This window comes from Tachypleus tridentatus, chromosome 1, assembly GCF_004210375.1.
Source record: "Tachypleus tridentatus isolate NWPU-2018 chromosome 1, ASM421037v1, whole genome shotgun sequence".
Lineage (NCBI taxonomy): Eukaryota > Metazoa > Arthropoda > Merostomata > Xiphosura > Limulidae > Tachypleus > Tachypleus tridentatus.
This window is the reverse complement of record NC_134825.1, coordinates 130,164,983-130,626,248: the sequence shown is the minus strand read 5'-3', so window position 1 is coordinate 130,626,248 and position 461,266 is coordinate 130,164,983. Positions and strand designations below refer to the sequence as shown.

At 33.1% G+C, this 461,266-nt stretch overlaps 3 protein-coding genes across 17 annotated transcripts; 1 reads left to right on the top strand and 2 right to left on the bottom strand.

Moving 5' to 3' along the window:
* Positions 1–24,805: 24,805 nt before the first annotated feature.
* Positions 24,806–198,094, top strand: Nup188 (nuclear pore complex protein Nup188). 12 transcript variants are annotated; one of them, XM_076452153.1, is made up of 53 exons: positions 24,837–24,934; positions 26,620–26,674; positions 34,856–34,929; positions 45,434–45,515; positions 47,297–47,377; positions 50,806–50,850; positions 58,529–58,583; positions 68,011–68,103; positions 69,218–69,274; positions 71,107–71,175; positions 72,627–72,674; positions 73,371–73,457; positions 74,132–74,208; positions 76,646–76,717; positions 78,093–78,135; positions 78,745–78,951; positions 79,671–79,760; positions 89,560–89,625; positions 90,669–90,791; positions 96,612–96,741; positions 102,551–102,601; positions 103,539–103,643; positions 105,922–106,054; positions 106,509–106,673; positions 108,810–108,924; positions 109,397–109,514; positions 110,306–110,375; positions 111,926–112,045; positions 112,871–113,138; positions 113,595–113,693; positions 115,338–115,541; positions 124,065–124,130; positions 138,950–139,053; positions 139,697–139,825; positions 144,965–145,040; positions 145,310–145,450; positions 150,531–150,605; positions 152,010–152,086; positions 153,675–153,835; positions 161,036–161,142; positions 164,599–164,730; positions 165,996–166,064; positions 169,558–169,656; positions 176,232–176,375; positions 179,485–179,622; positions 183,409–183,483; positions 184,221–184,360; positions 185,852–185,930; positions 186,610–186,741; positions 188,866–188,927; positions 191,651–191,780; positions 195,442–195,611; positions 197,796–198,094. In XM_076452153.1, the coding sequence occupies exons 8-53, from the start codon at positions 68,056–68,058 to the stop codon at positions 197,857–197,859; spliced, it is 4,935 nt and encodes a 1,644-aa protein (XP_076308268.1). In that variant the 5' UTR covers positions 24,837–24,934; positions 26,620–26,674; positions 34,856–34,929; positions 45,434–45,515; positions 47,297–47,377; positions 50,806–50,850; positions 58,529–58,583; positions 68,011–68,055; the 3' UTR covers positions 197,860–198,094. The 12 variants fall into 12 exon arrangements, with proteins under 12 accessions (XP_076308188.1, XP_076308198.1, XP_076308218.1 ...); XM_076452073.1 differs by lacking the exon at positions 58,529–58,583 and having other exon boundaries at positions 24,806–24,934; XM_076452083.1 differs by lacking the exon at positions 58,529–58,583 and having other exon boundaries at positions 24,806–24,934; positions 197,756–198,094.
* Positions 198,095–214,954: 16,860 nt separating this feature from the next.
* Glut1 (Glucose transporter 1) lies at positions 214,955–404,686 on the bottom strand. 4 transcript variants are annotated; one of them, XM_076452051.1, is made up of 16 exons: positions 298,062–298,262; positions 284,162–284,264; positions 265,007–265,189; positions 254,925–255,023; positions 247,520–247,680; positions 241,998–242,122; positions 240,216–240,284; positions 237,786–237,887; positions 234,945–235,052; positions 234,347–234,435; positions 233,699–233,797; positions 232,075–232,287; positions 229,482–229,557; positions 226,502–226,629; positions 219,221–219,440; positions 214,955–215,261 (listed from the first exon to the last, which is right to left on the bottom strand). In XM_076452051.1, exons 4-16 carry the CDS (start codon positions 255,006–255,008, stop codon positions 215,206–215,208), a joined length of 1,530 nt encoding a protein of 509 aa, XP_076308166.1. In that variant the 5' UTR covers positions 255,009–255,023; positions 265,007–265,189; positions 284,162–284,264; positions 298,062–298,262; the 3' UTR covers positions 214,955–215,205. The 4 variants fall into 4 exon arrangements, with proteins under 4 accessions (XP_076308166.1, XP_076308156.1, XP_076308176.1 ...); XM_076452041.1 differs by lacking the exons at positions 265,007–265,189; positions 298,062–298,262 and adding an exon at positions 404,392–404,686; XM_076452061.1 differs by lacking the exon at positions 265,007–265,189 and having other exon boundaries at positions 237,786–237,815.
* A 19,705-nt stretch (positions 404,687–424,391) lies between these two features.
* Positions 424,392–447,617, bottom strand: LOC143255101 (lysozyme c-1-like). Its single transcript, XM_076510292.1, has 6 exons — positions 447,375–447,617; positions 438,012–438,158; positions 431,591–431,682; positions 427,109–427,181; positions 426,523–426,598; positions 424,392–426,365 (listed from the first exon to the last, which is right to left on the bottom strand). The coding sequence occupies exons 2-6, from the start codon at positions 438,148–438,150 to the stop codon at positions 426,020–426,022; spliced, it is 726 nt and encodes a 241-aa protein (XP_076366407.1). The 5' UTR covers positions 438,151–438,158; positions 447,375–447,617; the 3' UTR covers positions 424,392–426,019.
* Between the last annotated feature and the right edge of the window lie 13,649 nt (positions 447,618–461,266).

Genomic DNA, 461,266 nt, shown 5'->3' with positions numbered 1-461,266 from the left:
TGACTCCTACAAGCATGTTTGAACAACTCAAAGACACTCATGGAAGATGTCTGCATAACATAAATTAACATTTGTAGTTAAAATATTAGAGAAACTGCAAGTTGTCTTGGATGTGTGGTTGGATGCTTTGTGTTAATGAATAAGTTGCTGACATCATAATATTAGCACTTTAGTCTGATAGTATTCAGAGTTCATCTTAACATTAAACATGACTCTTCACCAATTTAACTTTAACATTATGGCTGAAAACCACCACATAGTCTTTGGAAAATCGTTGGCTATTTTATTGTTAAATTTTGTCACCAGCAGAACAACAACAAATTCCCTGGACTTTGTAGGAATATGCTTCATCTTATGGAAAGATGTATTCAATTTGTTACATACCACTTATACAGTATTTTTACAGTCAATCTTTTAAGCTTTATGTTCCAGCAGAATCTTGTAGATGCTGCTGAAGTATCTCTCTTGTACACCTGAATCAATCTGAATTATCTTCAGTTCTAAGTAAGCAACCTTTTTCGTTATGATGGACCACAGTCTTGGAATAACTTCTCATTATAAGCTGTTAACTTGCTTCATACCTCCAGTTTGCAACTGGTAGCCAGTTTTGTATGGTTTCTGTTTTGGCCAGAACTGAATCTTTTATTTCTTGCAATACTAATATTGTTCAACTCTAAATTTTTACTTTGTAGGCTTTTATTATCAAAGAAAATTACTTTTATTTGAATGTCTTGTACCTATCCCAAAATAGTTTAACTTTGACTCTGTTGACACTTGAAAATTAACTGTCAACTGAATTTTGACAAGAGAATCGGAGCATTTAACCAGTGGTGTCATGTAATAGAGATGCAGGTTATTTCTAAAATTTGTGAACAACACTTACTATTGTGAGCCATACAAACTTTAAATGGTAACATCTTAAAATAACTAATGTTTATGCTAGTAAACACATGAGCAAGCTTCGTTTAACTTGGAAGTTTGGTATTGACATTTTGAATGGTTAGCATAAATATTGGTCGTGCTAATACAAAGGGACTGATAGATCTGTACTTGTTTTTAAATTAAATGTTGTTTCTGTAGTTTCTAAAATTGATTCATAACTTGGCTAGAGTTGTGGAATTACAAAATTTTTCTAGAAGACAATTTGAACCAGTTTTTGAGTTTATGTTTGTTAGTTACTCATCAGTTGAAAAGACTAACTTATTGGAAAGTAATTTATCAACCACATAAATTTATTCTTTTAAAGTAGAATAATGGTAAAGAAGACTTAATAGAGGCTATTGTGTAGCTGGAACTTGTAATTTTACTAGAAGTATTTTTAATGATGGAACATTTATATGGTACAAAATGTCAGTAAATGGTAGTGAGAGAGATGAAATTAAACCTAAAGCTCAAGGTGGAGCTCTTAGTTTTCCATACATAATTTAAATTGCAGTGTTAAAATAACTTAGAAATATTCCAAAATCCACTTACTGTTTTTAATTAAAATTATCGGAAATGCTTGCTAGTGTTATTAGCTAGTGTTTGAGAGGATAAAGGTGGAGACTGAAAAATAAAATTAATCATGATCATTATAAATATCACGAAGTTAGTGAAATAGCAACTGGTATATATGCATTGAGTGGTACAGTTAGTTTTATTAGTTGAGGATACGTTCAGTGGATCAGTTTAAACTGCCTAAGGTCTTGTATTGATTTCAGTTTAACATTTTGAATACAAAGGTGGTGTTTATTTAAAACCTTGCTGATTCATGAGATAGCTATAGAAAGGCTTTTCAAGGTTGGTGATAAAATTTATTAAAGGCAAATTTTTAATAATGATGAAATTCGTTGTCCACACATTTAAACTCATCTGAGGACTTTTAGTAGAATCATGTAATTGCTGTATTATTTCCTCCCTGTTGGCAAAATGTTTTACCACAGTCTGATCTTAACTGTAAACACTTCCCTCACCCTAAACTGACAATGCAGTTAAACTTACTACTGAGGTAGGGTAGGGTCAGTTAAAGGAAGAGTTGTTTGGGATATCAGTGGAAAGGTGTCTGTGTATATTTAGCTTGTAAACCTGTGTGTTTATAGATCTTGGAATCAGTGAGGTTAAATAAATGTAATAATAGTTAAAATGAGAGCTGTTACATTAATTCAGTTTGAATGTATGATTATTGCTTACTCCAAAATTGTAATAGGGTTAAAGTGTTTTAAGTTTTTGTTTAAGAAAAATGTGACAACCGTTATTCAGCAACATGTCCAATTTGATGGTCGCGAGGTCAAATCCCCATCCCACAAAATGCACTTTCACCCGTGGGGACGCTATGACGTGCGTTCAGTCCCAATATTCAGTAATGTCGAGAAAACTCGCTTGTAGAGAAATATGCAAAAACGGCTCGTTTGGGTTGAGAAAATATACTCTTCAAAAAAAGAAACGCAAAAGGGATATTTTTTATTTTAAAGAGAAATATATGTAATAACGTTACTAGCTCAGAGTATGTGATGTTACACGTGTTAAGGCACTGATTGTCAGACCAAAATGACAATAAAAGTTGTGCACTTTGAAAACGGAGGAAAACAACGGATTTTTCGCCAAAACTCATTCGTGTCCAATAAATTTGAGAGTTCTGCAAGTGGAACATGTGCAAAATCCCTATAAAAGTGACGGGTTCTCGGTTTCCATAGCTCAGTGTTAAGCCACCGACACGCAATACAGTTACGCCAAGACTGACTGAAGCACAACGCAACAACGCCATTGGTCGCTTGGAAGCAGGCGAATCTTGATCAGATGTTGCCAGAGCTGTGAATGTCCACCCAAGCACCATCACAAGGCTATGGAATCGTCACCAACAACATGGATCAACTCGTGACCGTCCACGATCTGGCAGACGTCGTGTGATCACGTCCGCACAAGATTGCTGCAACCGTCGACGAGATTCTTAGGCCCCATGTGTAACCCATCATGGTGAACGTCAACGATGTTTTTCAACATGACAACGCCCGTCCTCACACAGCCCGACTCACCACTGTCTTCTTGAGACACCACAACATCAACGTTCTTCCCTGGCCCTCCAGATCACCAGATTTAAACCCCATCGAACATCTTTGGGACGAGTTGGACCGACGTCTGCGACGGCGACAACCTCAACCGCAGACTCTACCTCAGCTTGCAGCAGCTTTGCAGGCTGAGTGGACAGCCATTCCACTCGTCCAGGATGATTCGTCATCTGATTGCTTCCATGGCAGGAGATGTCAAGCAGTTATTGATGCTCACGGGGGGCATACTCGTTTTGACGTTGAGTGACGTTAAACTTCAACTAGTGAGCGTGGACTTCGCCTTTGCAGACTTTGGATTTTCAGCAGTGAATGTGCAAAGTTTCACACGTCATACAGAACTACCCGGAATAAACTTGTTAACAATATGTCTCAAATTTTGCCTTATGCGTTTATTTTTTTGAAGAGTATATTTTACGTCGAAGAGCGAACAACGTTTCGACCTTCGGTCATCGTCAGGTTCATAAAATGTTTTTACTTTCATCGTATATTCATGAAAGTAGTGATACATGTTCCAGTCTTACTGGTATTACTGTATTTTTACTAGAGTCAATCACTTAGTATGTACAAAATGATTTTTACTAAATAGAATACACACAAAGCAGGGCAGGCTTCAAATATGTTGAGTAATCGACTTTCGTATATTTCTTTTATATGTTACTGAGTTCTTTGTTGTTATTGTAAATGTTGTGTAATAAAGTGGAAGTGCTCTTGGCTCCATCTTCAGATATAGAATTTTAATTTAAAATATTAAATATAAAAATATGCAGAGAATGAAGGGTATGTTTAATTTGTAACTTAACTATATCAAGAACGTTTTATTCAAGTGGGTTTTCACAATGTATTGTTATTATACAAATCTGACTTACATTTACATACTTTTCCACCACTAATGTTTTTTGTTTTTTTTTAATTATGTGAGATGGTTCTGGTTGTGGTCTTTTCTTTTATGCAGTCTCCTCTGCAGGAGGATTTTGTTTTTTCACTTAATGCCAGAAGTTCAGTGTTTTTCTACCTCATCACAAACTTTCGAAAAGTTCTTTAAATGTGTTTATATGATGACTTTTACAAGCATGTTTGAACAACTCAGACACTCATGGAAGATGTCTGCATAACATAAATTAACATTTGTAGTTAAACCTTTTGTGAACCTGACGATGACCGAAGAAGGTCGAAACGTTGTTCGCTCTTCTACGTAAAATATTTTCTCAACCCAAACGAGCCGTTTTTACATATATAGTCCCAATATTCGTTGGTAAAAGAATAGCCCAAGAGTTGGCAGTGGGTTGTGATAACTAGCTGCCTTCCCTCTAGTCTTATACTACTAAATTAGGGACGACTAGCGCAGATTGCTCTTGTGTGTCTACGCGAAATTCCTAAACATACTCGATACTTGACACTGCACGCTTCACATTATGCAACAGATTGCTATTTCTTATTTTATAGTGGCTCAGTTTAATAGTTGCTAGTCAAGTGGGTTAGATATCTTCAACCTGCTGCTTTGGATGGACTGATTATTTAAATGAGGAGACTGTGTATAGTTATCTATTTCCTGGATTAGATTACTGTGAATCGCCCATCATGTAGGTGTTGGAAATGTATTCTGTGAAACAACTACACAAGTTTTCTTTGATCAATAACAGTATAGCCAGTGCTCAAATAAGCTGTTGCCGAAGAATTGGATCATTCAAACTTGAATTCCTTGTTATTTCTAGAAATAATAAATAAATGAAAAGACATGCTGAGGCTTTGTGTAGTTTATCTTTTAAACATAAGTAACGTGTATCAATGTGTCTTGACATACATGAATTTGTGTATGTATTAAAAAGATCCTAAATGGTTTAATTGATCAGATTTTCTTCCATCTACTACTGACCAGTCAAAAGAAAGTGAATGAAAACAGAATCAACTCTATGTTGATTTGGCATATGTGATGGTATTTTGAAGTAGGTGAAATAACTTATATTGGGTGGTTTGCTGTGAAAATGGTGTCTTACGTATATTGGTTATATTTTTGTTTCAGTTGGAAATAGCATCGTATTTCAATGTCTTTAACAAGCAAGCCTGAAGGTAAAGCCGCAGAAATGTTTTCTTGTGTTAATGCATGCAGTTTCTCAAACCTTTAAAATGATTAGGAATGATGTCGCTACAGATTCTGCTAAAATAAGTATAGTGGACAAAAGCTATGAACAAAAAGGAAGTTTAAACTTTTCTTCATACATGCTTTGTAGCTAACTTTTGTATTGTCACTGACGAAGAAAATAAAATGGATCGAAAGTGTATTTGCATTAAAGTGTTTATGCACTAAATATGATTACCAGTAACGTAAATTCAAGTTGGCGTAATGTGTATTATACTGTACATGAAAATAAATTTTACTACCTGCTGAAGTCTACTGTTGTACGAAAAAGATCTTGCAGATTTAGTACTTGTAAAGAACTTTTGCAAATACTTATATGGTTAAAATTTACTGCTCGAGTAGATTATGCATCAGAATGCCTTAAGAGCTATAGAACTAGAAGGTATGGTTGCACATCGATGGAACTAGCGATTCCAAAGTCGCTAAACATTGTGTGATAGGATTAAAGAACATTAAGAAATGTCGCACTCTAGACAACTTACGGGAATGGTTATTCTGGCTGAAGGCTTGTAGAAAGATAGATCGGTGATGTAAACCTGCATTGCAATGTGGCTCAGAAAAAGTTCTTGCCAAGGAAACTGAAATAAAGTGTAGGTTCTCCATTCAGAAAATAGATCGGGATACTATCAGACCCCTTTCTTTCTGAAACTGAACATGATCGTTACTACAAGCCGTTTGTATTTGATTATTTCGCTAAGTGGGTGACTAACTTGGTTCAACGGACATTAACAAATTACATGAATTATCTAGAGTTGTGTATCTCACATTTAAATATTTTTAATAAGTTAACTACATAACTATATACTAACATTGTTTAGTATTGCGTAAGTTAATATCACTGAAAATATATTGCTTATGGAAAGAGCGTGTATCGCCCTATTTCTTATGCAAAATATTCTTGTGCTCATAAAGATAGGATAAGATCATGAATTTTTAATAATGGGTTATGCATTTGTACTTAATGGCAGTGTAAGTAAAGGAGTATGTACGGACGTGAGAAGCCTAGACTATCCAGAAAGAGGCTTGAAATAAGTACATCATCTGTAGTAAGCGAGGTGTAGCATTCTGTAACTGGTTAGAATCCTTGAACATAAAGATCAGTGGATAGTTCCATTGATCTCAGAATTTAAGGTTCTGAAAGAAAAAGAATGTTGCTGATGCATTTCAGGCTATTTACGACGCGTCCAAGGAACAGATGCTACTTGAGCAATTAATGGCCTCATTGACAAGGTAAACATTTGTCTCATTACAGCATGGAATAAATAAGAGAAGCCTGTATAGTTAAAAACAAATCTGCACGACTTTCGAACTTGCATCATGGAGTGATAGCTGTATTCTGTAGACTGATGAATATTTGCTACGTTTTTTTTTATGGTCTGCGACTGTAAAATCTACGATTGAAAGGGAATTGAGACTCGTACTTTATCAGTTATCAGGTGAATTTCTTAGTAAATTGTTTAAGCTAAGAAGGCCATGTTATTACATCTATTAATAAGCCACGTTGTGATACGTACAGGACCTAGAATGTTAACTGTCAGTAATGGTTGCAATAGCAATAACACTGGGAAATTCATAATTATTTTATATGAGAAGCATAGACAGATTTGAATGTACGAGATGGATTCGGTTTGTTTTGAATTTCGCGCAAAGCTACACGAGGGCTATCTGCGCTATCTCTCTCTAGTTTAGCAATGTAAGACTAGAGGGAAGGCAGCTAGTCATCACCATCCACCGCCAACTCTTGGGCTACTCTTTTACCAACGAATAGGGGCATTGACTCTCACATTATAACACCCCCACGGCCGAAAGGGCGAGTATGTTTGATGCGACGGGGATTCGAACCCGAGACCCTCAGATTACGACTCGAGTACCTTAACCACCTGGCCAGGCCAAGCAATGTGAAATGAAAGGAATATGTAGTAATGCATAGGTTAATAAAGGAATTAACCTACGTGATAGTCTTGTCCATCTTTGCAGTGAAAATAGATGAAATCGAGTAACTGCAAAGTGAGACAATGAAAATATACTACATTCTGCTATGCTTAAATCTCCTAGTGACCAATTTATATATAATTGTTCGTCGTAAAAAATTATAAAATAACATCTGCCAAAATTGCTAACTTGATTAAAGCGTATGAGTTTGAAATAATATAAACAATAATGCTAATGGATAGTTAGAAAGTATGAGGTTTCGTCCCGTAAACGTAATTGTTTTGGTTATATTACACTAGGCTCAAGAAAGCCAACTCCAGAAGTTACAAACTAAATATAAAAAATTAAAAGTTAGTAAGCGGAATTTAGGAAAAAGTTAGGAAATTTTAAAATATGATTAAACATAAGTACTCTCAATTTATTGCGAAAAAAAATAAATAGTGGCCAACAAAAAAGTAGGCAATCTAAGTTGCTGACAAATAAGCAGCATCGTAGGTTGTACTACATCTCGTACAAAGTCAATGATGAATATTTTTGCTGTAAAAATTTAAATTAACAAGGTACAAAATCAGGACCAAAATTTTCATATTTCAAGTTTAAGCCAAAAGGTATATGTAGATTTCATTAAGAGTAACAAAGTTCCAAAGGAATCTTGTTCGTTACCATGTACGTACTGAAAGTAATACATTATAGAATTGTTAAGAACAAGGGAGGTAGGTCTTAAGAAAACTATTAAAAATATATTTCCCTAACTATATATTAAATTCCACGTTTTTACATTTTAGTTTAAAATTTGTCCGAAATTTATAAAACTATGATTATCTTACTGCAGCATAATAAATTTTCATGTTTTGTCTTTTAAAACGTTTAATGACGTTTTTGATAAATACTTATCATATTGTAGTTGATTTTGATTACGCCAATGTTTTCTGTGATAAGATGGGCTATTGGTGGTTGTAAGAAATGTGAAATTTTATGTACGCTCCGTATCCGAAGAAGCATGAGATAAACTGCGTTCCGAAAAAGCAACAGATTCGTACAGGAAATAGGGTAGGGGGATCTATAATTGATAACAGTGTGAATAACAAAAAGATGAAAAAATTTACAATAGTAAAACTAGTAAGGCAACTAGAAAGCACAGTGAGAAAACCCATTCTAACAAAAGATACTTGGCCTAATAGCTTTATCTTGCACAAGATTGACTGTTTAGAATATAAAATCCGTTGTCTTTCAGAATAAAGATCTTTTATTTACGATTGCCTAGCAGAGATCGGTTCAAATGAAATAGAAAATGAGCTCGAACTTTCAGATAAGCTGTTGTGTTCGTTTCGTCTACATCATCATCTCATGATTTTTTTTTTTTTTACAGCATTTCTTGGTTGTGGCTTTTAGTGGCGTCATCATCGATCAGCCAATATATATCATAATATTCATCCTTAAAACCGGATCTTACCTGTACCATGTGGGTAAACTATACGTTGTCCACTGAAGTATAAATAAAGGAGGGTGACTGAAAACTCTGTTATCAAATTTGCCTTTATGTGGCCTGGCATGGCCAAGCGCGTAAGGCGTGCGACTCGTAATCTGAGGGTCGCGGGTTCGCGCCCGCGTCGCGCTAAACATGCTCGCCCTCCCAGCCGTGGGGTTGTATAATGTGACGGTCAATCCCACTATTCGTTGGTAAAAAGAGTAGCCCAAGAGTTGGCGGTGGGTAGTGATGACTAGCTGCCTTCCCTCTAGTCTTACACTGCTAAATTAGGGACGGCTAGCACAGATAGCCCTCGAGTAGCTTTGTGCGAAATTCCAAACAAAAACAAAAAAGTGGCGTGGATGTTCTTCGGAGGAATTGGCGTTAACTATAACATGTTGGCACTTAGAATTCATTTTTCAAATTTGGTTTGTACAGTTCTCAGAAGATATAAGAAGTTGATGCTTATACCAGAAGAGGGCCTGGCATGGCCAAGCGCGTAAGGCGTGCGACTCGTAATCCGAGGGTCGCGGGTTCGCGCCCGCGTCGCGCTAAATATGCTCGCCCTCTCAGCCGTGGGGGTGTATAATGTGACGGTCAATCCCACTATTCGTTATTAAAAGAGTAGCCCAAGAGTTGGCGGTGGGTGGTGATGACTAGCTGCCTTCCCTCTAGTCTTACACTGCTAAATTAGGGACAGCTAGCACAGATAGCCCTTGAGTAGCTTTGTGTGAAATTCCAAAAAACAAACAAACAAATATACCAGAAGAAAATCGAAATCAGCTATAACATTTCGAAAAATATTTGTTTATATTGCATTTCAAATTGACATAATTATTTGTTAAAGTCACTGCATTAGAAAGAATTTTGTTGTTTTTTTTTTGTAGGAGTTATAAGATCCACCACCACTACTCTAAAAGCTTAAAAAGTGTATTCTGACTCTAAATCTGGATGGACCAGTGCTCAACTGAATCGGTGACTAGGAAACAAGTCGTAGCCGAGTTGTATAGACATTTGGGTCTGTAGAGATTTGATTTTTCTTTTGAGTCAAATTTAATGTTCAAAAAACAGGGGCCAGCTGGAAATTGTTCTATTTTTATGGCTACAAGGGAAAACATAATTATGGCAACTTAAGAATACAAGAATATCCTTGTTGATAGGTTTGTCAAAAATTAAAATGAAATTATTCAACTCTTATGGTTAATAACACCATATAATCCTTAACATAGGCAAATTCCACGATTATAAGGTTCTAATTTGTGACATTGAACAAACTGTTGAAGAGGGAGATAGCTTACAATGAGTCAAATTATGTTAATGTTGTTGTTTTGAATTAAGCACAAAGGTACACAATGGACTATCTGTGCTCTGCCCACCATGGGTATCAAAACCCGGTTTTTAGGGTTGTAAGTCCGCAGGCATACCGCTGAGCCACTTGGGGGCATTATATTAATGCAAATGCTGGTGATGCCTGTAATTCTGACTGATCCTTGAGTTCCTATATTGTAAGCACTGTTAGTGCACTGTTAACGAGCTGGATTTCAGTGCGTGAGAAGTCCTCCCATAATGTTTCAAAAGAAGTAAGCCTCTCTTCTGGTAAGAAATTCTAGAAAAGAGAAATGCATAATATGTTACAACTCTTAATTTGTTGGCAATTCAAAATAAATTGGAGTTGGCATGGCCAGGTGGTTAGAGCACTTGACTTGCAATCTGAAGATCGCGGATTCGAATCCCTGTCATATCAAACATGCTCACCCTATCAGCCATGCAGACGTTAAAATGTGGCGGTCACTCCCACTATTCCTTGGTAAAAGAGTAGGCCAAGAGTTGATAGTGGGTGGTAATGACTAGCTGCCTTTCCTATAGTCTTTCATTGCTCATTCAGGGAGGGCTAGCACAGATAGTCTTTGAGTAATTTGCACGAAAGTCAGAATAAACAAAATAAATTGTCCATATCTTGTTCCCAAACAAGATGGGAGGAATGTCCGTTCCATGATGCCTAGCACCAGAGCAGGTGTAGGAAGGGTGAAAACAAATCATATCTGCTGCAGATCGCTTTGGCCATTACCCTGAGAGCAAGCTATTTATTTGTGCTAAAATGTGTGATTATCAACCCAGTTAACAGCCAGATGAATCTTAGCATGTATCAATCAAGATACGTGGAATGAGAATGAGTATTCATTTGGTGCAGGAGCTGCCAGAATACTGGTTGACCTTGCAGTATTTTAGGGACTCTGAGAGAAGCTACCACTCTACCCAATTTACACATACATTTTCCTAGCTAATACTGACAGGCTAAATCTAACAAAAGTGACATATTTTCAGTATGTTCTCAGTTCCTTCACTTGCAGGATGAAAGCCGTTATCTTTAATCAAATCTTTGTTTGGACATTTGGTATATTAGGAACGGGCCTACTGCAGAAATTGTCAACCAGTTTTACTTATACAATAGATAAATTGCAATTATTTAGGAAGACCATTTAATTGGAATAATATTGTACCTAAAAACAGTGGACGATATGATTACATAATGAGAAAGAAGACACGGTACCTTTGTATTTACAAATGTTCCATGGTGTAACTACAGACTAAGGCTAGTATGTTGTCGTCACCATCTGCAGCAGTGATAGAATAACCACATGAAGCATGCTAGTTTTTGTTTAGAAAGAAGATTTCATTTATTTGAACAGTTATGACAAAGTGATGGCATAATCCTAATGCTGATCTGTTAATATGGAATTATCTATTGAAAATAATTAAAGTTGAAATGTCTAAAAACTAGTATAGTTGATGGTTGCTCCTGTTTAAACTTATCTGACAGTGAACACATGGCTACTAGAACGTTTGAAACCTTGTATGTATTTTGTGTTATGTCACGTAGCTTGTGTGACAAACCTACTGTTTTTGAGCAGTTGCTCTTTGAGGGTTGCGATGGAAGATACATTTGATTTATGTCCACAACACTTGGTGTTTTGTCACACATTAAATTCTGCTGCTGAAATTTTATGTATAGTTTTTAGCAAGTAACGAAGAAGACCATTTTGAAATTGATACCAAATAAGCAAAAGGTTCTTAGCCAGCTCGGAAATACAACAGATAGCGATGGATGGAGAAATACAATTATTAATACATTTTGGTCATCTATGGCACTAATTATCAGGACAAAGAAGGTTATACCAAAGTTCTTTGTTCATTTGGTGGCGAATACAGTAATATACACCAATAGTTTTCTGTTACTATGTTGTAAGGTTTCCAACAAGTTAGACTTGGTTTCTAGATACTGACAAGTGATACTGGTTGATATATATAGAGCTAAGACTGCCTCTGACTCGTAATACCTTTTATGAATATAATTGGGTAACCTTATGTGTGTGTGATTTAAATAGCATTTTCAAGCAAGTCCCTACTTTTGCATATGTAAATTCTGTGCGTTAGATATATAATAAAGGCGGTATACTTTTAATTGACATAAAATATTAATCATGTTAAGATCAATATTAGTGAAGTTTACTTGTTTTGCTAGATTTGTTTCTGTGTTTAATGTTTGGTGACATTGACTACTGAATAGATTTGCACAAAAATAATGTCACAGTATGAATGGCTCAACTCCTTGTGTTTTTCGCTGTCTAGAATGGCTAATTTATTTTAAACTTGAGTATTGTGCATAGTCTAGATATATCTGAGTGTTATGAATAAATGCTTTAGTGGACAGCAGGAATTTTAATCTAGGTTATATAATTTTAGTTGAACAGTTTTAATTATGTCAAATTTTGTCTGTAACTATTTATATCTTTACGCCAAGAAAGTTGTGTTAACAAGCTATTAGAAGATAGTGCTGTAGTGTGAAAAACAATACTAGTTGGAGTGGTAACTTAAGTTACTGTGGTTAGTAGGCATGAGTTATCATGTAAGCTGATATATAATTGACGTGTTGTATACACATATAGACATTTTATATGCAGTTGTTCGTGTATAATGCATTTCAAGCAGGGATAAATTTTTGCTTGAAACAAAATTGGGCTTGCTAGTTAACATAACCTGTATCAAACATTATTGAATAAATAAATGCATTTTTTTTATCATTATGTGGACTAGAATTTGCATTATCTTGATCAAAATTCTGTATAAATTCATTCATTTGAGCAATATTTTACTACGATACAATTAATTAACTAATGAGCAATATTAACCAGCCCTTAAGGGGACTACAGTCATGTGAAAAAAGTTTGGACACCCTATGAAAGCCTGTGTATTTTTGTAACATTTTTGGATATATAGATATTTAATCTCAATTTCAACAATACTGAGAGATTATAGGAATATAACTAAACAATTAAAACTGAAGAAAATACTTTTCAAGATCTTCTGTAAATGTAATTCTACAAAAATGCATATTCTAACTGAGGAAAAAGTTAGGACACCCCCACATTTATTCCCACTTAAAATGGCTCAACTCACACACAGGTGTATCACACCAGGTGCACATGATTAGAAGATTGTTACTCAGCATTTTGAATGAGGCTGCACTATTTGAACCTCAGACATTTAGTTTGGTGTGCTCCTGACTGTTGAAGTGAGAGTGAGCACCATGGTGAGAGCATGTCTGAGGCCTTCAGAAAGAAAATTGTAGCAGCTTGTGAGTCTGGTAAGGGATTTAAAAAGATCCCAAAAGATTTTGAAATAAGTCATTCCACTGTCCGGAAAGTAGTCAACAAATGGAGGGCTTTCAAAATAACTGCCAACATGCCCAGGTATGGTCGTCCAAGCAAGTTCACCCCGAGAGCAGACCGCAAGATGCTAAAAGAGGTCTCCAAAAAACCCTAAAATGTCATCACGGGACCTACAGCAGGCTCTGGCTACTGTTGATGGGAAAGTGCATGTCTCTACAATCAGAAAGAGACTGCACAAGTTTAACTTGCATGGGAGGTGTGCAAGGAGGAAACCTTTGCTCTCCAAGAGAAACATCAAAGCCAGACTAAAGTTTGCCAGAGAGAATGTAGACAAAGACCATGACTTCTGGAATAATGTTCTTTGGACAGATGAGTCCAAAATTGTATTATTTGAACACCAGAACAGAGGACATGTTTGGCATAAACCAAATACAGCATTCCAGGAAAAGAACCTCATACCAACTGCAAAGAATGGATGTGGAAATGTCATGGTTTGGGGCTGCTTTGCTGCAGCAGGACCTGGACAGCTCACAATAATAGAATCCACCATGAATTCTACTGGGTATCAGAGGGTGCTTGAGGATCATGTGAGTTCATCTGTACGAAAATTAAAGCTGAAGTGGAACTGGACCGTGCAACACGACAATGGCCCAAAACATACCAGTAAATCCACCAAGGACTGGCTGAAAACTAAGAAATGGAGAGTCCTGGAATGGCCGAGTCAACGCCCAGATCTTAATCCCATTGAGATGCTGTGGGGTGACTTGAAACGGGCTGTACATGCAAGAAATCCCTCAAACATCTCACAGCTGAAAGAATTCTGCATTGAGGAGTGGGGCAAACTTTCTTCAGACCGATGTCAGAGACTGGTAGATGGCTACAAGAAGCGTCTCACTGCAGTTATTTCAGCCAAAGGGGTAACACTAGCTATTAGGGGGTAGGGTGTCCTAACTTTTTCCTCAGTTAGAATATGCATTTTTGTAGAATTACATTTACAGAAGATCTTAAAAAGTCCTTTCTTCAGTTTTAATTGTTTAGTTATATTCCTCTAATCTCTCAGTATTGTTGAAATTGAGATTAAATATCTATATATCCAAAAATGTTACAAAAATACACAGGCTTTCATAGAGTATCCTAACTTTTTTACATGGCTGTATATACTGTAACATATCACATTTTAGTCGCAAGGACGAAGGTTATGATCTGATAATCAGTCAAATGTTCAGTGCTGAAGTTTTGGTGGGAAGCAAAACCTAATCTAAAGGATGTGAAATACAATCACATAAATAGTATCAAAATTTCAAATAAAGATAGAGTATATGGGAGTTAGTTAAAAAAAAATAATATTCATTCTTTCCTTATTAATTTATCCTAAAAATATAAGTCTTTACTATATAATAGCAGAAATACTAATCAAAGTATGATCAGATTATAAAAATTTGCTAAGTTCTAAAAAGTATTTTTTACAGATTGCTTGTTTTAAGGAGTTATTAGAGTTTGTGATTTGTGGTGAAGGATCCTGTTCTAATATTTTGGTGGTATTAATAACATCAAGTTGACAATTAACTTCAGTTTGGTAGCCTTTTTTTTGTGAGAATAATAACATCGCCAACCTAATGTTCCTGATTTAATGTTCTTCCTAGAAAAACGGAATACAAAAAGGCGCTGACATAATGAACAGACATATCTTGTAAAAGTGTTTTACACAAACTGAATAAATTCTATTAAAATTATTTTTGAGTCTGATCCCACCATCACATTCCACTTCGTCATTTCTGGTCATATTCTATATCAGATAAATCTGAATCTTTATGTCGTATTTTCCGACTCCTATATTACACTCAGAGTAATCCAATAACTGGATGTTCAGAGAATATCGATTCATGAAGTTTATGGTGTGTTCGTTGTATGGAAGGAGTCAAAACATAAACGCACAATTCAAAATCATTAATATTACACAAACAGAGTACAATATAATGCTGCTAAAGTTACTATTATGAGGCAAACTGGTCTGTGTATAACAAACTCAAATTTGAACACGGCTCCACTTTGAACTCGTTGCATTCGTCCACTGTTGTCCAAATGCAATGTCATGTAGTCCCGAGCCATTAGCGCTAGTGTTAAAATAATTATGTAGGCGAAGTGATTACAATATGTAAAAATCGAAAATAAAGTAATGGTGAAAACCTTACCAAATTTAAACAATTTTATTGTAAAACACGAAAACAACGTTCCGGGTAACTTTCTTTTCATGTTTTACACAACTGGGCCCGGCATGGCCAAGTGTGTTAAGGTGTTCGACTCGTAATTCGAGAGTCGCGGGTTCGAATCTAGGTCGCACGAAACATGCTCGCCTTCCCAGCCGTGGAGGCGTTATAATGTGACGGTCAATCCCACTATTCGTTGGTAAATAGTAGCCCAAGAGTTGGCGGTGGGTGGTGATGACTAGATGCCTTCGCCCTAATCTTACATTGCTAAATTTGGGACGGCTATCACAGATAGCCCTTGAGTAGCTTTGCGCGAAATTAAAAAAAATAAAAAATACACAATTAATTTTTTTTAATTTGGTGAGTTTTTCACCATTAATTTATTTTTGATTTTGTCCTAAGCCATTATCTGACTTGCCAATTGCCCCCCCCCCCCGCTAGTACAGCGGTATGTCTCCGGATTTACAACGCTAAAATCAGGGGCTCGATTCCCCTCGGTGGGCTGAGCAGATAGCTCTTTGTGTCTTTGCTATACGAAAAACACACACACAAACACAGACTTGCCAACAAAAAGACAACCATCTGTCATAACATTACAAAATATGATAGATGTAATAAAAGAAGACTAATTATAACTTAATGAATTTACATGCCATGCATACCTGAGAAAATGATGTATTTGAATGGCTTACTTGAGTGAATCTTTTCAACCAAACTAGACTGAAATTAAAACAGACAATTCTAAAAAAAATTATTATGCTAATGAAAAGATGAACTAATGTATAGTACAGTTCTGTACCACATTAGCAATAGCTCTTCAGTGTATTTCCATTGTAAAATGGCCTGTCACAATGCTCAAAGCACATTTTCCTCCCTACTCTTTCTTACAAACCATCTAGTGTACGAGATAATGATTTCCCAACACCCGTTCCAACGGTCCAATTACGTAGAACTCCGTAGGCACGTTGTCTGGTAACCTTGTTGAAATGTCTTCAAGAAAATATTACAAATACTTTTATCATGATTCAGTTGTTTAATATATGCGTTAATTGAACAAATATGTCATGGAAGCAACGTGTGTGGTAGTCACTTTTGCTGCTTTTTCAAAGTGAAATCCGTCTTTATTACGTTTAGTGTTGTTGCACAGGGCATGAGAACAGCTTTTGCCACAGTTCCTTGGGTTCATATATTCTCACCTGTTAAAAAATATCACACATTGCCTACCATAGCTGAGGCACAACTTGTTGCACGTCTCTTCCTGGATAGTTCTGACACATCAAGTCAATCCACATTCCTTTGTTTGTCAATGCCATTAAGTTCAACGGATATCCCTGCCTTGGAAATTCTATATCCTTGATGTGAACACATTTTTATGATCTATACGTATGAAAATTTCGTATTAGAAAAGGTGGTTACATGTTTTTCTGAAAGTGATCAGTTTTAGCAGCATAACATACGCATGCAATGCTAAACAAAATTTAGTTCTGATATACTCTATTCCATAGCGGTGGGTGTGCAGACTTATGCCACTAGAATTCGGATTTCTATGCCCGTGGTGGGCGGAGCACAAATAGCCCGTTGTTTAACTTTGTGATCAATTACAAACCATTCCACAAAAATTGTACATCGGCTGTGTTTGTGTCGTGATTTTCTAACTTGCATATTCCAAATAGTTTTAATATAGTGCACTTAACTATTCAGGTTTATGTATTTATATTTAAACTATACACAACAAGAAAAGTCACTATCAAGAACATGAATATAAGGAACTTTTACTTCACTAAATAGACTAAATTGTATTAAATTCGGAGTATGTTTTGTCGGTGTAGTTTATTTCATAAACACCAAATTCTTTTATGAATTAATAATGCAAAATTTTACTCGTTAAATTCTAAAACGAATAATAATTTAATTTAAGTTTAATCATTGCATGAAATCACGTTATTGAATTATTACAAGACAAAACGTTATTTAAAAAAAAAACAACAAACTTAAATAAGACACATTTTGTAGCAAATTACCCTGTACTCTTTTAAAACGTGGTTCTTATTTCATCAAACTTTCAATGATAATTTTCTCATTTTGTGAAATACACCAAGCTCATGTTAGTCAATCAAAGAGCTATTAATATTTTAGAAGAGATATGTATAAGTTTGGAATCCCAGATGTAAAACCTCCGCGCTTTTTACTGTCTGTCTTTATAGATACTTTCTTACTTATAACACAAGGCAGTTTTCCCATTTGTAGATTACCCGAGATATTTTCATTAATACTGTAATACCAGACTGTACTGTGAATTAGATCCGGGCCCGGCATAGGAATGGCTAGCGTAGATAGCCCTCGTGTAGCTTTGCGCGAATTTCAAAAACAAACCAAACAAAGAGAATTAGACCCATCCCCCACTTAATACGTAATGTTTTAAATTGTATTTTTAAATATTTTCTGTTTGTATATGGTAGACTCTTGAAGTAAACAATTCAACTTTCCATTTTACTAGTGTGCACACAAAATATGTTAATAATTGTTTGTTATCAGGGTGCTTTTACGAGAAAGATAAACTTTAATATTCTGGGAGACGCAGCTATTCATCTAGGAGGCACGTTTAGATCTGGGTAAAAGACAGGATTTTAGGAACGTATAGATTATTCTAAACACAATATTAAAATATTCAACTAGATTTGGTAACCACTTTTGATTTTAACTCAACTTTCATCCTCATCATCATTCACCACTCGATTCCATCAAGGCCGCAATCGCTTGCGGATTCTTCAACAGGTATTTAAGTGAGTAGGTTGTTAGCCCACTGCACCGAGCCGTCCCTAATTTAGCAGTGTAAGACTAGAGGGAAGGCAGCTAGTCATCACCACCCACCGCCAATTCTTGGGCTACTCTTTTACCAATGAATAGTGGGATTGACCGTAACATTATAACGCTCCCACGGCTGGGAGGGCGAGCATGTTGGCGCAACGCGGGCACGAACCCGCGACCCTCGGATTACGAGTCGCACGCCTTAACGCGCTTGGCCATGCCGGGCCAACTCAACTTTACGTTTAATATAATCTGTAGTTTCGTTTTAACGCTGGTTTTAGTGAACCTTTTTTAAGAATAGTAAAGTGAATTTAATGTATAGCAGTTTCTGACTTTCGAGGGAATTATATTATATGTTTCTGCTTTTTAGTGTAACTTATTGAGGTTGTTTCCTTCATTTTACTTTACATTTAACTTGATTTTAGTATAATTTCAAGAGAGAATACACTGAAATGGTAAGAGAAACTATTAAAGAATTTTTACACATCCACTAGATCAGCTTGTTCTTTTGTTTTCTTTAATTTTGTGTTGTGTTAGTATGTTAAACACAGATTATGAATTTCAGCATTTATGTCCAATTTCATTTTGTACAACAAATTAAGCCAGAGTTTGGAGAGAAGTACATTCCATGGACCACTGTCCTTCAAACCCCAGATACCAAGTCTTAACTGATTACACTAAGGAAAAATCCGCAAACTAAAAAAATACAACAGTATTGACACTCTGAACATTTAATGATCAACGAGTACGTGCTGTTCTTTTCAACAACTAAGACAAATTGTACCATTGCAGAGCGAAAGTGACAATTCATAACACGAAATTATATAATCCGTGATGACGAGAAAGCCCACTTGTAAAGAAAAATATATATGTAAAAACGGTTGGTATGGGTTGAGAATTTTTTTTATGTAGAGAAGCGAACAACGTTTCCACCTTCAAAACGTTGTTCGCTTCTCTACATAAAAAAATTTCTCAACCCATACCAACCGTTTTTACATATACACAAAATTATACAGATTATATACTCTTCAAAAAAAGAAACACAAAAGGCAAAATTTGAGACATATTGTTAACAAGTTTATTCCGGGTAGTTCTGTATGACATGTGTGAAACTCTGCACATTCACTGCTGAACATCCAAAGTCTGCAAAGGCGAAGTCCACGCTCACTAGGTGAAGTTTAACGTCACTCAACGTCAATAACGAGTATGCCCCCCCGTGAGCATCAATAACTGCTTGACATCACCTCCCATGGAAGCAATCAGATGACGAATAACATCCTGTAGAATGGCTGTCCACTCAGCCTGCAAAGCTGCTGCAAGCTGAGGTAGAGTCTGCGGTTGAGGTTGTCGCCGTCGCAGACGTCGGTCCAACTCGTCCCAAAGATGTTCGATGACGTTTAAATCTTGTGATCTGGAGGGCCAGGGAAGAACCTTGATGTTGTGGTGTCTCAAGAAGACAGTGGTGAGTCGGGCTGTGTGAGAACGGGCGTTGTCATGTTGAAAAACGTCGTTCACCTTCACCATGATGGGTTGCACATGGGGCCTAAGAATCTCGTCGACGGTTGCGTACGGTCTGATCGAAAATCCTACGCAGCCCTGGTATGGTTGAGGCAGTATACGTCGCAGTGGTGGTCCTATCCCGAAGGTTACGTACCGGATGTAGCGATCTTGTGCGGGCGTGATCACACGAGGTCTGCCAGATCGTGGACGATCACGAGTTGATCCATGTTGTTGGTGACGATTCCATAGCCTTGTGATGGTGCTTGGGTGGACATTCACAGCTCTGGCAACATCTGATCGAGATTCGCCTGCTTCCAAGCGACCAATGGCGTTGTTGCGTTGTGCTTCAGTTAGTCTTGGCGTAACTGTATTGCGTGTCGGTGGCTTAACACTGAGCTATGGAAACCGAGAACCCGTCACTTTTATAGGGATTTTGCACATGTTGCACTTTCAGAACTCTCAAACAAATTTATTGGATACGAATGCGTTTTGGCAAAAAATCCGATGTTTTCCTCCGTTTTCAAAGTGCACAACTTTTATTGTCATTTTGGTCTGACAATCAGTGCCTTAACACGTGTAACATCACATACTCTGAGCTTGTAACGTTATTACATATATTTCTTTTTAAAATAAAAAAAATATTCCTTTTGCTTTTCTTTTTTTGAAGAGTATAGTTATATTAGAATCAACCACTTTTGATTTTAACAATATCAGCGTGTTACAAAGAGTTAAATAATACAAATAAAAACTAAAGTCAATATAAAAATCAGTATAAATTTAGAGTAGTATAATATTTTCTGTCTGTAAAGTTTCAATAATTTATTGAACTGATAATACATTTGAAACAAAAACAACAAAAGAAAAAATAGAGAGAGTGAGAAAGTTTACATAAATTATGAGATGAAAATTTAATAACACACCTGAGGTATAAGAATGGTTTGAAAGTTCAGTTCATTTGAAAGTATTTTTATTTTTAAAGCCCAAATTCCAGCATATGAAATGATATCTATAAAGGGGGTAAAATATTTCCATAATGATGTGTGTTTTGTTATCAGCGAAGCCACTGCGGGTTAACTGCTGAGTCCACCGAGGGGTATCGAACTTCTGATTTTGAAGTTATAAATCCATAGACTTACCGCTGTACCAGAGGGGAACGCTCTAGTATGGAAGCTAGAACTATGATTTTTTTTTTTTTCACTTTTATTTGTTGTTCGACCTCTGCTTTTTTTTGTGGTAATCTTAAGTTAACTGATTTACCTTTCGGGTGGTAAAAACAAGAGAAACACCAGAATTTGTATTACGAAAAGCAGAAAACACTAATCTACAGATTGATATAATCTTTATTCACATACATTATGAAATATTTTCACTTAACTGATTACTACTTTTATAGAATGACTTATGCAAGCTGCTGTAATAAAGAGAGTTTCTACACCAGTCGAGGATACAATCAAAACAAGAGCTGGGGCGAAAAAAACATACCTCACTTTTATATCAAAATAAGAGCCTACTGTGGTAAGAAGATATTTTCATCAATGACTATTCCGAACAAATAAATGTAATTTGGACAAATATCATTAATAGGCTTACTGTCTCTTATTCCAAATAAAAATATGTAACTTGAACAAGTATCAACACCACCCAGAAGTTTAGCGCAGAAGGTACGGGATTCCTTACGATTTTTCCTATCGGCCCCCTATCCATTATAGCACAACATGCTCGCCCTCCCAGCCGTGGGGGTGTATAATGTTACGGTCAATCCCACTATTCGTTGGTAAAAGAGTAGCCCAAGAGTTGGCGGTGGGTGGAGATGACTAGCTGCCTTCCCTCTAGTCTTACACTGCTAAATTAGGGACGGCTAGCACAGATAGCCCTCGAGTAGCTTTGTGCGAAATTCCAAAACAAACAAACAAACCATTATAGCACTATGAATCGTTATTCATCGTGCTCCTTCCGCATCGCGGGGTCTGCGGGACAGTTTTTACTCCCAGATACCTCCCTAATTATTCTCCCCAAGAAATATAATCACATCTAAAGTCGAGCTAGAACAAGTTTATTACACAACCATGACATTTAGTGTATTTATTTTTGGTTGTTCTTTTGAATTAAGCACAAAGCTACACAATGAGCTATCTGTGCTTTGTTCACCACGAGTAGGCCCGGCATGGTCAAGCGTGTTAAGGCGTGCGACTCGTAATCTGAGGGTCGCGGGTTCGCATCCCCGTCGCGCCAAACATGCTCGCCCTTTCAGCTGGGGGGCATTATAATGTGACGGTCAATCCCAAAATTCGTTGGTAAAAGAGTAGCCCAAGAGTTGGTGGTGGGTGGTGATGACTAGCTGCCTTCCCTCTAGCTTTACACTGATAAATTAGGGACGGCTAGCACAGATAGCCCTCGAGTAGCTTTGTGCGAAATTAAAAAACAAACCACCACGAGCATCGGTTTTTAACGTTGTAAGTCCTCAGACATACTGCTCTGTCACTGGGAGGGGGGAGGGCGTTATGCTTTGGATATTCGTTAGATGAAGAAGACGCAAATTGTATGCAAGATAACTGGTTGGGGGAAAAAGAAATAAAAAAGAACTCAAATGAAAAAAGTTATATTTTACACATTTTTATGAAAAGGTAAAATATAATATATTGCAACATCAGGTATTCAAAATTTTTGGGTTAGTCTTCCTATGAAATATCTATTTAAATTTTGCTTATGAGATGAAAAATTAAAAACACAAACCTAAACATTAGGGGTAACAGATTTAAGTTTTTAGCGCTTATGTCTCACTTTTTCATATATATATATACACACTGCTGGCCAAAATCCTAAGACCAATGGACATAAAGAAAAATATGCATTTTGCGTTGTTAGACTGAATCACTTATTCGACTAGAGCTTCAAAAGATGAAAATAATAAAAGGTAAAATAAAAATAAAAACATTTTTAGCATTTAATAGGGAAAATGTGAACACTCTGAAATTAGCCTAAATACTAGCTTGTCAAAAGTTTAAGACCATACTGAAACGAAACGTTAACCAGTTAACACGTAACGAAATTTAGTCATTCGTGTTCAAGCATTAGCATTGTATACATCTCCCTCTGACATCCCATGTGTTACATTGGGTAAAAACATAGCAAAGGCTAAAAAGTTGACAGAGTTTGAACATGGCAGAAATGTCGAGCTGCAAAAGCAAGGTCTCTCTTAACGTTCCGTCGCTGGTGAGATTGGACGTAGTAAAACTGCTGTTGCAAATTTCTTAAAAGACCCTTAGGGATACGGAACGAGAATTTCAGGTGGTCGGTTCAAGACAATTTCGTCGGCGTTGAGCAGGAGGATTCGACGGGTTGTCCGGCAAGACACCAGCCGATCGTCGAACCAGATTAAGGCTTTTTACAGACGCAGAATGCAGCTTAAGAACTATAAGACGGCATGTACGAGAGAAAGGCTTTAAAAACCGTAAACGTCTTTATAGGCCACGCCTACTTCCTCACCACGAAACAGCTCGGTTAAGAGAAACACCAAACATGGGACGTAGAAAAGTGGACGAAGGTTTTGTTCATTGATGATAAAAAATTTAACCTGGATGGTCCAAATGGCTTCCAACGTCACTGGCACGATAAGGATATCCCACCAGAGATATTTTCTACAAGACATGGTGGGGGAGGTTCCATCATGATCTGGGATGCTTTCTCCTCCCATGGAATAATGGAGCTTCAGGTTATATAGGGGGCGTCAAACAGCAGCTGGCTACATTGGCATGTTGGAGAGAGCATCCATTGACTGAAGGCCCTCGCTTGTGTGGAAATAACTAGATCTTTCAGCAGGACAACGCTGCAATCCACAATGCCCACAGGACAAAGGACTTTTTCATGGCGAATAACGTGATTCTTTTGAACTATCCAGCGTGTTTGCTCGAACTGAACCCCATTGAAAATGATTGGGGGTGGATGGCAAGGGAAGTCTATAGAAATGAACGCCAATTCCAAACAGTGCATGATCTTTGTGAAGCCATCTTCACCACTTGGAATAACATTCCAGCCAGACTTCTGCAAACGCTTATATCGACCATGCCAAAGCGAATGTTTGAAGTTATTCGCAATGACGGCCGTACAACTCACTACTGAGACCTCTTGTTGGGCATTTCCTATCCTGTTTAGGACTTCTTTTTGGTATGGTCTTAAACATTTGACCAGCTAGAATTTAGGCTAATTTCATAGTGGTTACATTTTTCCTATTAAATGCTAAAAATGTTTTTTATTTTTATTTTCCCTTTTATTATTTTCATCTTTCGAAGCTCTACTCAAATTAGTGGTTGAGTCTAACAACCTAAAATGCATATTTTTTTAATGTTCATTGGCCTTAATATTTTGGCCAGCAATGTGTACATATATATATATTTAATAGACGAATAGTCTTCTGGAGTTTTCGATTAAAGATGTAGTTCGTGCTGCTTATTTAATTTTTTTTTAAATATCAATGAATAAGCATGAAGACACGGAGAATTGGCTCAAAATAAGTAAGTGTTAATGCTTTTTATTGTTTTTGTTTGTTTTTGAATTTCTCGCAAAGCTACACCAGGGCTATCTTCGCTAGCCGTCCACAACTTTGCAGTTTAAGACTAGAGAGAAGGCAACTAGTCATCAGCACCCACCGCCAACTCTTGGCTTACTCTTTTACTAACGAATAGTGGGATTGGCCGTCATAGTATAAAGCCCACACGGCTGAAAGGGCGATCATGTTTGGTGTGACGGGAATTCGAACTCGGGTTCCTCGGATTTTGAGTCGACTGCCTTATCCACTTGGCCATGACGCGCCTCAATGCTTTTTAATTAGTAAAAGATGTAACCTCGATATTTCCAATATCTTCATTACTTTGTATTTTTTTTTTATTCTTGAAGAAACAAGCAGCATTTTGTACTGCAGTAACATGTATACGATGACTTTACTGCAATTAATAGTATATTTCAATAATGTAAGTTAAAACAGCATTACATTTTCTGATACACCAATATTGATATATTTTACTTTTATCATTTTAGGTACTGCGCCATCTACTAGTAATTGGGAGACTTTTCAGATGTGGTTACCGCGATGGTTGAATTACATCGTACAAGAAGCTGATTATTTTAGTTAGACGAATTTTGTAAATTATATTGTTCAAAATGCCGAATTTGTGAGTACAATTTTTCACGTTCTTGTATTGAAAAAAAAATACAATTCACAACTTGTATAGTTACGTGATATGAAAGTAAATCTGAGACTTACAGTATTACTGACGAAGCTTTTTCAAAATTCTTCTGAATTGTTTTGCACCTAAAACAGCGTAAAAAACAAAAGCACTCGCGTAATTTTATTGGTATCAATACTACAATTATTTATTGCATTGTGACCCAAGTTATGATAATTTGCATTTATTGTAATTGGGGGTCATTTTACATTTTTTTTTCCTTTTTAAATTACCAATTTATTCAAGTCATTCAGGGGAATTCATTGTCTTCATTGTGTGTGATACCATGTTAAAATATTTTGGAAATTTGAGAACACAAAATCGATAACATCCTCAAAAAAAAAAAAAAAAGTCTTTAGTAAAGCAAGATCTTTTCTTTTTAATGAATACGTGATGACTATTTTATGTCATATTTTGCTGAATTGTTTTGCAAACCTTCTTTTATCAGAAAGAATTATTATTATTCCCCTTTGAAAATTTGAATCACATTAGCAACAACATCAGTAAACAAAATAATGCCATTATTAATTTTGATTAATTCAAAGTTGTTTAACTTAGTTAATGAGTGTTACAAAGCATAAAAATAATCAACAAATTAAAATTAGTGTTCTCAGTTATTACTGATTATTGATTTATGATTATTTCTGCTTTTTAAATATCACCTGAGAATAATTGATTAGTTGAATGTAATAATAATTAATGATCTCAATGATTAATCATTCAGCAAATTCCACTAATTTCTCAGCTATATGAATTTTTCCTCTATGATTCATATGTTTACTTGATAAATTTTCTGTGTCCAAACTAAATAAAAGAAAATGCCTAAATTAAAAAGAAAAACATTAATTAAGAGAGTAGAAAATGTACTGCTCTATATCACATTAGCTATCAAATAATAATGTAGAAACTTTATCAGAAACTAACTTTATAAAACAACAAAACTTTTTAATCTGTTCTGAGTTTGATTATATCTCTTTGCAAAAGTTGACATTAGAAACATTAATGAATTTGAGGAAAATGATGGAAAATTCCAGTTGACAAATTAGATATGTTTTGTCTTGAATGTGAAATTTGCTCATAATTATTGTACAAGTTTTGTGTGCCTGTTGTAGCATTTAATTGTTTTTGGTAACAAAGTCTTTGGTGTCTGGAAAACCTACTTTTGAATTATTTATTATATAATGCAGTCCAAATTATACATTTAACTGTGGTAGTAAAATTTTTATCAAATGCAAAATCTATGGATACATAATGAAGTAATAATTTAGATTTATTATTATATTTTGTATATGGATGTTATACTGATTTTGAGGTTTTTTTAGCAATTAGGTCATAAAATTGAACAATCTGTGTATATATATATAATATTTAAAATATTTATTGCCTTTATCAAGTGTATACATTAAAAGCATCGTATTTTTTACATTTTATTATTACAACATAAGTAATACTAGATAAGCAACTTGCTAAATTGTGATGGATAGTTGTAGTTTTACAAGAAATTAGAAATTGTGAATGGTAATAATATTTGTATCTATACTGTAAATAATTAGTTCATTTTAGAAACTGTAAAAATATTTAAACTTATTGGCTCATAGACTGATGGTATTTTGATAAATTTTTTTTATTAGGTCAGCTAAAGATTTGTGGGTGTTGATTTCTGGAAGTTCAATGTTAAAGTCTAAGGTGAGTATTGTAATTATTTCTTTTTGTTTTCTTTTACAGGTTATTACCAAAGTATATATTATTTCTGATTTCTAAATATATACATGGAAATGCAACAGCCTAGTCAGCTTCATTAATGATTCTTCTTTCAGGTACCTTATGAATACTTCAAACTCCTGTGAACGTCAACATTTAAATGTGGTTATTTATTTCTAAGTGACTGATATACATATTAGGAATTTCAGTTTTGTTACTTTATAGAAAAATCACTTTATTATTCTCATCTGCAGGCAGTGATGTTGTTTCCACTCTTCTCAGTATCTTTGTGTGTGTGTAAATATAGTATTTGGAAAATGTTTCATGTGATTTTTTGTAAATTTCTTTATAAAAGTTTGATCATCTCCAAGGAAAATTGATTAAATTTGGTTAATGTTGCTCAGAAGTTAAGGTCACAATGAAAACTGAAGGCCAATGACTTTCCATACAAAAGTAGTAAATTGGAATTTTGAAAAATGGTCAGAATTGGAGAACAAATTGAGACAAAAGGATCTTGGCACTGAGACTTGTATTTTTGAAGGTGAAGAATTGTTGGGTTCATATTTTAGGTTGGTTACCACAAAAGTCCAAAACATATTGCATGAGTGAGAGTTGCATTTTCTTGGAGTGTCATTCATATGTTTTCATTCATTAGAAATGCTAAAGATTTTTGTGTAGTTAAAAATTTCTTTCCCTAAGTATTCTGAAATAGGTAAAAAAATGTGTTAAAAGAAAAAAGTTATCACAAGTTTTTAAACACACCATTGAAGGCCTTAATCTTAACTAGTGGTTGCAAGCTGTTTTTCTTGCAAGAAAATTCAGGATCGCTACTAAATTTGTTCTTTAGTAAGTTACTATGCCGTAAGTATTTGATGTATTAAATGTTTATATATAAGCATATGTCTTGCTATATATATGTATACATTTTTGATGCTGTATATTCCTTTCAGATCTTTTCAGATATAAACATTTGGTTTAATAATATGGTGTTTGTATTTTTTTAGTCTCACAAAGGGGAAAAAATAAGGGGAAAACTGGTATACCTAGGCCACAGGTACTTAAACTGATAAAGTCTATACTATCCCATACTTGGGCCAAAATAAAAATATTGCTTTTATGCTTATGTGGGACTGACCAACTCAAAAAATGTTTCCCGAAAATTTATAGTTATCCTAAAAGAATTAATTAATCTGAACTCCTCAGTGTGAATTCCTGTATGTGGTGAGGGCACCTCTCAGAGAAGGTTCTGTTCTTTCAGTTTACCTCCTCAGAGATCTAAAGATCCCCCCATGTGTTTGCCAAGCGTGGTGACTCGTGAAGGGGAGGAGAGGATTCTGGTGGTTGAGGGGTCCAACTATAAGGCACCACTTTGGCTTTGAATTCCTGTAGATGGGCAGCCTTGGGGTGGTCCCCTAGGGTCAGTTGGCTGGTCCACTTGGTTGAGGGTCAAGTTTGGCACTATTATGCATCCCCTTGTAGGGCTTCATGGTTGATGGGGTCGGTGGGCATCAAAATATTCTTTCTTTATCATGGATCCCTCAAATAGGAATTTAAATAAATAGTGAAAAGACAGTCCACAGGTAAATGACCACATCTTGAAGATTCTGAGCAGCAATCTTCAACCTGCATAACACCTGTATCTCATTTTCTTATATTACATTTTCTTTCACACAAACCTTTAGGGAAAATGTTTTCCTTTTTTTATCCAGAAAGGACTTGCTGGCTCTCCTAAGTCAGTCAAAAAGCTTTGCTCTGGTGACATATTGGTGGAAACATCCATTGCTAAACACAGTGAACTCCTCTTGCATTTGAAGGTGATTGGGGATATACCCATTGAGGTTACTCCCCATGTTACTTTGAATTCATCACAAGGAATTATTATTGAGAGGGATTTGAAGAACATCCCCGAGTCAGTGATCTTTGCTGGTTTCTCCACCCAAGGAGTTTTTGCAGTGAGGTTTATCTCCACTTGCAAAGATCGAATTATGATTTCAACCAATGTTCTAATTTTTACATTTATATCACTATGCCACCTACCACCATCAAGGTAGGTTGTCTTAATTGCAAGGTATGGCCATATATTCCAAAATTTCTGAAATGTTTCCAATGTCAGAGGTTCGGTCACTCAAAGACATCATGTTGTGGTTCCTTGAGGTGTGTTCATTACGGTGGCAAGGACTACAATGCCTATGAGTGTGAAACAGACCCTCATTGCATTAATTGTAACAACTCGCACCCATCCTACTTTTATAATGCCTTAAGTGGTTGGAAGAAAAAGAGCTACAGTGTTTGAAAATGATTCAAAACATTACTTATCCAGAGGCTTGTAAGTTACTGTCCACCACTTCACCTTGTATGTATGCTACTGCACTTCATTTTACTACTACAGTGGGAGAGCAGATGGATCTCACTGTGCCTCCAGGAGAATTGTTCTCAAACCATAAGAAAGGTCTTTTGACCTCCATGGTTAAGAAAGTTGATGAAGCAACATAGACACCCATCTTAGTTCATACCATTCATTCCAGCAAGCTCCCAGATCCACTTCCTTTGGTTCCAGGTATGGGCATTTCCTCAGGTACATTTTCTTCTTCTGTCCCAAGATGAAAAATTATCATTTGTTCATATCCTCAGTTACTGGAATTTTTTTCCTTTGACAGGCCTGCCCAGTCACCCCAGAGCAGGATCTGTGGAGGTTGATAGACCTTCCTTGAATAAAGAAAATAAAGAAAAAGGACATGGTGAAAGACAGAAGGGCTCTCAACCCAATTTGCCAACATATAAATAAAAAATAGCCACTTTGATACAATAGAACTATTGAGGTTTATGTTCTATTCTGGATGACATCAAAATGCTTATTACTTCTTACCAGCTTGTACGTCTTTCCTTACAGGAAACATTTCTGAAGCCTGCCGATACAGTCACATTTCGGCAGTTTTTTTTGTGGAGAAACAACAGGTTGTGTGATGAATGAATGCATAAAGTGGTGGCACTGTTGGTCAATCAGCATGTGCTCACCATGTCTTTGCTACTCAACACTCCTTTGGAGGCCGTAACCATCCGTGCTTCCTTGGGTCATACCATCACTGTTCTCTCTACCTGTCTCCTGAAGAAATTATTTTCAAACAGACCTTGATGTTCTCATTGAACAATTGCTAGCTCCCTTTTTAACCCTGGACATAATCTCATCTGGGGAGGTGTTGATATTGATGGAATGGTTTGCTCTGTAGAGCATATACTCTCAGATCACAACCTTTCTCCTTTCAATATTGGTTCTTATTCTCATTGTCATGCACCTAGTCAGTCTTTTACTACTGTTGATCTTAAATTTGCTCTCCATTATTATCCCACTTTTCAATAAGAGTTGACAGTAATCCATGAGGCAGTGATTATTTTCTTATAATTTTGAGAGAATTTGGCTGTGGTCAATGCCATCTAACCCATGTGACCAGGTGAAAGCTGGATCAAGCCAACTGGCCCTCTTTCATTGCTTTCACAGAACTTGATCCTGCCATTTTCTGTAAGTCGCCAATAGACGACTGGGTGACAGCAGTGACTAACTATATTATCCAGGCAGCTGCTCAATGTATTCCTAAAACCTTGACATGTTTTCCATGATATCCTCATATGTTGTGGAATAATGCCTGCCATGACATTTAGTGGTGTTAAAGATATATTGTACTCATACTTGATTGAAACTGGACTATGGGTCTCTGGTCTATGGCTCTACCAGGACCTTGGTCTTGAATATGCTGGGCTCCATTCATCATCAGGAACTTTGGCTCTGCTGAGGGGCTTTCAGCACTTCCCCAGTCCAGAGCTTATACATAGAGTCTCATGAATCTTCTCTACACCATCCTTTGCAACTGACTTTACTGTATGCTTTGAAACTTCAATCCTTAACACAGCATCCCACCTGGGGTTGTGGTTTCCTTCCTCAGTGGGCCATGCTTTTTCAGAACAGGTGAACTGCCATTGTTCCTTTTGGCTTTTGTATCCAGGCACAGTTGGATGACATTGCTGTATCCATTGGTCAGCCCATCCCACCATGGCTTATTACAGTCTCCAGATGTTACCTTGCTTTAAGACATCTGAGAAAAGTGGATACCCCTGATTGGAAGTACCATCTTTTATTTACTGAACATCTTTTGAACCATCCTGTCATTTCTGTTTATATAGATGGTTCAAAATCAGGTGACTGTATGGGTTCTGCCATGGTTTGTTGTGGTTCGGTGGTTGTGCACAGAGTCCCATCGAGTTTCTGGGTTCACTGCTGAACTGTATGCCATTTCTCTTGCTCTGGGTCACATAAAAGCTAAACAATACTTGAATTGCACTATTTAAACTGAATTGCATAGTTCTCACCCTGTTCTTGCCAATATTCAAAACTGACTGGCCCATTTCTCTCTAACATCTACTTCTATCCAGTTCTTCTGGATACCAGGCCACTTTGGTATTTGTGGAAATGAGCTCGCCAACACCACAGCTAAATTTGTTTGCTCTGGTGCTGTCACTGCTGTGCCTGTTCCATACATGGACTATGGTTCTGTATTTAAGGCTTGGCTCTGTGCCAGTTGGCAGTTGACTTGGAGTTAGCAACATGGAAACAAGCTTTTCCAGATAATACCCTCTATTGGACTTTGGCCATCTTCTTTATGTAAGGATCAGAAAGAGAAAGTTGAGAAAGAGAGCAGTTTTTTACTCATTGGTGTATTGTCCCAGATAAAAGAAAACAATGTGTGACACTCGGGTCACAATAGCCCACATTTTACTGTGATGCTCTCATTACAACTCTGAATGATGGAACAGTTTTTTTTATTTAAGTTTTTAATTCATAAATTAGACTTTGTTTTTTATCATGCTTTTTTATAATTTAAAGTAAAATTAGTTCAGTACAAATTTAGAAAATGTCTGTGATATCAAATAATTCAAAACCAGGACTGGAAAGGCAAACTTTAGGTGACTACTGCTGATGTTTGAACTTACCCGTCAGTCATCCTGGTGAGTTATAATAAATAACATTATGCTACAGAAAGATTTTTAAAACTTATATTACGTTACTTTCTCTCTTAGTGCTGTAAATGAGATTTAAAAATTGGATTTAACACTATTTAAGTTTTTAATTCAAAAATTAAACTTTGTTTTCTTTTACCTTGATTCCTTTTTACAAACTTTAATAATTTAATTTACTTTTAATTTTATTTTGATTACAATTAAAAAGTAACTGTACTTTATGTAAAAACCAGCATGTGTTACATCATGCTTGATTTTTCAAAATAGGAGTAATGAAAAAAGCCAAAATCTTTTTTATCTGGGTACAGTAATTCAATTATTGTCTGCTTCTTATGATCTTAATAATAGGGGTATATTGTAACTGTAACAGTTATGTTTATTAACCATGAAGAAGCTGCAAAAGTGAAACATTGATTTAAATAAAAATATATTTTATATTTATCTGTAGTGTAAAGGTAGTTTTTTCTTAACTTCTTTAACTCTACATGAGGTCAGTTTGACAAGCCACATAAGCACCATAAAAATTATGAAATTTAAAATTTCCTCATTTTCATTTTGGAATGATTGCAAATTGTAATGGAAAACCACATTTGTTTATTCTAAATAGCTTAAAGCTTGTAATAGTATTCATATATTTGTACATAAATTATTGTTTTATTGCCTTTTGAATCTGTCTCTGACTACTATAAATTGCAGATCATGTTGTGAATGTACAGCTCATATTTACAGTATTGAATTACATAATGCACAGACTAGTCACAAGTGTATTTTGTAAAAATTTGTTTTATTTAATCTGAATCTTTTCAATTTTTACATTTTAGTTGCTTTTATAACAATAATAAACACGATACATAAGAAAATCATGAAATAAAGTACTTGCTTTTTTTTGCTCACAATTGTCTATGAAATTTAACCCTATTTTTCTATACTAATAGTACTACTGTATTAAATAATTCATATTTAATTAAATAATGCACCAAATAATACTGAATAATAATATGTAAAAAGGGAATAATGTTCCATAGCTATCACAGTATTTCTGGCTTTCTAATTGGTTGACTGATGTGTTTCCATTTTTAAATGAAAGGAAAATAGAAAATTCTCTGTACAAAAAACAACATAGTACATAATTTGACAGATAAAAAATGAACTGTTGGCAAGTTCTGAAAGAGAGGATTTGGCAGGAGGGGTCTGATTTTCTACTTTATTGCTCTGTAACTAAATATTTAAGTCTATGTAAATTGTGCTTTGTCTAAGAAATGACAATATGATAATGAGTAATGTACATAAAATTGTATACTTCTCAGAGGGGAAACAAAACATTAAAGAATAGAGAAGACATATAACAAATGTTACATTTTTCATACTAGAGGAGATTGAGAAATTTTAAAATATTTTCTTATAAAAGTAAGTTTTTAAGGCAGCTGTGTGCAACTTGTATACTATTTAGTTTGTTATGATACAAAATTTGAAGCAAAGTACTTGTGCTTGCCTTGCATGTGGGGCATTTTGAGCTGCATATTGGATACATGGGGTAGGTCAACTTTCATACATCTGGAAAAATGATCGTGCATATGGGACCTGAAACTTTGGGTTAACTAGAATCTTGAATGTCAACAAATTGCCTTAGCAAACAGTAAATTCATTTGAAGTGTAGGTTTCACTTCCCTCTGTTTTCTGGTATATATCCTGGGTATTCCATGCAGCTCAAATGGGGATTGCAAAACTGTCAGGAGGTTTATTAATTAGTCATAATAATATTCTGTATTCAGAATTTTGTAACATGAATGGCTGAAATGTATGTATCAGAGATCCTTGATAGTAAAAATCTGGGTATCTTCTTTCTAAGATGTGTACTATTAATTTTTTCTTGTGCTTTCTAAGTTTTCTTACTAGCAAATTTGTAACACTAATCAGTAATTATATTTGAAGAATTATGAGTGAATTGTTTAGCATTATTTCTAATCATTTAAATAGCTGATGTTTTCAGAAAATTAGAAATAGAAACTTTTTAATTTTTTATTTATCAATTTAAATCTTATATCATGCCCACCATGCAGTTCTTGGAACCTTATATAAAAAGTAGCTTTTATGAACTGATAATTTTTGTCATATGTTAGGCAATACAATTTTAATTTTTTGAAGTTCAGGTTCCCATCCTACATCCAGCAAAATAAGGATTGAATGTAGAGCTTGAAATAATAAGCTAAACAAATAATTTATATTTATGTGTATAATTTATTTCTCACTGTCTTTATTTGACATTAAAGAAATGATATTACAGTAACTTTATTTTAATACTTCTACTAATCCCTTTCTACAGTCTCTGTTTATTGATTCTCCAACTGCTTCTTGATAGACCACAGTAGTTCTTTTTTCTTTTCTGTGCAAAATAGGAATGTTTTTTAGGAATCATAATCTAGAATATCCAACACAAAATTTACTATTTAAAAATCAAGGGACATTCAGATATAGCCCTGTCACTTTAAGGATCTGACTTTGTATCTTAATTGCCATTTTTCTTGGCAAAAGAGTGAATATTTGACATTTTTAATAAAATAACTAAAAATTTTCCAAGAAAACTTTACCAAACATTTTCAAGAAGAATTTCAAGATAAAACATCTTAGGAAAAAACATTGTTTCAAAACTGTGGATTAATTAGCTAAACCAATAAAGTTTTTCTGTAGGCATAATCCAGGGTGGGTGAGACAAGGTTTATAAGTTACCGATGATATGCCATATGGTCCAATATATCGTTCTGTGAAGTTTGGGTGTGATTGGTGGAATGAACTTGGAGTAGTTTGTGGCAAAACAAATCTTTTACCATTATAAATTTAGATAGTTATTGATAGTTACTCTGGAACCAAACTATCTTTATTATTTTGACACCATTAAAAGTGTATTTTAATGTTTGAAACATTAATTAATAAGTATGGTTCTCACATACTTTTTACAAGTTAAATGTCATTAATATGCTGTAAGGTTTCTTACCAAAGTTATTTTTGATGTTTTAATTTTTCTAGCCCATAATCCTGAATGAAACCTACAAAAAAAACCTACAAAATTTGTATTTTACAAATGTTTGAGATTTTGTTTTTATATATGTTTTCAACTGCTTACTATGTTTATTTCATTTGGTGCTATTTTATGTGCAGGAACTGGTTGGTACACAACTTGAAAATAATGCTTCAAAAATTCAAAATGGTGTTAACTATTTTAAAGAACCAAGGTAAGATGGATAAATCCTGTTTTATAAATAGTAATAAGAAATCAGTTATGCAACTTCATTAAAAATTAGTTTTCTTCATGTTATTGTTTTCATTGGGTTGTACATGAAATTTAAACCTTTTTACAATTAAAGTGTATCAGGTTTTGGCTCATTACTTATTTGTTGGTATTAAAATAAATTTGTTGTTGTTAATAAAGGTCATAAACCTAATTCTGACATATAGTGACCTAAATAAAAATTTTGATTAAACCAACTTTAAAAACATTCACATTGAAATAGTTGTTGTTGTTCAAGCAGTATATAACATAAATGATGTTTTATATATGTAAAATCGGCTTGTTTGGGTTGAGAAAATATTTTACGTAGAAGAGCGAACAATGTTTCAACCTTCTTCAGTCATCATCAGGTTCACAGAGAAAGAAAGAGGTAACTGACATCTAACACTGCCCTCTACATTCCGACACTCAGTTACACAACCCCTTCCAAACATGTGGTCAGCTTCCGGTCAGTTACCTCTTTCTTTCTTTGTGAACCTGACGATGACTGAAGAAGGTTGAAACGTTGTTCGCTCTTCTACGTAAAATATTTTCTTAACCCAAACGAGCCGATTTTACATATATATTTCTCTACAAGTGGGTTTTCTCGACATCACTGATTATAAATGATGTTTTGACCACTGCTACATCTGTTGTATCCCAGACAGTTGGTACTGGTAATAGTGCTCATACTGTGGTTGACACATTATTACATTCTTCTTCTCTCTTTTTTTTTTTTTTTTAGTTATAATTACTTTTGTTGTAACTAGTTAGTTGAATGCAGAAGTCTTTCATATTGTAACTGTACCTTTAACTCTATTGATATGGATAGCTAGGAGTTAAAGGACATGTCATCAAGTTTGCAGACTTACATTCAAAATTGTATTGAATTATTGTTTTATGAATGTATATTAATAAACTTTATCAAATTGTAGATTTTACTTCAAATTTGTGTGTTAAACATTAGTTATTATGTTAAAGTAAAAAACTGTTAACATCAATTTTTGTTTCATACTGGTATGCTAGCTTCTGGATTTAGTCAGATTACATTTTATGATACTCACCATACATTGCCCATAGTTTTATTCTAATTATAAGCTAAAATTTTTTGTTGTTAGCAAGCTAGAATATAAAATAAGAACCTCCTACCTTTTCTGTTTTCCGAGATATAATATTTATCAAATTCACCATATTGGGTCTGCTCACCACTTACTAATTTCAAAAGACTATTGTACTGTGTAAACAAAACAATATATTCTACACCATTGTGTTTTCATAGCTTTGATTCGAATAGACTGTAGGAAGTGTTCTCTCATCGACCAATATTCAAATATCTATCAAGTTTACTGTATTGGCTGAGACTCTTCTACAAAGCCATAGGATAAGCATTTTATAATTATTTTGATAGATCTTAACGTAAGCATTATGTTATCAATAAATAAATAAATTCTACCCCAGTGTGCTTTCAAAACAGGAAGAGTTCCAGGAATTGTGCTTCAAGAGCTTATTAAATTATTCACTGCATTATGATATTTGATACAGTAATGTGAAGTGCATGTATGTTGTGCACTTTTTAACTTATGTTGGGATGTTTTTAGTCAGTCATGGTTCAAAGATCAATAAAACTAAGATTAATAAATATAAATAGATGTATACTGTTATGAGATTTAGCTGTTTAGAATGAACATTTGTGGTTTCCTGTTACAACTTGTAATTATTATTGAAGAAAAAAGGTACTGTATTTTATGCTTTGTAAGATGCACTTTTTTTCTTTAAAAGTACCTTGAAAAATCTCTATGCGTCTTCCAGGACAAAATTGATGGGTTTAGGCAAGAGGTTAGCTTAGGATCTACTCAAAATGGTCTCTCATACAGATTGTAAACTAATTATTTACAAATTACAAGTATTTTAAATAGCATAAAACATTCAATTTAACTAATATTGTTGATATACTGTGAAGAATATGATGTATTTGACTGTATTTACTCAGAAGGTTGAAAAAAAGTCAAGGCTGCATCAAGATGTTGGTTGCTGAATCAAAACATATTTTTCTTAGAATTGTCTTTTCAAAATTAGGGTGCATCTTCCACAATGTAGCATCTTACAAGGCATAAAATACAGTAATTTAGACATATTTTCTCATTTTTATAGTGGTTACAGGGTCAGTAAAATAGACCAACACCATATAGAGCTAGCATTGATAAAATAACAGATTAATTATAAATATATATTCAAAATAACATTTCTTGATTACTTAGAAGAAAATAGTTATGCAAATTAAACTTGATAATTTTCAGATAAAAAAGTATTCTTAATCTTAAAATAAAAATTACTTTGAATATTGGATGGTCAACATTCCCAAAGAAAAAAATCACAAATTAATCTTTAATAAAAAAAAATCTTAATTCTTGGTTTAAAAATCTGATGTTTTGTGTATGAAAACCTTGTATTGGTTACTAATAATCTACAAAATTTTGTAAATATGCATGTACATTATGAAAAGTTATAGTGTAAATACTTTTGTGGATACAAGCTGGGTGGAACTTGCCTAGCCTGTATCCATAGTGTTAACTTGCAAGAAAAACTAACTGTGGTGAGTTGGATTCAGGTATTTAAATTCTTAAACTTAATGAGTAAAGTTTATTTTAAATTTAAAACACATCCAATAATAGTTATAAATATGCTGATTTCAATTCAACCAATGATACAAGAAGACTCTTAAAGTTCTCTTCAGTGGAAGCATTGTGGTAAGATTTATTGTTGTATAGAAGTTGTGATGATGTAATTCCTAGATTGTGGGATGCTGTTAACATCCTTTGACTTTCTCCTTCTCACTGTTAAAAAAAAACATAACCCAATTATTTTAAACTTAGAACAAACATAATTAATAAATTGTATCTACTTTTAATCTAGTTTTAGAATTTCAATATTTTTAAATGTAGATCAAAAAATTTCATTTTATACATCCAGTAAATTGTAACTTAATTGTTACTTATTAACATATTCATTCTGATCAAGAGTGGGAAAATTCTGTCTATTGACAATTTTCCATCTCAGTAATTTTAGGAAGTTGTGAAAAATTAAGAGCAATGTTTCTTGTATTATTATACATACAGACTATGTAAAACAATATATATATGTTGATTTCAAGGCTTTTATGCTGAATATGTTTTTTGGAGTCCAGAAATATAGTAACAGAAACATGCAAGACAAGAAAATCTGTACAGAGGACCTGTTATTTTGCTAGATAACACTTCAAGAAATGCAAGTAAGAAGATATGGAGAAAGAAGTACTGAGCAAACAGGGTTACTTTCACCAAATACTTGGGAGTTACAGACACTTCATTGAAGTCCAAACAGCCAAGAATAACTTTAGTTATAGATTATATTAATATTACAAAATAAAACTCAAGAAAAGTTAGAAATGAGAGGAAACCATTCAGTCCATTTTGTTGTTGGTTCAAGAATTTCATTAACTTATTTCTTCAATGATTCTAGAGAATTGTTCCCCAGTGTGGATTCCTGTACATGGTGAGGGGACCTCCCAGGGTAGGTTCTGTACTTTCAGTTTACCTCCTCTGGAATCTAAACATCCACTCACATGTTTGCTATGTGTAGCAACTCGTGAAGGTGAGGAGAGGATCCTGGTGATTGATGGGGTCCAACCCTAACACACCATTTTGGCCTTGAATTCCTGTAGATGGGCAACCTTGGGGTGGCCCCTCCCCTGGGTCAGTTGGCTGGTCCACTCGGGCTAGGGTAAACCAAGTACCACTGTTGGATGTTCTCAACAGGTGTTGTGGACATTATATCTGATGCTGGTGTTTGGATATAGTGCTCACAAAACCCTGGCGTTGCTGCAGTGTCCTTGTTTGACATTGTAGTGCGTCCCCTCGTAGGGCTCCTTGGTGAGTGGTGTCAGTGGCAACGAAATTTCCCTTTTTTTTATTTTGGATACTTCACTTAAAAATCTTAATAAAATAATGAAAAAACAGTCTATAGGTAAATAAACCACATCTTGAAGATTCTGAGCAGCAATCCTCACCATCCGTACCACCTGTCGTACCTCATTTTCTTATATTGCACACAATTTCAGACCAACTTTTAGGGCAAATGTCTCCCTTTTTCATTCAGAAGGGACCAGAGGGATTTGTTGGCTCTTCAAAGTCAGTAAAAAACTTTGATCTGGTGACTTATTGGTGGAAACATCCATATCTCAACACAGTGAACTCCTGTTGCAGTTGAAGGCAATTGGGGATATACCTATTGAGGTTGCAGTGTCAACAGTTTGGTCACTCAAAGACGTCATGTTGTGGTTCCTTGAAGTGTGCTCGTTGCAGTGGCAAGAACCATGATGCCTATGAGTGTGAAAAGGACTCTCATTGCATCAGTTGCAATGGCTCTCACCCATCCTATTTTTGTTCTTGCCCTAAATGATTGAAAGAAAAAGAGATGCAGCATTTAAAAATGATTCATAACATTACCTGTTCTTGCCCTAAATGGTTGAAAGAAAGAGTTGCAGCATTTAAAAACGATTCATAACATTACCTATTCTAATGCTCAAAAATTGCTGTCCACCACCTCATCTCGAACTATGCTGCTGCACTTCATTCCACAGCTACTGTGGGAGTGCAGACAGTTCTCTCTGTGCCTCTTAAAGAATTGTTCTCCAAACAAATAAATAGTCTTTTGACCTCCATGGTTAAAAAAGGTGATGAATGAACCTCGACACCTATCTCTGTTCCTCCCATACAATCCAACAAACCCCAAAATCCACATCCTGGGGTTTGAGGTTCAGGAATTTCCTCGGATCAACCTTCCTCTCTCACCCCAAGATCCAAAACAATTATTCATTCACCTCCTTAGTCTCTGGAATCCCCTTCCAACAGCAAAGACCTGTCCAAGCAACCCAGGGCAGGATCCATGGAGGTTGATAGACCTCCCTCGAATAAGGAAAGTAAGGAAAAAAGACATGTTCATAAACAACAGGGTTCTCTGCCCATTTCGCCTACACGCAAAAAAATGGCCATTCTAATACAGTGGAACTGTCGAGGTTTACGTTTTAATCTGAATGACATCAAAACACTGATTGCTTCCGACCATACTGTTTGTCTCTCCTTACAGGAAACATTTCTGAAACCTGCCGATACAGTCACTTTTCGGCAGTTTTCTTTCTACAGAAATGACAGGCTGTGTGATGGACGAGTGCTTGGAGGGGTGGCACTGTTGGTTGATCAGCGTGTGCACACCCTCTCTCTGCCACTCAACACACCCTTGGAGGCCGTAGCCATCTGTGTTTCCTTGGGTCATACCATTGCTGTTTGTTCTATCTATCTGTCACATGGAGAGACATATCAATCAGACCTTGATGCTCTCATTGAACAGTTGTTGTCTCCCTTTTTCATCCTGGGGGACTTTAATGGACATCATCTTCTCTGGGGAAGTGCTGATAGTGATAGGAGGGGTCGTTCTATAGAAAGTGTACTCTCTGATCACAACCTTTCTCTTTTCAATACTGGTTCTACTTATTTCCATGCACCTAGCCAGTTTTTTACTGCTATTGATCTCTCCATTTGCTCTCCTTCATTATTCACCCATTTTTCATGGAGGGTTGACAATAATCCACAAGGCAGTGATAATTTTCCAATAATCTTGAGAGAGACTGGCCGTGGTCAATGCCACCCGACCTGCATGTCCTGGTTGAAGCTGGATTAGGCAAATTGGCCCTCTTTCACTGCTCTTACAGAACTTGATCCTGCCATTGTCTGTAAGCCATCAATAGACGACTGTGTGGCAGCAGTAACTGACTGTATTATACAAGCAGCTGCTCAATGTATTCCTAAAACCTCGAAATGTTTGCCACTATATCCTTGTCCATGGTGGAATCCTGCTTGCTACATGGCACAGAAGGCTCAAAAATGAGCCTGAGATACTTTTCATATATATATCCCACACTCTTGTACTGCATCGCTCTCCAGCAGGCCCATGTACTTGCTCGATGGGTAAGATGTCAAATCCAGAAGGAATCTTGGATTAACTTCACAACCAGCATATCCTCTACCACCAGTTCCAAAGTCATATGGGACAAGATTCGAAAGGTCAGTGGGCAATATCACTCTGTCCTCCTCCAGATCTTGCTCTCTGATGGCCAGGAAGTAACTGATACCCAGACTATCACTGATAATTTAGGTGAAAGCTTTTGTTGGGTATCTAGTACTTCTGCCTCTTCTTCCACCTTCTTAGCCATCAAGACTTGGCCAGAGCAATCACCTCTTTCCTTATGAGCTGATTGTCTCTATGACTATAATCGTCCCTTTACGCTGGTGGATCTCAAACTGGCCCTTCATCAGTCTGGCAGTACATTGGTTAGACCTGATGATATACACTATGAGATGCTACGCCATCTATCTACTGCTTCTCTTGCTATCCTTCTGCTTGCTTTTAACTGGATCTGGCAGGAGAATCCTTTTCCTTTCTCCAAACCTGGGAATGATTCCAAGATTAATTCAAACTACTGTTCAATTGCTTCGATGAGCTGTCTCTGTAAGACCTTAGAGAGGATGGTTAATGCTCATCTTGTTTGGTTTCTTGAATCAAACAACCTCCTCCAGGTCACCCACTGTGGGTTTCGATGACCGTTCTCCATCATGGACCACCTGATTCGACTTGAAACGTAAATCAGAGAAGCCTTTCTCAAACGAGAACATCTTGTACCAATATTATTTGACATTGAGAAGGCTTATGATACAATATGGAGGTATGGCATTTTGCGAGACTTATATATATATATATGGGTTTCATGGCCATTTGCCTGTTTTTATTAAAAATATTTTAATGGACAGGAAATTCCGAGTTAGTGTGGGTTCGACACTTTCCCGTTCTTTTTTACAGAAACTTGGAGACTCTCAGGGCTGTGTTCTGAGTGTCACACTTTTCAGTATAAAAATTAATGCCATCATTGAACAACTCCCTCTCACTGTTGCAAATGGGCTGTATGTTGACGACTTTCATATCTCATGTCAATCATCGAACATGAGGTATTTTGAGCAGCAGCTACAAAATGCCCTCAATTGTTTACTGATGTAGACCACAGCAAACGGCTTTAACCTCTCTCTCTAAAACTGTTTGCATGCACTTTTGCTGCCAACGGGGTATTCACCCTTATCTTGAACTCTGTATCAGTGAAGTTCTGCTATCTGTGGTCCCTGAGACAAAGTTCTTTGGGCTTATCTTTGACCATAAGCTGGCCTTTATACCACACATCAAGCAGCTACAGGTCAAGTGTACAAGAGCACTGAACATCCTCCATGTCCTATCTTCCACCATTTGGGGAGCAGATCTATGTTCCATGCTAAAGATATATCATACTCTTACTTGATCGAAACTAGACTATGGATCACTGGTCTATGGCTCTGCCAGGACCTCAGCCTTAAAGATACTAGACCTTATTCATCATCAAGGACTTCGGCTCTGCATTCACCAGTTCAGAACATATACATAGTCTCATGAACCTTCTTTGCACCTCTGCCGTTTACAACTCTCTTTACTATATGCTTCGAAACTTCATTCCTTACCAAAGCATTCCACCTGGGTTGTGTTTTCCTTCCTCAATGGGCCATGCTTTTTCAGACCAGACGGCTGCCATTGGTCCTTTTGGCCTTCATATCCAGGCACAGTTAGATGAATTGGGTCTGTCCTTGGATAACATTGCTGTATCCACTGGTCACCCCTTCCCACCATGGCTTCTTACAGTCCCCAGTAGTGACCTGTCTTTAAGTCATCTGAGAAAAGTAGACATTCCTGATTGGAAATACTATCTGCTATTTGCTGAACATCTTTCGAACCATCCTTCCATTCCTATTTATACAGATGGTTCGAAATCAGGTGACTGTGTGGGCTTTGCAATGGTTTGTTGTGGTTCAGTGGTTGCATGCAGAATCTCTTTTACAGCTTCTGTGTTCACTGCTGAACTGTTTGCCATTTCTCTTGCCCTGGATCACATAGAAGCTAAACATTACTTGAACTGCACAATTTATACTGACTCACTTAGATCTCTACTGGCCCTGGAATTGCTTCAAATTGGTTCACACCCTGTTCTTGCCGATATTCAAAACCAACTGGCCCATTTCTCTTTAACATCTACTTCTATTCAGTTTTTCTGGATACTGGGCCATGTTGGTATTCGCTAGGTCTATCTGCTCTGGCACAGAGCGGAGCCCACACAGTCAAAGTCCATCTTTCAACTGTAAGGATCAAAAAGAAGAAGTTGTTCTAACTAGACTACACATTGCTCATTGTTTTTTAACTCATTGTTTTCTTTTATGTGGAACTGATGCACCAGTGTGTAGTTTGTGTAACACAGATCACAATAAGCCACATTTTACTTTCTTTTCATTGTTATGATTCACAATGATGGCACCATTTTAAGCATGTTCTGTCCCAAGGTTTGTCCATAACATTAGACAGTGTTATTGGTGATGGTGACACTGTCCACCTTGGTAATATTTTTAGTTTTTTAAAGGCCATTAATCTTTTTAATGCAATTTAAGTTTTTTATTTTATACTTTACACCTTTTTAATGTGGCTTCCTTTTAAAAATCACAGTTCATTTCGTTCAATTTGAAATTAGAAACTGACTGTAACATTAAGTAACTCAAAAGCAGGACTGAAAAGTCCAACTTCAGGTGACTGACAGTGGTTTTTGTACTTACCTGTTAGTCTTCCTGGCAAGTTATTATTATTACAGTCATGCTACAGAAAGTCCTTTACAACATGAATTACTGTAATTTTTCTCTTGACGTTGTAGACTAGGTATAAACATTGGTTTTATGCTATTTATTTGTTTTGTTTTACCTTAATTTCCTGTTATGAATTTTACTGAATTTACTTTTACTTTTTTCCTGGGCGTTTGGTGCAGGTAGCCTCACTGCTTTGTACCATAAAACACTAAATCAACCAACCAACCAACCAATCCAGAGAATTGGCTTCAATAACTGTGCAGCTTGGAATCTCTTATTCTTTGTGTAGAGAAATATCTTTTGTTATTGGACTGAAATCTATCTGCTCTTAAATCGTCAATGACATCAAAAGGGACTAGTTTTGATTTTAAAACAATAGAAAGATAAGGCTTTTACATATAGCCAATTATTTGATTTAAGGAATTTTCTCACCTTATCTTTGCACTCTTCTGTACCATTAAAAACATTTTTGTGCTTCTTTTGCATTATGTTTATTTATTTCTCTAACACGTAAATGTACATTTTTTTGTATCTGTAATGCAACTGTTGAAATGTAAACCAAACCACTAAATGCCTGCTGAGCTTGGCAGCTTTCATTCTCAATCTTAGCTACTTTGCTGTACTTTAACTGTGTGTAAGTTGGAATGACAATAAAGCTTTTTCAAAAGAATAGGCCCAAGATTAGAGTGATAGGCATTGTTGTTAAGCTTCTAAAATGCTTGTTTCAATATGTTTTACAAAAATTAATTAAATCATACGATGCGCTTATGTAGAAGTGCTGAGGCACAAATTCACTACCATCACATTTCTTTTTGCAACATGAAATTGGACCTCGTACTATTAAAAAAACAAGTTCATCCACAAAGATTTGTATAGACAGAAATTCAGGTAAATTATGCTTTTTGTGCATTAACTTTTATTTTGAGAGTAAAGAATGATGGATTAATATTTTATTTATAAAGTATGAAGTTATGGGCAAACACCATTATGTACCCAGTTTTAACTTTAGAAACATAAAGTATTTTCTATTTAACATTCTGTTAAGGTGGTAACTATAAACAGAACAGTAACTAAAAAATATCTTGGGGAGAACTGGCTGCTCAATGAAACTAGCAGCAGTCTTTTCATTACCTTATGTGCACAAATATATTTTAGGGAATTTCTGATACCAGCAGTTTCATAAAGGGTGATTGGATTAGTGGGAAAGAAGGTAAGTGTACAAGAACACTAAAATACTGAATAATATATCCACTCTGCAAAATAATAGGTGTAAGTGAAATAGTTTTTGGTTTGTAAATAAAATCAATTTTTACATAGCACTACAATAAGTTTTATTCAGAATAATTCAAACCCAAATATTTATTTACAAGGCTGAGTATCTACAAAGTGAGTAAATGGCAAGATACTGCACTTTGATTTTTTCATTGTTTAACAGTTGTAATAAAATGAAGTGTGCATTAAAACATCACCAGAAGATTTTTATCTGATAATTGTAGGTTAAACATTCCTAAATATGAGCAAGTAAAATGTGATACACAACCTCTAATTTGATAGTTTACAGTATTTTTACTTTAGATACCATGTTTCATGTAATTGACAGTTCTCGATGCTTCAGAAATCTAAAGAAATTTCTTGAACAGTCTTAAACCAGTATATGCTTGAATATGTAGGTCTATTTACAGGTAAGTTGTAAAATTTCTCTAATTAATCCTTATGTACTTTTTCTTACAGTAAAACTTTAGTAGAAGGTTTGAAGAAAGACAGTGTTGAAGAGCCTCTTTTACAATTCATTAAAAAACTAAGCCAACTTCTGGTAAGATATGTTGGCCTATTTCAATTAATGTTAAGGATTATTTCCCTGAAGTACTTGAAATACCTGTTCAAAAATGTTTTATGGCAGATATTTTGGTAATGTTTTGATTAAAAATCATTATTATATTAACAAACGTCTTCTGAACTCTTAATTACACAAAACTTTTATTTCAGTTTTTTAATGAATAAAATGTTCAATAGCATTTGCTTGAATGAAGTTTTCTTGAAATATTAGTTTTCCAGGAATTTATTGAAAAGTATGGTGTTATAAAATGATTATTGATGAAAGCTTTGATTTGATTACATGTTTAGAGAATTAGTTACTTTTAAAAACATAATCATGTGAATCTTGTATTGCAAAGTTTTAGCACTAGGTAACAATATTAAAATGTTAAAATTCAAAGTACTTATGTTAATATAATTAAAATATTCAAGTGATGAATATTTTTAGTATGCAGTTAAAAACTGTAAGACCAGTCAATGGCCTTGAAATAGATACTGCATGTTTAACAAAGTTTTTAATTGTGTACTAAAACCATTGGATATTTGAATACTTTAACTGGATGATGAATTTCATTTTTGTTTATCATTTCTCTTTTTACATGTTGGGTACACACTATGAATACTGGAATAGATGCTTTACTCTATTTCATTTTGAAAGTTTTCAAACTTAATATGGAAATAAAGAGGATTATATGTTATAAAATGATATGAATGTCTAATGCTTTGACATGTTGCTGAAAATGCAAAGCACAGTGTCTTGATCAATATGTTTGGCACATATATTCAGTTTGATACATATTCTCAATCATTGGAAAATGTAATGCTGCCACAGATAGACTTAAGACTCGAGAGCTATATTGCAGCTCTTTTCAAGAAAGGATATTGAGTTAAGTAAGTTATTTTGAAAAAGGAAGCATTCAGTTTTCTTCAGGAAATTGAAAATTTAAGAGTAATAAGCTACTAAATCATTACCATGACTCAGTTTGGGCTAGTGCCCTGATCCACAAAGAGAGAGCCATGAAAGAAAGCCCTCTAACTTAAAGTGTGACGTTTCTCGGCATATTTCCTGGTGCCATTAAAAAGTAATAAAAGTTATGTTGACAGTAATTCTGTAGTCATAATTTTATAGTTTCCAACATCACTTTGGAAACTGAAAAAAAAAGATGACCGAAGAAACTAGGAATACAGGAATCTCATATCTGTCATGTCTTCAACTTTAATGGACCTTTTTTTGGCCTGCTTAAAAGTGATGTTGAAAGCTAATGTCCTCGAACATTGCATGTATGTTGTGACAAGATTTATTTTTAAGATTGAACTGAATGCTCTTCAATGAAGCTTGTAATGGAACTTATGTTGTCTAGCAATAATGTATATAATCATTGCCATCATGTTGAATATAGTCCTTTATGGATAAATTAATTCAGAGGACAGCACAAGATGTAGAACCTGATTCTATCACAAAGTCCAGTTAACCTTCACTATATGCAGTATTTTAAATACAATAAATTAAATAGTTTGGGCTTTTTTTTTTAAGAGTTAAAAATAATATATATATATATATATATGTATGTGTGTGTGTGTTTGTATTAAATTGTAATTGATAGGCATTTATATTAATTGATCAGCTGAGTGACAAAGACTGAGAAATATAAGTTTTGTAAGGAAATTAATTCTCGGGTCAGTAAAAAATAACATTTTTAGTTGATTAGTAAATGGTAAAATGGGAATGTGTGAAACAACTTACTGAAATTTAATAAGAAGTTTTTTTATTTATCCTAGAATGTTGATGAAGAACAGTGCTACCAGTTGTTTTGTTCTTATCTTTTATATGAGTATAAGGGTACCCAGGGAACCCTCAAGGTCAGTGAGTAACTAGTACCTGTTAGATAAATATGCTAGGCTGTAAAATATATAACCTGTAAGTAGTGATTCTGAGTGGAATTATTTAGCAACTAATATGTGGAAACAGATGCATCATTTGTGTGCATAAAAAACACTATACATAAAGACATTCCATAGGGACAGTATTGGAATGTATAAAAAACTATCAGTAAGAGCATTTCACAGAGAGACTGTTTGAATGTACAAAAACCATCAATAGCAGCATTTCACAGGAGGAAAGTTTTGGAATGTATAAGGACACTATCAATAAGAGCATTGTAAAATATACTTACTATCAGCTCATAGTATAGCGATTTTTCAACATTAGCTATGCCTATCGCATTTGTCTCATATGCTCTGGTCTTTTATATCCCACTTAAATGCTCTTGGCAATATCTAATTTGCAAATTTGTCAAACCTCATTAATGTGTCCTCTATCATGGTACTGTATATAAGCACCTCACTTAGGTAATATAATAACTTTCTTGACAAAGCACTAATCATTGTTTTCTCTAACAAAATTTTATGCAATTTCCCCATTAGGGATTTTAGTTTTTGCACTGCATTGTATTTGTAGTGCAGTTATGATTTCAAAAATAAGAACAACAAAGAACAAATAAATTAGATGTGGTATTTGTGTATTACTGTTGTTCACAAGGTAGCTAATCTGACCTCTTGTACCCCTTTATTATCTAGCATCTCTCTGTGGTAGGGGGATTACTTTTGATTGGAGTTGCCCATGTTTTATCTGCTGAGATGGAGACATTCACATTGGCTCCAGGTGTTTTCTTCTAAAGCTTCTGAAGTTGCCTTTTTTTTGGTGGGGGGGATTTGGATTCTATTTTCTAACGTTTTTCTTTACTAATCAGCTTCTCACAAGTATGGTTTGGATGCTACTCCTTTTCTTCTATTAATCATTTGGATTTGTGAGAGTTTGAGGCTTTTCCTTGACCCCTTTGTGTCTACTCCTCCCTTGTTGGTGAAGGGGAAACTGTTCAGTTTGTTTCTCCTCCTTCCTAGTTTTCCTGGTTCAGGCTGTGAGATTTATTGTTTTGTTATGTGATGAGACAGATAGACCTTGAAACCTCCTTGCCTTGGTTTTCCACCTGCTGACATGGTGATGTCATAAATTTGAATTTTTTGGCATATTTGTAGTACTTTCTTTCTTCTTATGTCCTGCTTTATTCTGATAGGTCCTTTCTTTCTAAATCTCTGATAACTAAGGAATGGGATATATCTAACTTTGCAATTCTTTTGACATATATTTCTCACCTCTGCAATTTATTGTAATCTATTAATTTGTGGTGGCCTGATTGTTTTGAGTATTTTTGTTGGGATCCTTTAGTTTCACTTAAATTTCCCCATTTCTTTCTATTTTGCATATTTTGGTCTTTACAGATAAGGTATGTCTTGATGAGTTACATACAAGATTCAGCATCTTTATCTGATCTAGTAGAGGATATTTACAGACTGGTATTTAAACTTAATGTTTTTCTTTCACGATCTTTACATGGCTGAATAGCTTTCTGCCAGGAGTTTTCCCTATCCCATGGCTGCTTGTAATAACATCTGCTGGATTATAAGGTGGAGGGATGCTTTTGTACAGTCTTGTCTCTCTATTTTCCAGTTCCTTATTTTTTTTTTCACTGGACCATATTTTATAGCAGGTGTTACCCATATGGGTGTGCTTTTCTCACCCAAATTAGTGGAGCTAGAGAATCCTTACCATACCCAACTTCCAGTCATTGGGATATTTGGCAGATGCTTTTCCTCTAGAGTGTTAGTGTTTTCTTCCACTCTTAGAAAAGAGGGCAAAGTAAGGGCCATTCTACTAGGGTTCCTGAATGTTTTTCTCAGATGTCAGTAGGAATGGCACCAGTGGTTGGGGTGTGAATGACCATTTTCTTGGATCAATGACAGCTTTGTATGTTGTTCATGGAAGGTGGTCCACAGTCTCCTCATAATTCCAAACTTGAAGTGGTCCCATACGAGGTCCTTGGTTGAGCACAGGTTATATGCTCTTTTCATAATTCTAGGAGTAAGTGGAATACTCCTTACCCACTTGGTTGGAGAGTGAGGATGAGTGTTAATAATTTCAGACTGGATGAGTTCTGTTCCTTTGGTTGAATGCAGCATACATAATCTTATCGTTTTGAGCTTTGGGTGTTACCTTTTTGCCTTTTGTACTTCTTTAGGTGGAGTAGAAAGTTTGTCCGCTTCCTTGTTGTGATTCTGGTGATGCAAAACACTTCATTCTGTGGCTACAGGTTGAGATCTAAACAAAAGTAAATATATATCTATGACATTGTGTTCTAATAGCACTAGCCACCAATGTGGGATATAGTGATAGAGACCTCTGAATTCCAACCTCAAGTTGTGGAACTTCAGTTATCTATAATGATTACTTATGTACTGTTCCACTCTTAATACAGGAACTCAGTTCTGGGTGAAGGACACACCTGTTTGGGATGTAGTGTGGTTCCCCCACTTGTGTACCATTTTTACCTTGATACACCACTGTTTTACTCTGAAACTTCCTGTATGGATTGTGCTCACACTGGCCCCTCCATCTTCTCAATGTGAGATTCTAGATATAGTGTCAGTGGATGGTATAAGTATGTTTTGGAAGTTAACAATTTCCTAAACTGAAAATGTATTGCAACTAATACTTGCCTCTGCTGACACATTTGCTCTGCCTTCCCACTAAGAGCTGGTGTAAGTCTCGAAAACTTGATTGCATTATATAAGTGAGGTGCTTATATACAGTACCAGGATAGAGGGTATGTTGACGAGGGTTGAGAAATTTCCAAGGGCATTTAAATGGGGCACAAAAGACTGGAGCATGCAAGACCAATGCTTAAATAGGAAAAGCTAATGTCAAAGAATAGCTGTAGTATTAATGGAGGTAAGTATTATTGGAAATACATTTACAGTTTAGGAAAATGCTAACTTTCGTATGGACAATGTTGGAATGTGTAAGGTCATTATCACTAAGACATTTTACAGAGACAGAGTTAGAATCAGAGTTGGATTTATGCACAGACACATGAACTGCTAGCTGAGGGCTTAGTTTATGCTGATTTGTATTCATGAAAATGTGACACATGCTTATAAGCATGAAATAAATAAATTATAAATTGTTTTTCCTATTTTTTTATTATTTTCTGTCTCTGTACTTTGGGTCTCAAGCAGTCTAAACATGGGTTTGGTTGGAATGTAAAAGATATTATCTGTAAGAGCATGGTAGTAGTAAAAATTTTTTTATTTCATAGAGACCATGTTTAATCTTCAGCTTAAACTTAATTCCTGATTTTCATTGTTGTAATTAAATGTTTCCATTTTTTTGTTAGAAGTGTGTTATTATGTTTAATATAAAGTAATAGTGCTTTGTTTTTTATTTTCTTCAGTCTTTGCTAGGAAATGAAAGACACATACAACCAATGTTGCATGAGGTAAGAGTACTTGTTAGTGTTATCAAGTCTTGTGTGGATGTTTAGAGGTCATAATCTCATTATTTTGAATCCTATTATTATGGGTAGCTAGTGTTGAAGGGAATGCCATCAAAAAATTGTGGACTTAGATTCAAAATTGTATTGAGCTACTATTTATGAACTTTGTATCATTTTGTAGACTTTAATTTAAATTTTAGTGTTATACCTTAGTTTTTAATTTGAAAATAAGTTTTATAAAAAATAGCTAAGTATCACTACTTGCATGTCACACTAGTATATCATCTTGTTGATTTAGTCAGATTACATTTTATGAAGCCCACAATACAATACCTTTAGTTTCATATGAATTATAAACTGAAATTTCTGATATTGGCAAACTATAATATCAAATAAGAACTTCTTACATTTTCTATTTACATTACTTCTGCTTTTTTATATACCTATAAGTTTATATCCAGTTGAAAGCTTTACATAATTTTGTTAGTCTTTCAATATTACAGTAAAAAAGCTTTTATATTGTCAGAGAGTTTAAAGTATTATGATCAACAGTATTTTCTGAACAGAAATTAATTTTGGTAGACTCAAATATAGCATAGTTGAAAAGTCTGGTAAATTACTGTAGATTTTTGTGACATCAGCATATTCATTTATAATTTTTTTGGTGTTCAAGATGCATTTATAAAATTGTTCAAAAATTATTATTTTTAAATGTCACTGAGTTTGGACAAGGTTCATAGTGAGGGTTAACAAGTGTGACTCACAAGTGCAAAAAAGAACTTTAAAACATTGTAAGTAGTGGATATCATTGCTTTCCAAATATTTTATTGTTCTACGTTTTAAAAAAATAACTGAAATTTAAATAATTATTTACGCATAATAATAATAATGATGTATGGTAACTAAAAACTCACTATAATTTATAAAATTTTGGAAACTATGCATTTATTTAAGAGAATAGGATGTTCAGCCCTTTCACACCTCTGTTACCACTAAATCTTGATCACTCAAGTTTCTTTGAATAGATGCAACTACAGAGCCATATTATAAGAATTTTCTCAAAATTTTATATAGTACCTTATACAGATCCTGTTGTAACTAATGTACTGTGTAAACAAGACTATAAATTCTATCCATCATGTTTTCAGAACTGGGATCTGAATAGATTGTGTAGGAAACATCCACTTATCAACCAACATTCAAATACATACCAAGGTTATTAGATCAGCCCAGACTTTTCTACAAGTCTACAACAAACATTTTGTAATTCTTTTGATAGTTCTCAATGTAACCATTATACTGTCAACAAATTGACAAATCCTACCTCACTGTGTTTTAAAGCACGGAAAATTCTGGTAATTGTGCTGCAAAAGCTAATTTGATATTGGTAGTGTCAAATTACTCAAATTACAGTAACACCTAATCTGGAATGATGGTTCATTGCTTTATATTCAGTGGGTTTCTAGTTCCAGTTCAAACAGTAGAATAAACATAGGAAATAGGTGTAAAAAGATTAGAAGAAACTCTCAGGAAATTTTGTACAAACATACTTAACATCTGTTGACATTATGGCTATTCTTCAAGATTGGATTTATCTATCTAAGCATTGGTCTTGTGCTTCAGTCTTCTATATTACACTTAAATGCCCTTGGCAATATCTAATTTCCAAATTTCTTAACCTTCTCAATGCACCTTCAGTCGTGGTATTGTATATAAACACCTCACTTGGATAATGTAATTTCTTTTTCTCAACAAAGCATTGCTCATAGTTTTCTCTGATGAATTGTTGTATGTTGTCCTATTATGGATTGCAATGTTCATGTCACCTTACAGATTTCAGTAGAAAAACTGAAACTAAAGTGTGATATTTACAAGTATGAATTTCTGTTGTCATCAGAGTGGTTAATCTGACCTCCCATATTCCTTCTTTGTTATGTGGTGTCTTTCTATGGTCAGGGATGGTGGTGGTGGTCACTTTCAGTTGGAGCTGTCAGTGTTTTCATTCGTTAAGAGATGGAAATATACATTCAGGCCAGGGTATTTTCTCCTAGGACTTCTGAAGTTGCCTTTTCATGATCCTGGAGGGAATTTGAACTCCATTTCCTGATACCTTTCTTTACTAAGTTTCCTATATGTGGTGAGGGGCCCTTCTAGGGAAGGTTCTTTTCTTTCTGGTTACCTCCTCTGGGATCTAAACATCCACCCACATGTTTGCCATGCGTGACGACTCGTGAAGGGGAGGAGAGGATCCTGGTGGTTGAGGGGTCTGACCCTAACACACCACTTTGGCCTTGAATTCCTGTAGACGGGCAGCCTTTGGGTGGCCCTCATTGGATCAATCAACTGGTCCACTTGGGCTAGAGTCAACCAAGTACTAGTGTTGGAAGTTCTCAATGGGTGTTGCGACATTGTGTCTGATGCTGGTGTTTAGGTATTGTGTTCACGAAACCCTGGCGTTGCTGCAATGTCCTTGAATGACATTATAATGCATCCCCTCGTAGGGCTACATGGTGGGTGGGGTCAATGGGTACTGAAATTTTCCTTTTTTCCTATGGATCCTCCTACGAAAAATTTAAATAAAATAGTGAAAAAACAGTCAATAGGTAAATGACCACGTCTTGAAGACTCTAAGCAGTTATCTTCAACATCTGTAACACACGTACCTCATTTTCTTATATTACATTCTCTTTCAGAAAAACTGTTAGGGCAAATGTCTCCCTTTTTTATTCAGAAGGGACGAGAGGTACTTGCTGGCTCTCCTAAGTCAGTAAAGAAGCTTCGATCTAGAGACATATTGGTTGAAACATCCAGATCACAACACAGTGAACTCCTCTTGAATTTAAAGGCAATTGGGGATGTACCTATTGATGTTACCCCTCATGCTACCTTGAATTCATCATGAGGAGTTATTGTTGAAAGAGATTTGAAGAACGTCCCTGAGTCAGAGACTGGTTTCTCCACTCAAGGAGTTTCTGCAGTGAGGCGCATCTCCACTTGCAAAGATGGAGTTACACTGCCGACTAATATCCTTTTTTGACATTTACATCACCACGTGCACCTGCCACGATCAAGGCAGGTTATCTAAATTGCAGAGTACGGCCGTACATTCCAAACCCCCTCCGATGTTTCCAATGTCAGAGGTTTGGCCACTCAAAGACGTCATGTCGTGGTTCCCTGACATGTGCTCATTGTGTTGGCAAGGACCATGATGCCTATGAGTGTGACAACTCAATCAACTTCTACACCCATCTCTGTTCTTCCCATACATTCCAACAAACCCCAAGATCCGCATCCTTTGGTTTTATATGCAGGTATTTCTTCAGATACATCTTTTTCTCCCACACTAAGATGCAAAACAATCATTCGTTCATGTTCTCAGTCACTGGAATCCCCTTCCAACAACAAAGACCTTCCCAATCCACACAGGGCAGGATCCATGGAGGTTGATAGAGCTCCTCCGAATAAGGACAGTAAGGAAAAATGATGTGGTCATAAACAGAAGGGTTCTCCAGCCACTTTGCCCACCAGTCATTAAAAATGGCCACCTTGATACAATGGAACTGTCGAGGTTTACGTTCTAATCTGGATGACATCAAAACACTGATTGCTTCCTACAATACTGTATGTCTTTCCTTACAAGAAACATTTCTGAAACCTGCTGATACAGTCATCTTTCAGCAGTTTTCTCTGTACAGAAATGACAGATTGTGTGATGGATGAGTACATGGAGGGGTGGCACTGTTGGTTGATCAGTATGTGCCCACGCTGTCTTTGGCACTCAACACACCCTTGGAGGTCATAGCCATCCGTGTTTCCTTGGGTCATACCAACACTGTTTGTTCTCTCTACCTTTCCCCTGGAGAGACATATGATCAATCAGATCCTGATGCTCTCGTTGAACAGTTGCCATCTCCCTTTCTAATCCTGGGGGACTTTAATGGACATCATCCCCTCTGGGGAAGTGCTGTTATTGATAGGAGGGGTCGCTCTGGAGACAGTATGCTCACAGATCACAATCTTTCTTTCTTCTCTTCCACTTATTTTCATGCACCTAGTAAGTCCTTTATTGCTATTGATCTCTCGGTTTGCTCCCCTTCATTATTCTCCAATTTTTTATGGAAGGTTGACAATAATACACTAGTCAGTGATCATTTTCCTATACTTTTGAGAGAGACTGGCCATTGTCGAAGCCACCCTACCCGCGTGCCCCGGTGGAAGCTGGATCAGGCAGACTGGTCTACTTTCACTGCTCTCGCAGAACTTGATTCTGCCATTATGAGTCAGCCATCAATAGACGACTGTGTGGCAGTGGTAACTAACTGTATTATACAAGCAGTTGCTCAATGTATTCCTAAAAACCTCAACACGTTTTCCACGATATCCTCGTCCATGGTGGAATTCTGTTTGCCACTTGGCACGGAAGGCTTAAAAACGGGCCTGGGATACTTTACGTAGATATCCCACACTTTTGAACCACATCGCTTTCCAACGGGCCCATGCACGTGCTAGGTGGGTAAGACATCAAAGCCAGAAGAAATCTTGGATTAAGTTCACAACTAGCATATCTTCTACCACCAGTTCCAAGGTCTTATGGGACAGGATTCGAAAGGTCAGTGGGCACTACAATTCTGTCCCCCTCTCGATCTTACTCTCTGATGGCCAAGAGATAGCTGATGTCCGGAGCATCGCTGAAACTCCAGGTGAAAGCTTTTGTCGGATATCTAGCACTTCTGCTTGTTTCTCCACCTTCTTGGCCATCAAGACTCAGGCAGAGCATTCACCTCTTTCCTTTTGAACTGACTGTCTTTTTGACTATAATCGTCCCTTTACATTGGTGGAACTGAAAATAGCCTTTCATCGATCTGGCAGTACATCTGTTGGACCTGATGATGTACACTATGGCATGCTGTGCTATCTCTCTCCTGCTTCTCTTGATATTCTTCTAATTGTTTTTAACCAGATCTTGCAGGAGAATGTTTTTCCTAATGCTTGGCACCATGCTTACCTTTCTTTAAGCCTGGGCAAGATCCCAAGATCTACCTTCAAACTACCGTCCAAATGCTTTGACGAGCTGTCTCTGTAAGACCTTAGGGAGGATGGTTAATGCTTGTCTTGTTTGGTTCCTGAAATCAAACAACCTCTTCTCGCCCACCCAGTGTGGGTTCCGATGACAGCACTCCACCACGGACTACCTAATTTGACTTGAATCATCAATCAGAGAAGCCTTTCTCAAACGACAACATCTTGTATCAATATTCTTTGACATTGAGAAGGCTTATGACACAACATGGAGGTATGGCATTTTGCGAGACCTCCATATATATGGGTTACGTGGCCATTTACCCATGTTTATTAAAAATATTTTAATTGTCAGGAGATTCCAAGTTTGTGTGGGTTCGACACTTTCCCGTTCTTTTCTATAGGAACTTGGGGTCCCTCAGGGCTGTGTTTTGAGTGTCACACTTTTCAGTATAAAAATAAATGCCATCACTGAACAACTCCCTCTCACTGTTGCAAACAGGCTCTATGCCAATGACTTTCACATCTCATGTTAGTCGTCGAACACGAGATATATTGAGCGGCAACTACAAACTGCTCTCAATCATGCATTGAAGTGGACCATGGCAAACGGCTTTAATTTCTTTCTCTCTAAAACCGTTTGCATGCACTTTTGCCGCAAACGGGGTATTCACCTTGATCCTGAACTCCATATTGGTGAAGTTTTGCTGCCAGAGGTCCCTGAGATCAAGTTCTTGGGGCTTATCTTTGACTGTAAGCTAACCTTTATACCACACTTAAAGCAGCTATGGGTCAAATGCACAAGAGCACTGAACATCCTCCATGTCCTCTCTACCACCAGTTGGGGAGCAGATCTATGTTCTATGTTAAAGATATATTGTACTCTTATTCGAACAAAACTCAACTATGGATCAATGGTCTATGGCTCTGCCTGACCCTCGGCCTCAAAGATGCTGGACCCCATTCATCATCAAGGACTTCAACTCTGCACTTGAGCTTTATCCACCTCCCCAGTTCAAAGCTTATATGTAGAATCTCATGAACCTTCTCTGCACCTTTGCCATTTCCAACTGTCTTTACTATATTCTTCGAAACTTTGTTCCTTACAAAAGCATTCCACCTGGGGATGTGTTTTCCTTCCTTGGTGGGCCATAATTTTTCAGAACAGACGATCTGCCATTGCTTCTTTTGGCCTTCGCATCCAGGCGCAATTGGATGAATTGGGTATGTCCTTGGATAACATTGCAGAATCCAAAGTCAGCCCATCCCACCATGGCTTATTACAGTCCCCAAATGTGACCTTTCTTTAAGTCATCTGAGAAAGGTAGATACTTCTGATTGAAAGTACCATCTTTTATTTACTGAACATCTTTCGAACAATCTTTCCATTCCAATTTATACGGATGGTTCCAAATCAGGTGACTCTGTGGGCTCTGCCACGGTTTGTTGTGGTTTGGTGGTTGCACGCAGAATCCCCTCTACAGCTTCTGTGTTTACTGCTTAACTCTACGTCATATCCCTTGCCCTGGATCATATTGAAGCTAAGCAGTACTCCAACTGCACTATTTATACTGACGCGCTTAGTTCTCTACAAGTTCACATTCTGTTCTCACCGATATTCAAAACTGACTGGCCCATTTCTCTTTAACATCTACTTTTATCCAGTTTTTTGAGCCACGTTAGTATTCGCAGGAATGAGCTCGTTTACACCGCAGCTAAATCTATCTGCTCTGGCACTATTACCACTGTGCCTATTCCGTACATGGACTATCGCCCTCTATTCAAGGCTCGGTTCCATGTTAGCTGGCAGTCCACTTAGTGAGCAACGCGACACAAAGGTTTTCCAAATAAAACCCTATATTGGGCTTTAGCTGTCTAGCTTCCGTAAGTTTGTGTAACACTCAAATCACTGTAAGCCACATTTTACTTTCTTGCCATCGTTATGACTCTCAACGACAGCACTATTTTAAACATGTTCTTCCCAAGGTTTGTCCGTAATATTGGACATTGTTATTGGTGACGTTGACACTGTCCGCCTTGATAAAGTTTTTAGCTTTATAATGGCCATTAATCTTTTTAATCTCATTTAAGTGTTTGATATTTATTCATTACACCTTTTTAATTGTGGTTCCCTTTTAAGAGTCTCCATCTCTCTAGTTGAATTTGAAATTGGAAAATGGTCAGAACATTATGTAACTTGACACTAGGACTGGAAAGGTCAACTTCAGGTGACTATTGCTGCTGTTTGAACTACCCGTTAGTCATCCTGGCAAGTTGTTATTACAATTTTGCTGCATATCTTTTAACACTTTTAGTAATTTATCTTTTGGTACTGGCCATAATGACACATAACCTGGAACCAGGACTGGAAAGACCAACTTCAGGTGACTGACGGTGGTTTCTGTACTTACCTGTTAGTCTTTCTGGTAGGTTATGATCATTACCATTATGCTACAGAAAGTTCTTTACAACTTTGTAGACTGGATGTCAACATTGGTTTTATGCCATTTTATGTTTTTAATTGCTGTTTTGTTTTTACCTTTATTTCCTTTTATCAATTTTACTACATTTACTATACTTTTATCTTTTTACCAGACATTTGGCTAATTATTATTACGATTTTGCTACATGTCTTTTAAAACTTTTATTACTTTACCTTTAGATAATGGCTGTTATGACACATAACCCAGAACCAGGACTGGAAAGGCCAACTTCAGGTGACTGATGGTGGTTCTTGTACTTACCTCATAGTCTTTCTGACAGGTTATGATCATTACCATTATGCTAGAGAAAGTCTTTACAACTTCTCTTACTTTGCCTTCTCTCTTAACATTGTAGACTAGGTGTCAACATTGGTTTTCTGCTTTTTCTGTTTTTCAATGATGTTTTACCTTCATTTCCTTTTATGTATTTTACTACATTTAATTTAATTTTACCTTTTAACCGGACATTTGGCGCAGATTTCTATAGTATTGATATAATAATATATTTTGGTTATTCGAATGTGTGTGTGTGTGTCTTTATATATATATATATTAAAAAAATATTTTGTTCCACATCCTTAATGGGTGTTTTTCTTGAGGCTTAGCATCCTTCAACAAGCAGCAAGTGAGTATAAAGGTTGTAATTAGAAAAGATAATTATTTGCTTTATTTCTTTATTTACTGTTTTATGTCTTAAGAAAAGTTTAAAAATTTAGTTGTAAATAGTAATATATATATATATAACTGAAATATGATTGTTTTTCACAAAATATTAGTCCACTGAAACACAGCCAAGACTAGTCTCTTTGTAAAGACTAATGGTCAGTTTTTTTATTGATGGATATGATGGCATGAGTACATAGTGCCTCATTATTGTAACTTCTATCTTAACCAGAAATTGCTGAAATGTCAATACAGTAAAAATAATAAATATATATAAAAGTATGATGTTATGACATTTAAGCTATTTAGATTAAACATTGTTTTTGAGTTATGATTTGTAGTTATTCTAGAAAGAAATAAAAGCATAATTTGTATTTACTTCCCAATTTTTTATGGTTGTTACAAGATCAGTCAAATCTGTTGAATATGTTCAGAGATTCTGATTTGATAGTGAAATAACAGATAAAATAGAAAGTATTTTTCTTAAAAAACATTTGATCATCTAGAAGTTATAAAAATTTCAAGTGAAATATGAAAAATTATTCTGTGTTGTTTAGTCAACATTTTGAGAGAAAAAAAAATTAGGAAAAATCTTTAAAATATCTTAATACTTAATTTAAAAACCTACTATTTTGTGTATGAAAGCTGTGTAATTTTACTAATAACCAGTAAAATTTTGTTATAAAAAATCATGCTATAATTACTCTCATAGATATCTTTGTGATTATGAGCTGGGCAAATTTCAATCGACCCATGATGAAAGGTTTAAAACTTGGAAAGCCATGGAAAGTACAAAATTCAGGCCTAAAAAAATCTTGCAAAATGTTCATCTTATCTTTCTTACTTTGAAAGAGTTATTGAAACTGATTTTAACCACAATTACAGTCATGTGAAAAAATCAGGACACCCTATGAAAGCCTGTGTATTTTAGTAACAATTTTGGAAATATAGATATTTAATCTCAATTTTAACAATACTGAGAGATTATAGGAATATAACTGAACAATTAACACTGAAGAAAAGACTTTTCAAGATATTCTGTAAATGCAATGCTACAAAAATGCATATTCGAACTGAGGAAAAAGTTAGGACACCCTACCCCTAATAGCTAGTGTTACCTACTTTGTCTGAAATAACTGCAGTGAAACACTTCTTGTAGCCATCTACCAATCTCTGACATCGGTCTGAAGAAATTTTGCCCCACTCAATGTAGAATTCTGTCAGCTGAGAGATGTTTCAGGGGTTTCTTGCATGTGCAGCCTGTTCCAAGTCATCCCACAGCATCTCAATGGGATTAAGATCTGGACTTTGACTCGGCCATTCCAGGACTCTCCATCTCTTAGTTTTCAGCCAGTCCTTGGTGGATTTACTGGTATGTTTTGGGTCATTGTCGTATTGCAGGGTTAAGTTCCGCTTCAGCTTTAATATTCTTACAGCTGGATTCACATGATCCTCAAGCACCCTCTATTATCTAGTAGAATTCATGGTAGATTCTATTATTGTGAGCTGTCCAGGTCCTGCTGTAGCAAAGCAGCCCCAAACAATGACACTTCCACCTCCATGCTTCACAGTTGGTATGAGGTTCTTTTCCAGTAATGCTGTATTTGGTTTACTCCAAACATGTCCTCTGTTCTGGTGTCCAAATAATACGATTTTGGACTCATCTGTCCAAAGAACATCATTCCAGAAGTCTTGGTCTTTGTCTACATTCTCTCTGGCAAACTTTAGTCTGGCTTTGATGTTTCTCTTAGAGAGCATAGGTTTCCTCCTTGCACACCTTCCATGCAAGTTAAACTTGTGCAGTTTCTTTTTGATTGTAGAGGCATGCTCTTTCACATCAACAGTAGCCAGAGCCTGCTGTAGGTCCCGTGGTGACATTTTAGGGTTTTTGGAGACCTCTTTTAGCATCTTGCGGTCTGCTCTCGGGGTGAACTTGTTTGGACGACTAGACATGGGCATGTTGGCAGTTGTTTTGAAAGTCCTCTACTTGTTGACTATTTTTTCAGACAGTGGAATGGCTGATTTCAAATTCTTTTGAGATCTTTTTAAATCCCTTCCCTTACCAGACTCATAAGCTGCTACAATTTTCTTTCTGAAGACCTCAGACAGCTCTTTTGCTCTCACCATGGTGCTCACTCTCACTTCAACAGTCAGGAGCACACCAAATTAAACGTCTGAGGTTTAAATAGGGCAAGTCTCATTCACAATGCTGAGTAACGATCTTCTAATCACGTGCACATGGTGTGATACACCTGTGTGTGAGTTGAGCCATTTTAAGTGGGTATAAATGTGGGGGTGTCCTAACTTTTTCTTTAGAATATGAATTTTTGTAGTTACATTTTGCAGAAGTTCTTGAAAAGTCTTTTCTTCAGTTTTAATTGTTTAGTTATATTACTTTAATCTCTCAGTATTGTTACAATTGAGATTAAATATCCATTTATCCAAATTGTTACAAAAATACACAGGCTTTCATAGGGTGTCCTAATTTTTTCACATGACTATATGTGTATTTTCTTGCTAACTAAAAATTGTTGGTCTTCAAAATATACACAAAAAGCATCATATTTAATCTATTGACATTTTGAGCAGAGATAATCACATTCAAGGTAAAAGTTATAAATAAAATAAGGCACTAAACAAAGCATTTCAGCATGACTAAAGAAGAGTATTGTTTTATTATATTTTCTGTTTTTTTTCATTTGTATGAGTTTTAGGTTTATCAATAGCTTGTTGATTTCTTTTTTTTAATACTATGAGTGTGTAGTAAAGGGACTGAACAATTTGTCCTCAGTATTTTTTATTAACTTATTTATATGAAAATACACATTAACTGAAACTTTCTCCAGGACGAAGAATCGGAGAACAAATGTCAACAATATAAATATTGTAGTCTTGTTTTACATACATTAAGAAAGCTAACTTTGAATAAATATTATCTAAAAAGGTTGTCTAGGTTGAAGATGAGTGTGTCTTGATCTTATTTTCGTGTAATACATTGTTTGAAAAAAAAATACCATGCTGCCCAGTCTAAGTAAAACATTGGCCTGATCTTGCGTTTTTTTTTCCTTTTGCCTAAGTTGGGATGTCAATCATATTTTACAAGTATGATAAAGATGCAGAATTTATTTGACTTTTGGAACAAGTGTCATCCCATGATTACAAATGACATAGTATCTGATTTTCCAAGCCCCACTTTATATAAATTCTTTGTTGTGGAAATTAACTTCTGAAATTGATTTGGTACTCAGTTATTTTAAATATGTCATGTTTCATTTACTTATATTACTTTCTTATTCTAATTGTAAAGGAGAAAACAGTTTATGTTCTGGGTTTAAATGAACATTCTCCTAACTATTATTATTTGTGTATGTGTGTATTTATCCTATTCTGCTTTTGCAATTCCGAGTTTTCTGGTTTTAGAACAGTTTATGTTCTAGGTTTAAATGTTCTAGGTTTTACTAATTATTAGTAGTTGTGTATGTGTGTATTTATCCTATTTTGTTTTTGCAGTTCCAAATTTTCTGGTTTTAGAACATTTTGCAAAAGTTTTGGATAAGTCATGAATTTCATCTGGTGAAAAGTATACAAATCACAGGTTAAAATAGCATTTGTATTATGTAATTGTTTTTTGTCCATATTTCTCTGTTTAAGAGTTTTAAAATTTATAGATTACTCATATTCCAACTAACTGTGAAAAGTATCTTTATGTATTCTTGAAAATCAATTTTCTGATATGATATATTTTCTTACAAAATAGTGTGATCGTAAACTGAAAAGGTCTTTACCTAAATAAAAATGGCCACATTGATACAGTGGAACTGATTTGATTGACTCTTAGTATCTCGTGTGTCTTTCTTTAAAGGAAATGTTTTTGAAACCTGCTGATGCAGTCCCCTTTTGGCAGTTTTCTTTGTGCAGAAATGGACAAGTGCATGGAGGAGTAGCACTGCTGGCCGATTTTCCTTTACACTGGTTGAACTCAAGCTTGCTCTCCGTCGATCTGGCAGTAGATCGATTGGACCTGATGATATTCACTAGATGTTGCACTATCTCTTCCCTGGTTCTCTAGAAAATGAAAAAAAAAAAAAGAAAAATTCCATGGCAGGTATTTAGTTTTAAAGGAAGATTAACTTCCCAACTGGGGTGTTCAGGGATATTTATATCTCCTTTAGCCCTGTTCATAATAGAATTTTGATATGTGCATTGGAAGTTTGAATTAAATTTTCCTAATTTTGTTTCCTATCAGATAATTGTGTAGATTGACCAAGTGAAGGTAGTTCCAGAAAAAAGCAATGGATGATTCTCTTGCTGTCCTTCTGGTTGTTTTTAACCTGATCTGGTAGAAGAATGCTTTTCCTGAGGCTTGGCATTGGGCTATTGTTCTCCCTTTTTTTAAGACTGGGAAAGATCCCAAGATTTCTTCAAACTGTTATCCAATTGCTTTAATGAGCTGCCTCTGTAAAATCTTAGAGAGGATGGTTAATGGCAATCTTGTTCGGTTCCTCAAATCAAACAACCTCCTCTTGCCTAACCAGTGTGGGTTCCGACAACAGAGCTCCACCTTGTACCACCTAATTTGACTTGAATTGTCAATCAGAAAAGCCTTTCTCATTCATGTTTCTATACTTTTTACCTTGAGAAGGCTTATGATATTATGTCGAGGTATGTTATTTTGGGAGACCTCCATTCATGTGGGTTGTGTAGCCATTTGCTCATTTTTATTAAACATTTTTTAATAGACAAGCAATTCCAAGTCTGTGTAGGTTCAACACTTTCTCATTCTTTACCATAAGAACTTGGAGTCCCTTAGGGCTGTGTCTTGAGTGACACACTTTTCATTAGAAAGATTAATAACATCACTGGATAATTCCCTCCTACAGTTGCAAATGACTTCCATATTGTACTTCAGTTATTAAGCATAAGGTTTATTGAGCTGCAGCTACAGACTGCTCTCAATCATTTACTGAAGTGGACCACAGTAAATGGTTTTACCTTTTTTACTTCTAAAGCCATTTGCATGCACTTTTGCCATCAATGGAGTATTCAACCCAATTCCAAGCTCTGTCTCGGTGAAGTTGTGCTTTCTACAGTCACTGAGGCAAAATTCTTGGTACTTATATCTTACCATAATCTGACTTTTATTCCATTCATCAAGCAGCTCTGTATCAATTTTACAAGGTCACTGAAAATCCTCCATGTCCTCTTTTCCACCCTTTGAATGGCTGATCAAGGTTCTATGTTCAAGATCTAGTGTGCCCTCATTTGACCAAAACTTGAGTATGGATCTCTGGTCTTTGGCTCTGCAAGAATCTTGGCCTTGAAGATGTCATACCCCATTTATCATCTGGGGCTTTGGTTCTGCACTGGGGCTTTCTACACTTTTCAAGTTCAAAGTTTGTATACTGACTGTTATGAACCTCTTCTACACATCTGCCATTTGCAACTGTCTTTACTGTATACTTCAAAATTTCAATCCCAACCACAGCATCCCACCTGAAGTTTTGTTTTCCTTCACTAGTGGGCCATGCTTTATCAGAATAGATGGTCTGCCATTGTTCCTTTTGGTTTTCATGTCTAGTTGTAGCTGGCTGAAATGGGTCTGTTTTTGAATGACATTGCTGTCTCCACTGGTTAACCCATCCCACCATGGCGTATTATGATCCCCACTTGTGATCTTTCTTTGGGTCATCTGAAGAAGGTAGATACTCCCAATTGGAAGTACCATCTTCTATTTGCTAAACATCTTTCAAATTATCCTTCCAATCCCATTTATACTGATGATTTGAAATCAGATGACTCTGTGGGTTCTGCTGTGGTATGTTGTTGTTTGGTGGTTGCATACAGGATTGTCTCTACACTTTGTGTTTAGTGCTGAATAGTATACCATTTCTCTTGTTTTGTAGAAGCTCTGCAGTGCACCAGTTGTACTTTTTATACTGACTTGCTTAGCTCACTACTGGCCCTGGAATTTCTTCATCTTACTTTTTGCCCTGTTCTTGTTGATGTTCAAAAATGACTGGTTCATTTCTGTTTAACATCTACTTCTATCCAGTTCTTTTGGATATCAGGCCATGCTGGTATTTGTGGGAACAAGCTCACTGACAGTGCGGCTAAGTCCGTCTGCTCTTGTGCCATAACTGCTGTGCCTGTTCCGTATGTAGTGTATGGTCCTGTATTCAAGGCTCAGCTTAGCAACATTTGGCAATTGACTTGGAGTGAGTAATGTGATGACAAGCTTTTCCAAATCAAACCTTCTGTTGCTCTTTGGCCGTCTTGCTTCCATAAGGATCGGAAGGAGGAATTTGTCCTGGCTAGGCTTGCATTGGTCATAGTTTTTTAACTCATTGTTTTATTTAATCTGAACCTGATACACCAACGTGTGGTCTGTGTGGCATTCAAGTCATAATAGCCCACATTTTACTGTCATGTCGTCATTATGACCACGAGTGACAGCACCATTTTAGATGTGTTTACCATGTGTTCATACCTGATGTTGGACAGTGTCATTGGGGATGGTGACACTGTCCCCATAGATGTGTTTTTATTTTTTAAGGGTCATCAGCCTTTTTAATTCTATTTAAGTTTTTAATTCAAAAAATTAGCTTTTGTTTTGTTTTAACATGTTTCCTTTTTACATATTTTAATAATTTTACTTTTATTTGTATTTTTTACTGGTTGTTTGGCACAGATAGCCTAGTTGCTTTGCACCAATAAATGCTAAACGACCAACCAACCAACCAACTAAGTAACAAAATAACTTTCATCACAAATATTTAATGCATGCCTCTATCCTGTCACCTCCTACTTCTGCATATCCACATGCAAATGATAATGCAGTAGTTCCCCACCAGTAGGAACATGACACCACTCCTATCATAATCAGTACTCTCTTCACATCTGCACTCAGAGATCCATTTACAACTTACTTGATATAAAATACATGAGCTCATATATACATTTTACTGTTGTTGATGAACAACCATAACCTTGTTTTGTTTCTTCTCTCTTAAGCATGCAGTAAACTGCAATAGAATGTGTTGTATTGTTCTCTGTTCCATAGCATTGTCTCTCAGCAATAAGTATCTACTCCTTTGCAACTTAGGAGCTTAAATTTCATGCCCTGTTTATATATGTTATATGACCAGTGTCTCTACTTTGTTTTTAAATCATATTCTTATGTTATATACTGACAGACACTGATCAATGTTTAGTCTTTCTGCCATGGTTTAATTTTTTTCTATATTTTGGCTCTTTTAAAAGTTGATCTACACTATGTTTTTGAGATCTTTTTTATCAATATGGACTTAAGCTGATGTTTCTTTTGATAAGGACTATCTGACTGTTTTGACAGATATTCAGATATATTTTGTGGCAGTCTATGCCCTGTTTTCAAATTGCCCAAGCTCTATTTTACTAATTTACTAATTTTTAACACTGCATATTCCCCTTTATTCTACTGCTTATTTTCTCATATTATTAGCAACAGCGTTATCACATTGGTTGTCATTTGGTTACTTGTGTTATATATTTCATTAATTACCTCTCTAATGATTACTTAATTTTGGAACCCTTGTCTTCAATCAGGCAAGTGCAAGTAATTGCTATAATGTTATACTGGATATCACTGTTGTAATTACACAAGTATTATTAATAATTGATTAATATTTATAATTGTTATTAAAACGTACTAATTGCTGATTAGCTTGTTACATATGTCTGAAGGCTTATAACTCTAAAAACTGTGTTTTGAGATTCATGGTGGGCACAACACAGACAGACCATTGTGTAGTTTTACACTGAACAACAAACAAGTTGTTTAAAGGCTTTAGACAGCAATGCCCTATACCTAACCTGATGTAAACTTTTTCTTACCATCTCTACAATAATGTATCATTATTCAAAAGATATTTCATAAATATTGTAATTTTAGTGATCATTTTACTTTGGATTCTATAATTTGAGATTCTGATTTATAACACTTTAAAATGAGACATTTGAATATGCTTTTAGATTCAGTGATTTCCTGTTTTGGGTGGCATTAAATTAATGATGTGTACATTTGGTACTGCATTTTGCTTGCTTATGCTTTTGTTGATGTGATCAAACATTTTCTGCATTTGCCCTCTTGATAGATGGGTTGTTGCTATGAGGTGAATCAGAAACAGCTTTTCAGGCTTTGCTTCTGGTTTTGCATGTCACCTGGATGTCTCCAACAAGTTGGAACTGAATAATTTATCTTGCAATGTCTTTCCTGCAATTACACATTTGTTATATCATTTTTACCTTTTTTTCCTGCACTAGAGTGATTTCTTTTGGAAAATATGCTGAAACAAATGTAAGCAGATAGGATATTGACTAGAGCTGGCAATTAATTTAATTAACCAATTTAATTAATCATTGAGAAGCTGATTAGGATAATTTAAAATTATTGATTAATTAAAATTATTAGTAAATCAGTGAATGTCAGGAAAATACTCAACCTATCAAAATTACTGTTTTCAGTTATTCCAGTTATCCAGGTAATCAAAATATTGCCATTATAATTTCTCATTATTTTTGGTTAATTCAAAGTTGCCTAAAGATGCACAAAAATAATCAACTAATTAAAATAATATTTTAGATTATTACAATTTTTTATTATTCCAAATATTTAAGTATCATATGAGAATATATAATTAATTAGTTTAATGTGATTGCTCAATGAGTCTAATGATTAGTTTGTTAAAAATTACACGAATTGCCCAGCTTTAAAGTGACCAAAATGAAGGAAGTACATGTGATAAATGGCTGATCTTGCCAAATTTTCATGTGACAGAGATTGAGATATCATACAATATCTGCTGTTAATAAGGTGGGGTGGGAGAAAGTAGAAAAATCAACATAAACAGATATTTTAACAATGTATTAGAGACTTTAGATGTTTATAGTAGAGGTAAGTAATCCGTTAAATTGTTTTTTAAGTGAAATTTTTAACATTTTAATTTTTGTTATGTTTCAGATATGGAATTTTTATTACTCAGAACGTTTCTACATTATTCTATGTATGAAGCATATTCTTGGACATTGGCAGGATTCGTCACATCCATACCAGGTGAGATTTATATAAATCTGAGTGTTTTTATAATATTTTTTATAAAAAAAAATTCAAAGAATAGTTATTTGCAAACCCTATTTAAATTCTAAATATAATGTTTATAAATAGTATTAATCAGTTTGGGCATTTGTAACTATATTATATATATATATGGTAAAAATAAATACATTTTAATGAAGTTAAATAATAAAAATTAGAGAAATTTTACTTAATTTCTAATAACTGTTTTTAGTTAAGAATAAGGTCGGTTAACAACTTGGCACTACTTTACGTGGATGTGTACTTTGCTGCATAAAAAGAGTTGTTTAGACTGTGATAGTCACAGTAGACTTGGTGAATGGGTGGTGGTTGGAAGCTACACTAGTTTGTTTGAATAGCTGGATGGGAGACTTCATGCTTGTATAGTTTGTTTACTGTACTGTCAATATTAGTGCCTTTCTGCCATGCTGGGGGCTGGAATGCTAACATCAAAAGGTAAGTTTTCATTTTACTTACCCCCTAATGGTAGTACCTTATTTCCTTATTATTTTCTTTATTTCAATTAATTCTTTACTTTGAAGAGCAGTCACCTTCCCACAACTGTCTGCAGGCAGTCAAAGGTGATATAGATGTGGGATGTTGTAGGCTTAAACACCCATATCTCACTCTCATACTTTCTGTTTCCAATTTTATATCTATTGTTATTCTTTATTTCTTATGCGAGACTAGCAAATGGAGGTTAAGACTGGTAGACAGTGCATCTCCACTTCCACAGCCACCTCCAAAACCTAGGGTATATTTTATAATCCCACATTGTAGCTTGTACCCTGGGATCTTCTCAGCTGATGCATCATTTTTTGTTTAATATGTTTTTGTTTTGGCTTGGTTTTGAGTTAAAACAAAGTAATATGATGTTGAACTGCATTTTTGTGTGTTAGAAACAAGATGATCTTAAAATAAAATTAATAAAGGTTTGCCTGAAGTAAAATATCTTGTGTTTTATTTCATTTGACTTGTTAATCATCCTATTTTGATCAAAATGTACTTTTCTAATGCTCAAAATGTTTGTCAGTAATTCTTATGTTAGTGATGAATTTGTGTATTAACAGTTCAAATTTTTCATAATTCTCAGGAACTCTATGAAGGATTTCTAGAAACTATAAATAAGGAAGGGGGTCTTGTACATAAGGTAGGCCTCTTGTACAATTGCAAGTTGTAATATTTTATGAAAAAACTAATGAAAGGTTGTTTTGTAACTTTTAAAATTTAATAAAATGCTAAAAATGTAAGATATAAGTGTTTATTTTTGTAATTACTTTTTTGTAATGCAGTTTTGATTAAAATGAATAGAAAGATTTTTTTATCAGAAATTCTGCTTATTTTAATTTTCAGGTTATTTTTAACCCTTTTGAGATGGGAACAGCATATTGTCATTTCTATATTTTAAGTTACAAAAATCAGTAACTCATAAATGACACTATATCTGGAACAAATACTTTTCAGGCATAAAATTGATAATTCAATGTTTTTTAATCTAAATTTTAATTATTTTTTTTGCAAATATGTTGGACATTTGGTTCAAGGAATAGATTTTTTATTGTTTGGTGTTGATGATCCAATTTTATACTATAGTAACTATTATTCTTTCTAAAATGAAGGTACATTTGTAATATGTGATTTTGGTGTACAAATGTCACATATTCCATATGATTAATATATGGAAAAAAGTTTAAATTTTGCCAAATGCTAGGTTCAGGAAAAAGTTAATTTGATCTGTTTCATTCTAATTTAGCTTCAGGTACTACCCTATATGCCATTAGTCTATTAGTGATGTTATCTGCTGTTTCAATTCTTTTGTGACCACCACCTTGAATGTGAGGTTGTGTTTTGACTATCACGTAGAGCTGGTACACAAAGGTTTCTTTCTGTGAATGTAAATATATCTTTGTTGAACTAGAATTATCTTGTAGTTATTCTTGTATATAGCTAGTATTCCTTGTAAGAATTATATTGTATACTGTATGTTATGTTAATCACTGCCTTATGTAAGTTACACACTAAAGGAGTCATTCTGTAAGGTTATACTTGTCTGTTTGAACTGTTATGCCACTTGATTTGGCTAGCAGACCCTGCACAAAACACAGGGGTACATTAGTTTATAGTGGAAAAATAAGTAGGGAGATTATGTTTTTAATGTAAAATGAGTGTGACCTCTGAAATGGGTACCTGAGGGTTGTTGAATATAACACTAGGTGATATTTTACCTGTGATCTATGATGACGAGAAAACCCACTTGTAGAGTATTTACCTGATTAAAAGTGTAGTAGAGGACAGTACTGCTAATTTTATTCTGATGATGACACAACTTTGTAGCATCAGTGTACAAGTAAAGCACTACTGAGAAATTGACTAGTTCTGATGTTGAAAGCACTGCAACCATTCTTAACGTGTGTACAGTAAAGAATAAGATTTCTTTGTTAATTTACTTTTAACAGTTGGGTTCAGTTTCTTATTTCAATGGATGGAGGTTCTTTTTCAGTCTTTATTACTTGAAGATTTTATACTTCATCTGTTGGCTATCAGCATGTTCGAATATCATATCAGACAGAGAGGACTGTAAATTAATAGAAGCTAATATAGTTAAGAAAGAGAAATGTGAGGTAGCAGGATACAAAGAAGAGGTTGTAAGGAAAACAAAAAGATTTGTATAACAGAGGAACAAAGAAAAATGTAACATTAGAGGAGAGTAAAGAGTATTGTAAGTTATTAAGAAAAGAAAGAGGTTAAATGCATGTATGTAGAAAGCAGAGCCACTTAAGTGAAAAATATTTTCATTTTGTGTGATTTCTTAAAAGATAGTGAGGAGTAAGCAAATGACAGGTGTAAAAAAAGAGATGTGAAAGAGTTGAGTAAAGAAAAAGAATAAAACTGAAGGAATGAGTTTAGTGAACAAACTTTGAAAACACGGCTCATGTAGAAATGTTTTCTTAAGTCTTTCCTTTGTTTTCTTTATTGTTTTAGTTAATTAATCAGCTAGAAACTCTAACAACATTGGAAGGGCCTAACAGAGATACTCATGGTCAGTACATGGTAAGTTGGATAGAAATCTTTATTTGATGTGTGTTTGGTAATAAAAGTTTAAAAACATTACTGTAAACAGTATAGGTGAAATAAAATTATCAGGATTTATTGCATAAAATCTGCTTCAGATGTATTTGGGAGTCAGATGTGGCCTAGTTGTTAGTGTATTGAATTGTGGATCATTGACTTTTACTGGAAAATTGTGTTTTATACTTTGGGTTATGAGAATGATGGTAAACTTCCACTATTGAATTAGAGTAGCTCAGGTGTCAGCATCAGGTGTTAACCCATTCACTGTTGCTGCAATATACAATTCTAGGTGCTTCTACCCCTATCATACTGCAGCTGGAACAAATGTTTTGTATAGTCGATGCTGTTTAACTTTCCTCTGGTAGGTTTTCCCATAGTTGATGCTGTTTGCAACATCCTCTGGTAGGTTCTGGTTCATGATCTTGACTGTTATCACTAGGTGGATAGCTAGCATCCTTTTGTCTCATTGCCTCTTCATCATTATGTGTTTGAATGCCAATTTAACTCAATTTCACTATTGTCCAAACTATCTGAGTAAAGTGCATCAAGCATATTTACATAGTAATTATGGTTAGTACTTGCTATTCTACTGATGCAAACATTGTCAGCACACAGTTGCCATATATTCCACTTAAGTATCTTATTAGTTATTGAAAGGCTAAGTGGAAATAGTAATAGAAACCCTATATCAACATAAGATGGGTTGCCAGTAAATATTTTCCAACTCATTTTACTTTCATGCATCACAACTGGCAATTTTTAATGAGAATGTTACAGTGGGCGAATTAGTTGTCTTTCCTCTAGCTTTTCATTTCAAATTTTGTGTGGCAAGTGCAACTACAGATAGCTCTAGTACAGCTTTGTGCAAATATCTGAAAAAAACAAGGCAGATAAATTGAATGACAGTAACAATACTTATGAAATAATATTACATATTCAAAGAAGTAAATGTAGTAAAGATAAAAAAGTTAGTCTTTGTCATTATTGTATGTTTATATAGTTTCAAAGAACTAAAGAAATGACTGAACACAATAAATATAGTAAAGATTAAAAAAAACAAAAGACCAAGTGTATATTTTTGTTGTAGGTTTATATAGTTTCAGAAGTGTTAAATGACTGAGGATAATTACTATCATCCTTTACTAAACATAAAAGTTAAATTAAACTAAAAAATTTCAGAAAGAAAATATGTATGTATTTTAGCGATATATTTTTAAGTAGTTTTGCTATTCTGAGTATTTTGTTGTGTTTGTATCTGGTAGATTTTTTTTAAAACAATTGTCATATTAAGTTATTTTTTATGTGGTTATTAAGTTTATTTAATCTTGAAAGAGAAATTGTGTATTTCACTATTTTTATTATTTTTGTTTTTGAATTAGTTTTTTTTACATGTAAATCCAATAATTAAATTTCTATGATGTTTATTTCAGACTGAGAATCTTACATACAGCTGGATGACATTCAATTTGAAGGAACAGGTAAGCTTTGTGTTTCAAATCACAATCAATACACTGTGGTGGCAGGTGGCCATTTAAACTAAGAGATTAGTATGAAACATTTGTCCAACTTTTGCTCTGCAGCTTTATAACTTAAGTCAGCCATTAATGATTTTTGTTCTCTGTTTACATTTACTATTGCTGGATTGACTCAGTTTTTCTTTTTTAGTTGCTGTCAGTTCTTATTTTTTTAATCTTAATTGTATCTCTGACGATTATTTTTTCTCAGTGCTTATTAGTCTTTTTGCTCAGCTTTTTCTTTTATAAAGGTTTGGTTTTATTAATTCTAATATTGTTGTTTATCCTTGCATTTTTATTCAGGCTTAAATCAAAACTGTGTTTGTGTATATTATATATTAATTATAAAATGTGTATATGTGATTCAGTTATCTTTCTTTTGATTTTTTTTCTAGGTGTTTTTCTTTAGGTTTTCTTTGATCTTTAATTTCATCTTGAAAAATTTTATCCAAAATTTTATTCTGAAAGAAAATCACACATCATTAAGGCTTAATACTGGAAACTCAGTTCTTAACAACTTATTTTGTTTCAACTGTGTTTGATAAGAATATTGGTGTGGTTTGCATTAAATTGTGCTTGTAATGAATGTATACTAATCTGATATCATTGTGGATGGCTTTTATAACTAAAATAGTGATACTTGTGTGTGTGTGTATTTAGTGTGAGCTGCTTCAACTGTTGCTGTTGTACTACAGAGAAATGGAACCAGCTGTTGAAGAAGTCCAACAGCTATTGATCATTTTTCAAGTAAGAATAACTTGTACAGTTTCTTTACATTTTTATATTTTATATTCTATAATACATTGATGCAATGTCTTTAAACCAATATTTTGATGAAATCTATATTTTGTGTAAACAATTTGGATTTAGTTTGATTACTCTGAAAGTGGGATTTATGTTGCATTATACAAGCACTATTGCTAGGTTAAAAATAGAATTTCATTATCATTATACTAGAAACATTAAATTTAACAGGAGAATAACAGTAATAACTATTAGATTTAAATATTTTTAAAACTTCTTCATATTTTACTGTTATTTCTGTTTAATTTTAACATGATTATTTTAATGATTTTAACATCTTGTCAGTATTGTTTTTTAGTTATCTAAACTAAACATATACTTAACTGAAGTTTGTTTATACATAATTTGCAATAACATTCTTTGTCAGTTTTAAACTTTTAATAAGCTGTAACACTTATTTTTTAAAAGTATGATTCAGTTTGATTCAAAATTAAAATATTTCTTGTGTAATATTTTTTTAAGTTATGGTAGCTGGAATTATTGGCAAAATAATATAAAATTAAAGTTGAAATTATTTTCCTCTAGTTCAGTAAAATTAAGTGTAAGATTTGGGAAAATTTCAATCTATTGCTTAGAGATTGGATGATTGTCATTCTTAATTTCATGTTGAATAACAGAAACACAGTTTTGGCCTGAAACAACCATACCGACAACTTGTTCACGAAACCTCTCAGTATTTAATCGACTTGATTGGGTATGTTTCAGACTCTTGTTATTTATTTCTGAGCTTTTTAGTGATGAATTAACGAAGGAACAATATTCAGATATTACAGCTACAAGTAATTATTTTTCCAAAAAATATTTACTTTTTAACCAAATATTTTTAACACTATTTTTACCAGGCTAGGCTTAGAGTGCAATAAACCTGAAGTTGTTTTGAGCTAAATGCATTGTAAGAAAAACAATACAAATAAAGAAATTGCAAACAAACACCAGGTTTCATGCTGGATTAATCATGTGTTTATTAACAAAAATCTTGTTTTCAAAAGGATGGTTCATAAAATGATCTGTGAAGCTGCTGCTGTTATTTAAGGGAACTAGAACATAAAGTACATGAAAAGTAACTAAAAAAGTTTATTAAAGATACTACTAAAATTAAACTCCTTGACCTTGTTATTTTGGAACTTTTTTAAACTGAAAGAACATTATAGGCAAATATATGAAATTATATGCTGCTCAATATATGTTTTAAAAAATAAGTTAAAGAAGTTTAACTTGAAAGTTTAATTTGAATAAGGCTATAAAAACTATGACAGTAAATATCATTAATCATTATAAAAATATTTTTATTAACAGTGTTTTGCATATAAACTTTTTTAAAGGATATTTATATCATGCACACTTTCTTTATAACTGAAAGAGACATGAATATTAGAAGAACAAGTTTATCTAATAAGATATAAGTAACAAAATGTAATGGTATGTAATATCTGTTGTATATCATTAATCATAACAATACTGATGCCGACGAATTCAAACTACAAAAGAAAGGTAATTAAAGAACATATAGTCAATATAAGTAGTGGACTAGAAAAGCTAAAATAAATTGTATTTACAATTAAAAGGAATACAACATTAAAATCATTACACAATAAATAGTTATTAAAAACAAGGACTTGCCCTAAAAAAGACTCTTATGACACCATTTTCAGGAGTAACAGTAAAGATATGGTTGGAACTTGTGTATCCACATAATCATTTATATTCCTATAACACCATTTAGGTTTAAACTACCAAGAGTTAGGAAACATATTTATAATTTCTGGACCTGGACTAACTTCTTTGTTTCAATATGATATATTTGTTTATTTTCTATTTTATTAGTTCCTCTTTTATCAATTGGTATTAGCAGAACATGTGGTGGGAACATCTTGTATTCTGCTATACCAATTTATTTTAGGGCATGTCTTTGTTTTTAATAACTCTTTATTGTGTAATGATTTTAATGCTGCATTCATTTTAATCATAAATAGATGTTTTACACAAGTATCCTTTTAAATTATGTATAATAAATTCATTATGAAAAAGACATTACTTTATACATTCTTTAAATTCATGACTAATTATTAAACAGTTAAAAGAGACAATTTATTATAAAGACCATCCATGATGTGGGATGATCTTTTTTTGTAATTGACAGAGACTGTGTGTTTTTTCTTACAAGAAATGTTTTTGTTGTTTTTAAGATATTAGTAGTTGTTACTTGTTTGTCTGTTGTTTAATTTTGGTGTTGATGTAATGAGTGGCAGCAGCACTGTCATGTATGTTCCATTGATTAATTCACTTTAACATTCTCTGAAACTTTATGAAGATCATCATGGCCAGTCAATGAAGAATTAACTAGTTGTGATTTTCAGTTTTTATGTTGGTATTGAAAGATTTTGAATGGATAATTAGTCACTGTATAGGTAAGAACTTGTAATGACAACAGATTATTGTATTTTATTCTTTTCCGTTTCATGACTATAATTGAATATATAATCTGTAATTTATTTTGCTTTATTATTTGAGATAACTAACATCAGTATTGTTATGAGGAGTGATGTGTTATATATTATTACAGTTTTTCATTTGTTGTTCTGATGTCTTATTTAAATATGCTCTTTCATTCCCAATGTATTTTCCAATTGTAGAATGTTGATTTGACATAAGTATCCCTTGATAAAGCTGATACAGTGAAACATGAATAAAAATACATTTGGATGTGATTAATTATATTTATTATAAGTTTTTCATTGTTTGTAATTTTCCAGTTGCACATTTTGATTTTTAAATTAATAACAAATTTGTCATAAAAATAATTCTGCTTGTGATTAATCATATTTATTTCCATTTTTCAATGTCCTTAATTTTCCAGTGCACATTATGATCTTCAAAATTAACAATAAATGTAATAGTCTCATGTTATAAAGAGAAGAAAACTGTGAGTTTGTTACAGCTGATGTTACAGTTATAAAAGATTAATTTGTGAATTTGGTAACTTTTATATAGGACTCGTTAACCAAGTTAATATCTGCATTGTTTCAAAATAGTTTTAATTTGTCTCATAATCATAGAGTATGGATGAATGAAACATTTTTTTTCCTAAAGTGTGAAAGTTTCCAAAATAAAAGCAAGACTGTTGTTTATAGATACTTGGAAGCTCTCTTGGCAGTGGAGGTGTTGGAACTGGAGTGGCTTTTTAAGTCTCAAGAACAAGAAATGTAAGCTTCTTTTTTAAAATTAATGTTTATTGGTGTAAATATTTGGGTATCAAATTAATAAAAATGCTTCAATTTTAGCATGAAATACCTTAAAATCTAATTATTTAATGATAAGTGTGTATCTGTATGAATTTTACAATGGAGTTAGAATTTATTTGTTTGATATTATTAAAAAAGAATCAAGGAAATTTAGAAAAAATTTAACTTATTTTTTATGAAATAATAAGAAACAGAACTTGAGCTAGATATGTATTTGCATCTTATATTTTTTATAAGTTCTAGTATATATTATTTTTGCATGATACATTTCTGAGGTGTTTTATGTTTTTTAGTCTTTAAGAATTATTTTAAGTTGGTATTCATGATGGCATAAAACATATCAGATTTGAGTGAAATTTTATGAAATCTACAAATTTAACAAAATCAATCTTAATTAATTCTAATTTTCCCAAAATTTAGAACTTGAATTAACACAGTGTTTATATGCAAAAACGGCTCGTTTGGGCTGAGAAAACACTTTTACATAGAAGAGCGAACAACGTTTCGACCTTCTTCGGTCATCGTCAGGTTCACAAAAGGTTTAACTACAAATGTTAAACGATGACCAAAGAAGGTCGAAACGTTGTTCGCTCTTCTATGTAAAAGTGTTTTCTCAGCCCAAACGAGCCGTTTTTGCATATAAATTTCTCAACAAGTGGGTTTCTCGTCATCACTGATTAACACAGTGTTTGGTTTAAATTATGTACTGTGTTCTATGGATTACACTACAAAAGTCTAAATCTAATATATAAAAAAAAGTATTTCCCAAGTTTTGCATAATGGTAAATAATCAAACAGTATAGCCTATGTTTGCAGAAGAACAACTAATTTAATTTTTAGAAGTGAAATAAAAAAGCTTCAATTTTTGAAAAGAGAAAATAACTTTTTTTACCAACAATTTTGTACATTGTCTAATTTATTTTACTATTATCAGTACTTTTTGATCTAATTTGTTAAACTGTTATTAAGATAGCATCAGAAACATTCATTAACAAATGTGACTAGTAGTAATGTGAAAACAAAGTTTTCACTTTTATCCCTGAATAATTATAATAAATATTCTATCAGTAAATGTGTGAACATACAATTGTTTATTTTACTTCAGTACTCAGTCTGTTTTTACATTACTATTCAGTATCTAATGTTCTTTTAAAAATTTATTACTATAGTTAAATAAGCAGATTGAAGAGAATTTAAAATACCTTTTAAACTGCCCAAAAAAACATATTTAAAGAGCACAGCCAATTGATGTTAATGTTGTTTAATTTGCCCTGTGTAAAAAGTTTTATATTTTTGTGGAAGAAAATATTATTGCAAGTATTTGTTATTTTTCCAGAGGTACTGATCATTACTTGTTGAGAAAGAAACAAGGCCTTGAGGTTTGTATTATCTGTCTTTTTATTTGTTTTTTAATATCATCTTAGAACTTTATGTTTAGAGAAAGGTTTAAATGTCATAAAAATTCTGAAAAGTTACTGCAAGGTTTTTGAAGCAGGGGGAGGTGTTTCAACTGTAGATAGGCTTTTCAGTGTTTTATGAAAGTATATTTTTAACTTAGTTTTACTTTATTAAAGTTCTATTTCAACTGATTGTTAATAAGTTAAAGACTGTGGTAAGTGTACTTATGTCAATTAGAAGCTGATAAATTTTGTTTAGTGTAGAAGTAATTCATATCATTAACAGAATTTTGTTATACTCTTTTTTGTGTGTGTGTGTGTGGCAAATTGTATTAAGGTATAATTACTGATAATTCAGTATCATCAAAATTGATCAAATTACATTTACTACTCATTACAAAGTAGTTAACTAGCTAACAGGTGAATAAAAGGTCTTTTTTTTGGTTGTCAAATGTTGTTATTACTTTTTGTACAGAAGCCATTGCAGGAATGTGTTAAGATTGTTTACTGTCATAAACTTTTTATATGTATTATGTCATGTTCAATCTTACAAGGATAGAAAATAATAATTATATTTATTTTAACTTGTAGAAGTTAGACAACGTAATTGGAACTTTAGGTAATCATCCACAACATAGTCCATTGCTATTGGCCTGGATGTTGGTTCGTTTTTGGATTAAGGATGCTTCATTGACAAATTCAAGTACCTTTCGTCACTTGGGAAATACAGCTCTTCAATTAGATGTGTTTGAATATCTCTGTAGAGCTTTACAGACACCAACTCTTTCAGGAAATGGGGTATGTATAAAAAGTCCCAATAAAGATACATTTATGGTAAATTTAAAGTAGTTGTTGAGGAGGTATACAGTGTAATTATACATATAGATTCCTAATATTAAATGAAATTATTATAAAATTTTAACCTTTGTGAAGCAATAGCTTATTAAGGGATATACTTTTTATTCATACATGTCAAAAAAGAGTAAGGTAATAATAAAGTAAAAGTATATCCATGTTTAAGAGAGAGGTTTTTAATGGTTTATTCTTTCTAAATTTTTGTTGGTAAAATGAAGTTTTATTCTTTTGAATTTTCCCTTTAGTGGTTTAGGAGTACCTTTAAGGGGTTACACTGATAAAAACTAGGTTTCAATGCTCTTGGTAGGCACAGCACAGATAGCCCATTCTGTAGCTTTATATTTAACACCAGAACAAATATATCTTTCAAAGTTCTCTTTAGTAAAATGTAGGTAGTACTTTTGCATCTTTCAACCATTCTTTGTAAAATTTATTATTGAACCTGATGCAAGTTTATAAGGTATTTCTTGCTACATGTGTAAGGTATCTTTATGAAATCTGTGAAGATATGTCTTGTAAAACCTTTTTCAAAATATTGAACTTTTTAAAATAATTTTGGTGAATACTGTTTTAAGTTCATAAACGTTATATTTTTGAAAATACTTGGAATCTTTATATTGTTTTAAAGTTTTGTGTCTTTGTGTGTCTGTGGATTATTTCAGAAAGTAGCAGTCCTTGCTCATGGAGTAGTGTACAGTCTTCTTTCTGTTTTGCTGTCTGTGTTTCATGTAGACACTTTAGGAAAAATGGAGGTAATGTATTTACCTCTTAATATTATTTCATTTATAGAATATTCAGAAAGGATCTTTCTTGTTAGCTCTTTCTGCCCAGGTATCCTTTACTATGCATGACAATAAGTTTCAGTGTTTTACTTTCAAAATTTTATTAAACTACATTTGTTTATATTACACCAATTAATGTGACATAAACACTTAGCTAATAATCCATATTTAAAAAACACATATGCTTTAATAGCTCAATTACATAAGGAAACTATTTTTAAAAAATTGGGAACTTTACTCTAATGTGACACAGTTCCTGGTGTTGTTATTTTATACAAATGCAGAAAGTGTGTTTGTTAAGTGAAACACCTTTGCTTGGTAATATCAGGGACACTGATATTTATAAACATCTATAAAATAGTGTAACAAATTATTCTAGTTGGGCAGCTGAACAGTGTTTATATATATAACTAAATACTGAGTTGTGTGTGTGTCACATAACACCCACTCATGTTTTGTTGCTCTGTTAATATTTTTTTTTATACATGCTATTTACATCTACAGTCAGTTAACAATTAGAAACATCAATTTTTTTATACTGACAAGTGAGTATAAATTTAGTACTTCCCACCACTTTGATTTGCTGAAAAATCAATGTATCCAGCAAATCAACTAGAGTTGTGTCTTCCCCTTACTCCATTATTTCCAATCCTCTTGTTTAGTTCTACCTACTTTTATTAAGGGTGTTTTAATAACGGATAGAAAGGACAAGTAGTACTTTATGTGATTCTGACTGTTGTAAAGAACTTGGAAGAGAAAGTAGTAATTTCTTCAAGACTGTTGAATGGAAATGCAAGTTGTTGCTGCAAAGGGATATTAATGTTTTTTTAATACATACATATTTTATTTATAAACCCAAGCAGATTACAGATGTTTTAGGTGTACTAGTAGGGTAATCTAATATGTTTTTTATTCTAAATTGTATATTTGAAGCCTACAAAAATTATGTATCTTCACACTCCACTCAAAATATAATGAGGTTTAGCAATAAAGGCACATGAGAACAAAATATATTTCTATCACCGTAACTTTAAGCAAGTTCTAGAAATAATTGTTTTGTATGTAATTTTCATCTATTGTTCTATGCTTTAAGAAAACTGAAATTTAAGCATTTATTAGTAAGTATGTAGGTATATATATTTGTAATGTATGGAAGCTGAAATATCAGCATAGTTTGCAAAATACTAGTATCAAAGTTATATTTGTACTTTGTAGGGTGTGTAGTTAGGCCTAATAAGCTTGTGTTTTTCGAATTTTCTAAACTGAGGTAAAAAAGAAGTGAATTATGTAAAATTATAAACTTTGCAACTTATATTTATTCATAAGATTTAGAAATGTAGAGTAAAGGAAAGCAATGAAAAGTTGTATAATCTTGTGTATATAATTGTATGCAAGCATTTAATCACAATGGACATTAAAAAACCGGAAAGGTACTGTTATACAAAAGAAGTTCAAAAAGTTATTTTCTCCTTATCAACAAAATTGTCAATACCCATACCAGCCATTCTGAGATACAAAGTTGTTCACATTCTTGAACAGATTGTATACAACTTTCAGTTATGTGAACAACTTTCAGAAAACATACAACAGAAAATATAAGCAAGTAGCAATCTGTATACATGTATTTTGCATAACTATATAGATATATTTACATTTTAGAAAATGAACATAACAGGAGGCATTATACATACATGTGTATAAATAACAGAAAAATACAAAAGTGTGTAAGTTATACTAACTCTGATACATGGAATTGTATACAAATGTTTGAGAATAAAGAACTTTCTGAAAATATATGTGAAGCTATGCAAAGAAAAAAAAAATGAAAGGAAGTTTTGCACATACAGTAGTATAAATAACAAAAGAAAACTTTCTAAAAATATTTCAGGCAAACATTGTAAAAAGGATATACTGCTGTACATTCAAATACAATAAAATGCTGAGATACTACTTTCTAAGATATTTGTTAGTTATTAGAGAAAAAGAAAACTATTTTTAGAGGAAAAGAGTTGTATTTGTAAAAGGAAAAGAGCAGACACTTTTACCTAGTACATAAAGAATAGTGAAACTATCATAAATCGATTCATTTTTATTTTATGTTATAACATGCAAAATAAATCAGCAGTTTTGGTTATGTACTAAGTAAAAGCTTGGCTTCTCTGTAGAGTATCACTGGTATAGTACACTGCAAAATGTTTCATACAGAGATACACACTACAGTGTGCATACTTTGTGAGCATCCTGTTGTTTGTAAGGCACAATCTGCAACATTTCTTTTTACCACATTTGACAAGTATTGAATAATGTCTGCCAAGAGTGAGTCTCAGGGGAATGTCCTGTGCACATGTTGGCAGAATACCAGAAGGACTAGGGCTGCTTGGAAGTAGAGGTTCAACAAGTTCCTTTCTGAAGGACTTCTGTGATAATTTTGGCGAATTGGTATTTGTCTTGTAGAGAATAAAAGCAATGACTGTGGTCAAATCCAAGAATCAGAAGAACAGTTTTTGTACCATTTTATTGACCTTCATACAGTTGAATAGCAGCTGAGGAACTAGTCATTGAGGTCTACTCCTCCCATAAACTTGCTATGGCCTACAATTAGCTGAGGTTTAGTAACTTCAGAATCCCTTCCTCTTCTTTTTATTGTTGTCTTGGTACTGGAATGTAAAGTGTAAAGGGTGAAGATGTCTCCTTTGTCCATGCACTTCCCTGCTGTCAGTCTTCCACATTTAAAAAATTTTGCTTCCCCTCACTGTATGATTGTTGCAACCAGTTCCCATGGAAAGTACAACCTGTCCTTCCTACATGTATCACAAGCAAAAGTTTCAACAGCCAACAATTTAACAAGTAAATGAGGGGAAGTGTAGGAGTTGTCTATGAAAAGACTGTGTCAGAGTCCATTGAATCTGTTCATGAGGTCTGTTACAACTTTATCTGCTAAACTTATAGCTGGCATATGTCCCTCCTTATCTGTGTAGGTCTTGAACTTTAAACAGTATCCACTTACAGCACTTGACAGGACCCACAACTTGATAGGTTTTTGGGAGATGTTGGAAGAAACCAATCCTATATGTTGTACCTAACATTTGCTCATCTGCAGAGAGTTTCCTATTAGAAGAATAGTGAGAAACAAAGGATGTCAGAAGAAGGTCTGTTACAGGTCTAACCTTAAAAAGTTATCATGGTTAGGGTCAGTCCTAGGAAGAGTGTTAGAGTTGTTATTAAAATGTAAGTATTTATGGATAACTAAAAACCTGTCCCTAGAAAATAGTTTAGTAAACCAAGAATTGTGAAAGATAGGTAGACCAATAGTTAGAAATAAAAGGATAAGGCTTAAGTTACATAACTGTAATTAGGGCAGAATAAACTACAGTATCCTCCACAGTAACATCTTTCCACATTGCTTTTTTTTTCAGGTAGTTCATTTTGGTTTACTTGTGTTTTATGAGTATGTCTGTTTGTTTCACCTACAAATAGGTACAGAGCTTCCATTGTGGAAAGGAGTTTGAAAATTTGCATTGGTTTATCCATATAAGTGGCCTGTCAGGAGACTGGTTCACCTCTGTTGGATAAAGGTGTCTGTTTTTCATCTTCTCTTGTGATTTTAAACTTTAACTGTTAATACACACAAGAGGCTTCTATGAAGAGGGATTAATGATAGTGCTCATTGAAGCTTTACCCATTCCTCTACTGTCTTTAACTCTCTCTCTCTTCCCTGTGGTGGTGATGTGATGTTGCACCTGGTACTGGGAAATCCAGAATGTCCTCATTCAAATGAGTCAAGAAGAGTTTGTTCAATATTTAGTGGCCATTGGGTTTGTAAACAGATTCAGTTAGAGGCATTGAAATTGAAGCACCATATACTTCAACATCCAGTTTCTCTGACTGAAATGTTTCTTCTTCACCAGGAGAAAAAGAGCTAAGAGGAACTAAATCTCTTATTCGGAAAGAGATTTTTTCTTTTTACTGACTATTTATCCATTTCTAGAAGGAGAAAAACACATTACATGTAAATAATATGTATTCTGTGATGTTTCATTGATTTGAGAAGCAATACATCATATGCTAAAATACAGAAATAGCTACACTGAACTTAGATCAACAACTATACACTGAACTTACTGAACATAAATTCTGTGTATATATTATAAATAATGATAACTTCAAGGTAAGAGTAAATAACGACTTGGTATGTTTCACAACTGTAACATAACTTCTAAACTACACTTTAGCTGCAGAAGTAAGAATGTTTTGCAATGAAGGCTATACTTATAATCCTTGCAAAACTAAACAGGTGCCTTCTTCTCTCCTGTTGAGATTACACAAAGATAGAATACTGAGATTTTATTGGTTGATAAATAATATCTTTGTACATTTGTGCTGCTAAATTGTATACATTCCAATACAATTACCAATATTCAAAGATTTACATTGTTATTGTATCAGAACCAAACTATATAATAAAAATTTTGACAAGTTCAAAGTACAGAATTATTACTCTGGAAAAATCATAAAATAAACATAGCAAGATACATACATAAGCTGATAAATTACACATTCTGGTGTTAGTGTAAATGTTTTCACTGATTCTAAGTGCAGTGTGATTACTCTGAATTTTCCAAGAAAACATTTTAACATATATAATCTGATACAGTAGACATCCTGTTCTCAGAACAGGAGCTGACTCCACTATCTTTTTGCATATGCTTTGTTGCTTTCAGTGGTATTATATTATGATGGCATCATATATAAACAGTCTTCTGAAGCAAGCAGTAATTTATTGGTTTATTTTCAGCGGGGTTTTACTTTAATTATAGATAGTAAAACACAGAAAATAAATGTGAAATGTATAGCAATTCAAACTTGTAAGAGAAGTACTTTGAAACTTTGTGACCAATAATAATGAAAAAAACACGTGCTCATTTTATTTCTAATTTTACAACTTGTCTTTTTATTATACTTTTGGAATTAGTCTACAGTCTGAAGACTCAAGTACATCATTAAGTAACTGATAAGATATGGTTTTACTGAAAACAAATGTTTGAAATGTAATTAGGAGGTTTTGCAACAGAAATTTGATATTTTGGGGATGAAGAATAGTATTTTTAATCGTAACATGAGTGGACTAGTAATGCAACTGACTTGACATATTTATAAAAAAACTTAAGTAAAAATACTTCAGTGAAAAATTTGATTTGACTTGTAACATTTACTAAAGGTATACCAAGTTTTGTGAAGAAGCTCATACTGAATTAAAAGTTATAATATATCTACTTAACATCTGTACAAACTTGTGATGACAAGAAAAAACCACTTGCAGAGAAAATTATATATGTAAAAACAGCTGGTATGGGTAGAGAAAGCACTATGTAGAGGAGCGAACAATGTTTCGACCTTCTTCCATCATCGTCAGGTTAATAAAGAAAGAAAGAGGTAACTGATCGATAGCTGACCACATGTTTTAAGGCAGTTGTGTATTTGTATATAGAAATGTAGAGGGCATGCTTAGATGTTGGATATATTTATTAATATAGGTATAAAGGTGTTCTTTTGTATTGGTTTATTTTGGGCTTGAGTTGTTGTATAAGGGAATATATGGTACGCAGCAGAATATGGTTTCATGATTTTTTAAATCGTGGGGTATATTCACTTTTGTTAGTTGATTTTTAGCAAAAGTTAATATACCTCATGATTTAAAAAAATCATGAAACCATATACTGCTGCATACCATATATTCCCGACATCAGCAGAAAAATAACCAACATTTGGCAAAAACTAGTAACAAAATATGACATTCCAGTTAATACCAAATTTATTCAAAAGCCAAACACAAAACTAAGGTCTATCACTGACAAACACCACACCAACATTATTTATAAAATACAATGTGACAACTGCCATGACTTCTATATTGGAGAAACAAATAGAAAAATGGAAACCAGATTAAAAGAATACAAATAGTCACCTTCACATGTTTTTTGAACAGTGCAAATCAAGTAAACACAACATAACCATAGAAAACACCCAAATATTAAATAAAGAAACAAACATAAACAAATGCAAAATTAAAGAAGCCTTACTTATACAACAACTCAAGTCCAAAATAAACCAATACAAAGGAACACTTTTATACCTATATTAATAAATATAATCCAACATCTAAGCATGCCCTCTACATTCCTACACTCAATTACACAACCTTTTTCAAACATGTGGTCAGCTACCAGTCAGTAACCCTTTCTTTCTTTGTGAACCTAACGATGACTGAAGAAGGTTGAAAAGTTGTTCACTCCTCTATTAGTGCTTTCTATACCTATATCAGCCGTTTTTTACCTATATAATCTATACAAACTGAATATATTATACTTAGCCTGTTGCAAAAGAGTTAACTTAAACTATGTAAGTTGCACTTGGTAGTGCTTAATTTGAAGTTAAGCTTGATATCAAAGCATTAATGATGAAGTAACACCATTTGTGATTAGCAGTTAAAAGGTCTGAGTGTTCTTTGTTTAAGACAGAAAGATATTTTTGATTGACTTTATATGTCCCAGTTTATGTATAGGACAAGGTGTTGAAAAGAGTAAAGAGGTTTTGTAATCTCACGGTGGACCTGAAATTACATAAATATATAATTTGAGACTAAGTCTGTCCATGTACTTTAAACTGGTATGCCACAGATTAAAAAAAATTATGCAAGTTTGTATTGATATATTTATATTATATGAATTATATAGGCTGTTACTGGTTTTAATAACTCATTAATTTGATGATTAATTTACTTTGTGTATCTTTACAAAATTTGTCCATCTTTTAATAAACACAAAAAGTACATTGTACACAAAAAACTTGATTTTTTAACAAAATATTTCTACTAAAGCACCAGAAAAATGAACTGCATGGTGAGAATAAAATATTTATTTTCATTTAAGTTTCATGTTTCATTTGAATGACTTCTGAAACATCCTAAGTGTTTATTTTTGTAACATTATGTGCTTTATCTATGAGTTTCTGTACACAAGAAGCATACTTGATTGTAGGGTCTTTACAGACGTAATCTGAGTGTAATGAAAAGAATAGTTAAAAATGAGGAATAAGTTGAGTGACGTAGTTCTTTTCTAATCAGTTTTGATTGTTAATTTAAAGTTACTTATTCACTGTTTAAACTTTTTTTCTTTTAATAAATATATTTTCTGATTTGTTTTCATATATAGCAGTAATCTCTCCTATACAGTTAACCTTTTACTTGCATCCATTGCCATATCACATCCACATGATGCAGTTTAAATTTTACATATAAATATGAATTGATTGAACAAAATCAATAAAGCCTAACCTGCAAAGATGATTATCTCAGCTGCCACTTTACACATGGTTTCTGTCATGTCCTCAACAGGGATAGATTTGAGTTGATTTTGAGTTTCCTGCACTTTATAAATAGCAGTGATTCAGTTGACAGAGTGATTCTTGTCATGACAAATTTTTCAATGTGCACTCACTGATTGACATGTTTATTCCCAAGTTTGCACAACCATTTGGTTCAAAAAAGGAATTGGCATTGGATGAAATAACAACTGCATCCAAAGGGTTGAAGTGTTTTGAAACAGTATGATCCCAAGAAACCAGATAAATGGAGATTTGAGGTTTTTGTATTATCTGAGTCAAATAGATATGTTCTTGAATGGTCACTCTATGCAGGTAAAGGTGAAGATGGTGATGAAAGTTGCTTTTAAAAGACTGTCATAAATATAATTTAATTTGGCTGTTTAAAGAGGTTTTCAACAAAAAAAAATAAATGCGGAAAGTGAATAATAAGTGTCAGCTAATTTTTATGAAATGAAGTGATTTATTTGTGTCAGATCAGAAGAAAACAGAATAAATTACAACTTTCTCAGATATGGTGATTATATTGAAGGTGTGACATCATCAGATAAGAAAATTAGGTCTCATTATTTACATATTTTTAATCTTTAGGTTGTACTGAACAGTTGTTTCCAAACACATCTTTGGCAGTTTTTTCAGTTCGTTTTAGAGATATGCTTGATCTAATTAGACATTTATATGAACCTGAATATACTGAAAAATGTGCACCCAAAGAGTTGATAAATTAATGCATAAGGCATTATGCTGTATCCAGCCAACAGTAACACCTGGTTTGAAAACCACATAAATATATAAAACTCTTAGTTATGTTTTAGTAAATCATTAAGATAAGAGAGAAATTTACATTACAACTTAATTTGTGCCAAACTCAGATGAACAAGGTGTAAAAGATAAAATCTGAAGTGGGCAATTTGGCTCACAGATGTATCACATGATACAGAGAAGTGAAGAATGAGATATTAAATATTTTCTTTTTAAGTTAAAAAATCGAAATATGTATGACATTAACATTTGAATTATAAATTATGTTTTTGTGCTAAGTTTATTGACATACATTCATAATAAAGTTGTCCAGAGATGCTGGCAGATATGCACTTTGCAGCTGAGTAGGAGAATAACACATTTTGAAGACATTTTAATTATACAGTAAAAGGGGCCTACAAAGTTCAAACCTGAAATCTAATGTACCATCATTTTGTTAAGGACAATGACATTTTAATACTGTATATTAGATACATACACAATTGTGCAAATTAATTGAAACAAGACGGAAAATTACGATTTTTTCAATTTTTTGTTTTATTTCTGAGAATCCAAAAATTACTCACAAATTAATATATGATATGACCACCTTTATTTTTCAGGAGATCATTAATCCACTTTGGCATCGAGTCCACGAGTTGACTGCAATCTTTACTAATTTTTGGATTGTGGTACCACACCTCAGTTATGGCCTCAATTAGCTTATCTTTTGTAGTACAGTCTTTTCCCTGAAGTCTTTCTTTACAAATTGCCCAAAGATTTTCAATAGGATTTAAGTCTGGAGAGTTTCCAAGCCACTCCAGCACCTTTATTCGTATTGTAGTCATAAAATTCTTCACAAGTTTTGATGTGTGGCACGGAGCCAGATCTTGCTGAAAAATGCCAGATCCATCTGGAAATCTCTTTTTCAAGCTTATGATATGTAAGCCTCCAATGCCAAAGTAGCTGAAAAAGCCCCAAAACATCTTCTTCAAGCTGATTGATGTGAGATTCTTGAAGTTTCTCACCTGGAGATCTGCAAACATGCAGACTTCTTTGACCCTGTACAAAGAAATGAGTCTTGTCACTGAATAACACCTTCCTCCATTGTCCTTGCATCCAGTTCTTGTATTTCAGACCATGTTAATACTGTTTTTTCTTCATTGAGTTGGTAAGAAGTTGTTTTTTGACTGGTCTCCTTGCCCTTCTAACGCAATTTTGAATGATGTAATATTCATCAAAATTTTGTCATATATCCCAAAAATAGATCGACTGTACTGGAAAACACAGCTAATGATGCCACCTGTGTGAAAAAATGACTATTAAAGGAAATCAGCAGGTCCAGCGAGCCTACACCAGCCTCCATGCTGAAAATATTGTAAAATTACCATTTGTATCAATTAATTTGCACAAGAGTGTATATAAGTATAAATGCATATGTGTGAATACTATTTATTCATAAGTACTTAAATTTAATTTATATTTGTTGAATAAATAGATTATATGCAGAAAACTGAACTAGAGATGTGTAAGTGAATACTAGGTGTAAAAGACATATAATGATCAATATTTAAAGCTCTGCCCAAATCTGGACCATAATTATTTTGTTTTATTTTAGGCTTTATTATGTTTTATTGTTTTCATGTAGTCAATTCACAAGCTTGCAGAATGTCTCTTGAAGTACCAAAATGTTGCTGAGGAATTTTGGGAGAAGGTGAGAAAATCTTGTGTTGTGGCACATATAAGCTGTAGTTGGAAAGTATTTTAATATTATGGTAGTCGTAAAATCAACATGCAATTAAATTTAAGGAAATGCTGTTTGTTATATAAAATTTAAAAATTGTTTTAGAAATACAAGGCTGAAAAACATTTAATTATGTTTCAGTTGAATGTGTTAAAAAAATGCAGTTCCTAAAACATAAGTTGTCATTTTGTTTTTGCTCTAAAATTGTTAAGGAATAATTTAAAAATAACAACACTAACTTGTCTCTCAGAAGATGCATATTGATGTAAATTGTAAACTGATTTTATTGTGTCAATGAAAACTAGATTTTCTTTTATTTATTTTTTAGACTATTTGAAGCTTTGTATTATTAGTTATGTTGTTTGTTTTTTTTAATAAAATGTTCCTGAATAAGCTGTAAAGTGAAACAATCAAAATATATTAAAATAAATTACCAGCTGAAAATCAATTAGTACCAACTTTGAAGTTAACAGTTTCAATATTGGCCTGGCATGGCCAGGTGGCTAAGGTGCTCAACTTGTAATCTGAGGGTTGCGGGTTTGAATTACCTTCACACCAAACATACTCACCCATTCAACAATAGGGGCATTATAATGTTAAGGCAAGTCCCATATTTGTTAGTAAAAGAGTAGCCCAAGAGTTGGAAGTGAGTGGTAGTGACTAGTTGCCTTCCCTCTAGTCTTACACTGCTAAATTAGGGAAGGCTAGCACAGGTAGCCCTTGTGTAGCTTTGCACGAAATTCAAACAAACAAATCAAATAGTTTGAATAAATGTACTCATTTATTATATCATGGAAAAAGCATTTCAAAGTTTTATTGCACATCATATTTGGTATTAGTGAGGCACTGCTGTATAAAATTATTTAAAAAGTTGTAGAGGTCAGTAATAAACAGTTTCATTCTTCAACTTTTAATATTATTTATTGCCTTCAATATTTTAATAATACTTTTAAGTTGATTTAAAGTGTTCAACTTTATGGATTTACATGTATCTTTCCATTCTCTCTTGTCAGGGACTAACATCAGGGTGTGGTGTTCTCCTGCAGGCTGACATGGGCGCTTTTCCTATACAATTACGACCTTTAATGCATTTACTGAGTGCTCTAGCACAAGCAAGTCCTACAAGTTGTCACAAAGTATTCTAACATTATAGCAACTTATTTGTTTCTTTTAGTGTACATAAAGTACTGTAAAGCAATTACACACACTTTGTAGACTTATATAAGTCAAAACTTCTGCTTTAATTGCATTGTTCTTTATTAAACAGTTTATATAATATATACTTACATGTTTTGCATAGCAGATTAGTGTGTCATTTATTCATTGTTTTTTATATAATTTGTTTGCTTATTATTAATTCTAGCATTTTTAATGAGAATTTTAAAATAAGTAGCTTTTATCTAACACTGTCATTTAATAATCATAATAATAATAATAATTAATTTAATAATTAATAATAATACTATTATATATAGTAGTTGTATTTAGTAAGTAGGTTAAATAATATGAGTGTTATTATTGGGTTAAAAATGATTCTACATTAGCTGTCTGTGACTTGGTGGTGATAAATTAAAAAAATAAACAGCACCCACTTTACTGCTTTTCAAAAAATATCAATTTGGAACTAATTAATATATGTACAACATATTCTTTACACTATATATGATCACAAAGCAGGATTAATAGATTTTGGGAATACTTGTGTTTGATTTTAATGTGCCAGTGGAATTTAAGATGTTTTCCTTTAAGACCTAGAGAATAGATAATTTTACCCTTGAAACTTCTAGAAAAGTCTTGAAAGTTTGTTCTTGATCAAGGGTACAAACCTTGTACATAATTTTTTTAAGTTTCAATTCTTATAGTTGTAGTGAAAGCTTTCTCTACACATTGTCATAAAGTAGTGAACCACATTTCTAACAAAAATCCTTATTTTGCAAGTTTTCACAAGTCAGCTAGTTTTGTAGTGTGAAAATCATGAAGTTTATTCATCTTACTATTATATATAGTAGTTGTATTTAGTAAGGTTAAATAATATGAGTGTTATTATTGGGTTAAAAATGATTCTACATTAGCTGTCTGTGACTTGGTGGTGATAAATTAAAAAAATAAACAGCACCCAATTTACTGCTTTTCAAAAAATATCAATTTGGAACTAATTAATATACGTACAACATATTCTTTACACTATATATGATTACAGACATTTCATAAACGTTATAGTTCTTTTCTTCTTGTCAAAAGTAGGGTTTCATAAATGTAAATATTTGTAGTTCTGCTGTTTCTAATAGCCTACTTTTCAAGATATAAATACCCCATGTGTCCCAAATATAACCAGTTACTGACATTAGATAGGATTTAAGTTATTCATTAATAAAAAATAACATTGGAAGACAGTTTTAGCACAAATTTGTAGCAGTAAATGATGTAAGCTCTAAGATTGAAATTATTTAGAAACTGTAATAACTGTGGAACATGAGGTAAAAAATAAACTTGGGAACAATTTCTGGTCTTTCACCTCAAACATGAAGATTTGGTATTATCACACATAATGAGCTTTGTAGTAGAAAAATAATAGGATATAACCAGTAATTCTAGTACACTGAAAAAAAAAATCACATACAGGATAAAAATAACAATAGTTAGGGTTTAGGCCTATTCAGTTATTTTAGAATCTTTAGAAGTTTGCTCACATTTCATTGACTTACCATGGCTGTCTTGTACTTCTAAAATCATCTGCTTCTTTTTTTTTGTATTTAGGCCTACTTACAGTAAATGTCTATTTTTCTGTCAAAGTTCACACAAATAGGTTCATTTTCTCTTTAATGAAATATTATTATCACTTTCAACACCATTAGTCTCACTCAAATATGTATCAAAATTTGGGCCTATATTAATCCTTCTCTGTCCGGATGTTTCTTTTGCATGATTTTATTGTTTCTTGTCTGCTCTGTCTTTGTATGTATATCTACTTTTCTCACTCATCTTACCCTATTTATATGTTTGTTACATAATCTTTTGCTTGTTATATCTTTGACATCAATAAATTTCATGCAGTGTTGATAATCTCAACATCAGTGAGTTACAAACACAATGTACAACTCTTACATGGTTACATAACTAAACTTGTCATAACGTTTACTTGAAAATAATTGCTTCTAACGCTCTTGTTATGAACAAAAGTAAACAATTATAAAATATTTACTCAATAAATAAATAAATATTTACATTAAACAGTTTTATATCTTGACATAAATTCCTCTTCAAAAGAAACATTTACAGTTTTTCTTGTTTTTTTGTTAAACTATATACAAAGACTGTTCTGAGCTCAAACACAATATGTGCTCATATATTTTGATCCAACATTTGCAATTCCTTTGGTAGCTTCAATGCAGACCCTGTAGATCTGAAGATACAATGCTCACCTCATAATCATTACACCTCTGAATGTATGCAAGTGATTAGTAGTCTGTTTCTATGATGAACTCCTTTCAGTGTAGATAGTTCTAGAACTTTCGAATGGCAATTATGATAGCCATATACTCTTTTTCAATCATGAACTGATTATTCTAAATATTTAACAGCTTTTTACTTGTATATGTTACTGGAAACAGTCTTTCTTCATGTTCTTGTGAGAGTACTGTCTTAATTCCAATATCTAAAGCATCAACCTAGATAATGAATGGTTTGTTGAAGTCAAGCATTCGAAGAATTGATGAACTTCCCAACATTTTCTTTAATTTCTGGAATGCCACCTGGTGTGGTCATTCCTATTTCACCTTGTTGAGCAAGCCTTTGTTGGTCATGTCAGTTAATGGTGCAGTAATTTCAGCATAATTTTGAATGAAATTCTTGTGGTATCTTGCTAACTCCAGGAAGGATTTGATTTGCTGGTTGGTCATCGGAGCTGGTGTGTCTTGTATGTAGAGTATCTGTTCTTTTCCATGGCTATCTTTTGATCCCCCACTTTATATCCAACAAAATTCTTTGAAGAATATCTGATGTAGCACTTGGATGGCTTGATAGTGAGGCCTGCTGCTCTCAGTTGCCAGAACAGCTCTTTTTCTCTCCAGTTGGTCTTCTCTTCTCACAGTGTGTCAGAATGTCATCCACATAGTGTTCAATGTTGCTCATTAGTCAAAGTTTTTAACTTATTGTTTTCTCTTTTCTGGGACTGATACACCAGTATGTGGCCTTTGTGACACTCAAGTCACAATAGCCTACATTTTGCTGTTATACCATTATTATGACTGTGAATGATGAGACCATTTTAGACAAGTTTTATCCATGGGTTTACTCCTGATGCTGGACAGTACTGTTGGCAATGGTGATATTTTCCAAATTACTTGTGTTTTTAAATTTTCTAGCTACAATGGCCTTTTTAACTCTTAAGTTTTTCCTTGATTTTTGAAGTTTCTTTAGTTTTACTTTCATTAATTTTTACATTTTACATCAGTTTTACTTTTACAATTTTCATTTGGTGCAGATAGCCCAGTTGCTTTGCACCAGTAAATGTCAACCAACCAATCATCTTCTTTAGCATTCTTATCAAAACTCCATTGAATTTCCTACAAAGTCCATTACATTCAGAATTGTGTGGTATGCTAAAGAGCTAATGAGTCCACATGTTTCCTCATCAGTTCTGAAATGAACTGGGTTTCTCTGAAACTCAGGATTTCTCTCGGAAAACCTATAAAATCCATTACATTCAGAATTGTGCAGGATGCTAAAGAGCTGCTGAGTGCTTATGAGTCTACATGTTTTCTTATCAGTTCTAAAGTAAACTGGGTTTCTCTGTCACTCAGGATTTCTCATGGAAAACTATTCCAGGAGGGCTTCTGCTACTCTCTGTTTCTATCTTCACCAGTGCTGTTGCTTCTGGATAACATGTTGCACAGTTGAATTCTGTCAGCACTTACCAGTTGCATTTGTCAAACACAGGCACTAATGGTCTTTAGTGATTGGCTCTTCTATGAGAGGCACCTCCCTAGTGGCACTTTGCCTACATTTCCTCTATGTATTGTCCTTTGGCAGATATCATATGATCTGCAGAATGTACTCGCATCTACCATGATTCCCAGCCAGTGGAAGTTATTAGTGATTCTGTTTGCTGTTTTCATTTATTTATGAGCTAACTTCATCACTTGAGTTTGGTATTCTGTTGGTATTATAATCAGTTTAATTTCTCCAGCATAACTACTTTGACAGGTTCAATATAGTACTCCCTTCTAGTTTTCTATTCTCTAAGTATCTTTCCCCTTTTTCTTGTGCTGGACTTTCTTCTAGACACAGTCACAAAATGTCTGCACTGAAAGAACTTTCATCTGTGTTTCCTTGAATTCCTGACAACCTGTATTTGGGATGTCACCTTTGGACACTTGTTTGCTTTTCTTTTCTTGAGATCTGGTGGTGACAGAAGATGCTTCATCAATCTTCTTTCTGTCTAGTTCCTCGAAATTTCTACTACTTGGTATATTTCTCATCACCAAGTCAGGTATTGGTTCTTTGATGCACATAACTTCAAGGTCTCCTTCATAATATGGAGTATCCACCTTTATTTTTAGTTGTGGAAAACTTTCTCACTGTTCCATCAGTTAGCATGCACAGACATACCTTGCCTGTCTTTTGATCATTGGATACTAGACTGATTCGTACTGCTACATTACTGCACCCAATGTTTCATTGAACCTTCACTTTTTTGTCCCCAAGGTACCTTTCCCATATTGAAATATTATGACTTTTGCAACATATTGATATTTGTTACACCCTCTCATCACTATTACCATTGTTAATCTGTTTATTAACTTGAGCTGACCATTAGCCATGCACTGATCAATCATGTTTTCTTGTATTAAATCTGATAAGTAGTTTTGATTTTCTTTCTTCTGGCAGCAGCATCTATAGTGCCAGTCCCTATTTCTTGTTTCTATTTTGATTTTTTTCATTTCTATTTTGTCTAACATGGTAATAAGTTATAATAGCATAAGTTTGTTTTACATATTCATGAGGTATTATAACAAATGATTTTGCTTGGCATAATAATGGATTATTATAGCACATGATTTGGTTTGACATATTAATTAGTTATTATTATAATATGTGATTTTGGTTCTCATAACACAATATCTTTCACCTATTTAATGAAAAAGGATTATTTTTTACATATTATAGATAAAGACTTTTGCAGAAGAGTTAACACGTAGGATCACATATAAAAGGTCTTTTTTTTTTAAATTCATTATAAATAAAGGTGCTATGATATTTAGACAACTTTAGATAAACTGGAAAACAGAACAAAACCATCTGCATTTTGTTACCAGAAAAAAAATGAAAGCTACTTGTGTGTGAGAAGAATTCAGTAAAAGTTAAATGTTAAAAAGTGTCCATAGTAGCAATATGAACATTGATTCTGATGATGTAATTGATTTTTGTAGTCATTAATATAGGGGTATACATTAAACTGGTGCTCAAGGAATTTTTGTTTGTAAGATTCTATTTCCAAATGGATCCCATTTTAATGACTAGAGTGACAAAAATGATTTAGTGAAATAAACCGTTTTAAAATCTAGATTTCTTTTCACACATGTATAACTTGCAAATATAATATTCTGATTAACTAACTTATCAGTAGAAAAAGAAGTAAACATTTTACTGATGGGAAAGAAATGGAAACTTGAAGTAATGTGTTTATTGAAATAACTTCTGTAAGAGAAGCTAAGCATACATGACATTACAAAGCATTCTGTCATTTTGTTACACTGAAGTCAAATCTTCCCATCTGAAATGAGGTACTGAAACTTTTTTTTTAATCAAAATTACTAATTAAAGCAGAAAGTAATAAATGATGAGGGACCTTGGTGAAACTTTATTAGCTATCTCAGTATAAGTACTTGATTTTTCTAACTTGTCTTAGTATTGATAGTTTTATTTGCTACTTCGAATGATTCATTATTTTGTAGGTAATTGCAACACTAAAGAATTTCCCAGTGTTTACTGAATATTTGGAAAATGTTGATATACGTGATAAGATGATTACAGAAGAAGGAGGGGTATGGCAACTAGTACAGAACAGATTTCCTTATGATACTGGTAAGCTGTTGAATACTGGAAACTTTGTAGCTCATGAAAGTTAATAATGGATTCTCTTCATTCATATTCTAGACAGTGTATCTGGAAAATCTTACTTGCTGTTTTTTACCTGGATAATGTACTAGATGTCAATTAAAGATATCAGTTTGGTTCTTTAGGTTACTACTATTGGCATGTTTAGAATATAAAGAAGAAACCTCAGATGTGTTGAAGGAGAAAAGATATTTGTTACTTGCCATTTCCCTAATGTCATCATTATGATTATATACTACGATAACCAAGTTAAGTTCCATTAACAGAGTTTACTCTGATATTCTGTTTTGTACAGGATGACTAGCAATATCATTAGGGACAACTTAATTATTAGTGCAGTTATTTTTGGTAAACTCTGTGAAACAAACTTGCATGAAACTACCAGTCTGTTTGCAATTGCTGTATACAGCTTTGTGCCATTGAGGTAATTAAGTGATAACATTCAACTAATATATCTTCACACATAATGGTTGAATATTTGAAATAATCAGAAACACCAATTTTTATTTACCACTTATTTAACATCTGTTTATCTGGGACAGATACAGTGGTACCTTGGTTCTCAAACTTAATCCGTTCCAGAAGGCTGTTTGAAAATCGAATCAATTTTTCCCATAAGAAATACTGTAAATTAAATTAATCCGTTACAGACCTCCAAAAATTACGCATTATGAAGCATTTTAAGTAAAAATATTGTTTATTTATACCTGTATAATAATACTTACATGCATAAAGTCAACCACAAAAACTATAAACACAATAAAAAAACAATAAATGAAAATTTAACTGCACTTTACCTGTGCCGAGGAGAGCTGATGGCGTAAGTGAAAGGTGGTGAGGAACGTGGATAGTAGGAGAGTTATTATTGTTTGGAAGGGGAGTCACCTTCCATAAAAATGTCGGTTAACTTTCCTTCTGGGGTTCTTTCTCTTTTCTGTCTCTTTGCACCAATACAGCCTGCTTGAGACTCACTGTACCTATTTTTCACTAAAAACTTTTCTACTGAGGTTTGTTTCTGCCTGTATTTTAAAATGTTTCTGAAGTAAGACATGGCATTGTCATTGAAAAGGTTTATGCTGCAGTTTGCTACAGCTTTGTCAGGGTGAAGTTTTTCCACAAAACTTTGTAACTCTCCCCATTTTCCACACATTTCCTTGATTAGTGAACTAGGAACATCCTCCCAACCCTCCTCCTTATCTGAAGACACTTCCTCAGTTGCCTTCTGTTGCTGCTCCTTCTGAAGATCTTGGAGTTCTTCTGTGGTGAGCTCAGTGTTGTGGTCTTCCACCAACTCCTCCACATCATCACCACTCACATTCAAGCCCATACACTTGCTTAGTGAGGCAATATCCTTGACAACAGGCTCAGCCTCAAAGCCTTCAAAGTTTCTATTTGCTACTGAGTCTGGCCACAATTTCTTCCAGGCCGAGTTCATGGTCCTCAAAGACACTTCCCTCCAGGCTTTGCCTATGATCGTCAAGCAATGGAGGATATTAAAGTGATTTTTCCAGAACTCTCTGAGGGTTAACTTTGAAACAGTGCTTTGGTGTAGAGCTTCCTGCTGGTCCATGGGCTGAATAAGAGGAGTCATGTTAGGGGGCAAGAGCTTCACCGTAATGAAACTGTACTCCTCCACCAATGCGTCCTTCAAGCCTGGTGGGTTAGCAGGTGCATTGTCCATCACAAGAAGACCCTTGAGTGGCAGCTGTTTTTCCATGAGGTAATTCTTTACACTTGGAGCAAACACTTCATGGACCCACTCCATAAAAAAATTGCCTGGTTACCCATACTTTACTATTAGCCCTCCACATGACATTTAGTTTACTTTTCAGGACATTATTTTTATTAAAAACCCTCTGGTTCTCAGAATAGTATACAAGCAAAGTCTTAAATTTTAAGTCCCCACTTGCATTACTATATAACAGTAGAGTTAGCCTGTTTTTCATTGGCTTGTGTCCTAGTAGTGACTTTTCCTCCTTGGTGATGTAGGTCCTCTTTGGCATTTTCTTCCAAAAGAGGCCTGTTTCATCACAGTTGAACACTTGTTAGGGAATAAAACCCTCAGCTTCTACATAGTCCTTAAATTCCCTAACAAATTTATCAGCAGCGTCTTTGTTAGAACTGGCACCCTCCCCATGTCTCACCACACTATGTATGCCACTTCTCTTTCTAAATTTTTGAAACCACCTCCTACTAGCCTTAAAGGCAACACTTGTATCAGCACTTGTTCCAGGGGTGTTTTTCAGGAGGTCAGCATACAACTGCTTTGCTTTCTTTCAAATGATGGTCTCAGAAATGCTATCACCAACTAACTGTTTTTCGTTTAGCCAAATCAACAACAGTTTTTCTACCTTTTCCATTGTTTGCAATCTTTGTTTCGTAAGCACTGTCACTCCTTTTGCAACATCAGCTCCTGTGATGACCTCTTTATTTTTCAGTATGGTGCAGACTGTAGACTTTACCACACCAAACTATGTAGCAAGGTCAGACATGCGAACACCACTCTCATACTTCACTATGAAATCTTTTTTCACCTCTATTGTGGCTCTAACAACTTTTCTTTTTGGTTTGATGCTTTTATTATCCTTCTTTAACACCATGGTGGCTTATTTAATCAGAATATTTAGAGAAAAAAAAACGAAAAACGAGAATGTTCACAGCAGATATTAGTGGGGGTGTGGGTAAAATGTTTTGGGCAAGCTTGGCGTGGGCCGAAAATGGTCGAAGTGTTGTTTGGGTCATCAATCAGGTTATTTCAGGGGTTCAGGCCACGATAGCTTGGATCAAGAACCGAGTTTATGTTTGACAACCAAGGCATTGTTTTCTCAAACAATATGTCCGAAAACCAAATTGTTTGAGAGGGAGTCATTCAAGAACTCAGGTACCACTGTATTTAGTTTTTAGGCAAGGGTATTCAGAATTGTTTATTTTCCTTTGCCCTACATACTGGGAAGGTTTTTGAAATTAACTTAGTAAAAGAACAACACTCACACATTCAGTGTTTGCACAGTAGGAAGAAGCAAAGGATGACAAAGGCCTATGAATACAAATACAAAGATCCAAACATCAAGGGGAAAGGGGAGTACCTTGAGAAAACCCACTTTCAAAGGGCAAGTGTCCTGTGCCCTGGCTAGGAGGGAAAACGTGATTAAAATAAATAAAGAACACGAGTATGAAGTACCTGTTATAGAAGAGCATTATTATTTATTTTGTTTGAGGTGTATAAGGGGATAATATCTTATAGTGTGCACTAGAAATCATATGAAGTGTTAATGTAAGAAGGTTTGCTTTTACCTTATGATAGTAATTGTGGGTTAGTTTACATAGTATTTCTTTAAGAGGAGGAATATTGCCTGCTTTGTGTAGATAGTTTATTGGATTGTATCTTGGAATCCTTGTAGCTAATCTTAAGGTCTTGTTCTGTTGAAACTAGACTTAGTTGAGAATATTGTTTGACATTTTGTAGGTGACTTGGTATTCATATTTTATGACTGAATGAATGTATGTTTTATTAATGTTTATGATAGTTTTCACTGAACAACTTTTATTTTGTCCAGTGATAAGTCTTGAGTGGTTAATGCAATTGCCAATTAACTCATGAATTTTAAAATATCTTATGCTCTACTAATGTAAGTTTTTGTTGAAATTTGGCACTAGAGTTTATTGTAATGTCTGTGTTGCCTAATTTTAGTTTAATTTTTTTCCACTTTTTCAAATGTTTATTCAATTTGTGATGAAATATTATGCCTTGAGTTTTGAGCAAGTTTGAAAGGACCTTTCAGTCATTACATCACTTAATTTTAGCATTTAATGATTTTTGTGTGAGTCATGGTGTTTATTAGATTTCTAGGAAAACTAAACAGTAATTTCATTTGAATATTTGGAGAAGTAAATATTTGTTAGTTCAGGGTAAGGTATGTTGATCACAAAATAATATAGAGTAGTGGTGACAAAAGAGAACCATTCATTATGCCAGTTGAATTATTAAATGTTTTGTAAGAAAGTGTCATTGATTTTTACTGCAGGTGTGCTCTTGGTTAGGAAGTTTGGTACCCATCTCGTTAATGTTTGGTTAATATTCATAGCACTAAATTTGTATATTATGGTATTGTAACAAATGTTATAAAAGGCTTTATGCTCATCTGGAAAGGCTGCGATCATGGCTTGATTATTATTAAAAGACCTGTAAATGGCTTTTGTGAGATATGTAAGGTGGTCCATATTTCGTCTTTTTTTTTTGAATGAATTCTGTACCTTTGATAGAAGATTGTTGGTTTTACAGTAGTAAAGAAGTATTTGAGCAGTAATTTTTTATTAGCTTTCTCAAACAGCTAAGAAAACTAATTGGTCTAATATTTTTTTGAATTACATGTGATTGTTGGTTCTTTGACAATAGCTGTTGTAATTGCTTTTTTCAATGTGTGTGGAAAGTATCCTCATAATAGTGATAGGCTCATAAATTAGTGAGGTGAATGAGTAGGTAGTTCAAGGCTTTCTTTAAGATTATATTTCTGATCCCCTCATGGCCAGGGGCTGAATATTTTTTCAGCTTTAGTTATTTTGTAATTTAGGATATTATTGTAATTTGTTAGTGTGTTGTGTACTGGGAAGTTTGGAGTGTATAAATGTGGATTGCTTTTAACATAGTCATTGATTGTTTGTTGATTTGATGGATTACAGGTAGGAGAATGAGTGTTGTTAAAAGTTGTTCCAAAGTAATTGGGTAGGAGATTAGTTTCATTTAGATATTTTTTTTCTGCAGTATTATTGTATTTAATCTGGTGAAAACTGTTATTATTGTGTTTGGCCAAAGTTATAGATTTTGTTTTCTACACAAATATTCCAGGTCATTATATGTTTGGTCTAAGTTTTGCAAAAAACATAGCTAACTATCACTTTTGAGTGTGTAGATATTGCATTTTATTTATGCAATAAGTTTGTATTATAGGAACCAATGAGTAATCTCCTATAACTGTCTTTCTAGAATTAGATTATGTAGTATGGGTGTCAAATTTTTATGATTATATGAATATCTCTGGGAGGTAATGGGTATTATTATGGTGTCTGAAGCAGTAGTAATGGCTCTAAACATTTGAATTGTCCAGCTCAGTTTTATTTTGTATAATAGTTTTAACTTTATCTAATTAATATTCATAGGTAATGAAGTTAATCACCTACTCTAATAAGTTTTAAATTCTACTGAAGTCTTAGTTTTCACATTTTTAGATTTCTTTTAAACATTACATGTACATGCTATTTTATTCATTTATGAAATAAAGTTCACATTAATAGATTCAGGGCTTTACAAGCTAACAAATATAGCTTAAGAATTCTGTCAAAAACTACATGCTTATAAATAATAAAGTGAAAACTGAGGCCTGTGGCATTCAGTAGACTTGGTAGTTTTAGTTTGACTAAAGCATCTACATAATAATCATGAGTCACTGGCTTAAACTGGCCTTAGTTTTACTTCATATTAATTTCTATGCTAAGCAACTAGTTTACCATATTCACACTTTATACTGAGAAACATTAAATTGTAACGTGTGTGTATGTGCATGTTTGAACATGATTATATTCTTCATTCAGCTGTTTGGTTTTATTTGTTGTGTTATTTCTTAATAATTTTTGTATGTCATAACATATGTTTCTTATTATATGATTGCTAAAAATAAATAGCACATTATATTTCTAATATACCTCTTGATGCTGTTTTATTTTTCGATATTATAAATTTCCACATTTTTTAAATTCTTTGATTGTTTGTTGTATGTAGATTCCTTGGTGCTACCTAGAGGAACTCGTGGCATGATCTTGTCTCAAATGGGTAAGTTTTGCTAATGTTAAACATTTTTGCTATAAAAATGCACATACACATGTATATATTATTCAGACTCAGGATTAGATTAGGTAAGAAGTAAATTTTATATATTTTTATGTAAGGCATTAAGAGAAGATAATGTGAAATTAAATGCTACTTAACAAGTTAGTTTAGATAGTTCATTATTAAAACTAATTTAAAAAAAGTTTTATTTATATAATTTACATATGAATTGTTTTTAATTATCAATTTTGGTTATGAGTTGATTTCACTGTGTTGTGAACAAAACATTAGTGTTTCTGATTTTTCTGAGCATAAAACATCACTCATAGTCCCAAAGAAGGAAAGCCAAAATGTTTTGAACAATGTATCAACAATCAACAAATTAAATTGGACCTTATAACTTAATACAAGTTTAGTTTTGTCAGTTTTTGCAAACCACTTTTTCTCAACCACAGTCGCCATGGTGTGATGACATTGCATATATCCCAGCTTTGAGAAGTCATTGGGTAGATCTAAATTTGTAATGAAAATGCTTTCTATTTTTTTCAACTGTTTAAACTAAGTTGGCCCTTGTTCAGCAGAATTGCTAAACTCATCTGAGCAAAGTGATGAAAGCTTTGTTTGGTAATATGTAGCTAGAAGAAAAGATATTTATAAATAACTTCTGCCACAGTTATAATCCTGAATTTTTTAAATTTACAAAAAGCTTAATTTATCATTTTATGCCTAATATGGATTGTGATTTTGTCCCATGAAAAATACTTTGATGACCTCTTACGTGAAAACTGTTTGATCCAGAACAAGAACTTGACTGAATCTTATATATGCAAAGCAGCATCATTCGTGCCATTTACCATCATAACTTAAAGAAGTCAGGTCAGAAACCTTCTTGAAGTGATTGTTTTGACACATACTGACCTTTAAATTTTGTTTTCTGTAGATACCAAAGGCTTCCAGCTAATTCAGTGGCACAAGGTTGTGAATGGATGGCAGGTGTGTCTGTGTGAATTGAATATTAAATTGAAGCAGTTGGCTCATGGTGCAGGTATGATATTTTGTAGTATGTGAAAACCTTTTAACATTGTGTGTGGGTGTATAAGTATATACATGTAAATTACTTTTAAAACAGTGAAATGAAGATGTGTTTTGCAGACTCAACCTGGTATCATCAAGTAAAAAAAAAAAACAACAACAAAAACTTACCTTTAATCCAATGTTTGATAATTTGTTAATTATAACCCATTAGCTGTAAGGTCAGAGGGAAGTTACATTAATATATTTAGTACAATTTTATGTGTGAGAATTTTATACACTTTCAGTTGAAGCTTACATGAAAGAACAAGATCACAGTTTCTGTGGGATAATTCACTTTGGTGTAATTCTTCTGCCAGAGACTTGGTCAGTATGACTCAAATTTTGATCCCAATTGACCTTTAGAGTTTTTTTACCACCATAACTTTTAATATGTTTTGTGTATCTTTATGAAATTTCACAGATTTTCTGTAAACATTATAAGTCTTTTGTTTACAAAAATATCAGAATTTTTATGAAAACTTTATGAATATATGGAGTCAAAGTGGTGACTGATCTAAGTAATTGATTCTAAATAAATCTTTTTTTTTTTAGTAAAGCTATATATTTTATTTTCTCTAACTCTAAATTTGGTTTTAAATTAGTTTTACATAATATAGTATAAAACATCAGAGATAACTATTGGTAAAGAAAGGATGTGACAAGAGGGTTTTGATTTTTTACGTCTCCATAAACAATAAGATTGAAGGCTATAAGAATTTTCTTTGCCTGTATAATTATATATATATATATATTATAATAAATAATGTAATCAAATTTTGTACTTCTGGGAGGGATGGTAAATAAATTAGAGAACAGAGGGTACCTAGCGGGCAAATGTTACAGTTCTCATATTAGGATGTAGCTGATAATTTTTTAAATCTTCCCTTATAAAATCAATGATTTAAACTTTATATAATATTAAAATTTAGTTTATTAGCCACTTTTTTGATGCACATTTATTTGTTTAGCATGATAATAAAGTAATGTAATTATATTTTGAATGTAATACTTTGTGATATGCTCTTTTATCTGCTTGTAGTGAGAGATTTAATTTCTAATTTTTATTATGATGAGAGTGAAAAAAATTTTAAGTGTATAAGTGTTAATTCAGTAATTGTGTTTCACAAAAGTTAACACTAAAAACATTACTGTTCCAATGTCAGACATCATTATTGGTGTAGTAATTTTGAGTTGGAAAAGAAATTGGTGTTTGTTACTTAAATTCCAATTTCTTTTATTTTTCCCTAATAATATTGTGGATTTAAGGATACCATGTGTATTCTACCTTCTTGTATTAAGATAGGAATTTTTCAAATTCATTTGTGCAGGTAAGTGCAGTTTCCACCTAACACATTGGTCAAAAAGGTATTAAGTTAATATTTATTTAGCTACTTATTGTTCTGTCTTGTTCACCTAGAGTAACACTTTTTGCCTTCCCATGGTAAAGATAACTGCAAGGTCTTCTCTGTAGTATGTGAAATAGACAGTTATCTTTCCATTGGCAGTCAAGTTATTTTATGAGGAAATGACCAGACATGTGGTTAGCACTAGTTAAGTTTAATGTTAACTAAATATCTTGAGATGTGTTAGGTCTGGAATATGATAGCACCAGAGTTGGTCTTATGCAAGACCTTGTCTGAATAAGTTAGAACAACTTCACGTCTAACTCTTCAGTAAAAGTGACTGCACAGTGTGGCAAGTCGAACTTTTCTCTGTGTTTGTTTAAGTAAAGATTGTTTATTGTGATTTTACACAAGTGTTTAGTCTTTCTTTATTTCTTGTGAAATTGTTTATTTGGAAAATATGGAATTATTCCACAGTAATCATCATGATAAATCTCCCATTATTCAGTAGATCTATCTTTTCACTCTAAGAGGTAAATCATTACTGTCTGAAAGTACCATATTACAAGTGTTTTATTTAAGTTTCATTTTCTCAAGATAAAAACGATTTAGAATTTAATTTGTTAAGAATAGGTTGAATTTTATATTTTGCTTGAGAATGACTTCAGTTTGTTTTTTAATATAAAGACTCTAAGTTATTAATGCTGTTGAAAATTTATTGTAAGTAGAAATTTTACAATTGTTTGCCATACTTTTCAAAGGAAGATGTAAGAGAGATAAGACTGATTACTATAAAAAACGATATTAAGTTATGGAGAAGCAAATTGGAGGGAATATCTTTGTAAACATCTGTAAGTCAATAGTTTGTGTTTTAGATTATTGGTAAAACAAAATTATATTTCTTAGGCTATATGACCCAAGAATCTATAGAAAAAATAACAGACATTGGAATTTTGACGTGGTCAGTTTTGAAGTCTGATATCAGTACATATAGACAGTTGACAGACATTATAAGTGAATTGTTTACAGCATTTCAGAGGTAAGATTTAAATATTCCTTTACACCAGTAGGTAAAACTTTTCACTAGTTATAATTTCCTGATCTCTTGGACATTAATGACAATAACAACTTTGTACTATTCAAATTTTATTTGTATATGACAAAATCATATAATGTTGCAATTAAGGGCTTCATTTTTAGGCTTAAATGTTTCATAATCTAATTTGTTTGTGAAGGTTTTTTATATTAGTTTTATTAAATACGTTTTTAAGTTGCCATTTATGTACCTAAAATTACTAATTTTGCCCCAAAATTGTTTTTTTGTTATATATTCCATGTAATTTTTTAGCTTTCTTTTATACATTAATAACATCTCATTCTTACTTTTATAAATTTAATAACATAATATTATTCATAAAAATCTCATCATGGTTTAATAATTGTAAGTAGATTGTGAAGGTATTACTAAAATGCAATTTTAATTTTTGTTTCAGGTTTTCTCCCCTCTCAGTGCCACCCATCAAGCTATTGGCAGTGTGTCTAGACATCATCGGACTTTTGGTCACCCACAAGCCTCAAAGAATTTGGAATCAACTTATCCAACTAAGTTTCTTACCATTTCTAACAGGAACAGCCACCACTTTTTCCAGTCTTGCAGGGTAAACATTTATTTAAGGTTTCTAATTGGGAAAATATAAGAAATACATAGGGCATGTGCCCAGCAATGGAAGTTGCAAACTCTCTCTTTGTTAGCATGAAGATGACCTAGGAAGGTTGAAACATTGTTCTCTGCTTTATTATTAAAAGTGTTAATAACCATACCAGCTGTTCTGAGATACATTTAAACTGTAAATTATCTTTCCAAGACAAATTTGAAAGAATTGTAATGAATAGGAATTAAAATTAATATGTGACTAATATGGTTTGTGCTTAACCTTGAATTTTTTTAAATAAATAAGTTGCACTGTTCTGTTCATGTCATTCAAGTTTGAATCTATTGATTAATAAACTATCTTTGAACTTAAAATGATTGTAATCCTGGAAGAAAACTTATGAAAATAATTAAAGAGGAATTTTTAGCCTTCAAAAGGCTAATTAGTAATGAAGAGATAGTTATTATAAAATCTGGTAAAGAAAATAGTGTGATTGTTTTTAATAAAACTATGTTAATGAAGTCAAAGAAATGTTATGGAAATGTTATGTGATAATACTAAATTTGTGAGGTGAGATAAAGATCTATCCAAAATCAAAAAGACTTAAATTACAAAGGTGCTTGTAAAAAGAAATGTATATAATTTACTGAGAAGTAATAAATATCATACATTAGAACCAGTTGGTTCTCATGCAGGTGTTATTTCTGGAGTTCCTAAAATTCTTAAAAACGTTGTCCAATTAGACAGTATTGTATAGGTATATACAGTTGTGAACTAGTTGTGTTCTCAGTTAAGTTGTTAAAATCTTTAATTAGAAATTAGTAACTATAAAAATAATTTTGAAGAATAAAAAATAAATTCCAAAAAAGATTTTTATTGTGCTAGTTTTGACACAGAGTTCTTACACACCAATATATAACTAGAAGAGTCTTCAATTTGTTTACAGAATTACCTTATTATAATTATAATAATCAAATGAAATTTCCACACACACAAATAAAAGTTTCAAGAACTTGTAAGTAATGTCATTAAAGAATCACATTTCCAGATTAACTGTGAGGTGTTTGAAAAACCAGGTGAGTTGCTATTGGAACTAGATTGGCTCCATCATTTGCTTATTTGTTTTTGTGTCACCATGAAAAAGCTTGGGTGGAAGATTGTTCAGTACAGGGTATGCCAGTTTGCTATAGAAAGTATGCAGATGATACTTTCATTACTTTGATGAAGTTGAACATGTTGGTAGTTTTTGAACTACTTCAACAATAAACATCTGAATAGTAAATTCACTGTTAAACATATTCACAGATTTCCATCTTGAGACCTATGTATTAATGATGATGGAAAACTTGATTGAAATACTGTTTCTTCAAGCACATGAATTAACTAATATATATCATATAAAGTTTTTCATAAAGAGTTAAAAAATATTAAGGAATTCCTATTAAAAATGCTTTTCCAGCAGAAATCATAAACCAAATAAACATTAATTACATTAATAAGACGTTCTTTTTTATACCATCCAATTTGTATATACTAAAACAAAAAAATTACTTGCATCTTTTAGTATACTTGGAAATGAACAGTTCTGCTCAAAGTTACGTCATCAAGTGTATCTTCAAGCAGAGTTAAGATGTGTTTAAGCCTATACTTAAATTACAAAATTTTTTTTAGATATAAAGACTGAATATCAGTAAAAAATTTAATGTGGCATACAAATATAAATGTTGTTTAGGTTATATAGGTTAAAGTACTAATCAATTAACCCTTTAGCTGTATTGGTAAAGTGGTTGAATGGTGTGTGAGTTTGGAGTTGATCCAGAAAGTACAAAGACATAGCCTCACCAAAACTTTTTGCATAGTGATTCAAATATGTTTTTTAGATTGCAGAATAGGCCTACAATTTAATTAAAGTATATTATCAAGAAATGTAAATGAAATAAGCCTTTAATTATTGTAATGTTAGAAGACAATTTTTAATTGCTGTATTATAACTAGAATAGATTTAATCAGATGTCATGTGGGTGGATCTTGTGAAAAAAGGCAAGTATGTGTAATAGGTATGCAGTATTCTTATGATCCTTTTCTTTTGTTTTAAAGTGGGAAAATTTGCAAAATAAAAACGTAATATTTTCTTCCCTACAGTGGAGCATGTGTAAATGTTGGAATTCTAGGGAAACAGGTGGCAGCCCAAGAGTGTGTTTCTGGACAGTATCCACTCTGCATAGCTTTTCTGAACTTGGTAACTTCAGCCATAGAGGTCAGATTTTAAGCCTTTATAAAACTTTTATCAATTAGATTTTTTTGTGTTTAATTAATGTGTAACTTATGAAAGGTTATACTTACTCTTGTGTTCATTTTGTTTTGTTTTTTAGAATGCAGTGATTGTTACTTTATAATAAGGCCATTACAAGAAGGGTTTTCTAACATTTGTTGTTGAAAGGGTAATTTTGAGGCACTTTAGTAAAACTCCTATAAAAATATCATTTAGAATAATTTTGTATGAAGACTATGTGATTGGGTTTTAGTTCATGTTCTTTACACAAGATATATATTATAGTGGCTCCATGTCATAGAATTTCATGTCTTTTACCCTGTTATTTTTGAAAAATCCTATGAGATTGGAGGATTGTCTGTAATATAAGCCAATATGCAAGTAAGATTCATAACTGTAAACAAGTTACCATTTTTTAAATATTTTGTTCCATTAAAACATTTAAGTTCTTTTGTAGGTTATAGGTGAAGATGATGATAGCACCCTGCTTGCTTGTCTAGTTTACATTGTAACAGAAATTTTCCCAGCCTTTTATAAGTGGCGATACACTCAATTTGGAGATAGAGAAATCATTGGTAAGTTGTTAGTTGAGATTGAAGATGACCTATATGTATTGAGGATGTAGACACACTTACATTTAATTTTATCTTGTGCTATAATAGTTCATATTTTTATATTGCTCATATTTTCCAGCTTTATTATTCTAATTAATTAAAAGTCTGTACAGTAAGTACTATGGTTGAAGGAGACTCTTAAAACTTGAAGATATATACCAAATAAAAACCTGTTAAGTGTAAATAAGTTTCAAAAGAAAAGGAAAGTAGCACTTAAAATGGGTAAAAGAAAGTTACAACTGACAGTAGCAGTTCATATATGTATTTAAAAAACAACAGCAACCTAGAACATAATGCTTTCTTCCTTATATACAGTAATTTTGTAAGAAGGAAAATGATAGTTGCTAAGAAATTTTAATTATAAATAGTTAATCATTATTTTCAATTACTAGTTTTTAAATATGAGATTTTATGTTCATGACTTTCAAAACTGTATGGTTTTCATATTTTAATAAATAATGTAAGGTTAGATAATGTATAAAATGTTTTTTTTTTCAAACCTTTGTTGATCTCTCATTATCAGTCATTAGTGAAAATAAACCTTCAAAAATCGTGTATTGAAAAATAGACTTATGAAGGAATTTTACATGTGAATTAGGAATTGGACTAATCAGTTTCTTGGCATAAAGTATTTCAAAGAACTTTAACATTTCAACAGATTAAATATCTATACACTTTTTCTTGTATAATTTTTCTTATTCTTTTTTTATATATTTTATATTGCTAAGTACCTCTGTTTTTCTCATCTTTAGGCCAGAAATGTTTGAACATATTCCATAAACTGCTAATGATTTCTGTGGATGGTGATACCTTCAAGCCAAAGTTTGTACAATTATTTCAGTGAATTTAATATTGAAAGTAATATTATCTTCCAAAAAAGCATGAAATTATGACCAATTTTTTAATTTTTTTTTGTATATAAACTTTTTGTTTAATGTATGAACTTTTTATTTGTCTATGAAGGAAATACTCATTATATATATATATATATATTTCTAGAAATATTCATGGCTTTTATATACCCAGTAAAACATTTTTCAGAAAATGCCATCACATCATTTTTTTCCATACCTAGTCCATGAAAATTTCTAATCAAGTGATGTAAACTGTTTCTGAAATTTTTCACAGACTACTTGGAATCATAGGCTAACTGTAACTTGATCAGTAATGAAGAATTTGTAATATATGGTTGCATGAGAAGCAGTAAAGAAAGAATTAGATTTCTAAATGTGGAGTTCCCTGATGGGACAGTGATAATTCTTTGGATTTACAATACTAATATCAGTGGTTTGAATCCCCTCAGTGGACACAACAAATAGCTCAATGTGACTGCTGTGAGAAAACACACTAATCCTAAATATGTGAAATCATTATTATGCACACAGTATTTCTCTCTATCGCTTGATTAGATGATGTCATTTAAAATTTTTTATATAGTTCACTAAAAAATATCAGCATAAAGTTTTTATTATAAATTATATTAAAATGTGTGAAATAATATATCTCATCATGAAATGGCTATAGTGGCTATATATATATATTTATTTTAGTTTTCAATGCTACACTTAAATATAAGGTCACATGCCTATTGTAAATAAAGTTATAATTTTGTTTTAAATTAGACTTTTGTCTCATCTGTATGTATTTTAGTGTCTGTCATCTCAAGTTTGAATAACACATATCCTTGTATAACTTAAATTATTTTATTTTAGCAACAGTAGCCTCATCCAAGCATTTGTTGTTTATAGTGCAGTTTATATCCCTGAAAGGAAAACAATGAAATTTAAACTCTGTCACAAAACATTTTTGAGATTTGATTAATCCTTATAGTAAGGCTTAGAAAATTATTTAAAACTCAAAAGTGAGGTGGGAAATTTTCCCAACTTTTAGCTTGTGTGTAAAGGAGAAAGGATGCAATAAGCAACTGTTTTTTTTTTTTTTTTAAATCCTTCATTTTTAATTCCACTTTAATAGTAAAAGACATTCTTTTTAATATTTTGTCGAATTGTTTGTTTACAATAATAATATGAGGTTATAATAGACCACAATTGTATTTTCATACCAAAACTATTAAGAGCTAATATATTACAATTCTATTCATTTTTCCACCTATTGAATCATATTTATTAAGGCTTACTATAGGTACCCAGGTATAGTGTGTTGTATTGAAAAGGAACCTGGATCAGGCTATGTAGTATTAAATTTGCTATTTTAATCCAACATATTGTGCTGATTGAAAGTGCTAATATTCAGGGTATTGATGTATGTTTAATAGTTTAATTACACCTCTGTTATTAAAAGATGATATATTTGATGTGTAGATAAGATACTGGAAGTGTTACTACAGTTTCTTTTTTTTTTTTTTGATACAGATCAAAGCTGCAAGTACTGTGTGCCTTTAGTCTATTGAACTTAGAATCTGGTCAAACTTTAATGAAGTTAGCTACTGCTGGAGAGGCTGTTGTCCGACAAAGCTTGGAATTACAAAATACGTAAGCTCATTCATTAACTGAGTATCTCGTGCTCTTTTCCATTCTGTATGTATCTGTAGCTTGCTTACTGTTTTTGTGTTTAGTGAACTTTTAACATTTTTATATTTCATATATAGTGGTAATATCTTTTCAGTTTATTCAGATCTTTTTTGTCATGTAAGTATATTAAACTAATTGGGAAAAAAGATGTTTGTGTATGTGGAAATAAATTTATACCAATTTTTTTCTGTACATTTTGGGTTGTATATAGTTCACCTACAGTATTTTGCTGTTGAAAAAATATCAGCATTACAACAAAATCAGTTAGTTGAGATAAAGTTTACTACAAAGTACATTAAACATGATTATCCTTTCACCATGGGTTCTAGTAAAATACATGAGCCTGCCTATGAAATGATAAGTATGGAGTAATACATATGGTGACTGAGATAAAATTTAAGTATTTTATGCACAAAGAATGAGATTATTTTAATTAAATCTTTACACTAAAAATATGTCATTCATTTGCTGTACTTTTTGGCACTCAGAGTTAATAGTTCGAGTGTAACATGATTTTCATTTTAAGTATAAAATACTGTTTTTTTTCTTAAAGTTTTCAAATTTTATTTGTGTAACCTCTAGAATTACCTAAATGAACTTAAAAAAAAAATTATTGTAAAAGTGTTAATACCCATACCAGCTGTTCTGAGATACAATTTTGTTGCTCTGATTATAGTTTGTTACACTTACTATGTGCATCTATAGTTTGTTACAGTTGTACAAAAACATACTTAAAGTATTAATTTTTACATGCATTATTATAAAAGATTTTCTTTATTTTTGCAGTAAATATGGTCAAGAGTTAATTGATACAGTTCGATTTTCTCTTTCTGTGTTGAATCGACTTTTACTTCTACGAAATTCTGTGACAGAAATTGTAATCACTTCAGATGAAATGCAAACAGCTGAATGTCCTCTAGTACGTGCTATGTTTGCACAACCAACTCAACGTAATAAGCCTCATACGATACTGTCTATAGCATATTATGTTTTTCAACGTCAGGACCCTCGTCTTGCTACTTTATCTGTTCAGCTCTTGAAACGGATTGCTAAGGTGAAAAGTCAAGTCAAATGTGTAGTTGAAATGAAATTATTATAAAATGTGCATTATTTTCAATATAATATTTGATTATAAAGGAAGAAATTTTAAATTACACTGTGTAACACAAATTTTGTTCCTGGAGAGTGTGTGTTATTTCTCAATTGCTTATGTTGTAAAAGTACAGGAAATGGCCATTATTCCCTTCAAACTTTGTTTTTGTGACCTAGATTTGAACTTTAGAAATTAACCTATTTTCTATGTAAAAATGGGCAAATTTCCACATTTTCATTTACATAAGGTCTGAATAAAACAACATATGAATCAAGATTTGCATGTATTTATACTAAAGTTATACAAAAATGTTTAGAGGTGAGTAGTTTTTCAAGATTTGCGACTGTAATGTACATCACTTTCATGTATCAGCCCTCAAATATAGTCTCTCCTCATGTTTTTGTTATATGCTTTCAGGTCACAAAAGCAAAGTTTGAAGAGAAAAAAAGGTCTTTTCCATTTACTTTAGGCATAGGCAATTGGGAAATAACATTTTCTGCCCAGGAACAAGAAAAAGTAAAAATTTTGTTACATAGTGTTATTAATGAGAGTTTTGTTAAATCATACATTTATGATGTTAGAAAAACACATAGGTTCAAGAAGTCTTGATAGAACTGAATAAAAACCCTAAACATGAGTGCTTTTGAAACATCCACCTTTTGAAAATGCTCGGGTTATTGGGATTTTATTCATTCAGATCTTACAATGAAATTTTATAAATTATTAGGTATTTTTCCAGTAGTATTTTTAAATTTTTAGTTTTATTTTAATAAAATTTCTAATATAAGAATACCTCCTTGATTTTTCAGAACATTTTTGTCACAAAATTTGTTATTGTTTTTTGCTTAGTGAAATAAAATTTGGTCACAATCAGGACTTGTTAATATTAGGAACTGCTCTATCAAATACGTAATTATATCACTTTCATATTTTTCCAGAAAATTATATTATGTTTCAACAAAGAACTAGCATTAGTATATTTTTTTAGTTTTGTACTTAATATTCATAAATAATTGTGTGGAGTATATTGGATCAACTTTATCCAAACAGATGGGTGTTCAGATCACTTTGAGTGCATACTCACTACTTCTGTGCTTTCAAAATGTGATTACAAAATATAATTCTAATCTTTAGTATCAACAGTTTTTATATTAAAATTTCTAAAAACTTTATATTTTAGCATTGTATAATGTGTATCTAGTTTGTTTCTTAAATAAAATTCAAAAAGTGTTTAGTTTTTTAATCCTATCATAACACTGATTATCTTAACTATAAACCTCAGCTTTTATATATATTTGTATACTGGTTCCTAATCTTATCTGTTTAGTGTTAATTTTATAGTTCTTTGCTTTTTACTTGTTCAGCTGTTAAATTATTGGTTGAACTTGCATTCATATTACTGCTTATATCTGGAGAATTGTTCTCAATTTTGAAAAGGAAATAAAGCCTAAATGCAATAGTCATGTGAAAGGAATGTCTCTAAGCTTTAATGCTTTCTGTTCTTCAGGACATAGTTTTGAAATCCATTCCAGCTAATTAGTGACATGCCACTTTTGTAAGTTTCTGTTGGTGATCTTTTGATTTCTATGTATGTTTCTTTTATAGTATGTATTTTAAAGCTACCAAAATATTCTATTATAACAAACCATCAAAGAAGGATATGTAGGTTTTAGAGGAGAGAGCAGTAAGACCTGTTAGGTCGGTCTGTTTGAATGACACTTTTTTATGTTGAAAATATAGTTTGTTTTATTGTATTCAAAGATATAAAAATGCAAGAACCTCTTACCTCTTATTTATTGACCACAGACTACAATTATTAGATATGAATTGTTCCTGACAACCCCCCACCCTCCCTCTAAAAAATGTATATGTGATATATGACAAGATTTTTGGTGTTACTATTTTGAATGGTGAGGTTATTATTAACCAGTAAATCATTTTCATCTTACTTGTTTGTATGACTTGCAGCAGAAAGTTAGATTTTGAATAAAGCAAAATAAATTTCGTGTTTTACTCTTATAAACGGTTTGTTAATTGAATGTTTTTGTATTTTTTGTTTCTTCAGTTTGTTAATTTAATGTTCCCCTATTTAGAAGAGATCTTGGTGACATCCTGTTACTGATATTTCAGTTATTAATACTTTTCTGTTGATTATTGTAGGAATTTCCTATGTCTGTGCTGGCATGTTTAAGAACAGAATCAGAAGCTGTAAAAGACCATCTGTTGCTGCTGTTGCAGTCACTGACAGTTGACATCCGTTTGAAAGTAGCCATTTTAGAGTTTTTGACAACATGTGTGGCATATCAACCTGGCCTGATTGAAATGTTTGTTAATCTTCCTTTAGAAAAGAAAAAAAAAGAGATGGGAAGTACTAGTCTTATGAACTCTTTTGTAACAAAGTCAGTTAACTGACCTTGAAACCACTATTGTACTTGTTACAGTTTTTATACTGTAACTTTTAATACATTTTGTGTATCTTCACAAAGTTTGTCAGACTTTTGGTAAATGTTACATGTCATGTTTATACAAAAAAATCAAACGTTTAAGTGAAGTGATTTTAAAAAAAACATATCTGGGAATATATGTATAGTCTTTTTTTCTACTATTGTGAGTGCAAAGTAATTTTCACGTTAAGATTAAAAATACTTTTCTTCATCTCAAAGATCTTAAACTTTATTTGCCTAATATCTAAAACCTTCTAAATAAATTTCAATTTCACACTTTTTTTTCTTGATAAAACTTTATATTTTAACTTTTAGTTTCTTCACCATAGTTTTATACAAGGTTGGTGAATTTGACCTTGTAACTACCCCCCAAAAATCTAAATTACACTTTCTTTTTTCTGGAATGACTTAAAGTTGTAATTTGAAACGACATTTGTTCATCCTAAATACCTTTAAAATCATAACAGTATATATCTGTTTCTACTTAAATTGTATTGCTTTATTGCCTTTTGAACTGTGTGTAACTAATTATCTCCCCATACAAATTGTAAGTCATTTAGCTCAAGGTATGGTACCAAATTATATAAGGCATAGGCTTGCTTATTTACAAGTGTATCTGGTGAAAATGTTTTTAATTTTTTTCATCTTATCTAACCTAACCTTATCTAACACAATAAATTTATATTTTTTAAGTTTTGGTTACTTTTATAACAATAATTAAATAATACACTTGAAAAACTAGAAATCTAATACTTATCTGGATTGTTTTTTGCTTTGCTGTAAACTAGTGATGACACTTAACTCTGTTTTTTTAATATTAAATGGTACTAATACACTTAATGCTTTTGTTTATAAAATGCATCCAAAAACATTTAATAATAACATGTAAAAAGCAGACAATATCCTATAACTATCATGATTTTTTTGGTCTTCTAACTATGCGAGAAGAGCCTTTAAAAATTCAGCTAAGCTTGTCTGTTTTTCCTACGTGAATAAAGTTTGTACTGGAAGCAAAATAGACTGTTTTTTGTACAGAAAACCCACAACACCAATCATGCTCACCCTTTCAGCCATGGGTGTTTTATAATGTGATGGTCAGTTCTACTATTATTTGGTAAAAGAGTAGCTCAAGAGTTAGTGGTTGATGGTCTCTCTAGTCTTACACTGCTAAATTAGGGACAGTTAGCACAGATGGTCCTCATTTAGCTTTGTATGAAATTCAAAAACAAAATCAAAAATAATATATCACTTGCTAGATTAAAACTTTAGCTCTTTATTGGTTATAAGTAATATAGCATTAAATGTCTGGCCCCCTCGGTGTGGATTCCTGTACGTGGTGAGGGGACCTCCCAGGGAAGGTTCTGTTCTATCTGGTTACCTTCTCTGTGATCTAAACATCCACCCACGTGTTTCCCGTGCGTGGCAACCTGTGAAGGGGAGGAGAGGATCCTGGTGGTTGAGGGGTCCAACCCTAACACACCACTTTGGCCTCGAATTCCTGTAGACGGACGGCCTTTGGGTGGCCCCCCTTGGGTCAATCGGCTGGTCCACTTGGGCTAGAGTCAACCAAGTACCAGTGTTGGAAGTTCTCAATGGGCGTTGTGGACATTGTGCCTGATGCTGGTGTTTGGGTATAGTGCTCACGAAACCCTGGCGTTTCTGCATTGTCCTTGCGTGACTTTGTAGTGCATCCCCTTGTAGGGCTCCATGGTGGGTGGGGTCAGTGGGCACCGAAATTTTTCCTTTTTCCTATGGATCCTCTAAAAAATTTAAATAAAATTTTAAAAAAAACAGTCAATTGGTAAGCGACCATGTCTTGAATACTCAGAACAGCAATCTTCAACATCAGTAACACACGTACCTCATTTTCTTATATTACATTCTCTTTTGGAAAAACCTTTAGGGCAAATGTCCCCTTTTTTTATTCAAAAGGGACTAGAGGGACTTGCTGGCTCTCCAAAGTCAGTAAAGAAACTTTGATCTGGTGACATATTGGTTGAAACATCCAGATCCCAACACAGTGAACTCCTCTTGAATTCAAAGGCAATTGGGGATATACCTATTGAGGTTACACCCCATGCTACCTTGAATTCTTCACGAGGAGTTATTGTTCAAAGAGATTTGAAGAACGTTCCCGAGTCAGAGATTCTCGCTGGTCTCTCCACTCAAGGAGTTTCTGCAGTGAGGTGCATCTCCACTTGCAAAGATGGAGTTACACTGCCAACAAATACCCTCGTTTTAACATTTACTTCACCACGTGCACCTGGCACCATCGAGGCAGGTTATCTCAGTTGCAGGGTTCGGTCATACATACCAAATCCTCTTCGATGTTTCCAATGTCAGAGATTCGGCGACTCAAAGACATCTTGTCGTGGTTGCCTGACATGTGCTCGTTGTGGAGGCAAGGACCACGATGCCTATGACTGTGACATGAAACCACATTGCGTAAACTGCAATGGTTCTCACCCCTCTTACTTTCATTCTTGCCCAAAATGGTTGGAGGAAAAAGAGGTGCAGCGTTTGAAAACGACACATAACATTAGTTATCCTGAGGCTCGGAAATTGCTGTCCACAACTCCATCTCGGACATATGCTGCTGCACTTCATTTCATAACTACAGTGGGAGTGCAGACAGATCTCTCTGTGCCTCCAAGAGAATCGTTTTCAAAACAAATGAAAAGCCTTTTGACCTCCGTGGTAAAAAGGTTGATGAATCGACTTCCACACCCATCTCTGTTCCTCCCATACCTTCCAACAAACCTCAAGATCCACGTCCTTCAGTTTCAAATACAGGCATTTCTTCTGATACATCTTTTTCTCCCACCACAAGAGACAAAACAATTATTCGTTCACGTCCTCAGTCACTGGATTCCCCTTCCAATAACAAAAACCTGCCCACCCGACCCAGAGCAGGATCCATGGAGGTTGATAGACCTCCTCCGACTAAAGACAGTAAAGAAAAAAGACGTGGTCGTAAACCGAAGGGTTCTCCAGCCACTTCACCTACCCAATATTAAAAATGGCCACCTTGATACAATGGAACTGTCGAGGTTTACGTTCTAATATGGATGATATCAAAACGCTGATTGCTTCCTACCATCCTGTTTGTCTTTCTTTACAAGAAACATTTCTCAAAACTGCTGATACTGTCTCCATTCGGCAGTTTTCTCTGTACAGAAATGACAGGTTGTGTGATGGTCGAGTACATGGAGGGGTGGCACTGTTGGTTGATCAACACGTGCCCCCCTGTCTTTGTCACTCAACACACCCTTGGAGGCTGTAGCCATCCGTGTTTCCTTGGGTCATACCATCACTGTTTGTTCTCTGTACCTGTCCCCTGGAAAGACATATGATCAATCAGATCTCGATGCTCTCGTTGAACAATTGCCATCTCCATTTCTAATCCTAGGGGATTTTAATGGACATCATCCCCTCTGGGGAAGTGCTATTATTGATGGGAGGGGCCGATCTGTAGAGCGGATGCTCTCTGATCACAATCTTTCTCTTTTCAATACTGGTTCTTCCACCTACTTTCATGCACCTAGTCAGTCCTTTACCGCTATTGATCTCTCAGTTTGCTCCCCTTCATTATTCTCCCATTTTTCATGGAGGGTTGACAGTAATCCACTAGGCAGTGATCATTTTCCGATCCTTTTGAGAGAGACTGGCCGTGGTCGATGCCACCCTACCCGCATACCCCGGTCGAAGCTGGATCAGGCAGACTGGTCCACTTTCACTGCTCTTGCATAACTTGATCCTTCTATCGTAAATCAGCCATCAATAGACGACTGTGTAGCAGCGGTAACTGACTGTATTACACATGCAGCTGCTCAGTGTATTCCTAAAACCTCGACACGTTTTACACGATATCCTCATCCGTGGTGGAATCCTGCTTGCCACTTAGCACGGAAGGCTCAAAAGCGGGCCTGGGATACTTTTCGTAGATATCCCACACTTTCAAACCAGGTTGCTTTCCAACAGGCCCGTGCACATGCTAGGTGGGTAAGACGTCAAAACCAGAAGGAATCTTGGATTAAGTTCACAATCAGCATATCTTCTACCACCAGTTCCAAGATCATATGGGACAGGATTCGAAAGGTTAATAGGCACTACAATTCTATTTCCCTCTCAACCTTACTCTCTGATGGTCAGGAGGTGACTGATGTTCGGAACATTGCTAACACTCCAGGTGAAAGCTTTTGCCGGGTATCTAGCACTTCTGCTTGCTCCTTCACCTTTCTGGCCATCAAGACTCGGGCAGAGCGATCACCTCTTTCCTTTTGAACTGACTGTTTCTTTGACTATAATTGTCTCTTTACTCTGGTGGAACTAAAAATGGCCCTTCATCGGTCTGCCAGTACGTCTGTTGGACCTGATGATATTCATTATGACATTCTGCACCATCTATCTCCTGCTTCTCTTGATGTGCTTCTGATTGTTTTCAACCGGATCTGGCAGGAGAATGTTCTTCCTGATGCCTGGCGCCAGGCTATTATTTTACCTTTCTCTAAGCCAGGGAAAGATCCCAAGATTCCTTCAAACTACCGTCCAATTGCTTTGACGAGCTGTCTCTGTAAGACATTAGAAAGGATGGTTAATGCTCGTCTTGTTTGGTTCCTTGAATCAAACAACCTCCTCTCGCCCACCCAGTGTGGGTTCCGTTGACAGCACTCCACCACAGACCACCTAATTCGTCTTAAAACATCTATCAGAGAAGCCTTTCTCAACCGCCAACATCTTGTATCAATATTCTTTGACATAGAGAAGGCTTACGACACAACATGGAGGTATGGCGTTTTGCGAGACCTCCATACATATGGCTTACGTGGCCATTTACCCATGGTTATTAAAAATTTTTTAATGGACAGGAGATTCCAAGTTCGTGTTGGTTCGACACTTTCCCGTTCTTTTGTACAGGAACTTGGAGTCCCTCAAGGCTGTGTATTGAGTGTTACACTCTTCAGTATAAAGATAAATGCCATCACTGAACAACTCCCTCTCACTGTTGCGAATGGGCTATATGACGGCGACTTTCACATCTCATGTCAGTCGTCAAACATGAGATATATTGAGCAGCAACTACAAACCACCCTCAATTGTGTACGGAAGTGGACTCTGGCGAACGGCTTTAATTTCTCTCTCTCCAAAACTGTATGCATGCACTTTTGCCGTCGACGGGGTATTCACCCTGATCCTGAACTTCATATCGGTGTAGTTTTGCTGCCAGTGGTCTCGGAGACCAAGTTCTTGGGGATTATCTTTGATTGTAAACTGACCTTTATACCACACTTAAAGCAGCTTCGGGTCAAATGCACAAGAGCACTGAACATCCTCCATGTTCTCTCTTCTACCAGTTGGGGGGCAGATCGCTGTTCAATGTTAAAGGTATATCGCGCTCTTATTAGATCAAAACTCGATTATGGATCAATGGTCTATGGCTCTGCCAGACCCTTGGCCTTAAAGATGCTGGACCCCATTCATCACCAAGGACTTCGACTTTGCACTGGGGCTTTCCGTGCCTCTCCAGTTCAAAGTATATACATTGAATCTCATGAACCTTCTCTACACCTTTGCCGTTTGCAGCTATCTTTACAATATACTTCGAAACTTCATTCCTTACCAAAGCATCCCACCTGGAAATGTGTTTTCCTTCCTCGGTGGGCAGTACTTTTTCAGAACAGACGATCTGACATTGCTCCGTTTGGCCTTCGCATCCAGGTGCAATTGGATGAATTGGGTCTGTCCTTGGATAACATTGCAGATTCCACAGGTTGGCCTATCCCACCATGGCTTCTTACAGCCCCCAAATGTGATCTTTCTTTCAGTCACCTAAAAAAAGGCAGATACTCCAGATTGGAAGTACCGTCTTTTATTCAATGAATATCTTTCAAACAATCATTCAGTTCCCATTTATACAGATGGTTCCAAATCAGGTAATTCAGTGGGCTCTGCTATGGTTTGCTATGGGTCAGTAGTTGTGCGCAGAATCCCTTCTACAGCTTCTGTGTTCACTGCTGAACTGTATGCCATATCTCTTGCCCTGGATCATATTGCAGCTGAGCAGTACTCCAACTGCACTATTTATACTGATTCGCTTAGTTCTATACTTGCCTTGGAATCGCTACACGTTAGCTCACATCCTATTCTCGCTGATATTCAAAACCGACTGGCCCATTTCTCATTAGCAGCTACTTCAATCCAGTTTTTCTGGATACCAGGCCATGTTGGTATTCGCGCGGGAACGAGCTTGCAGACATGGCAGCTAAATATGTCTGCTTCAGCACCATCACTCCTATGCCTATTCTGTACATGTACTACAGAATAGTCCTACAACACATACCTTGTGTTGTCTTCAAGGCTCGGCTTCGTGCCAGCTGGCAGTCCACTTGGAGTGAGCAACGTGACAACAAACTTTTTCAAATCAAACCCAAAATTGGACTTTGGCCATCTAGCTTCCGTAAAGTTCGGAAGGAGTGAGTTGTTCTCACTAGGCTACGCATTGGTCACAGTTTTTTAACTCATCATTTTCTTTTATCTGGAACTGATGCACCAATGTGTAGTTTGTGTAACACTCAAATCACTATCAGCCACGTTTTACTTTCTTGCCATCGTTACAATTCTCAACGACGGCAATATTTTAAACATTTTTTTTCCCAGGGTCAGTCTGTAACATTGGACAGAGTTATTGGTGATGGTGACTCTGTCCACCTTGATAATGTTTTTAATTTTTTAATGGCCATTAATCTTTTTAATCTCATTTAAGTGTTGCATATTTATTCATTACACCTTTTTAATTGTGGTTCCTTTTTTACAATTTTAATCTCTCTCCTTCAATTTGACATTGGACAATGGCCAGAACATTAAATAACTCGAAACCAGGACTGGAAAGGCCAACTTCAGGTGACTAACGCTACTGTTTGAACTACTCGTTAGTCGTCCTGGCGAGTTGTTATTATACTTTTGCTGCATATCATTTCACACTTTTACTACTTAACTTTTTAATACTGGCCATATTGACTCATAACCTAGAACCAGGACTGGAAAGACCAACTTCAGGTGACTGACGGTGGTTTTTATACTTACCTGTTAGTCTTCCTGGCGGGTTATGATCATTACCATTTTGCTAGAGTAAATATTTTACAACTTTGAAGACTGGATGTCACCATTGGTTTTACACCATTTTCTGTTTTAATTGCTGTTTTGTTTTTACCTTCATTTACTTTTACAAATTTTGCTCCATTTACTTGACTTTTATCTTTTACTGGACATTTGGCTACTCATTGTTACAATTTTGCTATGTATCTTTTGAAACTTCTATTCTTTTACATTTTGATACTGGTTGCTATGACACATAACCCGAACCAGGACTGGAAAGACCAACTTCAGGTGACTGACGGTGGTTCTTGAACTTACCTGTTAGTCTTCCTGGCGGGTTATGATCATTACCTTTTGCTAGAGTAAAACCTTACAACTTCTTATACTCTGCCTTCTATCTTAACATTGTAGACTAGGTGTCAACATTGGTTTTATACTTTTTGTTTTACCTTCATTTTCATCTATGTCTATTACTACATTTATTTATTTATTTATTTTTTTTACATTTTACCGAATGTCTGGCACAGATAGCCTCGCTGCTTTGTGCCATAAAACACTAAATCAATCAATCAAATTTCTGGTTCAATTGTTGTCAATTTGTGAAAGAGAGGGTGTGATAGGTAGGCATGGAAAGAAGGGTTTGATTTTCTATTTTATGGCTCTGTAACAAAATAAGATTGAAAGCTATAAAGATTATTCTTTGTCTGAATTATAACAATATTATAATAAATAATGTAAGTTAAATTGTGTACTTTTTGGAGGGGTAGTAATAACTTGAAGAAGAAGGAAAACGTAGAGTGTAAATGTCACAATCCTCATACTAGTGTAAGGTTAAGAATTTTAAAAAGAAATTTAAGATTTGTATAATATTGAAAATTGTATTTATCAGCTATAGTTTTATGCCAAGTTCATTTGCATATCATGAAAATAAAATGTGGTTTTATTAAATTTGAAATGTAAATATCTGAAACATTGTGGCATGCACACTTTGACCTGCTGTGAACAAGAGGGTTAATCAAATTATCTTAATCCATTGTTTGCTCCTCTACATAGTGTTTTCTCTACCCATACCAGCTGTTTTTGCATATATAATCAAATTATTTTGTTTCTTAAATTATTCTACTTGTTTCTTAATCAAAATTTATTAATAAATTAACCTTAAAATGTGTCTTATGTTTCTAGTATTGTCATTTTTCTGAAATGATCTGAACATATGTTGGTCTCATGTTATCTGTGAAATGTTCATCACATAAAGACTAAAGTCAAGGGTTTTTCATGTAAGTGATTTTATTCTTTTTTTTCTAAATGAGACCTGGAGCTCAACATTATAAAGTTACTTTTCTAACAGAAAGAAGACGAAGAAACAGGAAGCTGTCTACCAAAAGTGTTAGAAATTCTCAAAGAAAAGAAAGAGGTGAGCTCATAAAACTCAAAAATGATAAACATGCATGTATGAAGTATTAAGGAGGACAACAATTTTGATTGTGCTGTGACAAAACTGTCATTATTTAAAAACACATTCACCTTTCAGAAAAACAATGTGTGTTCTTTTAAGGTAATGTTTGGCACTGAGTAGATGCTTAGTTGTATATATTAAAGTCAGTAACTTCTCATCTGCTTAAAAATATGTTTTGTTTGTAGTGTGCTATTCAGGTATTAATACAGCAGTGATTGTGATATTGGGAAATTCAATACTTAGTTATTATCATATAGAATTGTATATTGTTCACTAAGAGTTTTGAAACTTTCTTGCCATGTAATTTAACATTGTTGCATAAATAGACATTTGCATATATGCTTTTTAAAAATACTGTCTTTACATTGTTAGATGAGGAAAAGTCAGTAACTAATTTGAATGACTGATTGATTTGAGACAATGCAGATTTGTAATTGTACACCTGAGCAACAAGGTGTTCAGTGTGTGGTATTAAAAGGTGAGAAAATATGGAATTGTGCATAAAAAGTATAGAATGATGAAATCTTTAAGTATTAACATTCTTAAACTTGAATTACCCTACCATCATAACAGATAGTTGAGATTTGATTTTATACTTCTTGAATGATTATAGTGTCTAGTTGTAAAGTTTCCTGATCAATGTTATGAAGTTTTGACTCAAGCAGTGCAGTTTATTTTGAACAAGCTGTAGAGAATATTTGTAGTCACTAATAATCCATTGAACTAAAGTTGAATTGTGGTCTGTTTGTGTGCCATTTTTAGCAAAAGAGTGTGTGAAATTTTAGTTATTGCTGGTCAAAATATGTGACTGTTTCTACTGTTTGTACAGTGAATCAGTGACTTTTGTTTCAAATAATAATTTCTACATATTTGACAACAGAAACCTACATGAAGTCTAATTTAAGACTTCAAGATAAAACCGTTATCTCGTGGAAATGATTGTGTGTTTCATTGAATACTGAAGGAGTTTCGATTTAAAAAAACAAACAAACCTGTCTTGAGAGACTCCTTAAGGTATTTATTGGTAATGACTTAAGGGAATTTTAAATTAAACATTTAATGGCATGACAAAATGATTATATAAGACAAATTTAAGGTTGCTAATCATTTATTGGTACATTGAATCGGTAAGTTTGTCATTAGTGTATACATGTTTTGTATATTTTTTGGCCTCTTACTCTCTGTGTATGTGTGAGAATCTTACAGATAAGTTTGAAACTTGTGTAAATATGGGTAACAGCAATAAAAAAAATCACTTTAGTGTTTCTTGTTTATAATTTGTTCCTATGAGATCTGTCTGGCTTAGTAGTCAGGAACTATATTGTGTTGAGTTAAATGTGATGTCATTTGCTTGTCTCAGGCTTGCTGTTTATCAACTAACAGTTTTAAAATGTGACTAAGTGACAGTTGTGAAGATGGTCCAGGAATTAAGAGTTCTTCAGAACATGAATGAAATCATTTTGGTAGTTTGGGGTCACTATTTTTTCTGTGTTCTAAGCTATACACAAAAATTATATGTACTAATATATTTTATTTATTATGCAGTTTAGTAATTCACATCTATAAAGTTGAAGGCAATACATTACCATGGAATGAAATAAAAGACATGATTTTATCTTTTACCAAACTATTAAAGTTTCATGAAAGTTCAGGCAGTAGTTGGAATCAAGTATTGATGATTTTTGATACGGCACACTACCTCCTCTCACATAAATAGCTATTATTTTTTAGTGCTGTTCTATATATAGAATGCATATAGAAAATTGTGTGTCAACCCACAGCAAATAAGAGAGCAGCATACTCTCATGATGCACATGATGCTCTTTATTCATTTCTACCAAACCTTCACTTCTCATTGATAGTGCTTGTGCATAGATGTTTTTTTTTTGCTCTTTGTGTGAATTGATTCCATGATTTTAATAGTTTAATTTCCAAAGTGGGATTTCTCATTATTTTTTCTTTACATTGAAGAAATATTTTTCCTTTAACTTAAATTCCAAGTCCTTATTTTTTTCTCACACTTGCTTATTTTCCACCAAACATTTTTGTTTGACTTATGTATTTCTACAATGAATTCTTAAGTTCCTATTTTGAGTGTTATACCTTTTTCACTTATTTTACAGGTTGAAGGAGGAAAGATTTGTCATTGGATTTCTCTGCCATTATCCACTTTGAGATTGATCATTTTACGGACAACTTCCTTCTCCTGATCTATCTCTATTAAATTTCCTGAAAAAGCCAAACCTCTTTAGGCAGATGGTGATTTGACAGCCTTTTTGCATCATCAGATTTTGCCATGTCTTTTCCTACTACCCCTTGGTGTGGATTCCTGAACATGGTGAGGAGACCTTGCAGGGAAGGTTCTGTTCTATCAGTTTGCCTCCTCTGGGATCTAAACATCCACCTACGTGTTTGCCATGCATGGCAACCCGTGAAGGGAAGGAGAGGATCCTGGTGGTTGAGGGGTCCAACCCTAACACACCACTTTGGCCTCAAATTCCTGTAGATGGGCAGCTTTGGGGTGGCCCCCCTAGTCCACTCGGGCTAGGGTCAACCAAATATAAGTGTTGGATGTTCTCAACAGGTGTTGTGGACATTATATCTGATGCTGGTGTTTGGGTGTAGTGCTCACGAAACCTTGGCATTGCTGCATTGTCCTTGTTTGACATTGTAGTGAGTCTCCTCGTAGGGCTCCATGGTGGATGGGGTCAGAGGACATCGAAATTTCCCTTTTTTTATTATGGATACTCCAATTAACAATCTTAATAAAATAGTGAAAAAACAGTCTATAGGTAAACTACCACATCTTGAAGATTCTGAGCAGCAATCTTCAACATCTGTAATACCTGTTGTACCTCAGTTTCTTAAACTACATTCTCTTTCAAACAAACATTTAGGGCAAATGTCTGCCTTTTTTATTCAGTAAGGATTAGAGGGACTTGCTGGCTCTCCAAAGTCAGTAAAGAAGCTTCAATCTGATGACATGTTGGTGGAAACATCCACATTCCAACACAATGTACTTCTCTTGTATTCAAAGCTGATTAGGGATATACCTATTGAGGTTACACCTTATGCTACTTTGAATTCATCACAAGGAGTTATTGTTGAGAGGGATTTGAAGAATATCCCCGAATCGGAGATTCTTGCTGGTTTCTCTACTCAAGGAGTTTCTGCAGTGAGGTGTATCTCAACTTGCAAAGATGGAATTATGGTGCCAACCAATGTCCTCATTCTGACATTTATGTCACCACATCCACCTGCCACCATCAAGGCAGGTTGTTTAATTTGCAGGGTACGGCCATACATTCCAAACCCTCTTCTATGTTTCCAATGTCAGAGGTTTGGCCACTCAAAGACATCATGTTGTGGTTCCCTGACATGTGCTCGTTGCAGTGGCAAGATTCATGATACCTACGAGTGTGAAACAGACCCTCATTGCATCAATTGCAATGGCTCTCACCCATCCTACTTTCGTTCTTGCTCTAAATGGTTGGAAGAAAAAGAGGTACAGCATTTGAAAATGATTCATAACATTACTTATCCTGCGGCTTGAATGTTGCTGTCCACTACCTCATATTGGACGTATGCTGCTGCACTTTGTTCCACAACTAGAGTGGGAGTGCAGACAGAACTCTGTATGCCTCTTAAAGAATCGTTCTCCAAACAAGTGAAAAGTCTTTTGACCTCCATGGTTAAAAAGTTGATGAATCAACTTCAACACCTATATCTGTCCCTTACATACATTCCAACAAACCTGGTTCCAGGTACAGGCATTTCCGTGGATACATCCTTTTTTCCCACCCCAAGATGCAAAACAGTCGTTCGTTCACGTCCTCAGTCACTAGAATTCTCTTTCAACACCAAAGACCTACCCAGTCGTTCCACCGCAGGATCAATGGAGGTCGATAAACCTCACTTGAATAAGGACAATAAAGAAAAAAAGACATGGTTGTAAACAGAAGGGTTTCACACCCAATTCGCCTACACGTAAATAAAAATGGCCACCCTGATATAATGAACTATCAAGGTTTACGTTCTAATCTGGATGACATCAAAGCCCTGATTGCTTCCTACCATCCTGAAACATTTCTGAAACCTGCCAATACAATCACCTTTTGGTGGTTTTCTTTGTACAGAAGTGACAGGTTGTGTGATAGACAAGTACATGGAGGGGTGGCACCATTGGTTGATCAGCATGTGCCCACCCTATCTTTGCCAATCGACACACCCTGGGAGGCCATAGCCATCCGTGTTTCCTTGGGTCATACCATCACTGTTTGTTCTCTCTACCTGTTGCTAGAGAGACATATGATCAATCAGACCTTGATGCTCTCATTGAACAGTTTCCATCTCCCTTTTTCATCCTGGGGGACTTTAATGGACATCATCCCATCTGGGGAAGTGCTGATATTGATAGGAGGGGTTGCTCTGTAGAGCATATGCTCTCTGAAAACAACCATTCCCTTTTCAGTACTGATTCTTCTAATTATTTCCATGCACCTAGTCAGTCCGTTATTGCTATTGATCTCTCAATTTGCACCCCTTCATTATTCTCCCATTTTTCATGGAGGGTTGACAATAATCCATGAGATAATGATCATTTTCCTATAATTTTGAGAGAGACTGGTCCTGGTCAATGACACCCAACCAAGCATTTCCCAGTGGAAGCTTGATCAGGCAAAATGGCCCTCTTTCACTGCTCTTGCAGAACTTGATCCTGCCCTCATCTGTAAGCCATCAATAGACGACTGTGTGGCAGCAGTAACAGATTGTATTACACAAGCAGCTGCTCAGTGTATTCCTAAAACCTCAACACGTTTTCCACTATATCCTCGTCTATGGTGGAATCCTACCTGCCACATTGCACGGAAGGCTCAAAAGCATGCCTGGGATATTTTCTGTAGAAATCCCACACTCTCAAATCCCATCACTTTCCAGTGGGCCCATGTACATCAAAGCCATAAGGAATCTTGGATTAAGTTCACAACCAGCATATCTTCTACCACCAGTTCCAAAGTCATATGGGACAAGATTCAAAAGGTCACTGGGCAATATAATTCTGTTCCCCTCTCGATCTTCCTCTCTGATGGCCAGGAAGTAGCTGATACCTGGAGCATTGCCGATACTCGAGGTGAAAGCTTTTGCCATGTATAAAGCACTTCTGCTTTTTCTTCCACCTTCTTAGCCATCAAGATTAGGGCAGAGCAATCACACCTTTCCTTTTGAGCTGATTATTTCTTTGACTATAATCATCCCTTTACACTGTTGGAACTCAAACTGACCCTTCATCGGTCTGGCAGTACATAAATTGGGCCTGATGATGTACACTATGACATGCTGCACCATCTCCTGCTTCTCTTGCTATTCTTCTGATTGTTTTTAACCAGATCTGGCAGGAGAATGTTTTTCTTAATGCCCGGTACCAGGCTATTGTCCTGCCTTTCTCTAAGCCTGGGAAGGATCTCCAGATTCCTTCAAACTACCATTCACTTGCTTCGACGAGTTGTCTCTGTAAGACCTTAGAAAGGATGGTTAATGCTTATCTTGTTTGGTTCCTCAAATCAAACATCCTCCTCTCATCCACCTAGTGTGGGTTCCGACGACAGTGCTCTACCGTGGACCACCTGATTCGACTTGAAACATCAATCAGAGAAGATTTTTTCAAATAACAACATCTTGTATCAATATTCTTTGACATTGAGAAGGCTTATGATACAACATGGAGGTATGGCATTGTGCGAGATCTCCGTATATATGGGTTACGTGGCCATTTCCCCATTTTTATTAAAACTTTTTTAATGGAGAGGAGATTCCGAGTTAGTGTGGGTTCGACACTTTCCTGTTCTTTTTTACAGTCCCTCAGGGCTGTGTTCTGAGTGTCACACTTTTCAGTATAAAACTTAATGCCATCACCGAACAACTCCTTTGCATTGTTGCAAACAGGCCCTGTGTCGACGACTTTCACATCCCATGTCAGTCATCGAACATGAAGTATATTGAGAGGCAGCTACAGACTGTACTCAGTCGTTTACTGAAGTGGACCACAGCAAACGGTTTTAACTTTGACTGTAAGTGACCTTTATACCTCACATGAACCATCTACAGGTCAAATGTACAAGAGCACTGAATGTCCTCCGTGTTCTCTCTTCCATCACTTGGGGACCAGGTAGATGTTCTGTGCTAAAGATTTATCATGCTCTTATTCAAACGCAACTCGACTAAACTCCACTATGAATCACTGGTCTATGGCTCTGCCAGACCACCAGCTTTAAAGATACTGGACCCTATTTATCATCAAGGACTTTGGTTCTGAACTGGGGCTTTCTGCACTTCCCTAGTTCAGAGCTTACACATAGAGTCTCATGAACCTTCTTTGCACCTCTGCCATTTGCAACTGTCTTTACTATATGCTTCGATACTTCATTCCTTACCATAGCATCCCATCTTGGGTTGTGTTTTCCTTCCTTGGTAGGCCATACTTTTTCAGAACAGACGGTCTGCCATTGCTCCTTTTGGCCTTCGTATCCAGGCCCAATTGGGTCTGTCCTTGGATAACATTGCTGTATCCACTGGTCAGCCCATCCCACTATGGCTTCTTATAGTTCCCATTTGTGACCTATCTTTAAGCCATCTGAGTAAAGCAGACACTCCCAATTGGAAATACTGTGTTATTTACTGAACATCTTTCGAACCATCCTTCCATTCCTATTTATACAGATGATTCGAAATCAGTTGACTGTGTGGGATCTGCCATGGTTTGCTGTAGTTCGATGCTTGCACGCAGAGTCCCCTCTACAACTTCTGTGTTCACTGCTGAAATGTGTGCCATTTCTGTTGCCCTGAATCACATCAAAGCTAAGCAGTACTCAAACTGCACTATATTATACTGACTTGCTTATTTCTCTACTGGCCCTGGAATTGCTTCATGTTGGTTCCCACCCTGTTCTCATCTATATTCGAAACAGACTGGCCCATTTTTCTTTAACATCTACTTCTATCCAGTTTTCCTGGATATTGGGCCATGTTAGTAATTGCGGGAACGAGTTTGCCGACGCAGCAGCTAAGTCTGTCTTCTCTGGCACTATCGCAGTTGTGCCTGTCCCACACATGGACTATGGTCCTTTATTCAAGGCCCGGCTCTTTGACAGCTGGCAGTCAACTTGGAGTGAAAACAAGCTTTTCCAAATAAAACCCCATATTGGAATTTGGTTGTCTTGTTACTGTAAGGATAAGAAAGAGGAAGTTGTTCTAACTAGACTATGCATTGGTCATAGTTTTTTAACTCATCATTTTCTTTTATCTGGAACTGATGAACCAGTGTGTAGTTTGTGTAACACTCATATCACAATAAGCCACATTTTATTTTCTTGCCATTGTTCCGTCCCAAGATTTGTCCATAATGTTGGATAGTGTTATTGGTGATGGTGACACTGTCCACCTTGGTAATGTTTTTAGTTTTTTAAAGGCCATTAATCTTTTTAATGCCATTTAAGATTTTAAATTTATACCTTACATCTTTTTTAATCTTTTAAAAATCACAGTTCATGTAGTTCAGTTTGAAATTAGAAACTGGCTGTAACATTAAATAACTGGAAACCAGGACTGGAAAGGCCAACATCTGGTGACTATCACTGTTGTTTGAACTACCTGTTAGTCATCCTGGCAAGTTATTATTACAATTTTGCTTCACATCTTTTAAAACCATTTTAGTACTTTCTTTTTTGGAAGTGTCTATAATGTCAAATAACCCGGAACTAGGACTGGAAAGGCAAACTTCAGGTGACTGATGGTGATTTTTGTACTTACCTGTTAGTCTTCCTGGAGAGTTATGATAATTTCTTTTATGCAACAGAAAGTCCTTTGTGGCTTGAATTACTGTAGTTTTTCTCTTAACGTTGTAGACTAGATGTAAACATTGGTTTTATGCTATTTATGTTTTTTTTTAAACTTTGTTTTGTTTTACCTTAATTTCCTTTTATGAATTTTACTAAATTTACTTTTAACTTTTAACCGGATGTTTGGCACAGATAGCCTAGCTGCTTTGTGTCATAAAACACTAAATCAACCAACCTACCAACTTTTTCTACTCCTTCTGCAGAATCAGCTAGGCCTAATATGACATTTTTTTTTAACATTATCTATCAGGTATGTGATGATTTATGCAATTCCCAGAGTTTCTCTGATTCTTTGTTACATCTATGTTGGCATTTTTAATGTTTCTGGCTCTTGCACTACACACGTGGTTTCACCTTTGTTGGAATCTTCTGGGTTGTGATGAGACATTGTCCTAAATTTCTGTTTCACATCTTTCTTTTAGATACTTGCATATGGCTCTTTTTTTGTGATTTTTTTTTATCCTTCATCTGAGACTTTGGGATCTTGTGTAATCTGTGCATCAACACTCTACCATTTTTACTTTGGTTGCACATTTGTCACAGTTGGAGCCATGTCAAGCCCCTATTACTTTCCCACCATAGTACTTATCTAGTCTTTCCTGTTCCTCATTCCAGGGGTTTCTCATCTTGTCATTTTATTTATCATTGATGGGCATGTCGCCAACAGTACTAGAGATTTATCAGTGGGAGCTTGACTGTATAGTTTTGTCAGTCTTTTATGATCTTTTATTAACAGTTTTATGGATTCTTGAATTTTATCAGAGGGAGGGACTTGTCCTACTATTTTTACCCAACTTCTTTGTCTTAAATACATTTTTCCTTCTCCATGAACTGGGATCCTTCCACTAGTCTGCATCTATCTGATGCAGTACTATATTTTCTGTATCTACAGGCCACTTATACGTGTTCATCATCTTTATCCAGGCTGTTTGTTGTCTTCATGACAAATGAGAGACTGGAGATCTGTACTAGGTTTGTTCTACCTCTATCTAATTTTCACTCTATCTTGTTTTACCTTGGAGCCACTTGTCACCATTGGATGAGTTGTTTTTTTTCTCCAGGTTTATAGATGAACAAGAGGAATGTTGCAAGTGCTTATTTTCATATTACAATATCTTGTCATTTTTGCCCCTCTCTTTGGTTTATTCTCCACAGGGTGAGTTATTGGTTTTGCACACTACTCTTCAGACTTGATTCAACATTGTATGTTTTGTTGGGCATCAGAGCATTCATTTGTCACTTTCATGTTCTCAGGTTGATCTTTTCTCTTTCTTTGGATGACTGGCTACTGTTAATTCATTCCAAACAGGAATTCACCTCCTTATCCTTATCTGCTTCTTCTGAAGGTTGCTATTGTGGGCTGTCTCATCAAGGAAATCATTATTGTAACCTACCCAGTATTTTGTACATTTAGATGTTTTTCTTTTTCAAACACCCATCTCAGTCATATCTACCCTTCTTCTCATCAACTTTGTTCAGTGATTTTCAGTATTATTATAAGTCATGAGGTTCTATTACTTTTAAAGATGTGATCTTCCAGGATAGTTCTTATCCTCTTAGGTCAAGCTCGTGCAGGCTCTTTTATGGGCTCTTCACAACCAGTGGAATCTAGCAAGGTATCCTTTTTTGGATTTTATTACTCTTCTTCCTACTATTGTCAATGTTCAGTACTCATAATTAGACAAATTTCTCACATCAGCTGGTGTCCTGTTTCTTCCTCCTTGTCTGGATTTACACATGGATGCATCCCTTCAGGATTGAGAGATGTGGGTTGATCAACAGGAAGATTCAAAGTTTTGGTCTATGGCTGAGAAGTCTTTTCATATCATCATTCTGGAGCTTTTTGCTGTCAGTTGTGTTTTGATTCATTTTCTCCATCTGGTCAAAAAATTGTCAGGTAATTATTCACTGACTTTTTTTCACTGATTACTTATCTCAGTCACCAAGGTGGCACCTGTTTTTGATCCTTCTGTATTCATATGCTGGATTTCTTATTTGGGCCTACATGCTCAATATTCGTATTTTGTGTCATGTTTTAGGTGCTTTCACTCTTGTTGCATATCACATTCCTGTCCAAAATAAATATATCTGGCAGAGAATTGGACCAACACATTTGTCTGTCTTCCCATTCTCCTTCTTTTCCAGGTGACTTAGATCATCCTTGACACTTGATGTTCAGTTCTTCTTAGAGCTCTTTCCTGGCATACTCACTGTGGTTTCTCTTTTACCTCTCCTTTGACTCTGTCCCTTCTTCATCAACCTCAGTCACCAGTATTTCATTCAGATCTTGCTGTTCTTCATCTTCACTCCTGGTTTACATTGGTACTTAGCTAGGAGATGCAGTTTTTTCCTAAATGTTAGATTCTTTTCAGTTTGTTTTATTTGCATTTATGGAAATTTCTCCACATAAATGAAATGTTTTCTGTCATTACTTTCTGAGACCAGGGTTTTCCCCTGATATAAATTGTTCTTTGTTATGCAGATTTATTCAGTTGACTTTTGGATCAGGGGGTTTTCTGTCTCTTCAATCTTGGGTTTTAAGCAGCCCTCTCCCACACTTTTAATTTATCTTGATCCTATAGTACTCACCTTTCCTGCACTTTACCTGTTGATATGTTCCTTCTAGATTTGTTGTTCTGGATGGCGGTATTAATGCGGTCCATGCACTACCTCATTTTGCTTATGTTTGAATCATTCTTTCAGTCCAATGTTTTTTTTCATTTGCAACCATCCTCTATTTACGATCTTACTGCTTTCACCTTCACCAGATGGGTTCAGCTTTTAATCCAACTGGCTTGTTCCCCTTAATTGTCTTCCTCCCATTCTTTGTTCTAGCTGTCTTCTCAATTTGACACCTTTCCTTTTGATTGGCATTTTATCTTTGTTGTCCCTTGGAAGCACTTCTGTTATCAAGTGTCTAACTACCCATGATGCATACATCTCTCACTAGTTGCATTGGAACATGGTTTTTTTCCTCTTTTGGTTATCATCTTCTACCTGTAGCCATTCTTCAGATTTCAGTAAAACTTTGAGTAAGTTTTTTTTTTATTTTAGGACTCCTTTTCAATTTTATTTTTGCTTATTGTTTGGATCCTATTCTATGTTGAGTGGTGCCTGATCAGTAGTCTTTAACAGATCAAATCCACATTGTTCGGCCATTTTGATTTACATATTACATTTCCATGGCCATTAAATACACATTGCAGAGACAGGATGTTTCACAAGATTACTCTGGAAGTTTTTCCTCGCAAGGGAATTAAAAAAAAAGCCATTGTAGGCTATTCTCACCCATAAACTATGTGGGTAAAGCAGAAGGAGATAGCCACTCATTTTTGCCATACCTTGTATTAAATAAATCGGTATTGTCTGCTTTTAAAAATAGAATTTTGTGGTCACCCATTGCATCATCTCAAGTGTTGTTGTTCTTCTGGGCTTCACTGCAATTTCCCCCCTTCTAGTTGAGTTGGAAAGTCTTACCACTTTACAGTTTCAAGTTACCGGGGTGGTGGACAATGGAGACATCCTCCTAAATGGGTTAAAAGAAATACAAATGTAAGCAAAATATAGGAATAATTATTCAACCATTCAGCTGAGTGTATGGTGGTGGTGTTATATTGGGATGGTGTGATATCCTCCATTACAAAACTTATAAATGAGAGTGAATCTTCAAAATTGCAGTTCATCCCTTTGATTGAGATCCCTCATCCTACCTCTATGTGTATGTCATTTCCCACTGGCTGGGTTTTGGATTTTAGAGTTGAACTAATCAACATAATCTTCTCACAGATGTATACAGATGTTTTAGTTCCTCCTTCAATTACACTCTTGTTACTCCATTTGTTTTGTGGGTCATTGTGAAGATAGTTGCAGATTATTATGGTTTTCCCCTTCCACAGATGTTACTATATTTGGGGTGGTTTTAGTCAACTTTGCATTTGAAGGAAATGAATTAAATTAGGCAGACAGCTTTCCACTACCAGATGTCAGGTGACTGGATCAATCTGCCAATTTCTTATATGAACATGTGTCCTGTTCATGGGTCTCAAGGTCCTTGATTTCCTCTGGCTTCATAAACTTGAGGTGAAGATGATACAATACTTATTCCTTACCCCACATGGTTGTCAGTTCCCAGCAGCATGGGTTTTGTATGTAGTTGACTTGCCATGTACAGTCCATCACACCATAGCCACTCTACAACAAGAACACATCCTTTTTATTTTACCTACTTTTATAATTTCTGGGATAGTTTTATAAAATTATGTGGTTCAAATCACTATCTCACCTTAGTTCTCTCCTACTTTGATGTGTTTTCCATTTATACTTGTGACATTTTCTGTGGTGGATGAAGGGTGATCAGTTTCTACTTTTATAATTTCTGGGATAGTTTTATAAAATTATGTGGTTCAAATCACTATCTCACCTTAGTTCTCTCCTACTTTGATGTGTTTTCCATTTATACTTGTGACATTTTTCTGTGGTGGATGAAGGGTGATCAGTTTCTCACATGAGATCTTAGACTCTTACCATCTTCTCTTAGGGAGTGTCCTTTGGAAGCTTTTGAAGGATATTTCTTTCTTTTTCTTGTATCGATCCTTCCACCAGTTCAGTGTGTGATTCTAGCTCTTTATGTGAGAACAGATAATGTTCCATATCAGAAGTTATAATTTTCCTATAATGAAAATGTATTTTCCATGGATACTTATCTCTCACATTTTTCATTTGTACTCTGCACTGAAAACTGGTGCTTCCATCTTCTGCCAAAAGTTAGTGATAGTTCTGTATAATTGAATAGAGGGAATTGCATGTATCATGAGAGTATGTTGCACTGTTATTGGTGGAGAACTGATGCATGATGATTTGCATGAGAGATGCAGTGGAATCAGTCAATTCCACTGGAAGGGAGATAAAAGCCTATGGCATGCAATAAAAATATTTTTTGCATGTAGAGGGGAATGCAAAACAAGAATAGTTATTTACATGAGTAGACCTAGGTACCTATTGGAAATACATTTTTAGTACAGGAAAATTATAACTTTTTAACTGTGTACAATGACCAAGACTATTTTTTAACTTTATCAAGTTTTAAATTTTCAGATGATTCTATATGTAATATCTGCTGGATAAGTCTGTTTGTAGTGTGGACCAGTGTTTGTTTTTTTAGATTTTTCACACAAATGTTACAAAAATAGTAGGAGTTTAAATTATGATAAATCATAAGTTAGTATAGCTAGAAAGCTATCATCCAGTCTCCTGATTTTCAAAATCAATAAGTCATGTACCTTAAGTTTTCTGAAAATCATTAATTTATGTTAGTAAGAAGAACTTAGTCTGGTTTAAGTTTATCATAAGATGGTATAGCAATGTTAACTTAAAAAACAACAGCATTAGGTTTGTAGCAACCTGACTACATGTACAGTATTTAATCAATCTGATTAGCTATATTAACGTGTATAATGCTCTCAAACCAACTTTATTGTCCCTTCCCCCCAGTGTCATAATAGTAAGGCTATAGGCTTATAACACTAAAATCCAGGTTTGGATCCAAACACCTAAGTTACCTTACATTATTAGCTGTAAGTAAAGGACTATGCATCTAAACCAAACAAACTGTTCACATTCTAACATTATTTGAGGCCTACTGTATTTATTTACTTCACTCTATCACACAGCAATGATAAGCCATGAATTCAGCACAATTAATTTGTGTGAGTAGTGAAGTAGCTAATAAATGAGGCATGTACCTCACATTTTCTTCACTGAAATTCGTATACTGGTGAGGGAAATGAAGAATATATTTTATTTATTAATTTGTCACAAATAAAATGTCCTGTTACTAATTTGGTTGCATATATAACATGTTCATGTCTTCTTGGTTAAAGATGTCACAAAACTATACATCACAATGTTGTATTTGTAAGCTATTTCTCCTTTGCTTACCTGATACAACTTAAAAACTTCAGTTTATAAACTGATAACTTTCTGATAATTAATCTTATTTTGCTTTTAAGATAAAAGTGAAAGTCATGATTTAACTTTCTTATTCCATTCATGCTCAAACATCTTACTTAAAACCATATGGGTTTTTCATATACTTGGTTTGAACATCAGGACTTAAACTAACGATTTTATGTATAATAAAATTATATTGTTTTAACAGAAATACATATTTTCACAACTTAAGCATAATTTTACCAGCATTTTTGTCAGTGGTGTTTTAAACTAGTTTTTAATACATTTTTGGCAGTCCATTTTTATGAATCCTTTAGTCTTGTAATGTAACATGTACTACTGTAATATACTAAAGCTCAGCTGACCAAGTGCAGTACTTTCATATTCAACTCTATGTTAGGTAAGTATCACAATTGTAACTCGCTATTAATTTTAAAATCTGATTGCATCTTTATTTAGAAGGTTTTGGCTAAAAAATTTCAAACTTTTATTATAGATTGTGTGTGTATATTCTTGCTCCTTAATAAGATTTTTGCTCTTATTATTTTTCAACATTTATTCAAAGTTTAAAATTAATCAAAGAACAAGAATAACACCATCATCAAGTCCTTAGATCAACATGCAAGTGAACGCTGTGTTACTTTCAAGTTGGGACCCAGAAATGTTATTTAAGAAACACATTGGATTTTGAATCATGTGGCACTTTATTTATTATGATGTAAATATTATTTTAGAAACACTGCAACTTTCTGAATCATATGGCTATCTAGTTGTTACAGTGAAAGTTTTATTAAAACAACTTAAGATTTCTTGAATTACCTTATTCTCAAGTTAGAGTGGTGCAAATGCTGTTAAACTGGAAGTACTGAAGCCTTTAAAATTTATTAGTGTTTTTCTTGGACTTTGTAAGTGGTTTATATTCTTTTTTTACAGGGAATCTATTTCTGTCCACCTGAGCTTCATTCTGCAGCTGTAGAGTTTATCCATGCTCTGTGGGCTGGTCAACAAATCTTAGCAGTTGATGAATTGAAGAAAGAGTGAGTAGGGATCCGAATTATTATTACTTTTTGTTTTTTAATTATGCACCAACTGACCAAGAAGTGTTTTTTCCCTAACTGTACTTGTGCTGTTTTTGTTTCAGTATTGCTACATGTATTTTTAAGATTTGTTTACATCTTCTCCAATGATAAATATTAAATTCTACATTTAAATTCATTTTAAAAGCCTAATTCGACATTTTTAAGGAATATCTATAACTGAAAATAACATTTGTTTCAAGTATATTTGCATATTGAAAGCCTGTAGGTTTTCTCTGTGAGATAAGAGACAATTATAATTATTGACACAAAGAGTAGTTCTCCAATAAATAGAAATAACTAAATGTAAAATATGTTAAAACTTACCATTTAAATATCCTTTTCTTATTTTGGTTTCAGAATTATTAAACCACAATTAACAGCTTTCTGTTTTCAAATAGCTATGCATAGGTATGCTTATTCTGTATATATTATTTGAAGGTATGACACAATAAAAATATTAAATACTTTATAACTATGAAAATATTTTGTCCTTTTCTGCTTTCACTCCCATTTTTCTTAACATGAGATGCCATAATTTTGCTCAGTATAAAAAAATGTTCTGTGCCACCTTGAAATGTTCTTTTTTTTAATCCACCTGCAGTTCAACATTTTGGAAACTTTTATGTGATCCCTTTCTGAATGATGAACTTGTAGAGGTCAATGATCGTGTTATGGCTTACATACTGAGGACCATGGCTTTGGAGGTGTTTCATTGCAATGTATATGGCAGGTATGCTGCTCTCAAAGGAGTCATTTCTAGTAGGATAACTTACCTTTGTGTATAGATTAGCTGTTTATCTCTTGAGGTTTGCATGCTACCAGGTTTGTGAAATTTCATCCTAAATTTCATGTGAAATCTGTGGCTTTGTGCTACTGTGTAATGATGTATCATACAATAAAACTCTCCATCAATAAAAGGTTGATATATTTTGCTGTAAAAAATACTCCTTATACATTCACACAGCAAAGTCTTCATTCCTTTCCTTGGTACAGTCATGCTAAGATGTGTTTATCACTACACTGTCCACAGGCATATACTGATGGGGTCAATGTAAGTGATAAACTATAAAAAATAGAAAAGGAAAATAAAGTATGTGAAATTATGTATATGACTCAAACAAGAAATTTTAAGATTATTCAATGAAGATTTAAAATGTATGTAGATATTTCTTTTTCTTAATTTTAAAAATTCATTGTATTGTACATTGGTAATAGCTAGAGTAAGTGATATGGTACATAAAATGGAAAACAAAATATATTTACCTTAAAAACTTTTGATTTTCCCTTAGGAGATTCTGAAGATTATGCACATAAGTTGTCAAATTTCAAACTATTTCATCTAACAGTTTTATTTTTGAGTGAAATATAACAAGAGTGATGTTAAATACTTACATGTAAGTAACTGGTAATCATTAGGATTAATGTTTCACCATAGTTTGTTACTTCTTTATATGTACACATAGGATATAATGTTTAGACAGTTAATTACTCCTTACCATATCCCACGTAGAATATCATGTTGGCCATGGCATATTGATCCTTTCCATATGTACATAACAGCTGATGTTTAGAAATGGTTGCTTATTCTTAATACAGATACTTAGTTATTAATGTGTATTTCTGGTTCCTTACTTCTTTACATATAACACAAAATATTTTGTTTAGTTATATTTCCTAACTCCTCCTGTCACTTAAAAGGTAATGTTTCATCATAGTTCATTACTCCTTCATATGAACTCTGGTAGATGCTGCTTTGATCTAATTCATGTTTAGTTTCCTTTCTTTGCTCCTCAACAAGCATACATAGGTGATACACAGAACATTAGTAATTGAAGTAGTGTTTAGTTGTTGTTCATCAGTTTTTGACAAGTCAAACATGTACAATACTATTTTATTAATGTTCATTACTTCTTAACATTTACATGTAGTGGCTAATGTTTCATTCTCATTTATTGCTTCTTAACATACCCCACACTCTATAAAAATTAGATCTGGTTAGTTACTGCTTAAGGTAGCACCTGATAATATGTTTAGACATAATTATTTGTTTTGTACAATATCACCCATAGTTACTGACACTTTCCAAGTGGTGGAAAGCAATTGTGGCAACTTACTACGTAACATGTGGCCTTAATAGATAATGTTTAAACCTCTTTCCTTACTCTCTCTCTCTCTCTTCTCTTTTGGATTTAATTCTGGGCCTATGCCATTCTAATGTCTTCATAATATATCATGTACTGGGGTACTGTATGTCACTGTGGGGAGTCTTTTCAGCCTGATGCTGTTCTACCCACAGATTGGTTCCTCGCTCTTTGGTCTTCCATCATTCTGTTTTTTTATTGTTCCTCCTCCTCTTGTTGCTTGGCTATATCCCTCTTTGCTAACTTCCTCTATTCTCTCTCCTGTGCATCATTCCTTAGAAACAGCTGTCTATGCCTTCAGTCTGATCTCCTCCATGCTATTTTACTATGCATCTCCTTCTCTCCATCTCTTTCCTAAGGACCTTGTTTAGTTTTGGAACAACCCTTGAGAGATTCTTTTGGTGGCCCCTCACAATCTATTCCAACCTTGTTTCTATTACTTTATCTCCTTGAGCTTAGCTATATATTCTTCCCCTTTCCTTTTTTCCATCCCTTCTGTTCCACTGTCAAACATTGCTCTTGCCTTAAGATATGAAATATCTTTTATTACAGTGTGTGAGGTTGCCTACTTCATCTCCCTGTTTATAGAACTATGTTTTGATCCCACTCATGTCACCCTTCTACCTCCCTACAGGATTTATTTAACACTTTGGTCTCTTTGTCACCATTTCCATTCAACCTTATTATATTGTAATATATTTCTTTTCTCTCATGCTAATAATTCTCTCCTGGTCTGTAATTCTCTTCTGTCTCAGATTTTAAGACAGTACTTTCTCTGCCAATTGTCTTTCCATATTTCACAGTTTTCCTTTGTGTCTGTCTCTTTTTACTTTCTTTCATTCCTTCATTATTCTCTTCCCCCTTTGTACCCCTTATCAGATTGGATTTCAGTGTGGTTCTCTATGTTTTCACCTTGGCCCTTATCAAACCTATAGCAAATCTTTCTGCTCTTCATGGTTACGTGTTTTATTCTTACTTACTGTTGTGCATATACTTGTGCTCTTGTTTCCTTCTGTTTTCTCATTACCTCTCTTCCCTTCTCCTTTGTTCTGAAACACCTTTCCTTCTCTCGTATTCCATGGCAGGGTAAAGTGCTCACTTCTTTTATTCCATATTCCTCTCCTTTAGTTTTTCTTTTGGTATTATTTCTGTTCTGCACAGATGCCCTTGTCCTGTGTGAGCTGCTCAGTGTTTTGTTACATTTTATCTCCTTGTGGTTCCTCTCATTGTCCTTTGATAACTGGGATGCCTCAATCTGAGGCCTCTCATCTTACCCCATTGCAAATTGGATCCACCAACTCATACATCTTATATATGCCCCAAGGATGGCAGATGTTTGTATACTCTCTTGAGTCTCCTCTCTTCAGCTATTCCTCTCTTTTCTCTAGGCTAGAATTTTGACTACTCCTCAGTCATTTGTTTCACAATTTACTATCTTCATCACCTGACTGTTTTTGTCTCAAATAACGTGCTTACTTCTACCAATGGACTTTCACCTTTAATGGGTGTGAGTGTTCATTTACTTATTCCCTTCTCACTGTTCTTTTACTTTTCATCCCACTAGATGGTTAATGTTGCCTCACAAGGTGTACTTACCTAGACTTTCACATCAGTTCAGGAAAACTGAAAGCACTCAGACCATCAGCCTTGGCCCAATCATTTGCTCATTATGAGATGGGGTATCTCCTAAGACCACTAGAGATCAACTTGTGGTATTTATCTATTCAACTTTTGCAAGTGTGATCTAGACTGCACTATTATTGAAAATACCAGCCCAGAACTGTTCTTCTGTTTGTTTCTCTGGTTAGCACTTGGTGGCTTTTAAAAATAGGATTTTGTGGTTACTCATTGCATTGTCTCTAGTAAAATACCCTTCTGGACTGAAAAATTGATGGGTATCTGGACACATTCTCTGGGTATCCCCTGTATGACTTCTCTCCCTCTCTTTGAGCAGAGTACGGAGACCTTTACCTATTCCACCTGTCTGTGCATTACCTTTCAGTCTTCTTGCCTCTCCTCATTTTTCACTCAGGTGAAGAACATACCCTGACTGAGATAATGTGCAGTCTTCCATGGATATGTTTCTGCCATATTATGATAAACCCCATGTGCTTTCTTAATAGCACTCTTTAAAAAAATCACTAGTTCCTTCACCATCTCAACATGGGATTCTAGCTAATCTGTGCACAGAGGTGAGTCATCTTGTCAGAGTTACATTTCATTGCCTGAAATTGTATATTGATACATACTAACCTCTGTGCACATTCCTACCAATTCCCCTCAGTTCCAGTGTTCCTGCTTTTTACCTCTTCTCATCCTTTTCCCACCCAGAGCCTACTCCATCCAGTATGTCATCTTTTATGGTGCTCCATCTGTCCCAAATGCTCATTTGTGGGTCATTTTGCTACACACAGGTAGGTTTTAACTCATGGGTTTATTTTTCCTTCTCTCCTTCTATTTCAGTCATAGCTTTTCATCCATTCTTGGTTTTAACCTGTCTCCACTTTATGGATGGGGTACAGTCAGACATATTGGAGAAACAACCTATAGAGTTCCTAACCCTTCTCCATATTATTATTCTTTTTTCTTCATTGTTGCCATAAATACTGGAGACTGGTACTTACATATTGTTCAATTCTCCTTCAGTTGTATTTTGGCCATCCCTCAATTCTGGAAGGAGACTTCTTTCTCTGCTGGTCTTTCTAACCAAACCTATGGTGACTAAAACTGGTGGGCTAGATTCCTTCTTCATGTTCTAATAGCCCCTGCCTCATGTTCATTCCCTCTTGTTCATTCATGGAGACTATTTGTATTAGTTTTGTACCTTTCCATTTGGAAGAGCTTTCGTCCACTATGATTCTTCCACTTTATGTAGGCATTTACTTGTCTTTCCTATGGCCTGGGGCTGCAGTTCCACTTCTACATGATTGACAGGAATCTCCTCACTATTTCTAAAGTGGATTTCATGGATCAAATTAACTACTACTTCATGAAGCCACTATCTTGGAATGATTCACTAACTTTCCATCTTGTTCCTAACTCTGACCTAATATCTTTTCCTCCTCTGAATAATTTTCAACTCTTACCTCAATCGTGCTTAACCTTCTTTTCTCTGTCTACTGGATTTCATTAGTCTATTCTCATGAGTATGCACCTTTCCTTCTCCATTCTGTCTAATACAAAAATGAGGATTTTTGCATGTAACTTTAGTGGGAGCGTTTATGCAGGAAAATATATCACATTGCTATTTATGGAGGGTTTTGCTTCATGATGTAATGCAATAGCACAAATTCACAACATGTGAATTTTAGGTGGGATTTTCACAAAGCTAGTCCATACACAGAGATGAGTATTTATTGAAAATACATTTTCAGGTATGGAAAATGTTAGCTTTTATGGTATTACAACATCTTTCATACCTGCTTGCAGGTGTCTTTAATTGGACATAAAGTCACTCTTTCTAATTTGTTTTGACTTTTTTATTTCAGTGAGTGAAATATATATTTGACAGTTTTGGTTTTAAAATTCCTGTTGTATCATTTGCTTGTGACTAAAGATGAATGTTTTTATATTTTACAAGTCTTAGTATAAATATTCTAATCAGTTATTTAAATAAAATTTCATATCATTTATGAAAGAAATACTGGAAATATTTTTTTTATTTTGTTAGTATGTGCAAGAAAGATATATTTTTTGAAATTATCTAATTTTTGCTTTCTTTTTTTCAGTGGAAAATTTGACTCTGCACTCCAAGACATATTTAAAATGTTTTCAGAAACATCACTTCTTTCCAAACTTTCTAAGGTTAGTAGAGGTGAAACAAATCTCATACATTGCATATTGTTACATCAGTACTCAAATATTTAATTTTACCTAGTGACTTCTAACTGTAGATGACAGTTTTTAATACAAGTGTTAGATGTAACATAAAATATATAAATACGTGCAAATGTTATGCACAGATGCCCTAAAGAAATTTTGGATAGTTTGAAGGTACTAAGTTACTTTATTGTTCATTAAGACAGCTAACTTGATGTCATATTTTATTATGTCTTTTTTTTTTCTTTCTATAGCATGTCTTGTTCACCCTTCCTCCCTCTGGTGAATATGATATGACTCATAGAATATTAGACAACAGTATGTTAACAGACCGTGCAAGAGACTCTTTTGCTCTTCTTACTGCTTGGAGAGATTTTTTATTAGTTCTTGCCAAGGTAAAGGCTTATGGAGAATTACATTATATGTTTAGTAGTGTGTGTGTATGTGTATTTTATGTTTTGAAATTAGGGTTTTGTAAAGTAATTTTTTTTAAATAATTAAATATGTATATCAAAGACTATCAAGGAATAGTGTAATAATTCCCAGCTAGTCATGCTTTTGCAGCCTTTACCATATAGACTTTTCTTTGGTCTTGTAACTTTCTAGTCAGCTGTTAATTCAAAAAAGTCCTAATAGAGTGTGTAATTTTGCATGTTGCTGTGTGTCATGTAAGTTAAGACAAAAAAATCTCTTCTAGAATTCATTTTACCTCATAAAGATAATACAAATTTGTTATCCTGAAATTACCTTGCATTAAACTTTATATCAGCCTAAATAGGAAACTATACCAGTGATAAATGATATCTTCATATAGAAACTGTAAGCATTGTTGATACAAATTTTTATTCATTGTTTTTTTGATATAATTTTATATTTTGAAGTTCTTTATGGTTTTATAAAGCTTAACAAAAGTATCACAGCATTATTTATTATTTTTTGATAATTGAAAAAAAATTATACAACACAATAAAGACATTTGATAATTTTATGTGTTCAGCCACAATAGTTTTATAAAGAATATAGAACTGTTTTATAAATATTCCCAAGTACCAGTGTTTAAAAGATGATATAATCTCCATTCTTTTCTGATAGTTTGACACCATTTTTCTGGTGATCTCTTCTGAGGCAAATAATAACTTTGGATTACTTTTAGTTTAACTGTTAGTGAATTTTCTTTGTAACTCATGTTTTGCACACAAAAAAAGTAACCATGTGACATGTACTTTAGTTATATATAACTCTAATTGGCTTCAGTAAATATGTAGTTATTTATATTTAATTATTAAACTATTTTTAAGGCTAACTATAAATAATTATTTGTATTTTATGGCATTTTAATAGAAAGAAAACAACTTTCAATACAGTCACTCAACACCATACACAGAAAACTATTTTCCTCTTGAAGTGCTCTATCTGCCTGAGAAACTTGGATGCCATCAGCCTTATCATAACTACTACATAAAATTTACTTGAATTGGTATTACTGCATGATGTGTTATACAGCACAACCCTTTACCAGTAGGAATGTGACCTACTTCCTTGCTCCCTCTACATTCACACATGAAAGTTCTCATCCCTTCAAAGATGTGTTAATTTTTGCTGAGACTTGTAATGAACTACATAACTTTGTGTGTTCAGACTTTCAATATGAATTCACAATTTAATGTGAATTCTTAGTTTTTGAAGTACAAATATCACTTTCAATTCAGAAAGTTCTATGCTTTTAGAGATTATGGCAGCAATCATTCACGGTGTTGGGGGGTAGTCTACATTGCTGACAGGACTCTCTTTCATCTCTGTTGCACCATTCTCTTTACATAATTTTGTCTGAAGTCTTTTTGCTTTCTACCTTTGTCTAGGGTACCCTTCATTCATTCATTTCTTGGTTTTCTAAGAACTCTTTTTTTTTTTTTTTTTTTCCAGGTATGTGCCATTCATTTTCCTTGTCCCATTACTTATAATGCAGCCTGATCTCTCTTACAAAACCCTTTTCTTCATGACATCTTGATTTTTCCACCCCTTCCTTGGTATGTCAGTTCATGTTTTATCTTTTTTAGAACAGTTCAGTCCACGTCTATTCTATTTCCAGGACATCCAGTTCTTGGAGTGAAATTTGCAATTTGATTTTGTGCTTTATTTATTACACTCTTTTGTTATTCACCTTATATCCGTTTCATTATGGGGTACTTCACTGTTGCTGTAATGAGTTTACAGGGGACACTTAGACCTTTCTTTTTCATAACACTTTCACTTCTCATTTGTTTCATTTTGCTCAGTTCCTAATTCTCTGGAATCACAAGATCAAGCAGCCTACCATCTATCTTCTCTTTCCTTGTTAGTTTAAAGTTTGTCCCAATCCTACTTCTTTACTGCCATCACTTGATCTCACCAACCACTCCTGTTCATTCAGTTTCATTTTCCATAGCCTGGCATGGCCAAGTGGTTAGGGCACTTAGCTCTCAATCTGAGATTTGTGGATCCGAATCCCTGGCACACCAAACTTGCTCTCCCTTTCAGCCAAGGGAGCATTATAATATTATGGTAAATCCCACTATCCTTTGGGAAAAGAGTATTCCATGAGGTTTGGTAGTAGGTGGTGATGATTAGCTGTCTTCCCTCTAATCATTCTTTGATAAATTGGTTACAGCTAGTGCAAATAAATAGCCCTTGTGTAGCACAATTTTTGTGTGAAATTGGACATAAACCAAATTCTGCTTTCCACTTTTTGTTGTCCACCTTCACCCAGAGTTGCTCTAATTGTCTTAGCAATCAGTGACTATGTGGTGAGTTCATGTCCTGTGAAGCCCTGTTTGCCCCAATTGCTCATTTATAATCTCACTTCACTATAAAAGAAATTTGCCTTAACCCACTGCCTAGCCTCTACTTTACTCTCCTTCTCCTTTTCTGTCTCAGCCATAGTTCTTCATCCCTCCTTGTTTCTATCCTATCCCCAATATCTGGATAGTGTGGTATTAGACCTAGTAGATAAACAATTCATAGAGAGAATTCTTGAACCTTCTCCAGGTTATAATTCTTGCTTCTTCATAGTCCCTATAAAGACTGGAAACTGTTGCTTATACATTAACCTATCCTCCATCAACCTTATTTTGGTCATTCCTCACTTTTGGAAGGAGAATTATTTCTATCTCTTCTGTTTTTTCCTACAGTCCTATGGATGATCAAGGCTGCTGGGTCAGATGCTTTCTCCATGTTCTGATATACCCCTGCCTCACAGCTTTACCTCACATTCCTTTACAGGGAGCATTTATGTCAGTTCTATGTCCTTCCATTTGAAATAGTGTTAGACTTCTATGTTTCCTTTGCTTCATGTGGGCTTTTTCTCATTTTAATCATGATTTGGGACTACTGTTCAACTTCTAAATCATTGACACACCTCTCTTCTCTCTTTCCTAAAAATGAATCCACAGATCAAACTTTGCTTCTTGTTCTTGTAGCAGCTCACTTGGAATTGCTTACCTTAATTTCCAACACGTTCCCAACTCTCACCCAGTATCTGGTTTGCTTTAAATACTTTTCAACTCTCACTTCATTCATACCCAACTTTCTCCTTCCCATCTACTGTACCTCATCAGTCTAGTCACCTATTCAGCATACTCTTTGTGTCAGTTTAGCCTCATCTTGTTGGTGAGTAGTGTTTATTTTCTTTACAATATTTCTGGGAGACTGGTTGAACAAGGTGAAACTGGGCAGTGCACGTAATGACAGAAAACCCTGAAATTTCCTCCAATACTATTTTGAGATCTGTGGATAGCTGTTGATGATTCTGCAGGATCATGTGCTTCATAACATGATTATCAACTGCTGTAGAAGCTTTATTTCTATCCCTTCCTTTCTGCTACTAGCCAGTCTTTTTGTATTTCTGCACCTGATAGTTCACAGTAGATTGGATAAATTTAATTTTTCTAGCAGTATGCCTTATCAAAAATCCTTTTTTTTAAATATAAAAATGAAACAATTACTGCTTTTTTTTTCTGTAGCCATGGTGTTATCACACACACTGTAGAAGGAATGCTTCTAAACTGACTTTGTAAGAACCTCTATTTATAGCTAAAAAGACTTAATGTTATATCTAAACATCCTGTAAAGCTGCTGATGTATTAATTAGACCATATTGCATCATTCATGAAACAAATTTGCACCTATGTGCATTAGAGCTTCAAAACAGGTGATGATTTTAAAGAAAAGTATGAAATAATTTCGTGATGCACTAAATTTTTCCACCACTGTATATTTGTAATTGTTTACTTCAGTCTTGTACTGTATGGGCAAAATTTTTACTTTGCTGTATTTCCTTGAAGCAACATTGTAACAGAATATTTAAATATGTTATTGAAATATTTTGGGATCTTATGCCATAAATGGAACTGAGATGTTCTAAATTTGCTCTGAAAAAATTTTATGGTGTTTGTGTTGGTAAAATGAGTTAGTAGCCCATTTACTTGAATACAGTGATCTGATATAAATAAATACTGAATTAGTTTTAAACAGTTAACTATATGTTAAAAAGTGTGAAAACTTGATATGTACAGTTGTAGTTTACTCATGTTTAAAATATATTTGTGTACATAACAGGAGTTTTCTAATACCATAGGATGTTTTTATTGCAATATGAATGGGATTTTTGTAAAATAAATTGGTATTTTGCTCACTCATAAGGAATATTGTTTTATATGTGTTTGTCTTCAGATAAGCTTGTGCTTGTGTTTGAAAAATATATATATTTATTACAACCATAAATTTTTAAGCCAAAACAAAACACATTAAAATTAGACAAAGTACACTCCATTATTTTGAAAAGATTCTTGGGTACAAGCTACAACATGGGATTATAAAATGTATCCTAGGGTTTGGAGGTAACTGCTGAAGTAGGACCCATTTTGCAGTGGGAATACACAGTCTGTCAGTCTTAACATCCAATTTACTAGTTTCACATAAGAAAATCAGAAATTAGGAGAGTGAGATGTGGGTGCTCAAGCCCACAACATACCACATCTATATCACTTTTCACTACCTGCAAACAGTTATTGGAAAATGACTGCTCTTCCAAGTTAAAATAAGAAAAAGATAAACATAAAAAGATAAAAAATAAAATAAAAAATAAGGAAAATAAGATACTACCATTTGGGGGTAAGTGAGATGAAACTTACTTCTTGAAGTTAGCATTCCTGCCCCCAATATGGTAGAGGCACTGATTAACATGACATTGAACCATATCAGTATATTAAGTTTACTGTGACTGTTGTGCTTTTATATGCAGCTCAAGGTGTACATCTGCATAAAGTAATGCTAAGTTCTTAAATAACCTTACTTTTAACTAAAAATATGTGTATATAGGGGTGTACAGAAAAACTAGTCTCCTTGAAAATGTTGTTAATTTGTTATATCTTTTATCAAACAGTATCAAAACTGAAGTTATTTTAAACATATTTTTGCTGGTTTTTAATTCCTATACAGATGCAGCCATTGAAGATTGAGAGTTCAGAGAAGATAAGTATCATGGAAGATATCCTAACAGGACTTCAGTCTCAGGCACATTCATGTTTATTTTATTAATTTACTAATCTTTAATGTATTTTATTGAATTATCAGTTTTGTTGAAGGTTGGAGAAAAATGTTGACATTTTCCCTATTAAATGCTAAAAAAGTTTTTTTTTCCCCTTTTCTTATTTTCATATTTCAAAGCTCTACTCAAATAAGTGGTTGAGTCCAACAACACAAAATGCATATTTTTCTTTATGTTCATTGGCCTTAAGATTTTGGCCAGCAGTGTATGTTAAGATTGTTATCATTAGTAAAAAAATTAAAATCATTATGGTTTGTTACAGATTGTATATTTTTCTAAATTAATTTATTTATAATTGTTTTGTTACTATCTGTAGAAGAAATAATATTTTATCTGTGAATATGCATAAATTGTAAGTGATATACTGATATGCCATAGTTTAGTGGTTTATTCTGTGATAATAAAATGTAAACAGATATAAAAATTGCTTTAAATCTTTCTAACACTTGAGTAATACAACATTATTAACTAGTGAGGTTCAGTTTTTAACACTAAACTGGATCTGTCAGTGTTAAAATAACTGTTAATTTCATTCTTACATAATAGTCTAGAATTATGTATGTAGAAAGTTATAATCAGGTCATTTTTCTAAATTTTCCTGTTCTGCTTCTAGTAATTATATACTAATAAAGCAGATATCAAAAGGTCGTAATCACATATTAATCTTTTTTGCATTATTCATATGTAAAAGTTACATGTCACTGGCAATTATATAGGAGTTTGTATCAATTTCAGTCTTTATATGCTTCTTTATTGAGATGTGATGCACATTTTCACAAGCTTTCATGAGTTGTGTTTTTCTCCCTTATTTATATATATTGTTTGGAAGAGTTATATAATTTGAGGATTGTGGCATACCAGAGTAGAACCCTTTTTGGACTTGGAAGTGCAGAATAACATTATTCTTGATTCTGTCCTTGTTCAGTGCAGATAAACTTGGAATGTCTACTTTAGCCCACCAGCTGAATGTAGTCCTTCTAATAGAAACCAGCCAGACACTTTTGTGAATAAAGTTTGATTTGTCTGTTCACACATGTATTTGTATTTCCATTGTTGTTCTTATTAGTAAAATAACTTTGCATAACATTTCCTGAACCTGCTGTGTTATAATACTTGTAACTACCTATCAAATGTGTGTCTAACTGCATTGGGTTTGATACCTATGATCTTGAAGCCAAATATAGTGAGGTTTAGAACAGAAATAAGTTGTTTAAAGTGAAACAATTGATTTAGCATTTTATGTTTAACATCATGGTGTACCTACTTCTAATATCATATAACTTTATATTTTGGTTTAAAGTTATTCTACTGTAGTGTTATTTTATTAAGAAACAATCTGCTGGTAAGTAACCTACAGCTCTTTTGTTTAGATTGAGATGCCAACAAACAGTAGAGTTATGATTCTGTTAGGAGAACTGTACTTGATGGTTCTGCTAAAATGGGATTCGTAAGTATACGATTTTATTTTAGTTACAAGTAAACTAAAGTTTCTCAAACAAAGTAAAAGTTTCACTTTTTATTTGTAACTGATAAGAACCAGGTTTAGTGTTATATTAATCATGAAGAAGAACTTACAAATTGTACTGAATAATTTTCTTGTTTCTAATCATAGCACTGACTGCTGTAAAGTTATCATAAAGTACATCTGAAATTATGACAAGATCTCTTCAGAATACAGAGGTTACTACTACATATGATTGTTTGTTTATCATAACCATAATATTTAAAAATGTGCACATAAAAAATACAAGTAACTACTTTCTTGTTAGAATAAGTTGAAAAATTAGTATAATAATGGTTATTATAGGTTAAAATTCATAATTTTCTCAATTTTTTGTGGCATTAAAAGAATAAAAACTATTTGAAAGATTGTTTAAAAAAGAATATTTAAGATATTTTGATGTTTATTACTGTGTCAGATTATTAAAGTTGATATTTGATAATCTCTTTCCAGTGTTGATTTATTGTTACTTATTAAAAAACTGGAGACCTCATGTTATATACTGATTCATTATGAAGCAGGTCTTAAATTATATTCCTAATAATCTTGGGAATGTTGTTTTTATTTATATATATATATATACAGTCATTCATATAAATAGATTGACTAATTTTTCCATTTACCTAATATTGTATTGTTTTCATTAGTATTTGTGATAGTACACATATTTGTGCTAATTGACACTTTTACTGTTTAAATGCTATAGTTGCAATTTTTGATATTTGTTGTATGTTTGATTTTCTATTTAAAGTGAAATTATGATCTTATCAAAACATTACTTATGTTTTGATATGTGACAAAAACAAACTCTATTCAGAACAATGAGTAAATTTGTCTTCTACTGATACTGCTGTTATTGCCCGTGGGATTTTCAGTGGGCATAGTTTAATTTATGCATCAAATGCTACTCATTCATATGCTTTTATTCATTCTCTAAGGTCTCCAGTGAGTCAGCAATAAGCATATGGACTTATAACACTAAAATGTCATGTTAGGTTTCCTGTGGTGGAGAGAGTGCATTGTGTAGCCTTATGCTATAACACACTGTCATCCTCTAGGTGGCTTTACAGTGCCTGCAATTGTACTTAATACAATGGTGCTGTCATTCACTCACTGGATGGGCTTAGAGTTCTTTTATTTCATACAGTAGAACTAGTGATTCATTGAGTAAGTGGGCTTATAGTGCTTACAGTTGTACTTAATACAATAGTGCTATTATTCACTTGCTGGATGGACTTAGAATGCTGTTACATCATTCAATAAATCCAGGCATTCACTGATCGAGTAAGCTTATAGTGCTAATAGTTTAATTTCATGCAACAAAATGTTACCATTCTTGACTTTGTTGAAAGTGTTTACCATAATATTAATAGTATTACATAGGCTTGCAAGTTAACTTCAACTAATGAAAGTACCTTTTACTGACAAATTAGACTTATTTCAGTGGAAGGATGGAGTTATTCAACTTGTGTTATAAATTACAGCTTGCACTAGTGCCTGAGACAGTGTATTAAAGGTATTTAATTTTTTATAGTCAATGCTATGATTCAGTGGCTGAGTGGACCTCATCTATTGGTGCTCTGCTTCATAGTTTGAGATCTAATGCTGATTCAGTACACCCTCGGCTTCAGGTCATAGTAGTTTCTATTGCAACAGCAGCATTAAGGGTTTTGGCAAGGAATAAGAAAAATGAAGGTAAGAGTGTAAAAAAAGTTACTGTTACATTAAACTATATATTGTACTAGTTATTTACCTTAAATTAATTGTGAGTGTGTATATAATGGATTGAAACTTGTTTTATTATCAAAAGTGACCACCAAGCTTTCAGTATCTGCTATGTTTGAAGCAGCTGTATAGGGCTATATATTATACTTTAGTAATTTAAGTAATTTTATATGTTTCAGTAATTATTTATATTTATAAAGAGCTTAACAAAATTAATTTGTTATGTTTTAACTTTTTATCTTAACCTATATCACTACACAGAAACAAAAGTTACATGTATAGTAAAGCTCTAGGTAATGGCTATTAAAATTTTATTTATAATATATAAGCTGTAGGAAGTAGTTTTAAGTGTCTTAGAACATAAAGGTTATAGGCAGTGTTTGTCTACGTTTTAAGAGCTTGTAGGCTATAGTTAGTGGTGGTTGTCTACATGTTAGAATGTACAGATTGTAGGTAAGGGTGACTGTCTACATCTTAGAACATACAAGCTGTAGGTAGCAATGGTTGTCTACACCTTAATTGCAACATATATGCTTTGAGCAATGGTTATCAGTATACAGACCATAAGTAGTGGTTGTCAACATCTTAGAATATACAGGCTGTGGACAGTGTTTGTGCAATGCAGTCTTGGTAGAAATTTTGATCTGATGTCTTCCAAAGATTGGGAAGACATTTGTGGATGTTTGAAACGTTTGTGGTTCTCTTCATCCTGCTAATGTAGGTTTTATGACTAATTTGAGTAAAAAATTGTGGTTTGTTTTAAGTTGAGTTTCTTTTGGCACAACATTTTGATTTGTTATATCAAAGGAGCCATCAGAGCTGCAGCAAAGAAGAGAGTGATCAATAAGGATGAAGAAGAAAATGAGAAATGTGGTGCTGTTTTATTGCATTGATGACATCATGTGATGTGTGGTATTGCTGATGACGTAGACAGGGATTAGTAGGAGACTAAGAAGAGGGGCTAGTAACTACACAAGCTCTGATTTATATAAAGATATTGGCTGAAATAAGTTATTTTCTGATCATTTATGGTTAAGCCGTATTTAGATTTTGGGAATACTTTCCAAAGTGGGAAGTATAATTGAAATTAAAATGTTTTTAAATTTGATTGTCATTACAGCTTAATGAAATTTTGGTTTTCCAAACCTCTGAAAGTTTTCTTTTTGAAATTTTTAACATGTTTTTTGAATTTCTAGCAGGCTAATAACCATTTTCAGGGTGGGAATCTTAAGATCCAACATCCTGTGGAATTTTGATATGGGGGGGATGCTGGAGGCTGGAGAAAAATCCATTTTTGCATGTCAGGTGCTGAATATTCAATCTGACATGTGTCCATATTTTGCTTTTAAAATGGAAGAATGAATAATTAGTAGTATGTAACTGAAAATGAATTGGTTAGTTTTAGAAATAATTTGCTGAGTTCTATGTATGTTCTTGTGAAACTTATGAGGTGTGTTAGTTGTTGTTGTTCGTAGCTGAGATGTATTGTTGCCAGGGGGCCTAGGGTAGCAGCAAGGATCGAGATGCTTTTGTTTGTATTCAGTGTTTTATGGGCAGGTGATCTCTATATTGATCTATATGGTGTGTAGGTGGGCAGTCGATAAACTATTTGTGTGGCTTGATTTTGCTGTTCTTGGATTTTTTTGTAAGTTCGTTTTGTATGTTGCATGTTACAGCACAGCTATATTTATAGAGAGGTTTAATATATGCTTTGTTTATAGTCTTGATGGTTTTACTCTTGCATCCTTTGTTTATTCCTTCAATTCAACATAGGTTAGTTATTATTTGGCTTGTGGATTTTAGTATATTATTTAAATAGCTAGTCCATGCTAGTTTCTAATTTATTATAATACCTAAGAATTTAATGTGTTTTTTTTAATGTATAATGTGTAAATTTTATAGATGGAGTTTAACTGTGTTTATTTTCATAGCATGTTTGCCTGTTTTCCTGTGAAATAATATTGCTTGTGTTTTGGTAGGGTTTAGTATGACATGCCATTTGTTAACAGTTGTTTTATCAATGAGATATTGTAGTGAGAGAGTTTAGGACTTTTGTTGTTGTCTGTGTACCATGATGCTTGTGTGTAAGAAAGAAGGTGGGGGTGGAATATGATTTATGGTAGTGGGCTTAAGATGGATCCTTTAGGGACCCCAGCTCTGAAGTTAAATGGTTCTGAGAATTTGTGATTGGTTTTAACTCTTGTGTGGTTATTGGTTAGAAAGATTGATATCCATCTAGTGATGGAAGTGGGGATTTTTTAAGAATGTAGTTTATACCTGATTGCACTGTGCCATATGGAGCTTAAAACTTTAGTTACATCTGGAAATTCAGCTATGATGGAGTATGTTTTATTTTTATTAAATTCTTGAAAAACAGATTCATTAAACCTGATTAGGTTATCTGTTTTTTTGTTCGTTTTTTTTTGCATTTTGTATGTTACTTGGGATGTTCTTTGTTTCAAGAAAATTAAGTAATAAAGCTTAAAGCAATGTTGTCTACATCTTAGAACATACAGATCATAAGTAGTTGTTGTCAACATCTTAGAACTTTTAAGCTGTAGGCAATTGTTGTCAACATCTTAGTTAGAATAAACAGTCTGTCAAAAAGATTCTGGAATTTCATAAGAACTCTCATCTATTGAAGCACTGGCTTTATAATTCTTATTCTTTACCAAAAAAATCAATAAATCTTTATTTTCAAAAACTTTGCTTTCAGAGCTGATTACATGTAAGAAATGAAGATGTTTAAGATTTGTGCATATATGTATGCAAAACCTCTGGTTGAGAAATTTTAAGTCAGATATTAAAATGTTCATGTAGTCTTTACAACGAGTTTTGTTAAGAATTAATCAAAGCAAAAGAATGCCTTGGTTTGAGTACTGTTACTCTGTGTATAGCTCTGGTAACCTGATTGTTGTTATTATTAATTGGCATTTTATATAATAACAGTTTCAAAATTACAATAAAATACAAATAACTTTCTGTACAGTGTAAAAAATAATAAAACCAGATGAGACTAGAAAACAATCTCATACACTTTACATGTTTAGATGTATATTACTCAAGGGTGTAATGTTTTGCAAAAATAACATTTATACCTTTACAAGATTATCAATTTACATGTTAAAGAATTTCATGCCATCTTCTGATAACATTTCCATCATGTCTATCATATTTGTTTAACAATTTAAATTTACTGTTTTTCTATTTAATTATCTCAAAAGACTCGTATATTCATACAAATAAATTTTTAAGTTGTGCTAAAGTAACATTTTTTTCCTATTGGATTATATATTTAGTTTCATTAATATGCTCTACTAAAGGTAAAATAATAATGTTTTGTGTTTAATACTTATTTTGAGTTCATTCATTTCTGAATTTTAAATTTCTTCTTGTTTGTCCTGTGTAAACATTTACATGTTCAGTTGATATTTTATATGTACCAAATTTTCCATTAAATCAATTTTATCTTTAATCATATTAAAAATTTGGCTAACTTTGTTTATCAGTTTATATATCAGAAAAATGTAGCTAGATAGTTATACATATAACTATGTTGGATGTAAAACTAAAAGCTTTATTAGCTCAGAAAAAAGAATGAAGAATATAGTAAGCTAGAGTCATTATCAGAGAAGTATAATAGTTTTTAAATAGTCTTAAAAGTTATAAATAAATCGAATTTAAATCTAAATGATAAACAGCAAGGTACTTTAAGTAGAAGTTTAAATTTCTCATTTGGTCCAAATGAAAGGTTTTAAAAAAATGTCATGATTGACATTGAAACCAACTTAGAAAAATTATATGTTGAAAAAACACTTAAGTGAGTGTTGTACTTTATTAAATAATTTTAAGCCCATAAATAATTACAGAAAGGAATTTGAAATTTTGAATTAAATTAACAAGATGTTGTTATTTGTAGAGCTGAAGGAGGACAAGCTGTAATTCTTAATAAAAGTGATTACGATTCTAAAGTTGAAGAAATGTTGAAAAAAGGTCCATATGAGGATATAAGGTTAATCCTATAAATGAACTTTGTACAGTAGTTAAAGAAAAAATTAAGAGTTGTGAAACTTCAAAACCTTGTAAAAGGAAAAGTTTAACTTTGAGAAAATTTGTATTTTAAATAAGGCTGGTATGGATATTAAAACTTTAATTAAAATAAAGTGCAGAACAACTTTCTGACCTTCTTAAGTCATCTAAGATTTAACCTGAAAATGTATTTGGATCTAAAAAGATAAAGAAAATTTCAAACAAGTTAAAGATTCAACTTACCAGCACTTAGATTTGTCTCAAAAGAAAGAAGTGCCATAATTATATTTGAAAATGACTGAAAAAAACACTTGGGGGACATTTTGACCATTTGATTGCTTATTCACATTTCATGTATAGAAGTAAATGTGTATAAGGGGCTGTTTCTTAAAATGAAAATATTTGAATGGGGTTTACTGTATGTGATTCATTACACAAGTGATCTCTCAACATATAGAAAAGATAGGAGGTTCTTATTTTGTATTCTCACTGTCCAGTAGTGATAATTTAAGATCCTAATTTTTACAAACTATAAACTTTGTATTTTGACATCTAATTTCAGCCAGTTCTGCATTCAACATACCATGTGGCTCACAAAGATCTATGTTTAGATGTGTTTTTTAATATTTAATTTTAAATTAAGAAGTTGAATAAAATATACTATGAAAATTTGAATTGTAACACAAATTTTGTTCCTGGATAGCATGTGTTATTTCTCAATTGCTTATGCTGTAAAAGTACAGGAAATGGCCATTATTCCCTTCAAACTTTGCTTTTGTGGCCTGGATAGTGAAATTTAGAAATTAACCTATTTTCTTTGTAAAAACAGGCAAATTTGCACATTTTCATTCGCATAAGGTTTGAATAAAACAACTTACAGATCAAGATTTACATGTATTTATATTTAAGTTATACAAAAATGTTTAGAAGTGAGTAGTTTTTGAAATTTGCAACTCCAATGTAAATCACTTTCATGTATTAGCCCCCAAATATAGTCTTCCATCATGTTTTCGTTATACGCTTCTTGATAGCAGCGTTCAAAGTCCAGTATATCTTGGTGTTAGCTCTTGCCTTGCTCTTCTGAGTATGTGTCCATGTTATTGAATTTATCAAGATGAGCATTAAGGATATGGACTTTCAGGAACATCCTGCAGCACATTTTGCCATAGTTCTTCATCAGACACTCAACCAATTCCACATAATTTTCGGCTTTGTGATTGCCCAAGAAGCCCTGAACCACTACGACAAAGCTGCCCCAAGTTTTTTTCCCTTCCTACTGAGCTTCTTGTGGAGTTCTGTGCACTCCAGGGTCTTCTTTATTTGTGGTCCAACGAAGATACCACCTTTGCCTCAAACAGCTTATGGAAGAACTCTTGAAGGTACTTGAAGGCTGCAGACTCCTTATCAAGAGCTGTGACCCAATTTTATGCACAATGGTGAGAACAGCACCTTCTGGAGGTTCACTAGTGGCTCACATTATGCCTCCCCAAAGAGAACTAGGTCCATCATGTCCAGTGCTTCCTGTTATAGTGTGCTGTAGTGTCCCTGCTGTCCCAAAGGCAAAGATAACAGGGAAACTTGGTAAAGCCTCCTTGGAGACCCATCAGGAATGCCACCATTTTGAAGTCTCCGATAACCTCCCAGCCATACTCATCATACTTCAAGGCTTCTGCAAGTTCTTGACACTGTTGTATTCATCTTTGAAGTTCACCGAATGAGCCAGGGGAAAATACGGATACTTATTCCCATTATGGAGTAGCACAGCTTTGAGGCTTATGGATGAGGTATCAATGAAAAAGTAACACTCGTTCAGGTTACAGGCAATTCCAGTTGCCTCGCACAGACCAGATACATTGTGGCAGAAGCAGAGCCCATCTTGACAAGTGAAAAAGCTTGAAAAATGTCGGTGACGCTTCTTCTGACTTTTGACTTGCACACTTTCATCTAAGAAATTCCACTTCTTGAGCCTACATGTCAAAAGCTTGGCATTCAATTTTGTTAGGCCAAGATCTCTGATCAAGTCATTGAGATCTCTTTGGTTGAGTTAGTATGGTAAGCAATTGGAAAATAACACTTTCTACCCAGAAACAAGAAAAAAATAAAAATTTTATGGCATAGTGTAATCTACAGTTTGATTCCAGACTTAATAACATAAATTCATAAAGTAGTAGTTCAATGAAAAGTTGAATGTGAATCAATAAATGAGTATGACATGGCTTTTGACCTGTGACATGTGAGGAAAGGGTTAATGGAAAAATTTGGTATATGTAAGAAATGTAATATTCAAAAAGAATGAACACCAAAGAAAAGCAATGATATTACTGTTTTGCCTTTAGCAGAATATATTAATGAAACTAAATACATAATTCAATAGGAAAAACCAGAAAATTTAATTAGAATGAATATATGTGAATCTTTAGAAATAATTAAATGTCAAAAAAGTAAATTATTGAATAATGATGATGGGTCTTATGGAAATGTTGTCAGTAGATGGCATAAAATTCTGTAATATGTAAATTGGTGATCTTGTAAAGGTATAAATACGTGTTATTTTTACAAAACATTGCACTCCTGAGGATGATGCAGTAATATACATTGAAATATGTAGAGTGCACGAGAATGTTTTACTCTCTCATTGGGTTTTGTATTATTTTTTATTCTGTACTGTATGGTACTTGTAATTTATTAGTTTTGAGACCAGAAACAGTCTCATTTTTAGAACTGTGTAAAAAAAATTATTTTGGGTTTCTTTTTAAGTATGTTTTGTACTTGTTTATAGTTTGTTGATGTTTTTGTGACTCTTTACCTTAATTTAATATTTCATTATAGTAGTTCTCTTTCTAAAATTACCCTGAAAATAATTTATATTAATAGTAACAACACTTAAACCTATGTGTTAATCTGATGTTTGAAAAATAGTTATGTTATAATATGAGGATGAAACTTTTCTTGGATGAAAGGTTTACAGTCTTAATATGGATGTTATTAAAAGTAATTTATCACCCTTTTTGCATTGTGGTTTTCTACAAGCTGTATTTCACCAAATTGTCTAAACATGCTTCATGGTCATTGGCAGTTTATCAGATACTAAATTCTGTTTAGTTGCTTCATAAAAATGCATTATTATGATTTTCTCTTTAGAATCCACTGTTGGCGAATGGTTTGATCCTGTGTGTGATCTAGTGAGATATACTAGTCTCATAGCACAGAAATATTTGAAACAGGCAAAGGATGCTAGTTCTAATCAGGTATTTTTTTTTTTTTTTGTAAAATTTATAGTAAACATTATGCAATTGTGGTTTTTAAAATGGACCCCAATTTTTTTCAAGAGATGGAAGCAAGACTTCTAGTTTTGTGAAACATGTACAACTGTTTGTTGTAAGACAGATTTATATATTGCTGCAAACATTGTAAAGTATGAGTCCATTTTTTTCACATAGAGTTGTATTTACTAGAAAAAAATTTAGTTTCTTAAAGTTTCTTTTTATTTTAAATTTAAATTGCAGAAGTTACTGTGAATAATAAGTAACTTGTATTTCATCTAACCATTAATGATTGGATTTTTGAGAGGAGAGAGTTAAACTCTTTGTAATTGCTCTGTTTATTAACTTCTGTTAATACTTTATCTGTTAAGACAGCAGCTTAAGATCAATGACCACTGAGTAATAAGTCAAAATGAATAAAAGAAAAATATTGAAATTTTGTGACTGAAGAGTAGTTTTTCTAGCAATTCAACTAGAACATCTATTTAAATACTGTATTTTGAAGAAAGATGTATATTGAATGATTTTACACATGAGCTAATTCAAGCATACCTTGTGGAAAAAATTATATTATTTATTATTCAACTTAATAAATTTTTAATTTTTATATTTTAGTTACTTTTATAATAATAACTAAAATGTATGTAAGAAAAAGAAACTGAATTACATTTTATTTCTTGTTTTTTGTTCTTAGACCCACCTATGAAACTTAAGCTCACATTTTTTTGTAATGATAGTACTAGTATGTTAAATAAGTTTTATCTCACATATGTACTTAAGCCAAAATAATAATACAAATGAAACAAACAGTGTTTTATATTTGTTATAAATTTAACTTAGTTTCTAACCAAAGCATAAGTGCCTTAAAATAATTCTATAAACTGTTCAATCTGAACTTGGCATAGCAACTTTCAATCTGTTGACAAAATAACTAAAAATCTCTACTGATAACAAGGAAACATCATACAAAATTAACTAAATTAAAACTTTGTAGTTCTTTTGGTTATAAATAATGTAATAGCAAATTTCAGAAAAAAAAATATTGGCAATTAATGGAAGTGAGGTTGTGATGGGCGGGTGTCAAGTGAGTCAGAATTTCTGGTGTATATCTGTAAAAAATGAGTAATTTATGTTAAACCAAAGACACCAGAGAAGGTGACAAAAAACAGATAATGAGCAATTTTGAGTGATCAAATATTACAATACATGTACAATAGCAGACTGAGAATTTGTATTGTTATTTCTTTTTGAAAATAAGAAATGAGAACTTGAATTAAAATATTGTTTATTAACTATACTTGTATACCAAATTTATTTGTATACAGTAATAAAGTAGTTTTTTTAAATTTTGAATGTAACTCTAATTTGACCCACCTGTTTTGAGACGGCATAAATTATAGAAGTTAATGTTGTATTTTTATTCAGTTTAAATTTGATGGATCATGCAGGTTGTAATCTGTCAAAAGTGAAAAATTTATTTATAGCAGTTTAATTACTTTTTGATAATAAAAATATAATAAACAGTTGCAACATTTTTAGTATCATTTTTAAATAATTAAAAATATGAATTAAAGAAAAAGCTGTTTGAACTTAATAACAAACATTTTGATGGTAATAAGTTTGATATCTTTTGAATTAAATCGGTTAGATCTTGCCTAGTGACTTGTATTCCTGAGCTTTAGAATAGAGATATGAGTCATGATATGCTAAATATGCTCCACATTTTCTTTTTTGGGGTTATTATAACTTTCTAAGAATAGCTGGTATAATAGATGGCAGGCTGCTGACTGGTTGTTATTCTAAACAAGGGATGGCTAAACCTCACCTTTTGGAGTTTCTAATCTAGTCATTCAGCCTTTTTTGTGTAAGATTCCATTCTATTTAGAAGTATCAAATACTGTTTATATTTGTATTGCCTAAACATAGCATAAATGTTAAGTTCAAATGATACAGAACTATGAAATAAAGTTTTCTAGTTTTATAAGTACAAAAATCTTTCAACACAGTTTGAATTCAGAGTTTGTTCTTTATGCACATCATCTCATGAAATCCAGCTATGAAACATTGCTTGTGAAGTTTTTAGAAAATTTCTTGTTTGTTTTGTTTTTCAATTTTGCACAAAGCTACTCGAGGGTTATCTGTGCTAACCGTCCCTAATTTAGCAGTGTAAGACTAGAGGGAAGGCAGCTAGTCATCACCACCCACCACCAACAAATTGTGGGATTGACCATCACATTATAACTCCCTCATGGCTGAAAGGGCGAGCATGTTTGGTGCAACTGGGATTCGAACCTGTGACCCTCGGATTACAAGTCGAATGCCTTAACACACTTGGCCATGCCAGGCCAGAAAATTTCTTTCCTACATATACAAAATATGTACTTAAAAATTAATTCACATATATTGAAATTTGTGCCTTCATTTAAAACTTTACACATTATATTAATAGGAAATGATATTACAAGTTTGTGACAGAAGCTCCTAAACTAGCTTCTCAATTGTGAGAGTATGGTGTAAAATTAGGTGTGGCTGTGGTTGGTTAACTAATGGAATACATTGTTTATAAGGTTACATGAAAGTTTAAGTTAAAATACAGAACCATCCCTAAATTTGTATTGTACCAGATGTAACTTTCTGAGTTCTTTTCTTTGGATCACCTTCAATGCAACTAAGATTTGCTGCATAGGTATTAAGTATCATGGATGGGATCAACAAAATAGGATTATACAATAGGAGATCTTAGAGCTGAAATGTCATAGCTTCCCTTAGTCACAGTCAGTGTGTAGTTCATCTCGCAGTTGTATGATGCATGTAACTGTGGTACGTATGTGATTTCACTGGTTATTTTTAACTGTTAAATATCTTTGGTTTTAAGGGCTGTATTAAATATATTTAGTTTCATCAAACTTAGCAAGTATCCAAATGTTTATATTTTATGGTGTATATCTGTGTAGTTATATTAACCTTTTCACTATAGGCTCAGAATAATGTACACAACTTTGTCTATACATATGCACACATTAAGTATTTGCATTGTAACTTTTGGTACAGCATGTGTATCTTTATAAAATTTGGTACACTTTAGTAAAAATTACAAGTATTTTGTGTACAAAAATCATATGTTTTGATAAACTATTTTTACTAAAGATTTGTTTGAGAAAATAGTCTTTTTTGTTACTAGTCTGAGTGCAGAGTGATTTCATGTAATGATTGAAAAAATTATTCTTTGTCCCAAATATCTCAAATATTATTTGAATGATCTCTAGAACCTCCTAAATACAATTCAAACATTTGTTGTGCGTATGTTTTATTTAATTTTTATACTCTGTGTGGGGTTCATCACTTAATCATACCCCCAACCATCATAAAAAAAATTAGGAAATAAGTATGAGTTATGCTTTTTTTGTGCAAGAATGATTGCTTGCTGTAATTTTTTTGCAGCTTCCAATTTTAACAATATGTCTTCTCAAAGAATTGATTCATCAGAGTGGAAGTCCAAAGCAATGGTTATCTGTATTGTTACAGACCACAACGATACCCACTTTGCTTGGACTATTAATTTGGTGTTTGCAGGTAGTGTGATTGTTTTTTTTATTGTTTTGTTTTTTGCCAAGAACAATGTTACTTGGGATGATTAATTTGGGGATTATTTTTTTCCTCTGTTGCTATAAACATATTTACAGTTTTCATGTTGTTTTCTTTTTATATTTCATTGTATGAGAAAATTCTTTTTATGTGAAATGTAGAATGTATCGTCTTAACAATCTTTGAAGTTTATGTTTGCCTTGTCATGGGTTGAAATTGATATATTTGATAAATTTGCACACCAAAGCATTTAATACAGGGGTAGGTTTCAAAACCACACATTGAAACCAGTAAGAAATAGCAACACCTTCATCCACAGAATAAAGGCTATGGTTACAAAGAGCGGCTACACAGTCATTCTGATGAAGATGGGGCATTTGTGTGGTATAAATAACAAGATAATAATCACAGACTTGAAGTTAATGAAGGCTCATTTGTTTCCATTCATACCTCAAAGATAAAAAGTAATAACGTATGATGATGAGACAAAGCACAAGGAATAAAGGGGGAAGTCATTCCAAGTATTGGATCTTGATTGCTATTTTTACAAAACTAGATTGACTTTATATAGAGGAAACTTGTTTATAGACATCTCTAAATTTAACCTGTTTCTAAACAAAAGTTTATTTTTTAGACTTTTATGAGTTTTACAGCAAGTACACATGCATCATTTTGCATGAAATTTATTCCTTATTACTTGTTGAATTCATTATCCCAGTGAACTCTTGTAATATCTGATGCGTTTTATATTTAATGAATGAATATCTTTTTTTTTTAGGTTTTAGATATGTTTTAGTACTTTTTATCTCATTTAATTCTGTTGACTATTAATGTTAATAGTTTTTGTTTTTTTATTGTGATATTGAATGTTTAATAATCAGGTATGAATTACAGTGATTATACTATTTTCAAATATCAAATTTGTAACACATTGAAGTAAATAAATAGGATAATACTTTTTTACATGTGAAAGGCATGTAAGCTTGAAGCTTGTCTCCAATTTTCCATGACACAATAAAATAGAAATGATAGTTCATATTTACCCTAAATGAATAAAACATCCTTAGATAAAATACAGGTATTAAGGTTATGGTTTAATAATTGCTTTATAGTTGGTGAAGAGGCAGAGAGTCTATTTTTTTATTTTTATAAAATATGTTGTTAGTTTTGTATGATACCTGAGATAAAAACATCATATTGAAGACACATAATTTTATTGATGATTATATAACTTAGATTTTTATTTCTACTAGCTTCACAAAGGAATTGGAATAGCTCACAATATCCTGACTCTCTTTCTTGCTTTGTCTCCTGTACCAAAAGTAAGTTTATGTTTTTGATTCTTTGAATAATTTAAGTCCAAAATTAAATTGTGAAACAAGTTTTTGTGACCTTGTATAGTCTGAATATTAATTCTGCTGTAGTTATTTTCAAATCAAATATGTAAATTGTATATAATTTTAACTATTAAAATATTTTTGCATTTATGTTTTGCTTTTCTTTTAATTTTTTGATGTTAAACAATGTTAAGAGAATACTTGTAGTTCAAATATATTGGAATTATTATTTATTGAAAATTGTGTCTTTCACATACAAAAAATCATATTTTTAGTAAAGTGTTTTTAATAAATGAAAATAGAGATTTGTCAATGAATATATTGAGTGTTTGTTTTCATGTTAAGATTAAAAATATTTTTGTTCATCTGAAAACTCAAATTCATTTGTATAATTCCTAAAGCCTCCTAAATACATTTCAGACTTTTTCTCAATGAAACTTTGTATTTTATCTGTTGTTTTCTCTACCCTGTTTTTATTCAGGATCAGTCAATTTTACTCATTTTATAATCACCAAAAAAAATTCTAAATAAATCTAGATTACCCTTTTTCCTCTCTAGAATGACTTTAAATTACAACATGAAACTATGTTTGTTTATCCTAAATAGCTTTAAGTTTGTAACAGTATACATCTATTCAAAATTAAATTTTATTGTTTTATTGTCCTTTGTACCATGACTAACTACTGTTCACACTATTATAAGTTGTAAGTCAGTTGGGAAATTTATATTATTGAATTACGCTACCTTTGAGCTGCTCACATCCGTGCTTCAGGTAACACTTTTATTATATTGTTATTATTATATATCGTACTAAATCTAATTTTAACTAACCTAAAGAGATCCATATTTTTACATTTTAGTTACTTTATAATTATAAATAAAGAATTAACCCAAATTTTTGTCTTTTTTTGCTGTCATTTGTTAATGACACTTAACCCTACTTTGTTTTTATATTATGAACTAAATAATTTTTATTAAATTAAACACTGTACCAGAAAATATAAACTAATACTAATAATGTGCAAAGTGTAGACAATTTCCCCTAACTATCTCAGTTATTCTGGCTTTCTAACTGTACAACAAGAGCCATTTTCCCATGGAAAAGATATTGGTTAATTTGTAATGGCTCTTGTTATACAGTTAGAAAGCCATTACAAGTTAACCAATATCTTTTCCATGGGAATGAAGCTTGTATTAATAGTGAAGTTCCTAATTTTTGGTTAAAAAAATAATGCTATACAACATGTCATTTGATACATGGAAACATTAACTTTCTATTGGTTATAGATAATATAGAATTAAACATAAGAAAGAACTATTAACACATCCTTAAATAAAGGATGTGACAGATGGATATGGCAGGAGGGCTCTGTAACTAAATAAATCGAAGGCTATAAAAATTATAGTTTGCCTGAGATATGATGATTTTATATTGAGTAATTCACATTTAATTTTGTACTTTTTGGAAGTGTGGTTAATATAGTAGAGAAGATAAGGTACATATAGAAAATTTGTTACATTTGGGTAAATTCAGTTTGTTTGTTTTTTAAGTATTGCCTTGTAGAATTAAGAACTTAAAACATATATACCACTAAAATATGGATTATTAGCTAAGATTTTATTTTATAAGAATTGGTATAACATAAACAAAAAAAATTCTTTATAAAATTTTGAATGCAAGACACTAAAACCTTGTGTCATACTCAGCAAAGGACACTTGCAGTGAGAGGATTGATTAAAACTAAATTAAAATGTGTAGGAATTTTAATATGCAGAGCATGTAAGCAATCTTACATACTGTAAAAAATAGTATTTGTTATTTAATGTATCTTGCATTGAATTTAGATGAGGAGCATTCAGAAAAAGAGCTGTATGGTTATGCTATTTCATGAAACATTATTAATTGAGGTTATTTGCATGTTTATCAACACAGATTAAGCAAACAATATCAAAGAACAAATATTATATCACATTAAAAAATTACGACGGGCACTAGTAGTACTGTGTATTAATTTGTTTGTTTTGAATTTCGTGCAAAGCGAAACAAGGGCTATCTATGCTAGCCATCCCTAATTTAGCAGTGAAAGACTAGAGAGAAGGCAGCTAGTCATCACCACCCACTGCCAACTCTTGTGCTGCTCTTTTACCAACAAATAGTGAGATTGACCATCACATTATAATGGTGCATGGTTAAAAGGATGAGTATGTTTGGTGTGACAGAGATTCGAACCTGTGACCTTCAGATTATGAGTTGAACACCTTAACACACCTGACCATGTTAGGCCTTACTGTGTATTAAAAAAAAAATTAATATAGTACAAGTACCATTGGTTGTGATATTATGAAATGCATGAACACTGTTATTAGTTTAGACTGGAAAAAACAGCTGCCTGATAATGAAAAGATAAAGCCAAACCCTATTTCCTGAATGTTGTAACTGTTTGTTTTTCATTACTTAGCACATCAGAAAATGAAATGAGATTTTAAGTTTTAAAAAAAGTATGAAAATAACTTTCCTCCATATCTACTGTACATTACAAACCTTTCTCTTATTAATTTTGAGTTGGCATCAATAAAATTGATCCATGAGTTGTCTTTTTGAACAGTTTTAATTGTGAAAGAAAACTTTTTTATCTGTCATATGTCAGTTTAGATAAAAGCATATGGTCGAAAAGCATAATAAATACATTAATTGAATACTAACAGTAATGGCACATATAGTAGTTAGTCATGGTTGAAAGGACAATGAAACAATAAAATTTAATTTTAGATACATGTATGTCTATACTGTTATGAGCTCAAAGCTACTTAAGATAAATGAATGTAGTTTCATGTTACAAGTGTTTGCTCTGAGGAATATATAGGTACTTTACTAACTAGTGTTAGCATCATCTGAAAGACCAGTTGTTTATTTTTATATTAATTTCTTTTTAATATAATTTTGAAATATTTGATTTAGCCAAACGTAACATACATGGATAAAAAGGTTGTAATTTGCAATGTTTCTAGCTTTAGCAAGTTTTAATATACATGATCAAGAAGTAAAAGTAATTTTGCACTCCAAATGTTCTTGTGTTCCAGGAAGAAAAGTAAGGCTTAGTTATTGTAATTTCATTTGAGTAAGGGAAGGCCCAGTGCATATAAGAAAAATAACATTGGATGTTAAAATGTTTGATGAGTTTTAAAAACAGAATGCGAAAATAGTACCAGGAAGAATAAGGCTAACTATCATCAACTTATAAACTTCACATTTGTTCAAATATAATACAAGGGCAATTTGTTGTTGCAACAGATATGACATACCAGCATGATATAGCTTATTATTCTTTTAGTTCCTCTAAGTTTCCATCTAGGAATAATTTGTTCTATACTAACTTAAACCAATTTGCTTACAAAAATCAAAACTTTATCCTACACATTTCAAGTATTAGTAAACTTTGGTGTTTAATACATTCTTTGTATATTTTCTTACATTTAGGTAGCTGAAGCAATGTGTTCTGCTAGTCTGATGGATCAAATTACTCTTCTCATTGCTAGCTGTTACACTTCATGTGAAGATCCCACAATTACATTGCAGGTATATCTTCTAGTCTGTCGAGTTTCTATATTCTGGTGTATGGGACTGATCTTTACATTCCAGAGTTAGTTTGTTTTAATGATTTGTAGTTATTATCTAGATCCACAATGACAGAGCAATTCTATCATGAAACTTTAAAGTATTGATAAACTTTGGTGTTTAATACATTCTTTGTATATTTTCTTACATTTAGGCAGCTGAAGCACTGTGTTCTGTTAGTCTGATGGATCAAGTTACTCTTCTCATTGCTAGCTGTTACACTTCATGTGAAGATCCCACAATTAGGTTCTGTTCTTTCAGTTTACCACCTCTGGGATCCAAACATCCACCCTTGCATCAATCAGCTGGTCCATTTGGACTAGGGTCAACCAAGTATCAGTGTAGGATGTTCTCAGCAAGTGTTGTGGACATTATATCTGATGCTGGTGTTTTGGTATAGTGCTCACAAAACCCTGGCATTGCTGCAGTGTCCTTGTTTGACATTGTAGGGCTCCATGGTGGGTGGGGTCAGTGAGCACCAAAATTTCCCTTTCTTTATTATGGATACTCCAATTAAAAATCTTAATAAAATAGTGAAAAACAGTTTATAGGTAAATTACCACGTCTTGAAGATTCTGAGCAGCAATCCTCACCATCTGTAGCACCTGTTGTACCTCATTTTCTTATATTGCATTCACTCAGACAAACCTTTTGGACATATGTCTCCCTTTTTCATTCAGAAGGGACTAGAGGGACTTGCTGGCTCTCCGAAGTCAGTAAAGAATCTTCAGTCTGGTGACATATTGGTGGAAACATCTGCATCTCAACACAGTGAACTCTATTTGCATTCAAAGGCAATTGGGGATATACCTATTGAGGTTACACCTCATGCTACTTTAAATTCATCACAAGGAGTTATTGTTGAGAGGGATTTGAAAACATCCCAGAGTCGAAGATTATCGCTGGTTTCTCCACCCAAGGAGATTTTGCAGTGAAGCATATATCCACTTGCAAAAATGGAATTATGATGCTGACCAATGTCCTCATTTTGACATTTATGTCACCACGTCCACCTGCCACCATCAAGGCAGGTTATCTTAATTGCAGAGTATGGCCATACATTCCAAACCCTCTCCGATGTTTTCAGTGTCAGCAGTTAGGTCACTCGAAGACGTCATGTCGTGGTTCCTTGACATGTGCTCATTGTAGTGGCAAGGACCATGATGCCTACGCCTACTTTCGTTCTTGCCCTAAATTCTTGGAACAAAAAGATGTGCAGCATTTGAAGATGATTCATAACATTACTTCTCCTGAGGCTCGAAAATTGCTGTCCACCACCTCCTCTCGGACGTATGCTGCTGCACTTCATTCCACAACTACAGTGGGAGTGCAGCCAGATATCTGTGCCTCCAAAAGAATTGTTCTCCAAACAAATGAAAAGTCTTTTAACTTCCATGGTTAAAAAAGTTGAAGAATCAACTTCAACACCTATCTCTGTCCCTTACATACCTTCCAACAAACCCCAAGATCCACATCCTTTGTTTTCAGGTACAGTCATTTCTTTAGATACATCTTCTTCTACCACCCCAAGATGCAAAACAATCATTCACTCACGTCCTCAGTCACTGGAATCCCCTTTCAACACCAAAGATCTGCCCAGTTGACCCATGGCAGGATCCATGGAGGTCGATAGACCTCCCTCGAATAAGAACAGTATGGAAAAAAGACGTGGTTGTAAACAGAAGGCTTCACCCCATTTGTCTACACGGGAATAAAAATGGCCACCCTGATACAATGGAACTGTCGAGGTATATGTTCTAATCTGGATGGCATCAAAACACTGATTGCTTCCTACCATCCTGTATGCCTTTCCTTACAGGAAACATTTCTAAAACCTGCCGATACAGTCACCTTTCGGCAGTTTTCTTTGTACAGAAATGACAGGCTGTGTGATGGACAAGTGCATTAAGGGGTAGCACTGTTGGTTGATCAACATGTGCCCATCATGTCTTTGCCACTTAACACACCCTTGGAGACAGTAGCCATCTGTGTTTCCTTGGGTCATACCATCACTGTTAGTTCTCTCTACCTGTCGTCTGGAGAGACTTATGATCATTCAGACCTTGAGGCTCTCATTGAACAGTTTCTCTCTCCCTTTTTCATCCTGGGGGACATAAATGGACATTATTCCCTCTGGGGAAATGCTGATATTGATAGGAGGAGTCACTCTGTAGAGCATATGTTCTCAGATCACAACCTTTCTCTTTTCAGTACTGGTTCTTCTACTTATTTCCATGCACCTAACCAGTCCTTTACTGCTATTGATCTCTCCATTTGCTCCCCTTCATTATTCTCCCATTTTTCATGGAGGGTTGACAATAATCCACAAAGTAGTGATAATTTTCCTATAATCTTGAGAGAGACTGGCTGTGGTTGATGCCACACGACCTGTGTGCCCTGGTGGAAGCTGGATCAGGCAAACTGGCTTTCTTTCACTGCTCTCGAAAAACTTGATCCTGCCCTCATTTGTAAGCCATCAATAAACGACTGTGTGACAGCAGTAACTGACTGTATTATACAAGCAGCTGCTCAGTGTATTCCTAAAACCTCGACATGTTTTCCACTATATCCTTGTCAGTGGCGGAATCTAACCTGCCACATGGCATGGAAGGCTCAAAAACAGGTCTGGGATACTTTCCATAGATATCCCAAATTCTCGAACCGCATCACTTTCCAGTGGGCCCATGCACATGCTCGGTAAGTAAGATGTCAAAGCCAGAAGAAATCTTGGTTTAAGTTCACAACCGGAATATATTCCACCACCAGCTCCAAAGTCATATGGGACAAGATTGGAAAGGTCAGTGGGCAACATAATTCTGTCCTCCTCTCGATCTTTCTCTCTGATGGCCAGGAAGTAGCTGGTACTCGGAGCATCGTCGATATTCTAGATGACAACTTTTGCCGGGTATCTAGCACTTCTGCTTCTTCCTCCACCTTATCAGCCATCAAGACTCGGGCAGAGTGATCACCTTTTTCCTTTCGAGCTGGTTGTCTCTATGACTGTAATCATTCCTTCATACTGGTTAAACTTACACTGACCCTTCATCTGTCTGGCAGTACATCAGTTGAACCTGATGATGTACACTATGAAATGCTGCACCATCTATCTCCTGCTTCTCTTGATGTTCTTCTGGTTGTTTTTAACTGGACCTGGCAGGAGAGTATTTTTCCTGATGCCTGGTGCCAGGCTATTGTCCTACCTTTCTCTAAGCCTGGGAAGGATTCCAAGATTTCTTGAAACTACAGTCCAGTTGTTTTGACGAGCTGTTTCTGTAAGATCTTAGAGAGAAGGGTTAATACTCATCTTGTTTGGATCCTCAAATCAAACAACCTCCTCTTGCCTACCCAGTGTAAATTCTGACGAGAGGGCTCCACCATGACCACCTGATTTGACTTGAAATAGCAATCAGAGAAGCCTTTCTCAAATGACAACATCTTGTATCAATATTGTTTGACATTGAGAAGGCTTATGACACAACATGGAGGTATGGCATTTTGCAAGACCTCTATATATATGGGTTATGTGGCCATTTACCCATTTCTATTAAAAAATTTTTAATGGACAGGAAATTCCAAGTTCATGTGGGTTTGATACTTTTCCATTCTTTTCTACAGGAACTTGGAGTCCTTCAGGGCTGTGTTCCGAGTGTCACACTTTTCAGTATAAAAATTAATGCCCTCACCGAACAACTCCCTATCACTGTTGCAAATGGGCTCTATGTCGACGACTTTCATATCTCATGCCAGTCATCGAACATGAGGTATGTTGAGCAGCAGCTACAAACTGCCCTCAATCATTTACTGAAGTGGACCACAGCAAACGGCTTTAACTTCTCTCTGTGTAAAACCGTTTGCATGCACTTTTGCTACCAACTGGGTATTCACCCTGATCCTGAACTCCGTATCAGTGAAGTTGTGCTGCCTGTGGTTCCTGAGACAAAGTTCTTGGGACTTATCTTTGACCATAAGCTGATCTTTATACCACACATCAAGCATCAACGGATCAAACGTACAAGAGCACTGAACATCCTCCATGTCCTCTCTTCCACCACTTGGGGAGCGGATTGATGTTCTATGCTAAAGATATACCATGCTCTTGTTAGATCTAAACTTGACTATGAATCACTAGTCTATGGCTATGCCAGACACCATTGGCCTTATAGATGCTAGACCCCATTCATCATCAAGGACTTCGGCTTTGCACTTCACCAGTTCAGAACTTATACATAGTCTCATGAACCTTCTTTGCACCTCTGCCATTTACAACTGTCTTTACTACATGCTTCGAAACTTCGTTCCTTACCAAAGCATCCCACCTGGGGTTGTGTTTTCCTTCTTCGGTGGGCCATACTTTTTCAGACCAGATGGTCTGCCATTGCTCCTTTTGGCCTTTGTATCCAGGCACAGTTAGATGAATTGGGTCTGTCTTTGATAACATTGCTGTATCCACTGATCAGCCCATCCCACCATGGCTTCTTACAGTCCCCATTTGTGACCTGTCTTTAAGTCATCTGAGAAAAGCAGACACTCCTGATTAGAAATACTGTCTGTTATGTACTGAACATCTTTTGAACCATCCTTCCTTCCCTATTTATACAGATGATTCGAAATCATGTGACCGTGTGGGCTCTATCATGGTTTGTTGTGGTTCAGTGGTTGCGTGCAGAATACCCTCTACTGTGTTCACTGCTAAACTGTATGCCATTTCTCTTGCTCTGGATCACATGAAACTAAGCAGTACTCAAACTGCACTATTTATACTGACTTGCCTATTCTTCTACTGGCCCTGGAATCACTTCACGTTGGTTCACACCCTGTTCTCACCGATATTCAAAACTGACTAGCCCATTTCTCTTTTAACATCTCAGCATAAGTATAAAGGTATTGGTTTAATTTTTGTTTTAGTTGTTGTATAAATAAGGCCTCTCTTGATTTTGCATTTGTTTATATTATACCTATACTAATTAATAGCCTAACACCCACCTGCACTGCCTCATACAGTCCAGTACCTGTTTGTACTCTTGTTTTTAAGACGTGTCAGTCAACGATCACATTCAAACACTCTCTTGTTTTTTAACCTGAAGATGACCTAGGAAGGTCAAAACGTTCTCTCCTTATCAGTAAAAGTGTTAATACCCATACCAGCCATTCTGAGATACAAAACTGGAAACATATTTGTTGATTTCTTAATTTAGAGTCTCTGTTGATTAAAGAGGTTTGTTTTTTATTATAAATGTTTGTGATATGACAAAATGTAGCTTAATTCAGAAATGATACAAGTTTAAAAGTGAATTGATATTTTTTACTTTCATAATAAATTTTATTCTCCTGTCTATGTGATTCCACACTACATCTTTACTTTAGGCTTATTATACCAACACTTAATATACTTATAAGGTTTCACAGCACTTTCCTCCACTTAGTTCCCTTGCACCTCCCACCACTAAAATCGTAATGAGTAGACATTGGGTAATGGAAAATGCATTTTGGCTCTATGACTCCTATTTTGAAAAATTTAATATGATGTGACACAAACTGGCTTTTATATATGTTAGATAAACTTACCTTGACCAAGAATATTGTTGAGAAAAACAGTGATACAGTGCCTGACAAAAGTAATGGTTATGCTTCTTGAAGGTGAAGTCATTTGTTACTGATAAATCATTATCAGTTTTTGCCATGTTTTTTTATGACTTATAGCCAAAAATAGTGGCTTTTTCCATCAGAAAACAATCTGAAATTGACTGGATGTATAAAATGTAATATTTTGATCAGTATTAAAAAAGTAAATTCTAAGACAAAGAAGTTTTCTTAATGTTTATTTCGATAGCATTGTTTCTAATCAAAATTTTAAATATTTGACAAGTGAAAAAATCAAAGAAATATTAATTCAAAATCAAATTATATGAATTATTTTGAGCAGGAACTAAATAATATTCAGGAGTTTGATTAAGTTTTTTATTAAATGAAAAATCAGAGAAGATCAGTGACATCTTTTTGTGTGTTAAGTTTATTGCTGGAGAAATTGCAAAGTACAATGGGCTAGAAGAAATACGGTAAAGAAAAAATCTTGATTGAGGTATACTTTTTATCAGGCACTCTTTATATGAATTGGAGAAAGAGCTTTTCATCACAGTAGTGAGAAGCAGTTACTTCGAAATTTCTTGTTCTGATGTTGACTCGTGCTTTAAATGTTTGCTATTCATGATTTTTTAAAATTTTGATGACAACATTTTAGCATAATATTTCCTGTTGTTAACACTTCATAAAAACAAATTACCAGAAATCCAAGCTTTCTAGTTTTCCATGTATTGTTATTAATTCAAACAAGTCAAGAAGTTAAACAGATGTTGATATTTTGTGTAACTTATTTATTATTATTATTATTATTTGTAGTGTATTTTAGTTTTTCACAGTAAAAATTTTTGTTATTCTCATTATAAGCAGTTTGGAAGACAAATCGTAGTACATCTTGTCTTTTCTTGAGTTGCATTTGTTATTTTAACTACTTTAAACTTGTATGTGAATTTTCACAGTGCTCAGGGAAATTTCCAGTGAAGTGGCTTGACATTTATCAGCTTACCCAACAACTTGTTGCTTCTCTTCTGCAAACCTTGAAACACTTTTTTCTTAAAGATGCTCTCAATTTTGTTGGAGCTCATCTGGAGAGAATGCACAAGGTAAAGCTGTTGTACAGTAGAATATATTATTGAATACGTATGTATTTTCTACCTATACATTTTCTTTGTCTTAGTAATGATTTTTTCTACAAATTGTATTTGCATTTTTTTTCATAGATAAGCCATACAGGGTAACATTCTGTTTTTATGTCTAATGTGTACAAAGCTTGAAATGTATTATTATTTTTAGTAGCATTTTATTTGAGCAAATTAGCTCTAGAGGACATTAATTCTTGACTTTTTTGTATATTTTCACTCTTAGAAAATTAAATAAACTAAAACTTAGGAAATTGGAGTATATCATATCTCAGTATATCTAATTCTGTTAATTTTAATTCACTAATAGAATACTGGCCAATTTTGATCCATAAAGCTTTTATAAAATATTACAATGTAAAAGAATTGGATGTCATTTGAAAATCATAAAGCCATATATCTGTAGGACTACATAATTAACTTTTTATGTCCTCAGAATTTTTTATTGTAGTATACTTATCTGAATATTGACAAATTGAAAATTTTCATTATGATCTTATGTACCAAAATACAATAAAATATAGTACCTTTAGCTCTTTGTTCAGTTATTGTAATAGTGTTCTTAAAACAGTGGACTTTGTGATACTAACCTGTAGTTTTATGAAATGCTCAGTTTTAATTTAATTGTATTAATTTGTGAAATTTTATTCTTTTAATATTAAATGCATTTATTTGTCAAGTCTTAAGACTCATTCATTGTAAATCATTTTAATAATTGAAAGTAGTTCAACTGAAATGATGATGTAATATCCTTACAGAAAAAAAGGTATATGTATTTAATTTTGTGATACAGTACATTATCCTGTTATCAGAATACTTAAATTCTGCCTGAAGTAATATCACAAGATCTATACATTTTTAGAAATATGTTAGTACTGAATTACCTATATGTTTAGTTATACTGACTGGATATGTTATTAGGGCTTTCACCTAATAGCAAATTGTTATATGCCTTTCAAAGTTATAGTTTACAAACTGGTGAAACATGAAACATTAATAAACCAAAACAAAACAATTTGCAGTTTGTGATTATTTTTGCAAATTTTTTACCTATTTTTATACATCCTATTGCAGGGCACCAATGCTAGAAACAATTAGATATGTAGAATGAGTGCAATATTCCTAATTGTAACCCTCACGGAAAAGACAAAGTATTACACTTTTTTTTTTGTAATTCCACTCAGTGGAGAACACATGCACAGTGGGATTTAGTAATACATCGGACCTGCAAGATTAACTAGCCAACTGCCTGTCAAATAACAATCACCACACGGCCATACTCACATGTTTACACTGACGTATCAAGATTTCATACATTTCAAATTAACTAGCCCACTAGATGAATTTACAATGAATTTTAGGGCAGTTTTTAGTCACCACTGACAATAGTGTATGACATTAATTTCAAGTCCTGTCATTGCTTTGCTCTGGGAAAGAAAGTTGAATAAGAAGAATATTTTGGGTTGTTTCAGATCAATTTCTCATCAGTATTGAACTCCAGCATTATGGGGTGGGTTTGATAACCAGACATTCTGGTTGGACAAAGAACCCTTCCTTCATTAGGACATTTCCCATTCTGTTACAACACAGCACCTTCAGTTGGAATATAACCAGGGTTGTATGTATCCTATGGTTTTTCTCTATTTTTTTTTTTAAATCATGCTGTTTCTACTGAAAACAAAGATCTCGAGTACTTAACAGACTGCTATCATGCACCAGGTCTTCACTGTCACAATATAAAAAACTCTTTAGAGCTAAAATTATTAATTTATTTTGTGATTGAATATTTTATGATTGTTTAGTTTGTTCATAACAGGAGAGTTAGAAGCAATTATTTTAAAGTACATGTGATGACAAGTCTAGTTACATAGCTCTGTAAGAGTTGTACATTGTTTTTATAACTCACTGATGTTGAGGATATATAAAGCAGATGATTAAGTAATAAACCTATAAATGATGTGAGATGAACAGAAAAAAAGCAGACAGACAAAGACAGAGCAGATGAGAAACAAGCCAACTAGCCAACTGCCTGTCGAATAACAATCACCACCCAGCAGATTCATGGAGACTAGAACATATGGCCTCCATGAAAATAGTTCAGCTTATTAATTAAAATTCTAAAGCACCTGAGTAGGTGTAAGTGGAATTTTGACAAAAATAAAATTGTATAGTGTTTATGATGTGTTTATCAACTACAGTGTAAAGAATTTGTACATACATTTAACTAGTTTTGAATATATATATTATTTTGAAAACAAGTGAAATGAATGTTGTTTATTTTTTTTAAATTTACCACCACCAAATTGCAGACACCTACTGGAGAAGAATCATAAGCCTAACAACAACACAGTATATATTTATACTTGCTACATAAGCTAAAGTAAAAACATTTAATTGACCTTCACGTTCATTATTTTGTGCTCTTGGTGCCATAAAAGACGTATTTCCTTGTGCATATTTAACACAAGTAATATTCTGAATGGCTTTTATTACCATATTACATTTAAAATCTATTTTGTGTGGTACAGATAAAGATAATTAATCTTTGATCAATTTTAACTGAATCTGTTGTTCATAACAAGTCTATACAAAAATTATTTCCCTCAGTCGGCTACAAGGGATTAATAAAGGAGCTTTCTCCAGTAGATCACAGTTTGGTGCTGGTTGGCACTCTTGACAAATTGATGAAAAATAACTAAACAGCCAGTCTCAGACATTTACACTAGGTGAGCCATACCCCCTTGCATCTTATTATGTGCAACTGTATATTGATTTGCAGATAAACTGCAATATGACTGTATTTTTGCATATCCAAATATATATAGTGTTTGCCCCATGATGTGGAGAAAGCCCTAATAAAGTGGTCAATTATTGTATAACAGTATAATTTTTCACCTTGTAGTTTATGTATTTTTATATTGCTGAATATATTTATAAGCTGTTTTTTGCAAGATGGAAAGTAAAAAACTGAGTTTGTGTGCTTCTATATATATAGTATGTGTATTTATTAGATATTAATTTTTTGTAGACTTTAGTTTATTGAAACAGTATGTTTGTTTTTTCATATTTATAGAGCTTTCAGCAAGTGATGGAAAAACCTCATAGAGCTGACATTCAGGAGACCTTAGGGACATGTTCACTTGTTCACCAACTATCATATCATCAACATGCATGGAGACTAGAACATATGGCCTCCATGAATCTGCTCCTGGTAGGTGATGAAATTTGGTTAAAACACATGGAACCTTGAATTTATTCTAATAAGCAATAATAGTACAATTGTTGCTTTACACCTAACAAAAATACTGATTAGACTTAAAACATGAAATATTGAATCTGCTGCTGATTGTTTACGATAAAATACTTTTTTTACTGTATTCTTAACATATACCGATTAAACTAAAACACACAAAACCTTGCAATTGTATTCTCAAAATGGTTGGTATGGGTATTAAAACTTTCATTAAATAAAGTACAGAACAATGTTTCAACTTTCTTAGGTCATCTTCAAGTTAACAATAAAAAAACCAAAAAAACCTTACAGTTGTTTCTGACAGATGATGGTAGGAACATTCTGCTTTACACTTAACACAGATACCAATTAGAATAGAACACATGGAACCTTGAATATGCTCCTGGTAGATGATGATAGAATACTTTCTGCCTTACACTTAATACTGGCATTGATTAGGCTAGAACACATGAAGCATTGAATCTGCTTGTGGTGGAGATTATGGATGTTTTCTGTTTCACACTTATATATGCCAGTTGTCCAGAAAATATGAAGTGTTGAATCTACTTCTGGATGGTGACAATAGAATACTCCTGCCTTATGCATAAGAGATATTGATTAAACTAAAATACATGAAACCTTGCATTTGCTTCTGATAGATGATGAGAGGACACTCTGATTAAACTAAAGCACATGAAATCTTCAATCTGTCGCTACTTCTGGTAGGTGATGATGATAAATATTTTCTGCTTTACACCTAACACTCATATTAATTACATTAACTTTTAATCTTCTCATACATTTAATGCAGATATTAATTTCTTCATAGTTAACCTTCTGATAAAGAGAAACAGTTAAACAATTTAACATTAGGAGACTGATTTATACATATATAACAGAAGAATGTTCTCCCAGTGGCACAGCAATATGTCTGAAGGCTTATAATGTTAAAAATTGGGTTTTGTGTAGCTTTATGATTAACTGCAAACAAACAGAATACATAATGCTGATAAAATATATTATATCTGACTGGTATTCTGAAGTAAGAACCACTGTTCTACTCCAGGAGTTTAAAAAAAGAAAATTAACTTTTTAAACCCGAGCAGATGCTGTCATCATATGACTAAAATTCCCAATTTACTCATTGAATAATGAGAGCTTTTGGTAAAATTTATCTGTTTGGTTGAAAACTAATCCATACTATGTTGTTATCCACAAAATTAAGAAAATTGTAGTTTCACAAGGTGTGGTGATAATTATTAGGAAATGTAAATAATTCTGGTAGAACATGCTTAAAATTTTATGGGCTTAAATAGTTAAGATCACTAGATTACATGAAAGTTTTTCAATGGAAGTGTCTTAGAAAATGAAGATGATGAATGGGGTTCTGACTAGCTGCAAAATTTTTGCAGTATATTTGTCTTGAAATTTGCAAATGAGTGTCTTTCTGTTAAAATTTAATGGAAAGTTTTAAGAAACTGAAAACTTCTAGAATGCATTAAATGTATTTTAAAATAATTTCATTGTGAAAAGAAAACTTATTTTCAGTATGATAACACAGCCATACTAAAGCTCCAATGGTTTTCTGTTTATGAAACTAAATAAAAGCATTAGAAATTTCTTAATTTTTTAAATAAGCATATAAAATTATATATTCTAATTGCTTTATACCAAATTTTTTCAAGTTAATGAAGGTGATGTTAAAGATAAATAAATTTATCACAATAAATACTGGTTTCTTCACATGGTTTTCTGAAATGTTAAATTTCATATCTGTTTAGATTATTTGAGTGGAAAATGTTATAATGGATGTTAAGGACATAAAAATTGATCTTATAAATGCAGTACCCAAAAAAGAATGTAGTGATTTATATATATATAAATAAGGCATTTTAAAATACCAAGATTTAGGTGTGTACATTTCTTGTTATTAAAAAGAAAATGTTTTTTTAGAAGTAAGAATTTAACCCTCTCACCACGGGCAGGTCAAAGTGAGCATGTTACAACTTTTTAGAGAGTTTACAAAATTTAATTAAACTACTTTATTATCACAGTATATAAATAAACTTGGCATCAAAATGTAAGTAATAAATCAACTTTTAATAGTATATAAGTTTTATGTTCTTAATTTTATTTGGATTTTGTGTTGATCCTCAATCTCCACCAGTGTGAGATTTGTGACATTTGCTCTCTAAGTCTTTCCTCTTTTCTAATTTGTTTACCATCCCTCTGAGAAATACAGAATTTAATGTACATTACTATTTATAATGTAGTTATTACTCAGGCAAAGCATAGTTTTAAATCTTGTTTTTTTATGGAGCTATAAATTAGTAATTCAAACCCATTTGCCATGCCCACCTGTAACATCATGCCTTTCAAAAACTGCCAGTAGTTTGCACTAGAATTTGATACTGTATTACTTATAACCAATAGAAAGCCAAAATTTTAATCTATCAGATTATATGTTGTTATTTTTTGTTTCCTGTTCAGGGAATTATCCATTTCACTCCTACTTCAAGCTTTTTCTATTTCCATGGGAAACACATCATTGAATTAAATTAAATTTTTAATGGCTCTTATTACATACTTAGAAAGACAAAAAAATATTTTACCTATAGGACATAGTTTGGTTTTGATGAGTTGTTATTCTGACTTATTATTCACATTATTTAATTAAATAAATTTAGTGTGGTGTAGTACCATTAGTATAATGGTATTATTAGTATTATGTAAGCAAAAAAAAGGAAGACCCAAGTAAGTACTGTATTTCTTGTTTTTCATGTATATTTTTATTCATTATTATAAAAGTATTAAAATGTAAACATTAGAAATACATAAAGTAAGATAAAGATGAAAAACAATATTAAAATTTTTTTATGAAGTAACATTTGCTGAGTAACACAAAATTTGTGTAGAAACAGATGTATACTGTTATGAGCTTTAAGCTATTTAGGATAAACATGTGTAATTTCTTGTATGAATTTGAATTAATTATAGAAAGAAAAAAAGGTAACTTAGACTTACTATATATTTTGTGTGATGGTTATGAGATCAGTCAAATTGACTGAATGCATGTAGAGCTAGGATAGGTAAGATAAAATATAAATTTTACTGAAAAAGATTGAAACTTATTTAGGAAGTTTTAGAGATTATGCAAATGAAATATGTCAGTTTTCAGATGAAGAAAAGTATTTTAAAACTGAACATTAAAATCACTTTGCACTCAGAGTGGTCAACACTTTGACTCCATATATTCAAAAAGAAATGTTTAGTAAAAATAATTAAAAAGCTTGAAAAATTTTGTTAAGATGCATAAAACATATTAAATGTTATAGAAAAAAATGTCTAAAGAAATCACAACTGAGCCCAAAGTGAGAGAGTTAAATGGTCTGATACTTTTTTTTAATAGTTTCTGCATGTTAAATTTGAAATACTAATACAACAGCTCAGTCTAATTTGTTTTACCACTTTCAGGTTTACTTATTTTTACTGTAAATATTTAAGTATTTATAATAATGGACTCCTCAAAATAGCTAGAAGAGTTCTGAAGTTCAAGTGAATATTATGAGTTGGTTTTAATATGATGTCCACTGTTGTGAAGGTTTAGGTATCAACAAGTTAATGATTATGATTTATACCAAAGTCAAAATATGTGATATGTATTCTTGTGACTTTTTTTTCCATTATGATAATTTGTTTGCATTGTTACATATGATATGTTTCTATAAAATATTAGTAGCATATATATTACTGTTGTTTACTCAGGGTGACACTTGTGATGTCTGCTATGCAGCAACTGCATACTTAATCAGACCTAGTCTTCTCCAGCACTTTATAGAGGTAAGTTGTATATTTATGTGTTCCTTCTTTTATTCCTTGTTAAAATACATTTACGTATTACAAACAAAGTAAAATAATGGTACTCATTCATAGCAGATATAGTTATTAATAAGTAGGATGATATGTCTGAGATTCTATTATATTTTTTACTGTTAATGTTATATCCAATAACCATTCTTTTGCAGTTCTATGAGCACTTTCCTTTATCATATCTCAAGTGACAGAAGTTTTGGTAGTAGCTGCTTTTATTTGTCATCTTTCAATTGTATCACCTTGGTATTAAAATGTATGTTCAGTGGTGATAGATCCATTGCTAACTGGGAGTTTGGTGCTTCACAAATTTTGGTCAATATGTATTGTATTTAGCTTGATATTAGAGAATTTTAAAAGTTGAATTACATTTTTAACACAGTATATTGCAAACTTCTTCAATATAGGCAGTTTTAATGTAGAGTAGTTTATTTTGTTGTGTATCATATATCTAGTGTTTGAATTGATTCACCAAGTGAATGTTTTGACAATGATTTCATTTAATTTATGACAGTGCTGACTAAATGTAAGGTCATTCATGGAACTTAGTCTAAGTTGTTAGGCGTATGTTTTATGTATTAGATTTCTAACAGTGTATTGTGAATACTCTTGTTCACATCACATAAATTCAAGCTAAAACAGCTTTATAAGCAAAGATTTTTATATATTTATTTAGCACTATTAGTGTGATTACATTGTTCTTGTAGCATTCTAAAGCAGACCTAGATGAGACAAAATTAATATCAGTAACTACTCAAGCTGATCCAGACAGCCACTTTATGAAAAGATTGTTGTCCACAGAAGAAACTGATAGACTGTCACCTCAGCTAGTTCAAGCTCAAAACAGGTGAAGTGATTTGTTATTCTGACTATCTAAGCTGAGCACATTGGTCAGACTTGTTAAATTCTGTATAATTGAGTTACAGCAAAGTTAGAATTTGTAACATGTAAAATAAGAATAGTTAAGCTTGCAACATATGGGTAATTACAAGGCAAAAATAACTGTTATACCAGATATTATTATTAGCCATATTAGGCTTTTCATTTGAGAATATATTTGTTCCAAGATTATATGGACTATATTAGTTAAAATATCAGATTTCATAAGGAATGTTATTACACAAGATAGGTAAAATATGGAAAGCTGGGGAAGATAAAGTACTATAGAAACAGAATAGTAAGCCCAAAGCAGATTAATTACTTTAAAATCAAAATATTTAATCTCAGAACAGAAAATACTACAAGAATATAATGGCTAAACTCAGAACATATGAATTATTGTAAAATTATTTAAAATAAGGTGAAATCAAATGAATTATTATAAGATCAGTAATAATAAAATTAATACAGATGAATATCCATAAGGTCAAAATAATTTTAGAACAGGGCAAAATATTTAATCTCAATATTAGTTAATTAAGTTCAGAACAGAGTGAACTACCATAATAGCTAACTAAAAATGCAATTCTTTCAAGTTTTAAATAATTAGAATTATTTGTTGTCCATGACTTTTTGGGTTATTTTAAAATTAAAGAAATTAAAACTTGTTAACATAGCTTTAAAGTTAGATGTAATCTTATAATTATTTTACTATGGCTGTAACAAATGTAAAAATAATAAATGTATAAAACACATAGCAACAAAATGACATTTGGTAAGTATGAATGAAATGTGATTTTTAATATATTAATTGTATTTCTGACAATGCAGAACATTATAGTAAAACAATATTTTAAACAGTTGTTAGGTGTGTGTAAACAGTGTGTTATTAAAACAATTAAAATACTTTAATGTTTCTTTGTTGTTGTTATTCTCAAGAATATGTTTAATGAAATCAAAGTTGAATAAAAAGTCCTTTAAACAGACACTATTTTCCAAAATATAACTAAAACAATAATATAGCATTTCAGAAATAAACAAAGCTACAAGTTACTTTTTCAGTGTTTTCCTGTCATGATGTCTTGTTAGTTGTCTTCATATTATGTAGATGTTAAATATGGTTTTAAATAAAATTATAGTTATTGTTTTAGCATAGGTATGTTGTTGTTGTTATTGCAGTCTTTAAAGCATCAAAACAATTCAGTAATGTTGATTTATACAAAGTAATTAATGTCATAATAAAAAATGTAGGATAATTTTGATGTTGGTTCATTAATTAACAAAAATTGTAATAGTTCAACAAAATCATAGTATTTCATGTAATGTTGGTCAGTTCTCTGTTGCATTGAACAAAACAAGGTTTTAAAAAGTGTGTTGCTAATAGTGAACTTTTCCACATGCACTTTTCTCATTAAAGTTTAGGATTTTCAACTTCATAAGATTTTGTTTTTGTTTTCAGGCTCTTGGAGCTTCTAGCAGTAGGTCTGTCCACCCTTCAGTTATTTAGTCCTCATTTGTATGAAGTTCTATCTGATCAGGTAAAAGTATGGTTGTTTTTTATGCCAAAAACGTTTTAGAATGTAGAACGTTTACTAGCATGAAATAAAAGATTGTCTTTTTTGCACAATTTGTTTTAACATTGATTCAGATACTGAAAGATGATTTTACTCTTTATATTAGTTAATAGGCTCAAAATAAATGGTAGTAACTGTTAATATAAAGTATTGTGTGCTGGCTCATTTACTGTTTTTCTCTTGGGAAATAAACTTGTCAAAAAATGTTTCTTTAGTAATGCTCAAAGAATAAGTTATGTGCTAATCTGGGGCAACATTTTGAATGAAAATCTTTAGTATTTTATCCTAATTAATGTGACTATAGCAGGTTTAACACCTCAGCTGCGGAATGTGCCATATGGTGTGATTGTAAACTCACAAGCTTTTGTGGAATGCACCCAACTGAATACTAAAATTTTGATTTTCAACAAGTAAATCTCCACAGCTAAGGGATTAATTGATTTTTAAATAAGTAACAAGGTGAATATGTTATCAAAGTTAGGGAATGTACTTGTTTTTGTTTTTAGCTAACTGGTTTATGGGACTTAAACAATATTAGCCTCTCATTGAAAATATAAAAAAACATGATTGTAAAATGTTATGCTACTAGGGAGTTTTATTCACAAATGTGAATTATTCACAAATATTTGGTGTTTTGATATAGGGTGTAGATGTAGGACAATGGCAAATCATGCTAGACATAAGCTTTAGTACACCAGGAGTGGAACACAGCGGCCCTCTAAGTTTTGGAACTATACTATCGTGTATAAATATGTGTGTTCGAGCCTTGACCAAGGTAATTTTTTTCACTGATGTAAATTAATGTATTTGAGAAAAATGGTATAAAATAACAAACACCAAGAAGGAACTAGTTTTGTTTTTTTTCAAAAGTAGCAAAAAGTAACAAAACATATCAATTCTTCTAACATGTCATGAAAATTTTGCATTCAAGACTAGCCATTTTATTTTCGTTTTTGAATTATTGATAGCTAAACGTTTTAAGATATTGAAATTGATATGTAAAGCTTTGAAATCTGTGTATGTGTTATAAAAGTAGCCAGTTGAATAATGACCTCAAAAGTTGACCTAATCCTGTTAATTAGAACATTTAGTTGTTTTTTTTTTATTTGGTTCTTTATTATGCACTACTGCTAAAAGTTGAAATTAGATTTTTATGCATTGTGATGTAGCCCAATGTGAAAATGTTATTCTACACTATTATGTGTTTGAGCTGTAGACTCATAATTTTCCCTTTCACATATTCGTGGTGAGCCATTGTTGTTATTACTTTATTTTTGGGTTTTAAGTTAATATGTGTGCTAATATTAATTACTAGTTAATAAACTCCCAAAGTCACTCCTTGGAGATAAGGTGACAAGTCGGTCCAGTTTCAATTAGGCACACTCACACATAGAGTTAGATAATGATTTAGATAGATACTTATAGTACAAATAGAAAGAGGCTTTGAACTTAAGTTATGTGTACTGAAGAACAACTGTTTTAGTCATGTTAATGTTTTGAATAAACATTTTTCTTAATGAACACCTGTTATACTTATCATTTCTTTATATTGATGCATTGAATTAATCCTAAAATTACCATTGAGATTTATATAAATCAACTTTGGTTTTTAAACAGTTTTGAACTATTTCTGTACCAAATTGCTTGTATGTCTATCACTGTTTTGTTTTACAAAAGGTCCCTAATAGCATATAATTCAAGCAAAAATTTATACTGCAGATATTCCCACGAACTACTTTTTGGTACTTCTACATATTTTACATAGAAATTGTGTGATTTTGTAAAGATATGCAGAAATGTAAAACTACTCACACATGGTCCACTGGTTTTGATAAGTATAAAAGCAAGGTAGTGTTTTGAGAGTTATTTTAATGTGCAATGAAGAATATTTGTTATAGTTTTATATTTTCTGTTTGCACTTAAATTCATATAGGGTTCTTCCTTTATATTAAGATTTTTAATAACATTATATGTGCTGAAACTTTCTAAACTTCAACAAAGGGTTCCTATTGAATGTACTTGAATAGTTTCACTTTTGTGATTCTCTTGTAACTTCTTAGGCTGTAAATGATTTTTTTGTATTAGGTATCAACAGTTAATTATAAATGACAGTTTTTGTGCATTGCTTTACAATCAAGTTATTTCTCTGTGGCACAGTGGTAAGCCTGAAAGCTTTCAACACTAAAAAACAGGTTTCAATACCAATGGTTGGCATAGCACAATTAACCCATTGTGTAGCTTTGTGTTTAACTACAAAAACAGTTAAATAAATAATACAGTTTTTATCTACTTTATTACTTGTGAAAAAATTGGAAGGCTTGCTTAAAAACTTAAAACAATGTACCAAAATGATTCTAAACCAACAATGTATACTAAATTTAGTTGATTCAGTAAGAAAAAATAACAATGATATTTAATATAGAACAAAGTTTTGTATTGTGTTTTACTCTGAAACTTCATATTAATAAAGTTGTGTAAACATGCTTGTTTTGACATACCTACAAAGCCATGAAAACTAAAAAAATTACTGCTTCTGTACTCAATTTTAATTTTATGCCTCATTTGTTAGAATACTACTTTCAGTTTAAAAAATGAATATTTCTCATTGAGAGGTAAAAAGAAGAACCTGTTCTTTAAAGGAAATGCCTGATTGTTTTTAGAACTTATGGTTTCTCACACTTTTGTTTCATAATGGCACTTTTATTCATCTTAAAATGTATAGCATGAAGAGTAAATATTGTATTATCTTTGCTTTTGTATTTTCTGTTCAATTTGAGTACCTTTTTTATATACTTGGAAAACAGCTACTTTATTTCAATGAAAATATGCATTGTCTGTACAGTGCACTGGTGACAAAACTCATGAAAATTTTTTAGGAAATGTATATTTGTATTTACAGAATGAAAGAGTGTCCTCTCCTGCAAAGCTGTCACATCTAGAAGGTCCTTTGCCAACAGAAAGGTATGAAATTACCATTTGATGTTCATTTAATAGCACTGCTTACCTAACATGCTTCCTCCTTCAGTTGTTGGGGCATTATAATAGGATGGAAAATCCTGCTATTCTTTGGTAAAAATAACTAAAGATCATGATAGAAATACTGATTTTTTTGCTAACACAAAAGATGACAAGTTTTTTGTTTTTTCAGTTAGTAATATCCATACCTAATTACATGTAGTTATTTTTAGAGGAGTAAAATCACAGGAATATAAATCTCTGTTTAGAAACCTTTTTAGTTTATTCTTGTAAGGTTTTGGATTTCAGAGAATCACAATTTTTTAATCTCAGTTTCTAATTATAAGTCAACTGGATGCAACTCTCCATCAAACTAATAGTGTTATATTCATGAAAAGTTTCTTTACCATTCAGACCATTATAGCATTTTATCTCTGTCCTTAAACTGTTAATACAACTCATATCAAAATAATTGCAGGTTTTTTTTTAAAAATCTTAAGTTACATCACAAATATTTTTCAGTTATCAGTTAACATGATCAAACTTAAAAGTATTTATTTAGTTTTTGTGTATATATTATAGGTTTTTACAATTTTGGTAATGAAGGAGCTTTTTCAAGTTAATATTTATAGTAATTTGTTTTTCCGTGGAAGTTGTATCTGAAAATAAAACGAAGCATTTGAATTTGAATTTTTATATAAATTATTTTGTAAAAGATATGTTACACAAAAAGGTAGTTAAAAATGAATGGGAAATCAATTATTCAATTCTTATTTATTAGCATAAATAATGTAGATTATATTATTAAATGTGTTATACCTAGTGTTAAATATAAAGAAAGTTTTACTGTTATCAGTGTATACTTTTCTTGTTTGCTGAGGTTAGCTTCTGTGTCTTTATTTTACAGTAATAATTAATACAGAAGTAACATTTCGGTATTTTGTAAAAAAAAAAAAATAATTGAAAAGCTTATGCATGCATAACTAATTGCTAGTGCATTAATACTAAACAAAAGCTAACAATTGATGTTTTTTAACATTTAAGGTTTTGATGAAATTCTTAATGTTATTTGAGCTGATATATTACTGTCAAAACCACCATTTACTGTTTAGAACAGTCTGCATTAATTCCTAAACTGCTACTGGATATTAACTGAAGCTTGTTTTCAGCTTTACTGTTTTATTGTGATGAAATATTTTAGTAATGCTGATTAAACTTAAATTATCAAAAATACCCACATCTAGTGCAACCCAGCATATAGTGCACAGTATATTTCTTGATCTTACACAGTAGGAAAAATTAATTCTAACAGTTGATTGGCCTTTGTGTAGGAAGTAATTTATTGTTATGTTTATTAGTAATTATATGTGCATGTGTGAGTGGATACCATTGCTAATTAATTAGCCATATTACTTTCTTAACAAAGAAAGCCTGAACTTATGATCACATTTAATTTGTGTGTATGTGTTTTTTATACAAGGCCCTGTACATAAAGCACAGGATAGTGACTATGACTGAATGTCACTGTGATTGTACTTTGTAACATACAATCATAAAATTATTTTACAACCCAGCTCAAAAACCCTCAAAAGTGGAAGAAATTTCATCTGATTATACTTTGATTGATTATTATTAGCAAATATTAGCACATAAATTGTGCAGCTGTTATGGTTCACAAAATTGAATTTTGCTATACATCTGTGCCTTGAAACCTAAAAGATATATGTCAGAAGTATGTGTGTGTGTATATATATATAGTATATATGTAGGTATTTACAATACATATGTTGGAGGATGTCATTTTAAGCTTGTTACTTATTCGAGCTTTATCAGTTTAGAATTCTCGTATCACTTGTGGCATATTACTTACTTTTCTATACTACTGACAAATTTAGTCTTTATACTGTATGCAGAGAGGTAAAACATTTCTTTAAAAGTATATTTGCTGTTATTGTTAACTATACTCTATAGCTTCATTTTTAAGTTAGATGAGAAGACAAGCTTTTTTTGAAAAATAAATGATTCATTCTTTTTTAAGTTACTTATTAAACTATGTTATTAAAGATGTTATTTTTAAGATATAGCTTGTATATTTCAAATTTATAATTCATTGATGTGAAAACAGGATTAAAATTATTAATAGTGCTTTTGGAGATATTCTTTTCATATATTCTGCAATATTTTGCTGTTTGTTATGTTAATACCCAGTCTAATGTTTTATAAATTGGAATTTCTGAGAAGTTACATTTTCTAAAATCTTTAATTTTGAAAATGTAAACACTTTCAAAAATAGGAATGGATGTGATATTTATAAGGCATAGGATCCCATCTACACATACACTTATTAATTGTGGGTAATGTGATGAAGAAATGAATAACCAGTGGACACTAATATGGAAAAGTAGCTTAACCATGTAAACTGGAGACTTCACAGGCCATGTACACTTATGGAATTATACACTTGAATGTCAGGCTATTACCGAAGACTTGAAACATTTCAGTACGACAGGACAGCAAATAAACTGTGCATAAATTCTATACTATGATTAATGCTAAAATGGTTGTAAAAATAGAAACCTCTGGCAATGAAAACCACCACCACCCTTTTTCCCTGCTCTGTATTAAAATGAAAGTTAACCTGAGTAGTGTTTGAAGTTAAATTAATCAAGATTGTGTTTCAAAGATTTTTATTATAATGATATTAATTGAATTTGGAATGTTTCGAATAGGTTACGTCTTCAGTATGTCTTGGAAACGAGTCTGACATTGTTGCTGTCCCAAGCTTTGCTCTGTCTTCTGCATCCTGCATTGAAACCTAGAGAAAAGCAATTACTAAGAAGAGAACTTGGTGCTGAACTTGTGAGTTGACATTGCGTTTTATAATTTTGGAAAATCATTTTTATCGTAAGTACACTGTGCAAATCCCACATCCTTTATTTCATTACCAACACTTACTGAAAGGTGGTAGATGGCCTGTTTTTCAGTCAGTTACAGCTTTTAACTTTAGTCAGACAACTAATACTGAAGCTTAGAATGACGATAAATTCAGTGAACTGTTTATTATTGTATTACTTGGATTTGCCATTTCAGTTAAGTATAGTAAGAGCCCAGTAGTGAAAGGTAGTTACATTTGTTGAACAAAGAAATTTTAAATTTTCCTCACTATTGTACATTGTAGAACTGTCATTAAACCTTTTTACATTTTATTGGCTATTATAAAGAGAAAAATGACAATATTACTATCCACATTAAGTATTAGATAGTTGATAACATGCAGCATTTGTTCTTTGTTATTTTTATGGTATTTTTAACACTTATTCTTTTAAATTTAAGACCCATTTTGGAATTTTATGAAACTGACTCCTAGACTATAATTTCAGGTTTTATTGTTTTGTTTTTTATTATGTCTTGTTTTTAGTATTTTTTCTTTGAAGTGTTAGTTTTGTATTTGGAAATTGGGTTCACGCCATTCTTCTGGGTCAATATTAATAATTCCTGATCAAAAGTAAACCATCTGTGTAGATTGGAACTAAAAAGTAACAAAAATTAATTATACAAAACAAAATGAGAAATAAATAAGAACTCTAGAATTTCCTAACTATTAACAGATGATGTACTAGTGTGAGTAAGTAAGAAACAGGAAGTGAATTTTATTAAATAACTGCTTGGTGTAATAAATCTTAGATTTTTGGTGTGAAGTAATGAACAATAAAAGATTTGTTTGTTTGTTTTTTTTTAATTTCACACAAAGCTACTCGAGGGCTATCTGCGCTAGCCCTCCCTAATGCAGTGTAAGGCTAGAGGGAAGGCCACTCTTTTACCAATGAATAGTGAGATTGACTGTCACATTATAACACCCCCATGGCTGAAAGGGCGAGCATGTTTGGTGTAACCGAGATTCGAACCCACGGCCCTCTGATTACAAATCGAATGCCTTAACACACTTGGCCATGCCAGGTCTAACAGTAAAAGGTGTAAAAATATTGAAAAGTTTGAACCATTTGTTGATAATTAGTGATCCTAAATTTATCACTGAAACTCAATAACTGTTTTTATATATTCTTTCTACTCGCACATACCTTGTAAACAAAATATAGCCCATTATAATGCTTCTAAATGTTGGAGAGGAAAAAAAAGTTGGAAATTATCAGAATTTTGTCCATTTTTCTGATCACTGAAAGACTATTCACAGATTTTGTGAGACTTTTATTTACATAGAGGTAGATAATCTTTCTTGTGATATAGGTACTATAAAACTACAGCAGTCCCTGGTGGATATGACTCTTCCTAATAATGTTTTCAGATTCACTCAGTAAGTTACAGACACATTTTTAGCAAAAATACTTTGTGAAGAAATCTTTGTGCGTGTTTTCATGTTTACTAAAAGGTTGCCAGAATTCCTGAAAATAAAGAGTAAATTTGGAATCAGTATTAATTTTGCAATAGATCAACCCTGTGCACATATGGAGATAGACTTGGTTGATTTGATAAATCCTATGAGTACCACCATGTAACCATGAAACTATACAAAACCTAGAATATACTAAGTATAACTTCTTAAGCTTTCAGTAAACATTACAAGTAAAAAATAATCAGTTTTAATAAAGTATTTTTACTGAAGAATGATTTATAAATTTAAGAAACCCCTTTTAGTTGATCTGAGTATAAAAGGATTTTCATGTAAGAATGAATGTTATACATTTCATATTACAATCTTCATATTTTGTAACTTCTAGAACCTCCTGAATGAATATCAGTTTTTTATTAAAATTTTGTACCTCTTATTTTCTCTACTCTAACACAAATTATAGCAAGAGTTGAAAATTTTGAAATAGAATCAGAATTGCTTTTTATTTAGTTTCTAGGATGACTGCAACTTGTAAGAGACAATTACAGTTATTTATCTCAGATATCTTCAGCCTCCTAACAGTTTAGTATCTACTTTCATTAAATTGCATCATTTATTTTTCTTTGAAATGTGTCTAACTAGTGTAAGAAAGCATTAAGTCACTTGGTGAGAGTTACACTGGCAGTCTGTCTATGCTCCTTGAGGAAACATTTTTTTATTTAAGTTTTCTTTCCTAACCTTACTAACGTTTTAAGTTTTACATTTTAGTTACTTTTGTTAAAAGATATAACAACAAATAAACTATACACTTAAAAACAAAGTTAATCTTGAGGCTTTTTGCACTTGATTTTAGTGATTTAGTAAGATTGTTTTTTTCTGTCATTGTATTGGTTGTCGGAAAAGTGATTTATGCAGCTTTCAAATATGCCTTTTCAGAAAAAAAATAAATAAATAAGGGAGTGAAACAGAATGTTCCCAAACTACTACACATATATTTAGGTAGTTCCCAAATTATCAGCAAAATTTTAAACTTGTCAAATTTGATATTGTACACTCTACTTTTGTTTGAAATAATTTAAAGATAATTTGTCAAATTTGAATTAGATTGTCTAACATTTAATGGTTTCTCAAGCTAATAAAACTTTTGTGAGCTTACTATTGTTATTATCAAGTTCTTATAATATTAATAAATTAATAATTTAAATGAAAAAGATCTAATAAACAATATAACAAATTAACATAATTTTCAAGGGGGTCACTTTTTTTGTCCACACCCTGTATATGTATAATAATTTGTATGGCTTTCTAACTAACTTATAAATAGGTTTACAAAAATTCTAATACTGCTCAGAGCAATGTCTTTAGTGTAAATGCAGCAAATTCTCTACATAAAATATCAACTTTAACCACTACAGCCAAACAGTTGTTTAATTTATGTAATTTAGAATATACTTTTGGTTATAAACATGTCTAATAGCAATGTAAAAAAGAATTATAGACCTTTCTTAAAAGATAGGAGATATCAGTGTGGGTTGAACAAATATAGTGATATTTAGATAAAGCAAGAAGGTTATTATGTTAATTCTACCCTGTCAGTACCAATTAATACATATTTCTAATTGGTTGAAACAGTCTTAAGTCCTTATAAGGGAAGAGAAAAAATTATATATGAGAAGACGGAGCTTCACCATTTCATGTGACTCAGAGGTGCAGATTGAGTTTTATACATTTCCTTTTGAAAATAAGAATAAAAATAAAAATAATATAAGGATTTGAATTACAAACTACATTATCTTATTAAGTTTATTAACATACATTGATAATAAAGTAATTTAGTTAAATTTTTAATGTAACTTTTCAAAAAGGTTGTGACATGCACACTTTGACCATTTAGTATCTATATGGCAAATATTTCTTGTATATTCTGTTGTATATTGACATAAAATTTTCCATTTATCTTACAAGAGTTCAAGAAGTGAATACTCCAGTTTTGTGCTCAATTTCTTTTATGGTATTGTAAACACCTGTATGAATTACACCACATTTACATTCAAGAAAAGTTTGTTATCATGTATATATTAAAGTTATCAAAACTGTTACTATCACTTTGGGATAACTATTATCATATTAGCCTAAACAGTTACCTATATTTAATGTTTTACTTTGTTTCAGAATTCAGTTTTGCTGACAATGAATCGCTATTTACGAAAAGGTGCCCCTCTTTCTCCTGCAAGCTCTTCTTCTGGGCTAGTAAGTCCAAGCGGTCACTCTCGAGCTGTGACACCTGTATCTGACAGACTTTTTCTAAGAATGATAACTCACTTAGTGAAGAAAATTTTCAAGTAACTATAAATATCATGGATTTTATAATAAATATGAGTGATTTTTTTTTTCTGGTGTTTCATTTTATTCAAGTTCAGAAACTTGTGTCTAATATTGACAAGCAACTTTAGTTAGTGGAAAAAACATTGTACATATCTGTTTCTTTGTTGGCTTTGATACACTGACTCATCATAACAATTTGTAGAATCAAGAACTAGTGATTCTGACACAATAGGTAACATAAACACTTGTTCTCATACAAACATACATAGATCACTGCGTTTACATTGTTACTCATACATTTCAATTTGTGTACACTACACACTTGCACATGTATAATGGATTTTTCATACCATTATATTACTGAGAGCATGTATTTTATATGATTTTAATAATAGTATAGTTTAATATTTCTCTTGTTTTAGTAATGTTAAGAGTAGTAGTGTTGTCCTCCCTATATCATTATGTTGGTATAATTAAACAAAAGCACAAAATAATAATAAATTTTTACTTTTATTGGACAAAGTATTTCAAGAGTTGTAAACATCACAAATCTTCTCCAGTGTTGTTTGAAATAGTTAAATACATTTATATTAATAAGAAATGTCACAAAAAAGTAAAATGAGATTACTTCATGGTTTTGAGTATAACATCATTAAAAAAACTCATCCTGTAATCATATGCAAACTAGCTGCTTTAAAAAATTAAATAACTGAATTGGTCATATGAAATTCAAACTAAAATCCTGTACATTCATCGACAACAAAGAAGTAAATGAAAAGGCTGTTTTGAACAGGAAATAACATCTTTATAGGTGCTAAACTTTGACTTGTTTCATATATCTCACAGGCTAATACTAAGTCAAACATCATATGAACAGCCCGGCATGGCCAAGCATGTTAAGGCATGCAACTCGTAATCTGAGGGTCGCGGGTTTGCATCCCCTTTGCACCAAACATGCTCGTCCTTTCAGCCATGGGGGCGTTATAATGTGACTGTCAATCCCACTATTCGTTGGTAAAAGAGTAGCTCAAGAGTTGACAGTGGGTGGTGATGACTAGCTGCCTTCCCTCTAGTCTTACACTGCTAAATTAGGGACGGCTAGCACAGATAGCCCTCGAGTTGCTTTGTGTGAAATTCAAAAAACAAACAAACAATCATATGAACAGAGGGGAATGAGTTGAATAAATTAATGTGTGTGACAGTCCATGTAAGATATTTAGCTGATTAACCTGTACATATTAAAAATTTACAGGTTTCTTTTTCCTTTTCTATTCAACAAACATCTTTATTACGTAGAACTGAAAAATGTGCATTTAGAACATTAGAGTCATATAACACTAATTGATAACATAATTGGAGAAACATACTGTAAAAAGATCTGTCTCCTTGACTTAAGATACCTGACTACTCCGTTTTGGCAAGTGATACAAAAAACTGCTCCTAGAACTTTACAAATTCCTATTAAAAACCACACTAATACATATGAAGTGTTGTCCTTCTTGTTTTATAGTGTTATCTTGCTGGTATTACGTAACTTATGTGAATAAACAGATGCTAGTTATTTCAGGCTATAAGGTTCACAATAGTTCATGTGAAGCATGTTATCAAAAGTTCATATTAATCACAATGTGTTATAATTACATTTGGGCAACTAGTAGTATTTGCCAACTGATTTATCATCAGGTTCACATGAGACTAATATTCTTATTTTTCTCTCTCTCTCTCTCTTTTTGTTTTTCTGGAGATATTTTTGAACTATGCTTCATTTAATATGATAAACATAAGTACAGCAATATAGGACTAAGTTACTTAATCTTATAAGTGTTGTGTACGAAGATGTAAAATAAGTGCAATGTAGAATCTAATTTATAATAAACTGAAAACGTTTATGTGGGTTTACATTACAAATTTTCACAAGATTACAAAATAATCTAATTACATTGCACAACAGTTTTTTTGAAAAGTTTTGTTTCCTGAACAGTTTTTGCTGATTGTGACAGGTACCTGGTGGGTATGCACAAATATAGTTTTGGTTTTGCTTCATCACGTAGGAACTCTGAGAAATAGACAGTTAACTGTTTACCAGCAATAATGTATTTAATTGCATTTATGTTTCTAATACACTATTAAGTTCAACATAATTAAAATTGTTTTGCTCTAGATTTTCATTTGTATTCAATGTCCGGTCCATCACGTTGCAGTGTCAACAGTAGTCAGCAAGCATTGACGGATTCCAGTTGCCCTGATACTGTTTTTCAATTGTAGAGCAATGTCCTGGTGAAACTGAAGATTTTGATGAAATGGTACTTGATGGGCAAATTTGGATGTGATTTTTGTGGTCAACAGCCAAAAATCTATAAGGAACACCCAACAGTTTTCACAAAGCAAAAACTTTGTTGTGCAGTGTTACTTGTTAAAAATAATTGTTCTTAGAATTCATGTAATAAAACCTAGTAAAGATTCTTGTCACAGTTTATAATAGACAACATATAATTCAAAATGATAAAGACAGCACAGTGTCCTTTATTTAGCAAGAAAACTTGTCATGATACTAGATGTCCCATTTACAGGCATTAAAATAATTTATAAGGTAGAAATTGAAGTATTATAAGAAATATTTTGACCACAATATAAAAAAGTGTTTAATTACAGAAGTTTTGGAATATTTTTCTAATTCTCTCAAGACTATGAACAAATTAAAGAAAAAAATTAACTAAGAATAAAAATCATCAAAATCTTTCAAATGAGAAGTTGATATGGACGGAATTTTAAAAGAAATGCACTAATGTTAATGATAGGTTTATATTTTACTTTAAAATACATGTTGGAAGAAACTGTACAAATAAACATGCATGTTGAAGGTGAAAAATCAAGAAATGAAACAAATTAAACTTACTGTACTAGGCAGTGTTTAAATGGATTGTGGTGCCAGTGTTTTTCTTATCTAGTACTTCTCATCTAGCTAGAGCTAGTCTTAATTGAACAATAGTTTTGTTTGAGTAAATTGATGTTGTTGCATACTGTTACTAATCTGTGTTCAGTAACTTCTGACAAACAGCTGAATGAGCAAATTACTTAGTGATCAACAACTTTTTTTTATAAAACTGGTGTTGTATCTGTAGCTTGTAATAAGTAAACACTACAGTAAATTAGAGCTACACTATTGTTTAGTCTGAACAAGGTAAACATAAACAATGGGTATCTCTGTGAATTAAGTAACACTGGTTATGTCTGTAATTTGTGATAAGGAAGCAATACAAGAAAATGAATCTATACTATTGTTTAGTCCAAACAAGTTAAACATGAATGATAAGACACACCCACATTTATGAGTTGTTTACAAGTGGAACATGTGTATGCAGTCATGTCAGTGGAAGTAGTAATAGTTGTTCTGTTATGTGTGAGTTCAGTTGATATTTATCTGAAGCTGAAAAAGTGAGTTATGACAAAGCGATGGCCAATCCCACTATCTGTTGGCAAAAGAGTAACCCAAGAGTTGAAAGTGAATATTGGTAGCCAATTGTTTGAACCAAATATAATATCCCCATGATTAAAAGGGCAACCAAGGTTGCTGGTAACAGGTATCAAACCTTTAACCTTCAACTCACACTACAACCACCGTAACCAGTAATTACTGGGGTTAGCCCACAGCTGAACAAACCTTGAGTTATCAGAAAATATTAAAAAGAAGTAATAATGATAATATTTTGATTGATTGGATAATTAGAATAATTGATGAAAATAAGAATAATCAGAAACACTGATTTCATTAGTTTATTATATTATGTGGTACTAGTTATTGTAATAAGTGATCTTTGGTAATTGGTTATATCAGTTGACTGAGCTAATCATCCTGCTCTGTATGAACTTCTTGATTGGAAAATACTTTGGTAGAATTAAACTTGTCTTGTTTCTTTTTGTACATTTAAAGGTAAGAAAGCACTTTCCCAAATTACTTTTTAAAAGTTCTAAAATAAAAACTATTAATGACATTCAAGGAAGCATATATATGACACTACATATACATTTCTTTTGATTAAATGCACTGTTAAACTAACTTCATTAAGTTTAATTTAGGCTTAACAAAGTTTTGATGGTTTTATTTTAATTATAAGCTAAATTCTTCATTTTCCTTTATACACTTTAGTGAATGTAGAATAAAAGCTGTGTTTCACAAGATTTTATAACTAACTTTTGAACACCAAAAATGACTATTAAAAGTTTGTCTTATGTTTTAAAAAACACATGCACATGAGTCTGAAACCCCTCCTTTTATAACCTAGAATATGTCTGCTCTTTGAATTATCATAATTTTGATTAACTCTTCAGACTATTCCATGATTGCCCACCAAGTCAGTGTTGTTTCTCCCTAATGATTTAAAGCTTTTTAAGCACACTTAAATTGTCACTAATAAATTATTTGTAAATGCACTTTTTAAGAATTATTCTAAAGACAACTCTTTCATTAACCTTAAGGTTGAAGAAAAAAATAGTTATGAAGTTTATATATCATACATTGCATATAAGAAAAAGGAATTGGGAAAATAGCAGGTCAATTTTGTTTTTGGATAAAACTCTTAAAATACTAATAATTAATACCTGTTTACTCTTATTCCTTCTATTTACCATAAAATGCATTAAAACTTGTTAATTTTTTTATATCTAAATGCACTTTCCCAGATGCATGAGAGAGAGAATGTTTTAGGTCTTCCTTATTGTTCATAATTTAATAAAATGTTACTTCTGTTTATCAGAAAACAACTTCACATGTTGGCTACAGTTTAAGCAGCAAGAGATGTATGTCTGTGACTGAAAATGTTACCTGCACCTATGTCTTGCAGCAGTCACTTTGTTGGCAACTTACATTAAATAACTACACAATGTTGTTCAGGGTGTGTGGTAGCTTGTGCATCCATTCCCAAAGTCTTCTTGTTGCAATTCAGTTGAAATGAGATGATTTTCAAATGCAGATATACCTAAAATTAACCCATCTGAAGGTTGAAATTACAAGACTCTTAACTTGAATCTTTCCTGTTTTGCAATTACAAAAATATTAAAGGTAATAATCATTTTAAGGAAAGTAAAATATATAGTACAAAGACCATAAACAAAGCAAAGGAGTCGTTATTCCAGCAAGGAAAAAAAAAAAGGCTACCACAAGAGAAGACGTAAAGAAAATTTAATGGCTTGTCTTTGTAAGTTACCTAGTACCACAATATATTATTACAGTACAAGTGGGAACCCTCTTTTGGCATTGTAAATAGTACAACGTACATGAATTTGGCTTTATCGAAACAAAATGCTGAACAGAAGACTAACTGAACAAAGTAGTATGTGATAAATGGAAATACGTCATCACATTGAATAATGCATAAATCTACTTAAGGATCTGCAGAAGTCCGGGTAATTCTTGAATGCCTATGATCAGTGTTGTAGATAATGGTGGTTATAAAAACCAGTTCAGCTACTGCCACCTTACCTCCTCCTGGCCAGACAAAATATTTATTATTTTAACGTTTATAATTTTAATGACTTTGAATTTTTTTCATTCCTTCGGAAACTTAAAAAAAAAAAAAAACACACACACACGAGCGGTCACTAGGTAACTACCTGTTATAGGGTGAGTGAAGAGTTAAGAAAGAAGGTGGAAACTAATTTTACTCTAGGGCGAATTTTATTTTTCTTATTAAACTGTCTTAAACAGAAGGTAAGTGGTACAAATTCGTCACAGATTTGAAAAGTTTTTATGCAAAACAAACAACAACATTTATATACATGTACTTCTTTCTATATGTTAGATATCCGTACAATTTTTAAAATGTATTTTCACACCACTTAAGCCTTTACTGGAATTAAAGTCAGCTTTGTATGATATCCATTGTGGATAATACTATCTGATGTGCTACACTAAATACAAATGAGTAGTGTGGCGTAGGTCGTTTGTTCAGTTTCGGGTGCAAGTTTTTCCTTGTAGACTTTTTTTTGAAAAGTGTTGTGGCACACACATTATTTGTTTCGTGACTTTCTAGAAGAAGAAAAAAATATTTGTTTCTAATAAGCTAATTGCGAACTAAACAATACTGCGACATCGACAAAGAAATGTTTCATGCTTATAGTGAATGTTTTCTCAGTGCTTTTTAGTACCGCACATTGCATAGGAGTACTTAACGGGCACATCTAATCCAAGACCCCCACGGCCATCTTTGGTGGTCGTAGTTACAGCTATAATGATAAGTTTAACATTTGGAAACTAAAAAAATCAACCAGATGAACTCTGCATATTATCGGGCCAACATTCTGCAGTGAATATCTTTGTACAAATTGGATGCCAGTCAGGTAAGGCATCATGAAGACAAAAAATATAGCTATACATCCAAGTTAACATGCCAGTTTTCCTGTTGGTTATTCCTATTTTGGCAGAATCATCCAAGTTTTTAGCTACAGATTATAATATTAGAATTATACTTAATTATGTTTTTATTTGTACAGTTTTCGGATTGGATACAGTAATATCTGTTAAATTTGTAAAGAGGATTAAATGCAACTAAGATGCCTTCTAGACTGTAGTGATTTAAGCGTTTGTACTTACGTAGCTGTATTTGAATCAGACTCGCACATTTTCATAAAATTAAATAAAACATTTGTCTCAGCACAAATTATATCATACTGATAGTTAATCTATTCAGAAGTTGAGATATACATGCTAGTACTTGGATACATGGTTTTTGTTTCAATATACTTTTCAAGGAAACTAAGTACCTCGAAAAACACGGGGAAAGAGTTCCACATCATGAAGTCATCCTCATTATAAATAACAAAAATCACTAGGAGGTTTGCTACTTCAACAATAGACAATATAAAACCGAAAATAAGAAAAAATTAACCGTAAAAATTACGATACCAAAAGAAAACGCTTTCAATAAGGAACTGTGGCGTAGTGAGACACAACCCTAACACTAAAATATTTCAAAAAATCAGAGATGCAAAGAGAAAAAAACTACCAACAAACAAATGTCAGTTAATAAAATATTAGAAGAAAACGATTTCTTTTAAAAAATCTCACAAAAGGTGAATCCCACGAAAAAAAAAATCACTCAAAACCTTTTATGAAATGATATTCATAAAATAAATATAGATTATCAATGGTGTAATCATGGAATTCGTTAGCTGACAAAAAGAATTAACTACTACTCAACATAATTCCTATGTGACGTAAATTAGGTAAGATCGACTTGGAGCACCATGAAATATATTCAAAGCAAGGGTCTATGGACCAGTGGTACCCCTGGATTGAAGGCAATTTAAGACTGAGGAGTCTGTGCTTGTATTATTGCCATAGATCATCATTACTTCTTTTTGTATTTTGTTTTTCATATCTACCAATCGTTGTTTATTCATTTCGTAATATGTCTTGTGAAGTATCAAAATAATAATGCTAAAATTCTTAATCTAGCATAATAAATTTTGCAAGTTTAGCATTTTATAATGTTCGACAAAGTTTATTGTTGGAATGGCAAAATGAACAAATAGCCCCAATCGGATATTGATACGAACAACATAGTTCCCAACCTTTCATAACTCCTGTTTCTCGCTGAATACACTTCAAGGAAATTGATCTCTCTCACAAGTTTGAAGACCTATTTGATATTACCAGGTAGTTAAGACTTTTGAACACTATACACATGCTTAAACTTTAACAAAGTTAGTGCAGAGCAGCGAAACGAAGATAAAAAATGCGGCTATCAGTAAGTGTTGCGCTAAAATAATCGGATTCTGTATTTGTTCACAACGTTAATATTTATCAAGTAGTGTAATTATTATCTTAAAATTCCTTAAGACTATGCATAATATTGCATTGCCCAGCCTTAACATTTTGAAAAACATATTTCAATAAAAGATACAGTAAAAATAAATATATTAATCTTGTAAATCATTAGACAGGCCAAATAACCATTGTTATTTATACTCTTCAAAAAAAGAAACGCAAAAGGGATATTTTTGTTATTTTAAAGAGAAATATGTGTAATAACGTTACAAGCTCAAAGTATGTGATGTTACACGTGTTAAGGCACTGATTGTCAGACCAAAATGACAATAAAAGTTGTGCACTTTGAAAACGGAGTTTAATATACGAATCGATTTTTCGCCAAAACGCATTCGTGTCCAATAAATTTGTTTGAGAGATCTGCATGTTCTGCAAGTGCAACATGTGCAAAATCCCTATAAAAGTGACGGGTTCTCGGTTTCCATAGCTCAGTGTTAAGCCACCAACACGCAATACAGTTACGCCAAGACTGACTGAAGCACAACGCAACAACGCCATTGGTCGCTTGGAAGTAGGCGAATCTCGATCAGATGTTGCCAGAGCTGTGAATGTACACCAAAGCACTATCACAAGGCTATGGAATCGTCACCAACAACATGGATCAACTCGTGATCGTCCACGATCTGGCAGACCTCGTGTGATCACGCCCGCACAAGATCGCTACATCCGGTTACGTCACCTTCGGGATAGGACCACCACTGCGACATATACTGCCTCAACCATACCAGGGCTGCGTAGGATTTCCGATCAGACTGTACGCAACCGTCGACGAGATTCTTAGGCCCCATGTGCAACCTATCATGGTGAACGTCAACGACGTTTTTCAACATGACAACGCCCGTCTTCACACAATCGACTCACCACTGTCTTCTTGAGACACCACAACATCAACGTTCTTCCATGGCCCTCCAGATCACCAGATTTAAACCCCATCGAACATCTTTGGGACGAGTTGGACCGACGTCTGCGACGGCGACAACCTCAACCGCAGACTCTACCTCAGCTTGCAGCAGCTTTGCAAGATGAGTGGACAGCCATTCCACAGGATGTGATTCGTCATCTGATCGCTTCCATGGGCAGGAGATGTCAAGCAGTTATTGATGCTCACGAGGGGCATACTCGTTATTGACGTTGAGTGACGTTAAACTTTAACTAGTGAGCGTGGACTTCGCCTTGCAGACTTTGGATGTTCAGCAGTGAATGTGCAAAGTTTCACACATGTCATGCAGAACTACCCGGAATAAACTTGTTAACAATATGTCTCAAATTTTGCCTTTTGCGTTTCTTTTTTTGAAGAGTATATTTCACTGTATCCAATGTCTTTAGAAAGACTTGTATGTTTTGCAGTTTGTAGACATTTTCACGAAACTTACTTTACCTCTAAAATAATGTTTGTAGTTCGAATTGAAATACATCCCTATTATGAATTTTCATGGGAGAACAAACAAAATCAAACTGATATAAATATTTAATATTAGGCATACAAATTATTATTAACATAGCTTACCCTTACCATGTTATGTCCCCTTGTATCGTACAAAAAATACATAGTTTCAAAAACTAAATGGCAAGTTTCTTCAAAAGATAATTTTAAATGTAAACAATGATTTTTGTTTTTACACTTTACCTTATCTCGTGTACGGTGTTATAGTTGATAGAACAATGATGAGACATAAAGAACACTGAAGTTCTTACAATAAAAAAACTGAATGTTTGTTTAAACTGGAATTCCTCCTTTACAGTTCACTCCACAAAAAGGAATATTACCGAAAGTGCTTGTGCTATTTATTTTATATGTGCTACATCTTTGTTATGGTTCAATGAATTTTCCGATGATCATGGTTGAAGCTATTATCATTGTATTTCCTTCCGATAAATTTTCCATTATTGTGTTTAGAAACCCTTGAGTGGGCAAATAAATGTTCTTGGATCTTCAGCAGATGGCGATGAAAAAGACACAAAATAAAACCACACAATTTATGTTTTCAGATACACAACACATTTTTATATGTTTCTTCCCTGGCTGCTATCTTTCATATATCACAGTTGCGTAGTATAGCAATGGGTTTTCACCCCTAGTCTTGGTTGTAAAGGCCTCAAAATGGTCCACAGTTCTGGTGAGATCTACTCCATTCAGCTCCTATTACCAAATAATTATTGTAAAAAAAGATGTGATCTTAAATCGTGCAGAATTTTAACCATTATTACAAATTCTAAATAAAACAATAATGCAGTTTTCATTTCAGTTAGTTGGTAATTTAAAGCAACTTCAACTAGTAAGATTTTACTAGTTTGTGCCAAATTTTAATTTTTCATTAATTATTTTCACTTTGATAGTTTTGTAATGTGTTCGTCTAAGAAATATGCACAAACTGGAGGGTATGATATATATCGATTGTTTTGAATTCAGGTTCCAATCAACAAATTATGTATACAATAAGGTTATAGCTGAAAGATTAGCATACCAAACCATGTAGCAAAATCTGTATCTGCCAAATAATGACAATAAAACTATACGTTGAGTCACTTAAATATGCATACGCAAGTTAGATATGCAGCTTACGAATTATCAGAATACAAAATTATTTTGTCGATTTTTGTCTCAGAACGATCTTAACACAAATATTCACCCACATTATGTTATTTTAAACGCCATGTGGCAAAGATAATATTACGTCGTGAAAATTTTTGACATGAATATAACTACAATACACGAAAGAGAGTCTTACAAACATTACTGCTCTTAAATACTGTTGCAACGTCACTTACACTAAAGCACCCCGCTAGTATAGCGGTGTGTCTTCGGATTTTCAACGCAAAATCAGGGGTTCGATTCCCCTCGGTGGGTTCAGCAAATAGCCCGACGTGGCTTTGCTATTAGAAAACACACTAAATTGATGAAACTTCCATACTTTAAGAGAAATATTGACGAGAGCAAACAAATTTCCAGTACACTAATTTTACACATAATAGACTGATTACATCTTTGAAAATAAAGACAACTTGTAGAAAGTTATATAGGTTGTTAACTCTGTAGGCCATAATTTGTAATAACCGTTATTGTAAACAGAATTATTGTTTGTAAATAAAAATACATTTCTATAATGACTTAGATTAACAGTTAAGGAATTATGGAGTACTTACAATTATAAATTTTGCTAATGACTTACTTGAATAAGTGAATCAAAAAATATTTTACTATCACTTAGCTAACCAAAGTAACTATACAGTGGGCTGATGTTAAACCAGTTAGGTTAACGGTAACTAAGAAAAGCTTTAATATACGATATATTGTCTTTATATACTCTGTATGTTCATCACTTCAATAATTTTCTTATAACGAGCTCTCATTTTTAATGATACTTCTTAACCTTTTTAGGAATTTCCATTGATTGTAACTTTTAAGTCAGTACTTGATTTAATTAATGGAACCTTAGTAATTTAGTGCTACTACTCGAACTTCGTTTCGTGAAGGCCTCGACACACGAGATTGAAAACAAGTTATATTATTATTTAAAAATATAAATTTGTTAATAGCCTTATCAATAAATTGCTTTCACAAGATCCGAAATAGTTATTTTTACTTAAAACAGGAACTTTAAATGGCATATAAGTACCACTATTCTTTTCAACAACGTTGAAAGTATTAAAACCTTGGCATATAGTTGTTTTTACAATCAATCAAATAGTTTAAATGCACTATATTTTTTAGCTTATGATCGCATTGGTTGTTTGCATAAACATTTATCAAAATATCAGTCTCTCGGCTTCCTTTGGTTTAAATTTATTATTAAAAAAACAACAACAGCAATAAGAAACGACAATTTATTGCTTTCAGTGGCCATTTAAACAAGAGGCACACAGAAAACAACGATATAGACTAAAAACACGCTTCAATAACACCTACGACTGAAATAAGAAAATGGCAACAAACACTAGGAATCATTTTGAATCATATAAACAGCTAAACCAACACGTTTACATGACACTTTATTATTAATAATTGAAAAATAAACATACTGCACAACTAGGATGGAAAAGAATTAAAAACATGTTTATACTGTTTACTGTATAAATATATTACATTACAAAAACATCAAGGATATTGTTTTATAACAAAACATAAAAAAGGGTATTTTTATTTACATTCGCTCTTACTTGAGGGTGGTGTGGCATAATGGTTAATGTCCTAACTGTATCTCTGAGGATTTATGGCTTGAGTCTCTTTATTGCAAAAAAAAAGGACTCTGCGGTCATTGGTGCGTTACAAGAGTGACGGTTAAATCCATCTGTTCGGCCACATAATTGTTGGCGATAAGTGTTGTCGACTAGCTACTCTCCCTCTAATCTATCAGTTCAAAATTAGAGATGATTATGTGCAAAAAACTCTTTTCGTAACTTTTTGCAAAAAAATCTAAACATTTTAAAGCAATGCATACTGAAAATATTGCATCATCCAAAACTAGCGAAAAAAAAGGCAGCATAAATTGGCCATAGAAATTCCACAATTCATGCCTGAGGATGACATCAACAATTTGTTTTTCCTGACATTTATAGGTCAAAAAGAAATTAAAGTGAGACGTGATAAACAGTTACTTGTGTTTATGTATTTATAGTAGTTTCCTGGTTGGACAGCGTTAAGTCTTTGGATTTACAAGCTAAAATCAAGGGTTCAATTCCCCTCGGTGAAAATAGCAGATAACTTGGTGTGGCTTTACTATAAGAAAACCAGACTTGATAGTAACTTAATTACAAAAAGACGCACTAGCTGTGACCACACTGATGAAAGCCCATTGTTTGATTACAGATGTGTAACTTTCGTTACGTGGCACAATTCGATTATTCGCATTTCTTCCGTTTCAAACTCGAAGCTACTCGATGGGCGATCGAACCCCAAATTGTAGCTTTATATTCTCATGTTTATCACTGAGTAACAGGAGAGGGAAAAAAGCATACTTAAATGCTGAGTAGTTTGGTGTTTCATGGCACAAAGCAACTTGGTTATCTGTGTCAAATGCTGAGTAGAGAGAAAGCGAAATATAATAAAATCAGACACTGTTTGGTTTTTATGTCTCACACTTGTCATTCATACGAAAGACTGACTATAGGAGTAGTTATCATGGCGGGCATTTTGTCATCAGAAGCCCGCTGGTAATACAGCGGTATGTCGGCGGACTTCTAACTCTAAAATCTGGGTTTTAGTAACCGTAGTAAGCAGGTCATCGTGTAGCTTTGTGCTTAACTTTAAGCCTAACTTGACATTATTTTGTCGATAATATTGTGTTGAAACTCTTATTCACTTTTATACTTCTCATGTGATTGCTGCGTTACTTTTGCTACAGTGAAATCATTTATTTTTTTACTTTAATAGCGTTAATCTAATTTAACAACATGTTACATAAACGCCCATGTTCAGTTTGACTGCTCTAAAAGCCTGCCATATCGCAAAATACTGACAGCACCGTTAGACATTTATCATTGTTAGTCACTACGATATAGTTACACAACACTGCTAGCTAAAGCCCGTGGTAAAAAACTTAAAGAATAACACTGGGAAATGGCCACAGAACACTGTTCATCATGGCCCATGATAGTAAACTATAGTTGGACACGGTCACAAAACACTAAGGTAATAAACATATTCTAGAGATAAATGCTGATAACTGTTTGTTTTTGAATTTCGCACAAAGCTACTCAACGGCTATCTGTGCTAGCCGTCCCTAATTTAGTAGTGTAAGACTAGAGGGAAGGCAGCTAGTCATCACCACCCGCCGACCAACTATTGGGCTACTCTTTTAGCAACGAATAGTGGGATTGATCGTCACATTATAACGCCCCCACGGCTGAAAGGGCGAGCATGTTTGGCGCGATGGGGATGCGAACCCGCGACCCACAGATTAGGAGTCGCACGCCTTAACACGCTTGGCCATGCTGATAACCAAAACAATGAGAGAAATACTAATTTTAAGGCAGTACAAGTAAAAACATAAAAATAATATTTACTAACATGTGAACCACACTACGTCTGTCATAACTAGAACCGATGAGGCCTTTCGCTAAATATTAGGGATTAGTAGGTAGTTTGAGTACGACACACATGATAGTATATCTTCAGTTTTATCAATAAGAACAACTGTCAGGGTGAACTAGAATGAGAAAGCTAACTTGCAATTATTATGAATTTTATTTAAGTCCTGTAAGTGTTATTATAAATGACACCGATTTATATTTGTTGCATCTTGATTCTAAAGACATCAGAGTAATAACCCTTATATTGATTTATAAGTATTGACAGGGAAACATTGTTGTTGTTTTTACAACAAAGTCACATCAGACTACATGCCGTGTGTTGTATACGAAATGAAAACAAGTGTACTCGTTCGCTAGTTTTTTGCTTCTTAATAACGAGCAGGTTAATAACTAAAATATTTTATTTATTTATTTTCAGTGCTGATTATTTATTCTTATTTTATTTGAATTAATTTGATCTATCAGAAAAAGTTACGAGCTAGCAAATCAGTCTTACTGGCGGCCCGGCATAACCTGGTGGGTTAAGGCGTGCGACTCATAATCGCGAATTCACATCCCCGTCGCATCAAACATGCTCGCTTTTTTAGCCGTGGGGGCGTTATAATGTTACGGTCAATCCCACTATTCGTTGATAAAAGAGTAGCCAAAGAGTTGGCGGTGGGTGGTGATGACTAGCTGCCTTCCCTCTAGTCTTACACTACAAAATTAGGAACGGCTAGCGCAGATAGCCCTCGAATAGCTTTGCGCGAAATTCAAAAACAAACAAGTGTGTTTTCTTATAGCAAAGCCACATCGGACTATCTGCTGAGCCCACCGAGGGGAAGCGAAACCCTGATTTTAGCGTTGTAAATCCGTAGACATACCGCTGTACTAGCGGAGGGCACAAACAAACAACCCGTATTATTGTAAATTTAGCTTGTAGTGAGCCACTGATATTCAAAGATTGAAAACACAATTTCAGTACAAGGATTGATAGGTGTTAGAGATTAAGTTTAAAATGTGAAAAAATATATCTACAGTACAATACGATAACGGAAAAGTAAAGGTCATACCGTACACCCAAATATAGTTGAAATAATACTGTTTATTTGATTGACTTTTTTTTGAGTCAGTTACCCCAACTGTAAATAAACTGGGTTCTGCACGAATAATGTGACAAGGATAAAACGGACACAAAGTTTTATAACACATACATCTAGTCCGAGAATAAATTAATGACGCTTCTCGGTCCACTCATACACAAAACTGCAAAAATACCACTCTATGTTTTCACGGACAAATTAAGCTAGTAACACACGAACGAAGATCATCTTCCACTAATTTTCAGTCCAACGGTATAATAAAAACAAAGAGGTAATTCAAGGTTGATGTTCTCTGTAGATATATGTTGTAATTTCAAGGTATAGGTTTAGAGTGGTCAAGACTGAACTGTTGCAGACAACTTACACCTGGAAGCGTTACACAGTTGTTCATTACAGAACTGCTAGCGCTTGCTATAATCATTTCAAACAAAAACATTAACAACAGGAGATTGATATAGGACAATACCAATTTTCATGATGTAACGAATTTACGGTTATATACCTATTTTAATATCGATGTTTCTTGAAGTTAAATATATACTTAGAAATGTACTTAATTTATACTGTTAAATCCGTATTGAGAAATTTCCCGCCTATTCACTAAAACTAAAAGATTATCTAGTGTAAGAATCAACAATGTACGTGACTTAAACACTACTTCATCGTCAGTATTGTTGTGCAGGCTGGAATTTCTAGAAACTCTCCTCACGCCTATAAATGTAGCCGACGCAAAGCGCCAAGAGACAGTATATATTACTGGTTTGCTATAGTTGGTATATTATAAACCTTGGAAACTATAACTGAGATTAACGCTTATTAATTGACCAGAAACGCTTATAGATTTCAACATTACAAACCATTTAACTTCAACAAATTCATATGGGTGAAAAACTTGGTGTGACCAATGTACATCAGCTCGAAATTAATTCGATCATTATGAATCCTCGATAAGACATCAAAGAAGTTACAAACCCGAAAGGAGACTCTTTTGCAAAACTTTTGTACATATAACATTATTTGTAACAACCGTTATTGTAAATAGTATTACAATTTAATGCCTAACAGTAGTGAAAAAAACAACAACTAAATAACACTGGGACACAATTACAGAATACTGTTTACCATAAGCCATGGTAAAAAAGAACTATGTTTTTGAATTTCGCGCAAAGCTACACGAGGGTTATTTGCGCTAGCCCTTTCCAATTTAGTAAAGACAAAAGGAAAGGCAGCTAGTTATCATCACCCACCGCCAACTCTTGGGCTATTCTTTTAGCAACGAAAAGTGTGAGTTACTTCCACATTATAACGCCTCCACCACTGAAAGGGTGAGTATATGTGGTGTAACGGGGATTCGAACCCGCGACCCTCAGATTACGAGTCAAGCACTCTAACCACCTGGCCATGTCGGGTAAAAAAACAACAACTAAAAATAACGCTGTGGCATGGTAACAGAACTAATATTCTTTACCATGAGTCATGGTAATAAAATAACTAAACAATAACACTGGGACGTGGTTACAGAACGTTATTTACCTTGAGCCAGGGTAAAAACAAACAAACAAACTAAATCATAACACTGGAACATGATTGCAGTGCACTGCTTATCATAAGGCATGGTAGGAACTAAATATCAACACTGTGCACTTTTTATTATACCACTGAATCACAGTAACACGACAGCGGTACAAACTATTTTCAAATTAAATAACTTATAATGTCCTGTTAGCGCCATTCATTACAGAAGAGGCATTAAGATGTTCATAAAGCTTTGGCACTTTTTAAGAAGGTGCTTTATAAATTATATATTAGGAGAAAATAGGATCATATTGTCTGTTGAAAAAGTAACTGGCGTGTTTAAAGAATGTGGTTATATATATATATATATTAATTACACTATTTTGGAGCACCTATGTTTAAAGAACACTTGAGATTCTGTAAAATGGAATTGAGTAGTATTTGAATTAACACACAACAGGTTGCTTTATACGTCAGCAAAATCAATCAAACCACATTATATAGCGGTTATGCTATCATAACCTTCGTGGTACATTTACTCACTATTGTTGACATTTAGAAAAAGTAAGTACACTGATGTTTTTGTAAATATTTTAGTAATATAGATTGAGCCAATAATTGCCTCTCCAGAGTCGAGACTTCCAGTAAAAGCTATTGTTACATTGTTTCTACCAACTTCGAAAACAGCATGTTATCGTGATATTTGAAAACACTGCACTCACTTGTTTCTTTTTGCATAAATAATACGGTTTCATGTTTGTTATAAGATATTATTCAGATTTGTTTCCCATACAGAATATTAAACATAATCTCCATTTTACGGTTCATGCTATAAATAAATTAAAACTTCTATTCATGTGCCGATTATCGGCTATCAATGAAGATTTCTTTTTTGTGAATCCCCAAAAATATGTATGGTGAATTTTGAGTTTTATAATGATATAACTGTGTAAGAACTTAAAAATCCTATTTAAACAATTATATATAGTACCAGAACAATGGTCTTGTATTTTATATTTTTACTCCACCACCTCACATTTTTGTGTCTTGTTAATTTCAGTATTCTGCAACTTTCTGATCTCGCTGAAATCACTGGGGAGGTTATTCGATGTTGTGTATCGATTTAAAATTATTATTTTAAATTCTACACAAAGTTTCTACATGTTCTGGCCTGCTGTAGCTACGGTGTTACATAATTGATTTTCATGGCTATGGTACCAAAAGATAAATGTTAATTGATTATTCACAAACTTAAATTTACATATCATGGTATAGACAGTGGGATCGGTCTCAATTACAGTTGAGGTCGGAATAATACGTAGTACAACTAACAACCGTAATAACACGAACTACTACTATGTACCAATTTATCCCACGCGTTTACCATTCGTTAGTATAAAACCTCAGCCAAGTTTGAATTAATGTGGCGTTAAATTTTCCATAATTTATGGGTATAAGAACCCATACCTGAAAGATAAATAAACCCCATGCTGTTCTTGTGATTTATTTTAATACAAAAAATTAAATGATACTAACAGTCACATACTGAATTATTTACAACAGCAAAATCTTGCACACGAAACTGATGTGATATACCTTGAAGACCAACTCGATCTCATAAATTGTACAGCCACATGCACTAATTATTAATTAATTTCGTGCAGTAATACTAAAAAAAGGCCATGCTTTTTTCTATTAGTATTATATTTAAATGGAAGTAGAGCAACAGGTTTTGAATAGCAATATCAATCCAGTAATATGAATATTACCTTTATTATGTACCGTGCTAGTAAAAAAAATTATAGAAACTGTGGTATGTAATTTATCAGAATGTTAACCTTATGTCACCTGCCAATATAAATTATAATTATGGCCATTGATAAAATCCAGTTATCTCACCATCGCATTTTTACAAATCATGTTTCTGGAAATTTATAACATAGTTATAAAGAGCATGGCCATCAATCAGTATTCTAATCAATTTGTCGTTTTTTACTAAGCAGTATAGTATAAGCATGCCAGTATTAACCCACCAGTATCAAATGCATTCCATTATTATGATAACAAGCGTCACAAGCATTGAAAAATCTATCACGGACAATACCGAAATCACCTGTTAGTAGAGACACCAATGTCAAGAAGGACCTGAGAAAGAGATTTAACCTCCTTCCTTAGGCCTGAACTCCCAAATGATTTAGAATTTGCTCCCTTGTTTTCTCTGTATACTGGAGTTCATCCATTTCCCAGCAATGATGAAAGTGATGTAACTGGCCTTAAAAACAAACAAATGTAAAGCTGATAAATATTAAAGTTAGTTTTTGGACATTTTTTAAAAAAAGCTTTATATTTAACTATTAATAAACATTCGCTTTGAGCACAGACTCAGCAAATAACACCAACCTCAGTAAAAGTTATCAATGAATGTCATTTGGCATATGATTTTAGTACCATAATGGATTATGGAGTTAACCCACTAACTGTTCATAAGATAATTCTTTTATGACTTAAACTACTTAATTAACCATGCATCAAAAATGTACCCAAAGTTTAGTAAGCATTGAATATTGCAGATGCAGTGTAAGTGGCATAACTTATTCTCCTTTGCTTTTATTCATGGTTTCTTAAAATTACATATGAATGACAAACTTGATATTTGATGATGTAAAAGAAAAGGTAGTAACCTAACACTTATACCAAGGCAAAATATGTCATTACTTATATAAACTAATTCATCTGACCAGATATCTCAAAATATGTTTTGTTGCATCTATATGCTAGTTTGATACTGGCTCATGATTCAATGTTATGTGTGTAGATGTAAAAGAATGGTAATTAAGGAACACAAGCATTATTGCTTTGTTTTGACATCAAACAATACATGGCTTTCCAGTTAAGAACAGTTTGACCATTTTATATATTCAATTCGTTGTTCAATGTTGGTTTAATTAACAATATCGGTTACAATGTTCAGTCACTGTACATACATTTATTTATTAGATATATTATTATTATAATGAGGACTATTATCTATTGTTGGCATGGAACATTTGCTTAAGATATACATTACACTGTCTGTGATTAATCCATTCTGAAAAGTACATGATAAACAACCTAAATTAAGTTATGACAAATGAGTCTGGAATAGAAGAAATTAGCAGCCTAGAGATGATGGTCCTGAGTTGGTAGTCCATCACCAAATTGGGAGAAGGTGCCATCTAGAGAAAGAATCAGTGTGTTTGATAGAAGATTAAAAAAAAACAAAAAACAACAACATTAGGCACAAAAGTTGCTCCAAAATCACTAAAACCACTACTAGCAGCTAATCTGAAATTAAAATCTTGTCTATAAACTCCTAGAAATCTGAAAAATCAAGATCTTTCAAAAATATAAACTATAAATTCAGTGGTTATTAAATAAACAATCAAAATGTTAATTTACATACATTTCTGTAGCCTCAAACTGGGATGAATAACTTTTTATCTGAATTTAAACTGAGTATTTTGAAATTGTAAACTACTGTATCCACACACATTCACACCAACAAAAACATATTCAACATTTTGAGTATAATGAATAATGTTTGTGTGTGTGCTGGGTATCCTGAAGAATAATTTATTGGAATTAATGTTACACATTTTTTGCAGGTTCATAATGTTGAATAACTATTTTGGAAATTAATGATTTTTTAAAACTTATCACTGTATATTTCCTTAAATGTTTGAGTACTAGTTTAAGAATTAATTTTATAGTTTGATAATACTTGTGTAACAACTGTGGTATTGTTTTTAATCTACATATACTTATTTAATATTCAAACTATAAGTAGGTAAAAAAAGAAGTATTAAGAAAAACACAAAATTAAATATCCATATAAAACTCAGGTTTAGGAGAATTCTAAAAAAATAGAAATTTATTCAAACCCAATTTTCATAATTCCAACAATAGCAAAACATTCAGCAATGAAATAAACTATAACAACTATGATTTTATTATTTGTTTGTAGAAAAGCAACATCAATATAAAATTTAACATCACCCCCACCATTATATATATGTAAACCATATTCTACATTAAATGCAGTTATATTTCACAGATCAAAAAGCAAGTATTCTCTGCTACTAGTAGTTACCACTGATAACTGAACACGTGTTTGGAGTAATGCAGTTTTAAAATTTAGTCAATTATATTTATACATTTCATGAGCTTTAATATTTTCTAAAATATGTTATTACCTACTAAACTGAAATAAAAACAAATAGAAGATATAAAACTATATCCCTTTGATTTCAAACTTGTACTGAAATTTTCATGCAAATCTAAATCAGTTTTAATTTTAACTGCTAAATGGTTTCCATGGTTGTAAGAAAAAAAGGTAACATTTTGCAAGAAAGTGGGAACTATAATGCTAAGTTCAATTAATTTTTTTTATAATTTAGGAGAGCTTCATTAATTAAATGGTTTTAAAAACAAAATATTTTACCTATTCCTGGATGTTAAATCAAGCAAAAAAAAATTTAATTGTCTCTTGAAGTATGCCTGTCTTTCAATCATGAACTCAGGTTGAGAACACAGTTTTTTAAAAAAAAGATCCAGATAACCAAGCAAAGAATGAATACCATATGAAATTAAATTAAATATATCAGTCCTTATTTTGAAAAATTAAGAAAATTTTTATGAATTCAAGATCTCATTTGGGGTAGAAACTATTAATTATATTTCACAAAAACTGGTTGTTTGAACTGAAGTCCATTAAGTAAGTATTATTTTCTAACAGTACTTAAGAATGTGTTAAAAATAATAATAAGACTTAAAATTCAGAAGTGAATACGTTTTCCCATAATAATGTATATTAATAATATTTGATTAGAAGTTAGAAAAATTTGCATCTGTTAGCAAAAAAAAACACAACTGCTTCATAAGTTTTTCTTTTCTAAAAGTCTTAACCTAAAAACATAATTTTATTTTTTAGCCTTGACCAACAAATATTTGAAATACATTCATACACAACTTTATACAATTTGATGTTGATTTTGTTTTCTGCTCATTATTACTATATGTAAACTATTCTTTGCATATTTTAACTGACACACAATGTCAAGTCACTTATGCTTCAAAGCTGACAAACAATAACATTATATTACTATAAATTTAAGAAGTATTGTAACTTTACACTCATAGGCTACAGAGATGCAAGAATTGTTTCACAATCTTGAGTTGACCCTCAAACATGTTGACTTGGAATTTCAATTTAATGAGACTAGTTTGATTTGTTTAAAACATCTCCTGACCACAAAACTTTACCAAGTTAAAATTCTTCCAGGCTTATGACATGGAGGGAAAGAAGCCTAGCTTTAACAAAAAAATTTCTATACTTAATTTAGAAACCCTTTTTCCATTGTAGTATAACATTATTTTTGTTTTTCATTTTTAATGACAAAGCTGTACAATGAAGTACTTGTATTATGTGCACCACAGTGATCAAATACTAAACTTTAGCATTATAAGACATAAAGCTTATTAGCTGCACCACCAGGTAGTGAGATTTTTGATTTTGAAATTAAATTAATAGGCTACGTTTATAATATGCTAATAAAATCTTACTGCTAATTAAATACTGCTTACCAAAGGCCCTAAATGCTAGTAATAATCTGTGTAAAATCACTTTCCTCTACCAGCACTTTCAGCAATTCCTAGTCAACTTAAGTTTGGCTAAAAACTTTTCACAGACATAATTATAAACTAGAATTAACAGTTTGTCTTTTTTTAATCACAGTTTCAAGATAAATTTGTAATATAAAGTTTGAAAACAGCTTGAATGGGTAGTGAAGAAAACTTTATTAGAAATATATAATGTTTCAAAATTACATTCTCATTATCTTACGTGTAATATATTCGATATAAATAATCTTGAACCCAGTTGCAGTACATGAAAACCCTCCTAATGTCATGATCATTATAAAATGTGATAAACACGATGAGAATCTTTCCAGTTTTATCACTTATATTAAAATTAGTCACAAATCAGGATATAAAGTTAAATGCCATAACTTTCCAAGTATGTTAATACTTATTTGAAAATAACAAGTATGTTTCAACTGATAGTCAGCATAAAGTATCATCTATAAAAATGACATTATAAAAACATATATAAGAAATAGAGTGTGGAACATGGTAGTGGAAAACACCAAACTGCAGTAATACTGTGAAAGTTTTTCACCTTCTTTTGTATATGTCTTTACCATGACTTGATGAAGGTCTGAATTAGCAGTTGGAAACATTTCCAAGAAACTAATGATGAATGGAGCTTGTAATGCTATACTAACTAAATTGTTACCCACAATCTAAAATTTTTTAAATGAATAAAAAAGTAGTCAGATATTTTTGAGAACCTTTAATTTCCATGAGTTGCAGAGTTTTGTATTTAATTGAAACACAGTTGAATGTATTATTAATAGTGAAACTTTTGAATTAACCCTTACACAATGAGCTCAGAATAAAATACACAAGTTCATATACGCATTTGCACATGCTAAGTATTTACACTACAACTTTTAATGCAATATGCGTATGGTCACAAAATTTGGTAGGGTAGACTTTTTTGAGTGCAAGTCAACAAACAAGATAAAGTGGCCTTTGATTCATGACCCATCACAAAAGGGTTAAAGAACCAGACATGATTTACTAGAAATATGTAGAGTTGATCTATAGATATCAAGTAATGCCACTTTATGATTAACATTCAAGGTTTACACTAACTTTATTTATTGTTAATTCATATAAAAAAACTAATACCTAATTTCATTTTATAGAGTACACTTTACATTTTTTTCTAAATTCAGATAAAGTCATAATAAGTCTAGTTTGATAACAGCTAACAGCATGTATAATGGCACCACAGATTCTTGTTCTTTTTTTTTGGTTTTTTGCCTCCATGTTGTGTTCTAAAGAGTATTCACAGCTATCGCATCATCACATACATTATGGTTTGTTTCCTAATTAATTTTTCATAGTGCATGATTATCAATGTAAACAAGTATTCTAACTTTTTACTTCAACTTTAAAATAGAGTAAGTAATACTGTGAATAAAAAAAGTCATGTAAAAATTTTCTCAGAAGGTGGCACTAGCGAACTGGTAAAGTGGAATGAAGATATCACTTTAGAGCTTGGTCTTACATGTCTCAGACTTCTCTGTAATTGGTCCTTCAGAGAATCTGTATCTGCTAGTTGTGTCTATGTTTGTGCCATTAGCATTAAGGACTTCATCTCTCCTAAACAATGCTGAGATTTCTTCAAATGTCTTATTTCTTGTTTCAGGAACTTTCTTATAAGTGAAGGTCCAAAAAATAGCAAGAAGAGCAGTAAATGGAAGGAAAGTGTAATCACTGAGACCTTTCTGAAAACAAATAAAAAAAAAAGCATGTTTTATGAAAAAAATAACACATGCAAAGAATAATTTTTAGTCAGGTACACAAAGAATTCTGGTAAGAATCTTGTGAAAATATTTCTTAACTGAAAACTTTCAACATACACTACCAGCAAAAGGACTGGCTATTAGCACTTGAAGTATTCATTTATTTTGAAGTATCAATTATACATACTGTTTAAGGAGGTTACATTACTTTATGTGAGAAAATTAGTTTAAAAATAAATCTCTGATTTCATAACTTGCAAAATTGAAATAATAAGGTTATTAATCAATGAACAATTAGTGCATTTTAACACTAAGAAATCTGTAACAATTTTCAGCTGTAGCATAGTGGTTCATAAAATGATTATGAGGTTTTATTTTTTCTGGAAAATACTTTTAGCTCTAAGTTCTATCATCTCTTGATGGATTTTAAATCTAATTACAGTTTTGGATTCAGGAGGCCATATCTTTTCAATAAATGTATTTGGTTGGTTTGTTGATTGATTTGGTGTTTTATGGCACAAAACAACTAGGCTATCTGTGCCAGACATCTGGTAAAAAGTTAACAATAAATTTAGTAAAATTAATAAAAGGAAATTAAGGTAAAACAAAACAAAGTTTAAAACATAAATGGCATAAAACCAAAGTTCACATCTAGTCTACAGCATTAAGAGAAAAACTTCAGTAAAACAAGTTGTAGAGGACTTTCTGTAGCATAACTGTAATTATCATAACTCGCCACGAAGACTAACAGGTAAGTACAAAAACCATTGTCAATCACCTGAAGTTGGCGTTTCCAGTCCTGGTTCAGAGTTATTTGATGTTATGGCCATTTTAAAAAAATTAAAGTAATAAAAGTTTTAAAAGACTTGTAGCAAATTTAAAAAAAAAATTACCAGTATGACTAACAGGTAGTTCAAACAGCAACATTATTCACCTGAAGTTGGTCTTTTCAGTCCTGGAGTTATTTGACATTATGGCTATTTTCTAATTTCAAATCAAACTAGGTGGACTGTGATGCTTAAAAGGGAATCATATTACAAAAGGTCTAATGTACAAATTAAAAAACTTAACTGGCATTAAAAAGATTGATGGCCTTTAAAAAACTAAAAACATTACCAAGGTGGACAGTGTCACCATTACCAATAACAGTGTCTAACGTTAGGAACAAACTTTGGGATAGAACACATTAAAAATGGTGCCGTCGTTGAGAGTCATAATGATGGCAAGACAGTAAAATGTGGCTTATTGTGACTTGAGTGTTACACAGACAACATATTGGTGTGTCAGTTCCAGATAAAAGAAAACTATGAGTTAAAAAACTGTGACCAATGCATAGTCTAGTTAGAACAACTTTCTCTTTCTGATCCTTATGGAAGTACGATGGCCAAAGTTCAATATAGGGCTTTATTTGGAAAAGCTTGTTTTCGTATTGTTCATTCCAAGTCGACTGCCAGCTGGCACAGAGTGGAGCCTTGAATACAGGACCACAGTCCCTGTATGGAATAGGCACAGCAGTGATAGTGCCAGAGCAGATAGGTTTAGATGTGGTGTCAACGAGCTCATTCCTGCAAATACTAACGTGGCTCGGTATCCAGAAAAACTGGATAGAAGTAGATGTTAGAGAGAAATGGGCCAGTCAGTTTTGAATATCGGTGAGAACAGGATGTGAACTAATGTGAAGTGATTCCAGGGCCAGTAGAGAACTAAGTGAGTCAGTATAAATCGTGCAGTTCAAGTAATGCTTAGCTTCTATGTAATCAAGAGCAAGAGAAATGGCATACAGTTCAACACAGAAGCTGTAAAGGGGATTCTGTGTGCAACCACCGAAACACAATAAACCATTGCAAAGCCCACACAGTCACCTGATTTTAAACCATCTGTATAAATAGGAATGGAAGGATGGTTCAAAAGATGTTCAGCAAATAGCAGACAGTATTTCCAATCGGGAGTGTCTGCTTTTCTCAGATGACTTAAAGATAGGTCGCATTAGGGGATTGTAAAAAGCCATGGAAGGATGGGCTGACCAGTGAATACAGCAACATTATCCAAGAACAGACCCAATTCATCCAACTGTGCCTGGAAACAAAGACCAAAGAAGGAAGGAAAACACAACCCTAGGTGGGATGCTTTGGTAAGGAACAAAGTTTTGAAGCATATAATAAAGACAGTTGCAGACAGTAGAGGTGCAAAAAAGGTTCATGAGACTCTGTGTATAAGCTCTGATTTACGGAAGTGCAGAAAGCTCCAGTGCAGAGCTGAAGTCCTTGATGATGAATGGGGTCTAGCATCTTTAAGGCTGAGGTCCTGGCAGAGCCATAGACCAGTGATCCATAGTCTAGTTTCGATCAAATAAGAGTATGATATATCTTTAGCACGAAACATCGATCTGCTCTCCAAGTGGTGGAAGAGAGGACATGGAGGATGTTCAGTGCTCTTGTACATTTGACCTGTAGCTGCTTGATGTGTGGTATAAAGGCCAGCTTATGGTCAAAGATAAGCCCAAAGAACTTTGTCTCAGGGACCACAGACAGCACAACTTCACTGATACAGAGTTCAAGATAAGGGTGAATACCCTGTTGGCAGCAAAAGTGCATGCAAACAGTTTTAGAGAGAGAGGTTAAAGGCGTTTGCTGTGGTCCACTTCAGTAACCGATTGAGGGCAGTCTGTAGCTGTCGACAACTGACATGAGGTGTGAAAGTCATCGACATGGAGCCCATTTGCAATGGTAGTAGAGAGTTGTTCAGTGATGGCTTTAATCTTTATACTAAAAAGTGTGAAACTCAAAACATGGCCCTGAGGGACTCCAAGTTTCTGTAAAAAGAATGGGAAAGTGTCGAACCCACGTGAACTTGGAATCTCCTGTCCATTATAAACTTTTTTAATACAAAAGGGAAAGTGGCCATGTAACCCATATATATCAAGGTCTCGCAAAATACAATACCTCCATGTTGTATCATAATCCTTCTCAAGGTCAAAGAATATTGATACAAGATGTTGTCGTTTGAGAAAGGCTTCTCTGATTGACATTTCAAGTCGAATCAGGTGGTCCACAGTGGAGCACTGGGTGGGCAAGAGGAGGTTGTTTGATTCGAGGAACCAAACAAGATGAGCACATACCATTCTCTCTAAGGTCTTACAGAGACATCTCATCAAAGCAAATGGACGGTAGTTTGAAAGAATCTTGGGATCCTTCCCAGGATTAGAGAAAGGTAGGACAATATCCTGGTGCCAGGCATCAGGAAAAACACTCTCCTGCCAGATCCAACTAATAACAACCAGAAGAATAGAAAGAGAAGCAGGAGATACATGGTGCAGCATGTCATAGTGTACATCATCAGGTTCAACCAATGTACTGCCAGACAGATGAAGGGTTAATTTGAGTTCCACCAGTGTAAAGGGATGATTACTGTCATAGAGATAATCAGTTTGAAAGGAAAGAGGTGATCGCTCTGCCCAAGCCTTGATGGCTAAGAAGGTAGAGGAACAAGCAGAAGTGCTAGATACCCAGCAAAAGCTTTCACTTAGAGTATCAGCTATGCTCCAGGTATCAATTACTTCCTGGCCATCAGAGAGCAAGATCGAGAGGGGAACAGAATTATATTGCCCACTGACCTTTTGAATCTTGTAACATATGACTTTGGAACTGGTGGTAGATGATATCCCAGTTGTGAACTCAATCCAAGATTCCTTCTGGCTTTGATGTCTTACCCACCGAACAAAGGGATTTGAGAGTGTGGGATATCTATGGAAAGTATCCCAGGCCTGTTTTTGAGCCTTCCGTGCCATGTGACAGGTAGGATTCCACCATGGATGAGGAAATAGTGGAGAACGTGTAGAGGTTTTAAGAATACACTGAGCAGCTGCTTATATAATACAGTCAATTACTGCTGCCACACAGTCGTCTATTGATGGCTTACAGATGATGGTAGGATCAAGTTCTGTGAGAGCAGTGAAGAGGGCCAGTTTGTCTGATCCAGCTTCCATTGGGGCATGCCGGGTCTGAGGGCATTGACCACGACCAGTCTCTCTCAAAATTATAGGAAAATGATCACTATCTCATGAATTATTGTCAACCCTCCATGAAAAATGGAAGAATAATGAAGGGTGCAAATTGCAAGATCAAGAGCAATAATGGACTGACTAGGTGCATGGAAATAAGTAGAAGAACCAGTATTGAAAAGAGAAAGGTTGTGATCAGAGAGCACATGCTTTACAGAGCAACCCCTCCTATCAATATCAACACTTCCCCACAGGGATGATGTCCATTAAAGTCCCCCAGGATAAAAAAGGGAGATGGCAACCATTCAATGAGAGCATCAAGGTCTGATTGATCATATGTCTCTCCAGGCAACAGGTAGAAGAACAAACATTGATGGTATGACCCAAGGAAACACGGATGGCTACGGCCTCCAAGGGCGTGTCAAGTGGCAAAGACAGGGTGGGTATATGCTGATCAACCAACAGTGTCATCCCTCCATGCACTCATCCATCACACAACCTGTTATTTCTGTACAAAGAAAATCATCGACAGATGACTGTATCGGCAGGTTTCAGAAATGTTTGCTATAAAAAAAGAGATACAGGATGGTAGGAAGCAATCAGTGTTTTGATGTCATCCAGATTACAATGTACACATCAACATTTTTATTTACGTGTAGATGAATTGGGTGGAGAACCCTTCTGTTTATGACCATGCTTTTTTTCTTTACTGTCTTTATTCGAGGGAGGTCTATCGACCTCCATGGATCCTACCCTGAGTCGATTGGATAGGTCTTTGCTATTGGAAGAGGATTCCAGTAACTAAGAACATGAATGAATGATCGTTTTGCATTTTGGGGTGGGAGAAGAAGAAGCATCTGAGGAAATGCCCGTACCCAGAATCAAAGGAAGTAGATCTTAGGATTTGTTGGAATGTATGTAAGGGACAGAGATTGGTGTTGAAGTTGATTCATCAACTTTTTTAACCATGGAAGTCAAAAGGCTTTTCATTTATTTTGAGAATGATTCTTTTGGAGACACAGAGAGATCTCTCTGCATTCCCACTGTAGTAGTGGAACGAAGTGCAGCAGCATACATCTGAGATGAAGTGGTGGACAGCAACTTTCAATCCTCAGGATAAGTAATGTTATGAATTGTTTTCAAATGCTGCACCTCTTTTTCTTCCAACCATTTAGGGCAAGAACAAAAGTAGGATGGGTGAGAGCCATTGCAATTGATGCAATGAGGGTCCGTTTCACACTCATAGGCATCATGATCCTTGCCACCACAACGAGCACACATGAAGGAACCACAACGTCATCTTCAAGTGACCGAATCGCTGACACTGGAAACATTGGAGAAGGTTTGGAATGTATGGCCATACCTTGAAATTAAGATAACCTGCCTAGATGGTGGCAGGTGGACGTAGTGATGTAAATGTCAGAATGAGAACATTGGTTGGCATTGTAATTCCATCTTTGCGAGTGGAGATACGCCTCACTGCAGAAAGTCCTTGAGTGGAGAAACCAGCAAGAATCTCTGACTCGGAGATATTCATCAAATCCCTCTCAACAATAACTCCTCATGATGAATTTATGAGGTAGCATGAGGTGTAACCTCAATAGGTATGCAAGAGAAGTTCATTGTGTTGGGATATGGATGTTTTCACCAACATATCACCAGATTGAAGCTTCTTTACTGACTTTGGAGAACCAGCAAGTCCCTCTGGTCTCTTTTGAATGAAAAAGGGAGACATTTGTTCAAAAGGTTTGTCTGAAAATGAATGCAATATAAAGAAAATCAGGTATAACAGGTGTTACAGATGTTGAAGATTGCTGCTCAGATTCTTCAAGATGTGTTCATTTACCTATGGACTGTTTTTTTGCTATTTTAGTTAAGTTTTTTATTTGGAGGATCCATAATAATAGAAAAACGACTACAATGTCAAACAAGGACACTGCAGCAATGCCAGGATTTCATGAGCACTATACTCAAACACCAGCATCAGATACAATGTTCACAACACATGTTGAGAACATCCAACACTGGTACTTGGTTGACCCTAGTCTAAGTGGACCAGCTGATTGACCCAAGGAGGCCACCCCGTTGCTGCCCGTCTACATGAATTCAAGGCCAAAGTGGCGTGTTAGGGTTGGACCCATCAACCACCAGGATCCTCTCCTCCTCTTCATGGGTCGCCACGCACAGCAAACACGTGGGTGGATGTTTAGATCCCAGAGGAGGTAAACTGAAAGAACAGAACCTTCCTTGGGAGGTCCCCTCACCACATACAGGAATCCACACTGAGGGGTAAATTTATTTGACCATGCCCCAAGTCTCATAGATTATTTTGCCTAATCATACCTAAATAATTTCAATTTGAGTGCAGGCCGTTAGAGATCCTGAAGAACAATAAAATTCAATCAGGTATACATGAGCCCCATGTATTAAAGGCACACAAAAATATAGCTAATAAAAAGAAAAAAGGCCTCTTAGATTAATTTATTCTAATCATGTCTAAAAGAAGTTTAAGTGCCACAACTAATGAGAATTCCCTCTTATTAAGTTTTAACCTTTACAAACATGTGAGAGCAAGCAAATGTCTTAATGATGTAAGAAATTTACTAACAATTTTTTATACGTCCAACCCTTAGTGTGAATAAAAAATAAGTAAACAGAACTAACAAAATATTGTTCACAGTTGTTTAAGTTAATTGTACATTTTTTCTACACTGAATTCAATGTAAACCAACAAATGATAATCCTAGGGTCATATTTATCATTAATGACATACTGCACCCCTCATCAAAAAATCAAATCTATTCTTGCCTTCAAAATGCAAACTTGATACTTCCTACTGAATGGCACTATGTGTGAGCACACTGCTCACACTTCCTTTGATACAGTCCTGAATAACTGAATAGTTATCCCATAATAGTACCTTTTTCAGCCTTATAATTATTTGTTTTAATTCAAACAAAACAATTGCAGTAACTAATGTATGTCAAAATATTTATCAATATGTGAACAGCTTTAAGAGAAACATGAGTGCTAAGCATCATACCTGCATATGAGGAAATACCAACCCAACTACAAAGTTGGCTAACCAGTTGACTAACACAGCTATGCTCATAGCTGCTGGTCTTGGGCCTTGGGAAAAAAGTTCTGCAGTGATCATCCATGGAATGGACCCTAGAAAGTAAAATATTTAATAAATCCTAACCTGTAAGTAATAAGGCAGGGTTCTGTTTACATGATATACAACTTAGAAACAAATTAATTAAGCCTCTTCCAAACTGAATTGCTTGTGTGTTTTAAATATGACACTGTTAAAATACATAATTAATGGTTTTAAGCTAATAATTTTCAATTTTCACTTCTGAGTTGTAAAGTCTTAAGACTGCCAACTGTAGGGAACCTGTTTGAGTAAGTTTCAAAAAAGTAAAGCTTTAGGCTTGAACAAAATATTGTGAGTACTTGAGATGGTTGCCTTCTAGGGAGTTATGGGGGTATACTGTCCTCCAAATTGTTTATTCAATTAAGAAATATAATGCAGTACAGTGCAATTCTTAGATCAACGTGATGCTGAGTTTGACAGGGATTCAGCTAGTCAATAAATTATAATGTATTATAGAAAGCTGAAGTTCAATAAATGAGTGTTCATAGCTCTGCAGTCCTAACATATATACATCACTAAGGCTAAGTCTGTTAATTGTGAAGACAGAATCATGAAAAGTCTGTAGTAAATTTGAAGCTGGAGGTTATTACAGAAACAATAAAGAAATTTCCATTATTACCAGCTAATAACTTCAGTTTTGAGAAACATCAGCCAAGCTAATCTGGTAATAAATTACTACGTAATTGGTACAAATGTTTTTTAAGATGTTTAACCTGCATGAAGCATAACTCATGTATACAAAACAAACAGCTTCCACTTATAAACTACAATACTTCAAGATCAATAATATACAGTTCCATTTTCACATACATAATATTATAATACCTATGAAGGTACTGGATTCTTCTTTTTTTTTTCTTTTATGTGTTTGTATGTGCAAGCATGTATACGGCTGTATTTTATTAGTTTCTGATCACTAACTTCTAGTGGAATTATAATCACTAGGAAAAGTCCTTGCACCACATATGCTATCAATTTAGTTATTTTCAAGGAAATTGTTGTTTAGCACGATGATTAAAGTTTCAGAGTTTCAAACATTTTCATTATAGACAAGTGTTGCTTTACATAATGCAATATTCTTACATGTACTTGGTATCAATGGCTATTGCTTTGGGTAGTTTCTCATTTCCTGAGAAGATTGCAAATTTAAAGGACTCTAAGCTACCAAGCTAAATAATACAGCTTTCAATATATTTAGTGACAAGAATGTTGTTTATAGACTCCTATAGAAAGTCTATGACATTCCTGTGATTAAGAAATAGCTTACATGAGATATTTTCTGGTAAGTATGTTTTGCTGAAGCTGAGAGGTTTTTCTTGTTATTAAGTACAGATGATAGTCTAAAAGGTAATTTATCCTCTAACAGATACATTTAAAAGAATTAACATGTTTTACTTTTCTTCCTATGTTGTTTTCATTTTTATTTATTCCATACAGAAGATATTGAATTTCCTGTGTGTTGATCAATTATTTAACTTCAGCAGAATTTTAAATATGATGAGTTATTTTCATTTTATTTCATGGTCTCTATGAGTACAGTTCCATATTTGTTACAAATCTTATTACATGTGCTTTCATTCAGAAGTTACAAGACATATTTCTGACAATGGTTTAGGGATGTAAGCAGATATTCAATTTCTTTTGTTACTTTTACTATTGCTAGTTATTCAGGCTAACAGTGTGAGATAAGCTGATTATGGGCCAAGAAAGTATGACCACTGAAGTTGGACTATGAATGTGAAAATGATGCTCCTTATGCTACCATGAAAGAATGATAATGAAACTTCCAAAATGCATAAGTATATTCTTTTCAGTTGAAGTGTTATTTATTCTATTTTGTTTTGTGATTTGTTTTGCTCTGTATTAAATGCATGACTTAATTTTGGATTCTGGTTCTTAGGTAATTGTTTTATGAGGATATCATTTCTTTTTCAATTTAATTTTCTCATTTCCTAACATTTGTGTTAGTTTACTAAGTTTTTAATTACAAAACATTTATGTAACATTTCATTTAAATTTGATTCGAGATAATTTTGAGATTTTTTTTATTGCTCATTTGTGATAACTTTCTTCTTTCTGTTCATGATTTATAAGTAACAACATTTGTTGTTTTTTTTAAATTCAAACTTATGTAATAATTGTCAGTCATTATTTACTTGCCTTAAGGACATGCCTTCAACATATTTTATACCAATTAACTTCAAATAAAAAAGATATTACAGTTTCTTAAATTCTGAACTCAACAAGGCCAAATGGTTTACCATAGCTGAGAGATACCCATAACAAGTTAAAGATATTATATTTTAATACTATCAGGGTGAATACAGAAAAATGATTTAATCTGATAATAGAACAAACACCTAAGCATGACAACAATTGATTTAAGAGCTTTAAGCAACAGTTACTCTTCATATCTTTTAATGAGGATTGTTTTATGATTTGTTTTAACACTAAACTTCAGTTTCTAATTTTTTTGGCTAGAATCATAAACTTGTTATTTGCACAAAACGTAATATTTCTAAAACTCCATAAACATATATGTGGAGATTTCATGAATATGTCAACTAATTGTATTTGATAAAATAATCACAATAAAAATTAATTTATGTGTAAGCACATGTATTTCATATGTCACATTCAGTCAACCGATGTATTTTATAACACCATATTTTTACTCCATTTGTTTTTATATAGATAAACTACAAAACTTTTGTAGTTTTGAAACTACAAAAAAGTAAATTGTTCTATCCATTACTAAAGGTCAAAATGTATAGTAGATCAACTATATGTTCTGTAAGGCATAATTTTATACATTAAATATACTCTAATCATACAATTCTATATATTTGAATATAAGCTTTCTTACCTGGACCAATAGCAAAGAATACCACATAGCCTAGTGTGCTGACAACACTTAGGTAAGTCACCCAGGAGTACAGAAACTAGATTAAGGTTATAGAAAATGTGACATATCACTCATATAATTCTATTAAGTATTAGTATATTTTTAGAGTTGTTTGTAGTTAAGCACAAAGCTACACAATGGGGCATCTGTGCTCTGCCCACCACAAGTATCAAAACTTGGTCTCTAGCATTGTAAGACCACTGACATACCACTGTGGGCCTTTTTCTACTTCTTTTTTTGGCTTTCTAGAAATTGAATATATTGTAGCTCTTAAGAATATTCATATACATTACAGGATTCCATTTACTCAATACAAATAGTTTTGAAAAAAACATTACTGAAATGGATCCAATAACTGATAACTGTTAAGTTCTGATTAACTGATGACTGAAAGGAGTAGAGTTCTTTCACCACAGACTAATACAAACTATTTTAAAATATGAATAGGTTCAACATTAAACATTCTGTTGTCATACTGAAAAATATACAACTGATTCCATATACTTGGCTTTAAATGTTATTCTTATACAAACAGAAAACTACAGATCCAATGAGGCTCCACCCCACTCACATTGATCATAGGTGAGCTGATAAATAACAATGAGCACCTAAGTGTAAGAATTTTGTCTTTAAATTAAAAAAGTATAAAGAACTTATGGTTTTAACACAATACGATTAAAGTCGGCAGTAACAAATATTTACTTTGATTTTTCAGCCTTAAACTGTGAGCCCCCATAACCATAATAACAGGAAAGTTTTTTTGCCATATCACACTTTTTCACTTGAGAAGTGTAGAGTTTATTGATTTAACTTTTAATCAGTAAACATGATATGGAAACAACTGTAATGAAGGAAATATCACTTATTTTACATATTAAATGCTTGATGTGTGTATAAATAGATAACTAAATTTATTAAATTATGAAACTGGTACTCACTGTTTAAGTATCATAAAAATAACTAAATTTGAAATTTATGTTTGAAAACCAGAAAAGTATCATTCACATTTTTCAGATGCAACAAATTAATTTTTTTTACAATATTAAGTTATTTTAGTAGGTTCATCAATACAATATTTTTAAAATATATAGTGAACAATATTCATGATTTGGTCATTTTATGTTGAAAATTTTAGTTTATTTCTAGTTTAAACATTTATCATTTTATGTTTTAAAGTATCTTTAATTAATTACTGATGGGATTAGCTATTTAAAAGTTGAACTTATGTAGCTGATTATTGATCTAAAATTAATCATAGGTATCATTATTAGAATTCAGAATGAAGTTCTTTGTTTTTCTCCAAAACCAATATTTAATGTTCCAAGGCTTACACAACTGCTCTCATAATTGACTAATTAATGGGGCAGGCTGATACTTTGCAACCACCAAAACAATCAACATTTAAACTTCATAACAAATAAACCTATTTAAATAATAACATGAAAAAGATCATGAAAATTATTTGCTATACATTCCATATTAATGGTGATGAGTCAACTAAAACCATCTCATCTTCCAACATGAAATGCTACAGGACACTTGTATGTTTTTCACACAAAGTGACTGCCTAATTAAAGAAATTAAACTTTTGTTGTATTGCAGATATTTTGAAGATGCTTAAGACACAACTTCTGTATTCAGCTATTTATAAAATACTTACAAAATAAGCATCAAATTTACTGCTGAACAAAATGACTCTCGTGACCCTTTCAAATTTCTTGTCACTTTAAATCCAGCTTCATAGAACTTCATTATCACTTTAGTAGTTTAATAATATTTAGTTTAAAAAATATTCTAATTAGTATTATTGTGCCTCAAGCATTTAATAATCTGAAGCAATTTCTAGATATTCACTTTGAATTTGAAAGTACTGACATGTCTTCTTTAAAAGAAACTTATAACCTAATTGAAAATACTGATAAATGTTGGACAAATTCTACACAATTCAAGTAAAAAAGATGATAAAAAGACACATTCTTATGTATATTTTGTTTGCAATACAATCTGTGATTGAAATTGTGCCTAGCTACTAACAAATTACAAAACAAGACAAGGATTACCACAAAACGAGGTTTTGATTTTTAGCGTCAAATAAAATTTTACACATAGTTCAAAATATGGAGTAAACATCTATCAAATCAGGAAATAAAAAATTAGTGTAAAAGACTACAAAAATAAGCATTTTAAGAAAAACAAATTCACAAGGAATACTTGATTATTTGCTTTTCAGTTTTAACTATATACACAACATTCTGTAGCTTATTAACTATTAAAAAAAATTAAAAATTCAATTTAAGTTTATTTTAAAATAGTTATTTTACCTTAATATTCTAAAATAATTTTAATCAATACTTAATTATTCAACATATATTTGAGAAAAATGTTATATCAGGTACAACTGAGTAAAACACCCATTTTTATGAGAAAATAGTTGCAAATACTGGATTAGTTGTATGTACAACATAAGTTAAAGTACTGTATAAAAGGCAACTACGATATGAGCAAACTTTTATGTATGAAGGTATATGATCATAAGAAATTTGATCAAGTTTACCTTTACAAGCAAAGAAATGGTAATAAAGATACTGAAGATGAACATGCCACCTAGCCCATACAAATGCAAAGTTCGTCTTCCTGCACGGTCCATCAGTGGAATGGAAACCAGAGTCATAATTACCATCACAGACCCTACACCAATGGTTGCATACTTTGATGTTTCTTCTGAGAGACCTGCTGCCACAAAAAGGCCCGTGGAATAATAAAATACCTACAAAAAGTTTTGTCAGTGTATAAAGCAATGACAGTTTAGAGGTAGTCAGCTATTTGCAAAGAACTATAATTAAATATTACTTTTTTTTTACAATAAATGTTCCAAGCATCAATGCTTAATAATTCTATAGTATATTTAAATGAAAACTAATTAAACCCATATCTAAATGTCTCCTGGTGGATCAGGGTTAGTTTACAGAATTAAAATGCAAATATATGGGGTTTGATTCCTTGTAGTGGACGGATTAAAGACACCTTTACGTTGAAAAAAACAACAAAAAACAACACTAAACAAATGTGTAAATTTTTTGTACATGTGTGTGCCAATATATCTGTAGGCTACATATTTTAATTTAAAAGTTTATATTATTGTTTGAAGAAGGAGATTTGATGTCATATGATGATCACGTAACTTAATGTCTGGAATGTTCTGGGTGATAGAAAAAATTTATTAAATCAATTGGCAAATTTACTGATTATAAAGTAACAAGTTATTATTTTTTTAGAATTTTTAACCAGTTGAGAGCTGTAACTGCTAAATTTGTGTTTTAATGAAATAATGAGATATATCATGTATTTTGTACAGCAAGAGAATTAGCAAGTAAGTGAAACTGTTGTATTAGGGAATATTAATTAAACTAACTCAGTTGAAAAAACTAAATGCTTTCAATATCATTAAATGGATCTTTCTTCATTCTTCTTTTCACCAAATAACCCATTCAAAACTAAATACCATTTTACCAATATATATGATTTGGTCACTACATGCAACATTGTGCAATGATGATACAATATCTAAAAACTTCATGAAAACATTAGAGTGAGTGACTGAGCTGGTTCATTATTTAGTGAGCTGTTCCATTAGTTAATGAATCTGTTATTGTGTTATTGATCATTTACTGGGTGCATTAGTTTTTAGTTGCATCATAGTTGCAAGAGTAAACTTAAATACAAATTTTTATTTGTAAGATACGTACATATTTAGATGCTTATGTTGTGAGGCTTATCAGGGAATGTAGCCTGCAACACTTTTAAAGAAATGAATAACTTATAAACATTATATGAACTAGTTAGATCTTGCATTATTTTTACCAAATAAAAAAATCTATCTGGTGGCACAAACATGTTACAAAGTATCCAAAATTTATGCTAATCAGAAAAACATATAATAAAAAAAACACAAAGAGTATTAAGTTATCATTAAGTCTTTTGATAAGAATACACAACTACAAGATTACTTCTGACATGTTACAACCATTTAATAACAAAAAAAGAGAAAAAACATTGTGTGTAAATAAGTCTTTAGTTGATGATTCAACTAAAAGATTACTTCATACATGCTACAATGATTTAAAAACAAGAAAACATCATGTATACGTATAATTAATTCACAGAAAATAAATACTTACAGCATTTATTCCTGAAAGCTGCTGTGAAAGTTGCATGATTACACCAATTAGTAATGGAAGCTGTAACTTCTTATTTTTTATTAATTCCATCATTGTTATCTGAATACAAAAAAAAGTGAAAACTTTTAAAGATTTTTGAAGTGATAATAAATAAAAAGGTTAAAACAAACACTACTGTAAGTATGTGGGTAGATAAAGTTATTATACTACCCCAAATAAATCACTACTCATAACTTAAAACAGTAAAAATCATCCATGTGAATTTGAATAGAAAAATTATTTCTAATAAACAAAACCAAGTTGATTACAATATTAATCAGACAACATTATGAACTGTTAGGTTATGTGAAATTCAAAAGTAATACTTATATTCTTCTGAGAGACCTAGCATAAACATTGTTTCATAAACAAACTATATGAGCTATTAAAATGGAGTTGCTACACATTACATGAATATTTTTTTAAGCAATTCTGTAAATTAAAAAATAATTATAAAGTTTTTTTTATTTTCATTAACTATCCTGAGATCTTGAGAACACAGAATTAAAACACATCATTTAACTCTTTAGAAACTCTCAAAACACTTTATATCAATTTAGTGGTTCTAAATTAACAATTAACATTCACATGAACAAGTTGTGAACACACCTTAACTTCATACTGATTGGCTCTTTCTTCTGCTTTCATTTCTTCTATATCTTTTTCAATGTTGCTTGAATTTCTCAAACGTTTTAAGCCTGTAGAAAATTCAAATGAGTCTAGTATGTTTAAAAATTTAGAAAAATAATTACAACTTTTACTTTGTTATTTCATCAAGTTAAATGATCAAACAGGGTATTCAAAACTTAACAGCAATAATAGTTCTTACCCCCACACACATTATAACAATTTAACAACCTTTTAACAGACTCTTAGATCATAATCTGTAAAAATTCAAGTCTAGTTTCGTCAAACTTTGATAGCCTTGATAAAGCTCCTTCAGAATGTAAAAATTATAAAATTCTTTAGTTAATTCTCGGCAAAGTAATTAAACATATACACATAGATTAGATATAATTCTCATATGGTGCATACATTCACATAAATATTTTTGTATCTATAAACATGAGGAGATGAACATTTTTCAATAAACAGCATCCATCATTAATTTTTTCAATTATATGAAATGTTACCTTAGAATTTCATAAATAAGTTTATTTTTTGAAATAAACATTCTTAAAATTTTAAATTTAATGTAGATACATGCCTTCTCTTGCACGGAATTCCTGTTGTTTTGAAATGAGCAAGAATCGAGGACTTTCTGGACACAAAGGCAACAAACACAGCTGTAGAACTGCTGGTATAATTGCTATAGCTATAAAAAAATATTTAACTTACCCATGTTTTCAAAACAGATATAATGCACAAAGCAAGCAAAAGCTTTCTTAAGGTGAATATTTTGATGTATTATATTACATGTCAATGGTCTTTACTAAAAAAAGATTTGGCCAATTTTTAATCATATAATATTCATAATCAATTCCTGTTTGTTATTAGTAATTCTGTTATCATACTGCCAGGGAATAAAAGGAGAGAAGTAGGGCAAAAATGCTGTACATTAATCATATTGTTTTGAATGTCACTATATGCAAAATATTTTTCTATATTCAAATATATTTAAAGAGAATATGGATATTCAAATATTACAATTATCTTCAGTTTCAAAATAAATTTTAACTTTACAATCTTTTTTTTTTAAGTTGATCAACATATCACAAAATAATCAAAATAAAAGTTTATCTCTGAAAAAATATTTGTTTTCCTCATTTCTGAAAAAGTAACTTATAAATATCATTGTTTACTTGAAAAGAAATGTGAAATGAAAACAACTGTCTGCGTGTTTGTGTTTTCATGTAGCAAAGTCACATATGGCTGTATGCTGTGTACATTAAGGGGAATTGAACCCCTGATTTTAGTGTGGTAAATCCATAAACTTACCACTGTCCCAGCAGGGGAGGTATGAAAACAAGTGGGAAACTTTAAATAACAGTAAAGAACCTAAGTTTTATAAGATTCTTGAACTCATAATTTAAAGAAACCCAAACCAATTACCTCCAAAAAATAACTAATTAAGTTTATTTCTTAAGAACCGAGATAAGTTAACATTTGTATAATAAGTAGAAATCAATAATAACTTTATTCAAAAGACAAAATAACATTCCTGTTATTCATAAGATAAAAACAGATGAATCCTTTTATATAGAAGCCACATTAATAAGTGACTTTAATCATCAGAATAAAGAACTACATCATACTGATCTACAACATGTTACAATATATCTAACATCATTCAGAACCTTAAATTTCAATATTTTTCACACACACACACACACACACATTCACATACATATATATATATATCTGGATCAGCCACTTGTTTTACAGTTGACAAATCTTCATATACCAGTAGATCAAGTGATTATACAGCAGTTGACAATTTTAATATTAATAGTTTTTACATCAAAAAAAATATATTCATCCTTAAAAAATAATGTACAATTGAAAGTGGTTTGAATACTGATAAATGCTTAAGTTTGAAGACAAAATAACAGAATTTAGGACATTAAATAATTTTCACGTTTTTTTGTGCTTGATTTTAACAAAGGTGGTTCAATATTTACATAAATACCAGAGATACAAGATAAATTGGTCATTAAATCCACTACACAAGGTACCTTAACCTTACTATTCAAAATACAGAAAAACATAAACCATAGTGAGGAGCTAAAGTAACCTTTTATTTCTAAGTTAATTAGTATTTTACCAATGACACAAAAGTTTAATGAAGAAATTGAAAAAAAACAATTAATCCTATAATGCCAAAGCAAAAGCTAAAGAAAATAAATTATATTAATGAGAAATAAAATACTCACTTTTCGAGAGATAATTGCTTTTACCTATTGTATTGTGTAGCACACAAGATAATCAAGATAATTTCTATTACCAAGATAAAAGGCACTCAATTCTGTTATCCAACAAACAGTGTAATCCACTTATATCATTCAATCCTCAAATCAACTCAATCATATCATTATAGAACAAAGTATCTCAACCTTACATTTACTGTTAAAAGAATAACTGAATTCTATCATCTAGTAGAAAAGTTAATTCAGTATCCAAAAAATAGGGTAGTTCAATCCAAGTATTCAAGAGAAAGTATAAATCAACCCCATAATTCCATGATTATGCAACTTGATCTTCTTTACCATATGATAATTCATTTTTACTATGCAATTAATATCTAAAATTATTACCTAAAATATGATGTTAACCTTCATTAGAAATTATGCAACACTATCCACACTTGTATGTACAGAAAGGTCACTGGCAATATCTGTATTTTGCTATTGTCTGTCTATCTCATAAAGAACATATCTTGAGATACTTAGCAGCACTTTTAAAAAGTTTATTTATTTCTTCAACCACTTCCATTTCACATAAGCTCTTCCAAGTCTTACACACAGCTACTATTAAAACACGGATTATACACTAACAGGAAGTTAATGGTTCTAGAAACTGTTCATGTGGCATTTTAGTCCATGTAGTCATGATTAATTTCACACTATTACCTCTGGACATAGTATACCTGCCTGTACAAACTTTTATTGGCTTTATACTGGTGTAGTATTTTTCAACTAATCACAATGTCAGTTAACAACATATCAATGTATTCAACTGCAGCTAATTTTCAAAGAATAAAGGGGTAGCATTCCTTTATTGTTTGACTTTTATACCTTCATGCTTCTATAAATATTCCCCCAACTGCTACCAACTTCTAACTAAAAGAAAAGCTAACCTTTACTTAAGAGTAAAGGCTGTATTAGTTTCTCTTACTTAAAAAATATGATAGCATATAACTTGTGACAGAAATAAGGTATAAACTACTTTGTCTCTAATTCTAAAAATAAACTTTACACAATAAGTAACTGGTTAACTTAATCCTTCAAGAAAATAACTGAAAGTTTACTTTCAACATATCCAGTATAATAATTTATTTGAAATATATAACACAATAATGTATATAACTAAGCTTAAAACTAATATTCACCCAAGAGATAAGGCCATCCTTCTTCTGTACCTAGAAGAAAATTAATTCCAAAAACTTGGGATAAGAGAAGCCCAACTGTCACAGCAAGCTGATTCACTGTGCCTATTAAACATAATAAAAAGAAGAATAAATTCACTAAGGTTTTTTCAGTAATAATTAAAGTAAGGTAAAAAACAAAGAGAAAATATATTATTTTTGGTTTTGTTTTTCAATTTCACACAAAGCTTCATGAGGGCTATCTGCAATAGCCATCCCTAATATAGTAGTGTAACATATAGATGAAAAGCAGATAATCATCACCACCCACAACCGACTCTCAGGCTACTCTTTTACCAATGAATAGTTGGGTTGACTGTCACATTATAATGCCTCCATGGCTGAAAGGGCAAGCATGTTTGGTGTGACAGGGATTCAAACCTGTGACCCTCCAATTACAAGTTGAGCATGCTAACCACCCACTTATTCCAGGCCTTTGAAAATATATTAAGAAAATGAAAAAGACTTTCAAAAATGTATCACAAAATAGTTTATAATACTAAAATTAACAAGAATAAAAAAACCCATAAAAACAGTGACCAGTACAGTAAAATAACTTTATATGTTACACCTATTCTGTAGAATCTTCAATAATGAAAAGGTTTTATTTATTAAGTTATTACCAGTAAAATATTTGTGCTACATGTTTAAGACAGGTTTTGACAAATCCTGGGTATCAAGCCACAATGGCAACTAAAATTTCATCATGACACTTAGTATTTTCTCCCATTTTATTTCTGCATAGGGCTGTCTAAATAGATCCTGAATCTAGAACAGTTCTGGAACTTTGGAAGTCCAGAACTATTTTTGCATTTTCTTAGCACTAACTCAAACTTTGTTTCTAAGATTTTTTAGTATTATAAACTATTTTATAATAAATGTTTCAAAGTCATTTTATTCATGTTTTGTCAGAAATGAAGCACTGTGGTTGCACAACGTGTTATTAACTTCATGTCATTTTGTTTTTCTTCTCTCTCTCTCTCAGTTCAACTAACTAATGTTCATGTCTAAGCTCAAATAGGAAAACATAGTTAGTTCAAGCAATAATATTAAGTAGTTGTTGTTATGTGATTGTTAGTATGCACTAGTTGGTGTGAAAGTTAATAAATACACATAGCTCCTATTTTCCTGTATGAACAGTAATAAAATTAGTTTGGATACACCTATCTCCTGAGTCTTTGGGCTGGCTTCTAGATTTGAAAATATTTGTGAAGGCCTGTTTTAAGATATATGCCAAATATGTTTAAAATATCATAGCATTTCTTATAACATCAATATTATGGTACACAAAAGAATACAAAACAACAAAAGAAAAATTAACAGTTTTTAGTTTACTTACTGATTAAGTATTAATTTATTACAAGTTTAGCTTTTACAGGAAAAAAAGATTTGTTTTTAGAATAAATACAATATTTCAATAACTGGTGCAATCATTCTCAAACACACTAGTTTAAATTATAAAGATGGTTTTAGCACTCAAGTCAACATTCAACAATCTAACAATGTATTTAAGTTTTAGAACTGATAGTGGTTACTTATGCAGGTTTATATCAGTCTCTTTGAATTTACAGAACTTTTAATTATGGCTGAACAGAAAAACAAACAAAAAGTGAATAAATATAAATTATGAAAATATGAAATATGTCATGTGAAATATGTACATAAGATTAGGAATGTTTGAGGAAATAACAATCAAAGATATATAGATGTGCCTGGATATTTGTTAATTGTGAGATTGTTTGATTTTATTAATAAAGCTTCTCTGAATTTCTTTTGTTAGCATCAGGCTCATATTTTAGTAGTGTGACATTCCGTTCAGAAACACTGTGTTTGTTTTTGTTCATATGTTCTTGGACTTAGGAAGAGAGTTTTTGTTATTCTTTAAACCTGATCTTCAAGTTTTGTCCAGTTTCACTTACATTAAAGGTTGAATAATTATTACACTTTATTTTATAAATGTTTCCTGGTTGTATGGTGGGTTCATTATATAATTTCCTTACTATGTGATTAGTTTTCATTCCAGGGATAAAACAAATCTAGACATTATGCTAAGATTTGTACTTATTCGCTGCTCTTTCTGATTTAGGTATGCTGAGGTTTCTTCATATATTGGACAGTGCAAGCTATCATGCTTCTTTTGTTTTGTAGACTGAGTTTTTGTGTTTGTTATGTGTCTCTTGTCTGTGTTTTCTTTAACTTGTTACTAGTTCATGTAACTACTTTGGGTGGGAGCTGATTTATGTTACTTAAACATTGGATTAAATGTGCAACTTCTTCTTCAGTGATTCCTGTGGTGCATATAGTGTCTGCTAAGTTTAAGAAGCTTTTTATGGAAAAATTCTTCTAACTGTAGCAAACACAATAAATATTAAAATAGACATCTAACTGTTTTACCTAATCCTCCACGTATAGAGACAGGAGATATTTCTGATAAGTACATTGGCACAAGGGCAGTATTTAAACCTGTAAAACAACAAAGAAATGTTAACATATTTATGTAACTCTTAAACCAGTAATTCATTATAAACAACTACACAGGTGAAATTGAAGAATAACTTTCACAGAAAGCATTTCATGTTTATTTATTTTTTTAGAATTTAGCACAAAAATTACAATTAAATAGAGAAGCTATTTATTACATGTGTATTACCTTTATTCCTTGGAATAACTAAACATATATACATATATATATATAAATGTATATACTAGCAAGTGTATCAGGTGATAAAGGTTTTGAAAGCTGTGATGTTAAGAGACATACACTAATATATTACAGTGCTACAAACTGAAATTCAATAACCTTGGTGGGCAAAGTATAGACAGTACATTGTGTAGCTTTGCGCTTAATTAAAAACAAACTGGACATATTACAATATAATAGATGTTTTACTTCTAGACATACTGTTTGTGTTTTAATGTTGTTAATCACAAAGTTACAGAATGGGTCATCTGTATTCTGCTCCACAAAGGTAACGAAATCACATTTTTAGCATTTTAGGTCTTTCGACTTTCTTCATAGTCACTTAGGCACAGAGATACTATTAAAAAATGTCTTAAGAAATTTTCCAAAATGTAGCAAAATTACATTTACTTATTAATTGATGTCATAGCCACAAGACTTTGAAATAGATATAATTAACGTGTAGCTTACAGGTATAAAATCAAATTCTATTTCTAAAAAATGTATAATCTGGTGATATTTTTTAAAAATATTATAAAGGTTTAACTTTGTCACACTTACAAACTATTTCTAGTATTCTAGTTATTAGCAGGTACATGTTTATTCTTTCCTTTAAAATGAGTTTCAATTAACCAATCATCTGTGCGATAGAAAACATGTAAATGTTTTATGAATAATATTAGCATGTAAAAGTTATGTACACATGTTCCACAATCCAGAACATATTTTTAAGGTGATACTAATACCAGAACTCATTTGAGCTGTTTTGTCATTTTTTATGTTTACACCTAGATTTACTGTGGCAACTATAAAATGCATTATGCTGGTATTTTGACAGAGGTACTTGTAGAAAAAAAAAGACCTATATAGTGGTGGGAATATACAATCAGTTTCTATATGAAAGCCTCATATTTGTAATAAAATTTAAATCTACGGCAGGAGCTCAGATCTTTAATTTTCCCCAAATATAACTATAGGCCACTGTTTACAGTCTTTTAAGGGAAGGTAATTGTTCTTAATCTTAAAATGGTATTATATCAATCTTATGTGACCATATTAAGAATAAAAAATGTAACATTGTGAACCAAAAACACCAACACTGATGAAAGAGTTCTATAACTCATGCTTCTCAGAGTTGGTAAAGGGTGGCTCCAGAAGTGAAGCCAATACTCAGCAGTACTGAGTACTAGAACTTATTTTTTAATGTGGTACTAGTACCAGGACTTATTTGAGCTGCTTTGTCATTTTTTATGTTTACACCTAGATTTTTTATTTTTTAAAAACAGATCCACTTTTCCCAACTGTGTATTTCTACTTTTGTTTTGAGAATTTTATACCTAAGTTGCCATTTTATCAGTTCTAATAAAAAACTTAAAATAGACAGACAACCTGGACTACAGAAAGCAGAAATATTAACCCAACTTTCTAAGAGCCACAACAAACTTGACATTATTACAATTTAAAAAATGTTTTACAACAGGTATGAATCAACTTACCACAATTAAAACCTATAATAAGGCGACCAATGATGAGCATCTCAATACTATGCGATACTTTGCTGAGGCCCATTAAAGCACCTCCCAATATTGCAAATATATTGTTAAGAAGAAGACCACCTTTCCTGTTTGAAAAACAAAGTACAATTATCAGACTCATCATATTCCAAACATTATATATTAGTACTAGTTATGATACTTTCAACACCTGACAGAAAAATTGTATTGTAGTAATACCTCTTCATCTTGAAGAAATTTTACTTTCAACTAACATCAAGACCAAAAAAATAATAAATGTGCACTAGATTTATTGTGGCAACTATAAAATGCATCAAACTGTTAATTTGGCAGAGGTACTTGTAGAAAAAAAAAAAGACTAGCTGCCTTTAACCTAGTCAGTAGTTCAAAATTAGGGATGATGGCATATATATAATTTACCTGATTTCATCCTAAAAATTATGCATCAAGAATTATAATAATACAAAGCATTTCGTTTCATACATGCATATAGCTGTATCTTTTCACAGATTTGAATTTTTCAGATATATGTTTTTAATACCTGTATCTTTAGGAACTTGCAGATACACAGTGGTGGAAATACACTGCCCGTGAGAATTAGTTTCTATTTGAAAGCCTCATTTTTGCAATAGAACTTAAATATTTAATTTTCCATAATTACTATAACTATAAGCCACTCTTACAGCCTGTTAAGGAAAGGTATTCAATTTTATTAAAGTAAAAAAAGAAACACAAAAATCTAAGAGTGAAATATGTTTACAGATATAGCCAACTGATTGAAAACCAAGTTGAATTAAAGATTCTTATAGTTCCTAAGTTATTGACTACCAACTTATTCCCCCATCCTGCATCACAGGAATATATATCACTGAATTGAAAGCATAGGATATTTTGGAACAGAAATAAAATGATTGCTTCAAACAGCTAAACTTTTAAGGTAGATTTTGGGGTTGGTTTATCAGAGTATCCACTCACATGCTTTTTAAAGTTCATAACTTGAACGAAGGACAGGGACCTCAGATTGTAAATAATAAAGTATAATTAGTAGAAAATGTGCATGAAGTTATTAGGAAACCAAAACTTGAAAACTATTTTTATGATGCTTCAAATAAAGGTAGATTCCAATTAAAAGTAAAATCAAATTTTGACATTATAAAAGGGATAGATCCTGAACTGCAGTGAGGAACTGTTTTCTGTTCTGAAAAAACAATATAGAAAAATTATTTTCATTTATTTAAAGCTAAACTAAAATAAGTTGGCTGTAAAGGAATGGAAATCACAAAAGAAACTAAGTTATTCTACCATGATTTTCAAAAAGTGGATAAAGTATGGGTAATTACAACCTACAGTTATACAGCATGATTTAAAAATGTTTAAATGGTACAAAGATTTACCAAAGAACTGAAGATTTAAATAAAATGAGATGCATAAATTTCATTAAACCAAATTAATGAATTTTGTTGAAGAATTTAAGGTGAAATTAACATAAGAGTTAATAAAAAGTTCATAAATCCATATCAGAGAGCCTTCTAGTATTATGAAAAGACCAGTTGCAGGAGGTAATTTAAAACATTATGGAATATTTATGTGATCTTCTGGCCATACTATTAAAAAACGTGTTATCTCATATTCTGAGTATTATTACAGATGAGTTTGATGTTGTTGAAAAATTTCATAAAAATTAAATTACAATCACAATTTTGGTTTTTTTTTTAGATGTAGTAGTTCTGTTATCTGACTATTGCAGTATGACTATGGACTTAAAGGTGGGGAATGTTTTTCTGTATAAATATGAGGAATCAATTCATTACAGGTTCAATAAAAATTTATCTTAAAAGGTTTACATTTAATCTTTAAACTTTTTTGCACAGCGATGATTGTTTTGCGACATTGGGCAATACTCATGACATTGGATTTTAAGTTTCATTAAAAAGAAAATTAAGGTTACTTTTCAAAGAAATAACAATGTCTTAACAGCAATTTTAAAAGGACAAGTTTAACCAGAAGAAGAAAAAAAAAGGAGTTTCTAACTAATATTTCTTATAAACCAGCAACATCAGTACATAAACTTTAATAAACACATAAAATTAAATGTTCCAGTAAATCTTGCAAATAGACTACATTGTTTAGTTTCCAATAAAGAAATGAGAGTTAATAGATTACTAGAGCTAAAAGTTTTTAGTTTGGTGCCACTATCCATAAAATGTTTCATTGTGAAGTTTTGAAATTGCAATAATAACTTTTTAAACAAAAACATACAACTAGAGATATAAATAAACTTAAAGATTACACCTTTTGTAATGGCTGGTTGATTATTTACGCATATCAGTACAAAGCAACTAGACTATCTGTACCATCTCATAGTGACTCATTATTTAAATATACATACTGATATTTAATTTTTAATACAAAATTAAAATAAATAGTATATATAAAAAATGAAAGATGTTTTCAAAGATAATGTAACTATTTTATTAAAAAGGCAATCTAAAAATTTATATAGATTATTGAATAAGCCTAAAAATAATTTTCTAAGGAAGGTATTTTTCCTTTTGAAAAATATAATTGTGGTTTATTTACTTTAGATTATATTAAAACTACAAAAACAATAAAGAAAAATAATAAATATATTTAGTTTTTCATTAATATTTTACTTAATTCAATTATAGAAATGTAATATATCTTTTAGAATGTGTGAATTTTGTTGAAACAGATAATGTAAGATTAAAGATGAATTTACATGAATTCCATGTTAGATCTTTAAAAAAAACTCAATAGATTCAACAAACATTTTAATGAATGTATTTTCAGCAACTTTAAGATTTTGAAAAAACCATACTTTTGTGTGTTCCCTTTCTGAGCATATAAAATATAAAGAGGTTAAGGTTTAAAAAAGTATTTCATATAGTCTTAGAGATAAGACAGCAAAAGTAATAATAATTAAGTAATGCTTGTAACAATTGTGCAATGGTAAAATCTATTAATAGAAATCACAACTAGGGTGAGAAAGTAAAATAGGTTATTTGATACTAAATTGTTAAAAAATATGCAAATAAACTGCTTCCTTGTAGCAGGAGAAAGTGCAATTAAAATAAAGTTTTAATTAAATAAAATGTTTGTTTTTTGGAATTAAGCACAAAACTGCACAGTGGACTATCAAATTCCAGTTTTTAGTGGCATGAGTCTGTAGACATACTGCTGTGCCATTGGGGAGATTTAATTAAATGAAAAAAAGATTAAGAAATGGAAAAAAAATTAAAATAGATAAGCTTTAATTTACTTTTTAGTATATTTTAATGTAGTTGATTTATCCAAGTACTGTATTTTATATTTGACATTCTGAAAAATAAATATTAGCTGAAAATAGTTTTTGAAAGCTTTTATTACAGATTATCTATAAAATTACACTGTGAAAAGTGACCAAAACTCATAAAATCAGTAGAAGAAAATATTAAAGAAAAAAAAGAGTTCAAGGATTGTAGTGTTTTATTTTTTGTATCCACATGTGAAATCTTGTACATGCTTTGGTTTTTATAAGGCCTTGTATATATATATGTATATATACACACATATTGTTTGAAACTGTTTAAAAGTTAGTTAATTAATTAGCATGTTCATTAGTGCCAATCTGATTATCAGTTATTTTTAACATAAAAAAAAATAAGTTTATAAAATTTAAAGGAAAAGCATTTCTGACTTGGTACCTAACTAAATGCAAAATTTTATCAGCTTTTCATCAACTTGTTTTTCTCTCTGGTCAACTTCTCTTTTTTAAAAGTTTTTAATTAAACAATAATTTGTAATTTTGGGCTCTTTTGAACTGGGAACCTAGGAAAATAACTAATCACTATGAAAAAAAAGTATTGATTTTAATGTTCCAAGTCTATTATTTACCTAATTGGTTATATTTCTTGCACTGTTTTATAAGATTTTTATACTAAAACATTGGTTTTGCTTACTATGTTGAACAGGTCTGATACTTATTGATAATAAAGAATAATTTTTATAGTAAATACATCAGACAGTGAAACATAAAATTGGTTATTCTGTACTCACTAGCTGGGGTACCCACGCCCTGGACTGAAGTTATGTAAATTTATGATTAATGAAAGGTTATCTTAGAACATGAAAAACTGTTTCCTTTATATATAATTTACAAAAAAGAAACCAAAATGCCCATAAAAACAGCAAAACTGTAAATGTTCGTGTATCTCCTCATCAACCAAATAAACATTCTTGCCAAATTTGGTGAATATCCATCAACAGAAGTGAAGTAGTGGTAAAAAAAACCCTGCACAAACACTCATATATCCACACCCTGTGAAGTACTTTCATGGACATACAGCACATAGTACCATTACATTCATATAGATGGCACCATGTATTATATCTGCTTGAGACATATTCATGACCTCATATCTACACCCTGAGAATGGAGTAAAATAAAGTTCTCCATGACAATAAATGGGGGTGAAACAGAAAAATCCTGACCCCCTATTGCAAGTATATATGTACATAGGATAACAATTTCACAAAGTTGGGGAGTTACACACTGCATAATATAAAGGTTTTTCCATTATCTTGTAAGCAATAGTTCTATAATAGTATGATACAATGATTTGAACTATGATAAATCAGAGTTAACTGAATACATATCTTATATTTTACAAGATTTTTTCCAGCAATGTTTGCTTTACTACTTGTGTAAGGCAAGTAACTTAATTACTTGGTAATTTTAGTTTCTTGCACACAAACCTCAATGTAATGCAAATAACATGCATAAATGCTTGTTTAGGTGGTTATTTGCATACTGCATTTTACAGCATATAAGATACATAGACATATAGGATGCACCCATATTTTAGCAAAGAATATTTTTGGAAAAAACATGAGTGTATTAAAGCATTGAATATTTACTACAAATAACATAAAACACAAAATATACATAAAAAAACTTATTTCAATGAAATACAAACCCTTTTACTCAGCTTTAGTAATGAAAAATTTAAAAACTGCAAGTGGCAGTAAAGAAAAATGTCAGGGTGTTTTTTTGTATGTGAGAAGTTTAAGAACTGTTGCACATTGTAATAGACAACTGTAGTGGCTGGTAATGTTCATGAAAATTCAGAAACACTTAATGCTTAGCAGTGAAGAAACAGTTGAGTTGCTCAGCTATACTGATGCTAATTTGGATTAATACAACTTATTATATATCCACTCATATATTAAGTAATTTTTCTTCATTAATTATAAGCCTAATCATATATTCTTGTACATATTTTTATATCTTAATCTACAGTTGTCTGGGGAAAGACTAGGTAGAATTTAGCTTATGGGAGAAAAACTGATAAATGAAGTTTCTTTAACTTCATATAATAGATACATGATAACTTTTAGAAACTTTTTTTCAGGACAAAAGTGGATTTTACATGCCATAAAATATGGTATTCATAGTAAAATACAACTTTTTTCAACCCTAATATCCAAATAAACATTGTTCTCACCTTCCAAACCTATTTGCAATTGTTCCTCCTGATATACCTCCCACCATACCACCTATGGCAAATATGGATACAGTGATAGACCAAATAAGTTCATTGAATCCATCTGTAATATCATTTCCTGTCCTTTTTTTGTATATATCTGATATAAATTCTTGTATAATCTACAAAATACAAAATTGTAATAATGTAAGCATTTTATCACTTCTATTTGAAAATGAATAAAACTCCGAAAAGGATGTCATTGAACAACTTCTGAAATTAAGGATATAGGTAGGCATAGAAATAAATTCAAGATGTTTATTTGTACAATCTGAAATGTTTTCTTAGATAATATTCTATGTAAATCAGTATTTCATTTAAAATCAACATCATAGTAGGATTCAGTCACTAAAACAGACACTAAACTGTGAGCATAACTTCCCGATTATAAAAAGAAGATGCTGAATATTCAGAGCGTTAGTTAACTGTAATTAACTAATATATTGCATGTTATATTCAGATGATATTTAGCAGAAATATGAAAAGCATTGATTAAAACTAAAGTACATTTATATGCAGATGTGCTTGGTTTCTTCTATCTCTTGTTTCAAGTGGATAAGTCTTAAAGGTTGAGGGCAGATCAAGGTAATAGCAGATGTACATAAAATAATAGGTTCAGATGTATATTAAATAATGGATTTAGATGTAAGATGAATAATCAATTCAGGTGTACAATAAATAATTAGCTCTTGAACTAAAAAAATGGAGATATTTAAAATTATTTGGCTTTGCTGGTTAGTCTTCATTTATTCTTTGAAATAATGTTGTTGTTAAGTCATTTATAATGGAAGAAAGAAACCTAAAAGAACCTTTACTGATATTTCTGATTTTCTTTGAAACAAATACCTCTCAAGAAAAGTTTCCCACTCTCTTTCACTTAACTCATGATCATTAAAACAGACATCTCATGCACATAAAAGTAAGAATATCACTCAAGGCTTGGTAAGAAATGAAGTATATACAATGAACAAACTACCAAATCAGAAACTTTCATTATGAATAATAACCCAGGAAAATATAATAACAAGAAAAAAAGCAACACCAGAAAATGACCACATGATCTTTGAACCTTTTAGCTAAAGAACATGGTTTTATAAAAACAAAAACATTTTGTAATCAAGTATGTTTAAATGCACTGACTTTCCTTAAAGAAACTTTTTATTTTATATTCTATTCAATGTAACAATTTTTGTGAAAATAGAGAAGTGACTAAACCTTTGTTTACTACAAACAACAGTGAAAGCAACTGTCATACAGAACAGAAAATCAACCTCTACTACACTAACCACTGAAACTGATAACATAAATTCTGACAATTCCAAATCTAATATTTTCTCAACAATAGATGTAACAAACTATGTAGCTTTTAAATGTCCAATTTTAAACCTTTTTGATACTAGTGACTACCTCCTCATGCTAATAAAGATAATGAAACAAAAATTGTGAATGTGAGGGTAAAGATTAGGATGTTTTATGAAAACAAACATTATCAGGCCAAGCCTAACTTATATCTACAACAACAATTAGCTTGTAAAAACTTAGAAAAAGATAAAAGCATTTTCATAAAAAAATCAGAATGAATGCAACGGTTTTGTGGTTGTGAGCAGAAAAATGCATGAAAAGAAAAATTCAAATAATTTTAAATACTTTACAGTAATCCCACTAAAAAAAATTGCTAAAGAAATTACTTAACTTTTATAAAAAGCTTCTAGCTTAATTTAAACTCTGTTAATACAGCATTTCAGAATTACAGAGGTTACCAAAAGAACAAAAGGCAGATACTCCACCAAGATCTATAGTTTCAGCTTATGGTTGTGCTACTGAAAGCCCGTTTTGACTTATGCATACAATTTTAGTACTTTTACTCAATTACTTCCAGCACACATGAATAATACATAACACTCACTATAGCAAGTCACAAATCTATCTCACAGAGTGACAAGCATAACATTATTCTTTAAAAATGGATGCTGTAGCCCACTATTCAACTGTACAGAGAGAAGATGTCATCAATACAGTGTATGCATTCATACTGAGCATAAAAACAACTTGGAGGCAAACAGACTGACAACAGACACTATCAGAGAAATCTTGCATTTCATCCTTCACACTGGATATTTTTATTTCTACAACAAACTATCTCCAATTAAGTTGTGTAAGAAAGGGTAATAGAGTCACTATTATTTATGGTATAACATTTATGCATGGTTTTGCAACAATGGAACACTTGACAAATGGTGTAAAGATACTAATACCAGTTCTGATCAATGTTGTATTTGGACTATTAAACCATGGCCCTTCTTCTTTAATCAAATATTTAGATTTTCTAAGTTCCAAAGATCCAACCCTGCAATTCACCCTGAATCATTTGAATGACATGAGGGGTATAGGTATTTATGACATTATCTTAATGATAGATAATGAAAATATATAATCTAATGGTGGATTTGGAAGGGAGAAGGTGACTAGCCTTCTCCCCTAAATCTGCCACTGCAATATAATATTTCCTAGCTCTAACTCCCATCATCCAAAGGTTTCCAGGAAAGATGCAATTACTGGAAAATTAAAAAGAATCAATTGCAATTTTAGTGAAAAAAACAAACAAACTACATGTTCTAAAGTAAAATCACTGATTCTTAACACAGATAGCCACCTTTTTATAAATTTTCAAAAATTTAGCATTGAACATGCAGCATGGAAAAAATCCAAATAAGACAACAGGAAAAAATAAGCTAATTTCCTTTATAAAGATAACACAAAAAAAGATTACTTTAAAATACCTATGAATGATACAATTATCTCCAAGAAAATAAAAATTATAATCAGGAAATGTTAACATTTTCCAACATTGAAAACATATTTCAATTAGATACTTACCTCCTCTCACAAATAGCTTTTTTCAACTTATACTTTCTTTTACATGTGCAAATATTTTCTCGATATTAGCCTTGATACTCCCCCACCTACCCTCAGGTGAGAATTTGCATGCTGTCATGCAAATGATCATGTAGCAACCCTCCATCAACAGGAGTGTAGCACAAACAACACAACTCCTATTGTCACTAGTACCTTCTCTCCTGCGCAGCTCATAACACTATGTAACAAAATATTTACTTTTCTCGTTCCATAGGCAGAAAGTGTTATTTCCCTGTTGCTTATGCCTAAAGTAAATGGAAAAGACCTATTTTTCTTTTCAAACTTTGCTTTTGTGACCTGGGTAATGAAAATTTTAAATTTATCCATTTCCCAGAACATTCCAAGTAGATTCAGTGCTGAGTAGCTGATAGAGAATTTTCTTGAACTTACAAGAATTTTCAAGAATGTTGTAGAACTTGCCAGTTGCAAATCAGGGGAAGCGTCACTGACATTTTTCAAGCTTCTTCACTCATCAAGATGGGCTCTGCTTCTGCCACAATGTATCCCGGTCTGTGCGAGATAATTGGAATTGCCTATAACCTGAAGAAGTGGCACCTCTTCATTGATAGCTCACCCAGAAACCTCAAAGCTGTGCTGCTCCATAACGGGAATAAGTATCCATCTCTTCCCCTGGCTCATTCGGTGCACATCAAAGAAGAATACAACAACGTCAAAACCTTGCTAGAAGCCTTGAAAAGTATGAGTATGGCTAGAAGGTTATAGGTGATTTCAAAATGGTGGCATTCCTGATGGGTCTCCAAGCAGGCTTTACCAAAGTCCTTGTTATCTCTGCCTTTGGGACAGCAGGGACACTGCAGCGCACTAAAACAAGAAGCATTGGCAACAAAGGACCAAGTTCTCTGTGGGGAGGCACAATGTAAAGTGTAAGCCACTAGTAGACCTCCAGGTGTTGTTCCCACCATTGCACACAAAATTGGGTCTTATGAAATAATTTGTCACAGTTTTTGATATGGAGTCTGCAGTCTTCAAGTACCTTTGAGACTTCTTCCCTAAGCTGTCTTAGGCAAAGGTCCAAGCTGGTGTCTTCATTGGACCTCAAATAAAGAAGATCCTGAAGTGCACAGAATTCCCCAAGAAGCTCAGTAAAAAGGAAAAAACAAGCTTGGGGCAACTTTGTTGCAGTGGTTCAGGGTTTCTTGGGCAATCACAAGGCTAAAAAGTATGTGGAACTGGTTGGGGCTCTGGTGAAGAACCATGGCAAAATGAGCTGCAGGATGTCCCTGAAAGTCCATATCCTTGACACTCATCTTGATAAATTCAAGAAGAACATAGAAACATACTTAGAGGAGCAAGGCAAGTACTTCCACCAAGATACTTTGGACTTTGAACACAGCTACCAAGGAGCATATAACTAAAACATTATGGGAGACTATAATTGGGAGCTCATATGTGAAAGTGATTTACGTTACAGTCTCAAATCTCGAAACACTATTCACTTCTAAACATTTTTGTATAACTTCAGTATAAATACATGTAAATCTTGATTCATATGTTGTTTTATTCAGACCTTATGTAAATGAAAATGTGCAAATTTGCCGGTTTTTACATAAAAAATAGGTTAATTTCTAAATTTCATTATCCAGGTCACAAAAGCAAAGTTTGAAGGGAATAATGGCCATTTTCTGTACTTTTACAACACAAGCAATTAAGAAATAACACATGCTATCCAGGAACAAAATTTGTGTTACATAGCGTAATCACTTAGAGATTGAGCAGTACAAACAAAACCTAAGATGGAAGTGGGGAGGTTGTTGTTTGGTGGAAAATATAAAAGGAGATATCTATTGGAAATACATCTCAAGTTTAAAAGAACTTTTGACTTCCAACATGATATATTATTTCCTCTCACAAATAGTTAGAATTCCACAAAGAGTTGGTGAAGGATCCAGAAAGAAGATGATCCCTTTAGAAAGCACCCAAGTGAGCACAGAAATAGAAAGCAACATCCCTGTGGGACACTGCACCACTGCCAGGTACACTCTATACCCATGTGAAAACTGTGTCACAGTAAGGTGGAATCAATGGATGTACCTCCCCAGCTAAATCATGAGAGCACATCTAACCAAACCATCACCATATCCACCAAGAACTGAAATCCAAGGAACAGTAGGAAGGTAGACACCAAAGTAGAGTGCATTTCCATTCCAGCATCAAGCAGCATTGGGAGTATACTGTCCAGTCCACAGTAGGAGGAGGGTACATGGTCAAACATATACGAAATTAAGGGACCCCAAGTGTAGAGTAGCTAAGACTCATCATGCTGTAAATACGAGATTGGCCTCAACCAACACCAGGTATACCATGATATCCAGTTCATGGTAGAAAAAGCAACCTCTACCTTTCATCCATGATACAGGAATTAGTGAAGAAAAGATTAGTCTTTGCACCAAGGATCCTCATCTAATGTGTGCAAATTCAACACAATCATCATCATGTTCACTGAAGACTGAAATCTGGGAGATGATAGGAAGGTTGACAGCAAAGTCACATTACATCTTCAGTCCATCACCAAATAGCACTAGAAATGTATCATCTAGTCTGAGGTAGAAAGAAAGTACTTGGCCACACACGTGAGGGCTCATATGGCTGCTGCAGCTTCAACCACCATCTTATCTGCCAGAAACCAACATTCAAAGAACAGGAGGAAGAAGGATGTCTCACTGGATGGGCAAACTGCATGCTAACAAAAATACATCATCCAATACCTGACAGCATCCAGAATTGTATAACAGGTCCATAGAAAAAAGAGCACCAATGCTATCTAAACTGGCAGAACACCACCACCAGAAAAAGGGGGGAAAACTGTATTGTATGTTGTAAAGTTCAGAGGAATGCTGCAGTGGAGACAGTAAGATGGGTGACTGCAGTACCTTATTTAGAAAAACAAGCTGATCCTGAGACCCACAATACACAGTTCATCTGAGATGGACAGTAGTCCCTGTCTGCTTTACTCATGCTAATCCATGAGTGTACAGTCCAGGACAAAGATCTTTATCAAGCAAAATACGATGAAGAATACCTACAAGTGGAACACTTCTCATATCCAAGATGGGTATATAAAGACACACAGGTCTTACAGTGAAGATTTAAGGATAAGTATACCTGGTCAGGCAACACTCACTATAAAGCAGGACCCTGAGATGCAAAAAGAGTCCCTGAAAAAAAACAGTAGGAAAAAGGAGAACTTTCCCACTCACACATAAAGAGAAATTATGTAATTATTTCTTTTAATTATTTGCTAATTTGAGTTGTTACACCTTACAGTTCATACTAGATACTGAGGTTTTCTCTCTAAAAAGTACTTGCTTAAATGTAAACAGTTCTGATTAATACATGTGTTAGTCTGTGCACAGCAATAACTCAAATATAAAGTAGTTTCTCTTTTATTGAATTAATTTCAGTGATAAAATACATATTTGGTAATCATATACATTTATTATGTGAGAACTGCTTATACTCATTTTCAAGAAAAAATGAATTCTTTAAAATTTGATATTCTTACAATACAAGCAACCTTAAATCATAAAGATTTCCATTTAAAAGTGTATTTAATTTTTGACTGGTTTCATTTTAACTAAAAGCCTACAGCATTATGTCTTTCCTTACCTGGTACTTAACTGCACAGGTTGACAGTGATATACATCAACAACAATTTTGTCTTGGTCCAAGTCAACCAAACCCAGTACTGATTGGACATTTTAAGAGAAACCTCAAGTGGATTCATATGTTCAAGGTTATACATCTTAAAATAAGATTACTATCATCTGGTTAGAGAAGCATATTTTTTTGGAATTGTTTTTCAGATTTGTGCTTACTAAAATGAGTTATGAATTAAACTAAAGATCACATAATCTCTTCCTTGTTCTGTTAAAAATGGTTGTGAGAGAAAAAACATCACCATGGCAATATTTTAACCTAATGGGGAGCAAAATTCTAGAAGCATTTTAGCTTGAATCCTGTTAGCAAAAGTATAAAGCCTTGTTGTTTTCATTAAGACTTTATTTTGTGTTCCCTTAGTAAAGGAACAAGCAAACCTTTGAATATTGCTTTACCTGGTACTTATAATAAAAACCAACTGGGATTTTACTTACTCAAAAACTTATACTATTATGTATTATTAGTTAATTCTAATCATAGAATGACATTATAGTTCTAGGGAAATGAAATGAAAATCCTATAACCCAAGTGCTTTTTAAAGGTGGCCCCTTCTTCTTCAGATGCAAACTGGAAGTGATGGTGTAATTGAACAAGTGATATATATAGAGGGAGTTTAGTGACATCTAAATTTATTTGTGGTATATTCTGTAACACTCTTATTACCTTTGATATTATTGACAAAATAGCTGAGAGAACTATGAAAAAAATCCCTGCTGTTTAAGATTATGTAAGTAAAACAGAAACATTCTAAGAGGTTAACTAGAATACATACTATTTGAGGAGCATTTACAACTCCAGTGTTGTAACCAAACTGAAACATTCCAAGGACGGCAGCAATAATGATAAACACCAACATACAGGTGAGACCCTCCTTGAAAGAAAAAATTAAGGGAAAAAGAACAATTAAAAATAATCTTGACACTGAAGTTTTATGAACAAACTGTTAATCTTAATAAGAAAAGGATGGTTACAAAATCATATACATAAAATAAAATTAGTCTCATCTGAAATTATATTTTAGTATTATATTTTAATTGAAAGCACATAAACATCAAACATATTTAAGTAAAAACGTTTTAATAACATCTGTATGTGAACAAATACCATAGTTTCAACAATTCTTCTTAAAATATTACTCAAGTAACTAGAAATACACAAACAATAATTCAGCCATCATTAAGCTATAACAAATTCAACTAAACAGAAAAATTGCATTAGTTGCTTACTGATAATCAAGGTATGTTGGTTTTATAAGGAGTATCACATGACAAGTTAATCAGGGCTGCTAAGATTAAACTACATTGCAGGAATTCCCTGCCAGGAAATGACAATGACACAAATCTTATCTCCCAAAACAAAACTTCAAATACTGTTTAAAGTACAGAGTATGGCTAATCATGATAAATATGGCAATTCTGTCAATTTCAAATTAATCTCTTATACTGTTAAACCAAATGACTTGTATACTATAACCCGCAATTCTTAAAGTGTTTTTTGTGTAATAAAGTGTCTTTCAGGAATCTTACTATATAAACTTATCTCTTATACTTTACTGTGTCAAAAATTAAACACTTACACACATCCCAATCTTCTATTTGTTTACAAAAACAAACAAAAAATATCTAGCATTCTACCTCAAAAACTGATTAATCTTGTTTAAGTTCAATGAAACAGTAGGAATTAATCAAGATGTAAAGAAGCAAATATTGCCTTATTTTTTTTAAATAATCTTGTTATTGTCACTTGGTGTGAAAAATAATACAAAATTCTTAGAATCTCCTCTATGAATCATAAAAATGATTCTGGAAAGATTTGGAAGAGCCATGACATGTTGTGAAGTCTCTATTAGTAATATTTCTGTAATCAAACACTGACACTTTCATAAAGTATGACTCTTTTATGTTACATAAAGCATTTTATTCTATTCCACTGATAACAGATTTTGTTTAACATTCATTTTCATTCTTATTACCAGTCTTTCTCTCTAGGATATTTTTGTTAATGAAGCATTTATCTTCACATTTCTTTAAGTATAAAAAGTAAGTAGTTATGTTGTCAGGAGAAATTACTGTTAATATTTAATATGGTGAATGGAGAGGCAACTTCATTTGGTAGTGTTTCTAATGTCACCTTGATTACTTTATGTCAACATTCAAATACATAGTTATCAATGTATGCAAACTACCTGTAAGTAGACCAAATGAGAAAACTCACTGGTACATTACCTAGTATCAAACAGATATCAGAAATGTGTATCTTAAAATTGGAAAATATGCAAGATACCTTGGGAAATCACAGATAGGGCCAACACTGAAATAAAATGAATTCTGAGGGATGAGATCCTTCTAGGTTCAGTAAGTGCTCAGTTTCCACCCATTGTAATTCTGAGAAATAACAGAGGCATGCTGAAGTTCTGAATACTCTTCAGGTGGATGAAGGTAGTAAGTTAGTGACACTTGTCAATGGATTTATATTGCCAAGAAGAAATTAATATTTAGATGGTATAGTGTCCTGGTTACTAGTAACTTCAGCTAAGTGATGAAAGAAGAGTCAAGACTATTATCAGCACTCTAGAAAACATGTATGAATTTTTGTGTTGTGCCATTTGGTTTACGTTATGTATTAGATATATATGAGTGGCTGAAGGACATAGATGTATGTGTGTATATACATATTTATATACGTATATAGATATTATATATTTTTATAGATATTGGTGCTTGAATACACCTTTTAGGTTGCAGTGGGTATTTCAATGTCTGAAACTAGAGTCAGTGAAATGTGTTCTCATGAGTGAACACCTGTAGAGTTTCTCAGACATAGTGTGTGTAGAGATGGAATGTCTGTTTATAGATTTTGCCAAAGTAGTGTTAGTAGGAGACTTTGCCAAATTTATGAATTAAGAAGTAATTCTGAAATATTCTTTGTTTTGTCATATCACAGGATGCTTTGTAGTCAACTTTCCCATTACAATGGCAGCACCATCTTCTGCATTAAATAAGGTCAAATCTGGTTTTACACCTTAGGTAGACAAAGGATTGTGCTAATTCATTCCAGCCATTGAATTATGTACTGTTCAATGCATTAGTATTAGCTTATTTGACACAATGTTCCATTCAATTTGGATATGCATTCTAATGGAATCAGGAGATTCTTGCCACAGCATAGTACAGAGCACATAGAGCATGCATACACTAAAAGGATGGTGACTTCAGCCACATCATTATTATACAATAATGAAAAAAAACTGTTTGCTTCTGAAGTATTTAGCAAGGACTTTCACCTTTAGTAGATATTTCATAAGGATTGATAATTAGAAGCTATTATCACACAGTGGATAACAATGTTGTAGGAGTACAACTTTGCTGTATAATATCAACTATGCATGCAACATGCAAATGTATGTTGAGTTCCTCACTATCAGAGTAGAGTTTGTGTAATGCCCATATTTGTATTAAAATAATACTGTAAAATATCAAATGCAACAATAAAGCAAACAAACTGCAAAAGTATCACTGATAAATGGATGTGAAATATGAAACACCAAAGCTTTGAGAGAAGCATCTAAAGTACAATGATCTAGCTGGATTGTTGCTTGGCATGCAAATAAAACTTTAGGTTTTATATTGCAGGTAATAGTCCTTGGCATTTCTGGTGTAATCCTTTCTGGTGTAATAGATTATTTCATATAGTGGGGTGAAGATTATGCACAGATTGATATACAAGTTCATACAATTGCTGAAAGATTATCTAAACACTGAGCTTGGAGCAATAGAGAAGATTTCTGGTGACTAAACAAGAAAAATAAACACTAGAGTATTGTGAAAGCTTATACTTCACCTACCATTCTCAGCTGAAAATTTGGCTAAGTGGACTGTTCAAGATCTGAAGCACATGCTTTCTAACTTTGTGAAACTGATTCAAACTAGTTAGATCACAGACCATCATCTGATAAGTAATGAAAACTAAGACTTACTTAAATAGTGATCAACAGCATAGTTTTAGTCTAAACATGTCAATGCTTGGAAGACAAATTTTGCTTCCTGTACATCTCATGTATGGACTACCATTAGCTGCAGATATTCAATGTTGTTTAAAGGATTAGGTGGAGCAGGTAATAATTTATATTAGTCAGAGCAAAAGTTTGTATGTCAACAAATGGAACAGCAGTTGAAAAAATGAGAGAGAACATATTGGTGAACATGGGGAAAGAAAACCAGTTTGAGAAATTATAATAGATGTGTTTCTTGTATGCACCAGCAGCTCTAAAAATTCTGAGATACAACTGGATTGACTTTATCTTATACTGCAGCAGTCTCACATAACATGCACCAAAGAGCTTCTAAAAAACATGGGATTGAATATAAATCAAAAGGTGAAATGAAATTGTACATGATACACATACAAAACAAATTCTAAAATATTCTCTGGTCTGGCAAAATAATGAAGAACATAATGCAAAACATTGCAAACCTGCTTGCAATGAGTCAGACGACTTGAAATGATGTCAGAGTTATCAACTTGATAGATACATTATAGTGTCTTAAGCATTATTACAATGAGTGATAGGTAGTTTTCAAGAATTAAGATTACTGTAAAACCAAAAAGTTGTTTCATTGTTTGATTGTTGTTAAGCATATTATTGGCTATTTGTGTTTTGTCCATCATGGGTACTAAAACCTAAGTTGCAGCATCAAAAGCCTGCAGACTTACTGCATAGCCACTAGGAGTAAAACCATAAAGAAATTCCATCCTTTGGTTTCAAAGGTAATTAGTGAAAATATCCATTATTTCAGCAGTGTACATTAATTTAGAATTACTAGTTGTATATAATTGGAAGAGTGAAGGACACTACATCAAAAGTAGAATATCAGTGGCTAGCAATAACTACAATACCTAAAGCAGTATTTAAAACTGTAGAAATAATAATGTTTATAACATTTTGTAAAGAATTTCTTATTCACACCTAATAGTTCTGACTTTACATGAAAGCCACCAACAAGTCTGTTATGTAGATAATGAAAGATAAGCCAGCATATAGACATAAGGATGAATATGCAGTGAATATTAAAAGAAGAAATATGCTTCCACATGGACAACTTGTCACGAGTATGCAGTGAATGTGTACCAAAACAGGGAGAGGGAGAAAGTACAAGAAAATTATGAAAGTAACATAGCACATTCATGTTAGCAAAAAGAATAGTCATGCAATAAATGTTTAGCTTCTGTAAGGATAATACAGAAGCCAAATATTTATTTATTATTTTCATTTTCACTGCATTCATAATCAATTTAATTTCCTTAACTTTAATGGTCATTGTTCCTACTGTTCAATATTGGCCATCCTTTGTTTCTGTGGTATTTCCTTACGAGGAAAATGTTTATTGCTACCTTTGCAAAGAATTCTGTCTCTTTTATCCAGTCTGTAATAGCACTTATCCTTCTACATACTAAATCCTCAAACTTTAGTTCATTGTGGTAATAAACTGATTGTGAAGAAGATGGAGGTTATTTGTGGCACAATTTTTGAGTCTTTGAGTTTAATTAAATGAAACAAAAACACAAGAATCACTTTTGCAAAAATATGCCCTAGTTCACTACCAAAGCATACATGTATCAAACATGTGAACTAAAAATGCAACAATCTATAAGGAAAGTAAATTCCATTATATTTTATCCTTCTGTAACAAGTATAGACTATATCTTTACTTAGGTTTACCCATTTAGGTTTTATAAATTGCTGTTCAGGTGTTCTGAAAGTACTTAGCATCATCCTTATAAACCCAATATATTAAGGTTATAAACTTGCAGTTTTGCACTAATACTCTACCTTACACAAAGATTACATACTAAAATTCTTGTCTCAAAGAGCTTATATTTGTTTTTCCACATTTGTTTAGTTTTCCCTCAAGTGAGGTTACACCCATTCCAACAGGTTATAAATAGATTTGTATACATTAGTATATGTTGGGAAGTCTTCCTTGAATATGTTTATTTGTCATGGCTTTCATCACAGGTAACTTCAGGGCTGTGGAATATGATGCCAGAACATCAGTCTGACATAAAAGTAGGATATGTAATTGACTCAGTGTATTTTAAGTGATCCTTCCTTTGTTTTGTGCTAATGTGTTTTGAAAACTTTTTACACCAACAGCCAGTTGCAGTCATATAATGGACAAAAAGTCAAAGAATTATATTAAAAAATACAGTTGTTAATAAGGATATCTCTAATATCTTAAACTTATTGAGTTGTGCCACATTTGGTTTTTCTTTGCTAATGTATTCCTTTCATAACATTGCAAATTCTCAGAAGCTGCATTTCACAGAGAATTAGTTGTTTTTTCTGAGAGATATCAGTTTGGCATTATAAATAATTTTTATTCTTCATTGTATAAAAGTAGAGGTAGACAGTGAGAGAAGATCCTAGACAAATTAATAATGTGACCACACAAAAAGAAAGCGACTGGTGTCTGGGACTGGGGTAGGTGGAGGAACACGACTGTGTACACCACAAAGCATGGCACTTAAGGATGATGAGTATAAAAGTCTGCCATGTATGAAAGTAATGTAATACTAAGAACAACGTTAAAAATGAAACACCATATGTAGATGATCCATAAATGGGTCAATTTACAGCCACAGACAGCATCTGATAAATATTCTGACTCTAAATTAACTGAGAACATCAAGTGTTCCATGTCCTGATTGGCTAGCTAGGAAAGAAACATTTAGATAACTAACTACTAGCTATTTCACAAAATACATTTTTTAAAATATAAATACTTATGCAAGTTCAGAACTTTCAAAACAAGATGCAACATAAAGCTAGACGAAGTATAACAGTTGACTCAGACTACACAACCTTATACTACCACATCTGAAGGTATCATTGATGGAATTTTACTATTTTGAAAACAATAACCTATGAATTTCATGAGAAATTTATGTATACTCAGCAATTACAACTAATTTCCTCTACTTATTCTAATGCATCTAAATGTTTAATAGCCTGGACTATATGTTTTCTGTTTAAACACAAGATAATTTCCGTATCCTCTAGGAATATCTTTTGACTTTTTGATTTCTCTAATAAGTGTACCAGATGAAAGTAGTAACAGTATATACAACATTTGGATTTTGTGTGATTACAATACATTTGAGTTATACACACATAATATTCAATGTTCTATTCATAATATGGATTCCAGGATACGTTATGAGTTTTCTGTTTGTCTGTCTGTATCTGTGAGCGTGCGTGCATGTTAAGCATATAATATTGTTTTACCTTAACCAAAACACATGCAGTACCAGTCTGTTTCTTTGAAAGTTCACACAACACTGCAAGAGAGATAACTATGCTAGGTATCCATAATTTAGAAGTTAAAGACTACAGGGAAGGCAGCTAGTTATCATCATCACCCACTGTCAACTCTTGGACTACTTACTACTCTTTTATCAACAAATAGTAAGATTAACTGAAACATTATAATGTTATGGTCAGTCCCACTATTAGTTAGTAAAAGAGTAGCCTAACAGTTGACAGTGGGTTGTGAAACTTGTTGCCTTCCCTCTAGTCTTACACTGCTAAATTGGGGAAGGCTATCGCAGATAAGCCTCATGTAGATTTGCATGAAATTCAAAGCAAAGAAAACCAGTGCATTTTAAAAATTCCTTTATGTGCTTAACAGTGCTAAGTTCATATTGTTACTCTGTCAGAATTTACTGGTAGCAGGGGTGTAGATTTTTTACACTCGATGGGGGGGATGATTTTTGCAACCACTTATGTGGACTGTTCAATTTGCAAATTGGTAATCTCTGATTACGTGAACCTGAAAGCTGTAAACATGCAGTCACAGACTAATCTTGTTGCCACAATACTTGCATGTATACTTAGGCCTACTGACTGATACTTATGAACTATCGCTTAGATTGAAAAACTTAGAAGCACGCCTATATTAAAGATGTACATTTCGGCTACTGAAAAAAACCTACATCTAGGCCTAATTATGTAATTTGACTGGTAAGAACAAACACAATTTGTAGGCCTGTGATGCAATAAAACAATTCAACAGACTAAACTGTAGGGGGAGATGATTGTATGCACCATACCCCCCACCTAAAATGAAGGGGGGATGTATCCCACCCATCCACCCAAGATCTATGCCACTACCAGTTATTTACATTTATTAGAAATCATAACATTCATTGAGAGATAATAAAAAATATCATCAATGGAAAAAAATATCATTTGCTGCAAAGTTCAGGATCACCTTTACAGTTTGTCAATAGTTCTAGTAGAGCATCACAAGCCTCTCCAATTTGAAATCAAACAGCTTTCTCCTTATCTACACACTCCTATCTAGTTTCTCCAAATGATTTGAGGATGATAAAGTATAAAGCCTTTAAAATAAATCAAAAATATTTCATCCTTTGTACAAGATAAAGCAGCATCTCTAAGGTCAAATTCCAACTATAACAACAAGAACAAAAGAAAGCTCACAGATAGTTTTGAAATATTCTTCCTTTTATACCAATATTTTCACCATGCATATTTGTATCATCATTATAGTTTTTTAGATAGACGTATATCTGTTGTTTTAGCACTGGCAGAAAACCAATAAAATGCTCTTCAATTTCCCCATTACTGTATTCAACATGGTGCAAAATCATTGTCATATATTCAGTATGATACACACCTTTTGTACAGTCCAAAATAAATGCATAATATTTCATCTCCTTCAATGTTTAATATATTACCTTTTAAGCATTAAATCAATTGTTTCAGATGGTCTCACTGATGTAGAAAGTGTGTATTTCTTTCCTCATGATATGACCAAAATGTTCTTATATAAGTGAATGAAATTTATCCAAATCATTTAACCAATCAAGAAAAATTGCCACAGGTTTTTACAGGCCATTTAGATCATGGTCTTTAGTAATAGGAATGGTTAAGTGATGCCAAACACTGAACTATAGCATGAAGTTTTTCTAAAACATTTCTCTGCCATCAATTCTCTAGTTGAGAATATTCATATTTGTCCATTGTATCCCACTATTTAGTCGCTTTTGCAGTCTTGCTATTTCATCATACACTCTTTGTTATATTTTTCTTATAATTTGAAAACTAAACTCAGTCTGAACAACCTTGAGAAGCAAGAGCAATCCTTGTTTGTAAGTTTGAAAGTAAACAATAAAGTCAAATTGTCTTTATTTTGAAAATACACTAACCCACCTTATTCATGCTTCTCACTATTATTTAAAATACATTTATAATAAAATGAATTAAATGTATTTTTATCATCTATAGTAAAATCACCATTTTGTCTAAAGATTGAATAACATTACATACTTGATTATAGTTTAATGGTAAAACCCACTCACCAGGATCATTTAAAGTGGTAAAGGAAACATACTTGCCCTCAACGGTATCTACTATTTATGTTGAAGAAACTAAATTAACACTTACAGTGGTATTCAAAACCTCACATCACATCGAGTTGTTAGGTAGACTTTTGAAAGCTTCATTTTTTACTTTCACAATATTTACCACTCCTTATTAGATTATTCTCATATTTTTACTATAATTAATAGTAGAATTAATTCTCTCAATACTGTATCTTTTCAAATATTTACTGATGATCATTTAAAATGTTAGAGAATTTTCCAAAGCAGCATGCTTATCTTTTATTTTACTATTTTTTAAGATCTAGATGCATACTTTCTACCCCTCTCACACAATCTAGGCTTGCCATTGTTATATGAAAAGGTATGAAGATAAAGACAATTGTTTTTGATAAATCCTAACTAAAATTTTTTATTATCTAATTTACAAATTTTACTAGCCTATGAACAAGTGCAATGCACAAAGAGAGATTTTTAAAAAACAGAAATCTTGTTTTGATATTGAATCCTAACACCCCAGTTGCAGAGCTCCTTAACAATCTGTAATCTGTATTCATGCTTATGAAACACGTCATAATAAATTAATTGAGAATACGATCATGAACAAGCATTTGAGAGTTCAACATTAATAGGGTGTAGTATTCAATGCATAATAGATGCAGCATTAAACAGAAAAGTTAATCTACACATTTCAACGTTTATACTCTACTGGAGCAGAACAACTAAAACTGATTTTGCTTAAAACATTTTACTCTATCCATTACTAAGTTATAACACTAGAAAACAGGTTTTGAAAACCAATGTAGACAGATCACAGACAGCCCATTTGTAGCTCCATGCTTAACTACAAAAAAACACAATAAAATATTACTACGTCAGACTTCTGGTGGCTCTAAGAGGTTTTGTAATTGGCCTACAGCTAGATACGGCCTTGTACATCTTTATTATAATAAGTTAGGACAAAGCAAAACATACAAAATATCAGTTTTGCATTTTACTTACTTTTGAAGATAGAATACTTTCTGTTGTTATTCTCATGCATATATATCTTATCTCAATCAAAATGTAAAAAAAAAATATCTACACTATCTAGTCTGGTCAAATTGTTATACACAAAAAGCCTGACTATATCTAAATAGTTATTTTCTATGACAAAAATTATCCTAATACTATCTCTAAAATGTTATATGACCAAGTGTGTAATGTAAATGTTATGCAAGTCAATATGCAAAAGTAAAAGCGATGTTTCGCATGATACTCCCCTCCCCTTACACACCCAAGTAAATTTGTTGGTATTGGATTTACAAGTTCCAATCACTATGATAAAAGGCATTTATTGCTAATGATTACCAAAGTTATACAATCAGCTCAGTCTCCTTCTCTTCCATTCTTCCAGAAACAGATGCACTCATCCTGAAGTCATTTCTTTGTCAAGTAACCAATAACACATACCTTGAGTGGGTCAGAGGAGAACTGTTGAATTCTTGAAGGCCACAGGGCTATAATGTCCCAAATTCTTGCCAAGGACAGAAAGTTGTTCTTGTTTATTACTAAGCACAAAGCTACATACTGTTTCTAGCAGTACAAGTCTGCAGACATACTGCTGTGCCACTTGGAGGTTCATGAAAATAAATACTAGAACAAGACAATGTTAACAACTCTGAACCATGTGCTGTTGCCAAGACAATGAGGAAAATAAATAAACAATAATTTAAAAATATTCATGTTATTACAAAAGGTAGAAAACCATGGTATGTTTGCATACTATGCTTGAACAAAGTTTAGTGTACTGTAACCATGTTACAAAGGCTACATGAAAGTGGAAAACAAAATACAAATTTGTACATATATGTACATCAAGAGCTCTGGTAGTGGTCGAAAGACCACTATATATATAGCAGATACAATGTTCTTTTAATTTAGGTAACTTGGCATTCATCTGACTTTTCTTGGTTTCACAGCTTCTCAGGTTCATCTGCATGCAAATAGATATTTTGCTTAACAGATAATGACACACATTATAATAAGACTGAGTTGTTTAAACAACTGTATTGGGCACAAAAAATACTTTAATAATTTTCTATCATTTTTTCAGGTACATTTGATAAAAACAAACATTAATTTGGAAAGACATATGAGCAATTTAACTAATAGTATCCCAATTCCATTTTCCAATAAGATACAACCTCTGTGTGATATTCTCGAAAGCAGTGATTAGCCTTATAAGTAAAAGCTTGTAACTACAATAGAAAAAAAATAGCTGAAAGTGTTACTCAGAATTAACCTGAATTTTGAATCTATGGTTTGATGAAAGAGATCAAACACAATACTAAAACAAGTTGTAAATTAATCTTCAGATGTAAAAAAAATATATAACCAAAGTGATGAGTGCACAATGATACAAGATAACAATGAAGTATGAACTCTCATTATAAGGATTTATAGATTAAATTCTGACAAAAAATAGAATGAGACCAAGACCGACAATTATAAAGAACCACAACATTTCTAACAATGATCCATAGATATACATAAAATCTTCATTCTTTTAATTTCTTTTTTCTGTGCTTGGTGTTAATGCTCATTTGATTTTTTTTTTTTAAAGATGAGCTTTTGTCAGTGAACACACATTACTGCTCACTTGTGAAAGCTTTTAAGTGTATTTAGATTTTTTTTGTAATGGTTATGGTTACCTACGTGAATCTTAGAAGCAAAGACTTGTTTTTGTTTTGTAGTGTAACGTTAGTAGTATGAGACGTCACTAGGGAGCTTGAAGTAAACAAGATCTACTTTGGACAGTAACTACAGTATGCACCCATTCACCTCATGAAAACATCTAAGAAAGATCAATCAACAAATACTTAATGTAAATATCAGAAGTGAGAAACTTTTTGTTTTTTTAAATCAGTAGAAGTGATATGTGTCATTATATAAGAGGTAGACAAAAAAGTGCACCTCCCCCTGAAAATGTTAATTTGTTACATCTTTTATTATACAACAGAAAAAATACGTAAAATTTTAAGTTTTTAGAACAAACTCAATGAGCTCTGTTCAAATATGATCTCAAACCCTAATTTTAACACTGGCTTTCATAAATATCTGAATTTTTTGTGATATTAGTTTTCTCATAAAAAATATTGTGCACCTACTGTAGTTTCTTAGATCTTCTTATTACAATTAGTCTACAATATTATAAAACAAATTTCTCTGCAATTCTGAAATCATAAAAAGATATCTTAGAAATAAGAGAACTGATGATACAGAATTGCCAGGTCAATCATTTCAAAATTTATTGGTTGAGATAAACCAATTAACAAAAGATTGCAAGACAAACACAGAAAATGAATTTTTGAAGTACTCAATGAAGGATGGCAGTCAATCATTGGAAAATATCTGAATCAACTCACTGATGTGAAGCAGTACTAAAATCCAAGGGAATGCCAACTAAATATTAATTTGTGAAACTGGTTTATGTTATTTTGAGTTTCATTTTTAGGTTTGATCATTGCAGAGAAACTTGTTTGGTCAGTTGGTACCCTAACTGGAATAATAAGATCTAAGAAACTACATCAGGTACATGACATTTTTTATAATAATATTTAATTAAATGCATGAAAAGTTCAGGTACTTACCAAATCTGATGTTAAAATTAGGATTTCAGATTACATTGAATAGATCTCTTCGAGTGCATTGTAAGTAAATCATACAGTTTTACAAATTTTTCTGTTATCTAATAAAGGATACAATAACTTGAAAACATTTAAGGGGGGCAACTTTTCTGTCAGCCCCTGTAGTTCTCTTTTATGTAATTTGTCTTGTTTCATCTACAAATGAGTTATTAAGACATGAAAAGATTAATATACATCACTCTGACAATTTTTAAAGAACCCTTATTAATCATAGTAGAATAAGGAGTTTGATATCTAGCTTACATGAAAAGGTATATCCAGTAAAGGCATTTCACAAGTATATCATTAATATATTTATTAAAGGTTTGCATAAAATATCTAGTGAAAACATTTTACATTGAATCTCCCTGAAACAAAGTATGGATCCCTATATCATTAATATCTTTACTATATTCAAATTTTGTCAATTTTTTTATATGGATATGTAACTACAATTGTAATAACTATATTTATATTTGAATTTAATTATTTTTGTCCAATAGCTTTTGAATAAATTTGCAACTTTCAACAAAATCAATGGAATATAAATTCTTAAACTACAACTGTAATAATTACATTTATATTTGAAGTTAATTATTTTTACAGTAGTAGTCCAATAGCTTTTGAATAAATTTGTCACTTTCAACAAAATCAATGGAATATAAATTCTTAAAATTAAGTATGCTTGTTTACCAGCTCTAACATGAAAAACACCTAAAATAATATTTTCATCCACTTGAGTTACAGCAGTTGCCAGAAATAATCAGATACCTTCATCATGGTTTAACATCACACACATATACTTTTGTACATTCTTCATGAGAACACTACTCTCTAAAACATTTGAAGAACAATCAGAAATACAAGTTATAAAATCATTGTTAGTTCATGCAATCATACCTTTAATTTGCTTTTGTGTACGTTTAGTTAATGTTCAGAGCAAATTATGGTGTTATTTAACTAAGTGTCAAAATAAATAAATGACAAAAAGAAAGCATGTGAAAAATATATAAATCTTTTACATAAATATTTATAAAATCATTTACAAGCCATATAGATATAAAACTGACCTTTTTGACAATATAATAATAAGCTATGTCATTATTTTGAACTGGACAGCATAGAGATGATTTATGGAATTAATTAACTCTGGGACAACCAACTGACACTAAATTATAGCAGGAAATTTGAAAGAGACTTCTCAACAGTTTGGTTTTCTCACTTCCCTTGGTAAGCACAATTCACCTTTCTAGGATATTTTGTGAAGATTTCTACTCACCCAGTCATATTTTCTGAAATCTGATTCTGATAAAAATTGCTTTAAAAAAGGTTGTTCAAATGAAAACACACCTACATAACCACCTGATTGCTAGTTTTTTTTAATAACGTATGGTCCATCTTTCAGGTAAAATCCTTCAATATCTATCACAGCTGAAGTCGTCATAATGTATGGAGATGTATATAACTGGGCATGTACACTACAATCTCATCTCTTGGAAATAAACCAGTACTTACATTTGGTCAGGAGTTTGCAGTTTCATATTAACAATTCAATATCCAAAAGGATGCCATGTTGCATCATGGAAAGTTTTTTTAAAGCATTTGAAACGTATTGGAAACATTTGGATTGCTAAAACATTCATCTGATTCTTGTCTCTTGTTGAGAGTTTAAATTTATACTACATATTTCTCTACACTGATGATACAGACTCTGTGCAATGAAAAATAAAGGAAAACTGAAGTGGTGATTTCCACACATAAAAAGTTGGGAAACTCTTATTTTTTACATTTTCATGCATAAGATTGTCAATTATAAAAAGATTAGGCTTTTCAGGTTGCATACAATCCTTAAACATTTTGGTAAACCTTCGACAAAACAGATATTATGAATGATTTGCATTAAGTTACAACACGACTGTTGATATTCACTATAGATACACTGTTTTCTGCAAGAGGATGAATAATAACATAACAATTTGATAATACATTGCTGACAAATTGGGTTGAATCACTTCCAGCTGGACCCAGTACTAAGCTAGTGTTGCAGATGGTAATCTAGCTTAAACTCTAATGATATGTACAATATGAATTGCTTTATATACAAGGGACCAGCCTCTCAAAGAATGAATAAATAGGTTTAGTAGCCATATGGCAAGATATTGTCGTTTGCTGTACACAGGGAGTTAGTTTTTGCTTTTGGGTTTTTAACATATAAACAATGATATCAGTGTTGTAGCACAAGACATATGATCCTAATCTTTCCAGTTTTTGTTACAATTTCAGATGCTTGCAAGCAGTAGTGAAAGTCACCAGTAAAACATCTGCTTGATCTTGTTGATGTTATACTTGTGCATGTGTCTCAAATGAAAAGAAGCTACTTCAGCATCAACTGATATTGACGTCTGTTACAATTTTGGTCTTATCACACATTAACAAACAATACAGTATAACAGATATTATAGAGGTAAATGGCAATTTGTCCTTCGACATATCCCAAAAACCCAAGAAAGGGTTAAGGCAAAATTTTACAACCGGTATTCTGTCTGGATTAAATTCTATATTTACATTTTGCATTTTACCATGACATAAACATGCTTGTAGAATTACGTATCTTTCAATTTTCAAAGAACACACAATTTTAGGTATAACAACATAACTATCAAAAGACTTACCTGTAGATCTTAAAAATCACAGATGTACCCTTCCTCTTGGTACTGTTTGTACCACTCCATAAATTTCTCTCTTATACGTGTTAACATGATTTTGGATGAATAGAAGCTCATGTCGAGTATATGGCCTTAATGCTTTTGATTTAACCTTGTGTTAAACTGGTTAGGAAAATAACCTTTCTGTAACTCATTTAAATCAAATTTTTTAGGGGATGATAACAATGATATAGGGATAAAGTTGTAACTATCAACCACCCTAATTTTAAGGGGTTTGATGGTCATGGTCATTATCTTTCTACCATTAACAATAATGATTTGATGGATAAAATACTTTAAAATGACATATTATTAAAATCCTTTCGTGTGAGGAGTTATGGCTATGCTATTCTTATGTTCCTCAGAAAATACGAACTCAGAAAACTCATTTCATGCATTGTATCTTTTACAAAAATTTCCTTTATCATTAAAATTATGGGCCATGTTCAGGAATTCCCATCTCTTGGTCAGCCTCAAAATCAAGAAACAAATAACTTTTGAAGAAGTCTTTAACATCTATTGACTGGAGGAAACATAGATGCATAGAGGTTATAAAAAAAATTGTTCACATCCTGTACATCCTACCAATGATAATGAAAGAAATTTTACACTGAAAAGAATTTGTTACATGACAAAACTGTTTGTTTTCTGTTTTTACTTTTGTGTCTATTGTAAGTCTATTGATATACAAAATCTGTGACAATAAGCACAAGCAACAGATTGTTTATATAGTCATTGCAGTAACAAACATTATATACCAACTTATACAATAATATTTAAGCAACTAAATGTGCATGTTTTTAAACACATGCTAATAGGTTTATCTAAATGTGTAGAAAATATACTGACTCTGACTTTACCTTTGAATTGTAAATGTTGTGAGGTTTTGTCTAGTATATTTTGTGCATTACCTATAATGAATTTAGAATATTTGTGAGGTGCTGCTGAATGTGTCTGTTATGAATGTTATAATGTTGTAGACCTAGCATGACATTTTCATAAATGTCTATGAATATTAAATTCCTCTACTCTTAGATATTTACTAAATGTCTGTTATGAAAACAAAAGTGATGAATGCAATAAATCAAAAGAAATTACACTTGTCCCAGCTTCAGTGTTGTTGGACAGACATCTCATCCCCTGATTTTTGTCCATGATACATCAGTAGGCAGAAATGAATGTAATATAGCTTTCATTCTTCTTTTATATAGTGGCTAAAAGCATACTTTATAAAAATATATGCATCCATATGTCTCACTTTCGACAAGTCGTGGTTCAAATACATCACAATGTTTCCATAGATTCTTTCTTTGATTCTGTATAATCATGCCTACATTATTTGCTTTATTGACTGGCATAAAAATCTTATTTACTTATTGATGATAATATATCTATATGAGATCAAGCAAACAAGATTTGTGAAAGGTAAAGATATACTTTTCTACAATAGTAAAACTATAATTTAGTGTGGTAAACCATGCTTATAAATGTACATGAAACTTAATATAATTCTACACTAACCATTCCAATATTCACTTCACACATCTGATCTACACATAATTTATGTTGTTACATATTATTTTTTATTTCAGGTGAGTCTACGATTTATTATGTTAGGTACATTCTGTATTACTATCTCAAATAACCAGAAATTTGAATTTGAGCTTAGTAGTTAATTAAATGTTAGTATGTATTCAATTTATGGTATTTGCCAACAAGACTGATACAAACAATTTTCGTTTTCAACACAAATACATTTTAATATGCAAAAACAACAACAAAATTTTATGATAACAGTTATTATTAATAGTTATTATAAATGATGGTTTATATACAACACTTTTTACAAACTATACTGAGTCTTATATCCAGTTTAGTACTAAATATTTTATTGATGATCCAGGTCCACAACAAACAAATTAATTTTGAGTTGATATTGTTACACCTCACCTATCCTAACACTGTCTTCTTTTTGGCTGTCCTCATAGTGGGTTCAAGCTGACCCCTTCCAGCAAAGATATTTAATGTCCTCATAGAAATAATAACATCTGAAATAATTCACATAAGTTAAGCAGTTTGTAATGTTCAAAATCTATAGCATCCCTGGTCAAATTCTGTAGTTTTCTGATTAATATACATTAATAGCTTTTTAAGCCTATAGCATACTGACTGTGGCTGCCCAATAATATTCTCTCTGTCTCTCGAAACGTCAGTTTTAATACACCAATTACACAAGTTTCTAGAATTTTCAAAAATGATGTAGCACATTTTTGTAAACAAGTATTGTTGATTTTTACATTCAACAACATTCTACAATTTTCAAAGGCAGGTGGAACTTGTGCAATACACAATTAAGAATATAAGTCACATGCAAAAAAGAAAACAAGAGTAAGCACTAAAATAAATGTACAACAGTAAATCTGTTACACTATGAATTGCCCATTCAAAGGATGAAAAAAAAATTGTATTTTTGTTTGCCCAATAGTTGTTATATTTAAGAAAATATTTACAGTTCACAAGAGACTGGAAAAAAACCACAGCGTACAAACTGCAAGACTGTCTTGAAGAAAAATTAGATGGAACATTTTACAACTCTGAATTGTGTGTTAACAAGTCCTTAAACAATGTATATGCTGTGGAAAAAATACTATGAACAAGGAAGAGTTAAAAACAAAGGTATTTCTTCAAATGGAAGGGATGTTCTGATAAGCTTAATAGCTGGATCACTCACGTCAATCTTGTTGTACATGATGTTACCTAGAAAGTTCTGTGAAATATTTTGCCAACAATACTCTGACAAATTATATCACACATCTTGCAAGACCTGTTAACCTCAAGGGAAGTTGTCTTGGTTGAACTACAGTATCCACATAGTTAGCATAATGTACACTTCCTTTCCTAGTTCTGAAGATTGTAATAAAATCATTTATATTAGACTGGGTCATAACAAAGAGCCTGAAGATTTAATTAGAATACTAAACCAATTAAATGAATTAGCCCTCAAATCCAACACATTCTGCATTGACTATGACTTATTCAACAGAAAGGTAAGTGTCAATATATAAAAGAGATCCTCTGTATTATTTGATCTCATGTTATATGTACTACTTGGATCTGCAAATATAATAATATATTTCCAAAACCCACTATAACTCCACATACTGTTAATATGCATAGAAGATTTATTCACTCTATGTTTACTCAGAAGTAAACCCTGTTCTTAGTTATTCAAATTAAAGGTCAGGATTGAGACATAATCATTGAAACGTTTATGAAATCTCATTACAGGCTTGTATCTAAAAAGAGATTTCATACTATTAAGAAAGATATAAAGGATGACAAGGGATAATCATCATTATGCTTCATTTCCATCACCATGAAAGTGCCTTACCATAATAACACAGTAGCTTATGATATGTATTACAATTACCAGATGAGAAAAGATTACTTTGCAAGTAGTCAATGGCATAGTTTGAGAGATGTTTTAAGCAACCTATTTCATTCAGTCATATCTTTTAAAAAAAATGGAGTATTACCTTTAGAAAAAACAATCACTTCAATCAGGTATAAATTTAGCATTAAATGTCACATGAGGAAAATCTTTTGTTGATTTGTGTATGAGAAGGAAGCTTGAAGGTGTGTTTGTTAGTAAATCAGCTACCTAACTATGCAGAAAAACAGTTCACCAATTTGTTAGATCTCCTTAGCTTGCATGTACATGTTCAGTGGATAATATTATGTGTATTATGGATAATACAGACATAGACTTGTATCAAAATGAAAACTACTGTCCAAATTTATATCTAATAAAAATATTAATGATATATTTGCTCATAATTTTGTTAAGGACAGATTCGATGTAAAAATGTTTTTAGATTTTAGATTGAACAAATATCAAAATCCTCATTGTATTAAGAATAAAAAAAAATAATTTTAAAATTGAAGATATTGTCAGAGTGATTTATATTAAATAGAATATAATGATTTTCTTGAATACTAATAACATTGTTTGCAAATGAAACAAAATAAATCTCAGTTTACTTAAATTTGTCGACATAACATTTACCATTCATACTTTGTAAAAACTATATTTGGGTTACGCCTGTAATTATTGTAGTCACATTCTTTTATTGTCCATGGGTAAATAGTTATTGTTGAAAGTCAGTCAGTTACATTTACTTCTGGTTCCAAAATGACGTTTCATACTACTAACGTTCCATTAATATTGTAAATTATAATGTTTAAAATAGATTTGAATATTACTTATCTTATAAATACATTTTCACAATTAGGAAGGATTTTTTTAAACTTATTATGAATTTAGAAATTGGTGGAACAACAGGAATAATTGTGTCAGGAACAAGAATAATGGGATTGACAGTCACAATACAATGTCCAACTCTGAAAGAGCGAATATATAAAGAGTTCGAACCCATGATTCTCAGATTGAGAGTGAAACGTCCTAACCACGTGGCTATGTCTGATCTATGAGGAGGGAGCCACTAAAAATTATTTTGTATGAAAAATAGATTTGATAGTGCTAAAACATTTTAGTTTAACCAGGTTCAAATTCTTTGTTTACTAAACAAGTTTTCAACTCTTCTCTTGGAGCTGTCTCCAGACTTACTGGTACAAAATAAATCATAACGAAATATTGTAGAAAGTCTATTTAAATAATTAAAAAAAAAACACATTATAATACATCATCTGTCACTAAAACAATAACAAAACAGTGTAATGTGAAGAATTAAAATTCAGAACAGTAATTCTTGCAGGAATTACATTTCAACTTTGAGGAGGGTCGAACTGTAGATATAATAATTCAACATCTAACTGATTCAGAAATATTGGTTTATTTAATGAACACTGCTGGGTTCTCAGAGAGATAAGTCAATTTTAAAGAGAAGTGTTTAAAATTTGCTCAGTAAATGTTGATTATATAGATGAAGATCTAACTGTGTGATTGCTCTTTAATTTCTCTGTGAGTCAACAGTGAAATTATAGACTTGCAGTGCAAAATTTGTGGTTCAAATGCTGTAATGCTGCACATTGTGTGAGGAAATGGTTAGCCAGTGTCTTCTAATGATAGGCTATGTGATATCTCAAGGTTATAGATTCCTTTATGTTTAAATGAGAATAGCCAGCCATGAGAGTAACACTAGTTGCTATGGGTATATCTGACATTTCTTGTTAAGTAAGAAACAATAAATTTAAATATTACTTTTTCATATCTAGAATGAATTGATTAGTGGGAACACGTTTAATATAATCAACTCACAAATACAGTAAAAGGCAACCATACAACCTTGGTTTGGTTTTGAATTTCTCACAAAGCTACATGAGGGCTATCTGTGTTAGCTGTCCCTAATTTAGCAGTGTAAGACTAGGGAAAAGGCAGCTAGTCATCACCACCCACTGCCAACTCATGGGCTACTCTGTTACCACCAAAGAGTAGAATTGATCTTGACATTATAATGCTCCCAAGGCTGAAAGGGTGAGCGTGTTTGGTGTGACAAGGATTCGAAACCGCAACCTTCAGATTACAAATGCCTTAACCACCTGGCCATGCCAAGCCCCATCTAACCTTATCAACTATTTTTCATATTACTGTCAACATTAATTGCTATGAATAATACTCAGGAAGCAATTTTAACTTCTCAAACTCAGCATGAACACCTCCCTGCGGATTCAATTAGAAATAGCAATACTAAAAATAAAGTAGCAATGTCTGAAGGAATATTTTTCTGTTTATCACGACTGCTCTACCAGTTTAATTTTCTCCAATATTTTGCAGTCTTCCTCTTCACTAGTGGTAAGTAACCTATCATTTTCAATCTACACTCTTCTTATTAAATATTTATCCACTTGCAAACCTATCAACATCCGTTCTCCACTGTCGTGTGCCAGCGAATCAACGTGCTTACATGAAAACAAGAATTACAACGTACAGAAAAGAAAATGAAAAGGAGGATAACGACAAAATTACAAATTTCAGCGTACAGATAAACCAAAATTACATGAAAAACAGAAACAGAGACAATCATGTGAGATTTCAGAATATGGAGCAAGGCTCTTTAAACTCAGTTCACTTTTAATCAGAAGTTAACTTAACCTCTGCCCCAGTACGAGGGAGAGAGGATTTTGCAGTCGGCTCCATGTGTGTGTGGGGGTGGGGATGGGGGGTGTTCCCGCGGGCGCGCGTGCGTATCTAAAAAACTTATGAACCGATATACACGAAACTTTTACACAAGTCATTGTAATTACTCAATAATTGTTCTACACTCGGAAGCTAGAAACAATTAGATTTAACAGAAACAAGAAAGTAATTCACGAAAGCAGAGAAAAGCACACAGAAAGTAAATTAAGCTCTCTAATTCATTGTAAAATTCTGATTATGAATTAAAGGGGCAGAAACTGTCATACTGAAGGAGAATACGTGCCCCCCTACTACAGATAAATCGCTAGTACTGTGATCAGCAAATATCAAGGTAACTAACGCAGAAAGAACTTTGGATGTTACTAGCCAAAATCAAACGAAACAGGAATAATACATTACAAGATGCAGAGCAAGAAATTACAAAACTAGATGGTTTTTACCCTAGTCCCATCAAAAATACAAAGATGAAACTCCACACACAAAAAAAACCCCAAAAAATCAAAAGAAACAACACTATTATAAGTAAAACCACACCACCAAAAAAACACTAATTACTGAAGAAAAACGCCTGAAAGTTACAACAAACAACAATTGGCAACAGATATCAAGCGATGGAAATGGAAAGTAACAATCCATATCCAACATCTAAGCACGCCCTCTACATTCCTACACTCAATTACACAGCCGCCTTCAAACATGTGGTCAGCTACCGATCAGTTACCCTTTCTTTGTGAATCTGATGATGACCGAAGAAGGTCGAAAAGTTGTTCGCTCCTCTACATAGTTATTTCTCTATCCACACTAGCCTTTTTTACATATATAATGGAAAGCAACAATAACCACCATAAAGCGTCTAATCCGACTACTAAAGAAATGCCCGAAAGACACCTTTAAAACAGTTCAAATAAATATACACCTACCTGGAAACAAGACACAACCGAAATATTTTATCATACGCGGAGTTCATTACTCTATAGACAACGCCCAATTTCATGAAGTGGCATTAACAGAGCAAACTATTTCTTATATAAAAGTCGAAAAAATCATATTGAAATTAACACAAAAACCCACCAATCTAGTAAGAGTAGATATATAAAACTCAAATAACACTAAACTTAATAAACAATGGAATCATATTCTGGTATCAAAGATTGTTTGTTTGTTTTTTGAATTTCTCACAAAGCTACATGAGGGCTATCTGTGTTAGCTGTCCCTAATTTAGCAGTGTAAGACTAGGGGGAAGACAGCTAGTCATCACCACCCACTGCCAACTCATGGACTACTCTTTTATCAACAAATAGTGGGACTGACCGTCACATTATAACGCCCTCACGGCTGAAACGGCGAACATGTTTGATGCGAAGGGGATTCGAACCCGCGACCCTCAAATTACGAGTCGAACGCTTTCACCCACCTAGCCATGCCGGGCCGGTATCAAAGACACCGAGTAGAACAAGCCAAGATACTAGCAGTAATAGTCACTCAGATCTTTCACTGTCAAGGATTCAGACACGTCTCTGCAGCATGTTTGGCAACACCGAGGTGTGTCGGATGTGGTGTGGAGCGTCATGTAATGCAGTGTAACAAACAAAAACAACGAGGATGTTGCAATTGTGGTGAACAACAGACAGCACATTACAAAGGTTGTGAAAAATACAAATAAATAAAACAACGCATATTTTGAATAAAAAATCCAATAACAAATGATAAGGAAACAACCAATAAAGCAACCGCTTCTACCAATACCTAAACAAGATAAAGTGAAATGGACAGTCACTGAAAACAGCAACAACCAATAATCAATTAACAACTAAAATCAACAACCACCGTAAATGATACACACTGAGAAAGAACACCACTGAACCACAAAAACAGCTGAAACATAAGAAAATAATGATGCAATAATAGACTGACACAAAGGGAAAAACACAGATATTTGTTTACATCAAAAACATTTTCATAGACTTCATAGCAGAATATTCAGAACCTACACGAACCAAAAACTGCATAGAACTGTAAATAAACATTGCCAAAAAACACATCACACTATATATCACAAATAATCATATCAATTACTGGATACAGCCCTACATAAACCTTCAAAGAATGCGAGATCGAAGACACAATCAAATAAACTAACCTAGAAATTGTAATAATAAGCAAAACACTACTGTATAAAAATAATAATATATACGGCTATTCAACTATTAGAAAAGTCAGAATGAATAACAAGATACAAACGGAACAAATATAAACTAACAGTAATAATGAATGTATAACAGTAGATGTTCTAAACAACCAAATAAATGTTACTGTAGCAGAAAGTTACTGTTTTCCAATAAAACAAATATAGATTTATTTGGCAACATCTTTTCCCATAATCAAAATTATACCTTTATAGGAGACCTAAACAGTAAACACAAAAACTACATATGTACAACAACAAACGAAAATAGGAGAAAAGTAATAGAATTTTAGCCACCAATATAGCCATATAAAATGATGTCACACCGAAAAATACTTCGTATGCAAACAACAGACATCTCTGCTTAAGTTCATACTGTATGAGTGAAAAACTAACGAAACGTAATATGGGAAAAGATATTGACAGCTATTATTTACCAATCTCGTGTCTTCATCCTTACTCCCTATATAAATACAACCTACCAAAAAGAAAAATTCGATTACAAAAAAGCAAATTGACAAAAATATCGAAAGGTACTATATAATACACTACCTATCAAAATATATCAAACAGCTGTGAACCAATCCAAAACAGACAAGTACTGTAAAATAATTATGAAGCGCCTTAAAAAAAGCCAAATAATCAATATCACTGGGTAAAAAAAAATAACAACGCACGGAAACCACACTCACACCCTTATTAAACAACGAAGACAACACATGGAAAACACGAAACCAATCAATAAAAACACAAAGACAATGAGATACAAAATGCGAACAGAATTTAAGCTCTTAATACAAAGAAAACTGGACAATTTCTGCTCCAAAGCAAATGGAAAAACAGAACCCAAATAATTCTGGTTACATTTAAAAAAGACCCACAAACTGAGATAACGTTACAAAATAATACCCAACATTACAAAACAAAGCCATAACACATAAAGACTCAGAAGAAGCTGAAGCCTTCAAACAAGAGTTACAAAATACGTTCAAAAGACATGAACACACATTTTGATAATAAAGTAAACAACTACTTAACAAATAATATGGAAGAATGCCCCACACCATCTATAGCAGCTACAAATTTACAATCCCAATTAAACAGAATAAGTGAATATTGCCAAAAATACAGGATTAAAATTAACATACCAAAAAAAACAACTAGTAGTCTTCACAAAATTGGCCAAACACATAAAAGAACAACCAAAGTTATATATGAATGGAACACTTCTCCACACTGCTACATCCGTCAAATTTTCATGACTAACTTATGACTTAAAACTAACACTTTAAAATATTAAAACCAAGATCTGGCAAAAAAACAAATTATACTAGGAATCTAACTGGTAAAAACAATGAAGCAACAACCGACAACATACTACACATACATACAACCTGCAATTGACCATGTAGCCTCAGCATGAGTAAATGTAGCCCCGAAACTACTACAAAGTAAACTACAAACCATACAAAACTCACTACTCACAACCGCTTATAAAGTTCCTAGAAATAGCTTCCTCTGATTTGAAAGCAACAGTAACAGAAGACTCATTGATAGTACACTAAAGTATTTTGAGAAAAAAAATTATTTATTATGCGAGTGTGTATATGTACTTTCTTACATCAAAGCCACATTGAACTGAGTCCACTGAGGTGAATCGAGCCCCTGATTTGGCGTTGTAAATCCGTTGTACCAGAACAGGACTTATTATGCGAACTTGACAAATATTGCAAATATGATGACGATAGCCCAAGCACCTCTCCTCGGTGAATATAAACATAATAAATAAAAACCAGGCCATCTACTTACTACACATTTCAAACCTAACATAATTATAAGTTAATTTGAAAATATAGTAGATATTTGTATAAATGGTCTTAACTTAAAATATATATATATAAATGCTAAAATATCCCTGGAACTGTTTTTGAAATATATGACTATATGCCAACCAAACAAAACAATAGTTAGTTCTATGCATTTAACGTTACTTCACTCAACCACAGGGACATGGCCTTGAAATGAGTCAGAGCATGTTCGCGTAATTAGCCTCGATCCTCTAGTAGCAAATAAAATAACATTAATCTGTAAATAACAGCATGTGCAGGAGGGGGAAGAAGTCAAAAGCACCTGGAAGGGCCCAGGTAATCAAAGAACAAATCCTGACACAGATAGAGCGACGAAATTTTACACCACACTGGAAGCCAGAACGGGACAGTCCTTCCAAAATTTGGTTTGAATCAGGATTTTCGGTCACTTTGAGCATTTTTTTATAATGGGAAAATAGGGCTTAATAACTCTTGTAAAGTATGATCGGGTTTTGTATCAAATTTCATGAGCACATTAAGGTTAAGACTCTTCATTACACTACAAAGAAAAAAAAGATCCGGATCGCTGATCCTTTGAATCTGAAAAGGATTTTATTAGTGTTCAAGAGGTAAAATTTGACACTATCTAAAATAATCGCATGCAATCTCGGAAAGGAGTGGAGGGATGAGGGTATGCAATCTCTTTGATTGCTGTTATTATTAATTTAATTCAGTAAATTATTTTACTTATATTACAACAACAACAAAGATAGACGTGTGAGAACTTGCAGACGAAACAATTATTTTCTGAATGAAGAAATAATTGCAAAACAATTGATTTTTTTTTCTAATACTTTATAATGGTATGCAAAATTGTACCTTGAAGTTATAGAACATTCGATTTATTTGGAAAAACAAAACTACTTGTGGAGTCATTCGGTTAATAAGAAAAACTCGCAATACATTATGGAGTTACTTTTATTAAAGAACCAGACAAGTGGCTCAGCGGTATGTCTGCGGACTTACAACGCTAAAAACCGGTTTTCGATACCCGTGGTGGGCAGAGCACAGATAGCCCACTGTAGCTTTGTGCTTAATTCAAAACAACAACAACCAGACCAGTGATATGATAAAGAAAATCCAAAATGTTTCTTCTCCACTTATTAGCATTAGTTTAATATAATAAATAAAACACACACATGTATCTGGATACTGAAAATACAACCCATTAGCATTCCACTTTTGACCAGCTCTGACTGATTTTAATTTAGGTTTTGTGCGCAAAGTCAGATAAAGGCTATCTTCACAATAGTAACAATATATGCACGACAGTTTTTAAAACTTGATCATTTTTAAGTTTTTATTTTCAGATATCATTTCATGCCCCTATAGTCATGTTAACGTGTCCTCCCTGCCGACTCTCAGCGTCCATAGCTTGCATACCACGGAACTAAAGAAAGGCAATTAGTAAACAAACCCCCTGCTAACTACTGCATTACTCTTATCTGATTTTTGTATAATTTCGTTGTCAACTACAATGCAAAACGTATTTTTGCAGTCACATGCTGAGAATATGAACACAAATTTATAGCTACAACACATTAGCTACTGGGCCACTCTCTCGGGAAAAAGTGTTCTAGATCTAAGATTGTCAGATATAAAAACAATACATTGTGATATGTTAAAACTCAGTCTTTATTTCTAGTTATTTAGTACAAGGTGTGCTTTTATGTTGTTGTTTTTTTCACAGAGTGGTTTAACATTGTCCTTTTTTTAACAGCATACATTATTATGCTACTAATTTCGTAATTGTTTCATGAGGTAGGTTTTGTTTTAGTCAGATTATTTTGTTTTATGATGCTACAGTTTTTAGTATTCTTTATAATAATATTTATCAACTTAAAAAAAGGTATAATACTTTTGGCTTTACAATAAAGTACTATAATTATTGATAAAGCTTCAAATATGGAATATTTATCATAAAATCAAAGTAAAATACATTTATTTTAATATGTAGCTTTCCGTCATACGAAATGTAAATTATGATTGGACTAGAAATAATCAGGACCTTAAAAAGCAGAAGACGGAAATTACTTTGTTGATTTACAATAAATCTGATATCATTTTTATTCCACAGTCTAATGCACACGTTTTCAATAAATCATTCAATTTTATTTCTCATTACTTCTGTGAGTCATCTGCCAATCCCGAAAAAACTCAATTATAGCATTATAACAGGTTTTGTTGTATCAGATTTCAAACGCCGTTTAAAAACTACTATTACTAGAAACATAGTGCAGGTGGGTTAAGGCGTTCGACTCGTAATCTGAGGGTCGCGTGTTCGAATCCCAGTCGCACCAAACATGTTCGCCTTTTCAGCCGTGAGAACATTATAATGTGACGATCAATCCCATTATTCGTTGGTAAAAGACTAGCCCAGGCGTTGGCGGTGGGTTGTGATGATTAGCTGCCTTCCCTCTAGTCTTACACTGCTAAATTAGGGACGGCTAGCGCAGATAGCCCTCGTGTAGCTTTGCGCGAAATTCAAAAGACAAACAAGCAAACAGTGCACATTTCTGGGCTCCAGTCAGTGTTACAGCAGCTAAAAATAATAAAATCACCTAATCGTTGGTACCTACACATTTAACATGTGAAATTATCTAAGCATAAGATATCAAAGGTATCACAAATCGCAGGTATTTTAGGTCCTTTTTTGGACTAGCTATATTGTTAACCAGTAACTATTTATTCTACGTACCAAAAGCAAATAGCTTATTACAGTATTCGTGATCGTACGTTGATGGCGAGTTACACCGTAAAGTATTTATTATAACTGCCTGATGCAGTATTTTCCAAACTGGTGGATGAGGGTGGGGGTTTTTGGCGGGAGAACTCAAGGATAACGACAGAAGAAGACTTGAGACAACGACAACCATACAAAAACTATCTCCTTGCCCTCTGGTGACTTCTCACAAACATTTTCTCATTTTAAAAATGATATAAAACCACGTAAAGAAAATATTGATTTTTTTTCTGTTCCCACTTGCAAAAATTATTTTAATTTGAAGGGGAGAGGGTGCCACTATTTAAAGTTCGGAAAACACTGGCCTAATGGAATATTTACAATCAGAAGTTCAAAACGATTTTGAGAAATGTTCGCCATTTAATTCTATCATGAATGTACTTAATGAAAATATTTTTATGTTGATTTAATAAATTTTAAGTGACTCCCTGTTTGATTGATTTTTTACAATTAAGAATATAACGTACCGCTCTAATTCAGGCTTTATTGTAATTGCAATGGTTTAATTAATTCATTGACGGATTAAGGACATTTTAATTTTAAGCGCATGTTTCATTGTAGTGCAAATGCATTATTACATGCATGCCATAAGTTAAAATAAGTAAGTTAATCAGTCTAATCCTGGCGTTAATGCCGCAGCGAGATTAGTTCCATTTCCTGGGGTTTATATATATAAATTATTTACACACACATTATATGTATCGTTATAATGGATAATAATTATATTATACTATATACTGAAACTATTGTTAGCTTTGTTTGCGACATTTTTGCATTTAGTAAAAGCAGCAGAAACATGAAACTACTGTAGGTGTGTCACTCAGCTAGCTTATCCTCGTTCGTTATAATCACAAACAGGAAGGTTTTAGAAATGAAGGAGAAATGTACATATACAGTTTAATGGGGTGATATAAAGAAAAAAGAGCATCGTCAAGAAAAGCTTAGACGGTTAATGCTGAATAATATTTCGTTGTTTATCTTTTGTTTATGTCTGTAAGGGTTTAACACCCAAATGTTGCGTTAACTTGATGCTACTATAATTATTCTCACATTAAAATTGATGCTGATATTATTACCCATTAAATACGTAAGAGTCTACTAGCCTTCAGTGAACAGTATTTTCAACACAATTTAGGAACCTAGACATGCACCCTTTAATTATCCAGTTAGCAAATTTGTCAGTACAGGTGATTGTTTCCATTGAGAAAAATATAGGTATATTTAAAAAAAAACAACACAATGTCAGTTACATATTATTAATAAGCCAAAATGTGCACTTACCGTTTCATAATTTTTATAACACATGGTGATGCTATGGGAATCTAGTCAGGAGTGAAAACTTCGGGCACGGGATTTGGTTGTTTCCGTCAGCTCAGCTCACTACCTAATTAGGAAAAAATTACTGGTACAATTTTTTTTGTATCGTATACGTGTTTTGACTATCAAGATAAAAGAGTTTGAAAATTAGGCTAATTACATTAAGAGTTCAGTAACAGGTAGACCATTTAATTATGCACCATTAACATCAGGAGTTCAGTAACCCTTATGAACCAGGTAGTTATATATTGTAAAGACTAGGAGTTCAGGAGCTGGTAGACAAGTAGATATACATGTAAACACTAGAAGATAAGTAATCATATACTTATACATTGCAAACACATGCAGTTTATTAACAGGTAGACCACGTAGTTACACATTGTAAACATCATGAATTCAGAAACTGGTGTGTTTGTATGTGTTCTTATAGCAAAACCACATTGGGCTATCAGTAACTGGTAGTTACTGATCAGGTAGTTATAGATTGTGAACAGTCATGTAGTGGTGTGAGCATTTCCTTACTTTTTTTTTAGCCAGAACGCATTTTCCTCACAATTTCGAACGAATCCGACCTAACTTCATGAAGTTTTATCCACCCTTAGAAGAAAGAATCATTAACCTTTTCATCCTAGTTGTAGGCAAATAATCCAAGAATATTGAAAGGAAAGACCGCAAGATGCAAAATAAAATGTGTATTTCTGTCAGTATTGATCACAAAGTTCCAAACAACTTATTGTCAGGGTTTATACTTTTCACCTTCACACATTTAATTTCTGTAGTTTTTGTATTGTTGGAAACTGACTTGCAAACTCGACGATGTTTGCTTGTTTTTGAATTTCGCACAAAGCTACTCAGGCTATCTGTGCTAGCCGTCCCTAATTTAGCAGAGTGAGACTAGAGGGAAGGCAGCTAGTCATCACCACCCACCGCCAACTCTTGGGCTACTCTTTTATCAACGAATAGTGGGATTGACCATCACATTATAACGCCCCCACGGCTGAAAGGGCGAGCATGTTTGGCGCGACGGGGATGCGAACCCGCGACCCTCAGATTACGAGTCTTAACACGCTCGGCCATGTCGGGCCACAAACTCGACGAAATAAAATGAATAGCACTGTCGAAACTTTTCATTATAGACCACGAAATTCGAAAGTAAATCTCCAAAGAATTTCTACTTCTAATTTTTTTTCACACCTATTTTCTATGTTTATTCTGCTGTCAACATTTGAAATAAAACCCTTTCAAAAACAAAACAATAAATTGCTAGTCATGGCATTAAACTGTTTACGTGACACTGCCCTTGGAACCATCGATAGTAATTTCCCCAAACTGTTTGTGCTATATAGACATGTAAGAAAATATTCACGATAAAGCTCTATCTGATCTGGTTCTTTTGGATTTGATTTTTATTAGTCTATATTTTTCAATACAGGTTCAGCTAGTGTTTCTAATTTAGCCTTTTTACTAAACACAGACTTTGTTTTATCTTTAAAAAAAAAAAGGAAATACATCGTAGCCTTAAGAATGAGTGAAAAAATACAAACAAACATTCCTGCAATAATTTTGTACTAAAAAAAAAAACTCACAGAAGAAAATAAACGCAACATGTATAAGTACAAGTAATTCCACAAGCTACTTTAGTGATACATCAAATTGCAATGAATTAATACTGACAGGGCAACATAAAACTAAATGGAATAATGACGAACCCAAGTCTGTGTGAAACGAGGTTTGGAAGATGTGGAAATAAAAAAAGACTTGTAAGCGATTTCGGAAAAATCGACTGTGCAGCATTCTCTGATGTGACAAATCTAGGTCCATTTAAATCACAAAGTGTTAGTTATTCCACAGAATGGAGCCCAGTTTCAATTTCTTTTGATTGCAGCACAGATCAGTGTAACCAAGATTCGTGATAAAAAAATCTACTCCATTTGAAGACACAGTCACACAATAATGCTGCACAAATTCTTTAGTGTTAGGGAACAGCTTCAAAATATTGTGGATCGTTCAAATAAATCTGAAGTAGAGGTTACCTGTGAAATCTTTAGAATTCCATATTATATAGCCAAATATGATAAACCATATTCTACTGTTTTGATTTGTAGCAGTTACAAGAATTAACTGGCACAGAGATTCCAAAAGATGTGAGTTCGCGATTTAGTACTACTAATACACTTGACCATGTTGCACAAGGAATGGGATCGAGGGAGTGCAACTCGAAATAAAAAAAGAGAAAAATAGTTATTCTGATAGATGACTCCACCACACTTAGTAGCAAAACTACTTTGACAGTCTATTTAAAATATGAAACGTATAAGTCAAATGATCTACTTGTTTCTTTCTGCATTTGGTAGAACTGCCCGAGAAAATGAAGAAAACAACAAGCGAACACTACTTGTCACGATGTACATGGGTTTGATCACAAGTATCTTCATTATTATCTTGTTGATTTTACCAGCGTAATGCTAGGGAAAAATCTGATGGCTCAACGAATGTTGCAGAAAAATCTTAATATTACAGTATAGTATTGCTTAAATCGCCGCTTGTAACTGTCAGCTGAAAATGCAATTTCCGAAGTATATGATTGGAATAATTTTCATTAATTCATGGATACACTGTGCTCTTTATACAGTCAATCTCTTGAGAACCAAAGGAAAATTCAACAGTGTGCAGCAAAGCTTGATGAATAAAAATTGGATTACGTTGGGAACTAGATGGGTTGCAAGTTCGATCAGAACTTTTTCAGTTGTTTGGAAAGGCGCTGATATCATTTCTAACCTTAGTCGTGGCATTGATAAAAATCGATCAAAATTTGACCGAATATTTCAGAAGGCTTTATAAATGCATTTAATCGAAACAATTTCTTCTCCCTCTGACACTTATGCACGATATATCATTCGAACTATCTCTTCTTTCCAAAACTTTACAGAAAAGGGATATTACTATAGTTTATGCAGACATGTTAATTCGTCGTAGCATACGACTTTTAGAAGCAATCAAGGAATGCCAGGATAAAAAGATATTAGAAGCTGAGAACGTCATTAAGGAAATGAAGTTTGCATCACTAACTCATTCATTTCTAAGGTACAGAGCTCAGAAACTATGTTTGGAATGGAAATGGAAGTGCTTGGCCGTAACCCAGTTGGTTCATGAAAATATGTTGGTATGAATAAGCCTCCCGCTAGTACAGCGGTATGTCGCCGGATTTACAACGCTAAAATCAGGGGTTCGATTCCCCTTCGGTGGGCTGAGCAGATAGCCCTTTGTGGCTTTGCTATATGAAAAACACAGGTATGAATAACCGTTGTTTCATGTTGTTTATGATATTGGTTAAAAATTGAACATGATTGAGTAGCCAGCAAAGATAAATCCAGGCTATGAAAAAAAGGAAATAAGAGTCCCTTTGTAAACGTTTCAAATTGCCATTTTCAAAAACAATCACAGCAGACATGAATTTTATACCCAACTGTGGCCGTCATATTCTATCAGATCTGAACCCTTTAATCAGGTGTTCAAAAGTCATCCCACGCACTTCTTCCGAATGCAAACAGGATTTCAAAAGCATGAACCTTATGTTACGAAAACGAGGTCTAGGCTGTTAATCAACCATATGACTAATCTCATGTTCATCGGCTTCATGGCCCTCTAATTAAAACTGGAAACCAGACACTACGCATAGAAATAGCTTAGGTGTCATTGTACAGCAACGGATACACGCACAAGAACAACCAAGTCAAAAAAACTCACTATGGTTCAAGTGTGAAAGTTCTATTAAGTTATCCAGTAATTCAACAGATCAAAGTGAGACGAATTTTTTTTATTGTAAAATTTTCAAATATAGATTTCAGTTACAATTTGCAGCTAATATTTCTGAAATGTGTTTTTTATGTATAGGTGGCGTAATAAATACTAATAATAGTAACACTTTCAAAAAAGCGTTTCCTCACTTCTTTATTTGTTTTTGAATTTCGCACAAAGCTACTCGACAGCTATCTGTGCTAGCCGTCCATAATTTAGCAGTGTAAGACTAGAGGGAAGGCAGCTAGTCATCACCACCCACCGACAACTCTTGGGCTACTCTTTAACCAACGAATAGCGGGATTGACCGTCACATTATGACGCCCCCATGGCTGAAAGAGCGAGCATGTGTGGTGCGACCGGGATTCAAACCCGCGACCTACAGATTACGAGTCGAACGTCTTAATCCACCTGGCCATGTAGGGGCCATCGCGCTAGTCGTCAGTTCTCTACTTTTGCAATGTTCTTTGGCTGAAATGAAAGTTGTCCTAGCTTTTCAAAACCTAGAGTAAGGTTTTTATAAAAATCTCTTAGACTGTTGTAACAGAGGTTTAAGACTATAATGAGCAGTAGATAATATGCATCAGCCAATTTTTCATGGCCAATCTGCTTAGTCTTACACAATAATGCTTCACTTACTCGACTGATCGAGCACATACTTAGTATAAACGCAAGTTATGAGTCTTATAGTTACAACGAAACAAATCAACATTTTTCGTTTTTTTTTTATTTCATTAACTCTGCGTGCGTGTTTCTCATAGCAAAGCCAGATTGGGTTATCTGCTGTGTACACTGAGGAAAATCGAACCCTTGATTTTAGCGTTGTAAATCCGAAGACTTACCGTTGTCCCACCGGGGTACATTATTAAATGCAATTTTTCATAGATGAACTATATTCATGGATCTTTATATTTCAATAAACGAAGCTAGACATTACTGCTGGGCATACACAAAATAATTTGCACATTCAACTGCATGAATGTATATACAGTCAGGGTAAAATATCCAGGACCGCCGATAAGTCTCAAAAGATCACTGTATATAAATGTTAAATCCTACTGACATATATCAGGCTTCAATTAATCCAATAGTAAGTAAGCCTTATCCAAAATTCTCAGCAATACTAAACATTGATTTAGTCACCACATCCGAAACCGTTACTAAGATGATAAAAAAATATTCGGACATATTTACCAATTTGTTTCTGAAAACAAGTTTCAGCTTCCAAGCAAGTAAGATCCACGTCAAGGATGTTAAATGTTAATCTTAGCATAAATTCAAAAACAGCTATCCCGGATGCACGTGTCAGATCCACGAAAAGCTTTGTTAAGCCAAGAATGATTTAAATCAACCTGAGACAAAAATAAATGTTGAAGTGAAAATTTATATTAATGTGATAATTAAGAACAAGTATTGATATTTGGATTTGTATAAGCATTCCGTAATATTTTGGAAATAAAGTAAAAAAACAATTAAAAATATGATAATGCACACACGCATGTGTCAACGCTTCATCACAAATTTTGTGACTCTGATATGAAACAAATAAATTGATCTCTGAAGAGTACTATACAATAATTAAGTTTGTTTGTTTGAATGCTAGCACGAAGCTACACAATGGTCTATCTGTGCTCTGCCTACCACAGATATCGAAACCAAGTTTGTAGCGTTGTAAGTCCGCAAACATACCGCTGTGCCACTGGAGGATCCAAATTAAACAAAATGAAAACAATGTCAAAAGTTCATATTTATTTTCAGTTTCTGTTTTATTTAAAACAATCAATATTCCCAAACACGCAATAATTCGAATATTTATATATTAATAATTTTAAAAAATTCTCTATTAGAATTTTGAATTTGTTTTAACCAGATGAGAGTGAAGCGTCCTCTAGTGTATGTGTTTATTTCCTGCTCGTTCGTTGAATTTTTGCACAAAGCTGCTCAAGAACTAATTGCAGTAGCTGTTAACATAACTGACAATTCTTTACCAACGAATAATGGGATTAAGCGTCATTATAAACACCCCCATAGCTGAAAGAGCAATCATATTCTATGATAATTATTCATCCCGTGATCAACGGATCACGAGTCGAGCTTCCTAACCACCAGTTCATGCTAAATTCACATGATTAACAGCGGGTGCAAAGTATTTGTCTGTTTTAGAAATTTTCACGCGAAGCTACATCAAGTGTTATCTGAGCATGGCTGTTCCCCATTTTGAGCTGAGAGACTAGAAAGAAAGCAGACAGTCATTTTTCGTTTTTATATAAAAGGTACAAAAAGGCTTATATGCACTTTGTCCATCGCAGATAATCGAACCCAAAATTTTAGCACTGTAAGGCCCTGATCTATCAGGGAATAGCAACTAATCATTGGCACCGCTCCAAACTCTTGGGCTACTTCTATTGGCCAAAGGCTGAATTTTGATGATCAGTCACCGCGCCATACTCACGATTCCAAAACACGACACACAAAAAAACGATCTTTAAATTCGATAAGTCACCGATATGTTAATAAAACAGTACTTGGTTTTTACCAATACTTTGTAGCCCTTAAAACAGGGTGTCCACAACTGTGGCTAATGAAAACAACGTTTGCCACACTATTAAAAAAAAAAAAACAACTGAAAGATGTTAGTTTAATCAAAATAACTGCATTTCAACTAACCTTCAACGTGAAAATTGATGGGAGTTTTCATCAACAAATTTCGTGAAATTTGGCTTAATATCTATGCTCAATGAGCATCTTAGCTCTGCCTCCGCGGCCTGGCATGGCCAAACGCGTAAGGCGTGCGACTCGTAATTCGAGGGTCGCGGGTTCGCGCTAAACATGCTCGCCCTCCCAGCCGTGGAGGCGTATAATGTGACGGTCAATCCCACTATTCGTTGGCAAAAGAGTAGCCCAAGAGTTGGCGGTGGGTGGTGATGACTAGCTGCCTTCCCTCTAGTCTTACACTGCTAAATTAGGGACGGCTAGCACAGATAGCCCTCGAGTCGCTTTGTGGGAATTTCAAAAACAAACAAACAAACAAGCTCTGCCTCTAAATTTATGTCAGTAAGCCGAGATCTGTATCTAGACTTGAGAAAATCTAGCGTATAAAATGTTGACTCACACACCCATGTGGATCCAAACATGGACAATGATTTTGAAATTGCTATCTTTAAACCAGGAAGACTCATTTATCAGAATAGTGAGCCACACCTCTCTGATAAAACATTTCTGTTTACCTTTTATGTGTTCTACACTTTGCAGGGTAAGCATCTCGTCTTCAAATCCACACTTATGCAAAGACAAAAAAGATGCAATTTCCTTACTGAAATTTCCTAAGTCAAATTGAAATGGATCATGAAAAAATTCAAATTTCAAATTTTTAAATTCGGAGAAACGTGATTTACATTTTTGAGATAGAATTTTGATTCAGTTTACATAGAGATTATCTTTAGCATCAGCGAAATCACAGTCCTTGTTATTTTCTAGAAAACTATTCAACTTTCCAAAGTGTTTTAAATCATTATTTTGTAATTGTTCCGCAAGGAGGTTTAGCTTTAATTGAAATTCATGAATAGATTGTAATTGCTCGCTATTATTTTACCTCTTCCCTGAAGCTTGGTATTCAAATTATTCAAATGAGCCATTATGTCACACAGAAAATACAAATCACACTGCCATGATAAAGTTTCAATTTCAGGGAAATTTCCAATGTTACATTATTCAACAAGATGCACTTTTATTTGAGGAAATAAGGAAGTAAATCGTTCCAAGACTTTTCCTCTACTTAACCATCTTACATTTGCAAAATCAGTGATATCATCAAAAGTACAGTCACTGCTTTTCTTCAAATTTACAATTTTTACAACAATGACCATCAAATTTTTCAATTCATAACTTTTAGACATTTAAGCACATAAATTTTCTTGATGCAAAATGCAATGGAAAGATGACAGGGTGAACTTCACATTTTTTTCAATCAATTAAATGCTGCTTCAAAAGAGAAACAAATACTAATTTCGCCCCATCATGGAAAAAGCACCTTCTGTCGTGACAGAAACTAGTTTTTAAAATTCACATTGAATTTTTTGACATTTCAAGAAATCTTTCAAAAGATGTTTTTTTTTTCCACATGTTCGATCTCATAATCCACAACGGCCAAGCATTTCTTCCCTCACTTGAACATCTAAAGTTACATATCGAACCCAAAATATCAACTGTGCAGTGTCACTAACATCTATTGACTCATTTAATGGTAAAGAAAAATAGTCTTTCAGTTGTTCAAGCAACTGGTTTTCTATGTCTTTCGCTAACTCTAGCATTCTGCAGACAATTGTTCTTCGACTTAATTGCAAATTAGTTATCTTCTGAAAAATATCATCTTTTATTTTTGTATCATAATTCTCCAACAGAGTTTCAATGAGCACAATCGATATTTATTTTACTAGTTCAGCATCAAAAATGATTTCTAGCTAGCGTAACTAGTTCTATCGATGGTAAAAAATATTTTTAGGCCTCCCTTTTGTTCATGAAGTTGTGCTTTCAGATGGCTAATTTCATTCATACGATTTTTGCTATCAACTGGAAGTTTTACATCAAATTCGTTGTGAAAATTGTCAAAGTATTGCTTAAGGTTGTATACCTTATTATTCCTAAAAACTTTGTAACACAAAAGACACACTGGCTTATTATTTGTTTCAATCACTACAATTTTCAACTCTCAACTTTCATTAAATTTTCGATTCACATTTTTTTCAGTAACGCGCCATTCTCTTTTCGGCAGTAATGCCAGAATCAATTAATTTGTCTTTACTTTCTGACTGTTGACCATCATCTGGATTCTTTCGTTTTCGAATTATCCACTTATCCATATAATGCAATTAAAAACAAAATATATTTAAACACTTGAAAGTTGCACAATAAAATATGTTTGCAAGCGCATGCAAAACAACGCACATGCGATAACAAACATCTAAACTAGACTGACGTTACAAAATGGGCGGAGACTGTGGCACTAATTAAGGGCGCCACAATAGCGATGACGTGAGGCAGTGCACTTGCAAAATAAAAAATAAAGGAGGGAAAAGTTGATTCCTATACTCGAGCTAGCCATAACTGTGCTATTCAGTGGCCATGGAGTTGCCCACCCCTACCTTAAAACAATGCCCGTTTTTTACTCCTCGTTTGCTCCTTTTACTTTTATTTTGCTTTTCTGAGTAAGTCCGTTGACATGGCGCCACCTACTATGTTACAATAAAATATTTGTAATTGTACCATATATTTGGATTCTTCATAACTAGAAGTTATTTATCTCACATGCTAGTTAAAATTAATCAATATTTTTTTTTATTTGAATTGTACTGATCTCATCCGTGATACTAAAATATTGCTAATATTATAACAAAAGGTTGGTTTATAAAATGAACTCTAATTTGCAAAGTGTTTTTGTGGTAGATCACTATATCTTAATGCTGAGTATTTTTTGTAATAGAAAAGAAAAACTGTGATGAAAACTTTGTAAAGTTGTTTATTACATGTCTGTGGCTAAGTTATACAGCACTGAGCTGTCTGCAAGGTTTGAAGAGTAGCGTAAAACAAATTTGCGATTGTATTGATTAGAACAATTTAAAAATAACTTCTAAAAATTCATTTACAAAAGTTACGAGGGCTGTTCAAAAAATACGTGGACTGTTTGAATTGCGCGGCTCCAGTTGGTTCCAGGGGAATCCGCTTGGTGTCGCTAGGTTCGCACAGATCAGCTGATTACGACGCCATTTCCCGATTGCAGATATCTTCATTTGTGTATTAGCTACGCGGTTTTAAGTGAAGTGCGATTTTTTCGTTTGGCGGATTTCAGAAGGAATGACCTGAAGGAGCAACGACTTGCTGTGAAATTTTGTGTTAAACTTGGAAAATCTGCGACTGAAACTTTTGCTATGCTTAACACGGCTTACGGTGATGTTACTATGAAGCGTACGGCATGTTTCAAGTGGCATGAACGTTTTAAGGATGGTCGACAGTTCATTGAGGATGATGAGCGTACTGGACGTCCTTCCACGTCAACTGACGACCCACACGTCGACAAAATCAACACCCTGGTGCGGGCAAATCGACGTCTAAGTGTCAGGAAGCTTGCTGAAGAGTGTGGGATATCAGTTGGATCTTGTTACGAGATTTTGACCGAAAAATTGAAGATGCACCGCGTTGCTGCGAAATGTGTGCCTCAGAACTCGTGAGTTTGTGGCCAAACACTCGATCACTGTTCTTCCCAACCCCCACTCCCTACTCACCTGACCTTGCTCCTTGCGATTTTTTCTTGTTCCCCAAACTCAAAAGACCCTTGAAAGGAAGAAGATTTGAGACGATTCCCGAGATTAAGGCAAATTCGACGAAGGAGCTGGAGGACATTACAAAAGAAGCGTACCAGGACTGTTTCAACAAGTGGAAACACCGTTGGGATAAGTGTGTGTGTTGGGGAGGAGAGTACTTTGAAGGGGTCCCAGACCTGTAACTTCTAAATAAATACATTTTGTTTTATGACGTCAGTCCGCGTATTTTTTGAACAGACCTCGTACATCCTATATTTGCTTGACAATAGAGGTCGTCTTATACACAGAACCTCAAAACTACATTTAATTCGATCAAAAATCCTAGATCGTTTTATACATCGTGTTACGTATTATTTCTCTTGGACGAGTCTCTAATTTATTATGTTACGTACTACGATTTCAAATAGCCAGAAATTTCAGTTTTAATCCAAAAGTTAATAAAATGTCGGTATGTATTAAATTTATGATGTATGCCGACAAGATTAATACACTCAGTTCTCGTTCTAAGCACATATATATTTTAGTATACAAACAATAATACAATTTATGATAACCATTATTAGAAATAATGAATTATAAGTTTGTATTCTTATAGCAAAGCCACGTCGAGCTATCTGCTGAGTCCACCGAGGAGAATCGAACCCTTGGTTTAGCGTTATAAATCCGTAGACTTACCACTATACCAGCGTGGTACGTGAATTATATACAAAAGATTTACAAAGTTACAAATAATAGTCTTTTTTTATCTGGTCTGGAACTGAATATTTTATCGACGGTCTAGGTCCACGAGTAGCGAATTAATTTTATGTTGATACTCAGATGCACTTCAGTTAACTGAAATGCTAGCTAGCTCTATTATTGTTTGGCCTAACGCGGCTTACAAGCTTACTTTTCACAGAATATATATATATATATATATAATGTTCTCTTAGAAATACTAACATCCGAAGTTGAACGGTTTGTAATGTTCGAAATATATAAACTTTCATGATCAAATATGTTGTTTTCTGATTAATAAGCCTTTATCACAATTACAGCTTCCGAAGATAATAGTATACTGATTGTAGTAAACAAACAATACCAAACTGTCTCTTGACGTGTCGATTTATAAACTTTTTTCAGATTTCGAAAGTTCACTTGTCAACAATACTGTTTATCACTCGTATTACACACACACACACACACCTAGTACATTGTTGATTCTTATGCTTGAGAACCTATTATAACTTTTAAAGACAAGCGGGACTTGCGCAATACACATTTAACACTATATGTTCCATACATTAAATCGAAACAAATGTAGATATCAAAATAAATGTACAACAGTAAATCCATTACAATCAGCAAATACGGTATCATAATATTCCGTTTTAAGATAAATGTTAAGCAATCCTTTATTAACACATCAGTGACAAATCATCAAGTAGTTCGAAAATAGTTTCATGTGCCTACATCAAAGAGTAAGACGGGGTAAACTCCTGCTAAATTGTTTAAATGATGATCATCCCTTAAACTTCTCCAGTTACACATGACACAAATATGCAAATAATTATATAATAGTTGGAAGTAAACAAGCTTATTCCGCGCTATTTACTTCACACTGAATTTCCACGTTTATATTTATTTTTTTCTTTATGTTGAGATGTCTTTTTTTCAAGCACCTGTCCGCGTTTGTATATCTTATTAGCTAACACTTTTTTACTGAATTGTTTTTCTCTCTTTTCAAAAATATTTGAGCTGTTGCTCTTATTTGAGTTTTAACAGAAAAAGAAAATATATCGATCCGCACAGCTTCTTTTAACAAACTGATATAAATCTAATTTTAGCCTCATCTGTTAAATTAGCTGTTCTTGTTCTAGAACAAAATATTAAAATTATATTGTCTAAAAATGCAATTATTAAGTAAACTCAAAATTATAGGAAGATAACACGGTAACAAGGATCATGATATTGAAAGAGTTGGTAAATCTAGGAAATAAAAAATTTGGTTCTTCCAGCTTTAAAGGATGAAAATATGAAAATCCTTTAAACGCACAGCTTTATCAGAAATATATATAGAAGAATCATCTAATCAAAATTAAAGGCTTCATAAGCCTTTCGCATCGTCCTGTTGTCTACTAATGGACAGCATGAGCACAAGGAATTGTTGGTAGGCATCAAATGTGTCATATACATATTTTTTTAAGAGATTAGCTGAACCCTCTTCCTCTTTACGTTGTTTTAATATCTAGTTGTTCCCAATTTTGTTGCTCATGAAACTACAATGACAATATAATGAGTAATACCTCCTGATTCCATAAAGATCTCACTCTGAATACTATTACCTGCATGCGTGGGTAGGTAAGAGTTGGTTCGACCGAGGCCCCCTATTTATGTGATGTAAAATAATTATACTTGTATATTTATAGCGCAATTGCTTAGGTATTTAACGTTTTCTACAGAGTCCACACATTTCTGATGTAGTATTAGCATTTTTAGCTTGAAATACTCACATGCCTCGAAACCTCCAGAGTATTAGCATGCTGAATGGGCTCCGCACAACACGTGTTGGCTTTTGATTGCACACATTAAAACCCTCCTTTCAAACATTCTGCATGTGGGCCTGATTTTACAAATTTAGAGGATGGCGTGAACTTTAATATCCCACCTTCATTTTGATCATCCATGATAGACCTTACAGTGTAAAGGAAATCAAAGGTCAACCATTCTGGATAAAAATCTCGAATGTTAAAACACAATTTGTAGAATTTGTACAAACAGGGCTTCCTAACAATGGTTTACTATATGGCGTTAAAAATTATAACGTTATTGATACTTTTATACCACTGGTCTCATCTGGAAGTAATTTGGTATTAAACATTTTGTGACGTATCACACAAAAACCGTTTTACCTAGAGACTTGAAACTGGGAAAACAGTATAAAATTCCATGAACCTATGATTTTGAAGGTCACTGACCTGACATGGACTGGTCCAATTGTGCCAGTTTGTCACAAGAACTCTGTGAATTTAATTCAGTAAAAACTCTGCTTTTAATTTAAAATCTTATTTGTATTATTAACACTAAGTAACATTGCTCGGTACTTAAAGAACCGAAAATTTCTTTCACTACAATATAATTATATAAAAAAATTATCTTATTGTAACTGTTATTATGAGTTGTAAAATCACGTTCATTTGGAATTTTTCCATGGTTGGTAGGCAGAAACTATCAATGATTCTTACAGTTTTATTTTTAATGTTTACGTCATCAGCTTAGCTTAAGTATACTTTATTTCTAAACCTTATGATAGGCCTGGTTTATAACGGAATTACAGGTAAATGTCACAAAAACACATTCTAGAAAATAACACTAGTTTGAAAGAAAACACCATATTACAATACTATTATCCAATCATAATAATAAATAATATATATTGTTCTCCACAGAAGGGTAGTTATCCATGTGCAGTTGACGTAATACTTTGTTCTTAATTTTAGGGAATAACATAAAATTGGATAAGAAAATTCATGCTTTTGCTTTAATAAAAACAATTATTTAAACATATACTTTTCCATTTTTTCACAGGTAACATAAACCACAGTTTGCTTAACGCTAAACTTGCTTTAAAAGTTGTTTACAATACCCGATGCTGGTATTACGTAAAAGTTGAACACGTAAACACTTTACTTCTAAGCACGTTAACGAAGCTAGCACAACGTAAGCATATTTAAAAATTATTTAAATAAATGCTAATACACACAACTCACTTTTACAAAGCTTCATTTGATTAAGAAAGAATACACAAAATCTGCTTCATTATGGAAAATAAAATATCCACGGCTTCAGTACAGTTTCTCCTCCAACTACAGTCTCGTATTTTTGCCCTGAGCGTCTCTACGTTTTAACAACTTGGTCTCATATTATGAAGGTAACCCAGCTCTGTAATCTAGGCCTTCCTAGTCATGTGACTGGAATAGTTATATAAGCCAACAGATACTACATTACACTGTATACAGAAGGTTGCGACATAAATAATTAAATACAAAAGTACTATAGTCAAACACGTATTACGCAGACTAGTCGGTTAAAGGAAGTTTATAACTTTATAGGCTATTTTCAAATGAACATTGTAAGGTTTATTTTTGTTAAAAAGGACAAAATTAATCCCGAAATATATACAAGTACAATTTCGAGGATTTACGAAAATAAAATATGTTACTTTACATATGTTATTTCGTTGTGCCTGTCAGTGCACACTGAATAGCATTGTGAAGTGTTGTGTTTGTGAGTTGTGTAAATTACTTTTAGTCTTGTATGACCTTGAGCTATGAGAAGTGCATTTGCAGAATCTCGTTGAGAGTGGCATGGCGAAATACTGCGTGTGTGTTTGCGCGCACTCCTTTCGTTTACAGGTTAGTTAACTAAATCAATACCAAATACAAGGTGAAAAAAGACACAATGTATCTAGCTAGCCTAGAAGTAGTAGACAAATTCCTTGACTAGTCAAGCTACAAGAAGTAACACTTTAGGTTAAATTTATCTCGTGGCCACTACCATATTTAGAGCGTCCCAGAACTAGAACATCTCGCGTCTGCCCTGTGAAAGTGGGCTTTCTCCGGGCACTCCGGTTTCCCCTACATCAAAATTCAAAAGAGCATTGGATGTTATGGTGCCCTACCTACCTGTAAAGAGCTTTTTGCATGTTTGTTTGTTTTTGAATTTCGCGCAAAGCTACTCGAGGGCTATCTGCGCTAGCCGTCCCTAATTTAGCAGTGTAAGACTAGAGGGAAGGCAGCTAGTCATCACCACCCACCACCAACTCTCGGGCTACTCTTTTACCAACGAATAGTGGGATTGACCGTATATTATAACGCCCCCACGGCTGGGAGGGCGAGCATGTTTGGTGTTTGGTAAAGAGCTTCAAAATAAGTTCATTATGATTTTAAATTCAATACAATTTTAATTTCTATCAAAACCATTCCTTAAAATTACCCCAATAAAATATTCGTAAAATACAAATTAAGTTCGATGTATATTATAATTTATCTCAGACGAGTTTCCTATTTATTATGTTATGTACTACAATTTCAAATAGCCGGGAGTTTTAATTATAATTAAAAAGTTAACTGAATGTTGACATGTATCAAATTTATGATATTTTCGAACAAAAAAAAAAAGATTGACAAACACAATTTTCGTTATTAACACAAATATACTTTAATATACAAACAACAATACAATTTATAATAACGGTTATTACAAATAATGATTTTATATACAAAAGTTTTACAAGCAATACTTAGCCTTTTATTTGGTCTGGAACTGAATCTTTTGTCAACGGCTCACCATGAAGAAACTAATTCCGTGTCGGTACAGGGTTACATTCCAGTTGACCAGAAGCCAGTGAGTTTATTTCTCGACCAAAATATTTAATATCCCCATAAAACTAATAACGTCCGCAGTTAATTCACTAAAGTTAAACGGGGTGTAATGTTCGAAATGCATAAACATTCCTGCTCAAATATATGTTGCTTATAATTTATGTTGTTGTTTTGAATTAAGCACAAAGCTACACAATGGGCTATCTGTACTCTGCCCACCACGGGTTTCGAAAACCGGTTTTTAGCGTTGTAAGTCCGTAGACATACCGCTAAGCCACTGGGGGCGCTTATAATCTATAACGGTAATAAACATTCCGAGGTTTATAGTATACTACCTTTAAAAAAACGCTAATATTAAAATGTCTTTTGGGAAGTGAATTTATAAACTTTTAGAGTGATGTTTTTGAAAGCTGAGTTGGCAACAATATTCCAAGATACCCTAGTGCTTTCGTAAAACATATATTGTTGATTCTTATACTCGAGAATCTTCTATAAATTTAGAGAACAAGACGGGACTTGCGCAATACATATTTAACAATATAAGTTACATACATTTCTAATTATATTGAAAGAAACATAGATATTAAAATCCGTTAGAATGTAATATCCGTATAATTTGTTTTGAGTTTGGTCTTGAAGTTTTCACTCTTATAAATTTCACTATGTAACACAAATTTTGTTCCTGGATAGTATGTGGTATTTCTTAATTGCTTGTGTTGTAAAAATACAGAGAATGACCATTATTCCCTTCAAACATTGCTTTTGTGACCTAGTTGAAGATATTTAGAAATTAATCTATTTTCTATGTAAAAACGGACAAATTTGTACATTTTCATTTACATAAGGTCTGAATAAAACAACATATGAATCAGGATCTACGTGTATTTATACCAAAGTTGTACAAAAATGAACAAAAATGTTTAGAAGTGAGTAGTTATTCGAGATTTGCCACTGTAATGTAAATCAATTTCATGTATCAGCTCCCAAATGTTGTCTCCCATCATATTTTCGTTATACGCTCCTTGAAAACGTGCCACTCGTGTAGGTTACAGGCAATTCCAATTGCCTTGCACAGACCGGATACATTGTGGCAGAAGCAGAGCCCATCTTGACGAGTGAAAAAGCTTGAAAAATGTCGGTGACGCTTCCTCTGACTTGCGACTTGTACACTTTCATCTAACAAATCCCACTCCTTAAGCCTAGATGTCAAAAGCTCGACATTCGACTTTGTTAGACCAAGATATCTGATCAAGTCATTGACGTCTGTTTGGTTGGGGTAGTATGAGTTTCTGTCACCAGCTGCACCTCTGAAATTGCAATCTGGATCTTCAACGTCTACCTCCTCTTCTGATTTGCTGCTCTATTCTGAGGATGGCTTGTTTTCTCTCTGGTAGAGAGGGTACAGGGAGCTCAGGGCAGTGTGGCACTGGAGCGATGGATGATGAAAGGTCCAGATACATGATAGCAAATGCATTCTTGCCAGCTTAACGTTTAGAAGGGTCCACCATGCAGAAGTAGCAATTGCTTGAGTGTTCAGTGAGTTCACGCCAAATTCTTGGAATAGTGAACTTCATGGCTTTTCCCTCTGCACCATCCTGCAAAAAAGCAAAATAAAATTATTATGAAGAATAAATTTATTTCATCCACAACTAATGTGTTTTTGTTTTTGTTGTTTTTTGAATTTCGCACAAAGCTACTCGAGGGCTATCTGTGCTAGCCGTCCCTAATTTAGTAGTGTAAGACTAGAGGGAAGGCAGCTAGTCATCACCACCCACCACCAACTCTTGGGCTACTCTTTTACCAACGAATAGTGGGATTGACCGTCACATTATAACGCCCACACGGCTGAAAGGGCGAGCATGTTTGGCGCGACGGGGATGCGAACCCGCAACCTTCAGATTGCGAGTCGCACGCCTTAACACGCTTGGCCATGCCGGGCCACAACTAATGTGTAAGAGGTTCATGCAAAGTATTTTATATGCGATAATTTTCTATACTATTAGATATTGAAAAAAAAATTAAAAGATATTTAAATTTTAAAAGGCCTAAAATTTGTATAATATAAAATCTTGCTATTCAAGCAAGCAAAAATTGTCCTTCTTACCTTCTAGAGGTTTTTGCAGTGCTCACATGTAAAATGAGGTGCTCAGGGTTTGTCTTGATCCCTGACAGACATGCCGAAGTATGCCTTCTTGGTTTCACATATTTTAGCAGATACTGTTAGAGAGTACTTTTTCGCTCTTGTCTTGATAAATTGATTACATAAATAGCAGAATGCGTCTGGAGAATGCTTGCAGCTTCTTGATGCCATCTCTAATAAAATCAGATAGGTCTATGTGATCACTTACGCAGCTAGAATGAAACTAAAGTGGTGAGTGTTGAGCCCTTATGTAAATATTACTATGGAAAGTTCTAGAAAATTCTAAAAGGTTGTTGAAAATTCTCAAAAATTCTCTATCAGCTACTCAGCACTGAATCTACCTGGAATGTTCTGTAAAATGTGTAAATTCGAAAATTTCATTACCCAGGTCACAAAAGCAAAGTTTGAAGAGAAAAATAGGTCTTTTCCATTTACTTTAGGCATAAGCAACTGGGAAATAACACTTTCTGCCCAGGAACAAGAAAAAGTAAAAATTTTGTTGCATAATGTTTTGGTTGTTTATAGTGCTATTTATTTGGCTGTGTGGTTGTCGAGTTCAGTTTTTATCTTGACCTTGTAGAACGTTTTTATATGCAACTTTTCAGGTTAAGACCAGAGTATTTCACTGTCTTTTCAGTAAAGTTCTTGCTATTTCATTTTTAGTTTTATTTACGTACACAGAATTTCACACACGTTTATAAGTCCAGACATAGTTTGTTTTATACTTCTGTTTTCAGACACCTCATTGTTGTTTCTGACTCTAATTAGAACTCTTGTTGCGTTTCTTTGTAACTAAAGTTTGTCAATCATTCTTAGACTTGATAGCTCAAAACTTATCTTGTAAATATCATTAATTTTTATTTCAAGTTAAGCACAAAACAACACAACAGGCTATCTGTGCTCTGCCCACTACGGGTATCGAAATCCGGATTCTAATGTTGAATGTACACAGACATACTGTTGTGCCACTGGGGGGCTAAGTATAATTAAAATCAGAGTATAAGGTTAACTTCTGAAGTTCGAGACATGCGACATTCTATAAATTTCAAGATAAGAAAAATCAAAGAAAGGTGCTTTAATTCAATTCGATTATTTTAATAAGAATGTATTTAGTAGCTTTTGTATGCCCCCAGTGGCTCAGCGGTATGTGTGCGTACTTATAACGCTAAGAAACCGGGTTTCGATACCCGTGGTGAGCAGAGCATAGATAGCCCATTGTGTAGCTTTGTGCTTAATTAAAAACAACACCAACTTTTGTATACAAAGTTATTTGGGCAAGACATCTCTAATTTTCAACTGATTGATAAGATTGAAGTCAACTAGTCAACACCATTCATCGCCAATTCTTAGATTACCTTTGTTAGACTGAATGGGTCCGTCACTCTTGTCACGATCCCCCGCCTCCAAGATGCGAAACAGGATTTTCTTTCGATAGCAATGGAGCGCTAACCATAGAACCTAGATCTACAGTTTGACATGTTAACATCTGGGCCTTTTTTGGTTTTTTGATCATAATGCTACACCTAAATAATTTGTTTGTGATTAAAATAAATACATGAATAGTCATTTTAATGCTCTTTTAAATGACACACCTTTTCAGTTTATTCTTATACTGAAAACATCTACGTTAAAAAGAGAGAGAAAAATGCATTAGTAATGATAGCTTAAAAATATTTATACAAGTACAGCTTATACCTTAGCCACCCGCTGGGTCAGCGACAAGTCTGAGGGCTTAAAACGCTAAAAATGGGGTTTAGATTCTAGTTATGGGCAAAATATAGCCAATTATGTAGCTTCTGCTTAACGATAGATAAACAAGCTCAACCATTGCAGCATTAAATTTGTTTTTTTGTACAAGGATAACTTAGTGTGTTGTTTTTCTTTTTTCCTTTATCAGAAGGTGACCCAAGTGCACTTTAACTGCACAAACCAATATGTTAGATACAAAGAAGATATTAATTGATTATATGAAACAAGGCCAGTGAGTACCTGAGTTATTCTATAAATAACTTATACAAGTATATATTTTTGAAACGTAAAATGTTAGCTTGAGAAAACTACTCCGAAGGATAATTTTATGTAAAACTAATATTTTTAATGTAACTTTTTGTTGAATACTTTGTAATTATTCAGTGTTTTAAGCGCTGTTTTGTATTACTTGCTTTTTTTTTTTTAACGTAATCCCCCTATGTTTTCACATTCGCTTTGCTTTCTCGTGGGAAAGATTACCGCATAGTAAAACACACTATGTAGTGGATTATTGCAACGTTTTCCATTAGTAGAACACGTAATGTCATAAGTACACATCCTTCCTTACTTTTTTATTGGAATGAAAGACGGTATCTTAGATAATACATTTGCACTGAAAATTATCATATTTTAGGATCTTTTACATAATGCAATACTCTTTTAGTTTGGAATAATACAATTTAAATAAAGTTTAGAAACAAGAATAGCTATAGTGTAATAGCTGTTCATTCAACCTGTGCATGTGTCACTTTTTTCTTGTTCAAGTTTACTTTTCACCTTTTCTCTTTCTTCAAAATTAGTCTGAGCAATATATATTTCACATTCAATTCTATGACAAATGTTCTAACGGTTCTCATAATATTATGGTACAACTAGGGTTATCAATGCGCATGAGGATACTAAACGGTAAGGTAGTATGGAAAAAGTTTGGTGTCATACCCAAAGGACTGGGTTTTTGTGAAGTTTTGCTTAATTGTCTTCTTAGTTTCTGATTACTTTAAATTTGAACATTTTCAAACAAGGAAGTGATATTTCCCACATGTAAAAAGACTTATAAACAAGAGGAAGACTGTAGATATCGCTGTTAGAGAGTGATTAAATCTCTGAGAACTTCTCTCCTGGATGTTTAATATTTTTGCAGACTTAAGAAAGGTAACTGTCATAACCTAAAGCTTCTGATCGAGATCTATATACATGAATATCGATCTTTGTATACACGAGACACAGTTAGCTCAGAGTTGTCATGGTGATTTTTTATTATAGTGAGTATGAGAATAGAGCAGTCTATATAGCAATCCCAAGCATTTCCCACCAAGGGTAGCCAAATCCCAACTGTGGCCAAGACCAGCTGAGAAAGATTGACTGGAAACGCCACTGATGGAAAACATAAACTAACCTAAGCTGTTCTGGCACAAGATGAGGCAGTGGGGTCTGACTGCTGAAGACTGTAGTATATGGGGCAGTTGTGAGCCATATGAGAGGCATACTAAATGACTGAATATGATCATGGAGAGACCTGGTATCAAGTATCAAGCAGAGTTCTTGAATGACTTATTCTCACCAAATTATTATTCACAGGTCCAGAAGTATAGATCTAATGGTTATTCAAATGTAGGGGTCCCTGAGCATACCTTGTATACCGTATCGTTGTTTTGAACTCTTCAGCCTGATGGTAGTGTTTAAAGTGGTTTGAAACAAGTACCAGTACTCATATTTGTAGGTGTGGAAGAAGGAGCAGCTTGGTGTTTCTGGATGATCAGGGCAGTGACATGAGTTGAGTGCTATTGTTTCAGAAAAATAAATCCAGATATGTAAAACATAAAAACATGCAAAAACCAAATGAATTTGGGCTAGGTGTTTTTTGCAGTAGTATAAACAGTTTTTAATAATTTACTTGAGTTACTGTCATCTTAAACTGGTATACATACTAGTTCGTACCACCCTAATTTAATCATTGATGCTGGTAAAGACTTAGAGAGAAGCTGTTCCCTGCTACCGTCTTTATATGCTCCTGTGAATGAAATTACGCAACTTTCACTCCTCCCCTCTCCAGTATCCAAAGATGTATCTGAAGAAGACCTGGACCATTTCCTTAAGTGTTTCAAAAACATAACTTATTGAAATGGATGGATTTATAAATAGTTTATGAAATACCCAATGTGTTTGTATGGCTTGTTATTTGTCTTAATTAAGAACTTGAGTGAGAAGCAATTTGGTTAGTTGGGTAAGTGTCCGCGCAATTTTTCATCTTGTAGTTAGAAGATAGGACCTAAACCAAAAGTTATGTACCACAATAAATGCTGAGTAAAACGTACTCGTGCTGTGTTTGTCATGCCTGCTACAAACGCAGTCGTAATAGCTGTAAAAGGATGATATGGAGACCTGTACAAGTTAGCATGAGGAGGAAGTATATCATCTTTGGTTTGGTTTGTTTTGAATTTCGCGCAAAGCTACACAAGGGTTATCTGCTCTAGCCATCTGTAATTTAGCAGTGTAAGACTAGGAGGAAGGCACCTAGTCATCACCACCCACCGCCAACTTTTGGCCTACTCTTTTACCAACGAATAGTGGGATTGATTGAACATACCAAACGACTGTTTGGTGTGACAAGGATTCGAAACCGTGACCCTCGGATTAGAAGTTGAGTGTCTTGACCATATAGCCATGCTGGGTCTATATCATCTTTGATACGTATAATGGAAATGATCGTTGAAATATATTAGCTAGAGTGGGGAATATCGAACATTATTTTGGTTTGAAAGCGTGCAGTTATCACGATTTTGATCTGTTTCAACAGGCAGTTGTTGACGATACCATACACAGAAGTTGGCTAGCATTGTACTAAAGAAATAAAGTTTTACTTAAGTTCAAAGTCCATTTACAACTTGAAATAATTTATGTTGCAAATAACAAAAAAAATATTTTTCAGGTTTATATTCCTGGACAAATTAATACAAATGTTAATACTGTTGTCAGCAGTAACCATTTACAAGAGTATATATATATATATATTATTTGATTTTTACGTTTACTGTTTTTTGTTTTTCATTTTCTATTCGTGATCGAAATTATTCTCTGTATTAAGACACGAAACCTAGTGTATTACGGATACTTGTAACCTTCTATCGGATATAAGTGTGTTTGAATACCACACAGGAATACCTTTATTTCGTTTTACGGTGTTTTTATACAGTAGTAAGTATTTGCTCACAGTTTTATTTTCGCATACGTATTGCATAATTTTTTATGAATGAACACGCGTTTTTCCCACAATAATCAATTACATCCAGAAAACTTAGCATCGTGTGCTTCAGCTGTGTAAACCTGTACGTTGGACTTATATTTCTATGTATCATGATACAGAGAAGCCTAAGTCGAAACGTTGCATATTACAAGTATTAGAAATAGCAAATTGGGTGTTTTTATAAAAGTACGTACGTGTTTTAATACAAACAAATTTCGTTATTTTTATAGCATTTAAAAATTCATAAACCATTTTTAATTCTTTTTTCACGATTACAGTTAATAGTAAATAACAAATGATGCTAGTTTTATGCTACCATACTATACTGCTAAAAAATAATAAATACATATTTCAGTATATTTTTCTCATAACTAAATTTATGTAGGAAAAACATATCCGTTCGTCTATAAGTGTATTTTTTAAGCTTGCGAGTGAAGTTTGAAGCAACTCAGACGAAAATCATCTCACTCAAGGAGAATACAACTCAAGGTACCCCATATAAGGCTGTCACGTGAAACTATGCATTCCTTATTAATTCTCAAAACAAACACCAACATGCGGCTAGTTTTGTCAGTGTGTCTGGCCAGGACGGCCAGACCTAAAGGAGGGTGGCACAGCGCGTCGGTGTGTCACCAAGCGTCATCAATCGACTTTGGCAATGCTACCAGGAGACGAATTCTTATGGCAGGAGACCAGGTCAAGGCCGTCATCGCTTCACAACAGCCAGAGAGGAGCGCTACATCGTGACTACCGCTCTGCGGGACAGGTTAGCTACGGCTCTGTCGCTGCAAAATGACCTTCAACATTCCACTGGAACCCGTGTGTCGACCGAAACAGATCGCAATCGTCTGCACAAAGGTCGCCTTAGACCCAGACGGCCTGCAAGAGGCGTTATTTTGACAGCGCGACATCGTGCAGCCAGGTTGGAGTTGCTCGTCAGCAAATGGACTGGGAACTTCTTCATTGGACTACCGTGCTGTGAACAGACGATAGCAGGTTCACTGTGTCTCGTGATGATGGACGGGCGAGAGTGTGGAGACGCCGAAGAGAGCAAGTCGACGCTTATGGAGGAGGTTCTGTAATGGTCTGGACAGGCATATTCTTGAGTGGCCGCACGGACTTACTCATACTCGACAGGGGTGCTCTGAACGCACGACGATATAGAGACAAAATTCTGAAACCCATTGTGAGGTCTTTTGCCGGTACAGCCGGCGATGGGTTCGTTCTCATGCAGACTGTGTATGGACTTCCATTACGAGGAAGGAATAAAGACTTTTGAGTGGCTCGTCATATCTCCAGATTTAAATCCGATTGAACATTGTTGGGATATGTTGTCGAGGCGTGTTAATGAATGCCAGCACCCTCCTCAGAATGTACAGGAACTCCGACAATCCCTGGTAGACGAGTGGGCTGCCATACCCCAAGATAACATCGATAGACTGATTAGAAGTGTGCCAAATCGGTGTCAGGAGTCACATTAAACATTGAATGTTTCAAACATTTCTTGAATAAACGCATGTAAACTGTTTAAAGTATTGTTTCGTATGGAATATCAGTTTTGGCGATATTGGTCAATTTTAAAAATTTTATTTCTCCATGTTTTCCTGTTCACCAGACATTAAAACAAATGGATACAGATGGAACTGAAATGAGGCAAATTACCTAAACAAATAAAAACATTATCACATTTGGAACACTGAGATAAGTTGTATAAGAAAATGTACTTGTTCCTTTAACTTTTATGAGCAGTTTATAAAACTTACGGTATAATTCCACACGTTTTACACCATTGTCCAAAAGAGTTTAACGACAAGAAAGGACCTTGTTTTTATAACATGGCGCGGCTGCTATCGTCATATGACCCTTCCTTTGACGTAAGACAACTACGAACAAACTGCGTAATGTGTATTGTGCTGTTGACAACTAATAAAAACTGTATCCCATGTAACGACTAAAACCAGTAAATGAAAGATTAGTCCGAATGTTAAACATGACTATTAAGAACCCGAGAGGGTAGTGGGAGATGAAATTTTGCTCCTGATATCTAATTCAAAATAGCTCTCTAAAATACAACTTACTTTATAAAAAAAATGTTGGAAAATGGGTTCAGAAAAGTTGCAAACAAAGGATATTAATCATATGAAATAGGAATCCCTAAATTATTAATATAATTTTTTAACTATCTTTGTTGAGGTCCCTGCTGGGCAACGTACTTTATACTTGCATTTTATAAGTACATTTTTATTTATGTGTAAAAAAAACACAACAAAAACAACATAATAACTTTATTAGCATTATATGTTAATAAATTAATTAACTTTAAAAAACAATTTCATATAATATGTATATAATCCTATGATATAAATGTATAGTCTTCTCTACCTTCCGGTTGTTAAACTTCATTAAACTGATAAAATTAGCTAACAGTTTATATTGGGCTGGCGTAACAAAATTATGTACTGGCCTTTAAACTGAATTATTTTATAACTAGTATAAGATATCTTAATTTTACAGCCACACTCTCGCTGAGAAATAAAAAAAATTACAATTTATTTGAGGTATCAAAAATAATTAAGCAATAATAATTTGCTAGTTATAAAACAACATGCTTAAGTTCTATAACTTTCAGTTATATAAAAAAAATAGGTAATTTACTTTGAAATAATCAAACCTAAAACAAAAACTCTTATAATTAGTCTAAGTACATTTACATTTGTATAATATATGATTCTCCTTCTTCAAAAATAAAATATTAGTATCTGAATAGTTAAACATCTGTCTATTTAAACTTTGTTATTCACAAAGTTTCTTTCAATCTTTGAGACCTTCTACATCAGTTCTCACTTTTACAGTGTAGAATATTTCCTGCAACTTACGACTTTATCCATCACGCTAACTTTCAAGAAAACAGTGATATTCTAATAAAGATTGGGTAATTCTAGTGTTAAACCTCTACATGTTTAAAAACAACAACAACAACATACAATTATATTCGTTTCCCCTTGGTGGACTCAGCAGATAGCCCGATGTGGCTTTGCTAAAAGAAAATGCACACACACAATTACATGAATTACATAACATCTTGAAAAATTATCAAAAGAACCCACTAATAAAATGAATTTTATGAGCATATAAGCATTACTATCAACTCAATTTCAATCAACTTTGTTGTTGTTTTCTTAATTTCCCGCAAAGCTACACGAGGGCTATCTGCACTAGCCGTTCTTAATTTAGCAGTGTAAGACTAGAGGGAAGGCAACTAGCCATCACCATCTACCGCCAACTCTTTGGCTACTCTTTTACCAACGAATGGTGGGATTGACCGTCACATTATAACGCCCTCACGGCTGAAAGGTCGAGCATGTTTGGTGTGACGAGATTTCGAACCCGCGGCCCTCAGATTACGAGTCGAGTGTCTTAACCACCTAGCCATGTCGGGCCTCAATCAACCCTGTTGACTTCATTTTAGCTACACTTCACAGTAGAGCTAAGACAACAAAATATAAATAATTTTCTTGTGAGTACAAAGACAAATAATCTTACTAGTCAGCTCCAGGTTTCTCAGTTAATTATCTTTAATTTGCAGTTGGCACTTATAAAATAATACGTTTGGACCTCTCAACACGCGTCGCGCTAAACATGCTCGCCCTCCCAGCCGTGGGGGTGTATAATGTTACGGTCAATCCCTCTATTCGTTGGTAAAAGAGTAGCCCAAGAGTTGGCGGTGGGTGGTGATGACTAGCTGCCTTCCCTCTAGTCTTACACTGCTAAATTAGGGACGGCTAGCACAGATAGCCCTCGAGTAGCTTTGTGCGAAATTCCAAAAACAAACAAACCTCTCAACACTACGAACGTCTGCGATCTTCAAACATTTGACAATCTTGCAGAACATTCAACTGTTATAGGTTTATTATACTTATCTATTAATATGCATTAAAACAATATAATTTTGAAATTGCGAAGAGTTTATAAATATAAATGGTCTTATAAATTTTCCAAGATTTTATGTAAGTCTCTCACATTTAGGGTCACACTAACGACTTCAAAATTTTCATATTTGGATACATTAAAAGAGAATGTGGTACGTTACTGCCATCTGATAGCAGTAGTGTGGATAATAAGCATGGTGCGGAAAGAAAAGCGTCCACACCTAGTGGCCATAGTGTAAACCAGCTGAAAAGGAACAGTGACTTTCCTGGAAAGCGAGGTTTGTTATATATAAATCATATGTTAGAAATGCAATAATAATGAAACGAATCACCAAAACCACTATGCTTGGAATATACTGAATTTGTGAATGGATATGTAATGTACTACAGTTTATTTGTATTTGAAGAAAAGATGTATGTTTGGCACAGATTAATCAGGTAGAACGATGTATTTAGGTATAGTCAAGAACGAACATTAGCATGTCAAGTCGTTACTGTATTTGCTGTAACGAGAGAAATGTAATGTTAAACATTCGGAAATTCTGTAGAAAGAAGCTAATTTCATTTATCATCATCTAAAATTATCATCTAAACACTGTGCACAGTATTATATTTCTAATGTTTTCTGTATATATATTTTCTGTAATTTTCCACCAATATGTACAAGTCGTAAACTTGAAAAGAGTTGTTTTTTTTTTGTCTCTGGGTGCGTTATTTTAATAATGTGGATCGAACATTGGTGTGAATTACATTTTGAACTCTCACAATTGTTACCAACCGTTAGTGTACATCTGGTAAAACAGATTGATACTACTACTGGAAAGTAGTTTTAATATCATATTTTGCAATCTCATAACTACTATAAAATATATAATTATTTAAATATACTTAGACAATTTTTTATAAGTTCTCGTGGAGGTGTTCTAAACGAAGTTAGTCTTACCGAGAAACCGAATGTACGAAGATCGTAAACTTGCACTAATCCTTTAGCTTAGGTAAAAGTTACATGTTACAACGATTTTTCTATACCAGCTAACTCCATTGTTGTGTCAGCCTGTGGAGTGAGGCTATGCTCATTTCTTGAGGATGATACAGAGACTTGTGTTTGTTAATACAAGTTGTAGGGTTCTCTCCCTTGAATATGTTTATTTTGAATAATTTTTTATGCAAGTAATTTAAGGATTGTAGAATATCACAATACAACCCTGGTCTGACGTAACAAAGTAGTATTGGACTTTCTTAATTCTGTCGTTGTTTTATGTTAACGTATTATAAACCTATTCTTTACCTCAGTAATTAGTTCAAGCTATAACGGATACAGAAGTTGTCCAATTATTAGTAAAATAATCATTTTCACAATTGTGAATAAATATTTTTATTTGTGAACATTTATGCTTCATCAGCTGCCAAAGTTCATTATTATTCTGCGCACATAATTTTCTGGGGATTTGGATTTTGTGAATACGTATGACTTCCTGTAAGATATCATTGTAGCTGAATTCTATATCTTAACTGTTGTTTGACCCGACATACAGTGTGACATAGCGTGTTACACGATAAAGAGGGTTTCATCATTTTCTATAATATTCCACCACTGAAGTAGTTCAAGCTACATGAAGCAAGCCTATGTCATAGCATTACTTAACTGATTTTTTTTTGCTATAGGTATTACAATAATACAGTTATATCCAAAGTGTTATTGATGTTTCTGCCACATCCAGCTGTGATAAACTTCTCAAAAATTGTTATTTTATACTGTAATAAGAACTGTCTCTTCTATAATTGTTATCTTATACTACAGCTACGAGTTTCTCATCCACACATTGTTATTTTATGCAACAGTTGTGTATTTCTCATCCACACATTATTATGCTATAGAACAGCTGTGTATTTATCATCCACACATTATTATGTTATAGAACAGCTGTGTATTTCTCATCCACACATTATTATGCTATAGAACAGCTGTGTATTTATCATCCACACATTACTATGTTATAGAACAGCTGTGTATTTCTCATCCACACATTATTATGCTATAGAACAGCTGTGTATTTATCATCCACACATTACTATGTTATAGAACAGCTGTATATTTCTCATCCACACATTGTTATTTTATACTGCAGCTGTGAGGTATTAATCTCGATACTGTTATTCTATACTGGAGCTGTTCACTAAAACTTTATTATCCTATTCTGTAATTGTGAGGTATTAACTCTTCTTATCCAACAGTGCAGCTTTATGGCATTCATTTAATCCTTGTAAAATACTAGATCTGTGCAATAGTAATTTAAACTTGTTTATCTTCCACTACAGCTATACAGTATTCAATTAAGCTTTGTTACCTTTTACTGCAGCTGTGATGTATTCTTCTAAGCCTTGTTACGCTACATTGCAGCTGTTCAATTAAATCTTGTAAGTTTATCCCAAGTGTGCGGTACTCATCTAAACTTAGTTATTCTATTCTGCAGATGTGCAATATTCAAGTAAACCTATTTATAGTTATCCTATCCTGCAGCTTTGAATAATTTCACTACACGTTGTTATCCTGTACTATTATAAAAAGTTATTATGCTAAACAATCCGATTTTAGAAAGGTTCGTTGGTTGATTTTTCTAGAAGTAAACAAGAGAGATTCCTCAATAGCCGCGGCTGTAATTAGATCTCAAGTCGATCAAGAGATAAAACGATAAGCTAAAAGTTTGTTCGTGATAAAGAAACTCAGAATTATTCTATGAGCCGCTATGCCGTGGCTAAAAATACAGCAGTGAACTATTTTCGAAAATTAAATAAATAATTCAGTGCGAAACAAACAATACTGTTTATCGAAAACGTAGATATTTACAAACAGTTGTGTAATACCATAAAATAATCTATGATAATTGGTATTAAAACTTGTAAATATAAAGAAAGTTTAGGTATTTACTCAATGCTTCTAAAAGTAAGTGTTATAATATGCTATAATTTCTATCGTAAATAATTCATTTATACGTTAATGTCAGGTACATATGGTAACAGATAATTTATCGCTACCCAATAACCACACATGCGTTTCTTTTTATTTAACCACTATTCACTTACTCTTTCATGCACATGTTTATCTTCCTATCCAACCCTCAATCTACTGATTTAAATATCTACATATTTATCTTTAATCTATGTATTATTTCACTTATATCTAACTTTCTCAGTCTGTCAACCTATTCTTTCCTCTTTAAATCTTATATTTACATGATCGTTCATAGTTATTATACATCGGCCAGTTTTTGTGGGGATAATCTGCTATTAGGAAGTTGGCCCTATAAGTAATTATATATACTGTCTGGGTAGCCATTATTTATTTCTATATCTTTCCGTAATTAAAAGCTGTTATATAATTTTACACATATTTACAGAATCATCATTCAATATTTTGTCTCTTTAACTCTTATTCTCTGTCTGTTCGAAAGTAATGTTAGGAAACCTGAATGTCACCTTCTGGCACGAAGTTAGTTATTGAAAGACGAAAAAATAAACAGGCAGGTAGGTAGGTATGGGTAGAATCTGGGTAAAGTACGAAAGCTCGTATATCAAGCTATTGCTTGGGTGTTTTTCTTATAGCAATGTCATATTCTTGATGACGAGAAACCCACTTGAAGTAAAAATCTCAGAACAGCTGGTATGGGTATTAACACTTTTACTAATAAAACGGAGAACAGCGTTTCGACCTTCCTAGGCCATCTTCAGGCTAACAAAAGCACATTGGGCTATCTGCTGTGTCCACCGAGGGAAAACGAACCCTTGATTTTAGCATTGTAAATCCGAAGACTTACCGCTGTCCCGGTGGAGAACCTAACTATTGTTTCTGTATATTAATATCATATTTTGAAATCTAACGTTACGTGCGACTTTACGTTTTTAGAACTTGTTTTTAAGGGTATTTCTAATTAAAATGTGGAATTATCAGCTACAAGGTACTTTATTAGCTTGATATTTCTAAGTGATCCTTGCTGCTGCATTTTGAACGTAATGTGTTCGAAAGTGATATTGGGAACTAGGATGTCACCTCCAGGCACGAAGTCAGTTTTGTAATGCTCACAGCATGCGGAAGCTCTACGCTGAAATCTCTATATGGATCTACTCAGCAATGGATGATGTAAGGAATAGCTGAGGTGTAAAAGAGAAAATGTAGAGAAAGCTGAGACTAACCCATATATGTTATCCTACAAAACAACTATGTAAAGGTTATGACATCCGATACAGACAAAAAAACAATGAACAGACAGGTAGGCAGGTCTGGGTAGATTCTGAACAAAGCTCGAAAACTCGTATTAAAAGCTTTATTTCCTTAATAGAACCCTACTCCTTTCTGTTAAAAGGCACGTAATTCTCTCATCGATTTTAATGATAGGAAGCTCGCACCAGGCCCTAAGTGGTAACACCCATCTTTTCGAGCCAGCTACATCGCCAAACTTTAATCACAAATCAAGAAAAACAACACTCAAGTTTATCTCAACTTTGTAAAACACGAAAATATATCATTAAGGAATAAGTCGCACGTATGGAGGCTACATTATACAGTACTTCTGAGGAAAATTTACATTTATTAGCAGTTAGTGTGGTAAGTTATGTTGTACTGTTTTATTATTCAATATTTTGACACCGCCCTTCCTTTACCTACCATAAATTTAAGGATATCCAATTTAAAAAGTAACATATAAAATACAGTTACTTCAATCTAAGTGATGAGTAATTACTTTCCTTCCCAAGTTCACAGTTGGAATCTTCCAGTGGGTCAGTCTACGCAAAAATAAACGGTTTGATTTTCAGCGATGAACAGAGTACACCAAATGACCATAATACAGTTTCACCTTTTGATACTTATGTGAATTTGAAGCATATTATACAACGTATACTGGCAATTGCCTGTCCATCTACCTGTCTGTTATTTTTCTGTCTATCAATTTACTCATTTTATTTGTTCATCTCACTATTTACATCCATCTATCATTTACTTATTCACCATCCCTTAAGTCGTTTATACTTCAAATACTCTAAATATCTACACATTTATCTACATATCTAAATATCTACACATTTATCTACATATCTAAATATCTACACATTTATCTACATATCTAAATATCTACACATTTATTTGCATATCTAAATATCTACACATTTATCTACATATCTAAATATCTACACATTTATCTACATATCTAAATATCTACACATTTATCTACATATCTAAATATCTACACATTTATTTGCATATCTAAATATCTACACATTTATCTACATATCTAAATATCTACACATTTATCTATACATCTACATATTTATCTACATATTTAAATATCTACACATTTATCTACATATCTAAATATCTACACATTTATCTACATATCTAAATATCTACACATTTATCTACATATCTAAATATCTACACATTTATTTACATATCTAAATATCTACACATTTATCTACATATCTAAATATCTACACGTTTATCTGCATATCTAAATATCTATACATTTATCTATACATCTACATATTTATCTACATATTTAAATATCTACACATTTATCTACATATCTATCTACACATTTATCTACATATCTAACTATCTCCATATCTAAATATCTACACATTTATCTGCATATCTAACTATCTCCATATCTAAATATCTACACAGATATTTATCCATATCTATATAGCTACATATTTAGCCACATATCTAAATATCTACATAATTATCTACATATTTTTCTATATATCTAGCTATCTACACATTTATCTACATATCTAACTATCTGCATATTTATCTATATATCTAAATGTCTACATATTTAATCTACTTATTATTTCATTTATATCTAACTTTCTCAGTCTATTAACCTATTCATTCTTCTCTAAGTCTTATATCTACACAATCATTCATTTGTTTCTCATTCTCTCTATATACTCGTTAGCTCATTTTATCTATTTATACATCGATTGTCTTCCGGTGGGGAAGAGGTATATCTATGGACTTACAACGCTACAGTCCGAAGTGTGGTTCCATACCGTAGACCCAACATATAGCTTAATGTGGCTTTGCTCTGTAAGACAAATTGTACGTCTACTGTCTATACGCTTGTAGCCGTTATTTATCTATATATAAATCCGTCATATAACGATTATCAATTTACTCAACAAAATCTCATTTTGATACGTTATAAAACGATTACATATACTACATTATTTTAGGTTAAACAGTAACATACTATTAAATTATTCGAAAAATCATTCGTAAAATGATTAGATACACGGTTTGACCGAAGTTGACCATACGAACCAATTCCCTGTCTCCACAACAGTGCATATTTATTATTTAAAAAGCCTAGCATAGCCTAGTTGTTAAAGTACTCGGCCCGCAACTTATGGGATAATAACCCGTCGTCGAACATTTGCTCCTCTTTTTAGTAGTGATGAAGGCGTTATTATGTGACGGCAAATCCCACCACTCTTTGGTAGAGAGTAACCAAGAGTTGGTGGTGAATGGTGTTCACTGGCTACCTTACCTCTTGTTCCCTGTTGAACAGATTGAAGGCACCTCCTTCCAAGGAAGTAGGCAACTATCATTATAGGGCCATATAAATTATATCAGAAATTACAATTTGAAAAAAATATAGTTTTAAAATCTACCGTGCAAATGTCGCTACTATTAAGTGATATAGCAACAGCAATTAACATGGGAAGATAATATGTAGAACATATACATAAATTGATTATAGAGTTGCGGAGCTTAGAAAATGGAGCACCATAAAAAAATTGAGTACCATTGCTCTGGTCAATCATTTCAAAATTAGGGACAGCAAACGCAGATAGCCCTCGACTTGCTTTGCATGAGATCCAATAGACAAACAAATGGTTTCAAATTTAAAACATGGCATTATCATTTAACTGAGTAAATCCCGTAGATATAAGAATGATTAAAAATATAGTCAGACATTAATTATATCGATATTAGTTCACATATAATTGTGCAATATTTCAGTTATACAAGAATAATGCGAATATTTTTTAAACTTATATTAACAATAGATGGCAGCATTGACATTATATTTTCGTTCTCTTTGTTGTAAGTTGTTGGTTTTTATTTTACTGCAAAGCTAAACAATGGGAAATCGAACCCTTGATTTTATCATTGTATGTCCAGATACTAACTAACTGAAGGACTTTTATGCAGGTAATTGACCATAAGCGTAAGGTAATTTTTCAAATAAAAACTCATATCAATCACAACAATTGGTCAATAATTAGAAAAAGACAGTCGAATTTTTTAAAAAATGTTGCAATTCTAAAGTTTATAAAACAAAAACAGGAAAGGTTACGATAAAGCACTAAACATAAATGCTTAAATAGTAAGAAGTAAATAAATACATATAGATAAATTTAGTTTTCTTTCCTTACGAATTAATAACATCATAGATTATGCTTACTTAATATCACGACATTATGTAAACTGAGAAAGAAGCAGAGTAGTTTAACATAGGTAACTTTCGAAATATAAGTGAACGCACATTTGTATTTGAGCTTTCATATTTATTTGAAGTTGTTCCTTTGGTTCCACTAGCCTATTTTCTTTGTGTTATGAAATTGTGTTAGAGAGATATTGAAACGCATTTTACAAATTGTGAACGAATAAAAAAGGAGGTTAAAGAATGGCTATTAAAGAAAACGTATTACAAACTTTCAACAGGTTTTCTTTACTCATTTTTTTAAACATGTTCTAACTTTTCTCATACAGAATGTTTGAACCAATAGGTTTTCATTTTAGAGTTGATTAAATTCATTACCAACTACTTTCCGTCTAATATTTCATCTCCACAAGCGGTAATAGGTACTTGATTAAAGCCTTTTGAGATAGTTCAATATTAAATAGATAGTCGTCGCGGGTGCTGGATTATAGGCATCAAATAGCCTTACCTTTGATTAAAGGATGTTTAAGATATTTAAAGCCTTTCGAACTAAGGAACGACGAAAGTTCGCTTATTTCGTGAAGGCAAGGGACTGTGATTTCCTGCCGCTTTGATCTGACATCACTGTCTCATTATATTAAATTTCAAACGCCATAAGTTGTGTAGAAACTGTTGAAGAGATTTCTTGTTCACGTAGATAGCTGTATTGAACATCGTCAAGAGAACCTGAAGTTAAAATGTTAATCAGTGTTTTAGGATATTTGAGCTGAAATATTCATTTAAGATTGTAATATCTTAGATTTCACATTATTTTATAGATGTAAATGATGTCTTAAAATGAAAAAAATACTGAAAAATTAGATATCGCAAGAAGTAATTGATGTGTGTCTTTCAGTCACTTTTTAAAATCCATCCGCGACAAAAGGGTGAAAAGTGTGTACAAGAAGGTGTCAGATGAAACAAAACTACAAGGTAAGTGAATGCATTTTCGTCATGATTCAATGAAATAGATAGTGTTTTTCTATTTTGCTGACTTCTAAGGTTGTAATTGCCGCATGTAAACTAGATAAAGCTATACACGTCATAGAAGAAGAGTCTGTAAACCTCATTGATTCTGAAGTCTTCATGTCTAATTGAACTCATGAGAATACTGATACTAGACTTGTAGTTCACGTGCACCATGCTTTGAAACATGTCGCTAAAGCTGTCCAGATATGCACAATGTACACACATGTGGTAACTATTCATATTGGCAAATTTAATAATCTGACTGTAATCCAACTCTTGACAGACATCTGGGTGGCCTTTTGAATGGGTAGGAATTTCTGGTTTTTTTTACATATCAACAGCATACGTATCAGCTTTGTAGAACTCGTTAAGAACTTTGCCTATGTTCCATGCATTTTCTAGTTGCGACACGAGACTCACTTTCATAGACAAGAATAAAAGGATCGAGCTATAGATAAATTATCACCTACAAAAAGGCTCTATTTCAGCGTATTTGAGGGGCTATCAGACTGTAATTTAGGTCACAAGTACAATGTCAGAGCAGCGGATCCTTCTCCAGAGGACATTGACTGGATGAAAACAGATAACTCATGGATGCAAGTTTGGATAACAATTTCAGACACTTTTAAAGCATGTACAGAGCTGATCAAGTGTCTCTTAAAGGGAAGCTTGTTAAAATGTTGGCGTGGAAAATTTTAATCATAATATTCGAGTAAGACTTTCTACTTGTCTATTCAAATGAATAGCTTATCAGATAATGTACTGTGTTCACAATATGAGGCTTCCACTTTTACTCAACACAAACCACAAAACAGGACATTAATATTCTCTCTCATTCGCTAGATATGAACCCTACCGAGCATGTGTGGTTTATTCTTGTGAAAGTATTCCAAATAACCAACTCTTTTGTCTGTAATATATTGAAACTAAGAATTAATTACAACTCACCAACAGACGAATGAATCAACCAAACATCGTACCACCTGTAAACTATTGTTTCTTACTTACAGGCTAAACCTTTTAAAGAAAGAATTAATTTTCTTATTATATACCTTATGAGTATACAATTGCATCAATATTCACAAGGAAAAAAAGGTTGATGAGGAAGCTTTACATAAGAACTTTGAGAGAAATACTGTATATGCTTTAACTATGATAGTAATCAGACATTCATGAGAAACTTTGCCAAGTTGCAACGCATTTGATGCGCGCACGTTTGTTCTTCTGAGGCCCGGCATGGCCAAGCGTGTTAAGGCTCGTAATCTGAGGGTCGCGGGTTCGCATCCCGGTCGCGCCAAACATGCTCGCCCTTTCAGACGTGGGGGCGTTATAAAGTGACGGTCAATCCCACTATTCGTTGGTAAAAGAGTAGCCAAAGAGTTGGCGGTGGATGGTAATGACTAGCTGCCTTTTCTCTTGCCTTACACTGCTAAATTAGGGACGAATAGGGCAGATAGCCCTCGAGTAGCTTAGTGCGAAATTTAAAAAAAACAAAACAAAAGTTGTTCTTCTGTAATTACTTGGTCGTGCATCAAAAGACAATTTTACTGTCTAGAATTATTTTAGTATTTTATATGTAAATATAAAATGAAAAGTAAAAGGCTTCACTTAACACTGAAGACTTACGTGTACATATGCTGAGCATGCATACTGTCTACGGAAATCAATGTACATCATCATGCATTGTGCACAGCGTGCTACTTACAGGTATCAATGCATTTAATCATACACCGTGCACGGTGTTCAAACAATGTATATAATTTGAAAGCTTTATCAGTTATAGAAATGGTACGATTCTGAAGCAGTGAAATAATGGACCATTTCCACAACACAAGTTATGTTTATGTTACCATGACATTTTTTCATAGAACAAATTTTAATTGCTATATTGACTCGGAAGCAGTGTATTAATGGACGGATTTCTCAACACAAGCTAAGTTTATTTACAATGCCATTAATTGATATATATATAAGTTTTAATTGCTATATTGCCTCTGAAGCAGTTAAATAATGGACTGTTTCTTCAGCACAATATAAGTTTAATTTACCATGACATTATTTGATATAAAGAAGTCTTAATTACTATATTCATTCTGAAGCAGACTAATATGGACAACTTATTCAGCACAAGTTAAGTTTAATTCACCAAGGCATTATTTGATATAGAGAAGGTTTAATTCTATATTGAGTATAAAGCAATGTAATAATGATCTGTTTCCTGAGCACAAGTTAAGTTTAATTCACCAAGGCATTATTTGATATAGAGAAGGTTTAATTCTATATTGAGTATAAAGCAATGTAATAATGATCTGTTTCCTGAGCACAAGTAATGTTTAATTTACCATGACATTATTTGATATAAACAAGTTGTAGTTGCTATATTGATTTTCAAGCAGTTTAATAATGGTCTGTTTCCTGAGAACAAGTTATGTTTAATTTACCATAACATTATTTGGTATAAACAAGTATTAATTGTTATTTTGATTCTGAAGCAATGTAATAATGGAGTCTTTCTTCAGCACAATATAAGTTTAATTTACCTGATATTACTTGATATAAAAAATTTTAAATTGCTATATTGCTTCTGAGGCAAAGTAATAATGGTCTCTTTATTTAGCAGAAGTTGAGTTTATTTACTAATATTTGATGTAAACAAGTTTATTTGCAATATTGATTCTCAAGAAGTGTAATAATGGACTGTTTCCTCAGCAGAAGATAAGTTTAATTTACCATGACATTATTTGCTATAAACAAGTTTCAGTTGCTATATTGATTTTGAAGCAATGTAATAATGATCTGTTTCCTGAGCACAAGTTAGGTTTAATTTAACATGACATTATTTCATATAAAAAAGTTCTAACTGCTATATTGATTTTGAATCAGTGTAATAATGGTCTATTTTCCCAGCACAAGTTAAGTTTATTTACCTTTCCATTATTTGCTAAAAACAAGTTTAAACTGCTATATTCATTCTGAAGCAAGTTAATAATGTACTCTTTCTTCAACACAAATTAAGTTTAATTTTCCATGACATTATTTGAGAAAAACTAGTTTCAACTGCTATATTGATTCAGTAGTGCAATAATGGAATGTTTCCTTATCACAAGATAAGCTTAATTTATTAGGATGTTATTTGATATAAACAAGTTTTAATTGCCATACTGAATCTGAAGTAATGTTATAATGGACTGTTTCGTAAGCACAAATTAAGTTAATTTACCATGACATTATTTGATATAAAAATATTCTAATTCTTATATTGATTCTGAAAAAGTGTAATAATGGACTGTTTATTTAACATTCCTCTATTTCACATAAACAAGTTTGCATTGCTATATTGATTCTGAAGCAGTGCAATAATGGACCATTTCCTGACCATAAGATAAGTTTAATTTATCTTGACATTGCGTGATATAATGAAATTATAATTGCTATAATGATGCTGAAGCTATGTAATAATTTACTGCCTCTGCAGGACAAGTTAAGTTTATTTAATATGACATTATTTGATATAAACAAGTTTAAATTGCCGTATTGTTTCTAAAGCAATGGAATAATGGGTTGTTTCCTCATCACAAGTTAATTTATTGAGTATGCCATTTTTTGATAGAAACAAGTTTTAATTGCTAAACTGATTCTGAAGTAGTGTAATAATGAAGTTTTTCCTCAGCAAAATTTAGGCTTGATATACCATAACATTATTTGACATAAACAAGTTCTAACTGCTAAATTGATTCTGAAGGAGTGTAATAATGAAGTTTTAATTTATACATTAATTCTAAATTAGTGCAATAATGGACTCTTTCCATAGCAAAAGTTGTGCTTAATTTTTCCTGACATTATTTGATATAAACAAGTACTAATTGGTATATTGTTTCTAACTGCTATATTGATTTTGAAACAGTGTAATAATGGTCTGTTTTCTCAGCACAAGCTAAGTTTATTTACCTTCCATTATTTGATAAAAACAAGTTTAAACTGCTATATTCATTCTGAAGCAAGTTAATAATGTACTCTTTCTTCAATACAAATTAAGTTTAATTTTCCATGACATTATTTGAGATAAACTAGTTTCAACAACTATATTGATTCAGTAGTGCAATAATGGAATGTTTCCTCATCACGAGATAAGTTTAATTTATCAGGACGTTATTTGATTTAAAGAAGTTTCAATTGCTATTTTGATTCTGAAGCAGTATAATAATGGACTGTATCCTCAGTATGAGTTAAGTTTAATTTACTGTGATATTATCTGATATAAACAAGTTTAAATTGCTATAATGGTTGTGAAACAGGGTAATAATGGACTATTTCTTCAACACAAGTTATGTTTAATTTACCATGACATTATTTGATATAAACAAGTTTTAATTGCCATACTGATTCTGAAGTAATGTTATAATGGACTGTTTCGTAAGCACAAATTAAGTTAATTTACTCTGACATTATTTGATATAAAAAAGTTCTAATTGCTATATTTATTTTGAAGAAGTATAATAATGGACCATTTCCTGACCACAAGATAAGTTTAATTTAACATGACATTACGTGATATAAAGAAATTTTAAATGCTATAATGATGCTGAAGCTATGTAATAATTTACTGTATCTGCAGCACAAGTTAAGTTTATTTAACGTGACATTATTTGATATAAACAAGTTTAAATTGCCGTATTGTTTCTAAAGCAATGGAATAATGGGCTGTTTCCTCATCACAAGTTAATTTATTTAGTATGCCATTTTTTGATAGAAACAAGTTTTAATTGCTATACTGATCCTGAAGGAGGGTAATAATGAAGTTTTTCCTCGGCAAAAGTTAAGTTTGATTTACCATGACATTATTTGATGCAAAGACATTTTAATTTATATATTAATTCTAAATTAGTGCAATAATGGACTCTTTCCATAGCACAAGTTGTGTTGAATTTACCTTGACATTATTTGATATAAACAAGTTCTAACTGCTATATTGATTTTGAAGCAGTATAATAATGGTTTGTTTTCTCAGCACAAGTTAAGTTTAATTTACCATGACATTATTTGATATAAACAAGTTTTAATTGCCATACTGGTTCTGAAGTAATGTTATAATGGACTGTTTCATAAGCTCAAATTAAATAAATTTGCTATAACATTATTTGTTATAAACAAGTTTAAATTGCTATAATGGTTGTGAAGCAGTGTAATAATGGACTGTTTCCATAGCACAAGTTATGTTTAATTTACCATGACATTATTTGATATAGAAAAGTTCAAATTGCTATATTGATTCTGAAGCAGTGCAATAATGGACTGTTTTCTCATCACAAGATAGGTTTAATTTATCATGACATTTTTTGATATAAAGAAATTTTAATTGCTATAATGATGCTGAGGCAGTGTAATGATTTACTGTCTCTGCAGGACAAGTTAAGTTTAATTAACATGACATTATTTGGTATGAACAAGTTGATATTGCCGTATTGATTCTTAAGCAATGGAATAATGGACTGTTTCCTCATCACAAGTTAATTTATTTATTATGCCATTATTTGATATAAACAAGTTTTAATTGTTATATTGATTCTGAAGCAGTGTAATAATCACATTTTTTTTTAGCAAAAGTTAAGTTTGATTTACTGTGATATTGTTTGATAAAAAGAAGTTTTAATTGCTATATTAATTCTAAATTAGTGCAATAATGGACTGTTTCCATAGCACAAGTTGTGTTTAATTTTCCATGACATTATTTGATATAAACATGTTCTAATTGCTCTATTAATTTTGAAGCAGTGTAATAATGGATTGTATTCTCAGTACCAGTTAAGTTTAATTTACCATGACATTATTTGATATAAACAAGTTTTAATTGGGATATTTATTTTGATGTAGTGTAATAATGATGTTTCCTGAGCATAAGTTATGCTTAATTTGTCTTATTATTATTTGATATAAAGAAGTTTTAAATGCTATATTTACAACGTATAAATTTATATGCTGTATTATCTGCATAATAAAAGTTATAAATTCTTTTAAGTGACTAGATTTCTGCTTTTATTATATTGGAAAAACTATAAAATATTGGTTTAGAAATGTGTGGAAGAAGTAGTGTTGAACCTTCGCTGGTAGAACTTGTATTCTGTGGAATATGTTCATAATCTTTATCAAGGAAATTTGAAATTTCATGGGTTATTAACTTGCCAGTTGTACTTTTACATTTAAAAACATGTTGAAAATTAAACGTGTTTAGAACATTTTAATAATGTTTTTTGGAGACGTATATCGTAAATACAAAATATCTTCTGCAGCTACGGTCACAAACTGGAACCACAGCTACTAGCTTTTATTTTTCTAACCATTCATATCTAAGGTAATGAACTTATACGGAATGCCTTCGTGAAAAATAGCACATTAACTTCTTGCAAGTTTTTTCTATCAAATGACCACGTTTGTGTGATGCTAAGATAAAAAAAAAACATGACATGTAAAAATATATTTCAATGTTCAACAGCAACAATAAATAGCAGAAAAGATCTTTTGCAGTTTTGTTAATATATCAAGATAAGACTCAGAAATACCAAGATAACACGTGGCTTTGTTTGAAGTGTATAATTACTATTTTAAAGCAAATAGGTTCGGGTGGTCGACTCGCATATTGTAAGTCACAGGATTGAAAGGGTGTCCGAACATGCTTTTCCTTTCAATCGTGAGGTGCTATAATGTAGTGGTCAGTTCCACTATTCACTGATAAAGAGAAGCTTTTGGTACGTGGTGTCGACTAGTTTACCTTCCATTTACTCTGTCGCTTCAAAATTAGGAGAATATATCTCAGACAGTGCTTAAGTAATTTTGCGGGAAATTCAACGAAATAATCTAAGAGAAGAAATACCAGTAATTCAAAGGAGATTAAACGACAAGACAGACATTGTTTTCGAGTTTTAAGTGAAATTAAAAAGGATTTTAAACAACATAATTAAAACTAGCCGCGACCCGCAAAACATTTGCAGTCGTTTTCATGCCCATCGCTTGGATTTTCATTATTCTATCACTTTCTTGTAGGCATTACTTATTAGAACGATAAACCCTTATATGTTTTTGAAAATATTTCACCCGTCAGACAAACAAACTTACGTTGATGTAACTTTATTTAAAACAACTACACGTAAAGTAAATCATAAAGCATAGTAACGGTATTAGTATGAAATGGTTATGAGTGTGCAGCATCTGACGCGGTTTTTCAAGTTTAAACAATGAAACTCACAAAAACAAAGAATAAAACTCGTAGTGAAGAAAAAAAGGACATAAAAGGTATTTATATCAGTCTATGAAACGAACTGAGGCTAAGTTATTGCAAAATAAGTTTAAATTTATAATAAAGGCAAACTTGGCTGGTTATGCAGAAACGTCTAAGTGCGTGTTCACAAGGTGATAGGCGTACGGTTTTGAATGACCTGGGTGTGCGTATTTCAGACCCAAATAAATCGAAAAAGCCCATAGAAATTGTGTTTATTGTAATGCTCATGTTTGGAAATAGAAATTACACACGAGTTAAGTATTGTTTGTGCGATATACTTTGAAAATGAAAACTAAAGCTGACGTCGAAGCTATTCGAAGTTTGTTGTCACGTGATGCCAACAATATTCGGCTATTGTACACCATATTCTTTGCATCGAAAGGTTTGACGAAGCATAAAAAGGGAAAGGTGGTTCTAAATTTTAAAGCCTTTCTAACGATATGAGATTTATAATGAAAAATTTGCGAGGAAAGTTCTGGACAGAGAAACACAAGGGTATTATTCATATAGATGAATATCCAGTTATAGAAGATATATACAACTAAATACTTCTAGAATAGCTTTTGTACTGCTATTTGAGGAATATTGATACTTAATAATATAAATCGAATCAATACCATATACTACCAGCACACTAAAAATTAAGTGTTGAAAGTTGATTGCACCAAAGTAATTTTTACTTGGGTTTGTTTGTTGTTATTATAGGATTCTGTTATTATGAACACTAAAGTCGAGTTGAATGTCTATTTAACAAATTCTCATTAGTGTTCAGAAAATATTTGAGAGTAGTAACGATTCTGAGATATGTTTTTTTACATTTTAAAACTCCACTTTGAGATTCCATCAATCTACATTTCTCACTCATTTTTCTTATTTTCTAACTCACGCTCTACTCCACTTTGAGAGGACATAAAGAGATGTCCTCACTCACCTTCCTTATTATCTAATTCAAACTTAAGTCGAAATCTTACTGTTCTAGTGAGAATAATCATGAAAATGGCAGTGCAAAAGACAAGAGTATGTGAAAAGAAAACAAAAATTAAAATATTGAAAATAAATAGGAATCCAAAACTTTTAAGAATTACTAAGTCATTTTGGTACTTTTTTTAGCTTAATTTATTAAATCAAAACTTTATATTATATATATATTAAATTGGAGTAAACATACAAAAACTGAATCGGTACACGGCTTAAAAATAAAAGAAACAAAAATATTTCTTCATAACATATTTACTTTAAAATAAATAAACTGAATCTGTGTAGACACTGGTGGATAAAAAAACAAACAAGCATTACTACCAATGAGTGCAGATTCTAATCAGCTTTTGCAACAAAATGACGAGGTCTCCATTCAGATAATACAGAAAAAAAATTGTGATGAGTAATATTGACATTTAAATGGTTCCCTTTCAGAGGTTTTCTCTCTGGTGGAGATTGCAAGCGAAGTTTCATGGAACGCAGTTACAAACGCTTCACTAAAGTAAAAGTTAGGTTACGTGCCATTTGAGAGGTAGTGCCTAACTAGCCAAAACACCTGCTTGATTAACAAAGATACAATCTCAAATATTCTCTGTTCTCACTGTTTTTTCTTTTTTACTTCTTTAAGTCAATTTCAAGGATTTCAACGCCGTAAGCTAGCGAAGTATTTTTAGAAACCTAAATGTTTGTGACAAAAATCACGTAATGCGCAAGCGTTTTTTCCTTTTTAACATTTCTCTTAATTTATTTCATTTTGAATCCGAAATAGACAAATTATTAGGAATGTGAAAAAAGTGCAGTTAACGTGATTTTTACGACAAATGTTCTGCCTATAATTTTAAAGTTCTGTTCATTAGAACTGGAAATAGTTTTTATGTAGAATTGTACATTTAAAATTAGTTTTGTAAAATAATTTCAAATTATCGTTTAATGTTATTTTCTTTTGGCGCAAACCCACAGAGTAGGCTATCTGTGCTCTGTCCACGACGGAGAATCGAACCTCGGTTTTTAGCCCTGTAAATCCATAAACTTACTGCTTACCCATTGCGTAACGCATGTTATTAAACTAACAACTGCTGTGGATTAATGACAACCCATTACTTGTAGTGGGTAATAATCGCCAAAGCCTAAGAAAAAGAGGTTTTATTTTAAAAATGTGTAAGTTTTTTGTAATAATTATACAAAGAGTAGGTACACAAATAATTTTGTTACAGATGCACCACTGATGAACATATGTATTGGAACGTACAGAGACAAAAATACAATTGTCAGATAAATACTTGAATTAGAAGATATACACACACTTCTTAAAGTATGTAATTAGATTTAAGGGAAGATTGGCAGAGATTCTGATGTGTAAAGTCGAAGAAAGAAAAGCGAGAGGCAAGAAAATTTCACCTAGCTTTATGGCATTACAAAATGGATTAAAAACGAAAAGTTCGAATTGGGAAAGTTGGTGTAAACAGCAAGGAGCAGAAAACGTTAAAGAATCATGATCGTCGACCTTCAGCTGTAGGGAGGACACCAAGACTGATTGATAGATGAACATATAAGGGTGTGTCTTTTTTAAGGGTTTTTATCAAAATTCAGGATCATACAAAACTAACAAAGCTACCACTATGCACAAGGAAATGTTCTTCAGCTAACTTATCTCACTCTTACTCTTCACAAATCTAGCTAACTTTAACGATTTCCAGAACATCAGATAAATCTGATGGACCCAAGTGAGGTTTTACGAGCAAATAATAAAGTCTGAAGAACAACAAAATATTATTATATTAAAATTACATTTCAAGATTCTTCTCAGTAGTTCCCAACTTATTTGATCTTGAAAACTATTATTACTGTTTGATGGAAACTTGTAAGCAGATAAGAGTAAGCAGGTACGAAACAAAAACGCAACTAAAATATTTTAAGAGTTTATTGCTTGAGAGGCAGAAGACACATTTCTGTTGCTCAAATGTAGTCTGGCAATCACCACATTTGTAGATATTACTTTGATACTGAAAGTTGACAACCACTCATTATAGCTTTCAGGTTTTTCTTGGTGAGTGTTATATTAATGCTGAGAGTAAAATCATTCAGTGATGAGATCTTAGGTTTTCTCAGTAGTGAGGGTCGACAACCACTCAATGGTAAAAGCTCAAGTTTTCTCAGAGAGAGTGTTATTTCTTTCTCAAGTTCTGTACTTTCAAGTATAAATATATATCAATAAACACTGTACAGGATAGAAATGATCCTCCTTAAAACATTGTGGTTTTTATTCCACATGTACATATATATTGCACTACCTATTTTTAAGTACAACAGTTGTTAAAAAATATATTTATATGATTTATCTCTCCACTAACAAAAACAAGAATAACTGCTTGAAATACCGTGAAAACATTTTACTAAGTTAACTTACTCTAGGAATATGTGACGAAATAAATAAATAGTTGAAGAAATTACTTGATGATAAACACTAATTTCAAAACTACCTTAAAACTATGCGATGATGCAATCAAGAAAAAATAAACTAGATCCAATTTCATATTAAATTGTGATTTTCGTTTTCGGGTGCTAACTGTACCCAGGAACTTATTAAGATTGTTTTGTAAATAAATATGGCGAATGTATTAATGAAAATATCGTCTGAGATGTTTTTTAAATAATTTTATTTGTGCATATTCAATAGCATCCACCGCCATATCTTGAGCTACTCTTATCTTATCGAATACATAACGTCTTTAAAAAAGTATCTTAAAATTAGTTAGACATTTTTCTTAACTTTTCTATGTGAAGTGCAAGTTTTCATCCTATGCCAACTTCATCAGCTTGGCCATAAACAAAGCCATTAAATATATGATGCAATTTCTTGATCGTAAACGACATTATGTTATAGAGAAACTTATTAAGACAACCCATGCACTATATTTGTAAATAAAAAAAAATAAAAAAAATCATGCAGCTCTAGAACGTAATAGTTTCACGCAATTGGTTTGTAGAGATAGAAAACACAAAACACCTGACCGTAAATCGAATAACAAAACTTAAGATTTTGAAAAGAATTAGACGATTGATATTTCTAACCGTAAATACATTAAGTGAAAACTGAGCGAAAAGCCTATTCGGTAATGACATGTAGCACACGGTGTACAGTTGAAATGTTATTTAAACACTTTTGGAAAGATTTAGCAAGTTTATTGATTATTCAATAAAAATTTAATTTCTAAAAACTAGCGTTGATGTGTTATGGAAGTAAGATATATTCGATTATTTCTGTATTATTACTTTCATTAACAGAATAGAATATTTAATATATCTCATTTTATTACTTTTAATTCTAATTTTATTAATATTTTTATTACATAGATTACTTTGCATTTTTTGCTTAATACACATATGCATTTACGCGGTGTAACAAAAATCTCCTAAAGGGACCAAAACTTGTAAGATATTATTGAGTTTACGACCGAAAATATCGTTAACAGCGAGGATACTCAACTGATAAAACAATCAATTCTTATCTTTCTAATGTTAATTCTTAATTTTGCTTAAGTGGCTTGCTCGCATCGAGTGTTTATATTAAATTCACTCTCCTACAAACCTGTATAAGACTTGTAAAGAAAGTTATTATTATTGTCATTGTAATATCAAATCGCACAAATTACCAATCAACAGATCGGGTTTCGTCATCTTAAACGATATAGTTACGTGCTAGTGCGTTGCTCAAAATAAGTAATACTTCACTTTCTTTTTGTTGCAAGTTCTCTTACTTATCCACCGTTTCTTTCTTTCCTCATTGCTTATTTTGGCTGAAAAGAGGTGTCATCCCTAATAGCCGCAGCTTTTTGGCTAGAATGAAATGAGTTACAAATTTGATACAAGTTATACGGTTTATTTTATAAAACATACCAAAATGCGAACAAAAACTACTAATATATTGGTTTGTTATTAAGCACAAACCTACATAATAAGCTATTTAAGCTATGCCCACCATTGGTATCGAAATCCGATTTTTAGTGTTTTAAACCTTCAGACTTTCCGCTAAACCACTAGAGAACACTACCGATATAAATTTTCACAGCTCGAGTCTGAACAGTAGAAATAAATATAGAATAATCTTTTAAATGTTCAAATATTTTATAAACGAGATAACACTCTTAAATTGCAGTGATTTTTGATCCAAAAGATACACTTTACACGAGAACTTTACATTGAGAAGAAGACAAATTAGTAATTAGGCCATCTAGTTGTTCTTTTTTAAAGAATCTTCATGTTGAATGGAAGCTGAAGTTTCAGTTTTAAACACTGTTACAATTCTTATAAATCAGGTTTTTAAAGAAATGAAAAATTTTACACGATATCTTGAGAGGTCAGTTATATATTTAAATCATCTGTATTTAAAATTAATACTATCTTTCAAGACATGTATTTGTTTTTAACCGATTTGTTTTCCCTTTAGCCGATAGGTCCAAATTTAGAGCAAAAGGACGGGTTAGTATCCAGTTTACTAATTACCTAAGTTAAATAATTATAAAATTAAATGAGTTAATAAACATCAGTAATCACTTTACTAATTTTTCTCTTCATTCAACAACTGTTTAGAATTCAGATTAATAAATAATATAAGATCATAAAATTGAACACAGTACGTCATAATTTGTCCATCGTTGGGACAGCGGTAAGTCTTCGGATTTACACTGCTAAAATCAATTGTTCGATTTCCCTAGGTAGATGCCCGATGTGGCTTTGCTATAAGATAAACACACGAACGCATCATAAGTTAATAAGTTAATTAGCATTTGATGTAACTTACATTATCATTCCACGAAGACTATAGAGTTCAACTCAAAAATATTACTTTGAATAAAATTTGATTTTGATATCGTTAGTTTTTCTTTGTCTTCAGATGTAATGAATGCATTGCCTAAGCATGAGTCTTTTGTTTTGTTTTAAGGTGTCGCATTTTACACTAAATTACTTTATTACGACCAGGTTGACTGAGTTAGTACGGGATCAAGGCTTGTTATGATGCGTATTGTTTCAAGGTTTTTAATGCTAAACTAAACCTGAAACTAAACCTTTGAAACCTTGTCCCCTCTTGAGAGATGGCAGTGCATCATGGAGTGCGTCCATATTAGAAGACTTTTGTCCAAAAAGGGCATTTTCATATGTGTGCACCTACGTTTCACCATGACTTGGTGATTAGAACTCTCAGTTCACAATCTGCGAGTTGTAAGTTCGAATTCCGTCATCGAAAGGGTTCACCCTTTCAACTATGGTTGCGTTATAATGTGATGATCAGTTTCACTTTTTGTTATTAAAAGATAGTCTAAAAGTTGGCGGTGATTGGTATTATTAGATGCCTTCCAGTAATTTACTAATTTTAAATTAGGGATAGCTGGTACGGATAGCTCTCGAGTATCACTTTTAGTGAATTTCAACACAAAAGTAAACAAAGTTTCCTGGTGGTGTAAGAAGTTTTAATCCCCTTCCCCATGACTACAGGATGTTTTAGTATCAAATAATATTGCTACACTATAATTGAAGCTTTCTTTGAGTGGGTACCGAACTTTTATATCACTTGAAGTTGTATCCAAAGCAGAGATACTCGAAGCGGATAGTAATTACTGAAACACCCACATAAAAACAAGATAGTAGAGTTCTATACGAGGCTCTCCTCCTCTCTAGCAATCTTGAGAATTCATATTATTATGTATTGATTAGTTAATTAATTCACCTACACAGTGATTCCCCAAGTTTTGGATGCAAAGGGAAGGGTGCAAATGATTACTTAAGAAGGGGGCCTGAGGATTAGGGTATACCACATTGTAAGACGCACCTTTTTCTTAAAAAATACCTTGAAAAATCCCCACGCGTCTTCCTAGGCAAAAGTGATGGATTAAGGCAAAATGCGTTAGAATACGCATTTTTCTAGAATTACATTTACAGAAGATCTTGAAAAGTCTTTTCTTCAGTTTTAATTGTTTAATTATATTCCTATAATCTCTCAGTATTGTGAAAATTGAGATTAAATATCTATATATCCAAAAATGTTACAAAAATACACACAAGCTTTCATTGGGTGTCCTAACTTTTTCACATGACTGTGTATATATATATATACATACATACAGCACATTCATAAGAGCAGTGGGGAACTTTTTGGATAGGTAATTAAGGCACTCGACTCGTAATTCGAAAGTCGCGGGTTCGAATCTCCATCACAGCAAACATGCTCACTCCTTCAGGCGTGGGGGCGTTATAATGAGACGTTCAATCCCACTATTCGTTGGTAAAAGAGTAGCCCAGGAGTTGGCTAAATTAAGGACGACTAGCGCAGATAGCCCTTGTGTAGCTTTGCGTAAAATTAAAAAAACAAACCAACCAAAGCATAATCTGATTCCTTTTCTTTTGTCATTTATGCCTTTCCATCAATATATTAAAATGGTTAGAAAAACTAGTTTTCTAAATTTTTATTTATAAACAGATATCGCGTGATGAAAATTTAAAAACTGAAACGTGTATTTGATTCTTCGGTGAAATAACAAAAGAAATATTTTAATTTTATAAAAGTAAGTGTTTATAGCAAAGCCACCTCGGGCCATCTGCTGAGCCCACCGAGGGGAATCGAACCCCTGATTTCAGCGTTGTAAATCTGTAGACTTACCGCTGTACTAGCGGAGGGCTTTCTAAAAGAATAAAATAGTTAACTCCTTGTTTTTTTATCAGTTTCATAAATGCAAAATCATATTTTTTCAATTTCGTTAAATAACTTTTAAGCAGTTCTTTTCCCGCTGAGTATGTTTATCTATATAATACAACTAAAAGTTTCAAAACTTTAGAGCTGACTCGATTGATTCGTTAATATAGGTCATCGGATCGTGTTTAGCTTTCATGAAGTTTCCTAAAATATTTATCTAACCAGGTAGAATTGTTCTCAGAGACGTGTGATACAAGAGGAGAATAAAGAATTATGCGACGTACATCGTATTTGCAAGAGAAGATTAAAAGAGCACAAAAGAGGCCGCTTTGCTTAAACTACTTCTAGCTTCTTTTCGCTCAGTTTTTCTCGAAGTAAAAGTTCGATCAATATTTAAAGTGCAAATAAAATTGAGTAACTTGTATGTTTACGACCCTTTGATCTTTCATTACGTTAGTTACTAATCTATTTAATAGCACAGTAGTAGATTCTACAAAAATTCAAAGCAACGGTGCTTCTTGTACAGACGCAAAATATATATATATATATATGTATATTGGTTGTAAGCTTAAGGGTTGTAAGCTATCTGAGGGTTCTGGTCTGATGGGAAATAATTTAATGAAGTCCACGTGTCATTTTATTAAATTGCTTGCTGAGATGGTAAAAATATTCACTTTTAAAAAGGGTTAAGTAATCCAAGATAGTTTAAAATATTGACATTTACACACGGTTATCTTACCAACTTTGCTTTCAATAACGTATTTTAGTTTAGTTTAAACACACTGTGGCCGATATCAAATAAAGCTCCTCTTCTTGTAAAGTCCAAGATGTTGGGTTGGTACAATCTGTGTTGGTTAAAACATAATTTCAACATGTAAGCGAATATTAGCATGAAAAGGGAAGACTGAATTAAAAACAGCGAGATGGTGAAAATTGCTGTTATCAAAACAAGCCTTGACAAGTATATGTTAAACGTTCCACAAATGAAAAATATCACCATTATAATGTGGGATATAAGATGTGCCAAGGGTTTGGAGGTGATTACGGAAGTAGGATTGTTTGTTTATTTGTTTTGAATTTGTTTCAATCCTAGAAAAGAGATATCTGCGCTAGCCGTCTTTAATTCAGCAGTGTAAGACTAGATGGAAGGCAACTAGTCATCACCATCCACCGCCAACTCTTGGACTATTATTTTACCAACGAAAAGTGGGATTGACCTTCAAATTATAACGCCCTCACAGCTGAAAAGGCGAGCATGTTTGGTTTGATGAGGTTTCGAACCCGTGACCCTCAGATTACGAGTCGAGTCCCTTAACTACCTAGCCATGCTGGGCCTCGGGAGTCACATTACATTGGGATACATTCGCTCGTCTCACACGTTAAAGAAAAATGCAACATAAAATAAGTAATAAGAATAAGAACGTCTCATATCTGTATCACCCCTCACTGCTTATAAACAACTATGGGAAGGTAACTGTTCTTCAAAGAAATATAAAATGAAAGAAAAACGAAAATAAAGTCCTACGATTGGAAATAATTAAAACAACCTTACTTCTTGATGTTGACGTTCCAGCTCCCATTATAATAGTAATAAATTAATAAAATAATTAGTTGTACACTAAACAAATTATACTAGTATAAAAGGAGAAACCCAACCAAGTTATCTAAAGAAGCATAACTTCCAACCTTGTTGACTATTTTCCGGACATTGGAATGATTTATTTCAAAATCGTTTGGGATCTTTTTAAATTCAGATTTAAAAATCTGTACACGATGTACTTCGCTTCATAGTAGAGTCCATCACTGGCTGGGAGAGATCAAATACAGTGGGGGTTGGAAACCTATTGTTATAAGTAAGTTATTAGACTAGTTATTCATTCTTCTTTTGGGAAAAACCCTAAGGGATTTAATACAGATAAAGTGTTTAAGAAATACAGTAAGCTCTATATTATTGTCTTATGAGAGCAGACACGATCCGATAGTAAAGGACGTTCACTAAGCGTTTACACCATAGTAACTGTTACTTTAAGAAATGGGTAATACATGTAGCATTTCTAATACCACTAACTTTGTTGTGTCCTAGCCGACCAGATGAGTTCTGTTAATAAACGATATGTATGTCAACAATGTATTATTTATACTGCGTACCTAGTATAATATAATATATTTTGTTTCACCTAGAGAAAAAACACCAAATTCTTGTATACATATCTGGTAAGAGTATTAGTCCTTTGGATATTTTCTGTTACTGAACGACGATATGTTCCATTAATATTACCTAATGACCAAGTATTGCCTCTTTTACATTTCTTTTAAGTCAATCTATGACACTACGGCTGACCCTTGCTAATTTATATGTTGTACGCGATCACTGTATGTCGAATATCATATACATAGCAAAGAATTTGACAAATCTACAAACATTTAATACTTATACATAAATAACTACATGATTAAAATCTTTACATTTATGCATTTTCATTGGTAGGCAACAACCTACCGCTAGGTCTTTATAATTTTGTATCATGCCATAATTAATTTTTGACCTAATTATTGCACTTGTATGGCCAATAACAATAGACAGCAAGACAACAAATAAAAGTTACTGATCGTATAAAACTTTAATAAAATTAAAAATACAACATTTATACTAAAAATTTGTGTTATATCATCAGAATTCGGTATTCTAAGATACATCCCTCGAAATGTTTACACTCCACTGCGCGTGCATAGAAAAGTGATAATATACACAACCGTATTTCTTACTTTAGTGACATTTTATTATGGTTCCTTCTCTTGCCAATGTGCCCGGCATAGCTACATGGGTTAAGGCGTTCGACCTCTAATTTGAGGGTCGCGGGTTCGAATCCCTGTTATACCCAACATGCTCGCCCTTTCAGGAGTGGATGCATTATAATGTGACGGCCAATCCATCTATTCGTTAGTAAAAGAGTAGCCCAAGAGTTGGAGGGGGGTAGTGATAGCTAGCTGCTTTCCCTCTACTCTTACATTGCTAAATTAGGGGCAGCTAGCGTAGAGAGCCCTCGTGTAGCTTTGCGCGAAATTCCAAAACAAACAAACAAACTCACCAATGTAACTTTGGGCACCACCTAAACAGAGTTTAGGTCGCAGTAGAATTAATCGGAACGCCGTTCTGTCAGATATTCTGTTAGTTGGAATGGTGTTCCGGCACTTTTGGGAAACTTGATGACATTGAACAAAATTCGTTACAGGAAACTACTTTCGAACAACATATAGCGTGAAAATGTATCAAAACATATATGTGCTGTCTCGCTCTGGGATTTTTAGACAGCAATCTCATGCTGCCTGAGCAGAAAACGAAACGAAACATTAGTTGTTTTCGTCGATTTTCTATGATGTTATTCAATTTACATTTCTTTTTAGGCTAAATAAATACTGGATGTGAAAGGAATAAGAAACAGATAAGTAATTCTATTCGTTTAGACAAACTAATAACACCACCTGGTGAAGCAAACGAGAAATTAGTACTGTATTTACCCCTTGTTTTCTTGCTCTGTTACACCCGAAGGAGACTGGGTTATTATTATTTATGCCATTTTTAGCACACACCTACAGAACATTATGAAACATATGACTGGTTTTGCGACAGCAATAGTCGACAGAATATTGAAGAATGTCTTCCGAAGAGAAACAATAACTTTTCAATCTCATTAACTTCGCTTTTTTTAGGTTTTTTTTTCTATTTCTTTAACTCGTCCTTTTAATTTTTCAGCTATTTCCTTTTTTATTTTCATTAACTGAAATACTCATTTTTATTTTTAGTTTTTTTTTGTTTTGTTTTTTACTGTTGTTGAAATGATATAGCGCGTTCCGGCATTTCTTTTTTTACGAAACACGAACACTGGACATAAAGTCAGTACTATCTTGTTTGCGTTTGTTTTGGATTTTTCCATAAAGGTAAGTTGAACTGAACTGATAGACAGAGGGAAAACAACTGTTAAACAGCAGCAACCGAAATCTCTTTGGGCTATATTAATCGAATAGTGATATTTGACCATTACTCTTATAACTCACCCCTGGCCCCATTTTGCGACCAGAGAACTCGAACCACGGACTATTGCATTTACTGTTACGATACGCACCCGATCCAGTAGTTACTATGTTTTTTTTTTGTTTAATATTTTATGTGATAATGACGCACACAATCAAATGATGACTACCACGACAACAGGAGGCTCGTTGAACTAAAATTGGAAGGATAAATGTAGCAGTTTGTTTTTGGTTAAATGAAAGAGGTGAGATTTGGTGAGAACGCAGAAAAACTAGCAATAACTGGTATAGGTATTGAAAAGAACAACTACTATAGAAGACAAGTTTTTGGAACTATAGAGTTGGAAATTAGCAAAGAAAGCAAGCTGTAAAACACAAAACAAACACAAATTCTGTATTTAATGAAACCAAAATTATGATTTAAAATTGCAGCCAAAACTGGTTAACTTTTAAAACTCATATTATCATCATCACTGTGTTAATGGTAAGAAAAGGTGACAAGACAACAACAGCAAGTCTTAGCTCTTAACCCAACAATTCCCGTTGCTCCTTTGAAACCTTTCCCAGATTTTGAAGAACCCTACAGTCGTGTGGTTATTGATTGTGTTGGGACTTTACCAAAAACTCGACTAGGAAACCAGTATTTGTTGACTATCATGTGAACATCCACTCGATTCCCTGAAGCTATCCCTTTAAGAAGCATTTCAGACAAAAACAATTATACAGCTTTGATTAATTTCTTTTTTTGTTTGGCTTGCCTAAAGAAATAGTCTAATCAGGGATTAAATGTTATGTCTGTGCTGGTTCAACAGGTTGTTTACAAGCTCGGTGCTACACAGATTAAATCTAGTGTGTACCATCTCAAATTACAAGGTGCTCTTGAGATATTCCATTCTACCTTGAATATTATGATTCGGAGTTACTGTCTCGATAATGAGAAAGACTGGAATAATGGAATTAATTTATTATTATTTGCTGTTCGTGAGCCAATTCAGGAGTCGTTATGGTTTAGCCCGTTAGAGTTGGTGTTGGGATATTCAGTGTGTGATCCTTTGAAGTTGCTGAAGAAACAATAATTGCAAGATAACCCAAAAGAACTTGGATTACAATTCCAAGTTTCAGTCGATGCTGTTAGGTACTTGTGAATTGGTAAGAGAAAATTTAAAGCCATCCCAAGCTCGAATGAAAAACGTTTATGACCACAAGGATGCAGAACGTAAGTTCGGTCGATCCTGGTGACATGGTCTTAGTACTGTTATCCACTATGGGATATCCACTCAAGGCTAAGTACAATGGTCCCTATGAGGTTGTTCGGAAAGTCAATGATACAGTCTATGTTGTAAAACACATGATCGTTGAAAGGCTACCGAGTTGTGTCATATCAGTATATCGAATCTTTATCACGTCCAAAATACATCTGAAAACATTTTAGCCATTGAGTGTTCTCCAGATATTGACGACAGTTGCTTTAACTCAGATACCCATCAGTTTGAAAATTTTGGATATCAATGCAACATCAAACTGAGTAATTCTAACGTTCTGTTCAATATTGATTCAAAACTTGATCACTTACCCTCCTGAAGAGGAAAATCAGCTTTCTAGTTTACTGATTGGACGTGAATGTATATTTTTGGTCATTCCTAATCAAACCAATATTGCTCTTCATGATACAGATATAGGTGATCATTCTCCTGTGAAACAACAGCACTATCATGTGAATCCAATCAAAGTCGATAAGATGCGTAAAGAAATATCATATATACTGGAAAACAGCGTTATAGAACCCAGTAAAAGTGATATGTCTTCTCCTTGTGTACTGGTTTCTAGATCTGATGGTTCGGTTAGATTCTGTACAGTAAATGCTTTAACAAAGACATATTTCTATTCCATTCCAAGAATGGAGAATTATATCGATAAAATTGGAAAAGCCAGATATGTTGCAAAATGTGATATGCTAAAGGGATACTGTTCTGTTCCTCTAACTGACAGGACAAAAGAATTCTCTGTTTTTGTTGCTCCTAATAAATTATACTAGTACAATGTAACGTCATTTGGGATGAAAAATTCTCAGTCAACTTTTCAGTGAAGGATGAATCAATGTCTCAGCAAGCTGTCAGATGTTGTAATTTGTGTTGATGATATTGTAATTTACAGTAACACGTGGGAAGAATACTTATGTATATTACGTGTTTGTTTGTGTTTTGAGAGGCTGAAGAGAGTCAGTTTCACTGTAAATTTGGTAAAAAGTGACTTTTGTAAAGCGAAAGTTATGAAGAAAAATTAAAATTTCACGTGATATAAAGCATGCTAATCTGATCTTTAAAAAGTGAATTTTTTATTGTGCGTTTACCTGTATTGATGACAACTGATTTTGTTAAACCTTTCGCGTTAGCTGTTGATTCAAGCAATTGTGGTGCTAGTGCCATTCCATTACAATTAGACGACAGAGTTATTGAACATCCCGTTTGTTATATTCCTAAGAAAGGTTAATTATTACCAAAAAAACTATTCAGCTGTGAAAAATGAAACATTGGTTTTAGTGTTAATTAGTTTTAGAACATTTCTAAACATATGTATTTGTATCTCAACAACCTATTGCCATTTACGCTGATTACAACCCATTCACCTTTCTCAACCAAATGAAAATTAAGTTGGAGTTTAATATTACAAAAGTATGATTTGAAGATATTTCATGTGAAAGGGGTTGATAATATCTAGGCTGATGCATTTTCACGTCCAATGTAATTTTATGATTATGAGGTTATTTGTATTGGATTGTGTTATATGTTGTTACGATTACTGAGGTTGTATAATTCTTTGAAAATGTATTATATTTGATGTATTGTTTGCAATGTATATGTAATATGTTAGTTAAAATTGTCTCTTATTTCTCTTTGGAGGGAGATGTAATGGCTTCACTATTATGTATCAATTTAAAGTCGATGTTTGTTCAGTTAAATATATATTTAGAAATGCATATAACTTATAGTGTTAAATATGTGTTGCCAATTTCCCTCCTATTCTCTAAATTTCTAAAATATTCTCGACTGTAATAATCAACAATATATGTTTTACACTGTTTCCAACTGAAATTTCTAGAACCTCGCATAAAGTTTATACACAGTCTATATTGTTGGTTTACTACAGCTAGTATACTATAAACCTTGGAAGTTATAACTGTGATAAACATTTATTAATCGAAAAGTTATAAATATTTGACCAGGAAAATTTATAGATTTCGAAAATTACAAACCGTTTAACTTCAATGAATTAGTTTCGGACGTAAGTATTTCTACGAAGACATTAGATATCATCATCGGAGAAAGGTTAGCGTGTAAACGGCATGAGGTTCGCCTAAAATGGAGAGCTAGCTAGAAAGCAAAGTGTCACAATATCGACTGAGAATTAAATCGCTTATCGAGAACCGTCGATAAAATATTCAGTTTCGTAGCAGATACAAGACTTAATATTATTTGTAAGTTTGTAAAACTTTTGTATATAAATCATTATTTCTAAACATTATTTGTAATAACCGTTATTTTAAATTGTATTGTTGTTTGTATATTGAAATATATTTGTGTTGAGAAAGCAAATTGTATCAATCTTGTTGGCAAATATCATAATTTTGATACATTTTTACATTGAATTGACATCAACATTTTAATTACAGTTTAACTCAGTTTTAGAATATTTTAAATTATAATACGTAACATAATAGATTATATGTTCGTCTGAAGGAAATTATAATACGAAATACCTTTCTTTAAGTAGCTGCTCAGACATTTCTTATCAATCTATGTAAAGTAGTAATTTGTCACTAGGAAGAAACTATGGCAATCAAGTGCTGCTAATTAACGGAGTAGAAAAAAACCCGTTAGGGAATCTAGTAGAGGGAATCAGATATCAGATTGGTCTACATTTCTGTACTGCTATATTTTCATCCTCACTTGGCTCGGCATAGCCAGGTGGTTAGGGAGCTCGACTCGTAATCTGAAGGTCACGTGTTTGCATCCTTGTCACACCAGAAATGCTCTCCCCGACAACCGTGGGGCGTTATAAATTCGGTCAATCCAACTTCATTCGTAAAAGAGTAGCCCAAGAGTTAGTAGTGGGTAATGATGACTAGCTAGCTACCTTTTCTTAGCCCTCGTGTGGTTTTGCGTAGAATTCAAAACAGAGACAAAGAAACATTTGACTTAGATGACGTTAAGCGTTGTTAACAATTAGTGTTCGCTCCATACTGCCACATTTCCACCCTGATGCACCTATACCATGCGTATTAATACCAATCATGTGCGCTCTACATTGCTGTATTTCCCTTCTGTAATAGCACCTTAAGCGTTATTACCAGTCATGTCTGCTATACATTGCTCAATTTCCACTCTGAGGTAAGTACAGTTGAACATTTTTATCAGTCACGTGTACTCTACATTTCTGCATTTTGCTGATGTAAATGTATCTTAAGCACTGTTACCAGTATGCCCTCTTCACAGTGTGGTATTTCTACTCTGATATAAGTGTATCTTAAGCACTGTTACCAGTATGCCCGCTTCACAGTGTGGTATTTCTACCCTGATATAAGTGTATCTTAAGCACTGTTACCAGTATGCCCGCTTCATAGTGTTGTATTTCTACACTGATGTAAATGTATCTTAAGCACTGTTGCCAGGATGCCCGCTTCACAGTGTGGTATTTCTACCCTGATATAAGTGTATCTTAAGCATTGTTACCGATCATTTCTGCTCCACATTACTGCATTTTCATCCTAATGTATAAAAACTTTCTAATACGACAACGAATAAAAATACAAACGCTGACATTGACCGAAGTTGGTTTCTAAAGAGCATAACAGTAACTTCACCTACCTTCTTTGATCAGCACATTCACCGGATCTTAATTTCATTGAGGATCTCTGGAATGAACTTGAAGTCGAATTTACTACTATAACCCTTCCGAACATCTTTGAATTAGTGCAAAATATGCATATCGTCGTATGAGTTACAACTGAACAGATATCTGCCGGCATGTTCAGGCGACTATGCCACTCTGATTCCAAGCTAGTATTATAGCGGAAAGTGATTCATCACGATATAAGACATGTGTCCAAATGAGCCAGCAGTCTATATCAAGCATGCAACATCTGTGAGGTAGTGTCATGGCACAATGCTTACACAACTAATCATGATCTTAAACATGGTCTGAATATACTTTAGTTCGAGTTTTTTAAGATATGATCCTACCGCACTATAAATAGCTTATATATATATATACACACACACACACATACTTATTTCAAATTTCATCATCCTTCAATACGAGTGTTTTGTAAACAAAAAAAAAGAAATGTCACGTTCGGATGATTCGTGGATATAACCTTGTTTACGCTTTGCCTTGCCTGTCCACATTGTACAAACCACCACTAGGTTTAGACAATGTTCTTTTAATTGTCAAAGTTTAGACTGTGTGTCTCATCAACCACCGTTTTACCTTCAAGCCTCAGTACAGAACTATTTTCGTAACAAAAAGTACGTTTTGGATTATAAGATAGTTTCCTTAAAATAGCATTAGATATATCACATATATATAGTTAATTCTATTCCAAAGCTCTTTTAAAAATGTCGCATGACATCCTGGACAAAAGCAACTGAAGAGGAAAAGAAGCTTAAGTATACTTTGCACAAAAATCCTATAACTATAAACAGCATCCATCCAGAAACAACACCACTCTTAATCAATGTCACTACGGAGTTAATAATTTTATATTCTTATTTTTGTCGCTATGGTAACGTGTTTCGGAGTAGCTTTATGACAAGATATATTTAAGACTGTGCATGAAACTCGAAGTATTGTTAAAATTTTAATGATTAGCGAGGAAGCTTTCCACAAGGAGGAAACAAAATATATAAATTCATAAACACACCACTAGCACTACCGAAATAAAAACATGATGCCCTTATCATGCAACACTAGAAATGTTGTGTTGTTTGTTCGTTTACAAGAGCGAGATGAATATCGGTTCTGTTTTACTGTGCAATTAGAGCATTGTAATTAGGAGACTACAATATAGTATTTATAGTAAATTAAAGTAATTATATACTTGGAGACTATGATATAGAGCATAAACAATAACAGAAAATTCCCGCTGTGTGCGACACGAGAAACCCCACCTTGAATTTTAGCATTATAAGTCTTGAGGCTTACTACCGACTCATTGGGGACGGATAGTTCAGAAAGCTGTTGTTTGTAATCAAGCACAAAGCTACACAATAAGGTATCTGTGTTCTTCTTGCAACGGGTATCGAAACCCGGATTCTAGCATTGTAAGTCCGCAGACACGCCGCTGTGCCACTGGGGTCTAATCACAACTGTAGTGATTTCTTTCATGTGTAATTAAACAGATAAGATTTATGAGAAGAGGACAGAAAGAAGAATAAGAATGATTTGCACCCTGGTTGACTATCTGGCTGCTACTATATCGTTGGGTTTAATTCAAATAAAAGAATAATGAACTTAAAGGAAAGTAAATGAAAAAATGTACTTAATAAAATAAGATGAAAATGTCTTTACTTGAAAATGAACGGAAAAGAGCAGCAATATTTAATATAAAAGGGAAATGTGCAGAGAGGATGAGATAGTTAAAACAGAGACAAAATTTCACTAACAAGTGTTAACGAATCTTTAACGTATTTGTAACCAAATAAAATCTGTAATTTTAATAAAAATGTATTTTAAAGGATGTTACATTATTTGTTTATTCTTCCTTATAGTAATTCGGAAACGTCGAAAACCATTCTCTATATAGAAGTATAATAGCTATTTATTAATATATAATTCAAGCATATTGTTTTAACATTTTAATGTATTTATTTAGAAAACTTTTGTGCAGGGTGTAGTCAGCACAATTATATCTTACTCACTGCCTTAGACAAAAGTCCAGTTTTGTAGTTGCTATTCCAAAGGGTCAATATATACACCTGATGTACAAACCATACTTAAATAGAAGGGTGGCTTCGAAGTTTGCACAGGAAAGTATTTGTTGAAAGTTACTCTATTCTGGAATGCTAGGATTGTGGGATATCGCGTTAGAGCCCTGATCTGGCCAACAATGTTGTATTGACAGAATATTCCGTTTGTGAAATGCACTGCAATTTCTCCTTCTCTCCAATAGCCAATGAAGTCACCAGCCATAACCTTTACGTTGGTAAGTATTTAAAATAAATGCTTTATACACAACTAGTGTGCTAATAACTCAAATACCTTGTCGTTATGTAATAAAGGTTCCTTTTCGCACAAATGTTATCTTATTTTATCCTTTGCTGTAATGATTTTGATTTCACTGTCGTGATTACGTTATTACGAGGCCTATTTCTTACCTTTAAACCCCAACCGATTTTTACACCGAACATTTAAACAGTCAGTACCACAAGACAACGCCAACTTGAAGTTAATGATCATCTAGTATCGTTACATACAGTACAGGCTTTCATCTTGAGGTTATACAGACAGATAAGCTTACAACTATTTCTTCGAAACAATTTTAAAATTCGACTGACACAGAACTAGAGACTGCTACCGGAGTACAATAAAAAGGCACACAATACTAAGAAACCATGGACGACTGTTTGAACGGGGCTTATCGAATTATTAGTATTTGTTTAAAGGAGGCAACAATTTCAGCTATCATTACTCTTCAAGACTATGGAAAATAAAAACTTTAAAAACGAACAAGAAACTGTACCTCAAACTTTGTCATGGGTTCAAAATCATTGATAATTTTTACATTTAATTGTTTTTACTTAAACTATCAGTCAGACAAAAAGTACAGTTTTTTATAACATTGAATAAGAAATTATAATGGAGTAATACCGCCCACTTCACCTCCCCCAGTGGCTCAGCAGTAACTCTGTGGGCTTATAACGCTAAAAACCTGATTGCGATACCGTTGGTGGGCACAGCACAGATAGCCCATTATTTAACTTTCTGCTTTACGAAAAACAAACAGCATAACTGAGCAATATTGTGGAGTGAGGAAAGTGTAGTTGATATTTTTCTTTTATATAATTTTTTCATATCTCGCTACTACTTTGCCAATTAACAATACAATCTCATTATTCTAATGTATTAATTTAAATATCGTATAGCAGTGAATATGGGTGCCGTTAAATCAGTCTATGATTTATACATAAATAGAGTGTTTATGAACTTTCATTCACTTAATTCACATATAGGTAGTTGTATGGTTTACTAAAAAATGGTTTTAACGTGAAAAGCAATGACGCATTTTTATTTTTACCTTCAAGGTTTCACTAATCTTAAAGGTTTGCTAACAGTTAAGTGTTTTTCCAAATGGTATGATCACTGGTTCGTCGAACGGAAAAAAAGTAATATATATATATTTGGTTCATATCTAAGAATGCCTTTTCATAAACATTCCCTCACAAAAAGAAGCCGTTATAATCATGAATATGAAGTAGTAGTTGCTATCTATACATTTATTGTTTATATAGAACTAACGCATGTTTCTAGGATCCAATCAAACTGTCTCCCAGAGAGTCACTGGGAAGTTTACGGTAAATATGGTAAGGCACAAGAATTTCTGCTTAACTATATGCCTATCTATCTAAATTATTTTTTAACGAAAGTTTCTGTGTGTTTACATATAACTGGGAAGTTATTGGACAAATTGTCACCAAATATGACGTGTAATCAGAGCTCCCCTTGATATGACATAGAGGGAAGGTTGACTCTCGGTTTTGATCTCTCTATGTCACTTCCAGGAGACCTAATGTCTTCCCCGTGTTTTTAGTAGTTACGACAGCTAGTATATCTATATACTATACACAGTAGACAAACTATTGCCCTAAATTAAGAGTGTAACTGGACAAACAGCATGTTCTTACTTTAACATAAGAGAAACCAAAATATCACACCATTCCAGAACGTTCATTCATGTGTACAGTTTTTAATGAAGAAACAACTACATATTATTCCTAATGTTCGTCGAGCTAATTTTTGCATATAAAGACATTAAGTACAATTTGAGTATAGCACAAATACTTTATTATTCTGAAATGCCATATCTTTTTGCATATCATAAAAGGCAATTTATTGCAAAACATATTTAGTTCTAAAGTGCGTCTACTGTAACCATGGAACATAAAAAGACGGGCATATTTATGTTTTGTGTAATTCTAGCTCACTACATAAAACTCTGAATAGTAATAATTCTATATTAAGTCGTTGTAACGTATTCGTAATTAGAAAACTTTTGGCCACATAGACAAGTTAAAAATGATGTAAAAAATGGCAAATATTTTTGTTTGTTTGTTTCAGTACAAAGCTACACAATGGGCTATCTGTGATGTATCGAAACCCGATTTCACGCAAAGCTACACAGGGGCTACCTACACTAGCCGTCCCTAATTCTACATGAAATCGTTGTAACGTATTCGTAATTAGAAAACCTTTAGCTATTTAGTCAAGTTAAAAATTATGTAAAAAAGGTAAATATTTTTGTTTCAGTACAAAGCTACACAATGGGCTATCTGTGCTGTGTTCACTACAGGTATCGAAATCCGATTTCACGCAAAGCTACACGAGGGCTATCTGTGCTAGCCGTCCCTAATTATGCAGTGTAAGACTAGAGGGAAGGCAGCTAGTCATCACCACCCACCGCCAGCTCTTGGGCTACTCTTTTACCCATGAATAGTGGAATTGACCGTCACCTTACAACGGGTGAAAGGGCGAGCATGTTTAGTGTGATGGGGATTCGAACCCGCGACTCTCGGATTACGAGTCGAGTGCCTTAACCACTTGGTCATGCCGAGCCTATCTCTTATTGTAAAAAATATATTTAATACTTTGTAAAACGACATCATCAAAACAATAATATTGTTCTATTGAACAGGGAAAACAAGCACTATTAACCATAATTAGAGTCAAAACAAGCTGTTTAGATGTGCATCTTATTTATAGTTTGTAACTCTAAGTAATAAGGACAAGATGTTGACTAGTTTAAAAAAGGTAAATATTAGATATTCACTTATCTGCTTCTATACGAAGACATAACAGAATGTTCAGTATTTTTAATGTATTAGATCAAATAATAAACATATGTTAAGCTTAATTTGAACCTGATAACTTGGCTTTGGATAGTGTTTAGTGCAGCTTTATAGTAGTTTGATGTAAATGTGAACATATGAACGGTTAATCACGCTCTTATAAGAATTACTTGTTTATGCTAATACATTGTGGCGTGTTACTATAGCTGCAAGATGTGGCGACACAGTCGACATATTTAGAAACTATAAATTCCTGACTATTCGACGTACAAAGCTTCTAGTTACATTTATGATAGGAAGTCTGTCACCACTTTGTCCGCGAGGGATATTTCAGACGGAAATAATAAACAAATATTTAGTTAAAGTTACCGGAAGTTCACAAGCCTAGAAACATTTCAAAATGGACAGCTGCTTTCAAAGGAACTAGAATCACAGAATTCCATTGTTTGAAAATGGTAGTTCTTGTTTTCTTTCCTGGAGATTCAATGAGAACCAGTTGTGATTTGCCAAATTCTCATACCTTCACTATTCATTTACACCAAGTTGATATTTACAACGTTACTTTTAATAATCTTAAATTGACCAGTTTAATTAAATCTAACCTGAAAATATATACTCTAGCAATCAGTTATTGTGACGGTTTTTATTTTAGGCGTTTTTTTATTATTCCGCAAAAAAATGGAATACAAAGTCCAGCCCATTTATCGATAATGAAATCATTTTATTTCTTGAACTCCAGGTTCTACAAATTAGCATTACTAATACTCACGGATAAACCTAAGTTCACAGTAGACTAATACACAGCTTCATATGTTAATTTCTATAGTACGTAGGGTACTTTCTCATACCTTTACTACTTTGTTCGAACACAAATTTAATATTCACAAAACTAAAGGAACAAATAAATTGACTAACAAACCTTCTAACTCATTAATCAATATACTATTGTAAAATACTCACAACTCGATCAGTAAACAACTCTAGTCTGACTTGTATTTTTATTCGATGAGATCGTTTTTTAAACTTTCAAAAAAAGATGAATACAAAAATTTAAATTGAAAGACTCGGCCAGGGTCCCAATGAACATCGATTAAATCTTATTAACGCTGTGTTTCTCATTTTTGCCATCTAGTTTGATTGTTTCATCGATAATATGGGCAGTTTTAATTTGCAATAGGATTTAACGTGTTGTTTTAACTGCAGTTGATCCTATTTAATGTTTATTAATTACTATTTCATAATGATATTAATTGTGTTTTTTTTCACAGAAATGGAAAAAAATATATTGTGGTGTAATCTCAAACATTCTCTCTCGAAGCATTTATTATTCACTGCAGTTTTTATGTTATTTATTGAATTGTAGATTCTTCGCAAATAAGTCAGTACTTGGACTGATATAATTAAAGGTTCTAATGTTAATTTGACACTAACGTCGGGCAATGTGTTTCAACCAGTTAGGAGAACTTGCACAGACTGTGATGCATTACATATTTCTTCTTGGTTGGACAATGAAAGTAAAACTATAGATAAAGTAAAAGTTGCGGACAAAATATCTTTTTATAAGATAAAGAGTACATAATTTAATTTCTCTTACGGAAGGATTTCGTAATTAGTTCCATTGCATGAAATAGTGAAGTCACTAATAGGCCAATAAATTATGCTTTGAGTTTCTTAGCTGATATTTATCTTTAATCTTTGTTGAAAGACAGATTCTAAGCACATTTTATTAGCTTCCAATCTGAGATTGCGAAATTAAACTCCTATGAGATCGACAGAAAAAGAGTGCATTAAAAACACAAGTCTAGACATTTCTGTGTGCCAGGCCAAAACATATTATATTTATAACAAAAAGCAGTACATGTACTGCTTTCTTTATTTTTCAAAATGTTGATATCACACTAATAACAAACTGTAGCTATCCTACAAACAACCAAAAATACATATTAAACAGTTATATTGTATTCAGCGCATTTTCTCAAAATTTCCCTGAGTTTCATCATACCAGTTTCATATGATGCAGGTTAGGTATTATGTATCAAACTTTGTACATCTGCTTGAAGAACACCAGCTTTCTGGAATTTTTTTCTTTACTGACGTTCTAAGACGACTGAAAAAGAATGATATTACATTCTACTACATTTACTACATTAACAATTTGATCGTGTATCTTGACAGTAATTCTGTGATATAGTTTCTATTGCAAAATACTCTGATGTCAGGATATCAGGTCAAAAGCACAGTACTGTTCTTTGTGAACATTCCAAAAGTTATCTATTGTACAAGGATACCAGTCTCCCAACACCCTTTTTAAGTATGATCCCTCAGAAATTAATATACATTATGTCTGTCAACGTGAAAAGTGTATTTCCATTAAATAGTATGAATATTTGTTTCTTTCTTCAGTTGGTTGAAATATACCTAGTTTTAAATGGATATATATGTCTTTGAAGCAGATTGTGTACACGTAATTTACGCCACCTTCACAGAAGGAGATCTTTCTTGATTGTAGCATACTGCTGCCTGGGATACGTGAGCGTCGTTTGCCACTGGCATTTGAGTTTGTGAATTCTCACCTGCTCACTTTGCTTGCCACGACTTTGTTACGACATATTTTATGTTTATTTCTAAATGGTCCTGTTGCATCAATTGATTTAACAGCGTTTTGGAACAACATGGAACCTATTGGTCCATCTCGGCTGTTCTATACCCTAAATTAAATCAAAAGTAATTAAAAATAAATAAAAAAAATATCAAAGCCAGTCCTTATTATTCATACATTTATCAGACATATTCTTAAACTCACTTAAATTTACTGCCTCTACAACTTTCTAAGGCAATCCATTCCAAAGGCTAACCACACTGATAGAAAAATTAAACTGTCTTAGCTGAAGATAATTCCTACCCTGCCATAAGTTATATTTGTGTCCCCTAGTCCTACTATTCTAACTGCTAAAGATGAAAAAAGATAATGCATCACCAACCAACACTATGGATTCCGTTTACAACCTTAAACACCTCAATAGGATCCTCCCTAACTCTTCTCTTTTCAAAAGAAAACAATTTGAGAGATTTCAGCTTCTTATCGTGTGACAACTCCTCTATCCAAGCATCATTCTAGTAACTCTTCTCTGCACCTTTTTTCAACAATTCAACGTATTTCCTAAGGTAAGGGGCACAGGACTGAACATAATATTCCAAATGTGGCCTAACCATTGACCTATACAATGATATTATAACCTCTTTTAAGTTTTATTCAATATTTCTGTAGATACAACCCAAATCCTATTTTCCCTACCACTAGCAACAGCACATTGCTTTGATGGCTTTAGAGACTGATCGACTATTACACTAAGATCCCTTTTCTTCATAACACTATTAAGGTTATTCGCTTCCAAATTACACTTATAATTCAAATTATGATAACAAACATGCATTATCTTGTATTTATTATAATTAAAACTCATTTGTCATATATTTACCCAACTCACTAAATGATCTAAATCATTTTGTAAATCAGCAGCATCCTCTTCATAGATAGCAACACTCGAGACCTTAATATCATCTGCAAATTTAAGTAATTCGTTGATTTTTCCTTCATCTATATCATTGATATAAATCAAAAAGAGAAAAGGCCCTAAAACTGAGCCCTGAGGTACCCCTCTTGTGATATTAATCCAGTTTGACTAAACTTCACTTGGAACAACCTTTTGCTTTCATCCATCCAGCTACATTTCAATCCAATTTGTTAACTTATCCCACACACCTATATAAATCATTTTACAAGCCTTTTAAGCGGTACTTTGTCAAATACTTTCTCAAAATCGAGATACAAATATATACCCTTACCCTCATTCACATAAGTAAATTTTTCAAAGAATATCAAAAGATTTGCAGGGCATCTTTTAACAGACATTCCAAAACTTTTCCTAGAAATGGTGTAAAACTTATAGGTCTATAATTACCCGGACAATTTTTATCACCTTCCTTGAAATGAAGAGTTACATTATCTATCTTTCAATCCTCTGGTATCTGCGTACTATTCAAGGATTGACAAAAACAGTAGTAAGTGGCTCACTTATTCAATCTTTAACTTACTTTAAACTTCTTGGGAAAATATTATCTGGCCCAGCAACTTTAGCATTTTCAAAACCAGCTCATAATTAATGCAGTTATCTTGTTTCATTTCATTTTGATTTACCAACTGTTTAAGATGTGGAATACTGTTTAAATCTTTAATAGTAAAAACTCAAAAAAAGCCTAATTTAATAACCTAACCATTTCATAATCATCAGATATCAGCTTTATTTTACCATCCCTCAAAGGTTTTACCCCATTTTAATATGTTATTTACCCTTAATCTATTTTTTAAAAATCCTTACTGTTAATTTTTAAATGTTCATCCACCCTTTTCACACACATCCCTTTCGATGTCCTAATTTCCTATTTCACCAACTTTCTTGACCTTCTCTAATCTTCTAAATATTTTGTCATACCAGTGAATTTAACTTTCTTAAACCGATGATTTTTTAAAATAAATTATCTCTTAAAGACTTAAACTCTTTGTGAGTCAGCCTGGGTTTTAACTTGCTGCTACTCTTTATTTCTATAAGAAGGATATTTAAAAAATTATCTTTGAAAACTTTCCCTCATTTGATCAGTGTCTCTAAATGACTCACTTGTCTAATTCACAACAGATAATTCTTGTCCCGTCCCCTTAAAATTTGATTTTTTGAAATTTGTAAACAAAATAGCATTATTCCTTATTTTCTTATGCAAGAAAACATCGAACCTAATAGAGCAATGATTACTTGCACCCAGATATGTTCAAATTTACACCTTCTCATTTAGTTTTATATTTGAAGTTAAAAATAAATTTAAAATAACATTGTTTCTAGTAGGTTCCTTGACTAATTTGTGAAGAATGTAATCCTGAATAGTTTTCAAAAACATTTCTCCCTCATGGTTTGATTCTAACATTTCCCAATCTATATGCCCGAAATTAAAATCACCCACAATTATAACTTCGTTAACAGCTGAAATATTAATCTTGTTGCAAAGTTTCTTACTAATTTCATCAGTATCATTTTGTGGTCTGTTACAAATTTCCCTAACTCAATCTTCTGTATTAAAAGATACCTCCCATAAATTTGGGTCTTTTTGTGCACTGCGCAATTTTGTAGGAACCAACAAGATAATTTTGTTATAAACTATGACAAAATTTTACTTTTAATCCTTTCTCTGTTCAATAAATGTTCTTTATTACATCGGTTCCCTAGCAATATTCCATTTTATTTTAATTTCAACATATATGACACCAGAAACTTGGAAAGGATCTTTTACATCTCTTATTGAATAATATTATGAAAAATTCCAAAGTTTTAGATAATTTTGTGAATCATTAATTGTGTACTTCATTTATAAAAATAACTTTTATATAAACTGGAAATATAACATGAAGTAATTTCAAAGACAGTTATACTTGGAGAAACTGATTCATGGCTCTTCCGGAACACTAGGTACGTAATTATGGAAACAATGTATACAGGAAGAGAGTAAAAACAAAGTCTGAGAAAAGGGAAACTCGACTTCATAAATTTTCGTAATATTAAAAGAAAATGGTTTGTTTTGAATTTTGCGCTGAGCTATATGAAGTTTATCTACGCTCGTCGTCCCAAATTTAAAAATGAACGAAAAGTGTGATTGATTATCATACTGTAATACCCCCAAAGCTGAAAGGGTGACGAGGTTTGATATAAGGGGAATTTGAACTCGCAATCCTCAGAGTCAAGCGTCCTAACCACTTGGCCATGTCGGGTCTTAAATGGTTCATAAAACAGTAATAAAAGAACAAAACATAACCTAAGCAGAAAAATAATCAAAATAAATTTGGATTTTTAATGGAAGATTTCGAATTCTGTAAACATGTTTCAAAAAAGTTTGTCTCTGAAAAGAGGGAAGAAAATTTACGCAAAAGGCATCATCCCTAATTTTCGAACGTTTACAATTATGGAACATTTTATAAGAAAGAAGATTCAACATTCACAAGTGTAAATCAAGATAGAACACAAACAATCATAACTCCAAACAAAAATAACTATTATAAGTCAAAACAATTTTATTTATCTATTTAAAAACCCAATAGTTTTAAATGTAAGTAAAATGGATTTAGATAAGAAGAAATTGCATTCACATTATAAATTGTAGATCAAATGAAATCCAAATTTAGATACTCACGAATTTCCAAGAAGGTTAAGATTCGAAGTTTTGTTTAAAAAATAAGGAAAAGGATGAATCTCGTATTAAGATAGTTAACTCTTGAACTGCGAGATGAAAGGTGAAATCGATTTGGAATTTAATTTGTTTCTTACAAGGAAGTAAAAGGTGGTATTTTGAAGGGAAAAAGAAAGGCGACAATAGTATTATAAAAAAAGTGATAAGAATAGTGTTTTGGTTATAATGAAACAAATTACAGAAATCTGACTTTGGAACACACACCTAATGAGAAAATAATATGAAAGTGTTTGGGCATGAAAGTTGCATGAATCTATGCAATGTTTGTAATGAGTTTTCTTGAAAGAGAAACCGCTAAGTTCTTCCGAAATATTTTTAAATTACCAGTTTAAGTTAGTTAAAAGTAGTATGGAAGATATTTCTGGATAACTTTTGTATTTTTCAGAAAAAGGTTGCATAGAAGTATAAAGTTATGACTGAGTTTCATTATAAATCGACCAATTCTCATATATATATAGTTCTTTTTAGCGACTATTCCAAATTAGAATGATTAAATTTCTCTCTTGTATCTAATCTGGAGATCAGAAATCTCAAATTAAAATAACTGAATCAATATTAAATAAGATGTTATTATCTAGACCAGATTATTTCCAGCGAGGTTAATTTGATGAAAAAGTCACTAAGAGAAACAAAACTTGAAAATAAAATAAAAATGAAAATGTTTCCTACTAATCATAAATAGTTCACAAATATCGATTAATATCAAATTTATTCAAAAACAAATTGATCAATTGTAGAAAAAATAGGTAAATAGTATTTTGAAAATTATAAAATAATTTGGGCTAAGTGCAACCTCCAAATTTGGGTAATTTATTTCAGAATTTTTAAAAGTTAACAAAGAAAGACAAATATGTTTTATCAGGTAGGGGAGAAAGAAAATGTTTAATGTGTGCAAATCGGTATCTTGAACTAGGAATTTCAATTGTTTGTACAAAAAGGGCAGGGATTATTTATTGCAAAAGGCTCTTTTCATCGTAATGCAAAAAATATAATTCATGTTTTAAAATGTTTTGTTTGCGGAAAATTATATTTTGAAGAAACTAATAACTTAGGACTAAGAGTTAATTTAAAAAGGTATGTTAGAAATCGGAAAAATTTCTATTCCAATAAGTAAGCAATTGTATTTCTGTAATTTTCTTTGTATTAACAGGTCGGAATAACCTTTTATTTCCCAAAGTTGCTCCCTTTTGGAATTTTAATGAAAAGAAAAAAATAACTTTTGAAAAATACTTTAGTGACCTATTGTACAAGAAGGCTCTACAAAAATGTCTAATTGACATTTCCCCTTCTTAATGCATAAGATTTTTCGCCATAGTTTCCTTCTTTCTACATATGTATTCTGCTTGGAGATATTCTTTGTTACCACTGTTTTACTTACAGTATTGAAGCTTGTCGAAGATCGTTCATCATGTTTTTCTTGACTGTTATTCTTACGTTTTTCGTCAGTGTCTGTTTCAAGATATTTTCAGTTGTTACCTTCATATCCTTCTTGGTATCCATGTCGTGATGTCATTTTTAACTTCTTATTTATAACCTCTTTGTTTAACATGTAATCACTACATCTTTCTCCACTGTAGTTTATTTTTTACTAATTATATCGCAATCTCACAATAGTCATTATTCTTCAGGTCTACAGATCAACAATTTACGTGCCTTTTGGTTTGCTGGATCTATTTAGACTAGTTCTACTTTTGTTTGCTGGTTCATAGTGTGAATAGGCAAATACGTTCAGTACGCTCCATTAACACCAAAAAGAAAGAAGTTGAATGTTAAATAGAGAGGTTTTGGCACGTATTTTAGACGGCATTGGTAACTCTATAGAAACATTAAAGCAAAGTAAGTAAGAAGTGTTAAGAACAACATCTGTTCTCTGTTTAAGTTCTATACCATGTTGTGGTAATTTTATCGTTAACCATTTGTTTGTTTGTATCTCGTGACGGTTGGTATGGGTATTAACTACTAATAAAGCAGAAAACGTTTCGACCTTCTTAGGTCATCTTCGGTTGAACCAGCCATCCTAAAATAAATTTTTACTTCAAATGGGTTTCTCCTCATCACGCATTTGTTTGTTTGTTGGTAAATGCAAGGCTATATATTGAGTTCTTTGTGTTCTGCAAACCTCAGGTATTGATACCAGATTTTTAGTGTTATAAGCTCTTATCCTTACTTTATCGTTAAAAACATTTTGATGATCCTTTTGATTTGAAACTTCCTTTAATTAACTTTTGATTTTACAGTGATTGTAATAATACACTTTATTTTATAATCTGTCTTTTAAAAACTAAAATTGAAAAATAAGAACATTTATATTCTATACTTTATTTAAATTATAATTTTTAAACTAAAATCGTTATTTTGGTTTATAAAATATTTATAGTTGTTTTCTGGTTTGTAGACTGGGGACTAGCCTGCGATGCTACGGAACCAGTTTAATATAAACATTTTGGATAAATAGAAAGGAATAAATGTTGTCTGTATACAACATAAATTAATTGCTAGAAATGGACAGAGTTTTAGTTAGGCCGAGACAAAATGTTTATTCATGCATCTTGGATTCACAAATTAGTCAAATTGGCTACAGAGCAAAATTCAAACAGCAGAGCTCCTTTATTACCCCCTGACACGTGAGGATGAGCGGAAAGCCATCTAGAACTTTAGAATGTAAATTATTCCGATCACACAAGAATCATACATATAATGAATGTGATATGCATGAATGATTGTTCACTTCATTCGAGTAACGCGTGCGTGGTGCTTTTAATAAATTTCCCCACACTACAGCCACGTGGTGCCGTCACATCAAATAAATATGGATATATATGGAAAGATTTTGCAGTTTTAGTTTCTGAAATAGCTAATTACCATACATGCGTTAATTACTTTCAAACCAGAACTTTGTTAAGTATCCATTACATCCAGGATTCGATATAAATTATGCATAATCGATGATAAAGTTTTCCAATAAAGGAAGGATACCCCAACTATTTTAAGGTAATGACGTTCATGAATTTGGCATTTTTAATCCTTGTAAAACGTAATTATGAAGTGGATAATCACGTTTAAAAATTATCAAAAAATAAGATACTAATAATTTGCTCCTATTATTAACAATCATAATTAGAAATCATTACTTAAAACAAGATCCCAAATAATGAAGTGCTTCCTTAAGCAAATTATATTTATTTCGTAAAAATACCATTAACAGCTAGCTATTCACTTCGAATCTTGTTTTGTTCTGTTTTTGCTCTTACTTTTTGTATATTCGTTATTTTCCCTCTTAAGCTTCTTTGTTGTTTTCCTCGGTGTTTTGTCCCTTTACATACATATCTTTCCACTGTTCCTTTACAAATTCTAATTTCTTCACCACGTAATAATATCATCTTTTAATCACTTCTACTTTCAGCCGCGGCATATCGGCGTATTGAACAGCTCTGAGTCTTTATCTTTCAAGTACAAAACTTTAGTTCATAGCTCTGTCATCTCTTGACCGATTTGAAATCCAATTATAGTTTTGAACTCAGGAGATCAGATCCTTTCAATTGATGTATTTGACCGCACCCAAGGCCTCATTATTAATTTACTCTAATACTACCTAAATGAATTTCAGTTTGAGGGTTGACTGGTAGAGATGCTTATGAGCAATAAAACTGAATCGGGTTTACTTGCGCCCCATGCTTGATACTGTTGGCACACAAAAATATAGCTGATAAAAGAAAATGTCTCATAGATTAATTTACTTTAATCCTACCTAAAATAATTTCAAGTACAACGGCTATTGAGGATTGTCATCTTGTTTCTCTCCATTTCTTCTCTATTCCACCAAATATTACGGATTATGTCTTTTATTTTGACTTGCACGTGTCTTAAAATGTTTGCGTTGTTCTGTCTACCCACAACTCACTTTATCTCGTTAAACAACTTAAAGTTTCCGTTTTTTACAGTTATATTACCAGTCTTTTTACATCACCTGACTCTCTTTTTATATGCTATTTATACTCATGTAGGTTTCTCTTCTTCTCTTTTAGTTATTCTCCAATCCAAGCCCATTACTCTCCCATCTTTATTTACACTTTATGAAAATTACGTTGTAGATATCCTTAAGTTACTTCTCGTGGTAAGTTTGTATTGATAGATTTGTTTCTTAAAGCAGATCTAGAACTAACATCTGCTTCTGTGGATCTATAAATTTGTGGCAAGTTCATTGTTTCGTGTTTTAAAGCTACGATTTTTTTTTCTTAAAGTGGACATTAAAAGAGGGTTAACACCTAGACTGTGAACTTAAGTTAGTCCCCCATTGAAAGTTCCGTTTTCTTAAATCGCCATTCCAGAATGTTTGTGAAAGCTACAAAATGTTCATTTGCCCATAGCCATTATCTAGTTTTAAACTGATAGATTAGAGAGAAGGTAATTAGTCAACACCAGTCGTCGTAAATTCTTGGGTTACTCTTGTCTGACCTAATACCTCTCGTTTGGTTTGAATTTCACGCAAATATACACGAGGGCTATCTGCGCTAGCCGTCCCTAATTTTGCAGTGTAATACTAGAGGGAAGGCAGCTAGTCATTATCACCCACCGTCAACTCTTGGCCTACTCTTTTACCAAATAATAGTGGGATTGACCGTTACATAATATAACGCCCCCAAGGATGAAAAGGCAAGCATGTTTGGTGTGAGGGGGATTTGATCTCTTAACCATCTGGCCATGCTGGGCCCTAATGGCTCTGCTGAATTTATACTTAAAATTATGTTTAACGCGTGCAAGGAAGAGAGGCTAGACACTAGAACATGTTTTTTAATCAAATATGTGTAAAGAAGTTTAATGTAAAAGGCAATTTATTTAAAGTTCCATTAACAATATATATTCTTCAAAAAAAGAAACACAAAAGGCAAAATGTGAGACATATTGTTAACAAGTTTATTCCGGGTAGTTCTGTATGACATGTGTGAAACATGAAGCTGCTGCAAGCTGAGGTAGAGTCTGCGGTTGAGGTTGTCGCCGTCGCAGACGTCGGTCCAACTCGTCCCAAAGATGTTCGATGGGGTTTAAATCTGGTGATCTGGAGGGCCAAGGAAGAACGTTGATGTTGTGGTGTCTCAAGAAGACAGTGGTGAGTCGGGCTGTGTGAGGACGGGCGTTGTCATGTTGAAAAACGTCGTTGACGTTCACCATGATGGGTTGCACATGGGGCCTAAGAATCTCATCGACGGTTTCGTACGGTCTGATCGGAAATCCTACGCAGCCCTGGTATGGTTGAGGCAGTATACGTTGCAGTGGTGGTCCTATCCCGAAGTTGACGTAACCGGAAGTTGCGATCTTGTGCGGGCGTGGTCACACGAAGTCTGCCAGATCGTGGACGGTCACGAGTTGATCCATGTTGTTGGTGACGATTCCATAGCCTTGTGATGGTGCTTGGGTGGACATTCACAGCTCTGGCAACATCTGATCGAGATTCGCCTACTTCCAACGACCAATGGCGTTGTTGCGTTGTGCTTCAGTCAGTCTTGGCGTAACTGTATTGCGTGTCGGTGGCTTAACACTGAGCTATGGAAACCGAGAACCCGTCACTTTTATAGGGATTTTGCACATGTTGCACTTGCAGAACGTGCAGATCTCTCAAACAAATTTATTGGACACGAATGCGTTTTGGCGAAAAATCCGATGTTTTCCCCCGTTTTCAAAGTGCATAACTTTTATTGTCATTTTGGTCTGACAATCAGTGCCTTAACACATGTAACATCACATACTCTGAGCTTGTAACGTTATTACATATATTTCTCTTTAAAATAACAAAAATATCCCTTTTGTGTTTCTTTTTTTGAAGAGTATATTTTGTGCAAATATATTTTAATTGTTATTGTGTCTATGGAATTAAACATTCGTAAATAGGCTTAATTAAGCGTCTGAATTCGTCATAAGATGAATACATCATAGAAATTTTATAAACTATGATATGTTACTGCATAGGAAAATAAAGCAAGTGCCAACGAATCGGTATGGTGTCAAAAACGTCATGCCAGTTCATTCGTACTAATTAATAATCAGTTAGAAAATGGGCCATAACGTAAAAAATCATTGCAATTTCCGTTATAAAAAGTAGTTAACGTTGCTTATCGTTACCACTACTAGATCCAGTACTTGGGATTCTTTTATTATTCAGCCTCTTGTGTTATATTATTAACTCATATAACTTGTTATACTTCTGTGAAAGAAAAGTACACCAAAAACACCAACCTGGCTAGATTTAAACTATCGTGAAAGTTATTCAATGTGGGGAAAATGACGATGTAGCTTTCGTTTCATACACCTAACTGTGTGTTACAGCAGATATATTTCAACTTTAAAGACACTGTTTCATAGGGTAACGTTCCACATCATCGATCTCGCTGTGCTGAACAGAACTGATACCGTAAAATAGTAGTTAAACTACACAACCTGACCTGCCTGGTGTAGTGCTGATTAGATAATGTTGAGAAGGCAAGAAACGTTCAAGAACAAAATACCACTTGGATTGTGTTGCTTTTATTATTATTTTTGGTTGTTTTTAATCGAAACTTAGGATTAAATTTGTTGTTTTTTTTCCCCTTATACTCGTCAGTAACCTTATCCTTATAACAAATAGCTTTAGCATTTACTAAAACTCTACTAGTGTTTATGTTAAAGTATTCAGCCGCAAGACTACACAGCATGCAAAATATTATTAAATCTAAATTTTAATTACTGATTTCTCGAAGAATGTAAATAATTACTTTTATTGTGTAAAGATCGTATCGATGAAACACTTGGAAGGTATTTTGATATTTTTGTATTGGTGTTTATTCATTGGTACATTTAAGCTATAATATACGAACATGAAATGTATCATTTTTTTCGCCTTTTTAACCTCTTTGTTAATTCACAGTAAAAATCGTTATTTCTTTCCAATGTTTTAAAATTTCACGCAAAGAACAAGAGGACTATCTGCGCATAGACCTATGTCGTCCCTAATTTTGAAATGATATATTAATTTGAAAATGGAAAGTAGCGAATCAACAACATACACTTTCAACTCATTCGCCACTGATTTAACAGTCACTCGTGAAACGCGTTTACGATCCCAAAATGCGGCAATGGGGTTGGAACCAAACATACCGAAGTACAGAGTAAGTGTTTAGTAGAATAAAAGCTAAAATCACACACATAAAAAATATTAGATCTGAAACCCACCAAACTGTTTTCATAAAGAGCAAATAGGCGCATAAAGTTTGTTTAGTAAACTAAAATACAATAATAATTATTTTTAATATGATCAAAATAGGGGAGTACGCTTTAGTACAGATTCTCTTTCGAATGATTAAGTTAGGTCAGTGTCCGTGAAACTACTTTTCTAAACATTTTTATAGCATTAATAGCCTAGTGTCTACACAATACAAGGAAATTATCACCCTCAATAGAAAAGTATCTATATAGTCCTTTGAAGAGAAGTTAGTGTGTAGTTTTGGAGGAGTGTGTGGGCGCCTGTGACAAAGCGATATATCTGGGCTGTGTCCAGAGGACAAACTCCCAGTTTTATAATCCTTGGAAATTACCGCTGAGCTTCTATTGATAAGTGGTATGAATTATTTAACATGCCTTTAGCTCTCCAGTGGCTCAGCGGTATGTCGGAGGACTTACAACGCTAAAAACCGGCTTTCGATACCCGTGGTGGGCAGAGCATAGATAGCCCATTGTGTAGCTTTGTGCTTAATTCAAAATAACAAATAACATGCCTTTAAAAGACAAATAACAATCTCACTTATTTGTTGTCAAATTAATTATCAAAGTAAAAACCAAACGTAAGAACCACCCCGTGATCTGGGTGTATTTCATTTTAGAAATAAATAGTGCGTGGAATGCATGAATATTTGAAGCGTTTCGTGTATTTAGCTGAAATAAACAACAACAAGAAGAAAATACGACATTAATTGAACTATATCAGGTCAAGGTTCGAACACCAAATTAGGTCACGTAAAGTTCTTGATATCACACTTGAGTCGAAAAAATGTTGAAAATCTTTCCCTTTAAAGCATTCATGAAAAGAACTATCAGAAAATGCCAATAAGCTGTTCTCTATCTTAACATAATTTAGAGATAAACTAAAGTTCTCAGTAACAATATACTGAAAAACAATGTGTTGATAAAACAATATCTGATACAAGAAAATGTCGAAACAGACAACTGCTTAAAAGCGATAAAAAATATTTTGGTGCAAACACTCAATTATTTTGATCTTTGATTTATGGACTCACACGAGAGTGATAAGTGCACGTTGGAACAAGATAACAAAAATGTTTTTACTTGATGACGAGAAACCCTCTCGAAATAAAAATGTATCTCAGAACGGCTGGTATGGGTATTAACACTTTTATTGATAAGCAGAGAACAACGTTTCGACTTTCCCAGGTCATCTTCAAGTTAAGAAAGAGAGAGTTCGAATGTGTCCGTCAACCTTGTTCTCTCCTTACCACTAAAATGTTTTTATTTTGACCCTGCTGGTTCTTTAAGGAAAAAGTCAATTAAAACATTTAATTAATACTTTGAATATTCTAGTTGGCTTGAATGCTGATACCATTGCAATGAGATTAATTATTTTTGTCTTTAAGTAGTTAACACTAATCCAATGTTTTGAAATGTTTTAACGTGGACATAAGGTATGCGATGATATGTTGTCAATATCATTAAAAAGAATTAGAAATACCTAAAATACAAAGAACGACATACTCATAAATCCATACCATGAAGTCTATAAGTTGATACCTAAGTATAGCTGCTATCTTCCTTTTCTCCCATAAAGTAAAGGAAGAAAATTAATTGCAAAGTTTTGTCTAATTAACAGGTGGTATGGTGGCACGTTTCGCATCATTTTTATATTCCACATGTTTATGTCAAACGTATTCGTTGAAATATTGTACGCATTGTGGAATTAATTAACAAACAATGGTTTTAATAGTTGGCGTCACAAATAATGAACGTTAGCTAATCCGCATTTTTGAACTACTTTCGTTAGATGTAAAGACAAAAAACAACAGAATCTCAGAAAAAGGTCACCGAAACCTCACAGAATTCTAGAAAAGTTAACCTTTAGAAAACACTCGGGTTATACGGTTTTGTATTTTTGTCTTTAATTGATTTTTTCTGAATCTACATGTTTTCCTAGCATCATGAATATCTGGGAACTGTGTATATATATATATATTTATATCATTATTTGTGTGTACTTAATCTCATTTGTTCGTACTTTTGCTAGTTTTAATAGTTTTTAGCCATTCATGTGATATTTAATTTACTACATGACCAATTTATAACAGAATTAGGAGGTTCTACGTTTTGGCAACATTTAAAAATTTGTATTTTTATCCAATAAAATCAAGGATTATTTGATAATAATAATAACAAGTCCTTGTTGCGATAAAAACATCGAAAAGAAATGACTAGCCATGTAAAAGATATCCTAAAGAAGTGTTTTTATTATTATTACCAACCATTTATGCAAAACAACGGAATAATTGTCAACTATTTGGAAATGGAAATAGAAAAGCTTTATCGTATCATCCCTTCTTACGTGCAAAAATTAACTCGTTATAAACATTTTCACAGATAATGTCTTTTCATAAGAATGACGTCAATTTAATTTCCTGGCTTTCTTGGTTGTCATTGCTCTCCAGTGGCACAGCGGTATGTCTGCGGACTTACCACGCTAGAAATCGAGTTTCTATACCCGTCGTGAGCAGAGCACAGATAGCCAGCCCATTGTGCAGCTTTGTACTTAACTACAGACAAACAACTCTTGGTCGTCATCGAGTTCTATCGCGATCCAGTACATATTTCAAGAACACGATATTCCATTCAAAAATATACTTGTATACGTTCAAATAATGTATTCCTTCAAATTCAAAATTTACAAGTAGGTCAGAAGTTCTTTTAAGACATTAATTTTCCATAAATAACATCTTTTACAACGGCAGGAATTGATATAATGTGTTTGTTCGAGAATTCATGTTTCTCTTACCTTTGGACACTGCATGTATTTTCTTTAGCAAAACCACATCCACTATCTGCTATGTTCACCGAGAGGTAATCGAATCCCTGATTTAATGTTGTAAACCCGAATACTTACCGCCGTCCCAGCGGTGTACTCTTAGATTGTATCAGAAAATGCTCTATAAGAGTGGTGGTCAAATTTCACTGTTCCGTCAAATAAAAGTAGCTCAAGAATTGTTATATGCAGAATTATTTTTATGCGGGTTTTTCCCCTTTCTTTATTAATCTATAAAGTGGTTTTATCTTATTTAACAGAAACCTTTTGGAACAACGTAAGGCATGTGCGCGTCACACTTTTTAAATAAAAAAAAGATATTTTTGCAAAGTACTAATTTTTTCGCTTGTGGTTTATCGCTTTTCACATATCACATTCCCCTTTCTTTTTTCTGCTTCATCACTTTGTGACGTGCATTTCTTTTAAGACACTTTATTAGTACTTTTGTTATAGTTTCTGCTGCTGCAGGTAATACGTGATATTTGTTTTAAATAAGTAAAAAAAAACAAAATGAATGGATAAAATTCAGATGAAGTGCAAATTACATCCTGGAGAGATTTTTTTTGAGAACAGAGTTTATTTTTCTCTTTTCTTACATGAGTATTTTTTACTATATATTCAGTTTCAAATTAAAAAAATCATTGCCATGGAAACACTTATTTCGAGCTCCTTTTACATTTCTTCTTTTTCTCCTATTCTTTTCTGAACCTTCTTCTGTTACTTCAAGTTATCGTGCACTCCTTTCATTTCAAAATTACATTTACCAGCTAGCTTTATCAAGGGGTTTTAATTTCCTGTTGAATCTCTGTATAATACTATTCTTATACAGGTTCCTCCAAACTCTCCATAATTTATTGTGGTACAGAACAATAATCCGAGGGTCGCGGGTTCGCGCCCGCGTCGTGCTAAACATGCTCGCCCTCCCAGCCGTGGGGGCGTATAATGTGACGGTCAATCCCACTATTCGTTGGTAAAAGAGTAGCCCAAGAGTTGGCGGTGGGTGGTGATGACTAGCTGCCTTCCCTCTAGTCTTACACTGCTAAATTAGGGACGGCTAGCACAGATAGCCCTCGAGTAGCTTTGTGCGAAATTCCAAAACAAACAAACAAACAAACCATCCAGAAAGAGTGACAGAGAGAAAATAGAAAGGTCAGAGACACCAAACATCTAAAACAACGAATTCGTGACGAGTGTCGGACTATTTACAATGACACCAGTATATTTTAAAAGAAAATGAAAATACCGTCTCCAAACTTGTTTCGAATTACAAGTACAGCATATGAAACATTCTGTAAAATTCGTTGAAGTGCCAATGGTTCCAGACTTTTCGTTGTATTAATACACTCACTGAATAGTTTAGTTTTTTTATATAAACTATTAAAAATAGTTGTTGTGATAATAAAGTTAAAGTCTGTAAAATATACATAACAACAGAAAAAATTACACAGAATTTAGTTATGGTAAGAAAGATAAACTGTTTGTAGTTAAGCGCGAAGCTACACAATTAGCTATCTGTACTGTGCCGACCACAGGTATCGGAATCCAGTTTCTAGAGTTATTATAAGTCTGCAGACTTCTCTCTATGTCACTGAGGGGTATTTGCCAATTACTATAACAGTTCGTAAAGGTTTGAAATCTTCGAGTTTTTGTATCGACTATATGTAGACAGTTTTAAAGTGTTAACTTAGAAATATATATTAAATTTCTTAGAGACAAAATTGCAAATACATCACGCACTTTCATGTTACTAACTACTGACGTCACGGATAATAAAATTCATGCTCATTAATGCAGTTCTTTAGTGAATAAATACAGTAAGAAAATTAAACCTCGCATAAGTCGTGTTCATCATACACACTTTGTAAGTAAACGGATCGTGAAAACGTAACTGTAGCAAGCACGATTTTATCGTATTCAAAGGAAGACAAATTACAGACGTGCGTGTTAGTTGCGCCAAACTCTTTCTCAAAGTAATACATATTCTATGAGTTAGGTTGTTCACTACGTAATATATTGCTAACTCCAAACAATATTTATCTCAGCCTGTAAGGTAACAAAACTGATCTAGTCTCGTAAACACGTCAGAAGGAATTACAATGGAAACAATTTGGAAAAAATAAAAATTGTGGTACTATGATGTCACTTGCCATTACACTTCAAATGCAAAATATGAAGAGACCACTGCTATTTATGCCAAAGCAAATACGCTAATCTAAGTATAATGAATTTTCCAGTCACAACAGCATCACTCTGTCACTCGTTTAATCACCCACGGTCTCAAAGTGCGAAGCTCAAACTACGTAACTTCAGCTCGACAACTGATACACTTATCACTAGGCCTTACTCAGAAGTTTTTGATAAAAAAAATATCGTCTCTAGTTTCACGTAGAATTAAAGCTAATTTTCCTATCAAAACATAAAATTTCAGACCGTCTTTGTATATTTTTATGATTATTGGACTTTTTTTAAAAGACAAAATTGGATAGTTTTATTTCTAAATCAAGGCACACGATGTTATATATCGTTTATTAATCTCAACCTACCGTTCTACAGATATTATAAAAGAGGATCCTGCTTGTTGTGTAAGCCACTTTCGGACAAACTTATTACGTCTACGTGATACCCTCCAAAAGTAATCTACTTTACTCTGTAAAACTGCACTGTTCTGTTACCTTTACTTTAGTAGAACTTTATTTGTTATTTAGAGAGGAACCCTTTTCCAACATAAACAACTCACGTCGTTGGTTTTTGTTGTACTTACGAAGCTACTGTATTAAAAGAGCTCAGGATATTGTAACAGGACGTTAGAAACCATCATCTAGGTGTAGCATATAATTTTTGCAACAAGTACGCACAGATAATATCTGTGAGATACACTAATCACGTGAACTGTTGCTGTTATCGAACATCATAGTTACTAAGTTAATTTGTTGAAGTTGAGCTTTATGATAGGAAAATTTTATCGTTTGCTGTACGAAGATCAATTTTTGTCTTTCAAGATAATTCTAAAACTGCATTGACTATCATTTAGAACTGATAATTTAAATGCGTCCTTTCGAACACTGTTCTACGAAATGTGGGAAATGTTAATTAGGAACGTACAAAAACGACACGGTTCTGCTACATTTAGTAGGAGCACCATACCTTACTTCACTTATTGCTTGTTTATTTAAGAGCAAAGCCAAATTAGGCTATCTGCTGTGTCCACTGTGGGAGATCGACCCCTGGATTTTAGCGTTGTAAAATTACCGCTGTCTGACTTGGGAACTTCATGTTGTAAACAATACGTTATTTAGAATGCTAAAATCAAATCTTGTAATATATTAATGACAAAACTTCTATTCTAAAATCAATTTTCAAAAAGAATATTATGACTTTTAGAAGATAAGGTACTTTATATGAAATACAGTTCACATATATTTTAAACTGAGAATATGGACAGAAATATTCACTTTGTAATTATTTCTAAACTTAACACATTCTCAATGGAAAAATGTCTGTTAATATGTTGCGTTGCTCCAAAGGGATACCCTCACGTGCAAGCTGTTTAAAACATAAATTTAACATCAGGAGATAGTGTGATGCTACATTTTGAGCAGGATACGTAACATCTGATATAAAATATCCAAACAATCAAATCATAAGTATATGTTCGAATTGTGTATTAAGAAATTTCAAGACGGACATATCCCATATAGTTAATGAATTTGGTAAATAACGAATATTTACGAACTTGAGGTACTAGTACCATACAGAAACAAACTTGTAGCAAGTTGTACTCTAGACATGATAAACGGAGCACAGCGTCTTGGAACAGGTGATAACTCACTAACACAAAGGTCAGTGGCAAATAACGTCGACGTGTCCAAGGCAACTGTATGCAACACAGTCGAGAATTATCTCTGTCTGGGTAAAATGGCACAGGTAACGTATACACTACTTGATTCCACAACATATCTAGGAAAACAAGACCAACTGTACGAATGGTACCTAGCTGGATAAAAATAACAGTACATAGTGACACTCAACGAAGTATATTTGTACCTTTACAACTGTTACAAGTCTTGTGAACTTTATTCACTTTTTAAGAGCCAGTGGAGGAAATGTTTCAAATATTGGTACATGGATGTCGTAAATGGTTTGTAAAAAAATCATGATGAGCACTGGATAACAGTTACTGTATCAAAATCACAATACACTATTTTAACTGCGAAATCATAGATGAAAGCAAACCGCTCAACTAGTTTCAAACATAATGAAGTTTTCGATCAGAACAACATTTTTAGCCACTAATCTCTCGGCCATAACTATGGCTAAAATCAAACCGCTTAAGACTTGCAATAAGTTTTCAACTATAATAGTTCGTTAGTTGAAGAAATTATATCAATGGATTCAGCAGCTTAAGTTGTTACATTCTGATGAGCTTTATGGGTTAAATAGTTTAAAGACTGGCTTGCATTTTGATGAATTCGATCGCAGAAAGATAAGTCTTGGAGACTTTGTTGTCGAGAGCAAAATTAATGGAATACAGGAAAGAAGGTTAAGCGATGAGAGGAATATGTTGAAGTTGCTTTAAAGCAGAGGAATGTCTTTTTGTTGTTGTTTTTTCCATTGATTTGGCCAGAAAATATTTGACTTTGATTGTACTGTTGAACAAAGAAGTAAGTGCAGAATACACAGTGTATTGTATCTACCCTTTAATACCGATTCTGTTGAAAGAATATGACAGGTAGTAAAAGAAAAAACAAATTTTGGATAATTTTATTACTTTTTTCTCAAGCAAGAAACGGAGTTTGTTGCTCAATAATTAACCTTGGACCTGTTAGCAAAAACGCAATTTATAATTCAAAATCTTGGGATCGTAATAGCCAGTAGAGATGGGGAAAGGCTGGTGTCAACGTCTATAACTGAAGGACATAGATTGTTCGCAATACGTTTAAGATATCTAGATTTGTAGTGTGGTATTTCCATGAAATGCAATTAAATATGTTTATTAGGTAGTAAACAAGATGGTGTTACTTTAACTTTAATAAAATGTCATGTGTTTTTCCCTTCAATACAGTTATTAAAATGTTACTGTAATTATTTTTTGAATAGAACAGTTAAAATGACAAGGCATCATAACCTGATACAAGACTATCTTATGCAGTTTATTACTTAACATAGTTTGAAAATACTTTGTCGTAACTTTTCATATGTGTGTTATAATGTAGAAATAGATGCACAAGAATTTTTTTTCTTTTTTCTCATTAAAAATAGTGCGTTTGTACGTTATTGAGCACATAGCTATACATATGTTATATCAGTTACATGGCCTGTGAATAACAGTAGAAAAGAATAAATTTGGATATATTTCTAAGCAAAATCAATGGCCTTCCAGAGGCTCAACAGCGAGTATAAAGGCTTATAACGCTAACGACCGAGCTTCGATACCCGTGGTGGGTACAGCACAGATAACTCCTTGTGTAAATTTGTACTTAACTACAAACAAACAAAGTCAGCAGAGTCGAAATTCCCGCGGTATTCGTTGAATCATAACTACATAGTAATCCAATATAATCGTCTAGAGTTGTTTAATTGCCAGTTTATATGTACAGAGCCTAAAGCAATAATCATACAATAAAACACATCACGCACCTTTGTTTTCTTTGGTTCGGTGTGAAATAGCTGTATCCAGTCTGTCTTTCAGTCGAAATTGCCAATTCACCTCTGTATACTTATAGTATAAAGGTAGCGCGTTGCCAGGCCTTGATATTTACTTGTCGGTTTCAGTTTTCCCTAAGAATACGACACGAGGTGTTTGTTTACATCAAAATTCAAGTGTCTGTGAGAGTAACAATCAGACCCAATTTCCTTTCTTTGCCTGGCACGTTTATCTGAATATATCGTCAAAATGATGCATATGTACAATCTTTTGATTTAAAGGAGGTATAGTATTTCAATAATAGAAATATATTTGATCTCTAGTACTTGTATTTGTGGGTGTTAAAGTGGCATCACTGGTTTTCTTCGTTTTTTGTCATTTTTAAGGCAACACATTGTATTGTAATAAAAATTGCATTACTTTCAGAAGAAGAGATATTAACTAAATTTCAGTAAACTAGCAATTTCTTACACAAATCACAATCAGAAAAATTTAAAGTATATTTTATAATTGGTTTTATTGGCTGCTATTTATAAAATATGAGAGATAGTAAAAAAGAACAAATTTACAATTTGGAATAATTTTATTTTTGTTAGGCAAGATATTATGTTTTTTTTTTGCTTAAAATATATCTTTACATTTTAAAAACTACTGTTCCATTTAACAACAATATGTTTGTTTCAAAATAATATTGTTTGGGTTCTGGCTAACTGCTGTTTCTATTGCGGGGACTCAAACCTTAGATTTTAGCGTTGTAATTCTATAAACTTACTGCTGACCTATTGGTGAACAAATAACAATATAAGCATTTTGTACATATCAGTGAAAGTACAAACTATAGAAATTACTTCATCTAGAAATACCTCAGAAAAAATGAATATTTCATACACGATTCGTAAAATTTCCTATTTTGATGATTAAAATAATCACAGAATATCTTTTACTACACATAATTTATATTTATGTAACTATTTTTTCCGATTATCAGTCTCGAGTCTAAATAAATTGAGGTAATTGTTTCCATCATAAGTAATGGCTATATCAATCTAACATTACAAATACAAATGTTAAAGAAAATTATAAACAATGTAATTAGAAAACACGATATAAATTCTTTAAAATTTCTAACAACTTAAACACAAACAAAAAACTCCAAAGTTGTAATTTAGGAAAGTTTTCAAACAGGTAACAATAAATACCAAGTAGAATTAATCAGACTCGCCAAATAAAATGGTATCCAAAGAAGGAACAAAATAGGGCAAGTAATCAATCACGATTTTGTTTTCAGAAATACATAGAATAATTAAATTTATATATCTAATTTACTATACAAACGCATTAGTTCTTTTAATAACAGAGTCACGAGATGTCGTACAGATTTATTAAACGATTTACTGAGACTATTGCTTTGAACTATTACAATCTCATCGGTGAACTTTTAGAGAAACAATTTTTAAAGATTGTAATAAATTCATCTCAAAATATTTATCTAAACACTATTCAACGTAGTCTCGCTCCTCTAATGCCTGTCAGTCAAATGTTGCTGAATATATTTTTAAATGTGTTTTAATGAGGAAAATAAAGCGTATACTCTGTAGAGCTTGGGCTGTTGCATTGAAGAAATTAAATTTTTTTTTATGAAAATGCTTTAATATGTAAATTGACGATAGAGCCTAATCGGTGATCTTTATAATTAACGTTTCCTTTTGTGTCCGGGGTCCTGGTTTTATTCATTTCATTTTGAAAATAAATTATGGTTGCTTAACATTTCAAATTGTGTGACTGTCTTTTCGACCTTCTGTACTATTTAAATCAAATAATAGCAGAGAATATTCAAAACGAAACATCATCAGCTTAGTTAAAACAAACGACATGCGTCCAACGTTTGGTCAATTTTAAGCACGGCACGTGTTTCAGAGTTTGGCCATTTTCAGGCTACGTATTTTTATTACTGCGTTTACTTTAGTTATGACTCTTGTTTAATTGCATTGTCAATTCTAGACATGAAACTTGTTTACTTCAGGCGTGACACTTATCTAGCGTCTATGGGCATCGCAGATGTCTAACTGTCTCGTTTGTTTTAGACATTGAAAGTATCTAATTGACTAGTTTGCTTCAGGCATTGTTGATGTCTAATCGCTTAACATCACAGAATCATAAACACCTATAATTAAATTGAAATTACTGACCAAAGGGTAGGGGGGCAACTAATCAGCTGTATTCTTACATTAATATGAAGCTGCTCTTAAATATATATGTTACGAATGGCTCCAACAGTTATAATGATAACATCTCCGTGTCTAGGAAGTATCGCAACTTGGAACAAGACCTGTAAGTTTTCAGTGTACCACATCATCTTATTTTAGGCATGACAGTCAGTTATGGAATGGTGCTTGTTCAGTCTAGTTTACGTCATACTTACGACTTTATTAAAAATAATAAAATGCATATTATTTCCTAAAACATGTGCACACAATACACAAGGACCAAAATGTAGGCAAAAAAGTGGAAATAAAATACCTCAAAGCTCACATCTTGGTTTTGAAGTTGTTAGTCTCCTGAGCTGAAGAAGTGCGCTTTAATTTGGACATTTTTAAAATTAAAGTGTACTGCGGGTAAAACATTATTATAAACATTATGGCTGATAATTCCGACGAGATAAAATTTGGTGATATTGCGTCAATATATCTCTTTGACAATTAAGCATATGTAAAGGGGAATTTCAATCAATGATTATAATTTTTGTGCACCAGCAATACCAAGCGTGGGGCCCTATGCGCATGACGTCATGCATATATTACGGTAAACCAAAAAGTAAACACTGTAATTTTGGACGTAGCAGAGAGACAACGTACACAAAGGATCTGAAGCTACCTTTTACTAAGATCTGGTATGTAGAGTTAAATGGATTGTCCCAGTAAAAGGTGCAGACCCGAACAACACTGACAAGACTTGGAAACCATCGTCGTACCATACTATGTACTACCCGTTTTATATCTGGTTAGTAGTACTTGTATGTACAATTTACCTTATTGCAATTAAGTTCTATATACCTCGGTAAAATCTGCAGCTTATATATATATAAATATTTGATGCTTCCCGTACTCTACATACTATGATACAGGTCCATACAAGCAGTCCTAGATGGAAGGTCTAGTGGACAGTAATAAAGTTTTATAAAAAATGTGGTGTTAAAATTCAGGGCCGATTTGTGTAAACTATATGGTCATGTGTATTGAAGAAATTGGTCTTACAAGACAAAAGGTTTCAAAATGCAATACAGTGCATGTAACATATCTGGATTGTTTATGTTCTATCACTGATAAATTTACAAAGGCGTAATCATTAAAAATTACCTCAAATAAGCTGAACTTGGACGTTTTGTACACTTTCCACAGTTTGACATCGTGCACTCAGTCGACCACAAAATACTTTTAAACATCGAGATTTTTATATGTCTCGAAATGTTTTCCTGTATAAAAAGATGTTGTCAGGACTAAACAGTTTATGGTATCTATATTCTCAATTTGTGTGACTTTAAGACTCATTTGTAGGCCCAACTCTGGTCCTCCATTTGCAATGTCGTCTAATTTACTGGTATCTAGCGCAATTTTCACAGTTGACGGGACTGAATAAGGATCTTCCAAGTTAATACCAGCTTTTATGCACTTTTTTTTTAATATCTTGAAAGCATATATTGCGTAATTTGCTAGTAATTCTGTGGAAAATGAACGGATAACTAAGTGATTTTATAACGGAGGCCATGTGTGCTCGAATATGTTTACGTTGAATATAGCCGTAAAGTGTTGTCGTATTTACTTTTGTCACGTGACAGCATAACCTTCACACCCGATTTTATTACTAATGTTTCCTTTTGAGCTTTGGTCACAGGACAGGTAGATTATTCGGCATCTGACCTGTCAAAATGGATTTTGTCATGGATTTCCCCATACACACATCTAATTTCCTTGGCAATCTTGGATTTTATTATCCCAGCCACTAACTGACCCTGTTGAAAGGACGTCCATTATGACATCCATCAGACATCAGCCAAGTTTCTCTGTAGTCAAATACCAACAATCACTAAAAGTGTTAGATCTTTCCTTAAAAACTAAATACCTGCCACCATTTGATTTTCACTCATCACGATATCTACCAACCAACACTAAAATTTAATTATATGCCCAAAGTAGGGCATCGTTCGTTTTAAATATATGACTGGAAGAATTTTAAAAAGACAAACGTGCTTGTCGCAGCAGAAAATTGCATGCCAATCGGTACCATAATGGCAGAGTTATCGGCGTGACAGACGGATGGTTTTTCATTCTAATATAGCAGATAAGGAGATTATGAAGCAACTACATCTCTGCCCCTCAGTCAAGTTTTAAATAACTAACTTGAGTTGTATTTCAAATTCTTAATGTGTATTTAATTTTTTACTCTGTTTTGGTCAGATACACTAAAGAAAATGGTGTGTTAAAATATGCCTTAGTTTAATACTCAAATTGTATATGAAATAAATGAGTTTCTTCAATTTAATGGTCCGTGTCGATTTAAATAAACGATTTTATTTTTTAGTTCAGCGATTAGGAACCAGCAAGAAACCGCATCAGAAGGAAATCTTGACAAATCGTTGACTTAAATTTAGACACGTCTTTCTTATAACATCACTCTGAGCGAGGGTTAACAACCGCATCAGAAGGAAATCTTGACAAATTGTTGACTTAAGTTTAGACACGTCTTTCTTATAACATCACTCTGAGCGAGGGTTAACAACCGTATAAAAACGGCGAGTGCAGTAAAGAATTTTTCATTTTCTTTCTTGTAACACAATTGTTGGTGGACATAGCGCGGTTTTGATCGATTACTCATGATTCAAAATTTCGAAGACATTTGATATGAAAGAACCGTACGGTACTACTCAAAACATTTTCATTATCTCACAAAATATGTGGTTTTCTTGTTGATCTTAGAATAATGTATTTAACTAATTTTGTTTTGGGATAGCAAGTTAGATTAAACTTGGTCTTAATTTTGTTGTTGCTTCTAATAAGCTCCTGTGCTAACGAAATGGTACAGCCTAAGTGATGTAGCTACAATCATCTAACCTATGAGGGTTTGTTTTCAATCTCACATTTTAATAAACATGCCCTTGTGTAATATTTTATAGTATTTGCTATAAATACTCGTCCATCGCTGAAACAGCGGTAAGTCTTCTGATTTACAACGCTAAAATTGGGGATTCGATTTCCCTCGATGAACACAGCAGGTAACTCGATGTGGCTTTGCTATAAGAAAACACACACAAATACTCAAAAATCTACTAATGAATATGTGAACCAAATTCTGGTAAAACTAGTAGCGAAATATAACTATTATTAATCTGAATTGTTATCAAATGTGTTGGTTTATAGTGTTTTCTTTCGCCTGGTAATGTACGAAATAAAATCTCTGAAACCGTACTTTCTCACAAAACTGGAATGTGTAATAAAATTCTTGATTAATGTTTTAGAGCATGAAATTTAGTAAGTTCGAAGATTTTTGTTAATGTATCATTATTTCTTACTATTGTCTGTTTGTTTTAGAATGTTCATATAAAACTAGATAAGGACTATTTACACATCCTAGCTATCCTTAACTTCGAATTGATACATTAGAACAAAAGCAGCTAGCTAGTCCAGAAAACTTATCCCCATTTCTTGGGGTAATTTTTTCCTTGTCGAAATGTGGAATTCTATAGTCACTCTTATAACGTATCCACGGAATGTTAATCAGTCCTGTTTAAATCTGCCCACTTCATAAACCGTGGTTCAGGATCATTTCTGTTATGACGTAAACAGAAATGTAATATATTCACGTGCAACTCAGTAACTTATACTTCGATGTTTTGGTATATTGTAAGGTTGTTTACTATCCTTAGAACTTCGGACTGCTAAACATTTCTAAATATTAAGTAAAATTCTATCTTACTATTACAAAATATTAGAAACATAAAGTAATAGTAAAGAAAATAAAATATATTGAGCTTCTGACCTATATCTTTAGGGTGCATTCTTTCTAGAATATTTGTTCGAAATTTGTTCCATAAATCGCAGCCACACAATGTAGGAGTGAGAAAAGTTACGCCTGTTAACAAACAAATTTCATTTTCTTGTCCGTTTGAATTAAACTAGTACGGCAGTGTACGTACACAACAACGCAATAATATGAGCTAGCTACTTTTTTAACTTTAAAATTTGATATATATATTACTTCTGTCCTCTCATGTTCTCTTCCAACGTTGTGCTAAATCTTAGTTTATTTGTAATTTTAATAACAGCATATAGAGGATTGATTTATATCCTGATGCTTTTTACGTTTCTCAGTAGCAACACTGAGGTAAGACATTGAACTCCTTCCTACCCCCCTCCTCCCACACTGCGTTCTATAAATAGCTGTTAATCTTTTCAATTGACCTTCTACACATTAAATATATTTATCGACTCAAATAGTTTGGTTTGGTTTACATTTCACATAAAACTACACGAGGTCTATCTATTCTAGCCGTCCATAAGTTAGTAGCAGTGAAAAGCTAGAGGGAAGGCTGGTAATCGTCAACTATTCTACCAAATGAATAGTGTGATGGGCCGTCAGAGTATAATGTCTCCACGGCTGAAAGGGCGAGCAGGTTTGGCGAGATGTTCTTAGATTCCACAACAGGTGTGAGTAGCATCTCATGTAGTTTGAGACTAAATAGATTGTTTCTTACTTTAAAAACAATAGCCAACTGAGTAACAATCTTATAAGTATCCTTCATTTGTATTACGTCAGCTTCGGTGAGTGCACTAGTTTCTGACTGTTCTCTTACGCATTGTTTTATGCTGAAAAATTCTTGCCTGGTATCAGATGACGTTGTTGTATTTACTTTAATTATTGTGGGTGATTCAATTCTTAGCTTCAGATTCTTAACTACGTTCATGAAGAATGACAATATCGATCTCCTCTGAAGAGCAATCAGAAACTGCCTCTTCTACAACTAATAACTGCAGAACCTACTTGTACGTTTGAAAGTCTGTGCCATTTATAGTAATTGAAGCCCATTGAGTTGTGCGAAACGTAATGAACGCTGATGGAATGAGATGTTGGAGTAATTGACTGCTGGCATTGTTTTTAAAGCATAGATATGTGGTCTTTCCAAGACAAATATTCTCAATTTATTTGCACCAACTAGAAATAACCGCAACGAAAAAGCCGTAAATCCACAACACACTGGAAGTGTGGATACTTATTCATTAATATTTCATAAGAAGTCTTCATAATGACTGATTATGTGTCACAACAAAAATATTTTAAAGTTCCTTCTCAGTAATAATGTTTGAAATTTATCTGCGATGTCATTAAGTGCTGAAGAATGGACAAACAGCAGACTGGGTAAGGAGTGTTTACCATAAAACAAACAGCCACTTCACTGTGAATATTACTCCAGTCATAGATAACCAGAAGACATGAAAGACTCCCTTTATTAAGGCTCTGGCGTTCAGTTCGACATTTATATTCTCAACATTTATGTTTCCTGTTAGCCGTATACGTCTAGCAGGTTAGAAGATTAAACGCAGTTTGTGAAAGAGGTCTTGTACATTAGGATTTTCAGTAATGTGGAAAGAAGTGTAGTTGGTACGAATGTCTCTCACAAAACTGTAACTGCCAACTGCTGGTGATTGAGTAAAGAAAAAGACATTTACTTCATGCTCGACAGACGCTAAGACCATTAAAGAAATTGACCAATTTCTCCAGCAGTGACAGAAACTTAGCCTTAACTGTATTTTGTTAAAACTATTATAATAGCAATCTAAGACACCTTATCTCAGGTGTAAGCCCAAATAACGCGGCTTACATGGTGTTTAGAATGGAAATTGTAGAAAGAAGAATAACTGGAAGCATTTTTATTTTATACTAATGGTTAAGTAAAAAAACTAGAGATCTCCCATGATGTACTTGTGCTTTTCCAATACTACATGCTGATGCTGATGTAATTGTGTGGGGATACTTTTAGTAACAAGAATGTAGTCTACCGATCCTTTTATAAGTGCAAATAACACCGAGTGTTCCTGAATTTTGTTGTCGTTCAGTGCTGTTTCTTCATCTGATGGGGTTGAACTCTTTTAGGATGTATGCAACACTACACGCCAACAATTTCAATCATCTTGACTGGCCAACAAAATCTTTGGTTCTCAATCCTATTGCACATCACTGGGATAAGCCCAGACTTCACAGTCCTCACTAATCATTTCATGAAATCTGAGAACTATTCTTAAATCATACATTTCAATAAACGACTATAATTGTATATTTTGTGACTTCGATTGCACGTTGAATCAATAATGTTATTGGAGTTAAAAGTGATCAAACCCATTAGATAAAAAGTTCTAATGAAGTAACCACTCAATTAAAAATCAGATAATTGAGAAAATAAATATACATACTGCTGGCCAAAATCTTAAGGCCAATGAACATAAAAAAATTACATTTTGCGTTGTTAGACTCAACCACTTATTTGAGTACAGCTTCGAAAGATGAAAATATGAAAAGGGAAAATAAAAATAAAAAACTTTATTAGCATTTAATAAGGAAAATGTGAACACTTTGAAATTAGCCTAAATACTAGCTAGCCAAAAGTTTAAGACCATACTGAAACGAAGCGTTAATCGGTAAACGCGTAACGAAATTTAGTCATTTGTGTTCAAGCATTAGCGTTGTCAACATCTTCCACTGACATCTCCTGTGTTACATTGGGTAAAAACATGGCAAAGGATAAAAAGTTGACAGAGTTTGAACGTGGAAGAATTGTCAAGCTGCAAAAGCAAGGTCTCTCTCAACGTGCCATCGCTGGTGAGATTGAGCATAGTAAAACTGCTGTTGTAAATTTCTTAAAAAGACCCTGAGGGACACGGAACGAGAATTTCAAGTGGTCAGCCCAAGAAAATTTCGCCGGCGTTGAACAGGAGGATTCGACGGGTTGTCTGGCAAGACACCAGCCGATCGTCGAACCAGATTAAGGCCCTTACGGACGCAGAATGCAGCTCAAGAACAATAAAACGGCATCTACGAGAGAAAGACTTTAAAAACCGTAAACGTCTTCAAAGGCCACGCTTCCTTCCACACCACGAAACAGCTCGGTTAAACTTTGCTGAGAGGCACCAAACATGGGACGTAGAAAAGTGGAAAAAGGTTTTGTTCTCTGATGAGAAAACATTTAACCTGGATGGTCCAGATGGCTTCCAACGTTACTGGCACGATAAGGATATCCCATCGGAGACATTTTCTACACGACACAGTGGAGGAGGTTCCATCATGATCTGGGGTGCTTTCTCTTTCCATTGAACAATGGAGCTTCAGGTTATACAGGGGCGTCAAACAGCAGCTGGCTACATTGACATGTTGGAGAGAGCATCCTTATTGACTGAAGGCTCTGAAAACGCTTATATCGACCATGCCAAAGTGAACGTTTGAAGTTATTCGCAATGGCGGCCGTGCAACTCAGTACTGAGACCTCTTTTTGGGCATTTCCTACCCTGTTTAGGACTTCTTTTTGTTATAGTCTTAAACTTTTGACCAGCTAGTAATTAGGCTAATTTCATAGTGTTCGCATTTTCCCTATAAAATGCTAAAAAGGTTTTTCATTTTTATTTTCCCTTTTTTTTTATTTTCATCTTTCGAAGCTCTACTCAAATAAGTGTTTGAGTCTAACAACGCAAAATGTATGTTGTTTCTTTATGTTCATTAGCCTTAAGATTTTGGCCAGCAGTGTATATATATTTTAAAAAACTAGTAGCAGCATCAAGAAAAACTCTGACAGTCTTATGATGCAGAACGTCTAGGCCGGCGAAGCACGATCCGTTATCATAAAATATGTGTAAAATTGCATTACTATAGGAAGGATGAATGGCTGGTATAAATAGTATATAAACTTACACTTCGTATATTGTAGTCCAGCAGGCCTGTTGAACTCCAGAGAACAAAGCGAACGGCACCGTCAACAGTATCGTACACACAATGTATAACTGAAATACTACGCGACGTAAATTTTTTTATTAGTTTCTGATGTAATTTCACTTGGAATATTGCTTGACTGCTAAAAAAGGACTCAAGTAGACATCTATCATATCATCAAATGGGTTCAACATCAAATTCTGGACATACCTCTCCACTAGAAAATTGTGAATATTAAATTACGGTTTATACTTCAGTAGCCTCTCACTAAATTACACAGAATGAACGATGACTGCACAGCACACTACCAGATACAGCTGCTCACACGGAGAGAGATGTTTATTTGTGAGAGTTTAAAATGTGCAGTGCAAACTGGAGAGTTATATAAATACGAGCTGTTACCCCAGAAAATGTTTAAACAAACATTTCGCCATTATGGCTTTATCGAGAGAGTGAAGAAATTTGTTAACTAAATTAGGCTTTAGCTATAGCCTGTAAAGTCTAAATCGGTTAATAACTCTTGTTTGTTCGAGTAGAGTTGTAACGGTGACACATTGGCTTATATAAAACAAATTATGTTTTCTAGAGTAATAGGCCTACGTTATTTATCTTTTAAGAAAGATGGTTTTTTGTTTACTTACTGATTAAGTATTTTTTATTGCGATTATTACATCGTTCTATGTGGATTTAAATAATAAAACTTGTGTACTTTAGAATGATCGCGCAAGCGATCGAAACGTCTTATTTGTTCTGAAAGCAAATCTTCATTACTGTTAAAGCTGTAACTTCAAGTAAAATAAAGATATTTATTCTTCTAAAAGAACAGTGTCTCAGCTCCATTGATCTCCACCACATGATTCTGCTAAATTTCTCTCATACACGTTACAAACTTATACAGAATTATTTGTCGTGCGTTCTTAAACTAGTTTTGCTAAATTAACCACAAATAAAACATATAAACATGTACATAATCTTTTATAATTGATCTTAGATACACACAATTATACAAAATGATTTGATTTATGTTTACAAACTAATTTCAATAAAACGTTTGTAAATAATAAATATAAATTTCATAATATTTCAAATACAATTATACATATTCATTTTTGAAAAGTAATTTGTTTCTGAATTTCGCGCAAAGCTACACAAGGGCTACCTACACCAGCCATCCCTTAATTTAGCAATGCAAGACTAGAGGGAAGGCATCTAGTCATCACTACCTACACCTACCGCCAACTCTTGGGCTACTCTTTCACCAACGAATAATGGGACTGACTGTCACATTATAACGCCCCCACGGCTGAAAGGGCGAGCATGTTTGGTGTGACCAAACCCGCAACCCTTGGATTACGAGTCGAGTGCCTTCTTAACCACTTGGCCATGCCAGGCCTCCAAAATTGTCTCGCTTGATTGCCATAATTATATGGAAAATGTCCGATGCTGTACACGGTCTATTTTATTTTAGGATCCTTCCCGAAAAGGGGGATAATAGGGTACATTTCCACTTTTTTATTATTTGTAGACTATTAACTTTGAACTGAAACACACAAGTACTTAATCAGTTAAATGAATCAATTATTATCTTCCATGAAGCAGGATATGTAATTAGCGTCTAATGAAGTTATTAGAAACCTAATAAGAGAAAGAAGGAAGAGAAACAATAACTAACACTAACATCTATACGGTTTTTGCTTCTTTAACGAGTACCATATATAAAACACAACGAAATCAAAATACCTAAATTGATAATCATACATAAGATTAAAAAAATTAAGACAATATAAGCTGAACAGAAAAATAATATGTTTAATCTTTCAAGTTTCCTTTAACGTCTTTGAAAATAAAAACAATTCTTATTTTTCTAACAAAATGTTTGCCACAAATATTAATACATCATTTATCATGGGAAATGAAAATTCATCACGCAGAAACTTAATGAAAGAGTGGACAGTAGCTAATCTGAATATTGTATTTCGGTTGGAATTGTGAAGATTCTAAAGTGCCTAATAAATGTTTCGTGTACTTACATTCGTGTTTCTTTTTTCATTGTTGAATCAAGTTTTCCGAAAAATCAAGCAATTAATATTGAAAGTAATTGTAAATTAAAGTATTATTGAAACCAGAGTAGATGTTCAGTATACAACTATACCTAGTAGTAAAACCTGCAGGACATGGAATATAATTACTGTATAAAAGTCCTCAGGGAACACGTAGTTAAGAGATAGACGTCTGACAAGATGTTATTAATTTTAATAGAATTCTTTCTATTTGCAAGAAAGTTATATATTAATTACTAAAATATAGGGTAATTTAAAAATCATGTATTAGTTTGAAATTAACCCATTATTTCAAACTTTGTCAAAAGCGTTTTTCATGTATAAAAAATTGTTTTTATTATGTGTTCTGTATTAAAATCAACTATATTTTTAATAAATCTATAACTGTCGTACCCCGGTCCCCTGATGAGCCCTTCTATTGGGCGAAACCCGTCTTCGGTACTGATTATAGCAGATGTTGACATGCTAAAAATATTATTCTATACTTTCACTCATACGTTTTTAGAATTACCAGTTAATCAGTAGATTTATATTTATTTATCATGTTATTCACTTCTTAAGATTTTAAGAGCAACGTTAATGATTCTTTCAAATGTTTTGATACCTTGTCATATTTAAAAATCTATAATTTAAGAAACTAGTTTTAGTCTTATTTGGTTTTGAAATTAAGTTAATTGTACCAAATTTTGCAACTGTCTAGAAAATAAATAAATCTGAAATAAGGTAAAACAAATAATGCAATTCGTTTGACTGATTTTTCTGTGAACGCCCCTCAGTGGCTCAGTAGTATGTCTGCGGACTTACAATGCTAAAAAACCGGGTTTCGATACCCGTGGTGGGTAGAGCACAGAGAGCCCATTTTATAGCTTTGTGCTTAGTTCAAAACTACAACTTTTTTGTGAACAGTTTTTAACATTTACTGCAATTTATCTGAACATAGTGCAATGTCTGAAAAATTACCATTTTTGAAATTTAAAAAGTTCTAATTTATTACAGTTTTTTATTTATAGTCAAGATAAGAAAAAAAAGAGGTCGGAAAATTAAAGAAAATATTAATTTGCTTTTTCAACGTCTCTTTTAAAATCATTGTCGTTAAAGTTTATTTTTACCTGTGTTATAACTAATGTAACTTTAGATTTTGTTTTCCAAAAATTGTCTACAATTTATTCTGTCCAAATCTTCACAAAATTAATCGGCGTGTTTTTGTTTAAGACTTTTAATTAACTAATTTTTTATTTGCCGCTTCTTAAAAAGAAGTTTAAGATACAGGTAGTTTTTCAAACATTCAAACCATAAATTACTTGATTTATAACTATTTCAAAACAGTTATATTTTTTCACGTGAATTTCGAAACTGTTGTTGTTACAATAACATGAAGATTTTCATTTATACGTTATCGGATGTATATAAGTCAATTATGATATGAAACTCACCTCTTATCATAGACTAATATATTAATCTTAGTATATGCAAGTAAAATCTTGAACTTAAGTATTACACATATTGAAATATTTGCCAACCAAACTCCAAGATACACTAGAACACTACTTGTGAAAATTTTAGTTTATAAAGAAGCTTAGTCTTTTATGGTTAAATTACATACGATTAATATTAGTTTCTAACAAACCCCTACTTGATGTAAACTCATTTCATCATAACCAGGTGTAAAAGTGATGCAAAATGTATGCAAAAATCACATATTTACCCAGCATAATGAAACATTTGTGAACAAAACTTCAAATATACTAATATGTTTTTTTTAATTCCTTGGCCCTTGTGTAATGTTTAGTGTTAAAATATCATGATTATTTAATATACAATTCTAACAATAAGACAGTTTCCAGTCTCAAAATTACAATAACTTACTATACAGAAGTAAATTAAAAACCTGAAAAGACTTAAAAACAGTTTCGTACACTACCCCTTTTAACGTATATGAACATGTCACCCTCACCTGTGTAGTATTTCACAGCATGTAGTCTTTATCTATACAATTCTCAGAAGACCAATTTGCATATTAAAGAATTTCATGCCATCTACTGACAAAATTTTCATGAGGTCCATTATCGTTATTTAATAATTTAAATTTATTTATTTATATTTAATTATCTCAATAAATTCATGTATATTCTTAGTAACAAAATTTTCAGATTGTGCTAATATAACAATTTTTTCTCCATTATGTTGTGTGTTTAATTTCACTGACGTGTTCTGCTAAAGATGGCAACAATTGAAACCATGACTTTGTCATCTTTGATGACATCACCTCTTCTCCTCCTCTTTTAGGCACCCCGTCAGCGATAGTGGGGGGCCTTACTACTTACCTAAGTGTAGAAATTATTCGAAACAGTAGAGTAGCCCTCTCAATGGTTCAGCGTCAAGTCTATGGACTTATAATGCTAAAAACTGGGTGGTGGGCACAGCATGGATAGCTTGTTGCGTAGCTTTGCGCTTAACAATAAACAAACAGCATAAGAACACTGTAAAGATTAGCTAGTATCATACAAGTGATGTTACTTGACAGAACTTCGGTAATGCTCGAATCTATGTCAAAGAGAAACATCATTTTCTGGAGTTCCGTTCCCCTCGACCAACTTTATTAAAGTTTTCGATGCATTACATTTCGAATACCGAGACGGTCTTGGTGAATGGACTAAATATTAGTTAGGTAGCACTTTCATAGCGAGAACTAGAAATATCCTCAAGAAAAAGTAAGAGATTTTTATAAAACAAGAGACCAAATTAAATTAATACTACAAAGCATAAAAAATCATAACACAAAATCTGGAAGAACGTATCGAGAATACACGACTTCTCTTTGAAGCCACAAGAAGCACAGCAAATCAGCATAATAAGATTAGCTGTTATGTTCTATTATTACAGTACACATTATAATTGTTCTTTTAGGTTTGTTAGCTTTTGAATTTCGCGCAAATCGACACGAGGGTTATTTGCATTAGCCGTCCCTACTTTAAAAGTGAAGTACTAGAGGGAAGGTAGCTAGTCATCACCACCCACCACCAACTAACTCTTGGATTACTCTTTTACCAACGAATAGTGGGATTGATCGTAATATTATAACGCCCCCACGGCTGGAAGAGCTTGGTGCGACGGAGATTCGAGCGCCCTAACCACCTGACAATGCTAGATCTTTACTTTTAGGATCAGAAGAATGAGCAAATAAATGTTCTTAAAAACTCTGACGTTAAAGTTAATTGTTTTTAACAGGCAAAGTAATTAAGGTCTATCTCAGTAAAAACTCTTGTTTAATGTTTTATTGTTGATACACTGATCAAAAGGGTATGAAATTCAAGAAACCAATCAACATAATTTAACAAAATGTTACCTTTCACAATCTAAGAAATGTCTGAAACTTGAAAGTCGTTTAAGATAATGATCTAGAAAAAAATCCTCTTATTGCTCAGTTAACTCAACTTGCGAGACCCAACAAAATATTGCCTGTGCTAAAAAAACGCAAAAAACTTAAGCAAAGAGCTGAACAACGGCTTACCTTTGCTGTGCTCACCATAGAGATCGAAGCTCGAATTTTTACGTCACAAGTTCTCGAATTTAATGCAGAGCCATTGAGGAGAGTGTGCACATCAAGATGACGTATATTGATTGAGGAGAGTGTGCACATCAAAATGACGTATATTTATTGAGGAGAGTGTGCACATCAAGATGACGTATATTTATTGAGGAGAGTGTGCACATCAAGATGACGTATATTTATTGTGGAGAGTGTGCACATCAAGATGACGTATATTTATTGAGGAGAGTGTGCACATCAAGATGACGTATATTTATTGAGGAGAGTGTGCACATCAAGATGACGTATATTTATTTGACACAAACTTTTATCATAGTTCATTTTAATAATTGCTTAAACTTGCAACGAACGGAGATGATTGTAAGAGGACAACAATACTCTTCCCCCTGTACAAAGGGAAAGCAGAAGAAAAAGTTGTATATTAATACGACGTTATTACAAACGTCTGTTTCGAAATTTTCATACAAATTTCCGCAAAGGGCTATCTACACATAGCTGTCCCTAACTTTGAAGGGACCAACCAAAGACAGTGAAGAATTCCCACCACAGACGTTTCGAATACGTACACAGCATGTTTATATGGTAACGAGCAATGAACCTTCAGATTCACACTTCCAGAATGTTAACTATTAAGATGACATTGTAAGAGCGACTATGTAAGTTTAAAGATTAGCCCAAACGTTATTTTAACTTTTTGCAATATATCTATTATGACTGAACATTTAAAATGATATATATATGTGTGTGTGTGTGTATGTATGTATATATATATAATTATAACCATAACTATTTAAGCCAAAACACTTTAAAACTAAACAAAATACGCTGCATTTTTTTAAAAAAAAACCTAGGGCACAAGTTACATTTTTCTTTAAATGCAGCTTAGTTTGTTTAATTTTCATGTGTTTTGTTTTGTCTTAAACGTTATGGTTATAATATAATTAATCAGAGGTTGGGATTTGCTTTTTTTAACACAGTCCTTCCTCATGATTTTGTTTACTTATTTAACGTCATTTAAATGTATTTATTTACTTTCACTCTTATGTGTGTGTATGTGTATTAATATATATATATATATTAACATATTTGATAATTATCTTTTTATAGTTAAAAAAAAAGTAAATCGAACACAGAAATACAACAAACAGTGGTTTCACTGTCGCTTCTGCTTTTTCAGACGAGTGCGTCCATAATACTAATGTATGTAACTCAGTTATTGACCAATTTTGCCTCGTACACTTAAGAATAGCTTGTTCAAAAACTACTTGAATATAAATAAAAATAAAAATTCGTGGCAGGTACTTCGATTTAACACTTTGCATCTCAAGAAGAGATGCAAAGCAACCGAGAGCGCTCAGAAGAGACCTTCTTTTCGCCCTGCTCGTGAAGGAAAATTTAACTGGGCTAGTGATTGATTATTAATAGCTAAACCAACAAGATTTAAAGTTAACGAATTTGTAATGCAATCGGGTGGCAAAGGTCCAATGATGGTCTGCGGGAGGTTAAATATTATCTCTACAAAAAAAACACACAAGAGGATAGGGATCTGTAGATCCAAAAACCTCAGGATTTGCTGTGGGGGGAAACGGGAGTACCCCGAGAAAACCCACTTTCACGATCAGAGCGCCGAAAAATCTACCCTGACTGTGCCAGGAAGTTGCTGGAAAGAAAATTAGGGTTAGTAAAGCTTATAACAAAAACACTCAAAGAATATACAACGATGAAACACATGTGTTAAGCCTGCGATTGATTAAAAGATCGATCTAAGGCACCAGGAGGATAAAAATAGGCAGTTCGTGGATACAAAACTACTTGAATATAATTTTAGACAGTGCTTTTGATACTACTCTGTAGAGTGACCATAATGTCATTATAGCACACCACGTAACTGTACACGTTGCCTACAGCATGATCAAGTTCTATGTGAGCATAAGAACGCACTCGAAAGAGGACATGGACTATAAGTAAAATCAAATTAAACCCTACATTATCATTGATAAAAACAAAGTAAACAAAAGAAACCTTAAAACGACAAGCACAAGCCATTTGTTATTTTTTCAACATGAATGGCACCTAATGCGACTTATACAGACTGAAACAGTAAGTCGTGTAACCCCAACTACCCATCTGAGCCAGTGATGTACCTCTGATGCAAAGTTTTTCCTTTTTCCAAAACCTTGTTAATGGTTTATACTAGGCAAATGGCAAATTAAAAGCAATATTTCAGAGGTAAGTCAACAACCTAGGAGCGTTGAGTATTGGTTATAGTGGAATATTTTGTTAACTGTTGAGACTTCAGGCCTGGCACGGAGGGGCTGTTACAGCGCTCGACTCGCAATCTGTGGGTCGCAGGTTCGAATCCCTGTCGCACCAAACGTGCTCGCCCTTTCAGCCGCTGAGGCGCTTTAATGTGACGGTTACTCGCACTATTTGTTGGTAAAAGAGTAGTCCAAGAATGGTGACTACTTGTCTTCCTTCTAGTCTTACGCTGCTAAATTAGGGATGTCTAGCACAAATAGCTTTGTGCGAAATTAAAAAACAAACAAATTTCGAGACTTTCCTCTAATTTTTGTGGCGTGAGCTTTATATCATTCGTAAAGTTTTTCGACTACCCATATCACACACAGGGAACCACTGTGCTGTACGATCAGACCAAAGACTCCAAAGTTCAGAAATAGCTGTCCCTAGTTTATAATTGCTGATCATATGGAGGCTAACCAGACGTCAACATCTGCCGTTTACATGGATACCTTAATAGAATAGCAGGGACGATTATCTCTTTTGTGACATGTCCGTGATTTTATCAGCGTTTTGTGTTTCGATGTTTTCACTAATTCCCACTTATGAGGGCTGGGAGTGGTCACAGTGATCTGCGATCAACACGCTAATCATTAGGCCACTCTAAGCCCTGTGAAGTGGCTGTAAATTTAAAAGTTCTGATAAAGCCAGATGTTTAATAAACAGTTATATTCTTCAAACGAAAAAGATGACGTAGTCAAACTTAAAACCATGTTGAACTAAAACCTTTCAATGGTAAACATGAGAAAAACAGGAAAAACAGTGACAAAAACCAGCAATAACAGAAAAGTTAAGCGTTTCAATATAAGAATAAACGACAATCCTAATTACAATAAAACTTAAACAATACTTAAACAATAAAAAGGACCAGAACTTGAACTGAAACTGTATTGAAGAAACAATAAGTGAACTGCCTTGTTTCCACTCTAGTGAAACGAGGCCTATCTCACGAGGCCTGGCATGGCCAGGTGGGTTAAGGAGATCTACTCGTCATATTAGGATCGCGGGTTCGAATCCCCGTCGCACCAAACATGCTCGCTCTTTCAGCCGTGGGGGCGTTATAATGTGATGGTCAATCCCATTGTTCGTTGGTAAAAGAGTCGCCCAAGAGTTGGCAGTGGGTGATGATGACTAGTTGCCTTCCCTCTAGTCTTACATTGCCACCTATACAGACTGAAATAGTAGTGTAGCTTTGCGCGAAATTCAAACACAAACAAACAAACATACCTATCGCACATTAAAATTTTCTCAGTTTAAGTTTGCTGACAAGATTAGCACATTGTGATGTCATAATTGTTTCATTTTTGTAAGAAGGTATGTATGTAATCATGAATTGTTAAATTGGTGATAATGTATTTCATTAACTGCAATGATTTTAACGCTGTGCCTTCTTATTACACTACGTAGACACGCGCGCAAAGGGCTCTTATGCACTCTAGACCGTTCTGTTGGCTCCTAGCTGTGATACAGCGCAGAGGTTTGATGAGCAAGTGTACTAGTGAGTGAAGAAATTAAAAGTTAGCAGTAGACACACTGTGGTTATTATTACGGGTCATAATGCAAGACTACTGTCAGTAGCAGATAATGTGTGTGTGCATGCGTGTAAGGAGTCTAAATGTGCATGTTGGTGAAAATGTGAATCTGTACGTTTGATTCTCCCGTGGTTAACGATACTTTAATCCAAATCATCCTACACGATCGTAGTGAAATCTAAGTGGGAGAAGGACGAAATGGCAATAGATGTGTTACACTTACTTCAGTAAAGATATAAAAGTAAATAAATACAGTAGTGTGTCACACTTACAAAGTTGAGTATAGAAGTAAAAGTAAAAAGAAATAAACACCTTAAGTGATAAGAGCTTTCCACAAGTGTTAACTATTCCTCACGTTATACTTACCAGAAGATGTGACTTATTTTTCATGATTGTTTACAGCTCAGAACAAATGTCTAATAATTACTACACTGCACCTGTTTACGCTCAATCGGTTTTTCTTAGTCCGGTTTTCTGATCTGTTTATTACTGTTACAACGCACTTCAATCATCGGTAGTACAATTTCTTGAGATATTTGTAATATATACGATCAAGCTGTCGGTAATACCTGTTTATTTCATTTTCCACGCTCAACCACTGCTATGTTTTCCTGAACTGTATGACAATTTGTGTGTCTTTTATCAGTCGTTTCTAGCCCTTTTTCGAGCTATTATGATTTACACGTTCAAAGAGGAGTCACCAGCCGTTCTCCGAGTTATTATAAAAAAGAGTTACACTTTCAAACAGTCGTTACTAACGTTACTCGGGCTATTAATTATGATTTACACGTTCAAACCCTCGTTACTATATCCTTATGTCATGAGAGATTTTCTCAACCACATCAAATCAGTAGCTAGTTAGGTTAATCTGTAACTGGGTGTTTACTACACTATATTTTTAGTCAGGTGCTAACTGAACTTTATGTTGCACTGTACACGCGAATTTCGTGCTGTTTGGCCCAACAGTTCATTACACTGTACACGTGCGTACCGTGCTGACTAGGTCTGAGTGTTGAGCTGTCTATTAACATTACTTGCTCAGTCAGTCCCAACTGATCAATTAAATCTTGCCCACCATGTGCTAGTTTGAGGAAAAGATACCCGATTTCTTAGAAAAATCTGATAGAATTCATTACTGTAATGAGTTAACAACGTTATCTAGCTCTATGTTAAAGTGCTTAAAGTGAAAGCATGGAATGAGAGAGCCACACTACGTAATGTCCTAGGTCATTTCTCTTAAAAAGCTTTTGAAAATGAATTAGTCAGAAGGAGAGAGTCAACGCCAGTTTTGACAACAGTCTTGGACGACTTTCCATGACAAGGTAAAACATATGGCCAGCCTATCGCTCTCCGATACATTTAAATGTTGATAGTCAGATGCGATATCAATCTTTCAGGTGAATGCTAGCTTTTGCGTATAATGGCATGATGCTTATTGTAGTTCAAGCCACTTTAACCACTGGAAGTATTTAATGATTCTGTCTGTTTAGATGTCGTGAAAGGTACCTATTAAAATGTCGTCAGTAGTGGTTTCCAATCAGTGATATAAGTATCCTTAAGGGTACCCGAGAACCTTTGAAAAACATTTCATTTACTTGATTACGTTTGCCGAAAAGACTAAACATTCTAAAGTTTTTGCATTACGCATTTTAATGCTGGTAATACTACCTTTACATTTATGTATTCTTACATTCATACTTACTAACTGCTATACGTTTAAGCTCTCGATAGATTTGGATATAAAAGTAATAGATTTTGTGAATGAGAATAAAATTGCTGTATACCACAAGCATCTGTATGTAGTCAACATTTGATATCATTGTTACTATAATGAATTAATGATCCATTAGTTGTTGTTTATTTCATATATCTAATATACTTATACTTATTTAACAATATCGAGGACGAGAATTCGATTACTTTTCTCAGATTTGTGTTATAATTCACAATCTATGAATCCATCTGCTTAAAATCAACTGTTTCAGCTGTAAAAGCACATTAACATGCCTTAATTCTACGTGGAAACCTGTAAACACATACACACAGACTGACAGGTGAGAGAGTTTGTTTGTTTTGTTTTTGAATTTCGCACAAAGCTACTCGAGAGCTATCTGTGCTAGCCGTCCATAATTTAGTAGTGTAAGGCTAGAGGGAAGGCAGCTAGTCATTACCACCCACCGCCAACTGTTGGGCTACTCTTTTACCAACGAATAGTGGGATTGACCATCACATTATAACGCCCCCACGGCTGAAAGGGCGAGCATGTTTGGCGCGACGGGGATGCGAACCCGCGACCCTCAGAATACGAGTCGCACGCCTTAACACGCTTGGCCATGCCGGGCCGGGCAGGTAAGAGAAAATAAGGCTTTTATTTTCTATAATTTTCGCTGAAAGCTATATATGAGCTATCTGCGCAGTCCTTGGTTTTGAGCTGAAGGACTCGAAGGAAGTTCGTTATTCATATACCCAACGGGACTATTGAAATAGTAGTGGGATCTGAACTTGCTATGTATTATAATTGATATCTGACGATTCTTCGATATATGTTACATATATTATGTATTACGATTTAAAATAACCGGAAATTTTAATTTTAATTTATAAGTTAATTGAATGTCAATATGTATCAAATTTATGATCTTTCCCAACAAGATTGATACACACAATTTTCTTTCCTAAAACAAATATTTTAATATACAAAGAACAATACAATTTATAATAACAGTTATTACAAACAGTTATTAGAAACAATAATTTATATACAAATATTTTAAACCCTACAATACTGAGTCTTCTATCTGATCCGGAAATTAATCTTATCGACGGTTCACGGAGAAAGAATTAATTCTCTTAATTACTATCCTCTACCGTTTACAAGCCGAATATTCTCCGACGAAAATATCTAATGTCTTCGTAAAAAATACTAACTTCAGAAGTTTATTCTCTGAACTTGAACAGTTTGTAACGTTCGAAATCTATAAATGTCAATGGTCAAATATCTTCAGTTTTCCGATTAATAAGCATTTATCACAATTATATCAAACTGTCTCTACGTGTTGCGATTTTATAAACTTTAAGGCAGGTTCTACAAAGTTCCATTGGCCAAACAACTGATATTTACGTGGGTATATACATCGTTGATTCTTACGCTCAAGAATCTTTTACAAATTTAGAGATCAGGTGGGACTTTCGCAATACACATTTGACGATACAAGGTATGTACATTTCTAACTATATATTAAAATGAAACAGATGTTACAATAAATGTATAAGAATAAATCCGTTACAACCACATTTATATAGTACATCCATGGCCAAAAAGTGCAGAGCGCGTTTTTGCGACTGCGGGACGCAAACCATAAACACATGGATTCACAGTGTGAAAAATCTGAAGAAATGTTTATGAAGAGTGGCTTCCAGGAAGTGAGCTTACTAATGAATGCTGCTAAACTTATTATCATTTTTAGAACTAAGTATATTTACGTTTTACAGGTAAACGTACAATAAATCAATAAATATAGTTTTCATAACACAGTATCTTAATTCAAACAGCTTTACGCAAAATCTCATATTCCCGCATACTTTCATATTTCACTTTCAGAAATTGATTTGTACTTATTTTACCATGTAATAAGTTCGTTGGCCCGGGATGGCCAGGTGAGTTAATGTGTACGACTCGGAATCTGAGGGTCGCGGGCTCGCATCCCCGTAGCACCAAACATGCTCGCCTTTTCAGCCGTGGGGGCGTTATAATGTTACGGTGAATTCCACTATTCTTTGGTAAAAGAGTAGCCCAAGAGTTGGCGGTGGGTAGTGATGACTAGCTGCCTTCCCTCTAGTCTTTCACTGTTAAATTAGGGACGGCTAGCGCACATAGCCCTCGAGTAGCTTTGCGTGAAATTCTTAAACAAAACAATAAGTTCGTCGTAAACCTTTTTGGTGTTACTTTGTAAATTGATTTAAAAATATCTTTTTACATTATAATTTTGATGCTATATTAATAGTTTAAATATGCTTTCGTAATTATATGATACATAATCAGAGAAAGTGTTTTCAAATACTTTCAGATAGTAAACTTTCATAAAATTATGAGACTTCCCCGGTAGGACACGATAAGTCTTCGGATTTACAACATTAAAATCAGGGATTCGATTCCCCTCGGTGAACACAGCAAATAGCCCGATGTGGTTTGCTACACCCTAAAACTAAGATTTCAAAGAATAAATTCTACGAATAAAGCGAGGTCGGTTCTACTGTAAAACATACTGAAGTTGACACCAACACAATAAAACCTTTCTAAGACGGAATCGCACGGGAGTGAGTAAAATTTCCATCTTAAACAGTGAACATGCATTTCCTTAATTATATATAATATTTGAGCGGAAGGTTATACTTGCTTGACTCAAGGGAAGTATGTGTTTTTCTTATAGCATAGCCACATCGGGCTATCTGCTGAGCCTACCGAGGGAAATCGAACCCCTGATTTTAGCGTTGTAAATCCGTAGACTTACCGCTGTACTAGCGGGGGGCGCAAGCGAAGTAAGACGTTTGTGAATAAAGTTAATATATTGTTAATGCTATATTTATTAGAATAAGAACAAAAATAGACATTCAAAACATACATAAGTACACAAATCTTAATCGAATTTAAGTTTGGATTTCACTAGAATCGTCATAACAAACAACTTCTCCACAATCTCCGCCATTTATCAAGAATAAATCCACAGTTTCGAGAGCACTTTATTACGCATTCATCTTTTACGCTGAATGATTTAAAAATGAAATTGCGTCTAACATGTTAATTTTCACGGTCATTTCTGATGCTCTCTTACAGTTGTTCATGTTTACAATAATATGCTGAAACATCAATTTTCTATATTTCAATTTTATAAACTGCATAATTCCATTAACACGTGGCTGTAGAACTGATGTTTTACATGGAGGTAGAAAGACTAAACAAACATTTGAAAGTTGAACTTTTGGGTGACAAGTTGCATTATCTAGGAAAAGTAGGATATTCCTAGTTTCTTGTTCCATTAGACAGAATAATATATAAAACGGTATCAGAATTACCATAGCCTGTAAATAATAAGTTTTAGGAGCCATTAATGACGTAACTTCCTTATGAATTACATCACTAACCATTCGTCATTCTTTATGTTATAAGATTTAAAAAAAACTGATGAAAATGGCACAGTCAAGACTTTCAAGTTATTATGTTTAATTTTGATTTTTTGTAATGCTTTTTCTTACAGGACAAATCCTTCAAAATTAGAGACAAGATAAGCAAAAGTGAGATGGAAAGTTTTTTTTGGCAAATTTCTTTAGTTTCAAACATTCCTGAACTTATTTTTAAATTTTTAACCTAGTCTAATTTTTTAAATACGAAAGCTTACATTTTGTCAGTTTACGTTTATTTATCTCCAAGAATGTGTTGAAAAGAAAAGCATTACTCTAATTTTTAATACGAAGCGTATACTGCAACAGTTCTTAAATTCACATACATACGTGTGTTACGGAGGCACTAAACACAGCAAATACGACAGATAACTAATTAAAATTAATAAAGGATGTTAGGTTATTAATTAATATAAGTATAAAGGTGTTCCTTATATTGGTTTAGTTTTGGTTTTAGTTGTTGTATAAGTATGGCTTCTTGATTTTGAGTTTGTTGATACTTGTTTCCAGATTAGACTGTCACTCTTATAGAGCACCCATGACCCCAAAAGATGGATCGCGAACCACGGAAGCCTCATTTTCTCAGCCCGGCATACAAACCACTGAGCCACGCTCGACTGTCTTTGAAAATCTAATTCTAATTCGGATTTTTGGGATTTTAAAGTAATTAATTTCAACGATAATTTCTTAAGTGTGCGTTACAACTGCGTGAAGTTTGCTACAATGTTTATGGTTGGATATCACAATCACCGTCTTATTCCCGTACTTCAGTTAACAGCACAATTTTGTCACACGGTCATTCCATGGCTATTCAAAGTCATGGTATCTTAAAAAAAAAGTCTGCCTGTACTTCATTACGTTAACCAAACTGTTGATCGCCAAACCCCTTTGAAAGACAATCGCAAATATCAATAGACATTGGAAACGATATTTCTAAATTTTATTTCTAAATACAGATTTTGCATGAAAGTGTATAAAGTCTGAAGGTACATTTATTTGCGTCCTTCTATAAAAGGTGTCAGCTACAAAAGTAAAATACGTGGTAGGATGTACATTATTTTCGCTCAAAATATATAGTGGAAAGAATTCATGCTGTACACGTGTTGTCAGTTCTCTAATGGCAGAGAAATGTCAGTCCTACTTGTCAGTTTTCAAACTGTGTCAGAGTGGGGATTACTAAGCACGCGTGCCCTCTAGTGGCACAGCGGAATGCCTGCAAACTCAAAGCGCTTGAATCCGGATTTTGTTACCCGTGGTGGGCAGAGCACAGATATCCCATTGAGTAGCTTTGTGCTTAATTACAAACAAACACTAAGCAGCTGGAAAGTATGGTACTCGAATCTCGTTACTAACACCCCTTTCTACGGTGGAGGCGTTATCACGTGATGCTTGGTTTAAATATATATGTAAAAACGGCTGGTATGTGTAATAACTCCCTTCAAACATTTGGTCAGCTATCGGTCAGTTATGTCTTTCTTTCTTTGTGAACCTGACGATGACCGTTGTTCGCTCCTCTACATGGAATTTTCTCAAACCATACCAGTCGTTTTTACATATATATTTTTTCTCTACAAGTGGGTTTTCTCGTCATCACGGATTATGATGCTCAGTTTAACTTTTCTTTGATAAAGAGTAGCCAAAGAGCTGACACTAGGTGGTGTTGATTAGCTGCATTTCTTCTAGCTTAAATTTCTAAATTAAAGAATAGCGCAGATAACTCGAGTAGCTTTGTTCGAAATCCAAGTAAACAGTATTCGAGGTTTTCACAACAACAACAAAAATATAATTAGAACTCTTGCAACAACGAAAATTCAGCATCTTTGTTTGAATTCGAAAGTTATTTTCTTATGTTAAATTTATATTATTTTAGTCAATCCTCTGTTTCAAATTTTTACGTCTTTCAAAGTTATTGAACTATTCTTATCTCTTTGTTGTTTTGTTCTTAATGTTTTATAATAATCACAGCAGTTTTTTCTCTTATTTCCTTCTCTTACGTGTTTCTCGAATTTCATTTTATTTCATTCATTTTTTATATCAAACATTTGTTTATTCTCTGCCACCAAATATAGCGTTGTCATGCACTTCTGTTTTTACGTAACACATCCTGGTATGTTAACACGTTATATCCCATTTTTCAAGGATCTTTTGCATGCCTATTTAATACGTGCGAACGTATTTGATATTATGCAGTAGTATTTCGTTAATAACATTTTAATTTTTTTAATGTTCTTTGAAGATTAGAAAAATGCTGTATTATAAATACCCGCCCTCCGGAATTATTCGACGGTTGTGCAATAATGTATTTATACTTGACAGTCAGTAATGTCCACGAGAAAAAAGATATTTTGAAATTTTAGTTTAAAAATGAGCTATCATCACACCACAAAATATGTATTATTAAAGTATTTTTTTGTAGATGCAGTTATCAATGAAAGTGCCTTGCTTTTCTGTTGTAACACTCATGGATTTTCATTAAAGAAATACGTTTTTTTTTTAAGTTTGTCTTTCGATTGTTTTATATTTGAAACTTACTCCTTTTTGTTTGTAGTTTTTCTTGGTTAAAACCTAAAATATTTTTGCAGAAATTAATTGTTTTTATTTATTGCTCGGCCATAAAAATACTGCCTAGTTACAAAAATATTACCTAGTTATGACTGATGATGGTCGGTGGTTTAGTGTCCAAGATCCGAGTTTCAGAGGTATTATAAGATTTGTTGATTATTGGTAACAATTGTGTAAAAATTCCATATATGAGTCATTGTCGTAATAAGTGTATTTTCTTGAAGAAAGAATAACATTTGCCTCGAATACAGCGTTATTGAATTTTTAAAACAAAATAATTAATTTACACAAGCTAATTCAGAATATTATTTATCAAAAGTTCAAAGAAAAGTGTAGAGTTCAGTCATTATTATGGCTTAATGTTTAAGTTATTGTTTAAACAATTTCGTCTAAGTCTATTGGATTCTTTTTACACTATTGAGTGAAAAAACTCGACATCGTGATTAACATGTATTAAATTGTCAATTGTAACATCTGGAAAAAGTAACACTAGAAAACTGTTGAGTTAAATTACTTAAGTTACAGGTAAGTTGTTAAAATGTAATTATTAGTCCAACAGATCACTAAATAACTTTAAGTTGATAGGTCCATTGGTAACCTCAAACATATGATTTGAAATTAATTAATCCTGTGGGATAACGGTTAATTGATTGATAGAAGTATTTATTTCCCTTTTGTTGAATGTATATAACAATAAATAGTTTATGACTTAATAAAAATATTTGGATTCAGCATAAATTTAAACACAGTTTGCTAGTTCACTTCAGGTTGGTATTACACCCAAATTTTATTTTTTACACTTCAAAGTGCAAATAAATATATTTGGTTTTTACACAGGCAAAAGATCAGTTTAATGGGTCAAACGAAAGATAAAACTTATATTTTATTATTGTATAATGTAAAAACGCATGAATCTTTTTGCAACAATGTTTTGATGTTATAACTTATCATTTTGAGATTTCCAAAGAATTAATCAATTACTAACATTATTATAACTTACAAAATGTTATGGTAAACCTTATTAGGTTTCCTGTGTTTCAGCAAGTGATATATGACTCATTATGAGTTCACACGACCAAGGTCCAGCCAGAGATGTACTAACCCACGATCAGAAGTCTCTCCAGTTGAATATAAGAACAACGCTAAAACCTACAACATTAGGAGAATTACCAACCACTGTCTAAAATAATGTGATGTTGTCCCTACCTCCAGTTTCTTCCTCATCATCCTCTATTAAAAGGAGGAATTCCAATTTAGAATGCTAGAATTTCTTGCCATTAAACTGAGAAGCCTAGCTGATTCTTAGACAGAAAATGAGTTAACTGTCTTTACATCTTCAACTGTAAAGATGTAAAAAAACAGAGAGAAAAAAAACTTCGATCACTAAAGAAAAAGTGATTAAAACCATAAGGATAATATAATAGAAATTTTTGATTTCATGAATATTTACATTAGTCTGCCGTTTAATAAAGTTAAAAAACGTTTTTCATCGACAATATCAAGGTATTTAGATAATCCAGGTGAGTCAGTACACACAGGAGCTTCTATGATAATGCCATTTGTAATAATGGCCCCTGTTTCACATTAAACAAATTCTTTAGGTCTTTTTTAACCAAATAACATACTTGTGAAATCTTCCCTAAGACTGTTTCCATCTATTACAAAGAATTATAATGGAAGTTAACTTCAGCCCACAAGTCGCAGACTTATAATTATTTGAGCTAGAATTTTCATTCAAACAAGTCTTAGTAAGAAAGACTAAAACATCTTTGCACATAAATTGTGTGTGTAAATATATTGTCGATATTCTTATATATAATTATAAAGTATTTACTCAGGCGAATGAATTTATCCACCACGACTTTCTCAAAAAAAAACCCACAAAACTTTCACTACGAATAAAGCACACCATCTAGATTTAGATATCAGCGTTATTAAAGTTCTACGTTTTCAATAAAACAAACATTTGGCTTGGAAGTTATACTTTCCATTTTCGAATAGGAATATTACAAATAAATTATATTACAACGTATACAATTCACATTTTATTAGATCCAACGTTTCATTTGTGGTAAATTCAACATTATTCTTGCTATTAATTACGGGTTTAGATTATTTACAGAATATCAAACTCTTTTAAGGTTCGCGTCTCTTTGGTTTCTTTGAAAATAGTTCAAGACAAAGTGTTTGGTTTTGAAATTTGCGCAAAGCTACATGAGGGCTATCTGCGCTAGCCGTCCCAAATTTAGCAATGTAAGACAAGAGGGAAGGCAGCTAGCCATCACCACTTATCGCCAACTCTTAAGTTACTGTTTTATCAAAGAACAGTGGGATTAGTTGTCCCTTTATAACGCCCCCACGGCTGAAAGGGCGAGCATGTTTGGTGTCATGGGGATTCAAATCTGCAACCCACGGATTACGAGTCGAGTGCCTTAACCACCTAGTCATGCCAGGCAGTTTAAGACAATGGTGAACCACTTTAGCGTATAAAGCACCTATTAGTTTATATACACACATACATACACATATAGTTACTACTAGCTACTATACCAGTCTCATATAAGACCTAGCACTATCTAATTTCTGACCTTTGCGAGTTAAGGGCTCGAATCCCCGTCCATCAGAATACTAATTTTTTCAGCCGTTCAGACGTTATAACGTGACGGCCAGTCCCATTATTCGTTGGTAAAAGAATAATCCAAGAGTTAACAGTAATGATGGCAAGTTGCTCCTCCCTCGTCTTTCACTGCTAAGTAAGGGACGGTAAGCGCAGATAGCACTTTGCGCGAAATTAGAAAGAAATACTTAAGTTGCATTAGTTTTGATAATTTATTTATTGGCTATATTGCTATATTCTAAGACTCGTTATTATTGTTATTGAATTTTTTTCAGGCTTATCGCATTCATATTTCGACTTTTACAGAATATTTAATTTTATTACCTCCTATTATGTGTTCAATGTGTTTTGCTCAGTGACAGAAGTTAGTCAAAATTGGAGTAGTGGTGTTCAATACATCTCATAGTAGGTTTAACACTGTTATTTTCGGCACATTTATTATTTTTATATTTTAATTACAAAATCAATATTCACCAATATTCTAGCTTTCTTTTGTATGATTCAGATATTTATTTAATTTATTTATTATTTTGTACGTTCTTAAGCATTAGTTTTGGCTATACTTTTGATAAGGTCCTGCTACTTTACTCCATGCTTAAACTATAGCTTGTGTCATAGCAACTTTATGTTATATGTCTGAACGAGTGTTGTTACTCAAGACTTGAGAAAAAAGGATTTGAATGGAATATTACAAAAAAAAAACACTGACTCGTCTAAATGAAAAAAAAAAAAAGTTTATTTTGTGCGAACTTTCGGGCAAACTGTCTTTGTTAGGTTGTAAAGACCGCGTTACAATGGAATTAGACTCTGAAAGAATCGATGAACCTACGTAAGAAAGTATGAAGGTTACACGCGTCCAACGTGGAACATGATGACAAAAGTACTGTTAAAAACATCGTTGAACGTGTTACGTAATTATTATTAAAATTAGCAAAAATATGTAAAAAAAGTACAACAACAACTCAAGTTGTATTTAGAAATATGGCCCTCGCTGGTACAACGGTAAGTCTACGGATTTACAACGCTAAAATCAAGGGCTCGGTGGACTCAGCAGATAGCTCGATTTGGCTTTGTTATAAGAAAATACACACACACACACACACACATTTAGAAATATAAACATAGGAAAATAATAAAATATAAATTCGCAAAATAATTAAAAAGTCGACTAGGAAAATTAGAATCCAGGGAAATCACCAGAAAGAAACGACTTTCAAATAAATAAGGTTGAAGAGCGAGATCTAACCACGAGCAAGATGTCAGGTAAACGTAGTTAAATAAAAAGTTTAATGGAATAAAATTAGAAATAGAATTCAGGGAGTTTTATAATTACTTGAAAGTAATACCATATAATACCTTTATACCATATAGGAAGAGCCAGAAAATTTTTCATACCTGTCCATACGTATATTTCAAGCAACATTACAATAACTGGTCCTAGTTATACTTTATATGTCAGAGGACATTATACGTTATTTACTGTATCTAATATAGCAGGTGTCACAAACTATATAACAAAGAAACAGCCCATAGATTGAGTGATCGTTTTTGCGAAAACTTTAAATTTGTAAGAGAAAGCTCTACTGACCTTTCAGTAGCTAGACACTTCAGTTCTACTACACACAATGATACTTCTGATATATTAGTTTTAATCATTATAAATTATTAACAAGTTAACATGAGAAGGACTCTAACATTGTTTTATCTTCCAACTCAACCCCCACATCCCATTATGGTAATACTGAAAGATTTACTTTCGAGTAATTACAAAACTCTATTAACCCCTTCATTTTATTAAACGTTTTGTTTAGACACGATACCTTACCTTTTGCTCTTGATTTTATCTTCCTCTTCGACCTTACCGATCTGAAAATCTTTTCCTTCTCATAATTATTTCTCTGGATTATTATTTTACCTTACTAGGCTATTATTTTATGATTTTATGTTTATTATTTTCCTTTGTTTATATTTCTAAATCCAGTTTTAGTTGTTGTTCAAAATATCTTTTCTATAATTTTGTTAGTTATATGAAGATTTATGTAATAACTTCAGTGTTTTGTCACGCGCGTTTTACTTTTCAGCGGTTCTTTGTGAACCTAATTCCCTTGTAGCATGGTCTACATTTACTGCCTGACGAAAGTTTCCATTTAGACGTGTCAGTTTATTACTATTTTTTTTATCTCAGATGCCACTTCTTTAAAATTACTCTGTTGGAGCAGTTTAATGTTTTTATCATTGATAGCAAGACATTTTTGTGAAGAATTGTGGAAAGTTATGTTTATATACAATTGTATTGATATTACGCCGAAAATATCAGTTCAAGCGAATGTTCCCAAATGATGAAATTGTGTATTCTAAACTACAAAAATAAGAACTTAGAAAACTATCATTAATTAGCTATACTCATTATGAAGTTGGTTTTTAAGTTCACTCTGAGTTGGTAGTTTACTCTGGTCGGAAGTTAATACTGTTAAGCGATATCATGAGATTATATTTTTGGGTTACAAGTGAATAATTTTAATTATAATTTTGAATGTGAAGTTCATTATAAGAAAACATTTGGTAACTTTCATTTCTAAGTTATGCACTAATTATGCTTAGGGAAAACTTTATATGAAAAAAAATACAGGTTATATTTTCGAATTTTCACCAAAAACAAAAAAAAATGCAGCATCAGAAATATTCTATGCAGAAATGACATTTATCTGATCGATCAAATAATTTGTGGTTATTTCAACAAATAAAACTAGCGAACTCTCGACATAAGAAGTGTTTAATGTACAGCTTGTATAACTTTTCATGTACTGAAAAGTATTCTTTGTTAAAAACAAGCATGCACTATGCTTTAGTTGTGTCCGCATACATAACTGTGATGTATTTTAAACCTGAATTTTGTCTGCAGTGTATATTCATTGAAAGTATCAAATGTAGTTTATCAGTTTATTCTTTTTTGATGTAAAAAAGAAAAAAGGTTGCAAAGTTTCCACCATAAGAAAGAGTGAAAGAACATACAAAGTCAAGAATACAAAAATTGACAAAATTTATTTGAGTACACCCAAGATGAGTAAAATTTAATTTTCAAATCACGTTATTTTAAGATCATAGTAAGGGTTAATGACCAACAGAATCTCTATATAAAGAAGACATTAGTCGTTCATACACTGAGGTAAATTTAAATGGGATTAGTTCAGCTTGTAAATTGTTCCTCATAAGTTTAAGCTATTTGAAACTGTTTTGTTTACTAAAAACAAGTTAACTAGAAAATTTAAAATAAATGAATAGAGATAATTCTAGAACTCTACATCACGATACATGGATCAGCCACTCGACCACTCAAATGACTATAGTTTAGGTCATTAGTGATATGAACAATTCAACATAGTCCATGTCCATGTTTTATAGGCATGACCAGGAGGTTAAGGCACTCGACTCGTAAACCGAGGATCGCGGGTTCGAATCTTTGTAACACCAAACATGCTCGTCCTTTCAGTCGTGGGGTCGTTAAAATGTCACGGCTAATCCCATTATTCGTTGGGTTCGATAAAAATTATCCATACCAAAAATATTAGGCGTGCCTCAACTTGTCTCCACACCAGTCAGTAAAAATGGCGACAGATAATTCTATAATTCTCTTCTTATCAAACACTAACAAAAAAACTTGTAACTATGCGTTCACACCACACTGATATCTGTAGTTTTTGTCATTTCGCGTGTTTCGTTGTGCGATCCCTTCTATAAGCGAAATGCATCGAAAAGACAAAACTTGCAGGATTTTTTTGATACAAAATGTCGACATACAAAAAATCAGAACAGCACCCATAAGTACATGAGATTTAGATATTGTAGTAATTAGTTGACTTTTGATTGACTTTGCTATAAAATCTTATCATGTTTAGAAGTTATTGAACTACTTCGATATAAAGAAATATAATTAGTGATTTCAATATCTGTGAAGTTACGAAAAAAATAACATAAGATAGTTAGGTTATAACAACGAGTTTGCATTTAATATTTGCTAATATTAACATAAATAAAATATCTGAGTACATTGTTTCTCTATCAGTATTTGTTTTCAAGTTAAATATTCAAAAACATTTGTTCTAGTTAATAGTTGTTGAAGTTAACTTTTATTATTATTATTATATATCGGGATCATGCACCCGCTGCTTGTGGTTAACAATCCGTGTCTGAAATCATTGTTAGTGCCATGTTGTATATTTATTTGATGCTAGCAGGGAGGAAAAACCCACAAAAAAACAACGTTAGTTCACAATACTTGAGTAGTATAACTTTTGTTGTACCTCAATAACTTGTAAATACGTGAAAAGTAAAACTGCATTGTGTGAATATTGTTACCAGTGCAACATATATTGAGACAACACAGTGTGAAATTCAAGACCACTGTGGTACTTACCTTAAATGGTAGCAAGAGTACCGTATCATGTTCTCGCGAAGAGCGGATACTGTGGATGAAACGACAACTTAAGGTTTGAGAACGTGCTTCTGATAGCATGCACACCAATAAACACTGAAGAAATATCTTAGGAATTAGCCACCAAGTCTACCATCTGTTCCTGTTCTGGTATCTACAAACGAGCAACTAAACACCAGCGCGATTCGCTTTCCTGAAACCCGCTAGCTTTACTGTACAGGTTGTCATGTGGGCAGATAAACCCCACAAACGACCACCAGCCCTGGAATCCGTACTGCACGCGCGCGCAAAGCATGAGATTGCATCCAGTACACACTCTTAATTTGTTCTTTGACACTCATGCCCTCTGGTGGGGAATATGGTCACTTAAGTAGCAATGATGAGATATATTGATGAACTGCTTACAAAGACTCGTACTATAAAATGATGCTAATCAACCATTTTTCTACAGTATCTTTGTAACACACATGATATAAGACAACGTTTGTTTTTCTCTTCCATCTCTATTAATTTGAGGGTAAGACCTCAATATCCCCGTTTATCTTAAAAGTAAAAACAAAACAAACACATAATGAATGTCTGAAAAATGTATAGCTATGAATAATTTAAAGATAAAATGCACAGCTGCAATGGTTTTTAATTCATATGGAAATAGGTTTGATATTTCTAAAATTCATGCATATTTCTTTTCATACGTCCACTCTTCTCTTTCTAGTCCTTCAACTAACTGACTCATCCTAGTATGCACGAACCTTATATTTCACGGAACATGCATTTCGCGCGTCTTCAAGTGGTTGAATAGGATATTTTACTTCGTCAAATAATTTGTACAAACAGCATGTATTTGACATGTGCGATTGATTTACATTTTCAAACGTTCTCCGAAAACAATGGAAATGGGCATATTGCGTTAGCAAATAAGTTGGAATAAAAATATCATAAACAAACAGTATGTGTATGATCAAAGCAAATAGAGTTGGTAACTTGTCAGTCTACAACTTGTGTATTGCAACAAAAAACACAAGAGCAACTATTACTTCACACTACCATAAATTAAATATTAGAACCTTAGACTAAAGATGGGTTGAAGCTATAAAATAAAATTTGAAGGAAAAAGTTTTCCTTGTAATTTAAACCCAAATTATCATAAGAGTGAAACATAGTAGCTGAAGAAATGACAATAAGTTCAATAAGTTAATAGGATTATCAAATACTTTGATGGACACAACACGAAATTAACGAAATGGTTCAGTGTTCTTTCTAGGGTTTTCCTGTTATATTGTAGTGAGCACAAAAAAATTGAAGGGAAAAATAATCAGAAACAAATAACTAATTTAATACCTGAGGTAAATTTAGGGTAATTTAAATATGCATAAAAACTGTTTAATTAAAGAATTCGAGGTCCATATATAGGTACAGCAGTAACGGTGGATAATGTATTTATAATTAAACGTGTTTTAATGTGGTAAAAAGGGCTGAATAAAGATTTATTTTGTACTTAATATCTAATATTAACGAGGTAGTTGTAAAGTTTGTGAAGCAATAAATTTATTAATTATATAATCAATGTGAATAATATCAATAACAATGATCTAGTTCTTTTCATGAAGATTCGCTATTGCTATAAATGGTAAGATGTCTGTTACAGATGAAAGCATCAATGTATTTTCTATACGCATACTTAAGTAGTTTTCCCACTGTTTTAAATATTTCACTTTTGTTAACTTCACAATACCCACATACTTACAAAATTAACATTATTCACTATAATTCACAAAAGTTTTAGTTTTGGGGCCAAACGTTTGCATTTCTTACCCATATGTTAGATTGTTTGTCTGTTTTTGAATTTCGCGCATGTTACATGAGGGCTATCTGTGCTAGTCGTCCCTTGGGCTATTCTTTTACCAACGAACTGTGGAATTGTAACCGTCAGTTCACTTAATATTACATGCGTGGGCACTACTGAACAACTTGTTTGTGGCGTACGTTTTGAGCAAAGATACACAAGACATTTTGGGAATAGTTGCTTTTAGTTTTAACGCCCACCGCAAACTCTTGGACTGCTCTATTCTTTTCTGATCGAATGGTGAAATGAGACAATCACTTTTATAACACACCCACGACCTCAAAGTGCGAAGCGCATTTAGCGACAACAGTGCATGAAGAGTAAACCCTGAAATTCAATCCTGGCATGCTAATCGTTAGGGTTTTCCCTAAGTTTCATCTTTGGTAGATGTTAGGTACATGGTAAAATATTTCGGTTTTGTCCAAAAGTCAGGGTAGAATACTGATAAAAGTATGATACTTATCTCTAATGGCATACTTTTGTTTTTTTAAGTGAAGAAAAATAATTATGTATTATATAAAAATCTTTATTTAAAGTTGTTTAACCCTAGTGTCATGACGACATGATATTCCAATAATAGCTATACAGCAAGGAAAATGTACTACTTTTGGAAACATTATATCATACAGTAATTCAATAAAAGGGTTTTGTTTTTCATTTGGCGCAAAGCCACAAGAGGGCTATCTGCACTAGTCGTCTCTAATTCAACGTGTTAGACTAGAGTGAAGACAAATAGTCATCACTATCCATAGCCAACTCTTGGGCTACTCTTTTACCAAAGAATAGTGGGATTAACAGACGCATATAACACCCCCACGGGTAAAAGGGTAAGCATATTTGGCGTGACAGCGATTCCAATACCGACTCACCCTAATCACGGGGCCTCAATAAAAGGAATAAATAATACTCACACACATACAAGCCTCATTTTATTCATCGAGTTATCAAACATTTAGTGACTTTTGTTTTCTAAATTATATTCTCCAATCATTCAAACATATGCTACATTAAAGGACTTCGAGCTCTTAAAAAACCTCGTTCGAGAGTTTCGTTTTGAATGGTTAAAGTCACGCCTAACAATAGCATAGCGGTATGTCTGCGGACTTACAACGCTAGAAACTGGGTTTCGACACCTGTGGGGAGCAGAGCACAGGTGGCTTATTGCATAGCTTTGTGCTTAATTACAAAAAGCAATTAAAGTCACAGCAACGCCACCTCTATGTAAGTAGAAATGTAGCAGATTTAAATAGAAAGAGATAAACAAAGATTTGAAACAGATTGACTATATTTTTGTTACATCAGTAAATTACAGACTTTGAAACTAGCATTATTCGATGACACACGAACAACAAAGTTTCTTGTTTGTTCGAGTACAAAGTTTACTTATCAAAACTTATATAAAAAAACAACAAATTTGTATTAAATCATGTATTATGAATTAGTCCATTTTTATTGTTATATAGCAAAATTGTATATTTGTTTCATATGTACGACTAATAGAATAAAGGCCAGAAAAACTTTTTCTGGTGATGGGAACTTTACTAAAATGAAGAGTGAAGCTTTTATAACTTTTTTCCATTTATGTATTTAAAACATGATAACAAAATTACATTGCAAAACTATTGTATATGAAACATAACTTATCATAATTCAATGATGTTTGCTTTAAAGAGCTAGTTTTGTTTTTATTTTATGGTAATTTTATGTGTTCATATAATAGTTCGTACCTATTGGATATACGCTGAAACCAGGCTTTTCATCTATGTTGTTTTGAACCTTAAAAAATTGCAGATGTGAGCGTTTCTAAAACATTTTTATTTTATTTTTAGCTTCACTTAAAGACGTAAAATATTATTTGTAAACTAGAGAATTCTAATCCTGTTTAGAAACTAACTCATATATAAGCGATTATAAGAACTACAACGTGTTGCTACTAGAACAGCAATGAAAAATGCTACGCCGCTTATTAAACTTAGTTTTATTGCCGTGTCACCAGATAATCAAAGTTTCAGATAATCTTCAGCTACGTATATTACACATAGGTGGGGGGTGAACTAGGAAGAAATACTAAAATAAAAATATTGTTATAGCTCATAAAAAGAATAACGTTTTCTCCTTGAGATTAGATACACAGTCTCAATGTTGAAAATCTAAAAATATAAAGAGATCTATAGATGGAGCTTGTTTGCACTGGTCCACATTACAATTCGTATATTAGTTGCGCAAAGGTCATTTGCTTGTGTGAATTCCATGAATATTCTCTTAGTGCCTACCAGTTTTACCAGTGCCTACCTCGTACTTGATTTACAACCAGTTAACAGTCAGCAGTAAACCAAGGTTCAGTGCTATGCTCATTCTAGATTGTCCCCGATAATTTTCTCAGAATGTGAGAGAAAGAGTTCGGAATTAAAGCTTCGATAGATAGACATGATTTGTATATTACAATTTTAACCTATTACGCTAGTCCTCCATTGGCACGGCGTTATGTCTATGGACACACACCGCTAGAAACCGGGTTTCGATACCCATGGTGGGCAGAGAACAGATACGAGGGCTGTTCAAAAAATACGCGGACTGTTTGAATTGCGCGGCTCCAGTTGGTTCCAGGGGAATCCGCTAGGTGTCGCTAGGTTTGCACAGACCAGCTGATTACGACGCCATTTCCCGATTGCAGATATCTTCATTTGTGTATTAGCTACGCGGTTTTAATGAAGTGCGATTTTTTCGTTTGGCGGATTTCAGAATGAATGACCTGAAGGAGCAACGACTTGCTGTAAAATTTTGTGTTAAACTTGGAAAATCTGCGACTGAAACTTTTGCTATGCTTAACACGGCTTACGGTGATGTTGCTATGAATCGTACGGCATGTTTCAAGTAACATGAACGTTTTAAGGATGGTCGACAGTCCATTGAAGATGATGAGCGTCCTGGACGTCCTTCCACGTCAACTGACGACCCACACGTCGACAAAATCAACACCCTGGTGCGGGCAAATCGACGTTTGACTGTCAGGGAGCTTGCTGAAGAGTGTGGGATATCAGTTGGATCTTGTTACGAGATTTTGACCGAAAAATTGAAGATGCACTGCGTTGCTGCGAAATTCAGCCCTCAGAACTCGTGAGTTTTTGGCCAAACACTCGATCACTGTTCTTCCCCACCCCCCTACTCACCTGTCCTTGCTCCTTACGATTTTTCTTGTTCCCCAAACTCAAAAGACCCTTGAAAGGAAGAAGATTTGAGACGATTCCCGAGATTAAGGCAAATGCGACGAAGGAGCTGGAGAACATTACAAAAGAAGCGTACCAGGACTGTTTCAACAAGTGGAAACACCGTTGGGACAAGTGTGTGCGTTGGGGAGGAGAGTACTTTGAAGGAGTCCCAGACCTGTAACTTCTAAATAAAGTACATTTTGTTTTATGACGTCAGTCCGCGTATATTTTGAACAGCCCTCGTAGACCATTACGTAACTTTGTTCTTGATTACAAATAAACCCAACAAGCTATTTATAATCGTTTATAAAACATATTTTCGGGAATTCAAGTGACAAGGAAAGATGCAAATATCAGTGACTCAAAGTTAGGATTATAGTTGGTATTATTTAGTATTTTATCTAAATATACGGAACAATAAGGAAATTTTTTGATACAATTTCAGGTCAATGGGATCAATAGAAACAAAACAGTGGACGTTAACATTTTGTTTAGAGAAATAATTGTTGTGTATAAAATCTCTTTCATAGGCAAATAAAGTACTTTTAAAAATTGTATGCAGATTATGTTTCTATTTGAATATTTCGACTTCTATACATCATTATGTTTTACAGAAAAAGATACTGGCTGTTGGTTACTTTCTCTTCAGTATTCTTTAATAATGAAAAAAACGAAACAGAGAAAGCTCTAATTGTCATGAGACAAGACGAGTGTATTTGTGTGTGTTTTTCTTATAGCAAAGCCACAAAGGGCTATCTGCTCAGCCCACCGAGGGGAATCGAACCCCTGATTTTAGCGTTGTAACTCCGGAGGGGACAAGACGAGGTTGGTGATTAATGTACTTGTATTGTGAATATAAAGCTCAAAGTTTGCGTCTCGGTGCTCAAAGAAAAACTTACTCTTCTCTTGAGGAGCCGTTGCTGCGCTATAAGAGTGACAGGAGAATCCTGTTAATCTATTAGTCAAGATTTGTCAATAGTTGCCGTTGAAAACTAACTTTCCACCAGTCTATTACTTCAAATTTAGAGACAACATTGCAAAGATTCTCCTTAGGTAGCTTAGCACTAAACTACAGGAAGAACATAGTAGTGTAATATTGTCTAAAGGTATTGTTAACAAAACAATAAGTAATAATGGTAATGTTTCAGAGTTCCACTGTGCTATTACAGAAAACTTTCTACAGAAAGAAAACAGTACCCTTGAAGAAATTGTATTCAAGCATCATTCTTTGGTAGGTATCGAAAACATACAGAATAAACGTTTATTGTAGCAAAATGTTCACTACTACGATTGTAGTAGCAGTAACACTACATACCAGCATTTCTTTTTATTGAGTCACTAAAATTCACTAGAATTTTGTAGGATTCAAATAAAGAACAAACATGGTAATCGGTAACCATATCGAGCAAGAAACACCAAATCCATGGATTGTGTAATATCATTTATGTAATTATAGTCTTGGCCAAAATGTTTTCATCTTTGTAACCAATAAAGTAATTATTTATTAAGATGAAATGCAAAACACTTAGCGCTGTCAAACTGAATAATGTATGTTATATTAACTATTTACATATGTAATATGTATAATGAGACGGGATCTATGGACATCATGAATGATTTATCAAATCAGCAAACATTTTATCACACACTTATTGCATGGAGTATAAATCAGCATTTCCCCTACCACAACAAAATTTTACCAAAACACATAATGACAAAATATAACGAAATTATTACAAATAGCTTCTGTAACCTTATATTCGTTTATCTTAATCATTCAGTACTTGGTTGGTCTTTCTCTTATTTTATTAACCCTCACAAGATAAGGTTAGATACTGTACTTTGAGGTTACTGATGTAATCCATTGCGATTTAATACCAACTTGTCACTAGAGGTGCTGCAACTTAGTTACAGTAGCTGTTTTAAAGTCATGGGTAACAATTTTCTGGCCCGGTTTTGTCCATTTCTCAATAGGATTACAAGCTAGAGACTTTGCTGGCCATAACAATCTTGTGACGTCCTTCTGGTAGACAATCATATTCAGTACGTGCACGGTAGTTAGTGGCATTGCAACCTTGGAACAAAAGTTATTGCCAAACATTGCTCTAGCATATGGCAGAAACTAGTTCCGTGTGATGCCTATACGTGGCGCCATTGACGTTTGTCTGGAGTATATGAAGAACAGTTTGTACACCATGATAAACGTCTGCCCAAACATGTACTGCACAACCTTTTGTGTGAATATTGAAAATATTCTCTTTACGTTAAATTGTTGGTGTGGCTCTGTATATTTGTTTATGTGTGTATACATAGGTTGGCAATCTTGTAAGAACTGTGCAAGTTCTAAGAAACTACATAGCACTTTAAATAATACAGTGAACACTGTACTGTTACAAAATGTATTTTTTATGTTGATACCATGAATCATAGCTCTGTATAAAATCGTACATCATACATACATACTATGATATACACAATACTATATACGTAGTCTCTGCCAAAGTGTTTGTACACTATTATTATATATTGATGCTATTGTCTACACGCATGGAGTTGTTATTGAGTAAATGCCTGAGTAGTGGTGTATGATCGGGTAAACATGTACACGTTGTTATTCTGGTTTGTAGAAGGTGTTTTGAACAGTTGTTTCTATAACTAAAGGTACATACCTGTGTTATGATTTTGATATGATCTTTTTCAAAGAAGATCAACGCTATGACCAAACATTTTCTCTGTACTCAGTGTAGAGCCATTTCTCGTCATGTGCAAGAAATTATAAGGCTCAAAGTGTTCGACTGTTCAGAAATGGTTGCCCTACTGTACGAACAGTAAGAGTTCCCAGAGTGTACTATATCTTAATGTCTTCTAATAAGAGGAAAAGTTGTAACAAGAAAGTTTACTGATACTCACCAAAAACCTACTGCTATAGTTTCACGAAATGGCATCAGAGGACTTATTGCATTGCCAGGTCTTCATAACAGGCGGATATGACATCATAGTTTCATGAAGTGGAAGTACGATCATTATGAAATCATCATAGATGTCTCAATGCTTTATTAGCTAGATTTAATATAGTCAATCTATGTATAAAATAGGGAACAAGTAGTTTAGTTGACTATATAAAATGTGATGTTTTGGTTTTCGAATTATGAGGATATAAGTTGAATCCTGGATCCTTTCATTGAAAAAGGTTAACATAACAAAGGATGAAAATTTAAAAAATGCATTGTATTGTAATACGTTATGTAAGCCTACTAAAAATTTAATATTATAACGTTAGATGATACATGACAGATATGAAGCGGGTGAAAAATTTAAATAGTTCGATAAATGGTAAGCTCGATAAAAATTGACGATGCCGAGAAAACCCACTTGTAGAGAAATATATATGTACAAACGGCTCGTTTGGGTTGAGATTTTTTTTTTTTTTTTACGTAGAGTTCGCTCCTCTACGTAAAAATTTTTTTCAACCCAAACAAGCCATTTCTACATATATATTTTTCTTAATAAAAATTCTCAGAAGTTTGAAAATCGTAATATGTATGATTATTGTTAATATGTTAAATGTTAATATTATGTATAATTATTAACATTGTTACTTTCAGTTTAACACATACTTTGAAGTATCACACAGTCTTATGTTATTGTTTTATAGCAGCTTCTATTTTCCATATATACATTTTCTTAGTTAATCATAAAACGTATTGTAATTCTATTTATTTTTACATATCATAAAATAATTATGTATGTAATAAGTTAGTATAATTGTAGAGTTAGTATCATAAACGAAAAATGTTGTAGGTCAAACCACCAGGATATTAACTACATAAATGACTATTTACAAAAACTTCTTAGGCTATAAAATGCTATCAATATTTTGTTGTCTTTCAAAATGTTTAGTGCATACTGAAGTGATTTATTCATTTTGTAAAAAAAATGCTTAGATAAAACGACCTGTACACTCCAGATGTGTATAAACGAATATTTTATGCTAACCAATATTTTACAGAGTTAATATGCATTGTCAGGCCGCATAACAATTGGACATCTCACAAGAGACGACGATGTCCAAGAAGTGGCATCAGAAGGCGTGTTACTAGGGGTGCATTGCTAGATTGCCATGACATCATAGTTCTATAAAGTCAAACTACATGCCTCAACATGTCATAAATGGCTAGATTTAATACAATAGATTTATGTATAAAACACTAATTCGTTAGTTCAATATTTAATCATACTTTTTTTTTACGTTTCTGGATCTTTTCTATGTAAATCATTTATTGTCTTGAAAAGTATATTTTATAACATGCAAACTTGTGACAGTATTACTGTTTTACTAGTTTGTCGTCTTTATCTGTATAACTTTTCTTTACAAAATAGTTTATTTCAATAAAAGAAAAGAAAATACGCAATAAATATTGATTTGACATAATAAATAAATGACTTGCTGATTAAAGATTAAATTTCATAACTTTGAAACTGTCTCACGTTAATACACTTTTTATCAGGAGGTCGTCACATCTTACTGTTTAACCACTTATTTTACTATTATAGAAAATGTTCCCTGTTGGGATAGCGGCAAGTCTACGGTTTTATAACGGTAAATTCAGAGGTTCGATTTTCCTTGGTGGACACAGCAGGTAGCCTAATGTGGCTTTGCTGAAGTATAAAACATACCATACAAAGAAAATTCATAAAACTGCAGCTTTACTGTACAGCCTATAAATGAGCTTTCTCCATACATTTATCAAATATATACATTTAACTATATTTAACTATATACATTTAAAAGTATTTTCATTTCCATATGTGGATCGTTAAAAACGCCTGAGCTGATCAAATGATAAATGTACAAACCAGAAACAAAAGTTAATGAAAAATCTGAAATATGTTTACATTATACTGAAAGAGTTTTAATATCACACTTTTGAATAAATATATAAACATAAAGTTGTTGAAAAATCAAATTTTACTTCATACTTAAGCTTAGTAAGTAATCAATAATACGAATGAAATGAGTTAATAGATGATGCAGTATTTCAACAATTCTTGTTTGAATTTCGCGTAAAACTACACGAGGGCTATCTGTGCTAGCTGTCCCTAATTTAGCAGTATAAGACTAGAAGGAAGGCAGCTAGTCATCGCCACTCACTGCCAGCTTTTGGGCTACTTTTTTACTAACGAATAGTGGGATTGACCTTCACTTATAACGCTCCTCACGGCTGAAAGGGCGAGCATGTTTGGTGTGACGGAGATTCGAACCCGAGACCCTCAGATTACGAGTCGAGTACTTTAACTACCTGGCCATGCCGGGACGGCCTCAATCATTCTTTGCAACAAAAAGGCATTTCATATACCCTTGTCAGTGAGATTAAACTGTGCCCAACATTGATCAAAAGTTCAGATTGGGTCAGTTGGAAAATATAGCTTAAATATTTTTCAAAATGAAAGTTAGTTTAACTATGATTGATTCAGTTCTACTCTTAACATTTGATGTCTACTTAAAGTTAAAAGCAACATCAACTTTACACACATGTGAAAGTTGAGATTTATCATTTCATTATGCAATACAATGAATTACATACTCGAATTGTAACAGTTAGTTGTAAGTAGTGATGATAAACTTGTCCACAAGCCCAGACACGTCGGTCTTCAACATAGTCTTTAATTTTATTTAAATATTAACAAGTTTTTACTCATGTGTTATATTTGTTCGTAGTTGTTTCAGACTCAGAAAATGTATTTTTTTAAAACATACCAAGATTTGTGAAACAATATTACATCAACTGGTATTATCTTTTTATCTAAAATCGGTTTTATACACATTATATTATCTAAACTTATTAGCTTACCAAAACATCTAGTACATTTTTCCCATACGAAAAGCGGCACAGCGGCATATCTGCGGACTCCCACTGCTAAATCCGGGTTTCGCTAAAAAAAACAAAAACAAAAAAAAAATACCGAGAAAATGTTGATTGTGATAATCGTAAAAGAATCTTTAGTTATAAACCAAGTGATTATTCTTCAGATATTTTTCACGTGAATTTTGAAATCTTTATCATAGCACGGATTATCTTTCATTTAAAATTTATAGATAGGAATAAAACACATAAAAATCATCAACCACAAATCGGTGTTCTATGATTTTTTTACACGAAACTTACTTATCATCATAGACTAACATACTGTCTTCAGTATGTGTAAGTAAAATATAAGACTTGAGTATCATACACATTGAATTATTTGTGAACAAAACTTCGAGATACACTAATATAATGTTTGCAATAACTTCTTAGTTTATAAAATGCTGGACATTTTTGTCGTCTTTCAAATTTTGTAGTGCATATAGGAGGAATTTACACATTTTGTAAAAATGTTTTAAAAAAAGACCTTTATAGTCAAGAATATTTTTATTTTAACCAACGTTTTATCTTTGTGGCTTCCTCAGGGTTAATATACACAGAAATTTTATATTAGAATAGTTCTATTTCTCGAAGTTGCTGTAATATATGTATAACGATATATAAATTATTATAATTGTCTCATTATTTTTTAGATATTATAATATAGTTATCTTACTAATTATGTTGGAAACTGACAACATCATCATCTCTTTTCCCCCTCCCCATTGCCTGAGGTAGACATGCGTGTAGCACCCTCTTACGGCCCTAACTTCAGGCAATTATGTCAACTAATCTTTTCAAATGCGTCCTGTTTCCAGCTTGTTCACTTGTTAAAGCTGATGGTAGGATTCTGTTCATTTCTATCCTGTGATAGAACATGTTGGCTTCGTCCAGATGCTGTACCTTACATGCGTTACCAATATTGGCAGTTTGTCATTCCACAGTTTTGTGAACGACGTTTATGAGGTTATTCATCTATTTGTAAGGTGTGCGCCACAAAAACGAGAAATAGACATGTTAAATGACTCACCAAGGCAATAATAAAATTAGTGATAGAAGGCCTTTATTATATAATCAGCGTTGACTTGAAAACCAAAATGGCATCAACATTTACTTGGAATCGGATTACCGAGGCCATTAAAATACTGATTCGTTTTTCCAACGCCTTTCTTTCATCGACAGTGTTCACATAATTGTTATTGAAATACTACGTAGTCTGAATGTTTTTTCTGTATAAAAAACGAAGTAGCTGCCTTTTTTTTGCGTTTACTCGAGCCAATTATCATACCAATAACTTAGATTTTACTCGGAACAAATTAAAGGATAGAAAATTTCTTCTAATTCTCTTCACTTTGAAAATTAGGGATATAATGCATATGGATAACATTTTAAACCTAAGTAGAAAAGCTTTATCTCAAACGTTCAGGCTCGGTACTTATATAGTTTTATGTTGAAAAATATAGCTATATGATAGCTCTGAAATCGCTGGTTGTAGACCGTAGAATTAATCAAGATCCAAATGTGTATAGTCAAAGAGCCACAAGATGACCCTAGTGTCACTGGTTGATGATCTAATGGATATTACTGAGTTATAGCATAAGAGATTATTAAAGAAATATAGCCGTGTGATCCAGTATCCTGTCTCAGTCTTTCTAAATAAAATTATGAGGTTTTGAATGCAGGTGTTTAATGTTACGGAGATGCTATTAATGTTAGTCAGGTCTACAGTTAAGTGTTAGAGTGAACAACTTCAGTATAACTCAGAAGTTTGTTTATTTTGAATTTCGCGTAAAGCTATACACGAGGGCTATCTGCGCTAGCAGTCCCTAGTGTTTTTCTTATAGCAAAGCCACATCGGACTATCTGCTCAGCCCACCGAGGGGAATCGAACCCCTGATTTTAGCGTTGTAAATCCGGAGATATACCGCTGTACTAGCGGGGGGCAGCAGTATAACACTAGAGAGAAGGCAGCCAGTCTACATCACCCACCGTCAATTCTTAGGCTACTCTTTTACCATTGAATAGTGGGATTGACTGTCACCTTATAACACCCTCACGGCTGAAAGAGCGAGCATCATACATACATATTTACTCAAAATACAAATAATTAGCTAGAAGGCGATTTAGCGTTTTAATACAACTAAAAATTCATAGAAAAATTAAACAATAGAAAGAAAGAAATGAACAATAAACGCAACCATAACTATAAAAATTTAATTTGTTATCTCACAGCAAACAAGAAAGCAGCCTTGAAATTATATTCAAAAGAGAAGAATTAAAAGAGAAGTTGAGAAGGGATAAACTTGCTCTGGTAAGTACATTAAAGAATCCTTTTATGATACGAAATTTAAAACGGTTACTGTAAATTTACTATTTAATCAACAGTAAGTTGACTAATTTTGAATGCAACGTTGGGGTTAAATTATAATCGTATATGAACATATAATGATGCTATACAGGAATAATAGAAAGGTTTACATAGTGTTTAATCATATACGAACATGTATTGATGCCATACAGGAATAAAAGAAAAGTTTACGTAATGTTAAAACCACTTTATACCCTTCTTTACTGTGACAAAGTTGTTATAAACTCATCTCGAAAAGGGAAAGGGAAAATGTTTTTCTAATGTTACAGTTTGAGTTAACACCCGTGTATAATTCATGACCGAATGTACATAAAGACTGGAATTACAATTATCAAATGAATATTCAAACCACTAAATGAAAATGTTGGTAGAACTGGAATTAATATCTTTTCACTGATTTCCTTAGTTCTGTAGGATTTCAAGGTTTCTGATTGTGTTTATATCGCAACCAACTAAAGAGCTATTAAATTTGAAAAAAACAACAACTAACTAGTTGTCTTAGGTAGTATTATCAACAAAACGTAATAGTTGGAATAATTTGCCAAGTTGAATTGTAAAGAATATTTATACAAACAGCTATCTGTACTTTGCCCGCCATGGGTATCGAAACCCAGGTTCTAGCGGTATAAGTCCGAAAACATATCACTGGGCCACTTCCTTTTGTTACGTATTATAATTTATCGCAAACGAATCTCCGATTTATTACGTTACGTATTTTGATTTCAAATAGCCTGAAACTGAGCTTAACTGTAGTATGAATTTAAAATTTAATTAAATGTAAAGATGTACCAAGTTTATGATATTTACCAACAAGATTGATACACAAAGTTTTTTCTAAATACAAATGTATTTTAATACACAAACAATAATACAATGTATAATAACGGTTATTACAGATGATGGCATTTAAGGCATTATCATGTAGAACGCATGTGTACTAGATTCTATTTTCCAAACCACTGGAATTTGCCTAATGTAGCGCATTTTTCGTTTTTTTTATAAAAACTATTAATACTGAAAAGTAAGATAAAATAGAACGAAAAGCTGTATCAATTGAAAGGATCCCCAGGATACAGGCTATAATGTGGGATATACCAGATTTTGAAGGTGACTGCGGAAGTAGGATCCACATTGCGGTGGGGATACATCGTCTATCAGTCTTAACCTCCATTCGCCAGTTTCACATAATGAAATAAAATAAAGGAATAACAACAGAAATAAAAATAAAAATAATAGAAGTAGAAATTAGGAGAGCGAGAGGTGGGAACTCAAGCTCAGAACATCCTATATCTATATCACACTTCACTGTAGTTAGGGGAAGGTGACTGCTCTTCAGAGTAACGAAGAAGAAGAAAATATGCAAAATAAGGTGCCACAATTTGGGGGTAAACAAGTCAAATAAACTTACCTCTTGAAGTTAGCATTCCAGCCTACCTTATGGTAGTAAGACACTAATTGCATACGCTCTGCATTTTTAACTGTAATGGAATCTCATTATTAGCTTTCAAGAGCTGAACATAGCCACTGTGTCAGTGAATGCTGCTGACAACCCTATCTCTAGCCAGTAATTCGAAATTAGGAAATATGGTAACCGACATCTGTGGGTTTCTAACAATGTTGTTCGATCCATGTGCGCATTCAAATTCCAGTTCTATAAAGTTGAATAAATTATACGGTTTAAGCCCAAGATTAACGTTTAATAAGCATCTCTGACTTTTTAAATAGTAGTATGAAGGGTTTCAATCATTTATCTTAACTACTTAAAATAACTCCCAACCACTACGTATTAAGTCAACTGTATGGTTTGGTTTGTTTTGAATTTCGCGCAAAGCTACACGAGGGTTATCTTCTACGCTAGCCGTCTCAAATTTAGCAGTGTAAGAGTAGAAGTAAGGCAGCTAGTCATCATCACCCATAATCAACTCTTGGGCTACTGTTTTACCAACGAATAATGAGATTGACCTTCACATTATAACGCCCCCACGGCCGAAAGGGTGAACATGTTTGGAGTTATGGGGATTCGAACCCGCGACGCTCGGATTACGAATCGAGTACCTTAACCACCTGGTCATGCTGAGCTAAGTCTGCTGTAACTATCAACATTCATATTCTTAACAAGATTTTATATGCAGTAAGGTGTTCATCCGCATAAAGTAATTCCAAGTTGTTAAATGACCTATTCACAGCTAAAAATAGTTATTAGAAATTTTTAGTAAAATTCCTTTAATTTTTATTTCTTTATATTTATAACACAATATTTTAATAATTTTCTTTAATATTTTTTTATTAAATCCTGCCCAAAAGAATTTCAACTTAAGAGTTGACTGGTAGAGGTACTGGTGAGAAATAAATCGAATTACGTATACGCGTGCCTCACGACTTTTGTTGCTAGCCTATAAAAATACAGCTAACGAAAAGGAAAAAAGGTGTCATAGCTAAATTTGCTCTAATTCTGCCATAAATAATTTCAAGTGTCGTGGCGATTGAGGATTCCCTTTGTGTCTGTACTCTTGTATGGAAATGCTACTTAATTACTTTGATGAAAATTCGGTGAAATAATGAAATTATTTTTTACTTCATAAACAAGTGTAGAGCGGTTTAGATGGCTTTATAAGTACAATAAGCTTTAAGTTTGCTCAGCCAATACTGTGAAAAGGTCATTGTTAATATTAAGACATTTCAAAGGTGGTTTTAAACGGGCAATTTTTATGGCCATCATTTTGTTGCATCTCGATCTCTACTATTAAGTACTTAATAAGAATCCAAAATGTAAGTAATAAATTTATTAAATGGAATAAATAGTAAAACATTAAAACCCTTGTCTTGCACTTTAGTCAGAAGATTTTTAAAGTTGGCATTTAATTTATATTTTGGTATGCTATGTACTCTGTTGTTTGTTCTATGACATAGTTCTAAATTCTAAAATCTTGGTCACATGAAGAACCTAGTATCTCCACTGAAAAGCTGCAAAATGGACGAGAGCAGAGCACAGGCTTTACGTGTTGGTGTTGTTTTTGTGAAACGGTGGGACATTCGTTTTGGCGTTTATATAGAGTAGAGGCGCGTTTAAGCTGAGCTAAAGTAAGAACAAACATGATTATTTTAATATGGTGAAGTGGTTTTATAACATTTTGTACGGTTTATAAACAAACGGATCAGAAATTTTCATATCTTATATGTTTTGTTTTTTCTTTGTGTTATTAATAAAATTCAGTTCACATGAAATAAAGATTTGTCTCTTTATTTGCCTTCATTATTTTCACATTCACAATGCCACCTGGAGATATGTAATTATTTATTGTTGGTATACAGCACCAGATAACATTGTCTCTATGACAAGATCCGAATACTGATTGATGTACGTCTAAGAATTTGTTTCCTTAAAAAGTTTTATCCTATTATTATCCTCACGAAAGATGGCAGGCTGAAATTGGAGTCAAAGACTAACAAAAAAATAGAACAAGTAGGTCGACAAAATCATTAGGATAAATAGCATAAGGTGTCCAATAAATCAGGAGCTATGGATATAAGATGTTTGACCTCTCTATATGTTTTGTCAACCAATCACTCAAGAACGCTGTGACCTGGATTAATCACCAATCAAATAGCGTTCACCCATCATAATACAGGTGTGTTTCAGGCTTACCTCGATGGTCATGAAGTCTCTGACTTGGAAGTTAGACTCTAGTTCATTAGCTGAATCTACCCACAATACTGTATTTGTCCATACTGTCAACATATTAGATTTCTTATCCTGACGTAGACAGCAAAATTAACCTGTTTTCATACGCACGGGAGAGAAATGTCACCCCGGCCTTATTCATCATGCTCATTCCTAAATATATAAACAAGTATTTCATTAAAAAAAAGACTACGATACCATTGTACGCCTGCTTTAAAATTAGTTAAGCTGGAAAATGAAATGAGAAACGAATGAAGAGAGGAAGAAGAAAAGGGTTGAGATGAAGCACAGTTTGTTTTGTTTTTTTAATTTCACACAAAGCTACACGAGGACTATCCCTAATTTAGTAGTAAAAGACTAGACGGAAGGCAGCTAGTTATAACCACCTACCGCCAACCCATGGGCTACTCTTTTACCAACGAATAGTAGTCATATTATAACGCCCCCACGGCTGAAAGGGCGAGCATGTTTAGTGCAACCTGGATTCGAACCCGCAACCCTTTGATTACGAGTCGTAACGCCTTAACCCACCTGGCCATGCTGGGCCTTGAAGTTCACCACCTTCTAGTCCACCTAAATATCAAAATATATTAGTAACCCGATTCTTCGCGGATCAACCTTAGGATACCGGCCATTTCTGAGAACTAGAAACGAAATCCATCCATACCAACGGCAGGTAGTTAAGGCCTTCGGCTCGTAATCTGAGGGTCGTGGGTTCAAATCCTCGTTACACCAAATATGCTCCCCCTTTCAGCCGTGGAGGCGTTATAATATGACTATTTGACTACTATTCGTTGGTAAAAGAGTAGCCCAAGAGTTGGCGGTGGGTAGTGATGACTAGGTGCCTTCCCTCTAGTCTTACACTGCTAAATTAGGAACGGCTAGTGCAGATAGCCCTGAAGTAGCTTTGCGCGAAATTTAAAACCAAACAGTTACTGAACGCTAGTTTCTCATGTTTAATTTTTATACCTGTTCCTTAACTATATAGAATCTAAAATGTCATCCTGAGTTTTATTTTATTTACGTCGTTAGGTGGTTAAAAGAAAACCAACAAAACCTAAAACCCTTTTAAAAGAGGAATATTTCAACTACAAAAGGAATGCTAACTTAACCAGAGGATTGAGTTTTCTTATAGCAAAGCTACATCGGACTATCTGCTGAGTCAACCGAGGGAAAACGAACGCCTGATTTTAGAGTTGTAAATCCGTGGACTTACTGCTGCATCGGGGTAAACCGAGGAAACGCGTAACGGAATTAGCTGACGTTTTCAGATCCATAAGCATAATACAAGAAAAAAATATCGAAATTTAGTAGTTGTATCATTCTGGAAAACAGGGTTAAAACGACAGTGAATTCATATGTATCCAACAGGAAGTTGTTATTATAATACATCATACTAACACGATGGCGTACTTTTACATGCAGCTAGAAATGAAAATGGTCAGTACTGAGTAAACAATGTTAACCATATTCATTCCTTTATTCTCTGAAAGGTTTCATACGTTCTGCTCTAAAGTACTTTAAAATAATTACTTTTCGATTTTTTTCAATTCTTATAACATATATTTTTTCATAAAGATAAAAACTAATAGTTATTCACTATCAGTTTCATAGCTCAACTTTCACTGTAACATAAAAAGAACGAAATTAAAAAACTGAATTTTTTCAAAATACGCTTTTTATCTATTTATCATTTTTTGTTGATTTTCGCACACAAGATTTATGTAGTTAGTTAAACATAGAACTTATAATTATGTTTGTTTTTGTTTTTCAAATTTCTTGTATCATACGAATAAGCTATTTTTCCTGAAAGGAATTTAGTTTAACTGTATTTAAAACCTTGTTTTTGTTACTTAAGTAGGTCTAATGTAATCATACTCAAAGGTTCATTCATTTTTATAAAAGTTTAATGTGGTTTGTTTTCCTAGAGCAAAAGCCGCGTTGGGCTACCTCCTGTGTCTACATTGTGGAAACGATTCCCGAAAGTAAACGTCGTAAGTCCATAAACTTACCGTTGTCCCACCAAGAGACATTCTAACGTGATCATCTAAATAAGTTTTGATTTTGTCGGAGAGTGGACCACAAGTTACCATACTAGATTGTAGGTCTGTAGATTCAATGTTTGCGTCACGTTACTAAATTTATTCCAATATATATTAAATAATATTTTCCTGATAAGAACCATGTTGTTTGACCTTTGCTCTGGTATGTGGCGTAGGTATCTGCCAGAAAGAGCGGGACTTTTATTTGAAGTCAGACTACACTATATATATTTACTCTCCTTCTTATGTATATATGTATTGGAGGTGTATTTACTTATCATCTTTTTATTTTGTAATAAGTTTATAACCTTAAAATATCAAACTTCAAGCATATTCTGTACGTAAGTTAAAGTTGCTAAAGCAGATGTTAAAGCAGTCCTTCCCTAACTTTGTATTTATTATCAATATGTATGTTTTGAATTGTATAATGTCTACATGAGTGTTTTGGCTTGGCCTTGTACAAACGGATTGTTTATTTTAGCACAAACTTACAAAATAGGTTATCTCCGTTTCACTCGCCATGGAAAATCGAATCCTGGATTTTAACATTTTTACTCTCTAAACTTACCGCTAACCCACTTGTGGACTGAAAATTACAAAATAAATAACTGCAAAGGATTACTTGCTGGTAATGTGATAAATAAACTTGGGGTAAAGTGTCTTCGATTCTTTTAAGTGTTGTTTACGATGATGATGAACAAACACTGGTGTAATTAGGGGCTGTAAGAAGTTTTTATATAAACCAAAAAACTTTTTCAGTATTTTGGTGATAAGCTGTCTTTTCATTTGTCTTATTTCTCTTTTATCTTTAAACGTTCATAACAATTAAATGTTACAGTTACGATGCAACAAAGATAACGAACAAACTACTTACAATCTCTAAGTTTTATTGGGGTCAAAGTCGTATGAAAACAAGATCAAAAGCAACGACTGTTTAAAGCATACAAGTTGATGTATATACACAAACTTTCTGGCTCCGTCGGAACAAAAATGTTAACTTTTTAATTTGTTTGAAAGAAAGAGATAAGTCACAATCAGAGAAAAAAAATCACTCAAAGTAAGCACTGAGAAACACAATCATGAATAGAAACTTTTGTAACGACAAAACTTTGTTTCATTACTTCGTAGGGGAGAGGCATTAGATACAGGGTAATAAGTAAAATAGTGAAAAATGAAGAGAAGAATGATTCTACGCTTGTAAGATAAATAACTTCTTTAGCAAATGAACTACATCGGTCTTCAAAACATTACTGACAGTAGCAACAGTAAGTAGTTCTTAACATTGTATTATCAATCTAAGCTTCAGTCCTAGGTCATCTTCAGGAAGGTCGAAACGTTGTTCTCTTCTTATTAATAGAAGTGTTAAAACCCATACCAGCCGTTCTGTGGGTTTCAAGTGGGTTTCTGGTCATCAAGAATTAGATTTAATATTGTTTACACTTGAACATGTACGACACAGTAAGAGTAATTTAATTAATCAGTTTTTATAGACAAAGACACAGGTTCGATGGGAGGTACTTATAATGTTCACCATACAATACACCTTTAATTATTCAAGACGTTTTGCCTGAATATGTATTGAAGTGGTTATTGTTTCGATGATTAAAATAAACGAAATTCATAGGTATATTCATAGTGAAGTTATATTGTGTCTTGAGCCTTTATCATTGTGTCTTTTAAAAAAATATATTCATTCAGACAAGGTCTCGGCATTGAAGTTTTATGTCAATCCAGAACTATAAATGTCAACTAAACTGAAGTAAGATACGTAATATTATTATGAAATAACTTGTCGACGTTATGTATATAAAATAAATGAATAAAGCATATCCACTGTCGAATAACACTTTATTCAAGGTTCCCGACCCCGAGAACGTATTCTGTTCTACATAGAAATATATTATGATATCCGTACTTATAAAACAACGTGTAAACATAAGCAACGATATTCGTGATTGTTTGCACTATACGGACTTCATTTTCTCTTAATAATTTAAATGTAAGCATTTTTAATAGTTCAAGAGGTTAAAAATAACGTAGTAAATTTTTTTTTCACAAATTGACTGAAACTAATACAGTATGTTCCTGTTACTCATTGTTTACCTGAAACAATTTAATTTTATGTCCAGAAAATACTTTTAAACATTTTACGTAAATAATGGAAAGTTTCGTATTTCAAATCTGGATTTTTCTGTGCGTGCTTTGGCCTCATCCGAAATGCATATATTCTAGATTAAAATAATGAAACAGGTATATGATTTTTAAGTGTCGTAGATAATAAGAGCAGTTAAAGTATTCTTCTGGTATATGCCATCACTCCAGTGTTAATTAACACCTGAGTTCACGTCCACCAAACACAGTGTCTAGACCAGCTTTATACACTCGACATGTTTGACGGTTGTTAAAAAGCAAAAGTTCTGAAAATGAAATATTATGCATCACTAATCTTTAACTAAACCGTTATGTTACGCTAGAAACCACTATATGGCAGATTACTTCAACAACTAAGTGATATTATAAATCATTCTGAAATATCACTAGATGGCGTCTATTGACTTCAGTGAATGCCACCAAGAGATATGGTTTTGTAAACTTTAAAAAATGGTTTGATTCGCAGTTTTCCTGTGAGACTGCCCAGCAAACCTCCAAGTCCTGCTTCTCCTCCTTTCAAAAGGGCACCTAATGGACCAGGACTTAAATTAATGTGAATTCCTGATGGGGTGAGTTTGATTCCACTTTTGTGAATGCCACCGCTGTGATCATAATGTGCACCTTTACTCACATGGTAGGTTTTGGATGGAGGGTATCCTATATGTTGAATATATCCACTTCGTTCATGGAAAGTGTTACACGGAGTTAACCAAGCTGTCTGGTTGCCAGCACACTTCTCAAATGAAGATGGCCTATAAATTATTGTTTGTATTTAGTGCTATGGGTAACATTGATTTTTCTCTTCTTCTTATACGTTTAACTAAAAATCACTTCTGATGTTGGATTTTTTTTTGAGAATTTTATGAACTATTAACAAACTTATGTAATTAAACCAATAAATTTACTTACCAAAGATTGAAACTGTGACGATGAAACATTTGTAAAACACAGTTAACGTCATCGTATATATTATCATCTCTCAGGCCTAAAAATAAACGAAATTGTTGAATGTGTAAGTTAGTTAGTCCATTGTGCTAAACAAATTATGTCTACAATGTCGAATTTCTTTGATATTTTGAATTCTTAAAAATTTAAATTTCATTTAGTTGTACCTTACACTAATATTTCTTTACTTTTGTTATGAATTTAAACTATCAACTTTAACATTTGAAGGTTGTTACATTAATTCCCCCGCTGAAAAAAAAGTAAGTTTATGGACTTACAAAGTTACGTTTTCAAACCCGTTGACAACATACATTCAAACAAGGTTAAACTGTGTTGAAAACTTAGTTTTAAACGCCAAAGCCTTGATTCTTCCCCTTGAATTTGCGACACTTTATTCGATTTGGTGATTTGTGAATTTTTAATTTCGAGTAGATAAAATGTTTGTTCTCAAAGTTGTATACAAATGCGTCGATCAAATGCTTATTGATTCACGAAACGAGTTATAGTAATTTAAAAAAAATAAATAAAAAGTTTACAAGGTAACACCTACTGTCACACGGTAACTGGCAAACATCAGTGTTAGGGATAGTGTGGGTAGATTGACACCAATACTTGTCGTTTATCTGTAAAACATAAGAAAAATAAAATATTTTTTTACTGCCTAACTAACATACAACTCACAATTTAATTTTAATAAAACTAACAAAAACTTAAATTATTTTAACATTATTTCAACATAAAGTTGTCTTTTTTAGATAAGTAGCAAGAAACGAATTATATCATAGTATACCTCAAGGAATCGAACGCTTAATTTAGCGTTATATATCCGTCGAGAGGCTAACGAAATTATAATGAATATAAAATATTCAGAAGTGTTCATTTTAAACCACTTCATGCGTATCTTTTTCAAATTTCTTATTTATCTTATGAGAACGTCGATGTGTTACAACCTGTACAGTGAATCAAATATTGATATAAATAAAATAAACCTGGTTTTAACTTATGAGTTATAACATTTTAATTGTTTCACCATTAAGATATAAGGAAAAAAATTACTGCAGTTGTGAGACTTACAAACTTCCATGATGATGACTTTGTCTTCCCAAAATGACACAGATTAACTGTGACTTCAAATCAAAGATGATCTCTTACCTAACAGTATCCATGTAAATATATCTGCTTCACTATATGTCAAAACTATAGATATCCAACTATATGTTTCAATTTTTAGTACGAGAGCACAATTTACATTAATTATCAGTCGTATAAATCGGTTGACGTCCCTGTTTCGAGATTTCTTCACCGTGATATAGGTGTTTCAAATACTTCATTATGTATCAAAAACGTTTAGTTTGTTTCTTTCAATGTATCTTTGGCATTTTAGATTACAAGAGGTTAACTGAGTTTAAAAGCAACAAGAATAGGTGATTGAAGGGGTATGTGACCACTCTATATAAAAAAAAAATATTCCTACAGAGAAATTGTTGTATACCGTAGAACCAATCAGCAATATATTGAGGAAGAAAGTATTCTACCAATACAGATAACAAAGTTCTTATTTTTCTCTTTGACCATGTTTTTTCCATTTTCACGCTTCTTACCAATGACTCTGTTTCAATGTTTTCATTAGATCACACATCATCAGGATGTAGCAATCTTATGTAGTTTCTAAAAGAACTGGTTAATGTATAAGGATTCCGTATCCTACTGTGCCAAATTCTCTGCCTCCTTAGCAAACCCTGAAGACTCCCTCTTTCAAAATATGTTCTTTGCTTCATCATTCTTAAGGAATCTCACTCCGTAAACATAGCCACAAATCATTCCAGTCATTAATCACGTCTGAAGAAATTTCACAAGTCCACTCAGTGCAGTTTACTTTCATATGAAGATAGATATTCCTGTTAATTATGTGATCAAAACTTTAGAATCATTCAGACGTTCACAGAGACATTTAAATGCATTTTTATAACTAGTTAAGTGACCCACTGTACACGTACGACGTCTAACTAAAATTCTGGTAACGGCAACAAATTCAAAATTAAATATATTTTGTGTGTGTTCATCAGTGTATCTGTAAAATTGTTTTCAATGAAGTTTTTTTTTGATAACTTAAGGAACTTGATTACATTTAAATTTCATAAAAATCCTGAGAAGGTTCGTATTTAGAGTATTCTTAATCCGATGATCAAGTAATAATTCATTTTTCAAATGTTGAAATACGGTGGTGAGTACGACCTGAAAAACATTTGTACTTGATAAGCCAAAACAGCCCAAGACTTAAATGTTTATTTAAGTATAATTAAACTTTTATATAATTTTGATTACTGTAATTATCCAAAAAAGTTATGGAAGGAAAATATTACTCTGATGTCATCGTTACGTTAATACTGATTTTAGGGTTGACGCTACGTAAAAATCTAAACGCTGTGTGTTTGTTTTGTTCTCTAGAATTTTAACAAATCAATTCTTGATGACCTAAGAAGGTCGAAACGTTGTTTTCTGCTTTATTAGTAAGAATGTTAATACCCATACCAGCCGTACTGAGATACATTTTAAACGAATCAATGGCGTCACTAAATCAGTACTGTTTGTTAAAATAATGTGTGAGTAAAATAGTGCTAATCATGAATATCTAACTTACAGACTCAGGATTACATTATTATATTCACAAGTCTAAAACTTCTATTTATTTTTTGATGTCAGTTGTGGAAATGTGCTTTCTCTTGACGTATGCGTGATAGATGACAAGCATAGAGCTACACAATATGAAATCTGTCTTCTGCCCATCGTGGGTATCAAAACCTGGTGTTTTGCGTTATACGTCGAAATACCTACTGTCGAGCCACTGCTAAGCTTCTCTAACCAAAGCAAAAGAACAATTAGATTATGGAAAATAAATTATTAGAAACAGATATCTGAAGCGAAAAGCATAAGATTATTCTAAGGCTGATCTTTCAACAATCATAGTAGTAATAAGCGTATGGGAAACACAGTAATGAAATCTATGATGGCTCCATCTATAAATATATATCTTATTTAGTCGTGTTTCACAGTCGTGTCTCAGTTGCCAAGTTGAAATACAATGTAGGGCTTAAAGTACCCAAACTGCTCATGAGGTGTAACTAGACCTTAAAGACACCATCCAGTACTGGACAAAAAGAGGCAATTAAACCACAGTAAGCGGCTGCAGATTGTCTACAACGTCTCAATATTGTAAGTAGAATATGGAAGACCTCGGAAATACAGATCATTGTTCACAAACAAGCAAATGCCATAATGAAATTTGTCTATATATCAACACAAAGCCGAATTGAGACTAATGGTTGCAAACATCAGATTCAGTCTTACAGCAGCTATATTGCCAGAACTTCAACGGATGGTGGTTTGTCTGTGTTAGAGTATAGATAAACTTCATAAGGCCAGCCATGTATTAGTATACAGACATTTTTCATAATAGCGGCCTATATGTGTTAGCCTATATGCCAAAACGCTCCCTAAAATCCATTCTGTTTAAATTAACACACATTACAGCTCTCCTGTAAAGCTACCAAAAGAATGTTTCCTGGATAACTCATGTTTCAATCTACTGCCAAATAACAGGCACATAATTGTTTGGGGGAAAAACTAGAACCAGATTCAACTCCCTTTTCTTACATGAATATCACCATGCCGTAATGATAACAGTATGATCTTGGAAGGGACATGTACTTGTGTATGGACTTCCCTCTGCAATCTGGGAAATGATATAATTAATAATACACATGATAAAAACCAAATCATTAAATCCCTTATGTTAGTGAAATTATGCAGTTAGCCCTGACTCCAGTCTAACAGATAATACCTTTAGCCACCCTTTATCAAGAGTGATCAAGAGATCAGAACATTCCTTGAAGAAGATTGGTCTGGTTTGTTTTGAATTTTGTGCTAGGCGTCCCTAATTTAGCAATGTAAGACTTGAGTTTTACAAACAAATAGTGAGACTGACCGTAACACTATAACGCCTCAACAGCTGAGAGGGCACCCATGTTTGGTGCGACGGGGATTCGATCCCGCGACCTTGGGATTACGAGTCGAGTGCTTTAACCACCTGGACGTGCCTGGCCCCTTGAAGAAGAAGAAACTGACTGAAAAAAGTGGATCCCGTGCTCAGTCGCATCAAACGTTTGTGATGTGCTTTTAAGAGAGGCAATGAATCCCACCAAGTGATTCCAGAAGCTTAAAATATCTTGAAACGGAACTTTAAAAGCAGTAGTCGAGGAAACCTCTAGCCCTTATTAGTACTGATAGTAAACAATGGTGCCAGGTTGTCCTTGTTGATCGTGATTATCATACTTCAAACTGACGTGAAATTTAAGCAGGAAAGGAGTAAAGACGCTACTAAAATATTTTTGTCCAAGCAAAAGCTAATGATTAAAATATGTTTTTCGTTCTCCTTTCACAAGTTGTGCCTTCATTTATTATTATGTGTGCGAAACTCTGTTACTGGCTTAGCTGCTTGAAATATAAATATACATATATTTATAAGCATAGGTGATCTTACCTATTGGGCAAACTGGGCAGTAGATCGGGGCCCCACACATATAAGGGCCCTCGATACTGTGTCTTTTTATCTACTTCTGAGTTTTTTATCATTACGGGGCCCAATTTACTGAATTCTGCCCAGACTTCTCGAATGATTAAGACCGCTTCTATATCTAAGACATTGAAGGTGAGAAGATGTATTAGCCGACAGACTGACAGGTCAGATTGCAAAGTGAAATGAAACGATTTAACTTTAATTGTCTTGTAAATCGGTTGCTATGATGTTGCATGTAACAAGAGTTAGATTTCACTACTGTATATCGTACTAGAATAAGATTATTTCTTAATTATGATAAGGTTAAATAATAAATCAATCCGGAATTACACTAGATAAAATCTGAATAGATTAATGCTAAAACCTTGAATTACAAAATTATATCAATAATTCTTAAAATATAAAATGGTTCCCTGTAAAAGGAACTAAGTTTATCTAAACCGATAGTGGTGATACCTGAAACAATCCATGATTGGAGCTTCCGTCCCTGTTATCATTCTTTAAGGCTGACGTGTCATATCGACTTTCCCAATAGAGCAAACATAACCCTGAAATAAAATATTAAACAAGCAGACTGTTTAGTAACCACGTTTTAATAATTTAACTCATCAAGCTTTTCTTACCCTTGTTGTTATTGTTTTCTTTCAGTTTAATAATATCGATAACATTAGTTAAATGTTTAAAGGAACTTTTCTTTACAGACCATATCTTTTCTGCTTGCTAAATGCCAACCGCTATTTGCAGTTTGATGAGAAGATAATTGTTAGTAAGAATGGAAATCATTCGTTAATAAAACAAAATGAAAAAGAGATTTCAAATTTCAAATAAGCGGAAGAATAATACATTCGTTACAATAATAATATATATTTTTTATTTTTCATTAAAATTTAAATCATATATGAAATTTAATAGCAATTATGAAATTGAGCACTATCATATTCAAACGTATTTTGAAGATAACATTATTCATGAAAGATATACAAAAAATACTTTGTTTTTATTCTCATAAAGAGATATACTACTAATTATCAGAATATTTGATTTATTTTTATGATAAACGAAACAGTAATTATTATCTTTATTTTATAATTCACGTGTGCCACAAGTGTTTGCTGCATTACTACCAAAAATCCACTAAAAGTAGATATTTTCAATGTTGTTCTAAACTCGAGGTTACGTTTTACAGAAATTTACATGTTATGATGACAACTTTGAACAAGTGAAAATTCCAGAGACCAATTTCTTACATAAAACTTTACACGAGTTTAGGGTTAGTTTTCTTGCTTTGAAAAAAAAAAAGCATTGAAACTCTTAAAACATTGTTTTGGTATTATGAATGTCTTCCGCAAGCTACTTTTGCTCAAGACTAGTACATTTTCACATTAATTAGTAGTTTAAGAATGATTTGAACACTTTTATGTTATTTATGGCAGTCTCCGCACTTAAAAAAACAACTACGATAAATTTTCTTCTGTAGTTTTAATGTCTTTCGCTAGTTGATATCTATCTGATAAATGCCATCTAATCCTATGAATTTCTAAACGAATTAAAACAAAATGATTAAAATGGGAGGAAGAAAAATATCTTATTCTGACTATTCCTTCTGTTTAGCGGTTTTCTTGTTCAGATTCCAAGGTATTTTCGGACCTCCTCTTTTTCTTATTTCTTTAACATCGATAGAATCCTAACTTGATTGCATTCATAATGTTTACATTTCGTGTAAACATCACACCTTAGAAAACATTGTACTTAAAACTGAGATTAAGTTAAGGGTTTATTTTTCAATGTATGTTGACGAGATTAGCACTAAAAAAAATTAGTAAAAATGTGTCTTCTATAGTCAAATTACTTTATAAAGACAGTGGATTTTCATCAGTCTCCACACAAACGAGAGAAAGGACTAATTTTCAAATAAAAATATTTCTGCAAGACGTGAACCGACGAGCAAAAAAACGGCCTCATACGAAAGCTGTAATAGTAATTTGTTGTCGAAAGACAGTTTTAGTGCTTTTCTTCGTTTACTGGATATTGTGGTGACCAAAACAACTACTCATTTTTGCACAATCGACTCCCTATTTTATTATTAAAAATCAGTAATAAAAATATATCCATTTAAAGCTAAGAGATTAATTTATCTAAAAATATAGTTAAAACCTCTATCATAAGAAAAATTGTCCTTCTTAAATATCTGACTACTGTTACAAGATGCAATATATTTACTCTGAAAACTCTCCAGGAAGATAGTTCAAGAAAGACGTATTTAAATTTGATTCAATTAATTGGAGTTTATTTTATATTTATTTAAGTTTTCTTCACTCAAAGAGGTTTAATTCTGTTTTAGTGATCTCTTACCCTTCCGGAATACTATGCCGTATTTTCAAAGAAGTAAATTGAAGAAACAATCAGAAGTAAGATCACAACCGAAATATACATATATAGCAAGCAACGTATTGGCTGCAATTATAAATTATTAAAAATGTTCACAACAACTACGCCTAATCGTTAGCGCAAAAGACAAATCTACTAATAAAGCTTGGTAGAAACTGACACAAATCTGCTGTGGTCTCGTACTCTGTTGCGTTATCTGTTAGAATTAATAACTATAAATAAAATTAAACTTATCTCACACGTCTTTAATGTTAAGTCACATTTTTTTTAATCGTGCAAAATACAACAAAAAGTTAAGTTTACTTTAGTTATTGTTTACATTATTAAATTCTGACGATGTTGGTATGTCATTATTAATGTTAACACAACACAAAACATTAACAACATTGCTTCATCTATAAATAGCTAATGATATTATAATCATCATGTTGTTCCCTCGAAGTACCTCGGTGGGATAGCGGAAAGTTAATGGATTTACAACCATAAAATCAGGGATTCGATTCTTCTTATTGGACACAACAGAGAACTTGATGTGAATTGGCTATGAAAACATTCATAGTTTTCGACAAATGTGCGTATTAGTAACCGTTGGGATTTAAATGGGTTTTGTACTTATGTTATTTATTAGCATCCGTGGAGAGAAGATACCTTATATATATATTTGTGTGTACATTTTGTAATTATTATTTCAGAGCTTGGTAAAAGTAAACCTTCTAATACTATGAATGAAACAGTATATTTATAAATCTATGTGCTATATACTTCCCAATTATTTTATGTTCATTCAATAAATTTTACTAATACTATCCAGTATATAACAACAAACATGAAACTTAATTTTTGTTTTATTTGTAGATAAGCAATAAACCACACAATGGGCTATATGGGTCGTGACTACTACTAGTATTGAAACCCGGATTTTAACTATGTAAGTCTGCAGACATACTGCAGGATTAGGGAGGGGGCAAATTTAGTTAATCAAGGATGAAACTAGTAACAACTGGCTATAGTACACGTTCAACACAAGAGAAAAAGACATAGAAACTCCCTCGGGCGACGTGAATGGCTAGTTCCGAATGCTGACTCCCCTTCCCTCCATGTCACTTTTCTAGGGGATTCTGATGGTACCTAACATATCTGGGGACAGTGATTTACCAGTTACAAATGGAAACACGTAGACTTTTGCACCTAACCGTACCAAACGGAAACAATTAATACATTGAAAGAAAAACAGTCATTATTTAATTACTAACATGTTATTATAAAAATTAAATATGTAGATAATACAGGAGGTTGAGCAAGTGGAACGTGTTTACTTTCATATTAGCTATCTGATCAGTTTTCAACCCTGGTCAAAGCTAAAGGTTATTACTTAGTAGTTATGGAATACCTGTGTAATTTGTGTTAACAAGTGTTCCAAAAATTACTTCTTTTTTAAAAACATCGAATGTTTGGAAAATCAGCTATTCCTATTAAAATATACGACATTAACATGACTTGTAGAGACAGTTTGATGTTAAAACTTTTGAAACCGATTTTGCGATTACATTATACTGTTAAGCAATGCATATAAACAAATGCGAAAAAAAATTGCTTTTTCTTCTGTGATCACCATTTGGATTGTGTAGCAGTGCTGTCATCTGGTGGAAATAATTCTACTTCATGAGAAACTCTTAGACTTAGAGCATTCTATTTAACTCATATGAACATACTTTTAATTCCCTTGAAGCAGTGATGGACAAACAATAATAAATAATAGTAGATGAGATAAACAGACCTTAAACTTTCTAGTCTACACTAAGTCTAATGGACTAATTTGGGACTAAAGAGTTAACGGTAATTAAACAACTTTCAGGCTTCACTAGCAAGTCATTGATTCACCAGCTAGTCTCTCAGTGACACAGCGACATGATTGCGGATTGGCAACACTGGAAACTGCGTTTTGGTACAAATGGTGGGCAAAGCACAGATGACTTACTGTATATCTTTGCGCTTCACTTCAAACAAACAAACTCACGAGTTAAATTTTTTACTTATACTGTAGAGGTTTCGGCTACGTGAAATCAATCATTTTTTAAGATCCTAACTAAAATATTTGTATTTTGCCATGAGAATTAGTTTTAACAAAGAACACAAGTTAGAGCAACTGAACCTTTGCTTTGATACATTCTAAAAGATTAAAAGTAGTTATATTTCATTATGGAAATTTTCAAGGCCATTTGGATGACAGTCAGTATCTATATGTATGAGGTTTTCAGACATAAGGTTTGCTAGAAAGCAAAATTTAAAATATTTCAAGATAAAATGTTATTCACGAAACTAACACTTAAATATTAACACTCCACGAATTATTCCGTAATCTGTTGTTAAACATAAAGCTACGCAATAGGTTATTGGGGCTACGCATCCTGCAAGTATCGAAAGACAATGGTTAGTGTTGTAAGCTTTCAGACATACTACTGAGCTAAGGATGGGCGATACACTATGCAACCTTTGTTTTAGCTTTGAAAATTACGATATTAATTAAATAAATATTCTGAGAAATAGGTGTTCAAAAATCAAGAATATTATAATTTATTTTACATAATCTGTTAGATGTTAATCTGCAAGGAAATGAATTTCTAAATGATCATTTTACTTAAAGCTCTTATCATAGGAGAACATTATTGGGAAGATTATTTTTTAAAAGAACTAATGTTGTTATGATAAATAATAAGCAACAAATAAGCAACGTTTTGATGAAATGCAAATAATGTAAACAGTTTTTTATTAACTTGTTTTTATTCGAAACTCTAAGAAACAAACTTAATACTGTTAGGTGTGATAGAGGTTGAATGTCAGCAAAACTTAAAAACAAATATATAAATCGAAATTTTCTGATTACATAAGTATTTAATTCCCTAAGTCAGTACTTGGTCATCTCTTTGCTCAAAACTGATAGATACCTATCCAAAGAAATGATGTAATTTTTGCTTATACTTCCAGAAAAAAATGCTTCAATTCTGACAAGTTCGTTGGAGATTGTTGAGAACTGCTATATTCAAGGGTCGCCATAATTTGTTTTATAGGACTGAAGTCGGGACTCTGATTGGACCACTCCAGGACATTCACTTTTTTCTTTTGAAACCACTCCAGTGTGGCTTTGACCTTGTACTTCCGGTACCTATACTGATGAAAGGTAAATGTTCAAACCAGTTTTAGATTATTGGTTGACTCAAGCAGATTTTCTTCTAAGATTAACTTGTATTTTGTACTATCCATCGGCTTCTCAATTGTGTCAAGCATCCTAGTTCCTGCTGATCCCCATAACAGTTAGGATGGCGTTAACTGAGTGATATGCTATGTTGAGCTTGCACCAGACGTAACTTTTGAGCTTAAACCAAAAAGCTCAATTCTTGTGTGATTTAACCACAATACTTTTTGCTACTTGTCCACAGCATTATTCATATGCTGTGACGCAAACTCTATACTAGATTTAAGATGATTATTTTTCGGTGTCACTCGTTATACAGGCCAGCTTTGTGTAGGGACTAGATGTTGTCGATATATGCACACCTACTTCAATCACAGACATGGAATTTTTCAAATCGTTCAAAGTCGCTGGTGGCTCCATAGTGGCATCCCTAACCAGTTTCCTCTTTAATTGTATGCTTAAGTTTGAAGGGCGGTCTGAACTGAAGTAGTGACTGAGTTGTATCTTAATGATAGACTTCGCTGTATTAAAAGGGATAATCAATGACTTCAAAATTTTCTTGTAATTTTCAACTTATCTGTGCTTCCCTACCACTTTATCCTTGATTTGTTTGGAAACTCATTGGTCTTCATGGTTATTTGTCGTATCACTGCGTGAGTTGGATCTTGAACAGATGCATTTACTCTGAAGTCAAGTTAAACCACTTTGATTACATACAGATAAAGACCAGTAAACTAAATTTGTGACCCTTCAAACTAATTTTTGCATTCGAACTGGTTTAGGGTTGTGTAGCAAAGGAATTGAATAATTATACAATTGAGAATATCGATATTTTCTTTGAAAATCTAACAGCGATTTTTTAGCTTTCTCATTTTAAAGTATATTGTGTAGATTCTAAATATAAGGTCCCATTTCAAAGTAAACGTTCACACCAAGAGCATTTTTGATAATTTTCACTATCGTATAGGTCCACATTATCTCTCTTTCCTTAAGTTAACAATTAAGTAATTAAAAAAATAAACAAATTTGACTTATTCGTAATTTTTTTCCATGAAAATGTCAGTCACTTTATCGATGAATCACCGTGTTATACTTGTGACGAATAAGAATGGTACATTAAATACACGTAATTCATATTGATTACTGGATTAATTTTCATTTCTGAACTATTTAGTTTTGAGTCAAAAGTCAGTGATCATATGCTTTAGCCACTAAAGTTATCATTACAACTAATTTGGGAAAAGAGAAATTACACAAAATGTGTTATATACATAGAGGAAGAATAGTTGCACATACATTTGGGAATATCCTCTTGTGGAAACTTGTATATTTCCTGAAGTTCACGAGCCAGCTCGCAACGATCATAAACTTTGCCATGCCCTCTGTCGCCGAACAGAAGAACTGCAAATACTGTGGTCAAAAGGAGAGGTCTCATTCCAATATCTAAAACGAAAAAAAAACAAAAAACCAGAAATATTTAAGTTTTTCAATGGTCAGTATAGTTATAGAAAGATATAATTAATTTATAGTGTTGTTTAAAAGAAGTAATACAGACTTCAGTACTAAATGCTTTAAAGTTTTCAGTCACAGATGAAAGGAAAATTATAAAAACAAAAACAATTAATGACACCTACAGTGAATTCTCTCTTTTATCTTTATAATATGATATATGTTAGCCATTTTCTTTTATTATTTATTTCTTGTCAAAAGCTTCTCCTTCGTTATTTCGTTACTTAATACACAAAATTGCTATAAATATAATGATAAAAATACTCGTCAAAATCACAAGACGTAAAACAATTTGCACATTTTTGTTTTGAACGGCCATTTAATATTTGTCTTCAATATTAAACAAACACACGCAATTAACCCTAAGAGATCCCAACATCTTCTCGATATTCTGTAGAGAAAGCTTGTAAATAAAATTCAAAAAGCTGGGAGAAACAGATATGTCTTTTGAACGGTTCTTTAAATCGACATGGTAGTTTTCATGTTACTCCGTGCATTCAGACCCGAGAGCCCCAAAGCCCCAGAGCCCCTGTGACCTTCATACAGAGGTCAAGTTAATTAAATAATTTCGGAAAGTAAATGTTGCTACTTAGTTCGAATTATCCTTTATATTATCACGCCATTTTTCGTGTAGCTCCGTAGATCCAGTCCTTAGATTCCAAAACTGTGATCCAAATATATATTTGGTCTCCAATTTGAATGACTCTTTAAGCGTCGGACCAGTTTTCAAGTTAATCAATAATGTCCAAAGCTCTGGCTCCTTTTTGAACCATATAACGATTCTTTCATTTGCGTATTTTACTATTATATATATATTTAAATGCTAAGAAATACATGCACAATTTTAGCTATATACTTGTCATATTCCTATTTCTTTAATCAAAATATAATTTTAATTTCCTTATTTAAAAAAAATGATTGTAATAATTTACAGCAACGTTCATTCGTAATTAAATTGCATTGGTTATTATAACAATTTTGTTTGTTTGTTTTAATTTCGTGCAAAGCTACACGAGGGCTATTTGCGCTAGCTGTCCCTAAGTTAGCAGTGTAAGACTAGTCACTAGTGGGAAGGCAGGTAGTTATCATTATCCACCGCCAACTCTTGGGCTACTCTTTTACTAACGACAAGTGGGATTGACCGTACATTATAATGCTCCCACGGCTGAAAGACAGAGCACGTTTGGTATGACAAGGATTCGAAACCCGTGACCCTCAGATTACAAGTCGAGCGATTTAACCACCTGGCTATGCCGGGCCTTGTTTGTTTGGAATTAAACACCAAGCTACACAATGAGCTATCTGAACTCTGTCCACCACGGTTATCAAAACCTTTTTTCCTAGCTTTGGAAGTCCGTAGACATACCTCTGTACCATTTGTGGTGATATCATAATAACCAACTTCAAAATAATATGCCCTTTAAGTAAAATACTGTAAGCAGTAACGACCAGGCGTAGTATGCAGATCAAAATGTCTATCCCAGAGAAGGTACTTTCAGTTTACCTTCTCTGGGATTTAAATACCCATCTTCGTGTTTGTCATGAGCGACGTCCCCTAAAGGGAAAGAGAGGATCCTGGTAGTTGAGGAATCCAACCCTAACACTCTACTTTGGCCTTAAATTTCTATAGATGGGTGGCCTTGGGGTGGCCTCCTCCAGGGTCAATCGCCTGGTTCAAATGGTCTAGGGTCAACCGAGTACCAGTGTTGAACGTTCTCAGCAGGTGTTTTGGAGATTGTGTCTGAAGCTGGTGTTTGCCATTACTACTATGTCCTTGCTTGGCATTATAGTGCATCCACTCGTAGGGCTTCGTGGTGGGTGGGGTCAGTGGACTGTGAAATTTATTTCTTTATTACGGATACTCTAAATAAAAATAAAAATAGTGAAAAACAGATCATAGGTAAATTACCATCCTGAAGATTTTGAATAGCAATCTCAAACTTCTTCAACGCCTGTACGTAATTTTCTAATATCAGGCAAATATTTAGAGCAACTCTTTCCCTTTTTTATTCAGAAGGGTCTATAGGGGCTTGGTGGCTCTCCCAAGTCAGTAAAAATATACTTTCGGGGTACATCTTGGCAGAAACATTCACTCCAAAATACAGTGAACTCCTCTTGTATTCGAGGATTATTAGGGTATACTCATTGTAGATTGGGGTTACTCCCCATACTACTTTAAATTCGTCACAAAGAGTTATTGTTGAAGGGGATTTGAAGAACATCTCGAAGTTAGAGATTCCTTGCTGGTTTCTCCATCCAAGGAGTTTCTGCGATGAAGCGTATCTCCACTTACAAAGATGGAATTATGCTGCTGACCAATGTCCTAATTTTGGCGTTTACATCACCACGACCACCTGTTACCATCACGGCAGGTTACCTGAATTGTAAGGTACGGTCATATATTCTGAACCTTCTGATGTCAGCAGTTAGTTCATTTGAAGACATCATGTCGTGGCTTATCGACGTGTGCTCGTTGTGGTGACAAAATCCATGATGCCTATGAGTGTGAAGTGGACCCTTATTGTATTAATTGTCGTAGCTCTCACCCCTCTTACTTTTGTTCTTGCCGTCTGTGGGTGGAAAAAAAAGATGTACAGTATTTAAAAACAGTTCACAACATTTCTTACCCCAAGGCTCAGAAGTTACTGTATACCACTCCATCTCGGACGTATGCTGCTACATTCTATTTCATTACGGCCTGGCATGGCCAAGCGTGTTAAGGCGTGCGACTCGTAATCTGAGGGTCGCAGGTTCGCATCCCCGTCGCGCCAAACATGCTCGCCCTCCCAGCCGTGGGGGTGATATAAGTGACGGTCAATCCCACTATTCGTTGGTAAAAGAGTAGCCCAAGAGTTGGCGTAGGTGTGGGGGGTGATGACTAGCTGCCTTCCCTCTAGTCTTACACTACTAAATTAGGGACGGGTAGCACAGATAGCCCTCGAGTAGCTTTGTGCGAAATTCAAAAACAAACAAACAAACAAACTATTTCATTGCTACAGTGGAAGTGCAGACAGATTCTTTAGAGTCATTTTCCAACTATATGAAGGGTCTTTTGCCATCCGCGATTAAGAGAATAGACGTGGCAACGTCTACTCCAATCTCTGTATCTGACAATCCTTCTAGTGACTGCTCGCGACCATTTCCTTTGATCACGGCTTTTGGCGTATGCTTGGGCCAATCTTAGGCTCCGAAATGTCGAACAATTGATCTTTCTCGACCTCAGTTACTGGAAGCTACTTCTACTGATATAGACCTAATAAAGAAAAAAGATGTGGTCGTAAACTGAAAGGTTCTCCATCCAGTTCTCCAGGTAAATAAACATTGCCTCATTGATACAATGGAACTACCGTGGTTTTCGTTCGAATATAAAGGACATTAAGGATTTGTTTGACTCCTATCAACCTATGTGTCTCTTTTTACAGGAAACGTTTATGAAACCTGTCGATGCAGTCACCTTTTAGCAGTTTTCTTTGTACAGAAATGACAGATTGTGTGATGGACAAATGCATGGAGAGGATGCACTGCTGATTGATCAGAATGAGCCCTCTCTGTCTTTGCCACTCGATACACCATTGAAGGCCGTAGCCATCCGTATTTCCTTGGGTCATACTATCGCTGTTTGTACTCACTACTTGTCTCTTGGAGAGACCTATGATCAATCAGACCATGATGCTCTCAAAGAGCAGTTGCTTTCTCCCTTTTTAATCTTGGGGGATTTTAATGGACATAATCCTCTCTGGGGTGGTGCTGATATTGATGGGAGGGGCATTTCACAGAGCGTATGCTCTCAGATCACAACTATTTTCATGCAGCTAATCAGTCTTTTACCACCACTGATATTTCTATCTGCTCCCCTTCACTATTCTCTCATTTTTCTTGGGGGTTGACAGTGACCCACGGGGCAATGATCATTTTTCTATCATTTTGAGGGAGAATGACAGTGATCGATGCCACCCGACCCATGTGCCTCAGTGGAAGTTGGACCAGACTAACTAGCCCTCTTTCACTGCTCTCTCAGAACTTGATCCTGCCGTCGTCTGTGAGCTATCGAAAGACGGCTGTGTGGAAGCAGCAAGTCACTGTATTGTCCAAACAGCTGTTCAATCCGTTCCTAAAATCTCGACGCATTTTCCATAGTATTCTTGTCCGTGGTGTAATCCTGCCAACTACATGGCATAGAAGGCTCAAAAACAGGCCTGGGATATCTTTTGTAGGTATCCCACACTTTCAAACCCAATTGATTTTCAGTGGAAGATAAGACGTCAGAAACAGAAGGAATCTTGGATTGAGCTCCCAACAAGCATCATTTCTCCCACCATTTCCAAAGTCATATGGGACAAGATTCGGAAGGTCAGTGGACAGTATACTTCTGTCCCACATTCGATCTTACTCTCCGATGGCCAGGAAGTTGTTGATGCCCAGAGCATCGCCGATACTCTCGGTGAAAGCTTCAACCCCCATATTTTTATCCATTTGGCAGTCAACTTGAAGTGAGCAACGTGATAACAAGTTTTTCGAAATCAAACCTTCGGTTGCTCTTTCGCTGTTTTGCATCCATAAGGATCGATAGGAAGTTGTCCTAGCTAGGTTATGCATTAATCACAATTTTCTAACTCATCGTTTTCTTTTATCTGGGACTGGCGCATTAATGTGTGGTCTTGTGTGACACTCAAGTCACAATAGGTCACATTTTACTGTTGTGTCATCGTTACGACCATGAGCGATGGCAGTATTTCAGATATGTTTTCACCATGGGTTCAACCTTGACGTTGAACAGAGTTATTGGCGATGGTAATACTGTCCACCTCACTTGTGTTTTTAAAATTTTAAGGGACATTGGCCTTTTCAATTCTATTTTTAAGTTTTTAATTCGAAAATTGGTCTTTGTTTTAGCATAATCCCTTTTTTACTTATTTTACTTTTATTTTTATGTTCTTACTAGTTGTTTGGCGCAAATAGCCTAGTTGTTTTGCGCCAGTAAACACCAAGCAACCAAAACCAAACCAAAATGTCTAAAGATCAAGAGCTTCAATATGCCACTGAATGCGCTACTACTACTATTATAACCATTATAACCTCCAAACAATCCCACTAGCAGTTAAAAGTAGACATGTAGGCAGAAGGTGCTGCTTATTGGATTTTAGTTGTTTGATCATCACTTCTACACTAGGGACATTGTGCTTCAACTATGAGGGTCTCTGGTCTGTCTGTTTAACCCATCTGTTGCATACGATGATGCTCGTATTATAAATGCCCCCCAATGACATAGCGATGTGCCAACGGACTTACAATGCTAGAAACCAGGTTTTGATACGTGTGGTGGGCAGAATAAAGTTTGCCTTTTGTGAAGTTTTGTGTCAACATAAACCAAAATATTTTAAAAATACCAAATACTAGAAAATCGATGCTAAACCTCCGATTACAGCTTTTCAAAGCTAGAATTGAAAAATATTTTAAAAACAACTTTTCCCACACAAATTTCATCAACATTTAAAGGTTCGTACTTAATTTTTACTATAAGTAAATCGTTATAACCATTTAGGCCTCAAATTTGCGATAAAAATCTCGTTAACTGCAGATGCTTTGTTGTTGTTTTTACATTCCTCATAATTTGTACATTTCAGATTCAATAACAGAGGGGTGTAAAATACAGCATTTCAGATCGTTTCTTAGCCACCCACAGGTCATTCCTTGAGAGCCTTTTCTTACAGTAGTTGAGCTGGAGAATCTCACTGAAACGCTATATAAACAGTACTGTGGAAAGGTGTTAGTACAAAATCACAAATTAGATTTAAGGCCACCTTCAAAGAACAATGGAATGTAAATAACAGATGAAACAGCAAACTTTTACTGTTTAGTACAAAAGAAACTCAGTAGAAATGGTTGAATTCAGTAAACAGTTAAAAGTTTGTGTGTCCCTCTTTTGCTTTAATAACTACAGAAAGTCTTTCAGGCATTGTTGGAATATATTTAATCAAAGTGGTCTTTGAAATTTTACTCCAAATGTCTCTAAAACACTCACATAAAGTTGTTTGGAAGTAAGTTTTGATTTGCCAAGTTTTTGATCTATTAAATTCCAGATATGCTCAATTGGGTTGAGATCGGGACTCTGTGGGGCCCATTGTATCATTTAAGTTACTCCAGCAGGTTTTTTTAGCTGAGTAACTTCTGTATAGGTTGGATGAGTATTTGGGGTTATTATTTTTTGGTAGTAGAACTCTTTACAAGTAACACACAAACCACTAGTTTTACCATGACAGGTCAGTATCTGATGGTACCAGCTCTGGTCCATTTTTTTTATCTATTTTACAAATATTTTTGTCGCTTCAATAGAAATACATCCCAAACCTTTACATCGTTTACCCCGTGTTTCATGGTAGGTACTATGCATTGAGGTAAGTATTTTTCACCTTTCTTCAGATGGACGTACGACCTACACTTTGAACAACATATTTCAAACTTGGACTCATCCATCCATAATACCTTTTCCAAACATCAATAATTTCGTTTTTATACTTTTTAGCAAGTTTCATTTTCTTGACAGTATTTGAAGATTGAAGTGAAGATTTTTAAACTGCTACAACACCAAATATCCCATTCTCATTGACTCTTTTTGATACTGTAGATCTGAACACTTTTCTGTCATCTGGTACATGGTCGTTTATCTCATGCTTGAGATCTGCAGCAGTCTTTCTTCTGTCCCGAAGACAGCATAAACAAAGATACTTAACATTATTATCATCGCATTTAGGTGTTTTGCCTCTTCCTTTCATATTTTCGAGTTTACCTGTCTCGTTCTCAAGATCTAGCATCACGTAAAGCTTTTAGGCAAACTCTCTTCTCTACTGACAACATTCTATACTTTTCTGGGCCGTGACATGACAACAAAACTTAATATATAGTGTTTGCCAAGGTTTATTTATGGAGTACTATTAAGTTGATTTCTTCTAGCACATACCGGCATCATATGCTAGCTTCTTTCTATATAGTTAATACACTGCATAAGGTATCATGACAGTTACTTCAGGACCTTAGATTTTATCAGTATGTTCATTCAAACAGAACCATTGTGACATACTCTTGGTACAAACATATGGGAATTTTAAAGAATGATAAGTATTCTCACCATGGCTCATTCAATTGTAAACATGGATCAGTGAAGCATTACCATAGTGTTAAAACTTACATTCCATAATGGCATGGAAGAATTAGCCCAATAAACTGTTTTCTTTTTTTAACAATTATTAAACATAACTGTAAATAAACATAAACATAAATGTAAATATTTTGGCGTTACATACAGAATTTTGAACTTTCTGACATGTGGTCAATCATTTATAAAAGAAAAAGACACAACTTATACCTGCATTCATGTTATCAGTCAAGATTTATGATAACCCGTCTATGACAATGGCGTATCAATAATTACCCACTGGAATAGGGTAGAGGCTTAAATACGCTACTGCATGACTGTTTTTAGATTTCCTTGTTTAATATTTCGGAAGCCTTACTGTCCAGAGAATCGGTTATCCGCTAACCATCAAATTAACGAATGATTTTTCGATGCTTTTGTTCTCGACGGAGCCCACATGTTACATTACATTAAGTAGTTTTTTGTTTTTTTGTTATAACACTCACTAACAAACTGACTAAATACACGGGGTAAAATCTTTTTACCATTATCATGGATCAGATAATGTGTGGGATCCTGACAGATGTTAATGAGATCAAACGCAATACTGATTATCATTCTGTTTACATTTTGTGCGTGACTTTGTGTTAATAAGGACGCTGTAATTAACAAAGCCATGAACTTATAAGCAAGTTGATGCGTGTAATCTAGAAGTCTAATAAAATGTTTAAAAATCAAGCAGGGTTCATATGAGACTCATAGGTAACTAGCTAGCGTTCAAGTCTAATAAGCAGAAACTGTGAATTGTACACAGTCATTTCACGACAAACATCTCTTTAAGTACAAAATAGAAACTAGTGGTTAGCGTGCCAGCCCTTAGTCGAATGGTCTCAGGTTCGAGACATGCTGCTGCTGTATACACTCTTTATTTTCAGGTGTGAGCGAGGTTTCGTATTTGATTTAAAGAAATCTTGTGGTGGCGAGAGTTATTAACATATATCTTTCATTTGGCCAATAGTTCAAATTTATGGATAACTATACCTCTACACCTAAACTCTTGAGGTCTCTGACCTGATTGTTTAACCCACGTGCACATAAAGCGATATTTAGACATAAAATCCCATTTCAAGTACAGAAATAAAATATTTTGGAAGTCAACAATCATCGCTGGTAAAACAACAATCAGGTAAAATTAACTACAATTAATTTACAAATAAATAACTACACTAATCTTACTATATTTGGGCACTGTTGATTTGCTATTAGAAGTCATTTCATTATTGACACTTGCTTTAGATTGCTCCATCATATGTACGTTCTAAATTAACTATTTTTCAAAACGTTTCTTGACGATTACATGCATGTATATGGATTATAACTAAATTAACTTTACTGAACATTTTGTTTGTGGCGACATCAATCAAAACTTATCAAACTAAATAAACAAAAATTAATTCTCTTCAGTATATTTATCAAGTGTAAAATAAATAAAATTGTCAATTAAAACGCCGGTCATCATGGCCTAGAATGTTACAGGTTGTATTTCTACCTGTGCACCTAAAAATCTAGGAACATAGTTGTTTTGCCAAACCTTTATATATTTCTAGTTTACATAAAACGTTAAATCTAAAACGTTTCCTCTGTTAAATTATCACAAGAATGCATATATAAGAGAACTAACTTCCAGAGGAAGAGGTGGCAAACTTACAAGCATACAGCTCAACATTAAACTCGAGGTTTCTAACGCTAAGGACCGTGGTTCAAAACTTGTGTTGTATACAATGCAGAGTGCCCATTGTCTAGCTTTGCGCTTAATTACAAACAAACCATATTCGAAAGTATTCCATATTGACGCCTAAGCTAAAATTAATATTGTTGTACTTGTTCATAAAAAAAAAATTAATTTGACAGTGAACTCTGGTGTCTAAAACCAATTTACGAATTTTAAGATTATATCTTATAAATATTATTTCATCAAAACTTTATAACATCTATATTATTGCTTAGATCCTTCCTACCTTTAGTAGTTTAAGTTAGGACTAGTCAAAGTAGATCACAAAACAGCACATTACACACCGACGATACAAGTAGCAATCTAGTGCTCAAATAACCTCGTTTATCCTTTTATAGCAGACTTTGTTGTGAGAAGGCAACTGACCTGTGTCTACGTTTCTGAATTTCGCCGAAAATCTTTACACAGCAACTTTTTCTTCGCACACACAAAAAATAGTTTTCTGTTAGTATAGCAAAAGTTGTCTAAAACTTATCAATCTTTATTTTCAGTGCTCATTAACACGCATTTTGCGCATAGACAACCTTGAATCATGAACGGTGATGCACGTGCTCTAATCTGTTAGTTAAGGTTAGTGACAAACCTGAAACATGTTCGAATCCATGACAAACCAGTCAATCCACGTGGAAGAAAAACGATGCTTTGCAAAGGCGGAAAAAATGTTGGGTTGATACACCTGTTATATAGTCCACTTTAGTGCAGGTCAACCGTAGCTTTTGCTTCTTCGCTTGTGTCGTTCATTGGCTCATCTGAGTTTACCATTTAATTTTTCATAGCAACCTACATTTGCAAAACAAAACTCGAAAGGCCTTTGCTATGAAAACATCAGGTTCTTCTGGAAATGACCGATAAGGTTGTACACAAACGATGATGTAGGTTATTATCCATTATTGTAATGATTACATTGTAATTTTATATAAACAGTACGATATCAATTTATTTTAATTTCTGGAACTGAGCTTATTTCTTATAATTTAAGCAAATATATAAAACCTTAATGATCATGAAAATTGTGTTGCGTCATAGATACGAAGGTCTTTCTTAATGTCATGGAAAAGAATTCCCATAAAAGAAATTGTACGTTCCCTTCAATGTGTTGAAAAAAGAAAATACTACGATCTCTATACTTGGGATCGAGTCTTCCCATCTAGTGTACTTCCAGTCATCTTTGAAAGTAAAGTCTCAACAGGTGACTTACAAGTTCTCAAGATGTCATTTGAGTAAATATTTAAAGGATGACTTTAAGTAAGGTTTCGAGACTTGACTTGGGTAAAGTCTCAAAAACTGACGTAATGTCTCAGTAGATGATTGAAAAGGATCTCAAAGGTGACTTCGGTAAAATCTGAAGACGTGAAGTAAGTACAAAATCCCAAGACGTGACTTAATTAAAGTCTCAAGAAATTACCTGATTACTATTTGATTTATGTAAGAATTAATAAGATGAGTTAAAAGCATAAAGATATGATCTGATTAAAACCTTAAGAGGTATATTCAGTTAATCCACAAAAGGTGACTTGCGTGAAGTAGAAAAAGTTACTTTAGGAAGGTCTCAAAAGTTGATTAAGCAGTGCCTTAACTAAGGTCTCAAGAAGTTTATTAAGCAGTGCCTCATCTAAGGTCTCAAGAAGTTGATTAAGCAGTGCCTCATCTAAGATCTCAAAAGTTGATTGATCAGTGTCTCAACTAAGGTCTCCAAAGTTGATTAAGCAGCACCTCAACTAAGGTCTCAAGAAGTAACGTGAATAAGAGGTTAAGAAGTAACTTAACCAAAATCTCGTGAATTGGTTTGAATAAGGTGCTCACATTACACAGTGTAACATTCACTCATAAAGCGCATGACGTTTTAAATCTCTTGAACATATCCTGTGAAAGAGTGATAGAGGTATATCTTTATTGTACTTATGAAAAAAAGCGATCAAAGACCAGTTATCCTTTGGAAGTTTCTGTGGTTTCATTAGCAATCTTTCCACTACTGAAGATCTATAAACTTGGAAAAAATAAAAAAGATTCATACATATTTGTCTTAAATCACTGTGTTTAACATTTATTGCTTAGTATACGATGAATATGATAGGTGTTAAACCCTAAACATCAGAAGCTGCGTGTTTAATAATAATACAACCACTCCTTTCGTGTACTGCAACACCTTTTTTCCTTGTGATTTAAACGTACTTAATATTTGCACATAGGATTTATACCTCATGGTTGGGTGTAATCTAGTATTTAGTTAGGTACAGAGGTTCATAGTTCGTATCACGATGCTACTGAATTTGCTCCGCATTTTCAATTGTATGTGTATTTTTGTTTCATTATGGAAACATTAAAATAATTTAGAAGATAGTTATTTGTTATAAATATAGGGGGAAAATAATGGAACGGTATACAACTCCCAACATTTAGTACTTTTTAAGAGGCTGCTTAACCAAAGTTCTGTTAGGCGATTAAGTAAGTCTTCAGTAGTTGATCAAATAAGGTTTAAATAAGTAGCTAAGTAAGTCTTCAATATTTGATCAAGTAAGGTTTAAATAAGTAGCTGTCTTCAGTAGTTGATTAAGTAAGGTTTACATAAGTGACTAAGTAAACTTTCAGTGGTTTAAGTAAGGTTTAAATAAGCGGTTACGTAAATTTTCAATAAGTAAGTGAGGCTTCTTTAGGTTCTAACCATTACATATTAAGATTAATTTGAATCTTGCGAACTATAAACGAGAACTATTTGTGTTACTGTCCCTAATTTAGCAGTGAAAGACTAGAAGGAATGCAAATAGTCACTACAACCCACAGCTAACTATAGGTCTAATGTTTTACTAACAAAGAACGGGATTTACACCGTCACATTATAACGCCCCTGCAGCTGAAAGAGCGAGCATGTTTGTGGGATGGTATTCGAACCCATGACCCCTAGATTGTGAGTCGAACTCCATTACCAAATGAGAATTTGCATATAGCGGTAATTTTAAAAGTTTCTTCCGCTGTTCAAAACTACAGAAAGATGAGTATGACGTCACAAAAATTAATACAACTTACCAGAAGTACAGACAACAATAAAACACCAGGAGAAGACATAATGCAAAACATATTGCTTAGAAACTGTTCAAACACTTCATAGCTTTGTTTAACTTATCATTAAAATTAGAATATACACCAACTGTATGGGGACAGACAAGCGTTCTTATGTTCCCAGTAGAATGAAAATCAGCAAACAATCCAGAATATTTCAGACCCATGAACCCAAACAGTTGTTTATGAAAACTATTAGAGAATATTATAAGTAAGAAACTTCCTGCGTATCTTGAAACAACATTAAAGTTTCCAGAAATTCAAAATGGCTTCTGTAAACAATCAACTGTACTGACAGTTTTAACAAAAAGAACGTACTCTTTTTTTGCTTTACTGATGTAAAGAAAGCAGTTGCTAGTATCTGGCAGAAAAGACTTAGATACCAAGTGTCCAGAATGGGACTTCCTGAGGAATTGTTCGCTGATTATCCAATTTTATAAATAATAGAAAGATAAGAATAAATATGGATGGCACATTCTCAAAGTACTTCACTCCTGAAGTAAGTGTCCATCGAAGAGGGGTATTTAGTTCTATATTTGTTGTCATCTATATTAGTAACATGCTCATTATAGATCCAAATTCAAGCTACTGTCCACAGTTCGCAGGTGATACTGCAAGTTGGAAGAGTTCCAAAAATCTAATATTAATAGTATATAACCAGTATTAAACGAAATTAAATAATTTTGTAATAAATTGAGAATCAAAATAAATATCTCAAAAATCAGAGTATTGCTTTTTCTATCTCCAAATCAAGTAAAACTAGAAGGATCAATCCATAACAATATTTAGATGAAACTCTTTTAAAACTAGTTTTCTCAAACAAATATTATACAGAGGTTTTGAATATAAAGAGGCTTTAGATATACAGAGGTTTTGGATATACAGAGAATGTGAATATAGAGAGGTTTTGGATATGAATATGTTTTGGATATATAGAAGCTTTGGATATACGGAGGTTTTTGATATACAGAGGTTTTGCATATACAGAGTTTTTGGATATGCAGAGGCTTTGGATATACAGACATTTTGGATATATAGAGGCTTTGGATATACAGAGGTTTTGGATATATAGAGTCGTTGGATATACAGAGGTTTTGGATATAAAGAGGTTTTGGATATACAGAGGCTTTGGATATACAGAGGTTATGGACATACAGAGGCTTTGGATATACAGAGGTTTTGTATATAATGAGGCTTTGGATATACAGAAGTTTGGGATATACAGAGGCTGTGAATATAGAGAGGTTTTGGATATAAAGATGTTTTGAATATACAGAGGCTTTGGATATACAAAGGCTTTGGATATACGGAGGTTCTGGATATACATAGGTTTTGTATATATAGAGGTTCTGGATATACAGAAGCTTTGGATATACAGAGGTTTTGTATATACAGAGGCTATGGATATAGAGATGTTTTGGATATACAAAAGCTTTGGATACACAGAGGTTTTGGATATACAGAAGCTTTGGATATGTAGAGGTTTTTGGATACAGAGAGGCTCTGGATATACAGAGGTTGTGGATACACAGAGGCTTTGGGAATGTAGAGGTTTTGGACATACGGAGGCTCTGGATAATACAGAGGTTTTGGATTTGCAGAGGCTTTAGATATACAGAGGCTGTGAATATAGAGAGGTTTTGGATATAAATATGTTTTGGATATACCGACGCTTTGGATATACGGAGGTTTTTGATATATAGAGGTTTTGTATGTAGAGAGTTTTTGGATATACAGAGGTTTTGGATATACAGAGGCTTTGGATATATAGACATTTTGGATATATAGAGGCTTTGGATATACAGGGGTTTTGGATATACAAAGGCTTTGAATATAGAGAGGTTTTAGATATAAAGAGGTTTTTGATATACAGACGCTTTGGATATACAGAGGCTTTGAATATACAGAGGCTTTGGATATTCAGAGGTTTTGGATATACAGAAGTTTTGGATATAAAGAGGCTTTGGATATACAGAGGTTTTGGATATACAGGGGTTTTGGATATACAGAGGTTTTGAATATAAGAGGCTTTGGATATACAGAGGCTTTGGATATTCAGAGGTTTTGGATATACAGAGGTTTTGAATATACAGAGGTTTTGGATATTTAGAGGCTTTAGATATAGAGTGGCTTCGGATATATAGAGGTTGTGGATACACAGAGGCTTTGGGAATGCAGAGGTTTTGGATATACAGAGGTTTTGATATATAGAGGTTTTGTATGTAGAGAGTTTTTGGATATACAGAGGTTTTGGATATACACAGGCTTTGGATATATAGAGGCTTTGGATATACAGGGGTTTTGGATATACAAATGCTTTGAATATAGAGAGGTTTTAGATATAAAGAGGTTTTTGATATACAGACGCTTTGGATATACAGAGGCTTTGAATATAAGAGGCTTTGGATATACAAAGGTTTTGGATATACAGAGGCTTTGGATATTCAGAGGTTTTGGATATACAGAGGTTTTGAATATACAGAGGTTTTGGATATTTAGAGGCTTTAGATATAGAGTGGCTTTGGATATATAGAGGTTGTGGATACACAGAGGCTTTGGGAATGCAGAGGTTTTGGATATACAGAGGCTTTGGATATACAGAGGTTTTGGATATACAGAGGTTTTGGATATACAGAGGCTTTGGATATACTGAGGTTTTGGATATACGGAGGCTTTGGATGTATAGAGGCATTGGATATACAGAGGTTTTGGATATACAGAGTTTTTGTATATACAGAGGCTTTGGACTCTTAATTCCCTAATTTTTTGTGAAAATGTTAATGTTACTTTTTTTCGTTATGTAATTTTCTCTAAAGAAATTTAGCAACGAGAATGTTAAAGGATAAAAGACATTGTAAGTTTTACCGAAAATCAAACATTCTTATACATTTTCGTAACCCATGAAGAATATCATGATACCATATAATTTATTTAAAGTTATTGAAGTATATGTGTATTTTTATCCAATGTCTATAATCATTAGAGCTTATAATACTGTTTTATTCTTTGGAGTTATTATAAAATGAAAGAACGCGTGCGTGTTACTGCATATTTACATCAGCCAGCTCGTATTTTACACCTTTCTAACACAGCAGTATTTAGAACACAGAATAATTTCACATTTATATTACGTGATGTATATACCTGTATAATACAGAACACTTTTATCTGTGTAATTCAAAATACAACTGTGTGTAGAACATAAACTATAAAAGTTAGTTATTATTGAACTCTATATTATACCTGTATAATACAGAACACTTTTATCTGTGTAATTCAAAATACAACTGTGTGTAGAACATAAACTATAAAAGTTAGTTATTATTGAACTCTATATTATACCTGTATAATACAGAACACTTTTATCTGTGTAATTCAAAATACAACTGTGTGTAGAACATAAACTATAAAAGTTAGTTATTATTGAACTCTACAGCGGATCGTTGTTATTTTATGTAACAGATAAAAAATTCTTTCATTGATAGGTTTAGTTTTAGATACAAAAACACATGCGGTGCGTATAATTACTTAACTTTCGCTTATCACTTGTCATGTCAACATTAAATAATTGTCTGAAATATTTCACAAATTAATAATATTAGCAAGCTGTATGAAATGTTAAGGAAGGTATTTATTCTTACATTTTTTCCAAAATTTCTAATTGAAAATACTACATTTATGATTTTTAATTGATTATAAAATTATTGTTTTTATTCCATAAGTGTTTTCTAGAACACTTATTTAATTACGTATTTTTGAGATTAAAACAAAACCCTCATTGTTTATCCAATATAAATGTATGCATCCATGGCAGTGCTCTCAGTACACCTTTATGTATATAAGTTTGTTTTCGGTATGAATAAACTGTTGGTGTTTAACGATTGGTTTCTAAAATTTTGGTTTCGAAACATAAGAGTATGTATTTTCTTGTAGCAAATCCACTTGAGGATATCTGTTGTTCCCGGCGAGGAGGAATTGAACCCCTAATTTTAGGATTGTAAATTCGTAGACTTAACGCTGTCCCAGCGGGAAATTGATAGATTGCAAACAAAGTTTAATTTTCAATAGATATAAAAACAGATTTATTTTTAAATTATAAGTACTCTTTCTCTCTAACAAAATGACTGTAAAAATCTACAAAAAAATGCACTATTCGTAATTCCTTTTTAATCTAATGAAGATGTTTTTAAGCGTGTCTTATCTTTGTTATGAAAATGATAAATTTTTATATAGAGATTTACCAAAATCAGTGGCGTACTAAAACACATAAAACCTTTATAAAATACACGAGTGAGAAAGATATAGGTGATCAAGCTCGTATATTTGTCATATGAGAACGCTTATTATTTAAGCAGTGCTCTTGCACAAACTTGAAGGAAGCTTAGGTGTTTACTTATGTCAGTTGGAAATATGAAGAAAAAGTTTGTTTGTTTGTTTTGGAATTTCGCACAAAGCTACTCGAGGGCTCTCTGTGCTAGCCGTCCCTAATTTAGCAGTGTAAGACTAGAGGGAAGGTAGCTAGTCATCACCACCCACCGCCAACTCTCGGGCTACTCTTTTACCAACGAATAGTGGGATTGACCGTCACATTATAACGCCCCCACGGCTGGGAGAGCGAGCATGTTTGGCGCGACCGGGATGCGAACCCGCGACCCTCAGATTACGAGTCGCACGCCTGAACATGCTTGGCCATGCCGGGCCTATGAAGAAAGAGACCAAATAGAAAAGGTATTTATAATATATGCATCATCCGAGAATATCTTGAGCCCCACAGACAAAATATTGTGATATCAATAGCTATAAAACATGTCATTAAACTTAGGTGAAGGACAAACTTGACAAACGTAGTGCAATTTACATTCTGACAAGTTTTATTGTGTACAAGAGTACATATTTTAGAACCTGATATATAAATTATGTTAACAGTATGACAACCCACTCAACAAAGTTGTATATCTTGAAAGTACTATTTCTAAGAACCGAAGGACTTCCAAATGTCTCAGAACTGAATCAAAAAACAACCGACTGTATGAAATCTAAATCAAAGGCCTTTCGACTGTACCAAATCTTAATCAAAGGCCTCACGACTGTATCAGTTTTGAATCGAAGAACTTCCAACTTTATAATATCTGAGTTGAAAAAGGACCAGGTTTATGACATCCGAATCGAATAAATTCCTATTGTATCATCTACTGGTTTACAAGGCCTTCCTAAACTTGGTTCACTGTCACAGAGAAACGTGATATATATGAATAGTAAGGCAGCGTATCTGATCATAGTAGTCGATACGATAGGCATCTACATACAGAAATTTTACCAAAGGTTTGTCTGTAATTTATTATCTGTTACTAACTTTGTTTTATTTAAATACTTCACACTTTATAGTGTTTTTCTCCAAATTCTTAGATATGATCAACTAAATGACAAGTGACACGAAAATTAAAACAACTTCCCATTTAATGATATGCTTGTTTTTAAATTTTGCGCAAAGCTACACGAGAGTTATATGCGTTAGCCGTCCCTAATTTAGCAGTGTAAGACTAGAGGGAAGGCAGTTAGTCATCACCACCTACATTCAGCTCTTGGGCTACTCTTTTACCAACGAATAGTGGTATTGACAGTCATTTTATAATGTCCCCGCGGCTGAAAGGGTGAACACATTTGGTGTGCCTGGAATTCGAACCCGCGACCCTCAGATTACGAGTAGAGCGCCTTAACCACCTGGCCATGCCGGGCCTTTCTCATTTAAGGAAGAAATGATAATATACGTATATAGTTTGTATAGGAAAATAGAAGAGGCAAAATCAGAAAAAGAAAAGCTTAATAATTTGTCAATACAACTTACATCGCGCAGTTTTTACACCATGGGAATCTGACAAGAAAACAACAAAAAACACAGTCAAAATTTAAATATATGAAATTAGATGTGCCAGAAGTTCTTAAAGGAAACACACAGTGTCGCCCTTCAGTGGCTCAGTGGTATGTCTGCAGACTTACAACACTAAAAACCAGGTTTCGATACCAATGGTGGGCAGAGCACAGATGTCCCATTGTGTAGCTTTGTGCTGAATTCGAAACAACAACAACACGCAGTATCAAATTTAGTAAAGCAATATCCTCATTTACACTAATCAGTAGCTAGAAAGGGTTATATTTGTGATTAATAAACAGATTGTTGTTGATTTTTAGCTGCATAATGGGCTAGAGAAATCGAACTCCGTAATTTAGCGTTTTGATTCCATAAACGTACCTCTGGCATATCAGGGAACATAATAAGAATTGTAAATGGTTGAGACAATACCATGAAAATAGTGTGTTTTTCTTAAAGCAAAACCACATGAGACTATCTGCTGATTTCACTGAGGGGAATCGAGTCCCCATGAAAAGATCCATAGTGCTGTAAACAAACCCAGAATTGATACATACTAACAACGTTTGTGTACTCAGATCGTGTAACTGGTTTGTTTTCTTTCGAATGTTTATCTTTTTTCTTGTTTGTTTGTTATATGAATCATTGGGATAGATAGAACGATGTAGAGAAACAAACAAGTGGATATGTGAATACAATATAATATGAGAAGACAGTAGTACAACCGTAATATGAGAAAAACGAAATGTTGTTTTATGCCACCGATTTCTAACAAATGAAATATTTATGTCCCCTGAATGATGAAAAATAAGTCGAAAAGACACAAAAAATAAATTGTCCAATAAATAGTTTTATCTATAGAAGACAGAGTACTCCATGTTTACAATACTAATATCAACATCTGAGTGAGAGGTTTTAATTTAACCTTGACGCCATGTTTACCAGATCATCTGAGTTAGGCACTTTAACTGTTACGCCGAGAAATCATTAACAAAGAGGACGATGTTAGCTCTTTTATAACATTCGGTGACGATAATATCTGTTAAAATCAGAACAGTAGAATATGTAGTTCATCTCAGAGGTTTTAATGATATAATCCTAATTTCCACTCAAAGTTGTATCTTAAGAAGAGCTCTTGTTAATGCATGTAATGTCGGGATTTCATGTAGGTACTATACTAATTCGAAATTTACAAGCTGACAGTGTCTAGCATCGATCTAGTTAGGTTGCTTGTGAGTGTACATTGCATTAAAATTCTAGATTTCAGTTAATTAATTATGATATTGATGTTTCACGTACTGTGACGTCATGTATTTGCTCTTCATAACGTACCTAATGGACAAAATAAAAGTACTAAATTTAGCTCGACATCTTAACAGACTGAACTTTCGGAAGGAAAGAAACGTTTGTCTATCTAAAAACTACACCATACTATATTCTGTTTCTATAATTATATATAGCATAAAATAAAGATCCAGTTGGTAGCATTGTATATTATCGACTTAATTAGGCTGATGGGATTTGACATTGTTCAGGATTGTATTACCAGCTAATAATGTCACCTAAAGTGAGCTTATATGTTTAAATTTTACATTTCGGTTACAAGTTGCTTATGAGAGAAACTGATAAGACGGTCCCTTATACGGTGAGGGTCGATACTAGTAAAACAAAACTAAAACTAGTTCTTATCCGGTTTATTTCCTACCATTGGCCCATTTTCTTCGTTCACTTCATGCTTGTCTCTTCGCGTCGTATGTTTTTTTTTTTCACATTTTCTTAAGGTCTTCTTTATAAACTACAAATTCATGTGGCTTTTCATAAAACCAGTTCTTTGTTTTGCAAATATTACATCTAAAAACAAAATCAGTGTTATTCAGCTTTAAAAGTAGAGGAAAGGTTAATGGATTGTTTCAAGGACAAACATACTCAGTTTAAAGTAATCCTAGCTTGTCTAAACTGTAATTAGAGTGACTGACGAAATGTTGTAATTACGCTATGTTCTGATAGGCTTAATATCGTCTGAATTTGTTTTAGTTGAAATGCCATTCGTACATAAAGTTTAAATTTTATTTGACACATTGTTTAAATATAGTTCGGAGATTATTTCAAGTAAACTAATATTAAAGCGTTAAAAATTCAGGTAGATAGTGTGACTACCGTACATTTTGATTGGTAAAATATCCATTGAAAATCTTGTTTAAATATAAACTTAAATAAATAAATTTCTTATTACTCAAACTTTGCACAAAACAGCACTAGAAATCTGATACAAATAAAAGAAAATTATGAGAGAATACATCACATTTCTCTTATTGTATATATATCATTTTGAATACAGGAAAAATAGACACCGGACAACTGAACATCGAAAAAAAATGGCGAAGTGGGACATTTAGATACACTTCTTTATTATAAAATAAAACGATAATTACAACAGATAATAACTATGTACAACCCTCTATAAGTAACTTATTACCAGCTTAATTTACTCCTTCATATGATCTGCATAGTAGTCAAACAAATAAATACCGTACCACTAGACAAATATGATGCGAATCAAGATCTTCCTTTATGTATGTTGCTAAGTTTTAAAAGTTTATTTGACGTTAAGCACGATGCTACATAAGAAGCTGTCTGTGTTCTGACCGTCATGGTTATCAAAACCCGGACTCTAACGTTGTAAGCCCACAGACATACTGATGTGTTACTAGGGGATGGTTTCAAATATCCCTCTAAAATTATTAGGTGTCTAAATATCCTAATTCCTCTTTTTTTACGTGTTTAATTGTCCGATGTCTGTCGACTGGTTACCATAAAAAACACACATATACATCAAAAAGTACTGAAAGTACTGCCATGGGTATAAACATTTATATGAGTCAACCTATACATACTTTATTTTAACCTTTAAATATGTTATTAAGTAAGTGTTATGGAAAATACTAATGCATGTACATTCAATGCATGTAGGCTTGTATTTATATATATATATACATACCTACAAGCTTTATAGTTTTAAAGTTGTCTATACATACAAATATAAATAGAATATGTATGCAAAATAGCGTTGTTAATATTTCTTATAGTTGTTATATATTCCCTCTCTTTTCCTTATCCTACTCGCCGCTGGACATAATAAGGCCGGTCACGGTTTTGTTACAGCTGACCAGAATTTTTCTTAGAGTGGCATTCTGCACTATTTACAAGGTACAAAATACAAAACTGGTACATAATTACCAATTATGAAGTAATTATATTAGTATACCTCCTCCTCTTTATTTCTGATGTAGTTAGGATCGCGACACTTCTACGATCCTAAACTTTGGTGGGCCGTCGCTGCTACATACTTTGTCTTAAACCAAATATTTTCTAAATAAAGTAAAAAGCTACAGAATTACTGCTTCACTTTCACCTAGAATCGCTACCTCCTGTTTGCACAATTCCTGCCACTACTTTTAGTCAGCTTCAAGCATGGCTGTTCTATCTGTGTAAAATTCACAATCATGCAGTGTTGATTATAATTTGACATTTACCATCAGCCATCACTGTGACTGTTAATCTAATGCTCGAAACTGAGCTTGGTGCTAGCTCTTAAACAACAGCTTCAATATTTATACTGTTGGAGACAGCTTACACGTTTATATAACATTTGTGCAGTATGACCGAAATCTGTGATCCTGTCAGCAGCGTCGTGTCCAAAAGGGCAGGAACTCTACATATAAATAAATGGTATGCAACATCAATACAGTTGCAACAGTATGTTAATCATCACAGCCTGCCACATAGACATTAAATTACATCCACGGCATCCAGGCAGCTATATACGTAAGCATCTGGTAGATTATGAGGTTTCATATAAACCATAGTCTACATTAGAACGATTAGGTCTCAACGGTTATACAGTCACTGCAATTTACTGGGTAATCAAATAAACTAAAAAAAACAAACTATCCTACGTAGTGAACAATTATGCTTTTAGTAATATTACTCAGATTTTATGATACTATTCACAGGTATTTTTGCTTTAGGCTGGCAGAACAGTATTAAAGAAGGACAAATGGGCGATTCCTATTATGAACCATTACTGTTGTTCACGATACTGTTATGTAAAAATCTTCAAATCTGATTTTATTGTCATTTTGGCTTAAAAATCATAAAGCTGTTAACAAAATTGTTTTATTAAAACTACTTGATTATTCTTGCTTTTATAAAGCATTCCCGTCACTGAAAATGCTCGTTCTTTCCGCCCTAGGGAAGACATAATATGACGGTCAGTCGTATTGTTTGTTGGTAACAGACTGCGAGAAGTACCACTCGGAGAGGTAAAAGTTTTACTGTGAGTTTTTCAAATTTCCTACCGATAGAAAATAAAAATTGATGAGTTAAACATACAAAGCTACAATTTTGGTAACGTTTCAAAAGTAATTATTGTTTCGAACGGACTGTATTTAAAGTTATTTTGTTAACTAACTAAAAATAATCAGAATTAAACTCCTGATAGCTCAGTAATATGTTTGAGAGCTTATGGTGCTACAATTAGGGGTTCGATTCACTCTGTAGGTACAAGATAGATAGCATATTGTGTAGCTTTTGTGCTTGTAAAGAAACAAAAGAAAACAATTGTAACATAGTACCAGTATATTTGTATTTTATTATTTTATTAAGCAACGTCTACGTGAAACACAATCATCGTTCAGTTCTATTTGTGTAAAGAATTAAAAATAATGTTACAAAAGTATGAAAGCTTTACACATGAATATTCCAAATTATCTTACTGTTGAAAATGTGATAAATTTGTATTCATCTAAGTCTGCAAGGTAAAATATCTCAACACTCTGTCTCTGACTAACTGAGCAAGTATTAAATTAATTGATAATGTCGTTGAAAGAAAAAAAAATTCTGTATTCTTCCATCATGATATTTTATCCCAACAAAGTTTTACCATTCGACAAACCTTTAGGTTTTCTACCTTATAAGAAAAACAGTTATAATTAACAACTCGGATTCATTACTAAGAGTCTGGTGTTTAACATAGTTCTATCACCCCTACGAATCCAAACGTTCCAATCTACAGTGCTCATGGTATAAGATTCAATTTTGACATTCGTTTTACAAACGTGGGAAACTGACAATTTGTGAACAATACAACATTATGGCACCTCGTAAAACAAGGCGCAAAACGAGACTAAAAA

What these genes read in the sequence shown, in the direction of transcription:
- Glut1 (XM_076452041.1), bottom strand. Translation starts at nt 284,185, where the DNA reads ATGTGTTATAAAAATTATGAAACG. An exon ending in CTCTATACGTGGAGGATTAG is followed by an intron (nt 237,888 to 240,215) that starts GTAAAACAGTTA and finishes TATGTTTAATAG; the next exon opens with GCACAGTGAATCAGCTTGCT. An exon ending in AGGATGGCCTTATCTCTTGG is followed by an intron (nt 235,053 to 237,785) that starts GTGAATATTAGT and finishes ATTTTTTTATAG; the next exon opens with CTATAGCAATTATACCAGCA.
- Nup188 (XM_076452073.1), top strand. An exon ending in ACACTTTAGGAAAAATGGAG is followed by an intron (nt 79,761 to 89,559) that starts GTAATGTATTTA and finishes GTTTTCATGTAG; the next exon opens with TCAATTCACAAGCTTGCAGA. An exon ending in AAAAGAAAAAAAAAGAGATG is followed by an intron (nt 115,542 to 124,064) that starts GGAAGTACTAGT and finishes CTTTTCTAACAG; the next exon opens with AAAGAAGACGAAGAAACAGG.
- LOC143255101 (XM_076510292.1), bottom strand. Translation starts at nt 438,150, where the DNA reads ATGAGACCTCTCCTTTTGACCACAGTATTTGCAGTTCTTCTGTTCGGC. An exon ending in TTGCCAGTTACCGTGTGACA is followed by an intron (nt 426,599 to 427,108) that starts GTAGGTGTTACC and finishes GTTTATTTTTAG; the next exon opens with GCCTGAGAGATGATAATATA. An exon ending in CGTCACAGTTTCAATCTTTG is followed by an intron (nt 426,366 to 426,522) that starts GTAAGTAAATTT and finishes AATAATTTATAG; the next exon opens with GCCATCTTCATTTGAGAAGT.